We start from the raw sequence: 576,716 nt of genomic DNA on the forward strand, positions 1-576,716 counted from the left end.
ATTTTCATTATTTTTAGTATTAACGTCCGAGTATTCCTTTGGATAAGGGCTGCAGGATTGGGCATGCTTTTGTTGCTTCTGTTTCATAATGCAAATGGACATGTTAGGGATTGTGGAGATAGCCAGCAAAAACATGGAAAGTACCGTAAGGATGTGATGGCACAGAGTTGTTTGTAGTCCCAAGTGACTCCACCACCAAAACATGTTAGGCATCCTTCAGTCTCAAGACACTATGGTTAACGTGCTCTGTATGGAGGACTTGGAACAGCGTCTAGTGTGGCTGAGGAGGCCAATTCGAGAGTGACAATCCCTTCCACACTGAAGACAAATACAATCTGTCCCCTGTCCAGCTCCCTGGTTTTGCTGCTTTTGTGACTTCCTCTTTGACTCGGCCTGCTGGACAAGGGTCTCTTCAAATTGGGAGAGGCCGTGATGCAACGCCTGCCTCCAGGCTGAACGCTGAGATGTCCGGGTTTCCCATCTGTTGAGGTCCATTCCTAAGGCCTTCAGATCCCGCTTGCAGATGTCCTTGTATCACAGCTGTGGTCTCCCTCTGGGGCAATTTCCCTGCACTAATTCTCCATATAGGAGGTCCTTTGGAATCTGACCATCAGCCATTCTCATGATGTGCCCAAGCCGATGTAGACGTCGCTGTTTCAGTAATGTATACATGCTAAAAATTCCAGCTCGTTCTAGGACTACTCTATTTGGAACTTTGTCCTGCCAGGTGATACCAAAAATCTGTTGGAAACAACACATATGGAAAGTGTTCAGCTTCCTCTCCTGCCATGCACAAAGGGTCCAGGACTCACTACAGTACAGGAGTGTGCTCAGGACACAGGTTTTATAGACCTGGATCTTGGTATGTGTCGTCAGCTTCTTATTGAGACATACTCTTTGTGAGTTTAGAGAACATGGTAGCTGCTTTGCCAATGCATTTATCCAGCTCAACATCTAGAGAGAGTATGTCAGAGATTGTTGAGCCAAGGTACACAAAGTCATGAACAACTTCCAATTCTTGTGTGGAGATGGTGATAGAGGGAGGTGAGTCCACGCCCTGGCCCATGACTTGTGTTTTCTTCAGGCTGATTGTTAGTCCAAAGTCTTGGCAGGCCTTGCTGAAACGATTCATGAGTTGTTGGAGGTCTTCAGCAGAGTGGGCAACAATGGCTGCATCATCTGCGAAGAGGAAGTCCCGTATGCGTTTCAGTTGGACTTTGGTCCTTGCTCTCAATCTAGAGAGATTAAAGAGTTCCGTCTGATCTAGTCTGGAGATAGACTGTTGCAGTTCCAAAGGCATGCTTCAGCATGACAGCAAAAAAGATGGACAAACCATTGAGGTAATATGGCGAGCCAACTTTAGAAACCAGCCAAGCAGTTAGCCTGAAAGTCAACTGATTCTTTTAAATCGGGGGTTAAGCGAAAGCTTGATCACAAATACAAATTTTGTGTAATTTATTGTTTGTAGCAGTTCTGAGTGATAGGTCTGTTGTGAAAAGTTTGCCCTTTGCAATTACCTAGTGGTAGAATGCAGAGATATTTTTATCACTTTTGGGAAATTGCCAGCATTTTTTAAACTGTTTTGGAGAACTCAACATTAGTCTATGTGTTTATTTGTTTGCTGCCAGAAGCACATGAAATAGTAGAGGTCCACTGTCAGCAACCCAGCAGTCTTCCTGTTTTCCTCACAGTGGCTGAAATGTTCATGTTATCCCATGCCATTGAGAAAACAATAGCAGCCAAAGTCACTAATAGAGTAGCTCTTTTGCTGGTACAGGAAATAAAAGTAATAATGTGGAGCCACTCGTGCTGCTTGTGGTGAGCCCCCTGCATCTGATGGAGATTTTGCCCCCACCCTAAATTCAAGCCAAAAAGCATATAATCTGAGAATGTCCACTTCACCTATTACATCTGTTACATACATCAGTAAAAGTTTCTGACTCTCGGGGCTTCCTCCCACCTCCTAAATTAGACAACTAAAAAGAAGAGAGTTTACAGGGAGTAAATTTCGTATGTCAAAGGACTGCCAGCTCATTTATGGGCTGAGCATAGGCCCAAAAGATAACCTGTTGTCTTAGTTCAGGGGGTTTGGTTTCATTTTAAGAGATTTATCAGGTCTGGGGTCTACTCTCCTCTTTTTCAAAGTGTGTCCCAATTGGCACTCATGAAGAAAGGGGTCTTTATATACTGTGAGGCTGTAAAATGACAGGCTTTAATTGGATCAGCCACTGTTTGCTCGAGAAAGAAGAGCTGTGCCCTAGGAACAATATCAATATTTCCATTCTGTCCTTCGAATGTTGAAATACATGGTCAGAATTTAATCCAAAATACAGTATAAATAAATAATGACATTCTAAAAATGCAAGACACATTTAAAAAACAAAAGAGAATGCATCTCTAAAATGCCAACATTATTAACAATAACATTTGTTAAAGAAAATGACTTTCTTAACCTCTAAGGATTTTATGAACACATACAAAGTAATTCTAACTGCTCACCCCACCGATCTATGGAGGAAAATCCATGTGATTGCTGTTGCTGGCTTTGGGGAAAGTGCCTGCTGTTGCACTACTACATGATTGTTGTTGATATCTTGTGGGGGGGGAGGATAGTGTGGCCTTGGCCTTGCGCTGATGAGTCCAATTCATGTTTGTGTGTTTTAGCTCTCTACATTTATAGTTCTTTCAGTTGTTTTTCTTTCCCTTCCAACTATAAACGATCCTTTGCAGGGGCCTGGAACATCAAGAAATAAAAATTAATAGGAAATTCTACCATTCCTGCAGTCAAGGTTCCCTCTATGCCATGCACATGTGCGACGACGTCTCCCCCCCGCAATGCAGCGTTCCTCCTCTTCTGTGCCGTGATTGCGTTCAACCCCTTTGGTTCTAGTCACGAAAGAATCCTGCCCTTGGGGAGGCAGAGTTGCACGCAAGAGAGGCGGAGCCCCACCCAGTGGGGCTGAAAATTAAGGGTACTGTACGTTACCTGCAGTGTTTGTAGCTCCGAGGTCTGTAACTTAGAATCTGAGACTTTGCTACTGTGATGATAATATTGTTTTGACTAAAATTTTGCAAAGGCTAGAGGAATAAGGCTCTGTAGCATAAAGCATTTGATGCACCAGGATACTGTAATACCAAGGTATTTTATCACCAAAGCCCTGAAATGCAAGAATATTGCAACTATAGGGCCTGCAAACTCCATCTGCATATTTACACAAAGCAAGTTAAACATGTTCAGCTTTATAGTTAGAGCTAGCTAATCGTTTTGCAATGATTTTAATAAACAATGGTTCAAGCCTCAATTCTAAAAGCAATTTCAGTTGCAGGGTTACTTCTTCTACACACCCCGCCTCATTATTTTACCACTATAAATAAAAAAATTTCACATCTTGATAAGCCGAAACAAATTGGCTGGCTTTGGCTGTTCACCCAGTGGTTTCATACCTAAGTCTAAGGAGTAGAAGCTAAAATTGGGTGAGTGAGGGGGACCATTTCCTGCCCCATCTCAGGCAGCAGAATGTCTTTTGCCATCTCAGACTATAGCCTAGATAAGATGGACCTCTCACCTGATCCAGCACGATTCTTACTGTTCGTCCTTATCCCCTTCAGCTGGAAGAAGTAAAACCCATCAAAGCATTTTATTTGAAAACAACTACAGTACAATGATTCAAGATGTGTTTGAAGTAGAGATGCCACAGTGCAGTAGACTCTATCCTTTAATTCTCTGTTCCCTCTAAGTAAATTACTGACTGGATTGACATCCTGTAAACTGCCACATTTTGGCATTCCTGGAAGTTAATGTTATCTTTCATACAGTGGCAGTTCAAAGAGGATTCCTTCAAGAGTTGGGTTTTTATTGGAGTGTAAACTGTCTCCCACTTTGGGGCTAGATAAATAGCACAAATTTTTAGCAGTAGTTAAACAAAGTGTTCATGCAAGGCTGAATCAGAGTGACATGCTTCATTCAATACATAAGTCAGTGGAGGAAAACAGTCATGAATTGGGTACGTACAATCTCTGTGGGCAGATTTTAGTTGAGTGTTTCAGTCTGTGAAATCAAGGGCTGTTGTTGGGGATAATGTTGTTCTTCAGTGCCCGCCCTCCCCAAATAATTTAAAGGCATATGAAAATCCTATGTTTGGTTAACTTCTCTACTTACATACACAATCAGCACTATATATATTTACAATCTCATCCATTCTCAGTTTTCCTATTGTGTTAACATTACTTTTGGGCAAAACTCACAGGATGAGATCCATTTCCTATTGTCGTTTGCAAGCTCGAGCAAATGGTTTCTATAGAAAATCCTTCGGCCAGTTTTAATTTCAGCCAGTTATGGTTAATAGTTCCATTTCTGCAGTATTACAGCAACTGATTGCTTCCATCGTAAGCCCCGTGTGTATTCACACATGAGTTTTCACCCGTGTGAAGAGTGTGTAATAGGTTTTACAGTCTTAAGAACTTGTACACACACAAATTCAGCAAAAGAACGATTTGCCATTAAATCATTTTCTCTTTTGAATGCCATGTTTTAAGAGCTGGCTGTGACGACCTCTTAATAAGGGAAGGACACTTCATATGTATTCATACTGAGCTCCAGTCATCATTTGCTCATTTATTTGATACATTTACATCCTTCCATTCCTCCTGTGAACTCAATGTAATATACATGGCTTCTTCTTGCCCAGTTTAACATGAGAACAATCCTGTGAAGTAGGTCCGTTTAAGATGGCATGACTGACCTAAGGTCAGCCAGTGCGATTCATGACTGAATGTAAGGAGTAGAAGATGGATCTTTCCAGTTCTAGACTATAACCACAGTACTAGACTTCAAAAAAGGTGGCGTGGTGTCTTAGGATTCTGTAGCCTGGTGCTTAATGTAGCTTAACAAAGGCAATCCTTCATCTCTTTTTTATGATACCAGAGAGACACCGTTCATTTAAAGTACTTACTACAGGATTCAAATTTAGATCCATTAACTCAGGATAGCTGTCCATATAGAGTTCTCCAGGAAGTTAAGCCTCCTGTTCAGAGCTGACTGGCGGTGCAACTCCTGATTTAGCAGGCCATGTGTTACATGCCATGTGTTCATGTCTATTTTCATTCAAGTATTACCTAAGCAACAACAGCAGTAGTTCTGTATGACTGGCACCATCTCCAGCTTTGCAAAAAGAAAAAGAAAAAAACAGATGAGAGAAAAAATCAGGAAACAGCTGGGTTATTAATTTTGACAGTTACTAATCTGAAAAGACCACAGAGGTTCTGACTGATTATATTGTCCTCCAGGAGCCTAGGTCTATGATTAAAACAAAAATGCATTTTCTGTCCACGCTACCTGCCCGCCTGTCTGCCCTCCCTCCACAATAAAGACATAAAGCTGGTGTAATTCATAATGACAATGTCAAATAGTGAAGATGTAAATGAGCCATCACACATCTAAATCACAGGGCATCAAATGTCCATGGTCACTCAAATGCAGTTCTATTAAAGTGAGAGTTAAACTGCCAGAGGACCCACTGTAGAAGAACAAGGTAGTTTTCAATCCGGAGGATCCAAAGCTTTCTTTGTCTCACCCAATGAATGTCCTGTTTCAGGGCTTTCTGAGGTCGAAGCCTGCCACCTCCTTCAGAACAAAGGGGCCCTCTGCTACAACAGTGTCCTCATGCACCTTGCTAAAATTATCAAAGACACAGACATACCAAGCTAACTCCAGTCATCAACATTGCAGGAGGAGTTGAGGATCACACTTTAGGTTCCTATAGTTGGCTGCTGTTACTCACTTACTAAAAATCCAGTAATCAAATCAAGTATACACAAAGGAATGGACCATATAGTCTTTGCATCTTCCTGACAACTACAAAGTTCCTTTTCCCTGGAGGATCACTTCAATATCATGAAGAAACACAAAAATATGGCCGGGAGAGGGGGCATACACTGGGGGCATACATACTATGTTTAGGCATAAGAGCTAAACATAGGTGACATGTGATCTTCAGACAGGAACATCTGCCTGAATTGTGTATCTGTAACATTAACAATTTCATGCTGAGTTACATCTCTAATGAAGGGTTCTCTGTCTGAATGTCACCGCAGGAGTTTTTCTCATTTCTCATTGGCTGGAATCCTGTTGCATTACTACACAGACATAATGTGGTGTTACATTTATGATAGCTATAATATTGCTAAGATAGAAGTACTATCCATGAAGCATTTCTGCTGGTGCATTGTGCAATTGGCCAGAATGGGAACTACACAATCAACTGCACAATTGACTTGTGCCATCCTTGTTGCCAGGGTAGAATACCCAATCAAAAACAGTGTTACTTTATCTTAGGTCTTCACAAACAGGATTCCAGCCATAGTTTACAAATTGGTTTGCTTTGTTTTGTGCTTGTCTTAGTTTTCAGAAGATAAACGTAGGGTACATTTGCATAAGAGCTAAACATAGGTGACATGTGATCTTCAGACATGAACATCTGCCTAAATTGTGTATCTGTAACATTAATGATTTCATGCTGAGTTACATCTCTAATGAAGGGTTCTCTGTAATGTATGGTTTATCCCTTAGTTCAGCTGGGATTATAAAATGAAGAGGGTGTAGGATAAATGGTAGTGTGGATATATTAGTGATGCTGGTGTTCTGTTGGCCCCAGAATATATTATTTTGGTTTAGGTTGTAATCTGGCTCTAAACTTTCATGATAGGACAGAATGAAATGCACCAACAGCTTTTTATCTTTAATTGCACTATCTGCATCTAGTCAAATTGAATAACTTCAGGATAAATTTCTGGTAATCATTAATATGTGAATCCAGCTGAGCTGAAGCTTTGTGCATGATCTCACTTGAAATTTTCAGAGTGCTTCTTATGCATACTTGGCACACTTCTTATATGTTTGTGGCAGAAAGACAAGATTTGAGGGAGAAAGGCAAGATATAAACACAATGAATAAAAATGTCTTACAGAGCCTATAATAATGCTAGAAAAAGAAAGTCAGCATTATAGTCCCCAGTGTTGTAGACTGGGATGGGAGAGTGAGACTGAAAGAAAGCAGATTGTCTAAGACTACCTAATGACGTCAGAGGTAAGAGTCAAAGTGAGGTCATATTAATTCATAGCCCAAGCTCTTCGCCACTATGATATTCACCAAAGAAAAAGCAGAGATGATGTGACTAGAAGAACCAGTTGCATCAGCAGCATTCCTGTTTGATACTAAGGCCAACAATGTTATTCTCCGTGTTTGCTCCGGAGGAAATCCTACTAAACTCAAGAGGATTTTAGGCAGCCTGAGGATGGGAGGAAATGTGATGCCAAATGTGGGCTTGCTACAGCCACTCTCCATCCAAATCCACCTTTACTTTTTATATTGTTTCTTGAAACACATGATGTATAGTTCCTGGAATATATAATATAATTTATAGATTAAATCATGTAATAAATGTATTGGTCAAAGTCCTGTTGAGTAAATGACACCTGCATAAGTGTGATGATGTCATCAGCAGGGGGAGATTTCTGGTAATTAGAGTTCCTGCTTTTATCCCAGGACTTGTCTGACTCATCTGCAACCAACCTACAGTCAGCTTCATTGAAGGGAATCAGGTGAACCTGGGGATCAAAGCGGTCTCCTCTGTCTATGATGTCATCACTCTTATGCAAATATAATTTTATATTTACTCAATTTACTCAACAGGATTATAGCCACTATATGATAGTTCATGCCTCGTTCCAGCAGCAGCTAATCATTTGTTACACGAAAGATACACTGCATGTTTCAGAAACATTCTTATGAGAAGAGGGGAAATACTAGGCAAGGTTTGCCGCTTTCAGCAGCAAATGTGTTTGGCATCACAGCTTCTTCTGCACTAAGAGTCACTTGGTGCATTAAAAAGATAAGTGAAAGGCAAACACTCAGATGCATTTGCATTTCCATTTTCTACCACATGAGGGAGATGCACAAGCTTCCTTTTTAGATAAGGTAAAGGTAAAGGTTCCCCTTGACAATTTTTGTCCAGTCGTGTCCGACTCTAGGGGGCGGCGCTCATCCCGCTCTTCAAGCCATAGAGCCAGCGTTTGTCCGAAGACAATCTTTCCGTGGTCACATGGCCAGTGTGATTTAGACACGGAACGCTGTTTACCTTCCCACCGAGATGGTACCTATTTATCTACTCGCATTTGCATGCTTTCGAACCGCTAGGTTGGCGGGAGCTGGGACAAGCAACGGGCGCTCACTCCGTCGCGTGGATTCGATCTTACGACTGCTTGGTCTTCTGACCCTGCAGCACAGGCTTCTGCGGTTTAGCCCACAGCGCCACCACGTCCCTTTTAGATAAACAGTGGTAGAAAATGGAGGCAAGGGGAATATGCCTGGTTGTTTTGAGCTTTCTTTTGGTCTATAAATGTTGCCTTCTTTTTAGCCACACAAAATATCTTTGTTCCTTTATCTTCTGTGACAGGCTGGAGGAATGAGAAGCAGGTATGTTTATCAGGCCACCATTCTCTCAAATGGTATGTACTTCAGCATACTTTGGCTACAGCACCATCATGGATGGGTTAGGCTGATTTAAGAGAATAGGGACCGTACTCCCAACACACATGGAAAGGATCGACCTTGCTGGAGGAGGCTGGAAAAGGATTACAGTGGACCCTCGACCTACAGACTTTTCGAGTTACAGACTTCTCTGGTCGCAAAATTTAGGTTCGACTTGCAGCCGGAGAATCAACCTACAGACCAGAAAAAAACAAAATGGAACAAAAACGGCCGGTTACGGATTAATTGGTTTTCAATGCATTGTAGGTCAATGGAGACTCGACCTACAGACTTTTCAACCTGCAGCCACCGTTCCAATATGGATTAATTCCGTAAGTAGAGGCTCCACTGTACCAGCAGGCCCAGCCTGCCCTTAGGCTGAATGAAGTGGTAACTTCAGGCAGCAAGGACGGCAACCTTGCAAACTACCTAAATAAAGAGTAAAAGGGCTGTAGCTGCAGCAGCGGCTGAAGTTACTTCTCCCCTCCCCCAAATGATAATTTTGCATCAGGGGTGCTCTCCTCTGCCAGCTGAAATAGAAGAGGAAGAGGCACCTATGGGTCATTACATAGTGTTGCAAACTTGAAAGTGAAAGGGAGCTGGTGACTGTCAGAGGCAGCAACAAGTGACTGCATCACAATCAACTCTGAGTGGGATGGGGATAAGGATAGGGACAGCTCAGCTGTGCAACAAAGGGCTGGCCACTAAACTCTGTTCACGCTTGTTGAAAAACAGCCCTGATAATTGCTTTGTGTCTGGATGAGAAGTGGTTAACGGAAGAAAAAAAAGAGTCACTTTTCACTTACATGGTATCACTTTGTGAATTTCAGGACTGTAGATAATAGAGAGGAAGCCGATTCTTCTTCATGCCCTTCCTCCCTCTTCCTGCTCAGTTCATTCCCGGTAACAGTCTCTAACAGTTTCTACCTCTGTGCATTCTGAGGTGGCCCCTGGTGTTAGAAGCGGAGACTTTGGCACCAACTATAATCTAGGTGGCAGCAGCAACATTTGGGGGAGAAGGCTGTCACTATCTCTCTTTCCCCTCCTCAGAACTGGGTGGGTGAAAGGAAGCTTGTGACGGGCTAGGACACAGAGCAGTTGAGCACACGGAATGGATAGAACAGCCATGGACAAAAGGAGCTGGAGGAGGGAAGCGGCTCCACTGATGAAGGGTGGGCCAGCAGATCAACCCATCATTCTCCCCCACCCCATGATGAATCTGCATGGCCAGGACAGCCAACTAGAAAAATAAATATCAAAAATTATTCCACCACTCCACACACACCATACAGAGTGATTTTAAATCCCATGTAGACCCTTGCACCAATACAGTTTAAAATTAGATTGCAGTCAGATTGTTCCATTAGGATGTACATGCTGACACAAAGACCACATGACTACCATGTGATTTTTAAATTGACATCAAATATCCCAATTCAGCTATCAAATCTTTTCACTTATGTAACCATTTATTTATTTATTTATTTATTTATTTATTTATTTATTTATTTATTTATTTATTTATTTATTTATTATATGCCGCCCACACTAGCCAAAGGTCTCTGGGCGCCTTACAGCAATTAAAATACAATAAAAATAAAACAATTAAAATATATAATCTAAAAATTGCCACCAGGACCCACAGTTGATATTATTTCAATTAAAAGCCTTCTGGAACAGGAAGGTTTTGACCTGGCGCCGAAATGTCATCAGCGTCAGCGCCAGACGAACCTCAGTCAGGAGGGCATTCCATAGTCTGGGGGCAGCTGCCGAAAAGGCCCTTTGTCTACAAGCCTTCCCTCTTACCTCCTTGAGGGACAGCTCTTTCAAAAGGTTCCCCTGGCTAGATCTTAATTGCCAAGTAGGTTCATATGGAAGGAGGTGGTCCTTCAGGTATCCAGGTCCCAAGCCCAACCATGCTCTAAGTTGCCTGAGAATTAATTAGCTTTTTAAAATCCTTATTCATGTTCAGTAAAAGACTATTTTGGGTCAAAAGCTGCTTTTGAAGATTTATAGCTGCAAAGGTTGGCAAGGGTTTGCTCTTCGACTCACTCTCCACGTCCCACCCCACCCCACTGGCATTTTTGCTCTGATTTCTCTAGACTCTTACCTCAGTGGTAGAACTGTGTCTGAGTAGTGACATTACAGAGTACAAGCAGGGCTCCTTTGATTGAATACTTGCTCATTTCTTTTATTTTCTTTTTATTAAAAAAATAACATGTAGGGATCTCTTAGAAGTTCCACGCTGACTAGAGGATTCTGAAAGGTGTGGTAAAAGGAACCTTTGTAACCTCAGCAGTAGTTTATAATTAAAAACAGCATCAACAACTATCCCGCTCCACCCAAAAATAAGTGTTTAGCAGTCCATGTTGGCCTGGTGCCTCCAAAAACACTTTGAACTGCTGATAAGTTTATCGATTAACCCCATGCTGTGAAACACTTCACTAGCTAAGCTCTGTAGATCAAACTGCTCTCAGCTATTAAAAGTGGAGAAATAGATGGGATCAGATTACTTCTAGTCTGTTGACAACCCCAGACCTCATGAAGTGGTGACCCTCTACAACAACCTAAGAAATGATTTATAAGGATTTCATGAGTGTTTAATCACTTCTCCCTCTTTCCTTTCTGTTCTATATATTCTGTTACCCTCCCTGCCCCTCATGTTCCCAGCAGAACTATCCACAGCAATCACCATTAATGTCAGTGCTAGAGGCACACCTGATAAATGGCATGACTGCAAAATAAAGTGGCATATGGAGATCATATTAAGCTGGTAGCAGCTGTGTCTTCTTTCTATCTAATAGGACTATCACATCCTTTCCACTTTTGGGACCTGCTCCAGAAAAAGAGTGTCACCTGAAGAGAAATAAACAGTCTGGGCTTTGCTATCATTCATGCTCATGTAACTTTTTTGTCATGTACTTAACTGGGCCCGGAGCTGTAAGAAATTTTCTAGGTAATGAGTTACCATACATTATTTACATATAACTTATATACTGGCTAATGTGATTGTAAATAAACATCTGCAGATAAACTATATGAAAAAGACTATAAATACATCCAGTTTGGACAAATGACAAATTCTGAATTGGCCTTGTTTAGACTGATTTGTATTAGATCTGGATTGAAACAGAATAGCCAGGTTTGGTTATAAATCAATTTGTATTTTCAGCAGAAATTGAATCTGATGGGTCATAAATCAGTTCACTCACCCTCCTTTCCTCCCTTCCTCCCTCCTTCCAATTAGAACTACTGTAATTGGTATGCAACGCTAAAGTTAGTTGTAGGACACCTGGAAGGTTTACTCCTCTTTTTAGAGTCTGCCATGTCTCCAGATGTCACAACCATAACTGTAAAAACAAAACAAAAAAGTTGCAGGTGTTTCAGTTTTTAGGTGCAGGTTAATGGAAAACTTAAGGGACATGGTGGCGCTGCGGGCTAAACCGCAGAAGTCTGTGCTGCAGGGTCAGAAGACCAAACAGTTATAAGATTGAATCCACACAACGGAGTGAGCGCCCGTCGCTTGTCCCAGCTCCCGCCAACCTAGCGGTTCGAAAGCATGCAAATGCGAGTAGATAAATAGGGACCACCTCGGTGGGAAGGTAACAGCATTCTGTGTCTAAGTCGCACTGGCCATGTGACCACGGAAGATTGTCTTCGGACAAAACGCTGGCTCTATGGCTTGGAAACGGGGATGAGCACTGCCCCCTAGAGTCAAACACGACTGGACAAAAATTGTCAAGGGGAACCTTTACCTTTACCTTTACCTAATGGAAAACTTACACAGATTGACTTGGATCTGGAGCATGAATCACTCTGGACTACAGATAGGCAGGAGCTGCTGGCTCAGCTATCGGCTCAACTGGTGTTTTGCGGTTCCAACATGGTACTGAGCCCTGCCTCCTCCGGCAGGCGTCCACTTAGAGACAGTGGGGCAGGGAAGCAGGGGCATGCCTGAGTGGGTGCCTGACAGAGGAGGTGGTGCTTCGTAAGAAGCATGGAACGTCCTTGGAATCGTGGAACATCTGTTGGGCCAATGGCTGATGGTTCATGCCCATCTCTACTCTGAATCAAATTGGGATAGACAGGAAAGCTTGAATTGGCCTCCCAAATAGATCAGAGAACCAGAGTGCAACCTTAGTCCATCCTGATGAAGAACTGTTTGAAATATTTTTGCACTTTAATCCTTGGGGGTCAAACTATGCTTAGCATATTTTTAGAAGTGTATTCCCTGAAGTAATAAAAGATGTCTGTTCATCATGGCATGTGCTTTCCTCCCCCTCCCCCCTTACCTATATTTTTTTCACATATAGATTTTGTGCTGGTCACTTGAAGATGAATTTGGATTTAGTTTGCAAGTCTGATTTGTTAGGCACATCTCTTTGAAGAAAATTGTTGTTGTTTAGTAATTTAGTTGTGTCTGACTCTTCATGACCCCATGGACCAGTGCACGCCAAGCCGTCTTGTCTTCCACTGTCTCCCAGAGTTGGGTCAAATTCATGTTGGTAGTTTTGATGACACTGTCTAACCATCTTGTCCTCTGTCATCCCCTTCTCCTCCTGCCTTCACACTTTCCCAACATCAGGGTCTTTTCCAAGGAGTCGTCTCTTCTCATGAGATGGCCAAAGTATTGGAGCCTCAGCTTCAGGATCTGTCCTTCCAGTGAACAAAATTAGTCACAATATAAAAGGCATTATTACTTGGAAAAATATGCATTCCTCTTAACATTGTGTTTGATCCATGGCTGTAGTCAGAAACGGTCTTTCCCAGTTTTGTTTTCAGTGCTGCCACAGCACAATTCCAATAATGTGAATGCACTGCTTTGTAGAGATCTTTCCCAAAATATTCTGCTGCCTGAAGAAAAGGAGTAAGCATCTTCCCTGACATACCAAGTATAACAGTTGACTGGACAAGCACTTAGCTCTCTCGTTTCCACCCTGTTGACTACCCAACATCTTTCACTGAGAGCATCAGGATAGCTTAGGTGGCCAAAGAGTCATTCGATGGCACACATCAATCTACTCACTCCACACCCCTTTTCATCTGCTGCCTGAAGCAGCTGACTCACTTTGCCCTGTGGTAAAGGTAAAGGTAAAGGTTCCCCTTGACAATTTTTGTCCAGTCGTGTTCGACTCTAGGGCGCAGTGCTCATCCCCGTTTCCAAGCCATAGAGCCAGCGTTTTGTCCGAAGATAATCTTCCATGGTCACATGGCCAGTGCGACTTAGACACAGAATGCTGTTACCTTCCCACCGAGGTGGTCCCTATTTATCTACTCGCATTTGCATGCTTTCGAATCGCTAGGTTGGTGGGAGATGGGACAAGCGACAGGCGCTCACTCCGTTGCGTGGATTCGATCTTATGACTGCTTGGTCTTCTGACCCTGCAGCACAGGCTTCTGCAGTTTAGCCTGCAGCGCCACCATGTCCCTTGCCGTGGTAGAGCCAGTCATATTTTCTGCCCCTGTTTTTATGCTAGCATTTATCTTGAGATCCACGAAACCAGGTAGCTAAAACTGTTCGATTCCAGAACAGAATAGTGCTTGAGTGGTTGTTTTTGTTGTTGTGGTGGTGGTGGTGGTGGTGGTGGTGGTGGTGGTGCCATAAACCAGTTGGGATAGACAAAATTGTACTGTTCTTTCTCCTCGCCCTTTCAAAGTGACTTAATAAACAAAAAATGAACAAATTTGCATGAACATTAAGTGCTGAGGAAAGGTTGCGGATACACTGGCCACATGAGCGATAGGCCAATTGAAAACAGATTGTATATAAGACAAAACAAATCCTCAACAAGCTCTATAGTCAGAGAAGGCTGGGGATGCTTAGAAGAACAGCCCATCTTTCATCATTCCTGCACTTGTAGATGCCTGGAAAGTTAGGGTGACTTTTAAAAATTCCAGTGGATTTTCCTCAGTAACAACAATGAGAGTCAACAACAACAAAGCTTGTGCTATGTGGTGTATAGCCAAAAACATGGATAGAAGGTTCTAAAGGTCCCAAGCAGACATTGACAAGGATTTTGTCTTCTACCCAGTATTGCAATCATCCCCAAATAAGTAGAACTTCTTACAGAAATTACTTGTATGAGCATCCTACAGTGCCATCTAAAGGCTATTTATGGATTTTGGGGGGTATTTTATTGTAAATGTGATTTGAGAAGTTTGCTTCTTTAGCAGAGGAACATGAAAAGTTAAACAAAAGGTTTTTAAAAGTTTGTACATTGCTGGAATATTCAGTGATCGTAAATGTTTTTAAAAGGTTAAGAATAGGTTTGATGCCCATTGATTACTGCTTAATGTCTCTAACCACAAGGTACTTGTTTGCCACTGCATAATGGAAGGTTGAGATACTGAAACCTGTCATCAGCAGATCTGTAAGCTGGACAATGCAAGCTGTCTTAACATTTGATTCTAGTCCTGTTTTTGCTCTTTTCTTTACCTTCATCAGGACTCAGTTTAAGTCATTCCATCTTCTGCATATCTTAAATTATTCTTGTTTTCAATTTTTTCTCCTCCTCCTTCATCTGAATCTAATCCAGTCTCCCACATGATATGTTCTTCAGGTTAAATGTGACCTTGTCTCAGATCTTTGCCTATAGGAAACTGTGACTGGGCCCAACCCAGACTTGCCATGTTTTAAAATAAGTTTCCACTAATGTGTTTGACACCAGCCATTAACCACACCAGGTCCAGTGGTTAAAGAATGAAAATATATTTTTGTTCAATAAGAACATCAACTTGGGAACAGATCTAAGCTTCAGTTCTTCAAGTTGCAACAACCCAACAACAACTCTCTTTATCAATTACACTCTCCTTCTCTGGCTCCCTCCTCCTCCAGACTCCAGGATAGGCTGGTTACATGCACCACCCAGCCAATCAGTTTGCTTTCTTCTTAACAAACAGATTGATCAGGGTTCACATCACAGAAACCTTTCAATTTTTCCTTATTCTGCTCTATCAGGAGCCTATTGTGAGTGCCACATCATATGTTTTACACATTTTCAAGGATGAAAGGAGGGAAAGGGACCCAAGCAATCCCCCATCTCTGCTGTCTTTGCAAAGACAGCCAGAGTGAGGGATTGCTTGGGTCCCCCTTCCCTCCTCTTCCTATGGTCAGGCTGGACAAAAAGGCAACGCAGGCTGGATATGGCCCGCAGACCATAGTTTGGAGACCCTGGGACAGAGTGTAGATTGTGCATCAAAGTAATGAAATGTTGATGCACACTAATTTATTTTAGTACAATGCATAGTTTCTCATGATCTGCATAGTCGAAGGCTTTGCCATAGCCTATAAAGCATGCACATTTTTTCTGAAATTCTTTAGTATGCTCCAGTAGAAAACATATATTTGCAGTATGACCTCTATTGTCCTCTAAGGTTTCAGAATTAAAGAAACAACATATTTACTTTTGTATCCCCATACATATCAAACAAAAAGTTAAGTTATTTCAAAGTTTACCCACTTGTAGCAGAGAGCCTACTTGGGCTCCATGATCACTGCAGATGGTGACAGCAGCCACAAAATTAAAAAACACCTGCTTCTTGGGAGGAAAGGGATGTCAAACTTAGACAGCATCTTAAAAAGCAGAGACATCACCTTGCCAACAAAAGTCTGCATAGTCAAAGCTATGTTTTTTCTAGTAGTGATGTATGGAGGTGAGAGCTGGACCATAAAGAAGGCTGACTGCCAAAGAATTGATGCTTTTGAATTGTGGTGCTGGAGAAGACTCTTTAGAGTCCCCGGACTGCAAGGAGATCAAACCTTTCCATTCTGAAGGAAATCAACCCTGAGTGCTGGAGGGCCTGGTGTGCTCTGGTCCATGGGGTTACGAAGAGTTGGACACGACTTAATGACTAAACAACAGAGAAAACTAGCACCAAATGTTTTAGCAACATAGGATTTCGGCTGGATTTTAGTATTGAGAATCAGGTGGAACTCTGTTTGGGGAAAAGAAAATGTTTCTCTCAGATTATTCATGAGATTAAGAATTTCCAATTTGGAGATATCATCTTCCTTCCTAAGCACAGATTTTTGTTTCCTAGCAACTGAATGAACACCTTTTTTTAAAAAGCAGCAATTTTCAACAGAGGAGCCTTGTGCCAGAAGTGGAGAAAGTCTTAGCTGTCAGATTGTTGGAATTTTTGGCTCACAGAGAGTGACATTTGTCAGTAAAATACATGGCAAGTAAACACTTTAAGAGTAATGATTCTTAAGTGTTTATTTGGCCAAGGTCAGCAGGTGGAAAATGGGACTTCTGCTGAGGTACTGGCACTTAACAGGCAGTGCTAGTTCCACTGTCAAGGAACATGTGAAGAAGGAGTCAAAGCAGAATATCAATTTATCACAATTGCTTAATATTTCCATTAACAGTAGACAGGTGCTGATAGTTTTGAACTTCAAATGTCTGCTTTGTAAACTTACAGAGTGAAGTAATTTAAGGTAGCATTTGTAAATGTTGAAGGAAATAATCATTCTGGAAATAAATATTAAGACCAAAAAAGGAAATTTGCTGCCTGTTGTCACTGGAAATGTAATTTGAGAATACAGAAGGAATAAATGTCTAAACTTGGTTCCAGAAACCCATAGAGCTGACTTCCTTGCTTGCATGTCTGCTGCTATATCTAGATAGAGGTGCAAGAAGCAGCAGCAATAAATGATCTTTTCAAGAGTACTAATCTTTGCATAGATGTAGAAGAGACAAGAGGAAGAATTGCCTGGCCTATCTGTCCGTCTGTTCCCCCCACACCTGTCCAGATCACTGCAACATGTATTGGTACTCTTTTCCAATACAGTATACCTAATGTATCTTCTCATACTTTCCCTGGAATGTAACCAGCTGTTTATATTACTTTTAGTGATTATTTTTCTTTTATTGTATTTTTTTTGTTGATAAGATTTTTATGTTGTACACCACTGTGGTATTTTTTCATGTTCTGTGGGACAAACAAAACAAAACAAAAAAATAAAAAATAAAGGATGAGACCTATTAGAATCTGTCATGGTCACCTGCACAGGTGTACCTGGAATTGTGTGTATTGGATGGCTGAGTTTGTGTAAGACAGTACACCACCGTTCCATAGATTCCCAGTTTATAGTTTATGAAGAAGTGTGTTCATTCCTGCTACCTGATCTTTCCTACTTGTCTTTTCTTGCCAATACGAAGAAGCAGAGGATCATGGCCAGTACAATTTACCTAATGGAAAGAGTCACTGCCCACCCATTTCTGACTTCAGTGGCCTAGTTATTTTGCCAGGCCTTCAAAAAAGGATTTAAAACAAGCACAGCTTGTTGTTGTTGTGTACTGTAAGTAAATTATCTCTTACGTACAGCAACCCGATGAATTAATAACTTCCCAAAGATTCTGTCATCAGCTGCCCTGCTCAGGTTTCTCAGACTCAAGGCCACGGGCTTCCTTTATTGAGTTAATCCATCTCACGTCAGGCCTTCCTCTTTTTCCCCTCCTGCATTCAACTTTTCCTAGCATAAGTGTCTCAACATAGGCCATACAAAGATAAAGAGCCATCAGGAGAGCTATTGTAGGATAACACAATATTATGATGCTGTAGAACTTGAAGGATCATGAAAAAAGCAAACATTTGAAGCTCAACAGGAAAAACAAGAAAGAAAGCAGGATCGGGGTCGGGTTGGGGGGAGTAGGGCAAAGCCAGGAGGAGAAGGAAATTGGGACTGGCAGTGGCCCACCCGTTCTACTGCATCTTTATGCTCCATATTTCAATAAACCAATCTCCCCCAATCAGTTTCTCTCAGATTCTTTGGGCTCCCAATATGACCATTGGTTAGGGAAAACACGACCTTCACAAGGAGTTTGTCAGAAAAATTAACATGACCCTTGAAGTAAATCAAAATGAACCCTTAAAGTATCCTTTAATGTCTCAGATGTCCTGGGCTTTCTTATTATTAATTTACTGCATTTTTACCATCTTCTTTGTCCAAAAAGGCTTCTATAACAACTTACAAATGTCAGAAAGCAGACACTTCTTGCCCATAGGTGTGTAGTCTAAAAGTCACAACACAAAAAGAAACAGGCCTGGGAAGAAGGAGGCAAAAAGCCAACTCAGGCGCTATACAGTGGTGCCTCGCATAACGATTTTAATTGGTTCCAAAAAAAAGTTATGTGAAACATCGTTATGCGAAACACCATTTTCCATAGGAATGCATTGGAAACCGGTTAATCCGTTCCAATAGGCACGGATTGCCGTCCTTAAGTGAAAAAAACCATAGGAAACATCGTTATATGATACAATGTTTCCTCCATTGGAATGTATTGAAGCTGACTCAATACATTTCAATGGCTTTGCGAAGTCAATTTTTGCAAAATTAAGTGTGTCATAAAAGGGTCAAAAATGGTTTTAAATGCTTGGATTAGCTTCTGCACCCTCTAAAACGGATGCAAAAGTTAATTTGGCTTTGATCTGACTTTTCCTTAATTAATGGTGAATTTTTCCCCCCCAACTTTTGACAGCTGTCAAAATCTGACAGCTCCATTATTTCCTATGGGGGAAGAAAAAATTCACAAAAAATTAATGAAGACTCAGCAACTGTTCTAAATGCTTGGATTCGTTAGAGGACCCCCTAAGTCGTGTGCAAACCTGATTTGGCTTTGATCTGAACTTTCGTTAATTTATGGCGAATTGTTTTCTCCCCCATAGGAAAGCATGGAGCTGTCAGATTTTGACAGGTCCATTGGTTCCTATGGGCCGAAAAAAAAATTAACCATAAATTAACGAAAAGTCAGATCAAAGCCAAATCAGGTTTGCACATGACTTAGGGGGTCCTCTAACGAATCCAAGCATTTAGAACCGTTTTTGACCCTTCTAAGACACTTTTTTAATTGAAAAAAGAAACATCGTTAAGTGAAGCAGGGGACCTAAAATCGCATTCGTTATGCGAAGCATGGTCCCAAACTTCGCTAAGCGAAAATCGCCCATAGGAAACATCGTTATACGGTGCGTATTATTTCCTAAAAAAACACATCGTTATGCGAATTAATCGCTAAACGAGGCAATCGTTAAGCGAGGCACCACTGTATTCTTAATTGCAGAATTCAGTAGTTACTGTAGTAAATTCACCTCAGCAGTGAAGATATCTGGCAGCTTAGTATAGCTGTATAGATAGGCTCCCGTCTCTTCACCTTCTCTTTTCTGCCACTGTCTCCATGGCTTCACAAGAAGTTGATGGTAGCTAGAAAGAGCAGGGTGGGGAGGATCTCATTTAGAGCTGAATTAAGACCTGATGGAGGAATGTTTGCTTGCTGCTCTCCCCCCCCCCCATTATTATTGGCCCTTAAGCTTCACTATGCACTCTGGTTTTAAACGTGTCACATACTTCCACTTGACCTGGGGCCAGTTCCTTCTCAGGGATGCTTTGGAACAAGTCTGGTGGAAAAATACATATGGAAAATGTTACATTGAAATGAGAGCTCTGCACAGGCCAAAGACACACGTAACTTTTTAAGACCAGGGAGAAAGAGAAGCCTGAAAATGTTCCCACTGCATTCAGTACAAATATACATATTCCTTCACATGGATCCAGACCTAGCTCTCAAAAACTGTTTTTGCAGATGCTCAGAAGTGCACTTGGGGAAGAAATCCTAGTTGCTAAAGATATCTGTCCAGTAGGATTTGCGAAAGGAGCATGGGAATGTTATATTTTTTGGACTAAAATTTACAAAATCCAAAACTTCCTTCCTGGCTAGGGGATTTTGGTAACTGTAGTCCAAATCTAGCTTTTCTAAGCATTGCTTGTAGCATCACGGACATATCTCTCCCCTTCACCCCCAAGCCACAGAGAAATTTTGTAATGGGTGTTAAGGTGCTTCCAGTTTTTAATGGGGAAAATGAATAACAGAATCATGAAACAATAGAGTTGGAAGGGGCCTATAAAGCCATTGAGTCTGTCCCACTGTTCAGTGCAGGAATCCAAATCAGAGTAGATCTAAGAGACGGTTGTCTGATATATTTTTTTCTTTTCTTGAATGTCTCCACCACTGGAGCACTCTCCACCTCCCAAGGTAATTGGTTCCATAGGCAGCCTCCTATTCAAAGTCTGCACTGCAGGAATCCCTTCCCCACCTCCTCGTCTGAGTGGGCGGCTGCCAGAAGAAGGGGAGAAGGGAAGTCCAAACTGCAGCTGGGAACTGGAAGATCACACAACAAGGAGTGAACGAGCAGCACACGCAGGCTGGTGAGTGGGGGAGCCAGCCTGGGTGGGGTGGGGAACTTGAGACAATCCAGCACAAAGTGATTCATACCCATCTCTAGTTCTGAAAGTTCTTCAGCCAGTTTCTTCAGTACTCTTAGATGCAGTTCATCTAGCCCTGGAGATTTGAACTCATACAAAGTAATAAAATACAGTATTCCTTGACTATTTGTTTATCAGTCTCCAGCAGCAATTCTGCATCCTACACTTCACATTTGCCTGCAGGGTCATCCTTACTTTAGCTCCTTTGTGGGGGGGGAGATTGAGCTAAAGTAAGAACTGAGCACTTCTTTGTTGTTTTCTTTGTTTTCTTTGTTGTCTGTTATAATTTCTTCATCCACACTGAGTAGCTGAGTTGCTATTTCTTTTCTGTGTGTCATTTCTACATATGTACCTTGCTAACCTTGTTCTCAGTTTTTGCCTCCCTAATGCCATCCCTGCAATTCTTTACTACCTGCCTGGACACTTGCTTTGTGACCACCAAATTCTATATCAGCTAGAATCATAAACATAAAGGGAAAAATAAATTAAGCCTCTTTTGCATTTGGAAAAAAATATGAGTAAGCACTTGCAATAGTGCAAAGTCTAGTACATTCTCCTTGTTCTATTTCAAGTGTTTTTTTTTAAAAAATTCAAGAGATGAACCAGGCTTTGTGCATAACAAATAACATCATGTAGATAATTAATCATAGCTTTAATAGACCTTTCCAAGCTTGGAGGAGGACTCATTCATTCACCTAATTATCTGAAGAGTGAAAATTGTGTCACAAGCATTAATTAAATTAATTTGCCTTATAATGATATTCTAAAAAGTTGCTCAATACCTGGATCCTTGTTTGCTATGTTTATTTTTTTCCTAAAATAGATACTATAAAATTGCTTGTCCATTCAAATGCCAAATAAGCACAGAATATAACATTTCACAAATAAAACTAGAAACACCTATATATTTGTAGCATCTACTGTATGCCCATTTTAACCATCCTTAGAATATACTGTAATCCTATCCCACCCCCTTTTCTTGCTAGCTACATGTTCCAATATACGAAGCCACACAGAACAGGCCCTAGCTGTTTAATTTAAAACATTCACATCTTGTATTTCTGGGTGAGATTTCATAGATCAAAATGTACTTCCTCAGATAGTGAGTGAATACTGAAGCCACAATCCCAATGAGAACTGGTATAAGTGAAACTGTAAGTTTCAATAGCAAATTGCCACAATTATAGTACTGAAGTGTAGTCATGTGATATGCACATTCTCTAGTCACCTTCATAGTTACATTTGCGTTTGGACTGGGAAAAGAAGAATAAACTGTGTCTTTGCTGTCCAGCTCCCTCCAGTTCTTGGATCTTATGTAGCTAAAGCTCTCAGCTCACTCCCTTTACAACCAATACTTCTGTGCTCCTTCACTGGCTCCTGTCTGCACCACCGCAGCAACAACCAACTTAAACGGAGAAGAAAAGAATAGGATGAGTGAGGAAGGCCCAATAGATTGAGAAGGCTGGTAGATAAAGAAGGATATCTTAGGTACACTATGGCACTGTGGATAGCAAGCAATTATTGGCATTGCACAACCACATGAAAAAGATGAAGAGAGAGAGAGAGAGAGAAAACAGCAGGAGATGGCAAGACAAATCCTGATGTTCTAACTGTGAGATCTATCCATTCAAAGTCCACTGAGCCTCGTGGCGCAGTGGTTAAACTGCTGTAAGGTAAAGGTAAAGGTTCCCCTTGACAATTTTTGTCCAGTCGTGTTCGACTCTAGGGGCGGTGCTCATCCCCATTTCCAAGCCATAGAGCCAGCGTTTTGTCTGGAGACAATCTTCCGTGGTCACATGGCCAGTGCGACTTAGACACGGAATGCTGTTACCTTCCCACCCAGGTGGTCCCTATTAATCTACTCGCATTTGCATGCTTTCGAACCACTAGGTTGGCGGGAGCTGGGACAAGTGACGGACGCTCACTCCATCACGTGGATTCAATCTTACGACTGCTGTACTGCAGCTAAAACTGTGCTCACGACCTGGGGTTCAAATCCCAGGTAGCCGGCTCAAGGTTAACTCAGCCTTCTACCCTTCCGAGGTCAGTAAAATGAGTACCCAGCTCGCTGGGGGGGGGGGACAATGTGTAGCCTGCATAACTAACTTGTAAACCGGCCAGAGAGTGCTTGAAGCGCTATGGGGTGGTATATAAGCAGCATGCTTTGCTTACTGTGATCATCCTTTCACAATCACACACATGAACTCAGTTCTAATAAACATTCCAGTAAAATTTAGTAAAGTAAGCTATGTAAGAGAAAAAAAGGAAAAGAATACTCTAGGCCATAAAAAGCTGCCTAAACAGCAACACTTTCCTTCTGGTGTTGCTAGAACTTTATGGTTCCTCAAAGTGGTTAATGGCATCATTACAAGGCTGTGTTTCTACCAATTGGTGGCTTCAAACTGAGCCCTCCCTAAAGCCTTGGTGGCTGAAGCATCCAAGGGAGGTCTGGTTTTTGGATGGTTCAGCAATTACTGTACTCGCCTTTGGTGCCATCAGTTTTGCCTACTGTATATATTTTGATTTCCCCTGTTCCTAATGACAAATCTTTGACCATCTTTTTTACCGTAGGAATACCAAATGGAATGCGAAGGATTCACAACGGTGTTGTTCCACTCAAAGATTGATTAAATTTGTTCTCTTTGTCCAAATACAGTGCACATGCCTAGTTGCAAGTTCTCTTTACACAACTACGGCTCTAGCAGAACCACCTTAAAAGCAAATGTTCTAGTAGGAACATTAGCAAGAAACTGCCAGTCTTGTAGTGCTGCTTCATCTGTATAAACTGCTGTACCATTTTTGTGCTCTTTTGGGTTATCAATGTTGCACTTGCAAACAAATAGTGAATGTTGCAGCCAGAAGGTGGTGCAGATGATCTGGGGCATTCATACATGGCCCATCCTGATACACCATCATCATATTTGTAGTGAGAGCCAAACATTAGGGGTTACATTGCACAAATCTTTTGAAAATGTTTAGAGCAGATTTGGCAGTCTGAGGAAGGACTCTATTACTTATGAATCTCCATTGTATTTCAGAGAACACTTAATGTGGCAGCATAGAATCTGTCAGTTGTGGTCCCAAACAGCACCACACTGGCATGAAAAACTGACATTGGTTTGAAGAGGGTGTGTGATGGGGGATATTGTAATGTTTCTGCCCTTACTGCTGAAAGGGCACCACTACAATTACAGTCCTGATCCTTTTGTCACCTGATGATTTATAATGTAGTGTACTTTTGATAGATCTTTCTGAGGGGACTCAGTTATATAAGAGTCTTGGTCCTATTATATTTCAATGAGAGTGTTTCAAGCTTCCCCTCCTGATGCAGGGTCCATAGTCTGAGTTCAAAGAACTCATATTAACACACCATTCTCTTCATATTCACAACAGTTTGGAGACAGTGACCAATCCTAGATCACACTGTTCCAGTTTCATAGCTGAATGGGGATTTGAATCTGTCTGTCCATAGTCCTTTACATCTGACAATCTAAACAGCGTACATTCAACTTAATATGTTCAATATAATGTTGCTTTTATACAGGAGAGGCAATTCAGACACATCCACCAAAATTTAATGTCTAGATGGAATAAAAGGGATACACAGATGTTTTGTGTCCATATGCAACATCCGTATTACTGTGTGGCTTTCTTGTGTTATCATTATGAGAAAACTCCACTCATCCAAGATATTATTTTGTAAAATAAAACGCCTCATTTTTACCTATTGTTGTCAGGGTGGCCAGTTAAAAGTTTTACAGTAGCATGGATTTTGGAACTTCTTACTGCTTGCGCATCTAGCTTTGGGATGTTTGTGCCTCACAAAGTGAAGTATTTATTAGCCTGCAGCGCCATCTAGCAAATATTCCTTTTATTGTGTTTTAAAAGACAGCCTAATCTTGGACATCACTTAAATCTGATCTGGAAATTATTCTTATTCTGCATCTGAAAGAGAATGTGTGTGTAGCTTCTACTATAGATACAATATAAAACCAGATGAGGCAGCATACGAGTAGACGGAAGTAAAAAAGTGTGGAAAGCTAATTCTAATTCACAAAAAATGGGGTTTAGCAGTATTTGTTGATGTTGTTTAGTCCTTAAGTTGTGTCTCTTTGTGACCCCATGGACCAGAGCACACCAGGCCCTCCCGTTTTCCACTGCCTCCTGGAGTTGGGTCACATTCATGTTGGTAGCTACGGTGACACTGTCCAGCCATCTCATTTCATCCTCTGTCGTCCCCTTCTCCTCTTGCCTTCTCACTTTCCCGACATCAGGGTCTTTTCCAGGGAGTCTTCTCTTCTCATGAGATGGCTAAAGTATTGGAGCCTCAGCTTCAGGATCTGTCCTTCCAGCGAGCACTCGGAGTTGATTTCTTTCAAAATGGGTAAGTTTGTTCTCTTTGCAGTCCAGGGACTCTCAAGAGTCTCCTGCAGCACTACAATTCAAAAGCATCAGTTCTTTGGCAGTCAGCTTTCTTTATGGTCCAGCTCTCACTTCCATATATGACTACTGGAAAAACCATAGCTTTGACTATGCGGACCTTTGTCAGCAAGGCAATGTCTCTGCTTTTTAAGATGCTGTCTAGGTTTGTCATTGCTTTCCTCCCAAGAAGCAGGCATCTTTTAATTTTGTGGCTGCAGTGATCATGGAGTTCAAGAAAGTAAAATCTGCCACTTTAGCTGCATAGTCTTCATATATGACACACAACCTATACATTACATAGCAGCCAGTATAATAGAGCACATATAGGAAAACAAAGGCAAAATGCATGTGTCAGAGTTGATAAGACCGAATGATGTCCGAGAAATATAATGCCAGCGACTTACAGTCAGTATTCTGATCCTCAAGCCATATTTCTTAAACTTCTCTGCTAAGTGACATTAAGGTGTAAAATTATATACCAGAGTGTTACAATTTTGAATTAATACTGAATGCATTGCTAGTACTTTCAAAACAATTTGTCATTAAATAGACTTATTAGGAAACAATGTCTTTGTGCAGCCTGCTAAACTTCACTAAAAGCACCATCATCTACCGAAGTCTCTAGCACAGCAAATAAAAACACTAAGCAGGAGAAAATAGATTAGGTTATGATTTATTAAAACTGTGGAAAACAGAGCCCATTTTTACAGTCAGGTTTCACATTTCCACATCATCCACCTCCATCTTGTACAGTTTGGTTTTTCTATTTAAAAATAAAATAGGGGCCAAATGAACGTTTTTCACATTAAAATATGCTTGTACGTTTTGGAATAATTTAGAGCTGCCAAAAGAGTCCAGAAAAAAATAGTGTGTTGTATTGTTCCGGTGTGCAATTCTCACAAACAGCCCTGTTTCATTTAGAAACAAATTGGCTCAGTAGTTAGTCAAATTCAGTTTCAGAGATCACTGAAGAGAAATAGAACAGCAAAAGCATGCAATTAAGAAAACCAATGATATCTATAACCCTGAGTACTTTTGAGCCAAGTTAGGTCGGCATTTTAAATTCAATGACCAGAAACTTATTGATGTTCCCATAAAGGTGCTTGGGTGCGTTTCCATTGTGCAATCAATCATATTGCCATGCATGTGACTGACATGTGCTCTGGCACCTTGTAATTTAGCTATGGCAAACTATGTGAACCCTATGCAAGCAACCACAGGATTCTAACCAATCTGATCAAATTTTGCTATAGCTTTGTTCTGACAGTTGTATATTCAGAGCTGCTCAGCAATCCTTATGATCACCTCCTATTTGTCAATTATAAAACACATTCTCCCTGTGTGCAGTTTCCTTACCAAGTATCACTTTTGTGCAAGATAAAATATGAAGATTGGTTGATACTCCACTGCGTGAATTCCTTGGGAGCTTCCTTACCAATTGGAATAAATTCTGAGGGTGTACAGGGCATTTTGCGTGTAATAGACAATCTCCCATCACCAACATTTGCTGGATGTCACTGGATTTCACTCAGTACCAACTATGGTTGAAAGAGCATAGCTCTAGAGTGCAATGGAGAAAGGCCATGCTGTGTGCTACACAAGATAGCAGTAATCTGGTAGTCTCCCTGACCACTATGAGAGGGTGCCTCTCATAACATTACCAGTCCCATAATGCCTTGCAGTTCCTCTGGAGCTTAGCTGCTCTTGATAATTTCCCCATCATCACAGCAACAGCATGGCTCTGCAGGAGATGCTGAATTGAGCTTACTGAAAACTCCTGTAAGCGCTTAAATTTTTTGGCACTAGTTCCCAGAATTCTGGCTGTAACAAATTCTAGGTAGGACCTGTAGTCAATAAGATATGAAAGTCTCATGTCTAATACCCAGTGTGGTGTAATAGACAGAGTGATGGACTAACACTCGGGAGACCTAGGTTTGAATCTCTGCTTAGCTGTGGAAACTTACTGGAGTAGGGGGTGGCACTGGTAAAACTGCTTCTTAAATGTCCCACTTACTTTAAAAAACGTATTAGGGTCACTGTAACTCAGATGTGATTTGACAGCACATAACAAGACAGTTATAACCAACTTGGCAGAATCAGGAGTAAAGAGTCAGATTATTGAAGAAGTTGGTTGTTGCAGACATTTACAATATACAATGGCTAAAATCTGTTACGCAGCTCTCCGTTCACAACAGAAATGATGTCATCAGCTATGGAAACTGCTGCTGATTAAAGGTTTCCTTTGGCAATTTCAGGGTGCACAGAACATAATCATGTTGTATCAGAGTTGTATCAGAAGATGAGATATTAGAAAAAGTAAAAGAGAAGAGTCACATTTTAAATCCCCCAGTGACAAAATGCTGAAAAACCTGTCTGGCAGTTTTGAATCATTCACAACTCTGAGAATGTTACAGCTGATCTGCAGTATTCAGTGTTGCCGAAAATATTGGAGAATGCATATACTTAACACATTTATATAGTTTTCCCCAGTTTAAGACTATCATCATTGCTGGTAAGAGATGTCTATATTTTCAAAAGGGAACACACAAACAGCTTGTCTTGCTTTGGAAGGGAATTTCTTTCTGAAGCATACAAAATATTTTTCAATGCTAAAAAGGTTTTTCAGTAACAATGAATTTCTAATATGCTGCTGATTCCATCAGAGAAGATTAAAAATTAAATATCAATGATCAATGCAACTCTAAAGACACATTATAGTTTTTTATTAGAAAATATTAATACTGAGGAAACTCTTGATCAATTTTGCTGGCCCACGCCATCAGTCCTCCTTTGATATCCTTAACAGATATTAAACCTAGTCCATCATGGGACAATCTCTGCAAAATTCTCACAGCCTTCTGAGAGTCATTTCCTAATTTGCAAACAACATAAACTGGGAAAGTCGTGTTGTCATTAGTCCTCTGCTTCACTTCATCTATCCTCTGGCACAGAATCTTCAAACACTCCTCATCTTTTCCTTCTAGTTTACTTAAAGGCACATTTAGGGAATGTGGCAAGCGACATATGTCCACTTCCACAGGTGGGCGGACATCTACGAGCACATGGTGGACCTGGCTGTCCAGTAACTTTTTGTACTCTTCTACAGATATTCGCTCTTCGCTAGTCAACAGATGCAAGGTCCGACACTTGTCTGTTGCCGAAGACCCACAGAAACTTTCGTAATCCTGTAGGCCTGTTACAGAAGGATGGTCACCACACACTGCACAGTCCAGATTCCTGGATCTTAGTTTGATCTGACGAAATTTTCCCTCCAGGGCATCGAAAAGCAGCATAGCCCGGTTCAAGCCTGTGCCTATCCCAGAGGCAATCTTGAGCACTTCCAGCGCCTGGAGGGAGCCCAGAATACCCGGCACGACACCCAAAACGCCACCGTCAGCACAATTTGTGACTGTCTCTGGCGGAGGGGGCTTGGGGAACAGGCAACGATAGCAGGGCCCCCCTAGGTAATTGTACACCACCAGCTGCCCCTCAAACCTCAAGGCGCTGGCAGACACCAAGGGTTTCCCCGCCAGCACACAGGCATCGTTCACCAGGTAGCGAGTGGGCACGTTGTCAGAGCAGTCCGCAACGATGTCGTAGGCCCTGACCAGCTGCAGGGCATTGCTGGGGCTCAGGCACGCCTCATAGGGCACGCACTCCACCGTGGAATTGAGTTCCCTCAGGGCTGAGGCCGCAGACTGGGCTTTGGAGCTGCCCAGGCGGCTCTCCCGGTGCAACACCTGCCTGTGGAGGTTATTCAGTTCCACCACGTCGTGATCCACCAGCCCCAGGCGACCCACGCCCGCGGCGGCTAAGTACTGGGCCAGCGGGCAGCCCAACCCTCCGCAGCCCACCACCAGGACGGAGCTACGCGCCAGCCGCAGCTGCCCTCGCACGCCCAGCTCGGGAAGCACCAGCTGTCGCGAATAGCGCTGCACTTCCAGGCGGGTCAACCCGGGGCGAAGCGGGCGCGGGCCGGGGAGCGCAGAGCTCGCTTTCGCCTCAACCTCTGCGGTCGGTCCGTCACCGGCCAGGTTCTCCTCAGGGATCGTTCCCGCCGCCGCCGCCATGACCCCCTCAGCGACCACCTTCTTCCTTCCGAGCCGAGCCACGAGGGCGACGGAAGGCCTTAATTAAAGGGATCCCGGTGGGAGGAAAGACGAGAACACCTCGCCTCTTCCGCTTCCCGCGGCGGGGCTCAGGCCCGAGCGAGAGCCCACAGGCGGGCGGCTGGCTGACACGCAGGCGTCGCGGCCTGGCTTCCGCTGCCATCATGGCGGCCTCGCCGGACAAGTACTCGGTGCTGCTGCCCACTTACAACGAGCGCGAGAACCTGCCGCTGATTGTCTGGCTGCTGGTGAGGAGTTTCGAGGAGAGGTAACTGTGTATGTGGAGAGGAGAGAGAGAGAGATGGAGAAGCGGGAAGCTTTGCCACAAAGAGCCGTTCTTTTCCCTGACGTACCTCCCCATTGGGGATTTTACGGGATCCCCAAAACGCCTCAGAATCCGTTCTATCTACTCTTCGCGGTTAGTTAAGACCGATGTAAAGACACGGCTCTCCGTTTGTGCAGCCGCTGTTGCGAGTGGCAGTTCTTTGCTTAAGAGAACGAGTTTAAAAGGGAGGGGGGTTGTAACTGATTTGGCTCACCTAGGATGCTTCGAGGACGTGGTGTAATTCATCCCTGTCAGGTGCTACAGAGTCTGCCTTCCGAAGGCAGAAGCGATGTGTGTGTTGGGCGGCTTCCCCCCTTGAGGAGTCTGAGGTCCAGACTTTTGTAGACTGTCTTTGCCTCGCGTTTTTAGGATTTACAGCACATTTATAGGCCGCTTTTCCCCAAGTAGGGCATTCACGCAGGGTGGCTCACAACAGGTAAAGCCAGAGATTTTAAAACATGACCTAAATATATTTGGGGGGAAAATGAACGTATATTAAGATTTTAAAAATCAAATTTTAAAGAACAAGTTCAAAAACATTTACAGATCTAAGTTAGAAATCAGCGTTCCTGAGACAACTGCTTAAAAGCCTGCCTGAAGCAGAAGGCCTTTTGGAAGGAGGCGAATTGGCTGTCTGAGGACAGCACAGACTTTGAAGACTATTCTTTTAGGTCATGGTGTCCTCATATAATGTTTAAATAATATAGTGATTATAGCATATTATTTAAATCAATTTTTGTATAGAGTCAAGCGCATGTGCATTGCTCTTTTCTTATCATCCTCATTGTGCAGATATTGTACATTCCTATCTGCTCTTCCCCAAAAACAGCCCATGGCATTAACTGAGGCACACCTCATTCTGAAATGATGGGGTGAATCCTTTTTCATGGCTCCTGACTTGTCAGGAGCTAGTGCTTGGATTCAGAAGAGTCAAGTTGCTAATTTTTTTGACTACTCTGCTGTGCAGACTTTAAGTATGTTGTCTCAAGCTGAGCTCTGAATAAATTGCCACCTACTTATATTAAAGCAGTGACATCTGAATTTTGTGTCAATCTGCAAGGATATTTTTGAGTGGCTGTGGTCAAGCATCTAAAAAAGGAACAATCAACTAAGTGTAGGAATTTGTGAAACTGTATTTAAGACTCATTTAATGACCAGATCACTTTATCTTTCAACAGGATTACCCTTATTAAGATTGTTTAGTGAATTCTCCCAGAAAATTTACAGTCTGAACATTTAGAAAAAAAATGAGGTGATGCAGTATGACTTTCTCAAAAACAGATGTTGTCAGAATCATTATATACATGAATATTTGTTGCTTATTTGTTTGCAGTTCACTCTAATAAGTGCGTGAGGAAAACTTTAATTTACCCACAAGTTATTCGGAGGGGATTGTTTGACCATTCAGTCACACTGCATTTTTTTCCTGGCTGGGTTTTGTCCAGCAGGCCAGCATATTAACTGTTGGGAAAAACCTCCTGAGGCCCATGAGTTCCTTAGCACACTCTGAGTCTCCCACATGCAGGTGCTCAAGGAATAAATACACACAAGCAGGTTGTTGCTCTTAAGTGCAAACCAACCCTGCACAGAACTTAAAGTAACCCAAAATGCTTCAAGATCTTCAAGTGCCCTCAGACACTGAAAAAGGCATCTTCAACCCCTTCTCACAGCTATCCAAATAAACCACAGTGTGAATAAAATTTTATTAAAAAGGAAAAATGACAAAGCATAGGACAAAAAGGTCCATTAGCTCAGCAGTGAATCTAGAAAACATCTTTTGGTAGCATAAGCAGATTTTACAGAGCTCAAGGCCTGATAAAGCAGTCCACCCAAAAAAATAAAGAACAGCTGATTCTTTACGCTATATATACAGGCATGTACAGAGTTATTCCTAGTGGTTAGCATGAACTTAAACATGAGCTTGTTTAGTCTTGGTGGTGATCCAAGATGGAGGGCGAAACAAAAATAACTAACCATCTTCCTTAAATCCCATTAGCCTGTAGTTCACTGTTGTAAAGGTCCACCAATCAGCAGGCAGCTTTTAATTGGTCTCAACTATATACCAGCCAAGACCAATTAACCACATTCCAGGTGCAACTGCTACTCATCAACAAACCTCCATGCCCCCACCCATACCAAGGTCAGGACATTCCCTCCAACTTGCTTATCTCGGGATGGTGTGCGGGTGTTATAATTCTCCCAAAACATTCATGCCTAGGCCACTCAGCAAGAGCATTTGATAGATTTTGCCAACTTGATGTTAACCCTTTGGCCACTTTGCAGATGTTGCTAACTTGGTGTTGACTCCATAAACAACAATTCTCTCACAAAGAGTGTATTTGTATAATATGATATGTTTGTGTGTATATACATATCTACATAGAGAAAGAGAATTACAAGTTTGATAAGAGTGTGGAAATCTTGATTTTGGCAAGTCATTCTGTGGGGCTTCACATAATAGTCTTGTGGCTAAGCTAGTAAAATGGTGGCTAGACAAAGCCATTTAACAGGTTGATAGACCCTGCCCAAAGAGTGCTCACAGATTGTTTCTTGTCATTGTGACTAGTGAGGTGCTGTAGCATAGAAAATAAATAATTTGCTAAATTCGCTAAAATCAAACCAAAGCTATAGAAAAGCAGTGACTGTGTGTAACATAATACAATTAAAAGTTCTGAAATCTTTTACTAAGTTTGAAACAGAGTGCAAAATACAAGAAAAATCAGCAATACTAGCTTGATTCATGTGGAAGCTGTAGTACAGCTGGAATAGTATTATAATTCAGGAGCAAGCCATACAGTAGAAGTATATCTCAACTCTCATTAAATGTGAAATACTTAGGGTCTAGGGTTGCATCTAACAAATGAAAGTATTACAAATAGAGATGGGGATATTTGTATATGAATACAAATATTTCCGGACAGGTGGAAATAACAAGGGTCTGTCCACTCACAATTTCGCCGCTGCTGCCAACTCCATGGTGCCTTCCTATCGCTCTGTTGCCTGCAATCGATTACTCAGTCCTGGCAGGAGGCAGGGTGACAAGCCTGTCTGCTAAGTCAGAGAGTGGCTAATCCATTGTGGAGAACAGCGTGATAGGAAGCCTCCGCGGAGCCGGTGGCAGCAGTGAAAGCGTGAGTGGACAGTCCAGCCCCATGCAGCCAAACCCTCATTATTTCCACCTGTGTGTGGGTATTCGTATACAAATACCCCATCTCTAATTACAAAGCATCATGGAGAGAACTATCCATTCCATGCTGCTATAAAAACAGGAATTTGTGGCATGGAGTATTTTCAAATCTTGGGGCTAGATGTTAACATGATTGTTGGAGAGTAAGCAGATAGTCAATCTTAAAAATGAACTGTGAAGCAATTCGGTTCTGTTTTGAGATGCAAGTGAATTGTGATAGTATTACTGATAGCATTTAATAATGAATACTCACTGATATTTCTTCTCTCTCAATATCTCTTGAAATTTTGGAGTTTTTGGAATTGGATTTAAAAGTTAATTATCCTTTCAGCGGAAACGAGTTTGAAATCATAATCATAGATGACGGAAGCCCAGATGGTACTCAGGAAATTGCACAGCAACTGATAAAGATTTATGGATCAGATAAAATTGTGAGTCATTTGTTTATTAGTTTTGTCTTAGCTGCTAAGGAGCATTTTCCTGGGGGAACCTGCTTTGGGAAGTCGGACATCCCAAATCCAATCTTTGCCAAATTTGAGGGGCTGGGGAGGAGAATTAGCTGAAGATTTGCTGTGAATTTTGCATCTCTAACTCATGCGGGGGCCATTCTACCACTCCTGGAAGCCCTGAATTGTACAAACCACAAAGCATCTGAATTGCCAACACCAATAATAGTTTGGCATTTTTTTCATTATGGACAGGTATGTTTCTCTGAAATGCCTTGAAACTAACCACAGAATAACCTGATTCATGGGGTTCTTTGTTTCATGGTTCATTTTGTGCCATTCTCTAAACTCGATGCTCATTGAAAATACATGATCTGTGACTATAGCTATTTTAATACAGTACATCTAGTACTCATTTGTTTTACTGGTATTTTACAGCTCTTAAGACCCAGAGCAAAGAAACTTGGATTGGGTAAGTAGTCATTAATCTATTATTAACATTTATACCTTGACCTTTAAGTACATTCTCAAATGGCTTACTTGTTAAATATCATAAGCTTAATTACAAGTTTAACTGTGTTTTTACTTGCTTTTATTTTGGACATATTTTGGGGAAAGAAAAATTTAATAGTTTTATGCCTTTGAGACAACAAATCAGATTTGTTTTTCATTAGTCTATTATATCTGTCTGTCAATAATTTTGTCTTAGAAAAAATTATCTGCTCTTAGAAAATGGTGAATGTGTTCTGATAAATTTGCAGATGTTTAGATAAAGAAGAGGAGCAGATCAGTCTTGAAGGCTTTTCTGTGCAAAGTAATTCCTGTACAATGAGAAAGTTATTCAATTGCAATTGTTTATTTTTAGGATAGTTAATGCATGTTGTATAAGAACTATACTATAGATATTGCAGGAGGACTCTGTGGAGAAGCACCAACATATATAAGGCCTGCTGTGCGTACCCCAGCCAAGACAGAAAGTATATGTGGTGGTGGGTGCTTGCTTTTTGATGTGATTTTTCCCATCTTTCTTCCACATGTGTAACTCAAGACAGCTTACAGTCAAAAAGTGCAAATACAAAGTATGGATAAAAGCATTACAAACAAATTTATTTAAGCACACTCGTAAAAGAAAGAAATAGCCACAAATGGTTAGTTGCTAAAAGCCTGTCTGAATGATGGGGTCAATGTGTGCTGATGGAAAGACAACAAGGAGGCAACCTGTAATTGGGCTCACTCATCCAATTGCAGATCCTCATCTCAGCACAGAGAGAATCCTGTAGATGCCTATAGCTATGGGCAGCCCTCCCAGGGACCATAAGGTTATAATTTAAATGAAATAAAATTATATGAAATAATATTTTAAAGAAGTTTACAATGTATAATTTTTGTTAGGAATGAAAGTACTCAATAAGGGTGGAGGTTATCTGGATGTTGCTTTAATAATGATCCATTGGAAAGTTTTTTTTTTAATTTGCTCTTTAGGCATAGTATTTAAAAAAAAAGCTTAAATCTTTTGTTTCTTTGTAATGCAGGTCATCAGCAATTTCATACTGATGATTACTTGTATTGAGAACAAAATTTGACTGTTTCATAGAAAATAGGCACCAAAGAACATTGGAGAGTGGTACCTTTTGAAATAGGGGAATAAAACCTTCTCAAATCTGATTTCAACAATTATTATAGTAGGCACAGTCCTGTATCAAATTAAACAGGGAACTGTGGAGTTGGAATTAAAAAATAAAGACATTTACTGTAGATCCATTTATATCTGTAATCATGAATGTGGGTGAGATACTTCTTTTTCTTTTCTTTTTTTCTTACATCAGGGACTGCTTACATTCATGGAATGAAACATGCCACAGGAAATTTCATCATTATTATGGATGCAGACCTCTCACACCACGTAAGTTTGTCCTTTGTGCATATTTGTGTGTTTCTTGAAGTTCATTTTGTCTGGCTAGCACTGAATTTTCCTTTTTCTCTCACCTTTCTTGTATTTCAGCCAAAATTCATCCCAAAGTTTATCAGGTAGGTAGTAATTCTAATATTTGAAATCATTCTGCGGCTGCCTTTGTATTCTGCCTTTATTTATATTTGATAGACTAGGCATAGGCTACATGTTGAACAACAGAACTAAGTTCCTCTCTTATGTTGAAATCCTCTTATGTAGTTATGCTGGTTTGATGGAAATGGTGTAATTTTTGGAAGTGAATTGCTCCAAGTTAAGAAATCTCCATGTGTGTGTTTAGTCGTTTAGTCGTGTCCGACTCTTCGTGACCCCATGGACCAGAGCACGCCAGGCCCTCCTGTCTTCTACTGCCTCCCGGAGTTGTGTCAGGTTCATGTTGGTTGCTTCGCAGACACTGTCCAGCCATCTCATCCTCGGTCGTCCCCTTCTCCTCTTGCCATCACACTTTCCCAACATCAGGGTCTTTTCCAGGGAGTCTTTTCTTCTCATTAGATGGCCAAAGTACTGGAGCTTCAGCTTCAGGATCTGTCCTTCCAGTGAGCACTCAGGGTTGATTTCCTTTAGAACTGATAGGTTTGTTCTCCTTGCAGTCCAAGGGATTCTCAAGAGCCTCCTCCAGCACCACAATTCAAAGGCATCAATTCTTCGGTGGTCTGCTTTCTTTATGGTCCAGCTCTCACTTCCATACATCACGACAGGAAAAACCATAGCTTTGACTATTCGGACTTTTGTTGGCAAGGTGATGTCTCTGCTTTTCAAGATGCTGTCCAGATTTGTCATCGCTTTCCTCCCAAGAAGAAGGCGCCTTTTAATTTCAGGGCTGCTGTCTCCATCTGCAGTGATCATGGAGCCCAGGAAGATAAAATTTGACACTGCCTCCATATCTTCCCCTTCTATTTCCCAGGAGGTGATGGGACCAGTGGCCATGATCTTAGTTTTTTTGATGTTGAGTTTCAGACCGTTTTTTGCACTCTCCTCTTTCACTCTCATTACAAGGTTCTTTAATTCCTCCTCACTTTCTGCCATCAGAGTGGTATCATCTGCATATCGGAGGTTGTTGATATTTCTTCCGGCAATCTTAATTCCGGCTTGGGTTTCTTCCAGTCCAGCCTTCCGCATGATGTATTCTGCATATAAGTTAAATAAGCTGGGGGACAATATACAGCCTTGCCGTACTCCTTTCCCAATTTTGAACCACTCAGTTGTTCCATGACCAGTTCTAACTGTTGCTTCCTGTCCCACATATAGGTTTCTCAGGAGACAGATAAAGTGGTCAGGCACTCCCATTTCTTTAAGAACTTGCCATAGTTTGCTGTGGTCCACACAGTCAAAGGCTTTCGCATAGTCAATGAAGCAGAAGTAGATATTTTTCTGGAACTCTCTGGCTTTCTCCATAATCCAGCGCAAGTTAGCAATTTGGTCTCGAGTTCCTCTGCCTCTTCGGAATCCAGCTTGTACTTCTGGGAGTTCTCGGTCCACATACTGCTGAAGCCTACCTTGAAGGATTTTGAGCATAACCTTGCTAGCATGTGAAATGAGTGCAATTGTACGGTAGTTGGAGCATTCTTTGGCACTGCCTTTCTTTGGGATTGGGATGTAGACTGATCTTTTCCAATCCTCTGGCCACTGTTGAGTTTTCCAAACTTGCTGGCATATTGAATGTAGCACCTTAACAGCATCATCTTTCAAGATTTTAAATAGTTCAACTGGAATGCCATCACCTCCACTGGCCTTGTTGTTAGGCAGGCTTTCTAAGGCCCACTTGACTTCGCTCTCCAGGATGTCTGGCTCAAGGTCAGCAACTACATTGTCTGGGTTGTCCGGGATATCCACATCTTTCTGATATAATTCCTCTGTGTATTCTTGCCACCTCTTCTTGACGTCTTCTGCTTCTGTTAGGTCCCTCCCATTTTTGTCTTTTATCATGTTCATCTTTGCGCAAAATGTTCCTCTAATATGTCCAATTTTCCTAAACAGATCTCTGGTCTTTCCTTTTCTGTTATCTTCCTCTATTTCTTTGCATTGTTCATTTAAGAAGGCCCTCTTGTCTCTCCTTGCTATTCTTTGGAAGTCTGAATTCAAGTTTCTGTAACTTTCCCTATCTCCCTTGCATTTTGCTTCCCTTCTCTTCTCTGCTATTTCTAAGGCCTCGTTGGACAGCCACTTTGCTTTCTTGCATTTCCTTTTCTTTGGGATGGTTTTCATTGCTGCCTCCTGGACAATGTTACGAGCCTCTATCCAAAGTTCTTCAGGCACTCTGTCCACCAAATCTAGTTCCTTAAATCTGTTCTTTACTTCCACTGTGTATTCATAAGGGATTTGGTTTAGATTATACCTGAGTGGCCCAGTGGTTTTTCCTAATCTCTTCAGTCTAAGCTTGAATTTTGCTATGAGAAGCTGATGATCAGAGCCGCAGTCAGCTCCAGGTCTTGTTTTTGCTGACTGTATAGAGCTTCTCCATCTTTGGCTGCAGAGAATATAATCAATCTGATTTCGATATTGCCCATCTGGTGATTTCCATGTATAGAGTCGCCTCTTGTGTTGTTGGAAAAGAGTGTTTGTGATGACCAGCTTATTCTCTTGACAAAACTCTATTAGCCTTTGTCCTGCTTCGTTCTGAACTCCAAGGCCAAACTTCCCTGTTGTTCCTTTTATCTCTTGGCTCCCTACTTTAGCATTCCAGTCCCCTAGAATGAGAAGAACATCTTTCTTTGGTGTCAGTTCTAGAAGGTGTTGTAAATCTTCATAGAATTGTTCAATTTCAGTTTCCTCAGCAATGCTGGTTGGTGCATAAACTGTATTTCGTGATGAATTGTGTGACTTGGCGTGCAACAAATATCTCTGGAGATTTCCTAGCTTTGGGCAACTCGCTTCCAAAAGTTACGCTTTCTGTGTAACTATGTTAGATTTTGGCGATTGTCTGCACCAGCACCAACTGGCTAATGTTATCTAGGATTCCTGCTTAATGAGGATGTATAAGCCCCTCAAACTATTTAATAGAGGAGCCATATTTAGTGGAGGGCAGAACTCTTCTCCTTCTTAGTAGTCAGTTGTGTGAACTTGTGCAAGGGGATAATCACTATCCGTTGTGCAAGTGAAAGTTTTGTTATGCTACAGATAGCAATCAAGTAGGATCTCTGAGACAGAGCATTACTCACTACTGGCTCTGAAGAGGACTGGCCAGAGCAATTAAACCTTGGTGTAGCAGACAAAATATAAATGTGTGTTTGTGCATCCATATATTTATAGGAAAAGTGGGCCGCCTAAGCCCAGTTCATGATCATTATTAAGGAGAAGACAGTCCTGTGCCTGTTTAATAAAACCATTAAAATAAGCTCATGGTATGGTTAATCCTAGTGCTCAAGATTCAGTGAGTCTACTCTAGTTGGGACTGGCAAATGGATTTAAGCCAGTGTCATCTGCAAGCAGAACACACTGATGTTCTTTGTAATTGTTTCTGTTTAAGCTTTTAGTACATAGTTAACATTCAGCCACAGGAAAGATTCTTTATTTTTTGTGTGTGAAAACTCTGATATTTTGGCTTGTTGTCCATTACATAGAAAGCCTCAAATAATGGCTTTATTCCCTAACTGCTGAGCATATGTAGAAGCACAGTATAATGTAAACTTTTTTTAGCCAGTTGATACCTTTTCTTTGTTTAAAAAAATTTTATAGTCAGTCTGTCCACCTTTCTCTGGATTGTAAATGTATCTAGTTATATTCACTTTGGATTCATTATTGAAGATTAGCCTTAATTTTCAAAGAAATAGCTATGTTAGTCTGTTGAAGCAAAATCAATAAACAGTCCAGAAGCATATATACAGACTTAACACATTTATTATGCCATGTATTTTTGTTGGCTGTACTTGATTGTTTTTTCCTTTCTTGCACAATGTTTATTTCTGTAGAACACAGAAAGAAAGTAACTTTGATATTGTGTCTGGAACACGATATAAAGGAAATGGAGGTGTACATGGGTGGGATTTGAAACGAAAATTGATCAGGTAAGTAGATTTATCCATGATACTACCCTACCAGCTATGACCTTGTTTTTCAGAGTGTGCAGTTTCAACATTTTGTTTTCCAAATATTGTGAAATCTTGGAGAATTAACAGTAGCAACCAATATGGGTAGATATAGGATGTGAACTCTGGAATAGGAAAATCCTTCATTTGGTATCTTCTGTACACCTTCTATTCTAAATATTAAGGTTTATTAATTTCCAGAATTTTAGAAATATGTAGTATCTTATGTGACAGTTTGTTGTACATTTCTTTAAATCAGAAGTTCCATTCTTTATAGACTGTCAAATTCAGATTCTGAAGTGACTCCTGTATCTTTTAAGACCATTGTGGGAATCACATGTACTCCCCATGGCATTTCTTGCAGCTCGCTGGCCCTTGCTGAATTCCCCAGCCTCCAACAAAATGTTTTCAGCACAAAAAGTGAGAAAAATTGTTCTTGGAAGCCCGAATGGGTCCTAGGGGTAGATAACTCCCAATCCACTGAGTTTGTCTATCCATTTAAAAGATATACCAAAGAGGAAGTTCTATTTCTGTCATCACTACTGTCCTATGATGGGGAAAGGCCATCTTTCTTTTGTACTGTTCTACAGTAGTCTTTCATCTTTGCTGATGCTTAATGTGTTAATACAGTGGTTCTTAACCTGGGCGATAATGCCCCCCAGGGGGCGATTTCATTTTTCAGGGGGGCGGTAGAACGAAAACGGGCGGCGTGGGGGCGCTGGAGCAGAAGGGGGCGGTAGGGGGGCGCTGGAGCAAGCCAAACCTGTGAAGATGGCTGCAACCTTTTTACAGTGTGCATGAATATATATTTTCCTCCAATTTTAATTTAGCTTCAGACTTTTTGTCTTGAAATTTTTAGTTCCTGCATTTGTTTTTATGCCGTTTTTATATTTCTTTTTGCATCTTAAAATTCACTTGCAACTAAATCATTAAATGTTACTTTTGGGGGGCATTTCATTTTCTTGGAATTTAATTTTGTTTTCAGGGGTCATTGGATTTAAGTGTAATAAATAAATAAATAAATAAATAAATAAATAAATAAAAGATATCACCGCGGCGAGGGGGGGCGATGATAACTTCCTCAATGGCTCAAGGGGTCGTTTCTTTCAAAAAGGTTAAGAACCACTGTGTTAATATACCCTTTTCTTTCTTTTTCTTAGACCACCAATTGTAGTCAGGGAATTGATGGCCTCTTAGTTTTGTAAACTGTCTAGTGGTGTTTGATGAAATAAAAATAAGTCACAAGGAGGGACAGGACAATTTAATAACTTTTACCAAGTTGTCTTCCTGACTTGACCTATAAGAGCAAACCCTTCCGAATTGCTTTCATTTTTCACTCCAGGAGCCAAGTCTCTGGTAACATAGGTCTATGTTCTATTGAAACTTCATTAAAAGGGCTCCATTTTATTTTATTTTATTTTCAAGTTTAGATTCTAGATGCTTAACCAAGTCTTTGTATCTTCCCTGGCAGCCGAGGTGCCAACTTCCTCACTCAAGTTCTACTGCGGCCAGGTGCATCTGACTTAACAGGAAGCTTCAGGTAAGTTTGTTCTGAAATTGTGTGTAGCAATCTGACATGAAGGAGAACGGGCCAGGTTAATGATCAGTTTAAAACTGATCCAGGAAAGGTGGACCAGAGTTGTAAAACATATAGGTGAAGTTGGGTTAAACGTGCTTATTGTGTATGATCTATATGGTTGTTTTTAAAGTTTAAGTACTGAAATGCTACAAGAAGTTTTAATTTCATATATATTTGCAGGTTATATAGAAAAGAGGTTTTACAAAAATTAATGGAGAAGTGTGTTTCAAAAGGATACGTTTTCCAGATGGAAATGATAGTCCGGGCTAGACAACTGGGTTATTCCATTGGAGAGGTAGGATAAATATCTTAAATATAAAAAACCCCACTGCCTTTCACTTTTCATGTTACATTTTTGTATGTTGACTCTAAGAGACATTCGCTGGCAGAGGAAATTCTCAATTAGTGTAATTTTTAGTGTTTCTTTTTTTATGAGCCCCTCTTATTGTTAGGACCTATGCACGTGGTGAGGTATGTGGCGGCGCTGCGGGTTAAACTGCAGAAGCCTGTGCTACAAGGTTGGAAGACCATCAGTCGGAAGATCGAATCCATGTGACAGAATGAGCTCCTGTCGCTTGTCCCAGCTCCTGCCAACCTAGCAGTTCGAAAGAATGTAAAAATGTGAATAGATAAATACGTACCACCATGGTGGGAAGGTAGTGGTGTTCCGTGTCTCCACGTCACCATGGAAACTGTCAACGGACAAACGCTGGCTCTACAGCTTGGAAATGGGGATGAGCACCACCCCCTAGAGTCGGACACGACTGGACTAAATGTCAAGGGGAACTTTTACCTATGCACTAAGATCTCAGTTGCTTATAATTTATAAAACAGCCTAGAACTAATTGGTTTCATGTTGTGTCAAAAATGGCATGGGCTATGAAGTGGGATGAAGAGCTTGACTTTCAGTAGCTTATAAATGTGAGCTGGTAATGACCGCTGTTAAAAAGTTAGTATTTAATCTGCACTTCTTTGATGAATCTCTCAAGTCTGAGGTGAGACAACTACCCATGTGAATTTTTTGTGTTCATAAAAATCACTGTATGAAATTGAGCCAACAACATAGTGTAAACTATGTCACAATCCTAAGTCACTAGATCAAGAGAGCTACATAGCCTATGATCTATCTGAGTAAAGTCTGGCAACAATTCCGACTTTAGTGATTGACTTTTTTGCTCTTCATGTGTGGATATTATGATGTGCCATCAAGCCACTTCTGGCTTATGGTGACCGTATGAATGAGTGACCTCCAAAATGTCCTGTCATGAACAGTTCTCTTTAGCGCTTGCAAACTCAGTTCATGTTCTAGGGATGAAAGAAAATCCTGATCACATCATGGTATGTGAAAAGCCTTAATTATCGAAGGCTTTGTACTGTACTCGCAGTACTGGAACAGGTTCCTAATTTTAACAGTCAGTAGTTGAATTTAACAAGCCTTAAACAGCAGCAACAGGTATACAGGCACAATGCCCATTTGAATTCTTGGTGCCTGGTTCTGAAGTTTGATGCTCCAACTCCCTTACTAGAGATGGGCATGAACCAAAAAACAAACCAGGAAGTTCATTAAAAAATCCGTTTCATTGGTTTGGATCAATTTGGGTTTGTCAAAACTGGCAAATCAAATCAACAAATTTTAAAAACAAGTTTTGTTTCAGTGGTTCGGTTTTGCCCATTTTTTTGCCCCCTTACCCCCACAACCTTGTTCCCTAATCCCTGCTGCCTCCTCCCTCCTTGTCCCAGTGGTGACAGTGTGGCCTTCCAGGAGCCAGGTGCTGTCCTGATCATCTGGGACCCTGTTGCATGTGCATGTGCAAAGATAGCTGGACTGGTGCACGGAAGCCAGGCAACTGAAAGGTGTGCCATTCTCGGAGACAGCAGGCCCAGTTCCTGGAAGGGAAGCTGGGCTGCTGTCTATAAAGTAGCAAATGCAATGTTTCCTCTAAGCAGCATAGTCACACAGAGATGAATTAGGGCTGCCCATTTGCTTCCAGTTGCAGCTGGAAGGAGCAGGGTTTTGCCCCGCGCTCTTGAAAATTAGAAGGAACATTGGGCAGAGGAGGAAGAGGAGAAGGAGGCAGCCAAGGTGGGGAGGCAATGCAGGCAATGGGAAGGGGACAGAGGAGGTGGGGTTTTTAGTTACCCCTCTGCTCCAAGTACGAATCTTTTTAGAAAATGAAGCGAATCATGATTCTTTTTTTTTTTAAGTTTGGAAAGTTTGTGGTTTGTGGGTGGATAGCCATGAACCACCAAGAACCAGCATTTTTCTTAGTTGTGCCTATCTCTATCCCTTACATATTCTGTCATTTATTACTTCCCATGAAAGCACATTGTCTATTGGGTAGACATGGAGATGAATTTAAAAAAATGAATCGCTATATTCGTTAAAAATTGCTGATTCGTTAAATATTTGTCCCTTCATATTTGTCAGTTCCAGAGACCCCAACGAATACAAGGGCTTAAATATTTGTCCATTTTATTCATTTCCTATACGAAGAGAGGGGGAGTGTCCATGGCCATCTCGCTCTGCCTATGGGCATGCCAATCAGCTGATTGGCAGACCCATGGGCAGCCAGCCAAGCCCTCAGCCACCCACCTCAACAGCCTGTCCTTCTTCCCCTTCCTCTATCTACCTTAGCTGTTGCTGCCATCTGCCACCAACATCCATCACCACCCGCTGCAGTGGCCTCCGTATCCATCACCAGCTGTAAGGGACACCGGCTGTGGCTACTCTTAGGCAGGGAAGCTGCAGCCACCATCTTTGCAAAGGACAGCCCAGATTCCCTTAAGGCAGAGCATGGCGGCGGAGGCCACCGTAGCGCGTGGCGATGAATTGTGTCTGCAAAGGCAACTGTGGTGCAGGCTGCCATGGACAACAGCGGCTGCAGTGGTGCAGATTGTGGGCACAGATGATGGCAGCTAAGGTAGGGAGGCGCCAACGGGGAGGAGGCAGGGTTAGCTTTTTTAAAACACAACCTCAGACTGTCAAAAAAAAATCCAACAAACCGATTCGTGATTCATCGGTTCATGGGGAGGAAATTCATGGTTTCTGGTTTGTCAAATTTGACAGACCACGAACCAGGACAAACCAGCATTTTAGCAATTTGACCCCATTTCTACTTCTGGGCATGATGCTAGGTTAATATTAAATTTTAGATGAAGTACGTTTCTTTTTTATTGTTTCATGAAGCTTTTATAATTGAAATGATTTTGTGATCTGTTTGCTTCTATAGGTTCCTATATCATTTGTGGACCGAGTCTACGGAGAATCCAAATTAGGAGGCAATGAAATAGTTTCCTTTCTAAAAGGACTTTTGACTTTGTTTGCAACTACATAATTATATTCTTCCCTGCATTCCATATATATTTACATTGGACTGAAGAGTTTATTTTTCTTGATTCTTGCTGAGATTCCTTGTGGCAATTAACAGAATACTATTGCCAATATCTAATTGGAAAAAAGAATAGGGGCAGTACAAATAAAAAATATCAGTATGTGTTCTTTATTAACCAAAAATAATTGCTATTTTCTTTTCTATTAATAAATTCAGACCTTAAGTTAGATGGTGCTACTTTTTCTGTGCAGTGTTAGGGAGGGGGAATAATAACCTCCTAGAATGGGTATTTTTGGAGATTTTTCTTATTTATAGATTGAAATACTGTTGCTTAGCATAATAAATCACACTTGAGTTGAGCCATTGACTCATTGGAGATCTCGTGAGCTAACTCCTCTGTAAATTCTGTTGATTCAAATAGGACTACTCTAGTTGGAATTTACTTTAGTAAGTTGCAACTAGAGTTGGCCCATTTGAATCAGTAGAGCAAATGGAGGAATTGACTCATGACACCCTCACAGATTCAATGGGTCTACTCTGATGTGATTTAAGTACACTAAGCAACAGATTTCAAGAATAGAAAGATACATCAACAAGCTGCTTGGGCTGATGAGAAATATAATTCATTTCCCCACAAAGCATTTAAAACAGTCCTGATGAAGTCATTTGATGTGTTTTCTGTCCTTATCTGTAATGCTAATCATAAAAGGTGGTGATGGAATGCGATGCATTGACTGATCCAACTAGTGCAACAGTAGCTGAAATTCTGTTGTTTAGCATGGTAAGTCGTACTACAATCAGTCCACTTAATCAGTGGGGATTTGGTGAGTCAACTCCTTCATAGTTTCCATTGATTCAAACAGACTTACTCTAGTTACAACTTAATGGATTCAAATGGGCTTTCTTTAGTTCCAAAATACTTTAGGAAACTAAGTCACAACTAGAGTAGGCCTATTTGTATAAATGGAAATTATGGAGGAGTTGAGTCACCAAATCCCCACTGATTCAGTGGGATTGCTATATTAAGCAACATCTCTATATTTAGCATATAATTGATATTCATAGAAACCCTCTTTGAACTTAGGGGGAAAATGTATATTCTGATCCCTAACTGCAGTTGTTTTAATAGACCTGTGCATTTCAAGAGTTTGAATACTTACCATTCATAATAAACATGAAAGAAATATTGAAATTAAGCTACAGATTAGGTTTAGTAAACATGTGCATCTATGAATAGTCAGGTTCTGTTTCAAAAAAATAAAGCAAACATATAATTAAAAATGTGTGAAGGGATGAGGACAGGGTGGGTATATCCATCATTTGTGTCTAATAAATACTTTCAGAAATGAACATTGCTATTTCATGGTCAGGATCTGTACAATATTGGTTACTAGAGATGGGGGTATTCGTAGATGAATATGAATATCTTCCCCACAGGTGGAAATAACAAGGGTCCAGTCCCATGGAGCCGGACTGTCCACTCACTGTTCAGCTGCTGCCATGGGCACAACAGCGTCTTCCTATCACGCTGTGCTCCGCCATGGATTAGCCACTGTGCGACCTGGCAGAGAGGCTCGTCATGCCGCCTCCAGCCAGGAGTGGCTAATCCATTGCGGAGCACAGTGCGATAAGAAGACGCCGCTCCGCCCATGGCAGCAGTCGAGCAGCAAGTGGACGGTCGGGCTCCATGGGGCTGGACCCTCGTTATTTCCACCTGCGGGGAGATATTCGTACTCGAATACGAACACCCCCATCTCGTCTAGATGCTGATTCTGCTTTCTTTTCAATTGTCTTATTCTGGCATTCAGGAATTTGGGGGAGGGGGAATAAGTATGTGTCTTTTGATGTAACATAGTAAGTCATAAACGTATAGTTCCAAATGAAACTGATTTTAGGGTGTCCCCCCACCTAAAAAAAGCTGGAAAATAAGTTGGAGAGTCCTGGGATTTTATCTAATAATTTACGTGTAGATGGAAATATTTTTATCATGCCATACTAACCATTTTACCATCACCTCTGTAATCAATCTCCTAAACCTCAGAAGATGAGGTTAACATCCATCTTTGTAGCTCAATTATTCTAGTCAACATCTCTCAAGAATAATACTGTAGAGATATTCAAAGGTGGATTACTTTCCATATGCCTAAATATTAGGTGTTATGGGGAAAGACAAAAAGGGCTGCTTTCAATATCTTATTACAATACTAGAGGTGTTCTATACATAGCCCTTAGGCTGAGCTGCTCCATCCTTCTATTCCTAGTTGTCTTTTGTTTCCTATGGTTTTGTGTTTGTGTACTTTTTCTTTTTGCCATAGGTTTACATAATTAATAGACAATATTTAAAGCTGAAAACAGTAGGCATACAAATACTGAAATGATTAAACAAATACCACACTAGATGATAAACAAAAGCAACACCAAAACATGTTCAAAGCAGTAAGTTGCAATCATTAATTTAAACATCCCACTCATACAGCCAGTCGCTGAGGGAAAGCTTGTCTGAAGCTTCACTTCCTTTGTTAGTCAACATATGAATTGGCTTTATTGTGGGCCTTTTCTAAGAGTTTATTTGGTGTTACCAGATTGATGTTTGTTTGGAGGACACTTTCTGCCTTACATTTGCACAAAATTTAGGCAACTGTGGAAAAAAAACTTCCAAGAGTAACACTAGTAAATACTTTAGGATAGTTCTTAAAAGCCCAAGAAAAGGAGCAAGTTTTCAAGTCCCAGAACTCTTCTTTATACTTAAGAAAGATTCTGGTAATGTCAAAGGACTCCCCTTTTTCATAAGCCTTCAGTTACATAGTTGAACTTTTGTCCCAGAATCCTTGCCCTAGCATTCTGAAACTGTGGTCACACTGTTTCAGAGGGAAAACAGTATCAAAGGGATCACTTCATGAGCAAAGGTGATCTAGTGCATGCCAGGTTTTTGCATGAGAACACACACAGTCTGTAGTAGTCCTCCCCCAACCTGTGACCTTTTGATGTGGCCTACATTTTTATTTCAGTGTACCTTTATTTAAGGCTTGAATAAAGCATTACGATTTTACTTTAAAACACTGTAATTATTACATGATGACAAGATGACTCTGAATTATGGCAAACCTTTCCAGAGTTTTGTAGGTGTCGAGTACTCAGAAGTAGTTTACCATCCCCTTTGCTTGAGAATGCTTTAAGACTGTGGAGCTTGCTCAAGGCTATACAGTCTGGCTCTTCTCTCAGGAGGCACAGTGGAGAATCAAATATTGGTTCTACAGCTGGTTACTCACCTGACAGAGTTATCAACCCACCTTTTTACTTTAAATAACATATTTTAAAATGTGTGATAACTATGGTATTTTGGTTGTTAGGGATGTGCACAGCTAAAAGTTTCATGTTTGCCTCTTGTCTTCACATCTTTCATGTACTTGTGCTTTTGTTAAATATGAAAGAGTTTGGTCCTTTTGTTTCATTCCCCCCCCCCCCATTTTCTATCTGGCATTTATTGAAAAGCCCTAAGCAACACATAAACTGCTACCAAAAAGCAACGGCAGCACAACCGACAATCAGCCTACTCCCTCCAAAATCAGGAACCAGTACATGAGAAAGAAAAATCAATCATCATCAAGTGTTAATGCTTACATATAAGGCCCTAAATGGTTTAGGACCTCAGTACTTGGCGGAACGCCTGCTCCCACCTAGATCTGCCCGGATCACGCGCTCGAGCCTGGAGGTGAGGCTGAGGAGCCTAACGCCGAGGGAGGCCCAGAATGAACGAACAGAAATAGGGCCTTCTCGGCAGTGGCTCCTCGCCTCTGGAATAATCTTCCTCCGGCGATTCGGGCGGCCCCTACGCTGGGTATTTTTAAGAGCCAAGTAAAAACATGGTTGTATGTCCAGGCCTTCCCTCCTGTCAATACCTAATTTTCTTCTTTATTTATTATTCCCTGTATTCTTATATATGTCTGTCTATTTGTAATATTATTAGTATTTATTGTATATGTTCTTTTTTATTGGAAGCCGCTCAGAATGGTCTATTAGATCAGATGGGCGGGATACAAATCAAATAAATAAATAAATAAATAATAAATCTTTGTAGGTATTAATAGTTCATTATCAGGCAGTAGTATAGGTGAGAAAGAAAAATCAGTTGCATTCATCATAATCAGACCTGTGTAAGTGACACTACTTTATTTATTTATTATATTTCTATCCTGTCCATCTAGACCAAAGGTCTACTCGGCAGTTTACAAATTTAAAAATAATAAAACCAATAAACTTATAAATCCAAGGTTTATAATGCCACCACCACCATCCTGCTTCCCACCCCCCGCAGCAAAGCACCACTTTCGGAGGCTTCCCCAGGTGCTTTTGCACTGCCTTTTTACCTGCTGAGGAAGCCCGGGGAAGCCTCTGAGATGAGACCCAGCGCAGATCAGCTGAGAGGGGGGCGGGAGCAGAGAAGAGCACAAAATGGCTGCTACCAAAGCACTGTGAGGAGCCGGGCTCACTTTCTAGTACCTGGTAAGTGACTTTGTTTTAATTTTTCCCCTTAGGAACGCATTAATTAAATTTCAGTGCATTCCTATGGGAAATTTGGTTTCAACTTACGAACTTTTCAACTTACGAACTGACTTCCAGAACAGATTAAGTTCGTAACTTGAGGGTTGACTGTACCTTGCAGTTTTGGGACCGCAAAATGCAGTATCCACACCAGAATCAAAGAACATGAAAGTCACTGCAGACTACAACAACCAGAAAAATCAGCAGTAGCTGAACATGCGCTGAAACAAGCTAGACATGAAATCCTATTATGAAACACAAAACTACTGGACAACACCAGCAGTCATTATGTTAGAGTTCCTTCATACACAGGGAAGTCATTGAAATCCACAAACATCAGCAAAGCTTCAACAAAAAAGAAAGTCTAAAACTCAACAAAGCCTGACTCCCAGCACTGAAAAATACAGCCTGCAAAAAGGTCAACAAACTCTACCCAGACACAAGGACCAGTGATCACTGCACACAAAATACTAGCTAACAACACCCATTCTGCATCGATTTCAAGGTGCTAAAGATTACATGTAAAAGCCCTAAACGGTTTAGGACCTCGATACGTGTCAGAGCGCCTTCTTCCACCTAGTTCTACCTGTGTCACCGCTCCTAGCCAGGCTGCGTGGCTGAGGGGCTTAACTCCAAGATAGATCCGGAAGAAAAAAACCCCTAGAAACTGGGTCTTCTTGGCAGTGGCCCCTCGCCTTTGGAAGATCCTCCCTCCTGAGATCTGCCTGGCTCCCTCGCTGGGAGTTTTAAAGAGTAAACAGAAGACCTAGCTCTTCAGGCAGGCCTTCCCTACTGACATTACATAAACTCTTCCCCTGATTTTTTCCATCTTGGATTATGTTTGCTTGTCTTTTTATTTATGTTTTTAATTTTATTGCTTTTTGGGACTGTAAACCGCCCAAAGTAGAGTCGTCTAGATGGATGGTATAAAAATCAAATAAATATTATCTTATAGAGTTTAAGACTATACCTCAGAAGAGGGTAGTGTGTGATGGTCCTTCGCCCCCCCCCGCAATGTCTGTGCATGTGTCCCGTGTTCTTAAGTCTCCATGTTGAGCAGGAAGATCTCTATGGAGATTCTACTTGTGGATGATTGAATACAAGCTTTGCACTATTTTGAGCCCCGAAAAAGGACTGTACTAACTTTCAGGAAAATACAAATACAGTGGTGCCTCGCTTAGCGATGTTAATTGGTTCCAAAAAAAACATTGCTATGGGAAAACATCGCTAAGCGAAACACCATGTCCCATAGGAATGCATTGAAGACTGGATAATCTGTTCTAATGGGAACGGATTACCGTCCTTAAGCGAAAATCGCCATAGGAAACATCGCTAAGCGAAACGCGGTTCCCCCATTGGAATGCATTGAATAGGTTTCAATGCATTTCAATGGTTTTGACAGGTCTGTTTTCGCTATTTTTGAAGTGTCTTAAAATGTTCAAAAACTGTTTAAAATGCTTGGAATCGTTAGTGCACCCTGTAAAACCTTTGCAAACTTAATTTGGCTTTGTTCTGAGTCTTCGTTAATTTTTGGTGAATTTTTTCTCCCCCATTGAAATGCATTGAACTGTAGGTTTGACAGCTGTCAATGCATTCGAATGGGGGGGGGAATTCACCAAAAATTAACGAAGACTCAGAACAAAGCCAAATTAAGTTTGCAAAGGTTTTACAGGGTGCACTAACAATTCCAAGCATTTTAAACAGTTTTTGAACATTTTAAGACACTTTAAAAATAACGAAAACGGACCTGTCAAAACCATTGAAATCCTGTTTAGACATAATGCTTGAATAGTTGTATTATTTATTTATTTATTTATTTATTTATTTATTTATTTAATGTGCTACTTTTCTCCCAGAATAGGGACACAAGATGACTTACACAACTTAAAACAAGATGAATTAAAATAATAACTAAATCACCAGCATTAAAATAGAACTCCATTCAATATTATTAAAATGAAATTAAAATTAAAATATTTTAATATCACGAATAAAAATACTAAAATATTTTGCTTTATAAAAATAAAAACTAGCACAGGGTCTTCAATGGCAAACGTCTATCGGGGGGGGAGCTCTTTCCTGCTAACAGAAGGTTAGCAGGAGCAGGGCGCACCTATCCTTTTTTGGCAGGGCATTCCAAAGCCAGGGAATAACCACTGAGAAACATATCTCTTAAGTCCCTCCAGCAGAATTCAAAGTCCAGGTGGGATTGTATGGGAGAATATGTTCTTTCAGATAGCCCAGGCCAAGCTGTATAGGGTTTCATAGGTCATAAATGGCACTTTCAGTTGTCTCATGAAATGGACCAGCAGCCAGTTAACTATTTTAAGAAAGGAGTTATATGTTCCATACAACTTGCTCTAGTCTGCAATCCGGCTACATTGTTTGGGACCAGCGGAAGTTTCCAAACACTCTTCAAAGGCAGCCCCTCATACAGCATGCTGGAGGAATCCAGCACAGGTTAGGATGTAACAAAGGCATGTATCAGCTGTTGTTGTTGTTTAGTCATATCTAACTCTTCGTGACCCCATGGAATAGAGCACGCCAGGCCCTCCTGTCTTCCACTGCCTCCCAGGGTTGGGTCAAGTTCATGTTGGTAGCTTCAATGATACTGTCCAACCATCTCATCCTCTATTGTCCTCTTCTCCTCTTGCCCTCACACTTTCCCAACATCAGGGTCTTTTCCACGGAGTCTTCTCTTCTCCAAGTATTGGAGCTTCAGCTTCAGGATCTGTCCTTCCGGTGAGCACTCGAGGTTGATTTCTTTCAAAATGGGTAGGTTTGTTCTCTTTGCAGTCCAGGGGACTCTCAAGAGTCTCCTCCAGCACCACAATTCAGAAGCATCAATTCTTCGGTGGTCAGCCTTCTTTATGGTCCAGCTCTCACTTCCATACATGACTACTGGAAAAACCATCGCTTTGACTATGTGGACCTTTGTTGGCAAGGTGATGTATTTGCTTTTTAAGATGCTGTCTAGGTTTGTAATCACTTTCCTCCCAAGAGGGAGCTGTAGCAAGTCATAAATCTCCAGGAATGGGCACAGCAGGCACACCATCTTGAACTACGCAAATGCACTCCTGACCTAATAGTTTACCTAATATCTTCTAGGTGGAAACTCTTGGGTATATTGTTTCCTCTTTTAATTTGTGCCTCAGTAGGTTTAGATGTACGACTGATGTCTTAATTCCCAGCTACATAAAATCAGAAGACAAGCCCAACACCACCTCCCTTGCCGTTACATTGATTTTCCAACCCAATGGTGTACAGTAGAAATAGGGAAATATCTGGACATGGGTAAGTTCCAGCTTATGTTATAGAGGCTAAGGAAGAGGAACTACTATTTTCAGTAGCAGAAACATTCTTACTATAATGTCTAGCCTGTTCCAAAGTCTGTCTCCTTATGCCCATGTACCTAAATTATCTCCTTCAGTGGTGGACGAGAATTCACTTATAGAATCATACAATTATTGAGTTGGAAGGGCCATTGAGTCAGATCCCCTGCTCAATGCAGGAATAGGTCAAAGCAGATCAAAGCAGGAATAAGTCAAAATAAGTCAAAGCAGAAAATTGTCCAATTTTCTCTTTAATGCCTTCAGCATTGGAACACTCACTAACTCCTGAGATACAGTAATTGGTTCCATTGTCATACTACTATAACAGTTAAGAAGTTTTTCCTGATATTCAGCCTAAATCTGGCTTCCAGTAACTTGAGATCACTCTTATGTGTTGTGCACTCTAGGATGATCAAGAACAGATCCTGATCCTCCTCTGTATTACAGTCTTTCAAGTATTTGAAAAGTACTCTCAGTCTTCTTTTCTCAAGGCTAAACATGTCCGGTTCTTTCAGTCCTCCTCATAGGACTTGGTTTCCAATCCTGTGATCATCCTTGTTGCCCTCCTCTGAACTTGCTCCAGCTTGCTGGCACGCTTTTAAAGTGCAATGACGAGAACTGGAGACAGTATTCTAGATGAGGCCTAACCATTGCTGAATAGAGGGGAACAGAGTGTGAAGTTTATATCAGAATAAATATCCTTAGAATAATCCCAAAGGATTGCAACCTAAAATAAATTTCATATTACCATAATGAGAGATGGTTTCCTTGAAAATCTATTTAACCAAAGGAATAAATGCAAAACATAAATATATCATTTGCATATTACACTCAGTATTAAAAGTAGTCATATCCTCTTCTCAAAATTCCTGGAAATCAAGCTTATTGTTCCTTCATTAGTGGGAAAATATAATCTAATATTGTGAACCTTTTGAATCCCAGTGAATTCAAATCCTTCTGAATCCATGTCACAAATAATGAAAGATGTGACAGAACAACAGTTTGTCCATATTTTAAGTAAAGCCACAAACATATTTTTATTTTATTTAGCTAGAATAATTTATCGCTAAGTGATATAATAAATCAAACGGACTTATCTGAAATAGTGTTGCAGGGAATTTTACAGATTACATCGACCACCAGAAGGATAAGCAGGTTCTAGATTAAATCAAGCCCAAACTGCCACTAGAAGATAACATCATTAAACAGAGGCTATTATATTTTAGATAGATCACAAAAAGGTAAAACTAATTTGAAAAGACAGGGGACATGGAAGGAGTGTCCCCGAAGAATGTGAGGATTGTAAATACATTTGAGTGTTCTCTGTGCAAAAACAGAACTGATTTTTCCAACCTGGAAGCACCATTGGATTGATTCTGACACGAATGAAGATTAAAAAAAAATAATGATGGGGAAACGTGAAAGCAATAGGAAAAGAGGAAGGAGTCAACATGAGCATTGTTGACTCAGCAGGAAGCCCATGGTCTTTAGTTTGCAAGAACGGAGCAGGGCTGTTGTTGACAAGGTGTTTTGGAGGTCATTAATTCATAGGGTTGTCATAAATCAGAAGCATCTTGACAGTACATAACAAAATCAGCAATGAAGTGATTCCAAATTGTTCAGGATCCAGTTTCAAAAAGAGGCAATTGCAGGCATTTCGTGTTTGGTACCTTTATTGTACCAACACAGGTTAGCTTTCACATCTAGCATGGCCCTAAGGCCAGACGTTCAGTGTTAGGAGGATCCAAGTTAAAATAACATCCCAGGGTAAAAACTGCAAACTTGTTACGTACATTAGCGTTTTCCACAGACTATGTAGAATGAATTCTCTTCCCTTACCCCTGTAGACAAAGGTTGTAGGCAAGCTTGCAGTCTCCATTTAGAAATGTTTTCTTGACACAGCAGCCAATCTGGTCATGATGATTTGGGGAGGGGGGTATTCCGTTTCTCCCCTCCACACACTCAAGCTTTGTACAGCTCAGCCTGATAAAATATATTGTTGAATTCAAAAGTTTGCATATGTGTTTTATAGTAGTCTAATAAAGCCCACATGCAAGGGCCACATAGCCCTTTGTCTTTTCCTCAAAACCTTTTCCCAGTGTACCTATCTTCAAGTGGAAGTTCCTGGGAACACACAAATTCCTCCCTCCCTTTGTGTAACCTAATCCTAGCCATGTATATGGAACAAAGGTGACAGCTGTACTTTTAAGACATCTTTGTTGATTGCTTGCAAGAATGTTACTAGGTCAATCAGTGAATTTTGTTTGCATATGAATAGTTCTGAAGAAAACATTGCTTATTTTTAGAACAATTAACAAGCCACTATTGCCTTTTTAGAAAGGGAACTGCTGGATAGGTCAGTGGTTTAGATATCTGGCTGTCCAGCCAGAGGCTGGGAGTTTGACACTCGGCTATGTCTCCCTCACAGGAACTGGACTTTCATAGGGTCCCTTCCAGTTCTGCAGTTCTAAAATTATTATTATTAAATTAGCATTTTATCCCACAGCCAGGATTTCAAGGAAATTAGACTGTATTTGCAAATGTATAGCTCCTTTTTTGAGGGCAGGTGGGCGGGTTAAGTGTCTTAATCAGATTGACCTGTTAATGTATTTTGGTTAAAGGAAAGCACCTGCATAATGCTTCTTCTAAAATGCATAAACAAAGACACCTGCAACAGTTCATTTGTCTTCTGCTTCCCACTATCCACAGATCAGCATCAACCATCTTCCAATTTATTACATTTTCAGAACAAAGTTTCCCTTACTGACTTATTAGCCCTTTGATGTAGCTTTGTCCAGGATTTGCCGCGTCCTAAAATTTAGTGTCTTTCCAAACAGGGCAGGATGCAGATTTTTCCCTCTCCCTTTTTGGCATCACAACTATTGATTAGGTAAGTGTGAGAGTCCCTGGCCCATTCATTGGTAGGGGGTGTCAAAGGACCCACTAGGATTAACCATTTCTTTAATGGTCAAATATGTTTTCAACTCCACACAACCATTATTAAGGATCTATTTGCAAAAAAGCAAGTTCTCTTTTTGTCCTTAGGTAAATCATTCTGCACCTTGGCTCACTCCATCCAGTCTGTCACAGGAGGTTCCAACTCACTCCTGGGTTTATTATGCAGGCATAAGAAGATAAAAAGAGCCCTGCTGGATCAGGCCAAGGGCCCATCTAATCCTGCTTCCTGTATCTCACAGTGAGCCCACCAGATGGGAGCACCCGAGATAACTAGATACCTGTCTCCTGATAACCCTCCCCAGCATCTGGCATTTGCAGGTACCTTCCTTTTAAGCCTGGAGATTATACATCCCCATCATGGCTTGTAGGGGACGTGGTGGCGCTGTGGGCTAAATCACAGAAGCCTGTGCTGCAGGGTCAAAAGACCAAGCAGTCATAAGATTGAATCCACGCGACAGAGTAAGCTCCTGTCGCTTGTCCCAGCTCCTGCCAACCTAGCAGTTCGAAAGCATGCAAATGCAAGTAGATAAATAGGGACCACCTCGGTGGGAAGGTAACAGCATTCCATGTCTAAGTCGCACTGGCCATGTGACCACGGAAAGATTGTCTTCGGACAAAAACGTTGGCTCTATGGCTTGGAAACGGGGATGAGCACCTTCCCGCTAGAGTCGAACACGACTGGACAAAAATTGTCAAGGGGAACCTTTACCTTTACCTTTATCATGGCTTGTAACCTGAGATGGACTTTTCTTCACAAAATCTGTCCAATCCTTTAAAGGCATCTAGTCTGGATGCCATCACCACATCCTATGGCAAGGGGGTCCACAGATTAACAACATGCTGGGTAAAGAAATATTTTCTTTTGTCTGTTCTCACTCTCCCAACACTCAATTGGAGTGGATGTCCCCTGGTTCTGGTATTGTGTGAGAGGGAAAAGAGATTCCCTCTATCCACTTTATCCACACCCTGCATAGTTTTATAGGTCTCAATCATGTCCCCCCTCAGGCGCCTTTTCTCTAGACTAAAAAGTTCCAAACACTGTAGCCTTTCCTCATAAGGAAGATGCCCCAGCCCAGTCATCATTTTAGTTGTTCTCTTCTGCACCTTTTCCAGTTCCACTATGTCTTTTTGAGGTGCTGTAACCAAAACTGTATACAATACTCCAGGTGCGGCCTTACCAGCGCTTTGTACAATGGCATAATGTTGACTGTTTTATTTTCATTCCCCTTTTGAATGATACCTAGCATGGAAATGGCCTTCTTCACTGCTCCCGCACATTGAGCTGTCCATCAGCACACCAAGATCTCATTCCTGATCTGCCAGAGACAGCTTAGAACCCATTAGGTGATACCTAAAGTTTCGATTTTTTGCCCCAATGTGCATTATTTTACATTTTCTTATATTGAAACACATTTGCCATTTTGCTTTTCATTCTCCCAGTTTGGAGAGATCGTTCTGGAGCGCTTCACAATCCCTTTGGCTCTTCACCACCGGGAAAAGTTTTGTGTCATTTGCAAATTTGGTCACTTCACTGCGTATCCTTGGTCTCTAGGTAATTTATGAACGGGTTGAAAAGCACTGGTCCCAGGACAAATCCCTGGAGCACACTGCTCTTCACCTCTCTCTAGGCAGAGTACTATAGGAGAATAGCTTGTTTCTCCAGTCTCACAGAGGCAAACTAGTGGTTAACCACCATTTTCAATGCCCATCAGCAACCAGTCCTCTTCTACTAATGGTAGAGTCAGCTTTCTTTCTTTCAGATATTTTACTATCTGGTGCAATCTCTTAAATTGTCATTGATGCCTCCACCTGCAGAGCTGTGTCAGAATTAAAGTGATGTTGGTAGATGATCCAGTGGTTGAGACTTTGTGCCTTTCCACAGTTGCCTCAAACTACTCCAACATGAGCTCAACCTCTGCTTCTCTGGGGAGTACTTGGTCTTGGGAAGGCAAGATCCAGGTCTTCAGAAACCTCAGAGAATCCTGCATATGGCCAGTGACCTCATCCCATTGTGGGGCAGCAGCCCAATCCTCTGGTCTTCTTCTTTTTCAGCTCTCTTCATTTCAAGACTTCCCCTGATTCTTCTGTTGCTTTATACTTTTCTTCTGGCAGAAAACCTCTGGCACTGCTTTTCCCCACTCTCCTTCTCTTCCTGGTTTCTGGGGTTTGTACTACCCACCGTTAGAGCAATAGATACTGGTCCAGATAATAACCTGGAGAAGGAAACCACGCAAAACCCTCCATCCTCTCTCATTGTGGACCTTGTGAGGGTATGGAAGACACCAAGGTTGATAATACCTGTGGGCTAGAGCCCCCCCCCCCATGCAGAGTAAGTCAATCTGTGTTTCATGGCAGAGTAGGAATTAGAATGCAGGTCTTTCAGCTGATGTTATATCCTTGAATTTCGCCAAAATGGTATCAGTATTTTTAATCTGCAGGTTCTGTATTTTCTGAAAGCACTGGGTATTCTGCTTGGGATTTGCACTGTAAGAACTTCAGTGTTTGTTTTGGGCTCCTGTGGAGTTTGTGCTTGTGTGTGAGTGTCTTTTTTGTGTGTGTCTTCTTCTCTTCAGCCTCTTCTCCACCTTGCTCCTCATGCTGTCTGCCCTTCCTGAAGAAGGAGAGGAGAGGAGAAGGGTGCCTGAAAGGCAAGACAGACAGTTCCTATTCGCTTCTCTCTTGGCTCAATAGCCCCCCCCCACAGATACTGTAGCAGCAAGGATTGGGCCTACAGTCCTGCCTACTGGGAGCTGCAAAACTTCTGCTGGTTTGCTGCTCACTCTTCTGGTGTTGCAGCTAGGGTGGATAAAAACCATTAAAAAAAGAAGTTACTTACCTGTAACTCTGGTTTTTCGAGTGGTCATCTGTGAATTGACACTAATGGGTTAATCTGCACCTGAGCAGAGCAGCTTCAGAACTTTCTAGAGCTTTAAGCACATGGTGCCGGGACCTCCCACCTAGGCTATATCCCCACCCCCGGCACCGAGTGCATCAGTTCTGTAGAACTGTCCGCCAGTGCTCAGCATGTCTTATGACACACATGACGTACAGCGGGGAGGAAGGGCGGGAAGTATGAATTCACAGATGACCACTTGAAGAACCAGAGTTACAGGTAGGTAACTTCTTTTTCTCCTTTGTGGTCTCTGTGAGTGCACACTAATGGGTGACTAGCAAGCTGACTTACCAGGAGGTGGGCGTCACAACAACACAGAGGCCAGGACTGCTCTATCCATGGCAGCTTGTGCTTTGGCCCAAACATCTAGGCGGTAGTGGGCTACAAAGGTGAGAGGTGAGGACCACGTTCCAGCCTTGCAGACATCTGTCAGATCTACTCCTCAAAGGAAGGCTGTGGAGGAAGCAACCGCACTAGTAGAGTGGGCCCGATTTGTAGCTGGAAGAGGTGTACAGCCAGCTCATATGCTGATTTTATCACCATGACAATCCATCTGAAGAACATCTGTGGTGATACAGGTGAATCTTTAGATTGTCCTTGGAAGGCAACAAAGAGCCTCTGGGAGGACCGAAAGGGAGCTGTCCTGGAGACATAGTAAGCAAGAGCTCTCTTGACATCGAGTAAATGAAGGGACTTTTCCAAATTTGAAGTCAGATTTGGGAAGTGGGCAGGATTATGGGTTGATTAAGGTGAAAAGATGTGACTACCTTAGGCAGAAAGGAAAGATCTGGGAAGAGGATCACCTTATCTGGGTGGAATTAAAAGAATGGTGGGTCTAGTCACACAGCTGTTACTTCACTAGGACATCGAGCCGAAGTGATGGCGAGGAGAAAAGCTGTTTTTATGGTAAGTAACTTCAAAGAAGTGGAAACCAAGGGCTCAAATGGTGGGGACATGAGCTTCCTCAACAGAAGCTGAAGAGACCACTGGAGTGCTTTGTAAGTGGGATGCATATTCCTAAGACCGTTCAGAAATTGTTTCAATGTTGGAAACAATTTGGCCACATCCAAAGATGGAGACTGATGGGTGACAATTGCAGCTATATAAACCTTGAGGGTACAATGCAAAAGTCTGTGCTGAAAGAGGAGGAGAATGAACTTCAAGAGAGCATCCAGTGAGGTAGGTAGCACAGGTAGGTTGTTCTTGGTAGCAAACTCCGAAAATATTTTTCACTTGTGGGCATAAATAGTAGTACTGTGGTACCTCGCAAGACAACGACCCCACTAAATGACGAATCTGCATGATGACTTTTTGCGATCGCTATAGCGATTCGCAAAACAGTCATTCCAGTGGGGGATTTTCACTTGACGACAATATGGTCCGTGCTTCACGAACCATTTGTTTGAAAGACGACTATTTTTACAGCTGATCGTCGGCTTCGCAAAATGGCTGCCCTGTGTTTTCCAGACCCATGCTTCGCAGGACAGCCATTTTTACAGCTGATCGGCACTCGCAAAATGGCTTCCCTATGGGTGATCTTCGCTGAACGACGAGGTATTTTCCCCATTGGAACGCATTAAAAAGGTTTCAATACATTCCAATGGAGAAATGGATTTTGCATGACGATGATTTCGCTAAACAGCAATTTCAATGGGACAGATTATCATAATTATGCGGGGCACCACTGCAGTGCATGGTCTCCAAGCTTGGCACAGAACATCTGCTATTGACGGACCAGCCTCCAGGCCATGAGGTGCAAGCCCAGGTCTGGATGCAGAGTCCTGCCATCGTGGAGAGAGAGCAGGTGAGGGAGCATCAGTAGACGAAAATGGTTGACTGAGCTCTGATGTAGTGGGGAGAACCATGCCTGATGAGGCCACTAAGGTGCGATGAATATTACATTTGATCAATCTTGCCAAGTTTTGATTTTGGATCAGTGGGATATGGGGAAACATGTATAGCAAGCCCTCTGTCTGCATCTCAAAGTGAGTGGAGGCCGGCTCCTGCCCGGGAGCAGTATCAGATGCATTTCTTGTTGGCGACAAAGGCAAAAACATTCATGCACAGAGTGCCCCACCGGTGGCAAAGAGATTGGAATACTGCATCGTCCAATGACCACTTGTGGGTGCAATCCTGCAACTGGCTCAAGAAATCTGCCAGAAGGGTGTCGGTACAGGCAACAAGGACTGCAATGAGAAAACTGTGGCATTTGTAGCACCCCCCCCCCAAATTTGAACAGTGAGATATATCGACAACTGTCGAGTTTGGCAATGGATGTTTCGAAAGGAATTCTGTATCCTTCCCATGCGTTTTATAGAGGTTTTCAATCCTCTGAGGTGGTGAGAGGTTGATGGCTTCTCCCAAAGGTCCTTTAACAAGCCTAGCAGTGAGGATATATATTCGCTAAGTGAAGCGGGGTATATGAACTTTGTTTATCTCTTCAAACACTTTGTTAAGTTGTTCAGGTGGTAATTGAACTAAGTGAGGTAAACACTTCCGCAGTTTGCTTGATGAGCTGGGTGTAAGCAGTATAGTCCTCTGATGGGAAAGGAGGATGGCTCCTGACAACATCCAATGCCCGAGTGGAAAGATTAAGAGGGGAGTCTTCTCTAATTTCACTCTCATCATCACTTGACTCAGTATCAAAACCAATGTCTCGGTCCAGGGAACGAGTCGTTGACGTTCGAGCCCGAGGAAAGTTGAGGTCACAAACAGGGTGAGCCAGATCATCGACAACGTCCTCCTTCCAAGTCCGGAACGAAAGGGCAGGAGAAGGAGGTGGAAAAGCCACAGAGTCAGAACGATGTCGAGTGTCCAATGTTGGACCTGATGGAAGGGTCCTAGCTCCAGAGGCAGAAGACGGCTCCCTCGGACGAGGTCGAATTGCTTGGTCTCGACCCTGAGGATGAGCAGGATGTTCATCAGGATGATGGAAATAATCTTCTGCATAAGGCTGATAACGAGGAGATAGCAAAGGGTCATAGTATGATGGCCAATGCTGAACGATGTAATACGAGGCCTGGTCAAACAGCATTGGGAATCCCGGGCCCTTGAAACCGAAGCCTCTAGGCAGATAGTAGCCTCGCGGGTTATCCCAGGGTGGATATCTGTAGTTGGGAAAGGCTGGTGCATCTCCTACCGACAGTCAATGTCGAGCATGATCGGGCTCCGGCTCGAGATGCCTGGTCTTTTGTTTTTTCTTGAGGGGTGGTTCAGTGACCGAGGCCAGAGGAGAACCAGGGCTCGTCTGAGTCTCTGGTAGAATCTCAACCAAGCCGTGAGAAGACTCGGGAGAGAGAGACTCATGTGGGGCGAGGCAAGCACTCTGTCCCCGAGGGAGGAATTTCTTCATCTCCCGACCGCAAAACCACAGCCGCTCCATGTCAGGAAGGTAATACCCACGCTGGCAGCGAAGACAGAGTTGGTGGTTTATCTGTTTTAGAAGAATTCTTCTTTTTCGGTGTCGAGCCCGAGAGAGGCTTCAACATCGACACGGAAGCCATTGAGCTCGAGCCCAAAGACGCTGACCTTGAGTGCTTCCTGGTTTCTAAGGGAGGACGACCCGTAGCTAAAGAAGCCTCAGGAGTAGCCCGTGGCGGTTCCATTGGGGACCAAGAAGGGCAGATAGATTTCTCCTACAGATGGGAACATAGTATCTGAAGTCTTTGCTTCAGTTTTATGCTTTTAAGTTACACTCACAATTACAAAGGATGGTCAATCAAGCTGAGGTCAAAACACAGGGAGGTCCGAGAGAGATTTGGAGGATAAGGATAAGGAAATAACACACAAAGCTCCGGTTCGCATTGCTGCAGTAGCGGCGGCAGAAAACTGAACTGAGGCACTTGGTGCCGGGGAGGGGGATATAGCCGAGGTGGCAGGTCCCGGCACCAGGTGCTTAAAGCTCTAGAACGTTCCGAAGCTGCTCTGCTCAGACGCAGATTAACCCATTAGTGTGCATTCACAGAGACCACGAAGGAGAAGCAAAATGATTTAGATAACAATTTAAATCTTGATGTAAATTATCAAAGAAAATCAATTTTTTAAAAATTTACATTGTGATTTAATCAAATACACCTTGGGTGTAGCACAGAGGAACACCAGTTAATATTTATTCAATTCTTCCTCTGTGCTGCCCTGCTACACCAAAAAAGCAGAGACAAAGCAACAGAGAATCAAGCATGCAAGCAGGCAGCATAATGGTGCTGACACAAAGAACGTCACTCCTCATATTTCAACTGGTCCAGGCCCTTTTACCAATGCAAAAATCCTTGTGGAAGCTTTGGCTACTATTGGCTGAAATTATTTTCAAATATTTTGATATTAAATTGAGTGAAATAAGAGTTTAATTAAAGAACGAAAGTCAATTTTCATATATCACTCGTTTGTTAATATGAAGGGTTCATATTTAAAAGGTTGTGGTTTTTTTGGGAATCAACAAAAAAACTCAACGATGAAAAAGAAAAGGAAACTTTCTTGTTCTTGTTGTTTTTAAATAAAAAATATATTTCCTATATTCTAATGCTTCCTCTCCAGGACCAATATAGTGACAACCAGACTAAACCTCTACTGCTTCTCAGCATCATAGTCTGTTGGATTTTTATTTTTGGTTGTTGTTCCCAATACATGAAATTGGCTGGAACAAACCAACCCACCCAATTTTTGTCCAAGTTGGAGGGTTTGCCTAATTAAAAAAAAACACTACACAGCAATTGTCTGACACTTGACAACATCATCTTAGAACTGCAGAGCTGGAAGAGACCCTATGGATCGTCAAGTCCAGCCCTTGACAAGTTGGGGAATTGAACTCCCAACCTCTGGCTTTGGAGCCAGAGACCTAAGCCACTGAGCTATCCAGCAGTTCAGATAAATGACATCAGTTAATTACCTTTGGCATGAAAGAGGCAGAAGCTAGAACACCATTGGAGGACAGTTTAGAATAAGTCAAATTACAAACTTACTGTAATCCATCTGAAAAAGTATGCTGCAGAGGGAAGGGCTGCCAAGAAAGTCTGACTCTGCTACTATTGCATCTACAAACAGCAGGCCAGTGATGCTTTTCTGAACTGTGCAAGGCCTGCACCAGTTTGCTATATATTGTGTAGACATGGCTCATCAGATTCACCTTGACTTGGACTCTGTTAATAAAACAGGTCATGCTGGTGCAACTTTGGCAACCACTTGTCCTTTCAGCTGGGATTCTTTTTAGCTTCTGGATTTAAAGGATGTGGACAAAGTGCTTTGAAATGGTGAGGACTACCACATGCTCATCATCCCTTGCCTCTCTTTGCTAATCAAATCTGCCACGGTGGGACTGTTCCCATGACAAATGAGTCACATTGGTTGAAAAACAGCCCTGACAATTGCTTTGTATTTGGATGAGAAGTGATTAACTGATTAAAAAAAAGGAGTCAGCTTCTGGGATTTTCCCTTGCATGGTGTCACTTTGTGAATGGCGGTGAGCAGAAGAGGGATCCTGTAGACTATCTTGACTGCTGCCATTGGTGTTGTCAATATTCAGGCTGCCCTTTGCTATATAAAGCTTGCCATCCTTTTTCCTGCTGGCAACACAGGCATGATCTTGTGCAGCAATATGAGGCCATTTTCTGTTTTTTTTCAATTGTGGGTACAGAAGTACAATATATCACATTCATAAACCAGAGGGATTTGTTAAAAAAATGAATATCATGTTTGCTTATTCTTATGTTTCATGGTTGGATTTGCTAGCTTTAATGCAGAGGTTCTTAACCTTTTTAGTGCTTGGCACCCCACTGACTCTCAAAATATATTATTGAAAAATGTGTTCCAGTTTATTTTTTAGAAAATTACATTTCTCAAAAATCAATTTATTTACTGAAAAACAGATACACATATACATAATGTCTAAATTTGTACTGGCTAATTTGTTGTTTATTTGTGACAATACTTCAAAATTGGGGTTCCTTTCCATAAAATCATAGAAAAGTAAAGTTGGAAAGGCCTCTAAGGCCATCAAGTCCAACCCCCTACTCGATGCAGAAATACAAATCAAAGGATATCTGCCAGGTGGTTGTCTAAGTTTCTTCTGAATGCTTCCAGAGTTGGAGCGTTCATCACCTCTCAAAATAATTGGTTCCACTTTCTTACTATTGTAACAGTTTGACATTCAGTCGAAATCTGGCTTCCTGTAACTAGAAGCCCATTGTTGTGTGTCCTGCACTCTGGGATGATCGAGAACAGATATTGCCCCTTTTCTGTATGACAACCTTTCAAGTATTTGAAAAATGTTATATCACCCTTCTGTCTTCTTTTCTCAAGGCTATACATGCCCAATTATTTCAAAAGAGCTATGCATGTCATCACTTGCATTTAAGCAATTTCTGTTTTGTTTTTATATGCAAAAGTGATGAAAGTCCCATTTCACACAGATACGTGGTACCAAATGGTTGAAGTGTCTGCAATGCTGCCTTTTCCAGTTATGGAAATGGTTCTAAATGAGCACACCAGAACTGTTCTAAGTGAAAATTTTCAAATTCCATTTGAATATGTACATTGGCCCATATTTCAATAAGATTGTCTTTTATTGAATTACCATCATCCTTCGAATTAAGGTCAAAAAGAAATGGATCCAGTATCCATATTGGCTCTTTGCCAATATCTCCCAAGGAAAAATATCCATGAAAAGATGCACTCAATTGTTGCAAATGCATTACAAGTTCAGGAAAGATTGTGATTTTCTCATTTTTCAGAATGATTTTCAAGCAAGAGAAAGTTCGCAAAATTACAATTTTCAACGCAATGTATCCAAATTTTTAGTTTTTCAATAAAAGCAGGTATTTTTCTGTAGCTGTTATGTTCTTACCATATCCTTGCATTTATCTATTTAATTCATTCAGGTGAGTGAATATATTTGCTAAGTAGGCCAGTCAAAGTATTGCATCTTTCAAAGTCTTTAACTAAATTACAAATTTGCTTGGTAAGAAACTGAATAATTTCCTTGTGCATTTCAAAAACCCTGCTTAGCATATGTTCCTTGGAGAGCCACCTTATATCACTGTGATAAAGAAGTACAGTATGGTCAGCACCAATTTCTTCTAAAAAGCATGAAAAGATGCAGTGATCAAGCACCCGTCCTCAGTTATAATTTGCTACATTTACTGCAGTAGCTAAATGTTGTTTTAACTTCTCTGGCAATGTTTTTAATGCAAGTGCATGGCAGAGCAACATGCAATGTGCTATTGTAACTTGAGGGACTTCTTTCTTCATATATGCAAAGAATTTTTGGCTAACAACATGGGGGCAACATCAGTGCAAATTGAGCCTGTTACATCCATTGGTATGTGATGTTTTTTTTAAAAAAGTCTTTAATGAAATTGAAAACATCAGTCCCTTTTGCTGTCAACTCCAGTGGCCCACAAAATAAAAAGTTTTCCAAAATTTCCTTTTCCTTTACGTATTGCACAAATACTAATAGCTGACTGCAATTGACAACATCAGTTAATTCGTCCAATTAAATGCTCACTGTTAGAGGATTGGCTTTACTATCCTGCACTAGTTGCAATAAAATATCCTGACTGACAGCTTGAATGCGTGATTGAATCACATCATTTGATAGTGGAATCTACTGAATTTTCTTATGTGCTTTAGAACCTAATATAATTTTTGCATTTTCCAGTGCACATGGTTTTACCAACTCCTCAGCTATTGTATGAGCCTTTCCCCCTAGCACACAGATATGCCACCTGATAAGAAACTTCTAACAAAGGCTTCTGAACTGCTGCAAAGTCAAATTTTATGATAGTACTGCTGGCATCAAATCATGCCTCCTTAGTCTTCAAGATGTCAAGTGTATGTCCTGCAGTTTCACCACCATGCTGATTGTTGAAATGTTCCAACAACTTCGACAGTTTGAGACTGGAGTTTGAAAATATCTTGCAACATAAAAGGCATTGCCATCGTTAAGTACTGTCTTTCTCTGTTGATACAAGTGAATCAGTAAGCAACATAATCATCTTTCCATTGGTGTCTTTTTGACATGGCAAGGATTACAACAAATAATAAAGTAATATTCACATATTATTTTAACTACACATCTTAAGTAAATTATAAAATAATGTGTAAACAAAAATTGTAATTTTTACTGAAAAACAAAGAAAATTAAGAGTCTGTATGTGTTCTGGTCTGCTTCGTTAATGTTTGTGTACAATGAAGTGCATGTTTTGTGCAATTTGTCAAGGTACTGGCGAGTGCATGTGCAGAGACAAAAGTACAGTGAGGAGTAGTGGGAATCATATTGTTGTAGCATCTGGTCACGGTGTTTGCCTGTACGTATTCATATCAGCCCTGAGTACATAGTACCGTTGAGTCAAATTTATATTGAGTCAGCTTTAAATTTTACATTATAAATCTAGAAATTTAAAAAACCTCACAATTGTTAATACTCACACTGCTAGAAATGCTTTCTCGCATCCCTGGTTAAGAACCTCTGCTTTAGTGATTGCTACAACATCCATTACTCACTTGTATTATTGCCATCTTTGCCATTGCAACTAAACTACCACCACTTTTTTTCCATTGTGACAGTTGAACTGTCCTTAGTATGACTTCCTTTGCCATGCTCAGTCTCTGATTCAGTTCCCACAGTGCAGTTACCACATCTAAGCTGCCCAGAGCTGACCCTCAAAGCTTAGTGGCATTACAGGAAGCCATATTATCTGGGATGGGACTTGGGCACTGTTCTATGGTGGCTTCGGTCCTTCCCAGAGGGGAGAACTCAGAAGGTGATGCTGGGAGACTCCTGTGTGACACCCTGGCCGTTGGCCTGTGGGATCCCTTAGAGTTCTTTTGCCTCCTATGCTATTCAATATCTACATGAAACAGATGGGAGAGATTGCCTGGGTTTTGGGGTTCAATGTCACCAGTATGTGAATGACACCCAACTCTTATCTCTCCTTGCCATCTAAATCTGAGGAAGCTGTTCTGATTCTAGACCTGTGTCTAGTATCAGTAACAGTCTGCATGAAGGTAAATAAACTGAAACTTAATCCAGACAAGACAAAGGTGCTCTTAGTCAGAAGGCAAAGCAAGGAACAGGGATGCAGCCTGTGCTGGATGAAGTTACATTCCCTTTGAAAAGAGAGGTGCACAGCTTGGGAGGGATCCTGGATTCTCTCTGAGCCTTGATGCCCAGGTTTTGATGGTGGCCAGCAGTGTGGTTGCACAGTTAAAACTAGTGCACCAGTTGCACCTATTCCTGGTCTGACACATGCCTTAGTTACATCCTGGCTGGATTATTGTAATATGCTTTAAATGGGGCTTCTTTTGGAAACTGTTCAGAAACTTAAGTGCAGTGGTGTCTCCACTTACAACCATAATCTGTTCCAGAAGATGGACGTAACTCGAAATGGTCATAAGTCGAAGTGCGATTTCCCATAGGATTGCATTGAAATGCAATTAATCCGTTCCGGCCGAAGAAAAAATCACCAAAAACCAAAACAAAAAACAATCAATGCAAGACTCATTGGAAATGCGATTAATCCCTTCCGGCCGAAGTGGGGGGGAAGAAAAGAAATGAAGCGTGCAAGACTCATTGGAAATGCACAGAGAACAAAGGCGGCAGGTCAGAAATACAAAGAGAACAAAGGTAAAAGCAAGGGAAGCATGCAGGACCCATCAGAAATGGGGAAAAAAAACCCCAAAAGCAACCAACCCCCCCAAGACCCATCACAGCACAGAAACATAACACCCCTGCTCAAAACTATGCTGCAAAAACACCCAGAAAAGTTTTTGAAAAGCAGAAAACAGCACCTTACCTTACAAGGTAGCCTGAAGCCTCCCTGCAAACACACAAACACGCTCTCAGAAGGAGGCAGTCCCAACACTCCTCCTCCGATGCACACTCTCTAACTGCTGAGGCGAAAGAGCTACAAAGAAGCAGCCTCATCACCACCTACAGTTAGCAATTTGAATTTCCCGCCTTTTCCCCTGCCTTTTTCTGTTCATAAGTAGAAGCTCCGGTCGCCAGTAGAAGCAAAATTTTGCAGCCGGAATTGGTCGTAGGGATGTTCATAAGGGGAGGCACTACTGTGGGTCCAAAATATGTTAGCTGAGGCTCATTATAGGGATCACATAACCCCCATTATAGCAGCTGTACTGGTGGCTGATCCACTTCCCAGCACAGTTCAAAGTGCTGTTTTTAATCTACCCTGTTTCCCCAAAAATAAGACAGGGTCTTATATTCATTTTTGGTCCAAAAATTAATTAGGGCTTATTTTCAGGGGATGTTTTATTTCTGTCATGTACAACCATCTACATTTATTCAAATGCAGTAATTTCAGGGAAAGCTCCAAATCAAGAATCAATGCAGCTTCTTTTAAAGGAAGAAGAAGAAGAAGAAGAAGAAGAAGGATTACTGCAAGAGGTCCCAACTATGGTGGTGGGAAACACAGTTGATTTGTATTTTGGTTTATTTATTTTATGTTTATGTTGTAGTTAAAACAAGTTATTTATTTATTTATTTATTTATTTATTTATTTATTTACTCATACATACATACATACATACATACATACATACATACATACATACATACATACATACATACATACATACATACATACATACATACATACATACATACATACCCCACCTATCTGGTTGTTTCAACCACTCCAGGCGGCTTACAACATAAAAACATGAGAAAAAAAATTATAACAATTAAATAATTCTGCAAGATGGGAAAAATACAAAAATAAATCAAATAGAGAAAGAAGGGAAGAGGGTCAGGAATTAACTGGGGGGGGGGCTGCCTATACATCCATGTTTTTAATTGATTTTTAAAAGTACCCAGCGAGGGTGCAGCACGAATCTCCGGAGGCAGATTGTTCCAGAGGCGAGAAGCCACCGCGGAGAAGTCCCGGTTCCTTGTTTTTTCCTTCCAGGCCTTCCTCGGCGTCAGGCTCCTCAGCATCACCTCCTGACTCGCACAAGTGACACGGGTAGAGCTAGGTGGGAGTAAGCGTTCCGCCAGGTATCGAGGCCCTAAACCGTTTAGGGCTTTATATGTAAGCACGAGTACTTTAAAGTCGACGCGGAACCGAATGGGCAGCCAATGCAGTGTGGCCAAAATAGGAGAAATATGGTCTAATTTTCTCGCTCTGCAAAGGAGTCTGGCCGCTGCATTCTGCACCACTTGGAGTTTCCGCGTCAACTTCAAAGGCAGCCCCACGTAGAGTGCGTTACAGTGGTCTAATCTCAAGATTACGAGTGCATGGACCAAGGTAGTGAGCGCCTCCACATTGAGATAGCGGCACAGCCGGGCTATCCGCCAAAGATGGAAAAAGGTGGTGCGGACCACCGACGCCACCTGAGTCTCCATGGTGAGCGCTGGGTCCAGATGGATCCCCAGGCTGCGGACCCCCCTCTTTGCGGCAAGGGTCACCCCCCCAAATGAGAGGGAGTCACCCAAACCTCCGATGGTGGGGCACCCACCCTCAACACCTCTGTCTTGTCCGGCTTCAGCCTAGGCCCATTTTCCTGCATCCATTGCAGTACAGCCCCCAGGCAGCGCTGAAGGGAAAGAACGGCATCACCTGCAGTTGGTGGAAAGGAGATGTAGAGCTGTGTGTCATTAGCATACTGATGACGCGATGCCCCTCACCCCCTGATGACCCCCCCCAGCGGCCTCATGTACATATTAAACAGCATTGGGGAGATAATCGACCCCTGTGGAACCCCACAGTTGAGACTCCACAGGGCCGAGACATTCTCCCCAAGCTTCACTCTCTGAGTGCGGTCCCCCAAGAAGGAACGGAGCCAGGCAAGCGCCAGTCCACCAATTCCCAACTCAGAGAGCCTCCCTAGGAGGATACCATGGTCGACGGTATCAAAGGCCGCCGAGATGTTGCGAAGGACCAACAGAGATATTTTACCCCTGTCAGCCTCCCTCAACAGGTCATCAAATGCAGTCATGTCATCTGGTTGCTGCACAATGGGGGAAGGTATGGTTTATTTAACTAGGGCTTATTTTTGGAGTAGGACTTATATTATGCGCATCCAGAAAAATCATACTAGGGCTTATTTTTGGGTTAGGTCTTATTTTAGGGGAAACGGTATAAAACCCTAAATGGCTTGTGTTTAAGCTGTTTCAAGGACTTCATCTCCCTTTATGAGCCTGCCTGTGTGTTAAGATCACCAGAGGAGGCCTTCCTCTTGGTGCCACCACGTTCACAGGTGTGTTTCATGCGGACATGGGATAGGGCCTTCTCTGTTGCTGCTCACAGACTTTGGACCTCCTTCACTGGAGACTAGGTTGGCCCCATATTTGCTGTCCTTTTATAAATGGATGATCTTTCTCATCAGACAGTTTTTCTCTTAGTGATTGAATGTTTGAGAAGGGTTTTTGAATGGGGTGTTATGCCTTGTTTTGAATCTGTTTTTTGTGTTGGTTTACCATTTTTAGCATGATGTTTGTTAAATTCTTTTCTAATACTTGTTTTTAGCTTTTAAATATTGTCTTTTAATTTTCACTTTGGGTCTATTTTAAAGGAGAAAAGTGGGATAAAATATTAAAAATAAAATAAGTATCTCACTAATAGGCGTGTCAAATAATTCCTTGCAACTGTGCAAAAAATGTTGAGTCTGAACAGTGCTACATTTACATACCTCACATGACTGTTCCAGACGCTTCTGTATATACAGATAATTCTTTACACCAGAAGAATGAGATCAGTCCTTGATAATACTGTATATCATTGCCGTGCTCTTTGTCAATGCCAGTGGGACAAAATGTTCAAGTGGAAACTCTTCCCCTAAGACAAATCAAGGTTTCACTGTATGACAGGGTCAGGTGGTCGAAGTGCAGCTCCCTAGATGTTGTTGGATGGCATGTCCCAGCGTTCATCATCACTAGCAATGGAGATGGAAATTTTGGTCTAACATCTGGAAGGGCATACTTTTGCCCCTCTTGATTTAAGCCATGACTTTCAATGTTCACCATTGACCCGTGCACTGCACAATAGCTATGCCCACAGAGAGTTAAATATTTTTCAACTGTTACACAGTTATGTCAGTGTGATGTACTGGTGATGAACAATGTAAAGAACTCTGATGCAACAACGGGCACCCTCCAGACTCTGGTAAAGGATGCTAAGCCTGTGATGGCCTGCAACTCAAGTTCACTCATGCACTAGTGCAAGGCGCGTTATCACCAGCTCAAGTGCACGAGGTGTCAGGATGCTCGCTCAGGTGAAGCTCGCGTCACATGGTGCGTCCACAGCCAGGTCACGTGGAGGCGGGCTCACTGGTTGCTCTCCTCTACCCTCTCCCTCCTCCAACGTGGTGACCCCTTCCCCTCCTCCCCTCAGGGAAAGATGTAGTCCCGGCTGGGGGCGGCGGAGGGATAAGCGGGCGGCGTCGCGTTCCTCTCTCCGGCCCCAGCCGCAGGGCGCGGCGCCTCCTAGCGGAGCCGGGGCAGATCCCGCCGCCAACTCCCTTTCTCGCGAGAATCCCCCCACTCTGACGGGGTTATATAACCCGCTCCCCTCTACCTACTTTTAAAGGGCCCGCTTCCTGCCAAGACAAGAGAAGGGGAGGAAGGGCGACGGAAAAAACGAGTTCCATTTATTGGGGTCCGGTCGCCTGTTTCCCTCACCCCCCCGGGGGGGGCGCATCCCCCTCCTCTCCGGCCGGACAATGAGTCCCATATGCTAATGAGCGCCTCGCGTCACTTCCGCTCTTTCTCGGCCGCCATCTTGGCCAGGGCAGGTTCTGGGCAGGAGGGACCCGGCTGTATTGTCTGCAGGGCGCCTAGGGAGTCCCCCTCCCCTTCCCCGCGGCCCGGAGCTCGACACCCTTCACGCCGGTGACGGAGCCCTGCGGAGCTGCCGCCGCCGCCCCCTCATCCCTGCGCAGGCCGAGCCCCCGCCCTCCCCCCTCACAGCCTGCCCTCCCCCCCCGTCCGCCATCCAGCCCCCTTTGTCTCCCCCGCACCGCCGGTTCCGTTCCCCGCGCTCGTCCTGCCCAGACACCGCCTGGCAGCGGCCAGCCTGCAGCCGAGAACCGCTACCAAGAGGAGCGGCGGTGGTAGCAGCAGCAGCGCCGTCACCGCCGCCGGGGGGAGGGAGCGCCCGCCGCTGAGGAGGAGGAGGAGGAAGAGGAGGAGGAGGGAGCGCGAGCCCCAGCCAGGTAGGTGCCTGAGCGCGCGCAGGAGCCCAGCGCAAATTCTCTCCCCCCCGCCCCGTTTCTTTCTCCCTCTCGCCGTTGCCGCCGCCGTAGTCTTTCTCCTCCTCTTCCAGGGCTGCCGGGCCCGGCGGCGGCGGCGGCTCCTGTTGCCGTCCTCTTCACACACATGCTGTTGAAAAGCCGCCTGTGTTTCTTGTTCTCTGCCGCCGCCGCCGCCGCCTCCTCCTTCCAAGGCCGGGCGGCGAGGCGCGGGAGCTCGTCTCCAGTACTAGCTTCCTTGATTCTCCTCGGCTCTTTCCGCTCTCCATCCATCCATCCATCCATCTCTCCCTTAACCTGACTGCTTGCTTTAGGCTTTCGGCTAGTTGTAGCCCCTGCCGTCTCTCCGTTGCCTTTCCTCTCCCCCACCCCGTTCCTTGAAGGGAGGTGGCACATGGATGTTGCGCCCCCGAGTGTGGCTGTGATTGCACGGTCTGCATCGAGGAAGGAGGGAAGCGTTGGAAGTGGCGGGCGGGCGAGCGGGGAGGGGAGCAAAAGAAAGGATGGCGAATGCAGCCGTTTTATCTGGCTTGTTTAGGGCTCCTTTTTCCTTCAGCATGTGCGTTTCCCGCGGGCAGGGGAGAATGCAAGAAAAGCGCCCTTATTTCTGCAGAGTTGACATTGGAAATCTGGAACAGGATGCGGTGCAGTCAATGGAGACTAGCCTCTTCTTCTGTGACCCCCTCCCTTTCCCCAACGAGAGGTGTCGGGTGTACTGGAAAAGGCGGGATTCGTGGCTGAACCAGAGTGGCATCTCTGGGAGAGTAACAGGCAACCATCCACCTCTGCAAATCTTCCTTACTGCATCCATCCTGGTCTGTACTTGTTTTAACCTATTTCTTAAACAAAGAAGGGAAAGAAGGCTGCCTTCTGCTTCTATCACCAAAAATGTTGGAGTTTTTTTTTCTAGTGCGCTTTGCCATATCAGTGGATTTTTTTTCCTTAACCCCAGTTCAGTGTTACTCAAACATAAACGTAAGGAGCTTGTGGCTTAATATTAAAGCTACCGCTGCTTGGCATTTATAGCTATTGAAGTGGGGGAAAAACCCAGCCCCCACCCAAAATGCACCGCAGTCCTTGATGGAATGGAGAAATTAGTATATAAGTCAGTAGGGGGCGCATTCTCTACACTGGGTAAGGCTGCTGCAGAGAGGGGGGGAAGGGCCCCAGATGCACAGAATGGAGTTGCTACACAGCGCCTTCTATAGGCCTGGGAAAGTGGGCCTCTCACTGCAAGCTCAGTTGCTCTTAAGAGCTGACAGCAACAGCAGCAGTTCGGGCAAAAAGGTTTAGCGTGCAGAGTGTTGATTTAAAAATTCTGAACACTTCATCTGTGTTCTTGGAAAGTGATGGCCAACAGTCACCTTGTTGTGGTACCTAAAATCTTTGCCATCTTTGATGAATGTTAACTGCCTGGACCTTTTGCTAACATTCATTGAGATTGGTTTTTAATGTGTGAGTGAAGCTGTCTGGTAGTTCAAAAGTTATGGTATACTTGCTGCTAAAAGTAAGGTAGTGATTTGAGTTGAGAAAGTAAACCCAAATGATGCTTATCTTTTCCTAGAGTTGAGTACAAAATCTAAACTTATTTGTGAGTCAGGATGCCTTTTATCCATTGTAGTTGGAAGGTTGTTGATTGCCCTGACAATAGACATTCTTAAGAGGTTCTAAGAGTGCAGTGCTTTTTACAGGCACTGATTTTGTTGAAGGTGAACATCCTCCTTAGATAACTGGTTTCTTCCATACATTGTAACTGCTGTTCTTCATTGTAAATAAGCTGCATTATTGTGATGTGAGTTCTTGGGGGAAATGAAACATCTTTTACAAGTGCATCCCTGTTGCACCTGCTGATTTTATTCTGGGTATTTTAGTGTTTAATAAAGATAATATGTCAGGAAAAGGAAAGTGCTACGTGTGCACTGTGAAGTGACCTACATTTATATACAAGTATTTAACTGCTGCGTCTCAGAAGTCTGTTTTCTTGTCCCAGGATCTCAACTACCACTTCTTCACCGAATGATTCTTCACCAGAGACTCTGCCTTAGTTTAGAATAAGAAGTGAGAAGGGCAGAGGTGCAGTTGCTTTGAAATCAGGAGCAAAAAAAGACATAAGCATTTTGATGGGAACCAATCAGCATCTTGGAGAAATGAAAGAAGCATAACTTCCCAAGTATGGCTTGTTGAGGTTGTCTCATTTGTAGTGTAGTTGTTTAAAGAATGACACTGTTTCAGTATACAGGACATAAACATCTGTCAGGAAGGATGTGCATTTTATCATAGTTAGCATACTTTGCACGTTATAGAAATGTGTTCAGACATCAATCCAAGTTTATTTGATTGGTGGGAATTCATTCAGGCCTCTGAATTACTACTTGTACCTATATGCTTTTTGATTTTGGGAAACATTCCCATTCATTGTGTTTTTAATATTTAGGAAGAAGCAGTGATGAAAAGGATAGCAACTACAAAATTTACATATTTGCTTGTTGGAATACTCTTGAGAAATGTTTAGTTCTTACTCCATTGCTACAAGTAGCTGATCAGGAATAATTCTGATAAATCATGAAAATCATTTTGCGGTTGATATGTCTAGATCCTATTTCCTGAAACACTTCTGTGTTTGCCTAATACTGTTGCTGCTGCTCATTCCAGAGTTAATAGTACAGAGCCTAGTTCTGTATGACATAGTTCTATTGTAATTTTAATAAAATTAATGCAGAAACAGTTTTACATTTGGCTACATGTATCCTATTGCAAAGCCAGATGATTTCCTAGCTGTAGCTTATTTTAAAGTTAAGGGCTATAGGTTAAAGGAAGAATGTCGAAACTGTGTGTCATGAAGTAGAAGTAATTTGTTAGTTGTGTCTACATACACAGAATTTCTAGACAGTTACCTCTGTCATGCCTTTTCACAGCTTATGTTATTTAAAATGCAGTGTGTCTAGAGGAGAAAAGATACCAGAAGTAGTAGTCTAAAAAGAGTTCCGAATATTTACTACAGCAAGTCTCCCCCAGTGAAAAATAAATATTGAAAACTTCCCTAAGTAAAATAATAATAAATAACAGATGGATTGTCTGGCACTAATCTCATCCCAGGAACAAAGCACTGTAATCACTGGAGAAAGATGGTATGTGTTTCCTGTGGGAATACTTTTATAAGCAAGTGCTGCCCTGGCTGTTGGCAGCAACAGCCACCTGGAATGAGGTGGGAAATAGGGATAGGACTTCCATAATTTCAGAGCATATAGTCCCAGAATTTGTCCCAAACCAACCCTCTGTCCTGGATGAATTCTGGGAGTGAAAGTGCCAAACCAGAAGGATTAGACCAGCCCTTTCTACCTTCATGTTGTTCCTGTGCTGCTTTTGCTTCAGACTTCAAGAAAATCACCTTGCTAGTTCATAAAGATCTATGGAAGGGTGACTGTATAGAAGCAACTTTCAACGGGCTAGCTCCCCCATGCACCTTCATGAGTTTCAGAGAGCCTTGGGACTCTTATGAAGTAACAGGATGATTTTCTTGTCATTTGAAGTAGAAGTGGTAACATGGAGGTAGGAAAGACTGATCTAATTCCTTTCCATTTGGAGACTTTCACTCCCATCATTTAGCCTGGAGAATTCTGGGCAAATTCTGGGACTGAAAAATGTGAAAGTCTCATCCTTAATGGGGAATACTGTATTCAGTTGGCCTTTCTTAACTGTAAGAGGAGGAACCCCACTTTACCTATAATTTAGTACTGTACATTGTTACTTAAATTGTGGATTGATATTTATATATCAATAAGCATATTTCAGGTGTTTGACTGAAAAACTGAAAATAAATAGTTCATGGATGTTTAACGTAACCGTGTGATTGGTATAATAATTTTTAAAGGGAAAATTATGTGATTAGAATGAAATACTATGTATGAGAGTAAACATGTGGGCCAAAAACAAAGCTTGTAATATGCTTGTGTCCATTGGGGCAAGTTTTGGTTATACTTTTGTTCTCTCTTGGGGAGGATGGAGGTCTCAGGGCAGAGTATGTGCTTTACAAGTAGGTAACAGTTTCAGTTCCAAGGATCTCCAGTAGAGGAATTTCCCATAGCAGATCTTGGCCAGCTCTCATTCTGAAAAGTTAAGAGAGCTGCTGGAATTTCAAGTCAACAGAACTCAACAAAGAGGAGAAACCTGCTTCATGGAAGGAAGTGTTTGTTCTCAGTGTACATGGGGATAGATGTTCATCATTAATAACAAAGTTGAGACAATTAGCATTACTTTATGAAGAGCTTTTCTCAGGCTTCAGTCACTTAAGCAGTTACTTAGCACTGTGGAGAGTCAGTAAGGCTTGTTACTAACTAAACATTGGGTTATGCTTCAGTTACCTTGGAGGGGTAGAAATAAAAGTTGTAATGAATACTTATGCACAAAGTAAATCAGTTCACATCTTATAGCTAGCATGAAACAAGTGTCTTCTCTAGCAGATCTAAATAGAATCTGTTGGCAGTATACATCCCTACATCACATAGTTGCTTCTTTGTAAATTTCTATAATGTTGGCTCCTGCCTGTGTCAGTGGGCAAGATACAGAAGTATACCAAGATTTGTGTTTACCTAAATACTGACAATGCAAAATGCAATGCAGTATGCCCTATCTAATTCTGTGAGCTTTTGGCACACTTGCCAGAAAAATTTGACTACAACTGGTTAAATATTTCTTTGCCTAGGTAGTTCCCTTGATGGCATTTTGGATTCTCAGGAACTTAAAAGATGCTATAAGATGTTCAGGACCAGTGTAAGGTAAGGTGTTCAGAGATGGTACTTAAAATAGCATCATATGTTTTGTGAAAAAGTAGCATTATCCCCACAATTCCAAATATGTTTCAAAATTTGAAGTTTTTTAAAAATTTTGACTTGATATTTTAAATCAAATGTTGCTTTTTATGAATGAATTTCCATTATTTTTTACAGTTTCTCATTTCCAATATATCTTTTCACATGTTCATTTGGTGCAGTTTTGATTGCTCTTGAGTTCCAAATTTCTAAATACCCTATCTGTTAATCAAATTAAACAACAACATGTAGTCTTAATAACATTTAAGTGAAATTAAAACAGTATTGAAGCATAGAAAGGTGAACATCTATACTCAGATACTTGCTAATCTTCTGAGGTTTACTGGGATTTATTGATTTATGCATCTACATTAATGTGCTTGAAGGTTTGTGCTCCATTTAAGAGAGAAGGGCAGAGGATATTGAGATTAATAAGCTATTACAGAAAAAATATGTTTAGCATTGCTATGTTTTCTCTATCTTTTTCTAAAACATGTTTGCAGTCCTTTTCTCTTAGCCTGCCCACACATAATCTGTTTGATTCCAGAACTGTTGTCTGTACTGACATGACAACACATGTAGACTTTTTTTGTCAGATTTAACCATCTAACCTCATGTCCTGTCTGCAAGGTACCCGTAGATACGTTTTTGTAGCAAATGGCCAAAACTTCATGCAAGAAGAGAATATATCACTGCCTGTCTTCAATGGTGGGATTTATTCATAGTGTCCAAACTATGGGAACAAGCTCAGTTATTTTCCTTTTCCTCTTTTTGCACAATGACATGATGGGAGACATATTGGATTGGGAAGCTGCAGTTTTCCCTTGATGTTGAAAGTGATTTTAAAAACTCCCTGCAAACCAGCGCTCATCTTGGTTTGAAAATCTCATCTGTATGGAGTGTTTAAGCAACCGTTCCCGGTTTGGATGACATGAATATGACAAATGGAGAAGTAGCTTTAGCTCTCTCTCTCTCTCTCTCTCTCTCTCTCTCTGTGTGTGTGTAATTTGTCTTTGTTATTCCCACTGAAGTAAATCATAGCTTGTTGGATGGGGAATGCCATATTTGAATCTGGCTGACATAGCTGATTGTCTGAAGTACAGGAGTACTCAGAAGAATGCATATCAATACTCTTCATTTCTGATTCTTTCAGGTTATATTTTAGAACCTAGTATCCTTCACCTGCCTTTTTCCCCTTGAATTTACTAAGTTTTCATTGGATAACATCAAATTGCTAAATCAGGACTAATCAGCCTATGGCTATCCAGATGTTACGGATTTACTACACCTATCACCGCTGGCTAGCTAGGTTGGGTCTAATGAGAATTTCATTCCAATAGCTTCTAGAGAGCCATAGTTCTCCAGTCTTCTTCTTGGTGCTACATTTGACTAGTGCATAGCAGTGTGCATAAATAATGTACAGTTGTCTACTATGTAGCAACTGTCAGTTTTTCTCCATTTCTATTCTAGTTCTTTTTGTGTTAAGTCTCTCCATGATCCACCCTATCTTCTTATTAGAGATGGATACAAACCGCTGTTTTGTCCTTCATTCAGAGGTATCACCCTGGCTTCCCTGCCCCATCTCCTCTGGGTGCTGCCTCTGAATGGGTGCCCACGAGAACAGATGGGTCTGTCAAGTGCCAAAGGATGATCTACCCTACCCGCCAGTTGGTGCCCATCTCTACTTCTTATATTCTCTGTTCGGTTGACTTAAATTGATGATGCACTGAATTGGGATGCCAGGATGATTTTCAGAGGAGCATTGGTGTTCTGTAAATTCTGTCATTCCATTCTGTTAGTAATATTGAATTCAAATAGATGCCGTTGAAAAAGACTGGTTCTTAATAGAATAATATTTATATGCTAGATGTGGGATGAGGCAGATATGCACATTTAGATTCTCAGGAACTTAAAATTTGCTTTCTAAACTGATAGTAGCTGAGGTATATTGTCAGATATATTTTGCCAGGTAGAAATGAAGGGAAGGAAGCATAATTTTCTGATAGACCAAAATTAAAGAGTATATAAAATTAACCATTTTAAATAGAAAGGTTCTTAAACATGAGGCCCCATGAGGTTTTAAAATACATCTCTATGAAGCCAGACCATTGGTATGCTAGCTAAAACTTGTAGAAGTTATAGCCTGAGAACATCTAGGCCTCCAGGTTTTAGAAATGCTGATTTAACATCTAAACATACAGTGCATTATGTGGGCAAGATGTATCCGAAACAAGTAATTTGATTCAAAAGTTTGTTGTATAACAAAATTCTTGCAGTTGTATACACAATTAAAATGATGGTCTCATTGAGAGTATGACTTAAATTTACTGCTTTTAGATAAATGATTCAGGTAACTAATTATGAAAATTTAGGTTGAATCAAAAAATATTGCATCATAGTCCAAGCACTATGATAAGATGAGCATTTAAACATGATTTGAATGGAGAGTTCAGGCTATGCTTAATTCACAAGAGTGAGAGAGGTTTACAGTGAAAACCTGCACATACCTACAGAGAAAGAACTTCCACTGACTAGAGCTGCAGATTTACATGGATGCTTAACTCTTCCATTCAGATCAGTGGAAATTTAAAGTGTCACCTTTGGGATTGTGCTCTGCGTATTTGATGTGAATGGGCTCCTGTTTCACTTTCCACTATACATGAATTAAAAGCCACCATTTAAAATAAGCATTTATTTAGCATATCTTATGAACGTCTAAAGATCTTAATGAAAGAGGCTTGAACAGGTCAGTGTTAAAATCATAAGAGAGGCAGTGGCAGACTTAGGCTGAAAGGGCTTGATTAAGGCCATCCAGCAAAGTCATGGCTGAAATTGGAGTAAGCAGCCAGGGCATTAATTGAAGCTTCACCGAATCATATACTGAATCATATGGCTAAATTAGACCACTGCACACTGTAGTAGTCAAGCTTTTGACTTCACTGCAGTTCCTTAGGTATATCTGTAAGCAGTTCAACTCTCCCTATAAAAGATTTATAAAAACAGTATAAAGTTATTTGTACTGTTTTGAATGCAAGATTTCCAGTTTCAGTTTACCTGTTAGCAAACAGATCTTTCCACTCCCTCAAAGTATATCACAATTGATATATCTGTTTTAAATACTACTTTTGGTTTTTAAAGTGTGTAAATAGTGTTGGTCATTTCTAATATGAATTTTTTAGTGCATGGATATATGATTTTCATGGTCACAAGTAAATATATCACAGTCCTTACAGTACTGTTGTTGTTCTGGCTTTTTGCCTTATAATGCAGATATTTATCTTAGCAAGTACATACCTGGAGGTCAAGAATTTTCATGTTGTTGAAAAAAACATGTAAAGAGATCCAAAGCTGACTACATTTTGAAGAGATTTGCTATGTTGCATCTCACCTTTAGATAATCTTAATGTTATATTAGAATTTGTGAAAGTTGACAGCAACAATGAAAATTCCGTCATGTGCAAATATGTGTGAGTAGCTACTTATTTATAAGTAGCTACTCACATATTATTTATAAGTATTTTCTTTTCTGTGAAGAAGTTTGGCTACATGTCCACTAGATGGCATGTAAGCTGTCAGTGGAAAATTCCAGAACTTGCCATGAGTGAGAAATCTATGCGAGTCAGGAAAGGTCTCTTTTAGACTGCAGAACAGACAGGAGACTTTGACAAAAAACAGGCAGGATATGTACCTAGATATGTATCTTTATCATTTTTCCCTATTAATATGGCAGTCAGGTGATGACTGCCATATTACACAGTAATTGTGTATAACTGAACAGTTTTTGAAAAAGACAATTCACCTTGATTCTGGACATATTCCATTTTAGTTTCCAAGCAAGGGGGAAGAGTTATGTGTTTTAAAAAACTAAAGCTTAGCCCATGGTGAGATCAGGTTTTCATCGTGCCTGCTCTTCTACATTTAATAGAAATATTTCATAAGAGCTAAACAGTGAAAAAAGCTCAAATAACAGAAATTACAAAGAGTTTTAGAGAAATGTGCAACTGGGAAGCCTTGGAATTATAGTTTAATATAAATCTTGCCCCTATACAATCTTTCCTAAAAAGTGTTAAATAGTATTTCCTGATCTTCTGTTTAAAAAGCTTTCTTAGAGGAATAGTAACCTGCTACATGAAGTACAACAAACAAGATCAACTCTACAGTCATTAATCCATGTTGAAATGTATAATCTTTTGGCAAAAGATAATACTTAATATTATAAAAAATGCTGTCTATCAAAATCTTCCAGGAATGTGTTCTAGTAGCACTCTACAAAATAGGAAAGAAGCATATTGTTTTTTACTAAAAAAAAAAAACAATGGGGAAGTTCTGTAGCTGAAAATGTTCATTTTTATATGATTATAGAAGATTTGTATATCTATTCTTGCCAGTGATAGAATTACTGTTGTTTAGCTTTTGCTAAAAATTCATCTGTGGATGGATTCAAGGGAATGATTTTCCCTTGCAGCATTGTAGGACCGTGGTACACTAATTTATTATGAAGTGGGTGGTTGTGCGCGTGTGCGCATGCCCACTGCTTCTGACTAAGTTTTTACTGTCAGATTTTAAAAAAATATTTTTGCTAGTTTACCCACTGTCCTGCAGTGAATTCAAAGTATGGTAATTGCCATCATGCATTGCTGTTATCCCTGAGTGAAATTGATGAATTTAAAATTATCTGAAACTCATCAGAGGGTAGTAGTTATTTACATGTGGTATGGGCTATCTTAAGGTGAATTATTATTAAAATTGATTCAGAGTAAATTATTACTGACATTTGTGAATTAAAACTGCACTATAGTGAACTAGAAATTTGGACTATTTAATGAAATCCTGTTAGCAGAACCTAGGCCACATAAGGTAATTACATCATCTGCTGCAGCTATTCTTCATGAATTAAAGACTTCAGATTTCTCCCTTAGGCTGTCTTGAGATCCCTTTTGTCCTGAGGATGTCCTTGTGGACTGTGGGACACAGTGAAGTCTTTAGTGTCCAAAAATTACTGTTAGCAGGATGATTCCAGTGATGAATTAACTGCACAATCCTAAACAAGGTTAATTCATGCAGTCTGATCAGAGTTAATTCTTGTAGTGAAGGGAAACTAACTTGGTTTGAGCTGGACCTTGTTTGCTAATACTGATTTAAATGTGGAGTATGCGCCATCCTAAAGTTGTGTGGTACTGAAACAAAAATAAAACAAAACCCATCATACAATGAATAAAATTTTAACTTAAATTCAGATATTTTCTCAACTTTATCCTGAGCTGCCAAGGTTAGCTCAAGCAGGTTTTAGTGCTTCTGAAAGATGTCCGGTTGAATGTGGCCAATTTGTTGTGATAGAGAGTTACAGTATTGGCAAAGGGCAGTGACCAAAGAAATACGTATTGATGGAAGTAAAAGTTTAACCTCTGACACTGTGCTGAGAAATGTGGCAGATATTTTCTTAACCTTGATAAAGGAAGAAGATACTGTTGGGTAGACTTACCTTTTCAGAAATAAGACCTTTTCCTTTCTGTCTTTTTTCCTCTGCTATCCTAGTGTATCTTTTTCTGTGTTTGCCTCTTAATGGTGAGCAGCTGTCTTGCTTTAGCTGTTTCTGTTAGCAACTGTAGCTCCACCTGTAGAGGGCCTCTAAGCCCAACTGTCATGGAACTTTAAAATTCTGGCTCTAATGTTTATTATTCGGCATTCTGTCAGGTATAGCTAGATGGGTGAAAAGTAGCAGATAAGGAATTACATGTAGGTTCAACTGTATTGTATGTTATTCTCTTTGCAAAGAGAATAACATACATTATATGTTACATATTCATAGGTATATAACCTAATACTGTATACCTATGAATACTTTTGTGAATCCAGAAGGACTTTTCATGTTTCTCTCTAGCAGCTACCCCTATCCCTGGCAGCATAACTAGCAACTGTTGAAACTGAGGGGATTTTCAAAAGCACACTATGGTGTAATACAGGGGTCAGCTGTTAAAAGGGGGATCTAAGGGCCAGCAGCACAAGTCCCTTAGGAACCTCTGGATCCTGGGCCATGATATTCCTATTTTGCAGTTGTGCCATAGCTTAATCATGCTGCACTGCAGCCCAGCCTTACATATTCCAGGTGTGTAGGACTGGAATTTCCATTTTCTAGAGCATGTGTTGGTTCGAAATGTTGGAGGTGGTTCTCCTATAGGGCACCGTATTGGGCAGGGCTTTGTCGTGCCTTGTATATAAAACAGACTTGTCTAAGTGATGAATTGTTCAAGGCCAGTAATTTAAGCTAATTGTATGTATCAGTTTGCTTATTGTTTGTATTTTTAACTGCATGATGTACTCCATAGGAACTTTCCTGTCTCAGGAAGCTAATTCAATGAGTTATATAGAGCTCAACTGTCTTCAACAAGCAATGGAAAGGGCCATTTTCTGTGAAACTGTAGGAAGAACCTTCTACACCCATTTCCCTATTGTAGCAGTTTTAAGTATCTTTAATTGAGATTTATTTATTTATTAAATGTATGCCCCGCCCCTCTAGACCATGTCTAGATCTGATACTCTTCCACCATTTTCTCTTGCCTTTCTTTCTAGTCTTTCTTTGTTTTGCTTACTTTTAAAATGTAAAATTCAACTTTTTGTTGTAAAATGCTATGGACATATAATAAGAATTATGTCCCATAAGTAAATTCTGATTTACAGTGAACATTTCCATGCATTTCTAGATAGAGAATAGTCAGAAGTGGTTCACCATTCACTTCTTTTTGGGGGGTAGGGGGCATCCTGGAATTGTGTAGCTTCCCCAAAGCTAGCTTTCTCCCCAGGAGCCACAGTGGGAAATTGAGCTCCTAACCTCTGGCTCCACAACCAGATAACTAAACCATTAAACTGTCCAGCCAGCTCTTTATATCTGGATGAAGCCATATATTCAAATAATGGGTTAATCCAGAGTTGACTACCTGAACGGAGGGACTCCAGCCAGTGGAAGAATCTCCTTCCAGCAGAAGTATAAACTGCAGGACAGTGGGTTGTTTTTGTTTGTTTGTTTGTTTGTTTTTTGGCAATTTCTTCTACACAATAGTTTCTCAAAATAGAGTTTAGGAAGATTCTCTGTAGCTTCATAGCTGATTTTTCACAATGTCTTCTAGCCGCCTAGAGTGGTCTATTGACTAGATAGGCTGGATATAAATAAAATAAATAAATAAAATAAATAATACCTTGCAGCTCCCAAAAAGTGCTTTTGCTCTTTCTATCTTTAGAATCTTGCAGTTCATGAAGTTTTACTCTGTGACTCTGGAGCCACCCACTGAATGTGAGCAGAAATGCAGTAGAATAAACAATTGATGCAAGTTACAAAGGAAGAATGTGCATAGCTGAAATGAATGAAGCATTTCATTTTGTACGAAGGGAAGAATTATTGCAGCAGTGGTACTTCGAGACACTGTTTTTTGCAAGTTTTGTGCACTTTCTTTTCACAAAGTGCAAATGTTATTCTTTGTGGTTTTGCTGTAAATTAAGGTAGGCAACATGGTATGTCCCTGCAGCCCCCCAATACAGTCCCTAGGCCCATTTCAACGCAAATATTGTCCCTCAATGACAAATTTTGCTCGTAGAAGAATCTGCTGTAAGTTTTGCCTTATGCTATGGTACAATTTGGTCTCGAGTTCCTCTGCCTCTTCGGAATCCAGCTTGTACTTCTGGGAGTTCTCGGTCCACATACTGCTGAAGCCTACCTTGCAGGATTTTGAGCATAACCTTGCTAGCGTGTGAAATGAGTGCAATTGTACGGTAGTTGGAGCATTCTTTGGCACTGCCTTTCTTTGGGATTGGGATGTAGACTGATCTTTTCCAATTCTCTGGCCACTGTTGAGTTTTCCAAACTTGCTGGCATATTGAATGTAGCACGTTAACAGCATCATCTTTCAAGATTTTAAATAGTTCAACTGGAATGCCATCACCTCCACTGGCCTTGTTGTTAGCCAGGCTTTCTAAGGCCCACTTGACTTCGCTCTCCAGGATGTCTGGCTCAAGGTCAGCAACTACATTGTCTGCGTTGTCCGGGATATCCAAATCTTTCCGATATAATTCCTCTGTGTATTCTTGCCACCTCTTCTTGACGTCTTCTGCTTCTGTTAGGTCCCTCCCATTTTTGTCTTTTATCATGTTCATCTTTGCGCAAAATGTTCCTCTAATATCTCCAATTTTCCTGAACAGATCTCTGGTCTTTCCTTTTCTGTTATCTTCCTCTATTTCTTTGCATTGTTCATTTAAGAAGGCCCTCTTGTCTCTCCTTGCTATTCTTTGGAAGTCTGCATTCGATTTTCTGTAGCTTTCCCTATCTCCCTTGCATTTTGCTTCCCTTCTCCTCTCTGCTATTTCTAAGGCCTCGTTGGACAGCCACTTTGCTTTCTTGCATTTCCTTTTCTTTGGGATGGTTTTCGTTGCTGCCTCCTGGACAATGTTACGAGCCTCTATCCAAAGTTCTTCAGGCACTCTGTCCACCAAATCTAGTTCCTTAAATCTGTTCTTTACTTCCACTGTGTATTCATAAGGGATTTGGTTTAGATTATACCTGAGTGGCCCAGTGGTTTTTCCTACTCTCTTCAGTCTAAGCTTGAATTTTGCTATGAGAAGCTGATGATCAGAACCGCAGTCAGCTCCAGGTCTTGTTTTTGCTGACTGTATAGAGCTTCTCCATCTTTGGCTGCAGAGAATATAATCAATCTGATTTCGATATTGCCCATCTGGTGATTTCCATGTATAGAGTCGCCTCTTGTGTTGTTGGAAAAGAGTGTTTGTGATGACCAGCTTATTCTCTTGACAAAACTCTATTAGCCTTTGTCCTGCTTCGTTCTGAACTCCAAGGCCAAACTTCCCTGTTGTTCCTTTTATCTCTTGGCTCCCTACTTTAGCATTCCAGTCCCCTAGAATGAGAAGAACATCTTTCTTTGGTGTCAGTTCTAGAAGGTGTTGTAAATCTTCATAGAATTGTTCAATTTCAGTCTCCTCATCAATGCTGGTTGGTGCATAAACTTGGATTATTGTGATGTTGAATGGTCTGCCTTGGATTCGTATTGACATCATTCTATCATTTTTGAGATTGTATCCCATTACAGCTTTTCCCACTCTTTTGTTGACTATGAGGGCTACTCCATTCCTTCTACGGGATTCTTGCCCACAGTAGTAGATATGATAATCATCTGAGCTGAATTCGCCCATTCCTGTCCATTTTAGTTCACTGATGCCCAGGATGTCAATGTTTATTCTTGCCATCTCCTGTTTGACCACCTCCAGCTTCCCAAGGTTCATAGATCTTACATTCCAGGTTCCTATGCAGTATTTTTCTTTACAGCATTGGACTTTCCTTTCACTTCCAGGCACGTCCACAGCTGAGCGTCCTTTCGGCTTTGGCCCAACCACTTCATTAGCTCTGGAGCTACTTGTACTTGTCCTCCACTCTTCCTCAGTAGCATGTTGGACGCCTTCCGACCTGAGGGGCCCATCTTCCAGCGTCATATCTTTTAGCCTTTTGTTTCTGATCATGGGGCGTTCTTGGCAAAGATACTGGAGTGGCTTGCCATTTCCTACTCCAGGTGGATTGCGTTTAGTCGGAACTCTCCACTATGTCCTGTCCGTCTTGGGTGTCCCTGCACGGCATAGCCCATAGCTTCTCTGAGTTACTCAAGCCCCTTCGCCACGACAAGGCAGCAATCCATGAAGGAATTGCTTCATTGACTATGTGAAAGCCTTTGACTGTGTGAACCACAGCAAACTATGGCAAGTTCTTAAAGAAATGGGAGTGCCTGACCACTTTATCTGTCTCCTGAGAAACCTATATGCGGGACAGGAAGCAACAGTTAGAACTGGTCATGGAACAACTGAGTGGTTCAAAATTGGGAAAGGAGTACGGCAAGGCTGTATATTGTCCCCCAGCTTATTTAACTTATATGCAGAATACATCATGCGGAAGGCTGGACTGGAAGAAACCCAAGCCGGAATTAAGATTGCCGGAAGAAATATCAACAACCTCCGATATGCAGATGATACCACTCTGATGGCAGAAAGTGAGGAGGAATTAAAGAACCTTGTAATGAGAGTGAAAGAGGAGAGTGCAAAAAACGGTCTGAAACTCAACATCAAAAAAACTAAGATCATGGCCACTGGTCCCATCACCTCCTGGGAAATAGAAGGGGAAGATATGGAGGCAGTGTCAAATTTTATCTTCCTGGGCTCCATGATCACTGCAGATGGAGACAGCAGCCCTGAAATTAAAAGGCGCCTTCTTCTTGGGAGGAAAGCGATGACAAATCTTGACAGCATCTTGAAAAGCAGAGACATCACCTTGCCAACAAAAGTCCGAATAGTGAAAGCTATGGTTTTTCCTGTCGTGATGTATGGAAGTGAGAGCTGGACCATAAAGAAAGCTGACCGCCGAAGAATTGATGCCTTTGAATTGTGGTGCTGGAGGAGGCTCTTGAGAATCCCCTGGACTGCAAGGAGAAGAAACCTATCAGTTCTAAAGGAAATCAACCCTGAGTGCTCACTGGAAGGACAGATCCTGAAGCTGAGGCTCCAGTACTTTGGCCATCTCATGAGAAGAAAAGAGTCCTTGGAAAAAACCTTGATGTTAGGAAGGTGTGATGGCAAGAGGAGAAGGGGACGACCGAGGATGAGATGGCTGGACAGTGTCTCCGAAGCAACCAACATGAACCTGACACAACTCCGGGAGGCAGTAGAAGACAGGAGGGCCTGGCGTGCTCTGGTCCATGGGGTCACGAAGAGTCGGACACGACTAAACGACTAAACACACACACACACATGGTACAGGTAAATATGGCAGCCCAGTGTGTTATGGTTTATGTAGGCAAATGTAGCTTTCAGTGAAAGTTGCAGGATCATTACTGAGTGCCTGAAGCTAACCCGTATTGAGAAAATCACTTATCTAGCAGGCATTGCACCCAGTGACATATGTAGAAAGGCAGCAGCTAACATTGAAGAACTCAAAGCATCTGAATCAAATGCACATCCACTCTTAGGTTACCATCCTGCTCCTCCCACATTAAAATCAAGGAAGAGGTTTTTCAGAACATCTGTGAACTTCAAAGGAACAGTAGGGAAAGAACTACCAAAAGGGAACCTAGAAAAATGAAGTTTTTCCACTGACAGTCCTTTGCAAGTGTGGAAAACAGGCAGATTCATGCCTATCTTAGTATGCTTTATGCCCCTTAACATGTATCATGGAACACAATGTTAATTGTGCTGGATGCTCCTGATGTAGCCCATTATTGGGCAAGAATTATCTGATATGTTTATGAATTATACTGTGGTGCTTTTGACACAAACAAATTATTTGCCATTTTAATGTAAACCCCTTCTCACTTATTTTGGACCAGAAAAACATTTTTAAAGAAACATACAGTTTTAGGAAAGAAATCTAAAATAGGGCCAGTGGATGTAGAGCTTGGGGGGGGGAGAGGCAAATGTCACCTACCAGAAGTGTCTGGTGAGGCTGTTTGCAATGAGGAAGATTTCTCCAGGGAAATATCAGCCCTCCAAGACTAAAAATGGTCCCTTAGGTCACTCAGACCTTGTCCCTGCTGTATATATTTCTGCTAAGTACCATCAGATCAGTCCCAAGGTAGCTTACTTAAGAACATCTGATGGATAAAAACCTAAGGCCAATTCTTTGGTTTTTCCTAAACAAAGCAATTTTCTTTAGATTGAGACTACTCTAGCAGTCTCGGGATTTCTGGCCTTACAGAGATTCTTCAGATGCAGTATCCATTGCAATATGAGGGAAATTGCACATGTTAATTACTTAGTATTTTTACATTAACAGGCATCCTGTCCTCATTGAACTGTGGCCTTGCTTAGTTGGTTATTTCTAAGAATTCTGTTCTTGAAGTATACAGTTTTGTTTTGTCCTGAAATTATGTAGAACATGCGACTGACTTTTAGAAATACAATATCCCTAAGAGTCTGTGCCTTAATTATGACATTGGGGTTGTCACATAGAGGGCTGCCATGTATAACAGAGTGTGTTCATATAGTCATCAACAAATCTTTCTCTTGCTGTTTTCTCCTGGAAGTATTGTCAGCCAGAAACTAGTAATTTCAACAGACATAAGATTAACAAGTTTTGGTAGTAACCGTAAGAAACATACACTTTAAAGCTCTCTATTCTTCACATTATGTGAGCTGAAGGCAGTTTAAAAAAGTGAGAAAAAGTTCACTATTCTGATAGAAATTTCCAGGGTTTTCACAGATGGAGAAGTCACATTGCCATATAACTTTTTTGCCTGAAGTGTGAGTCAGTAACAGGGTGGATTTGATTTAAATCACTAGACATTAAGTATTTTATTTTAAAAAAACATCTGACTTAAAAACATTTTTAATTTAAAAAATTGAATTGGATTTTTTAAAAATGAAATGCTTACTGAATTGTGATTTAAATTATGATTTAAATCAATTTGATTTAAATAAAATCTACCCTGGTCAGTAATGGGCATACTGATGTAGCAAAAGGGTAACAACCTGCTACTTACTTTCAAGAAAAGGACTAGAGACGCACATGGAGAGACATTGCAAGGGTGGAAGAACAGTTTTTGGGGTACATTGAGGAAGTGGACATGAGAAAAATGGAAAATTTTCTCAATTTTACTTTAAGTCTATAAGCTGCATTATATATACAGGTTTTCTCAAAATTATGTATGGTTCTGTTAAATTAAAAAGCATAGTGTGTTTAGGTGGTGTGTTTAATCATTTCACATTTTTATTACAGATGAGGCTACATTTTTTTATAGTTTTCTTGGTTAGATTTATATCTGCCTTACTTCAAGAAGAAGGGCTCAAGGCAGATCACAAGAATAAAAATTAGGGGTAGAAACTGAGTGACTGACTTGTGCCAATGCTTGAGAAGTACAGTGGTGCCTCGCATAGCGATGTTAATTCGTTCCAAAAAAACCATCGCTATGTGAAACCATCGCTATGCGAAACACCATTTCCCATAGGAATGCATTGGAAACCGGTTAATCCGTTCCAATTGGAACGGATTGCCGTTGTTAAGCGAAAAAACCCATAGGAAACATCGCTAAGCGAAACAGTGTTTCCTCCATTGGAATGTATTGAAGCCGACTCAATACATTTCAATGGCTTTGCGAAGTCAATTTTTGCAAAATTAAGTGTGTCATAAAAGGGTCAAAAATGGTTTTAAATGCTTGGATTAGCTTCTGCACCCTCTAAAACGGATGCAAAAGTTAATTTGGCTTTGATCTGACTTTTCGTCAATTTATGGTGAATTTTTCCCCCCAACTTTTGACAGCTGTCAAAATCTGACAGCTCCATTATTTCCTATGGGGGAAGAAAAAATTCACAAAAAAATTAACGAAGACTCAGCAACTGTTCTAAATGCTTGGGTTCGTTAGAGGACCCCCTAAGTCGTGTGCAAACCTGATTTGGCTTTGATCTGAACTTTCGTTAATTTATGGTGAATTATTTTCTCCCCCATAGGAAAGCATGGAGCTGTCAGATTTTGACAGGTCCATTGGTTCCTATGGGCCGAAAAAAAAATCATCATAAATTAACGAAAAGTCAGATCAAAGCCAAATCAGGTTTGCACATGACCTAAGGGGTCCTCTAACGAATCCAAGCATTTAGAACCGTTTTTGACCCTTCTAAGACACTTTTTTAATTGAAAAAAGAAACATCGTTAAGTGAAGCAGGGGACCTAAAATTGCATTCGTTATGCGAAGTATGGTCCCAAACTTCGCTAAGCGAAAATCGCCCATAGGAAACATCGTTATACGGTGCATATTATTTTCTAAAAAAATCGTTATGCAGATTCATCGCTAAACGAGGCAATCGTTAAGCGAGGCACCACTGTACAGAAAAGGTTAGAAATGTGTGTGCGTGCGTGCAATCCATTTAATAGTGAAACAGCTATACTGAATATTTACTTCATGAAACTTTTGTAATCCATCTTTTTGTGAGCTTACCATGTACAGAAACGTGTGCAATTCCACATGCTTTATTTTCAGTATTTTCTTGGATTGAAAGTACTTCTTCATCATTGTCGTGGGTTTTCCAGGCTGTTTGGCCGTGTTCTTGAGGTTTTTCTTCCTAACATTTCACCTGTCTCTGTGGCTGGCATCTTCAGACGACAGGAGTTAACTCAACACAACTTTATTCACAGCCTCTTCACAGACCACTCATTTTCCGTCTCAAACTCTTTACAACTTTGACTGACACTATGAACTAATCCACAGTCCTTTATGACTAATTCTCTTATAGACATACATTATATGCAAGATAGAATCTTTTAAGCTAGGGACCATATAGACTAATCTGCTCAAAGTTCCATTTGTAAACATTTTTTCACTTTACTGTTATAACTGCCATTCCTGACATATATCCAACATACTGCTGCCAATTAATCTGTATCACTAACCATACAAAGAATACACACACACACACAAACACACACGTATATATACTGTATACACAAACACACACAAAAGGGGCAAAATTATCACAGTTGGGCATTATGGAGAAAGTGATCTTTTAAAGGAGTATAAAATGTTCTCAATACAGTGGTGCCTTGCTTAACGGGCGCCCCGTTTAACGATGAATCCGCATAGCGACGGATTTTTTGCGATCGTTTTTACGATTGCATTGTGATGTTTCTAATGGGAAAAATCGCTTTGCGATGTTCGGTAAGCTGTTTCGCTTACCGATTTTCGCATGATGATTTTCCAACAGCTGAATGGCGGTTCCAAAATGGCTGCCAGGTAAAAAAATGGCCACCCGCTGTGTTTTTGCCCAGATTCCTTGCTTACCGGGCAGCGAAAATGGAGGATTTTCGCAAAAAGGTCAGTTTTTTGCCCATAGGAGCGCATTAAACGGGTTTTAATGCATTCCTATGGGCTTTTAATTTTCGCATAGCGACGAATCCGTATAGCGACAATTTTTGTTGCACGGATTATCGTCGCTATGCGGGGCACCACTGTACATCTCAAATACCAAAGCACCATTAATTTTGGATACAAAATTGCCAGATTGCATTAGAAGAAAGAAGGAGGGAGAGTTGGGAATGTTTAAGATTTGAAAATTTAATTGAAACATTTCCTACCTTCATTTCCATCATATTTATGAATGAGGCTGAAATTGGAAGCTCTACATAATTCTGTTTTCTTTTTAATTAGAGAATTATTTTATGTCTCACTCACAAAGGAGTTTTATTTCCTGTAATAAAGTTTTCTACTGAACACTGTTGGCAACAGTTAATTGGTGAAGACTTCAAAATATGCTTTCCCCATAAAATGACTATGTGGCAAAATACGAGGGGGTGCTGACAAGTATTGAGCCTTACCCAGAAAAAATTGAGCTATGAAGCTGTAACTGGGCCTCGTGGCGCAGTGGTTAAAACGCTGTACTGCAGCTAAAACTGTGCTCACGACCTGGGGTTCAAATCCCAAGTAGCCGGCTCAAGGTTGACTCAGCCTTCCATCCTTCCGAGGTCGGTAAAATGAGTACCCAGCTTGCTGGGGGGGCAATATGTAGCCTGTATAATTAAATTGTAAACCGCCCGGAGAGTGCTTACAGCGCTATGGGGCGGTATATAAGTCCAGTAAATAAATAAATAAATAAATAAATAACTGCCGTACTAGTCTATGTATTACTCCAGGAAGTCAATGCACTTGCAACATCTGCCCTGCAGCTTCTTAAGTCTCTGCAAATAAAATTCTTCCAACTGCTGGTGTAATCACTCATTTGAAGCATTAGTTGCTTCCAGAACACTCCCAAATTGTTGTCCCTTTAGGTGTTTTTTGAGTTTGGGGAACATATAATAGAAGGAGCTAGGTCGGGAGAATAGGGTGGATGGGGCATCACTTGAAAGCCTAAGGAAGTCAGTTCTGTCATTGTTTCACCTGCAGTGTGTGATGAGGTGCTGTCATTCAACAGGATGGCACCTTTGGAGAGCTTTCTTTGATGTTTTTCCTTGATGTTTTGCTTCATACATACATAGGCATCCTTCAGTCTCGAGAGACTATGGTAACATTCTCTGAATTGAGGAGTGTCCTCTCCAGAGCATGAAGCCCGGGTGAAGTAATATAGAGGATAGGCTGTTACCCAAGCAGCAGATCCCCCCTATCCACATTGCTGAAATGGTCCAATGGAAAGGCAAGAGCCAATACAGCTGGTTCCAGCAATGTCGCAGGAGTTGGCAGAACAACACATGCTGCCTTCGGGACTCCAGCTCTGGATTTTGCTTCAACTTCATCAGTAAAGCAGATTAATATTTTGCATTGATGGTTGAACCGTGTTGGAGGTAGTCCACCAGCAGAACTCCCTTCTTATCCCAAAAAACTGTTGCCATTTGCTTCTGCACTGACCTTTGCACTCGGAACTTTTTTGGCCTGGCAGAACCACTGTGCCTCCATTCCTTAGACTGTTCCTTTGTCTCAGGATAATAACAGTAGATCCATGTCTCATCACCAGTTACCAGTTTGCCCAGGAAATCTGACTCATTTCTTGCAAAATGTTCCAAAGCAGCCACCAATGTTCCAAAGCAGCCACTGATGACTCCACACGTTTCCTCTTTTGTTCGGTTGTCAAAAGTTTGGGGATCCACTTTGCTGCTAGCTTTCTCATTTCGAAGTCGTTGTGGATAATGGCAGCAACTCTCTCACGTGCTCAGATATGTAGCAATACTTTTGGCTGATATTCGGCAGTCCTCCATGATCATGTCATGGATGGCTTTCACATTTGCAGGCACAGAGACAGAAACAGGCCTTCCACTGGGTTTCTCAGTTTCAACACCAAAATGGCCAATTTAAAAATTGACAACCCAATTTAAAAATTGACAATGTTTAACTGTTGCATATGAAGGGTCACTGTCACCCATAGTTTGTGGTGTTTCATCATGGATCTGCTTTGCACCTTTCCCTTTGAGGAACAGGAACTTGATTATCGTCCTATGCTCTTCCAGATTGAACTTTTTTCTGGAGGTGCTGTCATGTTCACTTTGGACCTGAACATGAAATATAAGTTAAAATCATAGGTAGTTGATTTTTGCACCATTGAATACAGACAAATTGGCCAATATGCCCTGCAATTTATAGCTTCCTAGCTCAAATTTTTCTGGGTAATACTTGTCAGCACCTCTTTGTAATACTGGGAGACAACAGATGATATTTTTTTCCTCAAGCTATTCTGCTTGCTTATACATGCTAAAACAATCTGTAGATTATGAACTGTGAAGGCATGTGTGGCGGAATGCCCCACATCACACCTGTCCATCATGGGGAGCTCAAGGGCAAGAGCCTATGATAGGACAGGAGGGGCGGAACCAAAAGAACAGTTAGACAGTTAGCAAGAGAGTTGGAGAAAAGAGGTTTGGAGCTGGGGAATTGAGAGAGAGGAGGTTGAATCGAGAAAGTTAAGAGAGATTAGAAAGTTGGAATGCTAGAGAGAATAGGCAAGAGTGAAAAAGTATAGAGAATAAATAGTCAAAGAGTATTGTTAACGTGAATAAAAACCCATACAAACCAATGTGAAATCAAATGCTATTTAATGAATGATCCTAAACATTGGTGATTTACATCTGTGATTTGCATAACAACTATAATATCAATAAATCTGTTGTATTGGCAGCACATGTCTTATATCTATTTGGCATTGAGTGAATAATACGTGGTGGCAGCGTGAAGTGAGGAAACGCATCCAGAGGGTGGACTTGTGTTTAGGGAAAATAAACAAAGGACACTGGGTGGATGCGACAGCATGTAATTTAAGAAATGTGTTTTGTTTTGTGTACAAGTCATATATAGTTTCATTTATTTAAAGAATTCTGTGCTGCTGCTCATTTGTAAAAACCTGAACTGGTTTACAACATCACTATAAAACAACTCTACAAAGAGTCATGAAACATAGGTACATTCCAGATATCTTAAAGTGGGAGAATCTTGTGGGTGTTAAGATAAACAATAAAATTCACCCATGTTGGGGCATAACATATTGCAGAGTGGAAATAATTCAAGGGATGAAATAATGAATTGAGGTTTGGAGTACAGGGCTGCTTCAGTGCTTTTAGGCCTCTGTAAGTAGGAATTGGAGACTTGAGAAAAGGATCTCTTGTCAGCCTATTTTTGTCACTTTTTGCAAACAATTGGTTTGCTGTGGGAGGGAAAATATGAAGGGATCCTACTCCTGCAGCATGAAATGTACTGCCTAGTTATAATATTACTCTTTTCTTGTCTGTGGACATTTTTTATAGTATGACCACATGCTGCTCAAGGAATATGTGAACAAATCATGTAGATGAAGCAGCTAATATAGTTTCCTGTGAGATCGTCATCTGGGGCAACTAGTAATATGTGAAGCTGTGTAACTGCCATATAATTGGTTCTGCCTTCATGAGTATGTTCTAGGAATTGTGTAAGTCAATGGTTCTTAACGTGGGCGATAATGCCCCCCAGGGGGCGATTTCATTTTTCAGGGGGGCGGTAAAACGAAAAGGGGCAGCGTGGGGGCGCTGGAGCAGAAGGGGGCGGTAGGGGGGGCGCTGGAGCAAGCCAAACCTGTGAAGATGGCTGCAGCCTTTTTACAGTGTGCATGAATGTATATCTTTTCCTCCAATCTTAATTTAGTTTCAGAGTTTTCGTCTTGAAATTTTTAGTTCCTGCATTGCATTTTGTTTTTATGACCTTTTTATATTTCTTTTTGGGTCTTAAAATTCACTTGCAACTAAATCATTAAATGTTGCTTTTTGGGGGCATTTCATTTTCTTGGAATTGAATTTTATTTTCAGGGGTCATTGGATTTAAGTGTAATAAATAAATAAATAAATAAATAAATAAATAAATAAATAAATAAATAAATAAATAAATAAATAAATAAATAAATAAATAAATAAATAAATAAATAAATAAATAAATAAATAAATAAATAAATAAATAAATAAATAAATAAATAAATAAATAAATAAGATATCAGTGCGGGGAGGGGGCGATGATAACTTCCTCAAAGGCTCAAGGGGGCGTTTCTTTCAAAAAGGTTAAGAACCACTGGTGTAAGTCACATTTTGGGGTTGTATTTCTTATTATCATCCTGGTCAGCTGAGACTATACAGGCGCTGAACCAATGTCTGGAGGCTATAATGGGCTGATGAGGACCAGTAAACTGAAGATGAATCTCAATAAGAATGAGAGGCGATTCTGTTGTTCAGTGGTTCTAGACAAGAAACCTGTTCTGGATGGAGTCATGCTCCCCCTGAAGGAACAGATGCATACTGTGGAATTACTCCTAAATCCATCTTTGTCACTGGAGGCTTATGTGAGCCCACTGCCTCAGAGTGCCTGGGGTAGCTTCAAACCCTCTGCGAGCTATCCTGGATAGAGATGACCATAACCTGGCCACAGTTAGACTACTGCAATGAACTCTATGAGAGGCTACCCGTGAAGATGACAGAGATGGTAGCAGCAAGTGCAGTATGCAGCAGCTAGACACCAGTTTGAGTTCAAGGTGTTGCTGATGACTTTTAAAGCCCTAAATGGCTTGGGACCTGGATATTTGAAGGTTTGCCTCTCCTTATATGAGCATACCTGATTGCAAAATCTCCTTTGTGTTTTACCATTAAGAACAGTTCGTTATGTGGAGACATGGTGTGTGGGGGGGAGATGGCTTTTTCTGTCATAACAACTCAGCTGCGGAATACCCTCCCCTTGGAGGCTAAATTGGTGCTGACATGGGCATCATTTTGGTGCCAAGTCAAGACATACATAATTGCTAGAGCCTTTGGGGATTGAGGATTGTAGCCTGAGCAGGTTTTAGTTCTGTGTTTTTTGTTTGAGTATTTTAATTTTGTGTATTAAATCTCTTAACGTTTTAAAATTATTTTGTACCATTTGTAACTTCCCCTGAGATCAGGTGTCAGGAAACTTCAGCAGGTCCAAAATGCAGCAGCCAGATTGATAGGGTCTAGTTATACAGATTGCCTAATTCCTCTGTTAGAGAAGCTCTCCTGTCTGCTGATCTCATTTTGGGCACAATCTGAAGTGCTGATTCTAACACATAAAGCCCTAAACAGCTTGAGTACAAGGTATTTCAAGGAGCACATCTCCCTTTATCAGCCTGCTCAGATGTTAAGATAATCAGGAGAGCCCTTTCTCTCAGTCCCACCACTTTCATAGCCACATTTGGTGGGGTCACAGGAGAGGGCCTTCTGTGTTGCTGCTTCCAGTCTTTGGAACTCTCTCCCACAGGAGACTAGGCTGACTTCATCTTTGCTGTCCTTCTGTAAAAAGGCAAAGACCTTCCTCTTCAGAAAAGTTTTCTCTTAGGGATTGGCTGCCCAAGTGGGTTTTTTACGTGGATTTTTTTTTAACGTTACTGCTATGACTGTTTTTGGTGTTCCTTTTGTTTCTTAGGGTGGTGCTTGTTTGATCCTTTTTAGTATTTGTATAGTTGTTTGTCTGTTTTATAGGTCACCTTTCTTCAGATACCTACTGTTGTTAGCTTTAAATATTGTATTTTAATTATGTAAACCGCTTTGGATCCCTTTTAAGGAAAAAGGCAGGTTAAAAATATTTTAAATAAAATAATATAATATTATTTGTAGGGCAGTTATTTTGTGAAGACGTAGTAACATTTGATCATTTATACACTTCTATTTCAGACTCATCTTTTAAAAAATAAGAGGTGTGTCAACTTATTTTACTTTCTTGCTAGTTACATCATTTGGATGTATAAGATGGTGTCTATGAAAGTTTTCTTACTGCTTTTTTGCCATTTAATGAACCAAACTCCTTTTCTTTTCTGTTCTTTTTCCTTGGGGTTGTGAAAACATTTGTTTTCAGATGAACACAGGAAGTAGTGTAATGAGAGGACTTGCTGTGATAAACTGTTCCTAACTAGCCAGTTCAGTGTTTCATGTTCTGACACCCACAGTCTGTGGCAATTGTCTGCTGGCAGAAATTGTTGACAGCCTTTGCTTCCAGAAAATAAATTAATTGTAGCTCCACACTTGGCCTAGTACTTGCTTTATCTATCAATTCACTCTATAATCTCCCATTCTACTGTTTGCTGGTTATCTGAATTTCAAAGAACATGGAAAGTATATATGTGTTCAGTCTGCAGTATGTGTCACTCTCTAACTGAAACGCTTTAAATCAACATGGAGGATAAAACAACAAGAATACAACAAAATGTAATCTTTACAGATTGGCAACACTTTTTTGAGAATCGGCTGGAAATGCACTGATAATACAAGCTTTCCAGCTTTGCAGAACTCTTCATGATGCTAGATGTTGAGATAATCTGGGGAGGCCTTTCTCTCAGTTCTGCCACCCATTTGGTGTGTTTGGTGGTGAAATGAGAGAGGGGGCCTTCTCTGTCACTGCTCCCAGACTCTGGAACTCCTATAGGAGGGTCAGGCTAGCCCCGTCTTTGCTGTCTTTCCACAAACAGGCTGGCTTTCTGTTAGTGACTTGCTGTATAAGAGAGCTTTTGAAACAGGATAGTTTGTTTTTAAATCTGTTTTAGTAATGCTTTCATCTAACATTTTAAATATGTGTATTTCTTTTTATATTTGATCAATTTACTGTTTTTAGCTTTTTAATATAATAGTGTGCTTTTTAATTATGTAAGTCACTTTGGTTCCTTTTTTAGGAGAAAGGCAGGGTAAAATATTTTAAATAAATAATAAAAGCAGCAGGAACCAATACAGTAAATATCATTTAGAACACAAATTTAAAACCAGCTATAACAACAGTGTATTCTGAGCAGAAGATGCTTATCAAAGTAGCATGGAGAAGGGCAGCTATTAAAATGCCACATGAAAATGATTTTAAAATGTGGGGGGAGTTCTGTGCATGCGACCTGAATAGGGATTACATCCATTAAGCTTTAGTACAGATCCTCTGAAAAGAGGCCTCAAGTTATGATCTCAGAGGAAAGGGAGATCCTTCAGGCAATGTCCCTAAGCTGTGTCAGACTTTATATTAAGGCCATGTGTTAGGCCCAGAAACAGTGTGAAACCAATAGAAGTGATAACAATGCTGGAAAAATATGAAAATAATGGTGAATTTTTGATAGTACTTGTGGCTTTTATATTGCCTGAAGTGTTTTCAAATACTGCCTTGTATAGAATATATTGCAAGAATTAACTGGGAAGTTACCAGAACATGGATCAGTGACATTAGCTTGTCTTTACTCCGGTTAATTGTTAGAGTACCAGTCTTAAACTGGTAAAAGATGTTCTGTGCCATTGAGGACCCTTGTCTCTCAAGTGAGAAATCTTATCAGTTCCATGAAACTACAAGTTTGTTTTTAGCAGTGTGATGCTATCCAGAATTGATCGAATATCACTACTCTGGTTAGATGCACTTGCTGACCAAGTACCTTTGTCTTGTCTGGAGTAAGACACTAAGCTAGTACCTGCATATCTGCTTTTGGTTCAGAAATAGAGATTTACAACAGAGAAGATTGCTTGTTACCACTTTTAAAAAACCAGCAATTTAGTCCTATGTGGATACATTCCCATTCAGGTTGTTGTTGCTTTCAGAATCTTCTGCAAAACAAACAAAATTACTTTGAAGTTTTGTTCTATCTGTGTGCTTTTATTGATGATATTAAGTAAGGAATCTCAGCTGTAGGTACTGTTGGCTTTGAGAGACTATATCCTTAAAGCAATCAGTATGTTTCTACTTTACATTTACAGAACTTTCCACTTTAGGCTTGTTGGATTTGACAGTTTGGATTGTTAGATTTCTTCTAAGGAGGCATTTAATCTCTAAATATGATCCAGTTAAATGTGGCCTGTGTCTCCTTGATGTTAAAGATTAATTTCTGTATTTTCTTACAGGTATGTGTATTAGAGATATTACTGAAAGACGGCACATAATTTTTTGCTTTTGACACCACTTTTTGAGTTCAATAAAAGACAAATCTTCAAATGAAATACAATTCTGGAGTTATTTTTCTCCAGCAATTTTGCTAGATGTTACCCTTCTTTATGTACTGATTTGAATATATTAAGTAGGTGAGTGGTCTTTGCAGTGTCAGTGTTTTTAGGTTCCCAAAAGCAGTGATTCAGGTAAATATTCAGGTTCCAGTTTATATACTTTTTGTTAGTTAGAGCTTGTTAATACTGCTTAGTAGCATTTTAACATACCGAATCAAACATGCTTTCCTCATTTTCTGTTTTGATCTCCGGTTAGATGGACAGTTAGATGGTCGGTATATAAATCATATAAATAAATTTTGTGCTTGGCTGTGCTCATAAGCATTTTCAGAGATGATGTGTATCCCCATTTGAAGGCAAAGTAGCTTTCAGTATACAGTACTTTGTTTGACATTATTTGGATTACCAGCTATATCATTTGATGTTGAGTTTATAAAAATGCTGGATTACATGGATGCTTCTAAGTAATAGGTTACATGTGTGTGTGTGTGTGTGTGTTTAGTCGTTTAGTCGTGTCCGACTCTTCGTGACCCCATGGACCAGAGCACGCCAGGCCCTCCTGTCTTCTACTGTGTCCCGGAGTTGTGTCAGGTTCATGTTGGTTGCTTCGCAGACACTGTCCAGCCATCTCATCCTCGGTCGTCCCCTTCTCCTCTTGCCATCACACCTTCCTAACATCAAGGTTTTTTCCAAGGACTCTTGTCTTCTCATGAGATGGCCAAAGTACTGGAGCCTCAGCTTCAGGATCTGTCCTTCAAGTGAGCATTCAGGGTTGATTTCCTTTAGAACTGATAGGTTTGTTCTCCTTGCAGTCCAGGGGATTCTCAAGAGCCTCCTCCAGCACCACAATTCAAAGGCATCAATTCTTCGGCGGTCTGCTTTCTTTATGGTCCAGCTCTCACTTCCATACATCATGACAGGAAAAACCATAACTTTGACTATTCGGACTTTTGTTGGCAAGGTGATGTCTCTGCTTTTCAAGATGCTGTCAAGATTTGTCATCGCTTTCCTCCCAAGAAGAAGGCGCCTTTTAATTTCAGGGCTGCTGTCTCCATCTGCAGTGATCATGGAGCCCAGGAAGATAAAATTTGACACTGCCTCCATATCTTCCCCTTCTATTTCCCAGGAGGAGATGGGACCAGTGGCCATGATCTTAGTTTTTTTGATGTTGAGTTTCAGACCGTTTTTTGCACTCTCCTCTTTCACTCTCATTACAAGGTTCTTTAATTCCTCCTCACTTTCTGCCATCAGAGTGGTATCATCTGCATATCGGAGGTTGTTGATATTTCTTCCGGCAATCTTAATTCCGGCTTGGGTTTCTTCCAGTCCAGCCTTCCGCATGATGTATTCTGCATATAAGTTAAATAAGCTGGGGGACAGTATACAACCTTGCCGTACTCCTTTCCCAATTTTGAACCACTCAGTTGTTCCATGACCAGTTCTAACTGTTGCTTCCTGTCCCACATATAGGTTTCTCAGGAGACAGATAAAGTGGTCAGGCACTCCCATTTCTTTAAGAACTTGCCATAGTTTGCTGTGGTCCACACAGTCAAAGGCTTTCGCATAGTCAATGAAGCAGAAGTAGATATTTTTCTGGAACTCTCTGGCTTTCTCCATAATCCAGCGCAAGTTAGCAATTTGGTCTCGAGTTCCTCTGCCTCTTCGGAATCCAGCTTGTACTTCTGGGAGTTCTCGGTCCACATACTGCTGAAGCCTACCTTGTAGGATTTTGAGCATAACCTTGCTAGCGTGTGAAATGAGTGCAATTGTACGGTAGTTGGAGCATTCTTTGGCACTGCCTTTCTTTGGGATTGGGATGTAGACTGATCTTTTCCAGTCCTCTGGCCACTGTTGAGTTTTCCAAAGTTGCTGGCATATTGAATGTAGCACCTTAACAGCATCATCTTTCAAGATTTTAAATAGTTCAACTGGAATGCCATCACCTCCACTGGCCTTGTTGTTAGCCAGGCTTTCTAAGGCCCACTTGACTTCGCTCTCCAGGATGTCTGGCTCAAGATCAGCAACTAAGGTTACATGTAAGAGGGCTGAAATAAAAACATAAACCTATCTTTTTTAACACCTAACATTAATTTTTATCCATATAGATGTTTTGTACTACTACAGTTGAAATGGAGGTGTCTTCTTACAATATAATTTGATGAGGTTAGTGACTCCCTTAAGGAGTGGAATTGGTAAAACAAGTATATACTATTTTGTATCACATCTGAAAATGCAGAACATGTGGAGATTCCACTTTTAAAATGGAAACAAATATTAAATTTGAATCCAGTGGTGAAAGCCTTTAAAAATTTTGAATCCTTTAAATGCTAGAGTATTAGAATGAATTGTTTTGACTTTAACTGTAAAATTGTTGGCTTAATTCACCATGGTCTGTTGTTGGGTTCTTAACATGTGTTAGATGGACTCCTGGGGATCCTTGAATGGATTTCAGGGGATCTGTGAAACAAGTGCAAAAAATGTATGTCTGTGAATGGAAATGGTTAAGCACCACTGGTTTAATGCAGTAGGACACAGTGTCACGTTCACATGCAGTTCACTCTCCCATTCTGTTAACATACTGGTTTTAGTGCTTCAATCTTGGTTTCATTTAAAACCACAGTTTCCTGTTGTAAATGAAATTTACAGGACATTAGCTGTGTTAGTATCTTGCAGCAAAAACAACAAAGAGTGGATAACTGGAATTGGTGGGCCTGGCGAGTTCATGGCTTAATAAACTAGGGTCTGTTATGTGAGAAATGTTATTTCAAAAACTGGTCAATTTCTTTTCTTCAGGTTGAATTGAACAAAACCTGCTTAAAATCCAAACTCCTTAGCTGTAGACCCTTGTGTGTCAAGTCACTGGATATCTGTGACTTCCTGCTGCTGAATGATGTGTAATGTAACATGGATTGGCATTAGAAGAGGTTTCTGATTATACAAAGGTTTTCTTGATACAAGGTTTAGAAATACAGACACATGACTTAGAGCTCTCATACAGTTTGTCACTCTGGTGGTTATAGTATTGCAGGTTTATAAAACAAAAGAGCAGAAAGATTTATGTAAAGCCCTGATAATTTCGGTTGCACTGTGCCATGGATATCGTATACAGACTGGTTATGAATTGATAGCATAAACCACAGTTTGATTTACAAGAGGGGTGGAGAATCTGTTTGTCTAATGTATGATTGCAGATAAACTTAACAAACTGGCCATTGCTTGAATGGTTTAGGTGTGACTAGCCTTCATAAAAATTTTGCCTAAGTAGATATTCAGTTTTAATATATGTTAAAGTTCTCTGTTGATTACTATTTAAATATCTTGGTTTCTCACACATTACTGAAATGCAGTTTGTAGCATAAGCCAATTTGTAATTTTCAGTCCATTCCTTCCAAGTAAACAAAGTGGTTCGCCTATGGTTTTCAGGGGCATTCATGCATCTGCATAAACCCAGCATGTGCACCCATCCCCCTGAGAAATGGCAGGGGCACTTCGTTTACCAAGGAGGAACAGACAGAAAGTTACAATTTGGCTTATGTATGAACAGGATTTTAGGCATTAATTTAGCAAAATATGCATGTGAAGTAGCTTTGATTTGTTCAGGAAGTGACATTTGTCTAATTATACCACAACTGAACAAATAGTCACTTTAACAATATATGGGAAACACAGCTTACTGAGCATAGTTTCTAAATACTTACAGGCTATTCTGTCCTGTGCATAAAATAACTCAGAAAAAGCAACATTGTGTTCAGTAAGTGTTGCTTCCTAGTAGGTATTCTTCAGATTGTAACCTCAGAATGAAGCACACAAGCAAATTATAAATTATACAAAAACATTAAAACAAAGAACACATAATAAAGACAGCATAGGTTCCTGTGTACTGGGGCTTTATCCTGTTTGATAACAAGCTGACAATAGGAGTTGGTCTGTGTTTCACTGATACTTTATTACTAGAAACAATCACATCAGTGTGTAGATTTGCCAGTGATCTGATCCATACCACACATATAAGAATATGTTGGTCTTGGAAAGTTATGGAATTTAATTTTACCCTTTTGGCAAATGGAAGGGTTTTGCACAGGAATCAATACTACAGACTGGAAACCTATGGATATTGTAGCAAGCACGCTGAAGCCTCTATTATCTCAGGCCTTCAGGATGTGCTCACTCTTCTTCTTTAGTTGCTACCACCAATACCAATTCAGTACCAATTATTTACTGAGACATGTGTTGCTTTGAAACTTAAACTTGTTTATTTGATCATTAATATATAATAAGTAAATCACAAGTTGCTAATCAATTTCTCTCACTCACTGAACTCACTGACACACAGAACTCAACACTCACTGACTTTCTGGCTCAGTCTCTCACATACTCACAGATCTCTAAACTCAAAACTCTCATACTCCATACACCCCCCTTTATATCCAAACCCTTCCCCCTTTAGCACCACCTTCCGTTCACTCATTGGCTCCTTTTCCACTGCTCAGCTGTGACGGACAGGTGAGGGCAGAGCTGAACGCTACAGATATGTGTAAGATATTCTATATTTAGCCCATCTTATGTGACTGATTACAGTACAACAGCCCAAGTAGTTTTGGATAAATGTCGATATGTATTTTGGCAATACCTTGTTTTGTAGTCATTCCCATCCCATTCACTCTTGCAGATGCATGTACACATTCTTGCACATGATACATATACACCCTCTGGACATTTTTCCAATGCTATATTTTTCCACTGAAAATTTTCTAGACCATTATATATACATTTATCCATAACTGCCTAGTCTTTTGTACTGTAATCAGTCACGTAAGATGGGCTAAATGTAGGATATGAATGTCTCTAATATATTATTATAAAAAGATAAGCAGTGACAAACCCTGGTGCTCTGTTGAACATGGGGCAACCTCTGCACATGCACAATGCAGTGGGTTTCTGACTGGGTTTGGACCAAAATTACACATGGTATACTTGTCCTCGACAGATTGACAAATCAACACACTGCTCAGATTGTTTCTGTTTCACAAAGCTTCTTGCTTCTCAATCAATCACAAGTACAAGCAATCAAGACAAAATGCGGTAAGTTGACTCACATTTGGTAAAATAGAATGCTCAACTAGTTGTACTGAATCAGATTTTTCTAAACTTGAAATGGAACTGAAAAGTAATGCAGAGATTGAGTGAGTGAAGCTGAAGGTACTATAGTTAATACCTCAGTAAAAAAAAGTTAAACTTTTGATGTAAGATATATCATACGTCATTAAAAATGTAGCCTCAGGTATATCCATTTTTTGTTAAATATGAGGGAAGTGTATGATATTCTCTTTACAGTTTTACAAATATTCCAATAAAAGAATTTCACATAACATTTTGAATCTGCTTGAATATAACATTTAAACCAGCATGCTAAATCAGTTAACATCATTTAATTTAGAGCAGGGGTCCCCAACCCCCATGCCATGGACTAGTCCCAGTCCGTTGGCTTGGAAGGACCAGGCTGCTGAGACAGATTTTCGAGGGGCAAAAGAACACTGCGTATGCACATACACCTGCATGCATAGACACACATCTGCTCACACACGGGTGCCTGCCGGCCTCCCGCATGCATGCACGTCCCCCCACCCGCACGCAGACTCACACATGCCCCCACACGTACACATGTGCCCCAGCTGCCCCCTGTATGCATGCACAAACCCCCTCCCCTGCATGCACACACACCACCCTCCTGGTCCTTAGGAGAATGGTCTTCAACTAAATGGTGTCAAAAAAGTTGGGACCCAGTGGTTTAGAGCACATATCAGAAGTGGTTCATGTCACATATCTTGTTGATGAGCTATTGAAGTATCTCTCCCCCTCCCCCGTCTACTCCTACCTAACAAGAGTCCTGCTAAACAGGAAGTCTACATGAGTGTGTTTTCCTTGCATGGGTCTGCTCTTAAACACATAGGCCAGCATCTTGTTGAGTTTCTGATGAACAGGAACCTCTGCCAACGAAATAAGAGGGGATCCCTCAGCTTGATCAGGCAGTTTTTTCGTCAGTAGAATTCACCATCTGTGCAAGTAGTTATTCCACATAACTCCACTGACTGGACTTTCTGCTCAGTGGAAGTTCAGTAAGATATTGGCCAAAATGCTTGCGTGTTAATTACTTTTTAAGGCTCCAAACCCATTCTTTTCTGCAAATGCAGCCCTTCTCTGAATTTTCTGTGTAGTTTTTGGGGCTGAAGCAATTTCCTCCCCCATGCTTTATTTCAAGATCAATATCTGATTATTCTCTCTTAAGATAGAGCTAATCAAATATGAGACTCAAGTTTTAAGTAGGAACTGAATGGTAATGTAAGATGGCTTATTAAGACGTCATTCAGTATATGATGTTGGTGCTGTACCATCTCTTAATGATAAATCTCTTAACTGTTTCTTACAAACAGCCTCATCTGTTCCTGGGCCTTGTACGTGGTGTGTTTTTTAAGCACTCCCGAGCAGCTGGAATGTTTCATAAAACATTTCCTTAACAGCTAAGAAGCTGAGTCCGGTTGTTTAAAAATGGTCATTTCAATGGACTGAAATAGAACACTTTGAGGTAATGCAGTCTACTCTTAACTAGGAAGTATTTTTTGTTGGTGGTTTGATTTGTTTTTTTAAATGCAGATGTATAAATCTAGCATCAAAATAGCTGCAGTAATTCATATTAACTATAACATCAGTTATAGTACATAGTTCACTCTACAAATTTTAGTAATATATGAAGCTGCTTTCTACTGTTACCCTGTTTCCCCCAAAATAAGACCTAACTTGAAAATAAGCCCTAGTATGATTTTTCAGGATGCTCGTAATATAAGCCCTACTCCCAAAATAAACCCCAGTTGAGTGAAACCCTGGCCTCTACCATTGTGCAGCAACCAGAAGAAGATGACAGGACTGTTATTTGAATCAATGTAGATTGCTGTACATGAAAAAAATAAGACATCCCCTGAGAATAAGCCCTAATGTGTCTTTTTGAGCAAAAATTATTATAAGACCCTGTCTTATTTTTGGGGAAACAGGGTAGGTTATTGGTCCATGAAGTCCAGGAAAAGGAAAACCTTGGTCTTGAGGTCACATGTATTTATTTATTTATTTATTTATTGGACTTATATACCGCCCCATAGCGCTACAAGCACTCTCCGGGCGGTTTACAATTTTTAATTATACAGGCTACACATTGCCCCCCCAGCAAGCTGGGTAATCATTTTACCGACCTCGGAAGGATGGAAGGCTGAGTCAACCTTGAGCCGGCTACCTGGGATTTGAACCCCAGGTCGTGAGCACAGTTTTAGCTTGCAGTACAGCGTTTTAACCACTGCGCCACGAGGCTCATTTTACTACCCTTATTCATTATACTACCCTCATTATTCTACCCTTCTGCCACAACTGAGTACAGATGGCTTGGGAGGGGGATTATTTTGGCTGCTTATCAGGGCAGATACTAACTGTACAAAGCTACAGTTTGATGAACAATTGTCGACATAGATTTTCTGATATCTTCGACTAAGAAAATATTATGAATGTGAAGATCTTGGTGTGCCATTTATTGTGCCTTGGGAGTAATGCTCCGACTTCAGCACATTTCTCCATAATTTGTCTATGTATAGAACATAACAGCCTGTTGATATAAGCCAGTCACATGTCTTGTTTCTGCAGACTGGATGTAAACTAGAACAAGAAAGAATCTTAGTAGAGGGGTGTGGGACACTAAGGCTACAGGAAGAAGTGAATATCTGATCTATATGACTTGTGTTAACTGCAATAGGAAAGGCTCTCAGCTGATGCTTAGGTAGAGCAGCTGCCTCATCTCTGTGAAGTGTAGAGCTAGGGCAGTGGTTCCCAACTTTGGGTCCCCACATGTTCTTGGACTTACAACTCCCAGAAACCATGTCCAGTACAGCTAGTGCTGAAGGCTTCTGGATGTTTTAGTCCAAGAACATCTGGGTACGCGTGATTAGAAACCACTCAGCTAGTGATATTTCTCTCTCTCTCTCTCTCTCTCTCTCTGTGTGTGTGTGTGTGTGTGTGTGTGTGTGTGTGTGGCCTCGGTTTTCTTCCTTTTTAAGTTTTCCCATTTTGCATGCTTTTCACTTCATTTGCTGTGCATCTTAGTTACTGTAGTTCTTTTTACATCTATATTACTTTTTAAACAGAAGATGTGCCATCAAGATGCTTGCCATACCAACAACAGCAAATGCCAAGTTCAGTGAAACAAAACTAAGTTTTGAAGGGTTTTATTATCTTTGTTATATCGTTATGTTTTATTATTTATGTAAGCCCCGTGTAGACCTTGTCTAGGGGGGCGGGGTATAAGTCTAATAAAAGTAAAGTAAAGTAAAAGCTTTAAAGTATTGATTCTAGGAGAGCATAAATTCCAATTCTAAACAGTTTGCCATATTAGCCTTATCTTAACAGCACCTAAACGATTAACAATTTTGTTTGGTATAAGGAGTAGACATTGTCTAGAGGGGCGGGGTAAAAATCGAATAAATAAATGAATGAATGAATGAATAAATAAATAAATATAAGATTTGTAGACTGCAACCCACTTGCATATGATACAATGGACTGCAGTCCATGAAGGTTCATGCCAAATAAAACTTGATAATTTTCAAAGAGCTACAAGACTTTCTTTACTTTAGTAATGAATGTGTGTGTTCTGTGCTGTCGAGTCAGAATAAACTTATAGCCGCTCTAATAGGTCTTTCAAGGTAAGTGAAATATTTAAGGAGTGGTTTTACTAGTTCTACTCCCACAGCGATTTTCCATGGCCAAATGGAGTTTTGAACCCAGAAACCTAGTCCATCACTGTATGCACTACACCATACTGGGAATAATGAATAGCCAAGTACATTGTCCAAAAAAGCAAATTGGATTGGTCTTTAAGCTTAATTGGATATATAACAGTTCAGTAATTTTTTTACTGTCTCTGTGTGTGTGCAAATCTACTCCCCAAACCCTGAGGTCTTTTTCACTTTAGCAGATACTGGCACTATATAATTCTTCTGATATGACCTATTGTTCTAACCTGTTTAGACTTGAAAAGGGAAGGCAACTGTGTTTTCCATATATATTTGATCAGTTTATATTTGGGTAAAATGTTACTTATTTCTCAGCCTTTCCCATTGTCTGTGGGTAACAGCCTGCTTTGGCTGGATGTGTACCCAGAACAGTCCTTTTTTATTGGCCAACCAACATTTCATTCTGATTCATTACTACAGGCATTAATGGTGCTTCCTACCAGAAGTCATAAGATACAGGAGCGATAGCAGCAGAGGAACTTACAGGAATAGACAGGCTCTGGGAACCCACTGTCTTCAGCAGCTACAAAGTGGTATGTGTCTGGATGTTTATATGTAATCTAATAGATGATTTCTGTTAAGATTGGTATGTGGTACGGTATAGCTATTAGCGGTCTTGAATGCTGGCTAAATGGTCATATCTTTATTGTAAATCTGAACTAAAGCCTGATTTATTTTGCATGTAGTGAAATAAATTTCATGTTGGTATAATTCTGTATGAATTTAGATAACTGGTAAGAATAAAGCTATGCCTAGTATAGCACAAGGTCTCCAATCTTCTATATGAGTTGAAAGTGCTTGAAGTGCTAAGAGTAGTTTCACTACTCCACATCATTTCTATCAGTCTCACTAGTGCCCTTACTTAACTACTCGCTGGTGCCTGTACTTAACTACTTACTTTTGCTCTGTACCTCCATCACCAGCCGAAACATACCACTGGCCAGAATCCTACTAGCATTCATGGAGTGTAGCAGCTCCATATACAAAATGCTCCATGATAGCTTCTAGCAGTACCTAGAATTGGCAGTTGTGCAAGCCAGGGATTACTCTGTTAAAACAATGAGGCAACTGGGGTAGGGAATTGCCCAGTTGGCATGAAAGGACAACCACATACATAAAGACCTGTTGCATCTCTAGAAAATACAGACATATTTTGGCCACTGACCTACTGCCAGAGGTACCACATTTTGTGCCCAGAAGGAGACACAAAGAGTCTAGTTTGCTTTTTTCCTATTTTTAAAAGGCAAGCAGTGTTCTGTATTGAAAGAGGAGGTGCATAGGCATTTTAGAGCACCTCTTAATGCCTGATTATTTGCAGCTTTTAAGCAAAAGGAAGGTGCTTGTTTATAATAATTTAAGTAGCCTTTTTGGTACTGTTTCCACTCTCGTACTACATGAGATGAAACAACTTGATTTTGCAAATGGAGGCACAACATATGCATATGATGCTACTATGATAATAGTATTTTCTCAACATTGAATTTGCCTATTTTATTGTGAAGGCATGTTGAATTATTTCTGGTATATTATTTCTGGGTGTCACTGCTTTTGCTTTCTCTGCCAGTGTAACTTTCAGCTACTACTGCAGCCCTGTAGCTGAAAGTAACACTGGCAGAAGAAGCAAGTGTCACTTTCAAGCTACTGAATAGGGTGGGTACTAATAGTATAATCTCTTCAGCCTTGGAGTCTTTTATCATTAGTTCTACTTGGGAAATGAAAAAATTCAGAAGAAATGGAGTAGCTCTAATACTATGGCAAGATGTAGCACAGGCAGCTAGGTGCTATAATGCCAATATGATTGAATAATGCGAATCAGACTCCATGGAAAACCTATCAACATAACGATCAACTTACCCTCTAGTTTTCAGCACCACTGGGTGGCGCTCCACCTCTCACGCACTACTCCACCCCCCTGCACACAAGGTTCCATCACAACCAGAACCTAATGTAATCGCTGCGCGGAGGAGGAAGACCGCTGTACGCAGGGAAGCAGAGATGTGCGCACATGTGCCTAGCTTAGAGGGAACCTTAACTATCATTCACGTCTATGCTGTAGACGCTAAAGAAGATGAAACTGAAAACTTTTGTGCAAGTGTGCAAGAGGAAATTGATCACACACCAAAACAAGACATGCTTACAATCATAGGTGATTGGAATGCAAAAGTAGGAAACAAAGCAGTACCAAATATAGTTGGAAAATTGAAACTGTCAGAAAATAAATAAATGGTGATGACAGTTTTTGTTATGCTTTTTGCTTGTTGGCAATTTTTTATTACAACCATTATTCTCTCCTGCATTTCTGCCTCTCAGTCCTGCCACTTTCTGAAAGCTTGAGGTTGTTACATGCCTCTTTTAGCCAAATAGACAATGGACAATGACTATTATGGGGTGAAAATTCTGGTTTTCTTAACCCTCATCCCTTCTTTACTTAGAACTAGCTTTTGGTGGAACATGCCTAATTAATAATTACTTGCTAGGAACCTGTGACCCTCTGAGGGTTTTCTAAGTATAAAGTACTTAGAAGTACTAAGTATAATGTACTTAGAAGTACTTTATTAGTTCCTCTTATAGCAGTCTGAGACCGTGCAGCTTGCTAAAGGCTGCAGAAGTGGCAGAGCATATAACTCCATTGGCCACATACATGCTGGGGGGTCTCGGCAGGCTACTGTGAGGCACAGTGGGATTTTAAACTCATAGACCCTATCTGTACTTCCAGGTGCTCAAGTCCATTGACCTGTACATCTAGGAATACACAATTTCTCAAAATTGTAAAACGGGATAGTGGGGAAAATAGTTGGTGGGGAAAATTATGTCAAAAATTGAAATTTCTCCTTTGTTTGATGCTTCATTCTTGTTAGGCTATAAAATCCCACTCTTTGTAGTATTTATGAAATGTAAAGACACAAAAATCTTAGTTGTGATAAAGCAGGATTCTGGATACACTATGCTAAAGAGAGACCTAGAAACAGTATATGTATGGCACCTGGCATATGCATATTAGTTTTTGCCACTTCAGAGCTGCGAAAAAATGAAAACAGATGAAAACTGCAATTTTTGTAACAAACAAATTAGATTAGGACAGAAACAGTTCTCTACTTTTTTCCCCTTTTTCTGATGCACACAAGGTTATCAGAAGAGGGCAAGCAGTGATCCATGAACATTGAAGACCTCCATGCATGGTCTTCTCATAGAGCTGGAAACACAAGATGTAGAAATGCATTGTGGATCCGAGGATTTTATGTTTACAGTACTCTCTTTAATTATCTATACTATCTTAGATACATAACTGTGAGGTATTTGAGTGATGAAAACTTTTCTAAGAAAGCGTTTCTCTCATTTGCAAAGAAAAAATGTTTTATTGCTATGTTTTGTTTTTTCTGTGTTCCCAAAAGGTCCCAGTTTTTTTTCACTGGAAAATTTGAGTATTTGTCTTTGGGTGAAAAAATCAAAAAAATAAAAATAAAAACTGAATCCAACCCTGCAACTCCCTCTTGGGCCTCTAAGAACATTTGATCTTGGAAAGTGTTTTCCAAGGAAAAAGCTAGAGCGGCAAACCAATAGTAGTATGTAGAACCTGTAAGCAGACAAGCTTGAAAGTGCAGTGCCCTTTCCTAAGAGGGCAAAGTGTGATTTTTGTAAACATACAGACAGAAATTGGTTTAGAGGACTTAGTCTGCTTTCTAAAGTGAGTTTGACATTTAATGTTGCTGTTGTTTGGTTGTTATTTATACAATTGCTTTTTCAGGTTTTTCTCTTCATGTACATTTAGACATACTTTATTTTCCCAGCATTGATAATGTGTATTCTACATTTCAGAAAGCACTATAATATTCAAACAGAAAAAAACGCTTCTGTTTAAAGCAAAAGGTTACAATCAATCTGATTAACAGGGTTGTTCTTGATGAAAAAGGATTTATTTTAAAAGAGAGGATCTTTTGCAAGTCAGATAAACCATACAGCATTGCAAATGTGAACTGTCAAATACCAATGTTTTCTGTGTACGAAATAAAATGATGAAATCTACTTTAGACCAGTGTTTTATACTCTACCATTTAATACAAAAATACTCTCAATTAGGTAAGAAGGAACTGTTTGTCACCTTTGTGGATTTCAGTTCAGTCTTCAACCTCGTAGATAGAGTCCATCTGTGGCAAAAACTTTCTGCCACCAACATAGATAGGAGGCTGTTCTTAATTCAGATGCTTCACTCAAACACCAGCCTCAGGGTAAGGCTTGGGGCAAATGGCCTGCTGTCAGAGTGAATTCCAACAGAAAGAGGAATCCGTCAGGGATGCCTGTTGGACCCTTTCCTCTAATTTCTGTATTAACAACATAGTCCAAGAACTGAATGGTCTGGAATTTTTTCCACTCACAGTTAGGGATGTCAAACTCCCAGTCCTTCTAATGCAGTTGATATTGCAATAGTCTTCACAACATTAGTTGGTATGTGAAGACTCTTGACCAATTTGAGCAAATTCTGTGCAAGAGAACATCTGACCATGAATTACACCAAAACTAAAGTTGTAGTTTTTGGAAAGAAGAGAAAACACCATACATGGAAGCTTGATGGCAAACCCATCAAGCAGTTACGCAGTTTTAGATATTGGCCTTTGTTTCAATGCCCAACTTTCATGGAAATACCATCTGAAAGCAATTAATCTGAAAGCATCTCAGTCCTCAGTCTCTTTTGTGGTTTACCACAACCCATGGGGGGAGGTTGGTGGCCCCTGCAGTTGAGGTGTTTGCTAAAAAAAAATAGTACCCAAAATAGCGTATGGGGCAGAGATATTGAGATATACAAAGAATTACATCGAAGAAGTGATCCGAAATTCTTTTATTCAATCTCTTCTGATTGTCCCCCATAGCACACCCTCCGCTTATCTAAGGGCTGAAGTAGGACTGATTCCAATTGAAACACGTTATCATATTGCGCTGGCCATGTACTGGCTGAAATTGGCCAGCATGAATGATTCTTGCCTTCCTAAGAAGTGCTGCTACACAGAACAGCTCCAGAATCAATCTCAAAAATCCTGGGTGAATTTAGTTAGACCCATTCTGCAGAACTATGGTATTGACACAGATTCCCTTCCTACCTTTGTTTCTAATAGAGCTAAGCATTTGGTTAAAGAAAAAAAATCTCTCTTTACTCTAAGACGCAGGACCTCTATGCTACAGTCAACCCTCGACTTACGAACGGCCCTACATACGGACTTTTTGATTTACGAACAGCTCCGTTGGCAAAAATTGGCATCGACTTGCGAACGGAGCTTGACCTACGAACGAGGTCGAGGCTCTGTTCGCAAGTCAATGCCATTTTTTGCCAACGGAGCCGTTTGTAAATGGCTCCCTGCAAAAAGGTAGGGAAAAAGGACTGGAAATTTGAATTTCCCGCCCTCTCTCCCTGCCTTTTTGGCTTCGGAGCTCTCAAAGGGCTTCCTCTGACTCGGGGGGGGGGAAGCCCTTTGAGAGCTCTGAACCCAAAAAGGCAGGGAGAAAAGGCGGGAAATTCAAATTTCCAACCCTTTCTCCCTGCCTTTTTGCCTTTTGAAATGCTGGAACAGATTAATTCTGTTCTCATGCATTTCAATGGGAAATGGTACTTCGACTTACAAACTGTTCGACATACGAACGTCATTCCAATACGGATTAAGTTCGTAAGTCGAGGTACCACTGTATGTCAGAAATGTCCTATTCCTGTTGGTTCCCCTTGTAGAAAACAACATTTTATTTGGAGGACTATTTTGTTAATTTAACCTCAGCCCTTCTAAGAAAAGTGTTCAAACGCTGCGCTTTCAGTGTATGACAACAGACATATTCGTAGGAAGATATAAAAATGTGCCTTTTGAGCAAAGACTTTGTATATGTGGATCAGGAGAAGTTGAAGAAGTTTCTCATTGTTTGTTAAGATGGCCTTTATATGATCACCCCAGCAGCAAATTCCTTGCAGGCATACTTAGAACTATGTGTGACAGCCCACCCTTGGCTCAACTTTGTATGCTACTTGTGGGCAAGGATGTAATTACCACCCATTAAGTAGCAAAATTTGCCCTGGTAGCAAAGAAGATTCGCGCAGTTAATACAAGTCTGCATGCATTGTCTTTGCCTAACTGACTGCTGTGGCTTTAAGCCAGCTGCTTTTCAAAGGAACTTCTTTTCCCTAGTTTGAATCAAGCGATTGCATTGAGGGGAGGCCATAGTGTTTCCAAACTGACATAAAACATCTACATTTCCCTGGCAAAATATTTGACCTGCAGCCATAAGCATAACATTAGAGGGCAATATTTAGAGATGGCTTACTCATAAAAACACATGCAAACAGGTACTCGGCAGAGGGCCTCTCATTTTTGTAACCCAAATCCCTCTTAATCTGGTGTGTTTATTTTAAAAGTCATGGGCAGAAACTATATAATGTTTCTCAATGTACAGTAATTTTGAGAGACTATTTCATGAAGGACGAGACAGAAATATGATCATCATACAATATTTGAGTTGGAAGGGACCTATAAGGCCATTGAGTCCAACACACTGCTCAATGCAGGAATCCATATCAAAGCAAATCTGACAAATGGTTGTCCAATTTTCTCTTTTGACAGCCTCCAGAGTGCTCACCACCACCTGAGCTTATTGGTCCCATTGTACTGCTCTTAGCAGTTATGTTTTTTCTGATAAATTCTAAAACAGACTTCCTGTAGTTTGAGCCCGTTATGTGTTCTACACTGTGGGGAGATCAAGAACAGATCCTGCCCTTCCTCCGTATCACTAACTTTTAAGTATTTGAAAAGTGCTATCATATCTCTCCTTAGTCTTCTTTCCTCAAGGCTAAACATGCCCAGGACTGTCAGTCTTTGTTCATACAGTTTGGTTTCCAGTCTACTGATCATCCTTGTTGCCTTCTTCTGAACTTGCTCCGGTTTGTTGCATCTTGCTTGAAGTGCAATGTCCAGAACTGGACACAGTACTCTAGATGAGGCCTAACCAGTGCTGAATAGAGGGGGACTAGTATCTCACAAGATTTGGAGACTGTCCTTCTGTTAATGCATCCTAAAATAGTATTTGCCTTCTTTGCAGCCACATTGCACTGTTGTCTCATATTCAGGTTGTGATCTACAACAATTCCAAGATCCTTCTCACTTGTAGTATTACTGGGCCAAGTATCCCCCATATTGTAACCATGCATTTAGTTTATCCCCCCGAGTGTAAAACTTTGCACTTATCCCTGTTAAATTTCATTCTATTGTTTTCATCCCAGTGCTCAAGCCTATCAAGATCTATCTTAGCAATAATCAGTTATTAACTGTGTTACAATACTGCAGTATATCCTATGTGGTCTAGTGGATAGAGTGATGGACTAGGACTCAGGAGGTCTTGGTTGAAACCCCACTCAGCCGTGGAAACTCATTTGAAAACCCTGTGGGGTTCCAACTTGATGGCACATAACAAATAATACTGTAATCAGTTCCAACTTGATGGCACATAACAAATAATACTGCAATCAGGAGTACAGTGGTGCCTTACAAGATGAAAATAATTTGTTCCGCGAGACCTGACGTCTTGCGAAATTTTCATCTTGCGAGGAGAGCTTTCCCATAGGAATGCATTGAAATTTAATAAATGAGTTCCTATGGGAAATTTGTTTTTAAAAAAGTCACTTACCAGGTAGGGAGCTGGGGAAGCACCATCGGAGGACTGGCGGGGATCCTCCGCAACCGCGATCACCGCTTTCAGAGGTTCCCCCGGCAGTCCCCGATGGTGCTAGGCAAGCCTCTGAAGACTTCCCCAGCACCGTTTTTGAATTTCCCACCCTTTTCCCCTGCCTTTTTCCGTTCATAGGCTTACCGAGCACCATTGGAGGCCATATTCAGTAGTCAAGTTCTTCTCCTTCCTTATTTCACACCATAGCTTTCTTGTCTTCAGGTGAAATGGACTGGACTGTGAAACAGAATGAGAACTGAGCTTCATAGAACTAATATGGACTGTTGGGCTAACATGCATTTTGTGAACAATGGCCAGTTCATGTGTCTTTTGTGAAAATAGAAATGATGCCACAAGGGGGGGAAAACCTAAGAATGTATTCATCATTGCGATACCCTCCAACGAGCATCAAGTAGTCTTCCTTCCAACTTTGAAGCTGCAGAGGTCAATGGGCAATGTCCTAGTAGCTGCAAAGCAATTTCAGCCACATTCTGATTCCAAACATAGAAGGCAGGTATGTGATTAAAATGCCCAGGATTTTGCCAACAGCAAAAGGAAACATGAAAGTTGGCTTTTCCCAAACTAGGTGAGAAAAGGCACATGGGAAACTGCTTGACACTGCTGCTTGAAGGTGTAAGGAAAACATTCAACAGTATGCTCTGTCTGCCTGTCTTTCCCTCAACAGGATATTACCATTCTGTCCATTGGCTCTTCTTGTAGGAAAAGACATGGAGTGCTTCCCATGACTCATCTGTTTCCCCAACACTTAGTGGTGCTGAGAAAGTATTCTGAGTACCATGCTGCTGCAGCAGCACCTAACCTGACACACTACATCAGGAGGGGGGTTTGTAGCCATCCAAGTGTTGCTGAATTGCAGTTTCCATCATCAACCCAATTTAACATAGATAATGGTGAGAGATTGGGGAGCTGCAGCTGAGCAACATCTGAAATAATGTTTCTAAAAGTTGGGTTTAACTAGTAAAACTAGTCAAAAATTGGCTCTGATTTTAACTTTTTACATGGGTCAGTGTGTAAAATTTGAGGCTCTTTCTGAAGGAAATGGAGTGTGGGTGACCAGCTCCAGGTCAGTGCTCTTCATTCCAATATTCAGGTATTTTAAAAAAAATTAAAGGAAGATGCATTGAACAACCTTATTTCCTCTGAGGTATGAAATTCCTTAGAAGGTAGAATCTGTTCAATGTGAGATATAAAAATGTAAGAAGGAAAGCTTGAGTAATACGCCTTGTTTGTTACTGTGAGCTAAGCCACTTGAGTGACCAAATTTATTAAGTTTTTTCCTTTTTTCCTCTAGTAGAAACTATGTTCCAACTTCCTGTCAACAACCTTGGCAGTTTAAGAAAAGCCCGGAAAACCGTGAAAAAAATATTAAGTGACATTGGTTTGGAATATTGTAAAGAGCATATAGAAGTAAGTATGTTCTTTCACTGAATCTTTGCATTTTATTTTCTTGGTCTTTCTGTAGACATTATCAGTATTACAACAGGGTCATTTGGGCCCTTAACCATATCTCTGAGATGGAATTTACTGTTTTTAGGTGACCTTACTTGTCAATCAAAGGCTACTCAAACGTTGTACTTACGTGCTGGGTGAGTGGCAGCCCTATCCTTTGCTCCCTGCTTCCACTTGTTGGCTGCTTTCCTTACTTATCTAGCCTCTAAATGATGGAACAGTCTTGCTGACAAGACTGAGAAGAACCCAGAGAAGTTCCATTCCTGTTTCTTCCTCCAGAGCAGAAGAAAATAGCAGCAGGGACTCTCGAGGCTTGACCCTGTAGAATCCAGGCATTCAAATTATATAGACAACATGGAAATGAATCCACTTGCATCTTTCCTTCTACAGTGGTACCTCGACTTATGAACTTAATCCATTTTGGAATGACGTTCGTACGTCGAAACATTCGTAAGTAGAAGTACCATTTCCCATTGAAATGCATGGGAACGGAATTAATCCGTTCTAGCATTTCAAAAGGCAAAAAGGCAGTGGGAAAGGGCTGGAAATTCCAATTTCCCACCCTTTCTCCCTGCCTTTTTGGCTTTAAGGGGTCTCAAAGGGCTTTCTCCGATGTCGGGGGGGGGGAAAGCCCTTTGAGCCCTCCGAAGGTGCCAATCGCAGCGGTGGGGACCCCCAGGGAGGTCTCCGAGGGCTTGCTCACCACCATGGGAGTCCTCCCTGGAGGTCCCTGCCGCCATGATCGGCACCTTCAGAGCTCTCAAAGGGCTTTCTCCGATGTTCGGCGGAAAGCCCTTTGAGAGCTGAATTTGAATTTCCAGCCCTTTCTCCCTGCCTTTTTGCAGGGAGACATTTACGAACGGCTCTGTTCGCAAAAAATGGCATTGACTTGTGAACGGAGCCTCGACCTTGTTCATAGGTTGAGCAAGTTGATGCCAATTGTTGCCAGTGGTGCCATTCATAAATCGAAAAGTTCATATCTAGGGACGTTTGTAAGTCGAGGGTTGACTGTAGTGTTTTTAGCTACGAAGTGTGCGGAGATTGTAGCATAATTGTTGTGCACCCTTGCATCTCTGCAGCTCCAAGATTGGGAATAATAATAATATTTCGAGAACTGCACAGAAGGGACCCTATGGATCATCAAGTCCCATCTCTATTAAGGAAGCCCAGTGGGGAATTGAACTCCCAACCTCTGCCTCCGCAGCCAGAGATCTTAACTATTGAGCTCTCCAGAAGAAGGCTCAGGCTTGTTCTCACTGGCAGCAATGATTCATTCATCATGACAAGCAAAAGTGTCAGAGCCTTCTCCTCTGTCTCATAATAATGCTAACTTGGCTTAAAACAACACTTATTTCACAAATCTATAATAGAAGGAGAGCTTTTCTGTTGGCTGACTTATAATGAAGCATAGCAGAGGAATAAACCAGAGACAGATCCCAAGGAGAGAGCAACCAGAGTGAGCAAAAAGGGAGAGTTAACAGGAGTTTGAAGTGTGAGGCCCCTAACAAACATTTTGGTTTCTGGATATAGTTCTATATTAGTGGACTTTCCAAGCACCTTCAAGGCAGGTAAGAAAGGAAAGGGCATTCATAGGCAAACAGAAGAAAGTGAAAAAGGTAGCAGGGATTATGGAGGGAAGAAACACTTCAGTGGTGGTGACCTGCAGAATGTGTCCTTCCAGTGTCTGTCTTTGTTCCTGAGAACAACACAGCATACACATGCAGCAAATGCAAAGTGGCAACACTTTTGGAAGAAAAAGTGAGAACTGGTGCAGCAAGTGGCTACACTTAAGGGTATAAGAGAAGATGGAGAGTATATAGGTAGAACTCTTGAGCAGCAAAAATAACCAAGAGAGGCACTGGAGGTGAAAGAACAGCAAGAAAAAGCAGGAAGAGGATGCTGAGGAAAGAACAAACATTGTGGAAGAAGTACCATGGAAAATAGAAGCAGAAAAAGATGACACTCTTCACCAGTGGAACTGCAAAACCGTTTTCATATTCTTGAAATCTGACAAAACAACACATAAAGGAAGATATATAAGAGACCCCACTTGCCTGAAGCTCAGGCAAGCAGAATCCCTGAACCCACACCCTACAGAAATTAGAGATGTGGCAGAAGGATTGCTATTGCTCATAAAACCCACGGATACATATCTCTTCCTTCTCATCCATGTGGGAATAAATGACACAGCCAAGAGGAACTATGAAGAAATCACATCAGACTTTGAAGTTCTGGGAAGAAACTTTGGGGGCCACATTGTCTTCCTGTACATCCTACCAGTATGCAGAACAGGAACAGAAAAGGATGACAGCTTGTGTACAATAAGAAGAACAGACCAATAATAATCCCTATTAAAATGTATGAAGGAAAGCAAACCACAAATCACACAATCTCCAGTGTCTATATATGATTGCCAGGAAAATGGGAAATACTGTAAGCAAGAATTGGATATTTTAGTTGAGGAGGGCAAATGTGATTTAAAATAGAGATAACAAAAACTTGGTGGGAAGACTTGCATGAGTGGAATACAGCAGTTGGAAGATACGAATTTTTGAAAAAAAGAACAGAAGGAATAGAAAGGGAGGTGGAGTCACAGTATGTCAAAAATACATATTCCTGCACTGAAATGCAGGAGGATGAGTTTGGTTGTCCCATTGAGAGCATCTGGATTAATATTATTTATTTATTTTATTTTATTTTATTTTATTTTATATCCCGCCTATCTGGTCGGTTAAGACCACTCTTGGGACAAAACACAAAGGGAATGTGGTAGACTCCAGCTTCCGCATTTCTTTTGTATTTCACTCCATCACTCCCAGTACTGTAAGCCCCTTCCAACTTCATTTTTCTGTTACAGCAACTTGCTGTTCTTTACTGAGCTTAGCTTTCTAGGAGTTTTTCTTTCTTTTCTATTTTTAAAATGGTGTCTTATTTATTAAACAATGAAAATGCAATAATCTACCAGCCCACAACATAATCTGTGCCTTTCTAAGTATTTCCATCTCCATATGACTGCTTGAGTGGTAGAAGGTCCTAGCTGCTTACATATCCTGGGTTAATTACTGTGATAAGGCTATCTAGTAGATATTATTTGCATCACCTATCTTTATATATAGTGAATATAAATGTTTCTTTGATATTTTAATCTGTTTATTATAGAAGTATTATTCTATGTTCATGTTGATATATTGTAAACCAGACAGGAACCAGCCAAGATTCAGCACTTTAAAGTCATGTTCATGTTGAGGCAGCATTAAGGATATTTTTTATACATTGAAATAGAATTGTCCTGTTCTTAATAAATAGAAGTTGACATGCATCATTGATATATCCTTCAGTCTTTGAATCCTTCTACTTGTAATTCATAGTTGGTGCATGCCATAGTTGGTGCATGCCATAAAGACAGTAGATCATCCTGCAGTGTATTTCCTTTTATACATTTGCTAATTTTCTGTATTGTTTCAGGATTTTAAGCCGTTTGAACCCAATGATTTCTATCTGAAAAACACTACGTGGGAAGATGTTGGATTGTGGGACCCTTCACTCACAAAAAATCAGGTTTGTAATAATAGTGTTGTGATTTTAAAAAAACTTAACTATTATATCAGAGGGTTTGAAATTGCTTTTTTACAGTGGATGTTAACTGCTTTACAATGTAATCTGCCTGTGTGCAGCAGCAATATCCACTGGTTATAGTAGGAATTACTCAGACAAATGTGGATAAGAGTGTGATCTTAATATAGGTGGTTTGAAGGGTGTGTACAAAAAGATAAACAGAAGTATAGCTTTAACAAAGATATACTTTTATTCTACAATGAGCTGTGGATTCAGAAAAACCCCAAATTACTATAGTGTGATGTAAGCATATTGAACTAAATTAACCTTAGGTATCAACTTGATGGTCCTTTAAATATTTTTTTCTTGATTAAACATTGAAGTGTTTCACAGCTTTATATACTTATTTATTAGCATCACTAGTTCTCTTTTTGTAGCAGCACTGAGATATTGAAAAAACTGTGGTTTGATTCTGATATTGTGCTAAACTACATGTAAAAGTGTTTGACTCTGGTTTGATAAACACATGGTTTGTAATGAGCAAACGAAGTAGTGTTGGAAATCATACTCCAATGGAGATTTACAAAACATACATAATAAGCGAAGTTAAGACAATTGTGTCCCTTCCAAAAACTGCCACATCATAGAGATAGGATTGAATTTATGAACTTAAGTTGAGGGAACAGAAGACAAAAGCTGGCAAGCAATTCTAAATTATGGTATGCTTGTTGATTATTTAAAACCTCAAACAGTGGTCTGGATTTTATTGGAATGAACCATAGTTCAATATGGTCCCTACTTGTATTGTCAAGTATATGTTTATGGTGTTTACATGGGAGCTTATTTAATTACAGGTTGTGTTGGATAAGGATTTAATATTTATGAATCCTTAGCCAGAGGCTGTACTAATAGTGCTTTAAGAATAGAAACATACATAAGTACTAATTACTGATGGAAACTTGGTAACTGTAAATGAATTACAAACTCAGGTCAGATCTAACAAGAAATGATCGTTTCCCATTATTCTCTGCTCAGAAACTTTAGCTTTTTGCATCTGAACTTCAGGAACTGCGGTTTGTTCATTGGTCTGAGTTAGGATTAGAGATGGGCATAAACCTTGATTTGGACATTCGTGCCAGTTTATACAAACAGCACCACATGTGCCATGTGTTCCCTTTTCCCACTTCTCTAGCTGGATTCCCCACTCACCAAGCCGGCATGCACTCCTCTCCTCCTCTTCAACCAGTCTCTGGCAGGAGCACGGGTTTTTCTGTCTCGCCTCCATGGCTGATCGCTCACTCAGACAAAGAGGCAAGATAGGCAACCCTGTGCTCCTGCCGAAGACTGGTTGAAAAGCCAAAAACGAGGAGAGGAGTGTGCTTCAATTGGTGAGTTGATCATTGGCCAGGGAAGTGAGGAAAAGGAAAGTGGCCATGCTAACAAACTGGCACAAACCTCTAAGCATGCTGCTCTCTAGTTAGGATATTGAACCATAGTTTGTTTTCGTTTGGTTTTAGCTGACTGCAGCAATGATGGAATGTAAGATCTATGAACCTTGGTAAGCTGGATGTGGTCAAACAGGAGATGGCAAGAATAAACATTGACATCCTGGGCGTTAGTGAACTAAAATGAACGGAATGGGCAAATTCAGTTCAGACGATTATCGTATTTACTATTGTGGGCAAGAATACCATAGAAGAAATGAAGTAGCCCTCATAGTCAACAAAAGAGTGGGAAAAGCTGTGCTGGGATACAGTCTCAAAATTGATAGAATGATTTAATACGAATCCAAGGCAGAACTTTCAACATCACAGTAATCCAAGTTTATGTACCAACCACTGATGCTGAAGAGGTTGAAATTGACCAAATCTATGAAGACTTACAACACCTTCTAGAACTGACACCAAAGAAAGATGTTCTTCTCATTATAGGGGACTGGAATGCTAAAGTAGGGAGACAAGATATGAAAGGAACAACAGGGAAGTTTGGCCTTGGACTTCAAAACGAAGCAAGGCAAGGGCTAATAGAGTTTTGTCAAGAGAACAAGCTGTTCTCCTTCACGTCCTCTGTGAATGCACACTAATGGTTTATTCTGCGGCTGAGCAGGAAAAGTCGGAGGCTTTTATAACTTTAAGAGCTCTGTGCCGGGGGACCTCCCACGGAGATTATATCACCACCCCAGCACTGAGCACGCCAGTTCTATTTCCTGCCGCCGCTGCGTGCAGCACGGTTGGAATGTCTCCCTTCTGTTGGTAAAAGAAAGTTTTGGTTTGACCTCCCGTCTACTCTTTGTCTTCAGGTACTGTTCATGGAAAAAGAACCCCCTTTTAAGCGCTGCATCGGCTGCAACGCAAAAATTTCCATGAAAGACGGCCATTCAAGCTGCCTCTTTTGCCTGGGGGAGGGCCATAAGCCGGCTTCGTGTGCCTTCTGTAAGGCCTTTACAAAGCCTGCACTTAAACGCAGGCAGGATAGGCTTACAGCCTTCCTCTGGTTCAAATCCCTGGACCCGCCTGCCATAGACTCCCCGAGAACACCGCCGTCTGAGGCACTTCCACCGCTCTCTCCGTCGAGATCCAGGAAGGCTTCCTCTGGGTCGAGGTCCACAGTCTCCGCCACTGTGTCGAGACCTGCCTCGAGCCCGACAAAGGTTAAGAAAAAGCATCCAGCTGCACCTGCGCCTTCAGCTCTAGTTATTCCTGCAGCTGAGCTCAGAGAACTGCCTTCCGAGCTCATTCCACCATCGAGCCCAACGGGTCCGGTTTCTCCAGCTCGAAGCTTTCCAGCTCAATCTCCCAGGGTTTCTCCTCGAGCTCGTTCTGTGACTCCTGTACCTGAGCCTGTGGAACCAGCCCGAAAGAAAAGGAAAAAGACTAAGCACCTGAAGCCCGAAGAACCTTCACCACAACCGGCTCCAGCTCAGCCTCCGTCGAGCTCGATCCCGGTCGGGCTCGGTGCAACAAGTTTACCGCCTTTCGATGTGGCTTCTTTCCTGGCCTTCCAGCAGTGGCAAGCCTTCTGTAAACATTTTCAGCAGCTGTCACCATTTGCTGCAGGAGGTTTCCAAGGACCACCGGTTGCTCCTTCACAGCCTTTTCAAACCCACTGCCCCCAGACAACTCAGCCTGATCCAAACCCAACTGATTTTTTGGATTATGGTTCAGACGACGACTTTGAAGAAGACTCCCCTGACCCATGCCACAGCCCAATTCTTCATTCTGGCTCTGATGAAGAACAACAGGCGGAGCAACCTGCCCTGCACACTCCGACTCCCGGAGCATGTACGGTTGACAGCCACCTTCTGTCTCCCTCAAAGAACTATACCGCCTGTCAGACGTATTGCGGAGGTCCTCAATCTGGCTGTTATACAACCAGCTCTTTCCAAGCTGGACAAGGTGTTTGAAGATATGGTCAAGGACCAACTTGCCCCTATCAAACTGGCATTCATCCCCCTCTCCTTAATTTAGCGAAGGAGACTTGGGCAAGCCGTCGGCGTCACTCCTGGTTCCTCGGCGTGCGGAAAATCTGTATAAGATCCACAGTGACAACACGGACTTTCTGCAATTGCATCCCACCCCTAACTCCTGGGTGGTCGATGCGTCTCAGTCTACAACTCAAGCCAGAGCCAACCTTTCACCGTTGGACAAGGAGGGCAAGAAACTTGACACGCTTGGCCGAAGGCAGTACTCCTTCACCACCTTTTCCCTCCGCATTGCCAATTACCTGGCTGCAATGGGAGCATACCATTGCCATCTTTGGAACTTGGCTCTCCCAGCTCTCAACGCCGTTCCAGACGACTTGAAATCAGCGGCACTTACCAGTTATCAGGAAGCCATCTCCCTTGCTTCTCAGGAGAGAGAGGCGGCCAGACATTTAGTAGACATCTCTGGCAAACAACTCACCACCGCTGTTGCGCTGAGGAGACATGCCTAGCTTAGGTCTGCTAACCTCACGGAAGACGTCAAAGCCAAAATCGAGGATCTTCCTTTTGATGGTAAAGGGCTCTTCGATCCTACAACCAATGATGTGCTGAAGAACCTGATTGACCATCGTAAGACAGCCAAGACCATTGCACCACTGTCCACCTCCAAGAGCATGTGGCGTAGATCTTCTTTTTCTAGACCCTATGACAGGCCCAGATACCAGCAGGGATCCTGTCATGGTCAATCTTGCCAGCAGTCCAGCCGACCTAGGCAACGCCAACAATCTCATTGGCAGGACCCCAAATCTAAGCAGTAAGTTTAGCCTACTGCAGCTACCAGCACCCTCTTTGTCTAGTGCTCGTCTAGCACAATTTTTTGATGCCTGGAGGGCTGTCACCTCTGACACTTGGGTTCTCACCATCATCGCCACCGGTTATGCCATTGAATTTCACTCCATGCCTTGCACGGGGTTTCTGAGGGACACGGTCTTTACTCCTATTTTGTATGAAGAGGTGCAAAAGCTACTCTCTAAGGATGCCATTGTATTGGTAGAAAACCCGGACATCCTTGTTAGCTTCTTCTCTCGGTACTTTATTGTCCCCAAGAAAGATGGTGGCCTTTGACTGATCCTTGATCTTAGGCCTTTGAACATCTACATTACGCTGAGGAAATTCTGAAAGGTCTCCTTAGACGCCACTATCCAGATGCTCAGACAGGGCGACTGGTTTGCATTCATTGATCTCAAGGATGCTTATTTCCATATCAATATTCGTCCTGAGTTCTGCCGATTTCTCCCGTTTTCTCTAGATTGAGTTCAAAGTTTTGCCCTTTGGCTTGTCTACCTCTCCAAGGGTGTTTACAAAATGTGTTGCTCCGTTGGCTGCCTACCTATGATTGCAAGGCATCACAGTCTTCCCCTACTTAGATGATTGGTTGCTGGTAGTGTCGTCTGCTGAAACTTTCTCTCAACAACTTGACTTTATTTTATCTCTTCTCCAACCTTGGTTTATAGGTAAATCATGAGAAGTCCATTTTGACGCCTATCCAAGTCGTTGCCTACATAGGAGGCGTTTTGCATGCGGTCTCAGGTCGCGCCTTCGTCCCAGACAACCGCATCCTAAAAATCCATCGGCTGTTGCCTCACTTCACTCCTGGTGCAAAAGTCCAAGCTCTGCTTGTCCAGCGTCTTCTGGGTCTCATGGCCTCCACCACAGCAGTCATCCAGCATGCCAGACTCAGGATGAGGGCTCTTCAGTCCTGGTACCAGGATCTCTTCGATCCACTCACAGATTCACCCTCAAAGTTACTCACGGTAACGCAATCTCTGGCAGAGCAACTCGCCTGGTGGTCACTCTGCTCGAACCTGCTCATGGGCCGGCCCTTTGGCCCTCTACAGCCCTCGATCCAACTCACCACGGATGCGAGCCTTTTGGGCTGGGGGGCACACTGCCTGAACCTCACAGCCAATGGACACTGGACTCCGCAGGAAGCTACTCTGCACATAAATGCTTTAGAACTTCTAAAGGTGTTCAAGGCACTTCGTGCATTCGAGCGCCTGCTCTCAAACAAAGTGGTACAGGTGACGTTGGACAATACCACTGTTGTGTTTTACCTGAACAAGCAGGGTGGCACCCACTCTCGTCATCTGCTCCACCTCACCATGCAGATTTGGGACTGATGCTGCGACCACCACATATTTTTACTTGCAGTACATGTGGCATTGGTCAACAATGTTCTGGCGGATCGTCTCAGCAGGTCCCCGGACTCTTCTCACAAATGGGCCCTGGACAAGACGATCTTCTCTTCCATCTGCCACAAGTGGGGTGTGCCATGACTGGAGCTGTTTGCTCCTTCTGCCAATGCCATGTGCGACAGATACTGCTCCCGAGTGGATATGGGACGCCATTCGGAGGGGGATGCCTTCATGGTACCTTGGACGAGCGGACTCCTGTACGCATTTCCTCCAATCCCCTTGATACAAAAAACAGTAATCAAGATCCGTCACGATCGGGCCAATGTGATCTTCATCGCTCCCTGGTGGCCCCAGCAACCCTGGTTCGCTCCTCTACTTCAGATGGTGTTGGATCACTTCCGACTCCCCAACGTTCCACATCTTCTCTCCCTCCACGAAGGCAGGACCTTCCATCCAGCCCTGGAATCTCTTCATCTCATGGCCTGGAGACTTGACCTTCGATAGAGGACGTGTTGAACCAGGCTCATCGGCCTTCCACACTGGCTACCTATGCTCGAAAGTGGAAATCCTTCTGTGACTTTGCGGAGGAACAAAGTGTGCCTCCATGCCCCACCACTCTGTACACACTCCTTCAATTTCTCCTCCTTCTCTTTCGCCATGGCTTATCTCATTCCATCTTAAAAGTCTACATCTCTGCGGTTGTTGCTTATCAGCCTCCCCTCTCGGCTGCAGCAAAATTGTTCCAGCATTCTGTACTGAAGAGATTTCTCAAGGGTCTTCACAACATGCGCCCAGCTTACAAGCTGCCCACTCCCCAGTGGTCTCTTCAGCTTGTCTTACGTAAGTTGATGTCTCCACCCTTTGAAACGATAGCTTCTACGTCCTTGCGGCTACTTAACTTCAAGACTGCTTTTCTTCTGGCAGTCATTTTGGTGAGGAGGACGAGCGAACTTACAATTTCATCCAGACAAAGTCACCCTTTTTCCAGATGTCTCTTCCGAAGGTGGCTACTTCCTTCCACCTGAACCAGACTATAGTCCTGCCTACATTCTTTCCGAATCCTACAACTAACATCGAGAAGGCTCTCCATTCTCTACATTTCCCGCACAGCATCCTTTCGTAACTCTTCATGACTGTTCATATCATTTCTGGAACACTCTAGGGATGCTCCAGTCTCTGCTCAAACCTCCAGATGGGTGGTGTCCACTATCAAGCTTGCTTATGAGATCGCTCACAAGCCTCTACCTGCTACTGTCAGAGCCCACTCTACCAGAGCCATGGCCTCATCCATGGCATTTCTTCATGGTGTTGACCTTGCTGATGTCTGCAAAGCTGCTACTTGGTCTACACCCTTCACCTTCGCAGCCAACTATCGCCTCAATGTTTGAGCCAAAGCAGAGGCTGCTGCTGTTAGAGCCGTCCTGGCTTCTGTCCTGTCGTGATGCCCACCTCCGGGTAAGTCAGCTTGCTAGTCATCCATTAGTGTGCATTCACAGAGGACATGAAGGAGAAAAGAGGTTACCTACCTGTAACTCTGGTTCTTCGAAAAGTCCTCTGTGAATTCACACGACCCACCCTCCTCCCTGCTGCACGTCCTGTATGGAAGTGAGAGCTAGAACATAAAGAAGGCTGACCACCGAAGAATTGATGCTTTTGAATTGTGGTACTGGAGGAGACTTGAGAGTCCCCTGGACTGCAGCGAGAATAAACCTATCCATTTTGAAGGAAATCCATCCTGAGTGCTCACTGGAAGGAGAGATCCTGAAGCTGAGGCTCCAATACTTTGGCCATTTCATGAGAAGAGAAGACTCCCTGGAAAAGACCCTGATGTTGGGAAAGTGTGCAGGCAAGAGAAGGGGACGACAGAGGACAAGATGTCATCAAATCTACCAACATGAATTTGACTCAGCTCCAGGAGGCCATGGAAGACAGGAGGGCCTGGTGTGCTCTGGTCCATGGGGTCACGAAGAGTCGGACACAATTTAACGACTAAACAACAAGCAATAATGGGGAATTGTGGCTACTAAAATAAATATATGCTTTTAGTCTCTTTACTCATATATGCAAGGGAAGAGTGAGTGAATAGGCTTGGGCTGTGTTTTAGGTAGGACACCATGATTTTTTAATTATATTTGGGGCAGGTTGCTCATTTGGTTTAAATTGTTTTCTTAGATTAACAAGTGTCAAAATAATCAGAAGTAGGGAGAATTTAATGTGTATTCTTCAACAAAATAATAGACCATTCTTTGCATATTAAATACACTAATGCAAATCCATGGTGGAGCTTAAGCAATTTAAAATACATTTGGTGCACCATTAGAAAGGCAGTCATGTCTGATTTTTGGACATCAGAGTCTATTGTATTTATTTAATACAAAACTGTACAAAACCTCCATAGATAAGAGACTCCTACATCTTATTAAATGTCTCTATCATGGCACCACATTCCGTGTTAGATGTGGTATAGAAGGAAACCTGACAAAACCTATTCAGGCTAATAAAAGGATTTGGCAGGGCTGTATATTAGCCCCCACGCTATTTAACCTGTATTTAAACAATCTGCTTGGGTGGTGTCTTGGAAGAGACTTCCATCCTCCTAAATGGGCAGAGACCAAATGCCCCCTACTACTTTATGCAGATGATGCGGTTCTTCTGTCCCTAACAAAAATAGGACATAAATGGCTGATCCGTACATTTATGGACTATTGTAAGAACAACCAATTGGTTATAAACTTTGTAAAAACCAAAATTATGGTTTTTGCTCAATCTATAAAAACCTAGAAATTGGACAATTAATGGTTCTTGCATTGAGCAAGTAAAACAGCTAAAGTATCTAGGTATTACATTCCACCATAACTTTCCTGGGCTGCCCACAGACGGTCCATAATCGAACCAGCCCAGAACACGCAGAAAGCTATCTTGCGTTTTTTCTTTACTAAGGGGGGGACGACAATTTATATCAACTGTTATCGAAGTTTTTAAGCTCAAGATTCTGCCCCAACTATTATATGGTATACCAACGTGGATCCTAGGATTTCACACAAGTATAGAGAGTGTTCTTTCAATTTTTCTAAGATCCATTTTGGGAATGCGAAGATGTGTCCGTGCAGCTGCCTTACGATTAGACACTGGTCTAACATCACTAGAATGCAGTACTTGGCTCTTTGCTTTTAGATATTGGAACAAGGTAATACATGCTGATCCCTCCATGGGATATCTTAACCTTCTACAGAAAGATGTCCTTAACAGCTCATGGCTTAAAGCTTTTCCAGCCAAACTACATGTATTAGGGCTCTCTTTGGACTTTCTTTATGCCCAGGAACCCAAGGCAGCCAACTCTATCTTAGAAAAGCGGATCAGGGACATTGATTTCCAGCATTATATTTCAATGGCTCGCAAAACATGCTCCATTTTGCACCTTGGCCTAAACTATAATTTCTCCCAAAGTGCTAGATATTTAGAGAACTTGATTACCCCAAAATACAGGCATGTATTCTCAAGAGCCCGATTTAACTGTCTCCAATCCACAATCTTAGATGGGCGATATTCTGGCACCCCTTATGAAAAAAGATTGTGCCCTTGTAAGGATAGAGAAATTGAAACTACGAAGCATGTCCTTTTTTAGTGTAATTTTTACAGAAACGAGCGTATTAAATTCCTTAAGCCCAAAATGAATGTCTTCCCAGGTAGGACTCTGATTTGGCATACAAAATATTTATTAAGTGACAGAAACAAGAAAACCACCAAATCAGTGGCCAAATTCCTCCTCTCTGCCCAAAGAATACGAAAAACAATCTTGACCTCTACCTAATCCTGTCATTTTAAAAAAGAAACACCATTGTATGGCTAATCTATTTTACCAATTTATACTGTTTTAGCTGTTTTGAAATGTCTAAATCGTTTCCATTTATTTTAAATTTTACATGTATGTATTTTAATGGGTCGGAGACCATAAAATAAAGAGTGATTGAATATATTTATGCATCACTCATCTATTAAACAAAGACATGAAAAAGTATTTCTGTAATGTTAGCTGTTTAACTTCTACAACATACCTTGTGTACATGCATCCAATGTTGCTCTTTAAGTCACTCTGATTTAATTTGAAGATTGATTGTTGCTGGCTGGGGGTTTATTATAGCATAAGCAAGGATTAAAACTCGAGCAATTTTGAAAATGCTTTTGTGAAAAAAGTCTTACTGCACATTGTTCAAAAAGTATTACAACTATGAATTCACCTTTTAAAAAGAAGTCATGGATTGCTTCTTTAAAACTATTTAGAAATCTGCTTTGTTAAGAGCTAAAATTATGAATGAATCTTGTGTGATTTTGCCAGCTTAAAAAAATAGTGCTAGATCATGTCAGTTCTAGAAGTTTATCTTGAGTTTGTAAGCTATTAAATGTAGCCTTATAATACTTACATTTCTCTTCTGTTTTTTCCCCCAAGGACTATCGGACAAAACCATTTTGCTGCAGTGCATGTCCGTTTTCCTCAAAGTTCTTTTCCGCCTACAAAAGTCATTTCCGGAATGTTCATAGTGAAGACTTTGAAAACAGGATCCTTCTTAATTGTCCCTACTGTACTTTCAATGCAGACAAAAAGACTTTGGAAACGCACATTAAAATATTTCATGCTCCAAATGCCAACACGCCAAGTGGAGGCATCAGCACTTTTAAAGATAAAAACAAGCATGATAGCCTTAAACCTAAGCAGGCTGACAGTGTAGAACAAGCTGTTTATTACTGTAAGAAGTGCACTTACCGAGATCCTCTCTATGAAATAGTTAGAAAGCACATTTACAGGGAACATTTTCAGCATGTTGCTGCACCTTATATAGCAAAGGGCAGTGAAAAGTCACTCAATGGGGCTGTTTCGTTAAGTTCTAGTACCCGAGAAGAGAGTATGATTCACTGCAAACGATGCCTTTTTATGCCGAAATCGTATGAAGCTTTAGTACAGCATGTTATTGAAGATCATGAGCGTATAGGATATCAGGTGACAGCAATGATAGGGCACACTAATGTAGTAGTCCCAAGATCCAAACCTTTGATGCTAATTGCTCCAAAACCACAGGATAAAAAGCCCATGGGACTTCCTCAGAGGATGGGCCCCTTGTCTCCTGGAAATGTCCGGTCTCTTTCATCACAGCAAATGATGAATCGACTGAATATACCAAAGCCTACATTAAATTCGGGAGGAGTGAATATGATGTCCAGTGTTCATTTACAGCAGAACAACTATGGAGTTAAATCAGTTCCACCAAGTTATGTTAGTCACACAGGAAGGCTAAGCCTCACTGGTAGTTCCCCCGTTTCCCTATCTCAGCAGTCTCAATCAATAAAACAGTTTTCCTCAAGTGGAAATGGAAGATCCTATCCTCTTGGAGGGGAACCAAGATCACAGGCTTCAGCGAGGTACTCTCTTCAATCTGCTAACTCATCTTCGCTTTCATCAAGCACATTGAAACCAACATCATTGGCTCAGTCTCAGGCAGCATCCAGAGTATTAGCCCAGCCTACACCCAAGCCTCTTGGACCTGGTACTACAACTACTTCTGCTGTCAATACTTCATCAACACAGAAGTGGAAAATTTGTACAATCTGCAATGAGCTGTTCCCAGAAAATGTGTACAGTGTTCACTTTGAGAAAGAGCACAAGGCTGAAAAGGTGCCTGCAGTAGCTAACTATATAATGAAAATACATAATTTTACTAGTAAATGTTTATACTGTAATCGTTACTTGCCTACCGACACATTGCTTAATCACATGCTAATCCATGGTCTATCTTGTCCCTATTGCCGCTCAACTTTCAATGATGTTGAAAAGATGGCTGCTCATATGCGAATGGTTCATGTTGATGAAGAAATGGGACCTAAAACTGATTCCACGCTAACCTTTGATTTAACACTGCAGCAGGGTAGCCACACCAATATACACTTGCTTGTAACTACATACAATTTGAGAGATGCCCCTGCAGAATCTGTAGCTTACCATGCTCAGAATAATCCTCCAGTTCCTCCAAAACCACAGCCAAAAATTCAGGAGAAGACAGATGTACCTGTTAAAAGTTCTCCTCAAGCAGCGGTTCCTTATAAAAAAGATGTGGGGAAAACTCTTTGCCCTTTGTGCTTTTCAATCTTGAAAGGACCCATTTCTGATGCACTGGCACATCACTTAAGGGAGAGGCATCAGGTTATTCAGACAGTTCATCCAGTAGAGAAAAAGCTCACATATAAATGCATTCATTGCCTTGGAGTATACACCAGTAACATGACTGCCTCAACTATAACGCTACACCTTGTACACTGTAGAGGTGTGGGGAAGACACAAAATGGTCAAGACAAATCTAATGTTTCCTCTCGGCTAAATCAGTCTCCAGGTGCAGGACCTGTGAAACGTACTTATGAACACATGGAATTTTCTCTGTTGAAGAAAAGAAAAATAGATGATGATGATTCCCCCTCTGTTTTTGAGGAGAAGCCTGAGGAACCTGTAGTACTTGCTTTAGATCCCAAAGGTCATGAAGATGATTCTTACGAAGCCAGAAAAACATTTCTCACAAAATATTTCAATAAGCAACCATATCCCAGTCGGAGAGAAATTGAAAAGTTGGCTGCCAGCCTTTGGCTATGGAAATCTGATATTGCTTCACACTTCAGCAACAAAAGGAAGAAATGTGTTAGAGATTGTGAAAGGTATAAATTGGGGGTTCTGTTAGGATTTAACATGAAAGAATTAAATAAGGTTAAACATGAAATGGACTTTGATGATGAGTGGCTGTTTGAAAACCATGATGAAGAGAATTCTAGAGTCAATGCTAGCAAAACTGTTGATAAAAAAATTAATCTAGATAAAGATAATGACAGTTCCTCAGATAGTTATGAGAATATAGAAGAGTTCAATGAAAGCAATAGTCCATTTGCTGAATCTGTTTCTAACTCAGCTCATAAAACATCTGTGAATAGCATAAATGAGAACCCAGATGTAAGCATATCTAAGGAGACATCTAAGGAAGCTACCTTGGAGTCTCTTGAAAAAACAGACCAAAAAGAGGATGTGGGAGACTCAGAATTCAAAGAGAGTTGCCCTGCAGAAGAATCTACAAAGGTGGTAGCTGACGGTTCAGACAGCGAAGGTGACCAAGAAGATCAAGATGATGCTGTTGAATGGAAAGATGGAGGATCACCATCTGAAAGTGGACCTGGTTCTCAGCAGGCATCTGACTTAGAAGATAATATATCTGAAGTGAAGCCAGAAACATGGTCAGATGAATCCTCCCAAAGTGAAGATGCTAATAACAGTAAACCAGTTGCAGAGACGAAAGTTGTTGCCTGTGAGAGTGATGAAGAACAGTCAAAGTGGAAGAATAGTTCCTATGGAAAAGTAGGCGAGTTTTGGTCTAAGGACCAGTCACAGTGGAAAAATGCATCAGAAATGGAAGAAAGCTTGTCAAATCAGCAGATGGAGTGGCAGAATAGCACAATTGACAGTGAAGATGGAGAGCAGTTTGACAATGTGACTGATGGGGTAACAGAATCAATGCATAGCAGCCTAACTGGGGTAGAGCTGAGTAGCCAGCAAGCATAAGCTGTACAATCTGCTTGCCTCAGGATTCTCCACTTGATAAATTGTCTACACACTTTCATTTCAGAATGACTGGTAAAGTTCATTGTAACTGGTACTGTCTTTTGAGCAAAAGGTCATCTGACCAGTGGCTGTAAGGTCACAAATTCCAGTTATTTCAAAGTATGCTGTTAGCGAATCTCACTTGAGAGTATCTGCTGTGATGAGCACAGTAACTTAATGTGAAAACTGATATGCTGGTGGCTCCCAGTTCACTGAAGAAAAGCAAAGGTTTATTTTATTGGCATTTCCCCAACATTTATTTCACTCTGTATATGTTCAGCTGTACGTCTTTTTAAACATTACCCTTTTCCACATGGTAGTTATAGGGCCAACATATGAGCTACCAGTTCAATGTGTATAGTAGACTCTGGGAAATTGTTTTTTTCATGTATCATTCTGAATAGTTGAAATGTATATTTGTACAGTCTTTTAGACCTATTCAAGTGATGCTTATGCTATTGTTCTTGTGTACCCATCATAGACTTGGTTCTTTTTTTTAGTGTTGCCCTGCTGTGTAATAAATGCTGTATCTAGTTTACCTAGCAAAAAGCTTGAATCTGCTATAGTATGACTTTTGACAGACTTAGTTTTTGCACATAACCTTGTACAATCTCAAAACAGAGGCCAGCAACATAAAATATATCTGGACTCTATTGTATTATAGAATTTTCTTGTTCTTGAATATCCTTGACATTACAACTGATGACTATGTATTTCAGAGCTGTTCTCTGAAATCTTTTAAGCTAAAAAAATCACATGCAAGAAACAAGTTTGCAGCTACTAATTTTGACACCTTTTAGATCTGTATAAAAGTGTACTGTGTTAAAGCAGCATACGGAAATGAATGCTGCAGTTTTTTGGATATTTAGTTTTATCTTTAGTTAACACCAACATGGTGTTGTATTCATTTATACCATCTAATATATGACACATTGTTGTAGTATGGATAATTTTGTGATCTTTATTTCCCCTTTGTATTCATTTAAGCATCTAAATAAATTGCTGTATTGTGCTTAATGTAAAGATTTGCTTCATTACAAGTTCGGCATCCCTGTTTCTCAAAATGTGCCTGATGATGCTACCTTTTGTTGAAAGAAAGCAGACATGGATACTCAAGTTGATGTTTTGAGAAAATGCAAGATTTCTATGAAGTAATCTCGTTCTAATAAAAAATAAACTACTTATGTGGAAATTGAAATATATGGAAGCTGCTCAACAAAACAGATGAATGCAAATATGCCAGACTATATGAGTTAGCTGCTATGCAAATTTGTAAGTGTCTGTTCATGGCTAAACATTTTTATTTCCTCCCAGTGGTGAAGCTAAGTATTTGCTTAATTCTCCTATGAAAATAGATTGGATTTAATAGCATTGGATCATGCTTTGGTCTGTTTTTGCCACTTTCTGTAAATAGACTATTTTAAAAAGTTGCTTATTGTAGAAAAGTACTTTATGCAGTATGAATTTTGTTTTACATGCATGGCATGATAGATTTGCAGAGGTGCTATTTCCATGCTTCATACAGAACCAGTAATGTATTTAAGAAAAGTACTTTATGCAGTATGAATTTTGTTTTACATGCATGGCATGATAGATTTGCAGAGGTGTTATTTCCATGCTTCATACAGAACCAGTAATGTATTTAAGACTGAAGAGCTGTTAGAGGTCAGCAGCATGAAAACCAAGGCTGTTTACTTACGAACTTTGGAACATGTTGAGGTATCCTGTATCTTTGCTACAGTTCATGGATTTCTTAGTTAATGTTGAAAAGAATATACAGTGATGAATTCAGCAGTTTTTATTGGCACTAAAGGAGTACTGCAGGCTTGTATTCTTCTGCCATAGCCAGGCTTTCCAGTAATACAGTTAGGTAGAAAACCTCCCAATGTCACATTTTTAACTTCCTAGAAAGATCATGTGACAGTTTACTCATTTGGCCTGTTACTGATTTCTTTTGTGAGAAGGGAAATTAAACATTCAAATTTTGTTTTACTCTTTTGCAGTATGCTGGAATAAAGGGGTATATCTTCTAGCAGTGAATTGTCACATTAATGCTGGAATGAATACTTATTGGGACTACTGACAGTATTTACAATAATTGCCAGGGAAGAAGCTCTTAGCATAACATTGAATCTCGCTATTGATGTGTATTGGCTTCCATTTTTCTAAAGGAGATGACTATAGCAGCTGTTGGACAAGATGGATAAACTGAAGGTGTTGCTGCCTTCAGTGCATAGATCAGGTGGCTGGTATAGACCAAAATAACTTTTCTTTTTTTCTAAAATCTGAATTGTCCTTCAGATTATGTTACTCTAAATCAAGTGATTAGAACCACAGCTGGCCATGAAAAGAATATGATAATACAGGTATCAGTCTGTAGCCATTTGGTTTTTCTTTGTTGATAGAAGGTTGATCTACTGAAGGTGATTTTTGACACTCCTCTCCATTTGCGTTATCTGGATTTGGCAGTTCTTTATTCTCAGACTGGACACTCCAGGTTTATCTCTAGTTTTGTCAACATGACAAATGTCCATATATATGTAACTAATCTAAATATTGCTGGTAAGTGTTTGGAAAGATAAATGTCCTAATGTATCAGGTCCTGGAATCTTAGAACATATGCAGTGAACGTTTTACACATAGCTTTTGGGTCACAACATATTGGTCTAAATCTAGTGTAGTGCTGTTGCTACAATGTCAGCACAAGAAAATATTCATTTCTTTCTCTTCATTTTCCAGCTTTTGGAACTGCTTAAAAACTGACTACAAAGGTTTCACAGGTCTCTAAAGCAGGTTGGGGTGATAGGCTGCAGTTGGGAAAGGAGATCATCCCAAACCATTTTAGTTGGATCCCACTGTTCCAGCAACAAAATCCTGGTACTGGATCTTGCCCATCTGATCCCCCAGGGTACACGGGGAAATTGGACATGCATGGGCTCTCACCATTTACTTAAATACAAACATATGTATGTTTACTTATGTGCTAGATTTCCTTTATGTACATTACCCCATTTTAATTTATTTCTTTAGAAAACGTTGTGCTGAAACTTTACACCAAGGCACACTTTCTAGAACTATTTGTACCATATGTATTAAATTCCACAAAAAATTGAATTTAAAGATTGTCTCACTTTGTAGACTATATTCATAATGGGGTTAAATCCAGGTTTTGAGCAGACTCACTGAAATCAAATTAGACAAGACTCAGTTCCACTGATTTGCAGTGGATCTGCTCTGACAAAAGTCTTATTTTAGACCAAAATAAGGTAAGTGAAACGACCCTAGCAAGAATGATAAGCTGGAACACTTATATTAGAAAAGATTTTTTTTTCCAGTATAGTGTATTAACGTGATAGATTCGTCAAATATTGATGTCTTAAATGTGCTGTCTTTCCTGCTCTTTTATTTAAACATATGTCACAGAAGCAAATAAAAAAACAGATTTTCAGACAGTTTACACAGAGATTTCAAAACATCAAAATTAGCGGAACATTGCATATCATAATTAGTTTCTCTTATAGGGAAAAAGGCCACATGGTCCTTGTGTAAAAGTCCAAGAATAGGGTTGGACAACACCTTTATTAGACCACTAATATCCCCAAGACAGGCTAGCTTTCTGCCATTACGTAAGGATAGCTGGACAGAACTGAAGTGCATGGAAGACATGCTTAGATAGAAGGCAGTGAGAAAGATCCTGAATGACAGGCAGCCTTGTGTCTCCAAAAACTAGATGAAATGTACATCGCTTGTAATAAAACTGGTACCTCAAGTAGATTCTAAAAGTTTGCAGTTTCTCTGGAACATGCTTTAGCCAAATGTTGGTGCTGGGCTTGCTTCTGTTAAATGTAATAATTTTTTGCCCCCAGGTTCTACAGTGGGCTCTCCGAGTCTTGTAAGCCTCAAAAGCTACCTTGTCTCTGAAATTATAGTGACCTAACATGGTTTTATTGATCTCTGCTGCTTTGGGATTGCTTATGACAAGAGATGCAAAGCAGAAAAATTGTACTGCTGCCCTTTAGTAAAAATGTATACATTAATTTTGCTATAATATTATTTTTTTAATACATTAGTTAGTGGCTTTGTTACCTAGATAGTTACTATTAAAATCATCTTCTGTTCTGTAGACTTCTGGTAGACTTTAAATGTGCTCTGGGGCTGGAGTGCATTTCTGAAATGAGAAGAAGAGAAAAACATTACTCCTTAGGCTGGATGCCAGATAATTTAAGATTTTGATTAAATTGCTTTTAACTGATTAAACCAATTGTAAATGTATGTAATTGAAAACATCGATGAAAATGTTTCTTGAGCATTTGAAAGGAAGCAAATGTTGGAATTCTGACTATTGGCAGGAGATACAGAACCAAGCTAAAAATAGCTTAGAAAATTCTAAACTCATTAGTGTCATGAGATGTACGTGAAGTTTGTTTCGGCTGTGTACTGTTAAATTGAATTGCCTGGTGCTTTTATGGGTTAGAGAAAAGTTTAAACTCCAGGATAAAATTGCCTGTTAAGCTTTCAATACACAATGAAAGGTTAAGTAATCAAAGTGTACCACAAAATAAACAGATGGGATGTCATCTAAATATTTTGCATTAAACTAGACCGCCTGGCAAATTAGGCTTAGAGAAATTGGTCAAAATCCTGTTGCTTCGCGAAGTAAATCACACTAGAGTAGGCCCGCTGAACTCATGGATTTGGTGAATCAATTCTGCAAATTCCACTGATTCAAAACTTTTATGTTAAAGTTGCAACTAGACATGGGTGACATGGGCATTTTGTATCCAGGGATATGAAATACGAGGGGGTGCTGAGCTAGGAAGCTATAAATTGCAGGGTGTGTTGGCCAATTTGTCTGTATTCAATGGTGCAAAAATCAACTACCTATGATTTTAACTTTCATGTTCAGGTCCAAAGTGAACATGGCGGCACCTCCAGAAAAGTTCAATATGGAAGAACATAGGACCATAATCAAGTTCCTTTTTCTCCAAGGGAAAGATGCAAAGCAGATCCATGATGAAATGTCACAAACTGGGTGACAGTGGCCCTTCATATGCAACAGTTAAATGTTGAGTTGTCAGTTTTAAAACTGGCCATTTCAGTGTTGAAAGTGAGATACCCAGTGGAAGGTCTGTTTCTGTCTCTGTGCCTGCAAATGTGAAAGCCATCCATGACATGATCATGGAGGCCCGCCAAATAGCAGCCAAAAGTATTGCTATATATCTGAGAATATCACGTGAGAGAGTTGGTGCTATTATCCACAATGACTTGGAAATGAGAAAGCTAGCAGCAAAGTGGATCCCCAAACTTTTGACAACCGAACAAAAGAGGAAACGTGTGGAGTCATCGGTGGGTGTTTTGGAACATTTTGAAAGAAATGAGTCAGATTTCCTGTGCAAACTGGTAACTGGTGATGAGACATGGATCTGTTGTTATGATGCTGAGACAAAGGAACAGTTAAGGAATGGAGGCACAGTGATTCCCACAGGCCAAAGAAGTTCCGAGTGCAAAGGTCGGTGCAGAAGCAAATGGCAACAGGTTTTTGGGATAAGAAGGGAGTTCTGCTGGTCGACTACCTCCAACAGGGTTCAACCATCAATACAAAATATTACTGTGCCTTATTGACAAAGCTGAGGCAAAAATCAAGGAAAAACTCTCCAGGAAAGCTCTCCAAAGATGTCATCCTGTTGCATGACGATGCCTTGTCACACACTGCAGGTGAAACAATGGCAAAACTGACGTCCTTAGGCTTTCAGGTGATGCTCCGTCCATCCTATTCTCCCAACCTGGCTCCTCCTGACTGTTATCTGTTCAGCAAACTCAAAATTTTAACACCTAAAGGGACAACAATTTGGGAGTGTTCTGGAGGCAACTAATGCTTCAAATGAGTGGTTACACCAGCAGTTGGGAGAATTTTATTTGCAGAGACTTAAGAAGCTATAGGACATATGTCACAAGTGCATTGACTTCCTGGGGGGATTGTGTTGAATAGTGTGGCAGTTACAGCTTCCTAGCTCATTTTTTTCTGGGAAAGGCTCAATGAAAACTTATCAGCACCACCTCGTATGAACCATGGCACCACAGATGCTGTGCTGGCCCAATTCCTATTCCCAGAACCAACATCACACAGAGCAGGCTCACTGGCTGAGTGGGGAGATTCCCTGTCTTGCCTCCACACTGACTTGGTTGGCTGGGCTACTGCCAGGACTGGTGTGCCACCACCGAAGGAAAACCATGCAGAGCCCAGTGAGTAGGCCAGCCAGTTCTGGGGGTGGAAATTGGGCCAGTGCAGTACCTGTGGTGCTGCAGTTCATATTTTGTATCTGTAGATACGTATATGAAGTGCCCATGTCTAGCTGCAGGTAGAACAGGCCTATTTGAATCAATTTTGCAGAGTTGACTCACCAAATCCCCACTGATTCAGTGGGCCTGCTCTAGTGTGATTTACCATACTAAGCAACAAGACTTTGGCCACTATATTCAAAGCATAGCTCCAAATGTATATGTGGGCCACAAAGATTATCTTGAGTTTTGAATGCATGACTGCCCTCCCCTACAGAGTGACTATTGCACCAACTTGTTGCTGACTGTTTATGTGGAAATGCCATAGATAGTGGCTCCAATGTCTCCTGCTTTTATCTACATACAAACTGAATGGATGGGGGTAAGTCTGAGCCTGATAAAGATGATGAAAGCATTTCTAAATGACTGAACATGGTAAAAACAGCAATGTGAGGCAGGAATCCAATGTATATTTGTAGTTCTGATCCACTGGGTTCAGTTGGACATATTCCTATTTAGGACTATCATCTAAGTAAGATGAAAGGGACCAGGATTTACTTCAACCAGAGGGAAAAAATGCTAAGGATTGAGGCACAAGGGGGAATGATAGCTGCTGTGATATCCAATATTACCTGGATGTCTTGTACAAAGCTTGTCTTACTCTTACTTAGGTACAATACTGAAACCTACCATATTCAGCTTTCATTTTCCCAACAGTTCCCAACTCAAGGTGGACACATTTAATGGATAGTGAGAAAATCCATCTTTATATCATAAAGATGGATTTATGGGATAAAATATGCAGACCTTGCATATTTCATCTGTTTATCTTAACCAGCAAGATACTTGTTTTATATTGCATGTAAAACAAATATCTCGCTAGGAATAAAAATTAATAGCTGGAATTCTAAAATTACTACATGTTTGCATATTTGTATGATTTTTATCTTGCTTTTCTCCCCTAGTGAGGACCCAAGGAGGCATACAAAAATTTGAAACCAATAATTAGTTAAAACAAATTTAATATTAAAAGGCCTGCATCATATGCACATTAGCCATAAAAGGCTTTAAAGGTCAACTAGTACTTTGAATAAGGCCTGGAAACAAACTGGCAGCCAATGAAGCTGTTGTAACAGAGGTCAAACAGTCATGGTAATCATTCCCAATTAACAGCCTGTCTTCAGAGGCTGTCCCATGTAGAGCACATTGCAGTAATCCAAACAGAAGTAAACCAAGGTATGTAATACTTCAAACAAGTCATACTTCTTGAGGAACAGATGCAGTTGGTAGACACAAACATCTAGTTTACATGTTACCTAATTTAAAAGTTGGTTGTGCCCCAATCCCACAGTCAGTAGGGAACTTGTAGTAGAGAGTGGTCCTCACCGACCAGATAGGCGGGGTATAAATTGAATAAATAATAATAATAAGAGATACCCATGCCTACCATGCAAAGAAAGCAGAACTGAACCTAAAGAATGGCTTCTACTGCAGTTCTGCTACATATTGGAAGCAAGGCAAAGTGACTGCTCTGGTATAGTGATCCATCTTTCAGCTGTAAAACTAAGGTGTTCCACAATGCCTTGCAGCAGTTAGAACTATTTTCAATGTTGCAATAAGAGTCAATTGCTTTTCTCAGTCTCGAACATAGTTTTTTTGACAGAACTCTTTGTGACCTTTATGGTAGTGAATTGTCATGATGCTCCAGTCACATAAATAGTTTGGTGTCTTGCACATTAATATACTCCATTGAGAACTTTAACTGCTTGTTTTGGTAAGTCTACTGTAACTGTGTAACCAATTCTTATATTACACATTACCTAAAAAACAACTAGTTACAGATAATTTACTGTAAAGTTACTTCCAAGTCCTGTCTCATTTGCAGGGTAGAGGCCACTTTGCATTATCTCAGAAGTCATAAAATGGGCTCTAGCGATTACAGTGGTGCCTCGCATTACGACGTTAATTCGTTCCAGCGAAATCGCTGTAGAACGAAAACGTAATGCGAAAATAAAAAGCCAATTGAAACGCATTGAAACCCCTTCAATACGTTCCAATGGGCTGGAAAGTCACCATCCAGCGAAGATCCTCCATAGGGCGGCCATTTTTGGTGGCTGTCTTGCGAGGAATCCGTCTCAGAAAACAGCGGGGAGCCATTTTATTTACCCGGTGGCCATTTTGAAACCATCGATCAGCTGTTGGAAAATCGTCGTTTTGCGAAGAATCGGTTCCCGAAGCAGGGAACCGATCATCGTAAAGCGAAAAACTATTTAGACTGTTGTTCTGCGATCGCTAAAGCGATCGGAAAACATCATCGTAATGCAGTTTCATCGTAATGCGGGGCAATCGTAAAGCGGGGAATGACTGTACTAGAATTCAACATTGTAGTTACAGACATTGTAACAGCGAGGGAGGTTATGTTAGGTGCACCTGTTGAGTGTTCACTGGGGCCTTTCCTCTTTTCCTGCCTTCACCTCAGCTTTGTTAAAGTAGCATGGTAGCTCCAGCCTGCCTTCTCTCAGTGGCAGACCACACACGTGGCTCAAGGATCGCTGTACTTCCCTCTTCTGAGGCAAGTATCATCTCTGCCATCCACCACCATCCACACTGCCCACCTACTGGTTACATTAAAGAATAAGGATCTTATTTATTTTTATTTATTAAATGTATACCACTCATCTAGACCAAAATCTATGCTTGGCGGCTAACGATAGATAAAAAGTAAAAACAATATAATAAAAACGACAGTAATAATATAGTTCAAGATAGGAAAAATAATCAGGTTATGACATGAGGAAAAGCCTGCCTAAAGAGCCAGGTCTTAAGTTTGATCTATTACTGTTGGTGAACAGTAATTTCATATTTGGAGGGGGGCCTAAGGGAGAGTGGAAAGAAGAAACAGACCTTTGTGCTGCTTGTTCAAAATAGCTGCTGAAGCAAGAGAGTCTGGACTGCAGGACTTGGTGTCATCCAGAACAGTTAGCTGGGTTTCTTCCTAAGAAATTGAGTTTCATTGCAATGGCAGCATGTTCTCCTGATTGTCCCAAGAAAGCTGCTACTACTTTCTTTTCCGACATGTAAAATAGGACTGAGGAAAAACAGCAACTACATTGCGGTTCAGCAAATATGCACAGCAGACAGCTATGTGTTCTCCTGTCCTGGGCAAGCAAGTTGCCAGTCTTCTCTTATAATCCACAGCAGCAGAAGGAACAAGGGCCAGATAGCAGTCCTGAGGATTAGCCTTTCAGATTAAGAACAAAATGGAGATTAACTTCTTCCTCTTCCAATCGGGAATAAATGGAGAAAGTCTAGCCATGGCTGGAAGAGGTTATCTCAAATAATGTGATAAATGTGAAGTTGTATAATGGTAGTAATAGGAATATTTAGGAATAGTTGCCCTAATATATTAGAAATATGCCTCTCATTGGTTGCTGGATAAGAATGATATTTTCATAACATGCTTTCATGAGTGGTCTAATTAACAAATAGTATGATCTTATTAACTAATTTATTTCCATATGCCTTGGAATCTAGATACCTTATCAAAGTCACTACTCTGACTTTTACCTGTCTGCATATTTAAATAATTTTCTGAGATGTTTTCTAGAACACTCCCATCTTTTGTAAACAAATACAAAAAAAATAAGATCAGGTAGTGTATTAGAATTATTCTATTCAAGTCTTAGATTTGTCTTGTTTTTTGTTGTTGAACAAGTTCAAAAAACTGCTTATCAGTTGTAGCATATAACCATGATTCATGAATATGAAGGAATTAATATTTATGAATATTTTAAAATTGTTTTTCATTTTTGTTAAATTCTGAAACATTTTACAATAGTTGGGAGGTAGAATGTGGGTGGCCTATTAAATGCAAATAAAGAAGAGGGCCATTGTTTCTCGCATGTGTTGATTCCTTCCTGAAGTTATTTGCCTTTTAAAAATATAGTTTAAAAAAAATCCTGTAAAATTGGCATTTTTCTTGAGATCCAGTATATTACAGTATTCTCTGCATCAATGCTGAGATTCTGAACGTTCTCTGGTGTTATCTCACACCTCAAGATTTCTTCATCTACGTCAAACAGTTTGCAGTAGGGGAGGAGTTGCCAACATCCAAAAGGACTATATCTCTTTAACAAAAAAACCTATACACCTTAATACCAGTGTTGATGGGCCATAGTCACAACAGAACTGCTGCTGATTTACTGCCCACTCAACTATCCAACTTGTCATGAGTTGGCCTCAGAGGTGGTGTCAGATAATTCTTATACTGGATACTGCTAATTGTTACGTCCTTTTGGACCAACTCTGTAAAATTGAAGAGGGTGGCACTGTATTACAGAGGTTCCATTTCTCTGTATGGAACCAGTTTCAAAAAGTGTAATTGGGGGACATCTCAGCCCCACAGTTATTAAGCTGTGGGGTGATGCAGGGTTCCATTCTGTCTCCCATGCTGTTTGGTATCTATATGAAACTGCTAGGAATTGTAATTAGATTATTTGGGGTTGGGTTTCATTAATGTGCTGATGACACCGCTTTATCTCTCCTTATAATTGTGTTGGACTCATGTTGTGCAGTGATGGACCAATATTTGGAGGTTCTAACAGGCCTGATGAGGGCCCATAAAATGGAAACTGAATCCAAGAAGAGGATCTGTGCTTCCCAGGTTTGGTTTGGTAGGAGACCTGAAAGGGCAGGTGGAGTGTTTGAGAGTACTCTTAGCTTTGTCTTTGTCACTTGATGCTACTGTAGCGTAGCTTGAAATGCTTTCTGCTGTTTCACCAGGTACAACCATTTCTGAAGAGGAATAAACTAGCCAAAGTAGTCCACACTCGTAACCTCCTGGTTAGACTACTTGCAATGCGTTCTACATGGGCGACCCTTGAAGATGACATGGATGCTGCAGCAAGTGCAATTTCTTCATCGTGGTCTCTGAATCACACATATGGGTTCCTTTTGCGCAGCTGCGAACATCTTTGAAATATTCTAGAGTCTAAAGAAATTGTTAGTCCATGTCCTCTCCACTACATATGTTCCCCATCCTGAAGCTAATTCCCTTCTTGCTGCCATTGCTTGGGAGCTTCTTTAGAGCCTGTGTTTCTTTTTCTCACAATCGAAACTCATAATTGTTTCTATATACTTCTACTTACTATTCTGTCCTTTGTCCCTCTCCCAGTTATTTTTGTCCTTTTAAAAATTGTGGGCCCATTTAAGAAGTGCACCACCTGCACTAAGATCCCCCTCACTGACAGACAATCCAAGTGCCTTTATTGCCTGAATGAGGAGCATCAAACAGAATTGTCAGATCTGTTAAAAGTTCACTAAAGTAGCCATTAAAAACGACAGTTCTTAAGATTTATCTCTGGGAGAAATTATTGCAAATGGTTTACATTATTGCTAAAAGGACTACCTTGGTTTCAAAAGTATCCATTTTTAAAAGTCCTTCTGAACAGTTTCTTATGGAGGTGCTTCAGTCAGAGACAACCTCAACAAGATCCCTCAAGGACCAATCCGCTCAGTCAACAGAGCCCAGCCAACAAACACAAACTTCTGAAATTGAGAACAATCCCTCAACATTGAAATCGACATCATCATCGAAACTGGTGCCCTCCTCTGCACAGAAGAGGGAAAGACTTCTGGATACAGACTCTCAAGTCAGAAATAAAAAGATTAAAAAAACCAAAGCCACCAGGCTCTGGCTGCTAAGGCATCAACAACCTATCCTATCCACCATCACGTAAAAGTAAAAACCATGAGAAGCATGATGATTTTGTTTGTTTGAGCCCAGTGTCCAAAGAAAAAAAATGTCCCAAGGATGGGCCTCATCTGCATTCAGCCATTCTCCATAATGGAGTCAGCTAATCCAGCAAATATAAGCAACCCTGACCACTTGGTCAGAACACAAGGGGCATCCAAACTGAGTAAGGAAACATAAAAATACAGATGCATTTACCATATTGATTTGTCTTCAGCCATCCTTGTCCAAACACAATAAAGACAGGCATTCTCCTACACAAAAAGATAACACCATTAGTGACGGCTCTTATTTTAATGATTGAGTCATATAAGGAACTTTTATCTATCTTGGAGACAACCAAACCCCACTCCCACCCCCCAATATTTCAGATCTTATACTTGGTATGTCCAGAGTGCTGCAAATGGAAGTCCAACTGCCACCTCCACCAAGGTCAAACCTGTTTATGGCCAAATTAACAAGAATGTGGCTCCTCCCTGTCCATATTAGTATCCTCCCTTCCCTTTAAGTGAGGTTAAATAATTGTGGCAAAAGCCATCTACTTTGCCCTCAATCTCAAGGCAGATTAAAAATCTTTATAAAATCTTTATAAAGAAGCCACTTTCTTCCTGAAACTTCCACACCCCAACTCTATCATTGTTGAAGCTTGTTAGACCAGGTTAGATGTCATCATCATAGGGCTCCAAGCAATATGGAGGGGCATAAAATGGACATGATAGGAAGAAGTATTTGCCCTGGGCATAAGAATGGTAAATTATCAAGCAGTGATGGGTACATACTATAGATTCCTCTGAGACAAGATTCAATCTCTCCTTAACAGCCCGCCAGAGGATAAGAAAGTTTTGTCCTTAACCTTTCCACAGGAGGCAATGGCCCTGGCAACCCAAGTGATGCATGCCACCATACACATCACTGACTCCAGTGTAGAGGACATGGCAGCAGTAGTAGCACTAAGACATCATGCCTGGTTGAAATCAGCAGGAATCTCTGGTGATCCCAGTTCTCGAAAAAAGATTTACCATTTGATTGTGAACCTTTCTGGATACATTAACTTTCCTATTCCCTCAGAGAGGTACAAACCTCTTTCTGCGACATTTTCTCAGTATTTCAGACAACCTGCAGAGAAATCCAAATGAAAAACCACCATCTCAAAACATGAGAACAGCAGGTCTAAAGCAGCAACTTTGACTTCCCATGCACTGATATCCACAGCCTTCTGACTATTCGTCACCATATTACCACTCCTGGCATATTGTCATCAATTATGACTAGGTCCTGACCATAGTCAAACATGGCTATGTCATACAGTTTATCTCCCTCCTTCCAACTGGCTATTTCAAACTTATAGCACCATTTCATGTTCTGGAAGAAGTTATAGCCACACTTCATAAGGATGCCACACAGAGAGCCCCTCTTGAGTCTCTCGGTGATGGTTTCTACTCCCATTATTTTACTGTCTCCGGAAAGGACAAGGCCCTGAGGCCCATCTTAGACATGAGAGATGTAAACCTATCTCTCACCAAGAAATCCAGGATTTCTAATACTAGGAATTTAACCGCTTCTCAAAGAAAGGAGACTGATTTGCTGCAGTAGGCCTCAAGGACACTTATTTCCACATTACCATCCATTTGGATCACTGGCATTTTCTACATTCTGCTCTGGGCAACAAGACCTATGAGTTCAAAGCACTTCTTTCCTTTTGATCTATAGATAGCACCCAGAGTCTTCATGAAGTGTATAAAACTCTTGCAGCATATCTCAGAATTCGTGGCATAACTATATTCCCGTACTGGTTGACTATGGCAAATTTGAAGGGCAAGGTGGGAAAATATGTGGCTTTCACCTTGCACCTTTTGTCAGATCTCAACCTTCATGTAAACTTCAAAAAGTCGTGTTTAACACCAGATCGGAAGTTACAATACTTCGGAGCTGTGCTGACTTCAAAAACTGAAAGCTTACCTATCTCCAGACAGGATAGACAAACTCCTGGAGTTGACAAACAAGTTCAAACCAAAGGCATCCATCACCACACACAACTCAGAAACATTATGGCATTGCAGCTGCAATAATTCCACATACCTGGTTGAGAATGAGGTATCTTCAAGTATGGTGTCCAGCATCTTTCAGCTTTCTGGTAGAGAGCAACAAAAAGAAATTGGTCATCACTGAGGATTTGGCAGAACAGCTGTGATGGACAAACATTTCCAATCTTTCTCTTGGAAGACTGTTCAAGCAGCTCCAACTTTGCATCCAGATAACAATGGATGTGAGTCTGACAGGCTGGGGAATACATTGTTTGGGTCATCAAATCTATGCACACTGGTCCAGCTGTGAAAAACAGTAGCATATAAACAAGTTGGAAATGCTAGCTGTGATAAAGGATTTGCACACATTCGAATTGATAGTCAGGACAAAGTAGTACAAATGGCCGCAGACAACACGATCACTATGTTCTACATAAACAAACAAGGCAGAATGCATTCAATGTCCCTTCTGAACCTAGCTGTCCAAGAGGCCAGTATCTTCCAGCACTGCCTTTGGGTGGGTGACTGTCAGAGGCGGCAGAGGAGGGAACCATGCACTGTGATTGGTGAGTGAGCAGTTGTGCTGAGGAGGGGAAGGAAGTACACTTTGCCTAGGAAATGGGTGAGTGCACAGAGGAGATGGGAGAGGGGAGTGCACAGCACCCATGGAACACTTGTGCAACACCTTGAGCATCACTTTGTTTGCACAGGAAATTAATGCAATGGTTTAATAGTTATTGCACTCTTTGGTGTCTCCTTTCTTGGGGAGCAGAATGTCTAGTGCAGTGGTCGGGGAAGAGGGGTAAATTACGCCAAATGGGGTAAAAGTGAAAATCCTGGGGGTAATGAGCAGAGCGCTAACTTGCAGCCAAACCTCAAATTGTAAGCCACCTCTCCCTGTTACTTCCTTGGTTGCGGCATGGCACTTGTAAATCTGTTCTTTCAGAGAACGGAGATAAGCCTGCTTAATTGGTTACAGCTGTAGAATAGCTCCAGGCAGTCAATCAATGCGGGGCTTGTGAATAACTGCTTCTGCCAGAGATGACTGCAAGCAAACAGGAGGAGAGAAAGGCTTCAGTTAACGAGGGAAGGAAGGTGCAAGAGACGGACGGCTTCATCAAGCTTGTTTAAATGTATGCAGAAAATGGGGGGGGAGGGAGGGTGGATGGATGTGTGCGTGTATGAGAGAGAGAGAGATTGATACAAAACTATGAAAAAAGCAACAGGCAAGCAAAACAAGGCTTGAATTAAGGCGGGGGAAAGGGTGGCTTCATTGAGCTTGTTTAAATTTATTTGATTGATTGATTGATTGATTGATTGATTGATTGATTGATTGATTGATTGATTGATTGATTGATTGATTGATTGATTGATTGATATCCCGCCCATCTGGTCTGGTCGACCATTCTGGGCGGCTTCCAATAAGGTGTATACAATAAAACATAAGAATTTTACAAACAGTCCATAACACATACAATAATAAAACAAATAATGCATGAAAGAAAAAATAAAGAAAGAATTAAATATTGACAGGAGGGAAGGCCTGAACATACAACCATGTTTTTAGTTGACTCTTAAAAGTGCCCAGCGTAGGGGCCGCACGAATTACCGGAGGAAGGTTATTCCAGAGGCGAGGAGCCACCGCTGAGAAGGCCCGGTTTCGTGTCCTTTCCTTCCGGGCCTCCCTCAGCGTTAAGACTCCTCAGCCTCACCTCCTGGCTTGTGCGGGTGATCCGAGTAGATCTAGGTGGGAGCAGGCGTTCTGCCAAGTATCGGGGTCCTAAACCGTTTAGGGCCTTATATGTAAGCATTAACACTTTGAAGTCAATGCGGAAACGGATGGGCAGCCAGTGCAGCATGGCCAGAGTAGGAGAGATATGTTGGTATTTTCTCACTCCAGTAAGGAGTCTGGCCGCTGCATTCTGCACCACCTGAAGTTTTCACATCAGCTTCAAAGGGAGCCCCACGTAGAGTGCATTACAGTAGTCTAATCTAGAGATTACAAGCGCATGTACTAAGGTAGTGAGGATTATAATAATTAATAAGAGGAAATGGACATACTGAACTGAAGCGACTAATTGTTGAAAATTGAGGGAGGAAGGGTGTGTGTGTGAGTGAGAGAGAGAGAGAGAAAGAGACTGAAAAAACTATGAAAAAAGGAACAGGCAAGCAAAACAGAAGGCTTGAATTAAGGCGGGGGAGGGGTGGCTTTTTCAGATGCTGTCTAGGTTTGTCATTGCTTTCCTCCCAAGAAGCAGGCGTCTTTGAATTTCGTGGTGCTGTCACCATCTGCAATGATCATGGAGCCCAAGAAAGTAAAATCTGTCACTGTCTCCATATCTTCCCCTTTTATTTGCCAGGAGGTGATTGGACCAGTGGCCAAGATCTTAGTTCTTTTTAAATGTTGAGCTTCAGATGATTTTTTGCACTCTTTTTTTCACCTTCATTAAGAGGTTCTTTAATTCCTCCTCACTTTCTGCCATGCTTTTGTGTAGTCAATGAAGCAGAAGTAGAGGTTTTTCTGGAACTCTCTGGCTTTCTCCATAATCCAGCGCAAGTTAGCAATTTGGTCTCTAGTTCCTCTGCCTCTTCGAAATCCAGCTTGCACTTCTTGGAATTCTCGGTCCACATACTGCTGAAGCCTGCCTTGGAGGCATAATGTTGCTAGCATGAAATGAGTGCAATTGTACAGTAGTTGGAGCATTCTTTGGCACTTCCCTTCTTTGGGATTGGGATGTAGAGTGTCTGATCACAGGGTTTTCAAGGTAAGAAATACTCAGAAATAGTTTACCATTACTGTACAGTAGTGGTCGGGGAACAGGAGTAAATTACCCCAAATGGGGTAAAAGTGAAAATCATGGGGGTAATGAGCAGAGCGCCATCCCTTCATCCAAACCTAAAATTGTAAGCCACCTCTCCCTGTTACTTCCTGGTTGCAGCAGGCACTTGTAAATCCTCTGTTCAGAGATCAGAGATAAGCCTGCTTAATTGGCTACAGCTGTGGAATAGCCCTGAGCAATCAATAAATCCAGGGCTTTGAATGACTGCTTCCTCCGGAAATGAATGCAAGCAAGCAGGAGGCAGGAAAGGATCGAGTTAACGAGGGGAAGGAAGGTGCGAGAGACTGAGGGCTTAATCAAGCTTATTTAAATATATGGGGAAAATGGATGGATGAAGGGTGGGTGGGTAGACGTGTGTGTGTGTGAGAGAGAGACTGACTCAAAACTATGAAAAAAGGGACAGGCAAGGCTTGAATTAAGGCAGGAAAAAAGGGGGAGGGAGGGAGAGAGGATGTGTTTGTCTCTGTGTGTGTGAGAGAAAGAGACACTGACAAAACTATGAAAAAAGGAACAGGCAAGGCTTGAATTAAGGTGGGAAAAAGGGTGGTTTCATCAAATACTGTATAATTTCCTTCCTTTCAAATCAAGGGGGTAATGTTGGCTTATATAATTTTTTTGGGGGGGGGGTAAAAGGTAAAAAAGTTCCCTGAACCCTGCTGTACAGTATTTTCTGTTATGCAGTACTAATAAAAGTTACCTTGAGTGTCGCCACTATTGTCTGTGAAAGAGCCTTTAAAAGGAACTTTAGCATATTTGCATTCTCACAATCTAAATCTAAGAAACATCAATTAACTACACAGATTTTAACTAGAAAGCCAGCATGATTTATTAGAGATCCGCAACACTGTGAAAAACTTCCCAAGGGGAAGGGGGGGTGGAGAGATATTGCAGTGTATTCATTGAAACTGGAACTGAATAAATCACAGATTTTTTTTTTATTTGAGCAACACAGCCAATGGTGAATTCACAACATTATATTATCTTGGATTATTATGTATATTTGATATCTATGATATATTTTTAAGAATTTTTTTCCCTGTACAAAAATTAAGCACTGGGAATTTTTCCTATGGAAAATTGTCTGTCCAATATCACTGACTCCATGGATCTAAGGTTTGAGGACTAGATGTCCGCTAAACAATAAAGAAGATACAGTAGTGCCTCGCGTAGCAATCGCTCCGTATAGCGATGAAATCGCTTTGCGATGGACTTTTTGCCATCACAAAAGCGATCGCTTTGCGATGGTCCCTATGGGGGAAATGCGCTTTGCGATGATCGCAGGGAAGCGATCATCGCAAAGCCCCCATTTTTGGCCAGCTGATTGGCGGTTTCAAAATGGCCGCTAGGTAAACAAAATGGCCGGCCACTGTTTTCAGGCATGGATACCTCGCTTTAGAGGCACCGAAAATGGCAGTGCTATGGAGGATCTTCGCTTAAAGGTGAGTTTTTAGCCCATGGGAATGCATTAATCGCGTTTTAATGCGTTTCTATGGGCTTTTTCTTTTCGCTTAGCGATGGATTAACATCGCTAAGCGAAGCACCACTGTATAGCATTTTCAGGAAGCCATAAGGGGTGTTAGAACCTGGATTCCGTACTTTGATAGTAAAATCACAAAACTGAACACAGACATCCCTAAACCTCAAACTGGAAATTAATTTATCTGTACCATTTATATCCCCAAACCCTCATAACATCAGTGCCTCCTAGGCCAGAAACCTCACACTATTTTATCCACTTCTCACTTGGAGACTTTACAAAGCTTTCCTACATGATTTGCCAGAAGCTACATGTCTAAAAAATGGAGCACTCTGCTAATTTTCTATCTGCCATTTGTGATCAACCTGACAAACTCTCTTTGACAGCATTCTGGGCTTTGTGTTAGGCTATTTTGTTCTAGTTTCTACAAAGACTGTATAGCTTTAGCTTCAAATAAGAGATATTTGAGCTGAATAGAAGTTAAATAAACAAACAAACAAACAAACAAACAAACAAACAAACAAACAAACAAATAAATAAATAATGTGGATTCTGCAATCCAAATTAAAAAGTGCTCAACACATTCCATCTGCTGCATGGTTCCCAAGCAAGAATCTATTCTTCTACATACTGTTCTGTCTGTGGTATTCACAATGGCAGACAGCTGCAGAACTGTAGTTGCACAGCTTATGCCAGAGGGTAGGTAGTCGATTAATGAGAAGTCTCCATAGCACTAGGAGGCAGGCCAATATTCTCCACATTGTATAAAAATAGAGAAACTAAGTCCAGAGAAGTTAAGATACAGACTTTATTATAATTAAGAAATTTATACATGAAAATGCATGGAGCCAGGGGAAGTCTGGCTTCAGGTAAGAAACTGTGGAATCCAGCAATAATGTAAACACGTTTACTACTACAGTATTTCCAAATGAAGGGGGTATACAGATACAGATATGACCTTAAAATAATTCACATTTTCAGTGAAGCCAGAAAACTCAGACCCTGAAATTAAAAAGGATTGTCAATGAAAGGGTTAAAGCAGCTGGAATCTCCACCCCACATTTCAGGTATCCTCATAACTTTTGAAAAAATAAGCAATACTGGGGAACAGACCCCCAAAAATCTCATTCATCATGGCACAATTTTGCCAGCCAAGAGGCACAAAAATAGTAAGTGTATGACTCTGTGAAAACACACGCACCACTCTTTCCCTCCCTCCCTCTCTCACCACAGAACTGGCACTGCAGTATGGAGGAGGGGAAAGCAGCCAGAATGGAAGCTGCAGTAATCATGGCGACTCCTGCAGGCTGAGTTTTGCTAGGTAAACTGCACTGAGACTGTGTAATAGCAACCGCTAGTCACAGCAACTGCAAAGAAAGAGCTAGAATTTTCCAGGCCGACCAGGAAAGCTCTTTTACACCTATTGGCCAGAAAAGAACATACACATACACCACATCCCTTCTTTGCTGAATTAGTGGTAATAGGAGTCCTAACATTAGCTATTTAAAAAGACATTCTTCAGGTTAGGGGGATTTAGGCAGGGTGGATGGAGTGGCAAAGGAGCAAAGCCAGTTTCAAAGACAGAGACAAGCATGTACCTATACTGCTGTTGCAGAAATGGAATAATCTGATTGTAACTGCTTTGGTTATAGGATGTTATCATCCACCACAGTCTGTTTACTGTCCATTTGTGAAATCTGTTATCAACAGAGTGACCACATTTGCTATAGTTTTCTAACACACTATTACGTTTTCAAAAACTTTAAAAAAATCTTTTAGAACTGATCTTGTGACAATATACATGTCCGTGTAAATACCTGATTTTTATCAGGCTTTGATAGTAATTTACTTTTTAAAAAAAGCAACCTTGAAAATTCAGATAACTTATTTGTTAATCAAAAATATAGCTTGAAATTTCAAGTTGGTAAGCTAGTTTAAGAAAATGTAACAGCTGTTCTCTTCAAACTAAAAGACAGTTCTTCCCATCATGTATACACATTCATTTGCATCCAATGATAGCTTTACACTAGCAGAAAGCACTTGTACAATGCAAGACACTCCATTTTAACTACTTTTTACCCTGTGGGCTAAACCTCAGAAGCCTGTGCTGCAGGGTCAGAAGACCAGCAGTCGTAAGATCGAATCCACATGATGGAGTGAGCTCCCATCGCTTTGTCCCAGCTCCTCGCCAACCTCGCAGTTCGAAAACACGCAAATGCGAATAGATAAATAGGTACCACCTCGGTGGGAAGGTAAAATGGTGTTTCCTAGTCACGCTGGGAATGGAAACTGTCTTTGGACAAGCGCTGGCTCTACGGCTTGAAAATGGGATGAGCACCGCCCCCTAGAGTCAGACACGACTGGACTAAAAATGTCAAGGGGAACCCTACCCCATGCATCCTTTTAAAAGCCACTTCTGAGAGTTGTGGGGTCCTCTAAAACCATCTTAACATGGCAGTGGTGTTGTTATGTTGAGTGTGTCAGGAGAGCTGAAAGCAAAGACACTAGGAGATTAGAGTCCATTATGAGACTCCATTTCTAGCAGAGTCACCCAAGACTGACATCTAGAATATGGTGCATCATCCCTCCTCAGGATTAACAGATTAGGCTTGCTCAGAGATCAAAAAGGGGAAATATCTGATTTGGATAAAATAAAGGCAAGATGGAAACAATATACTAAAAAAACTATACAGAAAAGATGCATGAATGACAGATCCTCTGAAAAATAATCCTGTGATGAGGAACCTGCAATTTCAGAAAGTAATGTGAAAGCTGCTTTCAAAGTGCTTGGGAGAAAAAATCACCAGGAATAAAGATACCCACCATAACTATTCTAAACAACAGAGATGGAAAAACAAATATTTTTAAAATGGCACAGGGACTGGACATATTTAATATACAATCCAGTACCTACAAAGGAAAACATCATAGAGTGCTGTAACTATAGAACCATTACATTAGTTTCCCACACAAGCAAAGTGATGTTCACAGTCTTGCAAAAAGACTTCTAACATACTGTATATGAAGCAAGAAATGTTCAATGTTCAATCTGGATTCAGAAAAGAGCCATTGGAAATCATATTGCAAATATATGGTGGCTACTGGCACAGATGAAAGAATTTCAGAAGAAAGTGAGTCTGTGGTTTAAAGACTATAGAAAAGCCTTCAGTTGTATGGATCATTGTGGACATGAAGTATATGGAGAAAGAAAATGGAAAGGTGTCAGACAAAAGTATGAGTGTATTTTGGACAAGAAGGTATGGGTAAAACAGAATATAGAGAAACACTATTTCTAATAGGCAGAGGTATCATTCATGGGTGTATCTGTTTAATCTATATGCAGAATACATAATAATAGATGTAATAGATTCAGGTGACGATAGAGTGAAAACTGGTGAAAGGGATATCAATAATTTAATATACACAGAGGACACAATATAACTGACAGAAAGCAGGAATGATGTGAGCTGATGGAAGTGAAAAGGAAAGTGCAAAAACAATACTACAGTTGAGTATTAAGGCGATAAAAATTATGACTATAGAATAATTATGTAGCTTTAACTGTGGCAATAAGGAGATCAAAATAGAGATGTTTTATTCTTGGCTTACTCATCAATCGAAATGAAAATTATAGCCAAGAAATAAAAAGATGGCTGAGACTCAGAAGGAAGCTATGGAGGAACCAGAGAAGTGTGAGGATGCATCACAGGAAAACAAAATAGAGATAATCTGTACTATGATATCCCTGATTATGTGAAAGCTGGACAGTGAAGAAAACAGACAGGGGGAAAAAGAATCCCTTGGAAATCTGGTGTTGGAGGATTCCTTTACAGACAATGTTAGGAAAAGGTGAAGGAAGAAAAGAGGAAGAAAATGCCAGATGGATTCACACAATGAAGGAAGCCACATTGTGCAAGAGCTGAGCAGGGCTGTTAACAACAAGCTCTTGTGGAGATCACTAATTCATAGGATATCCATTAGTGGGAAGTGACCTGACAGCATGTAACATAAACAACAGAGCGAACCAATGTACATTTACTCAGAAATAAACCTCACTGCATTTTTATTCCTATATATTCGTTATTTATTAGCTTTTCTCCAAGTATTTTATTCAGTTTTCTATAGACATATATATTCTTCAGTAAAATACATATTTCTGGGGATATTTTGTAAGAAAGGAAGGAAGCTGTTATTAGAAGACATTCAGATTGTAATCCTACACCTGCAAAACTGCGAGTAAACCCATCGCATACAATTCTAGTTAGACAAACAGAGGATTGCACTGTTCTACTCCTAATCACTGAAACTGATTCAGTTGCACAAATTATTGCATTAGGCTATTCTAAACTACAACTCTTCTCAGAACCATTGTGCTGTTGTGGTTATGAGAAGTTATCACAACACTATGAATCCACAACCTCCAACAATTCTTTCTGCTCACAAGTGTAATACTATATCTACTTAACTTGGGGGGGGGGAACCCACTGGATTTAGTGGAACTTATTTCTGGGTAGACAAATAAAGGGATTGTGCTCTGACTGACTTTAATACCCACTTTATTCATAAAGATGCAATTTAAAAAGTAAGGGACACTTGCCCCTTTAACCATTCAGTTGTAAGCACAACAATTGCTAAAGGTTTATTGCACAAACCCTACTCTCAAACAGAAGAAAAGAGATGTTACCTATCTGTAACTCTGGTTCTTCGAATGGTCATCTGTGAATTCACGTTGTTGTTTAGTCATTTAGTCGTGTCCGACTCTTCATGACCCCATGAACCAGAGCACGCCAGGCCCTCCTATCTTCCACTGCCTCCCAGAGTTGTGTCAAATTCATGTTGATTGCTTCGATGACACTGTCCAACCATCTCATCCTAATGTGACGAACAGCGGGGAGGAAAGGTGGGGAGTGTGAATTCACAGATGATCACTCGAAGAACCAGAGTTACAGGTAGGTAACTTCTCTTTCTTCTTCGTGGTCTCTGTGAGTGCACACTAATGGGTGACTAGCAAGCTGACTTACCAGGTGGTGGGCATCACGATAAGACAGATGCCAAGACGGCTCTCCCAACGACAGTCTCTACTTTCGCCCGAACATCCAGGCGGTAGTGGGTCGCAAAGGTGAGAGGTGTGGACCACGTAGCAGCCTTACAGACACCCGCCAGGTCTACCCCTCTAAGGAAGGCTGTGAAGGAGGCGACTGCCCTAGTAGAATGAGCTCGAATTGTAGTCGGTAGAGGAGTATGAGCTAGTTCGTATGCTAGTCTTATTGTCGTAACTATCCATCTGGAAAGCATCTGTGGTGAGACAGGCTATCCTTTAGATTGTCCCTGAAAAGAAATAAAGAGTCTTTGGGACTGCCAAAAGGATGCTATCCGGGAGAGATAATAATCAAGAGCTCTTTTGACGTCCAGGGAGTGAAGGGACTTTTCTAAATTTGATGTCAGATTCGGGAAGAAAGTAGGCAAAACTATTGGTTGATTAAGGTGGAAGGATGTAGCCACCTTTAGCAGAAAAGAAAGATCTGGGAAGAGGGTGACCTTGTCAGGGTGGAATTGCAGGAACACTGGGTCTACCCATAGAGCTGTCAATTCACTTGCAAGCCGCACAGAAGTGACAGCAAGAAGGAAAGCTGTTTTCATGGTAAGTAACTTCAAAGAAGTGGTAGCAAGCGGTTCAAATGGTAGACACATCAGTTTCTTTAACACAAGCTGCAGAGACCACTGGGATGTAGGTGGTCTGTAGGCCGGGCACATATTCTTAAGGCTCTTCAAAAAAGGCTAAACAAGTGTGGGTACTTGGTCTTTTGTTATGTCTTCATAGACTTTATCCAACTGCTCAGCTTCCAAAATTCATTTAATAAGTTGAAAATAAGCTGTATAGTCTTCCGAAGGGGACGGAGGATGGCTCCTGGCAACATCTGACATCAGGGTAGGAATGTTTGTAGGAGAATCTTCCCTGATCTCACCCTTGTCCCCACTCGAATTGGTATTGAACCCAAAATCACGTCCAAGGGATCGAGTGTACAACACTCGGGCCCAAGGTGCACTGACCTCCGAAGTAGGAAGAGTTAAGTCATCAAATAGGTCGTCTTCCCAACCTCACGAAGCATGACCTGCAGAAAGAGGTGGGAAAGCTACAGACTCAGGATGCTGTCAAGATCCAGATGTCTGACCCGATGCAAGGGTCTTGGAACCTAAAGTTGACATTGGTTCTCGCAGTCGGGATCGACTTGTGTGCTCTCGACATGGATGAGGGGCATGGCGACCATCAGGATGAGGAAAATAATCCTACGGATATGGTGGATACCGAGATGAAGGGTAAGCTTCATAGTATGGCAGCCAGTGTCGAGCCCGGAAATACAAGGTCAGGTCATACAGCATCAGAAACCTATGGCCTTCCAAACCATACCTCTTGGTTGGAAATAGTCCCACTGGTCGTCCCAGGGAGGATGCCCAAACTCCCCATAGGCAGGATAGTCTCCCGACGGCATTCGATGCAAAGTGTGGTCGGGCTCAGGGTCGAGATGCCACGTCTTTTGCCTCTTTTTCAGGGCGCATCTGTAACTGAGCCCAGTGGAGAACCAGGGCAGGTCCAAGTCCCCAACTGGATTTCGACCGAGCTATGGACAGACTTGGGAGAGAGACTCATGTGCAGTGACACAACCAACTCCGGCCCCAAGGGAGAAATTTCCTCATCTCTTGACAGTATAGTGACAGATACCGTATCATGCTTGGTATGAGACATCGATGCCGGTGGCGAAGGCAGAGCTGAAAGTGTAGCCGTTTTAGAAGAGGATTTCTTCTTCTTCGGTGTTGAGCCTGAAGGAGGCTTCAATGTCGACATCAAAGCGGTCGGCCTCAAGTCCAAGGACGTCAATTTCGCCAATTTGCAACTCTCAGAAGGGGATCGACCTGCAGCTGGAGAAACTCCAGAAAGAGGAGCACACAGCAGCTCCATAGCAGAAGACCGAGTAGGGCAAAGAGATTTCTCCCACAAATAGGAACGTAATCTCTGTAGTCTCTGCTTCAACGCAGGCTTAGTAAAAGCCTTACAAAAAGTACATGAAGCAGGCTGGTGTTCTTCACGGAGGCAGAACAAGCACTGTGAATGGCTGTTGGAAAGAGGCACCTTGTTATTACAGGACGCACAGTGCTTGAAAGGCCCTGATGCGGCCATAAACTTGAAACAACACAGTTTTACGGTTTCAGATTGAACTCGCAATTACTGAAGAAAGGTCAAACAAGCCGAAGTCAAACAACAGGGAGGTCCATGAATAATTAAAGGATTAAGGAGGAAAAATCACCAAGCTTTGGTTCACATTGCTGCTGTAGCGGCGGCAGAAAACGGAACTGAGGCACCCGGTGCCGGGGGCAGGGTTATAGCCAGCATGTGGGAGGTTCCGGCACCATGTGCCTAAGCTCTAGAAGATTCCGAAGCTGATCTGCGCAGGCACAGATTGACCTATTAGTGTGCATTCACAGAGATCATGAAGCAGCAGCAACATTTCTCGGGAAAAGGGATCAACTTCTCCCAAATCCCACTCAACCTTATGAGTATGCAAGATCAGGAGGACTCATCACAGAAAGAGATTTGCTACACAGGGACATGGCAGAAGTTGTGATGTGAAAAGGTAAGACTTCACATGAGTTCAAAGGGGGAATCCATGCATGACTGAGATGTACTACTTTGGGATATCTCCTCAACATGGGCAGCACTGATTAACGAAGCCTTATACCTACACACCCGTGATCAAGGGAGAAATTCAGAATTGCTTTTCCCATTCACTCACACACATTTCCCTCACATACCAAGACCTGAGCTCAGACTTGTGGCCTTCTTTTCATTTCCCCCAACTGAGACGAGGATAGGGAGGTAATATACCTGCAACCTTTACCTCCCAAACTCTACCACTTTCAGTTAAGGGATGAGGTGAGGTGGGCAGAAAGCTTATGAAGATTGCAGCAGAGGAAACTTTGCAGCCATTAGTGCTACATCTCAAGTCCTTCTTCATAACAATAAGGTAATAAAAAAACAATAATGTACTGTCAAGTCAATTCTGACATGTCAGCCCTGGGACTGTGCAGCTTGTCCAAGGCCACACAGGCTGGCTTTTCTTCCTAAAGGCACAGTGGGGAATTGAACTCCCAACCTAGATACCTAAACTACTGATCTATCCAGCCACCTTATAACTGTGTGCCATCAAGTTGATTCCAACTTATGGCCCCCCTCTTTCCAGGGTTTTTTGGGTAGAGAATACTCAGAAGTAAGGTAATAAAAAAACAATAATGTACTGTCAAGTCAATTCTGACTTATGACAGCCCTGAGACTGTGTAGCTTGCCCATGGATACACAAGCTGGCTCTTCTCAGGAGGCACAACTGGGAATCAAACTCCCAACTTCTGGCTCTGCAGCCAGATACTTAATTTACTGAATGTATAACTGGGGATAAATGTAAGTTCCAATTTCATTCTAAAATTTATTGCATGGTTATAATTTAAATAAAACTTAAAGTAAGTTAAAGACACAGTTGGACAACTCAGTTTCTTTTGCTGCTCATCTCACTTATTAGGTTAAAATAATCTGAATCAAGCCATGAACACTGCAGAAAAGATAGTGTCACCCACAGTAACAACATTTGCTGGCCCAGCTTACTGTCTTATTATGCAGGTTTTTTGTTTCAGAAGAAAGCCTCTGTACAGCAAACCTCCGCCTACTTTTCTAGATAACACACAGCATGTGATTTGCCAAATATATGTCTTGGTTTCAAGTAAAATAGAAATGTGTTGTACTTTTTGACACCGGGAGTTAAGATTCTGAGCACTTATTCCTTGTTCAAAAATAGCCAGCTAGAATTTAGGGGACAGAACTTTAAATGGTTACAGAAGCTCATGTTTCACATTTCTGCTGTCTGAAAGATTCACAGTGTAAACTCCTACTAAATCTTTTTAAACTGTGTTTGATTTTAGTCAACTCAATATAAATGCATACTTTTTTCAATCCCTTCATGCTTAGAAATTGCCAACCGAACATGTAGAAACTAACAAATAGTGCACAACTAGATTAATGCACTAGCTGTGTTAGAATACATGCCCTAAGTAAACTCACTTACCTATTTATTGCTTTACGCTGACTTCTGACTGAATTTAAATTACTCATAATTAGAGCCCAAGTTTATAAATATTTACCATTAACTATACAGGGCAGTGACCTTTATTGACCAAGCAATAAAGGTGATATTTCCTTACCTACCAACCTGCATAACATACACATACATTTTTCCTTTGGGAAAAAATCATAATGTATGTATATTATATGTATAAATATAAGGATGCATCTAGACTATGATAGTTTTAATGCTCTAGGGACTAGGCTTGCTGAAATCAAAGGGACTAGGCTTACTGAAATTTCCTTGGGAAAAATCATAGCAATACCTGTATATTATATGTATAAACATAAGGGTGCATCCAGACTATGATAGTTCTCATGCTCTAGGGCAGGGGTCTCCAAAGTACGGCCCATGAGCCACGTCTGCTCTGGGTAGGCGAGCGTGCATGCAGGAGCGCATGTGTGCGGGCAGGTGGGAGTGCAGACAGGCAGGTGTGCGGGCGGGCAGGAGTGTGTGCGCGCACACATACACATTCCTTTGGCCCTTGAAAATATAAAAAATATATTATGTGGCCCTCCATGTGAAAAGTTTGGAGACCCATGCTTTAGGAACTAGGCTTACTGAAATCAATGGGAGTTAGCTTAGTATGAAAGTACAAAGCTGTCAGTTGACTCAGACTCTTTAGAGGTACTAAACACAGTGTATGGATGTAAAGTACAGAACTGTACCATTCTCTCAGGCATTTTAGTTCTCAATCAATTTCTATTCCATTTCACATTCCTATTAGCAGAACAAAAATTACAGAAAGGTTTCAGAACAATGTACAAAATTGTTAAGAGTTTTAATTCTTTGTCATAGTCTAATGGATATCAAATAGAGATATAAGAGTACACCACTGTAGATAGAGTTATGATAATGGAATTTAAACTACATTCACTAAGCCCTTGGTCAGGGCAAGATCCACGACAGCTTAGTGTATGGGAAGCTATGCACAGCTGCTCTTTTAATTCTGATTTGAAACGCCATTAATATCCCCAATCTTCCAAGGAACTTCACTTTCCAAAACATCAGCATGTTTCCAAGTATTACCAGATTTGGGTAGTGAAAGCAGAGAGATGATACTTTGCTGTGCAAGCTGTTGTGCATTTATTCCAATGGCACATTCAGTGTGAAACAAGAGTTCCGCATCTATGTATACTGCTGTCCATCTTTCTGAATGGGTGAATTGATGACCAGACAAATACAATGTGTAACCATCATTTAGATCTACTTAAATTGCTTATCCATTTTTGCAGCTAAGTATCCTTCCTAGGCATGCAACTGCCAAAAGACAGGGAAGGAAAATATTTGGTAGAAATAAAGAGAATATGTTTTGAATATCCTTATTATTTGCATTATTACCTTATGAACACAGTGAACAATTTAAACTGTGGTCAGATGAATGTGTTAAGAAAATGAGTTATTCAATTTCAAAACTTAACACTTTATGATTATTCCTCAAGCAGTCATTGATTGAGGAATAATATTTCACGTGGAATAAATTCATTAACTTGTGAACACTACTTAAGTAACTGCAAACCCATGACAGAAACCTACATCATTGTTAAATCGGTATCTAGAGGCACTGACTGCATTTTGTATGTTAATACTTGCCATCTGCTCATGTTGCATTTTCACCACAGGAGACAAATTGAAATTGTAAGACACACAGACTCCCAATCTAAGCAGAGTATGACTGTGTGTATGTCAGACAGAGAGGAAACAATGTCTGCATGTAAGGTTGAAAAAACTGAAGAGATAATCACACTTGCCTATAAAACAGAAACTGAACCAAAACAAGTGATTTTTAAAAAAGTTACTATTTACTATGTAACAACTATACTGGAGAATCCTTTAAAAAGAGAAAGAAGGTGGGAGGAATGCCTGTGCATATTTGATACTCCAGACAGCAAGAAATTTGCCTCAGGGAAAGGCTCTGTGGAGAGAGATGGGGGAGGGGCAGCATGCTGAGAGTGGAGCGAGAACTGGTTGTGGTGGAGACCGGCAAGAGAGCAGTCAAATGTTATGACTCCTACAGGCCACAGCATAGAATAGCACCTTTACTGCAGCCACCATTACATCACAGGCAAGGCTGCTAGCAGTCTTCAGAAAATGGCCATAAGTCTCTCCAGTCAAAAGGAGGTACAACACGCGCATGCTGTCTCTCTCCATGGGGCTGGAAACTCATGTAAGATTTCCTGCTCACATTTTTGAAATCATTCTCGTTTTAAAACACAACAGTCCTTTAAAACCATCTTAGCTTTTCCTTTCTTTCCCCCCCTTTCCCTTTTTTAGTAGAATTCTACATTATTGCTGTGGAGATTATTAAGCTGCTGAATCTTGGTTTAGTCAGACTTAACTAATCACACCCTTACTGCTCCTCTTAATCTGAATGCAAGGTCTTCCATATGCCATTAGGTGACTGATCTTATTTAAAAAACTTCTAAGTAGGAAAGCACTGCTGACTCCTTAGAGAAGAACACACAGAAATAAAGCTGTATCAACAAATAACTTTCCTTGGGCTAACTGCTACCAGACTTCTAAGAATATGCATCGTATGCTGTTTAAAATCTAAATGCTACTTGGTTTAGATCATGATTCTAGTTAGCTAGGTGGAACCCTGATATCTAGGAGACACTTCCTACAAATTTCATTCAGTAGCTGAATATAGGGGCTTCAGAAATTTCTGTATTCCAAACTGTTAAAACCACAGTATGGGCACAATTATTCCTTAGGCATCCTCACTGAGTTTGGGGCTGGTCTCATGTTCTTTTCACCTAGTTTACCCACCACCTGCTTTTCTCATATCTCTATCAAAATGTATGTTAAGATCACATTTCATCATTCAGCAATATGTTCTTGTTTACTGTTTCATGAAAAAAGGGCAAACTCCCTAGACTAAGCCTTTGTTGTTGCTGCTAAAAACAAGCCTTTCATCTGAGGGAGGCTACCTAATACAGTTCTGACACAGTTCATAGGTGTTTTTCTTGTTTTTTGTGGTTTTTTACAAAGTTATATATTATATAGACTTTTAGTACACTTTAAACAATTTAGGGACCTTTTAAAAAACTTGGTATGTTAACATTGCAAGCAGCAGCTAAGTTAATTTATGGATTCAATACAGGAAAATTGGAATGACAACCACAGCATACTTCCTCCCCTGCCCCAAATCATATCCACACTTTTTATTCTAAGAAAAATAATAAAATTAGTGTTTATTAGAGAAATACACTGAGATGGGAAAGATAATAGGCATCTTAGTTCTAGCTAACTAAGGTGGACATGCAAGGAGCCATGACTTGCCTCTCACTTCTCAAGAATAAAGATAAGTGTCTCCTCTGTCATCTCCCAGAAATGGCTAAGGAAGAAAAACTTCCAGTATGATGTGGCAAAAGAACTGAGAGAAGACCATTAGGATGCACTTGGTCATGGTACAGGATTCGGGGTGGCATTTCCACAAAAATTATTCAAATCTAGAAAATTCCAAGGAAGACTCTGCACAGACACAATCAGCGTGAGTAACAGAGACCATAAAGGAGGAGGAAAGAAGTGACATGAGCAATCTTATGACTATCAAGCTTGGTTAAAGAAAGATCAGGACAGGACTTCTCAACAACATTTGCAATCAGTGTACAAGATTCATCTTGTCTCACAATTTGCATGCCAGATCTTGTCCTACAGCTTAGTCAGCAGAGCAGTTGCCATCTTTTCAATAAAACAATACTCAGATTCTAGGACTCCAGTTGTTTGTCTATATCTCACAAAGTGGTGCTTCATGAGAATGCGGTTTGTGTATAAATTCAAACATTTCTAATGATTTTGGAAGTGATCTAAGGAAAACTGCAGCTTTCTGGTTGTCACTCAAAACTCCTCCCACTTCTATTCCAAGAACTGCAGTAAGAAAGTTCAGAACTATTCTTCCTCTCTTATTTTTATGTTAGAGATCTGTGCAAGTGAAGCATGTGACCCATAGTGCCCCCAAAATTTCTTTACCTGTAATACACATTAGCACATGCATAGTCATCTGAGGTTTTGGTCATCTTGATTCAGTTCTTAGCTCAGTTTTACCTCTGCTGGATATAAGATCCCTCACCAAGGAATTTTTCTCATCTGAGAGTGACTGCATACAAAAGGCTCTTAGGATGCAACCATCTGTCTTCTGGGTTTTCCAGAGGTTTAGCTGCTTTGCTATGATTCTTAATCTCTTTCTTTCCTAATCATTGTACAAGGTCTTCCATAAACCATTAGGTGGCTGATCTTATTAAAAGACTGATTTTTCCCTATTTTCTTTTAGTTTTTATCTCCTCCTCAAACATCACTTACCTGTCAACTGCTGCGACTCATTAATCTTAGTTTTAGGGTTCTGGACTTAATTTGACAGCTCCTGCTTGCTCTGTAGCATTTTCTGATAACCTTTATATTAGCTTTCTGCCAAATTCAAAATATTATATAAACTTTCATTACATTTTAAACAACTTAGAGACATCTTTGAAATTTTACGTGAACAGGCCAAACATTGATTATTCAAACACTATGATTTTATCCAACGTAATAATTCATAGGCTTCCTGACTAAAATACAAAACTACTACCATATAACTCAAAGAACACATAGATAAAAATTGTGCTTCATGAAAAAGTGAACATGGACCAACGCTCTGACTTCGTACATAAAGCATCTTATGTTTAACCATAATAAAGCAGAGATGAAACAGGCATCCCAATCTGAATTGGAAATTCCACTGCATATTCTCTGTATCAGAAGTAACTGCATGCTACAATCATATGCTGGAAGAACAGCATTGCAAAAAAAGGAAAATGTGCATTTGCCCTAATGTGTGTGATCTGACCCTAAGTAAAAGTAAATAATTGTTTTATTTTCCATATATCATATTGAAGCTAAAAAGACCTATACTGTACTTAAAACAATTTGATTGCCATTATTTTGCATTTTCAAATTTGGTTAGCTTTCAGTCATAATCATTATTAATATATAAGTAAAATGAATTCATGGCCATATACAACTTGTACCTTAAATATTTTATTTATTTTCATTTATTTATTGTATTTATATCCCACCTATCTGGTCAAACAACCACTCTAGGTGGCTACCAACATATTTAACCATATATAAAATATAACAAAATTTTAAAACATCAATAGACAAGTTAATCAAGATGAAAGAAAGGAAAAAGAAAAAATATAAAAAGAGAAACAAAAAGGTAAAAGAATAAAGAAAAAGAAATCAAGCATTAGCTGGAGGGAATATATGCTTTTAAATTATGGATCTCTTAAATCTTATGATCTGGTGTCTGAAATCCTGCTGCTTAGTATAATAGTCACACCCAGAGTAGGCTCACTGACTCAGTCTAACTTACTGTTTCACCAAATCCCCACTGATTCAGTGGCCCCACTCCAGTTGTGACTTATTATACTAAGCAACAGATTTCAACCTTTAAGGAATTAAGTGCAAGAGGCAGTGGTATAGTGTCTGAAACTTGGTGTGACACAATGCAGAGGCATTCTGGATAAACAAGCAGATACATTTTTTTCCTAAGCATTTTGGATTACGTTTATATGGATTGTGCAACTCTACTCAAATTCACTTCAGCAATGTGTTACGGGCTGGTTTGTGGAGTTGATTGCTGTTTTCCTGTCTCACCCTCCCCCAACCGCATGCACGCCTCCATGAGGCCCTTGTTAAGCTGTTTCCTCAGTTATCTGGCTGAGCTGCATTGCCACTTAGATCAAATTATTCATGCTTCTGGATGCTTGCCACTGTATATATAAAAAAGTATTTTAGCAATATTTCTCCAATGCACAGCACTTAGAATTTTGTTTACGTACTTATATTAAGTAACTTTTATTCTTTTAGTTTAGATCAGGTTTTGAAAGAGTGTGTATGAGTGTGTGCAAATAGTACTGGAAGGGAACTAGAATATAAGATGGGCATGCATTGATACAGAGCATATCTTTATGATTTGCCACATCAAACTACATTTCCCTGCAGCATAATTTGAAGTCTTCTTTTAAAAAGAGATTTTAGAGGATGAAAAGTAACTGGAAAGTCCTTTTGGAACAAGTTAAAAGTTTGATAATGATTAATCTCTAATCTGTTCCATCAATATTCTTAAGGAATAAACAAATCATATTCTTAATGTTATCTTGAAAGAGAGTAGGAAAAGAGTTTTAGCCCCTTCCTATTTATATCACTGTATCCACAACAAGGACAGTCTGAAGATGATACACTCTTCTACACATGTCCAGGAACAATGATTTTTCAGGACCCCCAATCTCAAGGAGACAGTACATATGCATCAAAAACTTTCCCTTTTAGGCAATTCCTCTCCACAAGGAGAAAGCCACAAGCAGAGGATGGGGTCAGAACACTCCCAGATCATACTTCTAGCTTAACCCTTTATTGAATGACTAGATAGGTCTACAAAAATATATTTTACATACATTTAAAGGTATATAATCCTTTGTGAGGCAGAAAGTGAAGAGGAATTAAAGAACCTCCTAATGAGGGTGAAAGAGGAGAGCTCAAAAAATGGTCTGAAGCTCAACATCAACAAAACTAAGATCATGGCCACTGGTCCCATCACCTCCTGGCAAACAGAAGGAGAAGATATGGAGGTAGTGACAGATTTTACTTTCTTGGGCTCCATGATCACTGCAGATGGTGACAGCACCATGAAATAAAAAGACACCTGCTTCTTGGGAGGAAAGCAATGACAAACCTAGACAGCATCTTAAAAAGCAGAGACATCACCTTGCCGACAAAGGTCCGGATAGTCAAAGCTATGGTTTTTCCAGAAGTCATGTATGGAAGTGAGAGCTGGACCATAAAGAAGGCTGACCACCAAGGAATTGATACAGTAGACCCTTGACTTACAGACTTTTCAAGTTACAGACTTCTCTGACCGCAAAATTTAGGTTCGATGCAGCCGGAGAATCGACCTACAGACCAGAAAAAAACCAAAATGGAACACAAACGGCCGGTTACAGATTAATCGGTTTTCAATGGAGATTCGACCTACAGACTTTTCTACCTGCAGCCACCGTTCAATACAGATTAATTCCATAAGTAGAGAGTCCACTGTAAACCTATCCATTTTAAAGGAAATCAACCCTGAGTGATCACTGGAAGGACAGATCCTGAAGCTGAGGCTCCAATACTTTGGCCATCTCATAAGAAGAGAAGACTCCCTGGAAAAGACCAAACTCCAGGAGGCAGTGGAAGAAAGGAGGGCCTGGCGTGCTCTGGTCCATAGGGACACAACTTAATGACTAAACAACATATAGGCTATGCAAATGTGGAAAGAAAGAAAAAGTGTGTGGGGGGGAGAGAATTGGAATTGTCAGGTCTCTTCTGAGGCACAGGTTCCATTTAAGAGCCCTCTTAAGAATTCCTGGGTCCTCTCATCTGGATCCTCTTCCCTTTTGCCCTAGTCTCATTCATTTGACCTCACCAGGAATGAAAGCTAAGGAGATGGAGCAGCAGCCTCCACTGGCTATTCCCCAATTCCTCTGGGTCATGTGAACTTTGATCAGAGGCCCAGCACATGGCAGACAAACTGGAAGCAGCAACAGGAGATGATCAGCATCTAAACAGCAACTAAACAGCAGCAACAACTATTGATTTTTTCAAAATAGTATGCTGAGACCACATGTGTTGACAATTCCCAAGGATTCTCACATCCTTCTTATATACATCCCACCCACAGAGGTCTGAAATACCAAAAAAAAAAAAAAAAAAAAAAAAAAAAAGACTTCTTTTCTTGTGTACTACTGGAAGTCAGGCTCACAGCTGTTCTTAATGTGAGACCTTGCAATGCCACATCCATTTTGAATGCAAAAGGAGAACAAAAATATGTGAGTTATTAAGTGATCATACTACCCTGAACTCATGTGATTTGAAGCTAAGCATGATAAGGCCTAAATAGTAGTTGCCTAGGAAACCTCCACGGAATATTAGGGATCCTTTGGTAGGCCTAGGAAGGAATCCTGCATGAAACCTTGGACAGCTGCTACCAGTTAGAGTTTTCAGTACTGGTTAGATGGACCAATGGTCTGATACAATGTAAGACAGCATCTTATGCATCCTATTATCTTGCACCTTACATCCACACTTGTCTTTAATCACCACATTCATCTCTTTCTCATTCTTCCACTGCCTCCCGGAGTTGGGTTAAATTCATGTTGGTAGCTTCAATGACAATGTCCAACTATCTCATCCTCTGTCGTCCCCTTCTCCTCTTGCCTTCACACTTTCCCAACATCAGGGTCTTTTCCAAGGAGTCATCTCTTCTCATGAGAGGGCCAAAGTACTGGAGCCTCAGCTTCAGGATCTGTCCTTCCAGTGAGCACTCAGGGTTGATTTCCTTCAAGATGGATAAGTTTGTTCTCCTTGCAGTCCAGGGGACTCTCAAGAGTCTTCTCCAGCACCACAATTCAAAAGCATCTTCGGCGGTCAGCCTTCCTTATGGTCCAGCTCTCACTTCCATACATCACTACTGGAAAAACCATAGCTTTGACTATCCGGACCTTTGTCGGCAAAGTGATTTCTCTGCTTTTTAAGATGCTGCCTATGTTTGTCATCACTTTCCTCCCAAGAAAAATGGGTCTTTTAATTTTGTGACTGCTGTCACCATCTGCAGTGATCATGGGGCCCAAGAAAGTAAAATCTGTCACTGCCTCCATATCTTCTCCTTCTATTTGCCAGGAGGTGATAGGACCAGTGGCCATGACCTTAGTTTTTTTGATGTTGAGCTTCAGGCCATTTTTAAAAATATATTTCTATTTTATTTTTTCTACTTTTGTATCCATTGCAGCCAGAGTGATTTATTACAATATGTTCCATTCATTTAATCTTATCTTATACTCTAACATAGTATTAATCTAATCTATTCTACTTGATGTAGATTTCATCCAGGTATAAAGAAATTCCCATTATTATCCAGTCTGTCTTTTAATGTATCTGTCAAAATATCCATTTCTGCTAGTTCCAAAATCGTCTCAATAAATTCCTTCTTTGTTGGCACCTTTGTCATCTTCCACTTACTGGCATATACAGTCTAGCTGCCGTTATCAGGTGCAAGGTCAAGTATGTCTTGTTTTTTTAGGTGGTAATATATTCAATAAGAAGCTTTCTGGTATCAAAGCAATTTTAACCCCTAAAATTTTCTCTATCTTTCATGAATCATTTTCCAAAGTCCTTGGCCCTACTGCATGTCCACCACATATGATAGAAGCTCCCTACTTTCTTTTGACATTTCCAACACTTATTAGAAACGTTTTTATACATTTTTGTAAATTTCTCTGGTGTTACATACCATCTGTAAAACATTTTGTATATATTTCCTTTTAGATTTACGGATTTAGTCATTTTAATATTTTGTTCCCAAATTTGTGACCAGGCACTTAGTTCTATATTATGACCTATATTTTAAGCCCACTTTACCATGCAATCCTTCACAATTTCATCTTCCATTTTTTGCTCCATTAAAATATTATATAAACCTTTAATCAGTTTTTCCTCTGAATCCAGCAACCCCTTATCCAAAGGTATTTTGTCTTTTTGAAACCCTGTAACTTTATCTTTTACATATCTTGATTTCAGCAAGTTTATCGACCACCAGTCTAAGATAATACCTTGTTCTGCCAGTTCATCTTTGTTCTTTAGATTAAAATCACTATCTAATATCTCGGCATATCTCCCGTTTGTTCCTTGAGGTGTTCTTGCCAGATCAGAGAACACTTTTATGAAAAGCCTCATAATGGAGCTACCCAGAATGGTATCTTTCTGTAATGTTGTAACTTAACTGTCTTCCAGGCCCATAATAAAGCTCTCCTGATCAGATGTAAATTAAATGTTTTGGATTGCTTATCATCTTGGTACCATAGGTAGGCATGCCAGCCCAGTCTTAAATCATGCCCCATAATTTTTAAAAGTCACCAATTTTGTAGAGTAATCCATTCTCTCACCCAGGACAGAGCTGATGCTCTGTAATAATTCATCCAATCTGGTAAGCCAAACCCTCCTCTTTGTTTATTGTCCTGAAGAGCCTTAAGTTTTATTCTGGTTTTTTCCCATCCCAAACAAACTTGGTCATTATCTTATTCAGTTCTTTTTTAAAAGTCTTGTTTTGATTATATTGGAGTTGTCCGAAAGAGGAAAACTAGTTTTGGTAGCATACTGTATTCATTTTTATTCCAGCTATTCTAATTGGAGTAGTCCGTTTTTGCAAATCTACTTTGATTTTTTCACTACTTCCATATAATTGTCCTTCATTAATGTACTTGGTTATTTTTGTCATATTAATTCCTAAGTACTTAACCTTGCATGTTTCTTGACATCCAGATTGTTTTTGTAATTCTTTTTTTCTTCTTTTGTCATATTTTTAACAAATTTTTTGTTTTTTTGTTTATTTATTTAAATAACATAAAACCACTTCATTTTTTGTGCTCTCCTCTTTCACCCTCATTAAGAGGTTCTTTAATTCCTCCTCACTTCCTGCCATCAGAGTGGTATTATCTGCATATCTGAGGCTGTTGATATTTCTTCCGGCTATCTTAATTCTGGCTTGGGATTCATCCAGTCCTGCCTTTCGCATGATGTATTCTGCATGTAAGTTAAATAAGCCGGGGGACAATATACAGCCTTGTCATACTCCTTTCCTAATTTTGAACCAATCAGTTGTTCCATATCCAGTTCTAACTGTTGCTTCCTGTCCCACATATAGATTTCTCAGGAGATGGATAAGGTGGTCAGGCACTCCCATTTCTTTAAGAACTTGCCATACTTTGCTGTGGTCCACACAGTCAAAGGCTTTTGCATACTCAATGAAGCAGAAGTAGAGGTTTTTCTGGAACTCTCTGGCTTTCTTCATAATCCAGTGCATGTTAGCAATTTGGTCTCTAGTTCCTCTGCCCCTTCGAAATCCAGCTTGTACTTCTGGGAGTTCTCGGTCCACGTACTGCTGAAGCCTACCTTGTAGGATTTTGAGCATAACCTTCCTAGCATGTGAAATGAGTGCAATTGTACGGTAGTTGGAGCATTCTTTGGCAGTGCCCTTCTTTGAGACTGGGATATAGACTGGTCTTTTCCAATCCTCTGGCCATTGCTGAGTTTTCCAAGCTCGCTGGCATGTTGAGTGTAGCACCTTAACAGCGCCATCTTTTAAGTAGTTTTGTACCTATAATCAAAAAGAGGCCATTTTTAAAAAATCACAGCAATTAGCAGTAAACAGCAATATTAAATAAAGCAAGTGATCAATAGAAGAATATTTTCCAGCTTTGTTTAACACAGGATTCAATAACTTTCATAATTACCTTTTAAAATGAAGGAACAGCTGCCACCAGAAGTAGCTTCTGGACAGTGGAAGGAAAAGGGCATGAGTCCTCTCTGCCTGGAGCAGTTGTTATTCTAGGAAAGAAAAATGATACTGAATTATTTCCAAAAATGCCTAGAAATAATAATAAATAAATAAATGTTAAGATATAGCATCTAGGTTTAAAGTACTCACCTTCCTATTCAAGCCTTTTGAAAAACCTGTACTCAGTGAGCTGTAGGGCATTTTCTAATCCTATAAGAATTCTCATGTATTTTAGACTTAGCAGTTTTTACTGTTTACAACCCTCCATGTTAAAATGTCATTAAATGCCTTTACTGTGGATCTAGTTCCGGGTGGATTTTCAAAGAAATATTACTCTAGTTGACTAACATTTTTTCTGATGTATAAGAGATAAGAAAACAACTCACAGAGCTTAGAAGATATGTGTTATAAATAATAACACTCCCTTTGGAGCTAAGCTGAAATTATCCTTCCAGTGAATTATACAAACTTCCCCCACACTGATATACAAGTAGTGTGGAAAAGAGAAGGTGACAGATCTACCATGTAAAAAGGTTTAAAGAAAGAGAAAGAAAAAGAGAGATCCACATAAAGATGTAAATGTTCTTATATGTAATACTTTATCTGTGTCCATTGCCATTGATGCTCACTCATTCTCTCATTCATAAACAAATATCACATTTTATACTGATAGATAGCCATTCACGCCACTCATCAACACCACTCACACACACCAGGCATACAAACAGAAATGTGACATATGGAATCAAACAGCAGACCAACACTTCAGTAATGCTGCCAACTGCCTCTTCTGCTTAACTTGTTCCCTATGGCAAAGTCTGGTCTGACACAGTCCTAATAAATAATCAGCCTTGTATGTATTTAACTCTTCAGAGAAATTAGAATGTTTGTAAATGTTCCATGCTAGCCCAGTCACTGAACCAATGGTTGAAGAGGTCTCATTCTGTTGGTTCTAGATGTTTTATAGCCCCAAACTATGGTTCCAGAGATGGCAGCCTGCCTTCATCTTGATTTATCTTGCTTGAATCAAGGATTCAGTTGCGAAAACCAGTGCTACAATTCTACTGCTTATTTTGTTCTATATTTATTATATTACTGTTCTATTATTATTTTATTGTCTGACTGACCTCTCTCTGGCTATCACAGTTCTTGAAAATTATCCAGAATGATAGTGGAATACATATAACAGCCCATGCATGAATGTGGCTTTAATTTTTTTTATGTCAATGTCGGGGATAAAAAAATATTTTCAATTATAGTGGTGCCTCGTATAGCGAGGTTAATCCGTTCCGGATTAACCTTCGCTATAGCGAAACATCGCTGAACGGGACAGGGAAAACCAAAAGGCTCCTTTACTCACCGTTCAGCGAAGTTTCCTATGGCCGGCAGCCATTTTCGTGCCCTCGTTAAGTGAGGGGAGGGCGCGAAAACGCTGCACGTGGCCATTTTGGGGCTTCCGGCGGCCATTTTGTCCGCCAAACAGCTGATCGTCGGGCCTTCGTTTTGCGAAGATCGGTAAGCGAAACGCTTGCCGATCTTCGCAAAGCGAGTTTCGCCCTATCTAAACGTCATTGAGCGATCGCATTAGCGATCCCAAAAAAGGGATCGCTATGCGATTTCGTCGTTGTACGGTGCGCTCGTTAAGCGAGGCACCACTGTATTGTATAGCACCCTGAAAAAAATTAAGGATATTTCAAAAATTCACACAGCGGCAAGACATTTCTAGAAGGCCTTTTTATATTCTTCGCACATTTTGAAGATGTTTCAAATGAACAGTCTGTTAGCCAAGTTGTACCTGATGTAAGCAACAAACCTCTAGATGTTGTTCATTTCTATCATCTTGGCTTTAATGAGTTGAATTGTCCCATCTAATAATTCTGAAGCATCACTTCTAACCTGCATAGACAAACAGACAGCAGAAAAGCAAAGCAGCTGTATCAAAAGGTATTGCCATAAAATACCAGAACATTATTTGCTCAATATTTAGAAACAGAAATGCTACTATTTGGTTTATTTAGACCAGTTCGATGCAGCAGTCATTCTTAACAAAGTGGGGCTTTTTCACTCATACTCTAGTCTGTCATACTGAATTCTCTCTTATAAGCCCTCTAAGCAAGTCACAATAATATACTGTACTATGTACATACTTCTGCTTCTGGATCCATGTAATGACAGCAATATAAAATATCAACATTACTTTCATACAAAAGCACCTTCACCTCACTTTTCACAGCTCTTGGGAACCCTACAGCTAAAAATGAATTCCCATCAAAACTGCCCAATGAAAGGCCTACAAGATACACTGGCAAATGTTGACTAGCAAAAGCTATCTTTTACATACAGTACTTCAAAGCCAAGCACAAATAGTCACAGTCTTGTAGCATCTTAAGGGTTATCTAAGTTACTTGTATATAGATTCAAATGCACTACTACTATAATTCAAGAAAGGCTATGCCATAATAAAAGGTATTTGCTTTTAAGATGTTATGATACTCTGTTATTTATGCTGGAACAAACACAGCTACCTTTCTAACAGTGTTTAAAAGTACAGTATTCTGAAAATATTTTAGTAATGTGTGACTCATTGACGCTGAAAGCAGAGGAAAGAAAAAACTCAAGAGGCAATTTGAAAAGCAACACAAGTACACTGCCTACAAATGCAATCTGCCTGTAGACAAAACAAGGAAGATATTATTCACTTGAGAAGAGTGAAGGTAAACTATGCCACACTGCAAGGTCAAAACAGCTATCTCCCCCCAAATGCAAAATGAATTATTGGTACAAAATGCAGAACAAGATTTTTCACCAAAGCAGAATGAAGAATCTTATCAAAGCTGCAAAAGGAGAATCCATGCTTGTTGTTGAATGCAAATGCTCCATTTGGTAAGGTGAAATTTCTAGATGAAGCTTAAAAATTTTCTAGAAATTGCAAGGAAAGTAAACACATATAGTTTACAATGATACGCACAACTTTCTCCACACCTGAAGAGATGTTGTAGTAGTGTCCTTATCATGCTCCACTCCCTGATCCCCAGATAGGGGTGATCCCAAGCCTGAGATATGGTCAAATACCTCTCTCCCTCACTGAGGATCTGCTACTACTGTATATGCAAAACCAGACCTCCTCTACAGCCAAGAAGCCACAAAAAGTTTTAGAGACATTACAATCCCTCAATTGCTCCTACCCTTTACAGTATAACAATATTGCAACTACATAACTGAAAGCTACACAAATTGCCGAATAAAGACAGGGTGGTGGGGAAAGTTACAAAGAAGGCTGGCCAGAATGGAGCCAGGGAGCTTTTAATATATTTCCTGATGGATCAGAGTGAACATTTCCTCCTTCTGGTCCACCAGGCAGGCTCCTCCACACACACCCATAAGGATTAGGAACACAGGAGCCATTATAGTACTTGGATTATAAATCTCTCAACACAACTTTCTGCAACTGACTCTTTAGGAAAGACTGGAACCAACGCACTGTTGTCCCTTCTAAATTCAAGGCACCCAGAAGACTACAGTGAGTGGTAACAAATACTAATTAGAGGGTCCCAAAGAACCAAGAGAACTGCATTCACCCTGTCAGGAAAGCAAGGTTATTTCTGTCCCCTAAGTAGGTGAAAGTTTGAACTAGAATGGAGCCAAATAATGTTTCCTATAAAAACCATCTGGAATTGGGAAGCTACTACACTCCTCAGCAACTCACTCCAAAAGTGAAGGTTAGAGAGTGGAAAACAGCTAGTGCAGTTAATCAGATCAAGTCTGTTTTGTTAGCAGGGGCCTCACTATTGCTTCCTGAATAACACAGAGACTACAAAGAAGAAGGCATTTTACCACCTAATATAATTTAACTAGTAACACAGATGAAATGGTGAAAGAGGAATAAAAATTTTTCACCACTTCTTTTCACAGAGTAAGCTCAAAGACAGTTCTTACTTGTGTTTGGTCATGTTAACAGCAAGTCTTCCAGCAATTTTTAAATCGGCCAATTTTTAAAATTGTCTTCAGCTCCACAGCCCACAAACGAGCCAATACAGTTATATACCATATTTTTCGCTCCATAAGATGCACCTTTCCATAAGACGCACCAATTTTTAGGAGAAGAAAACAGGAAAATATAATCTGTTTTCTTCGCTCCATAAGACGCACAGACTTTCCACCCCCCCTGTTTTGTGAGAAAAAAGTGCGTCTTATGGTGCGAAAAATACAGTAAGTTCCTCAAGGATATTTTAGAGTGAACATATCAATAGTTCAAATAACTGTCTCTTTCTAAGCACAGATCTCAGCAGGATTTGCAACTAGGACTAAATGCCTACCCATAAGACTTCTGAGAATCTGAATTTAGCAGCCTCTATAAGCAGATAACTAAAACAAACCTCTCACTCCTAAAAAGATTTCGTCAGGGCAATGGTCTATCCATGACAACAGCACTACTACTGCTGTTGTTTTATGTGCTATCAAGTTACCTCCAATTTACGGAAATCCTATGAATGAGTAATCTCCAAAATGTCCTGTCCTCAACGGCCCTGCTCAGCTCTTGTAAACTCAAGCCTACTAGTATTACTGCTACCTCCCCACATGTAGGAGTCCCAAGATACACAACATGATCACATATATTAGACCTGATATTATCTGAGAGAGGTATATGACTGTCATCATAAGCCACAAAATCCTAAGCCTCTACAGATAAAGTATCTGTGTACACGCTGAGGTTCCCAAAATTATCAGAACTAGACTTTTCAACAACAGTCCTGATATCGCCTAGAGTGGTCACAAGACCAGATAGGTGGGATATAATAAATAAATAATAAATATAAATATAAATAAATCATATCCTTCACCTGATGCCAAAGTGGTAGTACCTGACACAGTAACAGAGTTTCATTCCTATATGATATTTCCAAGCATATAAACCTGGCTAACTCCAGAACAGAGCAGTCCTATTTGTCTGTTATACCAGGAAAATATCAAATATAATACAATATATAAAATAAAAAGTTTAAAAAATTGATAAACTAACACCTATGAGATTTCTATGTAATATAATCAAGGTTCAGCTAATAGCTCCACTCTGCTTCAATACGAAAACTGCTGTTTAATCCTTTAGATTAAACAATAAGGCTCTGATAATGTGATTTGATGTCAGTTGGTTTATTTTTACATACAAGTATTGGACTAAATATGAAAGATGATATGGTATTGTATTAGTCTCAGATGTTGTTTTATATGGGAAAAAGCCACCAGTATACAGTATTTATTTAGCATTGCAAACCATACATTCAGCAGACTAAGCACAACACTTTGATATTGTCAGAGAAGGTCAACATAATTATTCACAGCCTTCAGATTGTAGAAAAATATGGATCAATGGATCTCAGCAGAATATTTCTGACTGCAAAGTCAAGACCATATTCCCTGGTCTCATTCAATGGTTTTCCTGCCAGAAGAATGAGAAAATTTTTTCTTTGACAAATCCCATGTCTGGCAATCTTGTCTCTTGCAAGACAACAATGTCCCTCTGCAGTCTACTCAGTTCCATGTCAATGACAGCTGTCTTGTGCATGTTGTCTATTTCCTGCAGGTTGTCAGAAAAGCCAGGGGTCATTGTCCAAACATTCCAGGTGCCCAACTTTAGGACAGATGTTTTCTTATGATTGTTGCATGGTGCAGGGTTGTCTTTTGAAGAGACACTTGTCGAGGCCGAGGCCAAGAGGTAGTCCCAAAACCAGCAAACTCAAGGAGCTGGACGGGGGACAGATTGTATTTGTCTTCAGCGTGGAAGGGATTGTCACTCTCGAATTGGCCTTCTCAGCCACATTAGATGCTGTTCCAAGTCCTCCATACAGAGCACATTACCATAATCTCTCGAGACTGAAGGATGCCTAATCAACTGCTGAAAAGCAGCAATGACTTGAAACAACTTTAAGTGAAAGTGAAAGAAGAAAGTGCGAAAGCAGGACTGCAGTTGAACATTAAGGTAACAAACATTATGATTAAAGAAAACCTACACAACTTTAACACTGACAGTGAAGGAACTGATACTTTAAAAGAGTTTGTATGCCTTGGTTCAAGGGTTCATCAATCAAAACGTAGACTGCAGCCGAGAAATCAGAAGAAGACTAAGACTCAAAAGGGCATCAATGAAACAATGAAAAGAAGATCAAGTGTAAGGAAATGTCACTGGAGACCAAGGCTAAGATCATCCACACTTTTGTACTCCCAATCACTATGAATGGGTGTGAAAACTGAACAGTAAAGAAAGCAGACAGAAACACACACACACACTTGATACATGGTACTAGAGGAGAGCTTTGCAAATACAGTGGACCCTCTACTTACGGAATTAATCCATACTGGAACGGTGGCTGTAGGTCGAAAAGTCTGTAGGTCGAGTCTTCATTAACCTACAATGCATTGAAAACTGATTAATGCTGTAACCGGCCGTTTTTGTTCCATTTTGGTTTTTTTCTGGTCTGTACTGTAGGTCGATTCTCAGGCTGAAAGTCGAACCTAAATTTCGCAGCCAGAGAAGTCTGTAACTCGAAAAGTCTGTAAGTGGAGCCGTCTGTAACTCGAGGGTCCACTGTACTCTCGAGCATCAGAAAGACGAACAAGTAGGCTCAGGAGCAAATCAAGCTTAACTATCTCTGGAAGCAAAAATGATGAAACTGAGTCTGTTATAATGTGGGTATATGAGAAGCCAAGATTCTTTGGAGAAGACAATAATGCTGGGAAAAGTTGAAGGCAGTAGGAAAAAAGGAAACCAAATATGAGATGGATTGACTCCATCAAGGAGATCACAGGCTTATGTTTACAGGAGCTGAGCAAGGCTGCTGAGGACAGCTCATTTTGGAGATTGCTCTTTCATGGGGTCTCCATAAGTTGGAGGCAACTTAGCAGCACATAACAACAATGGATAAAATCCTGCTAGTTAATGTAATAAATAGTAAGTCACAAATATAGTAGGTGCATTGAATTAGTGGGGATTTGTTGAGTCAACTCCTCCATAGGCTCCTTTGATTCAAAGGGTCTACTCTAGTTGTAACTTACTATGCTGAAGTAAGTGACAACTAGAGTAGATCCATTTAAATAAATGGAACCTATGGAGGAGTTGACTCACCAAATCTCCACTAATTCAATGGACCTGCTCTATCATAATTTATTATGCTAAGCCACAAAATTTCAGCCAACACATTCACACCTGTGGTATCCTAAAGACTGCACTATTATGAACTCAAGTTTCTTAAGTCACCAACTAGAAAGACAGAAGTATCGTGATATAAGTGTATGGAAGCTCCTAAGAATATATTTACCTTATATGATCTACAGCATGACTATCTCATTTTCCCAAAATGATATTTTAGCAACTGTCACCCATCCTTGCCTTTGTACTGTGTACAAGAAGCACATAACTTTTTTTTCCTTTTTATGAACTTAAAAGTATTTAAATTTTACCCACACTGGAATTCCAAGGGAAGTGGGAGGAAGACCATGAAGAACTGGGTAAAAACACTTGTATCTCATATAGCTTAAAGAGCAATACCTCCAAAACCTATGAGAAGATCCAGGCTCCTCTATGTGTATGTTCATACCAAGCACATGATATTAGAAGTAGAACACTAGTCTAGGCCATTTACTATTAGTGCACCATAGTGCCACCTTGTGGCCCAACCATCACTATTCTCTGCAACAAAAACACGTTCAGGGAAGGTTGTTATCAAGATGGCTGCCTCGGAAAGAGAGAGAGAGAGAGATCTAAAGATCACACTGCCTCCTCTGAGCTGCAACATTTCTAAATCACTCACAAGATGGCCTCCACGAAGCCTGACACAGAGAAAGCAGTTACAGTCTCCAAGTTCTATACCATATCAGTCATGATACAGAACTTACCCAGTCTTATTAACATCTACACATTTTTCTACTTCCTTTATCTGAAAAAAGTGAGGCAAATTAAAATTACATCTATGAAAAAGAAAGCCACCCCCCCTTTAAAAACATTTGCATGGTAATATGCAAAAGGTTAAGAGTTGCAATACATTTGTTACATCTTCAGTTCCAACAGTTTTGCAACTTTTAAGTCCCATAAATGAAAACCTTTAAGCATAACATATTTTCTAGAGGGTTTCCAAATATATCAGTACAAATAATAGCAGACTACCCATGGAGACATTATTTTTTAATATATTTATTTCTATATTTATATACCAGCTCTTTCCCTATACAAGAGACACAAGGTGGTTAACAACATTTAAAAACAAGCATATAAATAAAATTATTAAGCAAGCAAGAATTAAAACTCATTAAAACATAATGTTTATGTTATGCTTACAGGTTTTCATTAAGGGACTTAAAAGTTGCAAAACTGTATACAGTTTGTGTGTGTGTGTGTGTGTGTGTGTGTGTGTGTGTGTGTGTGTGTGTGTGTGTGTGTGTGTGTGTGTGTGTGTGTGTGTGTGTGTGTGTGTGTGTGTGTGTATTTATATATATGAATATGATGACTACCACCCACTCTCCCATAAAATATTCTAATTTAAATGCCAAAAGCCTGCTTTAAAAGGTACTGTATGTTTTTACTTGCCAGAGGACAATAGTAAAGAGGGGGCCAAATGAACCTCCTGAGGAAGGGCACTGCATTGTCTAAGAGCAGTCACTGAAAAAGCTCTCTCATGTCCTCACTAGATGAAACTGTGAAGGTGACGGGACCAGGAGAAGGGGCCACATCAAGGATCTTAACACTCCTGGGGCTCATACAGGAGGTATGGTCTTTTAGATTGTCTAGACTCAAGGCATATACGAATTTATAAAGCAAAGCCAGTACTTTGAATTGGGCCTGCAATCAAACTGAAAGCCAGTGTAGTTGCTGTAACAGGAAAGTTACACACTCCCTATATCTCGCTCCATTTCAAAACATGGCTGCAGCATTTCACATCAGCTATATCTTACAAACCGTCTTCAAAGGCAGACCCACACAGAACATGCTACAGTAATTCAAACAATATATAACTTCCCTGCCCTAAAGGAAGCCACAGCCAACATCTTTACAAAGGGCGGCCCAGTTTCCCTTATAGCAGGCTGAGGTAATAGGGCAGTGAGAAGGGGGCAGAGGGTGAGGCTATAGGGGTGGGGTGGGGCTCAGCTTTTTTTTTTTCACGACAGCCTTGAGCTGTCTGAAAAAATAAACCCAACAAACTGATTCGTGATTTGTTGGTTCATGAGTAGGAAATTTGTGGTTCGTCAACCTTGACAGAACATGAGCTAAGATGAACTGCCATTTTGATCTGGTGCTATCCAGCTATTTGGATCAGGAAAGGTCTCCATATCTTTTGCTAAACCATATCCATCTTTTCCTGTTTAAAATTATTACTACATTTGAATGAAACAACTCTTAAAAATAGTTCTTGAGTACAATTTGAAACAAATACACATTTAGCTAAGCCCATTTTGATTTTACAAGTTTTTTTTTTTCTGAATGGCATTTCAAGCAAGGATTCCACAGTAAAATTAGAAAACAGCAGTCAAACTCATAAGAGAGTATGTTGTGGGAAGGGCAAGGGACAGTAGAGGTTGGAATGCTTCCAAGTTCAGACCTTTCCTCTTTAGTCTTCAAAAATACAGTGTGTTCATTATACTTTGAGATTGTGTCTAAATTTGCTGCTCAAAGGACTGTTTCAGATTTTATAAGCTCTGCTGTCCTAAAGCAGCTTTCTATGATCTGGTGTCGTCCACATATTTGGATTGGGAAAGGAAAGATGTCCTTAGTCACTCACCAGTTTTTTGCAAATATCTCAAATTCAGTATGTTCTTCAACTATCTGAAGTGGATTATAGTAAGAGAACTCTGTTTGAACTTATTTTTTCTATTGAGATTACTGCCTTCTGAGATCCAGTAGAAATGCTATTCATAGCACCATTTTCCACATATGCACACAGTGAAGTTCATTCAACTAAATGCAACTGAACTTGCTCCAAAATAAGTATGTTTAGGACTTCAGCATTATTTAGATTTATACTCCATCACACTCAAGACAAGTAAGAAAAGCAAAAAATAAAATTTAAAAATAACCACACTATCTCATTTAAGTAAATTTCCACAACCTTTTGTAAGTTAACCCATATGTATTACATTTTGTTGTTGTTTAGTCATTAAGTTGCGTCCAACTCTTTGTGACCCCATGGATCAGAGCACGCCAGGCCCTCCTGTCTTCCACTGCTTCCTGGAGTTATACTCAGTCTTAATCAGGGTTGACCAGTATTAGGCCCTTCCTCCTTTTATGAAAAAAAAAAATCAAACAATAATTTAAAAAAAATGTAGTAGCACAACATACCAAACTACATAGAGTGAACTTGCAGCAGTGCCAACAGGAAATGTTTCGTCTGCATGATTTCAACAACTCTTTCTGTAAGTCTGCATGAGTGAGTGTAGGTGAAATAAAGCAGTCCTTCAATTTCCTATCAGGCAAAATCCAAACAAAATAAGACAAAATAAAAAAAGACAAAAACCTGGCACCTTAAAGACAAATTTTATATTTTAATGTGAGCTTTCGTGGACACATCCACTTTGTCAGATATATATATATGTCAGAGAAATCATTACCAAATGTAATGCTTCTGCTGTTACTGCTACTGTTATTTTCTTCACAACGATCAAGCCCACAATTCTTACTCTGCTCTGAAACCAGTTCCAAACCTGTTAAATATTAACCCTGCTTGGCCTTAAGTGTGTGTGTGTTTAGTCGTTTAGTCGTGTCCGACTCTTCGTGACCCCATGGACCAGAGCACGCCAGGCCCTCCTGTCTTCTACTGCCTCCCGGAGTTGTGTCAGGTTCATGTTGGTTGCTTCGCAGACACTGTCCAGCCATCTCATCCTCGGTCGTCCCCTTCTCCTCTTGCCGTCACACTTTCCCAACATCAGGGTCTTTTCCAGGGAGTCTTTTCTTCTCATTAGATGGCCAAAGTACTGGAGCCTCAGCTTCAGGATCTGTCCTTCCAGTGAGCACTCAGGGTTGATTTCCTTTAGAACTGATAGGTTTGTTCTCCTTGCAGTCCAGGGGATTCTCAAGAGCCTCCTCCAGCACCACAATTCAAAGACATCAATTCTTCGGCGGTCTGCTTTCTTTATGGTCCAGCTCTCACTTCCATACATCACGACAGGAAAAACCATAGCTTTGACTATTCGGACTTTTGTTGGCAAGGTGATGTCTCTGCTTTTCAAGATGCTGTCCAGATTTGTCATCGCTTTCCTCCCAAGAAGAAGGCACCTTTTAATTTCAGGGCTGCTGTCTCCATCTGCAGTGATCATGGAGCCCAGGAAGATAAAATTTGACACTGCCTCCATATCTTCCCCTTCTATTTCCCAGGAGGTGATGGGACCAGTGGCCATGATCTTAGTTTTTTTGATGTTGAGTTTCAGACCGTTTTTTGCACTCTCCTCTTTCACTCTCATTACAAGGTTCTTTAATTCCTCCTCACTTTCTGCCATCAGAGTGGTATCATCTGCATATCGGAGGTTGTTGATATTTCTTCCGGCAATCTTAATTCCGGCTTGGGTTTCTTCCAGTCCAGCCTTCCGCATGATGTATTCTGCATATAAGTTAAATAAGCTGGGGGACAATATACAGCCTTGCCGTACTCCTTTCCCAATTTTGAACCACTCAGTTGTTCCATGACCAGTTCTAACTGTTGCTTCCTGTCCCACATATAGGTTTCTCAGGAGACAGATAAAGTGGTCAGGCACTCCCATTTCTTTAAGAACTTGCCATAGTTTGCTGTGGTCCACACAGTCAAAGGCTTTCGCATAGTCAATGAAGCAGAAGTAGATATTTTTCTGGAACTCTCTGGCTTTCTCCATAATCCAGCGCAAGTTAGCAATTTGGTCTCGAGTTCCTCTGCCTCTTCGGAATCCAGCTTGTACTTCTGGGAGTTCTCGGTCCACATACTGCTGAAGCCTACCTTGGAGGATTTTGAGCATAACCTTGCTAGCGTGTGAAATGAGTGCAATTGTACGGTAGTTGGAGCATTCTTTGGCACTGCCTTTCTTTGGGATTGGGATGTAGACTGATCTTTTCCAATCCTCTGGCCACTGTTGAGTTTTCCAAACTTGCTGGCATATTGAATGTAGCACCTTAACAGCATCATCTTTCAAGATTTTAAATAGTTCAACTGGAATGCCATCACCTCCACTGGCCTTGTTGTTAGCCAGGCTTTCTAAGGCCCACTTGACTTCGCTCTCCAGGATGTCTGGCTCAAGGTCAGCAACTACATTGTCTGGGTTGTCCGGGATATCCACATCTTTCTGATATAATTCCTCCATGTATTCTTGCCACCTCTTCTTGACGTCTTCTGCTTCTGTTAGGTTCCTCCCATTTTTGTCTTTTATCATGTTCATCTTTGCGCAAAATGTTCCTCTAATATGTCCAATTTTCCTGAACAGATCTCTGGTCTTTCCTTTTCTGTTATCTTCCTCTATTTCTTTGCATTGTTCATTTAAGAAGGCCCTCTTGTCTCTCCTTGCTATTCTTTGGAAGTCTGCATTCAAGTTTCTGTAACTTTCCCTATCTCCCTTGCATTTTGCTTCCCTTCTCCGCTCTGCTATTTCTAAGGCCTCGTTGGACAGCCACTTTGCTTTCTTGCATTTCCTTTTCTTTGGGATGGTTTTCGTTGCTGCCTCCTGGACAATGTTACGAGCCTCTATCCAAAGTTCTTCAGGCACTCTGTCCACCAAATCTAGTTCCTTAAATCTGTTCTTTACTTCCACTGTGTATTCATAAGGGATTTGGTTTAGATTATACCTGAGTGGCCCAGTGGTTTTTCCTAATCTCTTCAGTCTAAGCTTGAATTTTGCTATGAGAAGCTGATGATCAGAACCGCAGTCAGCTCCAGGTCTTGTTTTTGCTGACTGTATAGAGCTTCTCCATCTTTGGCTGCAGAGAATATAATCAATCTGATTTCGATATTGCCCATCTGGTGATTTCCATGTATAGAGTCGCCTCTTGTGTTGTTGGAAAAGAGTGTTTGTGATGACCAGCTTATTCTCTTGACAAAACTCTATTAGCCTTTGTCCTGCTTCGTTCTGAACTCCAAGGCCAAACTTCCCTGTTGTTCCTTTTATCTCTTGGCTCCCTACTTTAGCATTCCAGTCCCCTAGAATGAGAAGAACATCTTTCTTTGGTGTCAGTTCTAGAAGGTGTTGTAGATCTTCATAGAATTGTTCAATTTCAGTCTCCTCAGCAATGCTGGTTGGTGCATAAACTTGGATTATTGTGATGTTGAATGGTCTGCCTTGGATTCGTATTGACATCATTCTATCATTTTTGAGATTGTATCCCATTACAGCTTTTCCCACTCTTTTGTTGACTATGACGGCTACTCCATTCCTTCTACGGGATTCTTGTCCACAATAGTAGATATGATAATCATCTGAGCTGAATTCGCCCATTCCTGTCCATTTTAGTTCACTGATGCCCAGGATGTCGATGTTTATTCTTGCCATCTCCTGTTTGACCACCTCCAGCTTCCCAGTGTTCATAGATCTTACATTCCAGGTTCCTATGCAGTATTTTTCTTTGCAGCATTGGATTTTCCTTTCACTTCCAGGCACGTCCACAGCTGAGCGTCCTTTCGGCTTTGGCCCAACCACTTCATTAGCTCTGGAGCTACTTGTACTTGTCCTCCGCTCTTCCTCAGTAGCATGTTGGACGCCTTCCGACCTGAGGGGCCCATCTTCCAGCGTCATATCTTTTAGCCTTTTGTTTCTGATCATGGGGCGTTCTTGGCAAAGATACTGGAGTGGCTTGCCATTTCCTACTCCAGGTGGATTGCGTTTAGTCGGAACTCTCCACTATGTCCTGTCCGTCTTGGGTGTCCCTGCACGGCATAGCCCATAGTTTCTCTGAGTTACTCAAGCCCCTTCGCCACGACAAGGCAGCAATCCATGAAGAAGGGCCTTAAGTAGGTAGACACAAGAAAAGCCTTCAACTATAGTTAAAGCTGAATGTGGAATTATGCTGGAGAGGAAGGACTGAACATAGGAGTTTGAGTAATGGTTGTTGAACACAAACAGTGGTTTTTATGGAATCTATGGTGAAGAGATAGTAGGACATGCTAGTAGTTGAAACTACATGAACAAGCAAGAGAAAGCCCTGGAGTTGTACACTTCCTCTCATATCTCTGATGCATCTGTGAGTTCAGAAGTGTCTGTTTTCTGTTTTAAACTCAGCAGAGTTAATCTTCACATCTGAATGAAGAAACTCTAATTTCCTAAGAGGCACCCTGTATGGAGCATAACAGGCAGGGAGACTACCAGACCCATAATGTCTTGCAGTTTGCATAGAATTTAGCCATGCCTAGACACTTCCTGTATTTTCACTGTGTCCAAGAGAAGCTATTATTTGTCACCTGACCTAATAAAGGCACCTGGAAGGATTTAAGGTTTTTTGCTAAAGGATACAGAAGTATGGCTGGAATAATTTCATTAATTCCAAAAATCACATGTCTACACGTAACACAAAAAATATAATTTAGCTTTATGGGCAAATGTTTCCTCTTGTTCAGGGGAAGCAGACATGTTTCCAGTCTCCTTACAGCCATGCCAAAGAAGTAAAGGTGGAATTTATTAATATCTAAGACATGGTCTTAAATATTAATAAGTAGACATGGTCTAGAGGGGCGGGGTAAAAAAATCTAATAAATAAATAAATAAATAAATATTTATTGTAATCTATTTAGGATTACAGAAAGAGGACATAATATCAAATTGATTAACATGGCCTCCAATCAATGGTGGAACTCTTTTGAGATGTTCGTAGCCATACAAATTCCGGACAGATATGAACATTACAGCCAAGTATAGGGACCTACAACTAACTGGCAGCTCATTTCAGATTCAAGATTGAATACATCCATTGGGAACTTGACTCCTTATGTACCTCAGTGGATCAGACCAAGATGTCCAATGCATTATCTAGTCAGGTTTTATTGAATCAGTTTCAGTTAGTGAAACCCGAGCATGTTGATAAGGGACTTGAACTCTGTAAAACTCCCACTTCTTTTTTAGATCCTTACCTATCTTAGCTACTGAAATCTGTGAAGGATAAAATGGTCAAATGGGCCACTGATATAATCAATGCTTCTATTCAGGAAGGCCTAATGTTTTCCTGTTAGGTGACAGATGATTTGAACCACAGACTCCCCTCAAATATTCCTTTCTTGGCCAAGTTAATTGAAAAGGTGGTAGCTGAACACTTGCAGGTATTCTTGGAAGAATCCAATTGTCTGGCTACATTTCAATTGGGATTTAGGCTGCAACATGGTACTGAAACAGCACTGGTTATTCTGCAAGACAATCTCCTAAGGGAGGAAGACAGGGGGAATATAACACTGCTGTTCTTCCTGGATCTTTCTGCAGCCTTGATACAGTTGACCACTGTATGCTTCTGGGATGGCTATCAAGTTTAGGGATTGGGGGCCCCATTTTTTTTAGTGGTTTTGGTGTTTTCTTGATGGCTGATCCTAGATACTAAACCTTGGGGGTGCCGTCTCCACCCCTTTGGAAACTCTGTTATGGGGTCTTTGCAGGATTCAACCATCTCTCCAGTGCTTTTTAACATCTATATGAAGCCACTAGGAGAGGTCATACAAACTTTTGGGATTTGTTGTCATCAGTATGCTGATGGCACACAATAGATTTGAAAGTCACTTCGTAAAATCCTCTAACCAGATTCTCTCTCTACCCTCGCCACACACCTCCACAGTTAGTCAGCTCAGCAAGAATTTAAGTCAGCAAGAATGAATCAAACAGAGCACGGAATATATTTGTTAACACTTACTATGCTAGCTATAGATTAGAACATGGGTCTCCAAACTATGGCCCGGGCATAGGAAGAGGAGGGAAAGGGGATCCAAGCGATCCCCCACCCCCGCTGTGTTAGGCTTCACACCTCTTCCTATCCCCGTTTCAACCCTTGCAAATGTGTAAAATATATGATGTGGCCGTCACACTAAAAGGTTTGGACCCCTGAACATGTCACATCAATTTAACCATTATTGAATATTACAGGTTTTGCGCCATGAAGACATTTAATAGCAACTTTATTAGCTACAAAGTTTAGTGGGGTTTTTTTATTTTGGGCAAATACTAATTGTAACTATCCATTAAAACACAAAGGATTATATACAGACTTACCAGCGGGTGGCATTCCATCCACAACCTCTCCTACTGGAGGAAGGCAGGCAATCATTATCACCTCTTCCTTTTTACCTCATCTCCTAAAGCAGTGGTTCCCAACCTTGGGTCCTCAGATGTTCTTGGACTAAAACTCCCAGAAGCCTTCACCACTAGCTATGCTGCCCAGGATTTTTGGCTGTAGTCCAGGAACATAAAGGGACTGCTCAAGAAGGCCAAAAGAACAGCATGTGAATTTGTGCTGTGGACAGAAAGGGAAAAATCTGTTAAAACTGCATTTCTTCCTCCCTTCTCTGATAGGAGTATTCACTGAATCTCAATCCTTTCCAGGAACAGTGCTCCGATATGGGTCTCTTTAATTTATGGAAAGGCAAGTCTAGAATGAACCCACAGATACATATGACAGGATGAGTGTTGCTTTCTTATGCTATCATTTTTTTCTCCAAATGTCCTCCCTAGTCACATAGGCATTGTGCTATTTGTACTGTACTTTAAAAAACTGAAATGTAAAAAAATGTTCTTTCCTGAGCTTTAGGGTCTTAACAATCTTTACATGGCCTCTAATTTCTCATCAAGTCATCCTTCAGGATGCTTGAATAATTCATATGTTAAGTTGTATTTAACACTGCTGGCCGCACAGGACTACCTGATTTTGCCTCCTTGAATGCTGCAGGAATGAATGTATATTTAAATGCTACATCATATTCTGTTTTCTCTAGCAGGAAGCTGTCAAAAGACTTCCGCAGAAGGTGAGCTAAAGGCTGCAGAAGGTAATTGGTTTAGAATGCAACAATCCTATATGCAGATTTCTAGTGCTAAGTCTCACTATTACAGTACTTACTTCTAAGATACCACTGCTGGTAGTATTACCATAATAATAATAAACCTTTATTGGCATATAAAATAAACATAGTCAAGCTAGTTTGTTGGATTCAGGGCTTCACCTCCTAACAATTGACTCAAGGAAAACAGCTACTGTACTTGTTTCATAATGTTGACCACATCTACTGATAACATAAAATGGACTGTGTCCAGATCGGATTTCCCCTCTAGTGATGTACTTTTAGCAGAAATCATGATGAAGCAGACAGTGTAAGAGCATGTGAGTGAGGGTTTCCAAAGCACCCTGTTCACATGGACAATATCTTTCGGAATAAGGGGATCCATTATACCTACCATACAATACAGCACTAGGCATGACATTACATCTAGCCAGAGAAAAGGCCCTGAGGTTTTGTGGACATTTAAGGAGCACGAGGAAAGCAGTTGGTTGTTCCATTTTAAAGGGAATGTAGAGAGACAATGGAGAACAAGTTTTATCAGCTGTGCTCCATAATTCATGGAACTCATTGTCCATTATTAGTCTCTTTACTGTTTGAAATGCTAGCTCTAGACTTAGCCAACCTAAAGATCCAATGTCTAGCCCAGTGGCGATGAACCTTCCGCGGCGGCGGCGGAATCGGAAGTGGGGGCAGCAGGGGAATTCCAGGCATGGAGGTCCCTCAAGACCCCACTCAGAATCCGCCACCAGTGCCAGCTACTCCGGATCAGCCTGTTGAAGCGCCAGCACTGCAGCTGCAGCCGCCTTCTCAGGTTTGGCTGCGTGGGGCGGGGAGAGTAGTGATCCAGCAACTTATGGCTTGCATGCCCGCAGAAAGGGCTCTGCGTGCTGGCTGTGGCATGCATGCCATAGGGTCGCCATCGCTGGTCTAGTCCAATCGGTTTCAATTTTTTTTAAAAGGGCGATAGGCCCAAAAGGAGGGTGGGAATCTTGCAGAAGCTGATATAATAAGCTGTCTTGGTCTGAGTTATAAAACATTTTTAGCGAGAATTGAAAAGTTCTCAGCCATGTCATCATTTCCAGTGCGGATAGTCCAGTCTCAAGACAGAGTACTAAGTAGAGAACACACCTTGGTAGGCCTAATACCTTATGTAAGAAGTGGGATTGTAATATTACCACTATGATGTTGCAGGATTCTATACAACATGAAATTATACACATTTATATGGAAAACCATAAATAAAGCAGATGGTACATCAATAATGCACTGTAATAGAGAGACTGTAATCTTAGTTGTTCAAGTAGTACCACATAATAGTGATGAAAACACACATTAGTTTATACATCATGAGGTTTGAAACAAAAATAGTAAATTTTAAAGTGAGTAAATAGAAGTAAACATTTACATTAATATATATTTTTTTGGGGGGGGATAGTTTCACAGCCTTTCCTCCCCCAACCAGGAACACAGTACCTGAAATAAGTGTAATGAAACAAAACTTTACAGCAAAATTTGAAGAATATGTAGAAAGGGACAAATTGCTACAGTATTTCATTTAAACTACGTTGCTCTTTCGTCGTTTAGTCGGGTCCAACTCTTCGTGACTCCATGGACCAGAGCACGTCATGCCCTCTTGTCTTCCACTGCCTCCCGGAGTTGTGTCAAATTCATGATGGTTGCTTCGATGACATTGTCCAACCATCTCATCCTCTGTCGTCCCCTTCTCCTCTTGCCTTCACACTTTCCCAACATCAAGGTCTTTTCCAAGGAGTCTTCTCTTCTCATGAGATGGCCAAAGTACTGGAGCCTCAGCTTCAGGATCTGTCCTTCCAGTGAGCACTCAGAGTTGATTTCCTTTAGAATTGATAGGTTTGTTCTCCTTGCAGTCCAGGGGACTCTCAAGAGCCTCCTCCAGCACCACAATTCAAAGGCATCAATTCTTGGGCGGTCAGCTTTCTTTATGGTCCAGCTCTCACTTACATACATCACTACAGGAAAAACCATAGCTTTGACAATTCGGACTTTTGTTGGAAAGGTGATGTCTCTGCTTTTTAGGATGCCGTCAAGGTTTGTCATCGCTTTCCTCCCAAGAAGCAGGTGTCTTTTAATTTCGTGGCTGCTATCTCCATCTGCAGTGATCATGGAGCCCAAGAAAGTAAAATCTGTCACTGCCTCCATATCTTCTCCTTCTGTTTGCCAGGAGGTGATGGGACCAGTGGCCATGATCTCAGTTTCTTTGATGTTGAGCTTAAGACCGTTTTTTGCACTCTCCTCTTTCACCCTCATTACAAGGTTCTTTAATTCCTCCTCACTTTCTGCCATCAGAGTGGTATCATCTGCATATCGGAGGTTGTTGATATTTCTTCCGGTAGTCTAAATTCCGGCTTGGGATTCCTCCAGTCCAGCCTTCCGCATGATGTATTCTGCATATAAGTTAAATAAGCCGGGGGACAATAAACAGCCTTGTCATACTCCTTTCCTAATTTTTGAACCAATCAGTTGTTCCATATCCAGTTCTAACTGTTGCTTCCTGTCCCACATATAGATTTCTCAAGAAATAGATAAGGTGGTCAGGAACTCCCATTTCTTTAAAGACTTGCCATAGTTTGCTGTGGTCCACACAGTCAAAGGCTTTTGCGTACTCAATTAAGCAGAAGCAGAGGTTTTCCTGGAACTCTTTGGCTTTCTCCATAATCCAGCGCATGTTAGCAATTTGGTCTCTAGTTCCTCTGCCTTCTTCGGAATCCAGCTTGTATTTCGGTCCACATACTGCTGAAGCCTATGTTGCAGGATTTTGAGCATAACCTTGCTAGCGTGTGAAATGAGTGCAATTGTATGGTAGTTGGTGCATTCTTTGGCACTGCCCTTCTTTGGGATTGCGATGTAGACTGATCTTTTCCAGTCCTCTGGCCACTGTTGAGTTTTCCAAACTTGCTGGCATATTGAATGTAGTACCTTAACGGCATCATCTTTCAAGATTTTAAATAATGCAACTGGAATGTCATCACCTCCACTGGCCTTGTTGTTAGCCATGCTTTCTAAGGCCCACTTGACTTCACTCTCCAGGACGTCTGGCTCAAGGTCAGCAACTACATTGTCTGGGTTGTCCGGGATTTCCAAATGTTTTGGGTATAATTCCTCTGTATATTCTTGCCAACTCTTCTTGATGTCTTCTGCTTCTGTTAGGTCCATTCCATTCTTCTCCTTTATCATGTCCATTTTGCACAAAATGTTCCTCTAATATCTCCAATTTCCCTGAACAGATCTCTGGTTTTTCCTTTTCTGTTATTTTCCTCTATTTCTTTGCATTGTTCATTTAAGAAGGCTCTCTTGTCTCTCCTTGCTATTCTTTGGAAGTCTGCATTCAATTTTCTGTAACTTTCCCTATCTCCCTTGCATTTTCTTTCCGTTCTCCTCTCTGCTATTTCTAAGGCCTCGTTGGACAGCCACTTTGCTTTCTTGCATTTCCTTTTCTTTGGGATGGTTTTTGTTGCTGCCTCCTGTACAATGTTACGAGCCTCTATCCAAAATTATTCAGGCACTTTGTCCACCAAATCTAGTTCCTTAAATCTGTTCTTCATCTCCACTGTGTATTCATAGGGGATTTGGTTTAGATTATATCTGACTAGCCCAGTGGTTTTTCCTACTCTCTTCAATTTCAGCTTGAATTTTGCTATGAGAAGTTGATGATCAGAGCCACAATCAGCTCCAGGTCTTGTTTTTGCTGACTGTACAGTATAGAGCTTCTCAATCTTTGGCTGCAGAGAATATAATCAATCTGATTTCGATATTGCCCACCTGGTGATTTCCATGTATAGAGTTGCCTCTTGTGTTGTTGGAAAAGAGTGTTTGTGATGACCAGCTTGTTCTCTTGACAAAACTCTACTAGCCTTTGCCCTGTTCGTTCTGAACTCCAATGCCAAACTTCCCTGTTGTTCCTTTTATCTCTTGACTCCCTATTTTAGCATTCCAGTCCCCTAGAATGAGAAGAACATCTTTCTTTGGTGTCAATTCTAGAAGGTGTTGTAAATCTTCATAAAATTGTTCAATTTCAGTCTCCTCAGCAATGGTGGTTGGTGCATAAACTTGAATTATTGTGATGTTGAAAGGTCTGCCTTGGACTGGTATTGACATCATTCTATCATTTTTGAGATTATATCCCATTACAGCTTTTCCCACTCTTTTGCTCTTTAATTTGTATCAATTCATTTTCCCTACTCTTTCTTGGGGCAATCAGCCTCCCCGTCCTTTAAAAAAAAAACACCAAAAGTGATATATCGATAGTATGAGCCTTCTCGCCTCCTCCCCTCTTTACTCACTCGTCCTCTTTTCCTTATTTCCTTGCATGTCTCTCCCAGTTTGTGGTCATTTTTCTTTTCCCTTTTGTACAGCTTGAGGAGAAGGAAGTGAGTTTTAAAAGATTTGCAAAGTATTATGAAGAGCAGGGTTAAAAAGAGAGAGAGAAAGGAGAAGTTAATGCTACACCCCTTTCTTTACAATTCAAAGCAGGAAATATCCCTCACTCATGGGGGGGGGAAGGCTGTCTCCTTCAAGCTGTCTCCTTCTGAACAATGTATTCATGTTGTTTTTGTGGCAGCAGCTGCTACTAGTAATTTACTGATATCCCTTTTATGAAAAAAAAATTAAGCATACAAATATAGTGGCCATGAAGTGGTCAGTCACAGCACCCAAACATCCAACCCCTTTGCAAAGTAAATAAATCAGCAACAATGTTCACACACACTGAAACAATAAGGAATGAAACAATATATCACTGGTACAATTTAAAAACACCCTCCCGGCAAGAAGGAAATGAACCGATTGCTGGGGCAAATGAATCGATGTTGGCTGTGGAAAATTTTGAAATGATATAAATAATGGCAATAGAGATATAATTGGGTTTCGTTTGGCACATGTGATCGAGCTCTAAATGATTGAAAGAAAACTACTTACAGGGTTGGTTTAAAAGGTTACTTCCACAACAGAACCCTAATGTGCCACAAATAAGCTGTGAAGAAAAACAGAAAACAAAACACACAAAATAACTGAAATACTACAAATTTAGAAATATCATTTGGATTTTTCATGAGAACTGAAAGAAATTAAAGATGGATATTCCAGACTAAAGTATGGAAGCAAACAAGAGCAAGTGTCATTTAGTGTCATGCAGTGGATAGAGTGCTGGGATAGAACTCAAATGATCCGGACTCAAATCTCTGCTCTGTCATAAAAATTCACTGGAATGCTAAGAAACAGCAATTAAATCATTAAAACAATTAAAACATGTGTCTAAAAATAGGAAGTGATAAGCCAAAAACAGGCAAGATCTGGAAGAATTCATACTTTATTGAATCAGCTGTATTACTGGAAACTTTTCAAGAAGCACTTCTTTTCAAAGAGAGAGAAAAACAGAAGTATTTTGTGTCATCTCTCACACTAGCTACTCACCCCCCCATAACACAGGTACCCTAAGAGTGGACTTTTACATCACTGTTATATAAAGAGAAAGAACTCCTCTGTATAACCTTATACTTTTGATCATATTTTAGCCCTGAACACTGAGACCCAAAGGAAAAAACTTAATAATCAGAAGATAATCAGAGCAATGAGGCAGTACTGTACATTTATTTAGCTTGTTGCAGCAACCTGGTTGTTCAATACCAAAATACAATGACACTTATTTTATTTATTTATTTAATTTATATGCCGCCCACTCTACCCAGAGGTTTCTGGGCAGCTTACAATAATTAAAATTCAATACAATAAAATGACTAAAATACAATTAAAATACAATTAAAATTGCCATCATCAGGACCCACAGTTGTTATTTCAATTAAAAGCCTTCTGGAACAGGAAGGTTTTGACCTGGCGCCGAAATGTCATCAACGTCGGCGCCAGACGAATTTCAGCTGGGAGGGTGTTCCATAGTCTGGGGGCAGCTGCCGAGAAGGCCCTTTGTCTACAAGCCATCCCTCTTACCTCTTTGACACTTCCCAACTACAGCCTTACAAATAGTGTTTCACTACTTCAGCTACTGTACTCAGTGCTTACTTTTATTATTGCACACAATCAACACAGGCACATTTGTTATTTGCAACAACAACAAAAAGCTGGACTATTTAATCCACTGGCTGAAATCCTGTTGCACTTGGCATAGCATACTGCGGAAACTCACTAGTTGTTGCACTCAAGCGTTCCACCTTGCATGCCTGATACACAACTGATTGCACAGTTCACCATGCAACTAACTGAACACAATGCCTGCAGAACTGCTTATTGAATACAACCGCTGCCTTTGCACAAATTTCACTACTGCTTGTGCAAGTCCAAGTCATACAAACTTAGCTACATAAAAGAGCTCAAACACTGCTTCTTTGGGAATTTTAGATTCTCTGAAATTGACTATTGCGTGGGGCATACAGTACATGTGGGAAGATACTGACAGAATGTTACTTATTGACACTTAAAATATCCATTATGGCCTTAGACTGAGACCTACAGAATATCATAGACAACTGAATCTCTCTGACACATATTGTGACACATATCATCCCTTTTGATCCTTTTGATTTTTGAGAAACACTCCCATTCATCTCTCCTTTATTATAAATTTCAGTTTCCAAATTCCTATTTTTAATTAATTTAAATTTTAATTAAAATTACAAATAATTTTAATTTTAATACAAAATAAGCAGTTTTTGTTCCCACAAAAATAAAAAAATATATAATTTACCCTAAGAAAACTGAAAAAAATAATTCAGTGTGACAGATGAGGTTACATTTTCTTCATACATTCAGAAATTCTACATTTGCATCAATGACTACATGCATATAGTTTAATCATATTTATGAATGGTAACAGCATTGAGTCCTATATGTCTTTCTGAAAAAGTGAATTCACATACTTGAACTTCCAATTACTTATGATTTAATTAAGAAAAATCAGTTTTAGCAGATGGTCAAATTGGTAAACTGACAACCTGTAATACCTTACAAGAGAGCCAGCGTGGTATAGTGAATATTCACGAGACCAGGGTTCAAATCTCTGCTTGACTACAGAAGCTGAACAGAACATATCTTGAAAACCTAGATATAGCAGTCATAAGTAGGAAGAAATGTGACAGCAGATAACAACAATAACCTCCAAACAAGTATTACCAACTTCCATAATTACCAGCTTCCATATCTTCAATGAGTATGCAAAGGCAGTGCCAACTTTATAGCAAGCCACTCCAAACAACTCAAGCAAAGCAACCCAGAACAATATCATTGTATGCTATTTGACATTTATTGAATTAACAAGGACCAGGAGAGCCAACAGGGTCTCACACTCTCCTCATCCCTTTCCCAGAATTAAACACCCACTCATTCTACCAAGCCTGCCTCTATGGATCTAAACACAATCAAGTTTCACTTGCTTGTGTTTAGATCCATGTAAATAAATAGATTGTGTTTATTTTTATTCCCTCACTGTGCCTCCTTGAGGGGAGCTGGACCCTACAATCCACAGGGTCCCTTCCAACTCTGCAGTTCTATGACAACAACAGTTATTGTTATTATTATTATTCAAAAACACCAGACACAATCAAAACTATAAAAACATTGACTGGAATGATATAACAGAGAGAAGTTTTAACCAAGAACCTAAGTACAGTATCTGTTAAATATCAGCACAGTATGTACTGTATGCTGTTCCTAATATTGCAGGTTTTTGTAGCTCTGATGGTACGATTTCTGAGATCTGAAATCTAACTATTATTATCATCATTATCATCATCATCTGAAATATTACTACTACTACTATTCACACACCCTACTCACAAGATTCCCAGTGCGATGTGGTGACTAGACCAGGACTCTGGAGAGCAGGGTTCGAATCCCCCACTCTGTCATGGAAACTGATTGAGGGAGTGCAACTGGTAAAAAAAACCACTCGTGAAACAAATGACTTACCTTGAAAACCCTGTTAGGGTCGTTATAAGTCGGTTCCGACTTGACAGGAGGTAAAAATAACAACTCACAACGAGCGGGCCAGAGAGGAAGCCACCAGGATGCTCCAGCCGGTTCAGCAGCGCAGCCTTCCACAAACGTTACTCCCCAACCGCGTCTTTGAAAGCTCGTTCTCGAAACACCTCAATGGTACACAAGTAACATCTACCCTCCCCCCCCCGGAAAAAAATACCCTCTTAGGACCGCCCACCCCCCAAAGAGACCCTTCCTCCGTTTCTCTAACGGCATAACTAAGCGACCCCTTTTCAAACCCCCCCCCATAACGACGACGGCGGCGGCCACCGCCGACCTCCTTCCCAACCTCAGTCAGGAGAACCTCGGAGCCTCACTCGCTCTTTTTCTTTTTCTCCTCTCCCTTTTCTTCCCTCAGAGCGGTCGCCTCGTTACAACCGCCTTCCTCACGATCGGAGGGAATCCACCACAGCCTAAGGCGCCGGCTGAGGGAAACGAGGAGAGGAGGCGAGTCTGAGGGGAGGCGTGTCCTTTTCCCCCTCCCAGCTGGTGCCGCTGCTCAGGGCAGCCCGGCGCCTTCCCTGGGCCTGGGCGCCGCCAACCGGCGAGGCGGTGGCGGCTTCCCCGCACAAGACCCCTCGGTAATTCGCGATGAAAATCTGGGGAAGCCGCTGAGGCTAGATTTTAAACCGGCTCCTGGCGGTGGGCGGCGGAGGCGGGAAGCGGCCGCGATGTGCCTTGTTTCCAACCGCCGAGCTCGGCGCTCCCTCTAACGCGGGCCTCTCGGAACTGCACCGCTTCCATCCTTTTTTCGCCTGTTTCCCTCAGGTTCTCCTGCCAGCGCACAATTACCTGGGGAGGAGCGTCTGGGGAATATCTACTAGGCTTTAATTCTCTTAAAAGATTTGGGTGGATAACAGGGTGCCGAAGAACCTCCAGTGAAAAGAAGAAGAAAAATCAGCCGTCTACTAACTAGTGGACAGTTTTCGGAGTTGTAGCCCTGTCAGTCTGTGCAAACATTTCAACAAGAAACAGAAAACAAAAGCAAAAGGACGTTGTGGCACTTTAAAGCCTAACTGCTATCTTTTAATGTAAGGTTTGTGGAACATTGGAGAGTGTTCCATGAAAGTTTACTTTAAAATATAGCAACTTGTGGACAGTTTCCAACCATTTCCAGAGATTCCCGTGTTAATCTGTTTTAATGGGTCTACCGAATTAACGGGGGGGGGGGGATGAAAGAGAAAAGATAAGGAAGATGTACATGTTGTGGCACCTTAAGGAGAGACAGATTTGTTTTAGCGGGAATTAAAAATTCACTTCCTGACATAATGATAATTGCGGTTTTATCTTACAGCCAAATCCTATGTATGTTACTTCAAAAGGAAGTGATAATTAATTTGGTGGGAGTTACTCCCTTGGTGGCCTAAGACAACAAAGATCAGTAAAGTCACATGCTGTTCAAAGAAGTCTTGGCAGACTGAATCATATGAGCTTCCCTGCAATCCTGGTTTAAACATCAGAGGACCAGAACCTCAGTCCCTCAGGTAAAATCTTTGTTTTGGGGGTTCTTTGGAAGACCATGCCACATACGTGATCCCATCATTTGGTAATTTCCTGGCTTTTCTTTTCCTTGGTCCCAATCCTTTTGCTTTTAACCCAATCCACCACTGAAATCAGGCAAGATCACCAATAGTACAGTACAATCTTTTTAGTTACTTTGTATGAATATGAAAGCTGGGCCATGAGGAAAGCCAACAGACAACAAGTCAGGTTGCCTGAAATGCAGTATTAGAGGATAGCTTTGTGGTTACCATGAACAGCCAGAAAGGCAAACAAATGAGTCCTAGATCAGATCAAGCGTGAATTCTCTAGAAGCAAACAATGATGAAACTGGATCTGTTGGACTTTGGGCCCATCATGAAAAGACTGGAAAAGATAATGATGCTAGGAGAATTTGAAGGCAACAGGAAAAGAAGAAGACCAAACATGAGATTGAATGACTGAATAAAAGAAGCCACAGGTTTGAATTTACAAAATTGAAATGCAGTCCATGAGAATTTTGTTTAACATGGGCTGAATTGGGTTCCTTATCCTTGCTGTACACTTATGTGGGAGTAACTCCTATTGAATTTAAGGGGGCTTGGATATGAGTTAGTTAGGCATCCGTCAGTCTCGAAACGTGCTCTGTATGGAGGACTTGGAACAGCATCTAGTGTGGCTGAGAAGGCCAATTCGAGAGTGACAATCCCTTCCATACTGAAGACAAATACAATCTGTCCCCTGTCCAGCTCCCTGGTTTTTCTGTTTTCGGGACTGCCTCTTTGACTCGGCTTGCTGGACAAGGGTCTCTTCAAATTGGGAGAGCACTATGATTGGTACTCCCCCTTCTGTTTGTTTTAGGCTTATCCACTTGTTTACTCCAGCAAAGATTCAGTTCTTTTGACTTGTATGTGACAGGCAGGAACACAGCAGACACAGCTTCCCCCTTTCCCTGACATACTGTAATGGTAAGGCTGCAGCTGCTGCCTGTCATGCAAGTATTAAAAGAGTCTGAATGCACCTCTTCCATTTAGCACATTTCTATGCATGCTTGACTCACAGGTGAGTCCCACTGACTCTCAGATGGGTAAATATAGGAATGCAGCCCAGGTAATATTTGTACATAATTGTAAAAGAAGTGGTTGCACTATGTGCATTATCAACATTGGAAGCAATCTGTAAGATAAGGAAAAACAACTAGCCAAAGCAGCGGAGCGGGGAATCATTCTAGGCAGCAGAAGCAATGAGCCTAGAAAAGCACAAAAAGTTCCTCAAGGACTTTTAAAAAGTGTATTTTCCTCACTGCAACATTCATACTTACCTCAATCCAGCATCAGTAAAATGTACCCTTTCTTCACTTAATGGATTGTAATGTAGCCTTACTGCAGAGGAGAACCATGCTTATATTCATTCTCACAACTGCACAAATAATACAACTACTGTACATGTACATTGTGATACAGGGTGCAATAGGTTAAAAAAAACACACCAAGAAATCCAGGTCCATTCTTTATATAAAATAATTATTGCTAATCTAGTCAGATAGAAAGTACCATGAACACACAGCAAAACATATTTTACCTTAATGACAAAAACCTGTCGCTGAAGAACACAGTATGTGCTTATACCATTTTATATCACTAGTTGGTGCAATGTAGCTTTCACTTACCTTATGTTTATCATTTGGTGAAACTATATGGCTGTGCTGTAACCTAAGTTTAAGTCTAAACTCAAAAGAAAAGAAAACTATTTAAACACAATAGCTTGTAGCAAATCTTATTACACCTGTCTTGCAAACCTCATCTTCCTTCTGAGATATTCTTTTCTCCTGGGAGGTTTCAGTCTACCCAATTTTTTTATCCTAATATTAGACTAGACACTACATCAGTACTACAGTGACAGAGAAATTCATCTGTTATTTTAAATATATATAGCCTTTTTAAAAAAACTTACTTTTTTTAGCCTGCACGTGGTCCTGCAAAGCAGCTCACTATTATTTATTTAAAATATTTTTACCATGCCTTTCTCCTTGAAAAGGACCCAAGGCAGTTTGCAACAATGGAAGACAATATTTAAAGTTTAAAACAATGAGAATACAGTGGTGGTTAACATCATTAAAAGACTATATTTAAAATTATGAAAAATAAGGAGGCATCTTACATCATTAACAGGCAATATTAAGGCAAAGATCAATAAGTATACAAAAATTTAAAAAGTCACTCAGAAAACACAAAAATGGGAAACACATTTAGTACTAAAAATCCAGTCAAAGCAGTAATGCATAACAATCTATGTAGAAATCACACACAGGTAGCTGGTTACTGAGGGAAGGCTTGCTTGAAGAGAAAGATCTTTGCCTGCTTGCAGAATGATGGCAAAGATGGAGCCAGTCTGGCCTCTTCTGGGATGGAGTTTCAAAGTCTGGGAGCAGAAACAGAAAAGGCTCTCTCCTGTGTCCCCATCAGACACATATTTGAAGATGGTGGGAAAGCCCTCTCCTGATGCTCTTAACACCCAAGCCAGCTCACAATGGAAGATATGGTCATTTACAGCTTTATAGGTTAAAACCAGCACTTTAAATTGAGCCCGGTAACCGACTGGCAGCCAGCAGGGTATTTTTAAGAATCAACTGAAAACATGGATGTTTAGGCAGGCCTCCCCCCCCCCCCCAGTTAATTCCTAATTTTCTTCCCCTCCTTTTCTGTTGTGATTTATTCTCTTTCCTTCCATCTTGCAGAATTTTTTTCTAATTGTGTAAATTTATATGTGTGTGTGTGTGTGTGTTTTATATTTTGTGTTGTAAGCCGCCTAGAGTGGTCGTAGTAACCAGATAGGCGGAGTATGAATGAATGAATGAATGAATGAATGAATGAATGAATGAATGAATAAATAAATAAATAAATAAATAAATAAATAAATAAATAAAATGATCTTAACACCCGAGCTGGCTCATAATGTAAGATACGATCACTGAGATAGCTTGGACCCAGGCTATTTAGGACTTTATAGGTTAAAACTAGCACTTTAAATTGTGCCCGGTAACCGACTGGCAGCCAGCAGGGTATTTTTAAGAATCAACTGAAAACATGGATGTTTAGGCAGGCCTTCCCCCCCCCCCCCCAAGTTAATTCCTAATTTTCTTCCCCTCCTTTTCTGTTGTGATTTATTCTGTCTTTCCTTCCATCTTGTAGAAAATTTTTCTAATTGTGTAAATTTATATGTGTATGTGTGTGTGTGTTTTATATTTTGTGTTGTAAGCCGCCGAGAGTGGTCGTAGTAACCAGATAGGCGGGGTATAAATAAATAAATAAATAAATAAATAAATAAATAAATAAATAAATAAATAAATAAATAAATAAATAAATAAATAAATAAAAATGATCTTAACACCCGAGCTGGCTCATAATGTAAGATACGGTCATTGAGATAGCTTGGACCCAGGCTATTTAGGGCTTTATAGGTTAAAACCAGCACTTTAAATTGTGCCCGGTAACTGACTGGCAGCCAGCGGAGCTGCTGTAACAGGGCGATTATGTGATCCCTATAACCAGCCCCAGTTAGCAATCTGGCTGCTGCATTTTGGACCTGTTGAAGTTTCCTGACACTTTCCATTGGCAGTCCCACATAGAGTGCATTACAGTAATCTAGCCAGGAAGTAACTAGGGTGTGTATCACAGTGGCCAGATCAGATCTCTTGAGAACTGGATGTACTTGGCACACTAGTTTTAATTGTGCAAATACACATCTGGCCACTGCTGAGACCTGGGTATCCAGGTTCAGGGATGAATCCAGGAGCACCCCTAAGCTGTGCACATGTTTTTTAATGTGAGTGTAAGCTCCAGTGTGATAGCTTTCAGGCATACATCGTCATCGTTAGTCGTTTAGTCGTGTCTGACTCTTTGTGACCCCATGGACCAGAGCACACCAGGCCCTCCTATCTTCCACTGCCTCCCGGAGTTGTGTCAAATTCATGTTGGTTACTTCGATGACATTGTCCAACCATCTCACCCTCTGTCGTTTCCTTCTCCTCTTGCCTTCACACTTTCCCAACATCAAGGTCTTTTCCAAGGAGTCTTCTCATGAGATGGCCAAAGTACTGGAGCCTGAGCTTCAGGATCTGTCCTTCTAGTGAGCACTCAGGGTTGATTTCCTTTAGAATTGATAGGTTTGTTCTGGCTGATGCATTTTGGATCCGTTGAAGTTTCCTGACACATTCCATTGGCAACCCTACATAGAGCGCATTACAGTAATCTAGTTGGGAAGTAACTAGGGTGTGTATCACAGTGGCTAGATCAAATCTCTCGAGAACCAGATGTACCAGCTGGTTTCACTTAACTGGGGCTTATTTTTGGGGTAGGACTTATATTGTGAACATCCAGAAAAATCATACTAGGGCTTATTTTCAGGTTAGGTCTTATTTTCGGGGAAACAGGGTAATCACCATTCAGATTTGCAGACTGTTATTTAACACACATAAAAAGCAAACCTACAATTTACTGGACTTCATGGCTGTGATAAATGGAAAGCCATCTGTTTCCCTTTGGCCAGCTTTAAACACCATAAGAATAAAAGAACTCACTCAGGCAAATGTTATTTTTCTCCACTTAAAAAAATTTCATTGAATGAACATGGAAGCAACACCAGGAAAACTATAGTACAGATCTTTCACTAGAAATGCATAAGCTGATATACAGTAGGACACACACTGCATCCACAAGATCAGTAGCCACTGATTGACTTATCCCTTGCCTGAGAATACAAAACAAAAGAAAACAAACAAAACAAAAAACAAACAAAAAAAACCCACCCAGAAATACGTGTTTATCTATGTGTATTTACCAGAACTGGCCACCAGAGGGAGTCAAAGACCATGCAAAGTGCACCATTCAATACACATTTTTCAGTGTTTGCAGGGGAGGCCTTGGAGTCCATCCCCTGTGGATACCGTTGGCTTCCCTGTAGTACCTTCAAGATACAGTGGTGCCTTGACTTACAACCATCCTGACTTACGACCATTTCGAGTTACGACCAGCTCCGGCCACAAAATTTTGCTTCAACTTGCAGCCAGAGCTTCGACTTGTGACCAGGAAAAGGTGGGGGGAAGGCGGGAAATTCAAACCGTTGGTGGCAAAGAGGCTGCTTCTTTGTAGCTCTTTTGCCCCAACAGTTAGGGAAAGGGATGCAGCGGCATGGGGAGGTGGGGGCAGGGGCGTTACAGCACCTAATGGTGGGATCCCGGTCCTCGGCCTCGGCACGGGGGTGGAGAGGCCCCCGATCCTGGCTCCCAGAGGAAGGGTCCTCCTGCACCACCGCCTGCTCCTTCCTGGCAGGGCCGCACTCAGTGCTTGGCTCCCCTTCTCCACCGGCCTCGTCATTGAAGCACCACGAGAGGCTTTGCCAGGCCCGGAGAGAGAGCCGGTGGCAGAGGTCCAGCACCGGGAGGCTGAGCCTGACTAGGGTGCTCCGGCTGCTTGCCTGCCGATGGGCTCCAACAGGGATGGGGATGCAGGCAGCAGCCCAGCACCAGGAAGCTGAGCCTGGCCAGGACACTCTGGCTGCTCGCCCTCCGCCATGGCCAGCTACGCCGCCACCACCTCGGTGGAGGAGGCTTTGGACTTGTAAGGTGCTGTTAAAAACTGTTCTGGGTGGCTTCTGCAGGGTGGGTTTGGGCTTGGGGTTATGTTTCTGTGATGTTTTGTTGTTTTTTAAAAAACCAAAACTTTTATTTTTTGGTGATTTTTTTTTTTTTTTTGCAGTCCCAGCATTGGGACCTGCTCCGATGTTTATTTTTTGATTTGTTTTGTTTTGTTTTGCAGCCCCAGCACATTCCTATGGGGCTTGCAGTGTTTTATTTTTGTTTTATTTTATTTGTGTTTTTTTAAAATGCTGGAACAGATCAATCGTGTTCCCATGCATTTCAGTGGGAAATAGTGCTTCAACTTACTACCATTTTGACTTACATCCATCTTCTGGAATGGATTATGGTAGTAAATTGAGTCACCACTGTACTGTAAACTACATCAGATTAGAATGTTATCCCAAAGATTGTCATGGGAGGCTGATGGAAAATAAATTGTTCTTATTAACATAATATTTTTTTTAAAAAAAGGAAACCATGTTTTGGATTGAGGATGTACAAACCAAATAAAGATCCCACAGAAGTCAATTCGTATCATCCAATTACGCTACTCAGTAAAATGCCAAATTATTCACAAGTATATTAGCCAAAAGACTGGGGGGAATTTGCAATAATGTGATTGATAAAGATCAATTTGTACGTAAAAGTTATAAAAGGTATTAGTGAATTACAGTATATCAAAGGCAAATCTTAAAATTTTATGGTGACAGACCTGTTTGTAGCAAATGTACCCTTTATTGAACAGAGACTTGTTTGCTCAACTATACAGGTGAACGTAGTATCAGTTGCTCAACTTTGTACCAGCAGGTTCTTTTGAATTGAAGTCTTCAAACTGAGGGGATATTTTGGCCCAATAACATAGGATTCTGTGAAGCAGTACCCACCAGCTGTGCTAGACAACTGGAATGACTTAACTTTAGGGTAAATTCTTTCCACTCTCCTTCTGGACAAGCTGCTTACATAAACATTAATTTTTCATGGCAGCATGAAACTGCATCATTTAAATCCACTTTCCTCAATCTGGAGCCCTCCTGATGTATAAGGCTAGAGCCCCCCATCATATACAGAGAACATCAACAGAGGCCCCTAGGTTGGGGAACATTGAAATAAATTATAATTCTCATTATAGCTTGCTAATTCATGTAGTGCTAGAATAAGAATATGCTTTCAGAACTAATAATCTGCGGCCCACAATTTACTAGGTGAACCTTTGATCTAGTGGGCATTTCTGAGTTGGAAATGTGATTCAGAAAGCTTCTGTAGGTTTGTGTAGCTATGAAAATACTAAAGCAAGAAACATGTTACTTTGCATCTAATAATCTGGGTTCCTATGTAGCTCAACATCAGTAGGAAGAAAAATAATCTAAACAACTGTAAATTAACAAACTGCTTTACTAATCACAAATATTAAGGCTGCAGTCATTTGAAAGTTACTTTAACTGGGATTTGGTGGGGATAAGGCCCCTGATTGAAATGTAGAAACTAATGTATGTATCTTATCCAGATGCCTGCAAACGGTTATCAGAAAGGGAGGGAGAATATAATTATATGCCAAAGTTATGTACATTTGGACAACATTTTTAAAGTGCTAGCAAGATAGCCCTTTAAGAAAATATCTAGGGGCTCAAGGGTGGGTGGGTGGAGACAGCCATAAAAGTAGCAGAAGAGCTGTGGATTGCCATCCCAAGGAGATGATACAGACAATGCACTCCTAAATCAAATTACAGAAGTTTTAGAGAAGTATGAATTGGCAGTAATGAGGGAATTTCAACTTCTCCAACATTACTTGGGAAACAAAGTCCATTATGTACAGGGTCTTCAACAAATGGCTGACATGTCTTGCCGACAGCTTCCCTTTTCAGAAAAGATTGGCTATCATGAACGTCATCCTAAACGAAAGGGGAAGGAGATGGGAAGTAATTTACATCAAAGAAGCTACGTTTTTATGAATAGATTTTTGCATGCAAGCATAGTAAACAAAATGTTTTTACTAGAACTGTCCAATGCTAAAGAACCTATTTTATGTTATAGGTGAAAACAAAATAAAAATGAAAAGTACAAAAAGACAAGAACATGGTGGCACCTTAAAGACTAACTTCTATATGTTTTTAATGTGAGCTTTCGTGGACAAGTCCTCTTCATTAGACATAATAGGAGAAATAACATGGCAAATATTTATACATGGCATCAAGGTATAGATATCAGTGCAGAGATAGTGAGAAAGTCTGTGGATGAGGATAGTGTCTTTAAGATGCAGGTCTTAAGTAGTAGCTTTTGTGATATAAAGAATATGAGAAGCTCTGTCAGAATTTAATAATGGTAAAATAATGGTAGAGCAACATGAATGATAATTAGATGAGGTATTTACTGTTATTGATGAACTTTTCTACAAGCCCTCCCTTTTTACCATTCTTTTTGCCATCCTCTCCATCACCCTTTTTACCACCTTTACTGCCATCTGTTTTAATTTCCTTATTTGTTATGTATTAATGTATTTTTATCGTGTTTTTAATTCCCCTCCCCCTTATATTTTTGTTAGCCGCCCAGAGTGGCCTGGTTGCCAAATGGTGTGGGATATAAATTCAAATAACAAACAAACAAACAAACAAACAAACAAACAAAATAAGCTATTTTTTGTAATCAGTTGCGAAGTGTGTGAATTACCCCAGGCAATGGATGGCCACAAGAGCAAAGTAGAATTTGTTTTACCTTAGAAATTTCAAAGGTGGATCTGTTGAGAGGGGAAAGTATCTGGGAGATACAGTACAGTACTATATATTCATTCATTCATTCATTCATTCATTCATTCATTCATTCATTCATTCAACTTATATGCCGCCCACACTACCCGAAGGTCTCTGGGTGGCTTACAGCATTTAGTGCTTATATCTGATACTGCCCCAACAAGCCTTGGCTTATATTAAGTACTTTGATATGGGTGTCTAGCATGTGTATATATTTTATCTCAGCTGTTTCTCCCTGCATTCTTATCTTCTTTAGTTTAGTTTATTAAGTTATGAATCAAATCATGAAGAGTGTCCATAGTAATCTAAAGAAGGATGGAAACACAAAATGCAATATATAAAAAACTCAATACATGACTGTGACAGCCACCCATCTCATAAGGCCTCTGTTCAGCTTTCTTTCCCCTGGTCAAGGGCATTTTCCTTTCCTCAGGCTTCTGTTTCCACTTACAAGCCTTGATTTTAAAACATACACTTTTTCCCTGTCAGTGATTCTGCTATAAAGTTGCTGCTCCACCAGCACTGGCAAGCTAGCTACTGTTACCAGGCTTCAGCCTCCAGCTAGGCCTCCCGCCAAAACAGAATTCTTCTGCCTTAGGCAACAAATCTTACACACACACAGCTTCCCCTTGTCCCAGGTTCAGCTGCCTTTGAGTTCCCTCAGCCTCACTGCCCTTGGCTTCGCTTTGTCCTCTTAGAGTTTTCTCCAAACTCAGGACAAGCTAGCCAATCTGCCACAGCTTTTGCTTTGGGCAACTCTTCACAGAAATGGTCACCACAGAGCCTCCCTGTCTTTGCCCCAATCTGAGGTCTCGCGCCCTTCTACTAGACTCGCTCTCCGTGAGACAAGTCCTAGAAGGTTACCCACGCGTTTACTCAGACGTCCCTGACTAAAGACCCCTGCTCTGGGCACCTTTCCAGTCAAGGCTTCACTGGATCCCACGGACACCAATTTATTGTGACAGCCACCCTCAAACCTAAAAGAGTGGTTGCTACTTCTCTTTAAAACTCTGCTGCCGCCAACTTATCCTTAAAAATCAAGAGAAGGACAAGTGTATCTTTTCAAAAACAAAAACTGGTTTATTGATTACAAAAATAAAAATGGTAAATCACTGGTAAAGAATCAATAAGTCAATCACTGTAAATAAATCACTGGCTCTCATAGACTATTTCACACTGACAGGCTCTCTCACTCACTATAACTCTCAATACAGTGGGGTCTTGACTTGAGAACTTAATCCGTATTGGAAGGCGGTTCTCAAGTCAAAAAGTCTGCAGGGCAAACCTGCATTTCCCATAGGAATACATTGAGAACCATTTGATCCGTATCTGCTCTTTTCCATCCCTAGAAACTAATGGGAAGTTGCTATTCCGCCTTCGACCACTAGAGGGGGATATTTTGTTTCTTTTTTTCTTAGGTCAAGAAAGGTTCAGGGAAGGCAGGGAAAATACAGTCCAGGGCAGTACAGAACCAGGCAGTCCGAAGACTGTCTCCCAATCCACTCTCTAAACGCTGGGAGGAGTGAGGAAGCAGACAGGCACCCTCTTCACTGGCCAACAGTTAACTGAAAGTTCAAATTTTGCACTTTCCCTGCCTCCCACGTGGGTTTTTTCAGTTTGTAACTCAAATCTAAGTATGTAAGTCAAGTCAATATTTTCCTATGAGAGTGGTTTGTAAGTCAAAATGTTCTTAACTCAAGCCGTTCTTAAGTCAAGACCCCACTGTACAAGCTCTCATCTCAAACTCTATCTCTAATCTCCCTCACACACTCTTCATCCCCCTTTTTATACTAGCTCCTCCCCTTAAGTTCCACCCTCCGTCACACCATAGGCTGATGACTCCCTGCCCAGCTGTGACGGACATGTGATGTTATGTCTGCACGTTACAATGACAAAATTATGCTCACTTAAAAAATCACAAAAATGCCAAATTTTAAAAATATCTTAGAAGACAAAAAATGTTTCAAATGTAGGAGTGAACAGTGAATGTCTCCCCAAACACAGGCTATTAAAAAAGCTAGAAAAGAGAAACATGATGCCGAAAAGAAAATGAAGTTAATTTCAAGTGAATTTTCCTGTGGTGAGCATTCTGTAATCAGGCAGCTACCACAGGAAAGGGACATTCTCTCACTGCCACATACTAAGTCTCTCATTCTTGGGCTAAAAAGAGAAAAGGCAAAGTGTGGAGCTAGATGGTACAGTTAGCACATTCTCAGAAGCAGAAGTCTATTAAAAAGAGCATTCCTCACCTCTACACATTACAACAAAACTTTTGCTTTATGATTAGAGGTGGGCATGAACCTCGGGTTGGAGGTTTGTGCTGATTCATAAGCACATTCCCTTTCCCTGCCTCCCCAACTAATGACTTGCTCCCAGTCAGAGTGTGCTCTCCTCCTCCTCCTCCTCCTCCTCCTCCTCCTCGGCAGCTCGAAGAGTCCCCAGCAGGAGCACAGGTTTGCCTTTCCTGCCTCCTTGTCTGAGCAGGCAATCACTTGTGGTACTGTGTGTACGAACTGGCATGAACCCTCTGAACAGAGAGGTTCATGCCCATCTCTATTTCTGATCAGTTATTGGAAGGTAAACAGGGGGTTCATTTGCATGTTTCACTGCTGAGGCACAGAGCTTTTAATAATCACGCCTAAAGGCAAAAAATGCTGTTGTCTTCTAATAGTGATTCAAGTCTGTTTTTGTCTAGTTTGACCCTGAAACCTCAGTCTCAGAATCCAGGAGTGTTGAATAGAGAAATACATTCTTTGACATGCTGGTGTCCCAAGCCTCACAAAGCTTTATAGGTAAAAACTATACAGTAGGCCTGAATTGGGTTCAGAAACATATAAGCAAGCAAGGTACGAGGTGGGATTTGCAGTTAAATTTGTTGGAATGCCTATTTCCTGTCAAATGTCTGACTGCTGCATTTTCCCCTAGCACTAGTTTCTATCTGCATTTTGCCCTAGCACTAGCTTCTATCTTTGTAACACAGTCCAGGACAAAATGAATTTTAGTGATATGGTAATTGCTAAATGTCAGAAACAAAGTGAATGTTAATATTTATTACTAGTAATTTGCATGCTCTTAAGTCACTAGTATGATTCCCAGTGTGGTATAGTGGATAGACTGACAGACTAGGGCTCTTAAGAACAGGGTTCAGATCTCTGCTCAGTCCTGGAAACTGACTTGAGGAGTGGAACTGGCAAAACCACTCCTGAAATATCTCACTTACCTTGAAAGTCCTATTAGGATCAATGTCGGCTCCGACTTGATGGCACAAAACACACACACAGGTTGCTAATGAAAGTGTCTGAATACTCTGAATTTTGAAACCTATGTAGGTGCAATCATATTCCTTCCTCATTATTGTCATTTATTAATCTTCATGTTTGTTGACAAAGACCAACATTTACCATTAAACTTCTTTACATGCATTCAGAACAAATCCTGTTGGACAAGTTTTCTTGACATCTGTTGCTATATCTTCAAACCTACTGTGTGACCTGGGAAAAGGGATAAGATTTCATCATATTTTATTGAGAAAGGACATTTGCTGGTAGATGAGAGTAAATATATAAAATAAGTCTTACAAAAATGCTTTATGTTCACAGGTTTATCTCAAAAACCACCATATTATCCAGTATATGATCCATTCTTGCTATTGTTGCCATCACTTGCTTGTCAACATTTACCCAGACCACATAGCAGAATAATGAACAATTGAATTGCCCTTTAGACATTTTCTTGGATGTACTGTAAGAATTCTGGGAAAGCAACTGCAGATATATGAGTGAATGCATTTGATCAGATAAATTAGTGCCAACAAATATATAGAAAACAATACAGTATACAAAACAAGGAACAACGGTGGCCTAAAGCTCCTGTTTAAAAACTTGGTCTTGAGCATAGACAATGGCCTTTCACTTGAAATGCCACAGTAGGCATTTAATGTTCAATTCTTTTGCTGATGGATGAGTATGCTAGCTTGTAGAACAAAGCAAAGTCTGCTGCGTATATACCACCCCATAGTGCTTAAAGCTCTTTCTAAGCAGTTTGAAATTTAATTATGCAGACTACACATTGCCTCCACTCCCCAGTGAGCTGGGTACTCAATTTAGCGATCTCAAAAGGATGGAAGCCTGAGTCAACTTTCAGCCAGCTACCTAAGCCTGGGATTGAACTTGGATTGTGAGCAGAATCTTCACTGCAGGACTACAGTTTAACCACTGTGTCATGCGGCTCCTTGTATTGCCTACTCTATTTATGACAACTGAGGCAAAACTATAAGAGTTACTGATTTTATAGAATTATTTGTATCTATGATTGTAATTCTTGTCTGTTGTCTGTATCATTTTTGAATCATATTTTTGTTATTGTGGGTTATTGATAGTTTGAGAGTTTTAACCTTGTGTAAACTGCCCAATGTCGTGTTTGCACTAATGGGGAGGTATACAAATCAAATACGTACGTACGTATGTACGTACGTACATGCATACATGCATACATACATGCATACATGCATACATAATTATCTACACTTCATATTTTAATGGAGTACATGCAATGACCTCTTCCAAAGGGTTCTTACTGATCATGAACTTTTTATGTTTCTTCAGTTTCTCTTTCTACCACTAGATGGAAACATTTTAAAGCCTACCATTCATGACCACGACAGAAAAAATATTTCTATTACATTGCTACAAATGTTTGACCAATTAATACTTTACATTTTAAACTTGAGTCTAATATGTTTTTCCGGTCCATGGCAATATTTTTCTTTGTTTTATTTATGATCAGTTTTTTTAATGTCACCATGTAAAAAGCAGACTCATCCTACCCTGCACCCTCGTGGCGCAGTGGTTAAAACGCTGTACTGCAGCTAAAACTGTGCTCACGACCTGGGGTTCAAATCCCAGGTAGCCGGCTCAAGGTTGACTCAGCCTTCCATCCTTCCGAGGTCGGTAAAATGAGTACCCAGCTTGCTGGGGGGGCAATGTGTAGCCTGTATAATTAAAAAAAAATTGTAAACCGCCCGGAGAGTGCTTGTAGCGCTATGGGGCGGTATATAAGTCCAATAAATAAACAAATAAATAAATATGTTAAATACAGGAAAACTGTGTGCACCATTTACACACACACACACACACAGTAGCTTAAAAAAAACAACAAAGTAAACTATGATACATTTAACTTCTTCCCAAGCTGGAGAACATGCCTCCTTCTGGAATATGAAAATCAGGGCAGGGGAATGTGAGACGCATCATCATCATATAGTTCTTCACCCTGCTCTGCCACTAGCAAAAGTCTGGAAATTAATAAAATCGATGCATTGTTACATAATATAGCATTCATTTATGCTTGAAGGTTAAGCGTTGAATGATATTGTGAACCTTACTGACAGCTTCCTAGGTTTGTTTAGGCTGAACAGGAAATACAAAATGCCGCAAAGAAACGTCCTATGGAAAATGTGCCAGTGATTATTCTTCCATTTTTATGGTGTCTTCCACAAATAATTCCCCTAGACATGAATGCTTCCTGCAGGTCATGGAAAATTTGCCAACCTGCTTGCTATCATAACTTAAATGGCCATTCATTGTAGAAATTAATTTCATCCTATTTTATTCCTCCTTCTCTTTCTCTCAGAGAATGAAGTATTTGTTAAAACAGAAGATGGGAAGTCTATGTCCCCAATTTATCATTTTACTTGCCCACAGGCCCCAAACAGACCTTTCAAGATAGTATCTCATTTTAGCTACTTATAACAGCTTCTACAGCTGGTTCCAAATTCAAGTCCATCTACTGGGCTGGTGGAAGTGAACTGCCACATGCTCTATCTTCCTCTCAATCTCCACCCATTCCCAGAAAATTTAATGTTTAAAGTTGGAATGGGTAACCTCAGTGGGCTATGTAGAGTGCACATAATGTCCGAAAAAAATAAAATATTCTATTTCTGTTTTTGGAAAAAAAGAAAATGCTGTCATACGATACAGGGAAGCCCAACACCCTATTTAAAAGATTAATCACAGCTCCTAAAGGCATTTGGATATGACAATTTACCTTTTTTCTTAATTGCAAAAAGGGGCTGGGGGGGAAGAATTGTGGGTTAAAAAGCCATCTTAGAGGCCACATGTGGCCCCAAAACTGCACTTTCCCCACCCTTGCCTTAAAGAGACAATTTACTTTGTTGACAGAAGCCAAATTAATAATGGTTCCTGGGGTATCCATTATGAACTTTATTATACCAACTACTCTCCTGAAAATAGATAGAATGGCCATAGTGGTATAAGAGACAGCAAACTGAAGATCAGATTCTCACAATAGTCCCTCTCTGTAAAATTCCATGCCTGGTGGTTCAGCAATTACATATGTTGTTTTATTTTTTGCATGTGCTAAATATTGTTTCATTTCTGCAAGGCTTTCATGACTGAAAGACCACCTGTAATTTTATAAATACAGTTGTTTAAAATGTTAATCATTTTAAGCATTTGAATGCTGGTTCTTATGCTGTTGTACACAACCCAGAATTTCTTAAGATACAGAGCAGTTTATGAATGCTGTTAGGTAAATTAAAAAATTTAACTATATTCCTGTTTCTAAGCAGTGAGACTAAGGTATGTCACAAGAGTATGTCCTACAGTCTAACTGGCTCTTTCTCTCATTCACATATCATTCTTTGAAATCTCACTATATTCCTGCTGTTTCCTCTTCTGTTCCTCGAGGAATTTCAACTGCAAATAAAGCCACGTTTGTAAAAGTAGCACCAATTGCCGAAGAGCAACTATATCGCTGGCTCCGAAGAGAACACCTGAGGATTAAGTCATTGTGCAGTGTAGGTTAAAGACCAACCTGCTCTCATGTGAAAAATAAGCAATAGGTAAAAGGTACACACCCATGATTACACAAGTTGGGTATGCAACCATAAACCATGAAAAACCTGCTTCAGGCTTTAGTCACAGAATAGAAAGAGATACATTGCTATAGGGGTTTAAGCATTTCAGGTGAGATTACCAGTGTAACACACACATTATATGGTAGTTTTGTTGCACAATGTAAGTTCTGACACAGTTGTACTGTGTAATTACTTAAAACATTATTTTATTTCATGTGCCCCCAGCACACCATACTTTTAAGTCTTCTGGAGTGTTCATGTTCCTTCAGCACCTTGACCTCAATGCAACCAGAGCCAAGACCTTCTCATTTGGCTTCTTGCTCACCCTTCTGAAGCTTTTAGAAAAAGTATTCTATTGAGATGTATCAAATAACGGTATTTCTTACTCTACTGCAAAAGACTCAAATGAGTCCAAGTGTCAAAATCTGTCAACAAGAATGGTGTATCAAGGGAAATTTCCTCAGTACGCCAACCCTGTTGACAGATTTTGGCACTTGGGCTCATTCGAGTCTTTTGCAGCGAAGTAAGAAATACCTTTATTTGATACATCTCAATAGAATACTTTTTCTAAAAGCTTCAGAAGGGTGTCTCTAATACTGAGGCAAGAATGTAGTACAGATGTGGGGGCTATAATGCAACATCTGACTGAATAATATCTATCAGATATCAGGGAAAACTTATCAATATAGCCATCATTCAAGCATATACTCCAGCTACCAATACTAAAGAAGATGAAATTGAAAGCTTTTATGCAAGCATCCAGGAGGAACTTGATCACACACCAAAACAAGGCATGCTTATAATTATGATGACTGGGATGCAAAAGTAGGAGGTAAAGCAGAACCAGTTGTGAAAATTTGGTCTAGAGGTCAGAAATAAAGGAGGAGAATGAATCATAAAGGTCTGCGACACCAACAATCCATTTATTGTCAATATATGCTTCAGGCAACCAAACAGACAACTGTACATGTGAACATCAGATGGCCAATATAGAAATGAAATAGACTATGTACCGTATTTTTCGCTCCATAAGACGCACCAGACGTTAAGACGCACTTAATTTTTAAATACTGAAAATTAAAATAAAATAAAAATATATAAACAGAGCAAGTCCCACACTGGGACTGCCAAAAAAAATCACCAAAAAACAAAGCAACATAGAAACATGCATCCCATCCCAAATCTACCCTCCAAAACCCACCCAGAACATTTTTTAAAAAGTAAAAATTAAAATTATTTAATTTATTTAATATTTAAAAATTAAATACCAAAAAATGAAGTAAAAATAAATAAACAGAGCAAGTCCCATGCTGGGACTGCAAAAAAATCACCAAAACACAAAGCAACATAGAAACATACTCCCAGCCCAAATCTACCCTCCAATTCCCACGCAGAACATTTTTTAAAAAAGTAAAAAGCAGCAACTAATTTTTAAATACCAAAAAATAAAGTAAAAATAAATAAACAGAGCAAGTCCCATGCTGGGACTGCAAAAAAATCACCAAAACACAAAGCAACATAGAAACATACTCCCAGCCCAAATCTACCCTCCAATTCCCACGCAGAACATTTTTTAAAAAGTAAAAAGCAGCACCTTACCGGTCAAAAGCCTCCTGGAGGTCCTCAGAAGCCAGCAATGGTGGTGGTGGGGGACTCCCCACGGGGCCTGCTGAGGCCTCCGGAGGCCTGGGAAGCCAGCAAAGGTGGCGGGGGGGAGGCACCCACGGGGCCTGCTGAGGCCTCCGGAGGCCTGGGAAACCAGCAAAGGTGGTGGGGGGGAGGCACCCACGGGGCCTGCTGAGGCCTCCGGAGGCCTGGGAAGCCAGCGATGGTGGCTGGGAGAGGCCCCCACGGGGCCTGCTGAGGCCTCCGGAGGCCTGGGAAGCAAGCGATGGTGGCTGGGAGAGGCCCCCATGGGGCCTGCTGAGGCCTCCGGAGGCCTGGGAAGCCAGCGAAGGTGGCGGGGGGAGGCACCCACGGGGCCTGCTGAGGCCTCCGGAGGCCTGGGAAACCAGCTAAGGTGGCGGGGGGGAGGCACCCACGGGGCCTGCTGAGGCCTCCGGAGGCCTGGGAAGCCAGCTAAGGTGGCGGGGACCCACGGGGCCTGCTGAGGCCTCCGGAGGCCTGGGAAGCCAGCGATGGTGGCTGGGAGAGGCCCCCACGGGGCCTGCTGAGGCCTCCGGAGGCCTGGGAAGCCAGCGATGGTGGCTGGGAGAGGCCCCCATGGGGCCTGCTGAGGCCTCCGGAGGCCTGGGAAACCAGCAAAGGTGGCGGGGGGGAGGCACCCACGGGGCCTGCTGAGGCCTCCGGAGGCCTGGGAAGCCAGCAATGGTGGCGGGGGAGGCCCCCACGGGGCCTGCTGAGGCCTCCGGAGACCTGGGAAGCCAGCGATGGTGGCATGGAGGGGACAGTATTTGCTCCATAAGACGCATGCACTTTTCCCCCCAGTTTTTTTGGGAGAAAAAGTGCGTCTTATGGTGCAAAAAATACGGTAATTGGAAGCAGGAGATGAAGAAGCTATGTTCCTTGTCCCAAAAGACCAGAAGCTGATTGTGGTACTGATTGTGAACTATTATATCGAACATTACAGTACAGCTAAAGAAGAGTGCTAAAGGAATTTTAGAGCCAAAATAGAATTTAGAAATTTCTGATAAATTTAAAATCCACATAAAGAACAGATTCAGTTGACTGAGAACCAGAAGATCTGGGGATTGAAATCAGAGATATTATTATGGAAGAATGCAAAAATACAATTCCTGTAGTAAAAAGAAAGCAAAAAGTCAGAAGGACAATGGGAAAAAAACACTTTACATTGTTTAAGACAAGAGAGAACAAAAAATAAAAGGTGACAGAAGTAGCATCAGAATCCTGAATGCAGCTTTTCAGAGTCTGTCATATAAAGACAAAGAAAACTATTCTAATGGCTAGTACAAAGAAACAGAGAAAAACAAAATATTTCTTCCACAAGATCCATGAAATCAAAGGGAAATTTAAGCCTAGATTAGGAATGCTGAAAGACCAACAGGGAATCACACTATCTGACCAGGATAGAGAAATGTGGCAACAGCATACTGAAGACCTATGAAGAAGAGATACAAGGATGACAGATTTCTGTCATAGGCCCTAATCCTATGACAAAGAACCTGCAGTTCTGAAAGTGAAGTGAAGCCTGTTCTGAAAGCAATACAAAGAAACAAATCACCAGGGGAGATGGAGTACTGATAGAACTATTTCAAGCCATAAACACCAGATCTTTCAAAATCTTAACCAGTTTGCTAGCAAATATGGAAACAAAACAATGACTCACAGTCTGGACACATTCAATATGGATAGCAACCCCTAAGAAAGGAGATGCCAAGGAGTGCAGGACAATTACTCTCATTTCCCAGGCAAACAAAGTGACGTTCAGGGTGTTGGAGCGATAATGCTCATACATCATAACAGGCAAGTATGTATAGACTCTGCAAATAATTCTTGCAGCAATTTCCTCCAGCCTACTACCCACAACACAACTGGATTAATACTTACCTGCTCTTCAAATTACATAGCAGAAATCTAGCTGGCTCATGATTTCATGGCACTTCACCCACATTTGAAATTACATTGGACATAAGTGCAAAATACTCTGGTCTCAGTGGATGTCTGGACCACAGCCATAATCTACCTGAAACCATTCTTTTCTTGTGAATGAGAGCATGCACACACACCCAGTATTGCTTATTGATGTTGAAACCTGTGATAAAGAATGTTTCACAATGCACTGAATTTCAGCTATGGTACTGTACTGTATTGCAGTTTTTAATCCCTCCTCCACATATGCAATTTAACACTAGAGATTTATAATTATAATAAAACACATCACATGTCAATCAGAAACCTCGCAAATGCCTATAATACAAATTATTGGCATGCAAAATAAGGGCAAATTGTATCTCCATAGCAAACATTTGTTTCCCATCTCCACACTATGAAATGAAATATATGAAAACTTTAAACCACTCACTTTAATCTTTTGAAGCATTAAAAGAAATGTCAGGAAATTTATAACTGTATGTGAAGAAAGTATTGCAATAGCAAAGGCTTTTGGGCAACAAATTCTGTTCAGTTAGCAAACAGAGAAAAGTATAAAATTGATTTGAAAGGAAACTATTCAGCAAGTCAGTCTGAGATGAAGTTTGAACCTATGAATGGGGAGAAGGGAAAACCACAGTTACAGTTCAAAAATATTTGTATGTTGAGAGTTTCATCTCAGAAAGTTCATTAACAAGGAAATAATTATCTTACACAGAAAGGAAGGTTTGCTACAAAAATATGCCTGGAAAACAAAATGAACTTTTTGGAAAAAAACAACCCAAAATTCACAAGAATTTTCAGCTCTATAGATATTATTGGACTATCGACAGTCATAGCCAACCTTGAAGGATGATGGGGGTTTCAGTCCAACAATTTCTAGAGGTTGTATGTTATTCCATCACTTTTTATATGAAAGTTCAAATAACAGATAGTTTAGTACAGTGATTGGTTCCATGGCTCACTTGATTTACTGGTCATGGCTCCCCAGTATAATACTTTGGGTGAGAGTGGGGAAAGCACAGCCTGAATAGTATTTCCATTTTTTTCTCCATGGTTTCCCAGGACACTTGTGAGCTGAGTTTGGCAGTGCCCTGGCACATGGTTTGGTAACCACTATGCTATAAAGCAAAATATGGATACAAGATTTCCTGTCTGACAAAGTACAAGACACAGCAGCTGTAATTGGACACTTCTGTAAAGAGGGCGTCACCAAAATTACAAGTAGTTGCATGAACACTCAAGCATTCCTAAAAACAGCAGAAATTAACATACAGTTCCAAGACATACATCGGTAACCAACAATACCACTGCATAAGCACAAGTCTTGTTGCACTAGCACTGAAAAGGTGACACCAAATACTGTTTTTCCCAAGCAACACAGATTCCATCCTTACATCGTTGCTTACATTAGCAGCAATTTAGATATTAGTAACATAACAGTGGATTTGCGGCAGGGTGTGAAGGTAAATCATAGTCTGTACAGTGCCTGGATGGGAAATTGAGAACCAGATGTCTATTATTCTAGGGTTCAGAATACAGAATGCATATAAAAAGAAATCAACTGGTTTTTTCTTTGGTTGAAACTAGGGCAGCAATTTCAATTCAATGTCCTCAGAGATGATGAGATCAGGAAACCATGTGATCTTGATCCTTTTGCTTTTCCCTCTTGTGAGAAGTCTGACTGTAGATGGACACTCTACAAACTACTTTTTGCTTCAGAATTATATCCTGAGCTGGGAAGAATCCATAAGCAATATTTTAAGAATCATTAGCCTGTATAATAAAAATTATCAAAGACTTTCCAGTTTTAAATTAACAGTAGTAGGTCATTTTATTATCAGGTTTGTAAAAATATGTCTAACATAAAACTAGTGCCAAATTGATTTTTTAAAAATCAAAGTTCATTTAGTGGTACTGATGTATACCATACATTAAAGAGGTAAGAAAAATACTGACATTCGACATATTATACATGTTCATGTAAAAATCATGTTGCATAAAGATTTTAGTTAGAAAATACATAAGTCACAAAAGTACAGGATGATAACAACATTCCAAATAACAGCTGTGGAAGAACAAAGATTTCACAGTTCAGTTTGACTTCATCTGGAACTATAAAACAGTTCCCCCAAAGGTTACTATTGTACTCATATTTTGCTCTTTCAGATAAGGTGCGTTTAAAAGTATAATCTGTCTTCAAACTGCTGAGAGAGGGTTTAAGTACTGTACTTCTCATTGTAAATGAGTACACTATCTAAAGCACTTTGAATCTCTGATGAAGCAACCCAAATTATCTGTTCACACATACTCTGTTTCCCTGAAAATAAGATGGGTCTTATATTACTTTTTGCTCCAAAAAAGCATTAGGGCTTATTTTCAGGGGATGTTTCATTTTTGTCATGTACAACCATATACATTTATTCAAATACAGTCATGTCATATTCTGGTTGCTGCACAATGGTGGAGTTTCATTTAACCAGAGCTTATTTTTGGAGAAGGACTTATATTACGAGCATCCTGAAAAATCATACTAGGGCTTATTTTCAGGTTAGGTCTTATTTTAGGGGAAACAGGCTAGTAATGTAAGCTTTAATCAAAAACTGAGAATGTGCATATACATGGATACTAAGAGCACACAACAGAATATTAAAACTTCAAATAAAATCTAAGTTCCTTACTGTCAGTCAGTCTTATAGTTTAAAAAAAGTATACATATTATGCCTTCATGTATTCCTCCAGCAGTGGACAGACAGCCCCTCCTCAGGTGTTGACTGTTAAAGGTTTAAGAGGTAGTACAGTATATGAAAATCTACATCATTGCTTAATTATACTGAAGCTCAGTATTGTTTTACATATAAAATTAAAATTAGCTGTATTTTATTTCAAGAAGTTGATTTTATAAGATTTACTTTTTAAAAATCAGTAGTGATAAACTGTTTACACTTCTATCACCATGGCAGCTGCATTACTTTGCAATTATATGCAGAGCAGCCTGTCAGCTTAATAGCAAAATGTACGGACTCTTTGCTTGTCACTCCACCAGTGTTCATTTATTTTTTTTGTCAAATTCTCAATGTTTAATTTTTAAGTATTATAAAACAATCTCAAATTAACTTTGCTTTATTTTTTACAAGAGTATGTGTGTATGCATGTATGTGTGCATACATATATATATGTAGAGCACACTCCACATCATTATAAAGCTATCTGATTAAGGTTATTTACTTAAGGAATAAAATTTAAGCATAATTAAGAAACCAGTTCCTTATTCTATAATTGCAGGGTAACATATCCAAAATGGGCATGCATATGATTGCTGCCAAGTATAAAAATATGGAAACTGATGAATTAAGCAGCACAATAATTCTATATGTCTATGTTTCCACAATAAATTAACACCCAACTCTTCCACTAATAGTTTGGTTTCATGCTTCTGTGTAAGTTAACAATCTTACATTTAGTATTTCTTTTACAGTATGACTTGCCATGTTAGATCAATAATGATATCAAACATATGTACCTGTGATGAAAAAGTATGCAATCAGATTATCATATCAGTTTATGGAACTACACCTTCTTTTAGTCAGATTGCCACAATTATGTGAAGATAAAGTTAAAAGCACATGCCCAAATGATAAAATAAAAATATGTTATTTGCTAACAGCTTTATTTTTTTTTAAAAAGCTCTTTGTTGAAGGGAAAGCAACTTAAAAAACCAAATGGTTTATTCATGAATATATACAGTTTGTCTTTTCAATACAGAAGACCCTTCATACAAAGCCATTACCCCAACTGTAAGAATCCTGATATCCTAGTTCATCATTAAAACTTGCTTATGTATTTAGAAATAATGCAATCCATTCCATAACACACGCAACAGTACCAGATATTATAAATTAAAAGAACCCGTTAGGATAGCCAGATGAAGAATATTTGTATGACTTTTACATTATAGGTATAATAATACAGGGCCAGTTCTAGATTTCAGAGGACACTGAACAAAGTATCTCTGATGGGCTCCCTCCTCTTGGCTTACCTGACTACGTTGGCAGTCTAAATTAGCCAAACTAGTATCGCACCAGAGCAATACCAGGTTAGATGCCGGGATGAAATAAAAAGGGGTCTGGATCTCAAATTTAGCTCAGAGTACCAGACAAGAACTATGGACAAGGGAAGAGGAAAGTCATGCATCAGTGGTAGGCTCTGGCAACTGCTCAATGGCTGTGAGCTCTTGATGTCATTACTCTGACTCTCACTGATGGAAACTGAAAACTGCATTGTTTTAATGGATCCTGATTTCATCATAAGATTTTAAGATCTTTGTTTCCCTCATTAAATAGCAAAATGTACACAGCTATACATAGTATAACCAGTCAAGCAACTTAACAATTTTCAGATAGTTACCTAATTTGCAATGAAGATTTATCCCTCAATCATCAGTAGTAGATCACAATATAATCAAATATTAATTTTAAAAGTTACAACATAGTTGTATCTCTCAGCTACCCAGTGCATCAATCAGTCCAGTGGGCTCTCCTTTCTAGTAATATACATTGTTTAAATGTTACAATAATTAAAAATATTATCTGACACTTATCATTAATCACTCCGAAAGATTTAATTTAACATGTGACTGGATTGGGGAGAGCTAAAACAGCTGTAACTAGTGGACAAGATTCTTCAATATTTTTGTGCTGAAATAAGGTACTATTTAGGCTTCTTCTCATATGAGGAATGAGACTGTACTAACAGAATTAGGTTAAAATATATGTACTGTATAGTAATCCACACAAGCAAATATCAAGACAGGAACCTTATACTATTAAATTCCTTCTCACATCTCTAGCCACACTTTATCTCAAAACCACCTCTATACTGTTTAGTGAAATGTGGGTGGGAAGAGTCTGCATAGTTTCAGTCCTGTCTGAAACTTTAACATGAGAACCAGCCCATGTTCCAAAATACTACTCACTCAGCTATATGTCAAAATGGAAAAAATGACGTAAATTATAGCTCTGTATTAGAAATAAGAAGTGACCGGAACATGATAATTAAGAGGTATGTTCTGCTTTAAGTACAGCCAAGTGAAAAAATTGCCTTTTAATTTCAAAAAGTAAATAAACTGATGTAGATTCACAATGTTATAATTGTTCCATCTTCTTCTAAAGGCTTTTGGGAGTCCTGGATGTTGTATTCCATATTAATGCTGCTCACTGAACAATACAGATTTCCTTCTCTTGAAGAAATTAAGCCATTTTGCATTGATTCATGATGGTTTTCAGTCTGTGTTAGTGACTCTAGACTTTCACTGGAAGGAGCAGCTTTTGGAATTTGCTGTGGTTCACCATTATCTTCAATGATGATATCGTCCTCATCACTGTCTTCCTCCTCATCAGGTTGGTAGATAGGAATAGTATGTGGAGTGTAACTTGGAAGGCTGGTGTCTGTAGACTGTCCTGAGCTACCAGAAGTCCGGCTGTTCCTAACAACATTATTTCTCTGATTCGCTGGTCTCACAGTAATGATCAAGTTGCGGCTGTTAGCAATCATCATGTCTGTAACTTGATCAAGGCTTTTCCCTGAAACTTCTATACCATTCACTTCTAGAACTTCATCATTAACAGCAAGCAAACCTGTGCTTTGAGCCAAGCCTCCGGGAACAAGCCTGGATATGAAAATGCCTGGTACTTTCTCTAGGCCATGGGATGTTACCCTGACACTAGAACCATCCCGAATATAAAATCCTAGAGGCTTATCAGTTCCATATTTATAAAGCCTCACTCTGCGATGGGTTTCTGGAAGAATGTCTACATCTATAATAGAAGACACTGGTCTGAAGTCCTGTGGCATACCAATAACAATGTGAGGCTTTTTTCTATGGTTATCTGGACGCAATACATTTGTTAAGACATTTTTCTTCTTGGTTATGGTATCTGTTCCAAAGGCACTGTAGTCTGCATCTTCTGCAAAAAGAAAATGGGTGGTGGGGTAGAATGGGGAGGAAAGAGAAGCCATATGTTAGTAATTTTCACAATAAAAAATACAAGCCTAGTCAGTCTATCAAGAAGGTTTACTAAGTAGTTTTTAGAATGCCGTATTGTTTTTCTTCCAGTATTTTCAATAGCTGCTGTATCGGCAGGCCACAGTATTCTTAGAAAAATGATAAAGAAAACAATATCAAAGTGACAAATACCACAGGTCAGCAGTGAAGCATGCACAATCAAGACTTCAGTGTATTTCCATGTAGCTCCATTCTGGATATGTTCTAGTTCCAGTATGTTCTTCACTGAATATGTCAACAAGTAGATTTTCTAAAAGATAGGGCTTGGCCTTAGGCATTCCAAAGGAAAATCAGAGACTTCGTTTTTGAAGAAACTCAAACATGCTTCATTGATTTCAATGTCTGTTCAAAAGATCTGCCAAGGTTTCATAGAGCCAAAGCTGCTTCTATTGTCAAGAACTTCTTATGCTAATTTGTGAATTCTATAAAAAAGTAGCAGTGGTATCTCTTTTATCCTCACCTCATCCTTCACTAGCTCACAAAGAGGACAGGAGAATTCACAAGCTTCTATTTTATATTGACTTTATTTTGTCCCGTCCCACCCCACATGTGCCATGTGGACCGAAATGTCCTTGCTCTAGGATTTTTTTAAGTAGATAAGTTAATTCTGGAAAAGCAGAAACTAAAACATTAAAAAACAAAACTCTGAGCAATTTATAGGGTTTGAATTTTTTTCATCAGAGTTTAATTCTATGTTACATTTTTCTCTTCTCATGTTTCAGCACATTAAAATAAAAAGAATGAGAAAGGGCAAACAGCCAGTGGACCTGCTGCTGCCAAGTATCTGGTTAGTAGCCAAATGACCTGGTTTTAATCTTCTGAAAACAAATACCATTCCACAAGCTCCCTTCTCCACTCCTCATTCAGAGTACGTAAAATGACTGGAAAGAGACTAAATAAGTAACATATTTAAATGTTGGAAGATGCTTCTAAAAAGTGGTTTAGCCACACACTAATACTCTCAATAAGTGGGACATGGTGGCGCTGCGGGTTAAACCGCAGAAGCCTCTGTGCTGCAAGGTTACTAGACCCGCAGTCGTAAGATCGAATCCACGCAACGGACTGAGCTCCCGTCACTTGTCCCAGCTCCTGCTAACCTAGCAGTTCGAAAGCATGTAAATGGAAGTAGATAAATAGGTACCACCACCGTGGGAAGGTAATGGCGTGCTGTGTCTAATCACACTGGCCACGTGACCACGGAAACTGTCTACCGACAAACGCTGGCTCTGCAGCTTGGAGATAGGGATGAGCACCACGTCATAGAGTTGGACACGACTGGAATAAATGTCAAGGGGAATCTTTACCTTTAATACTCTCAATGCCCTGGAGCTCAAGCTGAAAATGCTTCTTCAACAGATATTATTAGAAGAAAATTATGTTAAAGAAGAAGGTGCTTTAAAAAGGGACAGCTAATAAAACTTATTTTAATCCATTGATTAATTGTGGCTCTATTTGGAAAACAAGATGTGGTTTCTCATAGCCTAGGATTGTTCAGTTTATAAACTTAACGTATGTTAAGATGAGTGAACATTTCATCCCAATCACTATTTGAAGATATAGCTTCGGTGACTGGGTCTCTCAAGGTTATGTTTTGTCTCCTATGTTATTTAACATTTATATGAAACCACTAGTAGAAGCTGTCCGGAGTTTCGGGGATCGGTGTCACCAGTATGCAGCTGGCACCCAACTCTACCAATCCATGCCATCTAAATCTGAGGAAGCCATTTTGACTCTAAGATTAGTGTCTGGAGGCATGCTCTGGTCCATGGGGTCACGAAGAGTCGGACATAACTTAACGACTAAACAACAATCAGTAATGGACTGGATGAGGGTGAATAAACTGAAACTTAATCCAGAAAAACAAAGGTGTTCCTGATTGGTCCAAAGGTGGATCAAGGAATAGGAATGCAGCCTATGCTGGACAGGGTTACACTCCCTCTGGAAATACAGGTGCACAGTTTGGGGGTGCTCCTGAATTAATAGCTAAGACTGGATGCCAGATGCGTCTGTTCGTTGAGAAGTCTGATCTGGCCACTGTGACATATGTCTTAGTTCCATCCCAGCTGGATTACTATAACACACTCAACGTGGGAATGTCTATGGAAAATGTCTTCATTCCGCTCATTTCATTACCACCAGCTCCCCAGTAAACCAGGAGCCAATTTGGCTCTACTTTGCTAAGTGGATGCTTAGGGGAGATTGTGTCAATAGCCCTGGCCATTACCCTATTCCAGACACCAACCAAATCTTCAACAGAATTGCCCACCAAAGCGACTTCCCAAGAGCCATCAGGAAGCCACTTCAATTTATCAGTCTCCTGGGGCAGACCATCTTCATCTGCCCCCCCCACCCCTGAGTTCCAACGAGTCTAAATCTCACCAGATGATCTGTCCATGACAACAGAACTACAGAGAGTTCCTCCACATGCAAATCACCCACATCTACCCTAGTAAAGAAGACCAGGTCTAAAGTGTGTCTTACAACACGAGTGGGGGCAGATACCATTTGAGTACAAATAGTTAACTGATATACCAGATGAACTACAACAGAAAAAAAAATCCCAGCCTGGAACCCCTGGGTCTTTAAAACCTTACCAAAAACAAACAGAAAACAAACAAACAAAGCCATGGAGAAACCCTTGTATGTACCTCAGAGTGGGTTGCCATAAAGATCGAATCACCAAAGAAAGTGTCCTCTTTTTTTATGCTCAGCATCATCTTAATTGAGCTTACTGGTAGGCACACAAGCACTACTTCTGATTTGAGGGCCCAGATATGTAAGTTCAGATGGGTGCCACACTCCATCAGGTCAACAAGGCCAAAATGTGTCTTTTGTTATTGAGCTTCTAATGGAATAATATATACTTAAAATGTCTTTGTTTCTTTATCAAATACTTAAAGATAAATGCATTACAAAGGACTTTTCTAACATACCCACCCCTCTTAGATGTGAACTCTAATCAAGTAATGAAAAATCAGTTTTGTAAAACTTAAATGTAACATCAATAGTATACAATAATTTGGCACACTAACAGTATTATCCTATAAGTTTGTGATAACACTGATAGTGCAGACATACATTTATTTCTTTTTTAAAAAATTCATCTTTTATTGGGCCAGGGAAGATCACAGGGAATGGGATTCGGAACAAGGTACTGGGATAAATTTAAAAAATACAGAATGTGGTAGAGAACAATATATATTATTATTACTTTTATCTATATGCTTTCTTACTAAGTTTATGCCACACTAATCTTGCCAATTTTTTCTAAGTCTTTAAGAGCTACAATTATATCTTATGTCTTCTTTCTTATAATCTTAACCTATTCATGTTCTCATCTCTCATCCAATTATACAAAGGTTCCCATTTTTTTCTAGCCTCAACAATTTCTTTGTCTTTTAATACTTCAGTTAAAATATCCATCTCTGCTGCTTTGAAAATTTTTTCTATTGACTCCTGGATTGTTGGTGTCTCCTCTTTTCCCCCCAGTATTTGGCATATAAAATTATTGCTGATCAAATATGATCAAATACCTTTTTTCTTTTTCTATCAAATCTGGTATTATACTCAACAAAAACAGCTCAGGTTCATATGGAATTGTACAAGATATCATTTTTTGTAAAATCTCATGGACTAGTTTTCAAAGGCTTTTAACCATGCAAGTCTACCACATATGAACATATGATAAAACTAACATTTTTTAACAGACTTTTATATTTCTAATGACAAGTATTGCCCAGGAAGATCACTAGGAGGCAAAAATGTCTAGAACTGCACCCTAAAACTGACACAGATGATGGAGCAAGCTTGTTTTCCATGGCTTCAGAGGGAAGGTTCTAAAGTAATGGATTTACCATGTTCCTCTGAAAATAAGACAGGGTCTTATATTAATTTTTGCTCCAAAAATGCATTAGGGCTTATTTTCAAGCAATGTTTTATTTTACAGTCATGTCATCTCTTGGTTGCTGCACAATGGTGGAGGGCGGGGTTTCACTTAACTGGGACTTATTTTTGGGATAGGGCTTATATTACAAGCATCCTAAAAAACCATACTAGGGCTTATTTTCAGGTTAGGTCTTATTTTCGGGGAAACAGGGTAGTTATAAGAAAAGAGACTGATAAAATCACAGCCCATTCCACTGTCAAATAGCTCGTCATCTCAGAAGGTAGTGGAGTTTTCTTCACGGGCATTTTTTAAAGTAGCAGCTGGAGAGCCATCTGTCAGGGACTCTTTAGCTGTGGATTTCCTGCATCAGCAGGGGTTTAGACTAAATGGCCATCAGGGAGTTTTTTCAGTTCCATGAATATGCAATTTAATCTGCAATTATAAAATGACCAAGGCAATTCCCAGTAAATGCTACTATGTAGTTGTATTACGTAAAGGAAACTCAATACACAGTGAAATACCTATACAGTTGAAATGGATCCTACCTTCCAACCTGAGATTATTTAAATATTCAAAAATAATGTATCATATTTGATTGCATATAACCCATGATTATATATAACACATTCAAAAATGACCAAGGTGAACTGAGGAAGGTTATCCACTGTCAGAGAATGTTGAAGGATAGATTTATGGGCAAATGCTTAGCATTGCCTATGGACAAACAAAGCCAACAATTTACAGGAAGCTTGGGCCCTTTGCCTTTATTAAGACAAGCAATGAATAACTGCTTGTCTACCAGTTGCATGTAAATTACCAAATTTATATGAAGTCTAAAACAACCCTTTAAAGCAGTGGTTCTCAACCTTGGGTCCCAATATGTTCTTGGACTACAATTCCCAGAAATGCTGGCCAGCAGAGTTGGAGGTGAAGGCTTCTTAGAGTTTTAGTCCAAGAACATCTGGGAACCCAAGGTTGGGAAGCACTGCTCTAAAGCAGATTTTCAGTGAGATACAGTGGGGCAGTAAAAAAAATGAGAGAAATCAGTGAAGAATTGCCCTATTCCCCCTTTATCACCCACAGAAACACAGAAATCGGAGTTTTGTTTACAGGAACTTAGTTATCAATACACATTAAACAAGAAAAGGAGCAAAATAGCAGTTGATTATGAGGCCTGAAAGAGAAATCAAAGGACAAGAATAAATTGAACATACAGAAGACCTCAAAAACAGCACAGCTGCTTCATACATATTAGCTGACTGGCATCTCATCAGTCAGTGAGTGTTGTGCATGCATTTCACCAGTCAGTGAGTTTGTGAGTGTTGCGCATGCAATACAACACTCATAAAAAAGGGTTTTCCTACACCTACTCCCTCTACCCCACTGCAGCCACTTGTGTTGCACTAGAAGTCTTAACAAAGGATTGTATTGCCTGGGGAAAATTTAGAACATGAAAGGGAGATTGCACTAGAAAGGGAAAAGTCACAAAATATTCTACAGAGGCAGCTCACGCAAGATGAGGCAGAACCCCCACTACAATTTGTTTAACCTGGTTTGGAACATCCAATGAATCTTTCTACCAACAAATGCTTTTGGTGTAAAAACTGAAAAGTTTGTGGTTCTATCAAATTAGGACATTCACAAGTTGCAAACACTTTGGCATTCTGTTATCCTAAGTGCCCAAGAAAATATAATTCCTCTTTCAATGACAATATGATGCAGTGGCAGAGCTAAAAGAATGTCTCATACTACTACAGTAATACTATGTACTAGATAGATACTCTTTACTATTTGGTCCATTTGTACATCTGTAAAAACACTTCTCCCTTGAATTGCATAGATCTGAGCATCACAATTTTGGTTACATGTTTTTTCCCCCAACAAACAAAAACAAACAGTGAGCACAGTGAGTCGAGCTGAGATGTCCAGCGCTCCGTCTTGCCCGGTGATCCTGGACACCTTTCAGCCTGTTACGCCTGACACTGTCGCCAGGGCGCTTGACCGCTGTCATGCTACCACCTCCTCTTTGGACCCTTGCCCGGCCTGGCTAATCAAAGCAGCCAGGCCGCTAACAACGGAGTGGGCCACGGCTATAATAAATGGGTCTCTCCTTGAGGGCAGATTTCCATCTGCCCTGAAGGACACACTCATTAGGCCCATCAGGAAGAAACCTAGTTTGGCGGCGGACGAAATTGGCAACTACAGGCCCGTCGCCAATGTTTCTTTCCTTAGCAAGGTAGTCGAGAGGGTGGTGGCCGACCAGCTTCAAGCGCTCCTGGATGAAACAGATGCCCTGGATCCATTCCAGTCGGGCTTCAGGCCGCGCCACGGCACAGAAACGGCTTTGGTCGCCCTGTGTGATGACCTATTGAGGGAGGCTGATAGGGGCAAAGTGTCCCTGTTGGTCCTCCTCGACATCTCAGCGGCCTTTGATACCATTGACCACGGTGTCCTCCTGGGGAGGCTCTCCGAGTTGGGAATAGGTGGCCTGGCATTGTCCTGGCTCCGTTCCTTCTTGGAGGACCGCCCCCAGAGAGTTCAGCTTGGGGAGAGAGTCTCGGCCCCGTGGAGCCTCAATTGTGGGGTTCCACAGGGGTCGATTATCTCCCCAATGCTATTTAACATCTATATGAGGCCGCTGGGTGGGGTCATCAGGGGGTGTGGTGCTTCATGTCACCAGTATGCGGACGACACGCAGCTCTACATCTCCTTTTCGCCAACCGCAGGAGAAGCCATTCTGTGCCTTCAGCGCTGCCTGGGGACTATACTGGAATGGATGCAGGAGAACGGGCTTAGGCTGAACCCAGACAAGACGGAAGTACTGAGGGTGGGCCCTCCCCCTCCCACAGTTGGGGATTTGGGAAACTCCCTCTCTTTTGGGGGGGTGACTCTCCCTGCAAAGGATAGTGTACGCAGCTTGGGGATCCATCTGGACCCGGTGCTCTCCATGGAGTCACAGGTGGCGTCGGTGGTCCGCACCGCCTTTTTTCACCTCAGGCGGATAGCCCAGCTGCGGCCCTACCTGGATGTGGGGGCGCTCACCATCTTAGTACACGCGCTCGTAATCTCAAGATTAGACCACTGTAATGCGCTCTACGTGGGGCTTCCTTTGAGGTTGCTGCGGAAATTACAGGTGGTGCAGAATGCGGCGGCCAGATTACTCAGTGGAGTGAAAAAATTCCAACATATTTCACCCATTCTGGCCGCATTGCATTGGCTGCCCATCAGGTTCCGCATCGACTTCAAAGTGTTAACGCTTACGTATAAAGCCCTAAACGGTTTAGGGCCTCGATACCTGGCGGAACGCCTACTCCCACCAAGTTCTACCCGGGTCACACGGGTGAGCCAGGAGGTGAGGCTGAGGAGCTTAACGCCGAGGGAGGCCCGAAAAGAGAAAACAAGAAATAGGGCCTTCTCGGCGGTGGCTCCTCGCCTTTGCAATAACTTACCTCCTGGCATTCGCGGAGCTCCCTCGCTGGGCACCTTTAAGAACCTATTAAAGACTTGGATGTTTCGGCAGGCCTTCTCTCCAGATTACTTTTGATTTTCTTCTCTCCTTTATTGTTTCCCTATTTTTAATTGTTGTTGTAATTATGCTGTTTTATGTTATTGTATTTTATCTCTGTTGTTGGCCGCCTAGAGTAGTCCACCACGACTAGATAGGCGGGATATAAATTAAAAAACAAACAAACAAAAAAAACAAATCCTGTGTGGATTCAGGTAGCCAGTTTGAGGTTTACAACCTACTACTGCGGTTGGTAAATTGAGCACCCAGCCCTGGGGGGAGGGGCAATGTGTAGCCTGTATAATTAAAATGTAAGCTACTCAGAGTGCTTTAAGCACTATGGGGATGTATAAAAACAAAACACTTTTTATGTGTTTTTAATCAGCATGTACATGAGAGCCTGTTAAGTCTGAAGCATGTTCATAACTTTCAAATCTCCATAGGTATTTAGAAACTAGAAGCTATTTGAAACTTAGCTAAAGTTGTTTGTTTAGTTTTCCAGAAAAACATTTTTACAAAAGATACACAACTGCCAATGGTTACTAAAAATGTATGTGGGGACAAGCGGTTTACTTGACACATGGTGGCATATAACGTGCACTGCGACATGGAATGCTACTACCAAATGCAGTTTATATTTATGATTCCCAGTTACCTCAATTGGTTACAAATAGTTTATTCTGTAAGCAGGTGAAGGCCAAACAAGTATAGGACTAAAGTATCATTTGGAAAGGCAAAGTTCTGCAGACAATTCTGAACACTTCCTACTACATTTCTCAGTAGTTCAGCCAGAAGATCAAAAATAGGCTGAAGCTGATAAGTTACTAGCAAACTAGAGACATACAGTTTTGTGACTGAACTGTAAATACTTATGTTGTCATTCTTGTAATATACGTGAAAATATGTTTCGACACCCATTATAGCCAAAGTCATTTTATTGTTTCATTGACATTTTATGTGCAATATTCTGCTGATCATCCACATGTATGAAAACAATAAAATTTGCATGCTGCCAGGCCAATTCTGACTACTGGCAATCCTTCTTAGGGGCTACTTCTGATGGAGGGAGAGGTCATTGCACCTTACTAGGTAGATACCGCCCGCCTTAAGCTGGGCACCCCCCAGCCAGTAAGGTGCTACCTCACCACGGTCTGTTAACTTCACGGGGTGTGTGGGGTTTAGGGTGAAACCCGACAAGCAGATCGATAACCATGCACCATGCAACAATCATAAGAAAACTTCTGCCCTAAAGCTGGGCACCTGGAATGTACGGACAATGACCCCTGGCTTTTCTGACTACGGCTTTCCTGACGACCTGCAAGAAATAGACGATGTGCGCAAGACAGCTGTCATTGACATGGAACTGAGTAGACTGCAGATGGACATTGTTGCCCTGCAAGAGACAAGATTGGCAGACTCCAGATCTGTCAAAGAAAAAAAAATTCTCATTCTTCTGGCAGGGAAAACCATCAAGTGAGACCAGGGAATATGGTGTTGGCTTTGCAGTCAGAAATACTCTTCTGAGATGCATTGTTCCACCTACTGTGGGGAGTAAAAGAATCCTGTCTCTGCAGCTCCACTCATCAGCAGGACCAGTAACCCTCATTAGTGCATATGCACCAACACTGTCATCCACTAGAGAAATGAAAGACAAATTCTATGACGATCTGGCAGCTACTATCAAAAAAGTCTCTGAAAGAGAGGCACTGTTCATTCTTGGAGACTTTAATGCTAGAGTTGGTGCTGATCACAATTCTTGGCCCACCTGTCTAGGCCGTTTTGGCACTGGAAAGATGAACGAAAATGGCCAACGCTTGCTGAAGTTTTGCTGTTACTATGATCTTTGTGTCAGCAACACATTCTTTAATACGAAGCTTCAACACAGAGTTTCCTGGAGACATCCAAGATCCAAGCATTGGCATCAGCTCGATTTGATCCTCACTAGACGTTCTAGTGTTACGATCTTCCTAGTATTACAATCACACGCAGTTACCAGAGTGCTGATTGCGATACTGATCACTCCCTGGTGTGTAGTAGAGTAAAACTGCGAACAAAGAGATCGTATCACACGAAAAAGGAAGAAAGACCACGTATTGACATCAGCAAGACTCGCGATCAAAGAAAAGTGAAGGAATTTGCCCAAGCACTTCAGGAAACCCTTCCAGGTCTGGCTAATGTAAATGCCCCTGAACGATGGGAACATTTCAAGAACGCTGTGCATAACACCGCCTTGTCCACCTTTGGCAAGAAGATCAAAAAGATGGCTGACTGGTTCAAAGCCCATTCGGATGAGTTAATGCCAGCCATCGAGGATAAGAGAAGAGCTCTAGCAGCATACAAAGCCTGTCCTAGCGAGTACAACTTGCAAGTTCTTCGAGCTGCTCGTAGCCAAGTCCAACAGGCTGCCAGGAGATGCTCCAATGATTATTGGCTTCACCTCTGCTCTCAGATACAGACAGCAGCGGACACAGGTAACATCAAAGGAATGTATGACGGTATCAAGCAGGCCTTAGGTCCAATACAGAAGAAATCTGCTCCCTTGAAGTCTGCTACTGGTGTGATCATCCAGGACAAAGCACAGCAGATGGAACGCTGGGTGCAGCACTACTCTGAGCTATATTCCAGAGAGAATGTAGTAACTGAAGAAGCATGAAATAACATTGAGTGCCTGCCTGTCTTGGAAGAGCAGGACAGCGAACCAATCTTAGCAGAAATAAAAGCGGCCTTGGATTCCCTTGCCTCCGGCAAGGCATCTGAAAGGGACAACATCCCTATTGAAGTGCTGAAATGCTGTAAGGAGATCATCACCACCGAACTGTATGAAGTCTTTTGTCTCTGCTGGAGGGAAGGTGGAGTACCACAGGACATGAAGGATGCAAACATTGTCACATTATACAAGAACAGTGGAGACAGGGGCGACTGCAATAACTACCGTGGCATCTCTCCTCTTAGCATTGTAGGGAAGCTGCTTGCCCATGTTGTGCTGAAGAGGGTCCAGGTGCTTGCAGACAGAGTGTATCCAGAATCACAGTGTGGATTTTGAGCTAATAGATACACCACTGACATGGTATTCTCCCTCCGACAGTTGCAGGAGAAATGCAAGGAACAACAACAGCCACTCTTAGTGGCCTTCATAGACCGTACAAAAGCATTTGATTGGTTAGCAGGGATGGCCTTTTTAAAATACTTCCCAAGATTGGATGTCCACCTTGTCTCCTTAACATCATCAGATCCTTCCATGAGGGAATGAAAGGCACTGTAGTTTTTGACAGCTCAACATCAGATCCCTTTGACATCCGAAGTGGAGTGAAACAGGGCTGTGTCCTTGCACCAACCCTTTTTGGGATCTTTTTTGCTGTCATGCTGAAGCATGCCTTTGGAACTGCAACAGAAGGTGTCTATCTCCAGACTAGATCAGACGGAAAGCTCTCTAGACTGAGAGCAAAAACCAAAGTCCAACTGAAATTCATGCAGGACTTCCTCTTTGCCGATGATGCAGCCATTGTTGCCCACTCTGCTGAAGACCTCCAACAACTCATGAATCATTGCAGCAAGGCCTGCCAATACTTTGGACTAACAATCAGCCTGAAGAAAACACAAGTCATGGGCCAGGGCATGGACTCACCTCCCTCTATTACCATCTCCACACAAGAATTGGAGGTTGTTCATGACTTTGTGTACCTTGGCTCAACCCTCTCTGACACCCTCTCTCTAGATGCCGAGCTGGATAAACGTATTGGCAAAGCAGCTACCATGTTCTCTAGACTCACAAAGAGAGTATGGCTCAATAAAAAGCTGACGACACATACCAAGATCCAGGTCTATAGAGCCTGTGTCCTGAGCACACTCCTGTACTGCAGTGAGTCCTGGACCCTTTGTGCATGGCAGGAGAGGAAGCTGAACACCTTCCATATGCGTTGCTTCCGACGGATTTTTGGTATCACCTGGCAGGACAAAGTTCCAAATAGAGTAGTCCTAGAACGAGCTGGAATTTTTTAGCATGTATACATTACTGAAACAGCGACGTCTACGTTGGCTTGGGCACGTTGTGAGAATGGCTGATGGTTGGATTCCAAAGGATCTCCTGTATGGAGAATTAGTTCAGGGAAATCGCCCCAGAGGGAGACCACAGCTGCAATACAAGGATATCTGCAAGTGGGATCTGAAGGCCTTAGGAATAGACCACAACGGATGGGAAACCCTGACATCTGAGCATTCAGCCTGGAGGCAGGCATTGCATCACAGCCTCTCCCAATTTGAAGAGACCCTTGTCCAGCAGGCCGAGGCAAAGAGGAAGTCACAAAAGCAGCAAAACCAGGGAGCTGGACAGGGGACAGATTGGATTTTTCTTCAGTGTGGAAGAGATTGTCACTCTTGAATTGGCCTCCTCAGCCACACTAGATGCTGTTCCAAGTCTTCCATACAAAGCACATTACCATAGTCTTTCGAGACTGAAAGATGCCTAACTAATAAACTGAGTCAGACTGCAGGACTGTTTACCCTTTCAATTACTCTTGAATAAATAATTTTAAGTACAGTAATAGCCTTCAGTATAAAGGCACCCTTGTTCTAACATAAACTAATCCTTTTAAAACTGAGGGAAAATCATTTGGCAAGAGAATAGAATAAAGAAGTGTTACCATAAATAAGGAGAATGCCAATAAGGCACATAGATGATTTGTTTTTGATAAAAATATCCACTGCAGTGAAACCAAAACTTGCATTTTGCCCTGCTAGACATAAAAAATGAGACATTACCTAACATTTTTGGACCAGCTCTAGCAATTGTCTCAAACAGACATATCTTTGTAGCAGAAATAGAATTATGGCTTATTGTTTCTACCTGACTACCTGTCACTTGGTTCCAATGAAAGCATGGACTACATACTTTTTTAAAAAAAGTTTGAAATCTGGATGTTAGTTTAAAAAGCAATTAGGATCATGTTTGAAAAATAAGTTTTTCTGGAGCAAAACCACAACACAGTCTCTGTGCAAGATGACTCTAGATTTATTTGCATGCATCTTCCCCTAAAGATGCCTTTCTACACCGGCGAAGGCAGCTCAGTCTGTTACTGAACACCCAACAGAGCAGTTTGAATACAACCAAACACAAAATGAAACAAACAAACAAACCACACACACAAAACTAAAAACAGTTACATAATTGATGTGGGGGGGATAGGTCCAGCTGAGACTAATATTTTCACTCCCCTTCTTGAATGTACTCAACTATAATCAGAAATGTTTGTCTTCACTTCCAATTGTAGTTTCCAAAAATACTGTGAGGCTAACTTGAGAATGTTCTACTCTGCAACTGCACCAGAGAAGGCAATATACACATGCACTATATTTCAACACATCTACTATACATTGTAGTAATTACTTCTTTGGATCTCAACATTTCACCAGACATATCTTCTTGCATTGTACCTAAGGGCATGGCATTTCTGTGTAGACATTTGATTTTAGAAATGCTATTTCGATTTTAAAATCAGACTTGTTCTATAGAAATACCAACTGCCATACATATGGATTAAATTTAATCCATAGATATCTGGCCATTTCATCTCTTCCAAAACAGCAATATACCTATGTTTACCTGCTGCCACACAGTCCTGTCAAGATGTGAATTGTTTTTGTGTACAGTGTTAAAATATTTGAGGATATAGAAAAATTAGCCTAAAATGGAAGTGCTTTTAAATCTAATTCTTGAACAATAGATTACTATACTCATTGCAAATCAGCCAGATCTACAGCCAAGCAAGATCATGTAACATAACAATTCTGATAGTTGAATATATTTATGTTGAAATTTGTAAATATGGAAGTGGCATATATAATTTGCACTCTATATAGTTCCAATAACTTAGTAGTACAATATTCTAATTTTATGGCACCTTGGTGCAACTGTGACAGCTTATCACATACTGTATTAAGTTACAAACACTCAGAGTTACAAACGTTGCAGGCACAATAGAATTTCTTTCTTTCTTTCGGGATCGTCAGGCCTTTGGAGAAAGGATTGTTTAGAGTTGGAAGTGAAAGGAAATTAACTGAAATATCTATACATATAGGGACATACAAGAGTTCAACACATCATCACAAGGCAGCTCTATGCTATACCATACATACCGGATATTAAGAATAAACATGTAGCAGCATAGCAGCAGGCTTAATTTCCCAAAGTTAGCAACATCAACATGGATTTTCCTTCAAAGATTCAAACTGGTATATCGAGGTGAACACTGAAAATAATTTCTAGATATGCTAGAAGGCTAAGAAATATATTTTGTTTCCAAAGATTTTTAATTTTAATACCTTTGGTATTTTATTTTATTTTATTATTTATTTATTTAATTCATACCTGCCCCTCTAGACCGAAGTCTATTCTGAGCGGCTAACAACAGTACAAATAATAATATAAAATAGCACAACAATAATACAACAAGAGATGGCAATGAATTAATTAGGTATTTTAGGAGTTGCATTCTCTACTTCAGTTTTTCAAATATGCTTTTTAAGGCTATAAACATTTGCATTTTCAGAATGTAAGCTCCTTTAATTTTGAAACATAATCACAACATGATTTCTACCTTCAACTTAACTGTTGTTTTTTAATGTACTTTTGTTTATAACCCTTCATAGTTGTAAGACTTTTTGATGGTAGTTTATGCTTAAGTATTTGTGGCTACAGTATTTCTCATAATTGTAAGAATGTTTTCAATTCATTTTAACTTGTTACTATTTGAAGTACAGTACTTTGTACATTTGGAACATAGATACATGAATTAGACAAGCTGCTGCTGCCTGGCATTATTGCAGGCATAAAAAAGACTTACTTTTAGAGAAGAGTCACAGTTGAAAGTGAGAGAAAAAAAAATCAGGTGTGAGAAGGATGACAGGGAGAGGAGAAGGATATAAAATAGGAAGAACCATAGAAGGCAGTTAGTTTTTGGACAGGAGAAAGCCAGATGGAAGACAGAGAACTGGAGGAGTGGGTACTCATCTATTGTCAAGGAAGGTCCCTGGATAGAGCTCAAAGTCCCTAAATACGTCCTCTGGGACATTTCATGGACAGAGAGGGTTCCCTTCAAGACCCCAACAAGGACATCAATACACTCATGTCACGCGAAGCGTTGTGTTACCAAAAGGAACAAAGTGATTAAATAAAATAGAAAAACCATTTCATTAAACACCAGAATAATAAAATATACTCCCTTAGAGCAGGGAGGCTCTGGCTGAGGCAAAATAAAAGGGGTAACCCCAAAATACTTGGCTGAGTTTTTTGCAGGTGGCGTCCTTTGTAAACACACATTCCCTAGAGGCACTAATGAGTAGTGGCTAGTCTTACAGTGTTGAAAGGCGACATGGAGGTGCCTGAGGACTGGATGAACAGCTAGTATGGGAGATATGGTCATCACAGGAATAACATTTGATCCTCTACAGTGTTCAGGGACCTCACTTGTTCTCCAAACATTCTCAAAAATTATAGCCAGAATATCTGAAATCCCATTTGCAAACTCCTTTATTACCCTGGGATGAAGTCAAATTCACTAAAGATAGCTAAGTGCCCCTGCACCATCTCTTTTTCTGTCTCGGACAACAGCCCTCTCACTTCCTCCTTTATTCTAAGTGTACCAGGTAGGGCATTATTCTCTAGTGCCCTGTGCAGTGGAATGTGTGTTAGACTGCTAAGCATTTAATGAACAGAGCAGAATTATGAACATGAGAAAAAAAAGCTTCTTTATCCATCTCAGAAATTATTTCACACAGACATGGTTAGAACATTTGATTCAAATTTACCATGAACTAGGGAGGTGCCATTCAGATTCCTTAGACTCCAACTCCCATAATTCTCCAAGAATTCCCAGGCAGAATTCTGGGCATTCAAGCCAAAAGACTCACACCTAGAGACAGCTTCAGATACCTATATTTTGCTCATCTGGAGCAAGGCCTATCCTGATGCCTCTGTGACTGTCCCAGACTTACTTCTCCTAATGTACAAAAATCAAAGATGCTGCACTGCTTTCTGGGCATCATCATTCTTTGAGAGGTGCTCAAGCCTAAAACAAGACTATAAATCTCTTAAAGTACTGCAGCAGCTTTCATTTTTGCACATTAACAATAGAAAGTAGGCGCAAGATAGGCAGGGAGGCTCCAAGATAGACTTGTTCCAGGTGAGTGAAATATAGATGTCTGAAGGTGTCTGAAGGTATGAGTCTCTGGACTGGAATTTCCAGAATTCAGCCTGGAGAATTCTTTGAGATGGAACTCCAAAGCATCCAAATAGCATATTCCAGTAATTAACCCCTTTAAAATGAAATACCATAGGCAAGGAATTAAATGCAAAAATGTACCAGATATGCACCCAGGAAATGCATTGGTATGCTAGATATGGCAATCTTTTGTATTTAAGCAACTGGAGTAAAACATTGTAAATGCTGCCTGTCATACTTATATTTACATGTGATACAGTATATAAAATCTCCAAAGAAAGACTCCAATCTTTTTGAAAGAGTAGTACAGCAACAGTCATTTCCTACAGAGCACTTTCCATGAATCAGTAACAGATGCGATTTTTAAGAAAAAGTGGGCAGTCTGCAGATCTGAAATACTCTACCCAAAGACATCTTGTGGAGGATGTTATTGCATCATGAGCTAAATGTTTTAAAATGCAAGTAATAATCCCAGCCCCAAGTGGCTTATCTGCTCTAGTCATATGCCTACTGAAAGAGCTTAGGCAGAATTGCTGAATCTGACCTTGCAAATCAATCCAACAACTTCAACAGACCATTCTTCTGTTTTATGAAAACTTTAAAAAGCTGGGGAAGTGGAAAATGAAAAATGCTGCAAAAATGAAGCAGCAAATTTGTAATAGCTGCAAATGCCACACTCAATCACAGTTAAAAGTCCCCTCTGTATCCAAGGGGGCTTACTCCCGAGTAAGCATGTCAGGATCACATTCATAGCCAAATGTTATGTAAACTTTTCAGGTGTATATTTGCTGCTCTGGATTCAGCAAGTATGGCTGACATGACTGTTTAGTTGTACTCCAGTGCTCTCTTTACTTAGAGCTACGATAGAGTTTTTGTGTTACAGGAAAAATCCAGGAATAAACACCATTTGGGTGTTCCTGAAATATTCAATTTTCAGAATGCAGTATTGTGACTTAAGGCTCTGGCTGTATCTGACACCACCTCTTGGGATACTTCATTTCGTTGTTTATCTGTGCTCAACCACATTTTGAAAAAAGAGTTGCAGCAAATTCCAGCACTCAAAACAATCTGCCACTGTTTTTGTTTCTGTTTAGTTCAGGTATATATTCTTATTTCAAGCCCATCACATCACACATTTAGGTCTAGTCTTGAGAAAACTGAAAGGCTGCATTCCCCCCCCCCCCCAGAAAAAGTCTACTAATGAACTGAGATCATTGTTTGAAGCTCTTCTCCAAATATTCCTGCCTTCAAAGATTACAAAGGTGGTCAATGAAGACAGGGACATTTCTAATGATGGGGATTAAATTGTGAAATTCTCATCCCCCCAACATGTCTAGTTATACTGTACTGCTTTGATTAGTTTGCTTCTTTTATTTTTCTAATTATGTTTAATGTTGATATGAATTCTTATTTTTGTAAATCACCTTAAAGAATTTATAGTAAAAGGCAATATAGATGTATTGAAAATATAAATTCATATTCTTCAAGGAACTCACATTAAACTTTTTTCTTCTTATCTCCAACTTAGCTCTTCCACATTTTTTTAAGTACTGAAAGGATTTATTACTTTCAATATGCTTTTAAGGTTCTACTACAGTATTCATCTCCATTTCTTCTCTGTACCAATTCTATTTTATAAAACTACAAGATGTTCTCCAAATATTGGAAACAAACATGAAAATAAGAACATAAAAAGCACTGCTGCCAACTACCTGGTCAAATATAGAACAAACTTCTCTTTCCACAATTATTAGTCTAACAGATCCTCCCTCCCTCCCTCATTCTTCAGATCCTACACTGTGGTGAGCAGCAGGCAAAACAACTACAGTCACTCATTTCTCTTTACAGAGAGTAGGCAGAGTTGTCAAACTCATCAATTTACAGTCTCTCCTCTGTCTGCAGACAAAAACCTGGCTGAACTGTTCATAACTTTCCATATTTTGGACACTAGGAATGTCACACTCAGATTTTTTCCCCCTCCCTCTTCCAGAATTCTATAGGCAAAAAACAAACATAACATTTCAGAGATTTGACTTATTTTAAAGCCTTCATAAATGATGTTCTCTATATAAGTGACGGCTCTCTCAATAAACAAAATCTTGTTGCATAAAAGTTATACTGGCATAAACTGGACACAGTGCCAGTTATCCAGTAGAGTTTTTTTTTTGTTTTTACTATCCAAATGTTCCTGCCCCCATCATCCTAAGCCTCCCAAAAGGCTTTCCCAAGACAAATGAGTATCCTAGGGACCCTTTCAGAATCTGAAAGGGTGAGGCCATAGGAAGCTTTCAATCAAATTCATTTAGTTATTTCTAGCACCAGTTCAAATTTATCCTGGCGTACGTTTATGCAACAGGATCTTGTCCTGTATACAGTGAGCATATACCTCCAAGGACAGTACCTGGATTCTCAGGTAGCAGTGGGGCAATTTACTTTTTTAACACTAAGCTAGGCTGGAGCTAGGCCATAGAGCCTTGAAACCAGTCCCTTCTGAAGGTGAGCAAAATATAGACATCTGTAGGCTTTGGTCTGGGGGCTGGAATTCCCAAAAATCAGCCTAGGAAATTCTTAGTGAATTCTGGAAGTTGGAGTCCAAAAAATCTGAATGGCACATTTCTATTGGACATAATAAGAAACTGTGGATTGTTAGCCCATGGCATACATGAGGAGAGAAGGAAATATATTGGATAAAATGTATTACATCAGAACTGAGCCATGGTTCAAGATGCAAGACATACAAAACATTTTTCAATGATTCTAACCCCCACATCTAGTGGAAGCTGGCAAGCAGTGCTAAATTCAGTTCATTTTTATATCAATGTAAAAATATCTAAGCTATAATTTACAAATACTTCAAAATAACCCCCAAACTCCAAAATAATCCATTGTATTCTTTCTCGTGGTAACTATTCCTGATGCTTCAGGACCAACAGTCTCTATATGTAATGGTTTTACAATAAAGCTGGCAACCAGGTTTCAGCAAGGAAAACAAGATTCTCAACAAGATAAACAGTCATGATCACACTGAAAATTACATTTTCAGAAATTATATGCATTTTAGATGAATAACCACATGTGGTCTGACCCATTTTGGGGGAGGTAAAACACTATCTCTTGACAGTCATTTTCCTTTCAGTGTGCAGAGAAATTGAACTATCTTTCAAAAGAGAGAAAATGGTGAACAACTTCTCAAGGAAATACACATAAGTCCAGCTCTGCTAATATTAAGAAAAAGGTAATTATGAACTTACACGAAGAAACAGATTACTAAAAGCTGTACTACTAAATACACACTTACCTTTTCTTTGAATAAAAATACGAAGCAAAGGATTAGCTGTAGACACTGCTTTGTGATAATTGTCATCATTGTTGATAGGCAAGAGATCTCCATGAATGTCTATATATCCAACTAGGACATCAACATTGGGTATTTTGTGGACATGTTGCAATAATCCATAAAATTCCTCAAATTTGCCTGGCTTGGACCTTTCCAAAGAAAATCGTCGGAACTCTGCACCAAACTACAATAAAAATAAAAATTAATGATGAAAGAGAAATATTTGTAGAACAAAAATCATAAAATCTACTTGACTTTGATACAAAGTTGTTATACACTAATCAAAGTGTCATATTAGGAGGTATGAAGACTGAGATTCTAGTTCCTTCTCACCTAAGACTCTTACAGAGTGATAATCAACCAGTAACATTTGTGAATCTAACCTACCTCTCAATATTACTTTGAAGACAATGTAAGCAAGGAGTCCTGCTTACATTGTCAGTTTGAGTTCACTGGAAACAAGCAAGAATATAATAAATAATTCAATAAAATTCCAACTGTGAAAAAAAACAGTAAAAGGAAGCATTTGAAAAAAGGTGTTAGGCATACTAATTTATGTTGTTCCATTATGGGTCATACGAGAGATATGCAGTTGTACCATTTCGGAGCAGCATCACACCAAGAATGTCTGAGGCATGTGCACACACTAGATTCTTTCAATAACCCATACTACCCTATGGAAAACCAGACATCAAACCACAGGGAAGAAAAGTGTCTTTATGCAAAACCATAGGCAGGAAAGCAAGACACTTTATGGCACAGTAGAAATTATGCCAATGTGGTCTGCACATTGTTCACTCCAGAGCAGAGCACTATACATGGTGTTATCAAGGCAGCAGTAGACAGTAATCAACAATTTCATTTCAAGAGCCTTATAAGTTACATTTTAGCAGTAATTTAGCAGTTATACATCTTGCTAGAAATCCCATAAAAGGAACTCGTTAATCCTGGGGTTGTGAAACTTGTTTAGTAACTCTTTAACATATTGACAACACAATTGAGGAAACAAAGTATCTCCCATGACGTGACAGAGAAACTAGTACTGTATATGCTTATCACATACAGTATTTTGCCTATTTCTAAATACCAAGGATATAAAACAGTTTTAAGTAACTGATACCCTTTGTGCTATAACATCTTATTTGTTTGCATGTTGTTTACAATAAAAAGAGAGAGTTTAAAAACAGCCACAATAGCCCACCTAGACCTGAAGGTATTTAAATACATGGAATTCATCACAACCATTCTTGTTCTCTACCTATCCTATCAAGCCAGCATCAGGCAGAACAAATGAGTCATTCTATTTTTTTTTTTACACCTGTGCATGACAAAATAAATTAAACAGGCAGTGCAGGAGTTACCGTAACTTCCTTCATATCATGGACTGTTTTCAGAAAAGGTTTTACTCAGCAATAGTTATGCTTTGTTTACTCATTTTATCTGGGCATCCAACATGATGCAGTCACCCAATTTTAACCCAGATTGTCTTTTCTGAGATTCTTCCTTCTTTTCTCAGAAATCTTTTTTTCAAGTCATTTCTTTACACATTTAACTGTTTTTGTTCGTAAAATAAAATTACTCCATGGCCTGTTTTCTTCTGCAGAAGGCAATACCTTTGAGTCTTTTACTGAAGAGACTATAAATTGGATTGACTTTCTCTGGGTGTGTCCCAGGAAGGGAAGAGAAAGAGTGATTGATGGAATAGCCTTTTGCTGTCCCTGTACTCTGTCACTGTACTTCATAATCACTTCTAGCTACTTCAGGAAGAAGGAAAAGTGAAGAGAAGAACATTAAGAGAGTTTTCCAGAGTCGTTTTTGTTTGTTTTAGGGGAAAAGGGAGGTAAACCAACAATGCTTAATTCCATATTTACATGCATTATATATTTGTTTTTTTTAAAAGAATCTTACCCCTTACATTGTACAAACTAAAAAGTCATTTTAATAGGGCATAGCAAATGAGAGAAAGAGAAACATGATCAGTGTTGGAAGAAGGTAAGGAGAATTAACACACTTCAGGAAACAGAGTGCTCACTGTTTATTTAAAGTCCACAACTGCCCCTTTCTGGTCATCTGGTTTATTATTGGCCATAAGATCATAGCAAAGTTAGTGGTCTGAAGGAAAAAGGAGAAAGAATGGATACAGGCAGAAGTGAGTCCTGCCAGCAGCCACCTCTGAATTTGGCAATCGAAGATTGCTGGGACTTACTTTAAATCTTCTAGATTTCAGGTGGGTACATCCTCAGTACCTAGAAAGTGATTTTATAACAGCATTGACAGTCCCAGACATCTTCCTTGTTTGAAAGATAAGTAAATATGTGTGTACGTACAGGCAGCATTGGGAGAAAGACTACAGCTTTGGGCAGTAATTAATCACAACTATTCTTTACGGAAAAGTCATGTCCAGTGTGTGGACGAACCATATTGAGATTTTAATACCACCTCCACCAAGTATAGATGCTCAGCTGAAATTATGAAAATACTGTAAAGAAAGTGGAAAAGCAATCTTTGGATATTATTAAAGCCTACCTGTCTGGAGGTACCTATAGCACCAAGGTAATACTGTACAAGTTGTATTTCAAACTGCGTTGTAGATCACAACACAGAAATTACTACTGCAAAATCATCAGTTTCTGAAATTTCTAGTCATATTTCACAAATCTCAAATGCAACTTCCACCACAGAATTTTTACTTATTGTGCACCAACTCTCTGCTTGGAATGCTATTGTACGTAAACTATTTCATCACACATCACTATAGAGTGTTTGAAAATGTGTACTCAGGTTCATATTAGTTACTCCTTACCATTTTTTAATTATTTTGTTTTATGCGTAAGACTATCAGAACATCAAGAAGCTGGAGCTTTCTGTGAAGTGGCAATTCACATCCACATTAGTACAGAGCTGGAATAGTAAGTTTTTTTACCATTCCCTGAAAGTGTTAGCTTTTAGGCAATGTGGAACTACAGTAAATAAAACAAGAGTCCAAGCAGAATACGAAAGTATGATCTTCAGGATGTGGTGTAGTATTTACCCAGTTACTTGCTCACAGGGTGCATGCATGTTTCAATTTTACAATCTCAATCAGGTGCACTGGACTAATTACAGATTTAGATGACATGGAGAAGTTGGACTATAGATTATGTTAGTGCTTTGAAGAGAAATACTAAGTGACAATCTTCTTAAAGAATAATAATAATTGTGTACTATCAAGTCAATTCTAACATGGCAACTCTTTTCAGGATTTTCTAGGTAGAAAAATAGTCAGAAGTAGTTTACCATTCCCTTCTTCTAGGGATCCCCTGGAACTGTGATGTTTGTACATGGCCACACAGGCTGGCTCTTCTCCCTGGAGGCACAGTGGGGAATCAAACTCCCAAACTCTGTCTCCACAGCCAGATATCTAACTCACTGAGCTATCCAGTCAGCAAAAGGAACAGAAAAAAAGCTACAAGGGTGGTGCATTTTACAATTCAAAACATTCTGTCCTAAGTAATGGGTTTAAAGATGTAATAAATATAAAGGAAGTTATTTATTGCATATATCAAATGTTCAAATCAAAGCATTCTAAACATATAGCATAGCTATTACTACCGTATGTTAGTAGTCAGGATATAGTTTTCTGTTGATGTGTAACAGAAATAGCAATGTAGTACAAGTAGCAAATAAGTGATAATATGTCTTTGCAGTCACAGTCTTCACATCCTGTTACTCAGAGGACATAGCATAATTTACCCATCTGTTTTGTGGCATGACTGCACAGATAATGAAAGGGCACTTTAATCTATAACTAAGTATACCAGGGTGTATTCACTGACATGAAGATGTTCTGAAATTTTCTGAAAGTATTTAGTATGAAATGTTCTGAAAGTATTTAGTATGAATACAACTAGACTATAACTATTCTTGTTCCAAATTACAGGCACTCTGAACATTCCAAAAATGTTTGTGTAAAATAGCCTATGACTCCCCTAAATTATATGTAGCAAAATGTGTTTAACACACACCTGTATTGTACATACAATTTGAAACTTCTTACACTATCATGATCAGTGCCATAGCTACAGCTGAAGTAACATGGCTGAACAATTCAGGGGCTAACTGAAACAAAAGCCTGTTTCATTTGCTCAAAATGGCACCTTCTGTACCCCCTTCTCCACAGAATAAATGTTTTAAAATTGCTCTAACCTGTGACCAGGTTCAAACGCAACAAACAAAACAAAATTTCTGTATTGGTAGTTATTGATGGCAGCTTTTGAATATATCAGTTATTTCTGTACAGATAATATACTGCATCAAATGACAACTATATTTCATGCTGCAGGATTTGTGGTAATGGAAGGGTAAAAATAGCACATTATGTCTTGAAATTGAGGCTTTGAGCAGTCAGTGTGAACAAAACACATAAAATGAATCAATCTTTAGAATACATTCAAACACAGGTCAATACTCCCTTAAGAAGTATTTACAGCCCCATGAACTACTGGGGAAAAAACAAATCCTTAGCAAGCTATATTGGATTCTTGTACTGTATTGAGTGGATCCTTGTAGCTAGGTAAAAGCAGGTATTATGAACACAAAGCACAAAGGAGGAAATGCAATGTGACAGGGAAGGACAGAGGCAACGCAAACTATGACAGCCAGGTAATGCCTATACAAGATCACATCTGTATTAATTTGTGCTAATTATGAATAATATCCTCTAACTCTGTAGAGAATCACACTTAAGGGTTAGAACTAGCACTCTGAAGAGACAAAAAAGGATTCTAGTGATTTACTGATGTGTGAGCTGTTAATAGGTAACTTATGGGCATTATGCCATCCTCAGCTAGCAGCTCTCCCAATATGCTTTCTGCTTTTTTAACAGCTCACTTAATTCACTCTTATAAACACAGTATTATTTGAGAAGCAAATTTCTACTTTGCTTTAAACTCTCATTTCTTCAACTACAAAATAAATGCCTAATATGCTGTTAAACACAGAAAAGAAAAATAAGCAGGCATAAAAAGTATGGGATTGTGGCAAGCAGGGTGGGGTGGAGGAAAACAGGCAATAACATGGGCTACTGTACTTCCTTTCTCAGAGGAGAAAGGTACTGTAGTAGGATTTAAGATTGCCTGCGAAACGCAGCCAATACCCCAACCCGAAATACCTTTCCCTACACAATGCCAGGTGTGCGGGGGTCGGTGGGCGGCTTTGGCTACCCAAGAATGGCGCTCTGCACGTGCTCAGAAGTACTCTACGCGCACTCAAGAGAACTCTTTTGTAATTACAGTATATTTCTCCCTCTGAAACACAGATGCCGAGGATCAATCTAGAATTAAAAGCAACCCTGCCTATTCACTCCTACCATGGCTGCCCGATTGCTTAGCAACCTGCCCCCCCTCCTCGCCCAGACAAAAAACAGATCCTGAAAGAGAGAGGGAAACATTCCCACCCACCCCCTGAAGTGTGATCCTGCCCCTTCTCCTATTAAAATTCAAGCCCCCCCCCCCGGGGGCATAAAATTCGACGGTTTTTCCCAGGCTCGGCATGGATACCAGTCCTGATTTTACCACAGAAACACCTCGGTGCAAAGAGCAGCTAGAACGTCACACACCTTACTCTTCACTTCCATGGTGCCGAGGCCGCGGCTTCCCCCTCCGCCTCCGCGCTGGACGCGGTTCATGCCGGGCGGCAGTCCGTCGTCCGTCCGTCTTTCGTTCAAACTCCACGATAATGAAGGGAGCAGCCAGAGCCGCTGCCGCCGCCGAGACAGCTCCGAGCCCGGGCGCCCCTCAGCCGAACGTCGCGTTTCCTCCTGAGGGAGAGCCGAGGGGGGAGGGGCCGCAGCCAACCGCAACCGCCTCCTGGCACCTGCAGCTCCAGGGAGGGGGAAAGAAGGAGGGAGGCACTTGACGCATGCGCGCGCCGGGGCGCTCGCGGACCCGCCAGGAGGGAAAGCCCCAGCACACCTGCCGGGGCCCAAGGCGCATGCGCACCTGTTGCGGCGGCGGGGTGGGGGAAGGAGGAAGAAGAAGCGCGAGGCACCTGTGGTTGGCGGAGGCGCGAGCTCTTTGATGCGTCTGCGCTTGTTTTCTTGGGGGATGTCGGAAGACGTATGTGGCTGAGTAGAAATACCTGCTGGGCTGGATTCCAAAGAAAAGGAGAGCGCATGCGCGCCTGGTGTGGGTTTGTGAAGGTGAGAGGAGAAAGAAGGGGCGGATTGGGTTATGGGACTTGTGTAATTGAGAGCCTTATTTGGAATGAGTGTGTACTGTATGTATGTATGTTGGACAGCTGCTCTGAGACAAGAGAAGGAGACTGCTTTTCTCTCCGACAAGGAACCTGTCTCCATAACAGGATTTCATAAGATCTATCTTTTTTCCACAAGGGAGTATAAGAAAGGACATAACGCCTTGATTCTTATTGTTCTTGTTTTCTTTACAGTTTAGTTAGGCATCCTTCAGTCTCGAAAGACTGTGGTGACGTGCTCTGTATGGAGGACTTGGAACAGCGTCTAGTGTGGCTGAAGAGGCCAATTCGAGAGTGACCATCTCTTCCACACTGAAGACAAATCCAATCTGTCCCCTGTCCAGCTCCCTGGTTTTGCTGCTTTTGTGACTTCTTCTTTGCCTCAGCCTGTTGGACAAGGGTCTCTTCAGATTGGGAGAGGCCGTGATGCACTGCCTGCCTCCAGACTGAATGGTCAGATGTCAGGGTTTCCCATCTGTTGAGGTCCATTCCTAAGGCCTTCAGATCCTGCTTGCAGATATCCTTGTATCGCAGCTGTGGTCTCCCTCTGGGGCGATTTCCCTTTCTTTACAACAGTCTTGTAAAGTACACCAGACTGAAGGGAATCTGTCCCTGATGTGGAAAAAGGGTGGCTGGTGATGATTTTCATCCAACCTACAGTACCTGTCCGAAGGGAGCAAGCACAGCGGTTTCGAAGGAAAAAGTATAGGGCCGGACTGAGGCAGGCTGAATCCCAATGTCATTACAAAAAAAGAGGGTATTTCTCTAACTTTTTTGGGATTTATTTTGCTCTAGAGTCCCCTTGTAATAAGCAAGCACCCTTTCCACTTTTCTTTTTTGTTCCTTTGTAATAAAAAATTGTAAACTGCAGCATACCTAATACAGTACATTCATTCCAGGCCAATGAGTTCAGAGCTGTGGGATGAAGGACAGAGGTAAGGAAGAAGGAAAGGCAGAGAGATGCAGAGGGTCCAAAAGGAGCAGAGCGTGAGTGAGTTGTAAAACATCTGTGAAAGAATGTGGTCCTCAACCAAAAAGAGTGTCTTGCCCATTTTTTTAAATCCCTGTGCTGTAAAGTGAAGGTGCTTTGAAATATTACTTAAAGACAAGTTTACATAATGTAAACCATTATGTAGAGAAGGTGCCATTTGTTTGACCATTAGTTGTATTAAAGTACTGCCCTTTTCCATGTGAGATCATACAAGCATACATGGTTCTTCTCACAAGAACTCTGTGAGATGTCAAACTGAGAGACAAAGACTGATCTCAGGTTGTCACATGACTGTGGGAATTAGAACCCAGATCTCCCAGTTTTCAGCCCAATACCCCAAGTCTTACATCATACTGTATTGTCTTTTAAGAAAACAGAATACATGAGTATGTTATAGGTACAAAGAAAGACTATAGTCTTAGTTATTTTTCATTAGTAGTAAAATTATCTTCATTGTGACGGTGGTCATTCTGTGTACAAGGATATGTTAAACAATGCAGAACATCTGTTGTCAGTAAGACCCTGGGCTTTGCTTTAATGTTATTAATGTTAATTGGGGAGATAAAATAATCCCAACCAATCCTTTGTAGATCCATGAGCATCTTGTGCTATAAGGACCAGCTCCCCCTGTCTCAAGATCCTATTATTATTCCCTTGGAATTTTTGGTTTCTTTCTCAAGGTTGTGTTTCTGTCATGAATGGTCTTCCCTCCAATTTTAATAAAAGACCTCATTTCAATTAATTCAAAGGATTGTAGTATTTCTTGGCAAAGGATTTTATGGTATTAAAATGTAATTATGACTTTTTTAATATAGATTCACAGAGTTGAGAGGGACATCAAACATCAACTTGATTGATGCAGAAAATCCACTACTTCAAATATTTAGGTTTATGTTTTATTATACAGTCATAGACCCAAAAATTCTGAGATAAAAACGTTATATAAGATATAAAGAGTAAGTAAATTGTTAGAACATGTTGATGGTATAAAACTTGAGTCAGCTGGTTGTCTTAATATAACATTTTACACATTCTTAAAACTGAGAATAAAATTTTTGCCACCGACTGTGTTATTGGTTCTCTACTGGCAGCAGAAACTTCAGGTAGTCTGTGGGAGATATACTAGTACATTTACACATTATTGGGTAGAGGTAACTGATACGTTCGAACCTATATAAGCTACATTCTAGAATGGTATGTGCCAAGGACTCCACAGTTTCTTCCCCACAGGGGCATATCCTTTCTTGATAGGGAATGTTATTAAAGTGCCCTTTTAACAAGGATGAAATGTTTATTTTCTATTCTGTGTAACTATTTGTATGTTCCACATATACTTGTGTACAGAATTTTCTAGTGCGGTGACCATGAACTAAACATAGCTATATATCTGTAAGGAAAGCAATTAAACACCTATTTAATTGGTATGCATGAGGTATAAGTCTCTTGAACCTTTTCAGTGTAGAGTGTGGAACCAAGTACTCAGTGCATACTATTAAGAATACTTAAAGAGAATATGTTAATATTTTATGGGAGGGAAATTAGGCAGATGTTGTTTTGCAGTAACAGCAAAGATCATTGTTCCCATATCCACTCGGGAAATATTATTAGAACTGAACAATAGCCACAATGTCAGGAAGTCAGAAATTTCAACATTTAGAAACCAGTGGGAGGGGGTTGCTGTCTCCTAGGATGTGCAATAAATGGGCTAAAAATCTCCATTCTGCAATAAAATCATTTAAAAGGTAAATTGTTATGATATAACAGGATCAGAAGTCATCCAAAAGTTTATTCTGTGTATTTCTGGCCTGGATAAAGACAGTGGTTTTATGTTTCACTACAGTAAATTAAAAGACAGGAGGGCCTGGCGTGGCCTGATGTGCACTGGTCCATGGGGTCACGAAGAGTCGGACACAACAACTAAACAACAAAAACAGTCAATTAATGTAACAGATCTGGGATGATTATCTTATTGCCAATTAGTGTGGTAGTGAATAATCTTTGTGCTTATTTGCCATACTATGAGCTTCAATTCAGTTATCACAATTCAGTTTTCATTTCTATTCAAGTGTATGCAAAGCAACTGTTTCCCATACCTGTTACATGGTATCAGGAGTCAGTTATATTTAAAGTAAATGTATTGAAATACATAGTATTCAAGTTAATAATTTCTATCCTCTTGATCTGACTGGGTCTACACAAGGATAAATCTGGATTTGTGAATGTATGTGCTATATGATGCTGTTGTTTAGTCATTAAGTCATGTCTGGCTCTTTGTGACCCCATGGACCAGAGTACGCCAGGCCCTCCTGTCTTCCACTGCCATGTGTGATATACATATGTCAGATTGCTTAAGCAGTTCAAAAATACCGTGATAGTGTTTGTTTGCTGCAGAAGACTAATACATGTCCACCTTTCTGAAATAGTCTTGGGGCATGCAGATTTATTACATCAGCAATTTTGTGGACTCATCCCTTCTTCATTAGTGACATGAAAAAATTCAGATTTGAAATTAAGAGATGTAAAATTCCTGCCTATTCAGAGAAGCTGTTCTTTCACATGCCTTAAGATCCATGTCAGTTTAATAAGTTACTTTTTTATGTCAGGCAAAACAAGTGAACTTATGAGGCATTTATTTGAAGGAGAAAGTATAAATATGCATAAAAATAAATAACATATTGTTAGTTGACAGAATATGCTTTAAAAGGGCATTAACCTTATTGCCTAAATGTGGAGTAGAGGGGCAGTTGTGCAAGTGTTCTCCCAGTTCCAGTGGCTCCACATTGTGTGCCTGTACTCATATTGGTTGAGAGATCAGACGCATAACTGGTAGTGTGAAAGGAAGCCTGCCAAAATGGGGCCCACTTAAGGGCTTGTCCTTCTGCTCAGTGTTCAGGTACGAAGATACAGGCCTAAGATTGCAGCCGTACTTGGAAATAAGCCCCATTGAAGTCTTTGAGACTTATTTCTGAGTAAACATGCATAGGATAGCGCTGTAACTATGTTTGTTGTATAAATATTTGGACTTAACTGTTTTGTGGGTTGATCATTCTCTCATTTCAAGCAAATCATGTCTCACCTTTTAAACCAGTAAGGTCAGAGAGCTACGAAAGCAGAAAATCAAAGCCTTAATTAGAGCTTGGAAATGTTACTTTTTTCGACTACTGTTCCCAGAATTGCCCAGTCAGCATGGGCATGCTGGAGGATTCTGGGAATTACAGTCTTAAAAAGTAAATTTCTGAGTGCTGGCTTTAATTTCACTGATTTTTGCATTGTCGGTATCTGCAAGAAAACAGCCAGGTTGATTTTGCCTCATCCCCACCAATTTTTCTCCCTACTAGCCTCTAACTTCAGCCGAACACTGCAAAGGAAAAATGGAAAATCAAAGCTATTGCAGAACTTGGTGGGAGGATTTGCTTGTCAGTTCACCCAACTTGGTTCTGAGATGAAAAAGCTGTGCAGTTGAACCCTGGACGCTTAAACCTGTCATGTGGATGGTTTTATCACTACAGATTTATTAGGTCTCTATGAAGGAAGTTTATTTCTCCCCCTGCATTCCTGACATCGTTGTCGTTCCAGATAGCAAGGGTGTGTCCAAAGGTTTCTTGAAGTCAGCAAGGTACATTCATCATGAGAAAGCATTGGAACCAACCTAATCAAAAAGCATTAATCTTCCCCCCCCCCCCTTACGTCACATAGATAACTCAGTAACCGATCAAGGAAGGAAATATTCAGTTTCAGACAGCAAAGGAATAGGCAGGTATTCTGATCTTGGGGAAAGAAAAAGATTAAGGAGCTATTTTAGTCACAAGCTGAGTAAAACCTGTGAGTCAGACTTTACTCAGTTTTTTTTTTCACTGCCTCCAAAGAAAAGAATGTTCTCTTTCCACCAGCTTGTTCAGAGCCAGATAGGGAGGTTTGCTTTTCATACATGCTGCCAAAATTTACTGTGGTGACGCTTAAAATCACTTTCGCATGAAAGCAGCTTGTTACATCTTGGGGAGAAATTGTATTTATATTGGATAATATGAGCTTTCTCTCCATAAGACTGCAATCCTGTTCTATTTTATTAATTGCATTTTATCTTTCACCTTTCCTTCATCAATCCCAGGGCAGCATAAATAGCTGTCCTCCTTAAGGCTGGGAAAAGGTGACTGGTCCAAGGTCATCAAATGAGCATCATGAATGAGCACAGACATGAACCTGGATCTGCTAACTCCCAACCTGACACTATAACCACTGTTCCACACTTACAAAGAAGTAAGTACCATTGTTCTCAGAGCAATTTGCCTCTGGGTAGACTTGCACAGGTTTTAGGAGAGGTAGCCGTGTTAGTCCGTGCTAGCATATCAGGCAAAAATAAAGGACAAATTAAAAAATGAAGACAAAAATCTTGTGTCTAAGGGAGTGGACTTGTCCATGAAAGCTCGCATTAAAATGTAAGTCTTTGAGGAGCCACAAAATGTTTGTTTGTCTTCTGTATTTTTTATTTTTGTTTTGTTTTTGTTTCAACAGGCTTGTGCTGCAAACTGCAAATATTAGATCTATGAGAAAAAAAAATATTTTTGCTAGTCCAATTGCTAATGCCAGAAATCTTAGGTTGTTCTTAGTATTAGTATTAGTATTTTTAGTTTTAGTTTTATTTATATGCCGCATTTCTCCCAACAAGGGACCCAATGCGGCTCACTACATTAAAATTCACACAGTTAAAAAAAAGTTAAATATTAAAAGATAAATTAAACAATTTATGATTTAAAATAGAGTTAAAAGATTAAAACATGAAAACATGAAAAACATGAAAAAGATTAAAATTGTCTGCTAATTGGTTGGTTACTTAAAAATCCTAGAAAGGCTGTTTCACTGCTTTCTGCCAGATCTTGGGTGGAGCCTTCAGATTCTGGCATTTATCATCTTACCCTCACAACCTCTTAGCTTCGTGAAGTTATCACCCTGTGCAACATTAGGTTGTTTGCATTCCACTGTTGCAAATGTTAGTTTTGAGTGTTTGCAATGCTGAACAGCTATCTTAATCTGCTTCCAGAAGAAGGAGAAGAGTTAGTCTCTTGGCAACAAACAAGAGTCTTGTAGGCCCATCTTTAGGATGCATTTACAGCATAAATGTCATGGATCAGAGCCTCCTTTTAATACATTCATTCTATTCTTAAGCAGATAATTTTCTAAGGGAGATTTTCCAGCATGAATTAGCTGAACTGGTGTTTAATTTATTTATTTTTTTAGTTTGTTTCTCAAAATATTCTCAAAGGCTTTCACGGCTGGGATCAGAGCACAGACAGAGTTCTGACTCCTGTCCTCTGAAGATTCCAGCCACAGAGACTGATGAACGTTAGGAAGAAAAACCTTAAGAACACAGCCAAACGGCCCGGAAAACCCACAACAATCATTGTTTCTCAAAGCTTGGAAAGTTACTTTTTAGAGTACAGTTCCCAGAATCCACTAACAATCATGGCTAATTGCCATGGTGGTTGAGAAATTCTGAGAACTGAGGTCCAAAATCTAACATCTTCTAGTTCATCAAATCTAGTTAAGTAGCATTAGGTCATCTTGCTTAATATCTGGGTTGAAAGCCAGGGGCTCTCCAAAGTTTCAGACAGAATTAAATCTAGGACATTTTAGATAATCTACAGTTGTTCATTGCAGCACAATGGTTTCTTTTTCTAATATGTATGTGTTAATTGATTTAATCATGCCATAATGCTTGCACTGTCAACAAATAGTTTGTTATGAAGTATTTATTGCCTTTTTTCACATGTTAAGGCTGCAGTCCTTTACACATTAAAAGCAAATCTCACTGAACTCTGTGGGACTTCTGTGTAGACATGTACAAGATTGTTCTGTTTATCTGGGTGGTGTTTTTTTTAAAAACAGCCTTTTCAGTGGGTCTTTTGCATTATGTTTTTATGCTGCTGTTTTTGTTTTTTATAATATGCTGTCCTGTTGTGATTAAGGGAGGTGTAGAAATGTATTAAGATAACACTTATGTAAATCACAGTGATTCAGTGGGTCTATTCTAGTTGCAGTTACTAACTGAATTTAAGCCCCAGTGTGTTGTTTCTTCTCGTATTGGAACAAAATAGGCTAACCCTAATATTATTTCCAACTAGAAATAATGGCGCTAACCGGAAGTGGTGATTAAGAGGGGGGTTCACACCTGGGTCCAGGAGGCCGTGAAAGCCTCTTTGAGAGACGGAGTGGTCCCTACCACCTTGAAAGAGGTGGTAATTCGTCCACTCCTTAAAAAGCCTAACCTGGACCCAGGGCTAGTGGTTAACTACCGACCAGTAGTGAACCTTCCTTATTTGGGCAAAGTGTTGGAGTGGGTTGTGGCTGGGCAACTCCAGGCGCTGCTGGATGAAACGGATTTTCTGGATCCATTTCAATCGGGTTTCAGGCCTGGTTTTGGTACAGAGACTGCCTTGGTCACCCTGTATGATGACCTTTGCAGGGAGAGAGACAGGGGGCTTTCGACACCATCAACCATGGTGTTCTTCTGGATAGGCTGGCTGGGTTGGGAGTTGGGGGCACTGCTTTACGGTGGTTCTGCTCCTTCCTGGCTGACCATGTCCAGAGGGTGGTGCTGGGGGACAGTTGCTGTTCCCCATGATGTTTATGTCATGGGGTTCCTCAGGGCTCGATACTGTCCCCCATGCTGTTTAACATCTACATGAAACCACTGGGAGAGGTCATCAGAAGGTTTGGACTGAGAAGTCAGCAATATGCTGACGATACTCAGCTTTATCTCTCGTTTTCCACCAATCCAGGTGAGGCGGTTTCTGTGCTGAACTTGTGTCTGGACCTGATAATGGACTGGATGAGGGTTAATAAATTGAAACTCATTCCAGACAAGACGGAAGTGCTGTTAGTGGGTGCTTCGCCAGACAGGCTGGAGGGCCATTTCCCTGCCCTGAATGGGCTTACACTCTCCCTAAGGGACAGGGTCTGCAGCTTGGGGGTGCTCCTGGACCCCAGTCTAACACTGGAAGCCCAGGTGGACTCGGTGGCCAGAGACGCCTTCCTTCAGCTGCGGAAATTATACCAGCTACGGCCCTACCTGGACAAGCGGAGTCTCATGACAGTTACACACGCACTGGTAACATCTCGCATAGATTACTGCAATGCGCTCTACGTGGGGCTGCCTTTGAAGACGGTCCGGCGACCGCAACTGGTCCAGAATCGAGCTGCGTGGCTGGTGAGTGGTGGGGCCGCTAGGGAACATATCAAGCCAATTCTGTTTTAAGTTACATTGGCTACCAGTTGCTGCCCGAGCCCAATTCAAAGTGCTTGTTTTGACGTATAAAGCCCTAAACGGCTTGGGCCCTGGATACCTGAAGGACTGCCTCCTTCCATATGAACCTACCCAGCAGTTAAGATCTAACCAGGGGGCCCTTTTGAAAGAGTCATCCCTTAAGGAGATAAGAGGGAGGGCTTGTAGAGAAAGGGCCTTTTTGGCAGCTGCCCCCAGACTATGGAATGCCCTTCCAACTGAGATTCGTCTGACGCCGAGGATGATGACATTTTGGCGCCAGGTCAAAACCTTCCTGTTCCAGAAGGCTTTTAACTGAAATAATATCAGCTGTGGGTCTGATGGCAATTTTTAGAATATATATTTTAATTGCATTTTAATTACTTTGCCCTTTTATTTAGCTTTTTTATTGTATTTTAAATGCTGTAAGCCGCCCAGAGACCTTCGGGTAGTGTGGGCGGCATATAAGTTAAACAAACAAACAAACAAACAAACAAACAAAATTAACAGTTCAGTTAATTCCATGGATATGTGCTAGTTGAGACAACTGACTTCAAACCAGTCTTTTGAAGTAACTTTTTTTGGTCTCATTTGAATGGAGAATCTTTCCTAACTTTCTATTCTGCCTAGTTAATAGATTAGTGGAACTTAAAACATTGATATGTTGCTACCTTAATAGCACACTCCTATATTTCTACAGTATTTATATTTCCTTTCGTTGTGGAAAAACAAATGTAGATTATTACGCATACAAAATGCTGTCATGGGTTCCAGTGTGCTGTTGCAATGCTACTGGTGGAGGGAAATTTTCCATTATATTTATTGCAAAGTAGAAGGGCATTACAGTTAAATATTCCATACAAGGCCTTTTAAAACATTCCCTTTTCCTACCTTGGTTTGGGCCCATCTGTACAGATATCTCTAGATTTGCTTGAGAAGCAAAGCCTTCAATTTCTTAGTGCTCAGCTCTCCTTGCTTATGTCTCAGTTAGTCTTATCTTCAGGCATAGCATTTTATTGCTAAAATAGTTTGAGGGAATAGTGCGGCAGGATTACAGACAACAGAAAGCATTTAACACTTTCCATCAACAAAGTGATTTTCAGGCACTGATCAGTTAAGCTTCCAGTATTATTGCCCTGAACGTTAGAGAAACAAGAGAATTTCAGGCTATTTACACACAATCTCCTTTCCTCCTGGTACTGGCAGCTCCATTTTTAAGCACGTGGATCAGATGTGGTTCAAAAGATTTATTCCTGTTAAATTCCACTGTGCCTGGTTTCTAATGGCCATGTTGAGCAGACGACTGCAAAGGCAGATACATGGTAAGAAATTGTTGGATGGCATACAGCCAATTGGCAACACAGCCCATATTTATGACACATCAGTTTTCCACCCATCTTTGGCAGCTTTATAGTGGCTGTGGATCACATGAATTGAAACATGGCTATGTATAAAATAACAGGTATATTTACATCAAAATCCTGTGTAGATAATATTAAATCACTTGTTTTTGAATAACAAGTCCCAGAATTCCCTGTCTAACCTGGCTGATAGCTGGGCTGCCTGAGGTTATCCTGTCTCAACCCTGCAAAAAGTAACATTTCCAAGCTGTGATTCTCAGTATGTTATTGAGCCACATTAGGTCATTAAGGCCTACTTTGCACAATCCTTTGGTGATCTGGGAAATGGTAGTTCTCTGATAACAAAATGTAGTACCCACTTCAGGCAGTCAAGCAGCGTTGTCCACGAGAGCGCAGCAATTTGTTGCCTATTTACAGTGCACTCATGTATATATTAGCGATGTATGGAAGTGAGAGCTGGACCATAAAGGAGGTTGACCGCCGAAGAATTGATGCTTTTGAATTGTGGTGCTGGAGGAGACTCTTGAGAGTCCCCTGCACTGGAAGGAGAACAAACTTATCCATTTTGAAAGAAATCAACCCTGAGGGCTCACTGGAAGGACAGATCCTGAAGCTGAGGCTCCAATACATTGGCCGTCTGATGAGAAGATTCCCTGGAAAAGACCCTGATGTTGGGAAAGTGTGAAGGCAAGAGGAGAAGGGGACGACAGAGGATGAGATGGTTGGACAGTGTCACTGAAGCTACCAACATGAATTTGACCCAACTCCAGGAGGCAGTGGAAGACAGGAGGGTCTGGCGTGCTCTGGTCCATGGGGTCACAAAGAGTTGGACACGACTTAACAACTAAACAACACACACACACACACACACACACACACACACACACACACACACACACACACACCAACTCAGATGTAAACCACAGTGTGTTGATGGGACTTAACTCCAGGTAAGTGAACATAGGATCGCAGTCTCCATTAATTAATATTGCATTGTTAGTTCCAGGCAAGGGGAGAGGCACTTGCAAAAGTGGGAACTCGGGTGCCAAAATAACATTCACAGCATTTTGTATGATACAGCTACTTGGAAATGAGAGGACAGTTGCCTCAGGCAGAAGAATGGCTTGGATGGCCCTACTGAGAATCCTTTTGCCTATTACCAGCCAGTGATGTACACCTGTCAGCCGGTATCATCACAAGTACCACTCAGGAGCTGGCAAGCCACCACAAATGTAATTTTGACGACATGTGCTGAAAGCTAAAACCTCTGTCAGTGGACCTTTGAAATGTTATTGGTTTTAGACAACAGCTCCCAGAGTCACCTAGTTGTGATGCTCAGTTGCCATGCTGTCTGGAGATTCTGTGAGATCCAAAATAGTAACTTACAAACTCTGTACATGTGCATGTATAACTGACTGGTGACAGGCTGGAAACTTATGTAAACACCAAGCCGTTCACAGAATATGAGCTCCAGTAAATGGCATGATCTGATGAAAAAGGAGGCAGAACAGATTAAACTTTTATTAGAGAATATTTCAATGTACAGTGAGGTAAATGAAAACAGAGAATAAACAGGTCCCATAACTGTGGTTGTAAATGAAGAAATTAAAGTGCATAGTGGAATATACAAAAAAGCATTCATGGCAGCAACACTGGTAGATTTAACACTTGAAAGGAATACCCTACTACATCAGGAAGAGCCCAGGAACTGGCAGGTCATAAGGACTATAGTTTGTCTAGTATCAGAACAGAGGCAGTATGCAAGAGAATGTTAGCTTTGGAATATGAGCAGGAGAGGGCTTTTGTCTCCATGTCTTGCTTGTAGACTTTCCATATGCAACCACTGTTAGAGAAAATAAAATTGGCATAGATAAGCTTTCAGTCTGACCTGGCAAGGGTTATGTTCTAATGTTAGTGTTTGCCTAATATCCCAGCTGATGTATGAAATGGTAGTAGCCATTAAAGTCCCGCCCTTTCAATGTTAATTATTGCCTGCTTCCCCACTTAGCTTATGCTACCCACTTTGCCCATGGCAGAAGTGGCTCTAGCAGGCAGCAGATGCTAGGGGACAGCAGGGCAGCTGCCAACCATTACATCTGAGTCCCCCAGCTTCCCTGAACCCTCCAAATTACTTGCTGTTCCAAAGTGTGACCCTTTCCTATTGGTTGAATGATGAACTAAGATTCACTTACTGCCCCAGTTGGATTTTTTTTTATGTGGAACTGAAGTAGGGCCCTCTTATCCCAGGCATCAGAAGCGTTTGCACTAGATATGGACAGCATCACTGTACTTTATCTTTTGTTCAAGTTAATTACCTGAATTCCTTTGCTAGTAAAGTGACAACCTGGATACAGAAGATACCTTAGACATGTTTTGGTATTTCTCTGCTCCTTCCACAACAACACACATACTCTTTTTATTTCTAGTATATACCGTGTTTCCCCAAAAATAAGACAGGGTCTTATATTAATTTTTGTTCCAAAAAGCATATTAGGGTTTATTCTCAGGGGATGTTTTATTTTTTTCATGCACAACAATCTATATTTATTCAGATATAGTCATATCATCTTTTGGTTGCTACACAATGGTGGAGGGCAAGGTTTCACTTAACTAGGGCTTATTTTTGGGGTAGGGCTTATGAGCATCCAGAAAAATCATACTAGGGCTTATTTTTGGGGAAACAGGGTACTGTTTTTCAATTGTTTCTATATGGTTTAACCAGGATTCTTTTGAATCACAGTTTAGGAATTTCATATTGTCAAGATGGCATTTGTGGCTTCTGCTAGAACAGGAAGAGTGACATACTTCGGCTTCTTCAAGAGCTAGGTCAATAACATGTACACATAATTGGACACGATGAGTCCATTCCTGAAACCTCTCAACAGGTGGAGTCACTCATTAAAGAAGAATGAAATGTACCTGGTAAGGGGAGGTTTAAATATCATGTTTCACTGATGTGAAAATATTTAATAATAATACACTGAAAAGAGCATAGGTGTTGGCAAATGCATAAAAGATATTTATGACAAATCCGTATATGTATTAAAAGATAAAAGAAGCAAATGCATTTGCTATTGTAGTTACAGAAGGAATGGTTGATGTGGGATAATCTGTGGGAAAAAACGGTTGGAATTAGACACTATAGGTGCATTTCCACTGTCCTTATCAATAACATATAATCACTTGATTTACTTTCTGAGATTGCTGAAAAAAATTGAGGTTTATCACAACAACATCTTACTATCAATAACATCTGTTTTGTTATACAGAACCAGGGCTGGGAAAAGTTAGTTTTCTGGACTAGAACTCACAGAATTTCTTATCCATCATACTGGCTAGGGGATTTTAGAAATTTTTGTCCAAAAGGGTAACATTGCCAAGCTCTGATGAAAATATCACTGACTACTGGTTTGGTGTTTTGTGGGGTCAAAAGAAGGGTGTGAGAGTTTGTTTCTCTTCTTACATCTCAAGAAGAATCCACATCACGATTCTTTATCATTCTTGAAATACATAAAAAATGCATGCCCTTTTAATATTTCCAGGTTGGCAAGTGAATTGTAAATAAATGTTTGTGTGTTCCTGTTGTCCTGTCAGTGGTGGGCTATAGGCATCAGTGCCAGAAGGGAGTGCCAACAAGTTAGAAATCAGGACTAAAGCGATCAAGAAAGAAGATAAGAGTTCTGGTGGTTCAGGTCTGAATGAGGGAACTCAGCTTATCAATGTAGGGTGTACCACTCAATTCACATTGTGAGCTGGCCCAGCCACGAGAGAGAACAAAAAAAATTAATCACAAGAACTGGGGGACATGGGGAGCAATTGACCATACTGGCCAATGGTCAATGGCTGGAAATTTGGGGCGGGATGGGCTATGCTGGCAGGGGAATGGTGGGAAATTTAGTACAAAAAAGGAATGTTCTGAAATTTTCAGCATTACTGAATGGAGCATGTAACAAGTTGGAGTACGGGTTAAATCAGATGTTTCAGGTAGCACATAATCAGAAAATGTATTTGTGTCTTAGCCACACAATCCTTTCTAGCAGTTGTCTGAGCAATCAATTCAAAATGAACTGCTGTTTAACTTCTGATGACCGGCCGTGAATCAAAGGCAATGAGTTATAAATAATGGGAGACTAGGAAAACTTCTAGGATGAGATGAGATGGTTGGACAGTGTCATCGAAGCCACCAACATGAATTTGACCCAACTCTGGGAGGCAGTGGAAGACAGGAGGGCCTGGCGTGCTCTGGTCGATGGCGTCAAGAAGAGTCGGACACAACTAAAGGACTAAACAACAAAGGAAAACTTCTGGGGTCATAATCTAACATGGAATAGCATCTTTTTACAAGAAGTTCTCTGTAGTCCATGAGAGGACTAAGGAATAAAATAGGATTCAATCAAGACCAAAAGGAAAGCTGAAAAAGACATATATATGTACACATAAAATTCACTTAGGTAACAGATAGGTCAATGAAAAAAAAACTGGCCAGAACAAGACTTCACTGGAACAGAAAGTTCTACTTTAGTCATTTCTGTCCAGAAAAAAAAAAATTAGCTAGCTATGTAGGTGGGGTTAATCCAGGACTACCTAGAATGATGCTCAAAGACACAATTGGGGGCACAAAAATCCAAAGGCTCTAGTTTGAGTCCAGCAGCTCCCAGAGTGTATACAGTGGTGCCTCGACTTACGAAGTTAATCCATTCTAGATATTCGTAAGTCGATAAGTTTGTAAGTCGAATCAGCCTTTCCCATAGGAATGCACTGAAAATCGATTAATCTGTTCCGGCTGTTTTTTGTTTGTATGTAGAGGCGCCATTTGTAAGTCGAAGTATTAGTTCCCATAGGAACTAATGCAAAACTGGTTAATCCATCCTCTACCACTAGGGGGAGATTTTTTTAAAAAAAGCCTGACTTAGGTTAAAAAAAAGGGCAGGAAAGGAGGGAGGGAGGGAACGAACACCTTTTAAACAAAACACCTTTAAAACCAAGCAGCTTTACACCAAACCAAGCACCTTTAAAACGAAGTTCTACATTTTAAAATTACAGTACGGTGGTGCTTTGACATACGAATGCCCCTACATACGAACATTTTGACTTATGAACAGCTCTGTTCACAAGATTTTGCTTTGACTTGCGAATGGAGTTTTGACTTACAAACAGGAAAAAATGTGGGGAAAGTGGGAAATGTACTTTGGACTGCCTGGTACTGTAATTTTAAAATGCAAAAATTGGTTTAAAGCTGCTTGGTTTTAAATGTGTTTTGTTTAAGAGATGTTTGTTCCCTCCCTCCCGCCTTTCCTGCCCTTTTTTTAAACCTAAGTAGGTTAAAAAAAATTCTCCCCCTAGTGGTAGAGGACAGATTAACTGGTTTTGCATTATGCTTCGACTTACAAATGGCGTCTCTACATACAAACAAAAAACAGCCAGAACGGATTAATCGGTTTTCAATGCATTCCTATGAGAAATGCTGATTCGACTTATGAACATCTTCTGGGATGGATTAAGTTCATAAGTTGAGGCACCACTGCAGGCATTACCAGGCAGTCCAAAGTCCATTTCCTGTTTTCCCTGCGGTGTTTTTGTTCATAAGTCGAAGCTCCATTCGGAAGTTGAACGGAGCTGTTCATAAGTCGAAATGTTCGTATGTAGGGGTGTTTGTAAGTCGAGGCACCACTCATCTCTCACTTTTATCTGCTATACAGCACATTTAAATTGTAATATGTAATATGTTAATCCTGTAACAGGATTGTTACAGTCTTGAGATCTCCTCTTTGTAAGATGATGCATTGCTTTTTTCAAGATAGAATCAAAGATGGGGAAAACATTGTTTTCCTATGTTGTGGATAGTAATAGTCCGAAGGGGAGAATGATTTCTACCCTTTAAGTCTCTCACCATGATTGATGACCCTCTAAGTTCCCAATTGTGCAGAGAATTTCCATATATATTCCACAAGCTAACATTGTGATATGAACCAATGTACTTAAAATATATGAAACCACTGCAGGTTGTAATGCAATGTCAGAGCCAAAGTCTGGGGTTGTGTTGCCAGACTGTTCCCACAGCTACTTCTTCATTAGCCCCAAGCCAGACTCTGATTTCTTCCATCTGTTGTCCAACCCAGCCCAATATTTCCCTGGATCCATCTTTTGCTTTGGGTATTATTCATTGTGATGTTGGCACAGTCAAATTTTCCAGGTATTTTGGGGCCTAATGCTTGGAAAGTTACATGTAATTACTGACAATTATAATTCAAGGCCTCTGCTGGTAGTTGTTACAGTTATAGCTCTGAGAAAGTATGCATTTACAATATTTTTATTTTAAAATAATTATTACAGTTACTTTTAATTGCTGTCACTGTGGAACAGAAAGATGACAGACAAATGCTTTAAATAAGTACAATAAAATCCAAATGTTTTAATAATGCTGTTAGAATGATAGAAACTGTTGGCCTCTGGTACACGGAGCACACCTAGATACTGAGACCATACTCCCTCTAACTACAACAGTTTACTAACAGTTACACATCACCACAAAAAGAGTGATGTTGTCCCTCATTTTGAGAAAGTCTGCTTGTTTTACGCGCGCACACACACACACACACACACACACACACACACACACACACACCTCTCTCTCTCTCTCTCACACACACACACACACACACACACACACACACACACACACAAACCCCTTTCTTCCGGTGAAGAAATGAGAGATGGAAATGTGAAGATACAAATAAATAAAAGTGGCTCTTCTTCCCTGTTTCATTCTCACAACAACCTTATGAGGCAGATCAGACTGAGAAAGAGCAACCACCCCAAGGTCAACCAATGAGTTTCATGGTCCAGTGGAGAGAAGAACCTCAGTCTCCCAAATTCAAGATCAGTATTTGAACTGCTGCACCACACTGGCGCATTGTTACAATCTTCAAGTAGCTTCGCTAGGCTTTAGTTATGGACAGAACACACTTTTTTGCTTTTTTTAAAATCCAGGTTGGATAGTTCTGGAAGTTACAGCTTTCCCCACAAAAGCAATGGGCCATCTCTAGTTACTGAACAAAATGAACTGAACGAAAGTATCAATTACGAGTAAATCCTAATTTCTAGTTGGTTACATTGGAGCCAGGCCTGTATCCAGTTTGCAAAAGAATGAATTTGAGTGGCTTCTCCATATTCTTCTTGCACACGCAGGCTAATTCCCCAACAGGGCAGCTAAGATTATATATTGTGCATTTGCAGTGTTCAGCGTTCTGTAAGGCAAATCAAAAGACAGAAGTGCCCCAAGCAAAAAATGTGTAACTATGAAACTAAACCTTGGATCAATACCAAATTTGGCACAGATGTTGCAGAAGATCTGATCTTGTTCTATGCTAAATTTGAGAACATTTGGACAAGGGATTTTGGAGATGTGAGGTTTTTTAAATAAAGATTTACCCCCCTGCAGAAACATAATTTCTGGGAATTCTGATATTTTGCATAGCATCGCATTTTGGCCAATCAGAATGTGTTACCAGTCTCCTCACAGAGTGGGTGCCTGTCACTTTTAACCCTGTCATGACTTTCAGTATGAAAGAAAGAAGACATGTTGTGGTGAAAGAGGGTCTCTCATTATGGGGTGTTATGGGCAGAGTTGGAGGGAAATTGCTTATTTGACCTAAAACTCTAAGAATTCCCCCTCTACCATAGTTAACCTTACAGTGTGGTGTAGTGGGCAGAATAGACTCAAGAGGCCTGGATTTGAATTCCCACTCAGCCATGGAATTTGCTGGGGATGTGGAACTAGTAAAACCACTTCCTAAATATTTTATTTACGTTGAAAGCTTTATTAGCCATTTTAAGTTGATTCCGACTTAGGATTTTTATAAAGTTTGAATGATCCATTCAAAAACTGGATTTACTACTGTAGGGGTAGCAGTTGAATATACTAGAACGGTGTCCCGGGATTTGACCCTGCTGGTCCCTCTACTGGTTGCTCCAGATTCTGGAAGTTTCTCTGATAGGAGACTAAACTGGCCCCATCTTTCCTGTCCTTCTGCAAGCAGGCTGTTTATGTTTTTTGGTACTGTATTCATTGATCCTTTTAGTGTTGTACACTCATTGTTAATAATCTTTAAAACTGTATTTTAATTGTTGTAAGCCACCTTGGACCTTTTAAAAGGAAAATAGCAGGTTAAGGAGATTTTAAATAAATAATTAAATAAATGAGCTACTGCTTGTTTGTTTTTCTTTGTGACTGGTGGTGATCTCAAAGTAAATTTTACCCGGTTTACTTGCAAGTAAGGAGACAGCAGTCAATGACAGCTGAAGCAAGAGGGGAGAAAATTGGGGAGAAGGTTAGGGAGACAGAAGAGGGGTAAACCCACCTTTCCCCCCCTTTTCTTACTCTATATGAGTTACTGGTTTCCTAGATGTCCGATCATTAAGACCTCTGGTAAGATCTTGCAAACCAACAACATCTCATGTTAGGTTCTCCTCTCCTCATGCTGTTCTTACCTCTTTCTAGCAATATTGTCTTTTCCATTAAGTTCTGCTCAGATCTTGGAAACTAACACCTCAGGCTTCCTTTACTGAGTCAATTCATCTTGTGTTAGATCTTCCTCTTTTCCTCTTCCTCCACCACACTTTTCCAAACAATATACAGTGGTGCCTCGCAAGTTGGATGTAATTTGTTCCACGAGAAGCGTTGTCTTGGAAAAAAATCGTCTTGCGAAAAGTAGTTTCCCATAGGAATGCATTGCAATGCATTCCTATGGGAACCTCACAAGACAAATGAAATTTTTTCATCTTGTGAGGCATTGGTCTCAAAAAAAAAAAAAGTCTTGTGAAGCACGGCCATAGAAGAAGCCGTCCTGCAAGGCACCATAGCAATCACAAAAACCAATCGTCTTGCGGGTTTTTCATCCTGCGAGGTGTTCGTCTTGCGAGGCACCACTGTAGTCTATTCTGGTCACTTCTGTATTTTCATTCTATGTGCATGGTAGGAGAGGCTCAGGTTAATTGTTTTTGCTCAACTGAGAGTTCAGGCTTGACTTGAGCACTCACTTTTCTGCTTTTCTGCCTCTTTTTTTGTATCTTTACCAGCACCACATTTCAAATGACTTGATTTTCATCCCTGTCTTTTTTTTCACTATCTTCCTTTCGCATAGTATGGATAAAGCTGACTCCTTTTTTTTTTATCAGTTCACCACTCCTCACCCAAACACAAAGCAATTATCAGGGCTGTTTTTCAAAAAGTGTGAATGGTAGTGAGCAGAAGAGGGTGTTCCCCAACCTTTATCAAACCACGGACTGGTTTAACGTTTGGGGGGGACATCTATACGTGCGTGGGCAGGGCATCCGTGCGTGCATGTGGGGGGCTGTGCATGCATCCGTGCATGGGCGGTGTGTGTGTGCATCCGTGCGTCTATGTGGGGTGACATCCATGTGCAGCGGGGCATGAGATCTCTCTCCACGGCCCAGTCCTGCTAAGGCCATGGCCCAGGTTGGGGACGCCTGCTCTAGATCATTTTGACTGCTGTCATGGGTTTTGTCAACATTCAGACTGCCCTTTGCTATGTAAAGCTTGGCGTCCTTTTTCCTGCTGGCAATACAGGCATGATCTTGCGCAGCAATATTGGGCCATTTCCTGGCTTTTTGAATCATGGGTACAGAAGCACAATATCCCACATTCTTAAACCAGAGGTGTTTTTTTTAACAATTGAATTAAAATACATTTCTTTCCTTAACTGAACTCCTCTGCTTGAGCTAGTTTATATCTGATACAAGCTTCCATAGACAATTCAAAATGGAATGTGCTTTTGTCTCGTGTCAGCCACAAGCTTGTGATTTTAAATGCCTCCTGGTGATGTGAAGCCAAGAGCCTTTGGAAAGAATAATTCTGCTTAAAAAGATACTCTGGGAGTTAATGCAACATTTGGAAGTTCTTGTTGCAGATGAAACTTGGCAGGCTTGTATTTAACCGCAGTATGGAAAAAGGACATGAAATGAAAGCCAAGATCCAGCAGAGGGTGCTATGCATTGCACACAGCCTATACTGGGATAAAACTACTTCCATAATCAATTCAGTGGGAGTGTTAAATAATTCTGGATTATGGGGGTTGTTAGTGTGACAGATGTTGAATGTCACACATTTCTTCTGCCATAATAACATTCATCTACATGAAACAATCCCATAGTACATTAATCAATTGCTATATGATGCTGGCTGCTGCTTAAATTACAAGACGATACGTCATCTAACCTGTGTAAAACAATAATGTGAGTTAACAGACCACAGTTATCATTTAAGTGTTTTGCTTAGGGGTTGAGTTTTAATTGCATTTTAAATGAGACAACAATGCATGACCGTCTCTGTTTTCTATCCAGGAATATCAAAGATCTATCCTGCTGTAGGTTTTCAATTTATTCCAAATCCATTCCATTGTACATTGTTTTTATATATTATTACTAACTAGTACTTAATAGTAAGTGGCGATTATGCTTCACTTGCTTTGGCTTAGAATGTGCATTCCAAAATTTCATTGTTTTTATTAAATGTAATCATTTAATCCTTATTTGGATCCTATGGACTTTTAAAAAACACTTTATTTTGATCAAAGTTTGGAGGCATTTTGGATTATAATTCCCAGCCACCCAAGCATGACAATAACTATTGTTTTCATCTTGCATTTAAAATGGCACATTATAAAAGGGTTCTAGAAAGTACAGTGGTCCATTCATTTATGCATTGTGGCTACTGGGAGCTATAGTCCAAAACCCCTAACTTTTCCTAGTTTTACTATATAGAGAGATTACTAGAACAATACTGGAACATTTGGGGAGAAATGGATAAAACATACTTGCTATTAGTTGCTGGCTGGATAGCTCAGTGATTTAGGTGTCTGGTTGAGAGTTTGATTCCACACTGTTCCTTCTGGGAGAAGAGCCAGTCAGTGTGACCTTGTGCAAGCTGCGTAGTCCCGAAATGCCCCCAGGAGGGAATGGTAAACCACGTCTGAGTTGGTTTGACAGCACATGGTGATGATTTGCAACTAAGAATTTACAGTGGCTTAAACCCCATGAAAAGGACAGAATATATGAATTTATGGGTGGCAGGGACAAAGATTGTTATACTGTATATACTCTAACATAGATGAGAAATGGACCAAATGAAGCTTGAGAAGTCCTTCATCTAGCCTTCAAGCTTCTTCCACAGATGCTGCCTCTTTGCTTTGGAGCATCATGTAGGAAGACCTCCACCTTATTCCTGGTCAATAATTGGAGATAAGAGAGTAATTAAAAGCATTCCAAAGTTATATACCCTGTACTTCAAATACATTAAAAAATTAATAGCTTCACCACTATAGGTTTTTAAATGCATTTAAAGTAGCTCTGCAAAAAGAGGGTGTGGAAACAGGAGGGTTGTATTTTAAAACATTCATGTTGAGTTGTATGGTCCCTGAGCATTGTTTTCATACTTCTTTTTGTAAATGGTTTTGGAATGTTTAAATGGGAGGCACTATATACATAATAGAAATACATGAGTAATAAAAAGTATTTTCCCTCATATTCCATTAAGTCTAAGAAGATATACACGAAAGCAAAGCAAAGCAAAATATGCAGCTTATATACAATTTAATTATGCAGGCTATATATTGCCCCCCTCCCCTTATGAACTGGGTGCTCAATTTACTGACCTTGGAAGGATGGTTCTAGCTGGTTACTTAAGGCCATTGGAATCAAAATCAAGTCATAAGCAGAGTATTGCTGCACTACTGCAGTTTAACCTCTGCACTACATGGATCCTGGAATTCATGTATGCTGTATATTGTCCCCTGGCTTATTTAACTTATATGCAGAATACATCATGTGGAAGGCTGGACTGGAGGAATCCCAAGCCGGAATTAAGAATGCCGGAAGAAATATCAACAACCTCCGATATGCAGATGATACCACTCTGATGGCAGAAAGTGAGGAGGAACTAAAAAACCTTGTAATGAGGGTGAAAGAGGAGAGTGCAAAAAACAGTCTGAAACTCAACATAAAAAAACTAAGATCATGGCCACTGGTCCCATCACCTCCTGGGAAATAGACGGGGAAGATATGGAGGCAGTGACAGATTTTACTTTCATGGGCTCCATGATCACTGCACATGGAGACAGCAGCCACGAAATTAAAAGACACCTGCTTCTTGGGAGGAAAGCGATGACAAACCTTGACAGCATCTTAAAAAGCAGAGACATCACCTTGCCAACAAAAGTCCGAATAGTCAAAGCTAGGGTTTTTCCTGTAGTGATGTATGGAAGTGAGAGCTGGACCATAAAGAAAGCTGTCTGCTGAAGAATTGATGCCTTTGAATTGTGGTGCTGGAGGAGTCCCCTGTACTGTAAGGAGAACAAACCTATCAATTCTAAAGGAAATCAACCCTGAGTGCTCACTGGAAGGACAGATCCTGAAGCTGAGGCTCCAGTACTTTGGCCATCTCATGAGAAGAGAAGACTCCTTGGAAAAGACCTTGATGTTGGGAAAGTGTGAAGGCAAGAGGAGAAGGGGACGACAGAGGCTGAGATGGTTGGACAATGTCATCGAAGCAACCAACATGAATTTGACACAACTCCAGGAGGCAGTGGAAGATAGGAGGGCCTGGCGTGCTCTGGTCAATGGGGTCACAAAGAGTCGGACACAACTAAACGATTAAACAACGATGATGTATGCCTGAAAGCTATCACACTGGAGCTTACACTCACATTAAAAAACATGTCCACAGCTTAGGGGTGCTCCTGGATTCATCCCTGAACCTGGATACCCAGGTCTCAGCAGTGGCCAGAAGTGCATTTGCACAATTAAAACCAGTGCACCAACTACATCCAGTTCTCAAGAGATTTGATCTGCCCACTGTGATACACACCCTAGTTACTTCCTGGGTAGATTACTGTAATGCGCTCTATATGGGACTGCCAATGGAAAGTGTCAGGAAACTTCAACAGTTCCAAAATGCAGCAGCCAGATTGCTAACTGGGGCTGGCTATAGAGATCACATAATCACCCTGTTACAGCAGCTCTGCTGGCTGCCAGTCAGTTACCGGGCACAATTTAAAGTGCTTGTTTTAACCTATAAAGCTATAAATGGCCTGGGTCCAAGCTATCTCAAAGATCGTATCTTCCATTATGAGCCGGATTGGGTGTTAAGAGCACCAGGAGAGGGCTTTCTTTAAATTCCGCCACCTTCAAAGATGCATCTGATGGGGACACAGGAGCAATCCTTTCTGTTCCTGTTCCCAGACTATGGAATCCCTTCCCACTGGAGGCCAGAATGGCCCCTTCTTTCCTATCATTCTGCAAGCAGGCGAAGACCTTTCTCTTCAGGCAAGACTACCCTCAGTAAGCAGCTACCTATGTGTGATTTTTAAATGCATTGTTATGCGTTACTGCTTTGACTGGATTGTTAGTACTACTTGTGTTTTCCTATTAGAGTGACATTTAAATTTTGTATACTTATTGATCTTTAATATTGCCTGTTAATTGGTGTAAGATGCCTCCTTCTTCATTGTTCATAATTTTTAAATATTTTTAACCATGTTAACCACCGTTACTCATTGTTTTCAAGTTTAAACATTGTTTTTTTTTTTACTGTTGTTAGCCACCTTGGGTCCTTTTCAAGGAGAAAGGCAGGGTAAAAATATTTTAAATAAATAACTATGTTTAAAATTGTGCTATACTTTGCTGTTGATGGGAAAATATGCAGAGCAGTAAGACTTATGCCTGCTTTGCCTCCTCTATTGTTGCCTGCCTGTGCCCTTAGCAATGGTGATTGCTGTCCTCTATTGTTGCCTGCCTGTGCCCTTAGCAATGGTCATTGCTGTCCTCTATTGTTGCCTGCCTGTGCCCTTAGCAATGGTCATTGCTGTCCTCTATTGTTGCCTGCCTGTGCCCTTAGCAATGGTCATTGCTGGCATGCAGACTTTAATACCCTTCCTATATTGGAATTAAGGCCCTGTTCTGAAAAAGGCACCCTATAACATTGTAGTAGCTGGTGTTTTCTTGAACAGACTAGTGAAGGTTTTTGAGAGACTTGAATGAACATTTAATCGTGCTGCACAGAAAATTAAAGGGTGCCCTGTGATCTGTCAGGATTAACATATTTTCAATGTAAGAATCTTAATGAGTCCCAACAGTGGAATGTTCTGGGTTTGCTCATAATCCAAGAAAACAAAAAATATACAGGTTTTTATTCCAAATTGGCAAGAATCATCCAGGGACAATAAATTGCAGCCTCATGTTTTTTGTTTCCAGAATACACATGGGGCCATGGGATTCATTTCGGATGCCCTCCTGTGTACATAATTAACTGAACTGAACACCAGCTTGAATCTGGAAGATGTATATAGCTCAGCGTGTTGTTGGAGCATGCAAGGAGGGGAGGCGTACACCTCCCACAAAACAAATAGCATGGAGAAGCCATTAAAGTAATGAAAACCAAGAACAGGCTTCAGATCTGTGCCAAAGAAAGACACAGCTCCAAGCTGCACATCATAGCACGATGCATGGTGATGAGTGCATCAGCATCATATAAAGCCAGATTTTCACCAAAAGGAAGGTTTATCTCTGCATGTTTTATGTGAGAACCCAGGCACATACTATGGAAATGTGTTGCAATATGAAGTGGTTATACAATTGCTAGATAAAACATGTTCTCAAAAAAGATGTGCTGAGCAACCCCATGTATTGGTGTTTGCTTAATACCCAAATAAAGTGTGGTAAATGAAAGGATTTGCTCTCTGCTTTACATGAAGAGTGTCCACAGGGCTAGTCCTGACATTCAGCAGAGTAAGGCAGTTACCCCAGGCCAAAGACATTGAGGCATGCTGAAAGGGATTAGTCCTGTGACATAGAATCTGCAAAGAAAGAAGGAAAGAAAGAAACCATCCAGAAATGAGGGAAGGCAATAAATTTGTTAGACTACTAAGATCGCATGAACAGGTGCTAGCTTTCAAGTCTTGCAGAACTCTTCATTAGACTGAGGTTTTAGTAGTCTAATAAAAGTATCACCCACCTTTGTTTTTGGATGGTCTGCTTTGCGTCTCTTAAGCTTCTCTGCCACCATTGTGTGTAGTGGAGGATACTGCCTGTAAACAGTACTGAGATAAGATTCAACTGCCTGTCTGAACAACTTTCCTACACACAATAGGGGAAGGAAAAGTGGCAACATCTTGTTCTTTGCCTGAAGTAGCAAAACATTTTGGGCCATCCCTGGGCATGCATGAAGGATGAAAGCAAAATCAAGCCCTTCCCTCACTAGATCTCGTTGTGCTACACTGTGTTCTAGCATTTTCTGCCCAACCTGATTTTGATACTAGAAATGAAATGCACACAGAGAAAAGCCCAGTGGCAGAGACCACAGCAAGCTAAGACGGGCCTTGGAGATTGACAGATTCTTAATTAGTTTTCTTCATTAGCTAATGTGGCTATCATTTTTGAAATGTCACCATGTTACACAAGGGTTAAAACAATCTCACAAGATAAATTTTGTACACCAAGCTCTTGTGAACGGTCCAGCTGAAGTTTCCCACCACATGGAGATAAACATCATCACTCAGCTCACGTCATATCTGCAAGTCATGTTGCTGTAAATGGAACAGGAGAAGATGCTGGTAAGAAACGTTAGCCGTCTTTTATAAACAGCCATACCTTCGGATGGAGAAAGACCTTGACAAGAAGATATGGAAGGCACACATGAAAACATAATTAGTATGCAAGGATTTTTGTCTGTTATACTGAAAACTAAAAAAAAACAGCTATCAAGCTTTCGTTGCTGCTACATTATGTTCTACTAATAGAATTATAATTACATGTAACTACCAATGGGTGGCAGCAATTGCTTCTGTTGAACATAGGAATGGTTCATGTATTCCTTTCATAATTAGGGACAAATTCCTTAAAGAAAAAGAAACAGCAGATTGAGATATGTAGCTGATAATGATGTAAAGAAAGCCTAGAAAATAAATGGAAAGAGGAATGAGTTATATAGAGACGACAAATGAGTCATCCTGACAGATAAACTCACATCGCATTTTTGGGGGTATTTTCTGATCCCACTGATCTTCTAGTGTGCTGAGGGCTATCAGAAAGAGCAGTAATAGGGTTACTCTGATGTTCCTCCCCAAAATGGGGGCAACCTACTGGTAACTAGAATGTGCCACTTCTAGTTACCAGTAAGTAACTAGAAGTGGCACATGGGCTGACAAAATATGGGATGTAACTTATAAAAAACCAATCCAGTACATTGGTTGGGACAAAAAAATTAGCAAAAAGCAATATATGTATCAGGATATTTTGTTGTCCCAGACTTTTTTTGATTGTTTTTAAAAATTATTCACATAGAATATTGTTTATAACTGTTCAAGTGCCAATGCTCTTTGATGCCCATCTTGTAGGACCAGTTTTGTGTGAATTCTGCAAGGGAAACATGACTTTGGGGTGCTAATATGTCCCATCTGCTCGGATTAATGTGTGCAGGAAAAATATATAGCTAGTAATGCCCATTAAAGAGGCACTACCCAAACCTCTAAAATCTGACATTTCTTTGTCACTAATTAATTGATTATTATGAGTAACATTAATAACAATTATAATTATAATCATAATAGTACACTAGAGTTAATGACTTGTTCATATAATTATTAGACAAGCAAATCCTGAACTATACGTAAATAATAACTCAATATATATTCCAGGAATGCTAAAATTATAGACTAGAAACAGAAATCACAAAGGGTTATTGTCAGCTCCAAGTGCATCTTGTCACTGCTTCACATTATAGAATCACACAGGATTTGTGATAATGAAAGTTCACTCAACCTGTCTGTCCTTCAGGAGCTTCCTGGCATCAGAAAGTTGCTGAACTGAGCATCCATTTTATCCCATATGTAGCAAAGCAGTTTTTCTTCTTGAAGTCACTGGAGCAAATGGGGTACTGGAGTGAAAAGACTAATGATGACTGGATGGTAAAATAATAGCTATAATACACTATAATAAACTCTGTGCATATTTTTGAATTCTTTTTGATCTCTTCAGAACATTTCATATATATAGTCATGAGACAGAAAGCAAGAGGAAGCTGCAGTCATTCAAATTTAGATTCCCTGGACTGCAAGGAGAACAAACCTATCCATTATAAAGGAAATCAATCCTGAGTGCTCACTGGAAGGACAGATCCTGAAGCTGAGGCTCCAATACTTTGGCCATCTCATGAGAAGAGAAGACTTCCTGATGTTGGGAAAGTGTGAAGGCAAGAGGAGAACTGGATTACAGAGGATGAGATGGTTGGACAGTGTCACCAAAGTGAACAAACAAAATTAATTAGACTCAACTCCGGGAAGCAGTGGAAGACAGGAGGGCCTGGTGTGCTCTGTTCCATGGGGTCATGAAGAGTTGGACACGACTTAATGACTAAACAACATATAGCCTATGCAAATGTGGAAAGAAAGAAAAAGTGTCTGTGGGGGGGGGGAGAGAATTGGAGGCACAGGTTCCATTTAAGAGCCCTCTTAAGAATTCCTGGGTCCTCTCATCTGGATCCTCCTCCCTTCTGCCCTTGTCTCATTCATTTGACCTCACCAGGAATGAAAGCTAAGGAGATGGAGCAGCAGCCTCCACTGGCTATTCCCCTCTTCCTCTGGGTCATGTGAACTTTGATCAGAGGCCCTGCACATGGCAGACAAACTGGAAGCGGCAACAGGAGATGATCAGCATCTGGTGAGGCCGCTCTGGGTGCGTCTACTCACAGGCAGGCTTTACTCAAGTCCTCTTCTCTGGACAACGACCTGAGATTTGGGAATCCAAAGGATCACTCCACAGAGCATGCTGAGAGCCGTATCGAATTACCATTCGCTCAGAGCTTGGAAAAGTGACTGTCATACTCTGTAAATCCAGGGGAATTCTGGGATTTGTAGTGGAAAAAGTAACTTTTCAAAGTCCTGGACCTGCTGAGGTGTGAAAAACCCAAGCCACCGGTCCAAGAGAAGTCTTTCTCTCCCCACTTCATCTCCTCCAACTGGAGGAGGAGCCCATTTCCCACGTTCTGCCAGCTTCAGCAGGAGTGTAGGTTCTCCCTTGTGAATCGACCTGGCTCACTTCCTTCTCTTAGCCCACCACTATTCTCTCGTGGCCTCTCCATCCACTTTCCTCCCATGGCTTCCGTTTTTGACCTGTTAGGTCCCCCCCGCACCACATTATGGGGAATAAGTGGTGTGTGTGTGTGTGTGTGTGTGTGTGTGTGAGTGTGAGAGAGAGAGAGAGAGAGAGAGAGAGAGAGAGAGAGAGAGAGAGAGAGAGAGAGAGTGTCTGTGTCTGTGTGTCTGTGTGTGTGTGTGTGTGTGTGTGGCAATAGTGCCAAACAGGAGAAGGGCCGAGTTCATGGCCCTTGGATGGCTCGGCCTCTGGTTCCCGTTCCCACCCCCTTGCCCTTCTGCGGGCATGGTGGGGTCGCAGTGGATGGACAGAGGGAGGAAGAGAAGGAAGAGAGAGGAGGAGGAGGAGGAAGAAGGGAGGCAAGACGGGGCGGGAGGAAAGGAGGGAGGCCGGAGTCGGAAAGCGGAAAGGGGGACAGATCCTTCTTTTCCCAAGGCATCCGAGTCCTCTCCGCCGCACGCGCTTTCCTGGAAGCAGCGCCCAGTTCGGGTGACAGGCGACGGTTTCGATAAGGCGGCCCCTATCGCGGCGCTGCAGCCGGCGGCCGAGAGCGCGATCGCGGGCGAGGAGGAGCTGCTGGGGAGAGAGGGGAGCGGTGGGCAAGTCCCCAGCTGAGCCAAGGAGAAGGAGAGAGACAGAGAGAGAGAGAGAAAGAGAGAGAGAGAAAGAGAGAGGGAGGGAGGGAGCGAGCGAGCGAGCGAGAGACGGACAGACAGAGACCTCTGCTGCTTCTCTGGCCGCGTCGATCAGAAGTGGATCGGAGGTTCGACGGCTCGCCTGCTCTGTCCAAGCAGGTAGAGCGCGCCCGCGCAAGAGAGAAGGAGAGAAGCCTCCTCCGGCGCCACCCAGGTGTGCGACTTCTGAACGGGATGTAGCAACGGTACGTGCGGTGAAAGGATGAGGCGGGGAGGGGTAGGCACAGGACGATCGGTGGGATCGAACCGGGAGTCTGGGCATCTGGGAAGGGCAGAGGGGTATAAGGGTAGGATTTAAGACGTGGTGGAACCGGCTCCTCACCTGGCGATAGGTGGGACCGGACAGTCACCTGTGAGAAAGGTGCCTCTTGGGGAATCAAGAGGTACAAACGAATGCTCAGCGAATGGAAAGGAAACTTTTCACGGGCTCTCCGGCTTCATCAGGCAGTGAAGTCAACCCGATGATGTATCTAGCAAGGGCTGTTTTCATGCTAAATAAGAGCTTGGAAGATTTGCGCTCGATCCTCCGAAAACTGTTTCGCTTGCTTTCCTCGCTCAGGCTGAGGTTCTAAGCAGGCTTCTTAACGCGTAGACTTGGAAGACACCGAGGGAGTAAGTTATTGTTCCGAAGAAACATGCCTGGATCAGGCCAAATAGATTTAAATCCCGTCCCCATTCTTTATTTAACTTTAGGTGTGCTGACTTCCGGGCACGCGGAGGGATGTGCCGGTTCCGGGAAATCATTAGAGCGATACTTATAATTATAGTTATGATGATGATACTTCAAGTGTGCAGAGCGTTTTGTGGTCTTTATCCTGTTCGACATCAGCACAAACGCGTGAGACGGCGAAACGATTATTCTCCCGCTTTGAAAGTAGGGAAAGAAGCAGATGTTGAAATAACTCAATATATAGTCCTCAATATTATATATTCCAAGGCTAGAAAGGTCTAGCCTCCCAAAGTGGGGAATTCCAACCAAGGAACAGAGCTTGGATAAAATCTCTCCTTGGACTGCAAGTCCCAGAATCCCACGTTCTGCACCTCCGTGTTAGCTCAACATGTGTAGTGTACACAGTACCATGCAATGAAAAAAAATCTCATGAACATCTTGTTTAGTTTTTGCTTGGAAGACGCAGTCCTTCATTGTAATCCAACATCTGTGTTTACATTCCGAACCTGGTACTCTCTAGAAGGGTGGAGATGCTGGAGGTTGTGACTCCACATATCTGGAGGAACTTAGGTTTTAGGATATTCCCAATTACTCTGTACTGATAGGAAAGCCAGGCAATGAAGAAAGCTGATTTGGGGGATTGGGGAGGGAGTTTGAAATATGATGTAGGAGGAGCTCTTTACAGATACTATGGACTGCCAGAAAACCAGATAAATAAGTTTGAGATCAAATTAAGTCCGAACTTTCACTAGAAACTAAAATGTCTGAATTAAGGCTGTTGTGCAAAGACGGCTGAGAAGCTGGAAAATGGTAATTTGTGATTAGACAGGAACCATTAACCAACTGGAAAATCAAACCAGTTTGTGGTTTGGTTTTTGTCTCATGCCCGATCTCTCTCTCTCTCTCTCTCTCTCTGTGTGTGTGTGTGTGTGTGTGTGCGCGCACATGCGCACGTGCTACCTGTTCTTGTGCCACCAACAGGAGCAAGTAGTTAGTTTTAGTTACTTAAACAGATCTGAACGTTTTTCACTAAGCATTTTCCAGCACATGGACCATGTGATCTTCCTCCTCCACCCTTTTGCAGTGCCTTTCTCTCATATGTATAAAAGGAACCAAGAAATTATGAGTTCTGCTGGCAGTGATTTTTCAGGTACTCAAGAGTTCCCTCACCCATTCTGAGGCTCTCAAAGTCTTCCCCAGGTTGAAGGGGAGCCTCAGGGTTCCTGGAATCTGGAGAGAGGCAAAACTTTTAAAGCCTTCAAAAAGCCCATGGCACAACCACAGATGATTTCACACAAGTTACAAGATGTGAAAGAGGATTTCAGCCTTGGTACTCTTTTATACACACTTTGATACACATAGTAATAATATAGTGTGCTGGTAAAATTCATCCCCTACCCCAAGTACTATAAGAATTGCAGTTAGGAGCTCAAACAAGAAGACATGACCAGCAGAAGAAAATCCTTAGGCTTAATCCTGTGTGGATGTCAGGAATTTACAGTATCTCCTTTCCCAGAATTTTCAAATTAACATTTTTTTAAAAAAATTATCTTCAGGACTTTTGCACATGTTTCCTTTGGAGACTCACTTCTCAAACATGAATTACTGTTTCACTCGTATCACTCCAACACTAATGTTCTTTCAGCAGTAGTTATGGCCCATCTATAATGTCTGTTTCTGCTCTAAATTCAGAGGGAACAGAGAAGCTGTGGTGGAAGTGGCAGATGTTGTTACCATCTATGCTAATCAAAAACTTCCCTTGTTTGAGCACTGGGAGTCCTGGCTCCAGCACAACACTATTCAAGGATTGAAATAGCTTAATTTAGAGAAAAGAAGGCTTTTGTGACAAACTATTATGTACTGATCTATTGCATCATTGATCAACCAACCAATAAATCCTGATCTATTTCTGCCCAACTGTGACATGCTGTTTTTCCCGGTCTGATATTTTACATTGTGGAGGTATAGTTATATATGGGTTAGTTACTTTTCTTTTTTAAATATTCAATGCTTGGTAATGTTTCATTTGCTTTTAAATGTTGCTTGAGGTTTTGGGTCTTAGCCCAGCTACATTTTATTAGATGGTATGGAGAAGGGGACAACAGAGGATGAGATGGCTGGACAGTGTCTGCGAAGCAACCAACATGAAATTGACAGAACTCCGGGAGGCAGTGGAAGATAGGAGGGCCTGGCGTGCTCTGGTCCATGGGGTCACGAAGAGTCGGACACGACGAAACGACGAAACGACGAAACAACAATGCTTTTTTAAAACATCTATTTTTAAATAGCACTTTTGATAAGCCTGCCCTATATAAAAACCTGAATTTATCAGGCAGAAGGCCCAGTATTATAAGGAAAGGAAAGCGCAGATTCTCCATTTGTAACCCCTATGAAATATTTGTTCAGGCCCAAGAAGTAGGAGTAAGAAAGAGCAGAGCTGTGAGTAAGGGATTTGAATCAGAAAGAGCGGGTTTGCTAAGACCCTTGACAACTTGGTCTAGGGTTTTGAAGACTCTGCATGTAATACTGATTCTTCTATGTTTTGGATACCAAACCCAACTGTGAAGGAGAGAAAGAGAGTGAGCCATCCTCTGCAGTCAAAGGAGCAGAAGGAGGAACGGAGTGTGTAGAAGGGATATTAGTAGAGGTGGAGCAGGATGACAGGGAGGTACAATAGCCTAGGGAAGTGTGTTTGGCTGACGAGAGAGGGGAGGAGCTAGATTGGATTGTATGGGAAAAGATATAAATGAGGGTGAAAAGGCGGAAAGTTTGAGAGTGGTAAAAAGTGAACCGGCTGACAAAAGAGATAAGTCAGCGCAGACAGAAGGGAGCATGGGCCAAGAGAGTTTCTTAAAACTGCTTAAAGAATTCCCGAACTTACAAGTGGATGGAGGATTATTGCCAGGACCTCCAGATTCCTTTGCGCGCGGACAAGAGGTAGACTCCCTGGAATGGACTGTGGTGGTTTACCCACACAATCAGTGTGGGGGGAGGCGGGTGATCCGTTCCAGTTCCTCTTTACTCCAGAGTCAGCGGAAGGGGGACTGGGTGAGACACCCATGTTGTGGGACGGTTTGCACGGTACAGACCACACTGATCCGCCCTATGACCGACCGGGGAGCGATTTGGGCCAGCCCCCCAGTGAGACGGAAAGACAGAGAAATGACTACTTGAGTTCGGAGTTACAAGTTGTTACCAGAGTTAAGCTTAATGGATCCTTTTGAGCCAGCCAAGTTAAGTTTGTTTACCAATAAAACAGATTCTGTTAGAAAAGATGAACAGCCTCCTGCCCTTTTTCCCGTGCCGTCAATGGAACTGCCCCTGGCAGAACCAACCCGTATTCACACCAAGTAAGGAAGATATCTTGGATGTGATATTCAAAAGCACACTTGAATTTTACAGTTCTAAAAGCAACTTTTGTATTGGTGCTGTTGCCTAGAATTTGGGTGCACAAATTGCAGCATTTTTGTTGTTACAATTACGTAACTGTGAATAAGAAGAGAGAGACTCAGTTTGTGAAACTGTATTTGCAAGGTTCATTGTTTAATCTTCTAAGTAAAGAAATAGCCTCACAGAACTTAAATGTGTCACACAATATCACTGGATGAGAATGTTGAAGACTTAGGTTGCAGCTTCACCTCTGGAACCAGCCTGCGAAAGTACAGTATATTGGCTGCTGGTTACTGTAGTTATAACAGACACTCAGGTTGCAGCACTTTTTTCCCCTTTGTTTTAATCTGGTGTAGGTAGGTGCTGTATGTTGTCACTGTGAGCATGTCAAGGGCTGGGCACAATGTCATATGATGGGAACATCATGACCCATTCCCTGCTTCCATTTTTTTTAGAATGTATTTATCTGCATCTTTGGATGTGCAATGTTGATCACAGGTTAAAAAAAAGATATGCATGTCTGCATATGTGAATGAAGGCATAAAGGAGAAAAAAAATCAAAGATGCAATGGCAGGGACAGACTTATAGGGCAGATGAGGGAAGAGCAAGGGATGTGATGAAAAGAGTAGGAAAGGGATGAGCAGACAATCAGTGGTCCTATACCACTTGAAACTGTGGCATAGAATAAATACACTGGAGCAGAAAAGAACAAATTGGGTGCCATTTTGAACCACTGTAGGGCTTGGTGTTACAACAGCAGGATTTTATCCCATTTTTCTGGAGAGTGTAGTTTCAGCCTTCCATGCCTCTACAGTGTATTTTTCCTCCGATCTTGATACGTGGATTCCAACTTCCTTTTTAAAAATCATTTTTACATACAACCCCTTTAAAGTTGGTGAGATTGAGATTATCCCATTTTATAAGAACCTTGTATGGTATGGAGGCCTTTGGAAGCCAAGACTTACAAAGGGTGGCTGAGAGAGCTGAATGTATTTATAGTAGAACAGGGAAGATTATGGAAGGATATGACAGCACTCTTCAAATATCTAACAAGCGGACTGGAAAGAAGAGTCCTCCACTTGCTGAATGGACTGCTTCTGAAGGTGATGAACTCTCCTTTATTAACAATTAATTAATTTGCCATCCGGATACTTCTGACCTATGACCTTTCCCAGGATTTCTAGATACTCAGAAGTGCTTTACCATTCCTTCTTCTAGGGCAGTGGTTCCCAGCCTTGGGAATAACACCCAGGTGTTATTGGACAGCAATTTCCAGAAGCCTTCACCAGCTCTGTTGGCCAGAATTTCTGGCCATTGTAGTCCAAGAACACCTGTCTTACCCAAGGTTGGGAACAGCTGTTCTAGGGGCAATTGTATAGTTTCTCCAAGACATACAAGCTGGCTCTTTTCCTGCAAATGGGAAATCAAACTCCTAGTCACTGGCTGGATAGCCAGATGCTCCATCTCACTGATTTAGCCAGAGGATATCAAACAGAGTTTGGATTCCCATCAGTTGGGAGTGTATTAGTGGTGAATGTACTAAACAATCTTTAAGTACCTTCCAACTCCAAAGTTCTATGACTTGTTCCATGTTCCACTTGATTCTGGTAGTTTGTGAGGAAGCAGATTTTTGGCTGTTTATTAGGAGAAATTTCTTCATACTAGGAGGTGTTTTGTGGTGGGCTTTCTTCTGTGATGCTCAGGTTGAATGCTCATTTGAAAAACTCAAAAATCGGAGGCTAAATGGTTGTCAGTCAGGAATGCTAAGGTTCCCCCATGCTGCACTGAAGGATTTTCATTGAGCAAGGGTTGAGCTAAATGACCTCAGTCTTACCTTTCGACCTGACCTATAAACCAGGGGTGGAATCCCCTAGAGTTCTTGTATACCTTCAAAGATCCCCAAAGTGAAAACAAACAAACAAAGTGAAATGGAAACAACTGGCATGCCATTTCCAGTTAAAAACTGTTTGCTTTCAAATACATGCTGAATCAGTGATATATTTAAAAGATGAAATGTAGCACGTGCGAGTTTCCAAGATGGACAATTCACTTTTTCTTTTCTTTTCTTTTTTGGCTGGGGATTTTGATTTTAATTTTTTTTTCTTGTAGGCCTAGGCAATCCCAAAAGGGTGGGGAGATATACAAAAACTGTTGTGAAGGTTTTTTTTTAATGTTCCTGCCACATTTTTGCCTTCCTTCTAAATCAATAGTATGTATCACAGAGTAGATCATGCAGGGCTACAGTACTATGTGACAGAATGTGTGGGCTTTGACAGCCCTGTGAGCTTCATGGTGGTTTGAACCAGAGTTTGGAAAACTTCAGTTTTGAAAGAAAATCTTTCAGAATCTCTCTACCACAATCTCCATGATAGCATGAGAATTCTGAGAGCTGTAATAAAAATAAACAATTTTTTCAAGCTTTGGTTTAAAGCCAGTTATTCTTACACTGGGAAATCAACCCTGAGTGCTCACTGGAAGGACAGATCCTGAATCTGAGGCTCCAATACTGTCTCATCAGAAGAGAAGACTCCCTGTAAAAGACCCTGATGTTGGGAAAGTGTGAAGGCAAGAGGAGAAGGGGACGACAGAGGATGAGATGTTTGGACAGTGTCACCGAAGGTACCAACATGAATTTGACCCAACTCCAGGAGGCAGTGGAAGACAGGAGGGCCTGGCGTGCTCTGGTCCATGGGGTCACGAAGAGTCGGACACAACTTAAGGACTAAACAACAACAACATTTTTACACTAAAAACAATATTCTATCTACCCAACTGCATTGATAGCAAAGTTTGCCTAGAGCAGAATGAGTGGTTTTGTTTTTGTAGGGATTAAGAATAGGGGAATAACAGAGTTGGTTTAGCCAATTCTGATATGAATTAGTATGAGAACGCTGATCACTTTAAGTGAATAAAGAAACTGATCTTCCACAACATAGCCTGTAGTCAAGTACAAATCTATTAGGTTGTGAAACAGTACCTCAAAAAACAAAACATCCAGAAAGATTCTTGATGTGTACGAAGAGCTTCTTAACTGGAATAAACTGCCTTTGGAGATTATGCAATGTTCTCTCCAGGAGGTTTCTCAGAAAGAACTGGTGATGTACCTCTGATGGAAATTGAGACCAACTCTAGAGTGTAAGCTGCATCTAATCTATGAGTCAATTGTGTTTTTTTCTGTGACGAAATATAATCAAGAAGTAGTTAAAATGTCCACAGTTTTATTCTTAAAGAAAACAATGTTGTTTCAAAACACTGAGAAGTGTAGAGCTTTTGCATAATATATTAATTTCTGAGTCTCTACTCAGATCTGATCATGCCTAGGCTTATGTAACACTTTAAAGTTCTATGGGGGTGTATTTGTTTATTATTCATGAATCTCGCAAACACAATTTCACAAAATAAGATTTCTTATTAGCATTCATAAAACAGACAACATGAGCAATTATAGCAACAAAATTTGTGCATCCAAGTCTTTGGTAATAGCACCAATGCAGAATCTACTTGTAGAATTTGCAAAGTTCAAGTGTACCTTCGATTTTAGACAAAAATCCAATATATCTTCCTCATCTGGGTTGGGTAAATAATACAGGAGAATCTTCAAAACCCTAAAATAAAATATCAGTACAATTTAATGTAATTCATTAATTCAATATGTAATTTCATTCCTCCAACCCAAATACATAAAAATTATACCTAGACCAAGTTGGGAAGGACCTTAGTAGTCCAAATAGTAAAAGCAGCTTCGGCCTCTTCAGCTCTCCTACTTTTTCTAAGATTCAAAACATTTATTCACAACCCTTCTTTTTCTTAGTTCCACCCCTTTGGGCTGAACCAGTATTTCATAGGGGTTATACTTACAAAGCCCATAAACATGCATTTGCCAGTAAATGCCACAGACTTTATTATAGATAGAGCCTGACTGTTGTGAAGCTCTTGTGTTGCGTGGTGAAACACAACTAGATCACTGAAATACGAGTATTGTTCAAGAATACAGAAATTGGCTAGTATGACCATTGACCACTCATTCAGGAAATTATAATCTGAAGAAACAATGCTTCCAAGGTCTCAAACTGGCCATTCTTGGTTTAAATAGATAATGTTCTCTCTTAGCTGACATGTTCCTTTATCTCATCATAAAGAAAGGATGACCATTCATTATAAAAGCTGGTTTGCAACATTCTCTGTCAGTGTCCTACACCATAACAGAGAAACCAAGAAACATTTTGTATGGCCAAGCATTGATAAAGAATTGGTGTGAGTCTAAATGGGTAAGGTCATCAAAAGCAGATAGTCTGTGCCAACTGTATTGCTGTACTTTCTCCCATCCAGGTGAATGGCTGCCAAAGATAAATCTTCGTAGAGCAAAATATTTATCCAGTACTGGGTAGTCATAGGGTAGAACTAGACAGAACGTCCACTCTGGAATGACAAGGTAGATAAATTCACTCCCCCCCCACCCAGAAATTATTTCCTTCACATTTCCCATGCCTAAGCAATCATATTTTAAAATTAAGTTTATATTTACCTTCTGCTGATAAGGTGCTGGGGTATTCCTGATCATATGTCCAGTTCTGTGATGTTCACACTCCTTAATTAGCAGTAATTTGCTCCATAACTTGTGTGATGTCATATAGCATGTCTATATCACCAATAGAATTCTGGCTATTAAATCTTAAAGCAGAGATAGGTGATTTTGGCCCTCCTAATACGTAGAATTCTCAGAGTTCTTACCATTGCTTATGCTACTTTGGACTAAAGAAAGTTATAGGACAAAAACATATGAAGAGCTGCCATTGCACACACATGTGCCATAAAGACATTCCATATTTCATTTGGCACAAGCTTTCATGGACTGCAACTCACTTCATCAGATTTGGGCTATAATCCACAAAAGCTTATGTTAAATAAAACTTGTTGGTCCTTAAGGTGCCACAGGACTTTTTGTTGGCTCTGTTCCAAGAGAATAACAGAGCTGTTTCCTGGAAATTTTTGAAAATGGGAAAATGTAGCCTTGCTAGGTTATACTAAGGTTTAGGAGATGGAAACCTGGTGGATGAAAATGATGGGACTAGAATATGAAATGTGGGTTTTATACATAAAGAGACCTGGTTTTCAACATCCCCATTCAGTGAGCAATCATCATTTGCTTCTTTTGGGAGTCACACCTTTGCCAGTTCTTCAAAGGCTGGTATTGGGCAAAAGGATCAGAAATAGAAAAATGACCTTTTCAAGGCAATGAATCAGAGGTTATTGCTGGAGAGTTGGTATGTATGCAATATCTGTTTAATGTACTACAAATGTGATTTTAGCCAAAAGCCAAGAGGAAGTGAGCTGGTAGGGTATAATTAATCAAGCTGTAACTTGGTCTCTGCAAAACTTTGGAATGAAAAGTAGCTGATGGTGACAGCCAAGTGTCCCTTGTAATAAACATCTTTCAGGCTAGCATGTGCAGGAATCTTGTTTTTATTCTGCCTGTTTTTGGAAATGGCATACTAAGCATAATTTACCCAAGGAGTGCTCCTAACCTCCCTGTCCAACCAGCATTCCTATATTCCCTGCAATCTTTTTTGGAAAAAAAAGATTTAAAAAGTCCATTTAGAGAGCATGGGGAAAGCTTTGGCATATTTTCAAAGACCACAGTACCCTGCCCCCATTTTTTAAAAAAAGTGTGGTTACTAGAGAGGGCAAGGGAGCTTTTCCACTAAGCTCCCATATTTTTTATGAAGAAATACTTTGAGCTATGAGATTCATGGAAATAGGCTTAACCCTCCAAGATCTGAGGATGGGCATGTGCTGCCCTAGTTCTCTGAAGTTTGCCTCTTCTTGATCTAATGGGTGTTTCTCTTGCCACACCCATTTGAAGACAAATGGAAAACATGGCAAGAGTGCAACTTTATGCTCCTGTCTTCTCTAATGTGCTTGGATCAAGCTGGGAATCTTTTAGAAGCAGAAGAACAGGGAAATCCATTTCTCCAGTGTTGCTATTTTTCCAAATCCATTTTTGTTCCCAATTAATTTTTTGCAAGCAGGTCTTCTGTTTCAGTGTGGCTTTCAATACAGAAGCCTACAGTCATTATTACTATGAGCAACAGTGGAAAAAAAAAAGAAAAAAATCAGCTCTATCAGCCATTAAGCCTTGGATTTAGTGGTTACATAATAACATAAGAGTCCTGCTGGATCAGGTCAAGGGCCCATCTAGTCCAGCTCCCTGTATCTCACAGTGGCCCCACCAGATGCCTCTGGGAGCGCACGAGACAACTAGATACCTGTCTCCTGATACCCCTCCCCTTCAGCTGGCATTTTGAGGCACCTCCCTTTTAAGTCTGGAGATTATACATCCCCATCATGGCTTGTAACCTGTGATGGACTTTTCCTCCAGGAATCTGTCTAATCCCCTTTTAAAGGCATCTAGGTCAGATGCCATCACCACATCCTGTGGCAAGGAGTTCCACAGACTAACAACATGCTGGATAAAGAAATCTTTTCTTTTGTCTGTTCTCACTTTCCCAACACTCAATTGGAGTGGATGTCCCCTGGTTCTGGTATTGTGTGAGAGGGAAAAGAGCTTCCCTCTATCCACTTTATCCATCCCCTGCATAAATGGTTAGAAACAATAGATAGTGTACAGGAACTTAAGTCCCCATTTATTCTCCTGTGAAGATCATTTGGGCAGGTGCCACTTACTCTAAATCAGTTATGAGACACTACAGTAGTTCTAGTGGAGATTTCCCTGTATCCTGGAAGGCCCTGGGAGGATTGCCATAAATTGGAATAGACGTGACAGCACAGAATTATTACAATAATGCTGCTTCTTAAGCAGGAGACTGTTGGATTAAAAAAAAATATGCACTCTCATATTATGCCATCAAGAGGTTTTGGCTGGAAGGGAGCTGCAGTGAATGTCAGTCAGTCAACTCAGCTGCAGCCAACTGTTCCCTCTTTACCTCAGAATTCTTTTTCCCACCTTTTTTTACAGTCATTCGGGGTTCAGTTTAGTGTTTTGTCAGTGTGTGAGTTAATTAACCAGTCAGTTAATAAGACATAAGGCTAATTAACCAGTGAAGCTCAGTAATGTAACAAGTTGATATTTCCTCAAAATGGGATGTTTGTTTTTATATAAGAAGAATCTGTAAGTAAATTTTTAAATTTTTATTTGTTTCTAATTTGCCCCCATCTCTGAGTGAATGTACTGAAACAAGTAAGTGCCAGTTGAGGTAAACAAACAAATAGGCAGTGATCTACTGACAGAGATTGAAGCTAATTTGCTCCACAGGTTCCTGACAGAACCACTTTTATCTGCTGAGTAATAAGAGGAAGTTTATTTTTAAAAAAAATTATTTAAGCCACACCCAATTCCTCACACACAACTCTACCTAACACTCCCACAGATACTACCAAGGAATGAACCAGGAAGACTTTCATGCCATGGAAAAACAGTCTGAGAACTGTCAAAAAGGCAGCATCTCTGCAAAATAAGTGTGATTCTGATGCAAGAAGATGCATAATTAATATCAGGTTAGAAAAAGGGGGTTGCGCTCTTGCCTTGGCAACTCTTGCCAACTTGAGGAAAAGGTAACAATCTTACTTTGTCTTCCAAGCAGAATCCCAAGGGCTTCCAAGGCCAGCCTTTCCAATAGGCAGAGTGAGGAGGTTCCCTCAGAAAGCCAACTGGTGATATTTTAAAATGGCAGGAAAACATTAATTTAACTTAATTTAACTCCTTCTTCTATATGAGCCTGCCTGTCCTCTAAGATCAGGCCAGGAGGCCCTTCTGAAGGTCCCATCCCTAAAAGAGGTGAGGGGGATGGCCTGTCGAAATAGGGCCTTCTTGGCTGTTGCCCCCCAACTTGGAATGCCCTCCCTATAGAGATCTGCCTGGCTTTTGGCTTTTCGGCGCCAGGCAAAGCCCTTTCTGTTTAGCCAGCATTTTAATTAAACAGCATTCTCTAGCTGGCCATATGAGCAGCAGGACATTAATATTAATGTTTTAAGAATGGTTATAATATAGGATATTTTATATTGTCTTTTTAATGTTTTTAATGTTTTAAAATTTTAATGTTGTTGTACGCCGCCCAGAAGCGAATGGTAATGGTGCGGCTAAAAAAATACTGTAAATAAATAAATAAATATTTTTATTATCAGGAGGTGGGAGAAATGCTTGTAGGAACAAGCTGCAAGTATTTAAAAAACTTGGGTAGCCTTGGTTTTCATGTACCTTGATGGAACGGTAGCAGGGTGGATGGGTCAGGTAAAGCCATGGGCTACTCTCAGGCAACAAAATGTCTCAACCAATAAGAAATAAAAATATGTTAACTCCATACTATCTGTGCCTAAAGTCCCCAAGAGGGCAGTCTTTTCTTGGCTCCTTCTTGGGGGAGGAGGGACAAAGAGAATATATTGGCAGCCAACAAACCATTGTGTCAGTACTTTGTACATTTAGTAATAAAACAAACCTATCTTGTATTGTGTTTGCAATATAAATATTTATGCAGTCTTTTCAGAAAATGAAATGTGATTGATTGTTGCTTTGGATCACCCTCCCCATCTTTTTGAGTACAGAACATTTGATAAGGCAAAGATCCAGTCTTTCTTGGTTATTTCACAATTCTAGTACTTCTTCTGTTATATTAGTCGTAACGGGGGCAAACCAACCAGTGCAATATATATGTCATAAATTGTAAAACTGAAGTTTAAAAAGTGCAACTGCTTTTTAAAATCCTGTTTAAACAAAAGAATTAAAAGAGATATTGAATAGAATTTGTGTTGAGTCATAGCAGTGGGTATGAGGATCGCAGGGTGAGGTGTGGTGAGGTGGAGGAGAGTTTCTCTCTAGTCAGAAAAAACATGTGCTACATTGTTTTTGCTGACAAAAACGTGATTTCTTGTCTTCTAAGGTGGTTAGCATCCTGACTCAGAATTATACAACCAGATGTGTTACTAGAGAAACAATTTAAATAGAAAAACGTTTTTCCAATTCCACCCCCTCTCAAATAAAGTTGAATAGAAAGGTTGCATTCATATTTGAGTTATCTCTGTGTGTTTATATGTGTGTATGAGTAAGAAAGGGTAGGAGGAAAACTTTGCCTACATCTGTTAACATTTTAAGATTCTCACACAGAACTGGAAATTGAAATATACTATATTAGAGATGATTTATGTGCCTCCGAGACAGTTTTATGAAATGCTGTGGAGGTTTTTGATTTTTTTTCACTTCTTTTTATTGCTAAAGAGTTGTGCATTTCTTAAGAGCCAATTCATTCCAACTCACTCACTATAAACTTAATGGCAATGTCAGATAATGATGGCTAGACACAAGAAAATGTGTTTAAACACTCTGGACTGTGACAGGTTCTGATGCTAACAAATATTAACTTATTTATTATTTTTGGCAATTATTAAGTAGTTTTTGGGGAATTCCGGTGTGTCAGGAGAATGAATACATTAATCCTTACTAGGAAGTAAGCTCCAGTGAATAATGTGGGATTTACTTTCACATAAACATGCTTCAGAATGAATTGCTCATCATTAAATGTATTTATTAGTATTTATTTAGTGCATCTATATCCCATCTGTCTTCATTCATGCAGCTCCAGACAGAACAACCAAGTTTACAAGGTGGTCTCTCATCCAAGCACCCACCAGATCCAGACCTGCTTAGCTTTGATAAACGGGCTGAATCATTTTGTGGCCCTGAGTGCATACATTAGAGCAGTGGTCCCCAACCTTGGGCCTCCAGATGTTCTTGGACTGCAAATCCCAGAAGCCTTCACCACCACCTCTGCTGGCCAGGATTTCTGGGAGTTGAAGTCCAAGAACATCTGGAGGCCCAAGGTTGGGGACCATTGCCTTAGAGGTCTGAGGTTGCCTGTCAAGTCCAAAATGCTTGCCTACAAAAGAGCCTAATCACCAGCTGGAACTCCTTCCCATCAACTTCCACTGAGGGGTATGGGATGCTTCTGATCTGGTAATGCTTGTTTGGTTCTGACACTATAGTCATACCCACTGCAAAACAGTCCTGTCAAACATATTCAGTTTAGCAAGCTAGGAAAGATATTGCTATTAAAATTTCCCTAAATATACGAAAATACATGGATTATTTTTAGAATTTACTCCCTTTCTCTACCCATTCTTGCTTCTTCTGTTAGGTCCCCTATTTCTGATTTGAACTGACTCCTTTGTAGGAGGCCTGATTTAAGTGTAAAACATTAGCAGTAGAGTGGCAATAATTGGGACTGTTTTTTTCAGAGCTTAGTAATGGTTAAACAGCTCGTCCTCTCTAAACTGATCCTTAAAACAATGAAGGAATGTTTCCTCCTCAAAGCCTTTTAAAAAACAACTTAGCGTTTAATTAGTTGGTGGGACTGAGCAGAACACATTATAATTCTTATTTTTCTACTCCTATTGAAAATTAGAAGGGAAATTGAGTGATGGTTGTTCTGGGTTTTTTGGACTGTTTGACCACGTCTGTTAGAACACAGAAAGAATTCTAGCTCCTGTCTTCTGAAGAAGCCGGCCACAAAGACTGGCAAAATGTTAGGAAAAAAAAAAAAAACCTCCAGAACACAGCCAAACAGCCTGAAAAACCTACAACAGCCATTGGATCCCAGCCATAAAAGCCGTTGACATTTAGTCCAGTCGTGTCCAACTCTAGGGTGTGGTGCTCATCCCCGTCTCCAAGCTGTAGAGCCAGTGTTTGTAGACAGTTTCCATGGTCACATGGCCAGTGTGACTAGACACAGAACGCCATTACTTTCCCACCGTGGTGGTACCTATTTATCTACTTGCATTTGCATGCTTTCAAACTGCTAGGTTGGTAGGAGCTGGGACAAGCGATGGGAGCTCACTCTGTCACGTGGATATGATCTTACAACTGCTGGTCTTCTGAGAAATGGAGTGACTTGAGAATTATCCACAAAGAGGGCATTTGGCATTTTTGCTATTGAAAGATACAGATCTGTAGCTTTTAGTAGCTACAGGCCACTATCCTGTTAACTAAATGATGAACAGATGGACATTCATGTAAACTTTCCCTCTTCCCTGTCAGTCTTTCCATTGTGTGACCACCTGTGTGACTGGTCTTGTAACTGGAATGCATGCATGGTCACACCCTGTACCAGTACAAAGAGAGAATGCAGTTATATGATTGCTTTTCTCCATCTTTAGTCAATAGCATAGTGTCCACAATGATGACAATTTTGCTGCCACCAATGGTTGTGTTCATACACACAGCAAGCTAGGGATTCATAGGAATCCTGACTTGTCACCAGCTTGATGTTCAGCCATTTCCTAACTTGCTCTGTAATTGTTTATCATAACCTCTGGGAGCAGGCAATTTCTCTTCCCTGATTAGTTCCTTCTGAACAAACCAAAGAAAGGATCCAGGGTTTGTTCTTGGCTTCTTCCTTTTCTTTGTTGGGAGGGAACCAAGCAGAACAAATTTCACCTGGAATTTTTGCTATCCCTTTAGGAAAAATCCTGTTGAGAGACTGGTTATATGGCCTGACAATTGCCAAGATTTGGAGCTCATTAAATCTTCATGTATGGGATGTGGTGGCACTGCAGGTTAAACCGTAGAAGCCTCTGTGCTGCAAGGTCAGAAGACCAGCAGTCGTAAGATCAAATCCACACGACAGAGTGAGCTCCCGTCGCTTGTCCCAGCTCCTACCAACCTAGCAGTTTGAAAGCATGCAAATGCAAGTAGATAAATAGGTACCACCATGGTGGGAAGGTAATGGTGTTCTGTGTCTAGTCACACTGGCCACATGACCACGGAAACTGTCTACGCACAAATGCTAGAGGTGGACACAACTGGACTAAATGTCAAGGGGAACCTTTACCTTTAAATTGTCATGTTCCACCCTTCTGTGGTATTATTTGTTTAAATACAATCATAGAAGAGCCAACGCTTCTTGAAAAATCCAAACTTATACTTACATTTCGCTGAATGTTGAATTGACCAGGACTGTGTTTTGTAGACCATGCTGCAACAGTCTTAGCTGGCATTTACATGTAGGTTACAATAAACATGCAGTTCTGTATCTATCATCTGGGTAGGGGGGCATGTCATTTGGCACACTTTCATCTATATCAAATCCCTAGGCAGAGATTCGTAGGGCAGATCTTATCATCTGGCTATCATCACTGCAGAAAAATAAAATTCTTGAAGATTTATTGGTTACTGTCACATTGCAGTCTTCATATTATATACTGGACAGACCTTTTCGATAAAGCTATGAAACATATTTGTGCGGCATCTCTGTGTACCATTGCAGTCAGCTGAGACAGTGATATGATTTATGTTCTATGGAGTATCATTGCTTGATGTTTTACATCCAGATTCTGTTTGTCATGGCTCCTAGTTATGTATGTTAAACTATTTGGCTTGAAAATTGTTTCAAAAGAAATAAATCTATAGTGGAGTATAGTGCAGAGAACTTTGGCTTTCTTGCACCTGCTCAGCCTGGTCTCTAGGTGCTGTTGATCATCATCTTCAAGGACCCTCCTTTCCACAAGGAGCCTCATGGTGCAGTGGTTAAACTGCTGTATTGCAGACAAAACTGTGCTCACAACCCCAGGGTTCAATCCCAGGTAGCCAGCTCCTGGTTGACTCATCCTCTGAGGTTAATAAAATAAATACCTAGCTTGTAGGGTGATGGGGTGGTGGCGTAGACTGCACAATTAACTTGTAAACTGCCAAGAGAGTATTTTAAGCATATAAGCAGCACACAATTTTTTTTTTTACAATTGCCTTTAAAGTATACTGGGACTGGGCAGACCTTCAAATATAGGAGGCTTTTGAATGGAGAACTGTCCTCTGACAACCCTTTAAATAAAGGATTTTGCTTTGCAGAGTAGGACAATGACCGCTCTATATCAGCAGTGAGCTGGCTTCCTGCCAGGTTATGGACTTTGTTACTTGCCCAGCTGTGCTAATTTCTATTGCTGGCCTGGTCCAGCCTCCCCAACTACTTATTACAGGTACTCCATCTGTAGAAGCTGAAACTCTTAGTGTTTCAGAGAAGTGATTCAGACACACCTTTGATTGTGTGAACAATAGTTATTTGAAAACTGAATCTGTGCTCACCTCCTGACATTCAAACATAAAACAAAACAGGCTAGTTTGCAAACTACAAATGGTGTAAAAAGCTCCTGCTGATAGTTGCTTCTTCTTCTGATGGGTTATCTACTTTAATGATTTCACGAACTGCAGCCCTCCTGGTGCTTTGGATTGAAACTTCCAAAATCTCCAACCATTGGCCATGCTAGCTAGGGTTTCTGAGAGCAAAAATATCAAGCACACCAAAGATTGAGAAGACTTTGATGACAATGCAAGACTTTATTAGAACCTGTTTATATTTTTTTCCAATCCTAAACAAACTGTCTGCTGAAACCCAGAACTGAACCAGAGACCTTTAGATCTTCAGTCTAACAACTGAGCTGAATGTCTTTATATTTTTTTCACACTCCTGTTAACTGATAATGTTGCATGCCATAAAATGGTACTCTGTGACACTGCCATTTGAATTACACCATTTAATAATAATTGTTTGTGACGTTTGTTTTATCAAATCACGCAGATGTTCCTCACCAGTGAGGGAATGTTTTCATTCTAAATTGGCTCTGTGTGAACTGTGTCCCCATCATTTACTGCTAAAAATGTCTTGGGCTTGGTGTCAACAGAAAAGTTAAATATTTTTGGAAAGTTTAAACAGCTTGCTATACTATTTTTGGATTATTCAAGTACATTAAGATGGATGCTTTCCATGTATAGCTTCCCCTCCTCCCCCAACATATTTCTCTTTGTACTCACATAACCTCTTTGATTTATTGCTTGGGTTGTCACACACTTTGCAGTCTCACACATGCTCCTTCCAGCCTAAACAGATGGAACAAGAAGAGGCAGGGAGCCAGGAAGTCCTGTGATACTAAAGGGTTTCTGCTTATAGTTTTGTGTGTTTACAGGTTGCAGTTCCCATATTTATTATTGCAGGTTAAAAACACTAGATTAATAATCTTCAGCTAGTTGTATAACAGACTCCTGCAACAATATTCACACTAGAAACTCAGTATTTCGTTAAAAAGAACACACCTTTATAAATATCCTTCCAGTGGTCTCATTTTCACAATCTAGTGCTATATTCAGTTATCTAAAGAGTGATGAATAGGAAATCCCCAGTTTATTGTAACCTTTGAGAGGAACCAGAGGTTAGAAATCATACACTATTATTAACTAGTCACATGTAATTTCTTTTGTGATGATCATGAAGCTCTAACTGCATTACAACTCTAGGTTAGTGGGAAATAACTTTATTCCTTTTTGTAGCAGACATTTCAATTCTAGTTACTTTTATAGTTACTGGAATATGGCCTCATTAAATGGTGGAGGAAGGAATATCATACAATTCAAGTACAGTGGTGTCTTGCTAGACAGTTACTCCACATGACAGTTTTTTCACTAGACATTGACTTTTTGCGAACACTATAGCGATTCGCAAAACAGTGATTCCTATGGGAGAATTTCGCTGGACAATGTTTGGTCCCTGCTTCGCAAACTGATTTTCGCTAGACAACAATTTTGACAGCTCCCTCCGTGCTGCAAAACAGGTGTTTTCAGGACCTAAACTTCGCAAGACAGCAAATTAAACACCTGATCGGCGGTTCACAAAGTGGCTTTCCTATGGCCAATCTTCGCTAGACAACAATTCTTCCCCATTGGAACACATTAAGGTTTCAATGCATTCCAATGGGGAAATGCTTTTTGCTAGACAATGATTTAGCTAAAGAGAGATTTCAGTGGAATGGATTATCATCGTCTAGCGAGGCACCACTGTACTATGTGTCATGATGCTTTTTTGGGCTGTTGCCTCATACTCTGCTGTGGGTATAATTTACATAACAAAATTGTAGATGGGAGAAGACTATTGTTTTGCACAGGACAGTGGTTTATAAAATTATGATCATGTACCACCAAGTCCATTCTTATTTAAGGGAACCCCTTTCAGGGTTTTCTAGGTAGAGAATACTCAGAAGAGGTTTATTGTTCCCTTCTTCTGAAGGCATCCTGGGACTGTGCAGCTTGCCCAAGGCTACACAGGATGGCTCTTCTCTCTGGAGGCACAGTGGGGAATCCAGTTCCCAACCTCTGGCTCTGCAGTTAGATGACTAAACCACTGAGCTATCCAGCCAGCTACAGTAGCTCCTAATATTCCATTTCTTAAAGAAGTAATCAATTTTATGATGTGGAAAAGCAATGGGTTATTTTTTAAAAAATGCTATAAAGGAAACAAACTTCTGAGCCTTAGAATTATAACAGTACTGTTATTAGTTTTTTTTTAAAGAAGTAATGTTCTTAGGTCTGGGAAATTACTAGTTCAAATGTCACTTTTCCTATGAAGAAGATGGCCATCGGCTTACCACTGTTTCTCAACCTCAGATAGAGTTGTTGGATGACCAGGTTCCCATTTCCTGAAAATTTTCGGGGCAAAATCTGAGACTGGGGGAGGAACCTTGTGATGTTAGAGGAGACAGACTCTTATTCAATAATTGTAGTACCATAAGTAAATGTTGTAATGTGATGTTAAGTTGCTTCCTCTTTATGGTAACCCCAATAGGGTTTTTGAAGTGAGATGTTCAAGGAGTGGTTCACCACTGCCATCTCCCATTGAGTTTCATATGCAAAAGGGGATTTGAATCCAGATCGGTCATGTCCCAACTCAGCAGTCTGTCCACTGTACCACACTGGCCTTCCAATATGCATGTGAACAATTGTGACACAAAACGTGAATTTTCTGTATTACTTAAATAAATATAATGTGCTCAACACATGTGTGAAAACCTTTGTAGTGAGTCCTGGCACAAATTAGGAGGGGAGAAGAGATGAGTGACCAGCTATCAAAGCCACTACATACAATAAAATTCCTTTCCTTTCCTTCAGCACTGCTTACCATGAGAGTTCTTTCTCCACCAGGGGACACAGGGAAGAGTAGCAATTCTCTGAGACTTCATTTGGTCCCTGAGACCTGACAATGCTAACTAGCCTCAGTCCTCCATCAGCAATACGGGATATTAATACAAGGCTTCAGAACTGTGAGGGTCACTAGGGCATTCTTAAGAGACTGCTAGCTTGCTGTAGGCTTATGCATTCACTGCCCTTTCCCCGTTACCTGTGTAATATGAGTCATTGTCTTTGTCTTAACCATAGGTGGCATTAGGTCCATCAATTCCATGGTTTATAGTCTGTTTTTTCACTTATTCCTGATTAGTATTAACCACAGTGTGTGCCAAAGTTGAAATAACGCTATTGCAACATAAGGAGAACATTTCCAAATTGTAGCTAGGTAACTGAGAATGTTATATTTGTAGTACACAAATGTATGCAAAATGCTGTAGATGCTGCTAACCTATGCATGTTTACTCAGAGCTAAGGCCCAGTGGCTGGGATCCTATTGCACTCCAGAAGAGTGTAACTTTCTCCTTGCAATAGAGGTACTTCCCCTTGCATGCATGGTGCCAGTACACAAGCAGAAACCCCTATTTTGGAAAGCAGCCTTGTGCTTGTGCAAGGGAGTGCTGGGTCTTTGAAACTCACATTGTTTTGCTGTGCTTGTACAGTAGTTTGAGCAGTTCATCTGAACAGGATCCTGGCCTGTTTTGAATGGTGCCCATGCTTTAGTAAGTATGTTTAAGATTACAGCATCAGTTCCTATGTAACTGCTAAGTGGTGGCAGCAGCAAACTATTTTATTTGTTTTTCATCTAACATATAAACAGGTGCAAAATCACTCAAAGATATCCACAGGAACTCTAAATATGAGCAAAACTGCGGAGTAGTGAGTTAGGATAATTCTCATGAATGCCACTACAACAGGCATGTAATTTAAAATATGTGTTTTATTATTGTTTTCTCAACATATATACTGCCCCATAGTCCTAGAGCATCCTCTGGGCTGTTTACAACATACGTACTTATGCAAACAAAAACCTGCCCCCCAGCGAGCAGGGCACTCATTTTACCGGTCAATCTTGAGCCAGCTATCTGAATTAGAGATATGACCTGAATCAATTCAGGTCTCTTCATCTAAATATCTGTAGCAGCACAGCTGCCATGCAAACTCTCATCGCTTCCCCTGGACTGGCTGGTCCACTTACATTTCATCCTACACTGCTGGGGTCCTTCTTCTCTGGTTGTGTGCCAATCTGGCCAGGAGCTTAGCTGGTCCGGCCCCGCCTCTTCCAGCAGCCAACCACTCTAATGAGGAGGCAGGACAGCCTCCTCATTAGAGTGGTTTCAACATAAGACAGTATAAAGTAATGCACATTGGGCCAAAAACAATAATCAAAACTTTATCAACTGATGGGTTCTGAGCTGTCCGTGATGGATCAGGAAAGAGATCTTGGTATGCTGGTGGAAAGCTCGATGAAAGTGTCAACCGCGTGTGCGGTGGCAGTGAAGAAGGCCAATTTCATGCTAGGTATCATTAAAAAGGGGATTGAAAATAAAACAGCCAACATTATAATGCTATTTTACAAAACAGTGGTAAGGCCATATCTGATGTATTGCGTGTTAGTTCTGGTTGCTGCACCTTAAAAAAGACATGGTGGAACTTGAAAAAGTGCAGAAGAGAGTGACTAAAATTATCACTGGGCTGGGGCACCTCCCTTATGAGGAAAGGCTACAGCGTTTGGGCTCTTTAGAGAAAAGGCACCTGAGGGAGGGCAGGATTGAGACGTATAAAATTATGTAGGGGATGGATCAAGTGGATAGAGGGAAGCTATTTCCCCTCTCACACAGTACCAGAACCAGGGGACATCCACTCCAATTGAGTATTAGCAGAATGAGAACAGACAAAAGAAAATATTTCTTTATCCAGTATGTTATTAGTCTGTGGAAGTCCTTGCCACAGAATGTGGTGATGGCATCTGGCCTAGATGCCTTTAAAAGCAGATTGGACAGATTCCTGGAGGAAAAGTCCATCATAGGTTACAAGCCATGATGGGGATGTATAATCTCCAGGCTTAAGTTACCTCAAAATGCCAGATGCAGGGGAGTGGTATCAGGAGACAAGTGTCTAGTTTTCTCATGTGCTCCCAGAGGCATCTGGTGGGGCCACTGTCACATACAGGAAGCTGGACTAGATGGGCCCTTGGCCCAATCCAGCAGGGCTCTTCTTATGTTCTTATGACAGTGACTTTCCCCACACAGCTGACAAGATTGATATATTTTGATTGATATATTCTGTAATCTGAATCCATTGGGATGAAATTCAGGTCATGAACAGAGGCTTGACTGCAGTACTGCAATTTAACCACTGTGCAATGGGGTTCGCTACATTAATGTAATCTAATTAATAATATTAAATGTGTTTATATGAATGAAAATAATAAATATGTTTAGGACTCTAGGCAGGTGTCACCCAGTTACTTCTCTTTTCAGGTACCTATGAAATTATTAAATGCAATAATAACAAAGTACATAGCTAACCCTGTGCTGCCTTTTCATGCCATTCCAAAACTGTTTCCTGAGGCAGCCACCGAAGTATGTCCACTATTTATTTTTTTATTAAATATGTTCATATCCCATCCTTCTTCCAAGGTGCTCAAGGAGGCAGATATGGCTCTTTTGCTTCCTGCTTTATCTTTTCAACAATCTTCTGTGTTAGGCCTTCCTGTTATCCAGTACATCTCATGCCAGACCTGGCGATGTTGTGTGACTATCCTTCTTTGCTAAATGTCTAATGCCTGTGCTACAAAAGCTACAAAGACAGACTCCCTGCTCTGAAATGTTTGCTGAAGTGATGAGCTAGAGCATCTTGTGATTACTTAGTACTGTAGAATAACACCACAATTTGTCCTTTGTAGTGGCTCTGAATTCTGAAATTTTAGTTGTAGCCGCCTCTTGGTCTTGGTTGGGGAGAGAGAGCAATGATGATGTAGGCAATGTGCACTATGATGTCAGAACTGCGTTCCTTCCTCCTCCTCTTTCAGGCTCTGCATAGTACCGCTGGCTGCTTTTGTGGGTGGTAGAACTCTGTCTTGAGAAGGCAAGACTCATTGGAAGAGACAATGATGCTAGGAAAAGAGGAAGAACAAATATGAGATAGTTCAACTCCCTAAAGGACGTCACAATGTTGAGTTTAGAAGAGCTGAGCTGCTGAGGATGGGTTATATTGGAGGTCATTCATTCATAGTGTCACTATATGTCAGAGACAGACTGATGGCACATAATTACAACCACAACTCTCTTTTCTCTTTGGTAATGGGGAGGACCTCTAATCATAGGGAGCATCACTATGATGTGAGGCTGCTACTACTGCAGAAATGTGAGGAGCAAAACATTTTGTTGCCCACCTCAAGTGGTGGGAGTGGTGGGGTTGCTCCCAATGCATACTGTGCAGATAAGGTGCAAACATTAGAATATGCAGCGTGCAATATGAGAAACAGCTTTAAAAAATACCAGTAAACTTTTGTAATGTGGCTATTTAAACTGAAAGTTCTGGTAGCTTTTTCTTGTTCTTTAAGAAGTTGCTGATTTGCAGATGTGCATAATTGGTTGCTGATGGACATAGGGAAACAATATTCCGGATTCCTTCTGTAACAGAGAATGGTGGGGATGACATTTCTAAAAGCACAGAATTTTGCACTGAGAGTGGGATCTTCCACTGTAGGGCTTGCCATGTGGCACATGCAGCTCTGTTCCTGCACACCTTGCTACCATTCATCACCTCCCAGTATCTGCTACCAGAGGCTGCTGTCCTATGATAAAGTCAGACTTAACCAGCAACATATAGTTAGCCTCTTTCACAGAAAGTTTTGGCTATATCAAACCTGATCTGATCCAGCAAGTTGGCTCTTATGCTCTTATAAACTTGGCGACTTTGGTTAAAAATAAGTTCCAAAATCCTGTGCTTTAACAGCTACTGGATATATTCAGAAAACCATTGCTAACAGATGCCTGGCTCTTTTGAGAACTGAATGGTATTTCCAGGTCAGAGATCCTGTCACTGTCAATTAATTCTAGTTAGTCGGGCTATTGCATCTATCTATCTATCTATCTATCTATCTATCTATCTATCTATCTATCTATCTATCTATCTATCTATCTATCTATCTATCTATCTATCTATCTATCTATCTATCTATCTATCTATCTATCTATCTATCTATCTATCTATCTATCTATCTATCTATCTATCTATCTATCTCTCTGTCTGTCTGTCTGTCTGTCTGTCTGTCTGTCTGTCTGTCTGTCTGTCTGTCTGTCTGTCTGTCTATCTATCTATCCATTCATTCACTTATTTGTTTGTTTGTTTGTTTAATTTCTATACCACCCATATGGTAACACAGGCCCCTCTGGGCGGTTTACAAAATACCATAAGACAAAATATAAAGACAAACAATACAAAGCAGACAATAAAATAAAACAATCTATACAAAATCAATAGATAAAAGCAAGAGTTTGAGAAGACCTGTCTAATTTTTTTTTTAAAAAATAATTGCTTAAACGTTCCCAATGAAGGTGCTAGGCAAATATTGGGCGGGAGAGCATTCCATCATTGTGGAGCTACCTCCAAAGGACTGGTTTCTGGTTACTGTTTTCTGGGCCTCTCTTGGGGTTAAAGCTCTCAGCCATTCAGCATGCGAAGATCTTACAGGATGGGTAGATCTGATTGGAAGGAGTTGTTCTGCCTGATAACGAGTTCCCAAACTGTTTAGGGCTTTGTATGTTAACACCATTACCTTGAGGTTGGCATGGAAATGAACAGGTAGCCAGTGCAGGGCAGCCAAGGTGGGGGACATATGTTGATGTCTTCTCACCCCACTTAGTAGTCTGGTGGCCGGGTTCTGTCTCTGTGACAGCACCAAGGGCAGCCCCATGTAGACAGCATTGCAGTAGTCTAATCTCGAGACTACCAGTGCATGGACCCGTGTGCTGAGGGACTCAGTGTCAAGGTAGGGACACTGCTGAGCGATCTGTCTTAAATAGCAGTGGGTAGTGTGGACCACAGACACTATCTGAGATTCCATTGATAGCACTGGTTCCAAAAGTATGCCCAAGCTGCGCACCTCATTGCGGCAAAAGAAAACCCCCAAAAGAAAGGGAGGCAGCCAGATCGCACCCAGATTGCAGACACTAGAGGTTCTTGTTAATGGCCTTCCTTCTGACCCAAAACAATGAATGAATGCTGGAATGTTTCTAAAGTCATCTAGTCCTGCTTCCTCTAAAATTTCACATTTTCTGGATCCCTGTCTACATAAACATATTTGCAGAGGAGCACCTGCCTTTTGCTCTATAATATGTATGTGATGCACACATTTGTGCACAAGCATGTGAATGCAGGGTCAAAGGACAGGGATGGGAAAAGATAATCTTTAACAAAGCCGAGAAATCCAAGGAGTTCAGTCCAGCTTGCAGTTCATAAGTGTGAAGAAGAGCTGAAGCTGATTATCATGCTCTTAACGATGCATATGTCCCTGTGAACCTTTTGTATCACAAGACTTGCTGCATACAACAAGAAGGAGTGTTAGGGCAGAACAAGTAACATCCTGAACAGTGCTATTTAAAATGGCATGTTTTCTGTATCCCCCACCCCCACCTTGTGGGGTGGGGTATAAATATTCTAATATGTAAATAAATGGTCAGAGTCTTATTGGGATTTTATTCCAGGGTAAGTGAAATCATGTAAATGGCAATGGTGAATTACAGCAAAATAATAAAGTGCTGATTGTGCACTTGGTTGAATGACGGTCATGTAAACAAATATGTGATGGCACCTTGTTATTTAAGGACAATTTGCTGCCATGGTTTATGCATTTTCACATGCTGTGGAGTAAAATCTCAATAGGATTCTAATTAATATATAAGCAAACCTTTTTAAAAGAAAGAGGACAAGCAAGGATGCATGTTTACATAAAATGTGCATTTGCTAATTTCTCTGCATGCATTTTTGGAAATAATTACAGTGCTTGTGTAGTGAATAGAGTGATGGATTAGGACTCTTGTGAACAAGATTTGAATCTCTGCTCAGTCATGGATACTGACTGGGAGAGTGGAAGTGGTAAAACCACTCCTTAAACATCTCACCTTGGAAGCCTTATTAGGGTCACAAAAAGTTGGTTTTGACCTGACAGCACAGAACACATAGAGAGATAGATACAGTGGGGAGAGTCAGTGATCCACATGCCTGTTCAGTCTCCTATTCTTGTTCTGACGGATGATGGGCAACTTTAGGGCTCTTGTTCTGCTTATCTACCGTTTCTTATCTTCAAACTAGCTGCCTTCAGATGCCAACTCCTGATCTTGAACCTGAGAAGACACAGAAGTTGGAAAAGTTAGTTTTTCTAGGAGCTGCAGTCCAAAAATTAACTGTTCCAGACTTGGGGATAAAGTATACCCTAGAACATTCTTCTCAGGCTGTGCATTGCAAAAAAAGAGGTATCATCATCATGGGTAACCTATCCTTCAGGGTAGCTTCCAAGGATCCCCAGGAGTTACAGTCACCTCTTGCAATGTGATGCCCACCTGATGTTTTGGACTGGTAATGATGGGAGCCCTAATCCAACACATCTGGAGGGCACAGAAAGGGGAAAGTTGGTTTAAAGAAATACAGATGGGCAGCTGCACTCAAACTATTCTACATCTGACCATGATCACATAACCCAAACTAATCTGAATTGCATAGCAAACAGACCAGTATTTCTCCTTTTGGTGATGCACACAGAGAATAGTTTCTTGGATTACTTTGACAGATGCAACACACCTCTCTTCAAACTGCTTATTGGTTTGGATCACACCCCAAACAATAGCAGATATTTTTAAAAGCTAAAGCAAACAAAATGCCAAACCGATTACTGGGTTATGAATATGTTTGTTTCTTGTGTGAGCCTCTGAACTTGACAGTGCTGTTGGGCTGAGCAGACTTTAACACTGAGTTCTCTCTGTATACATATTAAGCCCTGGTTCTCTCTTTATTCATTACATTATTCAGACTGAGAGCTAAATTATATGAGTTAAATCATGATATGAGATGTTTTGCTATAAATGGGTTCCCAGGTGTGGAAAAGAGGAGGAAAGAGCAAGTAACGAGGAGAAAAATTGAGAAACCTGAGGGCTAGTCACAAGCCTCAAACTGGCTCTAAAGAGTAAATTTATTCTTTCCAAATGAAAGCTAAGAAAAAATCCAGCATGTTCTGATTTAAAACCTTCCTCAAGTAGCAACACAGCCTGCTATGTTGTTGTTGTTTCCTTCAAAAACAATTCCCTGGGGATCCTTCTAAAAGAATCAGCTTGGTATTTTTCCATTAGGATAAACACACTGGTTCAATACCAGCTGTGAAGCTTGGCTCACTTTTCATGCATGCTGTACGCCAAGCAAGTGGTCCTGATCTAAAAATGGACTCCTGCCCAAGAAGTGACTGCACAATGCCAGTTAAGACATGTTATTGTCACCATGCCTGGAGATCTGGGATGATCGAAGACATTTCATTGCCAGAGGCAGGGAATGAAATGGCATCTCTTTCCTGTTCCATGTGCATAAGCTGACTAGAAAAACAGCTGTGTTATCTTAACACTATCAATAGTATATTTTACTGCACCTGAAGCTAGCAGGCTGGAATAATGGTTAATGAATGGGCTATGTGGCACACAATGCTCTGTGTTCACACCTTTCTGCCACTTCCCCTCATTTGCTTCCTGAGAAGACTGACTCAGTTTGCCTAATAGTTGGACTGGCTCTCCAGGTAGTGCTAGACTGTGGACTAGGAGAAACCTATCCCTGTTGGAAGATGACTGATGGATTACTCATTCTCCACATTTTGCAGTGCAGAGACGGCTACATTGTACAGGAAGAGTGTCTAAATTAGGTCTCTGTTTCCAGATGGGGGATGTTGCATGTGCAGTCCCCGATCCATCTATTTTTAGGAACTTCATGTGCAGACACAGTATTATTAGTAATGAACGAGCAGTCACCAGCCAAAACATCCACTCACGTAAAGCATCAAATTTAGCAAAGATGATTTGTAGAATTTTTTTCTTTATGGGCAAGATATGATTATAAATGTATCTACACTATATCATTACAGTTATAACAGTCTGATGCCATGTTAAACTGTCATGTCTTCATTCTATTGAATCCTGGGATTAGTTGTTAATAAAGTACTTAGAATTCCTTGGTAAAGAGATCTAGTGTATTGCTGTTGAACTACAGCATTACAGTATGCAAATTTTCACACATGATCCATCTGGTCAGTTGAAACTAATCTTAGGAGTTATTCTCCAAGTGATCTCAAGAACAAGCATGGAAACCATCAGATTTCTCCAGAAGCACCAAACAAGCAAATGTTAAAAGATGATGAGAGTTTTAGTCTAAAACATTTGGAGGACTTATAGTTTGCCTTCCTTGAACAAGAGGCCGCACAACTCGTTGACTGTTGTTTTTTGTGGTGGCACAACACATTTGAATAATCTGCCAGTTGGAACTCTGTCTCCAAACCCATGTGCCACGCAGCTTACCTGATGAGCAGTAGACACAAAGTCTGTGGGGGTTCCCCCCCCGTAACTATTGTTATGATAGCCATTTAGTGTGCTGTTGTGCACACTGAATGATGAAGTTGCCATTAGATTGGTGTACTTTAATTTCTTCTGTTTGAGCAATTTCTTGTGTTTACATTCTTTCCTTAATTGTTGTCACATGTTATTTGCTCTGACAAATAAAAAAAATAGAGAACTCTGAATTTTTATCTATTCTTACAGCATACTTTTACCAGCTTTTTATTAAAGATTCTGATAAGAGCTAAAGTCTTTAGTGTCCTGTAAAATATCACAGTGTTGATTTAATTCCTTTTTGTGGCAGGAAAAGATCCCAGTTTAATCTAATTCTCTGAATTCATTTAGACTGATATGTTAAGCTTGATACCTATGACATGAGACAAAGCATCTTCTAGCAGCCAGGCCAGCTAGTAAGTAATCTACTAATTTAACTCTCTAGATTCAGTTTTAACATTTGGTTTCAAGGAATTCCACATTCTGAACCCAGTATCATACTGCTGGAGCAGGAACTGGCAAACCACTTCATTATCATTGCCAAGAAAACTCCATGAACAGAAACAAAGGCTAAAAGATATGATGTTGGAAGATGAGCCCCTCAGGTCAGAAAGCGTCCAACATGCTACTGAGGAAGAGCGGAGGACAAGTACAAGTAGCTCCAGAGCTAATGAAGTGGTTGGGCCAAAGCCGAAAGGACACTCTGCTGCACCTGGAAGTGAAACAAAAGTCCGATGCTGCAAAGAAAAATACTGCATAGGAACCTGGAATGTAAGATCTGGTACCAAGTCCCAAATCTGAGACTTTGGGATCACGTCCTGAGTCCCAAGCCATAAGTCTAAGTCCCTATTAAAACTGAGTCACCAGTGCGACTTAAGTCCAACTTGACAATACAGTGGGGTCTCTACTTAAGAACGTCTCTACTTAAGAACAATCCAACTTAAGAACAGCTCCATTTGCTAAATTTTGCTTCTATATGAGAACAGAAATCCAAGATAAGAACAGGAAAAAAAACCTTTCCTGCTCTTTTTTTAACCTTAGGTCATCTTAGGTTAAAAAAAAATTCTCCCCCTAGTGGTAGAGTACGTATTAACCAGCTTTGCATTAGTTCCTATGGGAACTAATGCTTCAATGTACGAACGCACCTCTACATAACAAAAAAACAGCCAGAACGGATTAATTGGTTTTCAGTCCATTCCTATGGGAAATTTTGCTTCAATTTAAGAACGTTTCAACTTAAGAACACCATTCCAAAATGGATTAAGTTCTTAAGTAGAGGTTCCACTGTAGTTTCTATGGACGGAAAAGAGCAGATACAGATTAAATGGTTTTCAATGCATTCCTATGGGAAATGCAGAGTCAACATAAGAACTTTTCAACTTGAGAACCACCTTCCAATACGGATTAAGTTCTTAAGTAGAGACCCCACTGTAAGTCCCATGACTCGAGTACCCATCTCTGCTGATTATATCTTCACAGAGAAAGACTTGGTAGAAATGCATATGTAGGAATATTAGCAAGTTTGTGGACACCCCAAGATGTTTGTGGACACTCACAAAAATGTGAAGCAAAAATACGGGTGGATGACCAACAGTTATCCAGTGAGGGTTGAGCAAGCTCAGTGGCCACAGAGTGCTGGCAGGTCTCTGTGTGTGCATTATATGTGTGGAGAAAACAAGGGAGGGGATATTTCGCAGAATATCCTGGGAAAGGGCTTTGCTGGTTGGAACCCTGAATAAGAAGAGCACTTTGCTTTATAGTTTGGAAAGCATATATTTTCGACTCCAAAGTAGCAGCCATGGAAACAAAGAGATTCCAGGACTTTTACGCCCCCAAGATGTGATTTTTCCAAGCTGTGGTCCATATTGTAGTGTTTTGGTGTCAATTAGTACACTTATGTCCACATTTCCACACACATTCCACTACTGGGTGGAGGTCTCACTAGTTTACAACAGAATTGCTTGGTTTGCCACATAATTGTACAAGAGGGAAAAAAGGAAGCAAGTCAGTATTGTAGCTGAAACTAAGAAGGACGACCTAATTGTCATCTTCTGTGTTACTTCATTTTCACCCTATGGCTTGTTTTGAAGGCTACTAAAGTGCTGGGCTCTATTCCTATAAGGAAGCAGATGATATTTCTCTCCATGTTATAAGACAATACAGTAATAAACAATAGTAGAAAAGTACAGGTCAGGAAAGGTTTTTTTTAAAAGATGAAACCTTGGAAGCAGAGAAAAAAATCCGGACATATCTTTCCTATAGAAGGCCATAACTAATGTGTTTTTCCATCGTTCAAGCCAAATCACGATTGCTCCTCCTGCCTGCCAAAACTATGGCAAGACTCCCAGTGCATTAGCTGGAATCTGGTTTGGTCCAGAAGCAGGAATGGTGCCCTGGAAACAGCAGCTGTAACTGCATGTTGCCCTTCAGAGGCAAAACCTGGAAAACATTCAGTTCCTAGAAGCACCCAGCCAGCATGGCAATTGCATGAACCACTCTGGGAGATTCTGGATTTTTTAAAACCAAAAAGGAGATCTATCCTCAACGTGTAGAGGCACAGACGCCTTAACCCATGCATTCCTAATCAGGGATGGGAAAATTTATATTTTTTTAAACTACAGTTCCTAGAACATTGCTGACAGTACATCCAGGGACTGTGCTGGCTGAAGTATTCTGGGAACTATAGTCCAAGGAAGTAATTTTCTCCATCTTTGTGCATCATGTGGATCCACATCAGCTGTTCTTGTTTTGGGTGAACTTCAGCCATGCTGCCAATAATACATCACCCTTAAAAGCCGAGAATGTGTTTACTGAATATTCATGCACCATGATCAATCTGTTTTTAATTCAATAGCTGGCATGGTTCTTCATGGGTTGGCCCCAGTGCAACAGAACTTGTTACAAGACCAGGTCATATTGACCAAGGTTAAAGAGGATCCATGAGAAAACAATTAGATTGATTTCTTCATTCTCTGTATTTTAGATTTATTTTGTTGTTGAGATGGAACACTCCTTGTGCGAATGGATGCTCATGCATTTCGCTTCAGTTCCAAACCTGCATGTGTTGAACAAAAGTGGTGATCAGGGTAAGGGAAGGCATACCTTTTAAAAACCAAAAGCTGCTTTGAAAACAGTGTTCAAGGTGTAGGGCTGTAGCTATGCATGTGAAAGGACCCAGGTTTGATCCCTGGCATATCTGAATAAGGTTAGGAAAGACCTTTGTCTGCAGCCCTTGAGAGCTGTTGCCAATCAAGTTGGACTTGGGGAATTGCATTGTGGCCCTCCCAATGTTGTTATGATTACCATAAACATACACATCATAGTCATGGTGGTTTTATATATCCCTACCTATTATATGCAACTAATTACAAAAGGAAAAATGTGCCCCATTTCATGGGTGCTGCTCATTGTAAGGCTAATACTGGGCTAGAGCAGCAAGGACCTGCCTCAGTATAGCGGCTTTCTATGTTCCACGTTTTGCACAAACATCAGTTTCTTTCATTGCTCTAGGTTGCACTTGTGAATTCTCATCCATTAGTAGCTCTTTAGTTATTTGTTTTTTAGTGCTTGAAAATTAACATTGTGGTGTTGAAAGCAGCTGGATCTCCACCAAAATAACTCAGACACCACTTCTAGGTGCTGCACTCTGAATAGATCCACACAGCTCTAAGTTTTAGCACCTCCAGTTCTGTCTTGCTTGAGATGACCAGGAAGTAAACTTTTTGGTGGTGGAACAGGCTTTTTTAGTTCCTGCCATCTTCCATTGATTTCCTTGCATTTATTTTATTATAGTTTATATTTTGTTGTGAACCATCCTAGGAAGCAAGTCTAGACACTGGTATATAAATACAGTACAACAGAAAGAAAGAAAGAAAGAAAGAAAGAAAGAAAGAAAGAAAGAAAGAAAGAAAGAAAGAAAGAAAGAAAGAAAGAAAGAAAGAAAGAAGGAAGGAAGGAAGGAAGGAAGGAAGGAAGGAAGGAAGGAAGGAAGGAAGGAAGGAAGGAAGGAAGGAAGGAAGGAAGGAAGGAAGGAAGGAAGGAAGGAAGGAAGGAAGGAAGAAAGGAAGGAAGGAAGAAAGGAAGAAAGAAAGAAAGAAAGAAAGAAAGAAAGAAAGAAAGAAAGAAAAAGAAAGTTCATTGACCCTTAGAGAGGAGATAGCTATCAATAACATGAGTGGCTTCCAGCCTGCTAGCTGGATGATTCCCAGCCTTGTTCTTTCCAAGGCTTTCCCCTTTCCACCCTCGGTCTTTTCCTGAAATTATGCCCCTACTTATACAGGGCTTATTAGAATGCAGCCAAGTACAGTCCTGGTTCCTGCCAAGACAGAGCAGACTATACTGTCCAGCTAGATCCTGCTGCATTCCAGAATCTGCGATTCAGTCGCTTGAATTTGTTGTGAGCTGGAAATTTAAACCAGAGGCATAACAGCAGGCTCTCAGGATGTGTAAATCAGCCTGTAACTGAATGGCTTGTTCTGGGCATTTTGAATATGTGGAAGAAAAATTCCATAGCACGTCCCCATGTTGCCTGAACAGTGGTGAGTCATTGGTTTACTCATGACAAAAGCACAGCTCTATGAAAATGTGAAGCAACTTTACATGCCACACCAAGAAGGTTCATCTTTTACATTCAACTTAATAACGTGCAGCCCATTTGTGGGGGTGCCATTCCCAAGGTTGCTAAGCTGTTGGCTTAATCTACAGTAGAGGGCAAACCCTCCTGGATGACATCACAGCTGCTTCTGAGGGGCATGGCTGCCCACCATTCTTCTTATTTCTCATAGGTGATAGGGAGCTTGTTTAATTGCCTTTCCTTGGGCTAATTGTAATGGCATTATGTAACCATTGTCCTATCTGAACTCTGTCAACTATCTGTATACAGTGGACCCTTGATTTACAGACGGCTTGACTTACAGACTTTTTGAGTTATAGACTTCTCTGGCTGCAAAATTTAGGTTTGACTTGCAGCCTGAGAATTGACTTACAGACCAGAAAAAAACCAAAATGGAACAAAAACGGCCTGTTACGGGATTAATCGGTTTTCAATGCACTGTAGGTCAATGGAGACTTGACTTACAGACTTTTTGACTTGAGAACCGCCTTCCAATACGGATTAAGTTCTCAAGTCAAGACCCCACTGTACTGTCCACTATCTGTGAGCTTGTAAGGTTAATAAAAGCACAGTCTTCCTGGGGGCAGGGCAGAGAAGATTTCTCACTCTGCTTCCTCAGACTAGCCACCCACCAGGAGCACTGCTGGCAGACATCCCTGTGTGTGGCTTAATTCTTTAACTTCTATCTCTAAGAGACTATTTGCTATCCTAATCATCTGGTGATCATCACAAAGCCCATCAGCCTTCTCATTTCCTGACTCCAACACCCATGGACTGTAGGTTGGCCCAAAACCACTTGGTTCCTTACTGTAGCCATAGAACAACAATCCTGAGGGGTGGGTTATGCTGACAAAGAGTAACCGATCCTAGTTTGTGCCTGAATGGGGATTTGAATCCATGTTTCCTAAATATTAATCAGCCATGTAACAAGTACACCACGCTGGTTGTTAACAACATCAAAAGCCACACCATGCAAAAAAGAATCTTTCTTATTCTTCCTTTACCTCATTTTTGTTTTGGAATGAGCAGGAGCCAAATTACATTGACGGGATCTGCATCAATTATAGCTTCCAAGTCAGACGGAATCCATAGGACTTTTGTCTATAGAATACTGTGCAAATTCTTCACAGTGGGCTGTTGAGTGTCAGCATCTTGTTCTTGTGTGTGAACAAGGCCCTGACCACCCAAAAGAGCTCAGCTGGCTGGCTATGTGGAGACACTATGGCTCCAGAGATGAATAATTTATTGGCTGCAGACGCTGCCACAGAGTAGGCCTTCCAATGCATTCTAGGCCATGTTTGGTTGGATTTTCTCAGAGAGTTTCACCATTTTCACTTCAGTCTCTGTCCTACTCATTTCACCACCACCAGTTCCCTGGTAAGCCTGGGGCCCAGTTTGGCCCCACTCCATGATGGGAGTATTTAAGAATGACTATATCCACAGTCCTGGCCATCTTCCCATTCCAGGGATCAACTAGGAGGATCATGTGCTAACATGAGAGGAAACTCCCCAAGACCTGTCAGGAAACCATTTGGATCCATCAGTGTTCTCAGGTGGACAGTCTGAATTGGTGCACTACCCTGGCAGGGGCTCAGAGTTCCGGTAAATCTAAACCCCTTCTTTGAGAAAGGACATCTGGAGCTATGTAGTTTGGTTGGAGTCATTAGCCTGAAGGCATCTGAGCTAGCTGTTTACTCTAGTTTTTGGTATTGGCTTTTATCTCTCCCAAGACAGGCTTGCAAGTCTGTAGGAGAAGCAAGCAGGTTGATTTTCACATCTAATCTCCAATGTTTTACCACCTGCTGCTTGTGGATGTTCTGGCAACAAGAATCATTAAAACTGTGTTGTTTCTGCCCTAATGAGTGTGGCCAGAGCAGCAGCTTTCCGTGCCCAAAGATTTCAGGGGCCAAAACCTGTGACCAGAGGGCCAGGCTTTTTACAACAACTGCATAATAATATGCATTTGTGAAAGAATCAGAGAGTGTGTGATGATGAAGTTTTCTAGCTCTGCTTCCTAAACAAATAGGTTTCTAGTATGTGCCCAGCGTGCATACAAATATTTCTGTGCTGAAGCAAGGAGACTGGGTTTGAGACTGGCACCCAGGCATTAAAAGCACCAAACACTATTAAATCAAATGTTCTCCTTCCCCAGTGTTGCTTGGCCTGAAATTTTGCTCCTGGAGACCAAGCATTTTCCTGAAACTTCACCTGGTAACACTCCAGCTAATTCACAAACATATTCTATATGCTTAGGGCTTCTCTTATCAAATATGTACCCATGCAAAACTGTCCCTGGCCACTATGTTACTGCTAGTTCCCACTGGAGTAAACTTACTGACTCAGTGAGCTTTATGTAGGTGTTGGCTTAACAACCATCCATTGATGCAATGTTTCAATTCTCTGCTTAAGATTAGCAATAGGATACTGGCCCCTGAAATTGGTGAATATGGTATGGCTTCAAACATGGCAGCTACAGTACACACATACCACAGCTTCCATAGGTCTTAGACTGGGACTTGTGTTCTAGTCACCAGATCAAATATGTTATTTCCAGTATGTAACTTATGTAGCTAGGGACGTGGTGGTGCTGCGGGCTAAACCGCAGAAGCCTGTGCTGCAGGGTCAGAAGACCAAGCAGTCATAAGATTGAATCCACGTGACGGAGTGAGCTCCCGTCGCTTGTCCCAGCTCCCGCCAACCTAGCGGTTCGAAAGCATGCAAAATGCAAGTAGATAAATAGGGACCACTTCGGTGGGAAGGTAACAGCGTTCTGTGTCTAAGTCGCACTGGCCATGTGACCACGGAAAATTGTCTTCAGGCAAACGCTGGCTCTATGGCTTGGAAACAGGGATGAGCACCGCCCCCTAGAGTCGAACACGACTGGACAAAAATTGTCAAGGGGAACCTTTACCTTTACCTAACTTATGTAGCTACTTATGTAAATGAGTTTGCTGTTAAAGATATGGAATATGAGTATGACAGTATGAACAAATAAAAATGCACACTAAAGATGTTTAGAGGACTTAAATTCTTAAAATGTATATTAGTAGCATGGAAACAACTCTGGTCAAGTAGATCTTCTCTGTATTGCGGCCTATTTTGTGCATTTTCTGTGTGTACCAACTGGCACACAAACTTTCAGTCTGGGTTGGGTTGGATTGTTTGCTTTTTAAAATGTGTGCTTTCTATTTCGTTAATCTTTTGATGTGCATTTTGTATTGTTTGCTCTGTTTCTCTTTCTCTCTGCAGAGGTGGCACTGCCTTTCTCAGGCTGAAAATGTGAACAAAAGCATTTAATTTCTCCATTTGGTCAGCTGGCTGTTAGATTTGCTTAGCAAATCTATCTAAGCAAGGAAGCTATCTGCTTAGCAAATTTTTGTGTGTGTCTGCATGCGTGTCTGTGTAGCAGAACTTGGGAAAGTAATATACCTCTAGCAATAGTCTTGATAGACAGATAGAGAAAAGGAGAGCGTTGCAGAACTTGGCAAAGCTTTTTTGCACTGCAACCTCTAAACCCTTTAGACAGCAGGGTTTCTGGGAGCTATAGTCCAAAAAGTTAGCTTTTCCATGTGGCTGGGGAAGAAGAAACTCAGTACTCTGTGGCCACTGAGCATACTTAGTCCTTGCTGGTCTGTCATTTTCTGTTGAGATGAAGAGTTGTCTCCTTGTGTTCTTCCTTTTTCTCCAAAATGTGAAGGTCACATGAACATAGTGAGGACACTCTGTGAGATGTGTAGTGAGATGCTGAAATTCAGCTAATATTCTTCTAGTGCAGTGTTTCCTAACCTAGGGTCCCCAGATGCTCTTGGACCACAACTCTCAAAAATCCTGGCCAGCACAGCAAGTGGTGCATGCTTCTGGGAATTTTAGTCCAAGTATATTTGGGGACTCAAGGTAGGGGACCACTGCACTAGCAGAGTCTCTCCCCTGCCCACCTAACAGTTATTTAGTTCTGGAGCTGTACAACATAGCCAGTTTTACCTTGGAGCTAAAGAGTATGAGGGAGTATCAAGCTTTCTAAAACATGACTAGATAGATGATCAGAAGGAAAGTCTCATTTTAGCACCATACAGTATTAGCATGTACCTATCCAATATAGTTATTGCAGTATCTTCTCCTAAAGAAGATTAAAGTATCCACATGGCTATAACTTGTTTTCCACTTAAAAACTTGTCAACTTGGCAAATATATGCAGGAAAAAGGCACACGACTTGGAATGAAAAAGCTTCACAAAATGAACAGGGCTCTGCTGCAGTTGAGGTAGAGTTTGCAGAGTTGTTTTCTTTAATTCTGAAAAGGGTAGGGTGGGTGGGATTTCCCACCCACTTACATAGGAAAGTATAATTTTCTCACAACTGAAGCAATCAAGAACAAAGACAACCAGGCCCCTCACAGCGAATGAGTAACAGCTGCACTTTTTATTGTAGAATAAAATAATTCTCTTGTTAACATACGGTCAGAGATGAATCTATTATGTCTTTTTATAAATGTGTGTGGTGGTCTTAGGGTACAGATCCATGAAAATCTTATATCAGTTTTTAAATCAGTCTCCAGCCTTGAAGCTTCAAGGATAGGCAAGAAATGCAAAAAAAAAAATAAAAATAAAAAAAATGCAAGAATGTGTGTGTCTCTGTGTGTCTAGATATAGGTATGCATATGTGCAGAATATAAAATTCCATAAAGAAGAATCTTGTGGTAGAAGCCCAAATTAGAGTGGATTTTGCATGTACAGAAATTGTCGGGGTCAGAGCCAGCTGTACTAAGAGGCAGGTGTAATGGCTACTTCAGCCAGGGACACTAGAGACATGGAGAGCAACTATGACATCCTAGTTATGTTACTCTTGAGCGCTCTGCTCTCCCCCCCCCCGCCAATTTCTCTTTCTTAGAGAGGAGAACTGCGGACAGTTCTGTAATGGACAAAATATTTTATCACTAGAGTTGAACCAAGATGCAGCTGACAAGTTGGGTTGTATGTGAGATAGAATGGACGATCTGTCTTATGACCCAGGCAGCAAAATGTTCTTGGTGATCCCCAGTTTATTAAGCCAATACCCTGTTTACTGCCTTTATGTTTACACTATGCATTGTGCAGGCATGTTGGCTTCTTCTGACTCACTCCCTGCCTGCCTCCATAGTGTGGCCACTTGTCAGCCTGCTACAGAGATAATGCCTTGGCTTTGGGGGTTCTGGGGGCTAGGGTATTATAGGTAGGATGGTCAAAAATTCGTCTTAGGCACCATAATGCCTAGATCCTAAATATTCCAAAGCCAGACTTTAGTTTCATAGCTGCCCAAGATGTGGCCACATTTTGGAGGTTGGCGGGTGGTGATCTGAGGACGAAAAAGTGCCATTGCTCCTCTACCTGCTGCCCTCATGATTTCCAGTCTGATGTGGTGGAACTGAAGTTTCTGCCAGTCCAAGTTCTGCAAATGTGAACAGGAAAACAGTTCAAGTGTGCTAGCACACCCTCACATTTTCAGTGCTCGACAAGTAGTGATGCAATTCTCAATGAACCAACAAGCGCTTTTATTATCATAAGTTAGTTGTTGTTGATGAACTGGGCGTTTTACAATGCAGTGTTATATAACTATAGTAATGAATAATTAACTGCCATCAAGTCCGTTCTGACTTTTGGTGATGCTTTCCTGGGTTTTCTTGGTATTGAGTACCGTACATAGATGTAATTTACTGTGTTCTTCTTTTGGGCTGGGCAGGGTGCCCTGGGACGGTGCAACTTGGCCAAAGCGACACAGGCTGGATCTTCCCCCGGGAGGCTGAACAGGAAATCAGACTCTCACTCTCAGACTCTGCAGGCAGGTACCCAGATTACTGAGTTATCCAGTCAGCCTGTGTAACCATGCTGCTTGTTTATTGTAACAGAAAGACAAAAGCAATCTAGTGAAATGACACTGCAGAGATTTCTAAGTTTTTAGATTGTGTGTATCTATAATGGGATGTTGTCCCACAGCAATCCTGGATCTCATTTTTGTCTCAAGGCCAACCTATCTATTGCATGCAACTGATTTGATAATCCCAGTTCTGCTCCATTCTGTTTGTTACAATAGTTCTTTCAATAGCTTCCCTTAACCACAGCTATCTACACTTTCTCACTATTCCATCCACTGCAGGAGAGTTTATATAGGATAATATAGAGTGGTCATATCAACCAGATAGGCAGGATATAAATAGGATATAAATGAATGAATGAATGAATGAATGAATGAATGAATGAATGAATGAATGAATGAATGAATGAATGAATGAATAAGTTTCTTTAAAAATCTGACTTTCAGAATGTCTGGGGAGGGGATAAAGTTGTGTTCAAGCGGAGTTTGGCACAAGATTGGAGAACCGGCATGCCACAGTAAATCTTAAAACATTTTAAGCAGTGATGAGTGGTTCATTTGTCACACAATAGGGTGTGTGTGTGTGTATGAAGCTGTTTGCCATGTTGTATGTGACTCATATTCCCACAGCATGGAACAATTGTTGATGGCATTCCTTGCCTATCATCTATGACCAGGGAGTACAAAGCCTAAAAAAAAAAAAAGCTTGGAAATGTTCCATTTTGAGGACTACCTTTCCAAGAATTCCTCTACCCCATGTGGTCAGGAGCATTCTGCGACCTGTACTCCAGAAAAATGTAACTTCTAAAGATCCAGTAATGACAAAAAAAGGGGGAAAATCCACAACAGAGTAAATTCTCCACCTTTGCACAATGCCACACGATTTCTGACGATGTCAGTTTCGCAAATTCTACTTCCAACATGTTTAGCTTTACATATAAATAGCACATCAAGGCAATTTAAAGTAACTATAAAATTAATCATATTTTATCCTAACCGTTTGATGAATCACATGCTGTAATCCTGGGATCCAGATTCAAGTCTCCATCAGACCGTGAAACTCACTGAGTGACCTTGGATTGGTTTCTTTCTCCTCGTGGGGTACTGAAGATTGACAGGGTGGGGTTCAGAGATCCACATACACTGCACCTAGTTCAGTAGCAAAAGGGTAGAGACTGGACATAATTAATAAAAGAAGTAACATGGTTAGCTCTGCATGAGTCAGTTTTTCTTGTTCGTCTTAAAGGATGGGGACCCTCGAATTTTAATTGGAGTAGCAGTGATGGAGCAGGGGTATGGCTATCACTTTCCACCTTTTCTCCTGCCATTTTCCTGTCTGAAATGCCTTGCTGCTGTTCCAACTTGCTCTCACTTGGCCACGAAAACTATTATTCCTGCATACAAAAAAAATCCCAGACATTAAAAAAAAAGTCGAGGGATTCAGTCATGAACTTCCTGCACCACATCTCTTTTAGATGTGCAATACAAACTGTGAGATTATAATACTTTGTAGGGATCACTAGTTAGGAGCAATCTCTTCTTCCTGATGACTTTACCGTGTGCATATATACTGACAAGCCCACAGCTGTTCACAATTTTCAGTGCTAAAGCTTTAAAAGAGAAAGGCCACTAGTGTTGGCAGCATTTAAGATATAAGGAAAGGATTATAGATTGGATTTTCCAGCCTTCTCGGCACTGACCTTGGCACATATTGGTTTGGAAAAAATTCATCCTAGTATATATCAACCATAGACTAAGAAAAAAGAAAGAAAGAAAAAACATCTCATTAAAACAAAACAAAACTGTTTAAAAGTAGGTGCGTTGCCAGAGCTTGGCAACATTACTTTTTGGACTATAATTCCCAGAATCCCCAAGTTGTATTAAAAATTGCAGCCATGTTTTCTTCTCTATTTTAACTTCTAGAAGCAGTGCAATGTCTGGGGAGGGATGCAGTGCTAATCTGGGTTTGGTTTCCTTTAGAATGAAGTCACTGGAAGCTTAGTCTTTATTTATAAATATAGACACTGAGCAGAGGTGGATATTGACATAAAATCCAGCAAGCACTCCAAGCAGTGCAGCAAGCAGAACCTTTGCTCAGGTTTAGGAAAGAAGAGCTCATTTCAGTTGGCTGGCAAATCTGATGTTCATATCACATCTACATCTAGACTAGCAAACTGAATTGGAGTGATTTGGCTTTGCTATGGCTTGGTTTGCAGCCTGTTTTATGCTTCTGTTCAGATTAGGAGATCCCATGAAGACTGTGGATTGTCCCAGTAGAGGAGAACTTCAAAAAGATGACTATCCTTTGTCAGTCTTTCAAATAAAGGGCTCATGTCTGTAAAAATGGGCAAATAACAGTCCTAGCTTTGGAAATACAGAATGTCTGAAGTAAGTTTTGAATGTTTCTGCATTGATGTGGTTCTGGACCTCTGTACAATTGGGAACCCAATTTACACAGAGCTTTTGTGCATGTGGAGCAGTGCAACCACCGGACAGAGTTGCTTTAGACTTTCCATGTTGACATGATCAGGTAGGGAATGATGAGTGTGGTATGTGCAGCCTTATTTTCTTCCTTTGCAAATGCCTGAATGGGGCTGTTGTATTTGTGTTTTGCGGCAGATCATTTGGAAATCTCTGCTTTCCTACGCTCCCAGACATGATGCTATGTTGGCCATATTGTGAGCCATTGTATCAATCAGAATTTCTGCATTGTACAGTGGTGCCTCGCATAGCGATGTTAATTGGTTCCAAAAAACACATCGCTATGTGAAACCATCGCTATGCGAAACACCATTTCCCATAGGAATGCATTGGAAACCGGTTAATCCGTTCCAATTGGAACGGATTGCCGTTGTTAAGCGATAAAAACCATAGGAAACATCGCTAAGCGAAACAATGTATCCTCCATTGGAATGTATTGAAGCTGACTCAATACATTTCAATGGCTTTGCGAAGTCAATTTTTGCAAAATTAAGTGTGTCATAAAAGGGTCAAAAATGGTTTTAAATGCTTGGATTAGCTTCTGCCCCCTCTAAAACAGATGCAAAAGTTAATTTGGCTTTGATCTGAACTTTCGTTAATTTTTTGTGAATTGTTTTCTCCCCCATAGGAAAGCATGGAGCTGTCAGATTTTGACAGGTCCATTGGTTCCTATGGGCAAAAAAAAAATTCACAAAAAATTAACGAAAAGTCAGATCAAAGCCAAATCAGGTTTGCACATGACTTAAGGGGTCCTCTAACGAATCCAAGCATTTAGAACCATTTTTGACCCTTCTAAGACACTTTTTTAATTGAAAAAAGAAACATCGTTAAGTGAAGCAGGGGACCTGAAATCGCATTCGTTATGCGAAGCATGGTCCCAAACTTCGCTAAGCGAAAATCGCCCATAGGAAACATTGTTATGCGATGCATATTATTTTCTAAAAAAACACATCGTTATGCGAATTCATCGCTAAACGAGGCAATCGTTAAGCGAGGCACCACTGTATTTAGATATTACTATACAGTCTTGTGTTTATTTTGCAGTGGACACATATATGTTACTGTGAATTTCAGAAATGTGGTGACTGGAGACGTTCACATGGGAAAGCCAGCCATCCGAGCTACAATTTTGTGACTGCCTGAAAACCTGACAGTTCCCTGGCAAATGCCAGCAGTTACTTGCTTATATCCCAATGTCAAGAAAATATATACAAAATATATACAAAATTTTACAAGTGAAATGTAAGCAATTGTCCCATAGTGGGCATTCACTAAATGTATGAGAATTGCTTTTGAGAACTCAGAAAAGCTATTGTCATCATCTCAGAACTGCAAAGCTGGAAGGGACCCCATGCATCATCGAGTCCGGCCCCTATCAAGGAAGCGCAGTGGGGAACCAAATTCCAGCTCTCGCTCTGCAGCCAGATAGCTAAACCACTGAGCGATTCAGGAGCTCATTGTTCTTCTCTTTTTCTATTATAACTAGAGATGGGGGTATATCCCTGCACAGGTGGCGTTAACAAGGGTCCAGCCCCATGAGGCCAGACGGTCCACTCATCTATCTGTTGCGGACATGGATGGTGCAATTCTATGGTTCCTCCCTTGACATTTTCAGTCCAGTCGTGTCCGACTCTAGGAGTGGTGCTCATCCCATTTTCAAGCCATAGAGCCAGTGCTTGTCCGAAGTCAGTTTCCGTTGTCACGTGTCCAGTGTGACTAGGGAACGCCGTTTTACCTTCCCATCAAGGTGGTCCCTATTTATCTACTCACATTTGCATGCTTTCGAACCGCTAGGTTGGCGGGAGCTGGGACAAGTGACGGGAGATCACTCTGTCGCGTGGATTCGATCTTACGACTGCCTGGTCTTCTGACCCTGCAGCACAGGCTTCTGCAGTTTAGCCCACAGCGCCACCACGTCCCATATGAATGGCTCCACAGCACACGATCCACTCACCACTCCTGGCAGGAGGTGGGAGGACAAGCGTTGCTGCAAGGTCGAAGAGTGGCAAGTGGATCGTGCACTGTGGAGCCATTCGTAGAATCGCTCCGTTCATGTCTGTGGAAGATTGGTGAGTGGACTGTCCAGCCCCATGGGGCTGGAGCCTTGTTATCACCACCTGTGCGGAGATATTCATATTCGTATATACGAATACCCCCATCTCTAATTGTAGCTGGGAAATTCTGGGAGCTCTGGTCTCTCAAATAACTTTTTCAGGCCTTGTTGCTCACATGGAATTATCAAAAGCAATGCACACCATTATTTAAGAAATCTAAAAAAAAAAAATTATTTGGAGATAGGCACTTAATTGGCAACTCAACATCTAAAGCATATTCAAGAAGATACAATTATTTTTAGCACTAATAGGTCATAACAGGGTCAATGATTGGGTAATCTTACAGATGAAGCATGCTGATTCTGAATATCACAGTTTTGAAATGTTTATATAGTGCAGCTTCATGTTAGGGTGACATTGCTACTGAGGTCGACGGTCTTTCAAAAGAATGCACTTGAGCAGAGGTTAAATACAGAGTTTATTTTCCCAGTGAATTTAACAGTGCAGTAAAAATTAAGAGCTGAAATTTAATTAGCCTGGCATTAGGTACTTTGATAAAAACAATGACCCGGTTTGAGAGGGCTTTTAAAAAATCCAGCAACAACATTCTTGTCATTTTAAATCATTATAGAAATGGTAAGTGCTGAGAAAGTGACTGTGGACAAAATTTGTCATTATGTTCTCCCATGCCACGCACATCAAAATTTGTGGGAACATATTGGTCTGAAAATGTTTGCACTTTAACAAAAGACATCTTCTCAAACTCCAATGAACAGTTACACTTGCACACATGCATGCACACGTGTGTGCACATACACGAATGGACGTGGACACACACACACACACACACAGAGCGAGAGCGAGAGAGCTGGCCCAAGACATTTTGCTGCCTGAAGCAGAGATGACCCACAAGCCTCTCAGGTGCTAATACAACAAGCCAGCCAAGTTATTTTGGCACTTGAGGTAGAAAATTCCTGTGTATGTATCTCGACATGTAGTAGTAAAAACACAAAGGGAAACAAAGGTAAATGACATACAATTTGCTAACTACTTTTATTCCATTATAGCCCAAACCCTCACTTTGTCTAATTGTATGGCTGGATGTGCATATGCATGTAGAAAATGCATGCACACACATATGCATGCACAGAGACACATGGTTATTTTTTTAAAAGGGTGCATGACAAAGAAATAGTGGAAGACTACTCATTTCCCTATGGCAGGGCGGGATATAAATCTCTCAATACTTGAGTGAATAATGCTGCTGCTGCTGCTGATGGCTGCAATCTCGCAGTGTGTGACAAGTACTGCAATCCTCATGACATCAGCGAATGAGAGCATGCATCACTCTTCATTGATCCTGGGTTTGCTGCTTCCAAGCCCCAAGAAGAAGGCAGTTCTGTCTTTGGGACAAAGCAGTTCCTGTACTGTCTAGGTTAGTCCTGGACATCTGGCAATATTATTGCCTTTGAGAATGTGTTCATGTTTTTTTCTGCTCTGAGGTAGTTTACCAAACTTAAGTAAATATTATCACAGTTCAAGGGAAAACATCATTGAAAGCTGTCTGGAACTAGGCTAAAACATCATCATTTCCTTGTAAAATATTTAACCAATTAATCCAAGAAATGACCAATTATAGGGCTAGTATGTGGAGAAATTTGGGCATACATATAATTACTGGGAAAAGAGGAAGCTGCGTTAGCGCGAGTCAGGCCTCTGCTCCATGTAGCTCTGTATTGTCAGCTCTGATTGGTAGCAGCACTCCAGGGTTTCAGGCAGAATTCTTTTCTACCTGGAGATCGTTCTGGTAGTCTTCTATTCAAGTCCTAACTCAGGCTAGCCTAGCCTAGCAGCCAAAATCAGAAAAGATCAGAAGCATTCAAGAAAATACAAATGCTGTTATGCTGTAGCGGAGCTTACCTGTTGTTGTTTTAGGACTTTTGGTTGCTGTTGTTGTCTTTCTCATTACCATGATCAGTACAAGAGCTCAGATTGAGTGCTTGGGAAACTTACCTGTTGGGGGGGGGAGGCTGTATCTCCCAGAAATCTCCACGCATTGTGGCCACCTAAGGATTTTAGAAGTGATAGCCCAAAAGAAATTTTTGCATGCTCTGGAAAGGCTTTGTATTGATGGGCTTATTATAGACAAAGAAAGATGGGTAGAATGATGCTGTTTGGAGCTACAGTGGGTCAGATCTAGGCACCATCTGATTGGAGAAGACTGGTTTATAGTATTTTGAACAAGGACATCAAATTCAATTATGTAGATTGGAGGCTCAAGCTTCTCCTATGGGGTATATCCAAAGGTGGTACTTACTGATGTTGAAAGGCTAAAGTGTACCACGGAGGCTTTGGAGTGTACATTGTGGCATGGGCATAGGGAGGCTGAATGAGGTCCTGGGCTTTTCACCCAAGATGCTGGGTTGGCCATGAAACTGAACACAGATATTTTCCTGTCTTACTTCTGTAATAAGTATTTTTGTATGTGTCTACATATCTATTTGGAGTGGGTCTGGTAAAATCCTCTTTACTTTCTATATTAACCAAGTTGCCTTAACTAAATTTGGAACATTCCAAGGTTTGTTTCTGGTGGAGCTGGGGTGGTATAGAAGAGAGTTACTGCATAAACCATTCATACATACACTCTTCATTTTACAGCCAACACTTTGTGAAATTTACTGTTTTGATTGAACCATGATTCCCATGATCCAGCACTCAAGCTAGCTAATGGCTAAGCTGATTTGGGGGATTCTGAGAGTGGTAGTTAAAAATTGACTTTTACAAGCTCCAGAATGTGCAGAGATGAGAAAAATTACTTTTTAGATTATAGTCCTCATATCTCTGCAATTCTGGCTATGGTCCAAAGAAGTAACTTTTCCAGGCTCTACTTGTATGATATTGTGCTATTGTCCGTGATGATGATGATGATTTTAAATAGCTGACAAAGGACAAGTACATACTGCTGTCACAGCAACTATTCTTTCTTTCTCATCTCTGAGAACTGCAGAGCAGTGTGGTGCTGTATGATGGATCAGGCATGCCTCTTCCAGTTTTGAAAAGAGAAGATAATAAAGTGGGAGAAGACTCTAGAAGAAAACAGGCCAGCAGGTTGTGACTGTGAGGAGGGAAGCGTCAAGTGTCCTGTTCAATTGTTCTCCCCAGTCTGTTTTATACACATCACACAGACCATATATAGACTATAAAACATATGTGATGTTTTATACATACATCACACAGACCATATATAGACTACAAAGACCAGGCTGTTAAAAAATTACTTTTTTTGACTAGCAGAACGCTCCAACCAACATGGTCCTCACTTTCTCTGAGGACCACAGATTTATTTCTCAGAATTGTATTCATTATGTTATGCCATTGTCAAGTAGTTAAGTTTTTTCCTTCAATGTTTATTTTTGGTGAATGTTTCTGGTGGCTACTATGTTATTTTACCCACAATGCCCTGGCTGTTGAATTATTTAGAGGGCATTGTGGGAGAGAAAAAAAAGGCTATGCTACCATTTGTTGTGACTCCTGCCAATTTTTTCCCCACAGTGCCTTGGAATGATGCATCATCCAGGGTCCTGGGAAAGAGAATAACATGGTGCACTGCCAAAAACTGCTCTGCTTGCCCCTGTTTGAGAAAGCGAATCCCTCAAAGGACCATGTAATGGCATCCCATTTGCATCCATTTGTTTCTCCCCACATTTCCTTCTGGAATGAATGAATAATGAACTGAATAACCTCTATTCAGTTCATTCTGAAAGGTTTGGACACCCCCCCCCCCCCCAGTAGAGGAACAGGATTAGCCCAGGAAAAGGTAAATGCTTTCAGGATTCGGCTCAGCTGGCTCCAGCCAATTGAACATTGCTGATGAATTTCAGCCACACATCCTTGGAGGTCTTCTTCCAAACTCTTACTTTGGAGAGAGAAATGCATTTGAATGGAGGCCAGATTCTTATTTAATTAGGAGCAGTTGTAATATGTTTCTGCACTTCTGTCAAGGAAAGCCATCTTATCCTACAAACAGGCCTGAATTGACAGCATCATGCTTCTCTGCTCCACACACATCCCATTAGTAGCCTCTCTCTGGGATCCTCTGAGTTGCATAGGTGCATCTCCAATTTCTTGCTCTTTGCACTACATTTTCTATGCTAGCACTGGGAGCTGAGGGAACACCATAAGGAAAGCATGTTGAAAAAGCCAACAATGTGTGCGGTCTTTTTCTCTCTTGGTAAAAGATGAGCTTTGAGCTCACAGTAGAGGAATCAAAGTTGAAGACTTCAGTATAGTGTAATATCTATTCTTTGCCCTTTAATACCTTATAAATACCTTATGCTAAGTTTTTATTTTTTTAAAAAAAGCTCTAAAAGGATGTAGTGTGCAGGGGTAAATAACATATGGTGTCCCTGAATGCTGCAGTTTGCAACAGCCCCAGCCAGTTTGTGGGCAGGGATGATAGGAATTGCATCTGATCCCAATCTAGTATGGGGTCCTTATTTCACTCCCGTTATCCACCTTGGAGCACTGGTGTTAGAAGAAACCCATAGCAGCCAGCCTGGAGAATGGAGCTGAAAGCAAATGAAACTGGAAATAGTCAATATGTTTTAAAGCGGGTCAAAAGAGTTCTGAGAAATTCATCAACACTTGTTCCAGTGTACACATACTTTCCTTTTGCTCCGCTCTAGACAAATTGGTATGCACTCTGCAGGTTTTTAAAATGGTAGAAAACCAGCAAAACTATTTATGGAGGGGCAACAATGGAACATAGGTAAATGCTGGTGGCAACATTCCCTGTTTCAAATTTCTTTCAGCAATAATAATAATATAAAAAACCACACAACTATTTTCATCTTTAAATTACAGTTAAATTATAGGAGAACTCAGGAGCATCAGTTCACCCCTTTTTGTTTGTAAATCATGTGAGTAGCACAGCCTGGCAATCCTCTGAGCATCTTAGAAGTGGCCTGAAAGCATTCTTTCAAGCTTAGCAAGAGAGCAATGACCTCCTTCTGCACTCTTATAGCAGCAAAACATACTTGCTAACAACTGTTTAATGTTGATTCTGAGAAGATTCCCAGGCCAGGGAATAAATGAGAGGCCTCAGGAATTCATCAGTTCTCTGCACATCTGGAGTTATGGGGGCAATAACCACAAGGCCAAGAGTTTCATCATCATTATTATTTTTAATTGCTTGTTATGCAAAGGCCTTTTAAAATTAAGTGGCTTATTTACTTCAGTTGTGAGACTGGACAACAGAACAATTTGCACCATGTTTTATGGAGTTGGCTTGGGGATCTCACAGGGATGTCCCACTGGCCAGGTCACTTCCGTTGGCTGCCAATTAGATTATCTATTGGTGTTGCTGAGCATCAGAGCTCATTCCCTTTTCCCCATTACTCAGCTGAGTGCTCTTGGTGAAGACCATTCATTATACACAAATGTGTCTAACAAAGCACTGATTTCTGGTATTATTAATGAAAATCAGCCCAAGAAGCTGCTGATTTGATTAGAAAAATGGAAGATGTGAAGGAATGCTTAGCCCTTTCCCTGTGGATTAAAACTACAGTATTTCTCCATTCTTGTGTCTCCCTGAAGAGAAAAAGCTGGGATAAGCCATCCCTATTCCAAACACAGTCTGTAAGGAAAGGGTTAAATATGCCCTCCTCATCTGCTGCCACTCTTACAATGCCAGTCAGATTGGCATTGCAGTCTCCCAAGGATGATGGTGGAATACCTACACTTGTCACAGTTTTTTTAAATTTGAGTACTAGCTATCTGGCCACATTGTCAAAGGGCTTCTCTGTTTTCCATGTTTGTTTCTATGGCACTAAAGCAGATATGGAGGGGGGGAAAAACACTTTTTAAAATTGCTGGGGCTTTTGACCGTCTTACATGTCGTTTGCCCATTTATTATTGTTGTGTGCCATCAAGTCAGAAATGACCTGTAGCAACCCTAATAAAGCTTTCAAGGTGTGACGTTTCAAAGGCAATTTTATCAGTGCCACACCCCCATTAAGTTTCCATGGCCAAGTGGGGATTCAAACTCGGGGCTCCTGAGTCCTAATCCATCACTCTGTCCATTACTTCACACTGGGTATAGTTTGCCTGTAAGAGCAGATAATTGCTTCTCCTATGCTATGAAAAGAATAGCCACAATCTCCTTAAACTATTTTCATATCATTCTTTTGAGAGCTAGGAATTAATTGAATGGCTGCTGACAAAAACAGTCTAAGGAAACATACAGGGTATAGAAAATTCATCACTTGGAAATTTGAAGATTTCGAACAGGACTAGAAATTTGCTTGCCTCTGCTGTCAGAACACAGAGCATATGTCTGTCCATGTGCATTCAGAGCAGTTCTGATACCCATGCAGACCTCCTAAGTCAAAGAGCAAGCATGAGGAAGTTTGCTCAGGTTTTCAATGGTAGTGTGCTGAGAGGAGAGGATTGAAGATTTTTATGCTCCTTGTCAGGGCCCTGAACCTGATTAGGCTCCCTGCACCTCCGTTTACTCTAGGGAAAAAAAGTACACTCATTTTTGCAGTTAATTTGTATCTCAGAGGGAGATAACTTCTACGCCTTGTCTGGAGTCTAAAGAAATGTTGTTCTGGATGTGAGTGAGTATGCGCATTGCCTGAATGAATGAGAGGAATCCGGCTGCCCCTTTACCTTTTGTTTTTATTTTTTTCTCTCCCTATTTTCTTTTTCTTTCTTTTTAAAGGGAAATCTTTAGAGCTGGTCTTTATGCTGTTTGATTGTATGTGTACAGAAATAATTGTCCTTGCCTTCTATTCACTGCATATCTATGTTGGTGACTTTTGTGAAATGCTAACCCAGTGGTCCAAATATAGCACACATCTAGACCTGGGAAAGCATATTGCCTCAAGGAACAAAAGGGAGCAGATTAATGATGGGAAACAGAAGAAGAAAAGTCAAAGGAAAGCCAGCAATTTGGGGGAAGCCAACATGACTTGAGTTAGATTCATTAATTGTGTGGTGATGATGTTGTGCTTTCGGAGTAAAATGCTAGCAGTGACTGAGATTTCGATCATAGGGGTATTAAAGCAATATTGGGCAAGTTCTGGATAAAATAAACAAGAGGGCTGTGTAACTGTGACGGCCTGTGCAAGCTAATTTGTGTTGATCCAGTTAAAAAAAATTATGCAAAGAACTGCCAGGCTGATGAGGGGAGGGTGAGAGGGAGAGGAAGGGATGAATAGTCTGACTTCACCTCTTTTTTTCTCTCGACAGCTGGGCCATTGATTGAAAATTGTAAGAGAGGCAGGCAGTTCTGTTTTTGCTAGCAATACTAGCTTCTAGCAGCTGAACGTTTGCCCAAAAATGAAACATGCTCGGGGCCTGGAATACATTTAGCAGTATCAGCAGTGGCTGTGTTGATGCAAGTAAACATGCAGCCATGTAATAGGGTAGTAGGGCAAATTGTGAGAATTGGACTACAGATAGGAAACGCAGTTATGTCTATATGACAACTATGCTGTGCAGTGTATATAGCCCAGCTATAATTGATAGAGAAGCTCTTCCAACTTGGTTTGCTTCATTAATGAGGCACGTGGGGCTCCAATTGTTATTCCCAACTATAGGAGACCTGTTGAATGAATAGGAATTGTTAAGTCAACACTTACACATGGCCCATTGATTCAGTGAGTGTGCCCCAGTTTCGATGAACAATTGGATTTTTTTTAAACAGGTCATATGGCTGCAATAAACTTTGGAAGACTGACAATTGGATTTAGCCCATGGTTTGCATACAGATAGTTCCAGATTGAATTGTCAGGACTTCCAAAGGATCAGGTGATGGGAAAGAACTTTCTTTAGGGGCTCCAAATAACTATTGTCTGACAAAGCAGAAAATCCTGGGCTAGATAACTACTGTAATGGTCTCTTATAGCAAGGGAGATTATTCTGCTGTTAGATTCCTAGTATAAGTCCACATTTTACTACCAGTAGTAGCAGGGAAGGGTATGAAAACTCTGTATCATCGCTTCCCGATAACATGTCCTCTAGATGATTTGGACTTCAATGACCCTAATCTTTCACTTTAATGTTAGCCGGGGCTGATGTTACCTGCTGTCTAAGTTATTTAGAGTATACCAGGCTGAGGATCATTGCTCTGTCTGGTGACAGCCATCGGTAGCGTGACTCATACTCTAAACATTGCAGCTATTCCAATGAGGATCAGCAGTTGCATGTGAGGATTGTAACATTTTGTGCAGGCCTCCTAAACCCTCCATTTCAAGGTTAAATATTTCCAATTCCTTTCATTTTCCTTGTGGGATTTAATTTCTAGGTTTATCCTTGTCTTTTTAACTTTCCTCTGATTCTTCACAAGGGACTGCAATAATCATGATATGGATTTTGTTGTACGTCAAGCATGGATTTCCATGACAGATTCCTTGCTATTTTAGCAATTTCCTTTTTTTCCTAGCTGCCACTATAATTGACAAAACTCAGGGTGGAAGATCATAAATAAAATCACATTAAATGAGTAAAAAACCATCCAAATTCTTCAAAAAAAATTGGAAGCATTCTGAAACACTTTAAGGCAAATTAACAATTCAAAGAAAACAAAATCCTGCAAACTAAAGGATTGGCAATCACAACACTTCTCCCTAGCTGCTGAATGCTCAGGTGGAAAACCAGATTTGGCAAAGATCAGTGTGGCTGCAAGAGCAGGGTGGATCATCTTCATAATCATCTTAGAACTGCAGAGTTGGAAGGGACCATATGGATCATTCAGTCCCCTTCTCTCTTTAAATTTAGAGTGCTGCTGTATTTAAAATTATTGATATATATGTAATATAGGGTAAAATCAAGGCACAGTGGGGAATCAAACTCCCACCTTTGGCTCTACAGTCAGGTACCCAAACCACTGAGCTATCCAGAGTCCACAACTGTGGTGCTAAAGCTGATGAGGTTCTTTCTCATATCTGCCCAAACCAGCATATCCACCAATGAGTGATTATGGAAACTCCAGTTCAGTAATATTTGGAAGGGCACATATTCCCTTTTGTGAGTAACAGAGAAAAAGCCATGAAGGTATTTGAAGCTCCCTTAGGTCAGTTGCAGTCTTTAAGCCTCACCTGCTTCACATAAAGGGTTAGATTACACATCTCAGATATGTGATATCAGTTTTTGGACTCTTGTCTACAACTTTTTTGGGGGCACTATCTGTGAAGGGGTTGTGATGAACCTAAGAAAGCTGTGTTTTCTCCACACAAGTTTGCAATGTGTAGGATTCTATAGTGGTCCAATAAAAGGTACCACCCACCCTTATGTTTCTGCCTCACAGTCATGAGGATAAAATGGTGGCCAGACAGGATGTGGATGTGGGGGTAAGATAAAAATCAATCCATCAGTCTGCCTCTTGATCCCTGGGGCAGCATAGTGACAGTATAATTACAGCTTGCAAAAGAGATTAGCCAACACAATTACTGATAAAATGGAGTCTGTTTAAAGGGGTTGTTTGTTCTGGGGAAGGCCGCTATTACAGAAAATGGTTTTAGCAGACTACCCTTTTCTTGTAAGAGGACTATGGAAAATCTGGAGGAAGTACAGTTGCACGAGTCAAAGCATGGCCAAACTTTGCAGTATGCTCCCAGTGGCACACTTTTAACGATAATAGCAGGAGGAAAAGAGAGCTTTTCAATAGGGAGTAACAGCCTTACTACTTCCCTTTTACCTCTCCCCATCTCAATAAGTATATACTAGTATGGGTTTACAGGGTTCAAAGAGCAAATGTCTCCACCCTCATTAATTAGAAAATAGAGATGGAAAAGTCAGTCGATTGAATCACAATTTCCACAATACTCCAGCAGCATGTCCATAGATTCAGGCAGTTGGAACCCCACTCCAAAAGCAACTTTTCCCAAATGTTTGAAAATAGTTAATGTATCTTGAAGAAGTGATATTTGTTTGCCTGTTTGATATATTTCTTTACTACTCCATCTAGTGGCATTTGCACTACTCTGGGCAGTTTCCAACAGTGAAATAAACATTAAAGACACAACCACACCATACACAACCCATAAATATAAAACTATAAAATATAAGAACCATACTGATAATCACTCAAGATGGTGGCAATGAACAAGATACAAACTAGAAAATATAGCTAAATATATGAATAAGTAACAAGTAGTTATAAAGAGAGGATATCCTGAAATGCCTCCCTGAAGAGCAATGTTTTAATGTGCATTCTGAATGTTAGGAGGGAAGGGGTGTGACATATGTCCATGGGCAGAGCATTCCACAAGGAGGTGGGTACCACAGAGAAGGTCTGGCTCCTAGCTGAAGACTTCTTGGCCTCCCATAGCATACTGTAGCCACATGCAGCGTTCCTGCCTGAGAGGTACAAGTGGCACTGGACGTTTATCTTAGTGACACTTGTACAAATATGTAGAGAGGTCCCAAACTGTTTATAGGTCAACATGAGTACCTTTAATTTGGCATGGAAGCAAACTGGCAGCCAGTGCAGGCAAGCTAGCACAAGGGCAATATGATCATATCTTGAAGTCTCTGAGATCATCCTGGCTGCTGTATTTTGTTTTTGCTGCAGCTTCCTTACTGCCTTCAAGGGTACCCCCACATAGAGAGCATTGCAATAGTCAATCCTTGATATTACCAATATGTGAACTAGTGTTAACAGAGACTTCCTGTCTTGGCAGAGTCACAGGTCTGCAATCTAAAATGTAAAAAAGGCAGACTTGGCTACAGCTGAGATCTGTTTCTCCATCAAAAGGGCCAGGTCCGGATGCACATCCAGATTATCAACATGCTCTTTCAGGAGGAGAGTATCCACATCTAGATCAGGCCAAAGGCCCCCTAAATGATCAGGGTCCCCATCTAACAATACGATCTTCATCTTGCCAGCAGGATAAGGTTCCTGATCTTTGCTCTTTAAGCATATGACAAGACGAGTTCCAGGTTCTGAAAGAAAGGACTGGTAAAACCATTAATTATCTTACACACCTTAGAATGTGGCAGCCCACCAAGGTTGCCGTAGGTTGGAGTTGACTTGACAACACATAGCAGCACAATGTAGAGAATTTGTTTGACATTGCAGTAAGCAAAAGTTTATTTTCAAAACACTGCACAATTAATTTATAACAGGCCCAATTTACAGTTTGTGAATAATTATCTAAATTCTGATGTGAGGCAGTGCACGACTGGTTGCATTGTACTAAACGGAAGCTGCTGTTCAGCCGCTTTAAGGAAATCTAAAATATCAGTTTTATCATACTTTTGACGGTCACATAATTCCTGTCTTATCTGTTTATGTATCTCGTTTTTCCTATAGTTTCTAGAGTGAGCACGCCTGTTAACCAGGAACCATGTCCGTGAAACTGACATTTGTCTCTCCAGCCAATGGCGGAAGAATCAGCAGGAGCTGCTCCTTTGCTGGATTTAGCAACACTCACAACCGGAAGTTGACGTAAGTCATGCATTGATAGGCAACAAGTTACCTTTTAACTTCTCTTCCTCCCTTTCATTTATTTCTTGTTGTTGCATACAAAAATCAAAAGCAACCATATATGATGTCAGATTGTTGGTCAATCTTGCTCAGTACAGTGGGGTCTTGACTTAAGAACGGCTTGAGTTAAGAACATTTTGACTTAAGAACCGCTCTCATAGGAAAATATTGACTTGACTTAAGTACTTAGATTTGAGTTAAGAACTGGAAAAAAAACACATGGGAGGCAGGGAAAGTGCAAAATTTGAACTTTCAGTTAACTGTTGGCCAGTGAAAAGGGTGCCTGTCTGCTTCCTCACTCCTCCCAGTGTTTAGAGAGTGGATTGGGAGTCTTCAGACTGCCTGGTACTGCCTGGACTGTATTTTCCCTGCCTTCCCTGAACCTTTCCTGACCTAAGAAAAAAAGAAACAAAATATCCCCCTCTAGTGGTCGAAGGCAGAATAGCAGCTTCCCATTAGTTTCTACGGACGGAAAAGAGCAGATACGGATCAAATGGTTCTCAATGCATTCCTATGGGAAATGCAGATTTGACCTGAGAACTTTTTGACTTGAGAATCGCCTTCCAATACGAATTAAGTTCTCAAGTCAAGACCCCACTGTACTGGCAGCTCTGACTGGCAGCATCTCTCCAGAGTTTCAGGCAAGGTTCTTTCTGGGACCTACCTGGATCCTTGGTATTCCCTGGTGGTCACTCATGCAAATGCTAACAAAACCTGACTCTGCTTGTACTAGTTCAGGTACACTCAGGTGGTAAAGTGGTATCAATTTTCTAATAGCTATATTAGAGGAAGCATTGTACATCATCCCACTGCTGATCTCCTGTTTTAATTTAATTTTAATCTGTTTAATTTTTTTTAAAGTTACTACCACCCTTTTGGTCCCCGCACTGTGAAAAAAGGTAGGATAGAAATCAAATGAAATAAATAATGCCACACACATGCACACATACATTCTAGCCCGTGGGGCCAATTTTCTACCCCTTCGAAAGAAAAGAGGAATTAGTTGGAAGTTCACGTCCAGTTTCATAGACCTCCTTTTTTAGAGTTGGAGAGGGATAAAGGTTTAAGAGTGTTTTTTTAAAGAGACTGTGGCTGAAGTCAACGTGGGAAATGTTACCCATTTTTAATGATACTTTCCATGCCTTTGCCGTAACACATCACGTTCTTGTGGTGTATATACGTGGATGAAAGTCCCAATGTGTTTTAATGTTACCAATTCATTTTCATCCATTTGAATTGTTATGGCCTGCTACACCATGTTACCAATTTATTTTCACTCTCGTTTTCTGATAATACTGGAAGGTACCTATGTGAAAGAGGAAACAGAAGGCAACTGTTTCTGGCATTAACAGCCTATCAGTTCATAGGAACATAAGAAACTGCCTTATACTGGCTGAAATCCTGTTGCTTAGTATAGTAAGTCACACCTGAGTAGGCCCACTGAATCGGGGGGGGGGGGAGATATGGTGAGTCAGTACCTTCATATATTCCCTTGATTCCAATCACTCTACTCTACTTAAATTTGGTGAGAAGCTGACAGTTCTCCACTGATTCAATGGGACTATTCTAGTGTGACTTACAACATTAAGCAACAAGATATCAGCCATGAAATCAGTTCAGAACTGGTTGGGTGAGACTGGGGTGCACACTCATAAACATTAAGAACAACAACTTCGTTCCTGTGCTACTTCACAGCAGAATATGCTAGTGTCGGACTGTAAATCATTGTATGGCAAACAACTGGGTGTAGCTCTCAATGAATCATGCAGAATTATTACTAGCTGCTTGAAACCAACCTTCATTGAAAAAGTCTATTGCCTCTCTAGAAGTACATCGAGGTGTTAGCAAATAATGAATGAAATAAGGCAATACAACACCAAATCCATCACTTCAAGGACACCAACCTCTTTAGATGACAGCTAAAACTGTGCACATCTCAAGCTCTAAGTATTAAATCAGAAGAGGCTAAGCTAAACCCATGGAGAGCAAAAACAACACCCCTTGCTGAATGGATGAATGCTGAAAAGTGTCTCCCCACTAGGACAAGACTCTAGCTGGACCATCTGGAAAACACCTAATAAAATCTGAAAACTAAGTAGGAAGATCGAAGAATAATAAAGTAAAATGAGGTTACTTGGATGCAGGACAATTTTTCTCTGCAGAGAAATTCAATGAATGCAGCACTTATTTTCATGCAACTTATGCCCCATTATGTGTTTAAAAAGGATCCAGCAAATGGCTGATATAACACTATTGACCACTTCTGCTCAAAACTAGTCTAATTGTCTTAACATTTTAATGTGTTTGAATTGTACCTATATTTCATAATTTTATATCTTTATATAAATAAAGAAAATCAGACCATTGATTCATCTCAGCCACTATTATCAACTGTGCAGCTTTCCAGGGTTCTAGGTAAGATTTTTTTTAAAAAAATTCCTACCTGATCCATAGTATTCCCTGGTGGTCTCCCATCAAATTACTTATTAGGTCTGGCCTTGCTTAGCTCCTGAAATCAAATGAGACTGGTGGTTTCATTTATCATGCTGGTTGCTTCTTCTTCTTTTCATTGTGTTGGAGGAAGCAAGAACTTGGTAAGCTCCAAAACCTGTTTGCAGTAAATGACTGGCATGTTTCAGATGCATGTTTCATTATATGCTTAACTGCTAAGAGAAAAACTCCAGTGGGACATTGAGAAGAAAAGTGTCCACTGGATTGCAGCCTCAGTCTTGCAGTTGGGGTGGAAAATTGCATATATTGTTAACCTCATCAACCTAATTTGTTTGCTGATTTTGTGTGCCCCCCACCTGCAAAAGATCAAGCTATACAATCGCCTCATACTCCATATCACTGTATCAAGTTCATGTAACATCACAGCAAAGATCCTATGAGAAACTTTGTCCTTCATCTCAGTCCACAAATTTAGATGTTTAAAAGGCATAATCTGGGAGGAAATCTGGGAGGAAATTTGTATACAATTTTTTGTGTCCAATTTTAACAATCCCCCCAACAGTAATCGACTAATGGGATGTAAAGCTTCAAATAATTTGAAAACTATAACATGCAGAACTACTGTGGTAGAATATGTAGCAGGGTAGCAGAAAACTTAAGCAGAAGATGTAAGCAGAAGCCTGGCAGGGTGCTTGCGGTTCTTTTCTGTGCTTGTACTTGTTCAATAGATACTGGCTTATCTGTATAAAAATGAAGGGGAATGAAACTGCTGTACAAAACAATATCAGTTTCAGAGCATTATGAGAAGCCAGTCCAAAGAACCCTAGAGGAAAGGATGCATCTGAAGCAACCCTTAAAATTAATAGATAATGAATTGATTAATTATAAGTAATTAAAAGTAATTAATTAATTAATAAATCAAATTACACATAAAGAAAAGGCATATTTCCTTTAGACGTGCAAAAAACTCCTTCAAAGTTCCAAACCTGAGAAATCAGATATGCAAATACAGCTGTGTTGATCTTCTATTGATCAGCCACTAAGCAACAAGCAAGCTAATTTGCAAACTGCAGGCTAAAGTAAGCTCATCTTTTCCCCTTTTAATGGAGCTTCACTTCTCATGATACACTAATTGTATCATCTAGTTTTTCCTGTCATGTCAATAAAATACATGAACGTTTGGATTCTTGCCGTCAGATCATATGCATATTTACTTGACAATAAGTCCCAGTAAATTCAACAGGATTTTCTCCCCTGGAAAGGAGAACTAGGGTAGTGTAGTGGATAGGGATAATTTAAATGCTATTGGCCATGGAATTCCATGGGTAATGCTGTCCATGAACATAGGCTGAAATCCTGATGCGCATCTCTGCATGCACAATGGCAAGCTGCTGCTTATTAAAGGCTTCCCTTGGCAATTTCAGGGTGCATAGAACTTCATCACATTGTGTGCTAGTCACACATACCCAGAAATCATCAGAGAGCCTTTAATCAGTGGTGATTTCCTGCCACTGCTGATGTAGTTTTTGTTGTGCACATTGAGTTGTGCAACAGGGTTTCAATATTCGTATCTGAAATGCACCTGACTTTCATGACTGATTGAAAAATAAATTAGGGATGATATTGGTGTATCTGTGAATCTGACAGTGCAAATGCTCATTATGACAGCCCACACAGCCAGCCAGTTTCAAAGAGAGTAAAAAAAGTGTAGGTAATTAGATTGGTATCAACAAACCATGAACCTGTCTTTTGTAAAAGTAACAATTACCTATTCTTAATTACCTATTCAAGACCAAACTAGTTATCTGACAATATATTATTCCCTGAGAAAATGCATTTCCCCACCACTACTGTGAAGAATAGTGGTAAGCTCATAAGGGACAGGGAAGCCTGAGGAGGTGGGTGGATGATGTCATAGTCCAGGCTTGTCCAGCCCGCGGACCGCGGGCCACATGCGGCCCAGGTCAGCTCGTAATGCGGTCCAGTGCAATTTTTTATTTTTAAAGAAATTCCAAAGTTTCAAGTTACACTGCCGGCGCTTGCGGCTGGAATGCAGCCGGGGCACATCACAACGGTAGGGGGGAGAGAGGGAAGGAAGGAGTGGAGGGGAGAGGGGGGCTGAGTGAGTGCATTGCGCTGTCCCTGTCAATAGGTGGATCCCCTCCTGGCCCTATAAAGCCACCAGAATCGAAGCTGGCAGCCTCTGCTGTCTGAGATCGCAGCTGCCAGTAAGCACGCTTGGAGCGGGGCTGCAGAGGACGGCTAGGGCTGCCCCCCATGCGGCCCAAACCAAATTTATGTGCGGCCCAAACCAAATTTTCATCTTCTAATGTGGCCCAGGGAAGGTGAAAGGTTAGACACCCCTGTCATAGTCCATGATAATTAGAAAATCAAAGGACATTCACTCTGCAAGTCCTGGGTCCACTGCACCACTGGGGGGGGGAGAGTGATAACAGGAATCTGCAACTACACTCTGTCTAGATCAGATGCCGTGACTGCAAAACATCCACCTTTTAAAGATATGGTGTGAGCAAAATATGTCTCTAACTGGTGGACTGCAACTCCTGGCTATCCTCGCTATTGACAATACTGGCAGGGGCTGCTGGGAACTGCAGTTCCACATCATCCAGAGGGCCACTGTTTGCCTGCTCTGCTTTTGCTTTAGATGCTAGGAATACTCAGACTCGGCCACTTGAGACTAATCTCAGTATCCAAGCAAACGTTATCTTGGAGAAAGTGGTATCCTGGGTCTCCTTCAGATACCCCAGAATATGTCCAGCAATGTATATCCATTCTAAAGCCTGCATAGCATCCAATCAGCCAGAAGAACATTTAGTTGATATGCGGGTAGACTTAGATCTGGAGTTAAAAATCAAATGGTCAATTGAATAAACAGATTGGCACCTGAAGTGCGTAGTGGGAGTTCTTATAAGGAAAGCCACGAACAGGGAAAACAGTTAAGCAGCTGTTTCTAGGCCTAAAGCACCTCCAGCAGAGTAAGAATGCTACAAAAGAAGTGAGTTTACATTTCCCTCAAGGTTATTCAGTTACTTTCAGCTGTAAATCACTTTAAAAAAATACACACACAATAGTTTCTTTATGTATTTCTTGGAGAGGGGATGTATAGAGATTGCAAATTTCAAGTACTGCTTAACTAGGAAAGCAGCTGGGTTGCAGTAAAAATTAAGCTTCAGTGTTTCCAGAAAACAGATGTGTGTTTTAAAAATGATTTCTGCATAACTTTGGGGCAATATTTATTATAATAATGTTCGCTCCTTAGGCTTTGGGCTTGAAATTCTCATAAAAGACCCAATCTAACACAATATTGTCCATGATTAAGCCTGTTGAAAGGCAATAAGATAAAGCATGCACATGTCTGCATTCGATTGTGGCCACAGGCTCCTTATTTGGACTTTTCATTTTTTGGATTAATTGTCCTCAGGTGAAAAGCTTCAAATTCACTGCTCCTGAGCCAGCTTGAATTAAACTCCAAAGGGTAACAAATGCACAAATAAATTCTATCCACAAGTAGCCAGTTCAATTAGTCTGGTTACATACAGTGATGTAGATGCATCTGTTTATCCACTTATTGTCATATGTGAATCATAGGTGTGTTTCTGCATCAGAGTCATTGGAGTTGTGTTGGAAGCAGCATTTAGTCAGTTGGACCTAGCAGTAGTCCTATTTGATCACTTCATGTTGTTGCTATGTGCCATAAAATCACCTCCAACTTATGGAGAATCTACGAATGAGCATTTTCCAAAAAGTCTTGTCCTCAACAGCCCTGCTCAGGTCTTCTAAACTCCAAGGTATTGGAACCTCAGCTTCAGAATCTGTCCTTCCAGTGAGCATCCAGAGTTGGTTTCATTTAGAATGGATAGGTTTGTTCTCCTTGCAGTCCAGGGGACTCTCAAGAGCTTCCTCCAGCACCACAATTCAAAAGCATCAATTCTTCAGCGGACAGCCTTCCTTATTGTCCAGCTCTCACTTCTGTATATCACTACAGGAAAAACTGTAGCTTTGACTATTCAAACTTGTATCTGGTTTTTAAGATGCTGTCAAGGTTTGTCATCGCTTTCCTCCCAAGAAGCAGGCATCTTTTAATTTCATGGCTGCTGTCACCATCTGCAGTGATCATGGAGCCCAAGAAAGTAAAATCTGTCACTGCCTCCATATTTTCCCCTTCTATTTGCCAGGAGGAGATGGGACCAGTGGCCATGATCTTAGTTTTTTTTGATGTTGAGCTTCAGGCCATTTTTGGCGCTCTCCTCTTTCAGCCTTATTACAAGGTACTTTAATTCCTCCTCACTTTCTGCCATCAGAGTGGTATCATCTGCATATCTGAGATTGTTGATATTTCTTCCGGCAATCTTGATTCTAGCTTGGGATTCCTCCAGTCCAGCCTTCTGCATGATGTATTCTGCATATAAGTTAAATAAGCCGGGGGACAATATACAGCCTTGTCGTACTCCTTTCTCAATTTTGAACCAGTCAGTTGTTCCATATCTAGTTCTAACTCTTGCTTCCTGTCCCACGTATAGGTTTCTCAGTAGATAGATAAGGTGATCAGGCACTCCCATTTCTTTAAGGACTTGCCATAGTTTGCTGTGGTCCACACAGTCAAAGGCTTTTGCATAGTCAATGAAGCAGAAGTAGATGTTTTTCTGGAACTCTCTGGCTTTCTCCACAATCCAGCACATGTTAGCAATTTGGTCTCTAGTTCCTCTGCCCCTTCAGAACCCGCTTGTACTTCTGGGAGTTCTCAGTCCACATACTGCTGAAGCCTACCATGGAGGATTTTGAGCATAACCTTGCTAGCGTGTGAAATGAGTGCAATTGTACGGTAGTTGGAGCATTCTTTGGCACTGCCCTTCTTTGGGATTGGGATGTAGACTGATCTTTTCCAGTCCTCTGGCCACTGTTGGGTTTTCCAAACTTGCTGGCATATTGAATGTAACACCTTAACAGCATCAAGCAGAACTAAATGTAGTTGGAAAATTTGGCCTGGGGGGGGGGGGGGAAGAAATGAAGCAAGAGAACAACGCATAAACTTCTGCAAGGCAAGCAATCTGTTTATTGTAAATACATTCTTCAAACAACCAAACAGACAGCTATACATGTGGACATCACCACATGGTCAATATAGAAATCAAATAGACTATGTAATTGGAAGCAGGAGATAGAGAAGCTATATTCCTTGTCCCAAAAGAATTCTCTCAGCTAAAACAAAACCAGGAGCATGTTGTGGCACTGACCATGAACTTTTAATATTCCAACATTAGAGTAAAGCTAAAAAAGAACACTAAAAGATTCGTAGTAACAAAATACAATTCAAACAACATTCCTGATTAATTTCAAATCCACATAAGGAACAGATTTCCATTACTATAGTCAACTGATTATGAGCCAGAAGAATTGTGCATTGGAACCAGAGATATTGTTAAAGAACAATGCAAAAAGACAATTCCTGTAGTAAAAAGAAAATAAAAACCTAGATGGATGCTGGAGGAAACACTGTGAAGGACTGATGACACACAACTAATGTTGTAAGCCACCTAGAGTGGTTGCAATGACCAGATAGGCAGGGTATGTATAGATAGATAGATAGATAGATAGATAGATAGATAGATAGATAGATAGATAGATAGATAGATAGATAGATAGATAGATAGGTAGATAGGTAGATAGGTAGATAGGTAGATAGATAGATAGATAAATAAAATAAAATAAAATAAAATAAAATAAAATAAAATAAACAGTAAAATATTACAGAAATAGGGTCAGAACCCTGAATGTAGGGTGTTTTTTAAGCAAATGTCACCTAGAGACAAAGAGAACTACTTCAACAACCAGTGCAAAGAAATAGAAGAGAATAACAAAAGAAGAAAAACAAGAGATGTCTTCCAGGAAGTCAAATAAATCAAAGGGAAATCTCATCCTGAATAAGGAATGCTGAGAGACTAACAGAGAAGCACACTATCTGACCAGAAGAAAATAAAGTGAAGATAGAAACAGTATACTGAAGATCTATACAGAGAAGACAAAAGGATGATAGATTCCTATAAAAAGGAATTCTTTTATTAAGAACCTGAAGTGTAACCTGCTCTAAAAGCACTAGAAATAAATAAATCACCAGGAGTATATGGAATACCAACAGAACTATTTCAAGCCACAGAGACTGAATCTGTCAAAATCGTAACAAGAATCTGCCCACAAATATGGAAAACAAAACATTGGAAACTCTCAATATACATTCCAGTTCCAAGAAAGGATAGGGACGTGGTGGCGCTGCGGGCTAAACCACAGAAGCCTATGTTGCAGGGTCAGAAGACCAAGCAGTCGTAAGATCGAATCCACGTGATGGAGTGAGCATCCGTCGCTTGTCCCAGCTCCCGCCAACCTAGCGGTTCGAAAGCATGCAAATGCAAGTAGATAAATAGGGACCACCTCGGTGGGAAGGTAACAGCGTTCCGTGTCTAAGTCGCACTGGCCATGTGACCACGGAAAATTGTCTTCGTACAAACGCTGGCTCTATGGCTTGGAAACGGGGATGAGCACCGCCCCCTAGAGTCGAACACGACTGGACAAAAATTGTCAAGGGGAACCTTTACCTTTACCTTCCAAGAAAGGAGATGCCAAGGAGTGCAGTACTTAAACTATAGGATCATTGCTTTAATTTCCCACACAAGCAAAGTGATAGTCAAGGTGTTGCAACAAAGGCTTCTATCTTATATGGAACAAGAAATGTCTGACATTCCAGCTGGATTTTGAAGAGGAAGAGGTACTCAATATCATATTACAAATGTCCACTGGCTACCAAAGATTTTCAGAAGAAGATAAGTATGTGTAAAAGAAGAAAGTGTGATGCAGGATTAAAGTTGAAATTAGGAGGTGAAAATCATGTCTAAGGAAGAATTACTTAACTTTAACACTGTCAATGAAGAAATTTAATTTGTTAATGATTGTCTATATCTGGATTCAGTCATCAAGCCCAATGGAGTCTGCATGCAAAAAAATCAGAAGGACACTGACACTTGGAAAGGATGGGTTAACTGTATATATTTTGCAGTTGCCCCATATAATTGGGGCTTCAAGTCCTAAACCTACTTCTTTAAAAGTGGAACTTCCATCTTACATGGATTGGACTCTAAGGCACATAATACAACCATCTATTCTCACAGCAACCACGAATGTCCTGTGAGTGTGGCTACTGTAGCATTTGTTTTTTGAATAGTGGGTGGAGAGGAAATCCAGCTGATTAAAAGAAGAGAACAGATTTTCTTTAAGGAGAGGAGAATTTACCTAGATAAGCTTTCCGGGGAAGAAAATACAGATTTAAAGAAAGGAGTTAGTCAGGTATGGATGATTGAGGGTGAAGGAGAGAGACCTAGCTAGAAATTTGTCAAAAAGTGACAACGTTTGTCATGGTCATTGTTACACAACTCCAGCAGGTGAGCAAAGCTCAATAGTGTGATTGTTCCTGATTCTTTCACATGAATCACTGTGTTGTGAAAAGTTTTACTAGATTTCTGTCATTGTTCCAAATGGAGCTTCAGAATGGCTTTCACTTGTTCAGTCTTGTATTTAAAAGAAGCAAATAAATAATAAATAAACTGGTTTAGAAAGGAGGGCAAAAGTTCAGTGAGATTGTTTTTTGATCATACAGAAGTGTGATGACTAAGTATAGAGAAAATGAAAGTAAGATAGGGATTAACGTCTTTTAGAAAAGCATGATATTTATAAGCTGTCAAGCAAGATGAGCAATTTTTAAGAAAAAGCTATTAAACAAATACTGTATTGTCAGATAACTTTTATTTTTAGATAGATACACCAAAGAAAGGATGCATAATAATAATACATAACAAACATTGCAACACAGGGTGATGTTATATTTCCATATTGCAGATAGCAGTAACTAATAAAGCTTATTTAATGCTTTATGTGAACTTATGTCAACAAACAGCTTTTGAATGAATGACTTAGTGGGTTGTGTCTCTGTCTTTTAACCCCTTTGCTAGGCATTGTTCTGATACCTGGCTCAGAAACACATTTAATTATAAGTAAATTAGGAAAAAAAAAATCTGCTTCCAACTATGCCCTCCTAGGGTAGGAGAGATATCATAATTTGGCAGATAGTGTATGGGAAACTGAAGTTCAGGCTGTCTACTAGATCATGATGTTGTGGATGTCCTTAAGTAACCAATATTCACTGTAGGCCTTTTTGTTTTGAATTTTGAATTAAAAACAGCAATAGCTGACTTGTCTCACAGGGTTAAAGGAGGAAGCTGTGAATATATCTTAATAGCAATAGGATTAGAGAGATCCTGAAGTGATGTGCTTTGTTTGTTGTTTAGTCTTTAAGTCATGCCCGACTCTTTGTGAACCCATGGACAGGAGCACACCAGGCTCTCCTGTCTTCCACTGTCTCCCGGAGTTGGGTCAAATTCATATTGGTAGCTTCAATTACACTGTCCAACTATCTCATCCTCTGTCATTTCCTTCTCCTCTTACCTTCACTATTTCCCAACATCAGGGGCTTTTCCAGGGAGATTTCTCTTCTCATGAGATGGCCAAAGTATTGAAGCCTCAGCTTCACGATCTGTCCTTCCAGTGAGCACTTCAGAATTGATAGGTTTGATCTCCTTACAGTCCAGGGAACTCTCAAGAGTTTCCTCTAGCACCACAATTCAAAAGCGTCAATTCTTCAGCGGTCAGCCTTCTTTATGGTCCAGCTTTCACTTCCATACATCACTACTGGAAAAACCATAGCTTTGACTATGCAAATCTTTTTATAGGTGATGCTGCTACTCAAGAGGAAAGAGTAGAGGACAGGATGGGCTATTGGCCTCATTCTGTATGACAAAGCTTCATAGGCTGTTGGTAAGACCAGCAAAGTCCTTTGTAACTCACTACACAACCCTGATGTCTTTAACAGGGAATAAGAAACAATACATTTAGTTGGGCTTGATCCAAATAAACATGCTTAGGATCACATTCTATGAGTGATGTAGAAATCAGAATTCTACTACTAATATTTCTGTATTTAAAGGTAATCTGCAGTTGTAAAGCACTAGATTTAGGGACTACTCTGGTGTAGGTGATATGAAAATTGCTGTTAATATGTCCTATTTGTTTCATACATGAAAACAGAATGCTGTATTTTGGTGGCAGTTTGCACAGTATGTATATAAAGTTCTAGTCGCTCACACCCGAAAAAAGAATCTGTGCAGCGTATGTTTATGTCTTTACAATATCAGAGCCATTGTTAGTGATTGCAAGTATAAAGGAGAATAAGAATAAGTCATTCTAGACATAGATATTCAAAAGGAAGATGCAGCTTGAAAGTAACTAGTCATAAGTAATTTTGTTACCTATAAATAGTTCCCTTTTAGGCAACAAGCAACATAACAAGTAGCTTCAAGGTTATGGTAAACGTAATATAAGAAGTGGTTACAAAATTATCCCCAAGTTGATAACTTTCTTCTTCTTCTCCTTTGGTCAAAGAGAAGAAAATTTGCAAAGTATTCATGACATCCTTAGCATAAGGATGCACAGTAGTAAGTTTGCCTAGGTAACAACAAGCAATTCTACCTCTGGAATGCAATCCAATAAACATTTACTTGTGAGGAAGCTCCGCTGAGCTTGCCTTAACTTTTGAACAAATGTGCAGGAGATCAGATTTTTGGCTCATTTCCTAATCTCTTACATCAGTGGATTGTGAACCCAAAGTTGCTGAAGTTTTCGCTTAAGTTTAATGTGATCAATTCTGTTTTTACAGGAAGTCTATCAGCAAAGGTTCTACGAGGTCCAAAATGTCTGTGAAATCTGCCAAGATGTATCCTTCCCTCCAGAAAGGGACAGTTATCTGGGATCCAAAGCCGCAGCAAGTGAAGAAAGTTTTTGAAGCCTTAAAGAAAGGACTCAAGTAGGAATTCAATTCCCCATACAACGCTTTAATAGAATTTGCATGGGCTTCTGTATTATTTAGCCCTATGAGTATCGTATATAATACAGAGCAATGGTTCTCAACCAATGGTAAATGTGAGACACAGACGTAATATAGGTGAGAAGCAAGGTTTGTATATTTATTGCAGGAGCTTGGAATGTTAGCTTTAGAAATTAATTCATTGATGTTGAAATGTTGCAAATGAGATGCTTAATTCATTGCTGTTAACATATAAAACTGAAAACATTTAACTTGTTGAATTATAATTATAATTGTAAGTCACATTTTGGTATCTGTTGGTGTGGGTCTATCAGATATAATTCCCAGAATGGAGAACAGTGGTTCCATCGTCCAAATAATAAAAACAAAAACATCCAAATGGCACATCTCTTTACAGCCATGCTGGAGAGAAGGGTTGCTGAATTGGGCTAAGGAACATTTATTTAAGGCACTGCTCTTCAAGGACAGTTCTACATTTCCTGATAAAGAAGTCTACAGTATTTGGAAGTGTTCTAAGCGTTGCTGGCACTGTATAGAACCAGATTTCCACTGGAAATCCATGGAAGCTTTCCACATGAGGTTTGTGTGTGCAAACATTTGACCTCTGTACAAGGCACAGTGACGACTAATAATAACGAATGACTAATAACTAAAACATTACTGGTGTTATTTTCTAAGTTTTTTGGAAACATCTGGCTTGTTAGTGTTTTGCTTATTTGATCAACAAAAATAATGGCCATAATACCTCTTATTTTTTGCTTGTTATTAATGCTGGCATACGTCCAGTGGCATAAATTATAGGTGTTAATTGCTGCTAATTAATGAGTCACTACTTGCATTCCTCATTGTGGGCTACTTGTGTGACTTGATGAGTGATGAGGAATACAACCAGCAACTCATTCACCTCTGCGATTTACAAGATTGCAATTACTCCAACCAGTAGTGTTCTGGCCAAGTAATGTTATAATTAGTAACTGGAAGTTTTATCCTGGTAGAACACAATTGGCATGAATTTCTGCAAGTAATTGCTACAGGTTAAGAAGTCAGTGTATACATTTGATTTTATGTGCCAAGTCACATGGTGTGCCACAGTAAATGCCTATGTTGACTTCTTAACTTGTGGCAGCTTGCCATGGAGATTTATGCCACTTGAATTATGCTAGTGGGTATACCAAATAAGATTCAGACTAGTCTATTATTTGTAACCTTTGGTAATTATTGAAGGTCAAACTGTACATTATAGATAGCTCATCATCAGCTGAAATCTATTAATGTTCCAGAGACCTTATTAAATTAGTTCTTTGTGATTGATGGATCCCATGCTTAATTCCTTATGACCAATCACAAAACAAAGCCAGCTGTTTCACAAACTATAGGAGGCATGGTAAGCTCCTGCTGCAATAGCCAGAAATTTTCAGTACTGAAGAAATTCCCTCTTCTAGTGACATACTAACTGTAACATATATTTTGGTCCTGAGAATTTGCTTTCCTCCAGCCTTCATACCCTCCTGTAGGTATGGTGTCCATTTTCTGACCAACCCTACCAGCCTCAGATTATTCTTCTATGACTTGTTAGCATGTCAGTCATAGCTACTTTCAATTTTTCTCTTGGCTGGAAGGAGCATATTATGGGAAGTTATATGCAATTCCCAAATTTGTGTGTACCTTCTGCTCAGCAGTGTAGAATGTATGCAGCAGATAGGGTTTTAACTAACCACCACTATCCATTAATAAAACATTATTATTTCTAATACAGTGGACCCTCTACTTACGGAATTAATCCGTATTGGAACGGTGGCTGCAGGTCGAAAAGTCTGTAGGTCGAGTCTCCATTGACCTACAATGCATTGAAAACCAATTAATCTCGTAACTGGCCATTTTTGTTCCATTTTTGTTCCATTTTGGTTTTTTTCTGGTCTATAGGTCGATTCTCAGGCTGCAAGTCGAACCTAAATTTTGTGGCCAGAGAAGTCTGTAACTCGAAAAGTCTGTAAGTGGAGCCGTCTGTAAGTCGAGGGTCCACTGTAAAGATAGTGCTGTTCTAATGTGTTAGTTCCTATGCCTTCCATCTTACCAAATGATGATCCTAGAATATAAACTTAGAATTCTCTTGTAGTCATCAATCAATCACTGGTAGATATTTTAGCTCTTGGATTGCATTCTGGATACAGGTAGCTTCTTCTCTGAGTTATCCTTATTTGTCTAGGAGATTCATGGCTGTATGAACCAGTCAGCCTTTAATTCAATACACTTTCTGTTTGAGTGTAGAAACATTTAAACTAGCCTCATACACCATTGCAGTGCATTACTGGCAAGAGATGAAATGACTGGAATTTAGAAGCACAGTGTGTCTTGGGTGGATGGATGGGACAGTTTTTACAGATCCCCCCCCTCCTCAAATTAATCTGGAAAAGACTCAGGCTGTTTAACACATTGACCTGTTTAGGTTCTGCATCTTGTAAAGAAGCATCAGCTGCATCCTTTTAAAATACAAATGGAGAAAATGGAGTTATTTTTGTCTGCTCTGAATTAACTTACAAAGTTAGAAGAATGTGAGCCTTGTAAGTTTTTCTTTGGGAGCCAACATGGAGTTTAAGTCTATAGTTGTTATTTGTACACTTTCATGGCTGTGGGGCATGGGACTAAGTAGGTGCTAAGGGACTAGAACTTTGCAGGATAATGCTCCACTACAATGTGGAAAATAAACAAATTACTGCTTCCCCTGCTATTCTATCCCAAATTGTACAGTATATTACTTTTCGACATCTAATGTTCTCTGACTGAATAGTTCTGTTCTGTTTTGTTACCATCTAATGCCCTATATGCTGGTGGAAGTTCCTGGTTGTTGCAATGGACTGACAGCCAAGAATGGCCTATTACTGTTACTGTTACAGGGAGGACTAGCATCCTATGCAGGCCAACAACATTATCTCCTCCTCCATGTTAGACACAAGCACTGAGCAGAAGGAGGGAATGCATCACCAAAAAAGAAGACATTGGCAGAGATATTGTTCCATAATTTATTCTCAAAGGCTTTCACAGCTGGGTTCCAATGGTTGTATGATTTTCAGGCTGTTTGGCTGTGTTCTTGATGGTTTTTCCTTCAGAACACTGCCAAACAGCCTGAAAAACCTACAATAACCAACTGTTCCATAACTTTACTCTGTGTATTGCTGATGATATCATTAGTAATCACCTTTTTTTAACATATTAAAAAGTTTCTACATCTCCTGTTCAAAGTTCTGAAGCTCCCTTGAGATGCCTTTTGTTCTGTGGATGCCCTTGAGGGCCACTGAACAAGGGGAGTCTTTAATGTCTGAAAATTGCCAGCAGCAGTGATTTATGTACATTAAAGACTCTCCTGTTCTGAGCTCCCCAGTGGCTTTCCCAGGATGAAGGGGGGTCACACGGGAGCCTCCTGCTCTTTGGAGGAAAGATTGGAAATTTTTAATTCATGAGAAAAGATCATGGCTGATGATATAATCAGCCTTGCATGGTGTAAAGTTGCCTGCAGGATTTCAGCCACTAACTTACATAAACTGTCCATGTGCTAATGTATCAGTAGAGATTCAAAGTGGAAACAATTATTAGAATCCTGCCCATTATGAAGAAGGCTATAACAAAATAATCTGCATTCTGGATCAATCTGCTATTCAGTGGTAACGGTTGATGTGAAAATTCAAGGCCTTGTCTCTTTTTACTTGATAATACTTGATCTTTTCAGCACAGTTACAACAGAAAATTATTCACATGGGAAATTGCCCTCTGTAAAGCAGGACATGTGGGCACCCTTGATATGACAGCTCCATTGGCCTATGCCTAACAAAGCTTGTCCTCAAGCTACTCCAAGACTGATAAAGGCATGATGTGTACCTGTTGCAAAGAAAAAAAGAGTATGTAGTAGCAATCCAGTGTTATCAAAAATACCAAAAGCCTTCTGAATGTTTTGAAGCCCTGATTCTGCTTTATAATTCAGAGGATGGCTGCTGTATGCAGTGTTATGTGATTTGCAATATAAGGTATTTTTTCCAGAATGTATACCATTGAAACCCTTGGTTTTAGTGATGCTTTAATGTGATCTTTAACATCAGGATGAATTTCTCCAGCATTATCCATAGTCTATTGACTAGATAGGCGGGATATAAAATAAATAAATAAATAAATAAATAAATAAATAAATAAATAAATAAATAAATAAATAAATACCCGTATGTTTCCTGCTGTACAAGAATTCTCACAAAAATGTGAAAATCAGGGACCTCTCTGTACAAGATCATTTGTGGTTCTGTACAGCAGAGGCAGTTAGCACTGTGGCCAGCAAATCCCGAACAAGAAGGGAAATGTGCTAAGTAGCTCAAAAGCGCTTCAATACTCTATTGGTTTTGTTTCTCCAATTAGGAATTCCTTGCCATGTGAAGGAAAATTCTGGTTGCTTGTTGCCTCTTCATTAATAGTAAGCAAAAGATAGGGAAGCAGATGGCAATTTGTATGCTTATTCTCAGTATCATCTAGCACAGTGGTTCTTAACCTTTGTTACTCGGATGCTTTTGAACTGCAACTCCCAGAAACCCCAGTCAGGACAGCTGGTGGTGAAGGCTTTTGGGAGTTGCAGTCCAAAACTCCTGAGTAACCCAAGGTTAAGAACCAGTGCAGATGGAAAGTGCCACAGGCACTTCGGGTGAAGAAGAAAAATGTACATAGCAAGAGAACAGAGAAGAGGAGTTTAAGAAGCAGGGTTGTCCAAAGACATTTTGTGGCCTGAGGCAAAAGAGGACAACCCTTCTGTTCCATGGAAAAACATTGATTGAAATGGCAATTGAATCTTCCTTCAAACTGCTAAGATGTGGCAGAAGATTGTAGCCTACTTCTTCCTCTTGCAGTGGGCTAGGATCCTCTGTCACATATTAGCAGTATGCTCTTTTGGGGAACTATGGAAAGAATGGGTGCACAATTCTGTCATATTGTGTAGGGAAGATTGCGGATAAGCTTTGCAGGAACAGCCAGGAAGATGGAGCTACTGTCCTCCAGATTGGTTCCCAAACTTAGGTAACCCAGGTCTTGGATGGTGGCAGGCCACCACATTCTTAATCAAGGTTACTAGTGAGAGGCAATGTATATATAAAGGGTTGTTGCTTTCTGAAGGGCAACTAGGGAAAAGGATTATTCCCCATGACGGCTGCGCATCTCGAAGCACTTTCCTAAAGAGAAAGTGGCATATGATGCTTTGAGAAAAAGAGGAAGAGCGTGAAAGACTCTCTTTGTTCTCTCGTCCCTTTTCTAGTCCAGTGTTTGAGACCTTATAATGAAGGTTTCCAGCTAAAAATCACACAGTTCTGTGTACCAGATGCTGCTTTTCCGCCCCTGAGGCTAGAATGAGATAGATGGTCTTGCCTCACCTAGCCACCCTTATGGCTTTGCTCTATACAAAATGTCAAATATGTCTTTCCCTAAAGATAGAGCTTCATGTTACAGGGCACTGAGGTTCACACAAGCACATTCTTGTCTTATAATCAGTGGTGTAGTAGAGCCAGGGTTCTAACAATTGTTACTTTTTGAGTAGCATAGACATCATCTGCCATTCCTTCCCAGGCTTCTTTGTTCCCTCTGAACTTTGACGGAATCCGAAGATTTTTGAGAAATATTTTCTCCTGGAAATAGTATACTGTTGCATGCTATCACTCTTGTATTACAAAATATTTAAGGGTGGTTTGTTCTTGAATGTGCAACTAAGAGCCATTAGTTTTACAAAATATCTCCTCATTTGCTGATATGGGCAGACATGCTGTCTGTCTGTTTGAATCTTATTGTGGGGCAGGCTAGTTATGGCGACATTCTTGATGAGATCTGCACCTCTCAATTTGCCTTTATGCTCTTGCTTATAAGCTTAACATGGGGGACACTTGGCAGGTAGAAAGGTGATGCATACATCCTGTAAGTACTCAGATCTGGCAGATTATAACCTTTTAATTAGAGTGCCCTCGAATCAAGGATTAAGGGAGCAATCTGACAATCAAGCCGGCCTTAAGGTGGATCTTAAACAAATGCATCACAACCAATGAGGTAGGAAAGCGGTTGAATACTGATGTGCTGGAATGTGCTGTACCACTTTGGATTGGGGCCAGAGGCTACTACTATTGAACCCTCTTTGCCTCAAAAAATGGAGGTATATTTGCCTGCAATTGAAAAAGTAACGTACAAAAGCAAGAGATTCTATTCTTGTCCTTTGCCTGCTATGCTAATTTTTGATATGCAGAGAGGTTTTAACATAGGAGAACATAAAAATGCAATTGTAATCTGAAATGGTCAACTCTGTTTTAACCTCTCATATTCTACTCTGTCCATGAGAGACAAGTTTTAAGGGAAAATATCTTTATGGGAAGGAGATATACAGGAGAGAATTGGACATGGGAGAGATTAAGTCTCCTCACATTCCTATGATCTCGATAAGTGGGTTCTTGGCAATAAGTGTAGTTTAAATAAAAGAAATGTATACATGTTTGCAATATGTAATCCCAGCCTCAGAAAAAGGGGCATGCAGTACATTCCAAACTGCTCTGTTGATTCCAGGAGCTAAATTGGACTGGAAAAGCTGTATTCTCCCTCCATTACACACTGTGCTCTAGAAAGTAAGCTTAACTATGTTTGGGATTATTGTTTTCTATAATTTATGAACTGAACATCAAGATAACCTTGTGTGGTTCAGTCAAAGGACCTCTCTAGTCCTGTGTATTGGGCACAGAGTGACCAGTTAAATATCTATGGAAAGCCCACAAGCAGAACATGCAACAGCACCTTCACGCTTGTGATCCTCAGAAGCATACTGTCTCTAGGTTAACTGGAGAGAATATTTATTACAGGTCGGAATGTTAGAAGGAAATGCTTCTCAGTAGTCAGATGGCTGTTACCATTGCTTTGTGTGTTGTGCATTATTAACGCATTATTTGGTAGTTGCCAACCTACCCCATGCAAAATATAAACAGAAAAATGCCATTTCCCTCCCTCTTGTGGTCAGTTCTGATATTGCCCATTACAAATGTTTAATGAAATGTGTAAAGACAATGAATTCTTCTCATACTATTTAGGCTTAATAGGAGAATAGCAAAAACACCTCTAAAATATCATTAAATACTCTTTAGAAGTCACTTTTGAAACTGAATAGAAAATGTCACTGTTACACCTAAAAAGTGACATTGTTGGTACTTATTCCATACCTTTCATAGTAATCTTGCAGGTTCTTGTTACATGGCTCTGTATAAAAAAGTAACTAATTACATGTGAAATAATTATAATTTTAAATAACCGGTTAATTCTAAGATATATTCTGAGACATATGTGTAGTGTCTAGAGGCCACCATCCTTCCTGGTAGTGTTCCATTTTTATTAGCGTGACTACTTCTCAGAAGATATGATGCTAGGAATGTGTTAGAGATGTAGCATAAAAGTCACATTGGATTTATCACTTTATTTCAGTGAGTATCTGGAAAACCATCAGATAGAGCTGGATTATCTGTCAGAATGCCACAAAGATACAAGGAGGAACTCCAGACTGGTAAGGATTCTTCCTCTCTAACTACAAGTGTTTCCCGAAAAGGCTTTCCTTTCACCTTGAACCTGTGTTATTCACAAAATGTTGTCAGGGCTCCAAGTGACACTCCAAGTGGTTTGTAACCCTCTTTAGTTTTGCTGATGCTTCTTCCATCTTTTTTTTTTCCTGAATGCAAACAATCTGATAATGAAGGATGGAATAGAACTGGTCATTCTAATTGGAGGATGCTGGGAGTTTTTTGTCCAAAAAGTAACTTCTTCAAAATTGCTTCCTGTGTTACATGTGAAAATATGCCCTCTAAAAAACTGTACAGGTCTTTGAACGCTTGTACGGCTGACTGCTCTTCTTTGTTCCATGCAAAGGAAGGTCTCGGTTTAGAAATGTTGCAAAATTGAGGTTCTCTGTAAATTCTTTCAAAACACAAAATAGCAAGCCGTGTGGATGTTGTTTTACATGTTATATCAGCTCAGATGAAACAAATTAATAATCTTTGAACTGCAGAGCTGGAAGGGACCGTATCGTCCAGCCCCTGTCAAAGAGGCACAGTGAGGAATTGAACTCCCAAACTCTGGCTCCTCTGCCAGATGCCTAAACCTCTAAGCTATCCAGCAGTTGTTCTTGTTGTTGTCTGATAGTATGGCAGTGGATGTGTTTGTTTGGACTAACGGTAGCAGCACTGAGGAAAAACTGTAGAAGTTTCTTTACAGCTCAGATATGGAGAATCTGAATCTGTTTCTCTTCCTGAATCACCTGATATTAAACTTTACAAAGAAGGTATTGGCATGTGCGCCTTGTAAAGTTTAGTACTAGTTGGTTGGGAAAAAAACAAATTGTATAAGCAAGACTGGGCAAAATGAAGCCCATCAGACATGAGATGATCTCAGTATGCCCCCAAATCCCTTCTTATCCTTAGTTCCCTTGAAGCCTTCCCCATTTTACCACCAAATGTCCAGTCTCAAACCAAGCACATAATTTGGCATTTAAGTGTACCTTTGTTCCCAAACCAGACTGGACACTTCTTCATTCACAAAGATCTCTTTTGGCCTGAGCCTGGACCTGGGAGAGACTGCATTTAAGTTGCTGACCACCAAAGAATTGATGCTTTTGAATTGTGGTGTTGGAGGAGACTCTTGAGAGTCCCCTGGACTGCAAGGAGATCAAATTTATCAATTCTGAAGGAAATCAACCCTGAGTGCTCATTGGAAGGACAAATCCTGAAGCTGAGGCTCCAATCCTTTGACCATCTCATGAGAAGAGAAATCTCCCTGGAAAAGACACTGATGTTGGGGAAAAGTGAAGTCAAGAGGAGAAGGGGACGACAGAGGACGAGATGGCGGAACAGTGTCATCAAAGCAACCAACATGAATTTGATCCAACTCCGGGAGGCAATGGAAGACAGGAGGGCCTGGCGTGCTCTGGTCCATGAGGTCGCAAACAGTTGGACATGACTTAGTGACAAAACAACAACAAACCCTTCCAGCTTCTAATGATGGAATCTGCCATTTGAATTTTTTCAATGGCCTCGGGGAAGTCAAAACTGGGCCCTAGATCCTCAGAACTATAACCAAACACTATTGTTTGGACTGCTATTTTTTATTCTTGTTGTTTACGTTCTTTTTTTTAAAAAAAATAAAGTATATATTGTACAATATAATGATATTAAAACTGTTACACAACAGTGTCTTTGAGCTATTGGCATATGCATATGACAGATACTAAAATAGATAGCTACTAATTCAATACATTTCTATTTCAGGCTTTCTATTATGATTTGGATAAGGTAAGGAACAAATATGTCTATTCTTCAGGGTTTTTTTAATTTTATTTTTGCTTTTTCATTCTCCATTTGTTTTTAGTCATATACTTTTAAGTTGCTGAATTGAGTTACAGTAGCTTCCTGGAAGACCACAGTGATTAAAATATAGTGTAGTTTTTATTTTGCTTGTTTAAATCTCTTTGGGGTTTTTTTTTGGGGGAAAAATCTCACCACTTGCTGGTAAGGATGATGAATGTGAATGTAGTTAGTCATAGATGTTTCCACATATTGGTTGATCATCTGATTTCTTAAAACAATGGTCCATGCTTAGCCAATGTGTAATTGTAACAAATGTTATTCTGCTAAGTAGTAGAAGGTCTGGAGTTGTATCACTAACCTCTATATCCTTTTGTTACATTTAAAAGCAAATCCGCTTGGTGGAAAGATATATCAGGAAACTGGAATTTCATATAAGCAAGGTAAAGATTTATATTTCCTGCCTTCAAGATATATGCTGCAGTAAAGACAGGTCTCTATGTATTTCATAATCACTGACTGAAAGGGAGTCACATTAGATGCTTTCTGAAAGCCATGATCACTTTCTTTGAAAAGGAAGAGATGCTGCTCCCCCTAATGGCTCCATTCATAGTGATTGTTGAGCACCACCCAAGACCAGCCTGTAGAACCAGTTTTTGTGTGATGCCAACATATTTGGAGGTGGGGAAGGGGAGATCTACTTGTTGTAAGAGAGGAGAGAAAGAGGAAGCTAAAATTAACTCTGTGACAGCTAAAATACCTGTTTCTCTCTCTCTTGTTATGCCTGAAGATTCCAGGAGCACATAAAGAAGAGTGCAGTATTTGCAGCTGTTCAAAGAACACATTGTTTAATAGAACAGCCTTCACCAATCTGATGCTTAATAGGTGCATTGGATTCCAGCTGCCATCATCCCCATCCAATATAGCCTTTCAAGTTAAGGAAGGATGATATAATGTTGGGATGGATGCTAGCATGCTGACCTTGTCCTGACATGCACTAGTTCAAACTCCTCAAAAACTTGCCACATTTAGTGGAAATGTTTAATGAAGTATTTTAAGTGCATTTGGCTTTTTAAATGTATTTCCCTTTAAAGGAAAATTTTCTAAGGTGAATATACTTAGAAAGCCCTTTTAGACTTTTCTATTCAACAAGGGAAGACCAGAGGTGACGCTTGGCAAAATGGAAATATTAAGATAGAGTTGGTATGTAGGCCCGTGGAACCCTTCCACACCATACAGTCAAACAATTTCTTTGTATGCCTGCCTCAGGCTGTCATCACTGTGAACAGCATCATTGACCATTGTGCATTTGGTAATCCACTTGTTCCCAATTGGTGCAGTTGCAAATGATCAATTCCAATTTGTAATCCTGAGCTAAGCAGTCATCAGAGGAATGTTGTGTTCGATGTACATGATTGTGCCTGACATCAGTGGGGCTTAAATATGTGGAATGCATAGAGGTGGGGCCCAATGTGCTAAATACTGCTCACAAGAGCTGCTTTCTTTGACTTCTTTAAAAAGCCAGCTATAAGCTCTAAAAATAAATATATGTTTTTCACATTTGTAGCTTTTGTTGGCATGGATAAAAAGTATGCTTTCATTAAGGGTTTACAAACTGTGTTAAAATTTGGAAAACTGTGTTTATGGGCTATGTCTTACAATGATTCAGTTGTTCCTCATTTGGCACGATCACTAATATTACACCAGTATGCGCACTGAATTTTACAGGGATGGTTGCATCCACTGCAACCACAGTGGAAATTAGGTTTTGCTTGGGAGTGGCAAAATTGGATCTGGGAAAGGGGACTATGTTCAGCCACTTTAACCATGTAACTATCTTTCTGTGCAGTTTCCAGAATTGTAGAAAAACATTGGGCTGCTTCACATATTTGTCTTCCTCTTTGCCTCTGCGTTTCATAAGATGCAGGAGCAAGTCTTGGGTTTCGATGCTTCTAGTTGCATATGGAATTAATAGCATAAATGGAGGCCTTTATGGATCTGCTCCAGCATAAAAAGGAGAAGGTAGATTGCAGAAATGTTCTGGCTCACTTTCTGTTAGAGTGCATTTTTGTTGTTGCATGTAATAGCCCATGTGCAGACCCTAATATCAGCAGACGAAAAGATCTTAGATAGTGGGCTTGGGACTGTTTTTCCCTCTGTGGTTCTGCATGCTGGAATAGATGAATGATGGCATAATTGTGTGTAACAGAGGTGGGCATCCTCTCTTCACTGTGCTTAACCTATTCTCTCTGCTGAAGGTCTGCTTGAGGCCCTTCCTCCGAGATCCTTGTTTCTTTCCCAGTCTACACACACCACTGCTGGGAGAGTCTTCCACAAGCCATTGGTCTTCCCAGTTGGGAAGATGAGAATCATACAGAGGAAGTCTCACTGTTTTCTCCAGTCAATGATCAGGAATAACAGCAAGACTTGCCTGCTTGACCTTCTATCTGAGAAAGCCAGCTGAGTAGAGGGGACTCTTTCCACATGTGATAAGATATTTTTGTTTTTTTGTACTGTGTAGGCATGTGCACATTGCTGGAAGGGTTTCAGGCCTTGAGTCTTAGTCCCACAATGTGATTAGGTGTGGTTTTGCAGATCTATGTACAGATACGTAATATTTCCACACCTAATGGACATCCTATTGATCTAAAATTATGTTTCCCACATAGGTTACACCATATTTTTTTAAAAAAAAACTGAATGTGAGTGTTCAGTTCAAGAATAACATTCCATGTTGTCTTATTTTCAGCTTCTTTTAATCCAAACATCCAGTGACTTAAACTGTAGAGAGCAAAGGATGACTGAAGTCAACTTTTTATTGAACCATATCCTATCTTTGAGGGCACATAACAAAATCAACATTCTAACTTTATATTTTCCCACTTGTCTGCCTTTTCTGTCATTTTTCTTTTTTTATAGGTAGAAGAACTATATGAAGCTTACAGTATCCAATGCAGACTTCGAGATGGTGCCTCAAATATGAAACATGCCTTTTCGTTATCCCCTTCCACTAAAGCATCAAGAGAGAGCCTGGTAGAAGTTTATAAAAACCTTCAAGAATGTACAGAGGTACAATTGCTTTTAGACCTGACAGTTCTAATTTTTAAAATCTACTCTTAAAGAAAAAAAGAGAATCTTGTCGCTGTGGAATCAGCTTGGAAAACAATTAATAGATTTGTAATCTGTATTATCTAACTATGAAGTTTTGAAATACATTCATCACCCAGAGTGCTCTGATATTGGTGAGGTTGCCATGTGTTAAGTATTAACATGGGGAAAGGAAAATCAAGATGTAGATGTTACGGACATGTCTATGGTAAACTGTTAGGGTAGTTTTAGAGCAAACTAGCTGTTATGTTTTCTTCTCTAGAATCATGATCATTTGTTGAAGCTACTAAGAATTGTATTAGCAATCAGTCTTAAAATATGACGCTATTAAGGTGCTACATTCAATATGCCAGCAAGTTTGGAAAAGTCAACAGTGGCCAGAGGACTGGAATAGATCAGTCTACATCCTAATCCCAAAGAATGGCAGTGCCAAAGAATGCTCCAACAACCATACAATTGCACTCATTTCACACGCTAGCAAGGTTATGCTCAAAATCCTCCAAAGTAGGCTTCAGCAGTATGTGGACCAAGAACTCCCAGAAGTACAAGTTGGATTTCGGAGGGGCATGGGAACTCGAGACCAAATTGCTAACATGCACTGGATTATGGAGAAAGCCAGAGAGTTCCAGAAAAACATCTACTTCTGCTTCGTTGACTGTGCAAAAGCCTTTGACTGTGTGGACCACAACAAACTATGGCAAGTCCTTAAAGAAATGGACGTGCCTCACCACCTTATCTATCTCCTGAGAAATCGATATGTGGGACAGGAAGCAACAGTTAGAACTGGATATGGAACAACCAGTTGGTTCAAAATTGGGAAAGGAGTATGACAAGGCTGTATATTGTCCCCCTGCTTATTTAACTTAAATGCAGAATACATCATGCAAAAGGCAGGACTGGAGGAATCCCAAACTGGAATCAAGATTGCCGGAAGAAACATCAACAATCTCAGATATGCAGATGATACCACTCTGATGGCAGAAAGTGATGAGGAATTAACGAACCTTGTAATGAGGGTGAAAGAGGAGAGTACAAAAAATGGTCTGAAGCTCAACATAAAAAAAACAACTAAGATCCTGGCAAATATAGCATTCACCCCATTATTCAGGAGGCAGTTTCCAATACTTCTGAATAAAAAGGTCTTTGCCAATAACAAGGGTATCTGAACAATTTATTTGTTGAAACATTCCCAGGATTGTCCTTCCTTCCTTCCTTCCTTCCTTCCTTCCTTCCTTCCTTCCTTCCTTCCTTCCTTCCTTCCTTCCTTCCTTCCTTCCTTCCTTCCTTCCTTCCTTCCTTCCTTCCTTCCTTCCTTCCTTCCTTCCTTCCTTCCTTCCTTCCTTCCTTCCTTCATCTCTCTTTTTGTATAACTTCTACTGCAGTCTGAGAAATGGTAGTGAAGTTGCTTTAATATTCCCAGAAAACTGGGGCTTGGGAGAGGTGTTGCAAGTGTCTCAGCTGTTATCTTTTTCTGTGTTTATGCTGGAGTGAATCCAACACGTTATGCTTACAAATACATAATGAAACCAATGCATGGTGATTACCTTAATGTCACGTTGTGTTTAGTGCCATTGATCCATTTCTGTGTTTTAGGATATGTGTCTGATTGAGGGAAGACTTGAAGTGCATTTGGGCGAGTTTCACTTAAAGATGAAAGGTAAGCCACATTTTTTTTGAAAGATTTAGAGTTCTTGGAAGAAGGAATGATCTTTAAGAGTGAAAAAGAGTGATATGTTAAGTAGGCATTCCATACTTACCCTTCTGCACATATTTGTAGTTTGGAAGTAGATTAGATTAGGCATCCTTCAGTCTTGAGAGACTATAGTAACGTGCTCTGAATAGAGGACTTGGAACAGCGTCTGGTGTGGCTGAGAAGGCCAATACGAGAGTGACAATCTCTTCCACACTGAAGACAAATACAATCTGTCCCCTGTCCAGCTCCCTGATTTTGCTGCTTTTGGGACTGCCTCTTTGCCTTGGCCTGCTGGACAAGGGTCTCTTCAAATTGGGAGAGGCCATGCAGCACCACCTGCCTCCAGGCTGAATACTCAGATGTCAAGGTTTCCCATTTGTTGAGGTCCATTTCTAAGGCCTTCAGATCCTGCTTGCAGATATCCTTGTATCGCAGCTGTGGTCTCCCTCTGGGGCGATTTCCCTGCACTAATTCTCCATATAGGAGATATTTTGGAATCTGACCATCAGCCATTCTCACAACATGCCCAAGCCATTGCTGTTTCAATAATGTATACATGCTAAAAATTCCAGCTCGTTCTAGGACTACTTTATTGGGAACTTTGTTCTACCAAAAATGTGTCCGAGACAACGCATATGGAACGTGTTTAGCTTCTCTCCTGCCGTGCTCAAGGGGTCCAGGACTTACTGCAGTACAGGAGTGTACTCATGACACAAGCTCTGTAGACCTGGATCTTGGTATATGCCATCGGCTTCTTATTAAGCCATGCTCTCTTTGTGAGTCTAGAGAACATGGTAACTGCTTTGCCAATGTGTTTATCCAGCTCGACATCTAGGGACAGAGTATCAGAGATCGTTGAGCTAAGGTACACAAAGTCATGAACAACTTCCAATTCATGTATGGAAATGGTAACATAGGGAGGTGAGCCCATGCCCTGGCCCATGACTTGCGTTTTCTTTAGGCTGATTGTTAATCCAAAGTCCTTGCTAAAACGATTCATGAGTTGTTGGAGATCTTCAGCAGAATGGGCAACAACAACTGAGTAATCAGTGAAGAGGAATTTCTGCATGCATTTCAGTGGAGTTTGGTCTTAAAGATTAAAGAGCTTTCCATCTTATCTAGTCTGGAGGTAGACACCTTCTGTTGCAGTTCCAAAAGCATGCTTCAGAATGACAGCAAAAAAGATCCCAAACAGGGTTGGCATGAGAACACAGCCCTATTTCACTCCGCTTTGGATGTCAAAGGGATCTGATGTTGAGTCATCAAAAACTACAGTGCCCTTCATTTCCTCATGAAAGGACCGGATGATGTTAAGGAGTTGAGGTGGACATCCAATCTTGGGAAGTATTTATAAAAGGCCATCCCTGCTAACCAAATCAAAGGCCTTTGTGAGAACTATGAAGGCCACAAAGAGTGGCTGTTGTTGTTCCCTACATTTCTCCTGCAACTGTCTGAGAGGGAAAATACCATGTCAGTGGTGGATCTATTAGCTGGAAATCCACACTGTGATTCTGGATAGACTCTGTCTGCAAGCACCTGGAGTCTCTTCAGCACAACATGGGCAAGCAGCTTCCCTACAACGCTGAGAAGAGAGATGCCACACTAGTCTCCTTTGTTCTTATACAATGTGACAATATTTGCATCCTTCATGTCCTGTGGTACTCCACCTTCCTTCCAGCAAAGACAAAAGATTTCATACAGCTCAGTAGTGATGATCTCTTTACAGCACTTCAGCAGGGATGTTATCCTTCCCAGGTGCCTTGGTGCCTTGCTAGAGGTGATGGGATCCAAGGACGCTTTTATTTCTGCTAAAGTTGGTTTGCTGTCGAACTCTTCCAGACAGGCAGGCACTTGGTGTTGTTTAATGCCTCTTTGGTTACTACATTGTCTCTGGAATATAGCTCAGAGTAGTGCTGCACCCAGCATTCCATCTGCTGTGCTCGGTCCTGGATGTTCACACATGTAGCAGACTTCAAAGGAACAGATTTCTTTTGTATTGGATCTAAAGCCTGCTTGATACCATCATACATTCCCTTGATGTTATCTGTGTCCACTGCTATCTGTATCTGAGAGCAGAGCTGAAGCCAATAATCATTGGAGCATCTCCTGGCAGCCTGTTGGACTTTGCTATGAGCATCTCGAAGAGCCTGCAAGTGTACTCACTAGGATAGGCTTTGTATGCTGCTAGATTTCTCCTCTTTTCCTTGATGGCTGGCATCAGCTCCTCCGAATGGGCTTCAAACCACTCTGGCATCTTTTTGGTTTTCTTGCCAAATATGGGCAAGGCAGTGTTATAAACAGTGTTCTTGAAATGTTCCCATTGTTCAGGTGCATTTGCATCAGCTGGGCCTGGAAAGGTTTCCTCAAGTGCCTGGGCAAATTCCTCCACTTTTCTTTGATTGTGAGTCTTGCTGATGTCAATATGTGGTCTTCCTTCCTTTGGAAGTTTGTAAGTAACTAGCTTAAAAAGCAAGTACTTGCAAAGTTACTTTGGGTGTAAAATTTTAGTTACTTTTAAGAACATTTAAAGGTACTTTAAGAGACTTTTGGCAGGAATTTTTCAAGTTTCATGTCATTCTTTTATGTGTTTTGAACAGCAAGGGAAGTATTGTTTTGTTTCATCTCACTTTCTGAATGTGCAATATCAGAACAGGCCGTTAGATGGAACGAACAGCTGGCCTACTGTTACTCACATTGCAACCCATTGCTTTAGCCAAAAAAGCAACAGTAATGCTAATTGTTATTTGAGTGCCCCAAAATAACAAGCAATGTGTTTAGCTCTTTAAACAACCAGAGCCCAAGTTAAACTCTGAGCCTTTAGAGCAGCGATGGTGAACCTATGCCATGCATGCCACAGCTGGCACGCAGAGCCCTTTCTCCAGTCACGCGAGCCATAAGCAACCGGTTCTCTACTCCCTCCCCCAAGCCAAACCTCAGGAGGCAGCTGCAGTTGCATTGCTGGTGCTTCGACAGGCGGCCAGAATCTGGAGCAGCTGATGCTGGCGGCAGATCTGGAGAGGGATCTCGAGGCACCTCTCTGCCTGGGATTCCCTCTTCTTCTGTCACTTCCGGTTCCGCCACCACCACTTCCGGTTTTGTGCCTGCCACCTGCTGGGTTTTTTGTTTTTTGTTTCCAGTTTGGGCACTCAAGCCCAAAAAGGTTTGCCACCACTGCTTTAGAGTCTGCTTCTTATTTTTTTTTTTAAGTCAAGAAGAGTTATGCAGTGCTAGCTGATCTGAGCTCCAGAGCATTTATTTACTGGATAACAGTTATTTAAAAAACAACCATTGCCAACATTACATTGTTTGAATTGATTTGCTAGCCAATAAACTTTTCTTGTGGCATTTACTTAAAGGTTGGTAAGAGCATTCCAAAGTCTTCAACATTTCATGCTAATTGTTTCTTTTCCCCCCAAATCTATATATGTTACAACTTCCTTCTTTGTGCTGTTTCCAGGGCTGGTGGGTTATGCACGTCTCTGCCCAGGGGACCAGTATGAGGTATGGTATCCAGCAATTCAGTTGCAAGAAAATGTTCCTTGAATATGTGGGAAGGACTGTGTAGTTCAAGAAAAGAGCAGAAATGCTTCTGTCAAACGCTTCAGTCCCTGACATCTCCATGTAGGACTGGAAGGGAATTGCTTGAAATCTTGGGTGCTTGCGCTCACTCTCTATAGGCCAGCCTTCCACAGTCTGGTGTCCACCTGTTCTGCTTGACTACATCTCCCACCATCCTCCATCAAAATGGCTTTGGCCACTATGTCTCAGGATGATGGAAATTATCGTGCAATACACCAGAACGGTATCAGGTTGGGGAAGGCTGGGGCAACCTGCATGGACACATAGTTGGAGATGGTATAAGGTATTTTCCTGTGTTCCCACCAAGAGGAACATAAAGGACATTTCTATAAAGGGACATGAAATTGCAAGATGCTGTTAAAATGGATCCAGCCTTTAGAAATCTGAATTATATTGTGGTCTATTGTTAGTGAAAATAGAGGAGGCATGCTGAACAAGCTATCACCTTAGTTTGTGTACATACAATGGCCAAAGTCCTTTTGTGCAGCTCTGGTCTGCTGAAGGAATGATGTCTACATTGGTGGACTGCTGCTGATTAAATATTTCCTTTTGGGGGGGGGGGAGAGGTACATGATGTACAGACAATGAGAAGAAGTTACATCCACCCTGAAGTTGAAATGGGAAATCATTAATTAGTGGCAATTAGTCAATGATGATGTCATTCCCATTGTGCAAGCACCCAACAAAATTTTTGCACATAATAGTTAAAATGGTTTGTTATTCTGCATGCTAGTTAACATAAGAACAGGGTTGGTGGTTCAGATCAGTGGCCTGTCTAGTTCAACATTATGTTTACAAAGTGGCTAATCTATGGGGAACCTTTTAGTAGTAACTGCACCCACTTGGGCTCCATGATCACTGCAGATGGAGACAGCAGCCCTGAAATTAAAAGACGCCTGCTTCTTGGGAGGAAAGCGATGACAAACCTCGACAGCATCTTAAAAAGCAGAGACATCACATTGCCAACAAAAGTCCGAATAGTCAGAGCTATGGTTTTTCCTGTAGTGACGTTTGGAAGTGAGAGCTGGACCATAAAGAAAGCTGACTGTTAGGAAAGTGTGAAGGCAAGAGGAGAAGGAGACAACAGAGGATGAGATGATTGGACAGTGTTATCGAAGCAACCAATATGAATTTGACACAACTCCGGGAGGCAGTGGAAGATAGGAGGGCCTGGCGTGCTCTGGTCCATGGGGTCACGAAGAGTCGGACATGACTGAACGACTAAACGAACGAACACACCCACCATGCTGAATTTCCCAGCTGCTGAAGGAGAGAGGCATTGCTGCCTTTAATGCTGGAGGCAATATCGAGCCCTCTTGACTAATAGCCACTGGGACCTCTAACCTGCATGCATTCATCCAACTTTCTATAAGACTCTCCTAATCTCACTTAGTAGGAATTAAAATATTTGTTTTTTACTGCCCCAGCAAATAATGGGCCAAACTAGGTGATACATTAAATGTGTATGTTTGATAAGTCTCGCTTTTACTTTTATAAATAGCCATAATATAGGAAACTGTCTTATTCTAAGTCTGTCGGTCTGTCTAGTCAAATATTGTGAACTCTGTTGGGCAGCAACTGTCCAAGGTTTCAGGCAGGGTTCTCTCTTAGCCCTACCTGGAAATTTCTGATATTCCATAGTGGTTTTGCATTGAAGTTCCAGGTCAGATTCTGCTTTCCTTTCAAAGTCAGATGAGATCGGGTATGGTTTGCTGGTGTGGCAACACAGATAGGGGTTTTATTAATCTTTCCACTTGTACTGTGCTTCTCATTAAACTATATGCCTGCCTAGTGACTATTTGCCTCAGGAAAGAAGTGGCCACAACACTGCTCTTCTAGAGCATTGTGTCTCAAGAACTATAGAGTTGCACTACTTGGAAACCTGCATTAACACCTGAAGTGTCCTTCTGATGGTATCCTCCCCTTATCTATGTCTTCAGGTGTTTGTACGGCTGGGCCGCCAGAAGTGGAAACTGAAAGGCAGAATTCTAACAGATGACAGTCAAGCATGGGATGAAGAGGAAAAAGTTTTCATACCCAATCTTCATGAAAAGTTTGAAATCAAGGTGATAACAAGTGTTAATTGGAGTTCTTGCCAATTGCTAAGTATTTTGCTCACTTCACTTTCTTCTGTGTAGTTGGTACACAGCTCTGCATATGTTTTCAGGAAGATAGCCACATATTGTGTTTTTCAGCAACAGCAAAAAATGAACAGCACAGACACTGCGATGTCTGTAATTCTAACAAAGGTATTTTAGTTTGGGTTTTTTGTGTATACAATCCACTCCTTCAGACTCATTGAGCTCAAATCTGGGGCACAAGTTTATATAGAGTCCATGTGGTAGTAGCCTTGGCAGTAGTGGGTATAGGGTATCAAGTGGAATGACACTAGTAGAGATGTACAGATTTGTGGGTTTTTTTAAAGCACAAATCTCAACATTTCTCAGATAGCATAGTTACTGGAGTTGTAGGTCAAAAACACAAATTTGCACACCTCTTAGGCAATAGCATATCAACACTGGGTAACACCAAAACATCCAAGGTATAGCCTTATTAACACAGTAAATGAATATTCAGGGTGTTAGCAGAGTTAAATCTTGGCAATCTTGGCAGCATGAATATTTAGACAATAAAAATTTTCAGGGAGAATACATTGTATACTAAAAACCTATGGTTGCGCTCAAGACAGTAGAGAAATCCAGCTAAAAAGCCCCGATCTCTCTTTAATCCCTTACAAGCACACTGGAATTTATAGATGTAAACCCCTTCAGCAACTGCATTCCCAAATCTCCCTTTACAATTTCTTTTTCCTACAATAGCCACTTTGTGATCAGCAACAGAGTCCTGGGAAGTTGAAATATTCTGACACTAGCTTCTCTGTGTTGCCATTTCTGATATCAGATTTGTGTCTGTTTGTCCTCTTGCATACAGACTGCCCTGTCTTCTCGTAGAATGCAGATGGGGACCTTGGGCAAAAAAATTACATGTATCATATTAGAAGATGAACCAATGAACGAGCGCATGATCATTGTTCTCCTTCTTCAAAGTACAGAAGGGCAGCTAACAATCTGGCATGCAAACATTATTTTTTTTCCTCCATAACACGTCATTGGATGCCATTATGTGTACAATGCACCAAAGCCAGATTGTTTTGGAGCAAACAATTCCATTTCCCAGGTTTTGTGACTTGGCTCTTGCTGACACACAAAGTTCTCTGAAATGGCACGCTTCACTTACAGCTTTTAAAGTCTGCAAGCAATTCTCGCAAAACTCCTTATTTGCTGGCAGTGTATGTATGTGCATTGAGGAGTGGGCAGGAATACACAGGATGGAATTCCTTATCCCTTTCCAGCAGATTGTTAGAAGTATGCTTAAAATGTTCCTTTCTTGACCAACCCCCCCCCACTCCATGCTGAGAGGTTAATTGAGATGCACTGTACAAATACTGTGAGAAAACATGCAAGTCTTGTGCTATGCCAGTGACAATGAATCATGTTCTCCAGATTTAAGGAAAAAGTAACAGAATTGGCTTTCATGTTGTTTGCTCATCTGAATGTTATGTTAGATGTACTGCTTTTGTCCATCTTGGGGGTGTTTCAGGTATGTATTCTTACCAAAATCTGTGGCAACCAGCAATGACTTGGATGTGGGAAATGGCCTTCATTAACTGAAATTTCATACTATCCAAAAACAACCTTTCTGTTTGAAGTGGGATCTGTGATATAGCTGCAGAACATCTTTGAGCAATTTAAGCTCGAAAGCATAGTTCACTTAAAAACTTATTGACGTTCTCTCATCAGAACACTGGAAAATTAAAACTCATTGTTTGGTCAGGATAGAATTTCTGTATGGAATGCATACTACAAATAAGCAAACCCTCAAATAATGTATTCAGATGATGTTGATGACAATGATAATGACATGCTATCATGTGAATTCTGACTTAATTAACCACTTTGAGGGTTTTTCATGCATAAAGTACTCAAAAGCAGTTTATCATCCCCTTCCTCTGCTCTGTGACTGTGCAGTTTGCTGAAAGGTACACAGGCTAGCTTTTCTTTTAGGAGGCTTTCTTTCACAAATTGAATTCCCAACCTCTGGCTCTGTAGCCAGGTACCCAGCTCATTTTGCTATCCACCCAGGGGTGTATTCAGATGCAGGTTTGAAGCCATACTACCAAAAGTTGCTTCCGTTTTCCTTCTCTTCCCCCAGGACTATGCTGCTAAGGTATAACTAAGTACTCAATGTGGTCTGCGATCAAGGGTAATTAGAAACTCAAAATGTGCACATGGAGAATTGTTAGGGTAGTGAATTACAAAAGGAATAACATTTTGAATGTGTTTTTGACTCAGTGAGGGCCAAATATGAAAACAAAAATTGACATATGTATGTTGTTTCTCTGTATTGTGGCTTTTCTTGAAGAAGGACAGCTAATATAGCCTTTGCTAACTAAGGATGCATGAAAATATTCTAATGGTTTGGAGAGAACGTTCTCTGTACAACACACTGCAGGATTTATTTTTATTTCACCTAACTTGTGTTGTACCTACCTTCTCTGCAAAAGTATTGGTGTGCATACAGCAACATTTGAGTTAGTGCTTGGATGATACCATTGTTTTTTTTTCAGGTCACAGAACTGCGAGGATTGAGTACCCTCTTGGTTGGCCTGGTGACCTGTGATACCATAGACTTCTTCACAACTAGGCCTTATATCATTGTTGTGGATATAACAGAATTAGGTACCATCAAACTGCAACTGGAGGTTCTCTGGAAGTAAGTATAGTGACTTGTACGCATGACACCAACCGTCAGGTCACAGTTTAGTTGGGTGGTTAACTAGGATGGCCATATGTCTTCCTTTAGGAAGTACAGTCTTCCATTTGAAGAGCTGTCCTCCTTTTTGATTATGTGAAAGTGGCCACCCTACTCCATCCGGTGAATTTCCCTGGCCAAGCAGGGAATATAGAGATTTTGATTGATAAAAGCTAATCAGTTCACTCTTGTAAAATCAATTGGTTTGAGGAGAGGTCATTTGGTAAGAAAAGATGCAAACAATTCTGTGTGAAATTCAGATGTGAAGTCATTCCCAGTATTGGACAATCTGAAATCACTTTTCAAATTATTCTTCTGAAATAACTGATTGTTACCTACTAAGCATTTCAACAAAACTATGACTTGTGTTTATTTTATTTATATATTTACTGTTATACCTGCCCCAGGGTGGTTTCCTAGTCACTGCCTGGTGCAATACAGTGAGCAGCAGTGTATTTCTACTTACCTTATGGTAATAATGCTGAATTGTGTTCACATTTGCATATATTAGCATATGCAAGTCGATTGCAAAAACATCCGTTTTAAAAGTGAAGAATGTTGTTCTTTCTTGTTTTCTTTGTCCTCTTTGTCATCCTTATTGGCAGTGGAGCAGCTGCTACCCTATAGTCAACCGGCAGTTCTTATGTTGCCATTGGAGTTTACCAGCACTGCATCAAGGACATGGAAACATGTTTTCCAGTTGTGAAGGAAAATTAAAAGACATTAATTGTGTGTGTGTGGGCAAAACAGCTCAGAAATGTTACTTTTTGGACCATGCTAGCTGGCTGGGGCTGCTGGGAGTCTCCCTCTCCCTCTCTCTGTTCACTGAACCCAGCATATCTCAGTGGTTCCAAGCTTTGGGTCCCCATATATTCTTGGACTGCAATTCCCAGAAATCCTGGCCAGCACAGCTAGTACTAAAGGCTTCTGGGAGTTTTAGTCCAAGAACACATGAGGACCCAAAGTTCAGAACCATTGGCATACTGAAGTTGAACATTTAATTTGTATAGTGAATCACATGTGCAAGAAAGGGCCATGTATGTGTGTCATTCAGGCAAGAGTGAGGTGTTCCAGGTTTATTGGTAGCACTTAATAACACACCATTCTCTTCTTATCTACAGACCAAGATCAGGTTAGTTAGTGGCAACTACAGCAGTTCTTGCAACATGCTTCACCTTCATAAATATTGAATAAAAGAAAAAATATTTGGGAAAAGAGTAAAGACTCAGGAGTAGCTGTGGCTTTTATCTGCCTTTCTTCCTTTCACATGTAAGGTAAAGGTAAAGGTTCCCCTTGACATTTATTCCAATCATGTCCAACTCTACAATGCCGTGCTCATCCTCATTTCCAAGCTATAGAGCCAGCGTTTGTCCGAAGACAGTTTCCGTGGTCATGTGGCCAGTGCAACTAGACACGGAACGCTGTTACCTTCCCACCAAGGTGGTACCTATTTAACTACTCCCTTTTACATGCCTTTGAACTGCTAGGTTGGCTGGAGCTGGGACAAGTGACAGGAGCTCACTCTGTCGCGTGGATTTGATCTTACGACTGCTGGTCTTCTGACCTTGCAGCACAGAGACTTCTGCGTTGGTGGTAATTTTGCCATGCCTCTGCCTAGTGTCCATTTTACAAAAAACCAAATTGCTCTAGGGGTAACTCATTCTGCTTTCTTTGGCCATGTCTATACAAATAATGAGAACTCCCAGAAGTACAAGCGGGATTCCGAAGGGGCAGAGGAACTCGAGACCAAATTGCCAACATGCGCTGGATTATGGAGAAAGCCAGAGAGTTCCAGAAAAACATCTACTTCTGCTTCATTGACTATGCAAAAGCCTTTGACTGTGTGGAGCACAGCAAACTATGGCAAGTCCTAAAAGAAATGGGCGTGCCTGACCACCTTATCCATCTCCTGAGAAACCTATATGTGGGACAGGAAGCAACAGTTAGAACTGGATATGGAACAACGGATTGGTTCAAAATTGGGAAAGGATTACGACAAGGCTGTATACTGTCACCCTGCTTATTTAACTTATATGCAGAATACATCATGCGGAAGGCTGGACTGGAGGAATCCCAAGCTGGAATTAAGATTGCAGGAAGAAATATCAACAACCTCCTATATGCAGATGATACCACTCTGATGGCGGAAAGTGAGGAGGAACTAAAGAACCTTGTAATGAGGGTGAAAGACGAGAGTGCAAAAAACGGTCTGAAACTCAACATCAAAAAAACTAAGATCATGGCCACTGGTCCCACCATCACCTCCTGGGAAATAGAAGGGGAAGATATGGAGGCAGTGACAGATTTTACTTTCTTGGGCTCCATGATCACTGCAGATGGAGACAGCAGCCCTGAAATTAAAAGACGCCTGCTTCTTGGAAGGAAAGCGATGACAAACCTTGACAGCATCTTAAAAAGCAGAGACATCACCTTGCCAACAAAAGTCCGAATAGTCAAAGCTATGGTTTTTCCTATAGTGTTGTATGGAAGTGAGAGCTGGACCATAAAGAAAGCTGACCGCCGAAGAATTAATGCCTTTGAATTGTAGTGCTGGAGGAGACTCTTGAGAGTTCTCTGGACTGCAAAGAGAACAAACCTATCAAATCTAAAGGAAATCAACCCCGAGTGCTCATTGGAAGGACAGATCCTGAAGCTGAGGCTCCAGTACTTTGGCCATCTCATGAGAAGAGAAGACTCCTTGGAAAAGACTTTGATGTTGGGAAAGTGTGAAGGCAAGAGGAGAAGGGGACGACCGAGGATGAGATGGTTGGACAGTGTCATCGAAGCAACCAACATGAATTTGACACAACTCCGGGAGGCGGTGGAAGATAGGAGGGCCTGGCGTGCTCTGGTCCATGGGGTCACGAAGAGTCGGACACGACTAAACGACTGAACAAACAAAAAATACAAATAATGAAGAAAGTGAGAGTAAATGGATTTGAAAAGGAAAGCTTTCGAAGCAAGTGCAATAAAATATAAAATTACAGGGTAGGAAAAAACACTGCCTGAAACAAGTTGCTTGTGTGTCTTATCTGTTTTCCTATAGTGACATTTAACACAATTGTCCCTAAATGGACTCCGCAGTTATGCTACGCTCCTCTTCAACCATTCCAGCATCACCACTTGTCTTCTGTTTGAAAAATTTATCAGAGGAGGCTCTGCCTTGCTCTTAACTAAATTTAAAAAATAAGATCACTTGCTTTCTATATGTTTATAGTAAATGGTTTGTTATTAAAGGCAGCCTTGAAGAGCTACAATTGTTTTAGGATAACAGGCACCTAAGCACAGTAAGAGATAGCTTCTTCCATAGGATAAAAAGATTTTCTTGAATAGCACAGTGACCTTTGTCTTTCTTTTAAAAGACAAGAAAGCAAATAAACAAGCAAAAGAAGGAGGAGCTGCCTGCAGCACTTCTGCTTACCATGCTTCCTACCTACTGCCACTGCATGGAGCATTCATGGGGAGGTGGAGGGAGAAGGATGGTGGCAGTGGCATTCCCCCCCCCCCCGTGATTGCCCCACTCTTCTAAAAGCAAATCTGGCCCTGCAGACAAGATGCAGGCAGGTTCATGGATCAGTGGTTGAATTAGAAAAGATAGGGGAAGCCCATTCATTGTGGCATTAGATTTCATGGACCTGTAGATTTGATGCGATGAACTCTGGTCCATGAGAGCTTCCAAAAAGAGGAGTTAAGGAGTTTCATAAAGATAAGGGCCTCCTTGGTCCCCTATAAGTAAAAGCTGTTAGCTGTTATGCAATCTGATAAGGTGAACATGCTTAGCCCTGTTCCCTTTTTTGCCATTGTGTTCTTCACTCTTTCAACACCACGTCTGAACTGGAGAACAGTATTACTTGTGTGTAGTCTCTACATGAAAGAAAGAACTCTGGCTTTTCAGGGTTCTGGCTCACATGTAGAGTCCACACATTAGCAGGAACCTCTCCTCTATAGACCTGGTGGAAATCCAAGGAAATTATGGTGCAGTTTAGTGCAGTGAGGTTAATTCCCTCTAAAAATGGCCACTCAACTGGACTGTATAATGCCTGAATAGAATGAGTATCTCTTGTAGTTTCAGTATTGCTCTTGCCTATTAGCCACTGCCTAAATTAGCTTCAACCTGTAGAGCAGACACACCTCTTTGTCTATTGGGTGGGACACTGAAATGGAAGAATGATGTTTAAAAGGAGACAAAAGTTTTACTTAATTCCAATTCTTCCCAAACGTTTCCACAACATTCTTGCATCAACTCCTGCTTCACTTCATGCTTCTTAATCCTTTTCTGCTGTTTGCTCTTTAAATCCTGCAGTCCATGTGCCAGCTCTCCTGTGGCGCAATCGTTTTCTGCATTTAAATGGGCAAGGTTCCATTCTAAACTGAAACAGGGACATCTTGTGGTGATTTTGGCAATCCCTTATACACAGTTTTAAGTGACTTTTTAAAGCTGCACGTGAAACAGATGTACATCTGGAAGTCATGCAGGGACAAGAAGGGGAAAAATGAGTTGGCATTTATAAGCCGTCTGTGGTAATGTCCCAGATGTCTGTGACAACATATGGGAAGTTGCCCACCTTCTGAGCTGTTCTGGCAAAACAGATGCTACCAGAAAGCTGAAAAACGAAGGGCAATGAATCAGAGCTTAGAAAAGAGGTTCAGGCTACTTCACCTCTGACCATGCTGGCTGGGGGATTTTGAGATATGTAGTCTAGACCAATGGTCCCCAACTTTGGGCCTCCAGCTGTTCTTGGACTACAATTACCAGAAGCCTTCACCAGCACCTCTGCTGGCCAGGATTTCTGGGAGTTGAAGTCCAAGAACATCCGGAGGCCCAAAGATTGGGGACCACTGGTCTAAATCACTGGTTCTTAACCTTGGGTTACTCAGGAGTTTTGGACTGCAACTCCCAGAAGCCTTCACCACCAGTTGTCCTGACTGGGGTTTCTGGGAGTTGCAGTTCAAAAGCATCTGAGTAACAAAGGTTAAGAACCTCTGGTCTAAATGACTAGTCTTTCCAGGCTCCTGGGCTAATCATTCCCCTTGTCTCTCTTCCGTTTCCATCTTTAGACAGTTGCAACAGCAGAAATTGCAGTCATTACTCTTGTGCCTACTAGATATGTGGAACTATAACTCCCATCACTGGGGAACAAGCTGGGATATTGGCAACTGTAGTCTGTGACACCTGGAGCATCCCAGGTTAGGGAAATTGATGAACTGCAGTACTACAGCTTCTTGAAGCAATCAGGGAAGCCACAGTATTACATTTTTGCTTGTCTGTACACCTTTTGAAGTGATGGGAACTATATTGCAAAAACAAAAAAGATCAGACCAAGAGGTTGCAAAGAGTAAGAACAGGAGCCAGAAATCTGCAGTATTTCTGGAGCAGTCGTTGTCATGCAATTGCCCTGCCTTACTCTTGGAAAGTGCAACTCTCCCATATTGGCCCAGTTTCTTCTATTCTTCTTTGTCCTGCCAATCAGAAAAGATGGAGTAGATTTGCAGTGTCTTCTGTTTAGAAGCACTGGGGATCCTCCATCTGGAAGAACCCATGCATGAGAATTTTTTAAAAAACGTATTAGACTAGTGTTTGCCCATACCATCCGAAGGGTCACTGTTCTGTTTATTTATACACATTGTTGGCAATTCGGAGGTGCTTGTAAGCTACATCCAGGTAGTTTCTATCAGGAGATGCTCTGCACCAGATGCTCTTTAATTAATTAAAAAGATTTTTACTCCACCCTTCTCCTTAAAAGGACCCAAGGTGGCTTACATCTTTAACAGACAATATTTAAGCTAACAACAGTGAGTATTCCAATACATAAAGGCTTCAAACAAAAAACATAAGCAACACCAAAAACATATTCAAAGCAGTAAGGTACAACAATCTATTAAAAAAACCCACTCGAGCAGCCACTCTCTCAGGGAAAGCTTGCCTGAAGAGAAAGGTATTTGCCTAGCATCTTCTTAACTATTTTCAAAACATTTCTTGGATCATCTTAAGCAATTCTACATATACATTTGGAGATCAAGGACAAGATAATCAATTGTATGGTATTCCCAATTGCTATGTACAGATGAACTTTATGGAACCCATAAACCACTTGAAATACAAACAAGTGGGTCCTAGATAAAATCAAGCCTAGACACTCATTTAAAGCAAAAATGTTTAAACTGAAACTTTGGGCACAGCATGAAACAGAACTCACCAGAAAAGGCAGGAGACTTTCAAAGCAACCCCTCCCAACTTTAAAAAAAAAATTTAGAGTTGTGGGCTATGAACGTAGTGCTACTGGGAGCCAAAAATGGCCCTGAGGTCATAGTTGGCCCACAGGTTGTATGCTGCCTACGCTGATGTAAAAGGTGGAGCTTTTTTGGGCCAGTGGTTCTCAAACTTCAGTTGCCAAGATGCTTTGAACTTCAGCTATCACCATCTTAGAACTGCAGAGTTGGAAGGGACCCTATGGATCATCAAGTCCAGCCCCTGTTAAGGAGGCGCAGTGGGGAATCGAACTCCCAACCTCTGGCTCTTCACCCAGATACCTCAACTACTGAGCTATTTGTACAAAATGTCTGGAGGATGAATGGCTGGGAATTTGGGTGAATGCTAGGCTTTATGAAATGAATGGAATTTGCATGTGTGATCATCCACACTCTTGCGCTATACCTGTGCAAGCACAGAGAGACACATAAATGTGATCAGTATTGCACCTTTCATTTATTTAACAATGAACAATGTCTATAAATTGGTTTCATATTAGAAGTAAACTAAATTGTAGAAAGGTTGTAGGACAATCAGTGCCATTTCATGGACTTACAAGCAACCACCGTGGCTGGAAAACTTTCTCTTTCTCTCTCTTAAAGGTCTTGCATTAATTTGCTACACAGTGAGGAAAAAACAGATGGGATGCTAATCTTCCTCTGAGGTGTTGGCTGGCTTTGACAAGCACCAGCTGTGTGACATTGTCTAATGCATCCAATTAACTAGTGAAAGGGTTGCCTTCACAGTAGTTATCATGGCAGTACTTTGGGGAGCGTAGAATGTTTTCTGAGGATGTCTGTGTTTAGACTCCTTCAGACTAGCCAGAGCTTCTTATGTATGCAGATCTGCAAGCCAATCTAAACAAAACTAATGAGATGTAAGACTGAGACCCATCTAGTGGCAGAGTTAGTTCAAGACATTTGACTAACTGAGGATGAGCAGCCAGTGCTCCTTCTACCCATCCATGTGAAGTGGTGCCTCGACGTAATGACCATAATCTGTTCCAAAAGATGGACGTAACTCGAAGCACCATTTCTCATAGGAATGCATTGAAATGCAATTAATCCATTCTGGCTGAAGAAAAAAATCACACACTCCCCAAAAAATCACTGCAAGACTCATTGGAAAGACGATTAATCCCTTCCAGCCGAAGGGGGGGGGAAGCAATCAAGCATGCAAGACCCATTGGAATGCACAGAAAACAAATGGAGCAGATTGGAAATACACAGAGAACAAAAGGGGCAGGTCGGAAATGCAAAGAAAACAAAGGGAAAAGCAAGGGAAGCATGCAGGACCCATTGGAAATGGGGAAAAAACCCAAGACCCTTTGGAAATGGGGGGAGCCAACAAACAAACCCCCCAAGACCCATTGGAAATGAGGAAGCCCCCAAAAGCAACCAAAACCCCCAAGACCCATCGGAAATGGGGGGGGGAAGCCAAAAAAACAAACCCACAAGACCCATCAGAAATGGGAAAAAACACTCCAAAAAGCAACAAAAACCCCCCAAGACCAATCGGAAATAGGGGGAAAAACCCCTAAAACAAACAACCCCCCAAGACCCACCACAGCACAGAAACATAACCCCCCAGCTCAAAACCATGCTGCAAAAACACCCTGAACAGTTTTTTAAAAAAGCAGAAAACAGCATTTTACCTTACAAGGCAGCCCAAAGCCTCCCTGCAAATACACACACACTCTCAGAAACAGAAGGAGGCAGTCCCAAGCCTCCTCCTCCAACGCATGCTCTCTAATTGCTGAGGTGAAAGAGCTACAAAGAAGCAGTCTCGTCACCACCTGCAGTTAGAAATTTAAATTTCCTGCCTTTCCCCCCCCCCCCGCCTTTTTCTGTTCATAAGTGGAAGCTCTGGTCACAAGTAGAAGCAAAATTTTGCAGCCGGAGCTGGTCGTAACTTGAAATGGTCGTAAGTAAGGGCGTTGGTAAGTCGAGGAACCACTGTACTTAAAGCCAACCAGGTTATCGGATCCACTGCTACGAGACACTCTGTAATAAAGCGTTCAACTATTTAAATAGTTTAATAGTACCATTAATACCAATAGTCAGAGATGTTGTCCACCTCAGTTCAATCATCAATCCAAACAGAGATTGTAACCAACAAATCAGAAGACTGGGACTCAGAAGGGCAGCAATGAAGGAACTAGAAAAGATAATCAAGTGCAAGGATGTGTTGCTGGAGACCCAGTCCAAGATCAGATCATCCACACTATCTCTGAAGGCAAAAATGATGAAACAGAGGTTGTCCTACTTTGGGCACATCATGAGAAGGCAGGATTCTCTGGAAAAAAAGACAATAATGTTGGGAAAGGTGGAAGGCAGCAGGAAAAGAGGAAGACCAAATGCAAGATGGATTGACTTGAGTTTGAAGAGCTGAACAGGGCAGTTTAAGACAGGACCTTTTGTAGATTGCTCACTCATAGAGTCACCATAAGTCAGAGGTGACTTCATGGCACATAACAGATCGAGGCCCTGAAACCTTCCACACCCTGATTTTTTTGAAAACAACAACAACTTTGTTTTGGCTCAAAATGTTTTCCTGTGACTCCCAGAGGAAATGGGGTGCAATTCTGCCATGTTTTGAAGGACTCCGAGCAACTCTCCTTGTCCCCATTTTTTAAAACAATATTTTGGACGTTAGAGGATGTGGTGGTGGGGGAGCTTCTTGTCAAAAAACATTTTGCTTTTTTAAAAAATTAAGCAGTTGTAGCAAGTTTTACTATACATAATCACGGCATTAAAATTTTTTTAAAAAATTAAATATGCAAACCAGGCCTTTTAGTTCTACCCGTTGTACTCAGCCCCTCTGAAATCACTCATTCTTGCAATAGGTGCTTATTAATACTCATACAACCATATTGCATATTCAGAATTGCAGCTAAGCATGCCAGGGTCCAGTCTAATTTTTCCAGGAATTTTTATGTTTTCTTGGTCTCCAGGTAGGAAGAAAATCCCAGGACAATCAACACTGGAGGAAGAGAAAAGTTGATTGTATTGTTTGTGGTAGTTTTAATACCTAGGTTTCCATCTCCTCCCTCAGCACCTTAACAGGCTCAGTCTGAAAGTTTCTGCCTGTGTGTTGAGAACATCCACTTTGTCTGTCTCATTCACTCATGCATGTGTGTGCATACATTATTTTACACCTGTTACACAAGGGCCCATCCTTGTACCCCTGTCTCAGATTTTGACCTGGAAGCCTCAGGGAAGGCTGGTCCTACATTTGCAACAGATGTGGGTAGAACACTTTTACCTTCCAGAACTGTTGCTGGCCACCCTTCTAGCTGAAGAAACTAGATATTTCTGCAACAGAATTGATAACCTTGTAATAAGATCTCTGCATCACTGCAACCGAGGAGTAGCAACTGCATTTCCATTACAGAGTGGGGCCTAGGGACATACCTTGGGGAGGGGAGGCCAGGTGTGGTTTTGCTTCATTTGAGGTGAATGAGAATTCTTCCATGATATGCCACCATGAAAACCATGTGCCAGCTTTCTGTCCTTTCAATTTAAGTTCTAAAATCCTAATATTTCAATATTTCTTATCCATAGCCCTTTTGAGACTGAGAATGTTGTCATGTCTCCAGGATCTACCACTAAGTTTTCTATGGGGAGCAGAAAGAACTCCATATACAGCTGGACTCCGCCAAACACTCCCAGCTTCCGAGAGAAATATTACCTTGTAAGTGTGACTGGGGTAGAAATAATTTTTTGCCGATGCCCTAGTGTACCATCTGTTGTCACATATCAATGGGATTTTTTGATTTCTTGAATTCTGGGATCTTTACTTGACATACCCACACCTCATAGACAGTGAAATGGGGCTCACCTGGTAGAAAATACCTAAAGTGGAATGCTTTGAGGTGTAACTAACTCTGCCCAAGCTTCCTGTTCCTGACCCAGTGCTAGCAGGGAGATTTCTTTCTGAAGGTAGAGCTTGGTCTAATTAAGCCTCAAAACTTCCCAGTTTAGGACCTTTCTCCCAGGTGAGTCCCATTTAGATATCTGTAAGGTATACATTTCCAGTTTATATTATTACAGTAGATATGACTGCTGGATCAGAATTCCAGTTGTGCCTATTATGCATAATACAAAGTTGCTAGACTATCCTCTTAGCAAAGATCAACTCTGATAGGCAAAGGCTCTGTACATTAGAGCAGCCTAGGGTGATAATACTTGTGTGCTTCAGAAGCCCTCTGCAAGTCATTTGTTCACACCTCTACTAAGCAGCTGGATAAGAGGTAGCAGAGAGAAAGACAGAAGGGTTAACAGCCCACTTTGGCATCATGGTATGGTACCTAATAGACTACCCTTTCCTTGGCCATTGGGAACAAAATGATACCCACTCCTGCCATGCATGGATCATTTTTATAAATTAGCACATTCTAAATTATAGTCTTTCCAGATAATGATTTCCATGGTCCATGTGGTGCTGCATTACAGATCAAGACATTTGGAGGATGCCTAATTGAGGAAGACTGCTCTTGAGAAGTAAAACTTAAACCAAACTAATAACATAATCATGTCCCATCAAGTCAGTTCTCACTTGTGGAAACCCTTTTCAGGGTTTTCCAGGTGGAGAATACTCAGAAGTGGTTTGCCATTCCCTTCATCTAGGGGCAACTTGAGACTGTGCAGCTTGCCCAAGGCCACATAGGTTGGTTCTACTCACAGGAGGCACAGTGAAGAATTGAAAAGCTTTGATTTGGATTCCTGAACTGAGCACGACATTGTCCTTATAGACCCTTTCCCACTCAGTTATTCTATGAACTTCCAACCACTGCTTATGCAGCCAGATATCTAAACCACTGAGCTATCCAGCCAGGTAAAAAGCCAAAAATCTAAAATTTCCTTGTCAGCTGTATTATGGGGGAAGGAAGAGAAGTGAGTAGTTATGGTTGTGTGAATCTGGTCTGTATAAATGGAAGGGAGTATACAGTAGTTTGGGGTTGAGGTTGGAGAAGGTTATCCCCATGGGAATGCTGTAGTTTCTTTTTGCATAGGAATGTTGCTTTATGGATCGAATCAGATCACTGTGCCAACTGATTGCCAGCAGCTGTCCAGGGTTTCAAGCAGGTTCCCCTCATCCTCCCTGGTATTCCCTTGTGTCTGTCATCTAAATAATAACTAGGCTAGACTCTGCTTATTTTCCCAAATCATAAAAAAGCAGCTGTGTTCAGTGTTGTATGGTAATTGTGGTTCTATGTGGTTTTGCTTCAGTCTGTTTTCAAGCAAGGGGAAAAACATGCAGCTATCAGGGATGAGACCCAGGATTCCTGCATTCTGAGCTATTTGGCGGACTATGATTTTAACATGCGCCTGAGGAGTGCAAGCCACAGTCTCACTGAGACAACTGAAGACAGCTCATTCAGTTCTGAAGACCAGAAAGGGGCAGAGAGCAGAAACGTGACCCCTCCTTCAAATCAGAGGACGCTGCCATTGACCATGCTATTGGATGGCTGTGTGGGAGGAGGACAAAGGGACTTTTTGCTGATCCAGCCTCTAGGTCACAGAACTTTAGATATTCTACAAGAGACTCCACATGCTGACATGGTCCCATCATGTCCATTGGATCAAGGAAAAGAGGAGAGCCAACCCATTACTGGGAATTGGAGTCTGTCTTCAGTGCAACAAAGAAAGATCCTCTCTGCTGAACAGAGAAGCTTGAAAGAGGACGTTGGTGCCAAATCTGGTGGAAATACCAGATCAGTTGAGAAAAACCTGCAAGAAGTGTTACAGTTGTTGAAATTGCAGCATCCACATTCTATCCAAATAGAGCAAATGGAATATCAGGTTTTTCGCATCAGGGACAAATTAAAGGTATAGTTCTGTTGTCACTTTTTGTTGCTAAAACATTTCCCTTCTTATATCCCCAAAGGCCAAAGACTTCAGGAGTATTTTTCTGTTCAGACCTTGGGTTGGAAATATACTTTAAAAACTAAGTTTGTTGTGGTATGGATTTTCATAAGCAAGCACAACCTAAGGCACCACTCTCAAACCATGGTTTAAAGCAATGCAGAACAGTCAAGCCATGATGTCTCTGTAAAGCTGTTTAAGAAGGCTTTGAGACACTGGAAAACACTTCCAAAACCCCTAGGAATACAAATACTTTGGACTTGATAGCACTGTATCAATTAATAGCTCTATATACCTCTATTTATGTGCAAATGCAACTTGCTTTGTGTTACCAACAGCCGAAAAAACACCACCTGAAACATTCCTCCATGGAGAGCTTGATGGTGGAAACAGTGCTGGAGAGCTTTGACTTTCTCAATGCTGATGGCAGCACTGATGAACTTTCATCCTTTGGGAGTATAAGGACCCACAGTGTCAGGTATGTGCTTCCATCTAAGCCTGTGGCATGCCTGGAATCGAATATGATTCCTATTCACTCTCAAAAAATAAATAAATCATAGAATACACACCAATCCCTCATGTGGTTGACAATGAAAAGTGGATGTCAATTAAAAAGACATGTGGTGATTGAACAGGGCAGGATCCGCACTTAGTCTTCCTTGTAGACTGAGAACTGTAGCACTGGTCCCATTATCTAAGAGTGTTGGAGCTAAATGCACTCAAACATTCTTTTGGAATACTGTGATAGCCTCTGACTTCACAGCCAAACCGCGTGTTATTTTAATATGCACCAGACCATGGTACATATATATTTAATATATATATATATTTAATATGTGGTCAGGCAGCTTACATCCATTTGCCTTTTCTTGCTCAAAAATCCCTTCGACCTTCTCTCTGCTTTGCTGATTGACTACGGAGGGACCCCGGATGCTGGACAAAGCTCTATTGATATTCTGTTTTCACACAAGTTTGCTGGGTTCTTCTATAAGCTCTGATCTCGATCCACTAAATCTGATTCCTCATCACAATGCAAAGGGAGCGGTGGCCATATTCCTCATTGTAAGTGGCAACAGAACGTGAGCCTAATTATCTATTCCTTTTTTAACATCCTCTTAATTACTTGTTTTTTCCTCCTGTCATTAGCACCAGCACCTACAATGATACTACGTTTTCGTCTTTTTCCTGTGATGCCAAAACAGAAAAGAAAGAGCTAACCACAGGCAGTGATGACCTAGATACACTACTGGGTGTTCACCTGCAGTTTTGCAGAGTTCTTCTACAGGTGAGGAAGTGTCTTTGACTTGGATTGCTAGCAGAGCGAGCAGCGGCAAGGAGCAGCTAAGATAACTGGTGGGTTCAGTCCCACTTTTCATAGGATCAACTGTAAGTGCTCAGAATAAGCAAGCTTTCAACATCCTTGGGATTTTTTCATCAAGCTAGATGGTAAAACATGGACTGGAGGGAGGATGGGTAGAAGGCATAGTGCCCCAAATGCGTGGCCACGTGTTATGAACCATGGTGAATGGCAGTCTAACAAAATCCTAGGTTGGAATCTTAGGTATGGACTTCCATTACGTCCTCATTCTCCACTAGTTTACAGATTTTCTAGATTTGTTGTTAATCGTAATAAAGGTATTAACCATCTGTGAATTTCTTCAATCTTCAAGTATAAAAGAATGTAGGAAAAGCTGTGATGGATTCGACAAAGATCCTATCTAGTATAATATCCTGTTTCCCACAGTGGTCAACCAGATGGCTGTGCATATCTACATATTAATTCTCCCTTGCAGGACCCAGAGCAGATTTCAACATAAATTTAAAACAGATCCAGCTAAAAACACCATACATTACAGTATTAGAAGAATATTAAATGAATTGTTATATTAAAACAAACATCAGACCAGATGCCTGCAGTAGGACATGTGTGTGTGTGTGGGGTCAACCTGACTTCTTTCTATAGGGAGCTCCAGAGCCTGTAGATAGTTGCCTTAGTATACTTCTAAAGTGGCAGAACAAGGGCTGTCCCCCAAGATCTCAAATCTTAGGGAGACTGGTGCGGGCAAAAATAGCTCTTGCATAACACAGATTGAAGCCCGGGCCAAGCTGTGAGTTGGAGTCCAATATGTTTGGACAAGAGTTTGGAAATTTCGAATGTAGCTATTAAAACTAGTTTTAAAACATAATTTGTTCTCTTATTATAGTGAATTACAACCCATTTTGACTTGTTACAGTGTTCAAAATGCAACTCAGTGGCCAGTATCTCATTTTGCAGTTTCATTGGCAAAATGGGAATGATGTCATTGTTGGGAGGATGCTGTTAAAAAAAGACTCCTTTTTTGATTTCAGGGTGCATTGAAAATTAGAGGGAATATTGATCAGGAAGGGATTTCTGTTTAGGAACGTGTCCTCTGTTGCACTGGCTGCTAGTGCAGAAATGCATTGTACACAATCGGCACGGGATATCTGTGGCAGTACTGGCAATCACTCCTCCCATTAGATTGGCATGCCAATGGTTCAATGTATCTTCCCACAGTAATTTAAAAAAAACAACTCACCAGTAATGTGATGGCAGCAGCCCCCTGGCGACATAATTTTACCAGCGTATCAATGTATCAGGCATACACACACACACACAAAATTAATATGCATGCTGCAGTAATGGCGGGCACCGTTTTGGCATCAGTTCTGAAAAGAAGTGGGGCAGGTTGTGCACACAGGCAATCCAAGTAAGGAATGCACCAGTACAACGAAGGTACAAAAATAACACAACCCTCCTGGCAATGGGGAAATGTTCTGCAGTTACACTGCTAGCCGGGAAAATGCCTTGCTCTTGACTGTGCATCGTGTAACCAGAAAAAAAAAAAAAGCAATGAACTAACTGGGGGATGACTAGAGAACATTTCCCTCATGTGACCAAGTCCTTAGACTGTTAGTCATGTGTTGTCAAATTGGAACCAATGTATAGTGACTGTAACAGGGCTCCCAAGGTAGGTGAGATATTTAAGGAGTGGTTTTACTACTAGTGAGTTTCTACAACTGAGTGGGGATTACAACTCAGGGCTTCTGAGTCCTGGTCCACCACTCTACACACTACACCATGCTGGGTATGTATCTTAGACCTTACCTCCCAGCAAGTACTCATTCCTGCTCCATTAATTAAGCAGTACATTAGCTGAGAATGTAGCAGCTTGTTGCTGTTTTTTTTCCATGAGGCTGCTATTGATGTAGTAGAAGCAATCAGTTACCTCTGCCTAGTAGGTGTTCAGAACATTGAATCAGCAATCTGGTTACCCACAGAACTACCACAGTCCTCCCTAGGCCAGTTCCTGGAAGAATGATGATGCTTAGACTTCCAAGCACTCTGTTTACGCTTGTTCCTAAACAGATCTTCTGGCTGAAAGCCCAACTCAGTCAGCAAACTTACAGCATTTTTAGCCAATGAGTTTTGAATAAACTTGGCACTCATGGAATCAAAGAAAAGATTTTTTTTTTTCACAGATCAGCACCTGGTTAACGAACAGAAAGCAGACAGCATGAATTAAGTGGAAGTTCTCACCATGGCAGGAGGCAAATGGTGGTGTCCCTCTAGGACCTGTATTGGGACTGGTGTTTTTTAAACTTGTTCTTGGAAGTTAGGAATGAGAAGTCAGGTGACCAGGTTTGCTGACAACACCAAATTATTTCAGGTGGCCAAGGCAAAAAGAGATACAACTGAAGGGTCCCAAAAGAATCTCCCCTAATGGATATTAAAATGGCAAATGTATATGTATATGTGTGGTGCATATGTGGTGCACAATACAGTCAAAAGCAATGTGTATGTATTGTCTTTATTACAGTCATTGACCAGCATAAGGAACATGGGGTACAGTCAGTTAATATGCCCATTATAAACTCAAACGATAACCCAAAATTTATTTTGGGTTATGGTTTACTCTAAAATTTGGTTTACTCTAAAATTTCTAAAACGTCAATCTAAAATTTACAAAGTAACCTACATTCATTTTAATATAACCAGAATGTAGGAATCCAGGAGGCAGTGAGTAAAAAGAAAAGGATTTTAAATACAGTCAAAAGTAATGTGATACATACCTCAGTAAAACATGCCACTACTGTATATGTGTCAAAGGACTCTGAATTGGGTGAGAGTGACCAAAACAGTATCCTGGAGTTTGGGTGAGGATGCAAAGGTCAACCCAGTACGCAGTAGCTATGAAAAAAGACCTGTAGGACCATAAAATAAATTTAATTCTGCCCGTATTATAATGCCTCTATGCAGATCTATGATATGAATGTGCTTGGAAAATACTGTGTAGAGCTCTAATCTGCCACATCTGAAAAATTATTGTAGGGTTGGGAAAGATGCAGAAGAGAATCACCGGAATGATCATAAATGAGTAGGAAAAATGTGATGAACAGTCCCATCAGAGGAGAGATAAGTCAGTCCCATCCTTGACATCAAGGCCCACAACCTATTTATTGGGAGCTGCATCTGGAAGTGGGAGTCTGGTGGGCAAAAGCTCTCCCCCAATGCCATATTTTAAGCATGTATGTTCCCACATCATACAGGGAGTGAGGTTGGTTTACAAATGTTGATCTCATTTGTGCATGGTTGGAGTGGGAGCAAGGAGCAGGACTAATTTCTTTTTAAAAATGTACCTCAGGGAAATGCCTCAACCAGGTTTAAATCCATTTTTCCAGTAATGTAGATCTGCTTATATCTGGGTCTGCTTGGGAGCTGCAGTCAATCTCTGATGAGCATGTTAGTCTAGTTTGTGAACTAGAAAATGAACTCATTGGAGGTCTACAGATTACATGTGGGTGGCTGGGCTGCATAAGCCGCTTTCAGTAGTTTTTGCCCAGGACCTACAGCATTAGCCTTGAAGTGCAGCCGTAGGGAAACGGCCATCTTTGTGCATTTCTTTGTGGTTTATAATGTTGGCAGCTGCTTCTCAGCATGCAACACATAGGAGTAGGAAGGAAGTGGTTTCATTCAAATCCCAGGTCACCACAGTGAAATTAACCCGCAGCTGTTGGGCTGCATTGATAATGTGCATCCCACCAGAAAGATGCAAGGCAGGTGTTCTCCCTGATGGTCTTGGAGAACATCTGGGTCACAGCCAGCTGAATCCAGCTGCTTCACTTAATCTAACATACTGAACAGAAGTGTCTTTCCTCCTCTCTTTGTGTCCAGAAACTTGTCACGCCAAACTTAGCTCCAATTGTCCAGGAGAGCCTTCTGGAGGAGGTGTCACAACAGAAACACATCCTGGAAATAATCTCTGCTCTGGCTGCTCCTGCACCACGGAACTTAACTTCTGTTGAAGACAGTAAGTTTTGTGATATAATCAGTGATGTGGAAGACAACCTAAAGGCCACCTGGCCTGTCCCTTGGAGATGTCTGCTTTTCAGATCCCATACAGACTCCTCCAGTAATGCAAGCTGCTGAATACAAAAAACAAGTTAGGCTCCTGGATCAATCTCCGCTTTCCTGTGGGCCACTCACACACAAAATCAATCATCCAAGGGTTTTGTGTCTAAGTGTGGCAAGCAGATGTGTTGATGTGAAATCAGTATGTCTGATGCTGGCTGTCCTATGACTTTCTGTGTTTCCATACGTATGTAGAAAAAGTATCTGAGTTCTACAGTGGCTGAAGAGAGGTACATTCAAGGATGACATGGCTTCTGCAATTGTGGACATTATAACAGTGAAAATATGAATGTGCATATGTGTGTATTTGAATGATTGGTTTCCTGTTGTTTGGCAAACGTCCTGAAGAATGTCTCCTCACTTCCCTTGTCATTTCTCCCTTGACTATTCAACACATAATGCCTACGGAAATTACTTGATTCCACTAAAATTACTTGCTTCCATTTGCCACTAAACGTTATACAACAGGATTCACCGAGTTTCTGACACAAAAGAAGGCAAGGAGTGAGTCCTGAACTTTTAGATCAGGCTTGTATTGAGATCATTAAAATGCTGGTGGCATAATCTGCTGATGTCCAGGAACATCTATACATTTTTGTCCATATGTGTGCCTAGCTGCAAGTCTACAGAATCAGATTGGCTATCTCAAGCAAACCATGTGATACTTCACTAACTGAAAATGGGTTCTGGCTTCTTTGCTGACACTGAAAATCTATCTTTCACAGTTATCCAGAAAGCTAAAAAGCAGAAGCACTGCCTGAAAATCTGGAGTGGGTGCACTGAAGGGGGCAGCATCTTGTTATGTCCAGTAGAGAGATTTCGGAATGCTTTGAAGTACATTCTGATGTTTAAAACAAAAGAAAAGCATCAAAAACATCTAGAAAAAGGTACTTATCTATACCTGGCCGGTAAGGTACATAATCATCTGATTCCATTGGATTGAAATTGTCCCCTGTTTACAGCTGGCAAACAGCTTGATTCCTATCCGTGGCTTAGTGACATGGTGACTGGTGATTAATTCCTTTTTCCAATATTGAATGTATTAGTACCTTAGATTATAATTGTGAGTTGATGACAGATAATGTCTCCTGTGGCATAACTTTAACTGTTTCCTTTTTACATTTATGAGGTTATGATAAGAACAAAGGTAGGCAGAATATGATCCAGGAGGTGCATGTGGCCCCCATGCTTTTTATTGTGCCTCCCCCCAACTCCCGCCAAGAAAAAAATAATTTTTTAAAACACTCCTGCTCAAAATTGTGACTAAATCACAGAGGAAGAATGTCACGTGTTGTTGTGTTTTGCCCTCTCTGAGTAGTTTACAACATAAATATGCAAACACGATTTTCCCTAACAGCTGGGATCTCATTTTACTGACCTTGGAAGGATGGAAGACTGAGTCAACTTTGAGCCAGCTACTACCTGAATCTATTAGGACTAAACATGAACAGAGGCTTGACTGCAGTACTGCAGTTCAACCACTGTGCCAGAGGGCACCTTTGCTGGTGTCTATTTGGGGTGTTGAAATGACAACGAAATCAGCAGAAAAAGATGTGCTTTGTTCCACAGGCCAGTGGCTTGCAGCAAGCATCAAGGTGTTTTTAAAAAGTAGCTAAAACTATTGTAGTTCCTTTTAAAAACATGTGAATGGTCCCTGCAAAAGAAATGAAAGAGGTACGGTAATTTAAAATGGCAACTATAACAGTAAATAACTGCTGCCCCCCCTCTTTTATTATAACTGCAGCTAATTACTTTTAAAATGAACTTTCCAAACTCTACCATTAACAAACAAGAGTTATATTTTGGGATGACTGTCTCAGAATGCTGTGCTCCGGCTGGCTGTTTGGATTCTGGGAGTTGTAACGCACAAAGTCAACTTTTCTCAGCTCTGTAACAGATATAGAAAAATGTTTCTGCTTTTGAAGGGCACCAACTGTAAAAAGAAAGGCTTTTTCTACCTATGAGAAACATCCCACTCCTCATTTCTTCTCATTCTCCTTCAGTTTTGCAGGTGTTTGTGGAGCAGGTAGCTGGAGGAAGCCTCTCATTTCTCTTGCCAGATCTCCCCACTGAATTAGTGACACTGTTCCAGTTTTACAGCTACCTGGAGAAGCACCGTGTAAACAACTTGGAAAAACATTTGGCCAGATTTGCTAAAGAAGGTAGGTAGGAATCTGAAGAAGGGCAGCTCAGTCAAGATTTGGCTGGAGTCCACTTCCTCGTACAAGTTACTGCGAACCAATGAATCAGAACTGTCCCAAATGCCCTGTCATTAACAGCCCTGGTCAGGTCTTGCACATTAAAGGCTGTGACTTCCTTTGCTGATTCAACCAATCTCATTTTTGGTCTTCCACTTTTCCTGCTGCCTTCAACTTCTCTAGAATGCATTTTAAGCACATTATTGGCCCTTTAACTGTTTGCATGAGCCAGAGAGAGAGAGAGGGAGCAAGATTCCATGGCTCATCAAGAACATTTCAGTGCTTGAAGTTAAGAGTAAGGGCGATTAGATGGTTCCCTCTACCACTGCATGCACAGAAGCCGACCAAATTGGCAACTGAATCTTATTTCAACGCTGAGAGGGGAGAGCATCCCAAAATCTCTTCATCTCAATTTTTCTGAATTTCTCTGGTGAACCATCTGCATTTTCTGTTTGTGGTGGTTGGCTAAACTTTATAGGTTTCTCTTTGCATTGAAATTTCAAACATGGACGGACTTGCAGTTTTTTAAACTAATCTTTCCCTTTATTTGCATTTTTAAAATCTTACTTGCATACATTTGACTAAAGTGTATTTTTGGGCATCGTTTCAATTAGATTCCCATCAGATAATTCCTGACACCCCTCTTTTCCCTCTCCTTCAGTTTTCCTATCCTGTTTAATATCTCTGTCATGAAAAATTGTTTTTATGTCTATATCTATTGTATGATTTTTAATGTTGTTAGCCGCCTAGAGTGGTCCTGACACGACCAGATAGGCGGGATATAAAATAAATAAATAAATAAATTATGCACTTTTTTCTGAAACATTTCATAAACATCACCAAGTGTGCAAATCCTTGCAGTGCAGCACACAACAAGTACCCAGAAGAGCAAGAAGGTTCTTGTTGAGACTGTCTAGTCCATCCCTACTCAGGGCACCTGAGGACAGAAGGCTAGCTTGAGGTCACAGGCCAGTTTACCCAGCATGGACAGAGTTACTGTCCTCCAGTGCTTTGCTCCTGTTCCCCATCAGAGTCATGGGTCTGACAGCACAACAGCCACATTGGTTAGTCATGTATATTGTGTTTTTGTCTAGCCAGCAAGAAGCAGCTGGAAGCAGTTTATACACTTAGAGTGTGTAGGTTCATTCCCTTCCAGACGTAAATACTAATAAGCAGGTTTATGACCTTCCAACAGCAAATTTCTGCATCCTTTAAATTTTGGTGCCCTGGATCAAAACCCCAGTTAGCACTGCTCTAGTTACAACTGTTTCCTGCCTCTTAGCATCTGTAAAATGCTGTGTGATGGTGGACCATTGACCTGGCCAAGCATGACGGTAGATAATTGGTCTATGCTTTTCACACATTCATTCAGTTCCCATTATTTCTGTTTAAATAATTTTGGCTGATTTTAATCATAGTTGGAAGAACTTTTCTATGGCTACAACTGTGGAGAGGTGCCCCAGTCACAAGGCAAGACGATCTAGTATCCTGATTCAATATACAACAACTGAACAGCCGCTCAGAGTGGTCTATTTGATCAGATGGGTGGGATACAAATCAAATAAATAAATAAATAAAATAAAACTTCAAAGGGTAGTATGAACCTACAGTTGTTGTCATTAAGGAAATAAACGTTTTTCTTTCATAGGCAGGTAGTTGTGGGGAGAGAAGACAAGGAACAGGGACATTACCATTGATGGGATGGAATTGCTCTCTTTTTAGTAATGTTAACCGAGGACCTGCAACGTCCTGGGAGAATGAAGAAAATAAAGAAACTGAAAGGGAAGCGACTGAACCAGCTGCGGCCCCTTCCCCAGACCCTGCAGCTCCTGGCAGTCCTCCAGCTTGATGAAAACCATCGTGTGGCCAAAGCAGCCACATCATGTCTCTCTTGTGCAGCAGGCAACAGGAAGTTCCGAAAAATGGTATTCGTTTCCCCTTTTCCTCAGAATGTTTTATTTACTAACTTTAGAGAATATGTGTGCATCCATCCATCTGTGGGAAGACACCTCAGTACAGCAATAGCATTTGTAGTTCGCATGCAGAAGGTCCTAGATTCCAATGTCAAACTAAGCACTGAATGTTATGGATAGTCTGTAAGATCAGTCTTCCCTCCTCCAGCAGCATTCCTTCAGAAATGCTTCCCTCAGCAATCAGGATGGTAAATCAAACCCCTGTTTACCTTCCAATGACCAATCAAAAGAGTGAGAGGCAGTAAGATTCAAATTTGTACTGTTAATGTTTTTTTTTTGTTGTTCTTTAGGGGGAGGTAGCTAAGTTAGTCTATTTTAGCAGCAACAACAAAACAAAAACAAAAGTATTGTCCCACCTTTAAGGCTCAGTGGGAGCATTCATGGATTAGAATGCAGTGCTTAAGGAATAACCAGTTACTGTGAGCATTCGGTGCAGGCTGGGGAGAACTATCTATGTGGGCTGAAGGTACTTAAAGGACTAGTAAGCTAACGTTCAGCACTCTAACCTGCCTTTCCAGGTTAAGGATAGAACTCTAACCTGTATTTAACCTGTAATCAGTATTTCCTTTGCTTTTCAAAGAACACCAGCAAATTAGCTGTAAAATAGCTTCGGGTTGGCAATGCTACTTCAAACCAATGGTACAAGACAATGGTGAATGATTGAACACTACTATAATTTATATATCAGCACCTTCTGAAATATCTCATCCATTAGAAGGGAAAGTAGAGGGGTAGCAAATAGGTTGAAAAGGCCCCTGAGGGCTGAATTTAGATTCTGACATCAATGTGAAAGAATTTATGGAGGAAAAAAATTTCTATTGTATTTTCCAGGCTCTTCTTTTTTATACAGATGTCTTAAGCCACGAAGATTCAAAATTACAGCAAGCTGCATGTCTGGCCCTCAAAAATCTCAGAGTGAGTGCGGAGCAACTACGTACTACAGTAGGGGTCCTATTTGTTTCACAGGGCAGCCAGCAGAGGGAGCAAAAGTCATGTTGGCCGAAATGCAGGAAGTCATACCCTCCTGAAAGACAAAGTAGAGTTTCAGCACCAAATTAGATAATGCATAAAAATAATATGTAGTGTGCCCTGTTGCTTTTCACAGCAAATACAAGGCTGGGAAATCACAGTCAGGGCTGTACCATAGAGTGGGAGATGAGACCTTATCACAGTTCTGATTAACTTCCCAGCACAAGTTGATATTAGCCCTGGATGTTGTCTCCTGGGATTAATAGCCGTGGGTGGAGTAGGGATTGCTAAAATATAGGTTGTGCATTGCAATACATCCAAATTATTAATCTTTTGCCACCAGTATATATTGCATTTTTATTTGCTTGGAATCTTTAATGCTTAAGCAGAAATTTCACTGGACCAGGGAGAAAAAGCAGAGATGCACTGTAAACTGCTGGGCCAAAAAGAATACAAGTAATTTCCTTTGCACTTTTAAGACTGTATTCTAAATTCAGTTGGGAATTAATATTTTGTAACAGCAGAATGGTAATCCATGCCTCCTGTTGACACTGAGTAAACTGTGATTATTCTGCGGGGGTGATATTTTATTTACAGTTGTGTCCATTGAGCTTACTCTGGGTGTGTTTAAGGACAATGAGAGAGGAGTGGAAAACATGATGGGGCTAGATTTTTGGCTAGTGTTTCTTTGCAGTAATATTATAGTGTTAGTTTAATATGTATTGTTGTTACATGTATGGCTTTCTGTAGCTTGGTCTCATATTACTTGTGCATAGCACAAGAACAAACAGAAGCATGGCCATGCAGAAACGGAGAACGGCACAGGCAAATTCTGCGCCCTCATATTTTCTAATCTGTTTTCCAGCACTATTCCAGACTTCTGTTAAGCGTACTGCATGCTGGCTACCCCTGAGTTAATGTATTGCTCTGAAGGGCAATGAAACAGTTCTCAATGCTTAAAACAGCTGTCGGTGTTGTGCTTCTTTTATGAAACAGGGAATTGAAAGTATAGAGGAAGTTGCCAGGCTGTATCTGTCAGAAATGGAGGATGTGCGGAATGCGGCCAGAGAAGCCACTCTTTCATTTGGTAAACACTTTAGTGATTTTCCTCTCTGTCTGAGTTAACAAGTTAAAAAGTAGATACCTCAACTGCCATTGTTATTCCATGTTGGGGATTCTTACATCCTTTTATGGATGGAATGGAGCTTTGATGGAATGCAGTATCAACAACACAGTGTTAACTCTCACATTTTGCACGTTTCTAATCATTTGCAGTTTCTAACCAATCACCTGTATATAGGTATAAAAACCTGCCATGTTATCTATCTAATTTGTGGGTGGATTTAAAATGTGATCTGTCTTACCAGCATTCTAGCACAATGTAGCTGAGTATTCTGGCACGTTTTCTTGCTTAATTTAAAAGGAGCGGGGGCATGCGTGAAGGAGCGGGGGCTGCTTGTGTGGATGTGCGCACACTCACACTCATGAGCCAAGAGTGGGGGCCATTTGGGGGGCACATGAGCAAAGGGGCTGTGTGTGTGGGGGGAGTGTGTGCAGGGAGGTGGGAGATCTGTCTCCACAGCCTGGTCTAGGCCAGTCCATGGACCAGCACCGGACCGAAGATTGGGGACCCCTGCTATAGAGGAACAGATGAATACACAGCTCTTGACCATAGGAAATGTGCAAAGAAGATGGAGAAGTTATAATGGGAACCACTTATTTTCTAGTTCAGCTGTGGAAAAGTAACTGAAATGTGAAATTTTGGAAGAGGTAGCCGTTAGTCTCTGCAAGCATATCAGGCAAATCCAAAGAAACAAAACAAAACAATACCAAAGAAAAAGAGAGTGACAAAAACATGTGACACCTTGAAGTCTAATCATTACATTTTAATGTAAGCTTTCGTGGGCACATCCAGTTCAACGTACATTAAGATTAATGTCTGTTTTGTTTCTTTGGATTTTGTCTGATACGAAATGTGAAAAAAAAACACTATGTGACTATTTTCAGAGGGTTTGTCTAGAAAAATTGACTTTTCATGGCAGCCTCACTAATTTTTTATTAAAGTTCTTTAAACAGCAGCCAACTTTTGCTCAGCTCTATGAATCGGTGCAAGTATTTTAAGTAGATGTTTCAGTATTACTGGAGGAGGTTGTTAGACATGTAAAATTATTTCCATGTGACTGCACTCCTTGGGCTTCATCACTTCAGAGGCAATAATCTTTTGGGGAATGGGGAGTAGTTCTGTCATTCCATATTTTGGATTCCAACTTCCTTCATCCTTTAGCATTGGCTATATTTTCTACTAGGTCTTGTGGGAATTAAAAGTCCAACATCTGGAAGGTCACATCTGAAAGGCTCACGTCTGCTCTAGAGTAGTGCTTCCCAGCCTTGGGTCTCCAGATGTTCTTGGACTACAACTCCCAGAAATCCTGGCCAGCACACTAGTGGTGAATACTTATGGAAATTTTAATTCATGAACATCTGGGGACCCAAGGTTGGGTACCACTGCTCTAGAGGGAAGAAAAGCTCAGAGAACATTGGTAAAATGGTAAATCTTGTACATAAATAAATATTTGCGCAAAGGATTTCACGGCCAGGATCTAATGGTTGTTGTGGGTTTTTCGGGCTCTTTGGCCGTGTTCTGAAGGTTGTTCTTCCTTTCACCAGTCTCTGTGGCTGGCATCTTCAGAGGACATGAGTAGCACTGAGCACAGAGTGCTACTCTAGTCCTCTGAAATGCCGGCCACAGAGACTGGCGAAACGTTAGGAAGAACAACCTTCAGAACACGGCCAAAGAGCCCGAAAAACCCATAACAACCAAATAAACATTTGTTTATTTGCAATTGTTTTATGAAAATTGTTAGTCATTTTGATTGCTACTTTCCCATGGAAAAGTGGGATGTAAATGTAAATAATGAATAGAATTAAATAAAACCAGAAGACACATTTTACAGGGCAACAGTAGCTGTCTAATTCTCCCAGTTTGTCCCTCTCTTTCTGCAGGTGAAAAAGGACGACTGGCCTTTGAAAAAATGGACAAAATTTGTTGTGAACTGAGGGATATCATGGATCAAGAAGCTGAAATTGAGATTACAGTATTTTGAACTGTACTGTCAAAGATGACTGGCTGTTGAGTTTGGTTTTTAACTCGCTTTTATTAGCATGTGGAAAGCTCTACAAATTGGAGAAGAAATTGTAAAGTTGCATGCCTGTCTCAGGTGGATTTTTAAAATACCAGGAACCTCAAAGGAGGAACAATTTCAGGGTTTTAACACATTTGACAGGAATGTAGGACATGTTGGTGACTCTGCTCTCACAACAAAGAAATGCAAACTCTTAAGAATCTGAATTCATCTGTCTTCATTGTAAGAACAAATTAGTCTGGAGCGAATCTGGATTGAGATCGAAAGAGCATCTTTTAAAACCTGTTCATGGAATCTGCTGGATTTCAGTGCTGAAGCAGTTAAAACTCACAGAGGGATCAGTGTAGAACTTCAGTGGATTAAGGCCAGTAAAGAGGAGACAGCTTTTTATAACTCCAGATTGTGACAAGCAAACACTCTTTGCATAGACACAGAAGACAGAATACTTTGTACATTTATTTGTTTAATCTTGTAATTTAAAACTTTTAAACAAAGATTTCTAAATTCATGACTGGTTAGCTGAAGTAAAACAATCTGAAATCTCCTTCTGGGTTTCTTGCTGTGCCACTGGAGAGAAGATGAAATGCAAAGACATTTGGGTCTTTAAGAAAAAGAAATGTAAGGGACATGTTGATCTTACCTACTTTCTACAATTAAATCTACACACACTTAAATTTTAATTTGAACTTGTGGAATAGGCTACTCCATGTGTGTTTTTTTCATTGTAGATCTTACCCAAAAGTAGATTTAGAACGTAGTCTCTCTTGCAGATTGCTGTTTACATGGTAGCAATCAGATTCCAAATTTCAACCAGCCATTTAGTCTTCTTTCTGCATACAAAAAGCTATGAGATTGACTCCCCCCAAACCAACTAAATATTTAGAATGTGCACTGCATCTCTTACCACACTTGTATCTTTTGTGGGGAGGGGGGCATTTTATTATCCCAAGATCCATGAATGTGGCTTGGAGTTATGAAAGATATCAAAAACCATTTGTTAGTTTTTTGAGTTGACCCTGAAAGATTAAGTGAATACTGTATAAATTCCAGGTGGTAAGGTCTAATGGCATGGGATAATGCCTACTTCTAAGACTCTTGCTTAGAGCATAACCAAAAACTATTTTCATGTAACCTATGGGTGTAATATTAAGTACAGTTACCTAGAAGTTTTACTGAACCCACTGACACCTACATTGGAGTAAACAAACTAAAGCTTTGAATGCATGGGGTGATTTTGCTTTTGAGATAACAGTGTGTGTAAGCACACACAGGCATGCAAGATCCTACCACTGGATCTTATCCCTTGACATTTAATGTACATATTTTATACAGTACCTTGTGCTTTGTACTTTTTGGTATTTATTGCTGAAATTAATTTACCTTTTTTTTTTTTTAAAAAAAAGATTTTATTAAAGTATCTGAAATTACATTTCATTTTTCTTCATCCTTGACATTAAATGCAAAACAATGTATTTGAGATGGTCTGCGAAGACAAAATAATTCAGATTTGCTAGCAAAAGTGGGACAATTAATGCTATTTCAAGTGGGTCCTTTTTCTAATGCTCAGTTAACATACTAAGAGCGGTGTGCTGTATTCAATCAAAGGGCTATCTATGTAGTCTAGCATTCTGTTCTTTCCAATGCTTTAATGAGAAACCCTCAAGAAGGGCAGGACAATGAAGCTCCGAGACACAGTAGGCTTTCTTCAATAGCATGCTGCAAAAACCCCCCAGCACTGCCTGTTTCTAGTCAACTTTCACGTTACATTCAAATACAGGGAGCTCCTGATTAGTATGAACAAGCTATATTGAATCATGTTTTAGGAATCTGGCTTGTGATCAAAAGATAAAAGTTAGTCAACCTTGCAGATGTTTTGGACTACCATTTCCACTAGGGCCAATCATCATGGCTTATAAAGATACTAAGAGAGCTGTAGCTCAATCATCCTAAAGGTGCCCAGTTGATTTGTTATGTTGTTACGTACTGTCAAGTTGGACCTAACTAATAGTGATCCTAATAAGGCTTTCTAGGTAACTGAGATATTTAAGAAGTAATTTTAACAGTTCCTCACTCCCACTGAGATGATCAGGGATTCAAACCCAGGCCTTCTGAGTCCTAGTCCATTGCTCTATAGTACACTATACCATTTGCTTATAATAGGTTAAAGCGAACCATTTCCCAACCTTGGTTGTAACTGGAAATTCCAGCTTAAAAAACAGAAATGCATGTTCCCAGCTTCCTCCATGCAGCTGTGCCAGAGATATAGGTGTTGGGGAGAACATGTAAGGCTGAGGTTCGTACATGTAGCATTGTGGCTGAACTAACCCAATGTTTAAGATTCAGCATTAGTTCTATTGGTCCAAGATTCAAACCATATGAGTTTTGTCCCCTGAGCTCACAGCTGTTTCCACAAATTGTTCATGCTCCTTACTGAAATTAAACTAGGATGGTGGGGGAGAGGAGTTTTCACTCATGCTGCATTAAAAAGCAACCACTCGCATCTCACAGACAAACCTATGAAGTTGGAAGTTGCATGTATGCTGGCCTCACAGCACACAGCTTGGTTTGATGCAGTGCCTTTGCAGCTACTTTTTTAAAAAAAGGTGGAGGAAATGGAGACATATCAGACAGATGCTTCTTTACAAAAGAATTTTATTGTTGCGGCTAAAATGAGAACTGAAAATCTGTATGGGAAATTGAAAAACTGTACAGTTTTACTGAAACTGTGAGGTCATTGTAGTGCCTTACACAAAAGACAATATACCTGAAAATGTATTATACCAAAACATTTAGCTTGTGGATTTTTTTTCTAAGTTTTATTTTATTTATTTTTTTACAAAAAGTTGTCTATGGCAATCTGTAAAAAAGAAAGACCTGATGAGTAAATATTTTGCTTAAGGCATATAGCAGAGCAGCTCACTAACTTTCTAACAAGTTTAAACATGGATTTTTTTTTCCATTCCCCCCCCCTCAAATAGGTTAACCAGTACATCCACTTTGAAACGCTACTGTATATACACACCCAAAACTACTACATACATATACAGGACATCAAAACAAAATGCTTACAATTCAGCTTTATAAGCCTTATACACACCTCACTGGGCTTAACTAGGGCATTCTACTGTATGTTTTCTCTACAGTACAACTCTTTCTGCAGTTCAAATAGATAAAAGGCAAATAGTGACACTGGTAGGCCTAAAAAGGGCAAGTTAGCCAGAGCTGGTATTTTCCCCTACTCTCTTCAACTCTGGATAGGAAAAAGATGTTTAGTTCTTCCTAATTAAAGGTATGAAAGTACAGTACAATCAAGTCCCTGTGGATTCTACAGAGAGACATTCTGGATTCAATTTTTTTCTTCCTTGGAAGAAGAAGAAGATTATAATTATTTTATCACCCATTGCGTTGGGTTTTTTTTTTTTTGGATCAAGACTGAGTGAGTTTTGATTATTATTTTTAAATTCCTTGTTCTCTATAGAACAACAATAACAAAAGAACAGACATTAAATCTTACTTTGGTTCCAGAGGCCTTTTCAAAAAAGAAAAATGGCGGGGGTGGGGGGGGGAAACACTGCTTCTTTGGAGAATCAGAAATGAAATTTGTGTATCAGGACACTCATGTTTCAGCTATTTGCATCATAAAACTAGGGTGTGTGCACATGAGAGAGGTGTGAATATGGCTTGTACACACACTGGAATGTTTGTACTATACTTGGCTGAAATGAGTGGTATACAATGGGGTTACCAAGGCATACGTAGAAAACTGAATAAAAACTCATCTTTTTGTTTGTTTGTTTGTTTTAAAAAGAGAGCGAGTGAGAGAGAGAGAGAGAGCGCATACACACACACCCCTACCAACCTATTGGCTGAATGAAGTTACTTCAGTAACAGCCTTGGAACCACAGCCACTTAAATGATCAGGTCATGCAAGTATAATCTGGGCACATCAGAAAGCCAAAATATGAAAAATTCTTCTAACCTTTCAAGCGCATGGATTTTGATCAGAATATTTTTACACATGCATTTGAATAAAAATGGGATACAAATGCTGTTTCTGAACAATATTCTACTGAACAACAGTATGATGGGGACAAAGCAATCACTAACTGTATAGTAAAATACACAGATGAGCCATTATATAGTTACACCATTTTCTATACGCATATCAATATTTTTCATGTTTCCAATATTACTATTAAATATTGATCACTTAACAATGTTCCTCCGTTCAAATTCTGGTCTGAACAACAATCTCACAGGTAACTTTTTCTGTAAGATTCCCATGACTACCTGAGGATTTATTATTGTACTTTTAGAAAGCCCTTAATGCAAGCTTAGCTTTTAAATCTCACTTTTTAATCAAATATCTTCCTTCCTTCCCCGATACCTTTAATTAACACCTTACCGGCTTAAGGGAAAAAAAAACAACCTAAAATTTGTAGAGAATTGTGGAGAACAAAAATAAATATGGAGTGAAAGTCTCTACTGTCATTGATTTTTAAGGGGGAATGGTGCTTAAGTGCTATATTACTAGCATGCAGAATTTTCAAAGCAGTGATTAGCTACACTGCACATAAGTGGTCATGGTTGTACTTTGAAACATTAGTGAATAAATTTGCCTTGTTCTCTATACCACAAAGGATTTATCTGTGTTATGATGTCTGGTGCTAAACAAAAGGAGGTGCTAACTGTTAATTATAATTAATTAACTGAATTAAAATTAACAGTCCACTGCCCCAGTCTTCCATTGCCTAATGAAATAAATATAAAATACAAGATTGGCTAACATTTTGCCCTCATCTTAACAGTTATGTTTAGTTAAGCTAGCCTGTGTATAAAAAAACAACTTCAAAGTGCAAGTCCATACAAGTCTACTTAGAAGTAAGCCCCAGTGAGTTCAATAGAGCTTAATCCCAGGTATAGGATTGCATACTTCAGACTGGCTACTAAATAGCATTACTGTAAGCCAAATACAAATCAATCTTGAAATCTTTGTACTTTTAAAAAAGCCAACAAAAATGAGAAACCACCAACACAAAATGGCTAGTAGATCTGCACAGGCAGGTGTGGTAGCGCCCGCATCCGCATCTCTGAAATGAAGGTGTCTCCAATCTTAGCTACTTGAAATCTATTGGGAAACATTCCCAAAAGGTCTGTGTATTAAGGAATGTTGCTATCATCAAACGCCTCTTTTGAACACAAAGTACATTCTTCATATGGCAAGTCTAGCGTGAAACTGCATTTTACATTCCAAATTATGGCGAAGTTTAACAAGTGGTTGTTTTTAGAGTAAGTAAATGCTGGTGGACATATTTTGACTGCATCTCCATTCCCATCTTCCAAAAGTTAAGAAACTATAGACATATATAGATATTTCAGATGCTGCAATTCAACAGCAAGCGTGCACAGAGTGCAAAAGAAGATCTACAATAGATGGTATTGGATTGGGAGGACACAGCATCTATTGTGTCCAAAAAAGTGGGCACAAAAAGTTAGTTGCTGACCTGTAGGAATGCCCTGAGCAACAGCAGATGGCCATTACACTAGACATGTAATAACAGCAAATATTACCTGCACTGTCAACAATATCTAGGATGCAATCCAATTGAGGGGCACAGGAGAGGGTTGCTACTACATAATCTGCATTCATTCACTGCAGTTCCTGACCAATAGCCAAGGTAATTAACAGAGGTTACACAGAAGTGGTTCTTTCGAGACTGAGCCCTCAGTTTGTAATCAGGTGTGCAGTATAGAGCTCTCCTGTCTCAAAAAGAGCTGTACATTCTTCAGGGGAGGTGTATGTGTGGGTGTATAGTGGTGTTTTAAAGAACCCAATCACATATTTGGTTACAAACACTTGGAAAATACAAGCAATTTTCACTTGTGTCTAGTTTCTTTTTCTGAAAAACAGTTGAAAGGAAAAAAAACTGGCTTTAAAAGACTTAAAAAAACAACAATGTGTTGTAAACTCTTATTATTCCATTAAAAAAATAAGGAAAAAAAATGAAAAACACAAGACTTATTTGGCATATTCTCTGCTTACTCCTGAATATCTTAAGGCCCTGAGATTAGAATATTATGTTCTTGGGACCATAGGGCTAAAAAAATTAAACCCTAGTGCATCAACTTTCTCTTTAAGCCCTCACCATAGTTCCAGCTATTCAAATTTAAGATATACTTCCACCGGGACAAGGCTCAGTTGCCCTCCTTTAGCTTTTATTCTTTTTTCTTTCAATACAAACAAGTTAAACACCAATAACTTTACCGATGTTTCAGTACCACCATCTCTGGCAGGTCCATCAATGAAAACACACCCTGTAACAGAGGTACGCCCCTGCTGTCAGGACAGTGAACATGCAGATGTTGACCAGAAATGGTTTCCAAATTGACATCATGTTTTCATCCTCCTCCTCTTCTGGCTTCACCATCTCTTCACTATGTGGCGCAGCATCAACAGTTCTCTTCCTAAGCTCAGTGTCTGGATTAGTGCTGTGGAACAAGGGTAAATATATCCAGATGAGAAGAATGCTTTGCCAAGTGAGGAGAGAAACTTCAAATCTTAGAAGCAAATGCAGAGATAAAAAGGAGTGATCGATAATTTCAGGTACAGAAGACGGCATGGAGGATGGTCCATTAGATTAAGCAAGACACTGCCCTCCTTGGCCCATGCAATTTCAAGCTGGACTACTTCCTCCTGCCTCTACTGAAATAGGAGTACAGTCCACACTGCCTTAGCAGAGAATCGAGTTTCATAGTATGGATTCTCCAGTTCAGTGAGATGGTACAAGTTAAGGCGATGCACTACCATGTCTTTGCAAGAATCACTGCAAGGATGAGGAAAAAACTGTAACTGGTTGGCTTAGCCTCTGCTGATTTTGGCTTCGGCTTTCACTAATCACCTGCTCTAACAGTTCCAGCTGGCACATTATCACTGCTGGTAGAAAGTCAAGGATCTCTATTGGGAAAAGGTTAACAGAATGCATTGGATCCCCAGATACATGAGTGCCACTTACACACTATATGGTTTTTCAGCCCTGAAACAAAAAAAGGCGAACTAGAGATTCCACTGAATGTGCTTCATGACCACGCCGAACACTTCTTGGCATGTTCAGCAATGCACGTATTTTTGTAGATTAAAAACTAACAGGCCAATGGTGAGTACTCTAATTTGACAGTTGCATATTATTTCTCATGAAGCAGCAGTGACCTCTAGCGTTCAAATGACATCTCATTCCTAATACATATGCCTTCTTTTTCGAGATCATAAATTTCAGCTGTATGGATTGGCAGGTAATACGTCCTCAAAGGAAGAAACAAAACCTAACACGAGGATTAGTTTTTTAAAAAAGAATCAGGGAAAGCTTTAATCATGTCTAAACTCTCAAAGTAATCAACCACTTCTCTGTTGTATTGTAGCAGACCTTAAACAACTGGAAGTGCTTGGTTCTACAATTATTGTCAGCTACTGTTTCTCTTCTTTAAAAAAGTTCAAAATAATACAACACACACCCTGACATTGTTTCAGTTCCACCAAGAACATTTCAGTTCCAAAGGAAAAATGCTTTTTTTAGCATTTAGTACAAAGGTTAAGTAAGACATTTACAATAAACATGTGGCTGTCCTTCAACATCTTCTGTGAACTGACCTACTTTCCAAGTAGGTCAGTTAATATTTAATATTTATCGTTGCCAGATTTTGAATGCATGTGAAAATGGGTTCGTCTGCTTTTAAAAACTACTCTTTGCCTCACAGTGTGATGAAGTGATATAACCAAATAAGACTGCTCAGTTACAGCTTTAATTAAGCAGCCCATGGATTTCTTAAATGACAGAAACGGCGGTGCTGAAATTCTTTAAATTACTTGTCTGGCTAGGATCCTACTGGCAACCAAAGGAGAGTGAAGGGACAGTGGTCGTGTAACATGGGATCTCTCATAATGCAGACAAAGTAGCTGGCTTATGTATGTACAAGGAAGTTCTGGATACCCTCTTGCACACGCTTTGTAAAAAGAAAACCCGTGTGCAAGTGGTTTAACTGCAAAGGATCCTAACTAAAATACAAAGGATGGTTGCCTTCTTTCCTGGAACGTCCCTCTTTGGGTAAAAGTCAAGTCAAGTAAAACACAAAAAGAATCTTTCCTAAAAGTTTTGAACTCTTTCCCATCTATCACATTTCTGTTTCATTTTATGCACTGAGATATAAAAACAGTACCACAGGCTAAATCTTGAACAGACCCACTAAAATGTATGGCATGTTAGCTGAATTGACTTAGAACTGTAGAGCTGGAAGGGAATCCATGGGGTCAGTGAGTCCAGGCCCTATCAAGAAGGCAGTGAGAACTGAACTCGCCACCTAAACCACTGAGGTACCCAGCAGTTCATGGGGACTTCTCTAGTTGGGACAGCAAATGGATTCAGACTTATATCTTCACCTTGTTTTAATAAATAAAGAAAAGAGGGGCATTGATTTGGTGTAATAATGTTACATGACTAGGACAACTTAGATTAAATAAAAAGTATTAGCCACAACTACACTATGCTCAGAATTCAGCGGGGCTAACAATTACATTTAGCCCTTCATTAGATTTAGCCCTTTAGTGGCTTCAGAACCACTGAGAATTTGCTGTAAGTGATCCGAGATAATCCTTATCAACATTACCTCTCCATATCTAATTGCTCCGAGCAAACCCTGCCATCGGGAATTTTCTCCTCCAGTGTGCTGACTGCACATGTGACTGCATCTTCTACAACTGGATGCTTTGGAAAAAATTCCATGTATTCATGCACCCTCCCATTATTCATTTCCGTGCTTCGTTTGGGTGGCCTTGGTGGTGGGGGCGTATGTTCTGGCGGTGGATCCAAATCTTCTTTGGAGAGCTCTTTCCACTGATCCTTCAACACAAACAGAAACCTATTAACCTTCTCCAAAATGACAAACACAGAGATTTCTTGAAATCCAGGAGTTCAGAGGTTTACAAGACCATTATTAAGTCATCAGCGTTTCTGAGAAAATGTGAGTTGCAGTAGTTTGCTGAGGCTCCTTTTAACAATGTGGCAGGGCACACGGGAAGCAGCTGCATGGAACCCAACAGAGACACTTCTCATGCTGGAGCCTTTCTTGCAGCAAGGAGGAAGCAGGCAGTTAAATCGGCTGCTGTAACACCAGGGCAAGAGTTGATGTTTGTGAAGAATATTCTGCTGCTCCAGAACTGTAAAAAAAACCAAACAAACAGGAACGGCCTCTGGATCAGCTGATGGCCAGAATGCATGGCCTCCTGTATCTTGGTTTATGCTGATGTGTCTGCAGAAGAGGAACAGGCAACTTCCGCAGGGCTGGAGACCACTTTTCCAGTTGGCCAACTGCTTGGGAGTTATGCTCTTAAAAGGGTGTAAAGGTCAGAATGGAAGAAGTGAAGCTTGTTGGATTTTTCATATTTCTGTATCTTTATCTATAAAACGTTATATCTTTTAGAACATATATTTAAAAACATACACATATAGGAACATATAAGATATATCTGCATAACTGACAATTTGTTAATATTAAGAAATACAATGTTCCCTACATATCTGCTTAGACTTAAGCAATTATTTTAAAAGGATAATTGCAAATTAAGTATTTCAACAATTTAAAATTATTTAAAACCAGCTTTGAGAACCATGTACTCCATACTTGCTTAAACGCTATTGGCTGCTTAAACAACAAAGGCTGTTGAAATAACAAAGGCTGAAATTCTCATGTGTAGTTATGCCAGTGAAATGGTAATTGGTAGGGTGAACTGCCTTAGATTAAAAAGCCACTGTTGATATTATCTGTTGCATACCCACTTAGGAGACTCAGCTTGCAACAGATAACATCTCTGATGATTTCTTAACTTGAGATAATTCACCTCAAACAGTAATGCTTTAGTGTTATGCAGGTATTAATACACAAGGCCACTGACTACTTAAATGAAAAAGGAAGATAAATACTTAAGAACACAAATGGACTTGTAATTAAAGGCAATTAAAGTTTTTCTCCCTCAATCAATACTATGAGTAAATACTGGTCTTAACAAATTAAACAGTTGATGTAGTGGCTTGCCACCAAACTTTGGCAGAAAAACCAATATACTGATTTTTAAAAAAGAAAAAGAAAATGGATTGGAGTCACAAAGGAAGGCTTTGGGTGACCTTCACCCACTTTTGCTGCATAAGATGAATTTGCTGCATTTGATCATAATTGGATCCCCTTTAGCCCATGACTGCCGATAGGGATATTCTAGGAAAGATGGCTTGTCCAGAGTGTTTAGTTCTCAGGGCAACAGGTAACATACTTCATATAGGAACACTCACCTGTACAGATGAATCACCCATAATAAATTTTGCTCCCTCTATAACAGCCAAGTAAGAGAAACGAAGTTGGTCTGCAGTCTGTATAAGCCCCATCCGATATTTTCTCATTTCTAAAAGAACCTGCTTAATATCGACGGAAGAAGGATCTTGCCTTTTGTCCATCTGAAAAGAGAAAGATGACTATGCTGCAATTTTAATTCATTTTTTAAAAAAGTGTATTTGCTTGTTTAAACCCTGTATATACACATCTCCCCAAAGGAACTTCACAGTAGTGGGCAGAGTAATATCTTGTATGGTGTTAAAATATATATATATATAACATAAGAGAAGAAGTTGTAAGGAAACTAATATTAATGTAGATCAAGAGAACAAAAACAACTCCAAAGACCACAAGCCACAGACAGGCCACAATCCCACTGCTAATCTACTTTTGCATAAGGGAAACCATGCCAAACTTTTTATTAACAATCTGCTGGCTGCAATTCAGGGCACATGCCCAGGAACACAACCAGCACCTTAGATGGTTGCCCTTATGCAAGGATAAATTGGCAAGGGAATTGTACTCATGACACTAATTACAAAAGCAATTAATGGGAATGTAATAATGGGCAGGAAGCCAGATTTCAGCTGAATATCAGAAAAAAATCTTCCTAACCGTTAGAGCAGCATTACAACAGAAACAATTACCTTGAGTGAGCACTACAATTCAAGAGAAAATGAGACAGCTGCCAGTCAGATATAATTTGATTAGGAATCCTGGACGGAGCAGAGAGTTGAAGTCTATGGCCTTTTAGGCCCCTTCCAACTCCATTATTCTATGGTTCTATGTTGCAATTTCTCAGTTGTAGAACAAGGGCTTTATATATTATATAGGCATTATATATTGCCAGGGCCATATGCTCCAGCCTACCTTCTCCATTCCTGGTCTCCCCTGCCGATAGGGAAAGTGTGGGCAAAACCTCTGATCATGTTTAGATGATTATGCTTTAAAAACTCAACACAACTGGAAATCATCATAAAATGTGGTTTTCAGTTTCACAGAGCCCTAAAATGATGTTCATTTGAAGGCTTTTTCAAATGGAGATCGTGAGGCTGGAGCGGGCATCCCTGGCCCCCTCTACATGCTCACAAACATAATGGCCTAACTGAGTGGAGAATCTAATAACTTACAACAATGATTTAGATTTAGACTCAGATCAATTTTGACTTAGAACAATGGCCTACCGGCTGGAAAGACTTAATATAGATTTCAAACACAAATAAAGGAGATATGAAAGACTGTATAGTTGGGCCCCCTTAATGATTACCCCGTATAACGACGAATCCACTTCACGACGATGTTTTTGCGATTGCAATTGCAATCGCAAAACGATGTTTTAATGTTTTTTTTCGCTTTGCGATGATTGGTTCCCTGCTTCGGGAACCGATTCTTCTCATTACGACAATCAAAACAGCTGATCGTCAGGGTTTCAAAATGGCCACCAGCTGCTCAAAATGGCTCCCCGCTGTTTTTAGGAGCCATTTTTTGCAAGACGGGCACCCGAAAATGGCCGCCATATAGAGGATCTTCGCTGGACGAGCAGGTATTTCGCCCATTGGAACACATTAACTGGCTTTTAATGCGTTTCAATGGGTTTTTAAATTTCGTTTGACGACATTTTCGCTCTACAGCGATTTCGCTGAAACGAATTAATGTCATCAAGCGAGGCACCACTGTAGTAACTTTTTATTAGGTTGTCCCCTTAACCTCCCATGCATAGTAATACCCAAGAGTTTACAACAAAAACTGTTATCATACATAGTGATAAATGCTAGATGCAAGCAAAGCCCTAATAGGATGTTTTCAAGTTCTTAGAACTGATGAATTTGGATTTTAACAGTCATTTCCATCCTGTGGAGAAGATGTGAATAGGGTGGCCAGAGCTAACTCTGTAGAGGGTGTAAAGGTTTATGGTTGCGATAGTCCCATTAAGGCAACAAACCTCTTGAAACATTACCACATCCACAGACCCTTGCGACTTCCATAGAGTTGAGCCCTGTCTCCCCATTTTACCCTGTCTTCTCCCCACAGGACGAAAATGGCTGCTGGCATCTGAATTGATTAGTTGCAAGAATATGAAAACACCTGTTATGACTTGATTAGGTTGCTTGATTAAAGCCTCCAGACATGGCTGGGGGGAGGGAAGGAGATTCCTAGAGCTAATCTTTGGAAACAGTGGTTCCCAACCTTGGGTAACTGTAGCTTGAACTGAAATTAAGAGGAAGGAGGAAAGAATGGCTAGTTCCTTGGAGGCTTCTACCTATGGTAGAAAGAAACTCTGAAGAGACCCATGAGCTCTGGAAAGCAGCTCAAAAATCAGCGCAGTAATTCTGAAAAATTAAGGCCAGAAGTATAAAGAGGATAGAACTAATCATCTTCATAGTTCTACGGCCAATAACAAAAACACATTTATTGAAACAAGACAAAGCTAGGGTGGGGAAAGAGTGGGCGGCAGCTGCTGACTAACAGAAGACAGACTTCACTGAAAGTAAGGTTTGTTCTAAGTTTTGAAATGGAAATAAACTTCTAAAGTATGGGGTGGTCTATAGAACTCAATAGTTTTCTCAGAAGCATTTAACAATAATGATCGGCTCATTTCTTTCTGGTATTCCTAACACACCCACTCTCTTCTTTTTTGGAGATTCACAATATCCGTGGTACCCTATGACAGACTGCATCAGTATGGTTGGCTGGGTAGGTGAAACTGGGAAGACCTTGCTGTGGCCGACCCAGCCGAAATGCTAAAGCAGAACCCAGACAGGAAGGTTGGTCTCCCGACCAGTAAGGAGAGTGGAATCATGAACTCACATTGTAGATGGCAGTAGCAGGGCAGCAGTGCCTGCCTCTTGATTCTTCCCTTCTGCTGACAGACAGAACTGTGTGTTCCCACATAAACCTTCCTAGGGTCTGCTAAACTATTATGCTGATTCAAGTGTGTTAGTAGGCACTATATGAACAGCAAAGTTTCTACTGCCGCTCCAGCTAGGCTCTGCATGTGGGATACAAAGGAACACCATTCTGTCCTTTGCTTCGGACAGCAAAATGTCTCAGGCTCATAAGGTCAGCCCACTGTCCAAATGGTCACTCTATAAATGGCTTGGTCTAAATTTCCAAAAGACATTTGATTCTACTCAAGTGGAGCCCATGCTGCTACTGCATTAGACAAGACAGGAGGGCAATTATTTCTCCAAGCCGTTCGTACCAAGAGAAGACAAGTGTCAACCAAACAAAAAGTTCCAGATCTTCCAATTCCAGCACTGCAATGGACTACGATGGGCCCATGTTCCGGGCTCAGTGACCCTGACTCTCTCACTTTGAACAGGAAATTGAGGAACGAAGCAGGAGACTCGGGGACTCCGAAGTCAGGCCATGTCGTATAATGAAAGTGCAGAATTTCTCGAGTTTCATGTGTCTGTAAGATTTGAGAAAGAGAAGAAAACATGTTATTCTGAGTCTCTTGACAATCACAGTATACTGAGATTCTGGTTACTGTCCATAGCAGTAACAACTCAGAAAAAGCTCACATAATAAACTAGAGAACAAAAAGAAGCTACATTTGAACAGAGATTTACTGTGGGAAGTATTATGGCCATTTCCTTCTACAGGTTCAACGGTATGGGATTCCAAAGAATAGTTAAAACTTTATTGTGGGAACTTCATTTATAATATATAATATCCCAGGCAAAAAATATTACAGTGGGGTCTCGACTTACGAACGACCCGACTTGCGAACAATTCGAGTTACGAACCTGCCCTATAGGGAAAGTAAGGACTCGACATGCGAACTTCCCTCGAGTTACGAACAGGGGAAAAAGTCCCCCCTCCCTCCCCTTAGAGGCTTCTGGAGGGGGGAAAAGGGGTCAGAAACTTAAAAATAAATACTGTACTGTTAAATAAAGTCACTTACCAGGCCTTGGTAGCCCCCAAACCACAGGAAAAAGAGCAGGAAAGAGCTAAAAGCCGACACCCAGAAAGAGCCTGGCAGCCATTTTGTGGTTTTCCCCGCTCCTCTCCCCGCCTAACAGCTGATCGGCTGGCTCTGAGCAGGCTTCTGGAGGCTTGCTCAGCACCTAAAAAGCCTGCCTGAGTGCCTTTGTGCTGAAAAAATCAGCACAACATGCTTTAAAACATTATTTAAAATTGGCTTCATTTAAAAAAAAAAAGAGTTCTAAAGTGCTGCCTTTAGTGTTCCCTGCCTTCCCTGAACCTAAGGGGAAAAAAGAAAGAAAATATCCCCCTCTAGTGGCAGAAGGCAGAATAACAGCTTCCCATTAGTTTCTATGGACAGAAAAGAGCAGATACGTATTAAATGGTTTTCAATGCATTCCTATGGGAAATGCAGATTCGACTTAAGAACTTTTCGACTTGAGAACCACCTTCCAATACGGATTAAGTTCTTAAATCGAGACCCCACTGTATTTTCCGCACTTCTAAATAAAGTGATATGCAGAAGGAGTAGAAAACATTATAGGCACGCCTCACAGCTTAAAGAAAATGGCATGAAGAAGAACTGTTAAATGTTCTGATCATTAAGAACAATAAGGAGTGTTAAGACCTGCCAGGATTCATAAGGTGAGACTGAGAATTGAGATAAATTCCGGAAAAAAATCCGACCATGATTCTTCTTTAGGATCCAGGATATTTATGCCATAGTTTTACAGTTAGCACACTGAAGACCACTTTTTGATTTCATTCATTATATTTACATTTTCTTGTAATAGGCATATCTTTCCATTTTTTAGGCATACCTCTGGTCTTGAATACCACAACAGAAAAAATACCAAGTGCAAAAACTGTTTTTCAGCTTCTCAGAGTGGAAAGTCTTCAAAGAGTATAGCAAAAGTGAGAGAAGATGATGTAATAGTTTGCAGCCTTTCAAAGGGAGCTATACTTGGTGTTTTTTTTTGCACCTCAAATTGCTGCAATACTACATAAAGAATGACAAGATAAAAGGTTCTGTCTGCATCCGTTTACCTAGAGTTGAAATTGAAATTCTCTCAAAAAATCCAGGCAATTGGGGCTTTGGGGAGAATTTCACCCTTCTCCCTTCCTTGAATTCCTTCACTGGTCTGGAGGTTGGGGTCACACATTCCCTTCCCCCGCATCATCAGCCAAGGACCCACACACCACTCAGAGCACACTGCTCTTCTCCTCCTGTTCGACCAGAGGGAAAGGATGGAAAGAAACAGGTAAACGATGCCACTTGGAGGCCGATTCCATCCCATACTTACCGTGAGGTTTTCCAATTCTAACTGTCGCACGGTATAATAGGATTTTACTTCTTCCGATATCAAAGTTAATGTGAAGTTTGTATCCTCAAAGACCATCTCTTTCTCCTCCATTTGTGGCCAGTACTGTGCACACTTTATCTGGGGTGGGGTAGGGAAGCAAACACAAATCATTTAACAAAGGAAAACACAGAATTATCAGTCTTATTTACACTGCATTATTAGCATACATGTCACTTCAAGAGCTTCAGACGGGAAAGAACAAACAGCAACTCCTCTCTACCCTGCTTGCATGTAACTTAGGAAATGCTTACAACACAGATTCTGAAAAATGGAAAATAAGCCACAGTTTCCCCATAGACGTGAACTATATAACAGGAAACGTGAGGAACAGAGTAACTGGAACTCCTGAGAAGGCAGAATTTACCTTTAAAAGCTTTCTGAAGATGACAGAGGTTGCCTGGGAAATGATAGTGAACACACTTTACAAAAGGCGGCAAAGGAACACATTAGGTGCATGTATTGTGGAGGCAGAAAGTAGTTACGGGGTAGAGCACATACTTGATATATGGAAGATCTTGGGTTCAATATATCTCCACTGTGAAGGGTCTCATGTCAGGGTTGGGATTACTTCTTCCTGACACTTTCAGGAGCTGTCGACTACCGGTATAGACTGTAGTCCTCAAATACGTTCAGCTTCCGATATGTACGTGCACATGCGTGTGGGACAATCTCTAGTGATTGTTTTGGCTGTATTCTTCAGCTTCAGGAGGAATTGTACTGATTAGTCCTCACGCAACTGTCAGACTCAGTGAATGAAAGTAATTAAATAAAATTTTTAAAAAATCAGCAGTGTTAACTGGCATTAGGTATGGTAAGTGTTCTGTGAGGACGAAACATGTTAGCTAAAATAAAAACATGAGACATCGTGGACTAACGAGGCAAGTCAAATTTTTTGTTGTCGCTATGCGTTGCCAAGTCCAACTCATGGCAACCCCATGAATGAGCCATTTCCAAAATGTCCTGTCTTCAATAGCCTTGCTCAACTCTTGTAAACTCAGGCCTGTGGTTTCCTTTAGGGAGTAAATCCATTTCATATTTGGTCTTCTCTTTTCCTACTGCCTTCAACCATTCCTAGCAGAGAATCCTGCCTTCTGATGATGTGCCCAAAGTAGGACAGCCTCCGTTGCAACACTTTTGCCTCCAGAGATAGTTCAGGCTTGATTTGATCTAGGGCCCATTTATTTGTTGTTCTAGCAGCCCAGGATATTTGTGAGGCTCTCCTTCAAAAATTACCCTAACGATTTAGAGGATGCTATTTGGAGGCCAGAAGGTTACTTTCAGAAAGCTGGAACCCTTCCTTCTGGAGCTGCAATTGAGTTGTTTAGCTCACCTCATCTTCTCCTACCAAAATCTTAATCTCCTCCTCCAAAAGTCCTAGTTTTACGAGATCATTTGGATCACATGTGGGATAACTGAAAGGTTAGAATGATGTGTTCTTGTTGAAAATGAAATCTGAGCATTTCATGTACTTAAGCACTGAACTAATCATAGTAATTCTGTCAGTACGAATTTGCCAAGAAATTCAAGAGCTTCCTTATTAGACATGTTTACAGACAAGAAATCAGAAGAAGCTCATGGACTGGAAATGTGGAACCATGCTAAAGAATAATATAGAATTTATTATGCCTACACTTTTGACAACTAAGAATATGTGCTTGTTGAGAATGCTTTCAAAACTAGTTTCTCTTTAGGATCATAAACCAGCAACATTTGACAAAGGGAATGTTTATCTCTCACAAAGTTTTAGTGTTCCAGTTACAGTGTTATGGCCATATCTTTCTTTCTTTCTTTCTTTTTTTTTTTTGGCAACATTTGTCAAAGAAATCAACACTTTGGCTACTATTCATGAAGCATGGGATAGTCTTTTACAGAACTGAAACCAGTACACTTCATAAACAAAGGACCTCAGGAAATGGTCATCAATCCACAAAACATTTTATCCAGATTGTTGAAGCAACCAGACTATCGTAGGAGACACTCATATCTTCCTTCCTCTAATGCCTGAACAGTTATCACTCAGCTTGACATAGCAATGAATTATAATCTTTCTGGCATTTATTTTTAATTGCACCTTGCCAGAGAATTTGCTTCTTACATGTATTTGTACAAAACAGTTGACAAATAACATATCCCTCACAATGTTTCATAGGGAAGCAATAGCAGCCTGCCCCCACAGGATCTCAACAATTCCAAGCTTTGTTCCAACTTACTGGCAGTGGGGAAAAATCATGTGGGGGTGGATGGGAGAAGGAGGAATCGTTTGGCATGTAGTTATAAGACTTTTCCTCTTTTAATATTTGATTCCTTATTCATATTGCTGTGGAAGCCTCCATTCAGTGACAGAAAAGCTGCTGCAAGAGGTAGAGGGAATTCTGTTTCAGCCCCCACAACTAGAAGTGAGATTCACCTTCTACTAAAGGACAAGTGACGTGAGATATTTAAGAACTTAGATTATGTCATTTATGTGTTCAACTTTGGTATGAAAAGCAAGGGCATGCAAGACTGACAACACAGGAAACGTAACAGAAGAGAGCTCACACCATATTGGTTTACAGTCCAATGAGACTCTTAGTAAAAATGACAGACGTTCATACAGACATGAATGCATGCTCAGCTATTTTCCTCCATTCTTTCAATGTTTTTTTAAAATGTGCTGTTGAGTCTGTTCATGAGCATTTTATGTTTGTCACCTTACTATTTGCAAACGCCTCTGAGAATTTCTAATGACATCAATTGGAAATACGATTATAGCTTTCACTATAAATTTGTAGAATTTTTTTTTTTTAAACCAGAGCTTACTTCTGAAAAGGAACAGGCATTCGGAGAAAACACAATGAGCCTAATTCTGGACGAAACTGCACAAAACAGTGGGGCCAATGTCTACCCTCTTCCTAAGGAAAATACGTAGGTTGAAAAATCAATTTAAAATCGGGTGTATTTTGAATCTACAAACCAGATCCAGTTTAATCACTACAGATAAAAATAAATACCTCATATATACTGTATGTTTTAGCTGTTTAACAAATTCACCGATGGTGTCTGAAATCTGCCGTATGGTTTCAAGAACATGAATATGAGGAAACTATGGCCATTAAGGGATTATAAGAGGAGGAATATGAAGGAAAATTATAAAGAAGTATTATTAACAATGCAAGGCATACAAGAAATGGCTTTCAAATAATCTTTTTAAAAGGAGCACCTTCTACATGGACTAATCAGCAAAGGATCTCCTCCATGCCTCCAACAAAACTCAAGTACACTATATAGACAACTTTGAGTCACACTGCTAAGTCAGGCTCTCTCAAGACATTCAGGAAAATCTGTTGGGCATCTGTTGCCCTGTAAACTTAAGAGTAAAACTCAGAACACAGATGTGTTTTTCTGGCTGCAGAGTACAACAGGAGGAAAAGAAGATTTTTTAAAAATGGAAAACTATATCTGGGAACATAAGAAGCTTGCTTACACAGTGAGGCCAGTGCTCAATCTTAACTTGGTATCATTTACTACAATCTTTCACAATCACTGGGACTCCTGGCGTTCTTTGGCTTCCAGAAGCCCCAGCTAGCAGGGCTAATGAGCAGGGATTCTTGGAACTTCATTTCTTGAAGTTCTAGGAACTAAAGTTCCAAGTAAAACATACGGAGGTTGAGAATGACCAGTCTAATACACTTTCTAGCAGTGTTTCAGACATTCCAGGAACTAGAACTGGGGTGTTTTTGATATGTTCTATCCTGACCCTCTCCCCTTTTTCTCTGAAAAGCTTGTCCACCATTACTGATGCTCTGATTAAAGGACTCCTGCGAAACCTCTAAGTATCTCCACAACTTCTTGGAATTACAGATTTTTTTAAAAAAACTAAATGGTAGGTCAGATCCTGGCTTCCATGCTGAAGCACCGAAGAACATTCCTAGCTATGACATTCCCTTTCACCACAATGTGTGTTTGAGCTCAATTGATGCAAACATTAAAATACATTTTTCAGAAGCAGCTGCAAAAAGATGAGTAGCCACACATGTCCCATCTGTTCCTTTTTGGATTCTAGTCGTTAATATATAGGCAATCATCACAAGAAATCAGGAAAAGTCTAGTGCCAGTTTGTAACATTCTGTTTATACTACTTGCTTCCAGGCCTCAAAGGAAAAGCCAAGACATTTCAAATGATCATAAAAAGTACAAACAATGTTGCCTGGCTGTGGAAATGAACTGGAGAAAATACCTTTACTTTGAAATAAACTATACTTAAAAAAAAAAAAACTATGAATGCATGCACGACACAGCATGCATTTAATCTTCACTCTACTCATCCCACACCTACCAATATTCTTTTTTAAAATGTAAAAGAATTTTAATTTACATGAACACCAGTTGTTGTTATTTTTTAAATCTTGATGTTTCCTTCCAATATTTTCACACCTTTTCAAGTAGCCCAACAAAATCAGACACTAGGGGTGTTAAAATATATGAAGTAACTTAGTTTACCTCAGCAGTCGTTTCTTCATAAATGTATTAAGAGTTAGAAAGAAGTTAGGGGCTAAATGAATGCATACATATGTTCGGCCCTCACTATACCCAATGTTGAGAAGACACAGATGCTAAGTAAATCGTTTCCTTGCATAGGGTCATACTGCAATTCAGTTCCACCTTTCACCCATAAAAGGTGATCCCAAGGAGGCTCACAATAATTAGAATACAAGTAAGATTAAAACCACAATAAGTTAGTCAATTTGGGGGGAGGATCAATATACAATGGTATAAATAATAATTATCTAAAAACGGTAAAAGAATCTGTAAAAACACATTTAAGAGAATAACCAAGGTTGCAGGGAGAACCTAGCTTTAATGTCCACTATATTTATTAAGATCCTCTTTATAAAAAGGAATGTCTTTACTTGTTACTAAAAAGACAAGAGGAAGGCTGCTGATCTAGTCTCCCAAGGGGGAACATTCCAGAACCCTGGGAGCAGTTACAGGAAAGGCCCTCCTCTTGTTTTTCCACCAAACATGACTGTGAGGGCAATGAAAAAAGAACCTCCCCAGAAGATTTTAGGAGCCAAGAAAGCTCATACCTTCTAAATCGGGAAGATTCCACAATATTTCCGTTTTCCTTCATCGACACCTTTTGTCCTTTGTGCCTACAAACTGGACAATTCTCTAGAGAGATGGTTGTCTAGCAACATTTTTTCACCAGATGTCAAACATTGGTATGCATCGTATGTCCATGTCCACAAAACAAACAAAGGTTCTCAAAAAGATTTTTATTACTTACTGATCCCTTTTCCATCACTCTGTTAAGCATGACAACACCACGGCTTTTCTGTTCCCAAATCATCTCCCAAAAGTGACCACATGTATTTGGCAGAGGGCCCTGCAATGACACAAAACCTTCAAAAGGAAGCTATATTTGTGGGGTATAAGTTCCGAGTATTGTAGCCAGGCTACATTTATCTTGCAGCTACATTTATCTCAGCATAGGCAGTGGGTTCAGTTTGGGATAGATAAATATGTTGCTTTAAGCCATTTTGCATTATTCTGAAATAGCTCAGTATGTGCATGGGCATTTTTTAAAGAAAGTTTTCAGAACAAACATCTGGCAAGATCAAGGTTTCTTATCTGTCTCTGCTCCAAAATCACTTTAAGAAAGTTTGTTAAACAAAACAAACAAAAACAAAAATAACAAAAACAAAAACAACAACAACAAAGGCAAGTGGGCTATTCTTGTGAGATGTATTTAGATGTCTCTCCTATCAACATATTTGATTCACTGAAACGCGGTGGGGAGGAATAGAAGCTAACTGCTAGGAAGTTCTTTCATCTTTAACATTTTATGAAGAGCTTGGGCACAGCACTGATAAAAGGAGATCAAAAAGAGTATACTATTCCTGCTGAATGTTTACCCTAACAATGTAAAAAGTATCCTCTCTTTTAGGTCAAAGTTTCTCTCTTTCCCACCAGTTATGTAACAGATCAGTCCACACTGTCTAAATCAGAGTTTCCCAACTATGCGTAACCCAGATGTTCTTGGACTGCAATTCCCAAAAGCCTTTACCGCGAGGTGCACTGGCTAGAGTTTCTTGGAATTTCAGTCCAGGAATATCTACCTGGGTTGCCCAAGGTTGGGAACCACTGGTTTAGAAGCATTAAAACTTCTAAAAAGTTATTTGGGATTTAAGCTGGAAAGGAAACACTTTCTAAAGATGAGAGTTTACCACCACAAGGATTGGAAGTGCAGTGATCTGCCTGTGGAAAAAAAGGGCAACGTATCTTGAGTGGCTGCAGGTCAGTTTCACTCCTCCACCATCAGGACTTAATAAAATGTATGTTGAGAATTGGAATTGCCAGATCTATCCGTGTTCAGGAGAACAGATACAAAACAGTGTTTTATTCAACCTCTGATTGGCTTATCATGGACAGGTGACTCTCAAATTCATAAAGTTTCTATGGAGGTTATCAAACAACTTTCTACTGATCACACTATATTAAATTCCCATTTTTGGAAATTTTCACCTTCTCTCAAGGGTAGGCAAAGCGGAGTCCTCCAGCAAGGACTGGCAGACTGCACTTTTGCTCAGCCCTGTTTACACTGACCTTACTTCACTTATATTCCCAACCCATGGCCACTTTCCTTACTGTCTTACTCTTATTCCATGTTGTCTCAGGATTCTGACTGGACAGATGCCGCTGAATTGATTCCTCATCTGAGCTCAACAGTGACCCTTCTGTTCTACTGCAAAACCTTTCAATCACTGCATTACATTTGGAACAGCGTTTCACAGTACCATTTTCAAAAAGAACTCAGATTGCATTTTGTTTTGTTGAATAGCTGATGTAGTAAAAATTATGACCTAAAATGTTCATGATGCAGAAATACCTTGTGAGCGTGCCCTATGGGGTAAGATCATAGTTTGGGATGCATGCATATTGGGGCTGAAAAAGTGCATCTCTTGAGATGTAATTATCACACCTTAGTTCGACTATATATTAATTCCCTCTATGACAGTGATGGCGAACCTATGGCATGTGTGCCACAGCTGGCATGCAGAGGCCTGTCCATGGGCACGCGAGCCATACGTTGCCCAATCACTACCCTGCAGCCGAACCTCAGGATCGTAAGCCACGTTTCCCTGGTAGCTTCCTTGGTTGTGGCACTTGTAAATCAGGCACTTGCAAATCAGTTCTTTTGAAGATCGGAGATAAAGCTGCCTTATTGTCTACTGCTTTAGAAGAGACCACCGCAGTTAATCCAGCTTGTGAATTGCTACTTCCCCTGGAAGCAGGAGGGAAGGCTCCAATTAAGGAGGGAAGGAATGCACGAGAGAAGGAGATGGGGTGGATTCATCAAGCTTGTTTAGATGTAATGAGAGGAAACAGGGTCATAGTAAGCTGAAGCAAATGATTGCAGAAAATTTAGGAAGTGTGTGTGTGTGTGTGTGCACGTGAGAGACTGACTTTCATAAAACCATGAAAAAAGGAACCTTCCAAAGTGTGCATGTGTGAGTGAGACTGACTCTTTCATAAAACCATGAAAAAAAGGAACCTTCAAAAGTGTGTATGTGAGAGAGACTCTTTCAGAAAACCATGAAAAAAGGAACCTCCCAAAGTTTTCTTTGACTGCAATACCAAACAAAAGTTCTTACAAACTGTGGCTTTCTTCATTGAGTTAATCCATCTCATATGCAATCTTCCTCTTTTCCTACTGCATTGCACTTTGTCCTGCACTGCTGCCTCTTCCAGTGAGTTTGTCTTCTCATGATGCCACTGTAGTACAATACCCTTCGTTTGGTTATTTTAGCTTCCAGTGAGAGTCCACACTTAATTTGCTTTATTTATCTTTCTGATAAGTCATGATATCTGTAAAGCTCTTTTCTAACACTACATTTCAAATAAGTAAAATATGTGTATACACTTTATGTAGTGCATAAAATGTGGGCAAACACTTTAAAAGTCTGCACTCCTATATATAGCTGCTTTTCTGAGGGTGGCTTACTTTGGAGGAAACAAGTCCAGGATTTTAATGTACTTAATAAGCTTTAATTAGAGGTCGTGCTGGATAAACGCATTAGCAAAGCAGCTACCATATTCTCTAGACTCACAAAGAGAGCATGGCTTAATAAGAACCTGATAGCATATACCAAGATCCAGGTCTACAGAGCCTGTGTCATGAGTACACTCCTGTACTGCAGTAAGTCTTGGACCCTTTGTGCACGGCAGGAGAGGAAGCTGAACACGTTCCATATGCATTGTCTCTGACGCATTTTTGGTATCACCTGGCAGGACAAAGTTCCAAATAGAGTAGTCCTAGAACGAGCTGGAATTTTTAGCATGTATACATTAATGAAACAGTGACGTCTACGTTGGCTTGGGCATGTGGTAAGAATGGCTGATGGTGAGATTTCAAAATTTCTCCTGTATGGAGAATTAGTACAGGGAAAGCACCCCAGAGGGAGACCACAGCTGTGATACAAGGGTATCTGCAAGTGGGATCTTGAAGGCATTAGGAATGGACCTCAACTGATGGGAAACCTTGACATCTAAGTGTTCGGCTTGGAGGCAGGCGGTGCATCATGGCCTCTCCCAATTTGAAGAGATACTTGTCCAGAGGCCGAGGCAAAGAGGCAGTCCTGAAACCAGCAAAATCAGGGAGCTGGACAGGGGACAGATTATATTTATCTTCAGTGTGGAAGGGATTGTCACTCTCGAATTGGCCTTCTCAACCACACTAGATGCTGTTCCAAGACCTCTCTCTATTCAGAGCACGTGACCATAGTCTCTGGGAGAGAAATATCTACAATGCTAGATTTTGGAAATGTGGAAAGGGAGCTATTGGAATTTCAAGAAAATTCTATCTGGAAAAATAAATTCTATGACCTGCGTGCATCACTGGAGAAGACAGAGTGCAAAGGGATGACAAAGGACAGCACAGTTGGTAGTTCTGAAAATGAAATCCTTAAAGTGTGGAATTCTTTGCAAAATAATTTCAAGTCAATGAAAGCACTTGGGATTGCTCTTCTTACTTTGTTTGGGTCATTTTATGCTTCTGAGCAGCTGTTTTCAGCTTTGAATTATATCAGATCTGATACCAGAAACAGACTGACAGATGACCTGAGTGCTGCATCTGTTGCTCTCATATTAACGGCATATGAGCCCAGGTTTGACAATTATCAGCATGCATACAACATCAAAAATCACATTAATTGTGCAAAAGCATGCCAAATTCAAACTTTTACCTAATGCAGTTTGTAATCCAAGACGCTAGTTTATGATTTGTTTAAAGTGTGTTAAGCAAGTTTAGTTTTCTTGTTTATCTTGCTCATACTAATACAGGTTGACTTTTATTTTTACTAATCCAACAGGGAAAAGACTGTTGGATTAGTAAAAGTAGAAGCAGGGAAAAGACCTGGAGTAAAGCTTGCCCCATACTATTTCAGTCTGGCACATAATCATATTACAACTTGAGTATCTCTTATCCAAAAATACATATACAGAATTATTTTAAAAGTTTGTATAAATTACCTGGCTTCAGGCCACGTGTACAATGTATTTCTTTAATAATTTTTTCCATTTACTAGAGTTGATGGGTTTTTTCAATAAAAAAGTGTTTGTACCATTGAAAGCTCTGTTACTGTGTATTTATTTTAAGAGAAAAGATGTTGATTAGTTCAGACAACTGTATGAGTTGTTTTTTCTAAACCAAAACCCTAGTATTCAGGTTTAATTGCAGTGTTGGCACTTTGAAAGAAATAATTTGATTTTCTGTTGTCGTTTGGGCACTCCGGCTCAAAAAGGTTCACCATCACTGCTCTATGACATGAGAATGACCAAATATTTTCCTGTCGCGCACCCCCAGTGACTCCTATGTTTTGCTTCTCACACAAGTTCACATTTGGGCATGACTTGTTCTTTTTCCCTTTTTTCGCTGCCACCAGAGGGTGTTATCCTCACTAAATCAATTATGAGTCTCACACTCTTGCTGCCAAATAAAGGAGAACCCCAGTGCTCCTGTCATAGGCTCCTGCACTGGAGCTCTAAAATGACTGACAGGAGTGTTCTGAGGTAATTTTTTTTCCCATTTACTAGAGTTGATGGGTTTTTTTCCAATAAAAAAGTGTTTGTACCATTGAAAGCTCTGTTATTGTGTATTTATTTTAAGAGAAAAGTAGGCACTCCGGCTCAAAAAAGTTCGCCATCACTGCTCTATGACATGAGAATGACCAAATATTTTCCCTACTGGCATTTTTTAGTTTTCATAACATTTGAAGCTACAAATCACTCTCTAACGTGGGCAAGGGGTTTTTGCTCAAGTCAGTATTAATCATTTCTGGAAACTTCTCACATGGGACCAAGTGAAAAAACACAGAAACAAAAATAGATCTCACTGTTGCTCATACTAGATGTTTAGGCCTAAACCAGTGGTCCCCAACCTTGGGCCTCCAGATGTTCTTGGACTTCAGCTCCCAGGAACCCTGGCCAGCAGTGGTGGTAGTGAAGACTTCTGGGAGTTGTAGTCCAAGAACATCTGGAGGCCCAAGGTTGGGGACCACTGGCCTAAACAAATCAAAGGGCACATAAGTAACTTACAAGTACTAAAAAGATAGAAGATCCCACCAAAAGGAATGGCTTCAGGAAGCAAAAGCTAATCATATCATGAATTATTAACAAGAACGGTGGGGTAAAAAGTTTCCTGTACTGCAGTTTTGGGAAGTAATTTATTTAATTGTTCAACAGAACAAAAAAGTACATACTGAGAGGAATTAAGTAGATGCTCGTGGAAAACTGTCCATATCTCCCCTAGGGGAGATCCATTTCTGAGAGCCACTGAGAAAGTATCAGAATTTCATCTTTTTTACATACCTGACCAATTATTAGCTATCAGGAAGGAGGTCACAACTGTTCACTTCTAAGTTACTTAGACCACAAAAGCATGGAATAGTCTGTAGTGAAAAATGAAGAAAAGCAACCCTCTAATGCTAGTGCTCGTGAGTGGAGCTACGTAAGCATGGAGGATTTTAGAATGCAGAAATCACAACTATAGGTTACAATTCTAGGTATACGAATGACAAAAGGAAACATCCTCTGCGTATATACATTTCAATCTTACTCAATCTAACAAAGCTATAGACTAACAGAATTTTTAAAATTTCTTTTCACAGGCTCCTTCAGTCTCTTGAATTCACATTTCATTTCTGAAAGTACCTCAGAACCCAGTAGATCACTGGTGAGCTCTCTTTCCTAGGTGGGTCCCTCACTATTTGGCTGATTTCTCCTAGTTCCCATATTCTTTTCCTTCATTCAGTAAAACTTTACAACAATGAAAAAAATGCATACAATGGGAAATGAAAGTATTTCACCTGTTTTCCCAGTCTATACACATACTACAGAAGAAAGTAGCCACATAGACATTTTCAAAAGAGAAGAGAAACACTATTAAACTGACTCTGTCCTCCAAAGTACGTTACCTGTGTGAGGATGTAGCTCCTGTTCGCCTCTTCCATTTTAATCAAACTAGCGTTGATATAATCATTATCCCCTTGCTGAAGCTTAATTCGACTATGGTCAACTGTAGAATGAACAGAAGGGAAAAACACAGGTGGCTGAACACTCATACACTATTCTATGTTTAACAATTTATGCGAGAACAGGAGCAGGTATCTTCTCATTTCCAGATAGTGAAACACGAACAACATCCATCATATGTGATTTTCAATAATTCTTGGGGAAAAAGGAAAGGGGAAGGAGAAGACATGTTTAAGAAAGTGTGATATTAACAAGACATGTTTGGATCATACTTTCATGATTGTTCTATACAATTAGAAACAGATCTACAGATGTTCTATTAATATTTTATAGGCATCTTAAAAAGTCACTGCTTACTATCAGAATAAAACAGACTCTCAACCATTGAAAATCTTACTGTTTCCACTTGCTTTGTTATATATCTTTTGTCGATGACTGCATCTTCTAACTCATCTATTACCAGTATCCAAGTACTCTGAGAGTTTTTGTTGTTTAGTTGTTAAGTTGTGTCCGACTCTTTGTGACCCCATGGACCAGAGCAGGCTCTCCTGTCTTCCACTGCCTCCCGGAGTTGGGTCAAATTAATGTTAGTAGTTTTGATGACACTGTCCAACCATCTCGTCATATGTCGTCCCCGTCTCCTCTTGCCTTCACATTTTCCCAGCATCAGGGTCTTTTCCAGGGAGTCTTCTCTTCTCATGAGATGGCCAAAGTATTGGAGCCTCAGCTTCAGGATCTGCCCTTCCAGTGAGCACTCAGGGTTGATTTCAAAACTGTCAGGTTTGTTCTCTTTGCAGTCCAGGGGACTCTCAAGAGTCTCCTCCAGCACCACAATTCAAAAGCATCAATTATTTGGCGGTCAGCCTTCTTTATGGTCCAGCTCTCACTTCCATACATCGCTACTGGAAAAACCATAGCTTTGACTATGCGGACTTTTGTCGGCAAGGTGATGTCTCTGCTTTTTAAGATGCTGTCTAGGTTTGTCATCGCTTTCCTTCCAAGAAGCAGGCGTCTTTTAATTTCAGGGCTGCTGTCACCAGTGATCATGGAGCCCAAGAAGGTAAAATCTGTCACTGCCTCTTTATCTTCCCCTTCTATTTCCCAGGAGGTGATGACACCAGTGGCCATGATATTAGGGTTTTTTTTTATGTTGAGCTTCAGACCATTTTTGGTGCTCTCCTCTTTCATGCTCATTACAAGGTTCTTTAATTCCTCCCCACTTTCTGCCATCAGAGTGGTATCATCTGCATATTGGAGGTTGTTGATATTTCTTCCGGCAATCTTAATTCCGGCTTGGGATTCATCCAGTCTGGCCTTTCGCATGATGTATATTGCATATAAGTTAAATAAGCAGGGTGACAATATACAGTCTCGTCATACTCCTTTCTCAATTTTGAACCAATCAGCTGTTCCATATCCATTTCTGACTGTTGCTTCTTGTTCCACATATAGATTTCTGAGGAGACAGATAAGGTGATCAGGCACTCCCATTTCTTTAAGGACTTGTCATAGTTTGCTGTGCTCCACACAGTCAAAGCCTTTCGCATAGTCAATGAAGCAGAAGTAGATGTTTTTCTGGAACTCTCTAGTTCTTCTGCCCCTTTGAAATCCAGCTTGTGCTTCTGGGAGTTCTCGGTCCACATACTGCTGAAGCCTACCTTGGAGGGATTTTGAGCATAAACTTGCTAGCGTGTGAAATGAGTGCAATTGTACGGTAGTTCGAGTATTCTTTGGCACTGCCCTTCTTTGGGATTAGGATGTAGACTGATCTTTTCCAATCCTCTGGCCACTGCAGAGTTTTCCATACTTGCTGGCAAATTGAGTGTAGCACCTTAACAATGTCATCTTTTAAGATTTTAAATAGTTCCACTGGAATGCCATCACCTCCACTGGCCTTGTTAGCCATGCTTTCTAAAAAGAATGGCTAACTCTGACAGTTACTATACTTCATTTCTGAAGAGATGAAATGTGCTGTCTTTAGCCTCCTCAGATATAGAAGAATCACCCTCATTTTACAGGAAAACTAAACTGACTGGAAGCCATATTATCATCTAAAATGAAAAAATCAATGATGGTTACCACAAAAAGAACTCCTAGAACTGATCGGTAAGCAAAACTGTGTGCAACTTTATAGCTTCTATTGAGTTTTCCTGGAAGACTTAACAGATTTTTGAGCCTATTAAGTAACTGTAGATGTTTTCTAGGACATGGAGAAATTGTTATATTCTGCTTAAAAGTAGATGGAAGATCCATGACTGTAGCATATGTGACAATTAAAAGCAAAGATTACATCAGATGTCGATAGTTATTACTATGCCTTTGGAGATAAGCGGCTGCCAAACTACATCATGTCTTGTTTGAAGGTTTGCGCATTGAAGAGGACAGCGTACAGGATTTGGACCAGGGAGACTTGGTTCCAAATCCCTACTCATCATCTCTCAGACAGAGCTGCTGCAAAGAGCTGGTGGAAGGATAAAATGAGAATGCAATATAGGCTGGTCTAAGGGAATGGAATGGAAAAATGGACTGATGGCTGTGAGCTTCGAGGGCTTAAAAGGGGAATTATAAAAATGCTCTGAGAACAAGGCTACAGGCCACCTCTAGACCCAGGGGCAAGAGGCTTCTGAATACCAGTTGCTGGGGTGCAACAGGAGGAGAAGGATCTGGCCTTCACTCATGAGCTTCCTCAAGGCAACAGTCTGGCATTTTGAGAAGAATACTGAATTTAAGAGGCAGAGCCAATAGTAGTATAAGGCAGAGTAAGCTCAGTAGTTTAGGTATATGGCGGTGAAGCCAGAGGTTGGGAGTTCAATTCCCTGCTGTGCCTCCTATGAATAGAATGGCAAAACCCTTCTGAGTACTCGCTTCTTAGAAAAACCTAGAAAGGGTCACCATATGCTGGAGTTGACTTATCGCAAAGAATTATTATTGTCCTGGAAGAATTTCTAAAATATCACTGATAGAAGTGCTCCTTTTTCAGCATTTTAAGATACACAGAAGTAGACACAGGGACGAATAAAAAAAACAAATTAGTAAAAATAAAATCACTGATTTGTTAAATATTCATCCCTTCGTATTTGTGAGTTCCACAAATGAATATGATGAATATTTGTTCATTTTATTCATTCCCCATAAGAGAGGGAAGGCTATAGCTTTCCCACTCTGCCGATGGGACCACCGAACAGCTGGCTATAGGCAGCGAGTCAGCCCCGCAGCCACCCATCCCCACAGCTGTCCCCCCTTCTCCTCCCTACCTTAGGTGCTGCCACCGGGTACCACTGCAACCCATCACCGCCCGTTACTGCCATTATTCATTGCTGTCCACTGCAGTGGCCTCTGCAAACATGGCCTGCCATAAGGGACAATGGCTGCCCTTTGCAAAGATGGCGCTGCAGCTTCTTTTAGGCCAAGGGAGCTGCAGCCGTCATCTTTGCAAAGGGCAGTCCAGAGTCCCTTAAGGCAGGCCATAGCAGCAGAGGCCATTCCAGTGAGCAATGGTGGATGGTAGCTGTGAAGGCTACCGTGGCACAGGCTGCCACACATAGCGGTGGCACAAACTGCGAGTCCAGATAACAGCAATGTAGGGAGATGACAGGGGTAGGGGGAAAGGGTCAGGGGGGTCAGGCTGTGGCGGGTGGGATGAGTGTCAGCTTTTTTCTTTTTAACCCCCAATGAACTGATGAATTGATTTGGGGTTCATGGGGAGAAAATTCATGGTTCATCAACTTTGATGGACCATGAACCAGGACGAATTGCCTGTGTAGAGATGGGGCGGTTTGTCCCCATCTCTACACAGAAGTATAGTTTCATTTCTACATAATTAACAACCAGAATCCAATCACATTTTTACATGGGAATAATGTCTGACAGTGAACTACTGCAAGTTAAGAAATCATCTCAGGCATTTGCTCCAGTGTGCTGAGTCTTCAATTTGCATGCAACAGCAAATGCCTACAATGACATATTATGGCAGTTCTTCATCAAGACATATGCTAATTGCATTATGCTGGCTGGCATAACCAACAGAATTCTGGTCAGTCCTGCATTGATCTCAGAAAACAGGCATGAAAAATACAATATAATACAGTGGCAACTTCATGTCCGCATGCAGTTGCATCCTGGATAAGCTTCACACATCCAGAGCAGATGATCTACTGTCTGTATTATCCTTCTCCAGCTCCTACAACGGAACTATCTTATTACAAAGTTGAAACACTGGTTCACAATCCCAGTTTCTAGAGCAAGCAACTAAATTATATTTAGTGCTAGCTCTTTTCCAATTTGCACAAAAAGGCAAAAAAAAAAAGTCTGACAGAAGAAAACAGAAATAGGAAGGGAAGAATAAGAAGAAACAGGAAAGAAAACTAAAATGCTCCAGAAAGATTCACCTACATCTGGAAGGTCAATTTATAGCAAACCTTGGGCCAATAGCACTACACCTGGAAATGGCCAGAAACAGGGTTTTTTCATTATAAAAAAAGTAAAATAGGAGGAGCCCAGATGTGCACTTCCAGTTTTTATGTTTTGAGGGTTTTTTGGAAGACATGAGAGGCCTTGGAGAGCTGCAGTCTGTAATGCAAAAGCTGCATTTCTTCTTATATGCCTCTAGAAATGCAAACAGACCTTTTTAACAACAATGTTTACATATTTTAAGGGGGACTGGAGGGGCCTTGGGGGTCTGGAAAAAGACGCCCTTGAGGAACAGACTGCATTTTACCAAACCCAGACTGATATGATGCCAAACGGTTACCTATAGGAAGTAGTGAACCTCTTTAAATAAATCAAGAGTCACAATACTTACAAGGGCTGACATCTCTGTACCTGTTACGATTTTTGTTTCTGGGAATTTTGGCCACTTTACATGGAAATTCGCTGGCTTCATGTCTTATATCCTAGAAAGAAAGAAATTAAGAGGTTTGTACATGATGGTGTTTACATGAAAGACTTACTGTTCATTGTATAATATTTTTTTTCAACCTTGAATTTCTTAGTTCAGAAAAATCATTTAGAGCTATTGGCTGGTTCAACCAAATGGGTTGATTCTGTTTGGAAAGGCTGCATATAAATTGTTAAGGCTACACAGCTCAGGTTTTCATACTGAATGTGACAAAGATTCTTGGAAGAATCAGGCTCATACAACAGGCTGGTAAGATGAGACAGATAAGACATTTTATGTGATACAGAGTATAATTCCACTGTTTTAACAAAATGTACCAGCAAAGGTTTCATTTAGCTGCAAAGGACTTGGTAGTGTAAGCAGAGCAGCTAAGCAGAGCTATCTACAGGAACACATTTGTTCTCTGATATCTTACATGCCCCCATTGCATAAATACGTATTAATAGCTAAAAATGGCAAATGCCTGGTTAAGATAAGAACCCAAGTTTTCTTGAGTCATGAGCAAGCTGTGCTTGCCGTAGAAGGAGAAAGGATTCTTTGTACCCAAGACATTCTGCATTATCAAAGCAGCAATACAGTTTCAAATATAAAGATAAAGCCAAGTCACTTCCCCTATAATTAATCATTCACCATAACTAATGATGCTGAGGATTTTTTTGGTCACCTTTAATACAAATTGAGCAAGTGTGAACATATGACAGGAGCTTAATACAGAAGGTACATGGCATTAGAAAGTACAGAAGGCTGTGCAGGTTGAGAAACAGAAAGCGAGAAGTTAACAGTACTTATCTGAGACATTATCAAAAACTAACTGGTGAAAAGGGAAACTTTGGAAATCCCAGAACAGGGATCCTGCATGTGTACAGAATGAACAGAAAAACTTTTAAAGGCTATCCCAGAAAATTAAACAATACGCTACGCCAAACACATCACTTTCCACTAGGTTTGGAGGGGTGCCATTTTTTATTTATTTCATTAGTTAAACAACTGTAAAACGGTTTACACAAACACTGCACAAATTCACTTTGTTTTCCAGAGTCGCTTTGGACATAAGAGACGTCTACCACCAGGTCACAGTCACGTTGATTTTCTTCTCCACATAGAACACCCACGTTGTTGCAGACTGTACACAGCTCTACGCTTACATAGGGCTTGCCTATCGCTTATACATTCAACCACATTGAGACTTCCAAATACTGTACATTTTAATAATAATAATAAAAAACCCCTTCTGTCTTAAGATCATGTCTCTGCACATTAGAAATAACATTGCATATGGTGATATGACTACTGCTGAAAAAAATATATTTCGACAGAAGGAGTCAACAAACATTTCTTTCCAAGGCAAGGTGCTCAAGCAGGTGACCAGTCAACTCCAGGTACTCTTGGATGAGCCAATTCCTATATCATTCCTGTTTCAGTCCTGGTTTTGACATGCGAGTTGCCTCAATCATCTTGTGACATAACCTGTGCCTGAACCAAGACGGCAGTCGTGGGAGCACAACCCTGCTGAGAGTGCTGCTTCTCAGTGGTTTTACCTGTACCTGGATGACCTGAAGCTGGTGTTACAGAGAAGGATTCACATCCTACATGCCTTCACTTCAGCCTATATCAGTGCTGTTCAGACACAGGTTGATACTTCTCCCCATTATAGCATCAACACAAGACAGAGTAAGCAGCATCAACCCAATGTTTATTTTGGTGGTCTTCCCTGCATCCACTAAATTTCACCATCCCTTTTCCTTAAGGAAAATGGAAGCCATACAGAAGTTCTAAGCAGCTTGTAAAAAAGATGTGTGCTCCACAAGTATCTTGTTCTAAAGCAGTGATGGTGAACTTATGGCACGTGTGCCACAGCTGGCATGCAGAGCCCTTTCTTCTGGCACGTGAGCCATAGGTCGCTACTCCTCCCCGCCTCCCCTGTGCAGCCAAACCTCATGAGGCAGCTGCAGTTGGGATTCCCCCTTCTGCTGCTACTTCCAGGTCCTACGGGTCCGTTGGCATGATTCCCCCTTAAACCACTACTTAAGGTTCCGGTATTCTGGGTCCATGTCTGTCGCCACCGCTCTTGCGGCGGCGGCACGCCACCCGCTATTCTCCCCCCTTTTGGGCATGCGAGCCCAAAAAGTTCACCACCACTGTTCTAAAGGATACTGGCAATCCACCCCTCCCCTCTGCATATTATATGGTAACAGTAGGGGTAAAGAAGAAGCAATCTGCCTTTAAAACAAGCCATGTTTACAAATTGACTTGTGGTTCCAAAATATGTTCCAGAGAATGAATCTCTTAGTACACAAGGTGCATGCCCAACATGCCTTGTTTTTAAGGCAGGTGCCTCTGCCTACTCTGCTGGTGCTACATTGCCAAAATTCGACAGCATGCTATGAGGAAGTACAATTCCTGGTAGATGCAGGGGGAAATCAGTGTGGCCCACCAAACACCACAAGTTGCCCATCTCTGCTCTAGAGGGAAAAAGTAACATTTTCAATATAAAGTTAAGTAGTAAAAAAGGCTTTGAAGGAGAATGTTAAGATGAAATCTCATGTGCTAAATGGTTAAGTATTTGGTACATGAGTAACAGGACATTAATAATTACTCACAAGAATAATTCAGGAAAGATACACAGCTTGTGAACTGGGAGGAAGAAGAGGCAGCTGTTCCTCACCACCCAAGAAATCTAAATTGAATAGCTTCCTGTTTTCTTCATGAGAAAAACCTCTGCTTACATGAAATGTGAAAAAAGGATAAAAAAGAGACTTAAGTGGCACATAGTTATTGCTGTTCTCCAACTAAAGCTTCCAGATTTGACACAGAATACTGCCAAATGACTGTGAACTACTTGTATAAATTAAAGTGATGGTTCCAAAATGAATTGCCAATTTGAGAAATTGTCCCTCACTCCTATAGCTATAATCCTGTAATCCAAGCCAGAGGTTGGAAGTAATTCATTAGAATTAGTCCATTAACATTAAATTTGCTACTTTCTGGTGCCAACTGTAGAAAAAGATTCAAAATCTAACCATACAAAAATATTTTTGGAAGTAAAGTTAACAGGGTTTTTATTAGTTAAAATATCAGTTTTGACATGTTCTCTGCAGATGACAGACACATTGTCCTCAAAGTGAAAGGTATCTAAAACTCCCTTTGAACTCCTGATTTATACTAGGTGGCCCCATCCTTGGTCCTATTGGAGTATTTGGACTATAACGTCCAGAAGCCTTAACTCATACAGCCACCTGTCTATGGTGTTTTGAAGTTATAGCTTTGGAAATAGAAGAGGGAAGGGAAGTTGCCCCACTTATTCTGGGTCCTGCTATTGTGTGAGCAGACGCTGACTGCTGGATTGATAGAAAAAGCAAAGTTTCTTACAGATATGTATAAAACAGACCAATCAGAAAACTGTTTGAATCATCCATGCAACAATCAATCCATAACAATTAATTAATCAGGCCATCAACAATAAAACAACCAACAGTAAATTAGCATGGTGAGGAAGTCACAATCCATATACCCAGTCTAACAACTACCCAGTAGCAGCAAAAACAGAGATGAATTAAGATGTCACCATGGTACCGAAGTGAAACCACTGTGAACTCCATAGACAAAGCTTCTAGCTAAAAGTGATCAGACTAAAGGTTGGAAAAGAAACAAAACCAACTATACACAACTCTAGCAGCTAAAATGGAAGCACTATATGATTTAGCAGAAGAACGAACCGCTCTTCTTCCACATAAGCCCCTAGCTGTCAATCCTGTCAATCAGATAAAACGTCCTGTCAAGTTCTTGAGAAATTTAAAAACAACAACAGCAACCTTACAGTGTGGAGTGGCCAGGCAGTAATTTTGATTCTTGCAGTTATTTTTATCAACCTATCCTGGTTACAGAATAGTGCTTGGTAATACGGTAGGGAAATAAATAAGCAAGAATAATCTTGCTGCTATGAGTACCTTTGCAATGGTGGCTTTCCTAGAAAGCCCCTTGCTGCTTCAGTACTATTGAAGTAATATGACACGTGCTTTAGTGAAGCACGTACGCAGCATGCCATGGACTCCAGTCAGAAGTCCAGAATCTTGACATACATACTGTAGGCTTGTGCAATCTAGGGAGAGTCATTAGATCAAGCGCCTTTGTACAGAAGCCTGACTCCTTTTTGCTTGTTACATCACAACGAAGCCAGATATGTGAATGTTCATCCCAGAACTTACCATCTGTGCCCACATTAGCACTGAAATGGCACACAGATGGGTAGCCGGCATCTGCCCCCCTGATGAGAATTAACCTCCCACTGGAAACTTGCCAAAGCTGTCTGAGCGTTGTCTGAAAACCTTGCAAATCTTCTTTTGGCTGGCTCTAGTAGCCTGGAAATAAGATGATATGAGAACTGAGTTTCAAGAAAATATGGTGCAATAGGCAACATATTTGTTTCATGTATGTTTACCATCTCCCAGCCTCTTTGATGGACAAGGCAACAAATGAGTAAATAACAAAATACACAAGCTTCCAACCTTCTGAACCCAGCAGACCAATTCTTAGATACTTTATTGGTTGATTGCTTAAAACCATAGGTCATCACAATATATCACTGACAGCATCAAACATATGTGGCACTATCATTTCACAATTACACTTAAAAAGAAAGATTTAGGATTTTGGATACTTGGCATGAATCTTCTTTGCTGCCGGGGCAAATTTTGCTACTTGATGGGTAGCAAATACATCCCTGTCCACAAGGATACAAGACACCTTACACAATTAGCCAGCACACAGGAACAAATTATTCCAAATTATTCCAGAACATGACAGAACAGCTAACTTTTGCAACCTTTACCTTTTCTGAATCAAATACCAACAAAGTCCTGTCAATTTGACTTGCAACTTTTTTTCTTCTCTGGCAGGTCTGCTATGTTGATTTTTTTTCTTTTAATTTTGTGTGGCAGATTGCTATAAGAAGCCCAGGTGGTCAAATCAGCTCCCCTACTGTGCAATCACCATAAAAGAAGCAAAGAACACAAAAGCTGGTTGGAAAGCAGAGGAACATGTTGTAATTAGCTAAAACCAAAGCTGTAAAATGAGTAATTTGTGCTCTAGGCAGAAGAAATTTACATCCTGAAACTGGAGCACAGAGCTAAAATTGGGGCTACTGCTCAATGGCAAGGAATATGCTTTGCACATATAATAGGCCCCAGATTCTATCCCAGGAATTTCTAGCTGAAAGGGCATGTAGCAACTGGGCTGGCTCAGACCCTGGAAGTCTGCTTGTAGCTATATATGCTAAAGGTTGTACAGTATTCAATATAAAACAGTTTCATAAGGATGCGGATAATGTGTGCCTTCAATCAGTAACAATACATCAATGTAAACTCCTTCCTTCAACAATGATGGGGTTGGGGCACCAGCTTGGGAAAACTGGGCAGGGGACAGACAGTGCACTAATTAAAGCCCAGCAAATCAACACCCATATGAGAGGAACACAGGCATTCCCAGTCTCAGTCTCTCTCTCTCTCTCTCTCTCACACACACACACACACACAATACTAGTAACCTGTTTCCCCTAAAATAAGACTTAACCTGAAAATAAGCCCTAGTATGATTCTGCAGGATACTCGTAATATAAGCCCTCCCCCCCAAAAAAAGCCCCAGTTAAGTGAAACCTGGCCCTCCACCACTGTGCAGCAACCAGAAGAAGATGACATGACTGTTTTTGAATAAACGCAGATTGTTGTACATGAAAAAAATAAAACACTCCCTGAAAATAAGCCCTAATGCGTTTTTGGAGCAAAAATTAATATAAGACCCTGTCTTATTTTCAGGGAAGCAGGGTAGTAAATTGTCCAACAAATTAGCTATGCTACATAAGGTAAAATTTTTTTTTCTAGAATGTTAATCCTGCCTAAACAATAGCACACTTTATTTGTTTGTTTATCTGATGCCTTTGTCCCAAAACTGGGACTCAAAGTGGTTGGCAAAGGTAATTCAATGAGAGGGACCCCCTACAGAGTCTAATGGGTAGCGAGACTACCCTTCCCATGGAACACACTGGGATAACTCCCAAAAAGCAAGGGGTCTCTGGGTGCATTATGTTCTACTTTCCAGCCAAAGTACATAGAATGAAGCAAACAATGGCAGTAGACAGATGTCTCTTTTGCCTTCTAGTTTCTCCACTCCTAGTCAAAAAAATTCTGCCTGGGGTATCTAGGCAACATTTGGGACCAGAGGTCATAGGAATCAGAATGTTCCATCCCTACTAAAAGTACATTTGAAAATGAAATCTGTATTTGCAACATCAAGCAAGAATCCACAAATAAGATTTTTTTTAAAAAAAAAACCTATGATGATGCTAAAATGAAATCAAGAGCCATCAAACTGAGAAAACAACACCGAACTGAAGAAGAAAAACAGCCACCCACAAATAAAGTATTTCTGCCATACATCAAAGGGGTCATGACTGCATGGGGAAACTGTTGAAAAAACACAACCTACAAACAATATTGAGGTCCACCACAAAAATACAACAAATGTTACAGACAGCAAAGAACAAAAGGGATCCCATCACCACTGCAGGGGTATACCAGATACCTTGAAGTTGTGGCCACAAAACATAGCACCCAGACCAGAATCAAAGAGCATGAAAGACACTGCAGACTAAAACAGCTAGAAAAGTTGGCAGTAGCTAAACACACCTTGAAACAAGCTGGACATGAAATCCTATTTCAAGACACAGAAGTACTGGACAACACCAGCAATCATTATGTTAGACTACGCAGGGAAACCACCGAAATTCACAAACACCAGCACAACTTCAACAAAAAAGAAAAAAGTATAAAAATTAACAAAGTCTGGCTCCCAGCACTGAAAAATACAGCCTGCAAAAAAGGTCAGTGAACTCTACTCAGCCACAAGGACTGGTGATCACTGCACACAAAACACTAGCCAATGACACCCATCAATCACAGTGACAGATCATCCCCCCTTATCACAACAAAACACCGATAACAAAAAACACGCTGATCACATGAAACACCCAATCTCCTGAAAAGAACAAAAGCCCTGATCCCACAGCTACAAATACTCAATAATCCCACACACTACACTAGAACACAGACAGAATTCTAGCTCCTGTCCTCTGAAGATGCTGGCCACGGAGATTGGTGATGCTGGCCATGGAAACTGGTGAAACGTTAGGAAGAAAAAGCTCCAGAATATGGCAAAACAGCCCGAAAAACCCACAACAACCATCAGATGCTGGCTGTGAAAGCCTTCAAGAACCCTCTAAAGCCAGAACTCAGCTTGACCTTAGTTACTGCTGAATTCTGAGAACAGAATATGTTTGATTTCAAGAATCATCCTCAGGAAAAACAGCCTCAGGCAAGTCTACACCAGACTGAGGCTAGATGAAAAAATGTAGCAGAATCAGTGCCACACACTCTTCTTTTGTAGCCATATAGTAATTTTAAAGTGTTTTGTGTTCAGGAATATGTTCCCTTTCTATGGAGACACACTGCAGAGTTAGCAGTGTTCATCCACTACAATAGACATAAGACAAAGTGTTTTTACAGCACCTCAGAGTGTTAAATTTACTGTGGCATATATTTTTGTGGGTTAAAGTCTACTAAAATGATCATTAGAAGCCTTCATAAATCTGAAGAAGTGTACTCTTGGCCAAAGATGCTGAGGCAACAATGGCCCAAATCCTATGGCGATGTTATGCTGGTATAAAAGGAATGGTGTAACTCACAGCAGCTATTGGCATTAATCAATACATCCTTGCTTAGATTCCACATTGCACACCAGCTGGGTGGCTTGGTGCATAATCATAAACCCAAGTAGGGATGTTTCAATGAGCAACAAATTGCTGCTGTGAGCTATGCCATTTCCCTTACAGCAGGGTAACTATGCAATAAGACTATGGCCAATATATTTTGCTTTAGAAGGCAAGTATTATGGATTTCCTCTTGTATTTCTTGTAGGAATACACCTTCTACATGATGTTTTTTTCTTGTCAATATACATTTCTCTTGCTTTTCAGAAAGACTAAATGAATATTGACAAGATATTGTAATATCAACAAGCTCCAAATGGCACACAATTCTCTGATGAGTCAGACAGCATCAACATTTAAAATTCCATTTAAAATTTTACAGAATTGTTTTCTATGAAAGAACAAGGCTTTTGGCACTAACAGGAAAAGGCAGAAATCCTGTACAGTGGTGCCTCGCTAGACGATTGCCTCGCAAAACGGTTAATTCGCAAGACAATGGGTTTTTGCGATCGCTATAGTGCTTCGCAAAACGGTTTTCACTATGGGCGGTTTTCACTAGAAGATGTTTTGGTCTGTGCGTTGCAAGACGGGTTTTTTTGGGGATGGTTTTTCGCAAGTCAGCGATTTTGACAGCTGGGTCTGCGCTTTGCAAAATGGTTTTCCTATGGGCGATTTTCGGAAGACAACAATTTCCCCCCATTGGAACACATTAAATAGATTACAATGCATTACAATACAATAAGCAGGGATACCACCATGACTTTCAAGCTGGAAGATAGCCTTAAATATTTACGCATAGCTGTTATAAACCACAATTTCACAAGGCAAATCCTTAAACAAGGGCTGGGCATTCAGTTGTAACATTTAGCCACAGTTAAGAAAAGGAAGGCATGATTAAATGGCCAGACTTCTATTGGTTAGTTACACGGAGTTAAGCGCAACAGCATAAATGCTTCAGTTCTTTGTGGCACACTGTCAACAAAGAATACAAGAAGTGACTTGTTAACAAGCAGCACTTTGCTGCTGTAATTTACACCACCTCAGTTTTCTGGTCAATGTTATATCTGTTAAATCCTAATTAGAAAGAAATGTTGATTTTTTTCCCTAGACAGCATCCTTTCCCTCAGCATGACTTTGATGCTTGTCACTGTGTGTTGAGGCAGCTGTAAACTTTAACACCCAGTGTGCCATAATGGGGATTCAAACTCTCCTCCTTCTGCTATTTAAGTAACCCACAGCAATCTGGCTTTGTTATACTGGAAAGTTTAAAAAACTACAGTGCACAACAGGTAGATTCATAATACACAGGTACCCCTTCATGGCCCTTCCCTGATGTACCACTGCACATTCCCTTTTAACAACAAAAAGGGGCACCTACAGCCAATTTCTAAGAGCAAATTTGGTCAATGGTGTGTTGCTCTTTAATAGGTTTGGAAAAGGTGAAACTTGGTGTCCTAAAGTTGCCCATTCTTGTGGTAAGATAAAAAGAAAATGCATCTTTGTCTAAAACATCCAGAACCTCTTAGACACTATCACCACTATAGTTTTTCAAGCTCTGTATTCCAAAAACAGCATGATTTGATTCAAATGAAATTGATGTAAGTTTTTTTTAAAAAATGGTTTTCTTTGATGGTTAAAAATAAATAATTGATTTTTAAATTTAAATCAAATTTTTAAAAAAATCATTGATTTTTACCTACTCTATTCTAAAGAGATACTTTTGAAGTAATGTCCCTGAATTCTCAAGGCACAGCACTGAATCACAATCAAAATAATTCAACTGAACCTGATCCAAGATGCCTTCAGATTATGTCTTGTGCTTGGAAAACCATGAAGCATTCAAAGCATTGTTTAACTTTTCTTTCAGAGATGTTAATATATGAAGAACATCAAATGTTCATAGGAACTAAGGCAGCTGAACTACCTCTCCACTAATTGGAGGATCCTGTTGACATCGCATTCCATGCAAGTGGAGAAGACAACAGTCTCTTTTTTCCAGAAAACAAACTCTTTCATCACTCAAATCAAGCTTTTTAAAATGAAGAGCTATCTTTGCCAAGAAAACCCCATGAACAGAAACAAACGGCTAAAAGATATGACACTGGAAGATGAGCCCCTCAGGTCGGAAGGCATCTAACATACTACTGAGGAAGAGCAGAGGACAAGTACATGTCGCTCCAAAGCTAATGAAGTAGTTGGGCCAAAGCTGAAAGGAAGCTGAGCTGTGGACATGTCCGGAAGTGAAAGAAAAGTCTGATGCTGCAAAGAAAAATACTGCATAGGAACCTGGAATGTAATATCTATGAACCTTGGTAACCTGTATGGGATCAAACAGGAGATGGTAAGAATAAACATTGACATCCTGGGTGTCAGTGAACTAAAATGGAAAGGAATGGGCGAATTCAATTTAGACGATTAGCTTATCTACAATTGTGGGCAAGAATCCCGTAGGAGAAAGGGAGTAGCCCTCATAGTCAACAAAAGAGCGGGGAAAGCTGTACTGGGATACAATCTCAAAAATGATACAATAATTACAATAAGAATCCAAGGCAGACGTTTCAACATTACAGTAATTGAGGTTTATGCACCAACCACCTATGCTGAAGAGGCTGAAACTGACCAATTCTATGAAGACTTACAACACCTTCTAGAACTGACACCAAAGAAAGATGTTCTTCTCATTATAGGGGACTGGAATGCTAAAGTAGTGAGTCAAGAGATAAAAGGAACAGAAGATAAGTTTGGCCTTAGAGTTCAAAACGAAGGAGGGCAAAGGCTAATAGAGTTTTGTCAAGAGAACAAGTTGGTCATCAGAAACACTTTTTTCCAACAATACAAGAGGCAATACCAGATGGGCAATACCGAAATAAGATTGATTATGTTCTCTGCAGCCAAAGATGGAGAAGCTGAGGACAGTCAGCAAAAACAAGACCTGGAGCTGATTGTGGCTCTGATCATCAGCTTCTTATAGCAAAATTCAAGCTTAAACTGAAGAAAGTACAAAAAAAAATCACTGGACTAGTCAGGTATAATCTAAACCAGATCCCTTATGAATACACTGTGGAAGTGAAGAACAAATCTAAGGAACTAGATTTGGTGGACAGAGTGCTGGAAGAACTATGGATGAAGGCTCATAACATTGTGCAGGAGGCAGCAAAAATAAAATAAAATAAAATAAAATATACTACTACTACTACTACTACTACTACTACTACTACTACTACTACTACTACTACTACTACTACTACTACTACTACTAATAATAATAATAATAATAATAATAATAATAATAATCCGAAAGAAAAGGAAATCCAAGAAAGCAAATTGACTATCCAACAAGGCCTTACAAATAGTAGAGAAGAGAAGGGAAACAAAATGCAACGGAGATATGGAAAGTTACAGAAAATTGAATGCAGACTTCCAAAGAATAGCAAGGAGAGACAGGAGGTCCTTCTTAAATTAACAATGCAAAGATATAGACAAAAATAATAGAAAGGGAAAAACCAGAGATCTGTTCAAGAAGACTGGAGATATTAAAGGAACATTTTGTGCAAAGATGTACATGATAAAGGACAAAAATGGTAGGGACCTCACAGAAGCAGAAGACATCAAGAAGAGGTGGCAAGAATACACAGAGGAATTATACCAGAAAGATTTGGACGTCCCGGACAACCCAGAGAGTGTGGCTGCTGACCTTGAGCCAGTCATCCTGGAGAGTGAAGTCAAGTGGGCCTTAGAAAGCATGGCTAACAACAAGGCTATTTAAAACATGGCTAACAACAACTATTTAAAATCTTAAAATATGATGATGTTAAGGTGCTACACTCAATATGCCAGCAAGTTTGGAAAACTCAGCAGTGGCCAGAAAATCCTCTGGCCGCTGCTGAGTTTTCCAAACTTGCTGGCATATTGAGTGAAAAAAATCAGTCTACATCCCAGTCCCAAAGAAGGGCAGTGCCAAAGAATGCTCCAACTACTGTACAATTGCATTCATTTCACACGCTAGTAAGGTTATGCTCAAAATCCTACAAGGTAGGCTTCAGCTACTAACATGAATTTGACCCAACTCCGGGAGGCAGTGGAAGACAGGAGGGCCTGGCATGCTCTGTTCCATGGGGTCACGAAGAGTTGGACATGACTTAACAACTAAACAACAACAAATTTTAAATAATGATTTCTAAGACTTGTCTTATTTGGCAAACATGGAAAGGAAGAACATAGTCAATCTTCAAAACTTTCTGACACATTATGGACTAAAGTTCTGAGTTCAAATTTTCCTGGGTATCTTTGGCACAATCCTTATAAGCTGTCTTAAAGGAAGGGGTGCTTCGTTTGTTTTTTGCACAATCTTCTGGGGGGGGGGGAAGCAACCATGTTCAACATTCTAAAAAAATCTCTTTTATATCATCTACAATCCCTAATAAGCCAGCCTCATTAGTCATTCAAGAGTAGGGTGCTTACTGGACTCCCTTATAGAGGAATAACCCATTGATAACTTGGTCAGTGCCCAGAAAGGTAAGTGATTAAGGAAATGGAAAGATTAAAACAATAAAAAGGCAGAACAAAATATTTTCATTAAAGATCTAGGGCAAGAGTCTCAGAATTTTACAGCAGTTCGAAAGAATTAGGCAGATACTGGCTCTCTCCCTCAACTTGGAAATACAGGTACCAAGTGACTACAGCAAAGGGAGCTTCTTATCTATGCAATTACCTTCAGATGATATGAAGCGTAGGAGGAAAAGTATTGTGATTTGTCTGAAATTTTCATTCCTTTAGAGTGTACGTGGAATTATTTTATTCAGGGATCTTCTTTTGCAGAGATGCCAGCACCTGGGATATTTTATTTCATAAAGTATAATTAGCAAGTTCCTCATTTCCCATCATGTTCCCAATTAAATGTTCCCTATTATAGAAACAACTTGCTGAGTAATTTGTTCCTGCTCATACAGAAAGGCTCTGAAACTTCACTGCAGTCCCTGCTTAATCTCTTTCATTGACAGCAATGGACATAATTGAATTACCCTGCCCGGTTTTCATCTTAAAATACAGTTTGTGGAAAACGGGAGACGTAGCTTTTTGTTCAGTTTTGTAAAATACCGTTCACAAGGCTTTCCAATAATGGCTTCCCAAATTTTCTCAGGAGAATTAAGTCCATTGCAGCAAATCACGAGGACTCTTCTGGCACTTTAAAGACTAACAAGCTTTCATGGACTGCATTCCACGTCATCAAAACCAAATAATCCTTATGGTACTTCAAGACTTTTTGTTCTCTTCACCTTTTGAATGACAGAGAGGACTCCATTAGTGGATCATGACCACCCCTATGGAAAAGGTGAGCGATAAGTCTTGAAATTAAGCAGCCTGGGGGCAGGGTCAACGCATGGAAACTAAACATATCAACTCACAGCATGCAACTTACATGGTGCCAGTTAGCACATGGACCTTAGACAAAAATGTGAGTCCAGTGTCTGGCATTGGGGCCAGTTCTGAAACAGTGTGTGGCATCAGCATTCTGCATGGGTAGCAACCTGTCTCCTGTGGCAAACTGCCAAGGTGCATGGCAGAAGGAAATGTGCAACACATAATTGGGCACGGATAGGGCAACTTCTGCTGGCTGAGAATCACTGTGGTGGCCCTATCAACGTATTATTGGTTTTATAAGAAATTCAGAATTACATATTGATGGCAATAAGATGTTGCTGTATTTTGGCTTGACAGTGTCACATTTTTTAAAAAAACATACATAACCTCTCTAGATGCATTAGCCACTTTTTTTGCTTTTATTACAGAAAAGATCTTGTATAGTTTCAAGAGCCTGAGACAGCAGCTATTTTATGCTCATGGATAATGCTTAAATGACAGACATCAAGGCAGGACTGGTTCTGGACAAAAAAAACACTTCCTGTGCAACAGCATTTTCTTTCAAAGTTGCATATTATCAGCTGTTCAAATCTCAGTGAGCAATTATCAGAACTAATGGAAACTGGCTCTAAATTTGGGGACACTTCCATTTGTATCATTAACCAGTTTTGCCATTGCACCTCAGCTTGTTCATTATAAATGTGAAGAACAGAAGCTACATACACACACTAGCTCAAAGTGTGCAAGAAAATGCTTTACTTTTCGTTGTCCATCTTGCTACATATACTACTCTTCAAAAAAAAATCCTGTTCTATCCTAAAATGAAGCACTAAACAGCACAAAAGAAAGTTTTCTGTTCTAAAGCCCATGCCTTCAGAAATATAAATCATAATCACAGATTTAAAAAAGAAACTGTAAACATTTGAGCCCGAAGCACACTGTTAGTGAGACATAGACAGCAAGAGATGGAGCAATTACATCAAGTAGAATTGCCAGGAATACAGTTTCAGTCCATGAATCTGATCTGCATGTGGCAGATATGCTCTACATGCATCCAAAAGCTTCCAATACAGACAACAGGCTTGCAACAGCAATTAGAAGCCAAGAAAAGATTTCCTTAGATGAATGTTTTCAACTACCAAATTCAACAGTACAGGAAGAATACTGAAAAACAACACCTACACTCTTTTAACAAGTGGCAGATATAGCTCCTTAAAATCTCATGGAGATATGCAAGGAATTAAAATTCAAAAATACCACCAGGCGTTTGTATCTGTGAATTCCACAATGCTTATTTAGGCATCTGTGGTGAAATGTGCTTAGTTTAAGTATGCAATCTTAAACAAAAACAAAGAGACTGTATTTCCCTGTTTCAATGCTCAGCAAAAAAAAATTACATTTGTCAAAAATGCAGCAGACAGCAAACTTATTTGTGGTATGTCTGTCCTTTCACCTTTCTCCTAGAAAGCAGGCTTAGCTTTAAATTGCCAAGAAACAACAGTATTTTTAAAATCTCATAATAGGAAAACTCTCAGACAGCTTATTTCAATTAAGAACAATGTATATGAATAACTGCACGATATGCAGCTCAGAGCAGTTCTAGCACTAATGAGCAGTTTATCAATCAATCAATCAATCAATCAATCAATCAATCAATCAATCAATCAATCAATCAATCAATCTCATTATGGGAAGGGGAGTTCTAGGAAATTATTAGTATCTTTAGTGTCTGGATACATTGTATTTAGCAGTAAAATACCAAACACTTTGATTATGGATTGGCATCATTTAAATGCAACCCAGAAGAAAACTGAATCAGAAGAGAGCCAAGACCAACGTACAATGTACATACCAATACCAGATGGAGACTAAAGCATGGCAGATGGAGAAGAGTGAAAGAGTTTTCTCCATGGTGATACTCCACTTTGCAAGACTCAGGCAGCCACCTCTCTTACTGTCTTCTGCTAAACATTACCAAAGTTTGTACAGAAAAATTCTAGAAAATATTTGTTATCAGATAGACAATAATTTTCCATCCATTGTTTTCATTATCTGCTGAATCTGCTCTGGTTTGTTATATTGTTATTTCTCATTCAATCATTCTTTTGTTTTATTTATGCCCCACTTTCTCCCTATAAGGGGATTCAAGATGCCATACTTTTTTTTGCAAGACAACTACAGTAGATTACAATACTAAAAAAACAATTGAGCACATAATTTAGAACAACTGAATAAAGCTACTATGAGCACTGCTGTCCCTGGTCGGATTGAAGGTGCCTTCCTGTTCCATCTCTTAATCCAGTAGCTCCCAATCTTAGGTCCCTAAATATTATTGGACTAAAAATTCCAGAAGCTTTTACCTGTAGCTACGCTGGCCAGGATTTCTAGGAACTAAAGTCCAAGAACATCTGGGGACCCAAGGCTGGGAATAGAGATGGGCACAAATCTGGACTGTCAGATAATGCTGGATCATCATACTGGCCCAACAGGTGCTGTGTGGTCCTATTCCCCCTGCCCGGGTTCCCCCACTCAACAGCAAACACACACTCTGCTCCTTCTCCTATTTGGTCATTTCACCAGTCACACCAGGAGCACAGACTCCCCTTCTCTGCCACCTCCAGCAACTGCCCACTCAGATGAGGAGGCGGGGTTGGGACTGCTGCAGTGCTGCCTTTGAGTGGGAAGCTGCTGGAGAGGGATAGAGAATGGAAGTCCATGCTCCTGCCACAACTGGTGAAACAACCGAAGAGGAGGGGGAGTGGAGTGTGCACTGGCTGGTGAGTGGGGGAATCTGGCTGGGGTGTGGGGGACGGGACCATGCAGCACCTGTGGTACCAATACAACAACCCACCACAATCTGGATTTATGTCCCTCTCTAGTTGGGAACCATTGTCTTAATCCACTGATACCAACATGGCAGATTGAAACAAAGTGGGGCTTATTGTAAAAGGAGGGGTTGGGTCACAACTAAATAGTCTTCATTAGTGCCCAGGCTAGTTTGCCCCACTGCTGGGATGCCATCAACAGGGTTCTCAGAGTTCAAGTCCTTCTATCCTCCCCCCCCCCCAGTTAACTTCACTGGGAGGGGCTCCTGCCCTTAGATCATTAATGGTGTTCCCACTGAGCCAAGAAAAAGGCTTGCAACCGGGATGAAATTTGCCTGCACTAAAGGCAATGGGTAACGATTTCTTAGTTCTCCTACTTCTTGTCCTGCCTGTTTCTGTGCTTGATGCACCTTTTGCTGCTGCCTCTGTCAGCGTCTCTGCTGTCTAGCCATTGACTCCCTTTCCTCACCCTCGTATCTTACCTTCCTCACCCTGACATCTTCTCTATTTATTTTTGCTCTACTCAGTAAGAGGGGCAAGGAGATGGGTGATAGTTGACAGAGACAGCAGCAAAAGGTGCTATTCTATACCTGGGTTCAGCCCGGCTATCTGTTTAATATCACAGCTGAGTACAGCCTATTTTGTACAAATCAATAACAGGTTTCCTCTGTTCATTCTTTCCAGCCATATGCCTGTTTCTTCTTACATACCACACACCGATGCATGTGCCGTGGAAGTAAAACCTGGAAAAAACTATCATGACGCCTCCAGAGTTGAAAAACTCATATAGCACAAGCCATGGGGGAAGTCATGAGAACTAGACGGAAGGTCAAAACCTGAGGAATGCAATGAGTGGGCTACAGCCAGTGGAAACACAGGAAGTATATAAACAATTCATGAATTATTTAGAAACAGGGATTTGGAGACATGAGCTAAGAGTCTTCACAGAGGTGTGCATAACTGCTACAGGAAAAACACTGGAAGTACAGAATGGGCCCAATGGGTCTCAGTCCTCACCATGTATGATGACACGAAACTTCAGAACACTCACTATTCCTGCCCTTCTTCCACTCCCACATCCTTTATCCTTCAAAAAATTCAGCAAGGAAGCCTAAAAATGCTTGCATATGATGAATGGAGGCTAAAACGATAGAAGACATGGTAGGATACTCATTCTAAAACTCCAGTCCACAGAGAGAAGGGGGGAGGACATAGAGAGAAACAGAAAATTATCATTTTTCATTGTAGCAAAGAAAAATTACCATTTTTCACTGTTCTCAGAAGCTAATTAAGGCAAATCCTCAGGACACTGACCCAAATTAGCCCTGCTGGTAAGTATGTACAATTCTCTGTATTTTTATATGAAGGAATGCACAAATGATGAGCTGTGTTTCTTGGTAGGGAAATTCCATGATTAAACGTCCATGACTCAATATGGTAACCAGGAACAAGGCCAACAGAAGAACAGGTGTCAAAGAACCCAGTGTCATCAACAGTGACAAATATTCCTATGGTCTCCTGGAAACCTCATTGCCACCTGACTGTAACACCGCTCACTGAGGACTACCTTTCCCTCTCACCCTATCTCACTATTATCATTTAAGGCTGGCATCAACCAATATATAATCATGACAACAGTAATGTTACCACATCAAAATGGAACAGAAAACCCCACATTCCAAGGAATCGACAACCCCAATCCATCCATCACAGGGTTACCACCTAGAGTGGTCTTAATCGACTAGATAGGTGGGATATAGATAGAATGAATGAATGAATGAATGAATGAATGAATGAATGAATGAATGAATGAATGAATGAATGAATGAATGAATAAATACCATGGCCCAGGCTTTAGGAAGCATGCATACAGAACATAAGAACCGCCATGTTGGATCAATCCCTAGGCTTATCTAGTCCCACATTCTGTTGACACAGACTACAGGAGGCCCCTCAAAAGGTTATGAGTGCAAGAGCCCCCCTCTTGCTTTTGTTTCCCAGCAGAATATGGAACTGGCATATTTAACAAATTGGTAGCATTATTTTTACTCTTTATTTTTTTTCTCAAACCGGGATCCCAATGCTATGGGATCATAATAACACCATGTTCTCCTTAGCACAATGAATAACATTTACTCAATATTGCCTATTACTGTTTATCATAACAGTGGCAATGAAGTTATTCTCCTTTTAACTAGGAAATGATGCTGCCTTTGTTCTTTCAGTGATGAGTTTCTTTATCATTACAGGTGTACATCTCTTTGGTTTTGGACTACAATTCCCAGAATTCCACAAGCAGCATAGCTGTCTGGGGAATTCTGGGAAATATAGCCCCCAAATCACAGACCTCGTACCTCTACTTAGCATAGACCAGAAAACATCAGAGACAGCTGACTGCTCCTCTTGAAATGCTGACAGTGTCTTGTTAACGGAGAAATGGGATGGTTTAAGCACTACAGAAGTATGGGTTGGGATGAATGGGATCACAACGTTGGTAACAGCTTGTGTTTTCAGTGCCCCAGTAACTAACTTAACAAGTGAATTTTCCAAGACAGCATTCTCTAGCAACTTATGTCAATAGGCACAGAGTCTCTGGCATCGGAGGGAATCAGTTGTTTGGGGAAAGAATGTTAGTCTCATTGAGTCAACTGATTCCACAGCACACTCAAAAGGTAAGGATGTATGTCTTTGGGAGAGAACAAGGGTTTCTTTTATCCCCAGAGGTGGGAAGGAAGCCATACAGTAAGGATAAATGGAAGTTATGGCAGCTAGCCCACTTCATACACACGGGCATTCTAATGATAAGCCTGAGATGTGTGCTGGGGGGGGGGGAGTGGAATGACAATATGACGTATTCAAAGCAGCGCTCACTAGGCATGTGCTATGTGTGGTATTTTTGGACTCCAAATCCCAGAATTCTCCATTCTGGGAGTTCTCCCTGTCTAAATTGTCCTTATCTGGTGGAAAGATGGGCAGGAAGGCTTCACTGCCTAGGACACCCTGAGCTCTAGTTCGGCTTCTTGTCAGAGAAGGAAGTTGTGTCAGCGCTTGCTGGCAATTCTCTAACACCCCAGTGGCTATGCTGGGTTCTGCATTTTAGGAGATGTGGCTGAGAAAAAGTCCCCCCCCCCCAAAATCTGCTTCTATAATAGCTTTACGATCAACATCTGTGGGGTTTGTGTTTTCCAGAAATGGAGACAAGAGTTATATTGCCTTATTTCATGCCACACCCTGTCCTGAAAATCCAAAGAAATTTGAAACAAAGACAATCAGGGGTCTCCCTGATAAATGGGTCTCACCGGTGTCTCCTAGAAGTGTGTGTGTGGGGGGGAATCCACCAGATTTGAAACCTCTTCCCCATATGGGAAAACCACTCCATTCTACTAGGGGCTTCAATTCTCCTCCAAAATAAGATGTACTCTTCATGTCCTGATTTAGCATGATATCCAGGTTTTTAAAAACCAGACATGGGCTTTAAAGGGAAAACAATGATGAAAATTAACCTTCTGGTTTCACTGAAAGGGAACGAGACAACTCTTAGTGGAACTGGACACTGGAAAATTGCCCTCCCCCAATCTCTCAGAGCCTGCCCATCCTTTCCATAAACAGTATAAACAGAAAAGACCAAGATTATTATAGGGAACATGGTACATAGCACATTACTCTCAATGTGAGTTTAGCCAACATAAACTTGGCTAAATAAAAGTAGTTCACTAAGGGAGAAGATGTATAAAATATACATTCACTGCTATCAGTTAAGCCAGGTCTGATCCATTTTCCATATTCTGTCAACTTGTTTATTGATACTGATGCTTTGAGACAATGTTGTTTTTTGAAGCACACTGCTTCATTCTACAAAAATGTTATTCCAAAGAACAGCATGCTAAAACCTGCCCGTAACTGACTAAATCTTAACTCTTTCTGTACACAGGTTCACTGATGTTTTCATGCCAAGAGAAGATGCATTAATGCGTACATGAACTCATGTTCAAAACAGAAAACAATGAAGTTTAATAGTTCACTAGTTTTAGGGAGACATTGTGACCTGCTAGCAAAATCTGCCAAATATTATGCATAAGACTCTTCTGTGAATGCCACGAGATGATGAAAACCAACTAGTACAGCCTTGTGACTTTTTGATGCTTTCAGTGTCAGAGTTTCTTTTGTACTGATTCACATCTTCTAATGACTGTACTCAACTGATACACTAGGAATAGCCTTGAGCGCCATGGCTCCAAGTTTCCACAGTGGTACGTGAAGCAATGCTCACTTCCTGTTATGTCCGCTAGGCACAATCCAAGGAGAGACACTCAAAGGAGCTACCCTCCTATTCACACTCTACTTACAATCTTAGAATCTCAGAACTGCAGAGCTGGTAGGGACCCTATGGATCTTTGAATCCAGCCTCTGTCAAGGAGACCCAGAGGAGAATCTAAATCCAACCTCTGGCTCTGTAGCCAGAGACCTTAAGCACCACGCTATGGTGTCAGAGTTCAGAGGATAGGTAGGACAGCTGTAAGACCTAAACCCAACCTGAAATGACAACAATTTTGGATGCTTTCTGCTCCTTGGTACTTAACTTCGTCAACACGGTATTGGATCTTAGACTTGTTCATGCACAGGACAGTCTCACCGAAAAACAATGTAGTAAATTAGTCATGCCTCTGGATTAAAAGGGAGTTAAACCACAAAACCAGCTCCTTGGTACCAACGTAGCACTGGATTGACTCAAAAGCCAAGGAAGAAAGTAGCAGCTAAAAAGCAAGGTGTTCATCTATATATTTTTATTCATTCACTAAAAACCGGGGCTGGGGTAAGGAAATAAATTTACCAAGCCTCTACCAAAAGAAAGAATTCACTGATATAATCTTTAGCTTCAGGAAGCCTTGGTTATTATCAAGATTGACCACCAGAAATGTGAAATCCACTGGCAGAAATGCCCATCATTTAATGTATCAGACTACTGTGGTGTGCATTCTTTGGTTAGTGATTATTTTAACAATGATTCGGTCTCTTTCCTTCCACCAAGCAGCTGCAGTTAGGAGGGAAAACGCCTCGTCTCTCCTCAAAATTTCTTTTGTCATCAGAAGCCCTTTGGGAAAGAACAAGAAAGCAGTAGGCTTATATCCTTACTTATTTCTATTTATTAAAGCTAAACAAGGATTATTTGTTATTATGGCTTGAATCCAGAGAAACAAATAAAAGGATGTCTGGGAATCAGGACTGAAAATAATGTACTTCCTTTTATGCTCTCTTTTTGGCAAGAGAAGGAACCTAAAAATGATCTTCCAGTAAAGACATTCACTGACCCTATACCAGGACCTAAATATGAAGAGGCAGTAATCCTGCTTCTGCAAAAGAGTATCAGTCTTGCTCTGGATGAAGACTGATAGATGCTTTGGCGGATGATCCCGAAAACACAACCTTTGCCTTGACATCCAGTGCACTGGAAAATGGTAAGTACAGTAGTTGCTCAAATTCTTGGAATTGCATTGTTAAATCACCCCTCTTCAACATTTGCCTGGTTGTTTTTTCATGCTCTTCCCACTGTGCTGACATGGAGGCACAATATCCCAAGAACATATGGCAATTAAAATAAAAACAAGGGAGAAAAAAATTGTCTTTCTTTTATAAATGATGCTTTGAAGGTTAATAAAAAGATGTCAAAATACTTGGTTAAGACTTTAACTTAGTCAACACGGTATGGGGTCTTAGACTTGTTCATGCACAGGACAGTCTCACCAAAAAACAATGGAGTAAGTTAGTCATGCCTCTGGATTAAAAGGGAATTAAACCACAAAACCAGCAATTCCACAAATAGTTTATAAATTCATATGACAGGAAGAATTCTTTTCCTAAAGCATCTTGACATTGTCCTAGAGTAAACAAATGTAATATCATGTCTTATAACAAATACCAAACACGTGAATTAGGTTCAGAGTACAGAGATTTCACAACTATCACAATTTCTCATCTACACATATGGAAAAAAACAACATATTTGATTCTCAGCCAAATCAAAGAAAAACAACTGTAGTTTAAAAGTAGTATCACCTTTTACTGGAAGGAGCCATAAACAGTCAATAATAACTATTAAGAATAACTATACCAATTTTTTAAAATCAGTAATATAGTAAAAAAAAAACCCACTAAAAACCAAGTATATTTGTAATATATTTTGCTATATAAGGAATGTCATATTTACGTACTTACTGTAGAGATATATCAAACTACTTCAGTTTTGTGGCTGACCTGAATTTAATTTTTGTGGTGTTATCTAAGTTTATAGAATTTATGGCAAAGTTTATTTATTTCTGACACTACCTATTCCAACCTGATTCTTCAGCTAAGTTAGATCCAACTCATTATTTCTAAATTTTATTTCTCCTCTCTTGCACACAACACGTAATCACATGAATAAGAAAGGCAGTGGCATCTTCCTTCCTGCATTGACAAAGATAGAACAGTTCCTGTATACTTTCCACAGAGAACAGATCTGAATTTTTTCACAGTGTGGATGTCTTTTATTCCTGACTACTAATGATTTATCTAGTCTTGAACAAATATTCAGTGCCTTATTTCCAGTTGCAACAAATAAGAGAAGAGGAAGCTTCTTATAAATATTCTGAAGAAGGTTTTGCCTACCTTGTTTACTTGCAAAACTACTGACCAACTCCAAAAATACATACTGTACTTGCAAACTATGGTTTACATTTCTCTACATACTTCCACAACAAGCTATGTTATATACTTTACCACAGAAAACATGCATGAATGTAGCAAAATTACTGAAAACATAACTCTTTTTCTCCCACTGAAGGCACAATTTGAAATTGTCTGTCCTGTCCACTCTATTAGAATCTATTTTCATTGCAAACATAATCTCTATGTGCTGTGCAGAGGAGAATCCTATGGTGCTCAGAGTTGAATAATCCAACAGTAAAAGCAGGCACTGTGTTATCAACATTTAACTTTCCAAAGTTAAAAAATTTATCTCTATATTTAACACATTCATATCATGCCTATCAAGGAGACCAACTAAGAGAATTACAGTATAAACAATGATAAAAATATAAAAGTACAAGATGCAGCGCTCAAGATTTAAAGCTTCATGCCATTAACAAACACAAAAACATCCACAACCATTTGCTTCTTTTCTAAGGATTGTTTTTCATGATAGCCTTTCTAAAAGTCATTAAGACCAAAGATAAGAAGAACTGTATGATAAACATAACATGGGAGCATAAAGATATGAATAGAAGCGGCAACTTATATTTGAAATGCAAAAGATTTCCAGTTTTAAAAAAATATAACTCATACACATCAGCATTGAATCTCTCAAACTACACTCCTAGACCTTCCTATGAGATATTATTAACAGCAGAAGACCAGAAGTCTACAACAAACATCTTGTTTCACAGGTGGCAAACCACAGCCCAATACATATATGAACCTTTCATTGACATACTTATAGAAGTAAAGCTCCGTCAAGTTCCTAGGTTGGCAACTGAGAGTTTCAGTTTGCATTAGAAAAAAAAAATCCTTCAGTAAATCACACCTAAGGAATAATTCTGGTTTAGGCAATACTTAGGCTATCTAAGGTGTAAGAATCAGTTCTAGAGACTTGCACTTCCAGCTTGCAAGGAACACGCATGAATTTCAAGAACATATTAGAAACACACCTGCAGGCTAGCAGAATGTCCTACATACACCAGCACAAGCTGCCCAACCCAGTCCGATGTTTTGCAAGACAGTGATTTTAACAGCTGATCGGCGCCTCGCAAAATGGCTTCCCTATGAGCGATTTTCGCAAAACGATGATGATTTTTCCCCATTGGAAGGCATTAAACGTATTTCGATGCATTCCAATGCGGAATCGCATTTCACAAGACGATGTTTTCACAAGACAGCGATTTCAATGGAATGGATTAACATCGTCTTGCGAGGCACCACCGTAGATGTTTATTTTCCAAGAAGATAGCAAATGATTCTCAGGAATATCAATTCACTATCTGTGGATAGGAACAAAAATCTTAGCATAGAATACCCACCATATGTATTTTCAAAACAGCTCCAGTTTCCCAAGGATAATACAACTCATTACAGTACAACTTTTCTTGACATGGTTACTGACTAATGAAGACTGAATGCACTCTACAACATGGCAAAGGACATCAGTATTCACAAAAATATGTGTCACAGTGCCATTATCAGTTGTGGGGGGAAGAGATAGACTGGAAAATAGAGGAAAGTAAGAGGAACAAAACAGCTGAGAGACCAGAGTTGCAAAATATTACAGTAAAGTTTACAGAAAACATAACAAACTTAAATGAAAGGCAGAAGCAATGAATATATTTGGTAATGAAAGATCTAAAGGCTTCACCACTCTCAGGAATTAATTCAGCATTGTTGTTGGTTCCTTGTATTAAGATGTAACCACCAAGTGTAGAAGTGAAGGGAGACAGAACTACTGTGCTTTTGAGGCTGTATATGAAGCTCTCTTAGAGCACAGTTACACTATGGGAAAAAACCATATTTGAATCAGATTTGGAATCTTTTAAAATGATTTTAGGAAAGGTGACTACATGGAGGTGCAGAATTTTTCAACAGGAATTTGAACCCAGTTATTTTGACTGGAAGTAAAGTATTTTACTCTTCTGCCAGAGAACCTTTTTTCCAACTAGGGTGTCAGATGGAGCTGGATGAGTGGGTGAAAGGGAGGTTATCAGGGGATGGGGGGCATTCGTGTGTAGCAACAGCAGGTGGGAGCCAGTGGGGGTGGTGCTGGCCTAGGGTGCAGAGCAGATGAGTGCTGAGGGTGGAACCACACAGCCACACACAAGGGGAGGGGAGGTGAGAGATCCATTGATGAAGGGTGGCTGGCAGATCAGAACACTATTATCCTTCCAGCGAAAAAGATGGATCTGCATGGTTGACACAGCCGGCTGGAAAAATAAATATCAAAAATAATTCCCACCCCCACAGTGATTTTAAATCCCATGTAGTGCTCTGCACTGATTTACAGCACAGTTTAAAATCAGTTTAGAAGTTGTTCCATTAGGTATACCAATGCAAAGTGACTACCACAAGACTTTAAACCAACTTCAAATACCCCGATCCAGCTCTTGATTCATTTTGATAATCTAACCATGTCCTTCGATTGCAAACCAATGCCAGCTTAGCAACCCCAATGAATACAGTGGGACTTAGTTTGAAACTGCACTGTTAGCTTGGGACGCATATATCTAACAGTAGTGGCAATTCAGTAGGGAGCAGAAAATTAAAAGCTAAATGCGGAGGGTGGGGGACAATGGTAAATATTACAAAAGAGCAAAACTAGGATCAAAGAAGACAGGTATTTTTGTCTCCATCATAACTGTGCTCATGAAAAGCTGTCACAGGGTTTATTGAAATCTGGTTTCTTGTGATACAAAAACCTGACTCTGCTAAAAAGCCATGGTTCATTAACCAACCACAAACCACAATTTGAATGCATGGTTTGTTAGGCATTTGTGAATTGTGTTGTTTAAGCCATGATCCTGCAATGATTCCTCAATGGGCAAATGAATCTTTCCCCTTGTTGTTTCTCTAGCTACCCACCCAAGAAGCAGAACGGAGATGGGAACAAGTCAGATTATTTTGCCACCTGCCATACAATCTTCAGTTTACGCAAGAAACCATGATAAATAAAATAAACTACAGCTCACTGAGGCAGAGGACATTTGGCATTCTCAATGTTCTAATCAGTTCACCCAAAGAGGCTGTGGAAGTTGTGGACCAAAGCATTTCGGGAGCCAAGGCTTCATCTTTGGCTTACTATAACATAAAGTGTAACTGATACAAGACAATGACACAAATCTTACTGTGCTTGCAGAAGGCAAATACAGAACTCACAGCAGCTCCTCGCTGGCAATTAACAAGTCTCTGACTGGATTTTCAGGCATATACCAATATAATGGACCAATGCATGCTGAAAATTTAAGTAGGGCTCACTAAGTGCTAGCAAAAAGCTGCTATGAATTACTGCAGTGGTTCCCAAACATTTTGGACTTGTGACTCCTTTGATTTACTGACTACTGGACGCAGCTCCCCTTTCCTGGAAGGGGCATCAGGGGTCTCACTGCCACCAGGGCAGGATCTTGACACCCCTCGCCAGCAATCCCCTGAGAGCCCACCTCCTTTTAGGTCCTGAAACAGGAAACTCATGAAGCCACCCAGCAAGTGCATCCACTAGGACCACAGAGGTGGGGCAAGGAGAGGTAGGCACATGGCCTTCACTTCCAGTTCCCGTTTGACATAAAGGTATGAAGAGATCTTCTACCATCTTCATAGCTCTATGTTCTGTCCTTTTCCCCATGGCGCCCTGGCTCAGATCCCTGCCATCCCACAGAGACACAGCACACAGTTTGGGAACCCCTGAGTTACTGCTTTTGCTTTCCACAAGCACAACTACACAAAATGATTTTGTCCAATGCCTTAAACTAAAGTCAACCACAACCTGGTTTGGTTTAGGAAGAAACACTACTTCAGCTGGATTCTTGAAGACTATGTACCTGTGAAGGACTATTCCAGACATGACACTCAAATAAACATTTTTGAATGAGTGATCAAAGTGTAGGAAGAGAATAGGCTTCCAGATTTGGCAATCTGAAAATCTAGCAAGTCATTGCTGGATGAAGAATACTGAAGAGCTCAAAACTACCAGTGCTTAGTATGTCCAAAATTCAATTGTTGAGAATCCTATCAACAATGCTGAAAGTCAGCAGAAATTTTGATAAGTCAAGGGCTGTATTGTGAACCAGAAAAATCTTAAAAGACAGTAATTTTAATAATATTAGCTGTATGAAAGTAAGTTCTTTTTTACCTATAATATATGATGTATTACCTACATTGCCTCAAATGTATTTCATGGCAGGAATTATTTTAACTGGTCAAAATCCTATTGCTTAGTGTAGTAAATCACAATAGAGTTGGCCCACTGTATCATGGGGATTTCCAGAGTCAATTCCTCCATAAATTCTACTGATTCAAATGGGACTACTCCAACAGCAATGTGTTTTAGAACAGGTGGTCATTCATTAAATCCTCAGTGAGTCAGGGCTCATTCTACTGTCATTTACTACACTAAGCAACAGGATTTTGGCCAATATGTAATTTACATTTCCTTCTTCCATGACACTTTGAGCTCACATCCACAAAATCCTGCTCCTCCAGTCACCGTATGTATTGCCTATTTTTCCTTCTGTAACTGCAGGATCACGACCATCCCATTTTGAACTCTGATCTCCAGAAATTGCAAAATGGCATGTATACCTGTAACTGAAGGAAGGGGGGGGGGGGAGAGCTTGCATCAACTAGCAAAGCAAAATCATAGGTTCATGAACAGCCTTTATTTTATCTGCATCAACATCTGTGCAGTTAATAAGATATTATTTAAACAAATGCCTTGAAAACAAAAGCATATCAGACAAATTAGGTGGGAAGGAGGAAGCCTCTTCCACCACCAATACTACACCATCAATCCCATGTCATTTGTTTTATGAATAAAGCAAACTACATGGGAAAGTGAAATGAGGATGCACTTATTTAAACAACACCAGGCCTACTTTCAAAGCCAGCAACTAGAAAGAACTTGCACCTCTAAATATAGAAGACTCTTCTTCTGAAGAGCACAGCTCCCATGACATTCCTCAGTGCTGCTTTTGCAATCCAGACCATGCTGACACACCCTTACCACACTAGCCTGCAACTATTCCTGTTTCTTCCCCGTAATTTACTTGCTCATTTGCACGGAACATCATTACCTCTTGCTCAATTCCAAAGAATGATAGGTTCCCCCAAAACCCTGATGGTACCTGATGTTGGGAATCAATAGAAGCCATTATAAATATTCAATAATTTGAATGGTTAAAGAAAATACAGACATTTCAGGTGCAAAACAAAGCTAAAACTTTGAATAGCATACTCAGTTTATTAAGACTGTTGTTGTTTAGTAGTAAGTCATGTCCGACTCTTCATGAACCCATGGACCAGAGCATGCCAGGCCCTCCTGTCTTCCACTGCCTCCTGGAGTTGGGTTAAATTCATTCTGGTAGCTTCGATGACACCGCCCAGCCATCTCATCCTCTGTCGTCCCCTTCTCCTTTTGCCCTCACATTTTCCCAACATCAGGGTCTTTTCCAGGGAGTCTTCTCTTCTCATGAGATGGCCAAAGTATTGGAGCCTCAGCTTCGGGATCTGTCCTTCCAGTGAGCACTCAGGGTTGATCTCCTTCAGAATGGATAGATTTGATCTCCTTGCAGTCCATGGAACTCTCAAGAGTCTCCTCCAGCACCACAATTCAAAAGCATAATTATCAAGTCTAAACCTATCTAAAAGCTAGACAAGGTGCAGAAATGTAAATTGCATTGATTTTTATTAAAAAGCACAACTGAGAAATAATCTGCCGTAATGAAAGGAAACAAATTGTGCATCTATTAGACAAATATTTTAGAACATACGAAGAATATATAATTTTGGAAGCCAAGGAACAATGTGAAAGTTACTGCACTTTAGGCAGATATAATTGGGCAAACCAATATTTAATCTGTTAAAAAACAACAACCCTTGAACCCTACAGAGTCCTAATTATGAGAGCAAAGGAGCTTCCGGTTGCCTTGGTCAAGAAAATTAAACATGACAATGTGACATTATCAGGTAGGTGCTTATGGCATCCTTAAGGAACTTTTTCTGTCCATTGTAGGGAACATCTGCTCTACAGAATGTCAGTGAGAGACACAGCTAGCATAAGAACCAGTTCCACAAAGAGAAAGTAGAGAGAACTGGAACTATTCCACTGACTTGACACTGAATAGCTGCCTCTGCCTCTCCCTTGTCTCTTATCCAGTTGCAGCTATTCCAGTAGGCATTTCCATGAAGTGTTTACATCTAGCTGGTCACTGTTAAGAATGCAAACCCCAATTCTTTGTGTACAGGGACTGTCATACCAACCTCCTTTTAAAATTACTATGAGACCTTTTCTGATGAAAAGTTGGGAAGGAAAGATAGCCATAAACAGACATACAGACAATAAACCAAAATGGAAACGTGGCCTCATTGTTATTGTTATGTGCTGTCAAGTTGAAACCGACTTATGACAACCTAAATAGGGTTTTCAAGTAAGTGAGATGTTTAAGGAGTGGTTTCTCAAGTTACACTCTCCCAGTCAGATTTCATAATTTGAAGGCACGTCTCCAGAGTCCTAGACTATCACTCTATCCACTATACCACACTGGGTAGCCCATGACTTTATTAGATGTATATTTTTGCTATGCTGAGTTACAGAGGGCAAAAAACAGGCAAAAAAGCGTAATTAAAGAAAAGACATACATAATAATTAAGTCTCAAAAAATAATCAGAAGAGATTCTCAGACACATATACGAAATTCAGAAATCTATTTAGGAAACAGTCCGAATTCCTAGAATTTTCTTAACATTTCAGTATAAAGATGCAAAAGTAGAACAGCTTCCACAATGATTTTCTCAGATTTTGAAAGAACAAATGGTCCAGCAGTTAATCAAGCAGTTCTGAAACTTGGGTATCCAGATGTTCTTGGACTACAACTCCCAGAAATCCTAGCCAGCACAGCAAGTGGTGAAGGCTTCTGGGAACAGCAGTCTAAGAACATCTGGGGACCCCAGTTTGAGAACCACTGTCTTAATCTATACATAGTTCCTTGTGGATTGTTATACTGTAGTTTCTTTTTTTTTTTTTTTTTTTTGCTAAAATACTCATTTTTGATATTTGTGATCCTGAGGGTTGAAAACAGCAGTGTCACTTGCACATATGGTCTTAAAAATAAAGAAAAAGTATTTTAGGTCAATTTTTGTTCCTGCGAAACTGGTCTTACAACCGGAGCACATATTCCTTCCCTCTTCAAGAGCCAACTTTAGCTCTTCTGAGAATTCGCCCCCCTCCCTTTCTTACTTCTCTGTATTTGCATGCCTGTTGCAGCCATTTCCCGCTTTGAGCTCACTTATCTTTGAACTGCACCTATTAAGTCAAGGTTTATTGTTGTTTTTTCCCCCCTAGCTGCAGTACAGCAGAATAGAGGTCTTCGGCAGCAATGCCAGTTCCTCCTACTAGAAAACAGGAAGCCAAGTTTCATATGAAGATTTGTTTTTTTTTAAAATAGATTTCTCATCTTCCACCTCCTCCCACTAAAATGTCATTCTTCTTTTGATGCAGTAGCCTTTGCTTATAGAAACTTTCACTAATATACCTTTAGAGAGAATAGAGTTTAGAAATTTAGACCTTTTTCTTTACATATGGAACACCTGCATTTGTTCAAAATTCATGAAACAGTAAAGAAACGAGCCCCTTTCACATGCTGGTTCCCACTATTAAGTATGCTGATATACTCAATGCATGAAAGGAAAGAGAAAGAATTGCAAGTGCAAAAATCAAAAGAGAGAGAACAAAACACATGGTCTAAGTTTAAAATGATGGGTCCAAACATGTATTTTAATAGCTGCTAAACAGGTATGGAAAATGCTTAAAATGATAAAGATGAAACATCCTGCAGTTGAATAGAATGCCTATAATACGAGTGAATTCTATGAAACCAGCAGAAAATATGCTGAAAGGAGGCAAACGTAATCTTGGAGAGAGATAGAATGTCTTTCAATCTGAGTGAAAGGAATCAATCCAAGCATCTCAGCATCAAAGCGTCTGTCTTTGTCTCATGGTTGATAGCTGCAAAGCCCACAGCAGAGAGAACAGCTGATTCAGCTGACATAGAACAACAGTTGCAAGAACAGAAGAAGACAGAACCCACATTACAGAAGCAAGGAGGTGAAACAGCTGCTGCAAACAGCATGCTGCTTCTAGTCAAGAAATCAACAGAGTGCATTTCCTAGTAACTGCATGTTTAAAGAGTCATCTTCAAGATAAAATGGTGTGGCTCATGAAAAGGAGGAGACAGAAGAAGAGGGCAGCAGGAACAGCAAGACAGCCCCAAAATGGTGAGTTAGAAAAACTCAACCACAGGATGACCTGAAGAAGGAAACATCTGTGAAAAGGCCAAGATAATGCATGTTGGAAAATGCTGACTACGGCCTGTATATACGAACGATTCTGGCCTCCGGCCTTCTAATACATAAAGATTACAGCAAAGTGCATATTGGAAACATTTACATCAAACCTGAGCTGATTTCAGGACAGAAACCAAATGAAGTTCTTATTCACCCTCCCCCAGCTTTCAGATCAACCATTAAGATCATTTGGATAGTCAAAAATGAAACCAAGAAACTCCTGATCCAGAAACAAATTTAATGAATTTTACACAAATGAATTTGAAGTTAATATCTCCCTCTATCACCAAAATCACACGTTCTTCCCACTCTCCACATTCTCCTGTCCTGGGGGGAGGCTTTTTTTTAAGCAGTAAAAACCCTGAATCATTTATTAAACTGGTTCAGCTTATTCACGGATTTTACATTTTTAAAAAATTTTGCTTGCATGATTAGTATGTCTCTGCATGGCACATTTGGGCAGAAATTAACAAGTGTGGAATCTGTCACGGATGCAGAGGTAATATTATAATTTTCAAAGAACAATTGCCCAATTCAGTGAATCTCTCACCTGGCAAATAATTTTTCATTCTGACATATTCGTTATTAAGCTGGTATGATACTTCTCCATCCTAGCTTGTCCTATGATTGCCAACAAGAAAAACTGTGTTTGAAAAGAAAACCAACCAACCAAAAAACAAACGAGATAAAAATCAGAAAAGACTAAGTCAAATAAACATATCCTGATGCTTTTGAGAAAAGAGTTCACCTAACTCATGGATCGATGTCTTTGTTCTATGTGTTAGTGACTAATGTAATATTGTAGAAAATAAATGCTGCATTCTGAGCAGTCTAATTAAATTAAACAAATATGTGGCTTTCAAAGAGGATTGCTCAATATGGGGGGAAATGGTGAAACGACAGGATTTTTTTTTATTCCTACACCACGTATCAACTACTTGCTAGTCTAGATTGCTGCAAGAAGAAAAGATGTACCCATGTGCTTATGGTACAGACAGAAGGCCCCTTGACTGTGAGTGTTTACCTGGCACTCTGTGTAACCCCTTAATCCTAATCCCATTGTATTTCTCAGATGTTTTCTGTCAAGGCAGCCAAATCACAAGCAAACTCTGACATTAACTATGCAGTACAAACAGCAACAGAGAACAATGGTTATTACTGGGAATTAAAAGAAAAACTAACGTGAGTGGAATATTCTGCAGAATCTCCTCTCTGCATTAACAGTGTAATACAGCTATTTAACACAAGGGCTTAGATCCAGAGTCTGTGAAGTTACTTTCCTAAACTGCAGTTCCTAGAATTTACTCAATAAATATTAAAAGTAACTTTTGTTGTTTAGTCGTTAAGTCGTGTCCGGCTTTTCGTGACCCCATGGACCAGAGCATGCCAGGCCCTCCTGTCTTCTGCTGCCTCTCGGAGTTTGGTCAAATTCATTTTGGTAGCTTTGATGACACTGTCCAACCATCTCGTCCTCCGTCGTCCCCTTCTCCTCCTGTCTTCACACTTTCCCAAGGTCAGGGTATTTCCCAGGGGAAAAGTAACTTAACCTATTTTAGACAAACAGTAGTGCTCTATGTACCTATCAAATTGGCAGGAGCTTTCTAGATAGAGGTTTGACGCAGTTTGCTCAAGGCGCTCCATTACTCTTAATTCTAATCCTACTGTGTTGCTATATGGCCAGTTATTGTTCTGGGAAACAAATGTCATTGCATATCTTCACTTCCCCTTCAACACACCAACGGCCATGTTGGCTGGAAAATTCTGAGAATTAACTCCTCCAAGATCTGCTCCAACCCTATTGCTCAGCATGACTAGCCTCTCCTTTTACTCATCTCAAGGATTAGCTTCAATTCGTCAGCCAGGAAACTGGCTACTGGGGCTTAATCAGAAGTTCCTCTATTGCTGTTCACACTGAAGAAAAGCAGAATTATCAGTACTCCACTTCTGTCTTGGCTCAGCAAGACAGTGGTCAGTCATCCTTCAGCCTTGTTCAACTAAAATAATCCACTGCTAACCACAGAGCTGCTGCAATTTCGGGGGCGGAAAGAGTCGACTGTCAGATTCCAACCCTGTTCAGGAAACAGCTACAGCTTTTTGTGCTGAGGGCCATTAACCTGTATGGATACTCCATCTAGAAAGATTCTGCTAATTCAATGTGTGCATGTAACATGGTCATTATCTCAAATACCAATAAGTTCTCCTTCATCTTACCACTGACTGGGTGTTGCACATGGTTGCAAAACATGTATTACAGTATAATGTATTCAACAGAAGCATTTCAGGAAAAAAGCTAGAAATATTTACCAATGTGCTGGGGAAACTGGGCATTGCATAGAAAGGTCTAGGCAAACAAAAGTTAATCAAGTTTGGTGCGAGGCAACATCAGCCCATGTTTTGGAAAAGGGGGTAAAAGTCTGCAACACAGACACCCACCCACCCCTATACACTGTGGTGGTCCCACCCCATCAATAATCTTCTATTTCTCTTTGCTCAAATTCATTTATACCCAGACATGGCAGTATAAAAGTAATTGATTCATACATACTTTTACCTTGTAAATTCCATAAAGCAGCACTGGCTTCCACTACACCCAGGATCAAGGTTCCTGACAGCTATGATGTCTCTCCCATCAGTAGCACTTTCTCCTACTAATGTCCAAGGAACGGAGACTGCTGTTCTTTAAGAGAATATCCCACACATAAAAGTACAAATGTTCCAGTCTTTCAAACTCCTAGATTAACTGCATGAAAGCATGCTCTTTGTACTGGGAAAGGGTCTACCTCAGCAACTGAAAATGTTACGCATACAGTACTGCTCTAGCATTATGTCTGAAACAAATCTCACAAGGTTTAAATGACAGATATATAAACGCAAGAGAATCAGTCTCCATAAACATCTTCCATCATAATCTACAAGTTAGACCCTTTCCCACCCTCATACTAATAGGGATGCAGTCATTTCTGGATGACAAGGGAAGGGTACCTGCTTTCATGCTTCGGTACTACTAGAGAACTTTATCAGAAAGCAGATTGCATAATGGGGCATCACTAAATACGGCCTCTTCGGTCACCTCCTCCACCCTCAAATTACAGAGTGGAAGGACATCGCATCTGCGTAGAATAGCAGTTTCCAAGCTTTTCAGCACCTTTTTGATTTGAGAAACTCTCACATCTCCCTAACTTTGCTGATTCAGCATTCCACCTCTTTTTAATAAAAAAATACAATTCACAGATTAAAAATAAACACAGAAACTTGATACAATATATTTTGAAATTAAAAATAAGCACTAAGTGTTTTTCTTAAGAAACTCTAACAATGGTATCTATCAAAGAAATTCATCTGAACTGATTAATACATTTACAACAATCTCAGTCTTGTGGTCTCTCCAGACTTTCTCATGCCCTCGATGTTTCAGTAACAGCAGTGTATGCTGGCGCCAAGGGACATTGCTTCAGGTTTTGGTACTCCATACGAATGATTTTGAAGCACTGATTTTCAGAGCCTGGAACCATTAGTGCTTGTAGCAACAGCAGTTCTACATTAACTAGTTCTCCAGCGGAAAAATGTTTCAACAAGTTTATGCAGAAGAAGAGTTACTTATGAATTTTCACAGGAAAGTCACTTGCTAGACAAGCCCCACAGCAGATAATCTTGTCCAGACAAACACTGTGGCTACTCTATGAGAAAGGGGAAGGTATATATAAGATATTTTTTGTAGTTCCATGCAAGACACTGACATTTTCATCTACAGAATACTAACATATAAGTCACAATAATTTTCGTTTTGCATTTTTCATTTTGCAAGACTAAAGAATGGGCCCTGATCAACAGGCAGGAACACAGGTAGAATGGCTTACCTGGAATCAGATCTTTATATGGCATTCTCTACACTAACTGGCACTGACTCTCCAAATTTTCATAAGAAAGCCTTTCCAACTCCAACATGATGGTACCTAGGACTCAATCTAGCATCTTCTGCGTGCAAAACACATGCCATATCAAGAAAGTACCCCTTCAACACTGTGGTCCAAGTTTAGAATGGACTGTCCGTGCCATATTAGGGAAACTGACCAACACAATTTTGTATTATGTCTAACAGAAACACACACATTTATTCAAAACTGGTTTCATTTCCTAATCTCGTTAAGTGATTCCCCTCACCCTGCAAATGTTTAGGCTAATTACTCAGCATTTGATTCCTGTAAATGATGGATGACATTATATTGCATTTCTCATCATTCACGTGAATAGCTCTGGCAAAGTATTTTTTTTTTTTTTTAAAAATTAGATTTAACATCAACAGCACAAACGGGATGCCAGGAAATATTTTAAAGCAATTGTTAGACACATCCACATCTCAGCAGTTGAAGTTTAGCAAATCAGTATTTTAATATTGGCTTAACATCACATATACAACAACTGAAAACAGACTTCTAGACCAAATATTTATTTCTTCAGCCGCCGTGAATTTGCTTTCTAGTCTTGTATAGGTTCAGTCTCTCCCCCCTTTCTCTGTCTGTCACAATAGCAACCCACCTTGCTGGATCATATGTTGAAACACAAGGACTGTACAACACTCTGTATATTACATAAAAATTTAAATTGCATTCCCATTTGATGTGTACTGAAACTCTTGTGAATCTGGAGCTCCACAGCTAGTTTGCTCTTACGTCAAGATAATACTAAACATTTCATTATGACCCACAGATATTTATAAATTTTCTGTTCAATGAAATTTCTTTGTAAACACAGTTCAAATTCATAAGGGAAAAATACACCTGGTGTTGATCAACACTATATTAGCAATCCTGAGCTTCTCTCTCTCACACACACACACACTCACTCACACACATACACACCTCTGCTTATTTTCTAGTTGCTGGCAAGCCATTGCACAATGAAGTAACCATGTACAGTAAACTAAAATAAAAAGACTTAAAGAGGAATTAGATTACCAAGTCTAAGAAAATATTCCTTTAATCCTCTATGTGAGAACAAAAAAAATGGAAGTCACTAGGCCTCATTATTTATGCTGCATTCACTGTTATTTACTATAATCTCAACTTCAGAGGCTTTGAGGAACAAACCAGGGTAGATTTGATTTAAATCAAATTGATTTAAATAATGATTTGAATGTTTAAAACTTGGATTTTTTGACGATTTCAATAAAAATCCCATTTTTAAAGTTTAAATCATGATTTAATTCAACCTGATTTTTAAAAAAATCATTTATTTTTACCCACTTTGAAACAAACGATGAAATCATGAATTTGATACAACTCAACAAAGGAAGCGAAAAGTCACACAAAACACATGTCCCAAAGCAGATTCTCTTAAATTTTCTTCAGGTAAAGTATAGCTCTTTTCCTGAAACATATCATACCTGATTCTTGACAAGAGGTATAACAGAGCCTATGAACAGAACCCATCTGAACGTCTTGCAAACTTTCTTTTCTTTCCACACCAGGTTATAATCCTGTCCCATACACAGCTACTCAGAAAGAAGTCCCACTGAGTTTCAGGAGGCTTATTACAAGCACTGGACAAAGGACTGCAGGTTAAAAGCCATGATAAGCAAATTCCATCCAAGACAAAAACAAAAGAAAGCAGCTATACCACAAGAGAGTTCGCTGAAGAAAGTTACTCTGTGGCTTGTTTCACACAAAGTGCTAAGCCATATTTTAATGGTAGGTATCTGAGCTTTGGGATCATAAACTCCTTCTTTGCTCCGCCATCATTGTTGTGAGGTTCAGGAAATTTCCTTTTTGTTTCCAAGTAACGACATTTCTTGCTGTTTGTGGATCATAAACTGTGGCAAGATGTAATCGTGGTTTAGGGAAACACTGATCTGCTCAAGTGTGGATGTAAAAAATACGGTAAGCATCATTGGTTGGAACACAGAATAGGAACACCCAATCTTGTAGACACATAGGAGGAGAAGGGTGGTGTACGGGCCCAAGACTCCAGCACTTAACACTTACATGCATGTAGCCTACTGTCATCGGATGCTGTCAAGTAATCTTGACCCCTATACAGTACTTTAGTTATCTTATTAGACAGTTCAGTGAGCTAAAACACAGGAATCTGATTACCCTCTGTGGTGCCCAAAAGAACAACCAGCCTGTTTAGACAGGCAAGCTATACAATTCCCGAACATGCCAGAAGAGAGCACTGGTAATCACTAAATCAGGGGCGGGCAATTAATTTCTATAGGGGGGCCACATGAAAAATCTGAACTGTGTTTGGGGGCCGAACCAACTTTACTTAAAAATAAAATGAAACAGTGATGTTATGGTTGTTTTTATTTTAAACTTGTTAACATTCACAAATACTAAAGAGGTTTTTTTGCAGTATGTTAAAGATAAGCCACTGGTCAAGCTATAAATGGTTTTGATGTTCAGAACTGTCCGCGAGCCAGACAGGAGCGGCTCAGGGGCCGTATGTGACCCTCGGGCCGCACTTTGCCCAGGTCTGCACCAAGTGGTTTATACCTAAAAACTCTGAGAAGGGTCACTGTAAGTCAAAATCAACTTAATATAGTTGTTAATTAGCGACCTCCAAAATATCTTATCCTTCATAATCCTGGTTGCAAACTCCAGGTTTTATCTTTCTTTTTTTAAATCCTTGTTTTATCAATCCAGCTCATTTTAGGTCTTCTTTTTCCTGCTGCCTTCAACTTTTCTCAAGAATTCCTATAACTGAACTAAAGATTACTTCCTCAATAATAATTTCATTATGGAGGCATCCTGTATAGTCAATTACTTGTATGCATATAACCCCTAAGATATTTAAAAGTGAGAGACAAACATGAAACAAAAATTATAAGAACTCTTAATTCGAAGTGTATTAAGGAAAAAAAAACCCTTAAACCCTTTTTTTAAAATATAGAAAATTAAACTGGAGTACTTAAATATCTCAGTTCAACATTTACCAAGTTGCAAAACAGATCATTGATAGTAATGGATTTTTCTGCATCCTTTAAGTGTAGGCAGCAGAAATCTATTTTCTATCTTATAGTGCACCTGTTGTAAATATCCCACTGCTAAATCCCTCTGCATCTTAATTACAGCCACAGATGCTGGACAACTGTTTTAAAGTAGAAGACTGATGCTCAGTAAAACTGAAGGGTTTATAGTCATGTGTCAGCATTCTGTGTGCTAAAGGGGAAAAAATAAAAACCAAAATTCTATGCTGAAACCTGCCTGATCAGAAGGACCTTTAGAGTTTAAGGATCATGGCTGGAATAGGCTGCAGAATACTTTTCAATTCTTGTTTTGCTTATATCAGTGTGGATCTGATTTAAATCACGATTTCAAAATTTTTAAAAATGGATTTATTATTTTTTTTAAAAAAAATCAAATTGATTTTTTTAATCCATCTGGCTTTAAACGTCACCTTTCTCCCTGAATTGGGACCCAGGATGGCCTAACAGACAGATATAGTGTTCTAATGGTTTACATGATTTACATCATTTTAAAAAAAGTTTAAACTACTTTAATTGCTTTATATAAGGCAGGATATAATTATGAATAAATGTATTAGATGTTGCAAGTATTGAAAGTGACAATTAATTATTAATGCTGGCCAGTCACCCAACTGCAGCCGGTAAAACAAACATTCTGGCACTAAGCAAGACAGTTAACACATGCCGTGTGATAAGAATTTGTTCAAAACCTCTCTGTTAACATAGACTGGAACTGGAAGTGAGTCTCTCTGACTCTCTTCTTTCTTCACATGGCCCACTTTGAGGTCTGTGACAAAATGCCCCGTGAGGCTGAAATGTTCTGCCATATTTTTTACTACTGTTGTTTCTGAGGTTAGACTGGCATCCATTTATCTTTTTGTGCAGAGACAGGCATGTTCCACCTCCATAGTATGCAGAAGAGCATTTTCGGGCAAAAAGCTGTAGGCAGTGGAACCTCATCATTCCACAAAAAATAGCTAGAAGCTCAAAGGTGCAACTGAGTCCCCTCCTTTATTAAAAGCAAAGACTGGATGTGAACTATAATAAATAGAAATACACTACTAAACTCCCATGTTCCTCTCTCAAGGTCAACACCGATGTTAACTCTGGCACAGGAAGTGCTATAATGCTGCTTATCATACTGTACCAAAATCAGACGCAATGTCAGTGTGCATCAGTTCTGATCTCTTATACAGCATTTCCTTAATACAAGTCTCTAGCAGCTTAAAGCCCGATACTTCAACACCTTGTAATAATAACTACAAACAGGAATTTACTTGATTATCTGATTTAAATACAGTCTAAAACAGGGGCATCAAGGATGAGCATTGCACCTATCTGGTTAAAGAATTTGTATCAAAACTTGATTTAGAATATTTAACAGAAAACAATGCAAACAAAACACACCTGTTCTAAACTGTCCACTCTGTTGTTAAAACCATCCCAGTTGGAACCCAGGTCACTAATGTATTATTAAGTAATTCAGGAAGAGTTTCTGACATCCAAAAAAGAACTGGCTGAATTACAGGACTTATTACACTTCTCCACATTTTATAATATTTAGGAACAAATTTGCATATGGCATTTCAGCCTGGAGGGGATGAGTCACCCTGGCTTTCAACAAAAAATGATGAATTCATTTCAAAAATAAGAATTAAAATTAACATGCTGGAAAATTTAAAGGGAGATTAGAGGGTTGCTTTCAAAAGGAATGGGTCCCAAACCTCCCTGCCCTTTACTTGATTCTCACTACGATTTTGCAACGCAAGTTTCCAAATAACACATTCCATAAAATGCAGGCTTCCTATTGAAAAATATATCCATTGCAGTACTTAGCACTCAAGGCCAATAGAAAATTGTAACCAAGAGAAACAAAATTACAGTACTACAATCTGTAGGCCTTTAATCTTCTGCAGAACCTAAGCTTATTTTCAAAAAGACCAGTTCCTACCATTATACTGTAGATCTTTCTGAGCTTTTACAATTCATGCAAGAAAGTCAAAGCTATATCCATAGAATGAGGCACAATACCCTTTTCATGATGTATTCTATCCTAAACATTTTAAAAGTTTGGTATATTTGAACACTTAGAATCCAGAACAAAGCAGAGAATTTATTAGAATGTTAAATCTTATTATCTCTGTCACCACCTTTTACATTTTCAAAAAAGGCTTTGTGATTCTACCACACAGCTGTATCAATAAAATGACCAGTGCATTTTAAAAAAACACACACACACTACACAACTGTTTGTTTTGTTATATCGAAGTCATTAGATCTAGGAACTTATTGTTACTCATCTGCCCAGGATTTCAAGTCTACAGGGTGTAAACACTGGTGTACACAGGTTGTACAAAGCTCATGAGTTTCCAGTCTTTACACATCAAACCGTGTATTTGCTTTCCTTAAGAATACCAGCGATACATAATTGCTACTATGGCTTGGAATTTTCTTCACATAACCTTCTGCTTCCTTAAAAAAAAACTTGGCCAAAAACCTATTTTCCATATCTTCTAGCTATTGCTCAATATCTTTTCTACTGTGAATGCATTCTTTTCATTTCTGTTGATACACCGGATATATTTATGAACTGATTGTATTATTTGTACACCACTCAGGTGATTATTAGGAAGGACATTAATATCTTTATTTGCAACAGCATCACATACCAGATATCCCACTAAATTTAATGACTACTTCAATGGCCAGGAGGTTTTTTTTTAATGGATAGAGTAATCCTAGTGTATTTACTTACAAGTAAATCTCAGTGTTTTCAATGGGCTCACTTCCTATAACGGTATAAACACTGCAGTCTCACTCACTGTTGTTATTATTGCTTAAACTACAGGGCCCTTCAGTCATGTCTCAGCCATAAGCAGAACAGTGGCTAAATTGCAGTACTGCAGCCTAAACTCCGCTCACAACGCAGGTTCAGTCCCAGGGAGCCAGTTCGCGATTCACTCAGACTTTCATCCTTGTGAGGTCAGTAAATTGAGTACCTAGCTTGCTTGGAATAACCTGCATAATTAAATGACAAGCCGGCCAGAGATTGGTTGTTGTGGGTTTTTTCAGGCTGTTTGGCCGCGTTCTGGAGTTTGTTCTTCCTAATCTCTCACCAGTCTCTGGGGCCGGCATCTTCAGAGGACAGGAAGAACTCAACTATCATCAGATCCCGGCTGTGAAGCCTCTGAGAACACACCTAGAGATTGTTTTAAGTGCTATGGGGTGGTATATAAGTGCCACACCTTTGCTTTTTTTTAAAGAGGCAGAGCAGCAACTGGGGAGTTAAGCACTCCCTCTTGTCTGAACTGGAAGATTGTCAACAATCTTCCAGTTCCTTTTTCTATCCAACGCATGTGGCCGCTTTGCAACTAGATCTATTTCCCTCAACCCTAAGGCTGCTACATGTGTAGAATCAGAGGCTCTTCTTATTTTTTACGTTTCTGAAGCTGCTTACTTATTTTTTTTAAAGCCAGGGAGGTTAATTGTCTTAATGTGATCAATGCCATAGCTACTTGGTCCACAAGCCCGGTGAGCGCCTGAAGAAAAATGAAGCAGCAGAATGCACTGAGCTACTTCGGACTACAACAGGGGGCTATCTGTTTTGATTACAGCCAAGCAAACACTGCTGCAACTTAAAATGTTCACCCAGAGATAGGACTGTCCATCACATTTCTGCAAACATGAGACCAGATTTCAATTTTGGTGACCAATCATTTGATTTGCTGATTGCAAGAGTGCTTTGCTTCCTGAAGGACTGTCCTCTCGTTTACTTGGATTTGTCACTGCTAGATAAAACTGAGGCACAGAGACGGAAAAATAAACCTCAGAGCAACCCTCACATCCATTAGAGGAACAACCCTCTTCCTCCTTGGCTAGTCTAGGAATATTCAAATTAAGGGTATCCACCACTGAAGTCCATTCTACCAACTAATTCCAAGGCATGAGTAGACCAGACCCAACATGATGAAACAATCCTTCTAAAAAGAATCTCCAAACATTAAAAGAGTTACCAAGGAGGAAAATTCTAACCTCATTTCCCTATCGACTAGTTCTCTAAGCACACAATCGCACCAGCCACTCCTTCCCTGCCAAATGGGTGACATTTCACCACGAGGGGCCTTATCTACCCTCTGAGGCAATACACTTGAGAGACACAGGTTCCCTACGTTATCAGCCGCTTCCGAGAAATAGACCTAGATGACTGGACATACACGCGGCAAGCTCTTTGAGCATTTTCTGAGACACTGGTACAGGCCAAAAAAACAGACTGGATTCCTTGCCTCCGTCCTGGGCATCCTTCCCAAACTCTCATGCCCTGAAGAATTTGTGGCATACCATCTGGCACCCAAATGCCAAAGCACTTCCACTGAGAACTCTGTGTCATATTCATTCCTGTCACTGTGTAATAGGAACACAGAATTTTTTTATTCCTTTCAGAAAAGAACGCTCTTCCTTCCCTTCCTTTGTTTTTAAATTGTTTCACAAAACGCTCGGTTTTCACAGAATGATTAGTATTATCAGCTCAATCTGCTTCCCCAAACTAGAACAGGGAATGAACCTTGTTATGTGGCATCGTGTTGCCTCCGACTTGCAGTGGTTGTAAGAATTAATGACCTCCAAAAGAGCCCAACGCAACTTTCGCAAATTAAACACCATCATGGCTTCCTTTACTGAGTAGGTATCTCGCTTTACCTATTGCCTTCCACTTCTCCTAGCATTACAATACAGTGGGGTCTCTACTTAAGAACGTCCCTACTTAAGAACAATTCCACTTAAGAACAGCTCCATTTGCTAAATTTTGCTTCTACTTGAGAACAAAAATCCAAGAGAAGAACAGGAAAAAAACCTTTCCTGCTCTCTTTTTAACCTTAGGTCATCTTAGGTTAAAAAAAAGTTCTCCCCCTAGTGGTAGAGTACGTATTAACCAGCTTCGCATTAGTTCCTATGGGAACGAATGCTTCAATGTACGAACGCACCTCTACATAACAAAAAAACAGCCAGAACAGATTAATTGGTTTTCAGTCCATTGCTTCAAAATTAGCTTCGTCAGAAGTGCTTTTAACACTGTTCCCTGATCTAAGGGAAAAAAAGAAAAAATATCCCCCTCTAGTGGTAGAAGGCGGAATAGCAGCTTCTCATTAGTTTCTATGGACCGAAAAAAGCAGATACAGATTAAATGGTTTTCAATGCATTTCTATGGGAAATGCAGATTCTACATAAGAACTTTTCCACTTGAGAACCACCTTCCAATACGGATTAAGTTCTTAAGTAGAGACCCCACTGTAATGCTATCTCATACTATATACGATGTATGAAAAATTCAGTTTAGTTGTTTTACCTTCTTCTATTCAAAGTTCTGTGAGTCAGGCTAGATGTGATCTAGAACTCACTCACTTGTATTTCTGGTGGCCCACGGCATCCACAAAGCACTGCATTCTGAGCAAATCAACTTTCACAGAATAAATCCACCAAAAGCTATTCAAAATCAAATGGCTTCAAAGATTACAAGTTAAGAAGATATTGCACATAAAACTAATGTGACGTCACATCATTTCTACCAAACACTTACTCCAGACTGGAGCTGGATTTCACCTACTGATTAGCCCCCCCAAAATGCCTTGAGAACTAAATCTTCTCATCCGTTCTGTTGCTATGGGCTCTGCAGTAACACTTGTGGCAGATATTTAATGGGGCAGATCCTTTTCAGTGACATCACCAACCTTATGAAACAACATCCCAAGGAATCCTTCCAAGAGCAATTTAAGTTCACCTTGTCACCAAGTTAAAATTTGATTTTCTGGGAGGCTGTAAATCTATGATGTAATTTTCTTTTTTTAAAAAAAAATTGAAAGTTTTCTATACTCTAAACAGTTTATTAGACTTATATCTAGTAAATTATCCTATGATAACTTTTCATGCTATAAGAATCTATTAGATATTTTTCCTGAATTAACAAAAAAACTTGAATGAAAATGTGTCTAGAAAAACAATTTGATAAAATTAATTCAACAACATATGCTTCTTTTATTTGATTTTCTCTGGTACTGCAGCCCCCCTTCCCTATTACAGGCCTTTGCTGAGGGCCTCTAACCCTTAAGTGAATTCTTTTTAAGAGCCCCAAGATCCTGGGAATTCCCATTTTATTAGATTACCCTTATCCTAATGCTGCATTGGATACCATATTTATTTATTTCCTGTAACTCTCTTTTACTGCTGGCTCAGCTGGCAGCTTCTGGAAAATAAGAATCACCACAATGAGATGAAAACCAGAAGGTAAATATCCACCCGACCCCCACAACGTTCTTGCAAAGTATGCATATGTACATCCATGTATTGCAAACTCCGTCGCCTTGGGTCCTTTTAAGGAGGAAGGCGGGGTAAAAAAGTATTAGGTAGGCAGGCAGGCAGAACTGTAATACCTGTACTGGGGTTTTTGAGTGGTAAGGGTAATCTTGGGGCTGAATATTTAGTGCCTTGCTCGTAGGTATTCACAACTACTGACGTTCAGTGCTGGAGCAGAACAGGTATGTTGCATATATACTCAAACCTGTCACCAATGACACCCTAGGTTAAATTCAAAGTTCCATTCAAGGTTCTGTGAAAAGGTGATGCTTGAACTCCATGACAAACCAAGCAACAAATACACTACTCTTAGACTCTGGAAACTAGTGATAAGACTGTAGCTGTTTTCAATGGAAACACAAAAGAAAAATCACAAGAAAAAATTATGGCATTTCACATAGAAGCCTTCAGGGGATATCCACTGAAGGCATCATTTCCACTAGTGGAATCGAGAGGGGAAAGTTTCCCCTTCCCCACCATAGGTACCTATGCTCTGGAGCAGTGGTCCCCAACCTTGGGCCTCCAGATGTTCTTGGACCACAACTCCCAGAAGCCTTTACCACCACCTCTGCTGGCCAGGATTTCTGGGAGTTGAAGTCCAAGAACATCTGGAGGCCCAAGGTTGGGGACCACTGCTCTGGAGGACAGGGAAAGTCTATACAGCCAGTTTTCAGATGGCATAAACGGCTGCAGAGAAAGAAAACTGTATTATGCTGGCATTGTCCTGGATCTAGGGCACAGTGTAGAATTACAAATCTTCCTCATCGCCCTAAAGATAAAGCAGTTTTTAATTAAAGCAGGGATGGACAATGGGAAACAATCCAGATGTTATTGGACTGCAATTTCCATCATTTTCCTCCAAAGGTTATGCTGCCTAAGGCTGAGGGTAGTTGCCAGCCCCTGAATCTCTGGAGGACCACACATTTCCCAAGATTAAAGTTTCTTGCCTAGGAAGACAAGGGGCGGTTGGCTGAAGGCATATTCCTTTATTCCATTCTTTCGAAAATGGTGACAACACCATTCTCATGGAACACTTGAGTATCATATAATTCACAACAGAAAAGGAGCTTTCTATATTAATAAGACTATAATGCCAACAGCAAGTTAGATTCTGTACCAAAAAAGAGAGCCAACAGTTAATGAAACAATGCCTGCCAAAGAGGATTTACAGATAGACAAAATCATGTTCAAACAGCAGCCTCTATCAAAGCTGCTTTCATGCTTTCCTACTAAACCAGAAGTGGAGAGAAAGAAACACCAATGGGTCACTGTGCAAAAGCAGTTGACTTAACTATCAGTGCCACTGCTTCCTAGTCTACTCTTTGGACTAACAGGGACCATGGCCCTGTCTGTAAAAGTAGCTCACTGAACACTTAAAAACTGCCCATCTAGACGGGCAGCACAGTGACTAGGAGAGAGGCTCATACCTCAGTAAGAATTAGTGAAGTCTTTTGTAGAGAAGCTGAAGCTATGGAGACCTTAGCAAGGAGATGCAACTGTAGATGAAAAGGCTGCAAGCAGCAGCAGCAGCAGTTTTTCTGGAACAATTGATTGGGTAAGGTATCTGAAGTGGGGCAACCCACAGATGGTAGCTTTGAAAACAAACATCAGTACAAGTACATTCTGCTTCCACCTCTATCAAATGTAGCTATTTCTGGCTAAATCCAATTGCTAGTCCTAATCTAGACCCACTGAATCAACAGGACTTGCATGAGTTCTGATTTAGTAAGTCCCATTCATTCAGCGGGTCTACTGGAGTTGGGATTAACAAACTGGATTTAGCTTTTCAAAATTTCTGTGATATTTGGTTTATCCCAACAAATGTACAATTCTGGACAAGTTGTGGGATGGGAAGAGGAGAGGAGTGTTTAGGTGATAATGCAAAGCAGCTCTGCTCTATGGTGTACGTCATATTTGACAGCTCTACATTGCCTGGTAGTGTAGTTTACAAGTACCATTTTTTCGCACTATAAGACGCACTTTCCCCCAACAAAACAGGGGGGTGGAAAGTCTGTGCGTCTTATGGAGCGAAGAAAACAGATTATTTTTTCCTGTTTTCTTCTCCTAAAAATTTGGTGTGTTTTATGGAGAGGTGCATCTTATGGAGCGAAAAATACGGTAAATATGTAAGTAAATAAGTCAGTAAATACATAAACATTATTTTCAGCATCATGCCCACTAGAGAAAGAAAATGCCCAGACACTTCTACATGGCCAAAGGGATACCTACATCTTTTATTGACCTCACATGAACTTGAGGTTGAAATTGTGGAAAATACACATTTTGAAAGATTTATACGATCTACAGTACTTCCCTAAAACATCTACTGTGCTTCTGTTTGCAAAATGTTCACAAATACTATATAGTGCCAGCACATTAGGAAGCGATATTATGCAAAGCACATGCTAACGCACAAGAACAGCCTCCTTGACTTTTTTTAAACTTTCGGTGAGGTAATTCACCATCCATACACTATTATTCAGTACAGCTGTGTTGAGAGGACAAAATTAAATTGAAGTGAGAGCAACAGTTATGCTGGTGTAATATACTTTTCAAGATCACTTTCTAAGCATTGTACATTTACCAGCTAGCATTTCAAGGAGAGAGTGAGATAAATGTTAACAGAACCTATTACCCTCTCTTTGAATAATGCAACCTGCACTCTGGAACATTAAAAAAAACCCACAAGAACAGATCCTGTAACACACAAGAGTCCCAAATCTCTATTTTACTTATTGCATAATCCCATTTGCAGTTACTTGTACCAAATCCCATTGAACATGAAGAGCTTAACACCATGTTAGTCTGCAGAGAGCTACAGGCATGATTTCAGATGTGATGGTCCAAGCATTATTCCATTCAATTTCTGTCAAAGATCTTTTTCCAATCACATACCACAAAAAAAAAAAAAAAAAAAAAAGGAACTGATTTCACAACTTTTCCGCCTTCCAAAATCCTTATGGCAAGGGATATATTCATTCACTTCCCCTACAGAAAGAACAGTCATATATTGATTTAGCTTGGCAGGATATGAACTAAAACACCGTCAATATCCATTAAAATAGATCTGCTAAACTCTGCACCAAAAAGAGATACCCATTAGAGGACTGAAGGCTACACCACCCCCGCCCTTCATGTTGTCTATTCAACAAAAACCCAGACAGCAAAATTAGTACAAGCCGGAATATTAATATTTTAAAAGACTTCTCCTAATAACACCAGTTAGTGTGTCAGACTAGATATATGTGTGAACTGCACTACTCTTGTATTTTATCTAGCATGTGCACATGCAAATTACCTTGGTAAAGGGCACCGTTTCTGACAGATGCTCTAGCAAAAAAAACCACCTGATTTCAAAAACATACCACAAAATATGTTTTCCCAAAATACAAACATTGTTCAGGTGCCACAATACCCATGTGGCTTCTAAACCTTTTAGAAAAATAGAATAGGGGTCCACATTAAGATTCAAAGGTGAAACAAAATACATTTGAAGAACTGAGAATTCAGAAGTTAACAAGCAGTAATCCAAAGAAGAATCTTTGCAGTTGGAGAAAAATGAAGGATCAGACATACAAAAGGGCATTTGCTCCTAAACCCTAGAGTATCACACTCTTCTTCAGGAAAAAAAAGGGAGAGATTATTAAGATTACCTCTTCCTGAGGCAAAATGAGATGGCTATATTGATCACTAATATATGTGCTCCAGGGGAAACAAGGAGAAATTAATTAGGGAAGCAGTCACTGATAAGTTATCTCAACCATGCTTACTAGATACATGCTTACAAGAAACCATTGTTCCAGGACCCTTTTCGATGGGTTGGGAGCAGGCTTGGGGGGGGGGGGGCGGCAGAATTTCTCAGAGGAGTTGCAAAAAATAAAAATAAAAAAAATCCACAACAGACTTCCCTCTCTTACACTCCTGACACAGGAAAACAGTAAGAATAACAATTTGCTCATTATTCGAGCAAATCCACTACAGTATAAGTTTAAGAATTGAAGCACAGCGACTATAGGTTTAAGGATGTACATGAGGTCTCATGTCCTTAAGATACCCTTCCCCGTTAGAAGAAATCATATATATATATATATATGAATTCTTCTATATATTTCTTCTATATATATGATTTCTTCTAACGGGGAAGGGTATCTTAAGGGCATGGGATATATATATCCAGCCAGCATACAATTCAATTCCATACTATCTCCTATGCCAAAGCAGGCACCCTCCTGGCCTGTGGGGAGGTTCCGGACACCTTTGCTGGGCTCCAAGAGGCCCGGCGCTTTTACTTCCCTCCAAATGTGGAGTTGCACAACGCGGAGACATGTCAGGGAGGGAAGGCGCCGGGGTGCCCTCATGCCCAGCCCGATTAAAACACGGGGCATGGCAAGGAGAGGAAAGGAGAAGCAGCAAGCAAGCAAGGAAGGAAGGAAGAGCAAAGCTTTTTCCGAGGAGCCCCCTGAAGGCAAAGAGAGCGAGCCTCGAAGGCAGGCAGGCGGGCAGGCGGGAGGGAAGGAGGGCGGGCAGAAGGAAGGGGTCGCCTCCCAAGCGGGGACAATAGGAGGGCGACAAGGAGGAAGGGAAAGGAAGGGAAGGGAAGAGAAGAAGCAGGAGAAAGGCGCTCGCCGGCTGGCCCGCACTTAGGCACCGCGCGCGCCTTCGCCAGGCCCCGGCGCTTGCTGGCCGGCTGCAGGTCGTGCTCGGCTCGCCTTACCTGGTAGATGGCGGCCCAGCTGTCGGCCTGGTCGAGCCGGTGGAACTCTTTTTCTATCTCCATGCTGAAGCGGGGCCTGGGCTGGCCGGCCCCCTGCGGCGGCGGCGGCGGCGGCGGCGGCTGTTCCCGCGGCTGCTGGGCTGGGGCGGCTCCCGGCTGCTCCTGCTCCGGCCGCTCTCCGGAGGGCTGCCGGGGCCGCGGCTCGGGTTGCCTGCTCTGCATGGAGAGCGCCGCCCCCTTTCCCCTCTCTCCTTCCCTCCCTCCCTTCCTTCCTTCTTCGCCGGTCCCTTTCCTCCCTTCGCCTCTCCAGCCGACGGGAACTACGCACCCCGGCCCGGCCCACCAGCCTTCCGGAGCGGAGGGAAGCCCAGCCTCCGAAAGGGAAAGGCGGAGGAGGAGGAGGAGGAGGAGGCGGTCTATGGGCAGGGCTTGAACGGAGCTCTCCGGAACTAAACCGGGTTCAGTTCCTACGCTCCGGAGCCGCGGCTGCCGGAGGGAAGACAGCCTAAATGTGAGGATCACGAGAGCGCCTCTGGTCATGTGCAAAGTGTCCCTTTTTTCCCCCGGCCTTCTCCGTCAGAGCAAAATAGTTCCCCTTCCGTTGTATAATTCCACAGCAGGCATGCCGTTGAAGGTTAAGAAGACCAAAAGCACGACTGCAGAAGAACTACACAACTTCAGCCTTGACCACGAAACAGAGATTTTGTATACTTCGGCTCAGTCAAAGGGAGGCTGCAGCCAAGACATCAGCAGAAGACAGAGACTAGGAAGGGCAGCCCGTGGAGAAATTAGGAAAGAAGGAAGGATGTGGCCCTGGAGACCAGGATCGCCCATGATCTTGTATGAAGAAACTGACGCTGCCCTTTTTTGGCCACATCATGAGAAGACAGGATTCTCTGGAAAAGGCAATCAGGCTGGGAAAGGTTGAATTGCTTGGTATCTAGCGGGTATGAAGTATTGCTAATATCTGTCTGCACTTCCATTTTTCGAAGCATCCTTCCCTAAGCCAATAAATAGTTCACAGAGAAGATGTGTACATGGGAACAGCTCCTAGCAAAGCCAGTCAAAAGAACGGATAAGTTTTTGTGTTACACGCTAATGGAAAGTGAGGATAGTTATGGCAAAACCAGCATCCTTACAGAAAATCTGTAAGGATTGCTCAACGCTATGGAAGAAATTCTTGTGTCTAAAATGTGCAATCTGCTGATGCAAGGAGTGGCTTGTGCTGCAGGTGCTAATATTATAGTTGGACCCCAGTATCAACAGATTCAGTATCCACTGTTTCACTTATCCATGGTCTGGAGATGTTTAAAAAATTAACCCACTCCCCAAGTATGTATTTATATGTATTTCCACAATGTAATCACCAGAACTGGCAACTAGAGAGAAACAGAGACAATGGTATATATAGGGTTTGCTATTATCCATGGTTTTTCATATCTACATGAGGGCTTGGAAAAGATCCCCCTTGGATACCATGGTCTTACTATATTTAATTCCTGCTAAGGAAAACTTTGAGAATGGCTGAAACAAAAAGTACACGTATTGCACTAGTCTGTGTGCTACAGGGGGTTCCTAAGAAGTCATATGAAGGTGCCGCCAGCAGGGGGCGTTCCGTTCTGGGCCCAAATAGAATTGAAGGCTACACATGAACTGCTACATAGCTGAGTGCTTTAAGTACTGTATTAGGTTGCAAGAACCAGAGGTTGGAAGTTCAATGTGTCCCTTGACAGGGACTGGACTCAGCGATCTACAGAGTCCCTTCCAGCTCTGCAGTTCTAAGATTTGTTCATTTATTTATTTACATCTCAGTCATTGACGCAGCTTGATTATCCAAAGTGTGATTATCAATGTTTTGAAGACTTCATGAAAGTACCGTGTTTCCCCGAAAATAAGACAGGGTCTTATATTAATTTTTGCTCCAAAAATAGTATTAGGGCCTATTTTCAAGGGATTTTTTAAAATGTATCAAGTCCTCTGTAAGTTCTATTGATTTTAATGGGTCTACTGTGCTGAAGTCATAGGCTCATTTGAATCACTGGACCTTATGGAGGAGTTGACTCACCAAATACCCATTGATTCAATGAGTCTACAGTAATATGATTTACTATGCTAAGCAACATGATTTTGGTCGCTGAGGTAATACATGCTTGATATGTGGTTGAGCCTTTCCTGAAAATCGAGCAATTTGCCTGTTTGCTGTTTCCAGTGTTTACACTTCTAGCTCAGCGTCAATTGCTACACAGCATTGACCTGAGCTGGCTATGGTTGCCTTTCCATGTCTGCCCACACTAACCAACAGACTTAGCCCAAGCCCTAACTTGTTTTCAAGTGCTTCTTTCAGTTGGTTTTGTTTCAATCCATCTCTTGCCAAGTTCACCACTGAAATTAATATTGGCTTCCCAAACCCTGCTACCCTGCTAGAGAACCAAGTACAGCTCAACAGCCTTTGCTTTTTGTGTGTTTGTGTAACAACAATGGCATGATGTCAAAATGCTAATGTCTCAGTTCTGGGTTGAAACTAAACTAAACAAAATAAAGACGACAGAACATGGCACCTTAAAGACTAAGAGCTTTTTTTTTTTAAATGAGAACTTTTGTGGATCAAGTCCACTTCCTCAGACACAAGAGTGAGACTACATGGCAATCATTTATACATGGCTAAAAGATAAAGGTTCAAAATTGGGAAAGGAGTACAACAAGGCTGTATATTGTCCCCCGGCTTATTTAACTTATATGCAGAATACATCATGCGGAAGGCTGGACTGGAGGAATCCCAAGCTGGAATTAAGATTGCCGAAAGAAATATCAACAATCTCCGATATGCAGATGATACCACTCTGATGGCAGAAAGTGAGGAGGAACTAAAGAACCTTGTAACGAGGGTGAAAGAGGAGAGTGCAAAAAACGGCCTGAAACTCAACATCAAAAAAACCCTAAGATCATGGCCACTGGTCCCATCACATCCTGGGAAATAGAAGGGGAAGATATGGAGGCAGTGACAGATTTTACTTTCTTGGGCTCTATGATCACTGCAGATGGAGACAGCAGCCACGAAATTAAAGGGGGCCTGCTTCTTGGGAGGAAAGCAATGACAAACCTAGACAGCATCTTAAAAAGCGGAGACATCACCTTGCCGACAAAGGTCCGAATAGTCAAAGCTACGGTTTTTCCTGTCGTGACGTATGGAAGTGAGAGCTGGACCATAAAGAAAGCTGACCCCCGAAGAATTGATGCTTTTGAACTGTGGTGCTGGTGGAGGCTCTTGAGAGTCCCCTGGACTGCAAGGAGAACAAACCTATCAATTCTAAAGGAAATCAACCCTGAGTGCTCACTGGAAGGACAGATCCTGAAGCTGAGGCTCCAGTACTTTGGCCATCTCATGAGAAGACTCCTTGGAAAAGACCTTGATGTTAGGAAAGTGTGACGGCAAGAGGAGAATGGGACGACAGAGGATGAGATGGCTGGGCAGTGTCTGCGAAGCAACCAACATGAAATTGACACCAGCACGGGAGGCAGTGGAGGATAGGAGGGCCTGGCGTGCTCTGGTTCATGGAGTCACGAAGAGTCAGACACGACTAAACGACGACGAAAAGATAAAGAGACACAAATTGCAAATTGTGTAAGCCGGTCTAACATTTTACACCTGGTGATGACTTAAGATGTGCAAATTGCATTTGCATGTTTTAAGCAAATTCAGTGTATTATTTTGCTTGTACAGTGATTTGAATCCAGCCATGAGACCTGCAGAAGTGGAACAGAACCACAGGAAACCATAGATTTAGTTTGCACATATTTCCACTGTGATGTATTCCATTTATATCTCCCCTTCCCCCGCTCCAAAGAGCTTAGAAAGTTGCTTTAGATAAGTTGCTCATTAGTTATACTTACAAGTCTGACGCTGATTGGTGCCCAAGCTGGACATTTTTTGGTCCAGTTGCAGAGCTTGTATTTTCTGGAGCTGTGGTGGAGCAATCCCCTGGCAGAGAAAGGCTGTTTTAAGGGATATTGCTCCTTTTAAAACAACCCATTTTGACGCAGTCAGTCATGCGCCTTTGCAGCTGGCTGATCACACTCTTACATTTAAAAACCTGTAACTGACCAGATAGGCGGGATATTAAATAAATAAATAAATAAACAAACAAACAAACAAACAAACAAACAAACAAATAAATAAATAAATAAATAAATAAAGTATGTCATAAGTTGCTGGCCTGTGGTGTAAAACAAACCATCCTGTCTGCTTGTCATTGTCTTGAACATCCATGATGAACAGAGAGCAGCACCATGAAAAACAGACAAGACGTAAAATGTAGAGGTCACTGGAATCTAAAGTGTTTGGGAAATAGATGCCAACATTCTCTGACCCTATCCACTTTCTTTTCTTTTTTAATTAAAAAAAGTGTTCTGGGGGAAGGTTAGTGAGGAGTGTTAGTGGAGGTTCATGTCTAGGGCCAGCTAGCTCTTATATATCAGATATATCAGATATCTCAGCAATATATAAATTATTGCACATACTTTGTACTATTTATTATTTATTATCCAGAATACAAATAGCAACAAATTGTCACTATAAATGACAATACATATGGTAGAACTACTGCTATAAGATATATCTATTATTGCTTTGGTATACTAGTTGTATTTGGGAAATTTTTAAAAAAGTACAAAGTCTTTTTGATCGCCCTGATATAATGCAATGATTCTGCCAAATTCTTGTAAGTTATGTCTGTAAATGTTGCTGCACCCTGGCATTGTGTATTAAACTCTTAATTACATGTAAACTACCCAGAGTAGTGCTTCAGCACTAATGAGAAGGGTATATAAATTGAATGAATGAATGAATGAATGAATGAATGAATGAATGAATGAATGAATATAGCAAGCGCTTAGTAATTCCAGCATATTGGGACTTCATTTGCAAACGACAAGTTTGTCATTCCCACTTAGTGTGCTCCTGGCTATCAAATTGTTCCCCATGAACATCTCTGTTTTATTTAATAGCAAGACGGTTTTGTATTAAACAAGACTGATACGTGCTGGCAGCTTTTGAAATGTCCTTTGGGTATTAAGATCCGCAAACATGTTCCTTGCTCTTGATGGGAATTGATGTTTTCAGAGCCAAATTGATTAAATCATGCATTCAACAATACTGTAATTTCCAAGAAACCTTCTGTGAATTGCAATAAGGAAGAGTCAATAATATGAGATACATGTTATGAATTGAAATAGAGAACAGGCTCTACTCTTACACCCCTAAAAGATTTGGGAGCTCCCCCACCCCCACCCCATCTTGTTTCTGTGAGAGGCCCTGTTCCAGACAGAGTCTGAAAAAAAAATTACTCTTTTGGGTACCAACTCCCAGAATCCTTCAGTCCAATTGGCTGCTGGCCATGCTTGGCTGGGAATTGTTTTCCAAAAATGTTTTCCATTCTTTGGTTCTGGGTATGTTTGAGAGCAGCTTGATCTATTCTGAGTCTGCACCAGAGTCGCTGAGCTGTCCAGATGCAACGGATGCCAAAATATGGCAAATTATGTTCTGTGGCAAATGTCCAGAGAACACGCTGACAGACGTACAACAGGTCCGCTGCATTCTGTTGCTGCCGCCTTACAGGAACTTGATGATTTCATCGAGCCGAGCCTTGTCACATCTCGCTATGCTCGAGAACCATTTTGGAATCACGGTCACCATTGCCAAAGAAGATGAACAACAGATGATGCAAATTTGCACAGCCTCTACACATGTTCATTAATAGGCACCGTCGCAAAATAACAATAATTAGTACAATTCAAATAGAAACACACAGTGAGGAATGGTAAGTAAGTACAAAAGTATACAACGGTCGCATGCAGCTAATCCTTACCTTCTTTTTATGCCTACATAAGGAAGTACATGAAGGCCCAGTCCGGATTGCAACTACCATAGACTAGAAAAACAGATTTAAATATCATCCCAAATCAATGTTTCTTGAATCTTTCCCTACCACCAACCTGTGTAGAGTTTTTTAAAAAATATATATTTAGTGATGAGGGAAAGTCCTCCCTTTCCTTTTATGGACCTTTCATATTGGGGATGGGTGGAAACAGGAATAAATTTAGCAAGAACACCCGTAGTAAATCAGGCCTTCCCTCATAGGGTACTACTGATCCAGCTTAGGCTTTCATGTTACTTGGGAGTAAGAAATAAAATGAAGCTGAGATGGATGCAGTATATTTACATATTGCATGTTGTTTAAACTTCACTGTCCTTGCTGGTACAGTAGTTCTCAATGGTTCATTAATAAGTTTTGTTGTTGCATGCCATCAGATCAGAACTGACATATAGTGACCCTAATGGGGCTATCAAGATAAATGAGATATTTAAGAAACGGCTTTAACATGGCTGAGCAGGGATTTGAACACACACCTCCTGAGTGTTACTCTCTCACTCCATCCACTACTACACTACACCAGATATATCTCATTAACAGTAATTAATTAATAAATAGTAATAGCAATTTACAGCCCTTGTTGTCTCTTCTCACATAGTGGTTTTATATATTACAGTTATATCCCATCTTTCCTTCAGTGAGTTCAAGATAGTGCATGTGGTTCTTTCCTCCCTACCTTTTCCTTAAAATAACCCTGTAGGAAAGGTCAGGCTGAGACTGGCCCAAGATTACTCAATGGCTTAAATCCTGTTGTACTGTTATGCAAGTTATGTCATAACTTTTGGAAGTGAATGGAAGTGAATTGCTGTTAAGAAATCTTTTTAAGATTAAAAAAAACTTTATTTTTTAAACCCCTTTTCTACTGCTTTGAAACTTGCTTTTATCAAGTTGATAAAACTCTTGAAGTTTTTGAAAGCTAATGCCAGATTTAAGGCTTACACGTTTAAGATGCCACAAGACTTTTTGTTGACTTTCCTGTGGTTACAATTATAGTTCCATGCTCCCTTCCCAAGTAACTAGTTAGTTACAATTACATTCTTACTTTAAAAGTAATTATTTTCTGATTCACAAAAAATCCCAATAATTAATTTTTTATTAACAAAAGTACATGAATGCAACAGACTCTGTTACAAATACTTTTTCCTCTGTTCTCATAATGTTTTGGCATCACCTGCAAGCAGAGCACTTGAATCACTGGGTATTCCTTATTTCATCCCTGCAAGGATAAAAGTAACTTTAAAAGTTACAGTTACACTTCAAGGCATTGCCCATTAAGTTATAGTTGTAATGTATTCATATTTCAGTTATTAGAGGAGGAAGCTCTTACACATTCGTTTTTCCCCAACTAAGTTTAAATTCTTTTATTACTGTTGTAGAATATTTTCCCAAACTTGTTCAAGCTTGATGTCTGTGTCCTTGCTAAACATAAGTATGAAAACAAACATATGCCAGGAAGAGAGCGGGATTCCAAAATAAACTACCTGCGGGTGCGCGCATGCACACACAGCGTTCTAACACAGAGAGAAAATTATGATATCTCCAAATATTTATTGTCAAAATTTGAGGGGGGGGGAGTTACTCAGTGGCAAAGTTATGTAACTTTCCAAAGTCCGAGGAGACAACACAAACCTAGACAGCAAAGTTAAGTGGGTGAGGAATGAATGAAATGTTTCACTGAGCTCAGAGCAGAATGTAGAAAATTTAATTAAATTTTCAGATTGCAAGAATCTCCTAGCTGGCTTTGATGTCGGCTATGGAATTCTGGAATTTGTAGTCTTCAAAAGTGATATTTCCAAGTCCTGGGAGAACAGCAGTTTGCCCAGCCATCACCCTAACTGTTAATCTTTAAACCTTATTCATTAAATATCTGTAATTGGAAAACTAATTTCACATGCAGGGTAAAGACCCAGGTAAAGGAGAGATGTGCAGATGTTTGGTTTTGGAGCACAATTACCCGAGAGTTTTGATCCAAAAATACAGACCTGCATGACTCCAAAAGTGATAATATCAGGCCTGCTTGAAGCTGAGCTTCATAATCCACAACTAAAAAGGCCACTGGCAAGAGATGTGATCACAGATGGATGGGGGTGGGATGGGAGCAAACAAGGACCTGCAAGTACAAATTAGGATATATTGGGACATCATTCTTAGTGTGCTCCCATTGATTTGTGATTGTCTGTAGTCTGAGCTGTCACTGTGAGATGAAAAGGACAGCATTTATGGAACTGAATCCTGGAAGATGACAGCCTTGGGCCCCAGACCCGAGGCTGACTGGCTGGCTAAACATAGTCATAACTAGGGCAGGGCAATCAGGCCTTTGCCAAGGGCACCGAAATTTTAGTTGTTTAGTCATTAAGTCATGTCCAACTCTTCGTGCCCCCATGGACCAGAGCACACCAGGACCTCCTGTCTTCCACTGCCTCCTGGAGTTGGGTCAAATTCTTGTTGGTTGCTTCAATGACACTGTCCATCCATCTCATCCTCTGTCGTCCCCTTCTCCTCTTGCCTTCACACTTTCCCAACATCAGGGTCTTTTCCTGGGAGTCCTCATGAGATGGCCAAAGTATTGGAGCCTCAGCTTCAGGATCTGTCCTTCCAGTGAGCACTCAGGGTTGATTTCCTTCAAAATGGATAGGTTTGTTCTCCTTGCAGTCCAGGGGACTCTCAAGAGCCTCCTCCAGCACCACAATTCAATAGCATCAATTCTTCAGTGGTCAGCCTTTTTAATACCAAAATTTAGAGGGTGCCAACATCTAGAGAGGAATCTGCTGGTCAGTGTTAGGAAAATAAACTACGACCCTTCTCAGCCTTGTACACCTTCCTCTCTTTGAAAGCAAAAACATATTTTTTGCGGTGGGGGGAGAAGCACCATATTTTCCTATTCCTTTCTCTTAGGAGGGTCTGATGCCTATGGATTCACTGTCTTTCACCCACTCTCAGAGTAGAGTGGTTGAAAGATGGGATCACATGCCCCGAACGACAATATTACTACTAACAATTCTGTTTCAAGAGAATGATTCTTGGAATCAACTCCATGGATGCATTCAGATTTCTCATCCAGAACTATAGCATCAATATGTTTGTCTGTCACTACAAAAACAGCAGAGTATTTCAAGACACCTTAAAGTCTAAGATGTTTATCAGCATATAAAATGTCATTACCTAAAGTGGTCCTAGTCCACAAAACTTCACGGTGTTTTAATGAGCTGTCGGTGTGCCTCTGATTTATGGCAACCCTATGAATGAATGGCCTCCTAGTGGTCTTATCAATAGTAGCTCTGCTCAGGTTTTGCAGACTGAAGGCAGTGGTTTCTTTATTGAGTCAATCCATTTAATATTTGGTCTTCATCTTTTCTTTTGCCTTCAACTTTTTCTGCCATTATTGTCTTTTTTCCAGTGAGTCTTGTCTTCTTATGATGGTTCCAAAGTTACAAACTGCTTCAGTTTAGTCATTTTTGCTTCTAGAGAGACTTCAGGCTTGGTTTGATTTAGGATCTGCTTGCTTGTCTTTCTTGTGATTCATGGTATCCTCAAAAATATCCTCTAGCACTATATCTTGAATGAATCAATTTTTGCCCTATTTTTCCCCCACTGTCCTGTTTTCATATCTATACATAGCAATTGGGAATGCAACAGTGTGGATGATTTGGATCTTGGTCTCACTCTTGACTACGTTTCCTTGTCCCTTCGTTGTTGTCCTTTCAGGTCTCAGTCTTTTGATTTCTTGGCTGCAGTCTACATTTGGACTGATGATCAAACTGAGGTATACAAAATGTTTGACAACCTCAATTTCTTCATTGTCAGCATGAAATATATGCTAAATCTGTTTTTAATTTGCCACAAGACATTCATTATTTCAGGAAATTGGTTGCTGAGCAGATACCTGCAGACTGGGTTAATTAATAATGTAAGCTAACATTTCAAAGCCAAGTATCGAAAAGACCTATCTCTGCCCTCCCAAACCCATGGATCCTTATATCACTTACAGGAGAGGAAAAGTGGGCAAAGTGTGGACTAACCTCTGGATATTGTTGGACTGTGACTCCCATCAGCCCTAGGTGGCCCAACCAATGATCAGGAATGCTGGGGATTGCAGTCCAGCAACATCAGAAGGACTGCTTTTTGCTCTTCCTGATGAAGGGAAAAATTATTCCTGAATTCCAGATATAGTGATTCATAATCAGAGCTTAAGGAGCTAGTTTGTTTCCCATTTCCACACTTCTGTGTAACATCTAAATCATGCCTACCCATATTTAGGGTCTTTTAAGATGACGTGTTCTGTTGTTGTGTGCCGTCAAATAATCTCCAATTTATGGCAACCCTATGAATGACCTATCTCCAAAATGCCCTGTCCTCAACTGCCTTGCTCATCTCTTGGAAAGTCAAGTTTGTGGCTTCCTTTAGCAAGTCAGTCCATCTCGTATTTGGCCTTCCTCTTTTCCTGCTGCCTTCAACTTTTCCCAGCATTTTCTTTTCCATGGAATCCTGCCTTCTCATGATGTGCCCAGATTAGGACAGCCAGAGTTTCAACATTTTTGTCTCCAGAGATAGTTCAGGCTTGATTTTCTCTAGGACCTGCTTCTCTCACTGGCAGTCCACAAAGCTCTCCTCCAGCACCACATTTCAAATAAATCAATTCCCCCCCCTTTCAGCTTTCCCTACTGTCCAGCTTTCACCCCCATACATGGTGGTTGGGAATACATGAGCGCGGATGAACTTTTCTAGAAGGTATACAGATATAGAATTAGGAAGGAGACTTAGAAAGGAGCAAGCAAAGGGAACCATTCGTTGTTGTTAGAGCACCTTTAATTACCACAGGAATGAATACAGTCACGTACTCCTTCCCTCATCTCTAAGGCCTCACCACATGCTGGCTAGGAGATTTCTGGGAGTTGTATGTCCAAAAGAGATAATGTTTCCAGGCTCTGAGGAAAGACAGCATATTTTGAAAACAGACTTATTCTGAGCAAACAGCAAAGAAAAAAAATTGCTTTAAAAAAATCACAGTTCATCCTGCAATTATATGCAAAAGTGGGTGTAAGTCCCACTGTATTTAGCTGGGGTTAATTCTGAGCCCAAATGCAGAGGATTCTAAAGCACAACAGAGAAACAAAGATACAAACAGTTAAACACTACTCTGCCATGGGCAAGGGCAGGGAGTAGAATCACTTGGAAAAAAGAGGATTTGGTGATGAATATCTAAGGAAATCACTTTAGTCATACATTCGCAGACACACAAAATTTTGGAACTGAAATTCTATCGCTGCTGCCACATGGTTGTGGTTTAACTGATACTCGTGTGGTTACAGTGCAGTTAGAGTCCACAGATGATTTCGGCACCTAATGAAGATTTGGGGTTTGGAAGCACGACTCTGGAATACCACAAAATGACTATGAATGTTTTGCCTCCCCAAAATCATCATTACGATTGATAGTCTATGACTGCTTCCTGGCTCCCGCTTAATTGTATGGTCTTATTTTAGCTACTGTTCAGGAATTGGCAATTTGACACACACATATGTTTCTCTCTCTCTCCCTCCCTCCCTCCCTCTGTGTGTGTGTGTGTCCATCCACGTATGCTGGTTAAAAAGAATAGAAGTAACTGGATGGGCAGGCCAAAACAGATTTGATCACTTGATATTACTCTTTCTTTTCTTTGAGAAATCTTCAGACCGGATTATACAGGTCTCCGAGAGGCCTCCATTGAATGTTCAAACCCTTATACAAATTTTATCTCTTCTTTATCTCCGATGACTCTGTTAAAATGCACAATTCAACATGCACAGGTCCTCCCCACCCACTCTCAATTGTTTCCTCCCTGGAACATTTACTACTCCTTGCATTCTTATGACTTGCTTCTGAACCCCTTTTCTCCATTGTTCCTTCCCCTTGGTCTTTGATCTTCTATGACTCCACCTTTCCCAAGCCTAAGATAGCCTTATGACCTTATTTACAGATGAAAGTCCTGAATTCAGTAGTGTAATCGTGTATTTGAAATTTATCATGCTTATCATGATGTTCTCACAGCCATTCAACCCCCTCAAATAAGAAGAGTCCCAAAATTCAGGCATCTGGGTCAATTTATATCAACAACTGAAGATCAGGTCTTTTGTAAAGCTGATGGATCTTAATTGCCTATTCACGACCAAATACTTTGCATTACAACAGGGATAGTTTGGAAAAATATTTCTCTTCAAGCTACTATGAAGACTGCAGTTAAGCTCAGAGGGAACAAGGAAACTTGGAAGGTGGTGGGTGCCATCATACTTCTTACTAATTAGGTAGTCCATGAGTTTTGATCCAGCTAGTCCTTATTGATTTACACCACTGCCTTTATTTGAAGACATTTTCTATTTCAACTCAGCTGAAATGCCCATCCCACAAAATAGGTAACACATTTACACCCAAGACTTCCCTGCACAAACAAGACTCCAGAACAGGAATCAGAAAATATAGTTCGCCAAACGCTCTCTCTAATCTTAATGGGTCAGGAAGCAAATCTCAAGACAGGTCTATTATTCAAGATCTTCTCCTTATGCAGAGATCCAGGGCTCAATGAATGTAGCTCCGGAAAAAATACGTTCAAGGCTGAAAAGGAAATGTACAAATACAGACCATGAGGATATGGATTTGTCTTTCCGTTGCCCCTCCCATACACCTGCATTAACATTACCTCAATCAAGGTGGAAGAGGCCTAATTTGTGCTCCAAGAGAATAAAATTTCCTTTCCTTGTCCAGCTCGCGTTCTTTCAAGCCAAAACTTTACAACCACAGCTCTTTCCTAAGGATCTACCCACTTCCTGGGCTAAACCAAAGAGTCCCCTGGACATTACAGGAACATGGAAAGAATTTTGCTGGATCAAAACCAAAGGCCAGTTTAGTCCACCACAGAGAAAGGAAAAATTACTTTCCTGAATTTCAAATCCCAGACTACCTAAATCAGGATGGATGCACTATCAGAGATATTCTGAGTACTGTAGTTCAAAAACAGTGATGTCTTCCTATCTCTGGTTGAAATCCTTTCCTCACAGTGGCCAACCAAATGCCTCTGTGAATTCCATATGTAAGATATGTCTGAAAGGTATAGCAACCTCTTGCCCCTCTCCCTTTCAAGTGCTATTCAGAGGCACACACTCTCTGAACGAGGAGGCAACATACACACGAGAACATAAGGAGAGCCCTGCTGGATTAAGCCAAGGGCCCAGCTAGTCCAGCACCCTGTATCTCACAGTGGCCCCACCAGATGCCTCTGGGAGCACACAACTAGACACTTGTCTCCTGATAACCTTCCCTGGCAGCTGGCATGTTGAGGTACCTTCCTTTTAAGCCTGCAGATTGTATATCTCCGTCATGGCTTCTAGCCTGTGGTGGACTTTTCCTCCAGGAATCTTTTTTAAAGGCATCTAGGCCAGATGCCGTCACCACATCCTGTGGCAATGAGCTCCTATCCTGACTAGCAGACAGTAGTTGTCTTGGCTCTCTCTTTAATTTGTCTAATCCTTCTTTAAAGCCACCTAAGAGTGTTACTGCACAGAGAGGGAAATGTGAAAACAGGATAAAGCCTTTTTCGCTGCTGGCTTGCAGTTTGATTTAATAGCCCTACAGGCGGCGCCATTACCAAGGACTATTTTACAAGCAGTAAAAAGGCTGCCTTCTTCAATGTCCTCATTTAGTTATATTGTTATCTTCAAAAAAACCAAAACAAAACTCTTGGCCAAGGTGACAAAGTTTCTCCAGAAACTGTAAAAACTAAAAACACTGTCGACATGGAGAAGTTGCAGAAAAAGAGAAGTGTCTTGGGAAAGAGACTTTCTGCTCTCTCTCTCTCTCTCTCTCTGTGTGTGTGTGTTTGTGTGCGCGCGCGCGTGCTTCGGCAAAGCACTGCTCTGCATGTGCAAGTCCTCAGTTCCTCCTTCCTTTCTGCATCTGTTCAAGCAATCACAAGCCTGAACCAATGCAAATGGATCTTTTGAAAGTAGAAGTCTGACTGGTGGAGGGGGGGGGAAACTATGGATCTGGGAGAAAGGGACTCTGGACTGGTGCTGATTTCCCTGTGCATCATGTGATCAATGGGGAAAAAAAATCATCCCAAACCTGTAGTATTCCCTGCATTTTTCTCCCAGTGTACTCACAGCCTAAGCAAGTAGCTGTCATCCCATTCTAAGGTTTTAAAACCTTTCTATACCCTGCTTTGGCTATTACACCAGGAACGTGGCAAGAAATAAAAGTACCTCGGGAAAATAAGTCACAAAGTATGTAGATGAAGCCAGTGACATCATTCCTATATGGCATGCCACGGGAATACACTGGGTAGTTTTATTCTCAATTAGATTATAGTCCAGGATTGGGAGGAAAACTGGGAGAAAAAGTTCCTGCAAATCAAACTCTGACCAGTAGGTGCCACTGCAGTCCACATTATTATAGCTTGTCATGTGCTGAAGCAGTTCACCTAAGTGTTTTAATTTTAGCCTGATGTAGTAGGTGTTCAAAGATTGACAGCTGTTAGAGTGAGTAGGCAACAAACAAACATAGTCTTTCCATCCTTTCTCATTAGTTATTTTGTAAAAGCAGAGGAGAGCTGGAACAGGCAACTGAAGCAGACAAAAGGGGTAAAAGTGCAAGACAACATTGCCTGGACTCCCATAAAATTCAGTGGACGATGCACAGCAGCAACCAACGATGGGAAAGGCTAGATACTGGAATTACAATTCAATACATCCCAGAGCTAGCACAACCACTACGCTTGCTAGCTATGTGATTCTGGGAGCTGTAGTTCAAAAACAGGTCTCTCTGAAAAGCCTCCTAAATCCTAAACAACCAGGCCAGGATCCCCACACCCATCCCGCAGATGGCATAGTACTGTACCAGTGCTTTCCACCTAATATTAGCCTTAGAATCATATGGGAAGAGAGATGTTACTTGTGATTTCCCCCCAGCATATTGTTTGAAATGTGGTGCTGGAGGAGAGCTTTGAAGATACAACAGGCTGGCAGAAAGACAAGCAAGCGAGTCAAAGATCAAACCAAGCCTGAATTCTCTCTAGGACCAAAAATTATAAAACTGAAGCTATCATACTTTGGGCACATGGTGAGAAGGTAAGACTCCCTGGAAAAGACAGTAGTGTAGGAAAAGTTGAAGGCAGCAAGGAAACAAACCAAATGAGACAACCAACAGGTTAGTAGTGCCTTAAGCTTGATTTTTGGAAAGCAAGCCGGGAACACTTTCCAAGAGTGTTTTGATGTTATAAAGTGTGTTTCATTATTATAATTTACAGTATGTAATTGTGTTTTAATATTGTGTTTTTGTTTTGTTTTTATTTGCATCCATTTCTACTCTTGTTGTGGAGCATATCCAGCCCTTGGTCAGTTTGGAAGAAAGGGAGTGAATAAATGAAAACAATTTTCAAAAATAAGTTATTGTCACATATGATGAAATCTCTTCTTTGAAGGCTGTTGGAAACACTTATCATTTAATCAGCGTTGTGGTTATGACCTCTGTGACTTCATTTGGAAGCCAGTCAAAGAAGCCAAAGTAAATTTTGCTCAGGGCATTAAAAAAAAAAGAAGCAGCAGAAAGCAGGGAGGAATTGTGAGCGAAATGAGGGTGTGCTTTCAGTGGGAGAGGGGGTACGTGCTATTAGTTGATAGCAGACGTGCCTTTATAATTGTGGATATTAAAACAGGAATGGAGCCATCAACTGATGATGAAATGATTCAGTATGATGATCTCCAAAGTGAGTGAGGAAGAGTTTTGGCCAATAGGCAAAATGGTTTTGTGATATCTAGAGGTGAACAGTCCGAAGGAGTTTTTGCAATTATCTGAAAGAAAGTTGCCAATCAGAGTTCTGCCATTGGCTTCCAAACTGGGTAGTCACTGACACCTCACCAAAGAGGAAGACATGCATGACAGACAGAAAAAAAAAGAGGGCAAAAGAGCACACCGCTTGCACAAAACTGCAAATGCTGATTTTTAGGCAAAAAAAAGTAAATTTAGGAATGGCTTCTACAATTTTAATAAATGATATTTTTTACAAGTGGCTTTTTACAATTGTTAAAATTATAAAAGCCGTCCTTACATTTCCCTTTTTATCTAAAAATTAGCATTTGCAAATTGTGCAATTCCTAAAGGACTTTTTACATCTCCTCTGAGCAGGGAAGTTCATGACGTTGTAGATGGGCAACCTTGTGGTCCTTAGCTTCTCTCCTTAAGGTGCCTTAATTTTAAAACAGACTCGAACTGGGCAGGCCATCAAATGGAGGAAATCTTAAAACGAAATTTTGTCCTTTTTTAGGACAGTGCCCTATAAAAAGGAACACATAGTAACTTTACTCTCACCTCTATCTGTCAGTGCAGCTATTGAAGAGGACAAAGTTCATCTGGCCACGAATGCAAGAAGTATCACCTTGTCATGGTTCAGGTATCTCACTACAGAGCCAGAAGTTGGGAGTTCAATTCCCCAAGATTCAGCTAAGCTTTATCTCCAAAAATGAATGGTGCTCAAATTTGTTTGGACCTTACACCTGATCTGGGATAGTTTCCCTCTAATTTCAAAAACATCTTGAAATTACTCAGTGGAAAAAGACTGAATTCCCTGCCTTCTGATGGTGCTTAGTTTTTTATTTCACTGTTTGTCATCCCTCCCCCCCCAACTAGCTTAATAAACAGGTTGTTGTTGTTGTTACATCTTCTCTCTGAGATTATCCTCTGCAGCGTGAAAGCCACAAGATTCTGTTGTGCATGGTTTGAAATTTCTCTAATAAAAGATACCACTTTAGCTGTATCCCTTATTGTCTCACAAATGCAGTCACAGACGTAAGATCAGTGCAAAGTTCAGACCATGTCATTGGTGATGCAATACAGATATGAGACTAAGGTTTTGAAGGTGATTCTATTAATATACAGGTATGCTGTCAAGGACATATAGTCATGAACTTCCCTGCTCAGATGAGATGTAAAAAGTCCTTTAGGAAGTGCCCGTACACAGCAGCCTACCTCATGCAGATGGTTAAAGCCAATATCATATAGTTGGAACTAAAATCTTCAGCAAGACCAAAAGCAAGGTTTTCATAGAAATAAATGTAGGGTCAACATAAGTTCAACTTATTGTCCTTCCAGTGTAGCATATTTGCAAAAGAAATTAACTCTTGTAGCTCACATGTGGAAGTTCCATGCTGGATTCAAAACAAGAAGAGAGAGAAGAGAAGAAGAAGGGAGTCTACCACACTAGAAGGTGTCTGAACTTGGACTAGCAGACCTCATTAGCTATCTGGTTTAACCCTTCCCTTCCTGCAACTGTGGCATGCGAGACTATAATATATCCAATAGTTTCCACACTGAGATATTTCTACATTGTGCCATAATTCTGTGTGACTGATACTGCAAGCCCCTTTATAAGGAACAAGACTCATACAAATATTTTTACAATCCTGTTTCAAATCATGGGTGGGTTTCACAGCTCCTTGCAAACTATGGCCAAAACCCTGTTGCAGAAGGCAAACGGTGTCACTTACAGTGCCTTCTCACTGTCCATTGATGCATCTCTGCTTGGATTTCTGTGCAGACACTAGTCTGGAAGGGTTGACACAAATCCAAGGAGGGACTCATTAATGGCCAGCGAAAGGCCACTGTCGGTTATCCTATTTGATCCTCTGGGAATAACTAAGCAATAGGATTTTTGCCCATACAGTGGTACCTCATAAGACGATGTTAATTCATTCCGCGAAAATCACTGTCTTGCGAAAACATTGTCTTGCGAAATGCGGTTCCCCATTGGAATGCACTGAGATCTATTTAATGTGTTCCAATGGGGAAAAAATAGTCGTCTTGCAAAAATCGCCCATGGGAAAACCATTTTGCGAAGCGTGGACACAGCTGTCAAAATTGCTGTCTTCTGAAAAACCGTCCCTAAAAAAAAGTTTTGTGAAGCGCGGACCCAGCTGTCAAAATAGTCACCTTGCGAAAAACCATCCCCCACAAAAAACTACCTTGTGAACCACAGACCGAAACATTGTCTAGAGAAAATCGCCCATAGGGAAAACCGTTTTGCAAAGCGCTATAGCGATCGCAAAAACCCATCGTCTTGCGAATTAACTGTTTTGAGGGATAATCGTTTAGCGAGGCACCACTGTACTTTGTATCTGATCTAGGTTCAGACAGGATAGCTGAAAGCTTTGTTGCACAGCTCCACAGGTGCAAAGTGAAGGTGCAATAGCATTAGGGAAGAATGTGGCAGAGCAGTACAGTGGTGCCTTGCTAGACAGTTACCCCGCATGATAGTTTTTTCACTAAACATTGACTTTTTGCGTTCGCTATAGCAATTCGCAAAACAGTGATTCCTATGGGGGAATTTCGCTGGACAATATTTGGTCCCTGCTTCGCAAGCCAATTTTTGCTAGACAACAATTTTGACAGCTCTCTCTGCGCTCGCAAAACGGGTGTTTTCAGGACCTAAGCTTCGCAAGACAGCTATTTAAACAGCTGATTGGTGGTTCGCATAGTGGCTCTCCTATGGCTGATCTTCGCTAGACAACGACGATTCTTCCCCATTGGAACACATTAAACAGGTTTCAATGCATTCCAATAGGGAAATGCTTTTCGCTAGACAATGATTTCGCTAAACAGCGATTTCAGTGGAACGGATTATCATCGTCTAGCGAGGCACCACTGTAGTGCTATTCACAAAGCACTTCTGCAATCATGCCAGTCAGTGGGCAAAGAAGGAGCCACATGATCAATTAAGCAATTTAATCACTCAATGCTGGTTGCTCAGGCATAATGCCTGAAAAGCTTCCATTGGCATAACTTTACATTTTGCTAGAACATACTGGTTCCAGCCATTGTTTTACAAACATGGATTAGCTTTCTATCCAAATTCAGCCCTAAAATGTGAAGCAGTTGCTTTACACTAATGTCAGACTTAAATGTGATCTGAATTTAAACATTTTGTAGTGAAAGTCTCAAGACACTTCATGCATTTAAGAATGTCCATGGTTTCTTTTGTATTCTCTGTCAGCCTGTAAACTGTTTTGCACCTAAATGGCTTATTGCTAATTCAAGACATTTAATATCCAGTATACTCCTTATAAACAAGGAGGGTTACTGGGAAAACTGAAATGTCTTTCATTTAAAGGAGAAGAATGCAAACCCCACCTCTGCAACAGGTAATTCTTGGCCACTTTCCAATGCCAAATATAGAAATCTATTATTGAAGTATCAGCAAATCTGTCATATAAAAAGACTCTGTCTATTAATTATCCACCACATGCGGTTTTGCTGCATGTCAGCTCCTGTTGTAAACTTTTAATGGTGCTAACTATTTACCTGTTGATTGTCATTACATCCACCTTCTTCACAATTCAAAATCAGATCAGCATGTTGGTTTCTAACTTGAAAGCAGGTGTTTCTAGACTGCAACTGGACATCAACCCTGACCAGCATTGCCAACAGCGGGGGATAGTGGGTATTGAAATACAACAGCAACTGGAAGGCTACAGGCGTTCCATCTCTGCTTTAAAGTCCCAACTTTCTTGGGACCCAAATACAGGAACAAGTACTGCCCACAAGATTTCCATGCTTTAAGATCTTGATGCAGAGTCTTGCATCTACCTTACTGTCATGAGTCACAGCGTTTAGGGATTAATGCTCATGTAAATTAGTGCATGAATTAATATGCATGCTGGGCAGGTTTGAAATTTTATATATATAAGTGTTAAGAAATAATTAAGGGGATATAGAAAAAGTTGCCCTGAAAATGACCATATATTTAACAATGCAGTGTGAATAGTTTACTATAGTCTTGCAAAACAATTTTTCAAGTGTACCAAAATGATCAGCCAGCTGAAGCAGAGCAAGATCAATGAATTATTAACAATCCAGGGAGCTAAATGACATTTTGGTTAAAACATATAGATGACCTATTGGCACACTTTGTAATTCCAATGCCTTTGTATTGCAATATTCAGCTGTTCCTGGAATCTAGGTTTTCGAATCTTAAATGCTACTGAACTATGTTCTTGTAAGTTTGGCAAAAATTGTTAGTCGCAACAGTAATTGTCATCAGAATCATGATGGCTTGCTAAATTATAGATTGCAGACCATTAAAGTTATAATATACAACAATATAATTTCCCATTGGAAAAAGTATTTTTTTAATCTTTTAAGTATTTGGGCTTCCAAGACCAATGGATAAGGTTTGTTTATAGTTAGGAGGAAGTGGAAACAATTGGTAAGAGTTATAAATATGGGAAGATAGGACACACACACAAGGCATTCATCTCGTCATGATAAGATGGCTCCATGCTGCACTACACACACCAGATATAAACAACAATAATGTAGCAGTGCAGCAGCAGGCTTCATTTCCAGAAATCAGCAACAACAATTATCATGGTCTTTCCTCCATAGATTTTAGGTGGTAGATGACTAGGTGAGCATTTATTTAAAATATTTTTTACTCAAGACCAAACTAGAGCGCATCTATCCACACTAAAACATGTGGAAGCCCCTGGCGGGTTCAGAAAAGTCCAGACAGGGATGCTCTGGGGATGGATTAGATCACTAAGTATCAGGTCATCTGATTGCTGGAAAAACACCCATCTGATCAAGTCCAATGTAACCATAATCTAGTTGAGGAAATTGCTATTGTATTGAACAGTTGTGTCCAGATTGTTCCCATCCAGGAAGAGCTATAGCTCACAGGCTAACATAAACTGGCCCGAAGCACTCTGAACCACTGATGCCATTTAGCCCTCCAATGATAAAGATGGACTAAAGATTAGTCTTAGGTGGAGATCACATTGACAAAAAATACAGAAAATAGTAGTTTCGGGGCAGGCTAATTTACGTACATTTTTCCATTGACCACACAATGCAAAGGCAAATCTGAAAAAGCCTGAAACTGAAGCTTCTACTTTTTATAAAACAGATCTATTTGCATCAGTTCAGGCATGTGATAGCTTAAACTGATAAAGGAAAGGCAGGACAAGCCATGCATGCACATGCACAAAACCATTTTTTTTTTTTGCTTTAAGCACCTTCTCTTCACTTCTTGCCTCATGAGGAAGGTCAAGGTATGTGCACACACACACACACACACACAGCAGTGCCAGCACACTCCTCCAGCACAGCCTCTCTCTAAGGACAAGACTTTTTTTTTACAGCTTCTCTGCTCTCCATGGGGAAGTTTCTTCCTGCACTTTACAGATAAAGAGATGAGGAAATAAAGGAAGGAAAGCTTTGTTTACACTTTAGTACAGTGGGGTCTTGACTTAAGAACGGCTCGAGTTAAGAACATTTTGACTTAAGAACCACTCTCATAGGAAAATATTGACTTGACTTACATACTTAGATTTGAGTTAAGAACTGAAAAAAAAACCCATGTGGAAGGCAGGGAAAGTGCAAAATTGGAACTTTCAGTTAACTGTTGGCCAGTGAAAAGGGTGCCTGTCTGCTTCCTCACTCCTCCCAGCATTTATAGAGTGGATTGGGAGACAGTCTTCAGACTGTCTGGTACTGTACTGCCTGGACTGTATTTTCCCTGCCTTCCCTGAACCTTTCTTGACCTAAGAAAAAAAGAAACAAAATATCCCTCTCTAGTGGTCGAAGGCGGAATAGCAGCTTCCCATTAGTTTCTATGGACGGAAAAGAGCAGATACGGATCAAATGGTTTTCAATGCATTCCTATGGGAAATGCAGATTTGACCTTAGAACCTTTTGACTTGAGAACTGCCTTCCAATACGGATTAAGTTCTCAAGTCAAGACCCCACTGTAGGTAGTTCCTTTGCAACAGTGCCACTTGCAGAGCTATAAACAGAACTGCAAATGAAGTTGAAACATAATGTTTCCTCTTCTTCATCTATGCGGCCAGCTAATGCAAAGAGACCTGGGGAAACTCAGTGAATTCACTTGCATTCACAGGAAGTGAATATGAATGAATTTGCATTTCCTTCACTGTGTAGTCACAGCCTTATTGGGATATCAGTACCTAAATACATTAGTACCTAAATGAGTACCTAAATATCAGGGTGCAACTGCACAGTTTCCTCACTGTCTAGGTGTTCATGCAGGACACCCAAACCCTGCTCCCTTGTACACTGTAGTACACTTCTAGGGCATCATTTGGAGAATGGCAAAAAGAGGATCTTCAAGTTCCACATTGAGGTTTGTAGTGGTACAATCCAGTCATCTGTCTCTATATATGTTCTGTTTAAGCCGTGTTAACGGTTTCCAAATTTACATTTATAAATATATATTATCATATGCACATTTATACAAACCTGTATCCTCTTTTATCCTCTTTTTTGATTATGCAAATCCCAGACCATTCCAGTAGTATTTGAAAAGCATGGGATCTGCTCTGTATCCTTTGGACAAGATGACAATACTGGAGATGTTAGCTTGTCCATGAAATGGAGTACATGCCAATCTGGAAAAAAAAAGTAGGATAAAATGGCTTTTGGAATTGCAAAACCAGGAGGAAGCGTGCCATGCTCACTCCAGGTCAAGGATATTTTGTGAGCTTACACAGTGATAAGCCAGGACATAAGCCATCTCCAATTGGGAACATCTGTTCTTCTCAGAACTCTTGCTGACTTATACCTAGAGAAAAACATGATTGCTGAGTAGAGTTTGGGACTCACGTTCACTTTCTGTGTGCATACCTTTGTATGTGCTCATTGCAAATTGGATTGCCAGATAATGTGTACAGTCACTAGGAAAGAATATTTGCTAAATTCCTCATTTTCCTTTATCCAGGCTGTCTGAACTCTAGAGATATGCCATTTGGATCTTTTGGACTACAAATAGCATATTTCTCTATTCTGGGAGTTCCACTTGACAGAGGCACCCTGAAATTTCACTCACCTGGAGAAAGGCCCAGTTAGAAGACTTCCTGGCCTAGTACAGGTCTTGTTCCACTTCCTGGAACACAGCCTGTGCTAGGAAGCTGCTCTGGTGCTAGCTGGGAGATTCCAGATGGCACATCCTTACCTGACACAAGGAGACACGCCAACAAAGAATTTTCAAGATTCCTTGCTTCCAGTTTAGGGGTAAGGCTACAATTTTATTGCCGCACCCCTTGGTGAAAATCTGCACAATTTGTGCAAAATATCTCTGTACAAAACTAGTATCATTTTCCTTTGAGAAACAAAATACACATAGTACAGAAGGATGAGGTGAGTGTTCAAAAAGACACAAACCATCAAGTGCTTTTTCAAAATCTATAAAACAAACCGTTACATTCTAATTCTATACTGTTTGTGCAAAATTTGTTCTTGCGAATATAAAAACTCTCTTGAGACTGAGGGAAAACATATCCTACTCTTGTGTGTTCTCATTCGCAAGGATAAAAGAAGCGATGACTTCTATTTATAGTATCCATCTTTTCTTCCATTGCTCTTTGTTGTATCCTACTACCACCGACCCTCGTCAGTCGCATCAGCCAGCCCACAAGATTCTCATTGTATTCACCAGTCTCCAAGTTATCCTTTCTTGAAGAGAGTCCTAAGCTGCCAAGGATAGCCTGTGGCATAATACTTGGTTTTCACTCTCAATTTTAAAGTTATCTTTTAGAAAAAAAATGTTTAATATCTAACCTCAAGAAGACATATTTACGTATTACACTCTGTTGAAGCGACAGCAAACAAGCAAAGAACCTTCATGACATACTGTATTTGCCTTCAAATGTGTTTGCATATCTCTCTGTTTAACCTTTTAATGGAGCTTTCTTAATAGCTTGGTAAATGTAAAAAGTACTTTAAAAAGCAACAACAAAAGGTCTTAAAGTAAGAGTAGCAATTGTTTTGTCTATTTGTTCTTATATTTCACTTGTAGGCCTTTAGCCAGAAGTTTGGCAGCTTTTGAGCATATGTGAATTTCCAAAGAGTTGAAAGGAAATGTAAAGCAAAGTAGAAACAAGTTTTTAATTCTATAATAGTTCTTTGTAGCAGTTGCAGGTTGTTATCATAGCCAGGCACCCACCCTCCATATGGTGCTCCCTCTCAATTAATTTTTCTCAACACATTTCACGTTGTTGATATTCTTTACCCCTGCACCACTCCACCCCCACTCCTTCATTTTAAGCGCTGGTCCCTGTCAGGGCCAGAAGAACATTATGTTCTTGGTTTGGGCTGTGACGTTAAATGGGATCTGGCTTCCAGCCAAGGAATGTTGCTGGGACGAAATGCATGAATGAAGGAGATCTCCAGTCCCCCTAATTATATACTCCCAGGAGCTAGAGAATTTAAATAGCCAGCCAGTTGGGGAAGGGGTGGGTGGGAATTCTGCATACTGGCATCTGCTGATCCAATTGGAAAGAGGAGGTGAGACTGCTTGGTCTTGTGAACAATATGAATGAAGACCAGAACAGTCAAGAGGCAGAATGTTCAGAAGCTATAACACATGTTAGTTTAAGACAGCTCTGGACGTCTCAGGATGCAACTTACTGCTGGGATCCCAGCCACCAAATTGGAACGGTGGAAGGTGGGGAAAAGGACTGTTGATCTTAAGGACAGATTTATTATATAAATGTATTATTTTACAGAACAGAGAATGCCCTACAACATTATACACTGAACTTTGGACAGAGGTTGGCACAGATCTGGTCAAAAGAAGAAGAAAAAATGACATGCAATAGTAAAGTGGCAGGCAAAAAAAAAAAATCCAGAATGTGTGGGCTACTTTCCTAGAACTATTTTGATGATTGAGCAGCATAGATCTGAGAATGCAGTTAGATCAGTGTCACTTTCTCTGTTCCCCACCCATTTTTATTACATGCTTTCTCAGGTTGAATGCTTGCAAGCATGAATGATATATATAGTATAAGAGAAGATGTGGGTGTATGTATAGGTAAGGGACTATAAAGTACAGTGGGGTAGGGAAATGCAGAGAAGGAGTGACCAAGTTGGGGTTAAAGGCAGGCATACTTTTTATTGTACTTCTAAATAATCAATACAAACTTTTTTTAAAGTGAAAATTGAATTTTTTTTCAAAAAAAAATTGCTGTCCAAGAACACCTGAGTTACAAAAGGTTGGGATTCACTGTTTTAAAGAAATGAATTTTAAGCTTTCACAAGTGAAGCTATGAAGAGCTGGATAGCTCAGTGATTTAGGTATCTGGCTGTGGAGCCAGAGGTTGGGAGTTCAATTCCCCACTGTGCCTCCTTGATAGGGGCTGGACTCGATGATTCATAGGGTCCCTTCAATCTCTGCAGTTTTAAGATTAAGAAAGCTAAAGTTTAAGAAGTAAGGTATTGCTGTTTTTTAAGCCAATCTTTTTTTAATTTTTGTTTTATGGTGGTGGTGGTGATGAACCAGAGAGATAGCACGATGACGTTTTCTAAAATTATTAATTATGTTTGTAGATTTGCCATATGCCATATTTAGAGAGGAGAGTCTTTGAAGACTGTTTTCTGAAGGCATAATATACGAGGGTTTTTCAGTGATTAGGTGAAGGATCAGTTCCAGAAGTTGGAAATGTTAATTTTTTTGGAATACAACTTCCACAGTTGTTGAACCAGCTGTGGAGGATTATGGAAGTTGTAGTCCAAAAAAGGTAACACTACCAAGTCCTCATTGGTTATAGAGAGTAACTTTGGGTGACTGTCAGCTTTCTGCCGGATGAACTGCCAGATGCCAAATGTGCTATTTTGTTCCCAGTCTTCTTTTATATATTTAAAATAAGCTTTTCAGAATTGTTATGACAGAATTCAGGGAGAAGGTATCACCAATATGATGGTATCATCCCTAGTTCTCCGTAAGGTGTGAATGAGGAGGGGTCTCATGTGTGTTGAATGGTTGCTGGGATGGAGCATTAAGCTGCATGAGGGGGAAATAAGGTGAGCCTGAGTCTTGGTTAGGCAGAGATTATTTTTTTTGGAACTGTTTGGTTTTACCTGCTCTTGATGGATCAACCTGAAGATATAAAATGAAGATTCTGATAGCTCCTTTTCCCTTGCTGGAGGCCCAGGAAAGCATCAATATTTAGAAGTAAAGTAGCTCTGATTTTGTTCCCAGTATTTGACAAATCAGAATTATTTTACTTCTAAATACAAAGGTTTCACCTGGGCCTCCAGTAAGGGAAAAAGAGCTACTAGAAAGCAAGGAATAATTAATTCCTCAATACTTGTGTTTGAGATTCTCAGATATTTGATTGTCCTCTTGTGGAGCTAGAGGAAGACTTGATTAGACTAAATGGTCCTTTTATAATTATCTGGGAAAGCAATTATGAATTAAACCAAACCAAACCACAACCAATGAGTGTTGACAGAACTTCTCATTGGAGGCAAACAGGTTTAGTAGAAGGGAAGCAAATGTGACCATTTCTGTTTCTTATAGAATCATAGAATAATTGAGTTGGAAGGGCCCCCATGCTCAACGGGGGCCCTTCCAACTCAATCCAAATGAAAGCAGATCTAATAGATGGTTGTCCAATTTGAATGCCTCCTACACTGGAGCACTCGCCATGTCCAAAGGTAATTAGTTCCATTGTCGTACTGCTCTAACAGTTAAGACATTTTCCTGATATTCAATCTAAAACTGGCTTCCTGTAGCTTGAGCCCATTATTATGTTTCCTGCACTCTGGGAAAATCTAAAAACAGATCCTTCTTCTCCTCTGTATGACTACCTTTCAAGCATTTAAAAATGATATCATATTTTCCCTCAGTCTTCTTTTCTCAAGGCTAAAAATGCCAAGTTCTTTTAGTCTTTCTGGATAGAGATTGGTTTCCAGTTCCCTGATGATCCTCATTGTCCTCCTCTGAACATGCTCATTTCTTAGCATCCTTCTTAAAGTGCAGCGTCTAGGACTGGACACAGTACTCAATATGAGGCCAAATCAGTGCCAGATAGTGGAGAACTAGTACCTCACAGGATCTGGAGACTATAGTTCTTCATCCAGCTAAATAAGCAGGGGTGCACCCTCCCGTTTACCTTATTTCACCTGCTAGGGATTAAAAAGTAGTTCAAACTGGGTGATGGGGGAAGGGGTTATATTCTTGGAAAAATGTTCTTTGTGCTGTTATCTAGTGTGGAATATGATTCATGTACAGGATTTGCTGTACAAAACCTTAGATGACCGGGCACACTGACATACATAGATGAAACACTAGGTACTCCTAATAAGTTCCTCCCACCCCAGTCAGCTGCAGCAGACGCTGGGAAATGACCTGCTGTAAAAAAAAGATATCGTATCCTTTGCCTTTAAGATAAATGACTGACTTGCTGAAAGGCACTGAGATATCAGTTTTGGAAATCTACAGCTGCTATGGTCTGGTTAAAGGAAGGCACTTGACTTATTTATGCTGTGTATAAAAAGTGAGAAGCACATTCTTCTGTAAAAATGCTTCATACAACACAGACAAACAGGCTAAATAAAAATGGGAAAGAGTGTTTCAGTTCACAGTAAGAGCACTCAACAACCGGTACCATGGTATGAAGGCAGCAGGCGACACCCAAACAAAGGCTGTTGTCTCTTGCAGGGAATTTTCTAAGAAGAAATCTACTAGTGGAAAGGATCTGCTTTTGTTATTCTAAGAAAGCTCCACTGAAACTAATGGGAGATTTTTTTCTGATTTACACTGCTTAGAAATAATAAAGATAACTTAAATAACTTAAAGCAGTTTCAGGATGTGAGTACATGGGCATTTGTCCTGCTGTCTGATCTCCTCTGGGTACAGGCTGCTTTGCTTCTTTTCCCAGTGGCCACACAATGCATGTGCCAGCATGAACCAGCCCATTCCCAGGGCAATCCTCCTCGCACCTTTTTGGACTCCTGCTAGAGGCTACTCTTTTTTTAGGAGAGGGCAAGCTCTGTTTTGGTTCATTTCTATTGCTCTGTTTCGGTTCATTTCCAGCATGTGTGACTGCTTGGACTGAACCAAAAGTGGATGACTTGCTGCAAATTTCTCATCCATTTTTAATTTCCCATTATCGTTAAAAGGGCTAAGCAGAGAGCTTAGCCACTTTATGATACTTAGAAATTAAACACTTCCTCTGCTCCTCCATGGAGATGGGGAGGGAAGAAGCACAGTTTTTTTTTAAAAATCTATTAGGGCAGCACTGATGTACCTTTTATAAAATTAAAAAATATTTTAAAAATGAAAGTTTCCTCTGAAGAGGAGGAGGAGATGTAGGGAGGAGAGGGGGTGGGTGGGTTTTTTGTTGTTGTTTTCACTTTCCCTCTAAAGGAGAGCAAGCCAAATAGGGGTGCTTGAGGTGCATATGCCACGTGGATGAAAGGACTGCACCAAATGGCATACCACACCTCTAAGTGACCTTAAGTAACCTTATTTAGCTCGACCCAGCCTGATTCAATTGAGCTGTCTAGCCAAGCTTTCGCTCTCCTTCTGATATAAGTGGGAAGTGATAAAACTGAACAAGTCTGGTGTCAAAAAAGGACACAGTGAAACAAGGCAGATGTATCATTTGATTTTGGCCTTGTACTTGCAGATGTGCCAAAAATGTCTTTGAAGAAACATTATTTATTTATTATTTATTTAATACATTTTTACCCTACCTTTCACCTTAAAATGACCCAAGGTGGCTTACATCATTAAAATACGTTTAAAAGCTAAAAGATAGTAAATATATAAATACTGGGCATGTTTAGCCTCGAGAAAAGAAGACTATGGGGAGATATGGTATAACTTTTCAAATACTTGAAAAATAGTCATACAGAGGAGGGGCAGGATCTGTTCTCAGTCATCCCAGAGTGCAGAACATGTAACAATGGGCTCAACCCAGGTTGAATATCAGGAAAAACATCTTAACTGTTAGAGCAGCATGAGAATGAAACCAGTTACCTCAGGAGATGGTGAGACATTCTAGTGCTAGAGGCATTCAAGAGAAAATGGGACAACCATCAATTAGATCTGCTTTGATTTGGATTCCTGCACTGAGCAGAGGGTTGGACTTGATGGCCTTATAGGTTCCTTCCAACTCAATTATTGTGCAATTCTATTTTAAAAAATTAAACAAGTAACATATTAAAAATAAAATAAAATAAATAGTAAAAAGACATTTAAAAACAACAGAGCACAACAATCCATTAAAAGATCCTTCTCAGACAGTCAATCACTCAGGGAAAGCCTGCCTGAAGAAAAAGGTCTTTGCCTGCTTGCGGAAAGACTGCAAAGATGGGGCCAGCCTGGCTTCCCAAGGGAGGGAGTTCCAGAGAGAGAAGGGTTTCTCCTGTGTCCCCACCAAGCATGGCTGTGACAACCTTAGAGTGGCAAGACAACAGAGAACAGCATAATGAGAGCTAAGCATACTTTTGTTGCCATGTATTGTGTGAGGGTTTGCTTTTATGGGCCTCCTTTTCTTCAAATAAACAATTTGTTTTAAACTCAAACAAATTGTCTGGCTTTATTAACTGAGGAACAGTAATTTTATCATCAACATGGAGAGGTAATAAGTTTTCTTGCGGTGGTAACGCTGCACACAAGGGTGTCCATACATTTGTTCCAACTGGATTTAACTTTTTAATGTCTCAAGGTCCTGATAACACCTTCTCAGTCACCTGGGTTTCAACTTCTCCTCCCTCTGGGGCTAATAATGGGAGGGTCTCCTCATCCCCCGACCATCCCCATACCGGGGATTTGTCACTCTGGTAGGTAGTCCAAGGTCCGGGTAAAACCCCATCTTCTGCAGTTCCCCCAAACGCCATGCTTTCTTCACTTCAGCTTCTCTCACAATGGCTTCCTTCTCCTCTCTAAGACGCCTTCTTCCATTCCTTGGTCTCCGATTCGCCCCAGTAAGAAGGTTGCTGCGGCAATCTCTTTCTCTGCCAACTCTCCGCTTCCTCACGGGGAACTCTGACTTGTTCCCACTTCCCTGTCCAGGGATCTTCTAACCAAATGGTCTCCCAGCCCCCTGGTATATTATCCCAGTTCCTGCCTTTTTCTCCTACTCCCCCCTCCACCTCCAACTGTCGATCCTCCTCCTTTCCTGCCAAACCCGAGTCAGCCGGGGTGATAATGTTTAATCCTTTTATTCCCTTTTCCAAATCATGAGTATCCACTCCCTGATGCTTCAACCTTTCCCTCCTTTGCCTGTCTTCCAGGTCCCTTGTGTCCAGACTTTGATGTTCCATTTTTGCAGGAGAGGATGGAGGGGTGGTCTGAATTCCCCTAGAGGTCTTAGGGAGTGACGGCACTCCTAGCAAGGCCTCTTGCCCTTGCTCCCGAACTTCACATATTGGTCAAATCTACACTCAATATACTGTATATCCCTATCTGATCGTGACTCTTGCATGTAGGAGATACATCTAGCAGAGATCTTTGTTGGTTGTTTTAATGCCATCCCAAAGAAGATCCCAAAGTGAGATTAGGCCCAATCTAATTGGCTAAATTCCTTACAGCATGGTTAGTCTTACTGTTTGAGACTCCTGACAGCAGGGAAGGTGCATTTGTTTTTCATTCTTGACCCTTTCTTGGACTGGTCTCCTGCCTTCTCATCACTCTGCCTACCTATTTGGTCCTGTCTAATCTCCTGCTTCCTGCATATTTAACTTATATGCAGAATACATCATGCGAAAGTCAGGACTGGATGAATCCCAAACCGGTATTAAGATTGCCAGAAGAAATATCAACAACCTCCGATACGCAGATGATACCACTCTGATGGCAGAAAGTGGGGAGGAATTAAATAACCTTGTAATGAGGGTGAAAGAGGAGAGCTCAAAAAATGGTCTGAAGCTCAACATAAAAAAAACCCCAAGATCATGGCCACTGGTCCCATCACCTCCTGGCAAATAGAAGGGGAAGATATGGAGGCAGTGACAAATTTTACCTTCTTGGGCTCCATGATCACTGCAGATGGTGACAGAAGCACGAAATTAAACAATGCCTGCTTCTTGGGAGGAAAGCAATGACAAACCTAGACAGCATCTTTAAAAGCAGAGACCTCACCCTGCTGACAAAGGGTTTTTCCAGTAATGATGTGTGGAAGTGAGAGCTGGACCATAAAGAAGGCTGACTGCCCAAGAGTTGGTGATTTTGAATTGAGAGTCCCCTGGACTGCAAGCAGAGCAAACCTATCCATTTTGAAGGAAATCAACCCTGAGTGCTCACTGGAAGGCCAGATCCTGAAGCTGAGGCTTAAATACTTTGGCCATCTCATGAGAAGAGAAGACTCCCTGGAAAAGACCCTGATGTTGGGACAGTGTGAAGGCAAGAGTAGAAGGGAACGACAGAGGATGAGATGGTTGGACAGTGTCATTGAAGCAACCAACATGAGTTTGACCCAACTCCGGGAGGCAGTGGAAGACAGGAGGGCCTGGCGTGCTCTGGTCCATGGGGTCACAAAGAGTCTGACACAACTAAACAACTAAACAACAACAATAATCTCCTGCTTCTCACCACACCATTTGTTTCAAGCTTTACATAAAGCCATAGATCTGTTTGCTTTGCCATGATCCCAGCACAGAGGCAGCTGATGCCCTGAGCAGAAAGGGAAGTATCATCTTTAACATGATTCTTTCCTCCCTACATCAAACACATTCTGTTGGTTTCCCAATGACTGTTGATTCTACTTGGTATTTGGGAGGTTAATCTAGACATTAAAAGGGGTGAGTATTTCTTCAGATTCAGTTTCCCCTCTCACAATCAGCTTTCCTCAGAAATATTAGCCTCAACAATGAGACTTGCATATTAGACCCCTATTTGCCTTCCAGTCACTAATGACAAAATTATTCAAGATACCCAAGAAAACCATGTCCTGTGACAGAAAGTTATATTTCACAATTTGATGGAGTACCTTTTCAAAATACTTGCTAAGCAGATCATCTTATTTAATTCTCAGGATCAAAGCAGGCCAGATAGCAGATAAGAAGAGCTGAAAACATATTAATGTTGCAGAATTTTGACTAGGGCAGTTTTTTTGTGTGTTTGAGCAAAACTCCAGGAGCAGAGACAGAGTCCTGCTATACGATTCATACATAGTTATTTTTTAAAGACTTTCTTCTATCTGTTTTGGATTTCAGAGTCACGCATGTCGCTTGACTGCTGCAGGGCTAGTTCTGTATCACAGTTTTTGAACTCTTCTTTTGAAAAGCAGTATAATGCTTCTTGAACTAAGGAGAAAGAGATTTGAGTTACCCCTAGTCTGCAGCATTGGCAATCTGCAAAGGAATGTCTCATGAGAACTTTACTCCTTTGGCATGTTTTGTTTTAGCCTTTGCCAGACCATTAGATATGTTGAGTGGGAAGAAGATAATGGAAAAAAATTTAATGGACCTCCCTAAAGGTTCCTCTATTGTGTCATGTTGTGTTTTGTATGTACGCGCGTGTGTGTATGTATTAATGGGCAAAGGTTCAGAGAGCAGCTCTTGGTTGGGCTTCTGCCACTTTGTTAATGCTTAAGTGAAACCAGCTGCAGACAGCATCCAATGTACATAGCCTTCAGCACTGCAAAACATATGCATGGAAGTGCTTTTTTTCTTTGCTTTATTTATGGTCTTGAAACAAACAAACAAAAAAGCACAGCGAGACAGAGAGATTAAAAAAATATCAGAGGCCGGGTTCAACCCCAAAACAAAATGTTCATCTTCGTGTCTGTCCAATGAGTTAATATGTGCCTTTGTACTTGGTTTTTTCTTGCCTACAATAACCACCAATCTACACTTTAGCTGGCTGGACAACGTGGTTTAGATATCTGGCAATGGAGCCAGAAGTTGGGAGTTCAATTCTCCACTGTGCCTGCTGTGAGCAGAGTCAGCCTGTGTGGCTATGGGCAGGCTTCATAGCCTCAGAGCGCCCCCAGAAGAAAGGAGTGGTAAACCACTTCTGTGAAATATCTGCCTGGAAAACCTTGAAAAACAGTTGCTGTAAGTCAATTTTGACTTGACAGCACATGATTATTATTAACCTTTGGAGAATGAATATGAAAATTCTTTATACAACATATGCACTGAATTCCTGAATGTGTTCTACATATTTTGATTTACCACACTTCTGTTTTAGAAGTTCTCCTAGAGCTGTTCACACTATAAATATGAAATAAGTTATTGAACCTCTAAAAACAGCACCAACAGCAAACAGTTTAATAGTACACATTGCAACAGTAGTAACTGTAACATCAAAAGCAAGCTAAAATCTACTCTCTACTCTCAAATAAAATGCTTAGAAAATAGACTGTTCAGTTCCATTCATAACTAGTTCAAAATATCAGAGTTTGAAAGTAACTAGTTACAAAAGAGATGGTTACTCCTAACTAATTACTTTGATAATGTCAATGAGAGTGCAACTAAATTATATTTCAAAAGTAATGTAACGAGTCATTAAAATTATTTTTGGTGTAACAAGAAACCTTTTCAAATTATTTTCAAAAGTTACTTTTAAAGGATATTTAAAGGATATTTTTGCATGGATTATGACAGGAATGATTTCATGTTTTAGAACACTTTCGTATCCCTGCTGGTGAAGGAAACTACCTCATTTTTCACTGCAGTAGAGTGGGTGAGTCTGATGGCTAGGAATATGCATCATCCACTATTTTGTTGTTTCAGGTAAGAACAGAAGATTTAAAACATTTTCTCCCATGAGAGTTTTTGTGCGTTTTCCATATTTTTCGTATTTTTTGATGAAAACCTTGCAGCACTGATTTTTCAGGGGGAAAAAAACTTATGTACTGTTCAAAATGATGTATCCTGTGCAGATTTTTGGGGTGCTTTGAAAAATACAAATAGTTTAAAACCAAAATGCAATGTTGTTGTTGTTGTTGTTGTTGTTGTTGTTGTTGTTGTTGTTGTTGTTGTTGTTGTTGTTGTTGTTGTTGTTGTTGTTGTTGTTGTTGTTGTTGTTGTTTTCTTGCATAAAATACAGCTTTTTTGCATTTCTTGTGCAAAATAAAATAAAATCTTTTTAGTATTATTGCTGACAGAAAGGTAGCTGGTCATTTGCTTTCATGCAGAAATGAAAAATCCTGGTTAACTGTTTTTATTGAATGAGTGACTTAATAGATCAAGGCACCGTAACTTGTTGAGGAGGGAAAAAAATGAAAGTATTCATTACAGTCTTGGAGTGTTTACATCATTTTCTTTCCTGCCTTATTACTGATCCCTGCTTTCTACAACAGCTTGGAGGATGAGGAGATATGTCTGTGGAGGAGTAGCAGTTCATTTCCTTGGCATGGTCACTTTTTGCCAATAAATGTCAAAAAAGGAAAGGAAAAAGGACCAAAAAACATGATTTGCATGCACTGTGTGTGCTCTCCTTTCCTCTGAAATTTGACAGGCATTAATTTTTATCTTTTGATACAGATTGAAAAAAAGCCACATTTTTGTAGCTTTTTGTTATGTAGTCCAACCTACCATCTGTTTTATGGATTATGTAAGTTGTCTGTTTTAATTTTGGATGGTTATTACTGGTGCTGCTATGTGCTGTCAAGTTACTCTCAGCTTATAGTGACCCTATGAACTTCCAAAAGCTCCTACCATCCATGGTCCAACCTCTTCCAGTCTCAAGGCAATGACTTCTCTATTCAATTACTCCATCTCATATTTGGTCCTCTTTTCCTGCTGCCTTCAGTTTCCCCCAGCATTATTGTTTTTTTCCAGTGTGTCTTGTCTTCTTGTGATTTACCCAAAGTATGATAGCCTCAGTTTCATCATTTTCACTTCTACAGAGAGAAATCATGCTTGATTTATTCTAGCATTTACATATTTGTATTTCTGGTGGCCCATAGTCTCTGTAACACTCTCCCCTTTTAATTTTGTGTATAGTGTCCATTATTTATTGTATTTTGAAATTACTTTTGTGTAGTGCTTTAAAATTGTTAGTTTTATCACTGTTCCTAAGTAAGCATACAATGACAATGAAATATAACTATAATTTGAGTAGAAGCACAGTTCCTTCCCCTATATTTGGGAAGACCCTCACCAGATGTCCTGCGAGTTGGCTCAGTCTACTCTACAGGAGCTCTCAGCAGATGGGAAATTTGAATGTTCCTGATTTCCCTTTTTACATATCTTTACATCTAAATCAAAGTTAAATTGGATAACTTTCAAATAGAGGACTGCATTCTCTAAAGAGTAGGACATACAACCACTTTACCAGTCTGTGGGGTGGCGCGTGAGTGAGCAGCAGTAAAGTACAGGTGGTGTTGGCTCACACTGTCCCCTCTATCTGCAGCTGGGTTCAAGGCTTGTAGAAGAGGTGGTTACACATGGGGGTGAACATTTAAGTGGGCGGTGAGAGATTGGCCAGGATGTCCCAAGAACCTTGAAGGATAAGTGTTGAAGGAATGGGAAATCTATTGGATTCTGATGAAGGAAGGAGGAAACATATTGACAGGGGCTTCTATGGCCCTCAAGACTCTTAAGGCTCAGCATTGGCCACTGGTCAAGGATGACAGAAATTATTATCCAAGAATTTCTGGAGGATCGTTGGTTTCCCTTCCCTTGTAGGTTCAGCTCAGATGAAAGTATTCAGAGGCAATATGCAAAATGGCCCTGTGCCTTCTTAAAGGGGCTTATGACATATGGATTGAATGATCATCTTTGAGGTAAGGAGAAGAGGCATCTGTCTCGCAGGGAGAACATAACAGTTACATACATCAGGTGGTTAGTGACAATGACAGTCAAACGTTTGACTTTGCATTATGTTTTTAAAAGGCTGCTGGGATCAAAAAGGAAGGTGGCTGACCATGAACATTGATAAGCAGTGTAAATAAAGCTATTTTTGATAAGAACTTCATGCATGTGGCTTCAGTGTAGCAGCCTTTACTTTTGCCACAATACTCTGGATAAATTTCTAAGTTTGAATGTAAAACACTTGAAGAGGAAAATGATCAGTTGATTCTGAATCAATTGACTAAAGTCTTTCCTTGGTGCTGGTACAGGGAAGGGTGCCCTAAGATTCTGTTTGCAGTCCCCATGTGCCACTTGCTAGGTTGAATAAAAACATGGGTCTATTTCCCATCAGGGAGCCAGACAGAAGACACACTGCCTGCAGGACTCTGGAAGTAGCCATCTGATAAAGTAATTTTCCTAATCTCTGATCTCCACTGCAGGATTAACTGGGCATTTGTTCTGAGTGCATTGTAGAAGCTACTGCCTCTGCCTGTGACTCAGTTTTTAGGCCCAGGATGGGCCCCAAGGAGTTAAAACAAGGTAAGTCAGCCCACTCATGTGTTTTGTAGCAAAACCACAAACTGCTCTGGATATAGTTCAAATTTGTTTGGCTTTTTTTATATATATCACCAGGCATGTCCAATTAAATAACTACCTGGCCGAGGAAGATGCCGCACATTCTGTACTTTCGATTCTCATGACATGCTATGAGATGCCTGTTTATCTGAGCGTACTGTGCAGGTGTGTGGTCTGGCGCTTGCAAGCAAGATGAACGTGTCGGGAGAGGGAAAAGTAGGAGCAGGAGAGAGAATACCTAACAAGTAAGGGCAAAAGATTCCTAACTTTGGGTTAGGTAGATGTGAAGGCACAATAGGTGCAAGGAAGTTTCGAAGAGCGTACTAATCCAATTATTAAAGTGCCATAGATGTACTTTGTGCAGCAAAGAATAATCTGAAATAGTTTTCCTGTGAGTCCACCCTGCCATTTGTATTGTTGCAGTAACACAAACATGCTAAAATATGGAGCCAACTCCCAATCGCAGCCGTAGGAAGCAGCTTTGCTGCCTAGGCCTGTTCTGCTCTGATGGTTAAGCACGGGTCACAAGAATTTAGCATATGCCGGGAAAGGGTGGAGGAATGGGGAAAAACACCCTCATTACAGTCCTGTTTCCAATCTCAAATTGATAGCAAAGCAAGTATAGTACGATTGTCAATATGTACACCATACACACATGCATGCATACACAGACACTAATGCCATTACATAATTCCAGAGCTTGAAAAATTAACACAGTTACCAGAATTCTTCAGCCAGCATGGCCTCTTGATAAACTGTGTAACTAATAACAGAAGACTCCCTGCAAAAGACCCTGATGTTGGGAAAGTGTGAGGGCAAGAGGAGAAGGGGATGACAGAGGACGAGATGGTTGGACAGTGTCACCAAAGCTACCAACATGAATTTGACCCAACTCCGGGAGGCAGTGGAAGATAGGAGGGCCTGATGTGCTCTGGTCTATGGGGTCACAAAGAGTCAAACAAGACTTAATGACTAAACAACAACAATACAGAAGTAGTCTCAGGCTCACTGCATAAAGCGGACCAACTTCTCCAAGCCAGTTCTATCTGGACCTCTTGGGAAACCACACCCATTCATAAGTGAGAGATAGGTGCTATTAATGCCTGTCTTTCAGCGATAGGTCTATATACTCCTTTTTCTGCACTGCCCAAAGTTTTCCCCTGGGACATACATTCCAGGATCCAATGCATTCCACCAAAAGATAGGCCTGCCGAAGAGGTTGTAGAGATTTTCACTCATAATTGCCATTGTGCCATGTCTGTGTACAAGGAACACATAAAAACCTTATATTTTCAGAGGGTGGCAGGACAGAGAGATGTTGATAGAAGCATCTAAGAATAATGCCTGTTATTAAAAAGAAAAAGGAGGAGAGCATAGTGCCCACCATATTTGTGGTGGGAATAACAAGGAAAACAGCTATCAATATTCTGTAGTTACAGCCATTGCATAATACCATCCAGAATGGCCCTACCATTTCTATCTCTCTCACTGGTGACCCTGAAGTATATGTGCATACCAGAAATGACCTCTTAAGATGACAGGTATCACAGTGTTGCCTTGTGCAAATAGGGTTAATTGGCAGTGTATAGTTCTATTCAGAAGATCATTAATTTGAAACTGTACAAGAGAGTTCTAATTGTATGCCCTGCCTGTCACTGGTTCTCCATGAAGTAGAACAAATTGATGAGGGAAACTTCTACCACACATGAGGGCTCTGCACCTTTTGGTGATCTTGAAAATCAGAGTTCCTTTTGTGTGGAAAGCTTACATATATCTTCATCCTGACCTTCTTCATGTGGAGTCAGCAACAAGCCGAAGGAGGAACTACAGTTTTTTATTGGGTTTGCATTTCACATTGACCCTTTCTGGATTCCCTGAATACGGCTTATTTCACAGAGGAAATAGAGAACACCAAGAAACATACCTGGTTTGATGCCAAGTGTAAAAACAATATATTTGTTCCCATGTCTATCATTTCTTTTGGTAGTTATAATTTGCATTTTTGAAAAACGTCGTGCAGTTCCTGATCAAGCTTTACCTGTTTCTTTAAAAATAATCATACAAAGGAGAAATGATTAATCTTTCAGATATGGAGCGTCCAGAGACCCTGGAGGGATGTGAGATTGCTATTAGTCATTTGATAAGAGTAAACTGATGTTCTCTTCTGCCGGGAATTGCTGAGTGAAGTTTGGCCAGATAGTTATCTTTGATGAAAAGAACCAGAACAGTTAAACTGAAGTGGTTATAAAATCTCAAACATTTACACAGCACAAACATTATGAAGACTGATGGAGCGGGAACGCTCCCTAGATGTGTTCCCTATATTATTTATTTATTTATAAACGTATTTACATTTATAAATAAATAATACTGTATAGGGAATATATCTAGAGAGCGTTCCCTCTCCATCAATCTTTATAATGTTTGTGCTGTGTAAATGCTTGAGATTTATTATTTTTAATATAATAATATATATATAAATAATATATATTTTTTGCTTTACTTTTGTTTAAAGCTCCCTTTAGAGGTGGAACCTTTTAAGGCAGAGTACAAGATACAAGTAAATATAAAACAAATACAATAAGAACTAATCCATAAAGAAAAATATGCCACCCAGAGTAGTCGAAATGACTAGATGGGCGGGATAGAAATGTAATAAACAAACAAACAAACAAACAAAATTAAATAAAACAGAAATGAACAACCAAACTGATAAGCTCAAAAACTATGAAAAGGTCAGTGAAAGCAGTAAGTTTTTCTGAAGACTGTGAAGAAGATGCTATATGAATCTCTGATGGAAGCTGATTCCAGACTGCAGGGCCACTATTTAAAAGGTCCTTTCCCCTGTACTCACTCAAGCAATTGTCTCTGATAGCACAAAAATGAGAAGAGACACTTCTGAGGGTTTCATACCCCATCAGTGGAGACTTTCTTCACTCTGCAATTGGGTACATGAGAAGATAGTTCTTCAGGTAACTTGGGCCCAGATTATTTGGTGTGAAACCATTTAACATAGGGTGAGCGGTCTCTAGAAGCTACACCTGTCACTTTCTGGACATTGCAACCACTCTGACCTCCTGAAATCCTGCTTTTTTAAAAATAATATTTTTTGAGGGCCTGAAATGGCCAAGTGTGCCCTATAGGAGACTTGATTGACCATTTTGGGCCATTCTGCCTGTACCAAATGGCTAGGAGTGCTTAAATGGTTAAAACCAGCCTTTCAAAGTGGAGTAAAAAAGCACTGGGTCACTGAGTCAGTGAAGCTGGGAAAGATAGAACTATAGTCCAACACATATGGAGAGAGATGTAGTTGATCAACTGTATAGGATGATTAGTTGTTTTCAGATTCTGTAATGATGCAGGTTCTGGAATGCTTATAGACTCACATGAATGCATGTAAACAAACATGTGCATAAATACGTATATGCCTTTTTACATACACTAAAAGCTAATATCATATATGACGTGTCCCCTATTCATGCATTGTCTGTGAGAGGAGGAGGGAAAGAGAGATTGTGCTGCTGGCTTGGGTGTGCCCCATGCCCACATTTACACTAATGCCTGCAGGAGGGGCATTTATGTGTCAATAGTGGTATATATACAGGCACTTCATACAATCAAAACCCTAGAAAGGCCATGATTTGGTGCACCATACGTATTAAAATTATTTCCATTTATAGGGATTTTATCTTGATATTATTTCACTTCACACTCTAACTTCAGTCTCGAGAGACTATGGTAATGTGCTCTGAATAGAGGACTTGGAACAGCATCTAATGCGGCTGAGAAGGCCAATACGAGAGTGACAATTTCTTTCACACTGTCCAGCTTTCTGATTTTGCTGTTTTTGGGACTGCCTCTTTGCCTCGGCCTGCTGGACAAGGGTCTCTTCAAATTGGGAGAGGCCATGATGCACCACCTGCCTCCAGGCTGAATTTTCAGATGTCAAGGTTTCCCATCTGTTGAGGTCCATTTCTAAGGCCTTCAGATCCTGTTTGGAGATAAATGACAAGACACATAAGGTTAAAATAAATCAAACAGAAACAGCAGTCAGTATAGAATTTTAGATTTTCATTGAATAATCAATGAGACAGAAATTTAGTGGCACTGTATTTTCTTTGAAATCGATTTTCATGTTTTCCAAATTCCAGCTGGCATAATAAACTAATTGTCAAGTAATTTAGAGTAATTTAGAAGAAGGATGAGGACCAGCTGTAATTAAAAACATCTTATTCTCTAGTGTATGGTTCCCAACCTTGAGTCCTCAGATGTTCTTGGACTACATCCCCCAAAAATCCTGGCCAGCACAGGTAGTGTTGAAGGCTTCTGGAAGTTTTAGTCAAAGAACATGTGGGGAACCAAGGTTGGGAACCACTGACTGAGTCTAATGTCAACTTTCACTCCCTTGACATTTATGAAACCCACGGACACATATTCAAGGTAAAAGCTCCAAAACTTTGGTTCTTGATGTGATATTGTATCTGAATGAGGTTTTTTGTTTTCCATGTCTGAACAGTGTGGTGCAATACTTATAGCCTTTGCCTAAGTCTAAGAGACTTAACTTCAAGTCAACATTCAGCCATGATGCTCAATTGTTATCTTCCTGTCTAGCCTACCTCACAAGGCAGTTGGGTGAATAACATGAGCAGAAAGGAGAACAGTGGACACTGCCTTGACCTTCTTTGAAGTGAGGGATAAAATATTACATGTTTTAAATAAAAACTAAATTAAAAACCAAGAGATTTAGTATCTTCCTTGAATGGAATAACAAGACATTTATGAGATGAAATCACAAGTAAATAAATATCTGGGCTGAATTCCAGTTGGTAATCCTGTTGAGAGCAAACCTCTTGATGAATAGTGAGACAACACATTTGGAAGCCCAGTTCATTCAATGACCAGAATCCTACTGGGGATTAACACAGGCATAAATTTAACTGCATAAATTGTGGCAGTGAATTGCCGTTAATTAACGAGTTGCCACTCACTTTTCTGCCTGTGCACCATGTGAATGGTAACCTGTTAATTAGCAGCAATTTGCTGCTGTGAATTTTGCAATACACTTAACCCAGTGTAAATCCCTAGTATGATTCTTGCCAATAAGGCTGCTATAGTTGAGATGATCAGTTGGTTTCAGGCCTCTGAAAGCTTCCTATTGCTGTATTTCTGATAAAGAGTGCAGGAAACTTTCTGCTCTTCTTTGCTCAAGCTAACGTCAAGGAAAGCTGATCCATCATCCCATTGTGAACTCCATAATGCATATTTGGCAGCCCCAGCTGGGGAAGAGGGTCATGCTACAGCTGGACACATAGCTGGACACATAGCTGAGCCTCTCTATTTGATGCATAGTTTATAGCTATGTGGAGGAAATGTTAGTGGAATTATCATTCAGTGCCTGGTCAGGAACTTCTCCACCACAGCTCATAAACTCATGTGAGAGGAGAAGTGATGTTTCTGAATAAAACCAACGCTCTTCCCTTATCTGAACATTTCCATTTGGGAGGATGCTGAAGGAATCTGAGTTCTCATCCAAAACTGTTGTTATCTTCTTTACTCAACAAATTTAGCAGAAATACAGCATGATTTTAGAATTAGGAAAACCACAAGTTAATTTTAAAAATTAAACAAAGGCTATTTCTTTTGGCATATGAAGTGAATGGATTGGCCTATAGTAATGGATAGAATAGTGTCTCAGAAGTCCCTGGGTCAAATCTTGCCTTAGTCAGAAATACACTATCTTGGTGGCTCATCCATTAGGATCTGTGGAGAACATCCCTGCCTTGATATTAAGGTTAATTGCGAGCAAGCATATCGTTCCTGCCTGCCTCCTTGTTGGAAGGACTCTGGGTGTGTTGTATGTGTAAATTATGCTTTTCTGTCCTCTTGGAGTTTAAGATTGCCAATTCAGCACGATCCTATTTCCTAAGACTTAAAACTATTATGTGCAAATATCATCACAATCAGACATAATTACTACAGTAGACCCTCAACGTACGCACGGCTCGACGTGCATACTTTTCGAGGTACGGGCTTCTCCGGCCACAAGATTTCCAATCGACTTGCGGCCAGATAATTGACCTACGGACCGGAAGGAGGAGGCAGGGAAATGCCAAATTCAAATCTGGCACTTTTCCTGCCTCCCCCTTCCAGTCCGTAGGCTGCCAATCATGCCTCCGGATGTCTTCCAGGGCTTCTTTGCCACCATGGGAGGCAACTCGGAGCCCCCCCCCCCGCCGCCGATCATGCTTTGGAGGCACAAACATTGTCAGGGGGGACCTCCGAGATGCTTCCCATGGCGGCAGAGAAACCCTGGAAGGCATCCAGAGGGTCCCCCTCACCACCGATCATGCCTCTGGAAGTTCTCCGGAGGCACAATCGGCAGCGAGGGGGACCTCTGGATGCCTTCCCCGCCACCATGGGAGGCCTCTCGAGAGGTTCCCCCTGTTGCTGATCGTGCTTCGGAGGCACTATCAGTGGCAGTGGGGGACCTCCAAGAGGCCTTCCAGGTGGTGGAGAAGCCCTGTGGAGATACCCCTCACCGCTGATCATGCCAATATGGTACTGCTCACCATATTGCAAGAACTGTGACTGGATAACTGCCTTGGGGCACAGCATTTAGAGGAGGATGGGACATAAATGAAATAAGTAAATAAAGCACAATGTTCGATATCTCTCTGAAATGCCTTGTGCTTTGTATTTTGTGCAACTTACTGAAAATGAATGTATGTATATAGAAAAGAAATAAACAGAGGCCACTATAGTTTTGTTGAAATATCTAGCTAGGCAACAATCAGTTATCTCGGAAGAATGTTCTGAATGGTGTTTTCAGAATGGCTACTCTGGAGACTGATATCACATCTGATGTGTGTGAGTGGTTTGCGTCTTTTCTTACAAATCAATCCTCCCCAAAGCATTTTACTTTTTTAAAAATGAGAGAACAATGATTAGCTATATATAACAGTCGAAACCTTTTCCTGCTCATCCAGGGAAACCCATTAGGGAATAATAGAATCATAGAATAAGTTGAAAGGGGCCTATAAGGCATTGAGTCCAACCCCCTGCTCAATGCAGGAAATATCCTGAGGGAAAGTTTCAGGTAATCAGAACAGAAGATATGCATTATCAAAATGGAAGACAGCTACACAGCAATGCCATACACTAAAAATGATCATGTGGACGTTATGGTTAAAAAGTGTTTGGAAGAAAGGTGATAGTTACAGAGAAATGGTCTAGTATGGAAGCAACCAATGTTGTTAGGAGGATGTTCACAAGGTCCATGGTTAGTTAAAGATTTAAATAAAGCAGGTGTTTTCCACAGAAGAAGGAAATGTTTGCCTTTCTACCTGAAAGTTAGGTTAGCTGTGGAAAAATAAATCTCTCCCACAAATGCATTCACACTATTTTATTATTAATGACAAGTTTATTGCAACAGTTCTCCACCTTATATTTTTGTAATTTTAAAATGATACATATGACCAATCTAAAGAAGGGAAGATAGAAATGTTTTTTTTCTTTTATGAACCCTCCAAAGATCAGTAGTTAATGGTGCACTAAAAAAAAAAGGATACCAATAACAGAGGGAGTAAACCAGCTTTTTATTGCCTTGGAGTTCACCGACACAAAAACACAGACTTTGAGGTTGTTTGGTCAGAAAGAGAAACCCTGCAATAAATCTGCTCCTCCAAAAGAGTCTGGTATGCACGTAACACCACTGCTTTGGAAGAATGTAGCCCAGCAGACGAGGACAGCACACTAATAAAAGTAAGATGAACAGTTTTTGAACACTGTCAACATCCCAGTGAGGACTGCAAAAATCAGTCATGGGACACTTTGGAATCAATTCAGGCTGACTATATTGTGTTCCTTCCTTTTTCAAGGCACGTACAACACTGAGCATGGAGTTCTTTTCACACTGAATGTTAAGACTGCCCACTCTATTCCTTCTATATTTATTCATGGGCAGCTGTGGGATACAGACTGTCCTGGATAACACAGTCCCTGTCAAAATAGATAACTGTCTGCAGACAACTAAGGTACATTAGCTGGGCCCTGCTCTTTAGTTTTCCTGTGTGAATTTCCATGCCAAGGATTCCCTGTTTGATCACAAAATAGACAAAATTCTTTTAAAATCTTAATACATTTTTCTTTACAGGTCATGGGCCACATCTGATAGACGACATATAATAGTTCATTATTATGAAATGGCATTTGATGTTTGATAGCTGACATACAGAGGTTGCTATTTTAGGGCATTTGATATGTGACATGCAATGACAGTGTTTGTTGACATGCAATGGCATTTGGAATTTGATTGCACTTGACCTAGAGGTTCGGTATAGTCATTGGCCATTACAGGCACTTCAGTGAGAATGAGAGTAGTGCACTTTTACGGGGTGTTGGAGAGGGGAATAAGATGATAGGTGCTCCTGATCAACGTTTCACAACACTTAGCATCAAGTAGGAAAAAAAGGAACATAACATTTCTGTCCTTAGTTTGTAAAAAAAAAAAAAAAAAAAGCAAGCACGTTTATCATGCAACCTTGTTCATATCTGCCTGGCCGAGTTCATTGGACTTGCTTCGGGTAAATGCATATAGGACTGTAACTGCAATCATGCAGCTACAATCCTATATTTGTTTGCTTGGGAATAACAGAGAGCAATACATATGTATAATAATTTTATATCATCCAGTAATCTTCTGGGCAGTTTGCAGGTAGAATAAAAGCAAAATCTCAATGAAACAATTATAACAAAATAACATAAAAGAAAACAGAATAAAATAAAATCAGCAGTAAGTGTCGAGAGCAGTGCAACACATCATAAAACTAAAATAAAACCAGCAGGAGAAATCATTCTCAAAATATCTGGGGGAATGAAAAGATCTTAACAGCACCAAAAATACTATAACATCTTAAAATAAGAAGAGTTTATTGTTCAAGCTGAAGTTTTGCCTTTTTATGTCTATTTCGAGAATTTGAGTGTGCACTTCAACCTGTGTTTCATGTTTTCAATGCTGAAGGTTATTTTTTATTACTACCTTTTAAATTTAGACTGTATTTTAACTATTGCTCTGCTTTGTGAGCTACAGTATTTGGAATATATATATATATTTTAAAAGTGGCGTAAGAATTTAAATAACACAATATAAACAGGTAGGTAGCAGTGCCATTCTTGCAGGCACTGGGAAGAGCTGAAAGCATCAAAGAAGGGGAATAAATTTTGGAAGGACATTCTGATCCACATGGTCTGAGATGAAATATTAAATCTACCACATCTGTGCATCCCCATTTTGGAACTTGTTTTAAACAAGGATACCTGACCCACACATCTGGCTATGGATTTTAGAACATTTTTCTTTCTTCTCCATTATCTCCAGTTCTGTAATGCTCAGCCTGATGAAGACTCCTGCAGAGCTGAAAACTACTTTCTGGTTGTCACATTTTAGTGGTATAATAAAGATCACCCCCACCCTTGTCTTTCAGATATGCTTGCCATCAGAAAGGTGCTTTCTTTTACAGCCAGTGGCAACTGGCTTCCATTGTGGTGGGTGGGTGGAAGCAGCACAGCTAATGATGGGCAGAGCTAGGACAAAATTGAATAGTCTCTCTCTCTCTCTCTCTCTCCCCCTCTCCCTCTTTCATTTTTCTCCCTTTGTTGTCCCTGTGTTGAACCATGGAGGCTCAACATGTGGAGCCCTGACCCTAGAACTCAGGAAAGGAAGCAATTAGGAGACCAAGGCTGAGGTAGGCCAGTTCCCCAACTACACTAATTGAACTTGAAAGCAATCCCTGCTCCTTCATCGAGGGAGAGAGGAAGCAAAAAATCTTTAAAAAGCTATGTAGGGCAGCACCGATGTGCTATGCCTTTAAGAACAGTTTAAATTGAAACCTTCCTCCCAGAAGGGGGAGGAGATAGGAAGGGACACACGGAAAGATTTATGTTTTCTTCCCTTTTAAATTTTCCTTTAAAGAGAAGCCAGCCAAATAGGGGGACTTGAGATACAATGTGGTTTCCTGACCCGAAACTACCTGATATTTGCATGTGCATGCAAGGATTGCACCAAATAGCATACATTACTTTTATGCAACTTTAAACAACCCTATTTAGCCCTATTCATCACACTCCAATTTGGCCATCTAGCTTTAGATTCATAATTGGAGCTATCAGCTGAAGGGGATAAATGATGCTGTGATCCACTGTGGCCATGTGTGCACAGGAGACAATGATAGATTCAAAAGCAAGCCCAGGCCAAAATCTGCTCTTTAGCACAACCTTCTGCAAAATAAGGAGAATGTCTTCAGGACCCATTCACCAACAACATTTCTGTCCCAATTGGTCTGAATCTCAGAACATTTCTATTCTTCTAGTCCATTCTTTTCCTTTCCCCAAGTCCTGCCTTGGAACATGAACAACCTCAGTGATGTTAGATGAAAAGGTGATATAACATTAGGTGTCATCTGTGTATTGGTGACACTTCATCCCACATTCCCAGATAGCCTTTTGTAGCTCAAATCTTGCTAGCAGTGGACCTGAAGCAGTGGAACAAGTTAGACAATACAGTTATCACATCATTAGAACCCTTAAGAGAGAATACACAATACTTTTGGAGCTAAAGGCCCGAACTAGATGGTACAATTAACAGTTCATTCAAATTAGAGCTCCATTAAGAGATAAAAATTCTCTGATTGCTCTAGCTCAAACTTGCCTTGCTCCCCATGTTGTAAATTAGCTTGCTTTTGGCTTGTGTTTGGTCTTCACGAAGTATACATGGGCTTCATTTGTATATCTGTTTGCTGAGTTACACAGGTTGAAAGAATTGCTTGCCTGGAGGGAAAACATTGTAATACTAGGAAATGTGCCCCAATTCTCTTTCTCAGCTACCTCACTGTTGGCAGCTCACCACTGGGAAGGATTCCAAGGGATGACAGTTAAGATGTAAATATTTTCCGGTAGACACATGCAGGAGCTTCATATTTTTAGATAATCCACAAGCAAGCTTTTTCCTGCACCTTATTTGCAAACAGGTACAAAACCATTTGAAATACACATGTTGTTTTAATGTGATTCCTCACATTAGAGAAGGATATATAGTTTCAACTGCTGGAAGGCTTCCCAGCTACCAACGGTGCCAAGGTTGAGGCAGCAGCCAAGAGGCCGACCCAACATGGGATGAAGTTGGAACTGCTGAAACTGAACTGGCTGAATGGCAATGGAAGTCCTAATGCAGCTTTTAAAAGTGCAGATTAGTGCCATGTTTAAATTGTAGCATTGCTCGTGTTATGTGCAGAAGTCACTAAGAATTCAACTTGATTTCAATTCACTGTGTAGTCTCAGCCATTTAAGAGGCAGAGATTAGCCGAAGAAGTGGAAAAAGCAATCTAGCTGGACCTGGTGAGTGGCTGATTAGCTGAGGTGGCAAGGGTGGGGAGCCCTTTATGAACTGGGACAAACTAGGATGAAAGAGTTCGTGCCTATCTCTAATTATGAAGCATACAAATGCACCAGTCACAAAACTGAGGTAGCAGGCTGTCAAGACAGATTTGCTGCTAGGGCATTAACACCTCCATAGCTGGCTTCATGTGAATAGATCACATGAAGAACAAGTCACATGACACAGATGTCATGGCAACAGGTCATACATATGAGATATGACGATGGAAACAGCATCCAGTATTTCTATGGGCAGTAGAGGAGTGGATAAGCATAAGAGACTGGTGAATAAGCACAAAGGGGCTTTACCATAGCCAAGGACAATGATTCTATCCAGATCCATGAGCAATTTTTAGCCTTGATCTGTTACATGGGAATAAGACCTTTTAAAAATCTAATTATCACCTTTCTGTTCAGTGATGCTCTCTCTCTCTTTCTTTCCTTCCCATTCTCTCTTCCACCTTTTCCAATCCTCTTTGCTGCTCTTCCCCCTGCCTCCTCTAGCATTAGCAACCGTAATAATGCTGAACAAAGCAACAAAACATTAGTTAAACATGAAGCCTTCCCAATTTGTTGTGCTCCAGATGATTGGACTGTAACATCTGAAGACCATCAGCTGGGGGAAGTAATATTTTATTTCTTATTTTCAGGGTCTTTGCATTGTTGATTTTCGAACCTATTTTCCCTTGAATATGTAAACATTCCTACATTGGTTCTGATCCACTTGAGACCTGAATTTAATTGATTGATTACCTTGTACATATAATTATCTTCAACATTCTCTTTTTATTCCCCATTTCTGTAAACTTAACAGACAGGTTTCAGTTCCAAAAAAAATTCTCATGTGAAATGTCACTGACAAACTTGTCGCCAAAAGCCATCTTGTGAACATTTGTAGATACTGGTATTTTCCAAAGTTTTGTTTTGGCTGTACTTTGATACAGAACAATTTAATATTTCCTGCTCTCTGTATGGTTAGCCTGATGTTTTAGATTCTAATATAATCTTTTTGAAGTTTACTTCAAGCTGAGCTTGCCCCTATGTTAAAGTAATTTGAAAATCTGCATTTATTTTAAATCAGTACATTTTATAGGCATTTACATGGAAGCAAAATTAATTTGGAATGGATGTAGATGGAAACATGGATAAAAGTTTTCCAGCGGGTTCTGGCTTCAGAAGCCAAGAATGGATTTTGTCACTTGCTTTTTCCTTTAGTTTCTTCTTCTTCTTTCTTTTCTCTTTTGAGCCCTTGAAATGGAAATGCTGGCAGGCTTTGAGCTATTATGATCCTGAGATGCAGAAAATGTATATGGCAATGAACAAGGTGAAAACGCTAAAGGCTTTCTTTTTCCAAAGTAATTACATCTGTTTTAATTCCAAGGCAACAAGCAACATCCTGATCAAGCATTAAGGGGGGGAAAATGGAGTATCATGTCCAGCAAAAACATCTGGATTCAAGTGTGAGTGTCAGCACGCATTTCCTATCCTCATTATTTAAATAACACAAAACAAAACAAAACAAAAAACCCCCACACACATGGAATCATAGAAGGGCAAGGGATCAAAAGACAAACTGGTATGGTCTTTGCTCTAAAATGGAATTCTGAGCATCCACATTGAGAGCTTAGAAGAAATAAGTTACAAATAACATAGAAGTCTTCCAGATGGAACAAGCTGTGCTGGCGTCTCACTGGGACTCATGTATTCACTGTGTGGTGTACATGTGTGTGCAAGTGATGGGGCTACCCAACTGAAAACCTGCTGAGGATGTGGAAGTGTTGTTTGCATGAGACAGCAGGGCCACTGAGCTTTCCCAGGTGAAGGCAGCAGGGGACCAGCTGCTCAGAGCAGACATTCCTTGGCTTCCACGACAGACTTCATCAGAAGAGGCTGAGCTCCCTTCCCTCCGGCTGGGATTACTACAAGGAAAAGCAATCATCTGTGGAGCCACTTGCAGTGATTGGCAGTGAGGGCAGGATCCGCCCAGAGCTCTCCAGGAGAAAGGCTACTGTGACTACCACAACAGCTGCTATTTCTAGCCTGCCTTGTTTGGCAGTCATCAGTGTGAGTCCGCCATGTTGGTTGTAGTGGTAATGATGATGGCAGGAGAAGAAGCCTGCCATCATAACCAGAAAAATGAGGTTATGGTGAAGTTTGAGTCCATCTGCCGTGGCCACTGCTGTTTTGCCTTCCCAACCTAACCAGTACAAAGCAGAACAAAAGATGGTCCATGGTTTAGAAGTAATAAAAAGGAGCAGCAAGTAAAGGGGAAAACAAGATCAGCTTGTGGGAGTCAAGGAGAAGTCCAGTAACATCAGTGCAGAACCTGGTAACTGAAGGGAGAAAGTGCTCTGCCTGGAAGAGCCCTAAATTACTGTGGGTTTTTTTGGCAATGAGTTACTAAACTCAGGCTTGGTAACTTGGCAAGTTACATTTCAAAAGTAATGTAATCAGTAGGGATGATATTTATCAGTGCAATGAGTTAATATTGCTGAATTACTTTCAAAGGTTCCTCTTTTAAAGGCATTTTTACAAGCATTTTTGACATAAATTTTCTAAGTTTTCTGCCATTCTGTTATGAATCATGGGCTCATTGCCTCCTTCACATGGGATATTGCTATTCTTTGTACGTTGTGAAAGTTATATTGATGATGGATTTTTGCACAAACGGACAGTGTGCATTGTATGCTCCCCTACTATGCCCAAATCCCCAGTTCCTATGGGTTTCATAATTTCATCCTGTGTTCGTTCCCTTTTTGCAGATAATTCTAATTTCAATGACTCTTTCTTTTTAGCCCCTGTTATCTCTTAGTAACAGCAGGAAAATATTCAGCTGCTAAAGAAATGCTGTGGATACTATTTAGTAGCATGTGTGTGTGTGACTGCTGTGTTGTTAACATATCCCATATGGTTATGAACATAAACACAAAGATCACAAGTCTGCTGAATTGTTCAGGATTTGCCAGAATCAGGTTTAACACTGCAATGTGGGATTAATCTATTGTGTAGTTCATATGTTGTAGCAGAAATTCTGTTTATTAGTAAAAACACAGGATAGCTTGACCTTTCAAAACTAACAACTGTTGGAGTCTTAAATACATTGGTGGAGGCAAAATAATTGAATGGAATGATTCATGGATGAATCTAGAATCCAATGGTGCTCTATTCAAGTTACATCAGTTTTCAACACACATTCTTAATGGAAAGCCATTGAAATCTGCTAGATCTCCTCTTCCATTGAATAATGCTCCTTACTAACTCTTTATTTCTTAAAAAAAAAAAACACCCCCCCCCCCAGCTTGATCTTTAGCAATACTGGTTCTATATGTACAGGGTCATTTGATCTTTGTTTTAAACATGATCTACTTCTGATTTTTATGCTCTTGCAACTTAGTATTGATATCAGAGTGAGGAATAGGTGTCATTTAACTTCTTTGGATGGGTTTCTCTTAGTGATAAGTATGTGCATGTGTGTTGACTCACGTATATAACCAATGCCCCACTTTGCAAATGTTTGTATGCTTGTATCTGTTTTCTGCAGATTTTCAGCAGCTGCTCGCTATCTTTGTAATATTGGTGGGGACTGAGATAGCAGTGAATACTTATGGTGTCAGCTATTTAAAATCTGCCCAAAATTTGAAAATGCACCTCAGAACAAAGCTTTCTGGGAAACTCAAAATGGGAGTCACTATGACTGCTTCTCTTCCCTCCCCTCCTTAATTTTGCCTCAACTTCTGAAATACAGCCAAGGCAAAAAAAGACTTTTTGAAGTAGGTAAAAGGGTGAATAAATGGTCCATATTTATTCAGTACAGCCCCAGTAGGAAGTGGTTCATCTACTTGGATGTAACTGCTGCAATATCATTTAAGAATGGAAACCAACGGGCACTCCTAGTTACCTGTCGGCTTCCATGATCACAGTGGAAGTTGTACACACATAACTGATAAAACCCTTGACTTCAGTGAAAAACTGTATTTTTTCTGAGAACTGAAGAGAACAGGACAACTACTTTCCATTATGATAAATAAAGGCACGATGAACTGGCAGGCCATGAGGAGGAGATGTTCTAATGCATACTCATGATTTCATCAGAATGTTGTTTTGGAAGAGGAAAATATTTTAGGGATGCCTGCATTGTATCTTATTGCAGAAACATATGGCACCATGTACTGAATATGTGGAGAGATAAATAATTCAGGAAACATATCTATATCGTTGGGAGAGGATTGCCTTGAGCACTTCCAGCAGGCCATATGGCCCTGCCCCACAAGCTCTGGGGAGCTCGGAAGACCATGAGTCTCCTGGAGACCTTACTGGCAGAGATGTGTCACTGCAAGTGGAGGGAAGGGTCACGGCCTGCTAAAGGACACCTGGAGGAGGGTGTCTTGATGGAAATAAGAGGGCAGGAGTTGATGCTCTCATAATCATCATTGTCAACCACATTAGATGAAGGGCAAATGTGGGAGGAGGCAGTTGAGCACTGGGACTTTATCTTCTGTGCTCCCATAAAGGTGCAAGCAGGGATAGAGGACAAGTTGAGCCATCTCCTCCTGCCCAGCTTACACAGCTGTGAAGGGGCCAGGGACCCAAGGCTCTGGCAACACAGCCCCCAGTTAATCCAGCTCCAACCCCCATCTTGACATCCTCACTGCCCAAGAGGAGCTGCAGAACCTACTTCAACTCAGCTTTGGTGCTGGAAATGAAGTGTCAACAGGTGCGATACAAGAGGCTCCGGGGGGTGGGGTGGGTGAGCAGTGCTTCAGAGGCCAGTTTCCATTACCTGCCTTTACCAGTTCTCCCTAAAAAGACTGTGCCCTAGATTGGAACTCATTCCCATCCAGTTTTCCATACCTGGACCTTTGGGGACCCAGTGAAGTCAACTGAGGCCCCAGCCAGATTGACTGTGCCCAGGGGGTTAGTGCTGGAAACGCAACCTCCTGAGAACATGGGGGAAAGGATAATTGAGGCTGACTCTGTGCATTTAATAAAAGGTGCTGTGGGTGACAAAACCAGGTTGGAACTCATGGAAATCTTGCTGGAGGACTCTCTATCTCTGTCTTTGTTTCTATCTCTATCTTTATCTCATGTGGATTTTATTATAGCTATAAAAACAAACCAATGCCAGAAACAAGAGATTATCGTGATATCTTTTATTTGGCTGTATTTCTTGACAGAACAAAAGCATGTCTTCATAAACTGAGGAAATTCATAAGCTATACGAAAGTCTGAGAACACAATAACTTGCTAGCCAATGCAGAATTTAGGGGAAAAAAACTTTTTTACCAATCATATGGGTTGGGGGATTCTGGAAGATATGGCCCAAAAAGTAACTTTTCCAGATTCCCTGCTCACATGTCATGGTCTTCTGTTTTCTATCCAGTTAACGGTTCTGTCAGATATGTTTGACAGACATTCAGGCAGTAGTAATCCCTTATGGCCTAGTCTTGGTATATCACATTCAGGCCTATATTGTCTTTGCATATGGAGCTTTTATTCAACTGCAACAGCTAATTTCTTTCAATAGCTGTATGCTCTGTGCATTTGCATAATCACTTCCTTCAAGTTTTCTTCAAGCAAAAATGGTTCAGAGCAAAATATGGACAGGAAAATGCATATTGTGATCACACAGCCTACTTCCAGAGGAAGTTTTAACTGTGCAGCCATTCTTCCTCATTCATTCATTAAAAAGAGTTGACCTAACCTGGCCGATGCATATCTGTACTATGAGAATCCAGGGATTCATTCAGGTAGTCTGTCTGTCTGTCTGTCTCTCTCTCTCTCTCTCTCTCAAATTTATGATCACTTGAGATTACACAGCATTATCTATCTATCTATCTATCTATCTATCTATCTATCTATCTATCTATCTATCTATCTATCTATCTATCTATCTATCTATCTATCTATCTATCTATCTATCTATCTATCTATCTATCTATCTATCTATCTATCTATCTAGGGATTTAGGATTTCCTTTTCTATATACTGTATATCTAACAAAGCGATGTCCAAAAGTGAAAATGGTTTCTGGCTTCAAAACTGCCCATTGCCTCTCAAAAATCTTAGCTATGAACTAAGAAACAGATTGTTTGTGTGAAGTGGTATGGATATTCTATCTGTGCTGTTCAATCTGCAGTGGTGCATTTACACAAACAAGCTGCCAGCCCCATTAGGGCTGTCATTAGTCAGAAGTGACGTGATGGCACATAGTAAAAAAAATAAAATCTAGTAGGAGAACTACCATTGCATTTAGCTCTCTTAAATTCAAATTGTCGTCTTACCACAAATATGTGTGCCTTTTAATATAAGAGCTGAGTACCAGTTACACTGGATCAGCTAAAGTGTCTGAGAAATGCAGGGTGAGGCCAAAGGATTGATGGATTTAAATTAAGGGTGGGTGAGGGGTATGATCTGCATATAATTGTCATGGGTTTTATGGATGCCAGATTGCAGTTGTTCTTGTTTTGCAACATTTCTGTTCAGAAATGTTGGCTTCAGACAATGAAAAACCTAAGGAACCAATCATTCAAATCAGGAGATGCACTTCTAAGGAATGGATAAAGCTGATGCTTTTGCTTTTTCCCATGGTCTGTTAAAAAAGGAACTTGAATGCCTTCTGTTCAAATTATGAAGAAGTGACTGCAATGTGTAAGTTCTTCTCAAATGTGTTGACTACTTTCTCGTCTTCACTGGCCCATTTCAAAAGGTACAGCTATTTCCAGTATACAACCTGCATGTCACATAGCAAAGGGAACTCCAAGTTATCACTACAGATCTGGTTTAATGTTGTTGTTGTTGTTGTTGTTGTTGTTGTTGTTGTTGTTGTTGTTGTTGTTGTTGTTGTTGCTGCTGCTGCTGCTGCTGCTGCTGCTGCTGCTGCTGCTGCTGTTGTTGTTGTTAAGTGTCATCAAGTAACTTCTAGCTTATGGAGGCCCTAATAGAGTGTTTGTTTAGGGAGTAGTGCTCCGCTGAATTTCCATGGCTGAGTAAGGATTCGAACCCAGGTCTTCTGAGCTCTAGGCCAGCACAAAATTACTGTATGTTGGTTCTCTGGGGTGTCCATGGATTCAAATCCAGTGTTTTAAAAGCTAAGTGTTCAAAATCTTCTGGCTAGATATATTAATCATTCAGTTTCACTTTCTCCTGCATTTCAGTACTTAACAATCTCAAGTTCTTTCTGATAAATTTACATAGAAATTTCTGAATTTTGGAAAATTCTTCTTAGAAACAAACTGAACAAAATTCGCATCCATTCTTTCCTCTTTGTATCTGGGTATGAAACATGTCTGCGTAGTAGTTTCAGGAGCACTGGGAGCAGCTGTGGGAACATACTAGGCAGGGCGGTCTACGCACCCCGAAGAATTTTGCACCCTGTAGTCCCCTGCAGAATATACTACTGGACACAGGGACCTAATCTGAGGGATTTGGGGAGCTATAGTCCAATAAATTAATTTCTCCAGTTTTGTTTCAGTGGAAACAGCATCATTCATGGAGTGGAGTGACACAGATTTTTTTTGTGACTATTGTATTTTTATTCCAGCATTGGCCAGAGGGAAGTGGTAAAGGAAAACAAAGCGCTGCAGTAACATATATATGTGTTTGAGGTTTTGATGTTCACGTACAAAGCCCTCCATGGTTTGGGACCACACTACTTGTTGGAGTGTCTCTCTCCAATGACATTGGCCCAACCCACTAGATCGTCCCAGGGAATGCTCCTCTGATTTTTAACTCCAGAGGAGGCCCAAAAATCTTCTGCAAGGAGTCGGTCCTTATCTGCAGTGGAACCAACAATGTGGAACCAGCAGAGCTATGCCTGACCCTCTTCCTGCTAATGTTTAGAAGGCAGCTGAAAACACTGCTTTTTAGGGAGGCCTTCCACAATAACCCTGTTTTATGTCAAACCCCTTACCTTGCTCTTACAGAAATAATGTGCTTTTGATGCTATAGTCTTCATTTATCAACTGTTTTTTTAACTCTTTTCATGGTTTAGTTATAGATTTATTGTTATGTATTTGCTTATTTTATTATGTTGTGAACTGTCCAGAATAGTGCATTGCACTAATAGGATGATAGATAGATAGATAGATAGATAGATAGATAGATAGATAGATAGATAGATAGATAGATAGATAGATAGATAGATAGATAGATAGATAGATAGATAGATAGATAGATAGATAGATAGATAGATAGATAGATAGATAAAAATAAATAAATAAATGTGGTGACAAAAACCCCTGTACCATGTGCAAATTGAAACAGAGTGAGAAATATGCATTTAAAAATCATATAATGGCTGAAATCCAGTTACACAGCTTCACGTGCAGAACAGGAATGAGGGTCGCCGCAGTAGCAGTAGATCACCAAGGATTAAAGGTTTCCTTGGGTGACCTCTGAGTGCACGCTAATTCATTTTGCTGTGCACAAGTCACATACACTCTGAAATAGCCAAGAAAGCCTTTATCAGTGGCGATTTGCCATTCATTATGGTGTAATTCATGTTCTGCATGTGGGGCTGTGTGACAGGATTTTAGCCAATATATTGACAACTACTGGTGCTGCATCATGTGCCTTTAATATGGAATAATTATTAGGTAGTGATGGTGATTAGCCAGTGTGGTGTAGTGGAAAGAAGGATAAACCAGAACTCAGGAGACCAGGGTTCAAATCTCTACTCAGCCATGGAAAGTCATGGGGAGATGGTGTAAAACCACTCCTTACCTTGAAAGCCTGATTAAGGTCACTAATACTGTAAGTCAGTTTCAACTTGATTGCACATAGCAAATACATAGATATGCACTATCTGTGGACAAAACTGTAAATATTGACTGAATCAGGGGTATTTGTATGCTTCTGGGGCAACCGCAGGACAGAATAGAGAGCCCAGAGGCACTGAGAGGACATAGCAGCATTTCTCACAGATCTCTCATGTTAAATCTGGCATTCGAGGAGTCAGAATGTTTTAAAAAGACACAGTGCTATTGCAAACAGGGAGCAGGAAAGGGGAACGAAGGAAAAAGCTGAATTGCAGCAAGTGGAGCAGGAGAAGATGCTCTTTGCATGGAAATACGCCCTCTATGCCTTTCGTCATTGATTCATTCGCATTTATACTGCTTAGAGGCTTGTTTCTGCAGCCATTCAACATCCTGTGCTCGAGCTGTCACAGAGCTACAGCAGGAGGGAGCTGCAGCATCACTTATTTTAGGTTTAGGAAAGAAGAGAAGAAGGAAAGGTGGGAAAAAGAAAGGGTGTGAAGTATAGCAACAGGGCAATGAAGTTTCTTCTGTTTTTCTTAATTGGAAATAAACTATTTTCTTGAATAAAACTTTTTGTTGCACTGTCTGGCCTGCACCTTAACTCCTCTCCAAAGCAAACAGACAAACAAACATCTGGGGGTTCTACTTCTTATGAGCTGGCTTTGCTGTTTACGCTTTCCCATTCGCAGAAGTAGATTCCCCCCCCTACCCGGCTATTTGGAAACACACAAATACTGACCCAGACAAAGATTGGGTCTTAGTAATTCCACAAAGATAGGTTGTGTATCCTTATTAGGGGATAGGCACAGGACCACCCTACTGGGAGGCTTGAGCATATCCTTCAGTTTCATATACAAATTAGACACTTTTTTAGTTTGATTTTCTCTCACACAAAGTTGCAAAACAAAGCAAAACTAGCCTTACATTCTTTTTAATGAAGAAATTTGTGGAATTTGAAAAACTCTTATCAAGAATCCTTAACAGCCACGCACGATTTCAGGATAGTTACCCTACCTCAACAACAACAACAACAGCCAGCAGAAGTAACAGAAGAGTCTTGTTTATGATGTTCTGAAAATCAAGGGAGTCGTTGTGGTGTAATTTTTCATGGATTATAAATCTGTGTTGTCGTGAGTCATGTGATGGTTTGAATATCAACAGTAGTAACCTACCTATTAATATCCAAAATTATTATTTGTTTGTATCCAGCACTGCTTCTCTGATCAAATTACCAGCCCCTTGTGGAAGATTTGAATTAAAAACAGGGACCCTGGGAGATCCAGCCGCAGATCCCCTCAAACCAGATGCAATAAAAGGAGGGGAAAGGGGCAGGGAGATGTTATTCTAAAATAGGAGAAATTGGAGTAATCCGAAGTACTGCTTGGATTCTTCTCACAGGAGAAGAAATATCTCCCGTGTGAATTGAAGAATCAGTCAAGTATGAGATAAAATAGATCACATTAAAGATTTAAATGCAACCGGGATCACTCCAAATTCCCCTGCCTAGTTGCGCCCTGTGTTCCTTCTCCTGCCCCTTTAAGAAAACCCGGGAAAGGGTTTTCTTGTCAAAAGATGGGACTCTTTTGTCTCTGCCCCTCTCATTTCAGAACACAGCCCTGTAAATAATCCTGACTCATGCATGAGCAATGTATTCATTCAGAGCTTTCTAAAAGTTCTGTGCCCATGTTCTTCCTTAACTTCACACAATGTTCTCTTGGAGAGGATTTCTGAGAAACTGGTGGCTGCTGCTGGTTGAAAGAGAGAAGCAAGCTATAAGGACTGAAGGAGGATGGAGATTTGAGAGCTAGTCAGATAGCCCATGGCATATTCAAATAAAAGTCTGCAGAAATATGAGAATGCTAGTATAGGAAGTATTAAGTTCCCAAAAGGTGGAAGAAGGACCTTGGCTGTTATCTTGGCTCCATCGTCACATGTGCAGTTTGGGAAGTTACCTCACCTGCCTTTTTTAAGGAGGGGAGGGAAAGAGAGAGGGAGGGAGAGAGAGAGATATTTGGATTTCTGTCAATGGTTTCTTCTCCCCCCTCCCTCTTGGCTCTTCTGGTAAGCAGCCTCGAAAAATTGGCTCACTGGTACTAAATGGTAAATGGAATATTCCTAGCAAACAGCTCAGGAAAGAGCCCTCCCACATGCTCAGAGTGTTGCCCATTTTCTGCTGAGTTGCACACTGGCTAATTATGGCTCTGAACCAAGCTCTCATGGCTGGAATCTTTCCTTCTCAAGTGGGAGCCCTTGCTTTACAAGGACAGGTCCATCTGCTGTTGCAAGAATGTTGGAGGCTTTCCATTAATAGACAATGGGATGCTGGATTTACTGCATTCAGCAGTTGGATGCATTCAGCAAGGCTAATGGATTTCCCATGGTGGGGATAATTACTCTGTCTGTGTGTGTGTGTGTGCATGTGTGCATGTGTATGTGTACCAATGAAGACCACATAACATGTCATAAGACACTGAACTCTGTTAGTGTCTGACAGATGTGAGTCCAGCAGACCTTCATGATTGAGCTCTCATGATTGCCAATGAAGCCTGGGCTTACCCACCAGTGACCAATCGCAAGGCAAAGCAAACTAGTTTGCAAGCTACAGGGTGTGTGAAAAACTCTCGCTGGGACAATAAAATCTTTTCAGTACAGAATTCCACTTCTAGTGGCAGGCTATCTGTAACATATATTTTGGCCGCGAGAGATGAGGGACACAGAAAATGATTTTCTGGTGTTAGGATCAAAATCCTGGTAATTAACACCCTTTGCTTAGGCAGCACAAAACATGGACTAGCACATACTGGTAGAGATGTCTAAGAGAAATGCATGAATCCATTGCCTTGCTGGTTCTGCCCTACAAATATTAGCATCCTGAGTTAAAACTGATTGCTCTAGGCAACTGCTTATATTTCTTTTAGGAAATCTCTTTTACATATCTCTTAACTGTGTTTAGGGAAAAGCCAAGATTGTAAATTATGTATTATGTAGAAAGGAAATACGAAGTTCAGTAGTCAAAATCATCTGTCATAGCTGCAGAAATGGCATAACCTTTGGAAATAAATTGCCTCCATAGATCACCATAGATATTGTTAGTTGCATGCTGAGGCACAGAACTCAATATGCAACAGATAATGATTCCTTAACAAAGGCAGCATAACAAACAATCAGAGCACAATTCTATTAACACACGTCCTCCCCTCTTTGCCAAACTGATTTTAACAGCTTCCTGGCATGCATCCAGCTTATCATTACCAGTCAAAACCCAAGCACTCACCATGCATGCCTATCCATACCTATGTACAAGGCATGGATAGGCACATTCCCACAAACTGCTGAACAAAAGATGGCACCTACCTGCACATGTAGAACTAGTAGCTGTATTTTAAACAGAAATACGTCACTGAATGAAACTGCTTCGTCACATAAAATTAGTCTCTGATAGTTGTAAAAGTTAGTGTCCTCTTGAGCTTCCACAGAGTGAAAAGCTCAGCCAACATGGTTATATGGGCTGCTTCCTTACTTCGTGCTAAAATTTGTTATGTGTCATCAAGCTGGAACCAACTTCTAGCAACCCTAGTAGGGTTTTCAAGGTAAGTAAGATATTTAAGACATGGTTTTAGTAGAGCCACTAGTGAGTTTCCATGGCAAAGGAGGGATCCGAACCCAGGTCTCCAGAGTCCTAGTCTGTCACTCTATCCACTGCACCATACTGTGTATCTGTTAACATTTCGTATGACTCAGGAAGGAATAGTTCACTTTTATTTTCTTTTTTCTCAAATATGGGACTCAGTGTTTGGAAAAGTTACTTCTGTGGACTATTCGTCTCAAAGTGGCCACACTGGTTGGGAGTTCTGGGGGCTGTAAACAAGAAACAATTCTTCCAGTTTCTGAATCTGTCAATGTGCTAATGCAGATATTTCTGAATATTGAATATTTAGGACATTTGTGAACATTTGTCATGTCTCAGTTCTTACTTTATGTCATTGTTGTATGAAACTTCCAGAAGATGCTTAGAATTAGGATAAAAGAAATGTCTTGTTAGATGAGATGAAAATGTCCAACGTTCTGTTTCCAGTTGTGACCAATCAGATGCCTCTGGGAAGCCTACTGCGGAATTAGAAAGCAATAAACTTTTTCTGCTATTTTACCTTTCCCCCATGAAGCTGATGTTCAGCATCATCTCATAGCACAGAAGCATTTTAATTGCAGATCAATTGCTGTGGGAGTGAGTGAGATGATTACACTGAAGGAAAATATTAAAACAGCATTTGTACTGTACCTAAAAGCATACATTTCAGAAATGTTGCAGAACTACTTTGAGATGTCTTCAGAAGGCTAGATCCACATTACAACAGGAGCTTTGAGCCAAACGCTAGGAAAAATTAAGTGAAATGAACATCTGTTCAACGATGGCAAAGATCTAGAAAGGGATGTATTCTCCTTTGCTGTAACTTTTTCACCATGGGTTTATTGTTTTTGTTGTTGGATGTAACTTTTCCAAACTATGGGACAAAATATGTTTTATTTTTTCTAGACCAGTGGCTCCCAACATTGGGTAACCCAGGTGTTCTAGGACTGCAATTCCCAGAAGCCTTCACCACCACTTGTGCTGGCAGAGTTTCTGGGAGTTGCAGTCCAAGAATACCCAAGTTACCCTAGGTTGGGAAGCACTGTTCTAGAGGCACATTTATATTTATGAGTGGGTGTGTATGAGCATATGGATGCATCCTTCACATCAATTACTTCCAAATGAGGAAGTCCACACTTTCAGAGAATAAGTTCTCCTAGCCAGCTAAGGTCAGCACTTGACCTCCTTGTTCCTGAAGAGAGCTTAGAATGTTTCAGAATAAATTCTGATAAGATTTGGAGTGACGTGTTCTCAGTGATGTTGCTTTGTTGGCTCAACGTGAATAATTAACTGTGGACAAAATGTGATGTTGGAGGCCCTTGGCCTAAAGCCAAGTCAAAGATAAAATGTCATTCTCAAAAGAACATGGTGGCCCGGGTTTGTCAGGGCAACTGGCCACTGGCTCCACTCAGTAGAATCAAGGATCCAATTGCCTCCCTCTCTTTAGCTTTTCCCCCGTAGCTTGGTTGAGGACTGGCTGCTAATTCTTTTAAGTGTTCCCTGATAGATGCCCTCTGGATATGTTGAACTATGACCCTCACCAGCAGGCTCTTCAATACATTTGGAGAGCATCGTCCATATGAGTTATAAGTATTGTGCTTTCTGCTGTCCATTTCACTAGTTCTCATCACAGGACCCTTGTGGCATAGTGGTTAAATTGCAGTACTGCAGCCAAAACTCTGTTCAAGATCCAGGTTCAATTCAGGTTACAATGTAGTGCTATGTTTTGGATCTCTGGTAAATGTTTAAAAAACAAAGGTTCTCTGTTGGCTTGATATTGGAGACAGGGGCAGGTGCTGGATGGAAGCACAATTTCAGGGAAGAGATGGGAGAGTGAACTTTTCTTGAGAAGTTAGTGGGATGTGTATTCCAGGGCTGACTTAACCACAAGGCAGGGGGAGACAATTGCCTCATGCAGCCTATGCCAGGGGACAGATATGGTGGCTTCCCAGCTGTCACTCCTGGATGCTAGAGCTTTTTCTTCTCCACACAAAGGGTATTTTTATCCTCATGCCCCACCTGTATTAGAACAGTGGTTGCAAACCTTTCATATCTTATATTCTACTGATCATTTTGTTGAAGAGTTCCACTATGATGGAACCAAAGGACCCTCCCCCCCTTTTTTAACAGAAGGATATTTATTTGTTTACAGGCATTGTGTTATTCTGTCCTTTGCAGCAGGTTGGTGAGCAGGGGGCACATGGGATTAGGAGAAACACGGAAGTTGTTATAATGATGCCAAAGGGACAGAGCTATTTAATTCTTAGCAGGCTGGATGTGTGGGAGGGAAATGTCACTCTTGCAGGAGGATGTGGGAATTGAGGGAGACTGAATTCTTAGTTATGGATAGGAAAACCTTGGATCCCACCTAAATTACTGCCATGAGCACCATTTATTAGAGGACCTTTTCCTACTGTCCATGTTGAAATAAAAAGAAACCACCAGTTCAGCTGGCAGCTGGCTTCTTTACATACTGTAGAATGTGGAGGTATGGGATCACCACCTTATTCTTTCCCTTAGACTGCAAAACGTTTGGGACCAATTCTTGAAGGCTGCTTACTATCCATGGTGCTTCTCTCTTGCCTCCTGGCAAACTTCATTTTTAAGATAATGGAATCAGCAGAGCTCTCCTTGCTGGACTGTGGCCATGGCCATCTTCTCTGAACGCCCCAGGATGACCTTATCATAGGGGGAGAGGGCACTGCTCCCTTCACAGCCCTTTAGGAAGACTTCAAGTAATTCTGGAACCTGAACTATCTCTCAGCATATGGCATCTCTTGGCATCAGATGGTGTCCTGGAAGGACCGGGCACTGACAACTTCCTTGGGTCTTCTTGATAGAATGGGCATTGGTCAGTGGGCTGCCAGATAAACCACCACAATGACCCCAATGTAACCATGCACTTCTAGGGTGTTACAGGAAATTGAAATGAAGGTTCAATCAAACCTTCCCAGATAAGCTCCCTGTAACCTAGAGGAAGAGGTCATCAGGGGGTGTGGAGCCAAGTGTCATCAATATGCTGATGACACCCAGCTCTATATCTCCTTTTTGCCAACCACAGGAGATGCCGTTCCGTCCCTTCAGCGCTGCCTGGAGACTGTACTGCAATGGATGCAGGAGAACGGGCTTAGGCTGAACCCGGACAAGACGGAGGTGCTGAGGGTGGGCGCCCCCGCAGTTCGGGATTTGGGAAACCCCCTCTCTTTTGGGGGGGTGACCCTGCCCGTCAGGGATGTGGTCCGCAGCTTGGGGATCCACCTGGACCCGGCGCTCACTATGGAGTCCCAAGTGGCGTCGGTGGTCCGTACCGCCTTTTTTCATCTTAGGCGGATAGCCCAGCTGCGACCCTACCTTGATGTGGGGGCTCTCACTACCTTGGTACATGCGCTCGTAATCTCCAGATTAGACCACTGTAATGCGCTCTACGTGGGGCTACCTTTGGGGTTGCTGCGGAAGCTACAGGTGGTGCAGAATGCGGCGGCCAGATTAATCAGCGGTGTGAAAAAATACCAACATATTTCACCCACTCTGGCCGCCTTGCACTGGCTGCCCATCCGCTTCCGCATCGACTTCAAAGTGTTGATGCTCACGTATAAAGCCCTAAACGGTTTAGGGCCTCGATACTTGGCGGAACGCCTTCTCCCGCCAAGATCTACCCGTGTCACTCGCTCGAGCCAGGAGGTGAGGTTGAGGAGCCTAACGCCGAGGGAGGCCCGGAAGGAGAAGACAAGAAATCGGGCCTTCTCGGCGGTGGCTCCTCGCCTCTGGAACAACTTACCTCCTGTGATCCGCAGGTCTCCCTCGCTGGGTGTCTTCAAGAAGCAATTAAAAACATGGTTGTTCCGGCAGGCCTTTCCATCATTCTCCTCTTGACCCCCCTCTTTGTTTTTGCTTTTGCTTTGTGTATTATATGATTTAATGTAGTGCCTTCTTTCTTTTTTAGAATTGTCTGTTTTCGTTGTTTTATATTATTTTTATGGCTGTTAGCCGCCTAGAGTGGTCCGTGCGGACCAGATAGGCGGGGTATAAATCAAATAAATAAATAAATAAATAAATAAAGATGAAAGTTGGTGACCCCTTGTTATTTCCGACACTGTTGCTGTTGTGTTGCTGTCATTACCATTTAGTTGCATTTCATTCCTATCTTTCCTCCAGTCTGGCTCTCTTTTCACTCCCTTTCCCCCCTCGTGATGATTCTGTGAGATAGATCAGATTGAGAGATTGATTAGCCAAAGGCCATTCTCTTCATTTGAAGTCTGAATGGAAGCTTGAACTAAGATCTTCCAAGTCCTGGTCCAGTATTCTCACCACTACCCCACACTGACTCTCAGCCTTTCTTCTCATTAATCCTGGAGCTGCTCGTTGGCTTGGGCATGTTGTGAGAATGGCTGATGGTCAGATTCCAAAGGATCTCCTGTAGGGAGAATTAGTGCCGGGAAACCGCCCCAGAGGGAGAGCACAGCTGCGATACAAGGATATCTGCAAGCGGGATCTGAAGGCCTTAGGAATAGACCTCAACAGATGGGAAACTCTGACATCTGAGCATTCAGCCTGGAGGCAGGCGGTGCAGCATGGCCTCTCCCAATTTGAAGAGACCCTTCTCCAGCAGGCCGAGGCAAAGAGGAAGTCACAAAAGCAGCAAAATCAGGGAGCTGGACAGGGGACAGATTGGATTTGTCTTTTGTGTGGAAGGGATTGTCACTCTCGAATTGGCCTCCTCAGGCACTCCAGACACTGTTCCAAGTCCTCCATACAGAGCATGTTACCATAGTCTCTTGAGACTGAAGGATGCCTAACAACAACAGCTCCAGGTATACAATGTGGTAGTATAATTCTGTGCAAACCTTCTATTAAATGGTGCTCTGTTGCACTGCTATTTGAGGGGCTGGTTGTGCTACAAAAATATCTAGGTTATGTTCTGGATCAGTAGGAACCCCAGGAATGTATGCTCTTGTGTTCACTCTGAAAGTGAAGGAGCAGTGAATTTGGTCTAGGGCCTGCCCTAACATTAGATAGAATGAGGCAATTGCCTCAGGTAGCTGATTTTAGGTGTCACAGTAGGGCAGCAAGTTGTTAGCTGATTTAATAAGTTCATGTTTTTCTGGATAAAGTACCAAAATAAATTGGCTAAATAGGATACTGTGCTCTTTCACATCTCTCTCTCTCTCTCTCTCTCTCTCTCTCTGTGTATGTATCTCTCTCTCTCTCTCTCTCTCTGTGTGTGTGTGAGAGAGAGAGAGAGAGAGACACAGAGAGAGAGAGAAAGAGAGAGAGAGAGAGACAGAGAGAGAGAAAGAGACAGAGACAGAGAGACAGAGAGAGTTCAGCTGACAGCAAAATACAGCTGGCTAGTCCTGTCTTAGTCACTGCTGTTCATCAGAGAAAAAAGGGGTGTGAGTGGAGGATTGGTTGTGATGCTGTCCACTATACACCACCCCATCCCTAGATACCTGTTGGCAAATCAGTAGGATGCCTGTTTCCCAAAAGGGAAGGAGGAGTATCAGGCTGGACCAATCATCTTAAAATCTGCCTTCCTTCTGTATCAGCAAATTTGGCTATATTGAATGGGCGGGGGTGAATGGGGAGTCAACCCTCTGCCATTTGATGATCAGGTCATCTGAGTTTGAACTGGCTGAATGCTACCGTCAAGAGCCACAAGGGTCCCAGGGGTTACGGTAAATCACTGAGCTTCCACAGGCAGATCCGCTCCCTTTCTCTTACTCCCTCCCTCCTTCTCTTTGCTTGCCTCTCTTGTGACAAGAGGGAGGGTCTTAGAGCTTAGAAGATAATGAGTTCCAGAACTGCACAGCCAGCCACGTATTTAATTTGCTCCCATAAACTTGCTCCAATAAATAAATAAATAAATAAATAAATAAATAAATAAATAAATAAGAAAGAAAGAAAGAAAGAAAGAAAGAAAGAAAGAAAGAAAGAAACCAGGACGTGGGTTATACACAGTTTCATGCCTGCTTGCAGTTAACCCACAGTAGATACCTTTGCTGCAGATTATGGGAAATATGTGGTTCCAGCCAGGAACTGTGATAGTCTGGAATAAGGAGAGAGAACTTTTTTGTCCTACTGGGGCCCGCAGCTGCAATGCTTGGCACTATTCCCACCCGTGCCCTACTGAGTAAGCTGAAACTTTTTTCATCAGCCAGTGTTTTCTTCCCTTTTGTACCAGTGACTTGAAAAGGAAAACAAGATCAATGAAACCAATGGTCACAGAATCATTTCTATGCTGAGTGCTACAGAAATATTCCTCCCCATAATCACATTTCTAGGCATCAAAGCGTAACAGCAATATTGGGCATTACATCACTGATCTTTTCACTTCATTTTTAGATTATTATTTTAAGACTGCATTTCACAACAACCCAAGGCATGTTATTAAAAGCCCAACAGTGCAATTTCCCTGACATGTACTCTTGCCTAATTATTTATATTGCTAATTATAAATCAGGGTAAGCTCGTATAATCTCCTGAGAATCAACAGGGAAGAAACACCCTATGCTTAATCTCAAGAGAAAACATGGTGGATTTAAGGAGTGGGGTGGCAGGAGGAAATAATAATGCCACATGTTGTATGCATGCGTGCTTTGGAATTTGATCAGGACCATCAAAGCCCAAGCCAAAAGGGTACTCTCACCACTAGGGAGCTGTCTAATGCAGCTGAAGTTAAATATTATGGCTCAGCAAAATCACACACAGACACAGGCAGAAAGAGACAGACAGACACACACACAAGCTATACAGTTCTCTACTCTTTCTGAGAATTGTACAATTTTTCTTTTTGCAAAAATATTTTGAAAAACCAGACTCTTGCCTACGGAAAATTATTGTGGCAGGAACATGGTTTAGTTGTTTCCTTTTTCCAGCTTGCCTGAAAACATGTGCACCAGAATCCTTTCAGAGACATGGTGGTAGATTTAGAAGAGTAGCTTCGTATCATGACAATCCCTGCATCCAGGACCCCATAGATATTCAAAAACTGCAGAAGCTGTGTTACTCCACTAACTAGTAAAGATAAAGGATCTTAATTGCTCATTCAAGACCAAAGGTACTCCAAAACGTTTTGCAGGGCATAGCATTTAGGGGTAGATAACAACAATATATTTGGGGTCAATCACAACCTGACTCCATAAAAAGAATTTCTAAGGCTGCTGCCAAGGCCATGTAAACAGACATGAGCTTCTTAAAGTTCCAGGACAATCTTCCATGACTTGGTAACCTCCACAGGTGTTGTACTCGTACTACAAATTGCCGAGGGACTTGCCAGAAGTGCAAGTGTTTGTCTACTACCAGTGTTTGTGCAACAAGAAGGTTCTCAAGTCATGCTGCTTGTGCTCCATTCCGTGCTGTGCTCCAAACAACATGGTGGATCCAAGTCCATGTACCCAGTGTTGCTTGGACCAACTTGTTCCTTGCCTTTTGGCATGTGCAACACATATACAGGCATCTTCATGCTGAACTGATAAGCTTGCCTGGGCACTCATCTTTCATTCCCAGCTGGACAAGAGCTCACCAAGAATTAAACTTTGTCCATTCCATCTTTGCTTATCCTGAGATTTCTCTTTCTACCTTGAGATCTGAAAAAGTGACTCCTTGAGACTCTAGATGGCGCCCTCAGATCTGGCAACCCTTGTCACATATTTTAAAGTGAGTTCAAATCTGAGCGTGTGTTAAGAGTATTGATTTGGGTTGCTTTCCACTAACCTATTTTGTTTCAACCCAGTTCGGTCATATTTGTTTATATCAGTTACTTGTGGGGTGTCTTCAGACCAGTTCTTTCTCATTGAATTTCACTGGAGATCCATTCCGCTTTTTTTCCATATACAATATCTTTTCCCCCCCTGTCACTTTCCCACCATTTTTCCTTTTTGTTTGTTTGTTTATTTCCCATCCTTCTCCCAAAAAATGACTGATAAAAATGATGTTATAACAAGGAAAGAAAAGGCATAAGTTGTCATATTAAAATGCAACAAGGGATATAATTTCTTTCTTTGATGAACACCTTAACATGGGAGGTGGTTGGAGTGTATGAGAGAAGCCAAGAACAATGCTGTCAGGAGGCCAGACTCCATTGCAAGTCTGGACTCCCAGCAGGGTCACGCAAGGCAGACGGTTCACAGCTGAAGCCCCAGCCTAAGAGCCTGTTCAGACTGGTCATTTGGGATGCAGAGTGGATCGGGCTACAGAGGTTCTTGTGAGACCAGGGGAAGGAGCGATGTGCCATTTGGCATGCTCCTCCCATCCCCATAGTAAATGACCCTATGTAGCCGGATGGACTGTCAAAGCAGAACCAGCAAATAAGGAAAGGAAGAGAAAAGAGAAAGGGGAATAGGGAGGGAAGAGAGTTTAGGACAGAAAGAAGCAAGAGGGGAGAGCAAAGAGGATGCTGTTCAGAAGGGGAAGGAAATGGAAATGGATTTTGATAGGAGTGAAGAGAATGGAGGAGCTGCCAGGAGAGGATGGATGGAGGGAAGGGGAAATAAAAAAGATAGGAAGAATTGAGGTAGAAAGGAGGAAAGTGAAAATGGAGGAAGAGGAAGAGGGAGGGGAGCAGGAAGGCACAGCTTGGGGAGTGAAGCTGTGGGATGCACAGGAGAAAGGCAGAGGGGGTGGTCCCTCGCTGCTGCTGTCCCAAGTCACTGGCACTTGCTCAGTCTCTCTCACCGACTTGCAGCATATTATCCATGTGCCTGTCTCAGGAAGGCTGTCACCTTTGTGGAAGGGGAGTCCCTCGGTGGTGCTGGCTGGGGTGCCTGGAGCCAGCAAGGGAGCAGAAGGAGTTCTGCATGCCAGAAAAAGAATGCATGCCTTACTGCTGGGCCAGAAACATGTGGCACAGCTCTTAAAGGGGGAGGGTAGCTTGATCTAAGTAGAAACACCAGCAACATGTTTTTTTTTTCTGATCTAAGCCATGCCCTCAGAGAGCTATATACCATATTTATATGCCAGTGTGTAATGGCCCTAAAATGCATTCACCCTCTTTAGGAAAAAAGTCTGCATCAGCAGGAGAGAATGAATAATTCCAGTGGTGATGGGGCAAAGAAGCTTGTATATGGCAGCTACTGTGTTCAGTGGTAGTGAAGGAGATGCTGATGGAGGATTTTTCACAGATAACAGCAGTGACACTAAAGCTAACAATTATTAGTTCTGTTCAGAAGGAGGCAATTGTAAACCAATGCTGGACATTTCTTACCTTGAAAGCGGGAGGCAATGGTAAACCACTGCTGAAAATTTCTTACTTTGAAAGCCCTGTGGAGAGACAGTCCAAAATGAAACAAGAGATAGTGCTAGAAGATGAGAGTCCCAGGTTGAAAAGCACTTGATTAGCTACTGGAGAAGAGCAAAGGACAGATAATAATACAAAATGATGCAACTAGATTAAAGCTGAAAGGATGTCTAGTAGCTGACATGCACAGAGGTAAAAGGGAAATCTGATGCTGCACTATATACTGTATACAATCGGAGTACAGAATGCGAGAAGCGTGATTAGAGCTGATTAGAGGTAAAATGTACACCAGGAAACAAGAAATTGGACTTTTAAACATTGTAGTGCTTGCCATCAGTAAAGTGGACTGGGATGGGACATTTTCAGTCAGATAGGAACAACGTGGTTTACTCTTTGTAGCTGTCTGACTGAAAATGTCCCATTCCATTGAAGAGTGGAAGAAACAGAATGGGTTTTCCTAGGAGAGTTAAACAGAACAGCATTTTACTCTTCTAGGAAAACCTATCAACAGAACCACCATTCAAGTCTATGCTCCAATTACAGATGCTGAAGAAGATGAAATAGAAAGCTTATATGCAAGTATCCGGGAATAAATTGATTGAACACAAAAACAAGGCTTATCACCATAGGTGACTGGCATGTAAAAGTTGGAAACAAAGCAGAACCAAATGTAGAAAAATTTAGTCTAGGGCAGTGGTTCTTAACCTTGGGTTACTCAGGTGTTTTTGGACTGCAACTCCCAGAAGTCTTCACCACCAGCTGTGCTGGCTGGGGTTTCTGGGAGTTGCAGTTCAAAAACACCTGAGTAACCCAAGGTTAAGAACCACTGGTCTAGGGGTCAGAAATGAAGCAGGAAAATGACTCATAGAGTTTTATGAAAACAACAATCTATATTGCACATACATTCTTCAAGCAATCAAACACAACTGTACTCTTGAATATCATCAGATGATCAATACTGTATAGAAATCAAATAGTTTACATAATTGGAAGCAGGAAATGAGGAAGCTGTATTTTCTATGCCAAAACAAGGCAAGAAACAGATTTTGGTACTGATCACAAACTGTTAAAATCAACCATTAGAGTAAAGATGAAGAAGAACAGTAGTTGTTTGAGCTTAAGGTGTTGACAATGATTTTGTTGTTGCTTAGTCATTGTCGTGTCTGAGTCTTCGTGACCCCATGGACCAGAGCACGCCAGGCCCTCTTGTCTTCCACTGCCTCCCGGAGTTGGGTCAAATTTATGTTGGGAGCTTCGATAACACTGTCTAGCCATTTCGTCCTCTCTCGTCCCCTTCTCCTCTTGCCCTCACACTTTTCCAACATCAGGGTCTTTTCCAGGGAGTCCTCTCTTCTTGTGAGATGGCCAAAGTATTGGAGCCTCAGCTTCAGGATCTGTCCTTCCAGTGAGCACTCAGGGTTGATTTCAAAATTGTCAGGTTTGTTCTCTTTGCAGTCCAGAGGACTCTCAAGAGTCTCCCCCAGCACCACAATTCAAAAGCATCAATTCTTCAGCGGTCAGCCTTCTTTATGGTCCAGCTCTCACTTCCGTACATCGCTGCTGGAAAAACCATAGCTTTGACTATGCAGACCTTTGTCGGCAAGGTGATGTCTCTGCTTTTTAAGATGCTGTCTAGGTGTGTCATTGCTTTCCTTCCAAGAAGCAGGCGTCTTTTAATTTTGTGGCTGCTGTCACCATCTGCAGTGATCATGGAGCCCAAGAAGGTAAAATCTGTCACTGCCTCCATATCTTCCCCTTCTATTTTCCAGGGGGTGATGGGACCAGTGGCCATGATCTTAGTTTTTTTCTTTTTTTCTTTTTTTCTCTTTCTTTCTTTCTTTCTTTTTTTTTTGATGTTGAGCTTCAGACCATTTTTGGTGCTCTCCTCTTTCACCCTCATTACGAGTTTCTTTAATTCCTCCTCACTTTTTGCCATCAGAGTGGTATCATCTGCATATCTGAGGTTGTTGATATATCTTCTGGCAGTCTTAATTCTTGCTTGGGATTCCTCCAGTCCAGCCTTTCACATCACATAAGTTAAATAAGCAGGGAGACAATATACAGCCTTGTCGTACTCCTTTCCCAATTTTGAACCAATCAGTTGTTCCAAATCCAGTTCTAACTGTTGCTTCCTGTCCCACAATGACTTATAATGCTCTAAATGGCTTGGGACCTAGATATTTGAAGGAGTGCCTCTTCCCTTAGACCCTGATCACAAAGATCTGATGGAGATGCCCTCTTATGTTTCCCACTATTGAGAACTTAAAATGACTTTTGATGAATGGGAAAGAAGATGCCGAAGCAGGACTGCAGTTTGTTTGTTTGTTTGATTGATTGATTGACTGAAATATTGCTCCATTAGTGCAAGCACGTTATAACTGAAAACCCATAAGACCCCACATAACAACATACACTCAAACAATATAGTGACACACACACACTCTATAAAAGTTGAAAATTCACACAAAAGAAAAAAGAGAGAAAATATATAACAGGATCTTGTAGATTCAGTTGTTGAAGGCAGCTTTAAATCCATTTGTATCAATTTCCTGAATGTAAGGCGGGAAGGAGCCTGGCATATCTCAGTTGGTCACTTGTTCTAGAGACTAGGATCTACCACCAAAATGACCCAATTCCTTGTAGTAACCCTTATGAGCTTCTTCCTTTTAGCAACATGGATTGAGAGGAGCAGGTGAAACGGGTGGCTGATTTCTGACATTCTGTCAATATCAAGGTGCTAAACCATTAACGTGTAGCTCCACATGCACAACATAAATAGGTCATCATCAGTGGCAAACTGCAGCTGATTACAGGCAAATTGCCCCTGCACAAGGTTGATTTTGTGGTGCATGCAACTTGTACGTAGTGTGACAGATTTGTGTGCACTCAAAAAACCCTCAAAGGATGCCTTTAATCAGGGGCTATTTGCTGATGCTGCTACATCATCACAATTGTGGAGGTGGGCAACTGGATTTCAGTCAGTGAGACTGGCTCCCCTTGGAGGCGCATCAACATTTTAGAAGAGACATTGAAAAAACATTATTGTAGTAGATTCTTTTATTGGAAAACAGAAAAAAGTATTTGACATGTTGGGTTTTTTAGCATGCAGCTTATGGCATCATCCTACGAAACATACAAATACACCTATTATTTGTCTTTATTGCTAAGTTCCTTTGTAGTATAAAGTTCATGATAATATCAAAACCACTGAAGTCAGAAATAAACATTTTCGCTAAGTTTACAGAGGCTTTGATTTGTTTTTAGTTGGAATATTTCAAATTAGAAATTTATTTTTAATAAAATTATGGAGGGAGAGATGTATGGAGGGGGAAATTAGATCTTTATCTTTTCCAAAGGTGGCCTCCTGGTTTAACAATGTTCAGAAATTGTTCTCTAATTATAACTTCTTTGTTGACAATCATACCCCTGGGGGAAAAATAGAAATGATTGTGTTGATGGCTAGTCAATTTGATGGACAGGAGAAACTCAAGGCCTCCTAAAATGTCCTGCTGGAATCGTCACTATTCATGCTGGTTGAAGAGTTCTTAGGGCTGCAGTCCAAAAAAGTAACTTTCTCAAGGACTGGGAAAAGTTAGGAAGAGTTGTGCAGAGATTTGAAGTGACTAGTTAGCTTCTGGGTAACAAATATTTTAACTACTAGTTACATAATTACACTTTTAAAGTGTAACAAATAAGACCTGTTAGTTGGGTATAACAGGTAATACCCAGTTACATTCAAAGATTGTATTAAAAGACATTTTAAGACATTTTCTGGACTTAGAAAAACATAGCTGAAAGTACTTGGAAGCAGTTTGTGAAATCATGGGCTTTTTCATTCTAGACAAAGAGAATGTGAAGACAAGATTTATTCAGTTATTTCTAGGTGTTTATCATTTCAACAAACTGTGAGAGATGGATAGTTTTTTGCTTCTTAAAGAAAGAAAGAAAGAAAGAAAGAAAGAAAGAAAGAAAGAAAGAAAGAAAGAAAGAAAGAAAGAAAGAAAGAAAGAAAGAAAGAAAGAAAGAAAGAAAGGAAGGAAGGAAGGAAGAAAGGAAGAAAGAAAGAGTGGTAGTGTTAGACTAATAAATCATTCACAAAACCTTGTGTTAAAATGAATCTGTTACACTGGAAGGTGCTATGAGAATCAATCAATCAATCAATCAGTCAGTCAGTCTGTCTGTCTGTCTGTCTGTCTCTCTCTCTCTCTCTCTCTCTCTCTCTCTCTCTCTCTCTGTTTTACTAAAGCAGTTCCCAGCAGCCATCATCAAAATCTCTATTGGCAAAAAGATTAATACTGAATGAGAACGTGAAGAACAGCACCTGTATCAGGCAGACTGCAGGGACTGGGAAAAACAATATGAGGAAGAGGAACAGGGAAAAGCCCAAATATGTTCCCACAAGCCACCTGAAGAACTTGTCTTGCAAGCCTTGAGTATTTGTTGTTTCCATCAAGTCCACCCTTGGCACACATAAAACAACCTTCTGCTGGGCCTGCCATTAGTAGCAAGGGCAGGAGAACAAGTACAGAATGAGAGACCAGCTGTAAAGAAAAACTCCATGGCATGTATTTGTATGCTAACATCAAACACAGCAGAAGTGTGTGTACTATTGATGTCCAAACTGGAACTGAGCAACGTATAGTTACTTAGAACACAGACAAAGGGCAACAACTAATAAATTTCATATTTCACAGTCTTTTGTTCCTGCTCCTTCTTCATCAGCAAATACTAAAACCTCTGATGAGCTTTCACATCTGTGAATAATCTTCTTGGGACTCAGCAGCATGTGTGGACTGCAGGTAGAATTGAGAGGCAAGACAATTTTTGCAAATTTATTTATAGATTAGCTGGAGAGAAAGGTTTTAAAAGGTGTGTGTGTGTGAAAGCAAAATTAATTCACCATTTTCTGCAGAAGATGCCAGATGCAAAAGGGAATGAGCTACTTCTATTGGAATTTTTAGTTCTGCCCAACTGCCAAAGATAGAGAAACCCTGTCCTGTTTTTCATTTGGCTACCACAACCTGTATTACATTCTGGTGAAGGAAAGCGAAAATGGGTGGAAGAAATATCTATAATGTAAGACTTCCAGATGGCATTACATTACAGGCAGAACTTGAAATGAGCACCGAGGAAGGTGAAAGAAGAACATGCAAAAGCAGGATTACACTTGAACATGAAGAAGATGAAAATCACAACTACAGCAGATTTACATAAACGTAATGTTGGCAACAGAAGACGTGAAATGGTTGTTAAAGATTTTCTTTACTTTAGTTCAATCAGCAGTCCAATTGAAGATTGCAGAAATAATCAGAAGAGTGAGACTTGGAAGGACAGCAATGAAGGAAACAGAAAACATCCTTAAATAAGGATGTGTTGCTGTATCTGCAGATAAAGTGAAGCTCATCCATACAGTGGTGCCTCGCTTAACGACAATAATCCGTTCCAGGAAATTCGCTGTTAAGCAAAAACATCATAAAGCGAAATTTAAAAGCCCATTGAAACGCATTGAAAACTGTTCAATGCGTTCCAATGGGCTAAAACTCACAGTCCAGTGAAGATTCTCCATACGGTGGCCATTTTCGGTGCCTGTATAGTGAGGAATCCATCCCTAAGCACAGTGGGGAGCCATTTTAAGCACCCAGCGGCCATTTTGAAAACCCAACGATCAGCTGTTTTTGATCGCCGTAAAGCAAAAATTGGTTCCCGAAGCAGGGAACTGATCATCGCTAAGCGAAATTCCCCCATTTAGACCATTGTTTTGCGATCGCAATTGCAATCACAAAAACATAGTCGTAAAGCAGATTCATCGTAACGTGGGGCAATCGTTAAGCAGGGCATGACTGTCCTAATTACTGCATACAAATGTGAAAGTCAGACAATATAGTAAGTTGATAGGGAAAAAAAGGTAATTTAAAGTGTGTTGGAGGAGAGCTTTATGGATACCATGGAACACCAGGAAGAGAAATAAATGGGTTCCGAATAAAATCAAATTGATTCATATGGTCACCATAAGGCAGCAGTAACTTGACAGCACATTAAGAACACACCCAAGGCTAGGTAGGGCCGGTGGATTTTATCTGGCTTCAGTTTCTAGGGTGTGGTATTTATCATAGTAGAGAAGGTATTAAGTGTGATTATTATCAAATGAAGTTGTCTGTAGGTAACAAACCAGTAGCAGACAACATAAAGCTGACCTTACAATGACAGTGTATGATGCAGCTGCCTCGGGTGATGAATTTTGGATGCCTATGTTAAATAGTAGCATTGTAAATTCTTTAACTTATTTTAGTATTTTTATTTCTAGCTGGGAATACATACAACAGTTGAATGTTATACCTCAGATGCCAACATTTATGAACTCTGAGCAGGCTAGATATGGCAGCACCAGTAGGATACTAATGAAGGGAGACTAGTTCCCAACCAAGAAAGCTTGGGAACTAGTCAAAAGGTATTGCACATCTTAAACCAAGATTGCCAGTGACCAAAGATGCCAAATATGTGGGTCACGCAGATGCTGATTGGGCAGGTATCACTGTCAATTGCATGTTAACCAGCAGAAACCTGTTCTTCTATGGAGAAGAAGCTATTTGCTGGAAATGCTGAGAGCAGAAGACAATGGCGTTGTTTTCCATAGAGGCAAACTATGTATCCATCTCTGAAGCATGCAGGAAAATGGTATGCCAACCACTACTGAGTTTATGTGGGACTGGACAGTAACCAAGGAAGATTCTTAAAGATGATCATGGGGTTCCTAGAAATTTTCTCTGAATTGGCTTTGGGCATTGAATTGGTTCTTGGGAGGGGACTGAGATAAAGAAACCTGGTATAAAATCCTAACTGCATAGGAATGATTGATAAAATTGGCTGGGGTCAGTTGGTACTTAGGCACAGAAACACTGGGAAATTTTAACGACAGATAGAGCTAGCTGTCAAACCTTACTTGAACTGTCCCTCCCTTCCTCCATGAGATGTACTAGAACCCAGAGACAAGAGAGGTTCCCTTTTGTATGGCAATTCCAAATGTGTCCAGGCAGTATAAGCAAGCTTCCATGGAGCCTACTGACAGGGAGGTATCGCAAGAGACCTCCTCAACTATCCAAGGGAATGATAGAATGTTAAGCACCAGGCCTCTGATTCCTATCACTCTATTCATTCATGTTTTTGTCACACCCTGATGATCCTTAATGTTTTCTCCAGACAGAGGCCTGAAGGAGACTGGGACTCTTTCAGACAGAGGAAAAGCTCCACTCTAGTCTGGCTTTTAACTGCTTGGTCACAAAGGATTACAGGTCTCAAGGGGATTTACATCCAAACCTCCATTCAATAAGTTCCTCCCAAACAAACAAACAAACAAACAAAAAAACAACTTCATCCCAGGAAATCTTTGAAGTCCTTTCTAAAACTATGTAAGAGATGCATTTCTTTTCTGGAGCTTCTCTTCTAGAATTCTCTCTCTCTCTCTCTCTCTCTCTCTCTCTCATTTATCAAAAGCTTAACTGAAAACTTCTGACTGGGAGGATTTGACTATGGGGGTGATTTTCAGTAGGGTAGCACCCTAGCACGAAACACCTTGCCTAGCAAAGGTCTTTGTGTGCAAGGCTAATGAAACCATCACCTGCAGCCTTTAACTTTTAATTAATGTTTCCTATCCCTCTCTTTGTGGGCCTTGGGATGAGAGGAGCCTTTAATGTCAAAAAACTGCTGCTGCCCATTCCACCATCAAGACCAGCAGTAGCAATTTTTAGATTTTAAATTTTGAATATTAAAAGCTTCCTCCCTGACATCTTAAGGCTGCTCAAGGGTTGAAGGGAACCCTTAAGGAGTCCTGAAACCTGAGAGGCAGAATTTAAAAAAAAACACTTTTATTTAAAGGTAAAAGGCTGTGACTGATGACATCATCAGCCTTCTGCCAACCATGGCAACAAGATTCCAGCCATTGAGTGGGATGGTGAGGAAAAAACAGGTACTGTTAGGGCTGGGTCAGCTAACTTACAGAAAGCTTGGATAGCCCTATGTCCATCTGTCCCTTTTGATCCAAATACCACAAAATCATTGCAGTGGAATGAGTATAAATGTGACTTCAGCAGCTGTGCAAAAGAGGTTTCAAAGAATTATTTCAGAGCACGTCTGTGGGAACTCTGTAATTATATTCTGAAAGCTCTGCAGCAGGAGAATAAATAACAAGCAATGCTTTCTCCCTGAGACAATTATGTGGGTGTTATTGGGAAAGCCACAAATGTTCTCAGGGTTATCGAAAAGTTTGCTAGATGTCGATTCTGTGGGTGCTTCTAGGAAGGGATAATATCTCTACAAGTAATATGGAATATTGGAGATGTTATGGATAATGGAATTAAATTTCCAATCCTTCTCATTTTCCCTTTGCATCTGTCATGCTCATCGCCACCCAAAGCTAGGACAAATCTAGTTCACATTACTAAAGAACCTTATAAATCAGAGTTGGCGAGGAAGTGATGAAACAGCAATTGTTTGTGTGTGTGTTGACAAAAGAAAGTTGTCCTACAATAATTCACTATAATAGGAATAATATCCATGCACCAAATGTCAAAACACAATAACCCCAAAACTCTGTAGCCCCTAAGGCTAAATAACTGAAATATTAATAGAAGGAGAGATATTGTGTTAAATATCATCTTTTGTGTAGTTTATTTTTTAAAAACAGCTTACCAAAATTCACAAAGTTATTTATGAATATGATGGCCTTCCAACCTCTCTCCAAGGAAGGAAACACATACAAATATCCATACAAATATCTGCAAAAGCCCAATAACCAATTGTTTGAGTCTAACTCCGAATCAGTTGGGGTTTGTTCGGACTCAATTTGTTCAGCAAATATTTGGATGCAAATCAGATCAAATCAGATCACAGGATGTTTACAAACCCCTGGAAAATACTGAGCCCTCTGGAGAGGGTGGAGGGCTTGATAGAAAAAGAGCAGTTGTGAGTTTGTCATCTCCCTACAACCCAATCTTCGACTTCAGGTGGTTGCCTCACTTTGTCTTGTAGTAGGACTGGGCCTGTACAGTAAAAAAATGCTGCCCTCATGCTAGAGGCAGGTGTGAATTACCTGTCATGTCATTTCTGAACATAACAAAATTCAAATGGGAGAGAAATTTAAACTGACAGAATTGTATTCTGTTTTGGTTAGGCCTCAGTGGAATATTGTGTTCAGTTCTGGGCACCACAGTTTAAGAAGGCTATTGGCAAGCTAGAACATGACCTGAGGAAGATGATCCAAGATGGTGAATGTTCTGGAAATCTCAGTGTGGGGAACTGGATACACTTGCTCTGTGAGATACAAGACTGAAAGATGGTATGATAGCTATCTTCAAATATTTGGAAGGATATCCTGTCATAGACAAGGGGTCTCCAAACATTTGACCGTGAGGGCCACACCAGATATTTCCAACATTTTTGAGGGTTGAAGGAACAGGAATGTGCACATATGTGCGATCACACACATGCATACACTCACACCTGCCCCCCCACCTGCATGGATGCCTGCCCGCCTGCCCACTCGCCTGCACCTCTGCACCCATGCGTGCACGCGAGCTGAAGGAAATGGGCCAGATAAAACAGCAAGGCAGGCCGGATATGGCCCATGGGTCGTAGTTTGGAGACCCCTGTCATAGACCAAGCTAATCTTATGTGGTAAAAAATGTTATCACTCAAAGAAATTGATTCAAGTTATATGAAAGGAGATATGAAAGTGCTGCCCTCATGGTAGAGGCATTAGGAAGGGTTTCCTAAAAGGAAGAGCTATTTGGCAGTCGAACTGGATTTTGTTGGCCTATTGCCAAGCTGGACCTATTCCCTTGAATAACAGACATCACATGATAATTGGAATGAAAAGGCCGAAACCTTATTGATTACAGCAGGAGTTAACCTGGCAAAACATTGGGTTCTGCTCATAGTCAGACCCAATTGCCTCACAATGTGATCCATTGTCTCAACAGGACCACTCAGTGAGACTGCCTGAAATAGCAGATTTCACGGAGACCCTGTGGATTTGGCTTCCTGTCATCCAGGGGCAGGGGCACTCTGTCCCATCTGAGCTGGGACATGCTATGGCTCCTGCTGTGGTTCCTTTGTAGGGATTCCATACCAAACAAGACATGCAGGTCCCCTCCTGCCATTCTATGACAGCTTGAATCCACCTCAATGCCCCAAACTGCTAACAGAGTTGTGACAATGAAAGAGGAACCCAACTACCCAACAACGCTACTGTAGAACCGCCATAATAAGGTGCCCAGCTGTATGTCTAAAGCAGGTGGGAGGGGAGAGGAAACACTCCATGAAGGAACTGAAGCTCTCAAAGTCTCAGTGCTGTCTTTTAGCTGCTACGGGCAGATTGGAGTGAAAACTCTATCATTCTGGTCTGCCGGCCTGCTGTCCCGGCCCCATAATCATACTGGCCAATCCAAGGTAGCCAGTACAATCATGCTATGGACGGGCACCTAGAGTCCCTCCAACCCTGGAACCATGTGGCTGCTGCCATTTTGCACCTTCCTAACGCCGCTGGAGGGAACCAGCCGCTACTTGGAACTGCATACAGGAACTGCAGGTAAGTCTGGGTTCCCGTCCATCTTGGAAGATGGCTTACTTCCTTTCTTTAGAGATTTTAAAAGGGAGGTTGGATGGCTGTCTGTCTGTCAGGGATCCTTTAGTTATGGGTTTCCTCTTTCATCAGGCAGTCGGACTCAAGGACACTTGAGGTCCATTCCAGCAATATAGTTCTATCATCTAGTGGCTGAAATCCTGTTTTACAATTACACAAATGGTATATTTTTTTAAATTTATTTATTTATTTTAAAATTTGACAAGAAAACAAAAAAAGAGAGAGAAAAGAAAAAAAAGGAACTAACTCCTAAAACTGACCCCACCCCCCTTTGGAGTCCGGGACTCCAGCTTCGTTAACCTATCTGCTCCCCCAATTTCATTTCCAGTATGTGCTAAGTGAGTATACATACATCATAAACTTTGCCCTATACTCCTATCTTCTTCTGGGCCCAAGAATATATTAGTTCCCAGCTTTGTTTTACATAGTCTCTTGGTTGTTCCTGTAGTGCTTCTGATAGTGTGTCCAGTTCTGCTATGTCCCATAGCTTCTTTAGTAGCTCTTCTGTCATTGGAACCTCTTCAGTCTTCCATTTTTGGGCCCAGAGTAGTCTAGTTGCTGTGAGTATATATAAGACAATGCTTCAATTTATTATCATTAATGCCTGATATGACATTCAATAATGCCATTTCAGGTTTTATATCTAATTTCTGCTGGGTAATTTCTTTTGCTATATCCCATACCTGTGTCCAATAATTTTTGACCTTTTCGCATGTCCACCACATATGATAATAGGTTCCTGCATTCTTTTTACACTTCCAACATATGTTGCTGCTGCCCTCTGATATTTTTGCTAATCATACAGGTGTGTAATGCCATCTATAAAACATTTTAAGGATATTTTCTCTCAGATTTGCTGGTTTCAGCATCTTATAGCTTTCTTTCCACATCTTAGTCCAATCATCAAGATCCACACTGTATCCAAAAAATTTTGCCCATTTTACCATTGTCTCTTTCACCCTCTCATCCTCTAAATCGTATTCTACTAAGTATGTATACATTTTTTGATTATTTTTTCGTCCGTATATATCCACAATCTATCCACTTGTACTTTACCCTCAAAGAACCCCACCATCCTATCTTTTTTATATCTTGATTCTAGTTTTGCCACACAAATGGTATAATTTTTAAAGGTGAATTGCTGTAAGTTAAGAAATCTCTGTGGGCACATCAAGTCATGCGACTCAGTATATAACATATTCTGTCCACTGAGATTTCTTAACTTACGGCAACGAACTTCCATAAATTCTGTCATTTGCATAATTGCACAGCAGGATATCAGACATAAATCTAAATTGGGTCAAATTAGGAATATCATGATGTCAGTTTTCCAGTAGGAGATGAACACGCATTTATAATTCACACACAAAAAATGAAAATAAAACTCTTGTTCAGATATCAGACTTGATATGTATTAAATGTGACCATAATGCAAACATGATCAGCATTGACAATTCTTTGTTAGAAAACCAACTAACTCATTCCAAATGCTTTCTTCCAATATACAGGTAACAGGATAAAAAGGTGAGATTCTCTAGACTAATTCTTTGGCCTAAAGATGTACATTATTCTCCTTTGGCTAATCTTAAATCTCTGCAGAGCTAGTTTGCTTAATTAAAACTCGACTGAACATCAAAGCTCCTATGTAATGTTGTTAGGTTTGGTAACTGTTTTGAAATGAGCAATTCACATTTGATGCTAGAGGGTGGCTCTTGGAAACATGTGAAGTCAGCATGGTGGAGCGTGTGACAAGGAATTGGCGGCAATATGAAATGGAAGCACAGCTGCTGGGGAAATCTCTCATTGCTTTCTCACTTCTGCTTCCCCATCCTCAGAAAAGCAAATGTGTTGTTCCACATAGCTGTGGGTATGGGTCATTCTATGTTCATTTTGGTTTTCAGCTCTCCATCTTTTCCACTCTCCATTTTAAATAAGGCAGTGAGGTGGTGCTTTCTCATCCGCAACATGCACATGTTTTTAAGGTACTGTATTTCTCTGTTTTTTGATATATACATAAAGTGTCCACCTAGTAAAAGATGAGTGGATTTGCTTTGCTCCCTCTTCTCTCTTACAGGTGGAAACTCAAACAAAGTGGGACATCACCTTACAGAAAGATGGTGAAAGGCCGTGTTCTATTTCTAGTTTCAGCATTGCCTTATCTCCTCTTCCCCCACCCTTTTCTCTGTCAACTAGTTTTGGGCATTACCTTTGTTTAAACTACAGTTCCCAGAATTCCTCTGCCAGTTTGTCCAATGTGAATTTTAGTCCAAGGAATTGGCAATGAAAAACAGAGGCAATAGTGGGAGGACTGGCTGGATAGCTCAATCGTTTAAGGCATCTGGCTGTGGAGCCAGAGGTTGGAAGTTCAATTCTCCACCTTGCCTCCTGTGAGTAGAGCCAGCCTGGTTGGCTTTGGACAACTTGCATAGTTTCAGCCCACCCACCCACCCCAGAAGAAGAGAATAGTAAACCACTTCTGAATATTCTGTACCTGGAAAACTCTGAAAAGGGGCTGTAAGTCAGTACTGACTGGATGGCACATGGTTAGTATAGCAGGAGGGTATTCTGAAAATCATAGTCCAAGCCCTCCATCTCTTAGCACACATAAATATGGAGCATGAAAAATGTGTATATATCTGTACTCTGCTTCTTTGTAACTATGAGTAGTGGAGCGTAACTTCCAAATGTATGCCACTTGTCAGAGTATCCTTTTTGGATCCTGGATCCTGTTTGGATACAAAACTGGTTATTTTGCTAATATATCCCACCCACCTAAGTTTATAATTTTGAATACTGTAGCCCGTAGTAGCTCCATTTGCTATGACACAGACAGAATGTAAACATAAGCTAGATACTCATGCACAAACTAGCAGTTTTTAGCTCTGTGGGTGGGTTTGTGTTGCATTGTGCCCGAACTGACAGGAAAATAAAGCAATGAGAAACTAGAGGTTCTCTGTTTTTCCCCTCCCCTTTAACCTTTCAATGTTTAAACATAGTGAGTCAGATTTCTCAGAAATGTTGTTTTTGTTTTTTTGTTTTGCAGATGCGATGCACAAAGAAGGGCAATGGAAGGGTTAACGCAAGCATGAGCTGAAAGGTACACATAAAATAAAACTTGACAGCTTAATTGCTATGTTGACAGAGCTGGCTGTTTTGCAGCTGACACTACTTTCCTCTTCAAAGTTTTGTACTGCGTTACAGAAGAGGCCCGGACTATGGGACACTCCCTTTTAATACACCTGCTGGCAGGCAGGATAGATGTAGGTGGCTGATCAGTCAGAAGAGGCCTCAGGAACTGAGGGGAACAGGTTGAAGAAGAATGAAGCATAGCGAACTGCTTCATGCTTCAAAAGAGAGTTAAGATCAGGCAAAGGTGAGGTCACCTGCTCTTAGGGTGCCAGCTGAAATGGAGCAGGGAAATGTTACTTGTTTAAATTACAACTCCTACAATGTGTTGTCCACGGCCTTGTGCCCCTTTAGTAGGAAAACAGTGGGATACACATTAAGTAAATAAATAAATTTATTTAGCAAATTGCTGCTAGTTAAGGCATTTGGCTGTGGAGTCAGAAGTTTATTTATTTATTTAACTTATATGCCGCCCACTCTATCCAAATGTCTCTGGGTGGCTTACAACAATTAAAATACTATTAAAATGCAATAAAAAATAAAATGATTAAAATACAATTAAAATAGATACTCTAAAAATTGCCACAAGGACCCACAGTTGATGTTATTTCAATTAAAAGCCTTCTGGAACAGGAAGGTTTTGACCTGGTGCCGAAATGTCATCAGTGTCGGCACCAGACAAATCTCAGTCGGGAGAGCATTCCACAGTCTGGGGGCAGCTGCCGAAAAGGCCCTTTTTCTACAAGCCACCCCTCTTACCTCTTTGAGGGATGGCTTTTTCAAAAGGGCCCCCTGGCTAGATCTTAACTGCCAGATAGGCTCATATGGAAGGAAGTGGTACTTCAGGTATCCAGGACCCAAGCTGTTAAGGGCTTTATATGTCAAAACAAGCACTTTGAATTGGGCCCGGGCAGCAACTGGTAGCCAATGTAATTTAATCAGAATTGGACTGATGTGTTCCCTAGTGGCCCCACCACTCACCAGCCACGCAGTTCAATTCTGGACCAGTTGCAGTCGCTGGACCGTCTTCAAAAGCAGCCCCACGTAGAGCGCATTGCAATAATCTATACGAGATGTTACCAGTGTGTGTGTAACTGTCATGAGACATAATGCACTCACATAGCTGTTGGAGATGAATTACCTCAAGCTGTGAAACTAGCATAGGCATTATCTGTTGTGTGCTTACTTGGCACACACAGGTGGCATCCATGCTGATTTCTTAGATTGAGAAAAATTGCCTCCACAAGGTATGTTCCTTGTGTTACATCTGTGAGCATAGGTAATAAAATGTTGGCCTATGTATAGGGCCTTTTTGGATTAAAATAACACTAATGGCTACCATCCACAGATGGGCAATACCTTTATTAAACAATCTAAATTGACAAAATTTACAAGCTTAGAAGTTCTGAAGAACTCTTCATTAGGAGCCTTGTGGTGCAGTGGTGGTGCCAAAACTCTGTCCACAACTCAGATTCAATCCGAGGTAGCCAGGTCAAGGTTTACTCAGCCTTTCACACTTTCTGAGGTTGGTAAATGGGGGGGGGGAAGGGAGCCATGTGTAGCCTGCATAATTAAATTGTAAACTGCCCAGAGAGTGCTTTAATCACTATGGGGCTGTATATAAGCAGCACACTTTGTTTTTAGTTAAAAAAATTGGGGAGGTGTTTGGAATCCAGCATTTTTACTAAATATTTTAAAATGTGGAGATCTGCAGTGAATCCTGCCAAAGTGGAAAGCTGGGACATGATGAATCATGGAGGTGTTGTATCACATCTGGCAAAACCCAACGAGAAGAAAACAATTCTCATTTTCTGCACACATAACGACATCACCTGGGCATCTCTATCTAGTTGTGTCTTTGTATTTGAAGAGAAGAGAAATCTCCATATTGTCAGAAGTCATGTGAAACCTGTGTGACTCTTTGACTTTCATGAACGTTTTCCATAACAGCAAAGGATCCGTCACATCTCAGACAATCATTCATCCAGTTTTGCAAAGATATGTTCCCTCCTAGTTAAGGCCTAATCTGTATAAGATCATCAACAACTCCCATAGCCATGTCCTAAGGAGAGTCCAACGATTCAGCTGAGTGTTTTGATGCGCATCAACAAACCAGTTTTATCGAACATTATTTCTGCTAGGGAAATAACAGAAATTAACTTTACAAATTAACTTTGCAAAGTTAGAATGTTACAATTAACGTTACAATTAACTTTACAAATTAACTTTGTAAAGTTTATGAGTCTTAATTGTCCATTCAAGCCACCCCAAAATGCTTTTGCATTACAATATGGCTAGGTCACGGCTATATGGATAGTCATTGTCCGTTTTAATACCAAATGAAATTTGTGATGTCTGCACTTAATGTTTTTTGATACCACAATTGCAACTTAAGCTATAGGTGAGTCCCCAGATTTGGTCTGAAGGCCAATCTGGGGCTCTGGAATGGATGTGCAATAGGTGTGTGACGTGCAATCAAGTTGCATTTGACTTAAAGCAACCTTGATAAGGTTGTTGAGGTAAGTGAAATATTTAAGGATTTGTTTTACCAGTGCCAGCCCCACTCCCAAGTTTCCATTGCCAAGGGTGCATTTAACTATCTATCAATGCCATACAAGAAAGCTTAAACATTCTCACAATCAAATGGCAGAATAAAGTTCCTGACATTAAAGTCTTGGAGCAAACTCAAATGAGAAGCAGTTTTACAACCTTGAAACAATGGCAACTTTAGTAGGCTGGCCATGTCATCTGGATGTCAGATATTGGCAGATATCCTGCTCCTTAGTTGCGGGGCAAGGGGAAGTTAAATTTATGATGATGATTGATGATGATGATGATGATGATGATGATGATGCCTGCTGAAACATTGCTGAATCACACTGATTAATTTTTTTCTAAAAAACCTGATGCTGTTTCTCGATTGGCACTACACGAAAAGGAAGAAAAATTCTTTAAGTTTAATATAAGTGATTCAGTGTATCAGCAGTAGTCTAGCAGACACATAAACAAATTTTCACTTCCACTGTTCCTCTGCTGATAAGTAGGGGAAGTAGTCAAATGACAGCAGAAAGAGCCAGAGGGCTGCTTGAGGTCGATATTATGATGTGCCCTCAGTCCAATTATCTTTTATTTATTTTCAATTTATTGCAGTTATACCCCAACTCTTCCACAGGGTTGCTGAGAAAACCTAATCTTTCCATCTCATCTAAACTCAGAGAGATCAGGGGAATGAAAGGTGGCATGATCATCCATGCTAATAAAAAAAAATCTTAGTGCTCTAACCCAGTGAGGCCTGGCTGCAATACACCACCGATAAATTCAGTCTAGCAGGAGGAAGTTGTTCTCGTTCACACCTTTGACCCATTTCATGGTGATGTCCCTCTCTGCATGTCCCACACCTTGGAACATATTCAGGAATATTTACTTATCACTTTACAGGGTCCCCTTTCCTGATTCCTCAAATGTTACTGGTGCTTTTGACTCCCTCAGGAATTCTGTGGATTCCTTAAGATAATTTATGCTATTTTGCATGTTGGCTTTGTAATTATTCATTTACTAGACCTGTCATAAGTATTGTATCATTCATTTGGGGATTTCTCTAGATTCTCCATTTCCACAGTACCCTTTCCATTCATGGCCTATCCCATCTCTATCACATCACAAAGGCCATCCTGCTCAGTGATATCACAGGGGCCATCCTTCTAGTCTCAGGTATTGGTCTCACATGTCCCCGTCCATGTGTTGTATATGCAGTGCTGTGAGCCCACTAGAGTATAATACAAATATCAAGCACTATACAGTGGACCCTCAACTTACAGACGGCTCGACTTACAGACTTTTCGAGTTACAAACTTCTCTGGCTGCAAAATTTAGGTTCGACTTACAGCCAGAGAATCAACCTACAGACCGAAATAGAACAAAAATGGAACAAAAATGGCCGGTTATGGGATTAATAGGTTTTCAAAGCATTGTAGGTCAATGGAGCCTCGACCTACAGACTTTTCGACCTGCAGCCACCGTTCCAATACGGATTAATTCCGTAAGTAGAGGGTCCACTGTAATCAGTTGGAAGATCACATTCAGGTCTTTGAGAGTGCATTTAGGACTCCCCCTTCTGGCTAGAAAGTGTGTCTTCCTGTGGTTTAGGTTGGTGGTCTGCCAAGATGTTACCACCAGACTCCTTTCCGAAGAGCTACCATAAATATACAGATGACATCAGTGGAACACCACAGCATGCCTTCTTACCCTTTCACCATTGAATAATAGGTGAATATTGGGAGAGTTGGAAACCACAAAGTGAGTATGATTAAATAGTGACATTTGACAAAGGAATGGGGAGAGAGGACAAATTAAAGAGTGGGATTGTTGGTTAGCCTGTGAATTAGTGAATGCATTCATTTTTATGAGCTTCATGGACATTTTTGCTTTCGTAGTTCAATTAACATACATAGGCCTGTTTACTATCTTGCATATGGTGATACACCTTTTCCCCTGGAACATTCTAACATTGTTGTTGCTGGAGGGTTTTGCTTACTATGGAGATTGCCAGTCGTATATCAGCATGCACCATTCATGGTGTAGAAAATTATGTTTAATGAGCTTCTTGTTAAAATAATGGTGAAAACACAGTTCTTTCTCCAAGAGGTTTTGTTTCTTTGTGTTTAAGTCAATTTACTTTGGAATTTTTGCTTTGTTTAAGCTTAATTTACATGCAGAGTAGAGAGGGGAGAGGGAAATCTGCATTTTATAAAGTTATGGAATTATTTGTAGCAGAACTTTCCATCTGTTAGCTATATCTGCTCCTCAAACATCATGGCTTAAATCCCGTTTGTAGCTCCAGTTAGGGTAAACCCACTGAATCACTTTTACCGGTTATGTAAATCCCATTGATTCAGTGGGTGTGCTCCAGCTGATAGTACTGTGCCAGTTTGGCTCAGGCAGTACATTGCATCTCAGTTGAGGTGCATGCAACAGGGCTGGCAGAAGCAAACTTTTGCACTTCCTCTGTCTCACAGAAGCTCCCAGCACAGACACAGTTGAATGGGGTGAGCTGTTGAATTTGGATAAGGGAAATATTTTTCCTCACAATCAGGCAGAGGAAACTTCCATGAACCCTTGTACAAATTGGATGCAGCTTGTGGATGCATACAACTCACTGAGCCCCATATAGACTGCTGCCCTGAATAGCTGACAACCAGTTCCACACAACCATTGAACATATATACTACAGTGTACACACTACCTTTTGCATTGTTCATGGTATGATGGGTAAATGGATACACTCTCTTTCTTATTTACAACACAGATATCTTCATACATGAAATGGGCACCCCACAATCGCACCTGGTTACAGGTATGCTTAATTAAACCAGATCTGTGTATGTTACTTGATGAAAAGAATGGCTGTAATGAGATCCAGAACATCATTCTACCACTCCTCAGTTATTGATACTCATTCTTCTAATCAGTAACTTTCCAAATTCTGGTAATGCAATCTCTCCTCTCTTCTTTTTTTGAGTGGGAAGAGTCCTGTGCATTTGATTCTTTTGCAAGCAATTTAAAGAACTCATTTTGTCATGACGATTTTCTTTGTCTTAATCAAATGGATGTGAAACTCTACTGAATCCATTTCTCTTTTCAGATATATACCTATGGAGAATAACATGATTTGGTATCGGCAGCTATGGTCACCTGGACACCAGTACTAAAGCAAAGGGGAAAAAACCCACTAAAGATTCACAGAACAATATGGTTTCCAGTCTATTGTATGCTGAACCATCAGGAAGTGTTTTGCTTTTCTGTTACTTTCCACAAGCTCTTGAATATTCTTTCTGAAACTTTGTGGATTCTAAAGGAATCAACAGAAGAGCATGGCACTGTGCAAAATTTCCTTGCAACCACTTGTCAGCGAAAGGCTGATGATGAGCTTCCTGTTCTAAATGCAGAAATGAAATGTTTTTCTGTAAGTTTAATTGCAGAAAAGAATGTGGCTTTGGCTTTGGTCATTGGTTAGCTACACTGCCCTTACTATATGCATCACTCCTAATGTCCTTGGACAAGTGGGTTTTCTTTGTTTTTTGTTTCTGGAAAAAAAAGGCTTGTATGGGCCAGCTTTGGCAGTTATCTGTGACTGGCATACATAAATGAGAGTGACTGATGAGAATCGATAATTTCCTACTGAACCAGGAATAGAAGACATGTGGAGTACAGAAGGAATGCTAAAAGCCAATGCTCATGTTTAGCACAGAGTAAATTAGACATACTGGACTTGTGTGCTACTAGGCATGACTGGAACTTGGGAATGCTATTTACTTAGACTAATTAATGAATAATTATATGCAATCAAGTTGATTGTGATATATAGTCATCCTCTCAGAATTTTCCAGGTATAAATTACTCAGAAGTGGTTTACTAGTCCCTCCTACTGGTGGCACTCTGGTGCCATGCATTTTCTCTAAAGCCATAGAAGTAGCAGGGCATATGACCCCCATCATCTGTGCAGGCTCTGGGCACACATATCTTATTTGGAAAGATTTAAAGAGCAGAATTTGAAAATATTGAAAAAAGTAATAAAATAATTTTGATGATTTCAGTTGTGGTTTGGCAGGATTGCAATGTGCAAAATGAAGATATTAATTAAGTTTTCTATTTATGATGCTACTGATGAATGAAAACAGTTAAACAACTAGCAAAACATGATTAATAAATTTTGTAATGGAGATAAGAAGTCAATAATTAATAAGAGGAGATGGTATAAAACTAAAAGGTTGGAGGGTTGTGTGTGTGTGTGTGTGTGTTTAGTCGTTTAGTCGTGTCCGACTCTTCGTGACCCCATGGACCAGAGCACGCCAGGCCCTCCTGTCTTCTACTGCCTCCCGGAGTTGTGTCAGGTTCATGTTGGTTGCTTCGCAGACACTGTCCAGCCATCTCATCCTCGGTCGTCCCCTTCTCCTCTTGCCATCACACTTTCCCAACATCAGGGTCTTTTCCAGGGAGTCTTTTCTTCTCATTAGATGGCCGAAGTATTGGAGCCTCAGCTTCAGGATCTGTCCTTCCAGTGAGCACTCAGGGTTGATTTCCTTTAGAACTGATAGGTTTGTTCTCCTTGCAGTCCAGGGGATTCTCAAGAGCCTCCTCCAGCACCACAATTCAAAGGCATCAATTCTTCGGCGGTCTGCTTTCTTTATGGTCCAGCTCTCACTTCCATACATCACGACAGGAAAAACCATAGCTTTGACTATTCGGACTTTTGTTGGCAAGGTGATGTCTCTGCTTTTCAAGATGCTGTCCAGATTTGTCATCGCTTTCCTCCCAAGAAGAAGGCGCCTTTTAATTTCAGGGCTGCTGTCTCCATCTGCAGTGATCATGGAGCCCAGGAAGATAAAATTTGACACTGCCTCCATATCTTCCCCTTCTATTTCCCAGGAGGTGATGGGACCAGTGGCCATGATCTTAGTTTTTTTGATGTTGAGTTTCAGACCGTTTTTTGCACTCTCCTCTTCCACTCTCATTACAAGGTTCTTTAATTCCTCCTCACTTTCTGCCATCAGAGTGGTATCATCTGCATATCGGAGGTTGTTGATATTTCTTCCGGCAATCTTAATTCCGGCTTGGGTTTCTTCCAGTCCAGCCTTCCGCATGATGTATTCTGCATATAAGTTAAATAAGCTGGGGGACAATATACAGCCTTGCCGTACTCCTTTCCCAATTTTGAACCACTCAGTTGTTCCATGACCAGTTCTGACTGTTGCTTCCTGTCCCACATATAGGTTTCTCAGGAGACAGATAAAGTGGTCAGGCACTCCCATTTCTTTAAGAACTTGCCATAGTTTGCTGTGGTCCACACAGTCAAAGGCTTTCGCATAGTCAATGAAGCAGAAGTAGATATTTTTCTGGAACTCTCTGGCTTTCTCCATAATCCAGCGCAAGTTAGCAATTTGGTCTCGAGTTCCTCTGCCTCTTCGGAATCCAGCTTGTACTTCTGGGAGTTCTCGGTCCACATACTGCTGAAGCCTACCTTGTAGGATTTTGAGCATAACCTTGCTAGCGTGCGAAATGAGTGCAATTGTACGGTAGTTGGAGCATTCTTTGGCACTGCCTTTCTTTGGGATTGGGATGTAGACTGATCTTTTCCAATCCTCTGGCCACTGCTGAGTTTTCCAAACTTGCTGGCATATTGAATGTAGCACCTTAACAGCATCATCTTTCAAGATTTTAAATAGTTCAACTGGAATGCCATCACCTCCACTGGCCTTGTTGTTAGCCAGGCTTTCTAAGGCCCACTTGACTTCGCTCTCCAGGATGTCTGGCTCAAGGTCAGCAACTACATTGTCTGGGTTGTCCGGGATATCCACATCTTTCTGATATAATTCCTCTGTGTATTCTTGCCACCTCTTCTTGACGTCTTCTGCTTCTGTTAGGTCCCTCCCATTTTTGTCTTTTATCATGTTCATCTTTGCGCAAAATGTTCCTCTAATATGTCCAATTTTCCTGAACAGATCTCTGGTCTTTCCTTTTCTGTTATCTTCCTCTATTTCTTTGCATTGTTCATTTAAGAAGGCCCTCTTGTCTCTCCTTGCTATTCTTTGGAAGTCTGAATTCAAGTTTCTGTAACTTTCCCTATCTCCCTTGCATTTTGCTTCCCTTCTCCTCTCTGCTATTTCTAAGGCCTCGTTGGACAGCCACTTTGCTTTCTTGCATTTCCTTTTCTTTGGGATGGTTTTCGTTGCTGCCTCCTGGACAATGTTACGAGCCTCTATCCAAAGTTCTTCAGGCACTCTGTCCACCAAATCTAGTTCCTTAAATCTGTTCTTTACTTCCACTGTGTATTCATAAGGGATTTGGTTTAGATTATACCTGAGTGGCCCAGTGGTTTTTCCTAATCTCTTCAGTCTAAGCTTGAATTTTGCTATGAGAAGCTGATGGTTAGGACTTTCCAATTTAAGCCTCTATTATACAGGCAATTAACTAAGGTATATGTCAGATATTAAATCTCGGTCCAACAAATTAATTTGTTTGAATATGGAAACACATGAATTGCACTTTGAACCTTGTAAATATTTTTATAAGACAAAGGTAAAGATAAAGGTTCCCCTTGACAATTTGTCCAGTCGTGTCCGACTCTAGGTGGTGGTGCTCAGCTCCCTTTCCAACACATAGAGCTAGCGTTTGTCGACAGACAATCCTCCGTGGTCACATGGCCAGCGTGACTAGACATAGAATGCCGTTTACCTTCCCACCAAGGTGGTACCTATTTATCTACTTGCATTTTTGCATTTTGCATGCTTTTGAACCGCTAGGTTGGTGGGAGCTGGGACAAGCAACAGGGGCTCACTCCATTGCATGGATTCGATCTTACGGCTGCAGGTCTTCTGACCTTGCAGCACAGAGGCTTCAGCGGTTTAACCCGCAGCGCCACCACAACCCTAAATATTTTATACAAGATTATTAATAAAATATTTTTATACCAGATTATTAAAATATAGCAAAAGTATAGAAAGCATCTTCTTTAAACATATGCTTTTAATTTTGAACAGATATATAAAAAATACTTATCCCACCAATTCCCTATTACATCTGGTGACAGAATTGGAGAAATTCCTAGGAAATCTAAAAAGGATCAATTGAAAATTTATTAATAAAGAGACTAGTTTTTAGAATAAAGGATTGGCTAGGAAAAAAATGAAGAATAAAGAGCAAATAAAAGAAGTGTAAAATATTTTGGTATAATATTATTCATCAAGGATAGTGGACAAAGAACTGGGTAAAAAGAAATGGTAACTGTAGGGAACTTATGAAGGAATTATATTACAAAGGAGAATGAAACTGAAAACAATGCAGTGAATGGTATAATAAGTACAATTTATAATATATTACTGAAAGCAGAAGGTCTGGAGGACTTACTTAAATCGCTATGGGAGTGTGATATAGGAGAAAAAAAAATATAAAATATATGAAGTATTTTGAAATCCATGTCAATAAGGATAAAAGAAAACAGCCTGAAAAACCTACAACAGCCATCAGATCCTGTCCCTGAAAGCCTTCAAGAATACATTAATTTTTTTTATTTGTTAGGAGATGGTACTTAACTCAAGTGAAACTAAATCAAATAGATTGCAGTTATTCCAAGATGAGCTGGAGAGGGTGACAGAAAGTAGGTATTTACTTTCACATGTGGTGGGAATGTGAGAATATATCGAAAATGTGGCAATTTGTTTTTAAAGAAATAAATGAAACAAGTGAAACTTGGCTGCATGATCTGAAATAGTGTTTTTCTCAATATTTGAAAAGGAGGTAGATAATTGAACAACTAAAGAATTATTTTCCAATTTACTAACAGCAATGAGATTATTGCTAGGAATTGGAAAACAGCTTATAATTTCCAGTTAAGTAATTGATAGAAGGAAGTTTGGGACAGAGCTATCAATAATAAACTTACATGGAATGTAAAAGTTAAGAGGGGGGTAACTGACAGCGATGGATTCCCCTTTATTAATATTTTGTATTAATAAAGGAAAAGGGACAAAGCCCAATACAGTAGAAGAGTTAATACAATTCTGGAAGGGAGTGTAAATGGCATAGGTATTTACTCTCAAATGGTCCCAGTGGGCCAGGCACTGTGTATTTAGATGTTTCTTTATTAGGTTTTCCCCATTTCTGTTTGCTTTTGTTTTTGAAAATAAACATTTTGAGTTGAAAAAAATCAAATTAACCATTCAACTCCTGGGATTTTGCTTACACACATTTTCAAAAATAACTTTTAAGTTACATATTGCTGCTTCCACAGGTCTACAGAGAGTCAGTGATTGTATTGTTTAAGGGAACCACAATACTAAGATGCTGAAGATATAAAAAGGTGAAAGATACATAGAGGGATTGCATAGCATACTTTATTTGCATTAGCCTTCTCTGCCTTTTGTCTAAGATCAGATAGGTCTGAGGAGGTTGATTGTGAGCAACAAAAGCTTACACTAAGTGCATGGTTATACTGACAATAAAAACTACTTTTGAATCATGTTTGATGTAATTGAAATTGATTTGACTGACTTCACAATGCATGGCGAAGCCATGCATTGTAAAGTCAGTCAAATCAATTTCAATTATCACAAACATGATTCAAAAGTAGTTTTTATTGTATATATTTTTATATATAAAGAGACCAGTGGGTTTTTTAAAATTTATCATGCTTGTGAAGTTGAATCTTTATTTATCACTTTGGTCAATGTGAATGTCCCTGTTGTATTAAAAACTGTTTTTGTGGATGATCACAGATTTCCAAAGAAATATCACTATGTTGCCATGTCACTTAATTTTTTAAAAAAGAGATAAAAATGCATACATTCCAAAGGATCCCTGAGAACCAATGAAATACTGCACAGCATTAAAAACAAATGGGAAAGAGAAGGTTGCAATAATTGGCAATGTGCTGGGGTCAGCAACAATAGAAACCATGCAGTCTGCAAACATGCTGAGTTAAGCCCCTACTAGAGATGGGGGTATTTGTATGTGTATATGAATACGAATATCCCCCCACAGATGGAGATAATGACAGTCTGGCCCCATGGGGCCGGATGGTCCACTCATGATTCTGCTGCTGCCGGGACTGCCACTGAGCCTTCCAGCGTTCGGCTTGCCACTCCTGGCAGGAGGCAGGATGACAAACCTCCCTACCGGGTCGAAGGGTGGCTTGCCAAACGTGATCTCCAGAGCCATTGGAAGGCTCAGTAGCAGCAGCGCAATCGTGAGTGGACTGTCCAGCCCGGTGGGGCCAGACCCTTGTTATCTCCACCTGTAGGGGGATATTCATATACAAATACCTCCATCTCTAGCCCCTACTGTATATCGGAGTAATTATTTTCAAAGAGAGCATGACAACAGTACAAAAACCATATGACTGAAAATCAATTTAAAATGCACCAATTTAAAATTCTCTGTAATTTGAGTACATCCCCATCATGGCTTGTAATCTGTGATGGAAAAATCCATCACGGGTTGCAAACCATGATGGGGATTTATAATCTCCAGGCTTAAAAGGAAGGTACCTCCAAATGCCAGATGCAGGGGAAGGGGTATCAGGAGATAGGTGTCTAGTTCTCTCGTGTTCTCACAGAGGCATCTGGTGGGGCTACAGTGAGATACAGGAAGCTGGACTAGATGGGTCCTTGGCCTGATCCAGCAGGACTCTCCATATGTACTTATGAATATTCTTTGAGTGCTAGCTAGCCTCTGGTGTCATATGTGGGTCATCCTACCATAGGCAGGCTATGGTCTGAGCAGAGGAGCTCATTGTGGAATTCAAGATGAAGTACTGTACTTCCTCTGGTCAGACCACAAGCTGAACCTGCATTTTACTAAATTTAATTAATTCATTATTAATTAATGACATACCAATGCAGCCTGTCGGGTTTTGCACATTCTTGATAGTTTCATTGACAGTACACAGAGCATCGAAAATGTATTTATCGAAACCTCCACGGCTATGCTGATTGGGGAATTCTGGGAGCTGTAGTCCAAAGCTGTCGCTGGATTTCTGATTCTTGAGTGGCATCTTAAGGAGTAGCTCTGCTCCCTGGGAACTCTAGGCAGGAAAACAAACGTCAAACCAAATGGTATTGAAGGAGGTGGCAGTGAGAAAGTAATTTTATTGGATGTGGATACTTTAAACTGGCATGAAGGCTCACAGGTTCAGGAGAAAGATGTTTCTATGTGTGTTGCACACATAATATTTGTTCAGATGGTAGTGCAAAAATCCATAATGATCATTATCATACACATGGACATGCATTATTTTGCTGTTGTTACTTTCTTTAATACTCCAAGTTCCTGCTCCCTAGGATTTCACATGGGCCCATACCTGGTCTCAGATTTTGGCCCTGAATGTCAAAGAGTAAGACACTACTGGCCTGGCGGTGATACTTGCATCTGCCAGGACTTAAGGCCTTCTTTACAGTCTTTTCCTCACAGATGTAATTTAAATATTTTGGCACCCAGGGGAAGTGGGACTTTCTCTCACCCACTCTGCCATGATGCAGCATTGGTGGGAGTCCACCTTGAAATAGAAGAATAATGTTGTATTTGTCTCTCCAGAAAAAAATAATAATCTTTATGCTGAGAAAGCAAAGCAAGTGAATAGTTAGGTGGGGTTGCCATTTCACTTCCTAATGGCAACAGATTCACTTTTAGATTTTGGGGCCTTGAGGAAAAGCCCCAGTTGCATCACCCTAATTTCATTTACTACCTGGTGCTTCACTATCCTTTGTTTAAGTGTGGGTTATATGGGACTGGCATATAAAGAGAGAGAGCAGTCAGAAAAGTGAGAAAAAACACCTAGATCTGAATTCATGGTTCTGTACTAGAGATGGGGATGAATTTTAAAAATGGCGATTTTTTTTTATCTGTTATTCATCAAGGTTAAGGAATCACCGAATACAAATATACGAATATTCTTTGACAAATCAACAAATCGATCTGTTGACGACAAATCAACAAATCGATCTGTTGATTCATCTGCACTTTAAATGGCTATAACACTGGCTAGAGACACCAAATTCATAGAGAAGCTTCCTCAGATGGGTTTCTACAACTCTTAAAAGTTTAGTGAATAGTGGATCATGGACCCCTAAGTTATATAGTCACAAAGAGGATCCCCCCCAGGAAAGCTCCTCCCAGGTACTTAGAGAATCCAGAATCACAACAGTTTCCTATGTCTTTCCCCAACATGCCTGCCAACTTTGGTGAAGATTGGATATCAGACATTTGAGTCATTCACTCACAAATTGGGTCCCCCCCAGGAGAGTTTACCACACGGCACAGAAGCCCATGGCATTGAGGGAGTCATATTTAACCCCAAACTCTTCACCAAAGCCCTGGTCCGTGGAAGGAGGGAGGATCCTGGTGCCACAGCATTCTCCAGGGATCAATCGAGGGCATGAATTAGGGGGATGACCTGCCCCAGGCTTGCCATATAACCACACAAGATGTCTGTGGTTTCCAGGAGGGGCTTGAGCACCTCCACCATCTGGGAGAGGGCCAGCCAATCCATGGCTCTGATGCCCACCTCTCTCCTCCTGGGCAGAATGGACATGTAGGACATGATGTCCTCCAAAACAGCCTTCTGCTCCACCAGGCGGGACATCATGGTGTAGGTTGAGTTCCACTTGGTGGGCAGGACTGTCAGGAGAATGTGGGTCTCCTGACCCAACTCCTCCTGCCTCCCATGCAGCCAGTGGACAGCTTTCAGGCCCACCAGTTGGTGGCATTGCTCCAAGAGTGCCCGCATCTCCCGGGTGCCTACGTCCCACTCAGCTTCATCCCAATCTCTATTCTGTTCTCAGCCAGTATGGTTTGGGTTTTCTTCTGTCCTGTGGAGACCAGCTGGAGGTACTATACCTGCTTGGGGCATAGATCTGTGCCCTTCCAGAAGCAAATGTTTGCACCCTCTGAATATCAGTGCTCTGGGTCAAAGCCCTAGCTGAAGCTCTGAGTTTGTTTCCTTTCCACGTAATGCTAGGATGGTTGCACATGTGTACCCATCTGGCATCTTTTCCTCGTAATGTTAAAGGCCTGGCTTCTCATGAACATTTGTACAACTGTCTCCAACAAAGGAAATTACCTCCTCCGTTGACCCAAGATCATAACCAGACAACAGGAGACCACAACAGCTCAACGAGAGAAGGAACATGAAGTACTCATGCATTCCATCAATATAGGACATATATATTATTTAAGCTAAGTGGAGTTCAACATACTGTCTTGGCCATAGATGGATGAACTCAAAACAACCTCAAATGACTGGGAATGACGTTAACTACCCACAAGCAGCTCTGGACCTATCGTGCTACATATAGTTTTTTCCTCTCTCAAATAGTATATTTTCAGAATTAAAGAAGATCAAGAGGCTTATAATGAAACTGCTACTGTCTCATATTTGGACCTTCGGTGCTCCTGTGCCACATTACAAATACTTTGATGGCATTAAGGAACAGGAAAGATGGATCAGTTCCACCAGATCAGTAATTACTGTAGATGACCTTACAAACTCCTGTTTGTGCCTTAGGGGGCAAATCAAGGCTTTTAACCTCCTCCTCCTCCCTTTATAGACTAGGTCTAATTTTAACAAGATCTTGTCCACCACCTTTTCAACATGACAGCCACTTGCAGGTTGTCAAAAAGAGCAGGGGGGCGGGGGCGGGAAGGAAAACCAAAACTAAAAAGAAGACATGGATTACCAGAATTTTAGAAATAATTATTGTAATTATTATAATTTCCCCATATTGTGAAAGACTGTATCCAGGTGACATGCATGCTTGCTGCCAAGTGCTGTATGATGATAGGCAACTTCAGGTGCTCCTTATTTTTAAACTCGATGCAAGCTTGACAGCTTTTCAGATACAGGACATCTTTGGAGAGATGCATGAGGGTTCTCTGGCCATCATTCAAGCAGAGGACTGTCCTCTGTAAACTAAGCATCATGTAAATCCCCACTTCTTTTGTTCTCTCACACAGAAAGAAGAAATCACATTTTTCACCATGCCTGTGTAATGAGATATCTTGAGAAGAGTGCTCACATTTGGATAATTTGCAAAGATCACAAAAAACTATGGTAACCACTGCCCTGCCACATGGGCATTTGAAAGTAAGGAACAAGCTGTTTACATCTTTTTTTTTACATCAGTAAGCCACTCCTGAGCTTGCTGTCTGTGTGTGCTTTGGCCCGCAAAGGGAATAGACATTTGTTTCATGTGGAGGGATTTTGTACAAATTGTGGAAGCCTTTTAGGAAGAAAAACAAAAATACTTCTTGTCTTGTTCTCATGTTGGAGGCTGGATATGTAGTCACTGGATAGCTCAGTGCTTAAGGCATGGAGTTTGGTTCCCCCCATTATTTGGTTCCCCTCCTTGACCAAGACTGGACTTGATGATCCATAGGGTCCTTTCAAGTTCTGCAATTCTAAGATTATAGTCCCTTTTTTGGATTGTAATTCTCAGAATCTTTCTCTGCCAGCATGGCCCTCTGAATTTAGAGGATCCAGAAATCTGTGATCAGCATTATCTAGGTCAGGACTAGGTAAAGGTAAAAGGTTCCCCTTGACATTTAGTCCAGTCGTGTCTGACTCTAGGGCGCAGTGCCTCATCCCCATCTCCAAGTCGTAGAGCCAGCGTTTATCTGTAGACAGTTTCCGTGGTCACGTGGCCAGTGCAACTAGACACAGAAGGCTGTTACCTTCCCACTGAGGTGGTAACTATTTATCTACTCGCATTTTTACATGCTTTCGAACTGCTAGGTTGGCAGGAGCTGGGACAAGCAACGGGAGCTCACTCTGTTGCGTGGATTCGATCTTATGACTGCTGGTCTTCTGACCTCATAGCACAGAGACTTCTGCGGTTTAACCCGCAGTGCCATCACGTCCCTAGGTCAGGATTAGCACCTTAATTAAATTAATTTAATTAGGACATGCTGCTGTGTTGATGCTTGGGCTACTTCCTTTGGTAGCATCCCAAAGAAGAAAGGTAGGTCTCCTCTACCTATTGAAGACATGAACCTGTCCAGTGGGAACAACCAGGCGCATTGAAAAACTTTACTGCCACATTGCCAGAGACTGAATAGACTTTGGGTTGGACCGTGACTCTCTTGTTAAGGCTCATAGCTTAAGCAGCTTGGGGATTACCTCACTACATAGCTTGTCCAGAGACATTGTTATGAGGCATCATTGCAAATGGGTTCACCTTAATTTGCTGCCAGTTCCAGCAAATTACTGTGCGTTAATCTTCAGGCTAGGCTCAACCCATAGCATGAAACGCTCATTGTATGGAGCCTGCCATATTTAATTGCAAACATAATCCTGAAGGAGACATGTGGAAAACAACAGCATCATAAAGCCTTTGAATGCCGTTTAAAGACAAATTACACGCTTATTCCCATGGAGGTTTGAGCAGCAAAGCTAGTTCGAGCATGTGGCCCGTACAATCCAATATAACATTTATCTGGCTTCACATTAAAGTATTTGCCCAGAGATATGTGATTATATAAAATTATATTGAAGTTCCACTTCAGTCAGGATGCTGGCAGAATAAAACAAACAATTGTAATTAGAACACAAAAGGGGAAACACTTAAAACACTTTCCTATAACAAATTATTTGAACAGGTGTTTAAGAATAATTATGTGTCAGCTTTCATTGGTGCTGAAGGACAGGTTAAAGAACAAGCATAAAGATGCATTCATGGAGATGTGTCCTTGTGGCATCAAAGAGAAAGCTTTAGGAGGTGGAAAGCTCCCTGTGAAATCCAAATAATTTTCGCGAAGGCTTTCATGGCCGGGATCTAATGGTTGTGGGTTAGGAAGCACAACCTTCAGAACATAGCCAAGGAACCTGAAAAACCCATAACAACCACCAAATAATTTTATTTGGATAAGAGAAAAGCTTTTTTTGCATTTGCTTAATATTATTTCTGTCAATGTAATATTATTTTTTAAAATTTTTATTGCAGAAGCCTCATCTACCAGAAGCCTTCACCACCAGCTGTCCTGACTGGGATTTCTGGGAGTTGCAGTTCAAAAGCATCCGAGTAACAAAGGTTAAGAACCACTGCCTTACTTGATTGGGTGAACCCCAGAAAGGATACTCTGGGTGTGATCAGATGAGAAAATTACTTGCATGTTGGACTGCTTGTGGCACAGTCTGGTGCATGCTATTTCCTTGTAATCACATAACATCTGTGAGATCATGGACTAGTCCGATTTTGATCCATGCTCAGGTAGGACCTTTTTGGTCCAGCAGCAGGAGCTACTCTTTTTATGAATCTTGGCTGGAATCATTCCTCCACAGACCAGTCGCTTTGAGGGAGTCCGCTCCCAGCAAAGTGACCCTTTCCAGTGTGATCAGATGTGTTCCTTTCTCATTGTCTAATTGTACCCTCTGTCTACTCTTGAATTTGATCAGAGAGAAAGGAAGAAATTTGGAAGTTGTTTTGGGTGTGGAAGGACATGAGAGAAGGATGCGTGGGTGCTGGGCAAAAGCAAATTCAAGACTTAAGATGCAATCACATGGTGATATAGGATTGTGCTGGGAAGTGTCATTTTGCTGGGTGTGATCTCCTTTAAAACAAGTATTCTGTGAATACAGTGGACCCTCTACTTAATCCGTATTGGAACGGTGGCTGCAAGTCGAAAAGTCTGTAGGTCGAATCTCCATTGACCTACAATGCATTGAAAACCGATTAATCCCATAACTGGCAGTTTTTATTCTATTTTTGTTCCATTTTGGTTTTTTTCTGGTCTGTAAGTTGATTCTCCATCTGCAAGTCGAATCTAAATTTTGCGGCCAGAGAAGTCTGTAACTCGAAAAGTCTGTA

General features: G+C 40.7%; 6 protein-coding genes and 1 long non-coding RNA gene across 26 annotated transcripts; 3 read left to right on the forward strand and 4 right to left on the reverse strand.

The window, feature by feature from the left end:
* Positions 1 to 25,865: 25,865 nt before the first annotated feature.
* Positions 25,866 to 29,411, reverse strand: MOCS3 (molybdenum cofactor synthesis 3). The gene has a single exon (XM_020779509.3). The coding sequence runs from the start codon at positions 29,276 to 29,278 to the stop codon at positions 27,944 to 27,946; it is 1,335 nt and encodes a 444-aa protein (XP_020635168.3). The 5' UTR covers positions 29,279 to 29,411; the 3' UTR covers positions 25,866 to 27,943.
* Positions 29,359 to 44,407, forward strand: DPM1 (dolichyl-phosphate mannosyltransferase subunit 1, catalytic). Of its 3 annotated transcripts, none has more exons than XM_020779511.3 (9): positions 29,359 to 29,585; positions 33,161 to 33,260; positions 33,714 to 33,747; positions 35,102 to 35,178; positions 35,278 to 35,303; positions 39,153 to 39,248; positions 40,741 to 40,809; positions 41,029 to 41,143; positions 44,079 to 44,407. In XM_020779511.3, exons 1-9 carry the CDS (start codon positions 29,482 to 29,484, stop codon positions 44,181 to 44,183), a joined length of 726 nt encoding a protein of 241 aa, XP_020635170.1. In that variant the 5' UTR covers positions 29,359 to 29,481; the 3' UTR covers positions 44,184 to 44,407. The 3 variants fall into 3 exon arrangements, with proteins under 3 accessions (XP_020635170.1, XP_020635169.3, XP_072852943.1); XM_020779510.3 differs by having other exon boundaries at positions 29,456 to 29,735; XM_072996842.2 differs by lacking the exon at positions 29,359 to 29,585 and adding an exon at positions 30,826 to 30,894.
* Positions 44,408 to 71,928: 27,521 nt separating this feature from the next.
* On the forward strand, positions 71,929 to 135,650 carry ADNP (activity dependent neuroprotector homeobox). 12 transcript variants are annotated; one of them, XM_078392177.1, is made up of 7 exons: positions 72,534 to 72,916; positions 74,092 to 74,271; positions 76,804 to 76,876; positions 109,094 to 109,206; positions 117,678 to 117,793; positions 121,301 to 121,393; positions 131,454 to 135,650. In XM_078392177.1, the coding sequence occupies exons 5-7, from the start codon at positions 117,686 to 117,688 to the stop codon at positions 134,592 to 134,594; spliced, it is 3,342 nt and encodes a 1,113-aa protein (XP_078248303.1). In that variant the 5' UTR covers positions 72,534 to 72,916; positions 74,092 to 74,271; positions 76,804 to 76,876; positions 109,094 to 109,206; positions 117,678 to 117,685; the 3' UTR covers positions 134,595 to 135,650. The 12 variants fall into 12 exon arrangements, with proteins under 12 accessions (XP_020635164.2, XP_020635166.2, XP_072852945.2 ...); XM_020779505.3 differs by lacking the exons at positions 72,534 to 72,916; positions 74,092 to 74,271 and adding an exon at positions 71,929 to 72,065; XM_020779507.3 differs by lacking the exons at positions 72,534 to 72,916; positions 74,092 to 74,271 and adding an exon at positions 71,929 to 72,065 and having other exon boundaries at positions 117,681 to 117,793.
* Positions 135,651 to 138,014: 2,364 nt separating this feature from the next.
* LOC140706499 (uncharacterized) lies at positions 138,015 to 198,947 on the reverse strand. 3 transcript variants are annotated; one of them, XR_013544480.1, is made up of 8 exons: positions 198,443 to 198,947; positions 175,342 to 175,424; positions 173,485 to 173,578; positions 149,563 to 149,733; positions 148,744 to 148,795; positions 147,745 to 147,780; positions 146,863 to 146,918; positions 138,015 to 138,801 (listed from the first exon to the last, which is right to left on the reverse strand). It is a non-coding gene; the product is annotated as an uncharacterized LOC140706499 (long non-coding RNA). The 3 variants fall into 3 exon arrangements; XR_013544481.1 differs by lacking the exons at positions 149,563 to 149,733; positions 173,485 to 173,578 and having other exon boundaries at positions 138,675 to 138,801; XR_013544482.1 differs by lacking the exons at positions 147,745 to 147,780; positions 149,563 to 149,733; positions 173,485 to 173,578 and having other exon boundaries at positions 138,675 to 138,801.
* A 22,924-nt stretch (positions 198,948 to 221,871) lies between these two features.
* On the reverse strand, positions 221,872 to 249,830 carry PARD6B (par-6 family cell polarity regulator beta). Its single transcript, XM_020779504.3, has 3 exons — positions 249,424 to 249,830; positions 243,789 to 244,011; positions 221,872 to 224,785 (listed from the first exon to the last, which is right to left on the reverse strand). Exons 1-3 carry the CDS (start codon positions 249,490 to 249,492, stop codon positions 223,956 to 223,958), a joined length of 1,122 nt encoding a protein of 373 aa, XP_020635163.1. The 5' UTR covers positions 249,493 to 249,830; the 3' UTR covers positions 221,872 to 223,955.
* RIPOR3 (RIPOR family member 3) lies at positions 249,819 to 395,797 on the forward strand. Of its 4 annotated transcripts, XM_078392184.1 has the most exons (23): positions 249,819 to 250,005; positions 250,958 to 251,045; positions 333,437 to 333,571; positions 345,840 to 345,986; positions 353,478 to 353,556; positions 355,310 to 355,333; positions 355,735 to 355,788; positions 358,265 to 358,414; positions 360,047 to 360,110; positions 363,604 to 363,647; positions 365,666 to 365,791; positions 368,353 to 368,498; positions 378,351 to 378,480; positions 380,019 to 380,618; positions 380,993 to 381,132; positions 381,801 to 381,939; positions 385,849 to 385,984; positions 386,811 to 386,972; positions 388,089 to 388,247; positions 390,006 to 390,208; positions 391,088 to 391,171; positions 392,222 to 392,312; positions 394,229 to 395,797. In XM_078392184.1, exons 3-23 carry the CDS (start codon positions 333,471 to 333,473, stop codon positions 394,327 to 394,329), a joined length of 2,880 nt encoding a protein of 959 aa, XP_078248310.1. In that variant the 5' UTR covers positions 249,819 to 250,005; positions 250,958 to 251,045; positions 333,437 to 333,470; the 3' UTR covers positions 394,330 to 395,797. The 4 variants fall into 4 exon arrangements, 3 of the variants coding, with proteins under 3 accessions (XP_078248310.1, XP_020635162.3, XP_072852954.2); XM_020779503.3 differs by lacking the exons at positions 249,819 to 250,005; positions 250,958 to 251,045 and adding an exon at positions 278,501 to 278,713; XR_013544479.1 differs by lacking the exons at positions 249,819 to 250,005; positions 250,958 to 251,045; positions 394,229 to 395,797 and adding an exon at positions 278,501 to 278,713 and having other exon boundaries at positions 391,107 to 391,171; positions 392,222 to 392,289.
* Positions 395,798 to 397,003: 1,206 nt separating this feature from the next.
* Positions 397,004 to 475,817, reverse strand: PTPN1 (protein tyrosine phosphatase non-receptor type 1). Of its 2 annotated transcripts, XM_020779500.3 has the most exons (9): positions 475,482 to 475,814; positions 426,346 to 426,436; positions 421,487 to 421,587; positions 415,300 to 415,398; positions 409,974 to 410,111; positions 407,945 to 408,154; positions 404,703 to 404,864; positions 403,027 to 403,259; positions 397,004 to 400,857 (listed from the first exon to the last, which is right to left on the reverse strand). In XM_020779500.3, exons 1-9 carry the CDS (start codon positions 475,701 to 475,703, stop codon positions 400,668 to 400,670), a joined length of 1,446 nt encoding a protein of 481 aa, XP_020635159.3. In that variant the 5' UTR covers positions 475,704 to 475,814; the 3' UTR covers positions 397,004 to 400,667. The 2 variants fall into 2 exon arrangements, with proteins under 2 accessions (XP_020635159.3, XP_072852956.2); XM_072996855.2 differs by lacking the exon at positions 415,300 to 415,398 and having other exon boundaries at positions 475,482 to 475,817.
* Positions 475,818 to 576,716: the final 100,899 nt, after the last annotated feature.

This window comes from Pogona vitticeps, chromosome 4, assembly GCF_051106095.1.
Source record: "Pogona vitticeps strain Pit_001003342236 chromosome 4, PviZW2.1, whole genome shotgun sequence".
Lineage (NCBI taxonomy): Eukaryota > Metazoa > Chordata > Lepidosauria > Squamata > Agamidae > Pogona > Pogona vitticeps.

Coding starts and splice junctions, on each gene's coding strand:
- MOCS3 (XM_020779509.3), bottom strand. CDS start 29,278: ATGGCGGCGGCGGCGGGAACGATCCCTGAGGAGAACCTGGCCGGTGAC.
- DPM1 (XM_020779510.3), top strand. CDS start 29,596: ATGTGGAGAGGAGAGAGAGAGAGATGGAGAAGCGGGAAGCTTTGCCAC. Junction 29,736..33,160: donor CGTTCTATCTACTCTTCGCG/GTTAGTTAAGAC, acceptor TTATCCTTTCAG/CGGAAACGAGTTTGAAATCA. Junction 40,810..41,028: donor GACTTAACAGGAAGCTTCAG/GTAAGTTTGTTC, acceptor ATATATTTGCAG/GTTATATAGAAAAGAGGTTT.
- ADNP (XM_020779505.3), top strand. CDS start 117,686: ATGTTCCAACTTCCTGTCAACAACCTTGGCAGTTTAAGAAAAGCCCGG. Junction 117,794..121,300: donor ATTGTAAAGAGCATATAGAA/GTAAGTATGTTC, acceptor GTATTGTTTCAG/GATTTTAAGCCGTTTGAACC. Junction 121,394..131,453: donor CTTCACTCACAAAAAATCAG/GTTTGTAATAAT, acceptor TTTTCCCCCAAG/GACTATCGGACAAAACCATT.
- PARD6B (XM_020779504.3), bottom strand. CDS start 249,492: ATGAACCGCGTCCAGCGCGGAGGCGGAGGGGGAAGCCGCGGCCTCGGC. Junction 244,012..249,423: donor CCATGGAAGTGAAGAGTAAG/GTGTGTGACGTT, acceptor TTTTTATTGTAG/TTTGGTGCAGAGTTCCGACG. Junction 224,786..243,788: donor TATTTTTATTCAAAGAAAAG/GTAAGTGTGTAT, acceptor TTCTTTTTGCAG/AAGATGCAGACTACAGTGCC.
- RIPOR3 (XM_078392184.1), top strand. CDS start 333,471: ATGTCCGTGAAACTGACATTTGTCTCTCCAGCCAATGGCGGAAGAATC. Junction 391,172..392,221: donor TGGCCCTCAAAAATCTCAGA/GTGAGTGCGGAG, acceptor TTTATGAAACAG/GGAATTGAAAGTATAGAGGA. Junction 392,313..394,228: donor AGAAGCCACTCTTTCATTTG/GTAAACACTTTA, acceptor CTCTTTCTGCAG/GTGAAAAAGGACGACTGGCC.
- PTPN1 (XM_020779500.3), bottom strand. CDS start 475,703: ATGCAGAGCAGGCAACCCGAGCCGCGGCCCCGGCAGCCCTCCGGAGAG. Junction 415,399..421,486: donor GGAGCTACATCCTCACACAG/GTAACGTACTTT, acceptor GTGTCATTGCAG/GGCCCTCTGCCAAATACATG. Junction 403,260..404,702: donor TGGGTGATTCATCTGTACAG/GTGAGTGTTCCT, acceptor TTTGTGTTGAAG/GATCAGTGGAAAGAGCTCTC.